General features: G+C 39.2%; 1 protein-coding gene across 4 annotated transcripts; it reads left to right on the top strand.

Annotated features, from left to right (window-relative positions):
- The first annotated feature begins 144,213 nt into the window (after nt 1–144,213).
- On the top strand, nt 144,214–536,607 carry SAMD12 (sterile alpha motif domain containing 12). 4 transcript variants are annotated; one of them, XM_081266869.1, is made up of 5 exons: nt 144,214–144,361; nt 188,001–188,179; nt 300,752–300,881; nt 353,302–353,442; nt 528,527–536,607. In XM_081266869.1, the coding sequence occupies exons 1-5, from the start codon at nt 144,349–144,351 to the stop codon at nt 528,547–528,549; spliced, it is 486 nt and encodes a 161-aa protein (XP_081122995.1). In that variant the 5' UTR covers nt 144,214–144,348; the 3' UTR covers nt 528,550–536,607. The 4 variants fall into 4 exon arrangements, with proteins under 4 accessions (XP_081122995.1, XP_081122997.1, XP_081122994.1 ...); XM_081266871.1 differs by lacking the exon at nt 528,527–536,607 and adding an exon at nt 364,514–364,590 and having other exon boundaries at nt 300,752–300,851; XM_081266868.1 differs by lacking the exon at nt 528,527–536,607 and adding an exon at nt 364,514–364,590.
- The last annotated feature ends 40,109 nt before the right edge of the window (nt 536,608–576,716 follow it).

Raw genomic sequence — 576,716 nt, 5'->3', positions numbered from 1 at the left:
CTTGAGGGGTAATACTTCTCTTTCACTAATACGGACGAAAATTACATGGACAAAGGATGCAGAACAATTTTTCAACCCTAGCTGGGTATTCACTATGAAGATTCATTATTTTATTTGAAATGCTATGGATGTTTACACAATTACATATAAGAACAAACATTTATTGTCATATTTTAAAAAAATATTTGGAGTTTATCTGAGCCAATGCTCTTTTTCTACTAACTACAAAAGTGGAGATAAGTGAAATTGACAGTGAACTGAAATGTCATACCCAAACCAGTGGATGGCAGGAGACCACGTATGTGGTTAACTCAGACATGGAAAAAGCCCTGGAGTATGAAAGAAAGACACACTAAAAATGGAAGAAAGGAAGGACACCAGGGAACGCATTGGTCCACCAATGTCATTCCTGCCCATCCCAAAGGGGCATAAATAGAAATATTCTGGAACGTAGCACCAATGATATTTAAGCCCAATTTCCAGCAAGATCAAAACTAATAGCAAGTTATTTGTTTTACTAACTTAGGTTGCAAGGGCCTTGGGCGGCTCCTGTACCTTCTTCTATATCTCACTCAGCGCCAAGAACACTGTTAGCCATTAACCAACCATAATAGAACTGAGCCCTCTCCAAAGGCCAATGAAAACACACACTGAGCTAATGGAGACATTTACAGGCAAAAGATTCCCGTTTCCTTTCGGAAAATGCCACCAAGGCAGTCAGCTAATTAGGTCTTAGAACATGACACTGACTGGTCCACCTGTCTTTGTTGGGCTCGAAAGCTGTTTCCTGTTTGTTTGGATTTTTTGTCTGTTTGTTTTTGTCTACCTATAAGTTAAAAGGGCTATTTTTGAAATTACCAAAGACTCTTAGATCTAGCTGGTGAATTCACAGTAATTTCAGGAAAGTGGGAATATTTGCTGCAAAGAGTAAATGTATTCATTTGAGGACGTTTAGTCATTTCTCTCCCACCCCATTACCTTCCCTTTGGCGAAACCTAGAAATAGAATAATGTCCAAGGCCACCTCCAAATGCAATGACAATTCCAGGAATAAAATTGAGACGTTTCTTGCAAATTGTCACAACCCAGCCAAGGAGTAGTCATGATTTTCCCAGCATTCCCAATATAAATGTTGTTGTGATGGTCTCACTCAATCCTTGCTTTTGTTTCTGAAAAAAAAATAAAATAAAATGTGTGAAAGTAACCTAAACTGGTGGAAATCGACATTGTGAATTAGGGACATTGAAGTAATAGAGACTCAAAAAGACCAGCAGGTTTCACTACGAACAAAAATAACTGGCTACACCCAAGGTTCTGTGAAGGTACAGAAAGACGACATAAGATGCATGCTAATTACTGAAAGTGCCACACAAATGCTTCTGTGTCTTTCACAGTGTCTCCCTCCAAAATGCAAGCAAAAAAAAAATGATACAACTGCAAGTCATGGCCTTTGTCTACCAAAACATAAAAAAAAAAAAAAAACACAGTCATTTGTAGGAACCAAAACTTACAAAAAACTTTTATTGAAATCTGAAATAGAAGAGGGAGAATGGATTCCAAAAGTGGAAAGATATATGTAACTGCTAATTTCAGCTCCATTTGTTAGTAGCTTTGTAGCTTTCTAACTTCTTTTCGCCTCATCTCCACATCTATAGAATTGGGACTAACAGTTATATTTATTCAGAGTTCTTTCAATTGCAAATATTGAAAATTTAACCCAAATTTACTTAATCCCAGATAAGTAAGAAAGTCAAATAGTAAAAAATTATTGACTTACTACCTGAAAAACCTAGAAACCTCCAGGTGGTCAATATTATGAAGTAATATCCCCCCACATGTCTGCTATATTCTGATGGCTTAATTTTCAAACTTTCCTATCATAGTATCTCCCAGAACTGAAGGATCATATCCTCACAGTACCAAGTCCAGTGGGATAATGACATCTCTTTGCCAAAAGTTCAAATGGAGTTTGGGAAATGAACCCATTTACTCAGATCCTATGTATATACCTGTAAGCAGCACTGTAAGGAATCCCACGGCATACATTATTACCTAGATAAAGACATATGGCTTCAGGAGAGGTGAAACTAACCAATAACCCCTGTAATGATAGGCACCTTTGTATTGTTGCAAAAAACTTATCCTAGTGTCTGTAATTTTAATTAAGACAAATAACAAATACAACTAACTCATTGCCAGAAACATCTTGGATGTGATGAAACTATTTGCCTATGTGTACTCCAGGTACCGCACACATTACATGTCCTGGTAACCCTCCATGTTTCGAACAATGCTTTGCCTAAATCATAAGGAGTAACTACTCAAGGCTTCATGGTAGTGAGATTTCAGCTGGATTGAGAGGGAAAGTGAGACAAAGAGAGTTAAGTGAGACAAAGCAGAACAGAGAGTTCATTCTAAGGGGAAGTAGGAAAACAGGCTGATGATTATCTTTCACCCAAGAGCATCAGTAGGATGACCATTCTGAGCAGTGTAAAATGACACATAATGAAGTGGGTTTGTAAACACTGGTAGGAAGAATTTGCACTCCTCTAGCAAAAATAACATTTACAGAATTAAGTTGTTTAACATGTCATTAGCAAGGAAAGATTTTTAAAGAGCTCATTTAACACAGTTTGTTGAAAATACTCTTTAAGCTGGTCTGCTTTCAGTGGGGTGGCCTTTATGCAGACACCAATTTGACAAATTAACTTTAGAGTTTTTATTATAGGACACAATTAGATTGCTCTGGTTAAAATTATGATTTATTGGTTTAAGCATGTTAATAAATGCCTGACCAAAACTGAGAAACAAAAAGTAGTTTAGTATGAGAAAGGTGCATTAATATACATGATGTGGGCTCTGGCTGGGGCCAAAATGAAACTGTTTCCTGGATTCCAGATAGAGGTCTTCCAACAATAACCTTATTTTTAGCTTTTTGAAGGTAGACTTCAAATAAATTATGAAAAGAAAGACACAAACATATAACCAAAGGTGAAAAGAGGCTTTTTATACACATTGGGAGTGCCAATCATAAATAAATTTTGCAAGCAATGCTAATCTAGACTTACCATCCTTCTGGTAATGCACCTACATCAGACACCAAGAATCTTTATTTCTGGCTAGGATGAATTCAGATGTGTTATCCCATTCTCAAAAAGATGTCTACAGAAGGCTCTCCTGGCTGCCAAAAGCAGTAGTTTCTCAAAATAGAAACCCCTTCTCAGTTCAGTTTAACAGGTTTGTACCGATAATCTCAGGGAATTTACCAGTCTGGGGAGTTGTATTTCATGTAAATGAAGTGCTGCCAAAGTTTGAAGAAATTCACTCCATATTTCAGGAAATGAACATATGATACTTTTTACATGTTGCTTTAATAGAAGCAGCAATAGCTCCTTCTATAAGGCTCTGTAAGCTGCTGATCAAAAGCTGTTATATGTTTATCACAAAGTAGAAACAAAGCATTAAAATAAGTGGATATAGTTCATTAAAACTTGAGAAAAGAAGGGTATATTAAGGTCATCATGGCAAAAAAAATGAAAGTCTAAAATTAAAAACTCAATGACGCATCCAGTCATTCTTCATCTGTGTACAGTTGTTCCTAAATAAGAACACAGGGAGGAGTGTATACACAAAGTGGCTCATTTGAATGTTATGATACCTGCCAAACATCTCTATTGCTCTGCATGGTCTAACTGACCCTTCTGAAACCTTCCATTAACCCAGAGCTCAGAAGGCAAAACAGTTACTGATACTCCTAAACTAATTGAAGCTCTTGATTTGTAAAAGAATGTAAACATCTTTCTGGGTAACTATAGAAATCAACCCAGATATGGGAGGAATAGATGAACTTTAGATAGGGCAAAGGGAGCGGGGAGAGAGGGGCATAGGTGTAGGAAAGACGGTGGAATGAAACAGACATCATTACCCTAAGTACATGTATGAAAACACGAATGGTGTGACTACTTTGTGTACAACAGAGACATGAAAACTTGTGCTCTATTTGTGTGATATGAATTGAATTGCATTCTGCCATCCTATATAACAAATTAGAATAAATACATTTAAAAAATAAAATAAATCATCCCAGGGGTTGGTTCAGAGGTGTAACATCTAATCTCATGTCCAAAAAGCAGAAGAGGTTTCTGTGGATAGGAGAAATGCAAGCCATTACATAAAGAGAAGCAGAACCAGCCATTCAGGTAAATAAGGTGTTGAAAGAGACCCACCCTTACTGTACATGACCAGAAACTAGGGGCAGCGTGGCTCTTCTGGGAAACTGGCAAAGAGTCCAATAGAATGAAAAATCAGAGTGCATGGTGAAGAGAGAGAGAGTGAGAAATTTAAACAGAAATGAGACCATGCAAATCTTGTAGGCCGTGATTGGGTTCTAAACCTTATTCTAAGAGTAATGGGGAGCCATCTAAATCATGAGACAATCCTACATATGAAATATATCCAGAATCTCTTCACGTTTTTAAACATCATGATCCCCATCATGATGCAAGCTCTATTAAATCCTGCCTGGACTACTGAAATGGCCTCCTCACGGGCCTTCCTACCTTCCCTGTTCCTTCTGGGCTCCTCTCCCTTGAAACTCCCTATATTTTGATTCTTATTTTCCTCCATAGCACTTGTCATCCAACAAAGTCTGTATTGACTTAGAAGTTCTTCATGTATCTCCCCACAGGTTGAGCAGGAATCATCTAACTTGGTTCACTGCTATATTTTTTTTGCTTTTTAGAAATGTGTCTGGCACAACATAGATATTCAAAAAATATATGCTCTTTGAGGACTTGCTTTCTTTTCTTCTATGCAAAACCTTTCAGAATCCTTCCTATGGTTCACAGGACTCTTTAGGATCTGGTTTTCCAGTAATCTCTCTGCTCTCATTTCCCACCACCCGCTCCCTCTGCTAGAGACACACTGGCCTTTCCAGGACCTGATGATAGCAACCATGCCTCACCTCCAGGGCCTGCACTTCTTACTCCTTCTGTGTGAAACACCCTGGCTCCACCTAATTTGATCATACACATCCTTCAAATCTACCCAAATGTCACCTGCCTGGAGAGGCCTTTTTCTACATTTTCATACACTAGCAGGCCTTTTCTGCCACCTGCTTAACCTTTTTCCTCATTCCTGGATTTCATTTTTGTTGTTGTTCTGATTTTTCATAGTACAGAAAAGAAAGGAGAAAGTGATGTTAACCATATTGTGCTTTTATGCGTGTTGCCTGTCTAACCCTACAAGATCTATTCCGTGAAGGCAGGGGCATTACTTGGGTCATGACTGCTTCCTGACACTCAGAACTATGCCTAATACATGTTAAATACCTGTATCTATGAGGAGCAATGAGGAACCATGTCATTTATTTGAAGAGAAGGAATTTCATATAAGAAAGTATTAACTAGCTATAAAGTTTACCAGGTACTTAAAAGGACACAAAGAAAACTTCTCCTGTATCTCAGAAGTTGCAACTACAAGAAGTAGCTCCTACCTCTCCTGAGGAAGGAACAAGAAAGATGTTGGAATGATTACATCTTACACAGCTAGAGAGGGTCCTCAGGGAGCTGAAACTCAGATCTTAAGAAGGAGGCTCTCCATGCTGGTGTCCCTGAGCTCAGAGGAATGGTCTTGTGGGTTTGGTGGTAAGTCTGTGAAGAGGGACTACCAGCAGGATCGGTTGGCGAGCTGGTAAGTCATGAAATGGGCTCTTTTTGTGTTGGAAGAACTAACTGCACACTGGAGCCAGCTGCTGCTTTAGGAAGAAACTACTTCTGCTGGTTAAAGAAATATTACTTGGGTGACATTACAGGGAACAGAAAACAAACAAAAATCCTCTTCGAGTCTTTTGGTTTCCTTCTACCGCCCCCTACAGGCAGAGACTAAAATGGATCACTGGCCAAATGGAAATGTGGTTTTTACCACCCTAGCCCCAGCATTGCAAAGTCGAGTACAGATGGTTGGGTTTGAAGCTAAGAGACAATAACATATTAGCCTGGGCAGTGCTCAATCAATTCTTGTTGAAATAAATTATTGAAAAGTGTAAGAGCGTCTTCAAAAATTGTTTATATTGCTGGAAATCTAACACATCGCTAAATAAGATAAAGAGCAATAAAAACAAAATTATCCTATGGATAAAGAAGCAATTGAGACTTGTATAGGGACTAGAGTCCTGTAAAATAATCAGTTCCTTTCACAGGCAGTGAATGGTACTATGTTTCCTGGCAAGAGAGGCAAAAATGGAAATATGCCACTCATTAAAAAAGAATTATAATAGTATAAGTAAAGCAGCAGGGAGGCCTAATGGTAAAGTTGATTTTTTTTTCTTAGAACAGAGCTTTGATTCTTTCAAGCATGTGCATTTGTTTTAAACCCTACAGTTTACTATGAGACAATATGAAATAAAAAGATTCAGCCTTGTGTAAGTTTTCTCTCTTTACCACACGCACACACATGTGTATGTGAGCAGCTGTTGATTTCATCTACAAAAGAACATTAACACATAAACTAGCAAATATCTCATTTTAAGAACTAAATCCTCAGAAGCCATTGGGATGAATTAAGAGCCAAATACATGCCTGAATAGCAGAATAAATCCACTGTGCCCTGAGAGTGACTGAATCCCTGCAAAAGACATAATAAATCGACTTATTGCCTAAGGATATTTAAGATTGAATGTCTACTAAAGATAATGATTTTTGTTTTGTCTTTGCAGAATTTTATGCTGAGTTGTGCCTGATGGAAGTGAGATGACAGATGATAGGAGAGCCATCCTGCTTCTTCAGCTCAAGATTGGACAAGATGATCAGCATAAAGGCACACTCTGGTATTTCTCTTTGTTGCAACAACAGATGAAGTCGATTCATTCCATGCTTATACTAAGTTGATAAAGATTTAAAAGGGAGGCGCTAGATCACACTTGGTCTTTTTGATATTGCTTAAAGCTGGAAGGCATTTCATCATGGCAATATTTCTGCTTACCTTAATTTTGGCAAATAGGTTGAATGACACAGTAATAGCTGAGGTAATTGTCTGGATTAGCCCACAGAAATTTTTGTCCCTACAATCAGAGTCAGATGGAGTGATGATGACATTCATAAATGTTGAGATGTTCTTTACCTTGAGGCATATCAGTATCTCAGGCATTGATGTTATTTCTTGCATCCAAATAATTATATCCTCAATTTCAAAAACATGGATTGGAAAGACAATGTCTGGGGAGCAAGTCATAGGATGTGAAAAATATTAGCAAAGAACATAAGAATGTTATCTAAAATATAACTTAAACAAATAATGTAAAACTCAAAAAAAATGAGAAAATAAACTACCCAATTAAAATTTGTATAAAATTTCTGAATAGACATCTCATTAATGAAGCTGCACAGATGGCAAGTAAATATATGAAAAGATGTTTCAAATCAAATTAATGATATGCCACTACACACCTATTAAAATAGCCAAAATGCAAAACACTGACAACCTTAAATACTGGTGGGATGTGAAGCAATACTGCAAGAATGCAAAATGGCACAGTGAGCTTGGGGGAGAGTTTGGCAGTGTTTTACAAAACTAGATACTCTTACTACACAATCTAGCAATCATGCTCCTTAGCATCTGTCCAAATAAACTGAAAACATATCCATCCCAAACACTACACATTGGTGTTAATAAAATTTGATTCATAATTATCCAAATTTGGAAGGAACCAAGATGCCCTTCTGTAGGTGAGTGGATAAGTAAACTGTGGTTCCACCCAGACAATGGGATATTATTTAGCACTAAAAAGAAATGAGTTCTCAAACCACAAAAAGACATGGAGAAAACTTTCAAATGCATTACAGAGTGAAGGAAGATCTTAACAGATGTACCACTCTGGTGTGGAATGTGGAAGGCAATGTATATGTGTAGGGAGAGAGACAAGAGAACTTCTGTATATTTTCAAATTTTGCTGGGAAACTAAAACTATATTTTAAAGATAGTTTATTGATTAAAAACATGAATTGATTGCTTTTATTGCACTAACGCTAGTATCTTACCATAGTTTTCTTTCTTCTTCTCTTACTTAGAGGGGTGGGTACGATTCTGTTTATCCTTATTGCTTTTAGAACAGCTGGTTCCTTATTCTTATTCTGTTTTCTATCATCTTCACATTCTGTCTCCAACTACTTCTGTTAATAGCATGTGTTAAATAAGGGAAAAAAAAATCTGCTGCCTTGAGAGTAGCAATTAAAAGTTTTTTTAAAAAAAATGTGATCAAAACTATATACATTAATACTTTACAGATAAACTAGTTAGAACTTTGAAAAAACAAACAAAAACCCTTTACCATGTCAGCCCTCGTATTCTATCTTCTCATTACTCATCAACTCCACATTCCATCTATCTCCTAGTCTGACAATAGCAAGAGCTCTTCAGACATCTTCAAGAAACGCTACCTGCTTTCTGGTGTTCCTGCATACCACACATGCTCTGTCTTCCCCCAGCTGTTTAAAAGACATGACCACACCCCAAACCAAGGTGTTTTTCTTCTCTCTTGGCTCTTCTTTAGGAAGTTCCAGGAATTCTACATATGACTTTCACTCAGAACCCATGGCCTAATTTGTTGGTTTTACACCAAGGTCTAAAACAATTATTGGCAAGAAAAATAGAATTACATGGAGAAAGGGTTCAAATATGATAGAAAAATCCCACCTAAAGAAAGTCGAAGAAGAGAGAATGAAGTGAAGAAGAGAAAAATGAGGAGAAATGGAAGACAAGGAATAAAAACATCTTTAGAGTAGACAATCAACAGGATCTGCTGCCATAGTTTTTTACAAGCAATTTCAGTAGAGGGTCAAATTTTAAATTCTATTAAAGCAAATAAAAATGAGAAAATGAAGTGAGAAAATTTATACAGTAAGTAAATGACATTTTAAGGGATCTTTATATAAAGGGGAGAAGAAAAATGCAACAGCTTCCAAAGAAGGAAGGTCAAACAATTTTGAGTTGGTTTGATTCGTAAGAGAAATGATATTGTGAGATGTTGGTAGGCAATATGATTGACCCTAAAAAAGGAAAGAAATTGATAAAGTAAATGTGACACTTGTAGAAGCCAACTCCTTGTGATAGAAAGGATTTAAGACTTTGGTAGAGGGTTTGGTCCTGGCAACAGAAATAAGACTATCCTATTAATAGAGTGGATATTTGAAGTCAAATACAAATCCTGAAATGTTAATTGAATTCTGGTGGGATGTGAAGCAATACTGCAAGAATGCAAAAATGGTACCAGCGAGCTTGGGGGAGAGTTTGGCAGTTTTTTTACAAAACTAGACATACTCTTACTACGCAGTCTAGCAATCATACTCCTTGCATGATTGGAAATAGGAAGATAAGATTGTTCCCATCCAGTTGTATCTATTTTCTCTCTACAAAGTTTCAAAGTTGTAGACAGAGAGAAGTCATATAGAAAGGAGGTGTCTACAATTTGGGAAGAGAAGGAAATGTGTGAGCCTCTGGAGAAAGGAAGTACATTTTCTAGAGGCATATCATGGCCCAGCCTGGCCAAGTTTAGACTTTTCAGCAATACTTTTAGTGTTACAGCACTGTTACAGAGTAAGTGGATAATTTAATTTGGTTGGTTTAGAATAAGTAGTAGAAAGAAAGGAGAATGCAGAGAGGGAGTTCAGGTGTTTTTAAGGGAGTGTTATAGGACTAGCCCATGAATAATGCAGGCTGAATGGGAAAAGAGAAATTGCTTAGCAGTGATAAATGGGCAAAAGGAGTCAGGTTGAGGGTTTAAAGTTTAAATAAGGTTAGAAAATATTTGGTGTGGGAATATAATAGACATAAAATAAAAAGTTAGAAGAGGAGCAGAAGACAGAGAATAGAAAGCTTGATATTATAAGTGTGAAGGTGCTGTAACTTTGATGACGACCAGATGGCTGAACTGGAATGGAGGAAAAGACAGGTAGAGCTGAAGAGGTTGAAGAGCTGGGCCACCAGGATGAAAGACTGACCATCCACTTCCTGGATGCTCTAATTATTTTCTGGTGACCTTGGACAAGGTCATTTAAGTCTATTGTCCTGTTTCTCCTGTTTCTTTATTATTAGTAGGATAATAACATAAACCAATTAATAAACCACCTCAAGTTGATATATAAAGTGCTTTCAACCATGCCTAGTACGTAGTAAGCATTCAGTAAGTGTCAGCAGTTAGCCCCACTTATATTGGAATTAGGCATTTATTACTTTATATTTAAGTGATGGTGAAGATTCTGAATATATTGAGGATTCACTAAATGATAGTCATTTTTATAATTACTTAACTTTTAAGACAAAATCTTATTTAATTCTAATGTTTAGTAGGTAAGTGCTATTGTTAACTATAGTTTAAGCCAGTGAATGATAGAGCCAGGCTTTCAGTCCAGTCAGTCTGATTCCAGATTCTCTGCCTAAAACCATCATCCTACACAGAAATGACAGGGGAATAAGTGAGGTCAGGTGGAGGGGACACCATAAATGAGGACAAGACATTTGAAGGCAGAGATATGAAAGCAACAAGGAAGGGGAATGGATAATGAAGCCCATGACATGCACTTCAAAGAATCTAGGGTTTTGAGGGAGGAAGGAAGAGAGACCGCCCCGAGGAGAGAGTGGGGAGCAGGGATTACAATGCACAGAGGCATTTCAAGCATTTCCGACCAAAAGACTACACAAAAACATAACTTCAAATTTGGGTATACAGTGTACTTGGCAGTTCCTTGGGATTCTGTCCTTGTCGCAGTATTTTTATCCCAGAGAGAGGAAATTCTTGTGAAGCCCTTGTCCTCTAGCCTAATCTCACTAAGTCAAACTCAGTTGAAGAGTAAAGCTATCAGGTTAACCATAATATTTTTTTTTTGGGGGGGGGGCTGTTTTCAGACCAATACCTATGAAATAACTGTTTTTTAAAAATAAAGAACAACTCTCCAATGTAGAGATTTTTTTTCTGGTACGTGAGATACAGCAAATAGACGAAATTTTCTAATTCCATTTCTTTCCATGAAAGTTTCAAAAATAAAACAAACACATAAATAAACTATATGTTATTCAAAACCAGTAGGTATGAATAAGGGGTCAGTAACATGCAGTCAACAAACTAAATTCAGTCCATCACTTGTTTTTGTATGGATAGAGAGCTAAGAATGCCTATTATATTTTTAAATGGTAGGAAAAAATTAAAAAGACTAATAACATTATCTCCATTTGAATCTGAATTATCTGAAATTCAATTTTTAAATGAAATAATTAAAATCTCATTAAAGATCAGCATTAGCAGATAATATTTGCAATAGATTTTGATGATAGGGAAAACTTGGAACTCTAAGTAAAATGCTATCCCCCACAAATATTTCCACTGTTCACATTCCGTTTTAAAAATTTTACTATTATCATTATATTTAAAATTTCATCAATAAAAAAATTCATGGAAATTCAATTATTCTCTTGTTATTTAATCACCTAAATAATATTCTCAATTTTACCTCTTAGCCTGAGAAGCTTAAAATACTTGCTATCTGGATCACACAGAAAAACTTGAGCAACTTTTAATTATAAATAATGAGTAAAATTTGTATTACCATAGCTATAATCATGCAAATATTATAAACATGATATGTAGATGACTGTGTTAGACCTCAGCCAAATATTCATCCAGCTCAGACATTTATTGAGTACTTACCATACACCAGAATGTTCTAAGTATTTATCTTTTTGTCCTGGGTGAGAAAACACAAGTTAAAAATAAATTGTCATTGTTCTCAAGAAAATCAATCTTATTATTTTGTTGTAATTTTGGTTGAACTTAACAACAAAGGTTTTCTATGAAAATTTTCACATGAATATGCTCTTTTCTTTCTCCCACTCAGTTGACCGCTATTATTGCTTATTGGATTTTTTATCACAATTGATGTCATATAATGGCTTTTTTACATAAAAGTTGATGAATTCACTGGTTTTCAATCTCAGCTGGAAAACTAAAACGTACAAATATGACATCTCTCTCTCCTACTTTAAATCCATTGGAGTGTCTTGTGACCTCTCCCTCCCATGCTTACCCCCTACTGTGGCATTTAATTTGTTGGGGTCCTAGAGTACCACTTGGTGAGGTCATCCAAGGTATGTGACTCTGCCAAGCTGGACCAAGCACTGTCCATTATAGCAATTGTGTCATTGATCTGCAGAATCAAGACCCAGAGCCACTTACATATTTTTCAGTAGCTAGCATTTATCCTCTTTCTAAATTGCCTCTGACATTAATTACCCTGCAAGATCTCAGTGTGGGTTTAGGGGATTGAACAGTCCATGAACACAGAGCATTCTTATAGCATGCAATCATGACTTGTGTTCAGCTTTCATAACAGAATCTTATCCAAAACCATCTCAAAGATGCCAAAACCAATACAAAACCACTTCCTAGGTCCACAATGAATGGCAAGTGGATATGCTCTTTCTGAAGATGAAAGGCTCATGATGTGTGGCATTAGGTAGCATCATGCCTAATCATATGAATGGTGAAAGTATTTATATTTAAATTGCAAGATTTCTGGTTCTAAATTGTTTACTGGAATGTTTTCTATAAACTTTCATTCCTTCTTTACTCCTGGGAAGAGCCTACTGTTCTCTTTTCCCTCACATCCTAACAAGATATAACTCTTGTCAGAGTAGGGAACTTGGGAATTTAAGGCCTTTACTAAATACCCTTGTATCAAGAAATAAGGGAGAAATAAAATGAGTATTTAAGTATCACATTGATATAAAGAAAGGAACCAAGGGACATCAAGATTTTTATAACAATATCTAAAGCTTTCTCTTTTCTCAAGTATCTTGCTTCTGTAAGCTATCAACAATATTAGGCTTATTTGCCTGAAAATAGCAAGTATTTGGAAATTTTCATTTGGTTCTATGTTCACCTGACTCCCAATATCTTCTGTTATAACAGTAGATATTCTCTTTGAATCCTGAATCCAGGAAATCTTCATTGCTTTACTTAAGACTACAAGTACACAAAGATGGGAGATCTCTTGAGTTATAACCAGTAAGCTTGGTACAGACAGTAGGGTTCATCAGTGCTAGAATGGAAGGAAATAAAATAATTGACTAAAGGTTGAAGGGGACATATATTGGGGTTAGGGGATTGAGGGAAAAATTAAATGTACAGCTAAATGTAAACATAATAACCAAACTCCCAGATTATGAAAATTAATTCCAGGTACCTCCATACCCTACTCCACCCTACTGTTTAACCAAAATAAAAGACATTTCTTCAATCAATTTTTCATTGCCTCTAAAACTGCCAGAATTACCAAAATTCTTTAACAGGGTAATAAAAGAGATGTATTTTAATGTAATGAAACCAAGTTGATGCCATTTTGGTAGGACATGATCAGTACATTTTTGAGCTTGGGTTAAGTCTCACCTACACCCATAACCATCAAAATAAACATCTTTAATTAATTCTGCTTTCCTCACCTTTAGGAAGGCATCCTCATACCTGGGCTTCATCATAATCCTTACAGGCTTTCTAGATTTCTCCATCTCCCTCAACAGCTCCCAAACTTGGGCATATAAGCAATCATCAAAAGATACAATGTCTGTTTCTTAAATATCTCTCTAATCTGTCACCTATTTTCTATCCACACTATCACTACTACTTCAATCCAGGCCACTCAATACCACATGTAGATTTCTGATGTGAACTAAGCATTCCTATTAGCTAAAAGACTTTCCTAAATTACAAAACAATATTGTCATCTTCTTGTCTACCTTTCTTTGGGGATTCCCACAGCCACCACAATAATGATGACACTTATCCTACCTTTACAGTAAACTTCCTGGATAGTCTCTCCAGGTCAAATCCCCCATGGATTTATGGGCTTTTTATGCTCAGCCCAGAGTGAGTGTGTTACCATGCTTGATGCTTCCAATGTCATATCCTTCTGGCAAAGTGATGAATGTGAAAACATTTCTGACAGTCAAAACATGACAGCTCCAAACTTTTGGATCAAGGAGAGATGCCTAGGTTGACTTATGGGCATTAGAAAATTAAAAAAAAAAAAAGAAATGCTTAAAAGCAACTGTCTACTGCACAATTTTGCACAGGGCTAGCCTTGATGTGAAGGGTGTCTCAAAAAAATTACTGCTTAACACAGAGTAAAGAATAACAATTATTTTCTTCTTAAGTAGGGCCAGACCAACTCAATAGAAAGCCAGAGAGGATGGGCACTGCTGCGTTCCTGGGAGAAAGCTGCTGGTGCCGGTGCCATCAGCCTGGTTGACGAAGGAGACATGATCCAGGAGCCACCCACTGAAGGCTGGTACACCACAGACAGACCTGCTTCTTGGAAAAGACCTCTGGCAATTAGAAATTCAAGCTTAGCCCCAACTTTTCAGATGAAGCCTTCTAATTTTCCTTTTCCCTCCCCTAAGCTTCTTCCAGGAAACCTGCCTTGTCCTCTGCTGTGGTTGGGAAAGATCAAATGAGTCTTACCAAAAAGGCAGGACTTTTCTCTCCTCCCTTCTCCTTTATGGGTACCCACAAGTGATGGCTCATTCAGGGACACTCCTGGAGACCAACATGAGGCTACCTCCATTGCATGCTTATGGCCCTTTGTGTGAATGCAAGGACATGACTTCAAGGTAGAAGACCAGATCTGCTGGTCCATGACAGCAAATTATAATAGAGTGACATGACCATAAAACCACCACTTTCTACAGCATTCTTCTGTAATATATTTTGAGCTCAGACAACTGTTGGATGTTTTCTGTATTTTTTTCATGATTTGACTTATGCTAACAAATTATAACCAAAGATTTTACCAGAAGAATTGGTATAGGGGAAGACAAAGCCTAACTATTAGTTGGGGGAAAAAATGGTTTTGAAATAGGAGCAAGAGATTCTACTCCACCTTTATAGCCAATCTTTTCTCCCAGTAGTCCAATAAGAGTTCCAAACACATCCAAAAATTCCCTCAATATTCCAATAAAAGTTCCACCACATCCGGAAACTCTCTACCTGCTTCCCATGGATACACAATATAGCCCTCCCACAGATTTCTTTGGTTTCCATCTCCTCCTTTGTACCCAATGGAACCCACAGCACAAAATCATTCCTCATGTACTTTGTCTCTCCCATCAGCTGTGAGCTTCTAGAACATAGGAAATGCTCTCATTTATCTCAATGTATCACCATTAGGTCCTTTTTGCTTTCTAAACACTAATTCCTGTGCCTTGCCACTGGACTGCAAGTTCAGCACTTAGAAGGCAATGGATAAATATTTGTTGTTTGTCTAATTTGGCCAAAACACTAGTTTCTCACAGACTGCCGCATGCAAAGATTTGCATGCAAGTACACTGTTGCCCATTTCTGAAATCTTCATTTTCTCTCATAAAGTGTTGCAGATGGAAGGATTTCATCTTCTCTCAGTTTCCACCCATAACAAGACAATGGGGGTGCAGATGTTGTTAACAATGACCATGATTTGAATTTGAGGAAGTAGTAACAATGAAATGTGGATTGTTTTTCAGGAAAACAGCTTCCACAAAGCTCCATGAGTAGCCCAGTAAAGCTGAAAAGCAAGGTAGTCCTGGAAATGGAAAGACCCTGGGGACACTACAGAATGGTCTTTGGAGGGAGGCATTTTGTTTTTGTTTCTATTTTTTTTTTAATAAATCACAATGTTCCTGACCCAAGGAACTACTCAATTTCTTTGACCATCCCACAGTATTTTTAGCCATTGACTGACTAGTTCTCTGTCTAAATAATATTCTTTTTTTGCTTGTTCTTGGTTCTTCCTTCCCTTCTTCCTGCTGTGAAATGGTATGTTACTATGAATTGCCAAATTACTACCAGATTTACTTGTACTTTTATTGCCAATATACTCATATTCCCCCCTCCCCCTTTTTTTTCTATCCAAGAGAACAACATAATTTAAAAAGAAAAGTATGGCTCTTATATAAACAGATATGATCCATTTTATTTTATTTTCTACCAGTTTGAACCCTTCTAGGTTATCAGGCATCATTAAGCACTTAACACCTATCATCTCATTTATCACTCACTACATCAACCATTTAGATACCTATCATTATCTTCAGTTTTATTTCTGAGGAAATAGGCTCAGAGGAACTTTCACAAGGCCATCTGCCATGACATAGTAAAACCATAATTTGAACTTGTTTCAAGGAGACTCCAAAATTTAACTCTTTGCTACTTACCTTCTATGGCTTTGAAATCTATATCTTTGTTTCCCATTTCTTGCTCTACTTCTGGCCATGTTCATTGCTATCAAAAGAATCCCTTGCCTAACTGAACTGTGTTTCACACAGAAATAAGAATCCTCGCCTCACACATGATCTATGACCCTAAAGAGTTCAAATGACTTACATAAGGTATCAAAGGTACCTCATGCCATCTCAAATCTAAACTACATTTTTCTGGCCCTGTTGTTCTCTTATCCTTGTTGCAACACTGTACTTCTTATCTTTTATTGACTTTTTGATGAGCAGTGGTATTTTTTTTCTTCACTCAGGAAGCTCTATTTTAGCAAAGAAGAAAAAAAATATATCCCAGAGGGAGAGACACATATATGTCGTCTGAAGTCATTAGGCTCACACTGGACATGTTAAATCTTTTGGTTGCTTAAACTCTTTTGGATAATGAAAGATGATTATGTAAATGCAAGATGTTAACTCCTTCTTCCTTACCTCATGAGTTGCCCATAGGGATTCACTCAGCTGGTAAAGTAGACAGCACAAAAGAGACCAAAACTGGGCAAACATTAAGTTGGCATTTTTGCTTTGATATCTGCTATGGCCACTTATCCTCCCCTTGGCTCCCAGCATTCACTTTCTTTCCTGCTCACCCATCATTTGTCCACAGTATCTCAGTGGTTTGGCTGCCCAAACACACTGGGCCAGTCTTCCTCCTTCCTACTCCCATCACCCTCTCCTTTCTTCCCACCCCTCGGTTCTCATTCCCTGAGCTGGATGATCTCCCACAAGACCCAGTAGTCTCCATCTTTATCTTCGGTGCTTTCTCATTTTCTGTTTTTCTTAAGCTAAGTGCACTTTGAACCTCCCAATACCTTCTTCAACCCAGCCCTGAAAGAAACAAAAGACACTAGAATGAAGCATTGCTATGATTTGGAGCTCTTTCCACTACCTCTTTTCCATGACTACCACCCAATCAACCCTTTGCTATCTAAATACCATATCTTCAAGGCTTGTTCTTTCAGGTGTTTAATGGGTGAATGGGTAATGTTTAATGGGTAAAATTTGAGTTTGGCACATTCTCAACTCCCATGCCCAATGTTTTTTTTTTTTTCCTCAAATCTCTGCAATCTGCCTCCCACCTACATTGCTCCACAGAAATTGCTTAGGTTTCTAGTGAGCTCTGTCCAGTTTCCTCCCCATCTGACATCTGCCACTGTGAGCTCTTGTGAAAACATCCTTTAGCATCACAGAAACCTCCTGCCCAGCTGTCTTCCTGATACCACTGCTTCAGTTCATTCTCAATCATCATAGACTTCTTTTTCTCCATCATTCCTCCTAGAAGCTAGTGTCCCCCCAAGATTCCAAACTTGGATTCTTTCTCTGATTGGAAAATCCTATCCATATCCATTGGTATAAAATACAGTTTATAGAATACTAATATACAAAGCTGGAACTCCATGCCAAAGTTCTTTCTGAGAATCATATCTTTATCTCCAACTACCCAGTAGAAGCACCAGAAGTACTCATCCAAGATGAAAACAAAATTCGTCTGGATTTATCTTTAAACAAGCCCACTCTTCCCCCACATTTTCTACATACCACAACTATCCATCTAGCACTCTCAAAACAAATCCGAAAAAAAAAAAAACATCACCCTAAACATCTCCTCTCTCAGCTCCCAATAATGGTGGCATTTATTTACAGAATTTAGCTATGGGTCACATGTTTTTCATACTTTGATTGTTATTGTTTAAAATATTCCCATAAATAGTGGCTGCAAATCCTGTTTCATAGATGATGAAACTAAGGCTCAGAGATATTGAGCAGCTTTCGCAAAGTCCTACAGATAGTACAAAGCAATCATGGGATCTAAAGGCAAGACTATGTAACTTAAAATCCAAAGCCTTTTTCACCTACATTGTGTGACTCCTCACCCAAGTACTGGTATTGATGATAACTGTAATAGCTGATGTCCATTGAATTGCTACATTTGAAGCACTGGATACTAAGACATACTAAGAACTTTTATGAATCATCTCCATTTAATTTACACAATGAAACCCTATGAGTTAGGTACTCTGGTCCTATTTTACAAATGAAGAAATGAAGATTCAGAGAATTTTCAGACATGCCTTGCATCGGTCCAAAAAGTAAGCTCAACAATGATAGTGCCAAATGAAACTCTCAGGTCTTTGATCCTCCTCTCCTAAGAGCCTTCAACCCACCATTTCCTCTTCATTGCCACTGCTACTACCCTGGTCCAAAAGCTCATTATTTTGCCCTGTTCTATTTTTCTTCTCCTTCTCTATTCCAGCTGAAGCCACTCTACTCCATAGATGGCCCTATTGTTAGCACATATTACATTATTTCCTAACTACTGATTTGTCAGGAAGTTCAGGAAGGCAGGTATTTTTTTATCATATTCATCCCTATTGCCATCTGTTGCCTTGATAGAGAGTAGCAAGTTTCATACCCTCTCAATCATCAGGATGGCTTATTTGTGCACAAATCTCTAAGGCTTCCTTCTCCCCATTCACCCATGAAGAGAGAGATGAAAGAATTTTTAAAAATGGAGAAGTAAATAAGTACCTTGAAACCACCATAGATGGTTCAATAATTCTAGTCCTTATGTGAGTTTTTTCTACTAAGTTGTTAGCAAGAACTCTACAATTAAAGCAAAGATGTGGTCAAATGGAACACAGGTTCACTATTTGCTTATGTTGAGTTTAAATATAATAAAGAGTTACAATGAATATAAACAAGGAAAAAGTCCTTCTCCTGTGTTTACACCCAAACCCACATCTTAGCATTAAATATAATGAATCTATCATCTATCATTGAAACTTCAACCACAACATGTCACATAGTCAGGATAGCAATGTGTTATGTGGTTTTAAAAGTGAGGACTTTTCCCCCCCCACACATTCTTCAAGGATTTCAGCTTCTTATAAATTCTTATATAATGGTGGAAATTTAAAGGGTGTCATCAAATTTCAGTCCAATACCTACCCAAACATCCAAATTCATAGCCACAAAAAAATGATTCCTTTGAAGAAAGTTTTCCTTCCCATGTATGTATCAGCATAGCAAACTGGACCTGATAGGTCTAGGGAATGAATGGGTAAAAAGAAATAAGCCCTGAGATTCTTCACCACAGCCCAGATTAAGGAGCACAGTGAGACTTTCAGAACACTGGAATGTGGTAGGACAGTCACCGGTTTATAAATCTCACTTATTCTTGAAGGATCATTGTGTTCAATTCTTCTTGATATCTCAAACTTTGGCCATTTCTAGTGATGGCCTCACAAAAAGGATACATCTTGTCATTATTCATTTTATGTGAAAACAAATTTACTCCACCTAAGATAAAGATGGAATGTGGTATTCATAAACAAACCCCTGAAGTTTTATTCTTAGCCCATCGATGTCTCTTTCAATGAAAAAAATAATCAATCCAGAATCTGATGTGCTATGAGTTAAATGTAACCACCCTCTCTTAAAATACACAAGACACTGTATCCTTTATCATCTACCACTGAAAGGAAAAATGATTTTTATTTTTAAGCTAATTCTCACCAAGTTGCACAAAACATTTCGGATAGCATCTACATCACTAAATGAGATAAACAAAGATAAAGTAATTGGCTCAGATTGGGGTGGTTTCCAGTCCAGAATTTACACTGGCACATCAATCTTGGAAAGCTCAGGGTGGCCACTGATTGGTGCTGAGCTCTATCCTTGAGGATCTGAGTCAATGGAACCTTTGGTCTAAGGGTCACAGGTAGAGTTTAGCTATGCCTGGGAAGCTAAAGTACCAGCATGCTGTGCACCCATGTTTAAAACAGTTGTTAAAAGTATTCTTCATTGTAGAGGTTTGCTATATATTCAAATATGATATATATGTACAATATGTACAACACAGTGAAATATCTTAAACATAAACACAGCTGTCAGACGTGGAACTTGAAGGAGCTTCTTTTACCTACTGTCTGTGATCTCAGCTCTGTTCCAAGATGAACCAGTTTTTGCTTCTCTATTCCTTCCCTCCAATAATGATGAGAGTGTTCTTCAACTGCCCGTTTTCTGAGGCCTGCTTCCCAATGTCCTATTATCAACCATGTGCTTTTTCACTTCTAGGCTGTCTTCCTGAGTCCCTAGAAGCTGCTACAAAACACCATACACTGGGAGGTTTGTAAACCACAGAAATTTATTTTCACAGTTCTGGAGACTTAGAAGTTCAAGACCAAGACATCAGCAGACTCTATGCCTGGTGAGGGCCTATTCTGTGGAGATGGCGACTTCTTGTTGTATCCTTACATTGAGAAGGGAAAGGCCTCTCTAAGGCCAATTTATAAGGGCACTGATCCCATTGATAAGGGATGCTATCGTGAACTAATCACTCCCCCAATGCCCCACCTCCTAATACCATTATATTGGGGAATTAGAATTTAAACAAGTGAATTTGGTGAGGGGTGACCACATACATTCAGACAATAGCACTTCCTAAATTCCTATTTTCACAACACAGTAATTACATAAGTCAAAATTAGCAAATGTAAAAATTATCACTCCTCAGGATAAAACTAATAGTTTCTATGACCTTAGAAATAAAATCCAAATCCATGAGCATGATTCTCTATGAATGCGTTAAAACCTTGCTTAGAAGGAAATTACTTTTATATATTAAAACTAAAAACAAAAGCTGAAAATCAAATGTCAAATATTCTATTTCAAGAAGTTAGAAATGCAAACTAAATGCTAAATACAAAAAAGAGAAAGAAAAAAAAAGTGGAAGTAGAAATTAATGGGAAAGAAAAAAATACAGTAAAAACAATAAACAACTCAAAGTACACTCCTTTGAAAAGACTCATTAAATCAATAAGCCTCTAGTGAGGCTAGTCAATAAAAAAGAAAGAAGAAGAACAAATAATTACAATTAACATAAAGAGGGACAGTCACTATTCCTTTAGACCCAATGACTGCCATTCATGATTGCCAGATAAAATATAGGATGTGTGGTTAAATTTTACTTATTTGAAACAAATAATAATTTTTAGTATAAGTGCATCCCAAATATTGTTTATCTGACATAGACTAGAATGATTTTATCTATGTTAAAGATATTGAAATTATAATTAAAAATCTTCTCATGACAAACTAAATATGCTCTGGGCCCAGATGGAATTGTTGAGAATTACATCAAACATTTAAGCAAGAAATTGTAACAATCTCACACAAAAATCTTACAGAGAACAGGAAAACAAGCAAACACTTCTCCAATTCATTTTATGCAATTAGCATAAACTTGGCAATAAGCCAGAGAGAACATTACCAGAATAAAAATTAATCTGCTTAATTTTATTCATTAAACTAGTACAAAAGATATGTGATATATAAACATTAAACAACACAGCAAAGTTGGATTTATTCTAGGAATGGAAGGCTAGGTTTGGAAATCAATTAATGCTGTTTACCACATTAACAGAAGAAAGGAAAAATAGTATATAATTTTATAATATGTAAGGGAAATAGCATATGATAAGATGCATGTTTACAGAAGGATGTTTTGACCATCCATTGTTCTGACAACAATATGAAGAGTTGATATCTGGTGTGTAAGAGGTCAGAAATACATAAAAAACTGAGTTAACACTTTAAGACTTGTTGCAGATGAAAAAAATTTCATATAAACAAAAAGATGGATTCTGAAACAGTTTGAGTGTGAAGTGTCTGAATTCGTTAGGTTTACATTTCTGATATCACAAGAACATGTTAAGACAGGAAGGTTTTGGTTAGAGCCAAATGGATCAAAGGTCCCTATAAATGTGAAACAACCCTATCTGCTTTGCAACTCACAGCATGATATAAATCTCTGCCTCATTTCAGTGATGTTGTAAGAAAAAAAGACTCTGTGCAGATAAAGGGAACAATGGGTTGGGTACAATAGATTGCACTGGCTGGCTCTGCCTAATGGAAAGGTTTAAGAAAAAGAAGAAAAGACTCACAAATGTAAGCTCACAGGGGTATTGGTTTTGGGTTGTCAACAAGACAGACCTCCAGGCTCTGTGCTCAGTATGGAGTCCTGCATTAGTCAGCCAGCAAAAATAAACTAAACTTAATATCCATGTAGTTCTGCCTGCTGTTCCCAGTTGCCTTCTTTTATGGAAAGAAATCTCAAAACTGGTAGAGAGCTTCTTCTCCTGGCACAGCATCTACTTCAGATTGGCTTGAGTCCTGACAACTAAGGCAGACATTTGGCTTGATTGCTTTTGGTGGGACTTTGAGCCCAGCCCAGGGCTTAGGCTATACAATCAAGAAACCCAATATATATCTGTAGATATAAAGTGGTTCTTTGTACCTTATGATTATTACATTGTTACTCAACTTTGAATTTAGATTTTTTTTTTTTGCTTTAATTTTATACCATGAGAAGTCTTTCCTTTGAAGTTAGAATCTCTATCATAGTTTTCCTGATGCCTGGCACTCAATTTTGGAGGAATAAAATAAGCTCAATATGAAGAACTGTGTGAAAAAGTCGTATGTATGAACATGAAAGTCAACAGGGCTGTCCATTTTAAAGAGACGTTAAGTAGATATGAAGACAATGAAGCTGAAAAGTACCAGCAGGGTACAGCAACCTAGCCTGCCAGAGTTTAATCCCTCCACACCATGCTCCCTACTCCAGAAGCTTCCACAGCTCGACTTTGCCTCTGTAATGCATTTCTGACTCTGCTCAACACAGTCTAGGGATTCCACAGGTAACTTAGGGTCCCATGGCTAAGATGCAAAGGGAGAAGAAATGTGCAAGATAATGAAAAGACTAAAGTGTTCCTGACTTGTCACTTGTATTCCAACCAGAACAGCAATATATTTATTGATTTGTAATGTATTGTTTACACAGAATATGTCACTTGAAAAAAAAATGCAGTTCACTGGCTTGATTGAACCCATTAACTATTTAGTGGAATGCTATTGCATGGTTAGTAACAGGAAGAGATTGCAGAGATAGCACTTAACAAGCTATCACAATGGTAGATACACACAGAGGTATTCCCAGCATAGACAAAGTGGCAGAGCTGGCTAGATGCTGACCAGACCTCTTCTTTCCTCCTTGACACACTGGAAGGCTGCATTTCCCATACCTTGGTGCAGTTCAGTGAGTACCATATGGTAGAATGTGACCAAGTGAATAGGGAGAGGTCTGATGTGTGTCATTGCCAGGAATGCCCATAAAATAATCTAGTCTCATCTTCAGCATTGTCTCATCCCTAATTTCTTCTTCCCCATATGCTAGCTGGATGATTCTAGGGAAACTTTGAAGTGTCAACATGATGGATGCCCAAGATGGTGAGTCTCTGAGCTCTTCAGTACAAAAAGCTCTTCCTTACAAAAATGATGCCATGTTTTACCTGGCATCATTGACATCTAGAGGAACATTTTAATAGCACTTCCTCAATAGAAGAAAATTACTTTGAGCAACAATTATCACATGAAAAAAACTAGTGGTCAAAAAGAAAAGCATGGTGATTTTTTTTTCTTTTATGGAATGTTTATATGTAATTACTTGATTTATTTTTAAATAAAATAAATATGACTATAATAAAAAAGTAATGAGTTAATTGTTTTAATTGCATTGCTGTGGTTTTAAAAGAAAAACATATGTACAAGTTGGTCTACTATAATAATAAATAATCAACTTATAGTTTCTATTTCCTAATATTAACTTTATACAAATTCTTAACTAATTTGGTCAAATTAATTTTCTCCATGTATTTATGTTCAATAAACAACACAGGCTTTTAGCCATTCTGTTCTCTAATAGTTGATAGAGAAATATTTTTTTTGTTAATTTCAGTGTCATAAAATATCTTTCACATGAGGCAATAGATATACAAAATAGCTAAGAAAATTCTTAAACATAAGTAAGACTGGCAAAGTTTCATAGCAATTTCATTTTGTAATAAATTCCAAAAATTACTTACTGTCCATGTATTTGGTATCAATTCCAGTCACTTTCAAATGTTTTCAGTAAAAAAAAAAATGCACCAAAATACATACACCAGAAACACATTATAAATTTCTATTATATTTGGTAAACAATTAAGTTTATTTTCTACTTTAGAATTAGTGTCTAGATCTTGGTGAAATTGATCAGAACATGCAAGCACTACCTTCTTATTTCCTCTGTCAATGCAAACCCAGCATCTTCTGTTCTCTGAGTATTTTTCTTCTAATTTGATTCTTGTTCTATGTAAATGTGCAAAGCCTCACATTTTGTATTATTAATGGTCTTTTCTGCCATATCTATGCATCAGTCTTCAAAAAACGAGTTTTCTATGACTTCATTAAACTGATTTTGAATGTCTGCAAATATTTTTTTGTCTGGTTTACTTCACAACAGAAAAGATATAGCTCAGAAAAGAAAAATTATATATAGATGTCTTTGTTTACCTCAAACGTACTGTTTAAGTGCAGGAATATATCATACCATGCGTGTTGGAAATATAAACTACACCAGAAGCAAGCTTGAAGGATTCTGAACCATAAGGAACTTCCTCCAAAATGAATGCAGTAGCTAAGCCCACATGTGTTGAAGGCCAAGTGCATAGCTGGGAGTTTTCTCAATTAGCTTCCACAAAGAATCCTGTGTTTATTAAATAAGTGATTTAAATGTGCTAATTTCAAGCTTGCACATATATATTATTGAAACTCAGCTGCAATCACAGCAAATGTTTAGAAATTAGAATAGAAAAAGGTTTCTTCACTGACAGTACTTAAGAATTTCTGGGCATAGTGACAATTTAAAAGCAGATCAAATTTTATTCCATTCCATTATGCTTTTAAATTTCTGTGGATAATGCCCACCCCCACTCCGATTCTATGCCAACTAGACTGTTTCCACTGCCTCGACTTTGGCTGGGGCATGGAGGACAAGTATATCTGACCCCTGCTCAAATATAAATGAATGATCATGTACCTATCTAATTATTGAAGGAAAAATAAGCAATCCCTTAGCCCCCACAGACCAGAAAAGCACACTAGAACCAGAAAACTAATTCTAATTCCTAAAAGAATCACTAATTCCTTTGGCAATGCCTTTATGATCATATCTGTCATTTTTCATCTGTTTAGAGATGGTTCTGTCACTGTGTAATTCCACAATAGTCCTAGTTTCAATAGTTCCCTGGGAAAAGAAACATTTCCATAAATCTCCGACCTGTGTGATCCATTTCCATGACACTTAAGGCTTCTCTCTAACAAGGGATTGTGGCCAGTTGCCTTAAAAAGAGCCATGCTCCCACACAGCTACTGGTCTCCAAAGACCAACTCAAACATGGACAGAGATAAATGCTTTTTGCTTCGACACAAAAAAACACATTGCAGGTTAAGGAACAGGAACATCTTTCTGATGCCATTTAATCCCTGCACCTGCCCCCAAAGCCAGCACATCTTCAACAAAAAGTAAAGCAACCACTTAACAAGTGGGAAAGGGAGAATAACCACAACCAACTGAGTCACAGCTGGAGCAATTCAGGGAAGCATCATGATGTGGTAGCTGGAATGACTGTGGGGTATTCAATGTCTCTGAGCTGGTAAAATTCCCTAGTTTTTATAAAGAATTCCTATGAAAATGCCATCACCATGGAAGAAGGGGGAAAGAAAAAACTCCTCTAGGATTTCTAATTTCACCTCTGAGTTTCTTGTATTTTTCCCCTACCCACCCTGCACCAGTCACTACAAGCTCAGTTAATCCTCCTGAAAATAAAGTACTTTTGCAGTTGTTTCCTGCCTTATTCTCTTGGCCATTATGTTTTCATGCCAGCTCCTCAACTATGATTATATTGATCCATGTATCAGTGAAACAAAGCCCAGAATAAGCCCAGGACCTTGGGATACTCACCTCATAGCTCATTTTGACAGATTTATTTAAGGAGTCTTTTTTTTTTCTTTCCTTTTTTTTTTTTTTTTTTTAACTCAGTTCTGTTTTCATCTCCAACTAAGAACATCTTTAATTTTAAGGCCAATTCGTAGATTTATGCAGTGGGTTCCCCGGAATTTGTCTCCGTACAAGTGACCCCACCCATCAAGCCCAAAGGCGCAGGAGACCCTCCCGCTCCGAAAAGAGCAAATTCCTGGTCTAAAGCTTCCCCTACTGCCAAAGCGCAGTGTGGTGCGACTTCCATCTGCTGGCGGGGCCCTGACATTACAGCACGCGCCACCTGAAGCCCTTTGGGAAAACAAAGCCTTCTCTGGAGAAATGGACAGCAAGTTTCTCAATAAACTTTGTCTATCTTTCACAAACACACCAACCAAAAAGAAAAAAAAAAAAAAGTTTTGTACTCTGAAAAAACTAAAGAAGAGTGGAAAATTGGACAGTGGCCGACTTCCAACTGCTAAATACAGTACGGAATGGGTTTATCAGCTACAAACCTCTTCCTATAGCAAAGCCCTTATTATAAACCTAAAAGACAACCTCACTGACTCTGGTCATAAGTGCCTGCCTTCTGAAGCCTGTTAGGAGCTGATATAAAACCTGCAACAGGTGGAGAATGCTTCTCAAGATACTGACAGTGAATGTAGCCTCTTTCTCATTGAAAGATTCTGTTTCTTAGAACCTAAATGACTGAATCTCAAGGACTCACATTGGGTTATGGGGGAATTTTTTCCCCTCATTAATAAAAGCCGTGTCTCAGTATTTAAGAATATGAATCATACTTAAGAAATGTTTACGCAGCTCACTCTTGAAGTCCAAGCCAAGCTCTAATGGGTAGTCCTGACTCTTTTTCCAATTCTTATCTTCAGGATTTGTGGGACTGCACTATTCATGGCAAAAAAAAAAAAAAGCCTGAGTTCCTCTTGCTGACTTCAGTGGGCATTGCCACTATTCCTGTGTCAAAGAATGGGACCTTGTATAATTGTGAATAGAGGACAGCAGGGACAAATTTCCCTTAGAGTACTCTCCTACTGCTAGAATAAAACTAAACTTCTTGAAAGGACCTTATTCACTGGTAGAAGCAATAAATGCTACAAACACTACACTGAAGGCACTGTCTGCTGTTAATCACCACAATTTCTTCATTAAAGGCCACGAGAACCAAAACAAATTTCAAATGCTATAAAACCAAAGGTATATAATAAATATTACATTTGTGAACTTATGTAAATGTGATTTCTCCCATCTCCAAAGCCTTTTTCTTCAGCCTTCTCCATCTTAGTAAATGGCCACATATCTGCTCAGGTGCTCCAATCCCAAAGGCACAAAGCCATCTTTGCAAGCTCTATACCCTCCCTTACCAACATCTAGTCCATCTCAATCTACCTCCAAATTCACATCCACCTGCCTCTTTTAATGACAGCAGCTGGCCTGGTCCACTGCACTCTCATCTTTTCTCATCAATTAAAATAATAACCTGCTAAATGGCCTCTGCATCTGCTCTTGCCCTTCCATCTTCAACTCTCAACAGTACAATTGGAATGATCTTGCTAAATAAAAATCACCAGAGGTAACCCCAAGAATAAAACCCAGTCTCCTTAGCATGGTTTACAAGCCTCCCATGGTCTGACCACCAATTATCATTTGCTTTCTTCATCTTTTCCTCTTTCCCTCAGTCATGCTTCAGATACTCTGGGCTTTTCTGTTCTTCCAGCTCCCCAAGGTTGCTTCTGTTTAGGTGTTTGGATTTCCCTATTCCTTCTCATGGCACCAGATGCCCTGCTCCCTCTTTACATTATGGCCTTACAGAGAACATCTCCACCCAATTCAGGGCACCTTCCTGACAATTCTAGTGAAATCATGCCCTTCCTTCTACTACTAACATAACCCTGTTTTATTTGGTTCATATCACCTAGCACCAGTGATAATCTTGGTCCTTTTAAAAATTATTTCTCCTATTCTAGAATTACAATGTAAATCCACGAAGACAGAGACCTTGCAATCTCATTTAACACTGTATTATTAGACCTGAAACATATGAAGTACTTAATAAATATATGACCAAAGAGTGAATGAGTGTATGCATTGTGCATCTAATTACATTTACTCCTAATCAGAGTTTTATCTTATAATAAATCTTCTTAGGATGAATCTCAAATTTGAAAGTGCATGAAAATTTGAGCTTTGATACTGACAACTGTAGGTTGTGTCTTACATCAGGATATGCAGTATTAGACCCTGAGAAAGGATTCATGTGCAACTGATTAATTAATAACAGGGTCCCCTGAACCTAATATAAGAAAAAGTAGGCCCAAATCTCCATCATGTCAGATTAGGCCCTGACTTTTTTAATAAGATTTCTATCGTGCAACAAAAAAAAAATCAAGAATCAATAAATGGGAAGGATTCAAACTAAAAAGCTTCTTTTCGGCAAAAGAAATAATCAGTGAGGTGAATAGAGAATCCTACAGAGTGAGAGCAAATGTTTACCCCACACCCATAATATAGAACACTAATCTCTAGGATATATAAAGAACCCCCAAAATCTTAACACCAAAAAAACAAATAACCCAATCAATAAATGGGCCAAGGAACTGAATAGATACTTCTCAGAAGATAATATGCAATCAATCAACAAATATATGAAAAAGTGTTCAACATCTCTAGCAATTAGAGAAATGCAAATCAAAACTACTCTAAGATTTCATCTCACTCCAGTCATAAGGGCAGCTATCAAGAATACAAACAACAATAATTGTTGGTGAGGATGTGGGTAAAAGGGCACAATCATACATTGCTGTTGGGATTGCAAATTGGTGCAACCAATATGGAAAGCAGTATGGAGATTCCTTGGAAAAATTGGAATGGAACCACCATTTGCCCAGCTATCCCACTCCTTGGTCTATACCCAAAGGACTTAAAAACAGCATACTATAGTAACACAGCCACATCAATGTTTATAGCAGCACAATTCACAATAGCTAAATTGTGGAATCAACCTAAGTGCCCTTCAGTAGAAGAATGGATAAATAAACTGATATATATACACAACAGAATATTACTCAGGATTAAAAGAGAATAAAATCATGGCATTTGCAGATAAATGAATGGATATGAAGAATATTATGCTAAGTGAAGTAAGCCAATCCCAAAAAGCCAAATGCCTAATGTTTTCTCTGACATGAGGATGCTGATCCATAATGGGGATGGGGGGTGGGGAGCATGGGAAGAATGGAGGAAGTTTAGATTGGGCAAAGGGGAAGGAGGGTTAAGGAGGGGTAGAAAAGACAGTGGAATGAGATGGACATCATTACCCCAAGTACATGTATGAAGACACAAATTGTGTAACTCTACTTTGTATACAACCAGAGACATGAAAAATTGTGCTCTATGTGTGTACTATGAATTGAAATGCATTTGCTGTCAAATATAACAAATTAGAATAAATAAATAATTTTTTTTAAAAAAAGTTGGGAGTATGCTTTTGAGGTAGGGAGAAAATGTCAGGTTTTGTAAAGTTTGTTGGATAAATTGTTGCTCCAAAAGGGTCAAAAGAAGAAAAATAGGGCAGGGGAGATGTCAGGCAAAGTCGTGACCTCCGGCCAAAGACCTACAGAAATCAGATTTATTTCAATTGCGAAAGGGAGCTCTGGAGTTGTACCAAATGATTCTAACTGAGGCAAGAAACTAGGATTTCCTAATCCAGCCTGGCAGGTATTGGCTGAGAGCCACCAGGAGCCATGTAAACTTACAGGCAGTGCAACTCCAGCAACCACCCAGCTGCACCACTCCTCAGCCTGACTGGGGTTGGGGGAGCATGGAATAACAACTGTCAGCATTAGTTTAAATGAACTCCCAAAGAAGTAGCTTTCCAATAGAGAAATTTTGTGTATTAAATAATGCATAAGCAGAATTAGAAAATAGCTATTATTTATGATTTGTTTTTTAAAGCTATTTAGGGATTTGGAAGGGATGCTTAGGAAGTTAAGTTCTTATTTAAGGATAGAAACTAAACACCTCTGGCATGTCATCCAGCCATATGTATTAAAAATTAAAAACAGAGGGCTGTGGCTGTGGCTCAGTGGTAGTGCACTTGCCTGGCATGTGTGAGGCACTGGGTTCTTTTCTCAGTACCACATATAAATAAACAAAATAAAGGTCTACCGACAACTAAAAAAAATTTTTTTAATTATAAACAGAAATGATTCAAGAGAACAAAACAAACATCATAGTAACTATACAATGATGAAACGATGCTAGCTTTCACTTACAAATGTTCTTGTACAATTTCTTTTGAGGTCCCTTATGGTGCTGAAATATTAGTAGAGAAGACAGCAACTCAGCTTCTTGAGCACACTGGGAGCTCTCAGCTCCCTGAGAATAAAAGAAATGGGTTGTGTCACCATAATAAGACCTGTGTCTAGCCACCTAAAATATTTATGTTTGTACTGAGAGAAACTATGAACAGTTATTGGTCTCATCTTGCATTTGTCAGCATGCATGGCCAAAGAATTACTTTGATCTTAGAGAAAAAAAAAAAGCAGCTGGAGCATCTTCAATCCCCAATGTAACCAGAGTCCATTCTTTGGCTAACTTAGGGGAATTCTGATGTATGCATTCACTTCAGAGAACAAAGAAAAAGATTCATTTGCCATTTTTTTTTTTTGCATCTGTGATTGGTGAGATCTGTTTACTAAACCAGAAAAAAATCTTTGAGTAAATGCCAGAGGTTGGATATGGGATAAATCAGGAGAAACTACCAAACTCCCAACCACTGAAGGTGCAACACACTGTTCAGGGTGTCTGACTCTCCCTCTGCTGGAGTATAGTGAAAGTCCAAAAAGTATTATCTTTATTGTTCCTATTTCATGATTATTGAAACAATGAGAATTGGAACATTTCAAAAGTTCCCCGGCTATAACTAAAAAAATAAAAAATAAAAAAATAATTTTTTTAAATGTAATTGAAATTTTAAAATTAAAAAAAACAACTCACCAATTAAAAAAATTATAACAACAACAACAAAAAAAAAAAAAGTTCCCAGGCTGGGAGAGTAACTCAGTGAGTGGTAAAGCCACTTGCCTAGTGCAGGCAAGGTCCTAGGTTCAATCCCCAGCATGGAAAAAAAAACAAACAAACAAACAAACAAAAAAAACAGAACAAAAGAGTTCCCACAAGATAGAAAGTTAATGAATTGCAAAGTTGGGATCCAACTCTAAGATCCTTTTGATCTAAAAAGTCTCTCACCTACTTTACAATAAAGTGGTTTTCAGTGAGCTAGAATTCAGTGTCCCCCAAAGAAACAGAACCAACAGATGACAGAGAGGACAGAGACAGAAACAGAAATCTAGAGGGGATAGATAGAATTATTCTAAGCTACTGACTCAAATTTTGGGGAGCTGGCAAATCAAAATCTGTAGGGCTGGAAGGCAGGCTGGAAATTATAGCAAAAGCTGATGCTATAGTCTAGGCCAAAGGAGGTCTGGAGTAAAATTCCTTTCTTAGAGGGACCATAGTCTTTGCTTTAAGCCTTCGGTTGATTAATTGAAGCACATGCTCATTATGAGGGTAATTTGATCAACTCAAAGTCTAGTGATGTGTCAATCACATTTCTTCAAGTACCTGCACAGCAACATCCAGATGGCTGTTTGATCAAACAATGAACACCAAAGCCCAGGCCAAGCTGACACATCAAAATTAACCATTACATGAAACAAAATATTCAGACAAAACAAAAATATGCCCAATATTAGAAAATAAGGAGAAAATGTGTGTTACTGTTATTAACAACATGCCTAATAATGCCAGCATATCTTTTTATGTTTACATTCACATGGCTCAGCTTATAAAGGTCAATTTACCTATTAACAAGGAGGCTTCTAGAAAAGCTGAAAAAGAAAACAGAGGTCACTGCAATTCTTCCAGGCAAAGCACAATTTCTGTACGTGTTTGTGAAATGTTACAAGATTACCCTGTGTGTCTTTAATTGTTCTTCACCCATGAGGATGAATAGCTCCTTACCACTCACCACCCACCCCAAAGCACCACAGGCTGGCCACCAAGCCTTCAATGCATAGGCCTTTGGGACTCAGCTCCTTAAATCACACACACAAAAAAATTAGTATCAAAATCCCTACCAAGATTCCCTATTATTCTGTTTAATTTTTAGTGTAATCTATTAAGGTTAAGTTTGTGGATTTTCCCTCCTTCATAATCTTTTGAAATTTCTTTTATACTCCACAGGTGACAGAACAAAAGAACAAATTGAATTAGTCAGCACCATGTAATTAGGGATGCCTGGGCCTCATACTTCCTTCTTGATTTTCTGGAAATTTTCGAACAGTTTTCGAAGGTTACTCACATTAAGAAGCAAAATATTACATATACAGGAAGCTCAAGCAATAATCAACCAGATCAATTAGTTCTTCACTAATCAACTAGTGAAGAATCTTATTTGTTTGAAACGATGCTTTAGAGTGATTTCTTGGGGAGTAGGACTGGCTACTGATCCTAGTGCCCCCAAAGCAGAGGAAAATTCTCTTCATTCAATGATGGCCGAAGTTGCCACTTTTGCAAACTCTTCGTGCAGCTTCGGGCCCTGGTGGGATAGAAATAGCACATGGCATTCAGAGCCTCATGGAGACACAGTTCCCTCAGGCAGCCTGATCATTCAGAAATCAGTCAAGTCCATATTCCTAAGATAGGTTTAAACATGTGTTTCAAGAAGATTCAGAGTTCTGCATAAGTAAAGAGGGCAATGAGAGCATCAGTAATAGAGCCTTCATTTTCTGATGTGCCCAAATGATTTAATTCTGGCCCCCTAACTTGCATCCCATTCAGAATAAAAATAAAAGCCCTGAGCTGAACTAAACTCCTCTTCTTTAAGGGAAACATAGTAAATACAAATTGTTACCCTAGTTCCCATTAAAGAGCATCTCAAATGGCTCAGCAAAATCTTTTTTTCAAACACATTCATTATTTCCCTGCCAAAGATTCTGCTGGATTCTATTCTCTCTGTCTAGCTCTCTTCCCCTTGCTGATTTAACAATTCAGATTAGTGAAAACTAGTTCAGAGAAACAGAACCCGGCAGAATTTTATATCATAGGGGGTTATTAGAGGTGTTTGATCTTAGATGATTGTGGGGTCAAGAGTCTGTTCAGCTTTGGCCTCTACAGCTGGGGCAGTCAGCCCCTCTGGCAGTTGGAAATGAGAGTAGGATGTGAAGTGGGAGAAGCAGGTTCAGAAGGAGCAGAGGAACAACTGGACCCAAGGATGGATGAGAACCTGCATCACATTCCTGCTGCCTCTGAGCCTCCAACTTTGATGACTGGATTGAAATGTAGGAGCCATGACCTCCTTTGTCAAGGAGCAAAACTTACACCTGACCCTGGGAATCAGGAACACTGAGAATCTGCCTGGAGCCACACAGGCCCACAGGGTGAGCCAGTAATAAAAGAAACATGGAGAAGCTGAAACAGCACTTCAGGGCCAGCATGAGCCACATGGACATGAAAGGAATGTCACAGCTGCTTCATTTCCACCTCCCAAATCTTGTGCAGAACATTTTTGGTGCCTTAGCCTAGAGCTATCCATGAAGGGACTTCTGGGAATGGCCTTTCCAGATTAGCAAAACTGACACAATGTGCATCTACCAGCTACCCCTAAGAAACTGGTACCCCAGGATAACCCTTAGCTGCTCCATTCATGAACCCCGCTACTAGTAAAAGAAAAGTTTTGTGAAGTCAGAAGGTAAGGGAAAGGCAAGAGGGAACTTCAGCACTGTTTTAATCAGCTTTTCTGCTGCCATGACTAAAAGGACCCTACCAGACCAATTGAAGGAGAGGATAAGTTTATTAGTGGGCTCACAATTTCAGAGGTCTTTGTCCATACCAAGGTCGGCTCCATTCCTTGGGGCTTAAGGTGAAACAGGAACAAAATGGTGGAAGAGCATGGCAGTGGGAAGCAGCTTACATGATGATCAGGAAGCAGAGAAAGACTCCATGCTCCAAATACAAAGTATATACCCCATAGCCACACCCCCCATGAACTATTTCCTCCACCACACCCCACCTGTCTCCAGTAACCACTCCATTAATCCCATCAGGGAGTAATTCACTGATTAGGTTAAGGCTATAACTCAATCATTTCTCCTCCAAACTTCCTTGCATTGTCTCACAGGTGAGCTTTTGGGGGACATCACATGTAAACCATAATAAGCACTAAGATGACCTTAGAGTCTGCATATGTCACATTTTACACATGAGTAAAATGAAACCCAGGAAGGTAGAGGAGCTTTCCCAGGTCTCATCGTTCCCCACAGTCAGTACAAGATAACAGTAGACCTGACTGCTGATCCACTTTTTATAAAAACAGAAAGACTTGAAGTGAAAATATTGCAGAAGATTAGCCCTGGCCAGACATGACCAGGCCTCCTTGAAGCTGCATTTGTGAACAAGTGATAAACTGTTGCCTTGGTGTTCTTTCTTACTTAAAGGAATACTGAATAACCTCATAATTTTTATTTTGGTATTCATTCTTTATTTAAACATTTATCTTTTCATGATGATAGGCAATTAGGGAATTTTTCTGACAATAAAGTACAATAGTGATTTTTTTTTTTTTAGTTTCCCTATAACTTTAATGTGTTACATCCTTATGTAAAATGTTTGGCTAAATTCAGTCAAGGTATAGGTTACGTTAAAGTTGTCTTACACCTTAAGAAAACAGTCTTTGGATTCACACAGCCCAACTTCAAATATGAGATCTACCACTTGCCAGCAATAGCACCAGCAGCACATTCCCCAAATTTTTCAGATTCTTTTTCTTTAAAGTAGAAATCAGAGTAATTTTAGAGTTAAATGAGATAATTCACACATAATATCCTACAGTGTCATGGAAACAGAATGAGCATAAACATGGAAGCCATTAGTTATTATCATCATTATTATTGTCATTGTTCTTATAACCGAGACTACTGGGAATGGTTTCATAATAATTAGTATTAATAATTAATTGGTACTATTAATTAGTAGTATTATAGTAATTTATCACTAAGAGAATATTGGACCTAAGTAACTGAATGTGGTGCCAAAATATTTTTATGTTTTTTATTGATATATGTTTTCTTATTGAAATTATGATAATTTGTGTGTCTCCTTTAAGAATATTAATGAAACTAGTGGTTAATAAGTAAAAATCCCAATTTTGTCTCATATGTCTAAGAATCTATCAGGCTCCCAGTAAGAGAACTGTTGCACAAATTTCAAACCTAAGTGTCAGGGTGAAAAATAGGAGTTGTGTGAAATTTAGCACATGTCTGCTGACATCTTACCTGTAGCCATTCATCTCCTTTCCTTTGCTTAGGCTCCTCTTCAAAATTAAGAAGTGCACATCTGCTGTTCAGTTGTTCATTGCTATGTTGATTTTGTTGTTGTTTAATGCCCTGAATTTGAAATCTAGGATCCTAGGTTTTAACTCCAACTCTGTCAATGAAAAATTATAGGACTGTAACTGCTGAGTCTCCTAACCTCACTGGATCTCATTTTCTTCACCAGAAAAACTGGAGGTTATTTTCAGTCTTATGGTTTTGGGACTTTTAAAAATGTTTTGCACACTATAAATGCTAGTTATGATGTGGCTTAAGAAAAGTCACAAGAAAGATGTTACTACAGTACAACTATGTTACCAAGAAGTACCAACAGGTGCCTTGGGATCTCATTGTCTCATCATTCAGTGTGATCGCATGCCAAGATCCTTAACTTAATTACATCTGCAGCCACTGTTTCAGAATAAGTCCATTTTTACACATTCCAGGTGTGTGCGCCTCTGGCAGAGACACAATTCAACCTACTTCAGCTGGCATAATTTTTACTGAGGAAAACCACTGATAGTTCAGATTTTTCATATCAAGAGTAGCACCAAGTCTATTCGTATAATTTGCTTTAATTGGCACATAGTGAGAAAATTTTGTTTTACCTAAGTGCATTCGCAAAAAAATAAATAAATAGATAAAAATTGGCTAACTAGACTCGGAGAGTCCAGTTTCTATTTTTTAAAAGAAATTAAATATAGTGTTTACTATGTTCACTTTTGAAGCATTCTGCCTTTTGGTTGGTTGGTTTTATTTGAAACAGTTTGTGAATGTCTACATTTGATTTTCATGTAAAAAGACCTTCTGGTAGCTACAGATGCATGAGAACCAATTTGTGTAGTATAAATATTTTATAGTCCATAAACATTAACTATCATTAAAATGTATTTATATTCCACAACAAGATACATAATGGTCCAGCAACCACTTGACAGGCAATATACATCAACATGATTCTCATGTTGATAAGTGCAACCCCTAGAAATAATTAAATATCATGCATTCGTGCATTAGGTGGTTTCTTCTGCAACTTCACAACATTCTTTATATGGAATAGATACTGTTACATTATAATAAAAAATATACACATGCACAAACTATTATTTTATTTCAGACCAATGCACTAAAATGTTAAAAGAAAAATATGGTTAACATTGATTTCTTAAAGCAGATTTTCAGCACTCTCAAATAGTTTTGAGAAATGCAGATCTGGGGACATTCTGAAGCATGAGCTGCCAGAAGGACAAACTTGAGGAATGGTTTTCAATCAGAATGACATCTCCAGAGGAATCCTGGGGCATCAAAAGAGTTCTAAAGCTCCTCAAGACTGTGGGCTTAAGTCAGACACACCCCAAACCAGCCAGAAAGCATGGGATGGCCCTGTCCAACTCTGTTCTCCTCTCCAATAAGACAACTATACAACAGGCTCATTCTCCTTCTGCTGCACTTATTCCCACCCCAACCAAATGCACATTTCCTTACTTCTTCTTACTTCTTTCTTTATCCACATTTAATTTTTATTCCCATTGTGAAGTCCTTCCTGAGCATCCACCCACTACTGGACTTGTATAGGTTTTGTTATCATAGCGATCTTTCTATACTACTGTGTATATATTTTAGGTTTCTCTTTGTGTTATCCTTGTTCCTCAATGAATACAAGCTCCTCATATGTGAAAACTATGTTTTATGACTCTAGAGATACCGAAAATACTAGTACTTTGCACCTAGTAGGAAGTAAAAACACATGCGAAGTGAATACAAGAATTAATAGACTAGTTTGCTCTTTATTGAGATCTCTGTAAATAAGGCACAGTATAGGACCAACTTGAAAGATTAATGAAACTCCCCAAGGACTTAGTTTATGGTCAGGGAATAATTTATGCACCTTGAAACCTACATCCGTTACTCACTGATGTCTTTCAGTAATAAGCAATTCTCAAACAAACCTGATGTTTCTGATCACATGTGTGAATTCATGACAGCAGTCCATGGTCTATAGAAAATTGAAAAGAATGCTGAGTTCTCACACAAAAAAATTAAAACACTTTGGTTCCCATATTCAACCAAGCAGATATCGGGGTGGGCAGGGCCCTCTATTACAAAGTCTTGATTTTCCCAAACACACTCCAAGATTCTGCAATCACCTTTGTTCAATCTCATCTCAGAAAAGGTCCTTTCTATCATGTGCCACAATATTAAGTCACATTCTAACCAAAGAATGGTAAGGTGTGGCACCTGTTTTGCCTCCCTTCCCTTCCTGAACCTTTGCAGCCATCATAAGGTGACCAACAGTACTCTTTATCATTGCATGTTGACTTTGTCACAGAACCTATCTCAACCCAATTCTCCAGGAGCTGTTGCCAATCAAATTGACTTGCAAATCTTCATTTCCATTTCTGGATCTAAACCACCCTGAAACTGTCTTTTCTTCCAGTTTTAACACTCAGCAAATTATGACCATTTGTCTACAGCTATCGTATATTTTTGCCTCATTTCCTTTAGTTAAAATCTACTTCTGCTGCTGCTTTTCCATCTGTCAGGTTCAAAAGGAAAATTAAACCTTTCTGTTGGCAATCTTTCTCTCACTGTCATGGAAGCAATATGGCGCAGTCCTAATCCCGCCAACTCCTTTGTCTTCAGCCATTTTCTTTCTTCCTTCCAGAGACTGTGATGTGCCACAGACTTGGTCTAAAGAAAACTGTTGATAAAAGGGTTTAACAGAGGCAGAAGTGATGAACAAATGCCACTGGAAATCCCTAAAAACTGTTTGTATTCAAAATACTTCCACATGTGCCTCGTATTTAAAAGGGCTTGTCCTCCTGGGTACAAAGAGAAGGAATCACCCTAAGAGATGACCTTTCCCATTTTTCTCTTAGTGATTGCCCCAACTTCAGTTTGGTGACTTAGTAATCTGCTTACCTATGTACCATCTTTGTTCCCCAAATCCAATACTTTGAAACAAATAATTACCCTTTGAAGTCCAGAAACAGCAAAGGAATATCAAATAGAACTGTTATTGAAGAGAACATTTGGAAAAAAATTGTTAATCAAAAGAGGAAATATAACCAGCAAAGATTTCACTATACAATCCACAAGAGAAGAAAAAAATGCCAGCAAAATATAAGGAATATTTTGAAACCAAGGAATGCAAATATAAGCCACCGCTAATTTTCTCTGTTTGGAGGGTGACTTTGCTGAAGCTGATGAACATTGGCACACAGCATGAAGACTGTGCTGGTAATAGATGCTAAATTGGTCAAGGTCGAGTCAGATCAGAAGCAGATCCAGGTAAGAGGAGTGACACAGAAGATTTTGCTGAGACTTATTCCACAGCTGGGAGTCCAGGGGACCATGGAACAGAGAGGTGTCTCTCAGGAAAGCCAGACCCGTGGGATCTTGAAGTGTCACCAGCCATAGCTCAGCCCCTTGCAATGCTGGAATAGGTGATGGTTGGGAGGACTTTCCTTGGAGTGCACAGAGGACTACATGTCCAAGTCTGCCTCATGTTAGGCAGCACCTTCAGGTTGCTTCTGGTGAGAGCGCTGGGAGTCACCAGTTTTGTTTTTCTTACAAAGCGAGGCCACGGAAAACCTGTGTGTGATGTTTCAGCATTCTTCCCCTGCTGCAGTGAGCAGAAGCCTCTCACTGAGAGGAGAATCAGAAGACAGAAGAAACATGAGTCTCTGAATCACTATTTAGGGCCACTAACCCCACAACCAACTATGTGAGCAAGAAATAATTCTCATTTCATAAAGCCACTGAGTTGCAGGGTTAATTTATTACTGCAAAATACCCCTGCTTATTCTGACTAATACGACTCATTGCCCATGTAAAGATTGATCTGTTCATCAAAATAGGAAAATGTATACAATACATCGTTCAAGCATATCATTCTGGAAATGCTAAGCTTTCAGTAAACATTTTGGCTGAAGAAATGAATAGATAAAAGCAGGTTACAAATAGTATCTTAGTTTGATTCCATTTACCTACAATTGTATGAGCGTGCATTTGGGGCGTGCTTAAAATGTGTGGAGAAAGATGACTGTAAACACGCTCTCCAGAATGCTCACTGTGCTCTGGAGGCCTGTGGGGTTCTGGTGAGTTTTGCTCATGTATTATATTAAAAAATGAAAAAAAATATGCATACATATTTTAACACTACTTACTAAAATGTAGCAAATGCCAGCTATTGCTAATATTATCTTAGTCCATATAATCAGGGAAGTTTTTTTAAACAGGTTCCCAAAACATTTAGATAAATCATAATTTATTATGTACTCACTATTATATTCATAATTCGTTATTTTTTTAATATATTCATGTATAAATACATAGACTTGGGTGGCAGATTTGGATATATTTCTTGTCTCTGTTCTTACCAACAGCATGTCTTTAGCAAATTTACCTTTTGAAGATTCTATTGCTGCTATATAGTCTGTGGGCTCCAAATAAGAGAATTTGAATTTATATTTCTTCCTTCTAGCAGTAATATGATTTAAAGATAATTACTGAAATACATTGGGTCCCAGTTTTATCGTCTGTAAAATGGAGATATGTTACCCACCTCCTAGGGATGACTAAATGAGCTGTATTCCATCATGGGATAATGTGTAGAAGTGAAAAATTTGAATTCTGGAACCACACTGTCACTGTTAAAACCTCAGCTCTGCTGGCAGCTAGCTGTGTGATCCTGAACAATTCTCTACACCTTTCTGTGCCTTCACTTCCTCATATGAAAATAGGGATGATAACACTGCTACCTAGTTAAAAGATTCTTAAAAAGTGTGAATAAGCTAATACTCATTAACTTGTTAGAACTCTTCCAGCATATTTAAATTGTTATAAGTAAAAATAAATAAATACTATATGAAATGCAATTGAAAGAGTGCCTAGCACATAGTAAGTGCTCTATAAATTTCAGTTGTTCATGCACTCAGCCTGATGCATAGTAAGAACATTACAGAAGGCCTATGCTTCTGTTAAGGAAAACTAAAATGCCTAGTTTACACAAATATATATACATATACATCAGCAGAATACCCTGTTGATATCTCATAGAGACAATTGAAATTCAAAGATCTAGATATAATATTGAAATTAAGTTGAATCACCTAAAGGGGGAAAATAACAAAGACTTTGTGTTTGAAGATTGGCAGGGGAAGCTTCTGGGCTCCTGGGCAATATTCAATCCCTGAACTTGAATAAAAGGGCAATGCTAGGTACCCTTGACCAGCACTGTCTCTCTGGGATAAGCCAGTCTTCATGAGGGGTTGGCAACAGGGGGTACTTATCAGGGATGGGATTTAAGCACTGTAACCTCAACAAAGATGCTTTGCAGCTGAGAAGGAGATTAAAGGAAGAGCTGCAACCAGCAGCTTCCTCTCCTGATGGATCAGGGAGCCAGGGTAGCAATGGCTATTGTGGACAGATGACCAGAGCCATAATAGTCCCAGAGCTGGGTTGGATGAAGGGAGAGCCAGAGAACAGTGGAAAAGTGACTTGATTTGGTTTACAAATAGATGAGTCTGCAACAATCTGCATCCCACGTTTCATGTGGTCATTAAAAGGGTTATTTGCATAAGAGTTGAAACAGGGAAGTTACTGCTTTCAAAACATTGGAGAAGCACCGTTGTTGGACCTCAACACTTCCTCTAGTCACACTATTCTTCACTTTCTCCAAGAAGGAGTCACCTGAAGGAATCTTTAGCTCGTATGGTTCTGAGGGCTATTAGTTCATGTGGTGCTGAAGTCTAGTGTCGCTTTCCATGATACACAGGCCAGGTGTCTGTACTGCACGAGAGCAGAAAGCCCAGAGAAATGTGAAGATCAAAGTAGCCACGTCCACAAAGATGGTGAATACTATTCCATAAGGGTAGCTGAGTTCCCGTAAATTGAAGAATAGTTTCCTTCCAACCTTCATCTCACTCCTACTAAGCTTCTTTTTTGTCTTCTCAATCTTTTCAAAATAATGAAAACAGACCCAATCACACAGCTGGAAGATATGGCAAACCCTGGATTTTTACCATCTGATTATTTCCACCCCAGGAAAGAACTACCATGAAAGTGCTGTGTCTAGTGGCTGAAATTGAGGCCCTGTCGGATTTAAAATATTCCAAGGAAAATAAAGAGCTGATGGCACAAGTCTAGAGATTAAACTCTCATTATCACTTTTCTCTGAGAGCTCAGAGAGAAATGTGGAACAAAGTCACTGAAGCAGAGCCAAAAGCCACTCTCATTTTGGTACAAGCAACTCCTGCTGCCTTTTTTTTTTTCTGTGCAATTTATCATGAAAGCAGGGCTTCTATTCCAGGGCATAGGGGAAGCTGGAAGTCAATTTCATCCACCTCTTTTGAAAAGAGTATCATGGGTGACCATGGGAATTAAAACAAAAGAGAAAAAAAATCACATCTTAGAGCAGGAAAAATAATATTCAGTGGCACAAAGGAGATAAGTACCACTACTTATGGACTAGAATTAATGAGGACTCCAGGCAGTCTGAAAAGCAGTCCTTTTAGGAGACTCAATGGTGTATTAAATGCCTCCCTGCAGGACACGAGCAAGGTGAGCACCCCATTTCTAGCACATGGGCACTGGCACTTCTTCCTTTTCCATCAATTATCTCCATTCGTGATCCAGCCACATGGGCAATGGGAGGTAGAAGGCTGAAAAGGAGAAGTTCAATTATTTTAGGAAAATTTGTCACATTAGATAACTTGTTTCACACATGCATCAGAATGAAATCTGGATTCAAGAGTGAAATGTAAGAAATAAACAAGACCCAGGGATGATATTAGTGGATATTTAAGTTACAGGAAAAAAAAAAAACCTTATAAACATAGAAGCAAAAAAAAAGCACAAAGGAATTTTTAATAGAATTTGTTACATGAAAATTTGAATTCTCATCTATCATGAAACATTGTAAATAAGGCTATTGGGCAAATATGGAATACAGAAAATGCAGGAATGTTTAAGATAGAAAAGACAAGTATCTATTACATATAATTAGTTCTTATAAATCAATGAGAAAACCTCCAGTGGAAAAAAATAGGCCAAGGACATAAATACTCAACTCTCTCAAAATGCAAATTATCAGTAAACACATGAACAAATCTCCATCTCATAAAGAATCAAAGTATTGAAACAATAAATAATATTCTCACCAAATGACAAAGTTGTTTTTAAATGACAAACTGCACATCAATGATGCTTTGGCAAAACTCATAGTGAAAAATGTAGCTAGTTAGGAATCTCTTTTGAATAAATTGGACAATTTATAGTCTATCAGAAAAGGACTGTGGGTCCTGCCCGCTCATGGGAAGCCCAAAGCAGACACTTTCTGCCTTTGTGCACTCAACCAAGCCAGCCTGGAACTCTAGCATCATTACACACTGCTAAGGGCACACTCCTACATTCTTTCTTCCTCTACCGCAGCAGGCATCGCCCACTGCAGGCCATATTGTGCGTCTACTGACACAAAATCTGGGGTCCACTGACTTGGCTTGGTATGCCCAGCCAAGAAGTTCTGCAGCAACACATATCACAAGTCTCCATATTCCATAATATCACTTCTAGAGAGATGATCAAGTGAAATAGCCATGCAAACCAAGGAGTCTGTCTAAGGATCTTCATGGAAACACTTTTTGTCATTCAGAAACTTGGAAATAATCTAAGATTTTTATACCTGAGAGATAGTAAATTATGAAGAAAGCAGAGGATGAAGCAATACACACCTGAAAATAATATTTTCAAGGAATTTTTAACCATATGAGAAAGCACTTCAGATATGAAGGGTGAAAATGTTGAAGTAAAACTCTTTCTAGGGTTAGGCCCAAACTTTTAAAAATGAAACATAGCAATGTAAAATTGGTTATCTCTGGTACAAGGACATAAATAATTTAGGAATTGATGCTGTTTTTTTAATTATAAAATCATAACTTAAAAAGTAATTCTGTAACTACAAGAGTGAAACTTAATTAAAAAATGAACATAACTAGGAGGATATAAAGCAACAGATGAAGCCCACTTTCACAGATTCCAATCTCCGTCACTGAGGTGCTCACCCCAAGATTGTATTGTGTATGTCCTTTTAAATGTTTTTCTCAGCATATTCATATTTATTTAAATAGAGTTGTATGAGGGCTGGGGTTGTGGCTCAGTGGGAAAGTGTTTGCCTAGCATGTGTGAGGCACTAGGTTCAATTCTCAGCACTACCTATAATAAATAAAAAAATAAAGGTCCATCAACAACTAAAAAGCATTTTTTTAAAAAGTTATATAAAAGTCACATTCAAAGCATATTTAGTGTGCTAAAAATCGATTTTTATCATTCAACCATGTATCCTGGAGATTACCCACGTACGTTTATTATAGGCAGATATTCTTGCTGACTTTGTGACTATAAGCTAATTTCTTTCTTTTTTAAAAAATTCATATAATCTTTTCGAACTTGATCTTTTCTAAAATGTTCAACAATCTAAACATATAACTTTTGGGATTATGAAAAATTAAGCACATTTTTTCAAGAGGAAGGTGTTCCATCTGAAGAGAGGAAGAAGGAAATCCCTTGCAAATATCCTCTCACCTTGTAAATGGAGAGCCATTTCTCCACTCAGCCTGAAACTGACAAGGTCCAGCTGGGGGCAGGCACTGTGGCAGGCTCTGGGGAGGAGACAGGGTGCTTGCTGCCCGTGTGCCTGGATCTTACTGCCTGACTTGATTAATGACAAAACTGAGCCTTGCTGCGGCTGCTGAATGGAGCAGGAGCTCCTCACCAGGGGTGAGCAGGCTCAGGGGGAGGAAGGGCTTTGGAATTCTGTTTAAAATTTAATGGTTTGTTAATGCCTACCAGGAAGGAGATCAATGCTTTTCCTTGCCCCCTCACCTCTCATACTCTGGTGGGGTGACAGCTTTGTGCATGGTGACACTGTCTTAAAAAAGAAACTGCTCTCATCCCTTGAAGCAGACAGACTTGGATTCAAATCCAGACTCTCCTAAGACAACCTGGCTTAGCCACCAGTGTTTGCTCTCTAAAATGAGACTGTTAAAACCATCACCTAGGAGAGGTTAGGCACCAGGCCAGGGGAGCCAAGGGAGAACTTGGGGAAGGAAGTGCCCAGGAAGGCTATGACACACGGTACACTTAATAAGTGACCTTACTCAGGTACCGTCCCTTCTCTGGCTCCCTTCCTCCTCCATCACTAAAGAAGGGAAGACAGACAGTTTTATCTGAATCTCAGCAGCCATCTGATCATCCTTGAAGTGCCATGATCTGCAAAGTCGAAGTCGAGCAGCCGTGTGACCAAACCCTACCAACAATGGGAGGAAAAAGTGGAGTAATCACTTCCCTTCCTAAACTCAGGTATTTTCAGAAATGAAGCTCATTTAAAAATTTCTCCAGTGCAAATAAAAGCAGGGAAACAGTTCTGTAATTACCAAATATTTAAAATACAGTGACAGGATGCAGGATTATCTGGGAGTTTGGTTTGCAGACATCACTTCTACTATGCCAGGGGCGATTCTCAAACCCATACCTGATTCAGGGGGAAAAAAAATGGAAGAGAAAAAGGGAGTACTGATACTGAGTTAGAGGTGGGCCTAAATGGAGTAGATAGAGTGACTTGGGTCACTTTACATTGAATCTGCTGTGGGTCCCATGACTTTTTCCCTGGCTGCCATGAACACACAAAGCAGGTTAGCATATTATTGGCTGCTTTTATCATTATTTAAGAACATAGCCTAACAATCAGGAAAGGAAGCAAGTTGTCACAATCAAAGTGAGATTGTCTCACTAGGTTGGAAATGGACCCTAAACAAGACTTTAAAAAGTGGTTCATTTAAAGGGTGTAGAAGAGCTAAAGATGCTCAACAGTTAATTACAACTAGAAGTCTGACCAGAACCATCAAGAATGGGCACCTAGATGTCATAGTTGTGTATCAAGGGAGTTTGCCCATTGTTAAAGTTTGGATCTGGAGTGTCACCCAAAGACTCATGTGCTGAATGTTTGGTCCACAGCTGGTGGAACATTGGGAGGTGGTAGAAACTTCAAGAGGAGGGACCCAGTTGGGGGAAGTAGGTATCTGGGGGCAACTCATTGAAAAATATATCTTCTCCCCAGCTGAACCCACCACACTTTCTCCTTCTGGGCCACATGAGGTAAGTAGCTCTGCTCCATCACACATACCCCACCATGATGTTTTGCCTCACCACAGGCCTAGAAACAATGGATCCACGTGACCATGAACTGAAACCTCCAAAACCATGAGCCAAAATAAATCTTTTCTCCTTTAAGATGATCTTTCTCAGGTATTTTGTCACAGTTACAGAAAGCTCACCTACCCAAAGATTCTATATTAACCACCACCTGCATGAAGTTCTGAAACCCCTAGGACATTTAAAATTAAAGCTGCTAATTTAGAAAAACATCTCCTCTTTAGTAAAGCCATCCTAGTTTCCTCAGATTGAAGTGGCCTTGCTCAGATTGCCATGGCCTTTTCAAATTGCTGTAGTGTAGGTCTGGAATGTCCCCCAAAGTCCCGCGTGTTAAAGGCTTGGTCTCTAACAAATGCTATTGGAAGGTGGTGACAACCTTTCAGGGCCAGAGCTTAGTGGGAGGTTTTAGGTCACGTGGAGACATTCCCTGGAAGGGGATTATGGAACACTGGTCTCCTCATCTCTTTCTTTCTGTTTCTAGTCACCATGAAGTAAGCAGCTTCCTTTGCTGAGTGCTTCCTCCATGAGGCACTGCCTTGTCACAAGCTTCCAAAAAAATAATCGGCCAACTGACCATGGCCAAAATTGTGAGCCAAAATAAAGTTTCTCTCTCTGTGAGTTAATTCATCTCAGGCATTTGTTACAGCAATAAAATCTGAATAACACATAAATATACAGAAAAGGACAAATTGAAGCTACCTGAAGGCCAGACACAGACCAGAGGATGCCAGCTTACCTTCTGTCTGTGAGGTGTCTACCTGTCAGTGACCTTTCCCCAGGGGGGAGTTTTGTGTAATTTCCCTTGGCCAGGAGTTAATAAGGCCCTTGAGCCTATCATCCTCTATCCTTGGCTTCCCTGGTTCCATCCTCTTCTCTTACTGGGAGAATGGTGTCTAAGAGTAACTTTGCTGCCCTGTGTCTATCTTCCTTGGTTTTCTTAACTCAATTTCTATCCCAAACCTGCACCTGTTGCTTTACCTTTCTGTTATTTGTCTTCTTGTGTTTTTGCTAAGTGAAGGCCACTCTCTCAATTTGTAACCCAAAACATTGCAGACTTTTCTGATCTAACAGCGTTTGAAATCCATTAATCTCGGCCAGGCTTAGTTCCTTTTATTCCACTTTAACCTGTGCATCCTTCTTTGGTGTCAATCAATTAATTCTCTTCTACACTCTAAGACTGGCCATTCTGTTTGGCCATTTTTCCTTAAGGGATGGACTTTCAGCTTCATGTTTCTACATAGCCACAACCATTGGCTCCCTCTTGCCGGTGGACTTGCTCCTCCGTATTGGGTATCTTTGATAGCAGCCGTACTGACCTACACAGGGCATCATTCAATACAATCAAACTCTGGTCACCATGTTATCCACATGTTGTGACTGTGGACCCAGAGATGGCATCCATCTATCCTAATCTTAAAATGGCACGGACATTCTGGTCTCTTCTGTGAAATGCACTGGGAGTTGCTCTTGATTTTGATTCCATAGTGTTTAGCAAGAAAGAAGAGCTCCTGGGGGGAAAAAAAAAAAAAGATACTGTGGCAGAATCTGTTCTCCTGTATGATTTCATCTGATTCAGCTTTATAAAATCTTTCCCCAGCTCCCAAAGCCATGTAACTGACAACGGTGGACATATTTCAACCACAGACACTGTCGTCCACATTCTGACTTTACCTGCCTGAAAAGGCCTTTCATACTTCAGTCCTTCAACTTCTTCATGCCCTAATATAGGTGGGCCATAAAGCCATTTTAATAATTCTGGATTTTTCCATCTGTGACAGGTGGATGTCTTGAAATGATTGGGCTCAAAACTAGAGAGCATGCCAAATTAAATATAAGCAAAATAAAAACAGACTTCAATGCATTTTATAAGCACAACGATAATAATCAATAATTAAAATACCATCAAAAGATACTACCTTACTTCATTTTCTGTCACTATAACTGAATAGCAAGGAATGGCTAATTTGTAAAAAAATAGAGATGCATTTTGCTTGGATTCTGGGGTCTGGGAAGTTCAAGAGTACGGCATCAGCACCTAATGAAGAACTTCTCGCTGCACCATAACATAACAGTGCATCGTGGAGAGATAGAGAAAGCTGTTAATTTGGTTCTGGTTTACTATTCTTATAAAGCCACTAATCTCATCACAGGGGGTCCATTCCCAAGCTACCATCTAATCCCATCAAAGGTCCCACCTCCCAAATACCATCAGTACTTGAAGAGGGGACTAAGTTTCTAACACATGAAATTTTTAAGGAAACATTCACATTACAGCAGATACATAAAAGTAGGCTGCAGGAAACACAAACAAAGGGAAATAATCTTCCTAGGACACTAAAAGGAGAGACTATGTACTGCTCATTCATTCCCTGATTAGCCTGGACTCAGTTGATACCCTTTATAATTTTCACTAGAGAAAACCAGATACCACCAGGGTAAGATTAGGACATTGGTGGGATGAAAGGGTTGAGGAGCAAAAACTAACCAGAGAGAGATGGCCGACCTGAGACCTCCTAGGGACCTGGGAACCTTCTGAACATTATCTGCTAATACTTGAACATAAACTGGAGTTTGGTAAACAGAATGGTAATTATGTGCAAATTTAGAATCAATCTGCTACTCATTTGATATGTAAAGTATTTTTAAAAGAGTTTTCATGGCTCATGTGTCACACTAAAGTTAAAATTCACATCTTTTTATCTTTGTCTTCAAAAACAGGGGTCTTCAGGAATCTCAAAATTATAAGACATTGAGGGCTGGGGTTGTGGCTCAGTGGTAGGACGCTTGCCTCAAATGTGTGAGGAACTGGGTTTCATCCTTAGCACCACATAAAAACAAATAAATAAAAACAAAGGTATTGTGTCCATATACAATTAAAAATATTATATGTAATCTTTAATTAAAAGAATTATAAGATGTTGAAATACTATATTTGTTCAATTTCATTTCTGATTATAGGTTCTAAACCATGGTATCAAACTGTAATTGTTTGCCGTTGCTTATTATCAACTCCAAATCTGGTTTAGTGCCCCTAGCTGGATGAGCTTGGCTTCCATAGAGGACACGTCCAGTGCAACTGAAGATGTCTTGTGTTGACATCTGTTCACTTCCCCAGCCACCATAGGAATGTCCTCATATAACAACTATCAGGGTTGGTTTGCTTTTATTTATTTGGAACTTTTCCACCATTCTATCAGTTCTTCACTAAGAGAATGAATTGACATATTCAAGCACCAAATTTTGAAACATGGAACTGCCTCTCATTTAATAGTGACTCTATTCCGCAAATCATGTTAGTTCTAGCTTCTGGTTTATAGTTTTTTGTGTTTGGCATTCAAGGTTACCTTCCTAGTTGATTAGATATAAGCCACTATCAACAGTAGCAACTGTCACTGCAAAAAAAAAAAAAAAAGACATGTTACTCAATGTTTGATCTTAAAAGTCAAGAACCTATGAGCTAACTAGATGATTCAATCTAGCTTTAAATTAACCACATTAAAATAAATTAAATAGTCTCTGCTCTTCATGTTGTAAAAAATAAAAATGTCATACTCTGTAACTTGAGAATGACTGTTTTTATTTGACTCAGAAGATAGTACTGTGTCTTTAATTCCTTTATCAATATTATCCCAGGCCAACAGATGGAGGATCAAGCAATTAAGGAAGAATGAGCATGTGCTGTATTTATCATGCTTCCCCTCCCCCCTGAAGTTTGCTTACTGAAAGCTGTCTTGCCATATTTACCAGATAGGGATGTTTCGAGGCAAGAAATGACATAGGAGACATTAAAGGCCTTAGGGAAATTCGTAGCATAGGAACAGAGGACAGACTCACCCCTCTGTTCCTCAGCTGCAAGATTTTTATTCTAACAGACAAGTATCCAATAATCTGTGAATCTCTTCTTACTTGGGGAAATTGTGACCTAGATTTTGTCGGGATAGTAAATCAGTCAACAAGCCATTATTAAGCACCTAATCATTATATGCTACACACATAGGCCCTGCAGACAAGGACAACAGATAGTGGCCCTACCCACTAAATAGCCAGCAAACAAATAGGAAGATATTAAGGAAATTACTTATTTTATTAAATGTAAAGCAGTCAAATTGCAGGTCATAGCTATAGGGATCACAACATGGCACAGGCTGTATCATCTTGGGTCCCAGCAAAAAACAGAAGTTATACTTCAACAGGCAAATGGAAGACTTTATAAAAGGTACTATTTACAAAGATGAGAATAGGATGCAATGCCATAAAAAGAACAGTGCAGTATTCCAGGGTAGTAACAAGGAAGGGTGGAGTCCTCCGGGCGGATAACAAGGGATGATACAGTACATGAGGTCCAGGAAGAGCAGAGGGCCAGCAATTACCTCCAGGATCCTCCTTCCTCCTTCTGCTACCTCCCCTCTCTTTCTTCCCAACAGTTGAGCTGGAAGGAGCTGGGCAATACATACCCCAACCTGATTCTCCCCTGTCCTGTCTCCTACCAGAGAATACATGGCCAGCGCCTGGCGTAAACTTTAAAGAGGACTTTATAGTGCCCTGGGGCCTTATTCCCTTTGACCTAACCCTGGAACTGGATAAATCCAATTAAAGCCAGGGGGCAAAGCAGCCAGCTGATGTGTGTCAGGCAGGGCACAGATCAGGCCTGTGCTAGTGGAGAGTAAATCGATAGGGGAACATGTGGAATACCCAGTACACCTGCTTTTATTTTTATAAATCAAATTTTATCTGCTCTATGTCTCCATCCACTCAGATGGAGATAAATTCAATTTCAGTAGGTATCTAACTCTCATTTTCCTCTTCCATAAGATTATAGAAGAATCCTAGTAATTTGTTATGTTGCAAGGTCTTAATGGTCATTGTTATCTATAACTTTGCTTTTGGGGCTACAAACTATTTCCCTACTTCAGGCATTTACACATTTTGGGACTATCTATGTGGTTATTTTCTTGATATATCCTTCAACCCTATATATTTAGTAGAAAAAAATAAAGAATAGTCGATTTAACCACAGTTTTAATATTTTAATACACATTGAAATAAATAAATAAATGTCTGTCAAAAACATACCACATTCTGGCCACCATTTGGTGAGCTTTTCAATTCATCTTTCCATCTATACCTGCCTGGGGCACACTCAGGGATGTAGCTTATAGGACTTGTCCCCTGAGACATTCCACACTTTCCCTTCCTATACCGGGGCCATGTTCTCAGCCCTAGTGGTCACTCTAACTTTGCCCATCTGGCATTGGCCACTCCTCCACCCCTTCTCCCCTGAGGAACCCACAGTTAATCCTCCTGTGTGGACCCAAACCGGAAAAGCTCTAATTCTTCCATTTTTTCTGAGAGCTCAGAAGAATAGAGACAGCACTGGCTTCTCTGTTATGGGTTAGGAGGAGAGAATAGAGTCACTCTCATCATTTATGAGGTGCATTCCCCCTAATAACTCACCCTGTCACTAGATAATAACGGCTGCTATAATGAGACAAATTAGTGAAGAAAATTGTCTGAGAGGAGAGAGGGCAGGTGCGGAGAAACTAGGAGACACTGGCCACAGGCAGCCTAGAGCAAGGTGTGCGGAAGTCATAGCGCCTGAGCTTGGCAGGCGCCCTTGCTAATTCAGCAGGAGACCTTCCAGATTTTCTTGGTACCTGCCTTATCACCTCTGCTAATGATGATAAACTGTGGCTTCAGGATCCACAGCCCTGCTTTTGCACTGCATATGGGCTTATTCCTGCTATCACCTTCAAACCACAGATACCAATTAAGGAAGATGAGCATGGATCATCTTATAACATAAAAACGCAGTTATTGTTTTGATCCTGTGTGACATCCACATCTAATTAACTGGGTTTCCAGGGGCAGATCTCCTGGAAATGATATATGGTTAAAAATCCATTGATGATTTTCAAAATTTTTCAAAAAAAAAATTCACATTGGCTATGCACTGTAGTGATCCATCCAATGCTTCCCACCTTAGTCCCCCACAAAAAGAGTGAAATTAGTGTAACAAGCCCAGTGAGAACTGGGGACCTATAGGAGGGACTGCCCTGCAGTCCCAGGAGGACCCTGATACTGCCAAAAAGAGTGACACATGTGACACATGGAGGAAGCAGGGAAGAAATTACTCAACCATTTTCTCCTTCCATGTGCTTTCTGTCTCTTTCTTGCTTCCCATCAGCTAAGCCTAATAAGGAGGCCAAAAAGGAGGTGGAGAGTCACCCTTTAGTGTCAACTTAACAGGGCTCAGAGCAAAGAGAGAACAAGTTTGTGGTAGGTGAGCAGAGGGGAAATTATCTTAGTTATTGTATCTCTACTTAAGACTCTGGAGATCCCCCTGGATCTTCTAAATCAGACAGGAACCAGAAGTCTAGCTAGGAGAGAGCAGACATGGGTCCCTCTCCCTCAGCAGATCCTGCAGAAGTCACAGTTTTCTCCAGTCATTTTCAAGGTAACCTACTGACATGGCTATAGCACTGTGATATAAAGACATTATAGGAAAAAATGTGAAATTGGCCATGAGGCTCATAAAAAAGTATTAAAGACACATTTTATTATGGTTTTATTCCCTTTAACCACTAGCAGTGTAGGTACTGGATATTGGGTTAGTAGAGAATATTTCATGATAGGATAACAAAACAGCAGTCCTATAAAATCTCTCCTGTATGAGCACTCCTTTCAGAATACTCAGGACTCAGTGATAAACCATCAGATTCCTCATTGGAAATGAAGGTCTCAGTCCCATAATTGCTGAACTGTCCGTTGGCAAACAGTTCTCAGCCTTCAGCCAGCCCCCCAAGAATTGCCTTAGCTTGAAGAAAGCCACTACCAGAAACTACACCTTCTCCCGGTCCTGGAATGGCCCACATCCAGTAAAGACTAAGAGAGGCCAATAGAAGACCTGCCTTCTCATCCCAGCCAGGGGCAGTTCTGGCCATCTTCAGGCCATCTTCAGAATGCCCCACAGGGTTGAGCAAGGCTTCTACTGAGACTGTGTCTTAGCCCAACTTCTCCCTCTACCCAATCCTAGTTCTATCTCTTCCCTTGCACAGGTCAATCCCAAGAACACCCTCTACTAAAAGCACATTGTGTTGATCTCCATCCTAGAGGCCACTCTCCTTGCACACAGCCTGTCTCACAGAAAGCTCCTAACAAATGCACACTTATATTACTTGACACTGCCCAACATGCCTTCTATTTATCGTAAAACAACAACAACAACAACAAAAAAAACGATCTTCCTGCCAGGATTACACTAAATTCTCTACACATTATTTCCCCTTGCAATGGTTTTGTTTTTCTCTTGAAATGTACTTAAGAAATTAACAGATCCAAATTCGTTAAGATAAACCCAACACCCTACATCTTGTACCAGAAAACCAGAAGAAAGACCATAAAGGAGAATCAAAGGGTGAGTAAAAAAGGGATGGACAAGCATTTAGGAAAGCAGAGTCTTTGTGCATCCCCTGAAAAGCATACACAACTTGCCATGGGGATATCTGACTCCATGGACTACTTGAACTAGAAATCCACTTCTGCTAGGAATCAGAATCCTCACACCAGCCCCCCCAATACCACTCTGTCTGTCTGTCTATCTCTCTCTCTCTCTCTCTCTCTCTCTCTCTCTCTGGCAGCACCATATCAATACATTAAATTTGTCACAACTGCAAATTAAGAGAATGTGAAGACAAAAAAAGTCAAGAGAACCTTTTAGTGATTGATAGGAAAACTCAGTCCTTAAGAACTGATAATGGAAATCAAATCATAAGCGATGATAATATAATAATAGCCAATTTTTAAGTATGTGCAAGGCACTGTGTACAGTGTTTTAATAATATCTCATCTAAGAAAAGAAAGAAAGGAATTGCTGAAATCTATAAAGCATGTATTATATTATTCCAGTTATTAAATGGTTCTGGATATCAAGATGAAGGGACAATTAAAGGTGAGCTACAATGGCTTTGCAATGTGTTAACTTGGCTTGGGGGAATATGTCCCCAAATTCTCTTTCTTGTATATTTCAGGTTAGAGTAAGTCATAATGGAGATTCTTATTAGAGGTTTGGAGGGTAGAAGTAAAGCATCAATCATTTGTTGTTCATATATGTTGTTGGTGATCTATGGTTCCTCTTGTTGTCATGAGAGAGTGGCTGGGCCTACAACCGTTCACCTACCTCTGGATCCTCCAACTTTGTATTGGTCACCCTATGGAGGTGGAATGGACCCCACACACCTAAAATGTGGTTCAAATATTGAGACTGATTACACCACACTGGTACCAAGAGGGTGCTCACATAATGGGGTTTTCAGGGAGAGCAAGGCAGGCTCTCAGGCAGGTTGGACAATGGTTTGAGAGAAAGCAGGGCAAAGAGATTGGCTTGGGTGGCTAGAGGGTGGGGCTGTGGTGATGGTCCTCACACAGGAAGGGGCTTACATGGGTTGAACTTCCTGCTAACAGAGGAAGGATCATCCAGGCTTTCTTATCAGCCTGCTCAATGTGGGACAGAAGGGAGGAGGGGAGCAAGGTCTTGTAAGCTTTTAGTCAACAACAAAAATGAAGTCAATCTCTTCATTACAAGCTTTCTGATTCTTTCACTAAATGTTTGGTCCATGACAAGGAATGTTGGCTTTTGTAGAGCATGCACCAAGATCAGAAACGGTAAGAAATGACACCAGCTTCAATTATTCTTGTGAACTTTTGCTCATGCTTGAGGACGACAGCTTGATCTTGATCTTACTCTCACCCACTTACATACATCTTCCCTTCAGGGCTGCTGTCAGTGTGAACTTCAACCACTAATGACAGATGCAAAGACAGCAGCTTTATGGAAAGATTTCAGTTTACTCCCACCACTGCACATAGCCAAATCCCTGAAACAAGACATGTTTGTATGTACATGTTTGCACACACAGATACACACACACACACACACACACACACACATATTAGTAAATCTTCTCCAATTAAACTCTAGCTGACATAGGAACCTAAAATCTTTCTTGTTTGGGAAATGGGAACATTGTTCAAGAAAGGTTTGACAACTCTTCTCTGACCATATGATATTTTCATTCAGTATGTGGAATGGATCTCAGTGGACCATTAATTAATTATGACCTGTTCTATTAGGCATTTAAGACGCTTGGTTCTACTTTTGTCCCCTCTGATACAGCCAAACTGGGCTGCTGACATCTCCATGTCTAGACTTCCACATTCCACATAATGGTTTGGGAAGAAAGTCAAGGTCTCAGCCAGTGTCTCGCCAAATGAAAGACCCTAGCTAATCTTACCCTGGTAGCCTCAATTTCCTTATTTGTACAGTGGTATGTTTGGTCCCTTTGGGTAATTATCTACTTCTACCAACCTAATTTTAAAAAGTGTGGAAGATTATGTGTGCAAATGGTGAGGTTTTCTGTGTTTTGTTTTTATAGTTCTAAGGATCAAAACCAGGGCCTCCTACATGGTAGTCAAGTGCTAAGCTACTGATCCACATTCCCAGTCCTAAGATTTTTCTCAAAGAAAGATCTTATACATTAAGAACACCTTAATAACTACATTTATTATAAACCAATTCTCTAGGCACTCATTATGAAGTATATTTTCTAACTTTTAGATCATAGGATCTGTGTCAATCATGATATATATGTATAGAATAATTTCTTCCTTTCATTTTTCTCTCACTTCCCCTATTTAACATATTGAATGCCATAGTGATTTCCTATAATGCCCAATTCGTGCCAAGTGAAGATTTTTCATACTTGCAGGCAGGATTTAAAAGTGCCAGCATTTAAAAGCTTAAGTTCTTATCAAGGCAAATGATTATAGTCATTTGTGTAATTCTTGTTGACAGTTTTCTTTAACTTTGGTCTCCAAGTCATAAAAATTAATGTCTATAATTTGCTTTATGGTCCCATTGAGAGGGACAGCAAAAGAACAAGGAAAAATACCTGCTCTGTAAGAGTCTAGCCAGAATTTTTCTCTTGCATGAAAATTCAGAATAAAATTTAATGCTAAGAGGCAAAGAAGAGGAAATGGAGGGGAAAAAAAAAAACATCAAACAACTGTACCAGGGGAGAAATATAAACTCTATGGAAGACAGGTCTGCTAATAAAAAGATAGAGTACTAAATTATTATGACTCTAAACTTAGCTAAATGATTGTAGTCATTTCTCAACTCCTGTTTACCAAGTCAAATTAGAAAAATAAACTTGCACAATAAGAATAACAGAGATGCTGCAAAAGAAGTATTGGCAAAATTCAGGTGAGTAGTGCGTAGAGTAAAAATGAACATAAACATTTAGTCTGCATGATATGCATCCTAACATAATAAGAAAATTAACAAGCATCCTTGAATTGCCTGTAATTGTCTTTAAACAAAGCACTCTAGACCTGTACCACAAGATTAGAGGAAAACAGATGCAGTATCATTCCACCAGTCAGGTAAGCATGGCTGCGCCAGCTATTGTAATTCAGAGACTCTACCTTAACAATATAATGAAACGAGAATAGTAACATGAGAAATCCTTAAATTGTTAGAATACAATGGAATCATGTGCAAAAGGTAAGATGGGCTTATAAAGAAAATATCACATTAGACTGAAGTCATAGATTTTTGCCAACAAATTAGAAAATCAATGGCTGAAGGAAATGAAGTGAATGTTTCATAATTGGCCTTTGGTGAAGCTTGTGACAAAATCTCATAAAATTTTATTTGTTAAATTGGTTTGAATTGGCTCAGAGATGAATATAGTCACCGAGACTGAAAATTGGTTGCCCTGTTGAAGGAATATGCCTGTAAGGCTCAGACAAGGATGAGTATTTATATGTTTCAAGGCTCCCAGATTGTCCTTCTTCCTTTCAAGGTCTTGATGAAAATGAGGGTAGAGTTACAGATTCAAGCACTACCCATATGAAGGCATTAAGTTCTATATTTAGTTTTAGCCAAGCAAAGGGTACACCATGCATTTGAAGAACGCAAAGGTAAGAAGAAATTAAGAAACAGGGTAAAATAAAGTATTTCGGATATGTAAGTACAAAATGTTGGCTGTTTCTGATAGTATCTATCTAAAAAAATGTACATTGGGTTTTTTGGGTTTTGTTTTGTTTTGTTTGTTTTTGTTTGGGTTTTTTTTTTTTTTTGGTTTGTTTGTTTTTGTTTTTGCTTAACTCTGATCTGTATAAAAAGAAACAAACAAACAATAACAACAACAACAACAACAACAAAACAACGCCACCAAAACCCTGGGGTATAACATAATCCCTTAAAGAACTTAAACCTTGAATGATTCCACCTCTTTTACTATCCAGTTAATGATACTATCCTCTCTCCTGATAATCAGTAGGGAAAGAATTGTTGGGAAGCTTCCCAAAGAGGCTTTTTTTGTGTGTTGGTGTGACAATTATGGTGAGAGCTCTATTCACACAAACCAGGTGAAAACTAGAGCCTAGAAGTTTCTCTTCTCTCATCTGGCAGGTGAGGGAGATATTTTATTGGCAGGATCCCAGAATTTACTGGGACTCAAAAGCAATGAACAAATAACAGGAGTTAGAGGGATGGCTAAAAACTAAGTCACTAATTTGATACAGAAGGTAGGAGAGACCAGGGAAATAGCTAAGCAAAGTGGCAAGAGGGAGACTTGACCTGACTCTCAAAAAATGAGCAGGAGACCATCTAGGATCCATGGAATAAAAGGAGAAATACTGATCCAAAGTTAAAGATTGCTGTTCTCTCTGGAGGAGAATGTAAGTTTGCCTTATATGATACTTCCAATAACATGAAGATGATACTGGCCAAGGGAAGGCAGGCTTGTTGCCTGTTTTAAAGGATTAGGGCTCTCAAAACTCAATGACACAAACTCACTGTGTTTGCAGCTCCACCTTTGAGTGGAAACACACAGGTGTCTCCTCCCTGAGACTTGGAGGGAGCAGAGAGAAAATAATATAAATTTGCATATGATGTACTTGCTGAGCCATATATAATAGCGTCTTTTGTCCCTTTCCTCAGAGTCTTCTGCCAGCATCCATAAAAAGGTGACAGGCTAACTTTGTCTGCATGCATAGTAAAATCTCATCCCATTCATAGCTCTTGACATATTCTCACTTTCTTTTTTTTTTTTAATTAGTTACACATGACAGTACAATGATCTTGACATATCATACATTTGAATCAGATGGGGTATAATTTCTCATTTTTCTGAGTGTACAGTTGCAGAATCATATTGGTCATACAGTCACATATATATACAGCAATAATACTCTCAGTTTCTGAACTCTTGTTACACTGGCTATTTACATTCCTCAGCAGTGTCAATCTCCTGGTCATTTACTCATGCCCCCTTCCTTCTAGAGTGTTCCTCTGCTCTGCTTGACAAGTTAATACTTGCTCATCCTTCAGATCTCAATTCAAGCATGACTTCTCAAGGAAGCCTTCTATCATATCTCCCCCAACAAGCATAAAGTCCCCAACCATATTGTACTTCTAGCTTACATCAGTCAGAGTGAAGTGGGATAATAAACAGAAATGTTTCATGTACAAAATTCAAGATGCCCTGAAACATGCCTGATACAAAAAGTGATGAGTCTCTAAGTTGTAAAACAAAGTGCTAGATTCATATTTATGAAGAGATCAAGCTTGCTATGATCAAGCTTGGTCCATCCTACTTTTATCTAGATAAATTAATTTAGAAAAAGATACACTGATTTGACAGGAATTGGCAGATATAGAGAATATGGGATATTTTCCTACCCTGCTCTTTCCCTTCCCCTCCATCTCTGGACAGGTGAAAAGTCCCCCGTAGACATTTTCATAGAGATCAGTACTGTTTAAATAGAAGAAATTACCAGCTTGCTCCCTGGCAACTCTCATGAGGTTTTGAGAATACCTTATATGTATTCCCTGAAAACAAAGAAAAGATGAATACCTGAACCTGATTCTTCAGGAAAAATCTGGAGATGAGAAGTTAGCTGGAGCTTTCTCTGGGTACAAACAAGAAGAGAAGTCAGCAGTGGCATAAGTTTGGATACCTAGAATTTAGAAGGGCAAAGATGTGCAATATCTATCCCAGGGTCAAGTGGATGTGGTTGAAGTTAGCCAGGCTAGAATCCTATCCACAGGGCTTTCTGCCAACCATGAGAAACCAGGAGGGGGCTTCAAGAAAACAGATGCTAGGAAAGAATGATAAGACACATGCTGTCTAATACTAGGCAGAGGGGATTAGAAAGGAAAGCAAGGAGCATAAAGGGCATCTCCTTTACTTACAACTAGCCTGAAGATTGTAACTAAGGAGAGACTAAAATTTTGCTTGAGATTGGTATGGACATCTTAATATCTGAAAACAGGCCTTTTAAAGCCTAAATGTTATATGGTATTATGGTTTATGGATACTAAAGCAAGAAAATGAAGTTAAGTCAAATAGATTAGAAAGATCTAAAATTAATCATCCCTATTTGCATATGACATAACTGTCTGCATCAAAAATTCCAAGGAATACACACACACAACAAACTCCTAAAACTAACAATGAGTTCAGCAAAGTTGCAAGATATAAGATCTCATAAAGAAATTATTCATATATCAATACACTTACAATGAAAATGTGGAAACTGAAATTAATAATGCAATATCATTTACAAATGCTCCAGTAAAAATTAAATTCTTAGGCTTTACTTTAAAAATGTTTAGAATATGCATGCTAGAAATTACAAAATTATGATGAAAGAAATAATCACCAAAATAAAGAAACATACCATGTTCATGGATTGGAAGACCCAACATAGTCCAGATATCCATTCTTCCAAAATTGACCTGAAAGCATAGTATAATTTCTATCAGAACCTCATAAGTTATTTTTTTGTAGACATGGACAAATATTGTAAAACTTATAAGGCAAGATATAGAACAAATAAAACAACCTTGACAAAGAATTATACTCTGGGAAGACTTGTTCAAGCTGACATTAAGGCTTAGCCATAGCCACAGTAATCTAGACAGTGTGGTATAAGCAGCACAGCCTCAAAGCAATGAAATAGAATGGAAATCCCAGAAACAGATTGACACAAATATGCTCAACTGACTGTTGGCAAAGATGCAAAAACAATTCAACAGAGGGAGGATAATTCTTTTAACAAATGTAGTCAGAGCAATCAATAGATCAATCAATCAATTTCAACCTACATCTCACATTTTTTGTATAAAAAAAACTAAAAATGGATCATTGAGTTAATGGTCAAAAGTAAAATTTAAAACTATTAGAAGAAAAATTACAAAAAAAGAAGAAAAATCATTTAGGGCTAGGACAGAATTCTTAGACTGACAACAAAAGCATAATTCCTAAAAAAGAAAAATGGATAAGTTAGAGCTTATCAAAATATTTCAAAAGTTTTTCTCTAAGAAAGTCCAGAATATGTAAAGACAAGTTACAGAATGGTAAAAAATATTTGCATGCTGTGTGTCTATCAAAACTCATATCTAGGACACATAAACTCTTAAAACTTAACATTAAACAAAAAATCTGAATGGAACATTGTCAAAAGACATGCTTTAGAAATTTCAAGGAAGAGGATATACAGATATCAAATACGCATTTGAAAGACATTCAACATCATTACAGATCAGAAACATGCAAACTAAGACACAATGAGATATTATTATACATCTATCATAACAGTTACAATTAAAAATATTGACAGTAATAAATGCTAGTAAAATGAAACCAAATCACTCATTCTTTGGCACATAAGAGTGTAATATCAGATAGTCACCTTATAATCTGTATGAATTTTTTTAAAAAACTAAGCATGCATTTACCATATAATCCAGCAATCACACTCTTGAACATTTATCTCAGGAAAATGAAAATTATGTTCACACAAGAAAAGCACACAAATATTAATCCTTAAAGTACACAAATATTAATACTTTCATTTTTAATGGAGAAACTTGGATAGGGGTTCTATATTTTCAATAAGTACATGGTTCAACAATCTGAGGGACATCCAAACCACGGAATGCTGCTCATCAATAAAAAGGAAAGAACTAAACAGGCAACAATCTAAATGAATCTTCATACAATGATGCTAAGTGGAAAAAAAAGACAACAGAAAAAGATTTTATATTGTATAATTCCAATTTTATAACAGTTTTGAAATGACAAAATTTATTAGAAATGAAAAACAGATCAGTGGTTTCCAGGAGTCAGGGATGGGATGAGAAGAGGTGAAAGAGGTAGATATTATAACCTGAATGGTCCCTTGGGGTGACACAACTCTTCAGTATCTTAAAATAGCAGTGGATAAATGAACCTACACATGTGATAGAGTTACATAGAAATAAATACATGCATACACACATTAACACAAGTAAGACTGGAATTAACTAATAAGATCAGTGGATCTTACTAATGTCAATATCCTGGTTGTGATAGTAGTTTTGTAAAATGCTACCATTGGGGAAAATTGGGCATGAACTCTCTCTGTATTGTTTCTTATTACTCTGTAAATCTAATATCATGTCCATAAATATTTCAAATAAAAATTATGAGAAATGCCAAAGATACCTTCTTTGAAAATGAGAGCAATTTACCCAAGTGTGTTTAAAGGAAAAAAAAAAACAGAAAAAGATGAATCGCTTCCTATTTTATGCCATATCAAACCCAACAAGTTTTATATAAAGTTGCTACTTTACATAATTTCACACTTATTTTTATGTAGTTTGATGCCTATTGTCTTCATTGTTCTAGAAGCTTCTTATGGCAGGATCTTGTCTGGTTTGCTCACTATTTTATCCATAGGTCTTGATATCTAAGATCAGAGGATCAAATGTCATTCAAAGAGTTAGTAAAGGAAGTTTTATGAGATCATGCTCTTAGAAATAGAAATTTACAATACAGAATATACCATGTTAAACAAGGAAAGTCATGAGACAACAGTGAAGCAAGTGTGCCCAGAATGACTAGGTTCATTTTCCTCCTCTTCCACTTGTTTGATAGGTGATCAGACAAGTTAAATGGCCCTCCAACCCTCAATTACTTCAGAAGCAGCGTGGAGGTAACGGCATCTATCCCAGGAGGGTCCCTGTGAGAACTGAGAGAGGTAAAGCACAGTACTTAGAACTTAGTGGGCACTCAATAAGGCCTGCTGCTTCCTCTCCCAAATTCAATATTATCACTATCAACACTCATGTATCAAGACCAGCTGGTCCCAGCAAAGGAGACCTGGTCAGAGGCTTTCAAAATAGAGAAAGAGGTTTTTATCAAGTCTTGGTGGTGAACCTATGCCATATGTGCATTTTTCCAATTGAGAAATAAAATGAATTATGTAATTGAATAATTTTAAAACATTATATTTATCAAAAAATATACCTGGGCCATAAAATACACCTCAATGAATTTCAAAGAATAGAAATTTTTAAAAGTGTACTTTCATTCCATAATGAAATTAAATATAATATAGCATATAGTACAATGAAAGAAAGATCTACACCTAATAACTTAAGGTTAGAAAACTAGAAAAATAAGAAATGCAAGCCCAAAGCAAACAGAAGAAAAATAATTAAAAGCAGAAAAAAGGAAGTTGAAAACAGAAAGACAATGGAGAACATTAATAAAATGGAATGTTCCGTCTTTGAAAGCAATAAAATTGATAAGCATTTAGCCAGGTGAAGCAGAAAAAAAGGAAGAAGACACAAGTTTACTAATGTCAGAAATTAAAGGATTATCACTATTAATGCCAAGAAAATGGAAAGATTACTACCTTTAAAATAAATGTAAAATAATATTTGATAACTTAGATGAAATGGATCAATTCCTTGAAAAAATACAAAGTACTAAAACATACAATGAGGAAATAGAGAATCTGAATAGGCCTCTATCTATTAAATAAATGAATAAGTTGCAAAAGAAAGAAAAGAAGGGGGTGAAGAAGGGAGGAAGAAAGGAAGGAAGGAAGGAAGGAAGGAAGGAAGGAAGGAAGGGAGGGAGGGAGGGAGGGAGGAAGGAAAGAAGGAAGGAAGGAAAAAAGGAAGGAAGGAAGAAGGAAAGAAGGAAGGAAGAAGGAAAGAAGGAAGGAAAAACCTAGCCCAGATGGTTTCACTGGAGAATTCTATCAGACATGTAATGTAGATATGATAAAGGTTCTCCACATTCTCTTTCAGAATATAAATAAGTTGGATGGAACACCTCGTGTTCTTGGCAATAGTAGTGAAATCTCTCTTTAATTTCTTACATTTGTAAATTGTGTATCTTTTCACTTTTTTTTTCTGCTATGAGGCCAATGTTACTCCAACATGAAGACCAGATAAAGGTATTATGAAAAAGGAAAACACAAACCCATAGCATGTGCATTTTCAAGAAAGAAATAAAACTGCAATTATTTTCAGATAACATGACTGTCTATGTAGAGAATCCAAAAGAAGCTACAGAAAGATTTCTGGAACTGATGAGCAAATTTTTCAAGGTCCCAGTATATGAGTTGCTATACAAAGTCAACTGTTTTCCTATATCTCAGGAGTCAATAGTCTGAATTTAAAACCATTCAAAAATAAATAAATAAAATTTTAAAATTTTAATATCATTTACAATAGCACCAAAAATATAAAATATTTAGCTGTAAACTTAAATATAGTAGGCCAATATGTGGGGAATTATAACAAATTTTTTCTTAAAGAATATGAATGTAGTATGCTGCTTCACTTTTCTGTACTTTACCAACTTATTTTCTCAGCTTCCTTTTCTCTTTTGTTCGTATTTTAATTTCAAATGTTGTCCATTTATTCTTTGAAATATTTCATAAAATTTTCATGAAAATGTAGGCTATTTGTAGAATCAACCATTCCTACTTTTATGCTCTATTAAGTCCAGAGTATATTTCTATTATGGCACAAAACCACTGAAATACATTTAGCTGTGTACATTGGGTCCTATGTATACAAGGACTTTATTATTTCATAAAGACATATTTTCAATATCTTAATCTATAAATTTTATTTTTATTTTTTAATTGATTAAAATTGTATATAGTCATGGTGTTCAACATGATGTTTTGAAATTTGTATACATCGTGAAATGATTAAATCAAGCCAATTATACATGCATTGCCTCACATAATTGTCATTTTTTTTTCTTTGTAGTGAGAACATTCAAACTCCATTCTCAACACTTTTCAGGTACTATATGTTACTTTATTATTTACTATATTCACCATGATTTACAATAGATCTTTTGAACTTATTCTTCCTAACAGAAATTTTGTATCAAAACTTTTCCACCCTTTGCTAGCACCTCCAAAATCCTTCCTTCAACTGTTTCTTTTACCCTGTTTTACCATTCTACTCTCTATTTCCAGGAATTTGACATTTTTAGATTCCACATATATATGGGATCATGTGACATTTGTCTTTCTGTGCCTGGTTTATTTCATCTAGCATAGTGTCCTCCGGATTTATCCATATTTTTGCAAATTATGGGATATGAGTAGCATTCTAGAAATTATGGCATTTGCCAATTAATGGATGAAACTGGAAACTATAATGCTAAGTGAAATAAGCCAATCCCCAAAATCCAAAAGCAGAATGTTCTCTCTGATATGCAGATGTTGAAACACAATAAGGGCAGGGGGAGAACAGAAGTACTTTGGATTAGACAAAGGAGAATAAAGGGAAGGGAAGGGGTGGGAATAGGAAATATAGCAGAATAAATTGAACATAACTTTCCTTTGTTCATGACCAGTGTAACTCCACCTCATGTACAACCACAAGAATGGGAAGTTATATTCCATGTGCGTATAATATGTCAAAATACATTGTCCTGACATATATAACTAAAAAGAACAAATAATTTTTAAAAGGAACATAGCAGAAGAAAAACTATGAGTAGCATTCTATTGTGCATATGTGCCACTTTTTTTATATGTTCATCTTTTGATGGATGCTTAGGTTGGTTCTCTAACTTAGTCATTGTGAATAGGCCTATGACAAGCAAGGGCATGCAGATATCTCCTCAGCACACTTATTTCCTTTCCTTTGGGTAGATACTCTGTATTGGGACAGCTGGATACTATAGTAGTTCTGTTTTTAAGTTTTCTTTCTTTTTTTTTAAAGAAACACTGTTTTTTATAACAACTGCACAAATTTATATTCCCACTAATAGTGTACAATTGTGGAGAGTGGTGACAGTGACTGGGAGATCAGTGTCTGAAATTGGGGTCCCTGATGACTTCATGGCTGAGGCATACTTGGTGACTGGGAAAATTACTGTGCAAAGGCATAGGATGCCTGGTTGCTATGGAGATGTCCTTCATGCTAGAGTTTTATCAGCTTCGACCTTATTCTCAGGCACTGCAGTTCCTGGGAATGAAGGAACTTCCTTGCTAAGATAACCACAATATTTCACCAGTTCTGCTGCTCCTGAATCTGCCTGTGAATTAGTGACTTTAAACAATAAACTTTCTTGAGAGCTGCACAATGCTTCTAACATTGCACACTGCAACTGTAAAATGGAACTGAGGAAATAACTGCATACTGTTGCTAACTGTAAACTTTCATGAATACAAAGAATAATGCTCCCGTAGTCTTTAATCTGAGTTAGAGACATATATAATAAAGATTGCTGGTTTAAATCTTTAGGCCTGATTTTCCATTAGAAAGCAGAGCTCCATTCAACCCCAGCTGTTTTATCTTCAAGATTTGACTCTTATTTCTTCCAATCTCCCATCACCCCTCACTGGAACCTGCTAGCTTGGCCTTGCTGGTCGAAGCATACAATGGTCTTCTTTTTTTCCCCAAGACTTCCTCAACAACACTTATTGCAATATTGTAAAAACACTCTTGAAAAGATTTACACAGAATTACAAAATTCTGGTGAAAGATGTGGAAGGAAATTTTAAATAAATAGATAGCTATTGTATGTTTATGAATTGGAAAACTCAGTATTATAAAAATTACTGTACCTCAATAATCAATTTGTAGATTCAGTGAAATCCATATCAGAGTCAAAGCAAGCTATTTTATGGATCTTGGCAAACTTATTCTAAGGTTTATATAGAAATACAAAAGACCTATAACAACCAACACAATGTTGAAGAATGAAGAACTCACACAAGTTTACTTTAAGATTTTTCTGTAAAATTACAATGTGGTATTCACTGAAGAACAGATTCATAAATCGATGTAGGAAAATAGTTCAGAAATAGATTCAAACACAGTCAACTGTTATCTGAAAAAGGAGCACATGCAATGCAAGGAAGGAAAATACATTCCCTTCAGCAAAGGATGGAAGGGAAATTGAATGCCCACACACAAATAGACACAAAAGACCCAAGACATCAACCTTACGCTATTCACAAAATTAACTCAAAAGGAATCATACACCTCCATGTTATAAATAAAATACAAAATAAAAAACTATAAAACTTCTAGAAAAGGACGAAGTGTACAATCTACTTGAGCTTGTGATTAGTGGTGAGTTTTTAGAAAGAAATAATGCTAGAAGAAAATTCATGAAAAAAAATGACATGTTGGACTTTAATATCTGTGGAAGACATTGAAATAAATAGACAAACTACAGAGGAGGAGAAAATGTTGGTTAAAATATTTATCTGATAATGGACTTGTATCCAAAATACACAAAAAAATTATTAAAACCCCCAAATAAGAAAATAAGCTTTTTTAAATGGGTAAAAATATTTGACTAGACATCCCCCCAAAGAAAATATACAGAAAGAAAGAAAACAATAAAAAGATTCTCAATATCACTTTTATCAGAAAATTGCAAATTAAAACCTTTGTAAACTTATAGCAGAAAAACCTGAAAAACGATATTGTAGCCAGGCAATCAGGATGAACATGATAGCATAGTGATAATATGTACTTTTACCAGATTCTAATAATGAGAAAAACATCAAATAAGTCCCTAATGAGAAACATTCTACAAAATACATAACCAATAATTCTCAAAACTGTCTAGGCCGTCAAAAATAAGGACTCTGAGAAAATGTTACAGCCAAGAGAAATCTGAAGAGACACAACAATTAAATGTCATGTTGAATGCTGGATGGGCTCTTGGAACAAGTCAAATGAGCATTAGGTAAAAATTGAGGAAATCTGAATGAGGTATTAGCTTTAGAAAACAATAACTCATTGACCTTATAATTGCAGCAAATATAGCATATTAATGTTTAATGTTAATAATAGGGAAAACTGGGCTTGCAGTATGTGAGAATTCTCTTCTACCTTCTTCACAAAATTTCTGTAAATTTAAAACTGCTTTTAAATGTTTTTGAAAGGCTTGTTTAATGAGGTCTCAGTTTTGCAGGATGGAAAATTCTAGAAGCGTGTTTTAGCACAATGTGAGTATACTTCACATTACTTAATTGTATACTTTGGAGTTTTTACAAGATGGCAGAATAGAGAAGGTTGCTTTCCTGGCGGCTCCATGGCATAAAACCAAGAAAGCAGGCAGCTTCTCAGCAAGATGGATTAAAAAAAAAGGGGGGGGGCGGGGATTTGGAGGCCTTTACTGGGATTTAATAGTGGACATTCAAAGCAGATCAGGGACTCAGGATGTTGACTGTAATAAAATAAGGAAGAAATCCCCAGGGCCACTGCCACTGCCACTTCAGGAGGCACCAGCCAGAGCAGTTCCTCTGCCAGCAAAGTGGAGGGATAAGGGAATTAAAGAAACCCCAATTTTTAGGAGGCCTGATGTGTGTCTGGGCACAGAGAGACCAGAGATCAAAGACACTGCCCAACTAAACTGAAAGCCATGCTGCACAATATCTTTGTACAGGAAAGAAGCTGCATCTCTCCCAGCTGCCTGCAGAGGACAGAGAAAGGAACCAACTATTTTGCAGCTACAGTGCAGGGCCAGGAAGCTGGGGGAGCAGATTCTTGGCAAACCCGAGTTTGGCCTGAAATACAGGCCTGGCAAACCCACACTGCATGATGTAGAGTGTGCCTAAATGACCAGGAGAAAATCAAGGCGCTGGGCGTGGTGGCGCACACCTGTAATCCCAGCAACTCTGGAGGCTGAGGAAGAAGGATTGCAAGCCAGCCTTAGCAACTTAGGCAGTAAGCAACTTAGGCAGTAAGCAACTCGGTGAGACCCTGTCTCTAAATAAAATATAAAAAAGGACTGAGAATATGGTTCAGGGGTTGAGCGCTCCTGGGTTCAATCCCCAGTACCCAAAATCATCATCATCATCACCATCATAATCATCATCATCATCATTAAAATCAAATGCAGAGAAGGGTTTACACTGGAATTACTGGTTGTGGAATCCCACCTGCATCCCTTCATCCTCCTCCAATCCAGCCACTTGCAGGATCAGCTGGAAGAGATGCACCTGGCTGGGGATTCAAAAGGGCTGGGGATGGGAGGGGTTGAGTTTGGAGACTGAACCCAAGAGACCAGGAAATGTGGGGTCCATAGATGATGGACCAGACTAAGAATGGCTCCTCCAGCACAGGAGTGGACCCAGGGGAGATCCCTGCAGTGCAGTCTTCCAGCTTGGATGAGCAAGCTGCCGGGCCCTGGAGATGCACTGAGTTAGTATCTTCAGACCAATTGGCATTCAGCAAAAAAACCTGGAGCATACATAAACCTAAACCCCACCTGCAGGAGGTCCCCCTACAGAATTTCCTCTCACACCCCAGCAATCCCACCCTTCAGGCCACCCCACCTAACACTGCTAAAAAGGGAAGCCAAGAGTCTTTTGAACCAATGGAAACAGTTCTTTAACTTTTCATCAAGATCTTCTTTTTTTAAATTTTTTTTCCTCTGATTAATTGTGACCTGAATGGTTCATGAACACTTATTCATATTCATTTTTCTCTCATTTCTAGCATTTTTGAAGCCAGGTATTTTTCAAAGATCAGTATTTCATAAATCAGTATCAGTATTTCATAGATCAGGATGTTTAATTATTTGGGGTTGGTTTTGTATTCCTTTTTTTAATTTTTAAAATTTTTTACTTTATATATTTTTTTCTCTTGCTTTATCTGTTTCCCTTGCTTCTCTTTCTCTCTTTTCTTCTGCTGATAGCCAATCTCTTTTTCCTCTCTTTCACTCTTCCTTTATTTTTTTTTTACTTTGATTTTTCTCTCTTCCTCCCTCATAATCATCATATTCCCATCACTTGTATTCTCTCCCTGGCAACCATTCAAAATTGTAAACACTTTTGCAAACTTACTCTTATTACTGTTATTACTGTTCACATCATTTCTGTTTACTCTGACAATTAACATTGTAGATGTCATAGCAGGAATTATTTGGCTTAATGCTGTATATTGTCATTAATAACAACTAATGTTTTTGTCTCTCCCTAAGTGGTGAGGTACTGAAATGTATACTTAAAAATGATTAAGATGATAGACATTATGTAATTGTACTATAATTAAAAATTTTACAATATCTTTAAAAAGCTTAATTTCACTTATTATGAATGTAGTTTCCAAAGTGGAATGTTATGTATGTGTGTGCTAAGCATTGCACAAAAATTCTTCAACTGAATCCTCAGAACAACTTAGTCAAATAAATAATTATTTTGTCTCCCATGTTGAAGGAGGCAAATAGAAAGCTCAGAGCTGAAGCCAATGCTGCTAAGTGTTTCTAATCTCCAAAGCAATATGACCAAAAGTCCATATTCACAGCTACTTTGTTATATTTGCAAATGTCACATGCAGTGGTTCACAACTTCACCACAGTAAAACAACATAAAATAAACACCCAAGAATTAAAAAAAAAAAATGGATAGCCTAGGTCCACCCACACCAGCCTGTGTGGGACCCAGGCTAATAGTAAGCCTGGGTCCATCCTTCCACCTAGCAGGGCAGACAATCTCCAGAAGCCAGCCCCTAACATAGGACCGCACCTTCCGACTAGCAGACTACCACGGGAACCAGGCCCAGCCCAGATCCACCCACACCAACTTGTGTAGGACCCGGGTCCAGGGTAGGTCTGAGTCCCCCCACACCTGGGAGCCTAAGCCTAACCCACTTCCATCTTGGGACACGGCAGTCATTGCTATTGTCTTCCCCATGCAGTAGCCCCTAACTTTTTGACAATAGACATGGCCTAGAAGCAGCTGCACCTCAGAGCTGGCATCCCAAAGAGAGTATGAGGCCCACCCTTTCAGCCCTATCTCTGAAAGGCATTGCTTCCATCTTGGGGCACCTTAACTATTATCTTGAGTTACCTCACTATTTCCGCCACCACCTTTAGATGCAGTAGCATATATTGAGGGATACCAGCAGGGTCTGGAAGCCCAACATCAAGATAAGGTACAGACAATCTGCATCGGTACTACAAGAACATAGGGAATAAACTATAATATCTCAGATGCACACTGCAAGAAAGGAAGACACATAGACAACATGAAAAAAACAAGGGAGGAAAGTGCCCCAAACAAACCAGGATACTATAATAACAAAACCCATGGACAGCGCAGTTGATGAAATGTCAGAGAAGAAGTTCAGAAGGTTCATAATTAAAATGATCTGTGAATTAAAGAATGACCTAAATGAGCAAATGCAGGCAAAAATTAATCACTCTAACAAAGAGATAAGAGAGCAAATACTGGTAGCAAAAGAATACTTCAAGAGAGAGAGACTCTGAAAGAAAACCAGTAAGAAATCCTTGAAATGAAGGATACAATAAACCAAATAAAAAAACTCAATAGAAAGCATAACCAACAGACTAGATCACATGGAAGAAAGAACATCAGATAATGAAGACCAAATATGCAATCTGGAAAGTAAAGTTAATCACACAGTGAAGATAGTAAGAAACCATGAACAGAACATACAGCATCAAAAGACCAAATCTAGGAGTTACTCAGATAGAGGAAAGCACAGAGTTTCAAACCAAAGGAATGCACAATGTCTTCAATGAGATAATATCAGAAAATTTCCCAAGCATGAAGAACAAATTGGAAAACCAAATACAAGAGGCTTACAGGACACAAAATGTACAAAACTACAACATATCTACACCAAGGCACATTATAATGAAAATGCCTAGCATTCAGAATAAGGATAGAATCTTTATAGCCACAAAGAGAGAGGATTCAGATCACATATGGGAGAGACCTATTTGTATCTCAGCAGATTTTTCAACCCAAACCCTCAAATTCAGGAGATATACCAAGCTCTGAAAGAAAATAGATGCCAACCAAGAATCTTAAATCCAGCAAAACTAAGCTTTAGATTTGATGATGAAATAAAAACCTTCCATGACAAACAAAAATTCAAAGAATTTACAACTAGAATGCCTGTGCATAGGATATCCTCAGCAAAATATTCCAAGAAGAGGAAATGAAAAACAATGATGACAATCAGAAGAGGGAGGTATTACACTAAAAGAAAATCTATTCAGAGAAGAAACCAAGTCACATTAAATACCAAAAATAAACAAAAATGGCTGGGAATACAAATCATGTCTCAATAATAACCTTGAATGTTAATAGCCTAAACTCACCAATCAAAAGACATAGACTAGCAGATTGGATGAAAAAAAAAAAAAAAGACACAACAATATGCTACGTCCAGGAGGCTCGTCTAATAGGAAAAGACAACCACAGAATGAAGGTGAAGGGTTGGGAAAAATCATACCACTCACATAGACTGCGGAAGCAAGCAGAGGTCTCCATCCTCACATCAAATAAAGTAGACTTCAGGCTAAAGTCAATCATAAAGCATAAAGAAGGACACTACATATTGCTCAAGTGAACCATACACCAACAAGACTTAACAATTATAAATATATATGCCCCAAACAATGGAGCATCTACGTTCATCAAACAAACTCTTCTCAAGTTCAAGAGTCAAATAGACCATAACACAATAACCTGGGTGACTTTAGCACACCTCTTTCATCACTAGATAGATCTTCCAAACAAAAGCTGAATAAAGAAACTACAGAACACAATAATACAATCAATAACTTAGACTTAACTGACATATATAGAATATTGCATCCTTCAATGAGAGACTACACTTTCTTCTCAGCAGCACATGGATCCTTCTCTAAAATAGACTATATATTATGCCACAAAGCAAGTCTTAGCAAATATAAAGAGGTAGAGATACTACCCTGCATTCTATCATATCATAATGGAATGAAATTGGAAATCAATGATAAAATAAGAAATAAAAGTTACTCCAACACCTGGAGACTAAATAATATAGTACTGAATGAACAGTGGGTTGCAGAAGACATCAAAGAGGAGATTAAAAAAATTTTAGAAGTAAATGAGAACACAGACACAATATATCAAAATCTCTGGAACACTATGAAAGCACTTCTAAGAGGAAAGTTCATTGCATTGAGTTCATTCCTTAAAAGAAGAAAAAGTCAACAAATAAATGACTTAACATAACATCTCAAAGCCCTAGGAAAAGAAGAACAAATCAACACAAAAAGCAGAAGAAGGCAGGAAATAATTAAATTCAGAACTGGAATCAGTGAAATCAAACAAAAGAAACAATTGAAAAAATTGACAGAACAAAATGTTGATTATTTGAAAAAATAAATAAAACTGACAGACCCATAGCCATGCTAACGAAGAGAAGAAGAGGGAAAATTTAAATTACTAACATATGTGATGGAAAAGGAAATATCACCACAGACACTACAGAAATACAGAAGATAATTAGAAATTATTTTGAAAACTTGTACTTCAATAAAATAGAGAATATTGAAGGCATTGACAAATTTCTAGATCCATATAATTTGCCCAAATTTAATCAGGATGATATATAAAATTTAAACAGATCAATTTCAAGTGACAAAATAGAAGATGCCATCAAATCAAAAGTCTACCAAACAAGAAAAGCCCAGGACCGGATGGTTACACATCCGAGTTCTACAAGAACTTTAAGGAAGAACGAATGCCAATACTCTTCAATTTATTTCAGGAAATAGAAAAAGAGGCAGCACTTCCAAACTCATTCTATGAGGCCAATATCACCCTTATTCCAAAACCAGGCAAAGACACATCAAAAAAATAAAACTTTAGACTAATATCTCTAATGCAAAAATTCTCAATAAAATTCTGTCAAATTGAATACAAATACATATCAAAAAAATCATGCACTATGATCAAGTGCAATTCATCCCAGGGATGCAGGGCTGCTTCAACATATGAAAATCAAAAAATGTAATTCATAACATCAATAGACTTAAAGATAAGAGTCATATGATCATCTCAATAGATGCAGAAAAAGCATTTGACAAAATACAGCACCCCTTTATGTTCAAAACACTAGAAAAATTAGGGATAACAGGAACATAACTCAACATCATAAAGGCTATCTATACTAAGCCACAGGCCAACATCATTATAAATGGAGAAAAATTGAACATTCCCTCTAAAAACTGGAACAAGACAGGGATTCCCTCTTTCACCACTTTTATTTAACATATACTAGAAACTGGCCAAAGCAATTAGACAGACAAAAGAAATTAAAGGGATACACATAGGAAAAGAAGAACTCAAATTGGCACTATTTGCTGGTTACATGATTCTATACCTAGAAGACCCTAAAAGTTCCACCAGAAAACTTCTAGAACTAGTAAATGAATTCAGAAAAGTATCAGGATATAAAATCAACACCCATAAATCAAATGCATTTCTGAATATCAGTGACAAATCCTCAGAAAGGGAAATGAGGAGAACTACCCCACTTGCAATAGCCTCAAAAAACATAAAATACTTGGGAATCAACTTAATTAAAGAGGTGAAAAGTCTATATAATGGAAATTACAGAATCCTAAAGAAAGAAGTCAAAGAAGACCTTAAGAGATGGAAAGATCTACCTTGCTCTTGGATAGGCAGAATTAATATTATTGAAATGACCATACTACGAAAAGCACTATACAGATTTAATACAATTCTGATCAAAATCCCAATGATATTCCTTATACAAATAGAAAAAGCAGTCATGAAATTCATCTGGAAAAATAAAAGACCCAGAATAGATAGCTAAAGCAATCCTTAGCAGGAAGAGTGAAGCAAGTGGCATCACTATACCAGAACTTAAACTATCCTACGGAGTAATAGTAACAAAAACAACATAGTATTGGTACCAAGACAGACTGTAGACCAATGATACAGAGAACTAACTCACAGAGGTACAATTATATTATATTAGACAACCATGCCAAAAACATGCATTAGAGAAAAGATAGCCTCTTCAACAAATTGTGCTGGGAAAACTGGAAATCCATATGCAACAAAATGAAATTAAACCCATATCTCTCAACATGCACAAAACTTAACTCAAAATGGATCAAGGACCTAGGAATAAAACCAGAGACCCTACATCTAATAGAAGAAAAAGTAGGCCCTAATCTTCATCATGTGGGATTAGGCCCCAACTTCCTAAATTAGACTCTTTGGCACAAGAATTAAAATCAAGAATCAATAAGTGTGATGAACTCAAACTAAAAAGTTACTTCTCAGCAAAAGAAACAATCTGTGAGGTGAATAGGAGCAAATCTTTACCCCTCACATATCAGATAGAGCACTAATCTCTAGGGTATATATAAAGCTAAGCACACACACACACACAAAAACCAAATAACCCAAACAATAAATGGGCCAAGGACCTGAACAGACACTTCTAAGATGATATACAATCAATCAACAAATATATAAAAAAAATGTTCAACATTTCTAGCAATTAGAGAAAGGCAAATCAAAACTACTCTAAGATTGCATCTCACTCCAGTCAGAATGGCAGCTATTATTAATACAAACAACAATAATGTCAGGGAGGATGTGGGTAAAAAAGGTACACTCATACACTGCTGGTGGGACTGCAAATCAGTGCAGCCAATATGGAAAGCAGTACGGAGATTTCTTGAAAAATTGGGAATGGAACCACCATTTGACCCAGCTATCCCACTCCTCTGTCTATACCCAAAGGACTTAAAAACAGCATACTACAGGGACACAGCCACATCAATGTTTATAGCAGCATAATTCACAATAGCTAAACTGTGGAACCAATCTAGATGCCCTTCAATAGATGAGTGGATAAAAAAATGTGGCATATATACACAATGGAATATTACTCAGCAATAAAAGAGAATAAAATCATGGCATGTGCAGGTATATTGATGAAGTTAGAGAAGATAAGCCTAAGTGAAGTTATTCAGTCCCCAAAAAACATATGCCAAATGTTTTCTCTGATATAAGGAGGCTGATTCATAGTGGAGAAGAGAGGAGCATGGGAAGAAGATATGAACTCTAGATAGGGCTGAGGGGTGGGAATAGAAGGGAGGGTGCATGGGCTTAAAAATGGTGGTGGAATGGGATGAACATTATTATCCAAAGTACATGTATGTAAACAACCAGAGATATGAAAAATTGTGCTCTATATAGATTGTAATAAGAATTGTAATGTGTTCCATTGTCATATATAAATATAAAAAATAATTAAAAATGGATAAATGCTAAGCTAGCAGAGCAGCTAGCCACTTAAGCAAAATGGTTGTGAGTTCCATATATTACAGAAGCTTTTCATCATTTTATAGATCGATGGTACCCAGTTGTAATCCCATTACAACCAATCTTGGCTGCTGTGACGTAAACTATGCTCCTTGTCACGTCACTCATATTCATGTTATGAAAGCTGAAAGGGAAAAAATATGCTACGCTTTAGGGACCACAAAAATCCTAAAGGTAGTGCATTTCAACCAATGTTGCATTACTGTGAAGACTCCACCTTAAAATTAACCTTAAAATATACTTTCACAATCTCCACCTTAAAATTTGATTCTTTCTGAGACAGGGAGAGTCTTTAAACAAAGAAAAGAAGTAGCACCCCTACAAAACAGGTTAATACTTCACTTCCTTAAACAAGCATGTTGGTTACCTGTCCGCTGAACTAATAAGTGCCCTATATATGTCATGCATGGGCTAGGACAGATTGAAAAGCAATCTGACTGTTTGTGAAATCTCATGTTTCTTTCCTGGCACTCAAAAAAGGCAGAAAGCTCAGATGAGGCTACCCTAGATAATTCTTGGAAGTTAAGGTTGGAAACACTTGAGGAAAATATTTCAAACTATGTCTGATCTAAAAATCAGTACCAATGCTTCCTTTTAATATGGAAAATCATAAATGGATAGAACAGATCCCTATTTGGGATGGGGCAGACCATATGACTGGAACAAGGAAGATGCATAAATAATTTTGAGTATAAAAAAAATGAACACTTTTTTTTCTAACTTTGAAAGAGTTGGAGAATTCTAAGCCAGGGATCAAACTCTATGACTTTTTTCCCCATTAGATTTCACTAACTTTAGTTTCAAAGCCTTTGATAAAAGCAAGGCATAATTTCAGTTATTGGGGTTCAAATTTCAATATGGAGTTATTGGATCCACCTCATTACAATGTTATTTGAGTCTTCTCTATTCTTACCAGTGATTTGTCCTCAACTTTCCCAGCATTGAGAAGTATGTTAAAATCTCCTATTATTAGTGCATTTCTAGTTCACATCTTGTAGTCATTGCTTTCTGAAAGTTGTATGATTAGGTTAAAATATAGTAATTCCTACAGCTTTATGAAGCTATATTTTTTGCCTTTAATAACATAAAATATTCTTATTTATCTATTTTAATGATTTTGGTTCTGATTCTACTTTGCCTATATTAAGACTTCTGATTTATTTTAATTTGCAATTGCCTATTTTTAAAAAATTTAGCCTTTGAAATTAATTTTAGGCATGTCCCTTTTAAATGGTGTAGAGCAAGAATTTGCTTTATGGGGGATAAGTCTGATATTTCTCTTTTTTTCCTTTATAGTAAGTCAGCCAGTTTACATTTACATGTGTTAGTTTGTTCAATATGTTTGGTTTCTGTTTTTCATATTGTTTATGATATTTTTATTTAGTATATAAAGTTGTCCACTACCTGGTCTTCTTTTTTTCCTCCTTTCAATTTTAAACTATATACTAAAGTATTTAATAGTAAAATGATATAATGTTCAGAATTTACTTTAAAATATTTCAACCATAAAACATGGTGTTTGTGGGGGATACATAAAATAAATACAGCAAAATGTTGATGGTTATTGAAGAAACTGGATATTGGGTTCACTGTAGTTTCTACTTTTATGTATGTTAGGAAATTTTTATTTTTAAGTGGGTTGATTTTAAGCAGTTACAAAAAAAAAGAATTTCATCTTTTTAATCTGTTATACAAAGTTTGTGTGTTTTTTTATTTGCTTTCACAGTCAACCAAGTTATATCTTCATGAACATAGACCTGAAATAATTAAAATGTAAGAGCATCATAAAAAGAAGTGTTAGTCTCTAAATCAAATAAAGACCCTCTCTATTGCCTCAAGCTCTGTAGTAAATTATACATACTGTAAATGAGCACAGCTTCTTTTAAACTTACAAGAAACAATTTTGTCTTTGTGAGAGTTTTATAACTATATCCAAAAGCTTATAAAAAGACTGTCTTGATGTGGTTCCCATGGTGATAGGACATAATATATGTGTCCATTAAATTTGGAAATGTAATGAAGTGTAATAAAAATCTACTTCAGAAAAATACACTTCTCAGCATATTTTTATTAATTAAAATATTACATTGAGCATTTTTCATGTCTGCATGCCTGACAGCAAATAAAAGCTTTGCCACAGATTAACTGTGACTCTTGAGTTCCATCCAATATTAATTGGTACAAAATAGGAAAGGCATTCTGCAGAGAAAATATTTTGACTGGTGGCCCAGAGTGATTAATGGGTAAACAGTTATGCTTCCTGAACTATGCACATACCATTTCAAATGCCATCAGCAATACAGACTTTGACACATGGTTCCACAGGGACAGGAGCAGACCTGAAAGTGAATGTTTTTAGCTCTTGGGGAAGAAGAGAAGCTCCAGCTCAGTGATTCCCTGCCCTGGACATGCTGAGGGTATGTGACCATTTTGCCTGTGGAGGAGACATGGTGTTATAAAAGCAATTTAAGAAAGCCCTGTAAAAATTCAGCTAACAATAAAAGCAAAGATTACAAAAACCATCTCAGGACACCACTGGAACCACAGACGTTGTCAAAAATAATTTTTAAAAATTAAATTAAAAGATTTTAAAAGGAGTTTGTATCTGGAGGCAACCACAGGTAACAGTCAAATGATTCCCACATTCCACTTTGAGTAGTTGAAAATTCCAAGCACAAAGAGAGAAAAGAATCTTATCCTCGTGATGATCAGTCAGTCATCTTAAGGAGCAGAACACTCAAGTACCTTCTGTTGGAGCTCCTCTCTGTTGTCTGTCCTCCCAAGTTAAAAATATCTGAGTGACTTTGGCTTATTAGAATTCACCCAGAAAGCACTACTGGGGGAAAAGCTCAGAGCATCTGCCCGATTCCAAAATCAAAAAAAGCATGAATTCCCTCTCATGAATTAAATTAATCTGATAGATATTTTCTTTTTAAGTACCTGTGTCACACTGTAATGCAATGACTACAGGAATCTTTACTGACTTGGTGGTGGTTCCAACACTACGCCACACTGCAACCGCTACACCACCTGGAGCAGCTACTCAGATGAATGACTGATGAGCCAGACTCCCCAGGTCATAAACTCTCATCCCAAAATGTTGTTTTAGAAAATATTCTTATAGCATTCCCCATTACTTGACCACACCTCAGAACCTTAGTCACATTTTTGGAATTGTGGAAAATACCTAAAAAGACCACTGTCCCTACTTACATAATACCATGCTCAAAAATGAAAGGAAATTTCTGAGCATGATATTTATGTTGGACACAGTGAGGGAAGAATATCAATATTATATTATTTCTCCCCCACCCCTCCAGTTTGTATTATTTCTTGATGGTACAGATTTCCCTTGCTGTTTCAGTGGGGGAGGGAAAAAAAAAGCAATTAATGAATCCACAAGGGCTTGGAAATTTCCCAAAGCAAACTTTTCCCCTGCTGGCTCAGAAGCCTTTTTGGAAGCAAGGAACTTTAGGAGTGCACATATTTCAAGGCAAAAATAGAAACCAAGAAAAGGAAGTGAGGAAACTGAAGGATTTCCAAGTCTGGAGGCTTTGTGGGCATGGAGCTCAGCCATGGTGTGGCCAGATGCATAAGCACTCTTCTCTCACCCAAGTGGAGAGTGTCTTTACCAGAACACATCAGCAGATTTGGAGAGAGACTTCTAGTTGGACTTCCCTGATTTCTAACACATACACTCTAGGTTTGTCTATTCCAGAGTTTCTCAAGTGCTGCTCTAGCTCAGGTGCTTTGTCTCATACTGAAGCACTTACCAGACCATCTTTAACGGTCTTGATGTCCACACCCACCTCTCCACCAGACAGTGATCCCCTGGAAGGAGGAAAATGAATCTATTTTGAATATTCCCCTCTTAGTGAATACTTAACACAGGAATGTTGATTTCTATGGATGCACAAAATCTTAGTGGTCTTTTGTAAACTGTTACATAAATATACACAAGATACCATCAAATACATAGTGGTACATTTCATCTTTTGCACCTCTAGATCATGTTATCTGGATACAAGATGCATTAAGTTGCATTTTTTTTTCTCTAGGCCTTTTTGAACATCTAAAATACCACTGAGACATTAAGTGTGAATATGGTAAAAGAGAATATATATATTGAGTCACAATCTCTATTTGTACCCATTTATTCACTGAATAATTTTGAGCAACTATGAAGCAGTAGACTTTATCCTAGGCATGGATAAGGAATAGTAAACAAAACAGAAATTCTTTTTAATCTGTGGAGCTTATTTCTACTATCTGTGGGGAAAGACAATAAATTAGTACATCAGTAAAAGTACCCAAATAATCTTAGGTTGTAATAAGTGATTATAAAGAAAATAAATGCATCATGTGAATGAGTCACTAGAAAGAGGGAGAAGCTACATGAATGGTGAAGAGGGAAGTCCTCTTTGCGAGGTGACTTTAATCAGCATGAATCTACAAGAGTGAAGAGAAAAAAAGGAATGTCCAATGAGGCAAAGTGGGCTGGGGTGAAATCATGAAGGGTTATGTAGAAGATACAGGTGTTGATATTTTACTGCAGTGTCATGAGAATCCATTGACCTATTACTAGCAAGGGGACTATAAAATCTTATTTTTAGGAAAGACCCCTCTGGTTGTTGGGTAGGCAATGGAATGTGGTCTGCCAAGAGATGAAATGGAATATTCTTCAAGGCTGAACTACATTACCCCAGAAACTCTCTATGGGGAGTGATTTTTGCCTACCAAAGGACATTTAGTAACATCTGGAAACATTTTTGGTGGTCATAAATAGGGAGAGGGAGGCTACTGGCATCCAGTGGGCAGAGGCCCTAGTTGCAGTTCAACATCCTGCAACACTCATCCATTCAATGATGCAGAGAAAACTTAATGAACTCCTCTCAGATCTGCTGTTTGACTTCCAGGCTACATGATGGGATCAACAGAACATAAAAGTTATATGAATTCTAAGATGTATGTGTTCGTGGGAAGCAAAAATGCAAACTTATGGGGGAAAAAGAGCAAACAAGAGGAAACTATAAAGCTAGATTCAAGTCCCCCCACACACACACATGGATTCATCCACTCTAGTGTCAGCTTTTGTACCCAAGGCAAAGATGCTTTTCTCTAGAGACCAGCTAAATTCCCTTTAATTTTATATTGCATGAAAATCCACACAGATGGAGAATCTGTAAGCTATTTATTATTTTACTTTAATTAAACAGCTTTCCATTTTGATTACATTGTATTAACACTTAGAAATCCCCAAGGAATGGCATGCCTTGTCCTTGGAGGAGCCTTCCTTTCCATAAATTGATAATTCGCCTTTGGAAATGCGAAGCTGTTCTTTTTAAGGACATCTTGACTTTTTCTACTTCTGTCTAGAAAGATCAGTGATATTATTTCACAAAGGGCAGTACTATCCATATTGATCGAAGCGAAACTGGGGTTTCCTCGTGAAGGACTGATGTGTCAGGATTCCCCAGCAAATTATTGTGCTCAGCCTCAGAGAAGATTCCACGCTCAAAGGGAGCCCCTGGGATGCTATTATTATGCTTTGAAGGACATTTTACTTTCATTGACCATCTGCCTTGCTTAATGTACTCCAACTGAATGTGCACACCTGCACTGAGGGTGTTGATCAAGGAAAGCAGTGAGCACAGAGCCATTCTAAAAACCCCAAGACCTTTGCCCATGGACCAAAGTGGAACTGAGATCTTCAAAAGAAGACCTATTGGGGCTGGGGCTGGGGCTGGGGCTGGGGCTCAGCGGTAGAGCACTCACTTCGCATGTGTGAGGCACTGGGTTCAATTCTCAGCACCGCATGTAAATTAATTAATTAATTAAAGGTCCATCAACAACTAAAAAAAAATATTAAAAAGAAAGAAAACGTCCTCAAATATGAACTCATAGGCATCTCTTTTAAAGCTCCTATTTCTTGAATGTTCACATACACTGAAATCAACAAAAATTTTGTGGAAGGATGTGAACATTAGATATACTAGAATAAAATACATTCTAATAGGAAACAATAGGTTACTGGACAATATATTTAACAATGAGAATAAAAGTTAACACTACAACACTACTGAGGATGACAAGATGAGTACTGTCATATACCAATGTGGCCCAGAACTTACAAATTATTACAGCTTGTCAGGATAACTAAACTTCTAACTCCCCTTCCATCCCATGAGTGATCAGGGAAGTGCACAAAGATTAGGGAATACAGATGATTGTGGCAGGATTACTAGTGACAGTGTGAAAGGGTAACCGTAGCAGTAAGGCATTGATTAAATGAATTATGACTAATCTTAAAATAAGAAGCATTAGCAAGTCATTAAAAATCCAGTTTCATAAATAATACTTAAGATACTATTTACTAATTTATCTTTAGAACATAAAGTAGTGCCTAGAACATTATATTAAGTTCTTTAAATATTGTCAAGTAAAAGAATTTTGAATGAAAGATGTTGCAAAATCATTTTTTCATTATGATCCACAAACACACACACACACACACACACACACACACACACACACACACACACCATATGTAGATGAAGACCTGAAAGGAAATATACAGAATTATTTACAATGGTTATCTTTGGGCAGTGAGTATATATATTGCTGTTCTTTCTTTATTTGTTTTTCAGCTCTTCTATAATAAATACCAAATCAAAATAACAATCTATTTAATCTATTTAAGTAGCAAAGGATACTGTATATTAGAAATGTAACTCACTATTCTTTTTGGTGATGCTCCTTGCTGGCCTTTACTTCATTTTCCTTTTGTATCTCTTGAGTGTTAATGGAATCAATCAATTACTTTAGCTTAACGAACATGTGTCCATGCTCTATTAGGTGTCTACCATGGTCTAGAGACATGAGTGAACAATCACCTCCTACTCTCAAAGATATTACAGCTAATGTAAAATTATATCTTATAATATGTACTACATTCAATATAAAGATATTTCAGTGCAGATAAAGCTAAAGAAAACTTCTCAGTACCTGGAACCCATAACATAACAAAAATAAGTGGGGTTATGCCACCATGGGAGCAAAGATCAGGAGTGCCTTCCCCAACCCAGAGGAGACCAGAAAGAGCTGTTAAGGCCATAAAAGGAAAAGAAGGGACTCACAGGGCCACAGAAGCCAGGAGAAGAAAAGGAGAACAGGTGGGGGTCTGTTGTCACACTGCCAAAAACCAGAATAAGTCAACACCTGGGATGTGAAGTCAATAGATAGGATGGGTAGCTTTGCTTTTTAGCGTGTATTCTAGTCACATCTTCATTTCTATCCAAGGAGAAATGATAAATGGCATGTCTGCTGCCTCCTCCAGCCTCACAGCCAATTTACCATCCCCTCAACCTAACTCTGATTTGTGAGTAACCCTTTCCCCTTTGGTTATACCTCCACAACTATGGTCACTCCATTCTCCACTCCTCCCATAGCCCATATTGCCCAGCTTTCTTCCCAAGAACACCCCAAAACAAAAAAAGAGAGAGAGAGAGAGAGAGAGAGAGAGAGAAACAGACATTTCATGATGCTTTCAGTATTTTAAGGCATTTCATGACTAGGAATTCATAAATTCAGACTTATGATGCAGAGAGTGTCAAAAAAGGGGGGACTTAAGTAATTGGGAAGATGGTAACTTCCAAACAAATAATGGTACAGAGTTTTCTCTGTTGTCAAATTGGACACTAAAGATAGATGTCCTTAATCCCAATTCCTTTGCATTAATAAACTTCAGGTCCAAAGAAAGTAGCCCAGAGCATAAGCTCACCTTCAATTGGGTTCACAGCAATATGTACTTTACTCAACAACCACACAGACACAGAACTTACCAATAAAAGACAGTGTGACCAATAGAAGCATACCACACATTTTGGTGTATTCATAAATAAGCAACCATAGCGGGCAATTTTTTTAAACACAGAGATCAGAAACAATTCTGCAAAACATAAACCAATATAGCCAACACATGGATCACAGAGTGCTAGTTGCGTGAGATCATATAAGTTGTTATAAAAAATGGATGGTGAAAGGAGACCCTCATCATTATACAAAATACATGTATGAAGATGTGAAAAAAATCCTTGTAAAAATTCTATAAAATACTAAATTAGAGATCTCTCTATCATTGTCTATAACATGAAGGTGAACTAAATTTCTCCAAGAAGATAAGATATGTAACACTCCCCAAGTGTTTTTTGACCACAGAACTTCTTTTCATTGAGGATTCAGCAGGCCTAGAGGTTTCTTTAGGGAGCTTGACTTTAAAACTCACTGAGCCAGATTAGAAAGATCTCTGATCTTGGTGAGTTGACATTCCAGACCAGCTATTCTCAATGGTGGCTGTACATTAGAATTACATGAGAAACATGTGCCATACCTCAATCAAATTAAATCAGAATCCCTTGGAGCTTGGATAGCCAAGTTGAGAACCACTATTGTTGCCATGGGGTCTCCCACAAATGCAGGAAGCTTAAGCATCCTTAATACCCCATTGTACTAGCTCCCCAATAAGGGGGAACACAGTCCCTCCAGGAGATGAAAAAAAAATTCCTCTGCTATGTTTAACATAAGATGAAGCACTTTGTGTCTAAGATGCCATTTATCTCAATAACATCTTACATTGTGACAACCATAGGGCACATCCTACATTGCTATCCTCAGTAAATGATAGCAAGTTTTCCTTTAGTTGTTTGAATGTAGTGTTCCAGATAAAATTCACACATAGGGAAAAACAAGCTTCAAATTTATTAATAAAGTTCTAGCAGCAAATATTGGAAAGCAAATAGCTAGATAGGGAGTGCAGAATATTAACTGTGACATGTAATATTTAAGGGCAGAAAATTTTATTAATATTTATATGCCTAATATGTACAATCTAGAAATCTAAATAGTGGAGATGTTTTTTGCATTATGCAGACACCAGCCCATTGAATCTATCCAGCCTTCCGGACGCTGAGTACGACTGTCTAGGAGATGGGAGCTAATAGAGAGGCTCCTTTGCTAAACTTTGCCTTGGTTGAAGCTTTAATTTTGTTTATATTTCTCCCAAGTACTGCTGGATTTCTCAATAATTATTTGGAACCCTTGTTCTGTAGTAAAGCATTGCTATCAATTGAATACTCAAAATAAAAATGCTTCAACTGAAAGAATTACAGTCACACATCCAACCAGTATAAATCTTGAGACCAAGAAAAGCTTCGATTGAATCTACCAAAAATCAACTACATAAATCACACCCCCAAAATGCAATATTACCTAATTTGGGATGATTTGATATGTTATTGGTCTTTCTGTTAAAATACATAATAATTTAATAAGTTAAATTAAATCCAATTAGTTTCTTTTACCCATGAACTTCATGTAAAAGTCTCATCAAAACAAACAAAAACAGTGCTTTATCATTAAAATTGAAAAGGGTTATGACAAGGAAGTTGCATTGTTTACTTGAATTATAAAGTAGAACCCAATTTCAACTTTACCTTCTAAAACTAGCTATCTGATTTTAGGCACTGATCTTTGTTTCTGTCTTAATCCAATTTCCTTTATGATTTGCATTGCTAATGACTATTTTGATTAAGGAATTAGGGATAGAAATGATAATGCTGTGTAATTAAGTATGCAGATTTGGAGTTTTTTGCCTTTAAATGCAGTGTATTCAAAGAACTCAAACTTAATACCAGATAATTTGAAAAATTATATATTATCCCACTAATGTGTTGGGATAGTTAAGGAGCTAAGAGTTTCAGGGATATTCCATATCCAATGACTGGTGGTACATAAATATACAAAATGAATCTAAAAAGACCTTTTAAAAAATCCAATTTATTGAATTAAGTATGAGTCTTAATAGCCCAATAAAACATCACTGAAAGGTAAATATGGCAAATCCCATCACCCAATTTCAATATCCCAATTCATTGAATTTTATCTCTCTAGAAAAAGTAAATATCACAATTATTTCTTATGACAAATTTATGCCTAATTTACACGACACTGCTAATAAAACTGCTGGTTTTTATAATAGTAAGATAATATTGTCCTTTATTTCTAATAGCTTGTCAAGTATTTTAAACTGAAATATAAAGACGACAGAAGAGAATGAGAAACATTTATGCTAAAGAAGACCAAAGAGAGAAAGAGGCTGAGGACAGGGGAAATCTATGGCTTTGTTTAATTTTGTGTTTGGTCAGCTGTCTTGTAGAAAAGGGATTTCTCTGATATTTCTGAGGACTAGAGACTATGTAGACACAGCTTTTAGAACAACCTAAAAATATTTTGGGGGCTGGGGCTGTAGCTCAATGGTGGAGGTCTTGCCTCACATGCATGAGGCACTAGGTTCAATCCTCAGCACCACATAAAAATAAATAAATAAGATAAAATAAAGGAATTGTGTATTCATCTACAACTAAAAATATATTTAAAAAATAAATATTTTGAAGTAGTTCGAGATGAAAAATCCCCCAAATGAAGTGAACCTTTTATTTAAAAAGTCTCCTGGCGATGCATGGTGGCACACGCCTGTAATTCCAGTGGCTCGGGAGGCTGAGACAGGAGGATCAGGAGTTCAAAGCCAGCTTCAGCAAAAGTGAGGCACTAAGCAACTCAGTGAGACTCTGTCTCTAAATAAAATACAAAATAGGGCTGGGGATGTGGCTCCGTGGCCGAGTGCCCCTGAGTTCAATCCCTAGTACCAAAAATTAAATAGTAATAATATACACATGTACATATGCGTACACACAGTTCCAAGAGTTTTAAAATTGTGGTATTCTTTTAAATGTTCGCTTTGAAAAAGTGATGCTTTTGACATGCCAAAATTTCAACACACTATTACTGTACTAGTCACAAGAAAATTATAGAATTAGTTTCTAAAATCAATTCAAAATTCATTAAGAGAAATATAGTAGCAACAGGACTCCGATATAAAATGACATAACCATGCTGTGAGCAACCTCAATGGGAGACGTGCTGGATAATGTTCCTTTGTCCCTGAAGATATGTCCTTCGCCGCCCACCCTGCTCTGTACTGGGGCTGGCTTGTATGAACAACTCAACATTTTTCTTATCCTCAGTTTCCTGTTGAGTTGCCAATGGAGAAAATTAACATGGGACTGGAAGGATGGTGAGGTGGGGGTCAGAGATAGAATTCCCCAACCCCAACTTTTCTAGGTCACTGTGGGTTGGTTGCCTCTCTCAGTCTACCAAGGTAGCTCATCTAAGTTTGTTGTCTCCGTAATTGGCATATGATTCATTATTCTCTCTCTGCTTCCAACTGTTGCTTACAGCTCTCCCTTTATACCTTCAGGTCTAGGGATGGTAACAACTTCCCATTGCCACTGGGTCCAGGGTACTGCAGTATCCCTTGTGGTTTCTCTACATGTTGCCAATATCTTATGTTATGGTTTGGATGTGAGATGTCCCCCAAAAGCTCACGTGTGTGACAAGGTAAGACGGTTCAGAGGAGAAATGATTGGGTTGTGAGAGACTTAACCCAATCAGTGAATTAATACCCTGATAGGGATTAACTGAGTGGTAACTGAAGTGGTAGGGTATGACTGGAGGAGGTGGGAATTGGGACATGGTTTAGGGGTATATATATTTGTATCTGGCAAGAGGAGTCTCTCTCTGCTTCCTGATCATCATGTGAGCCATTTCCCTTTGCCACACTCGTCCTCCATGATGTTCAGCCTCACCTCAAGCCTCAAGTAATATAGTTGGCCTTCTATAGACTAAGACCTCTGAAACTGTGAGCCCTCAAATAAACTTTTCCTCCTTTAAAATTGTTCTGGTCAGAACTTTTTGTCACAGCAGTGAAAGGCCAACTAATACACCTTGGTAATAGTCCCTTCATTATCGTCTCCAAAAATTATCTTATTTGATAGTGTCATTTATATCCTGCTGCAACTGTGACTGATACAGGACATAAAGCAAACATTATTCACCTAAGTTTCCTAGTAAATCACCCTTTATGAGGTCAAATGACCCCTTTGGTTCTATTCCAGTGGCCCTGGCTTCCAATACCCTATGTCCTAACACTGAAGTCCTGGCTCTTTTCTAGGCTTGTGGCTAGTTAATTGCCTGCTATGAACTGCTAAAACTGCCTGTTTTTACTTCTTTAAGTGTTGTGTTCCTAAATCCTCCTTTTCCAAACTCTGGAGCAGTCAGTGCACCTCGATCAGCAGATGCCATCTATCAATTGCACGATCATCTGCCATTATTTGACTGCATGCCTTTTATATCTTTGCCAGGATAGATCTTCTCCAACTTCTGGCAGCTCTTTGTGCTGCATGGACTTGATCCAGCCCCTTAGATATATTTTCTCTTTGTTCTCTCATCCTATTGAATGAAACACTCTGAATTTCATCCATGTCACAATTGATTCTATTTTGGGACCTTGGTGTAGAAATAGTTCATATGTTCCTTTTTACTATCATTCTGATACCTTCTTTTTTTTATGGATAAAAGTTATAGTCAAACTGCATGCACTTTCAGCAGTGTGATTTACAAAGCATTCCTTCACTTCCTCTAGTAGGGATTATGGCCCTATTATGAGACATGCACAGTGCCCCTCTCAAGTGTCCACCTTCTCAAATATGCATTTAGAATGAAGTCATATACTTAAATGTCTCCAGGTCCTTGCCTAGTAACTACATTGCTACTAACAACCCAGAAACACATTTGTGATAACTGGCAGATGTTGGGGAGGAATGAGCATTTTGAATGCCGTTCTATGAGGCCAGGCCACACTGATTCATCTCATAACAGGTAAGACAGGGAAACCGGTAAAGCTCAGAATTGTTCCCTGCTGAACAAAGTATACCAACCATTTTATGGTTCACCTAAGGCTCTTAGAATTTCGGGAAAAAAAGATTTGGGGTTAGCTGGAATGACACTGAAAGCTGATTTAGACAAAGCTTAAGAGCATGGTGCCCTCTGAAGGGACGGGATGAAAGCAACCACGTGGGATGTTATATCCCAAGTTGGCAGTAGACTGACCCGCTAGAAGCCGTCAAGAACTTATTTTCCTCTGAAAACTGGACTAGACGGTTCTATCTAGTCCCATGGGTTTACCATGGACTAATGAACCACATATTTAAATCTTCAACCCCAACCTCTTCCCTGGCCTCCAGACTCACTACTTAAAAGTGTCCTCTAAACTCATGCAGATGTCCACCAGGCATCTCACTGCTCATGTCCAAATCTGAGATGTTGCTTTCATCCTGTTTCTCATGAAACCTTTTCTGTCTCACTAAACAACAATTTCCTGAAACCAGGAGTAAGAGTAACAGATCCTGGTTCCTCTCTCTTGCAACCAACCTGTAGCAAATTCTGTTAGCTTTTCCTTCTAAAATTCCATAATATGACACCCACTCTATCCCTGTGCTATCTCTACCACTGCACCTCTGGTCCACAGAGCATCATTCCTTGCTGGACCAAGAGTCTCCCTTCCTGTGGCTTTTGTACCTCCACATCTGCCCCAACATCTATTCTACAGAGCAGACAGTGTAATCTTTATAAAAGGTGAGTCAGATCATGTCACTCCTCTACTCAGACCCTAGCAGTGGCTTCCCAGTCTACACAGCAGACTTTTTAAAAAAAAATTTAATATTTTTTTTAAATTAGTGTCTTATGGATGTACACAACAGAGAGATTCACTGTGGTATAGTCATATATGTACACAGGAAAGTTAGCTTTCCCTCTCCCACCTCCCTTCCCTTCATTCCCCTTTGTGTGCTCCACTAATTTTTCTTCTACAAATTTTTTATCCACCCCCTTATTTTGGATTCACTTCCACATTTCAGAGAACACATGCAATCCTTGACTTTTGGGAATGGCTTATTTCACTTAGCATGTTAGTACGTTCTATCCACTGACCAGTACATGCCATAAAGTCATTCTATTGTGTGTACATGCAACATTTTCTTTATCCCTTAACTGTTGAAGTACACCAAGATTTGTTCCATGCCTTGGCTATTGTGAATTGAGCTTCTATAAACATTGATGTGTCTGGTCATTGTAATATGCTGATTTTAAATCTTTTGGATATATACTAGAGGTAGGAGAGCTAGGTCACATGGTTCCATTCCTAGTTTTGTAGGAGTCTCCATACTGCTTTCCAGAGTGGTTTACAGTCCCACCAGCGATGTATGAGCGTGCCTTTAGAAAACCAACAGAATGGAAGAAAATCCTTTGCCACCTGCTCCTCAGATGGGGCACTAATATCCAGAATATACAAAGAACACAAAAACTTAACATCCAAAAAACAAATAACCCATTTAATAATGGGAAAAACAAGTAAACACACACTACTCAAAAGAAGAAATACAAATGTTCAGTGAAAAATATGTTCAACATCTCTAGCAATTAGAAAAGTGCAAATTGAATAACATTGAGATTTCATCTTACTCCAGTCAGAATGGCAATGATCAAGAACACAAGTAACAATAAATACTGGTGAGGATGTGAGGAGAAAGGTCCTTCATGTTCTCTGTTCCAGTCCTAGGGACATCCATACTGTTCCTCATTTGTGCTCCTATTCCAAGTATTTTGCCTGCTTCCCCAGACACCTGCCTATCTGCTCCATCATTTTCTTCAACTATCTTCTGAGATGTAACCTTACAGAGCCCTTCTCTGCTCTTTTGGTATAAAATAACATGCCTCTCCCTTATTACATCTTATCCCCTCATGATCCTTTATTTTTCCTGATAGGGTTTAATGCATTTATTTGTTGCTTTTCTTTTCTCAAGGACATAAGCATCTTGAAGGTAGAGACTTTGTACCTTCAGTGTCTTGAATAGTGCCCGATACAGAGCAGGCATTCCCTCTCTATTTGTTGATAGGTTAAATGAGTGACTGATAATGCCCTTTAGTTCCCGTCTCCCTCCCAATGGAAGCCTGAGTGTTCATACCTCATCTGGAACACATCAAGGGATCCAGGCACTCAGTGTCCCAAGCGTATGCAACCTGGAGTTAATCAACCTTTTCAAATTGGCACTGCCTCTTGGGCCTTTTATCATCCCTTATACCAAGATGGCTGGAAAATCCAGATTGAGCAATTACAATGTTCTCCTAAGGAGCTATTTTCTGTTCACAAAACTCAAAAAAAAAAAAAAAGCAGCATCAATGGAACAAAGAGGCTAATACAGTGTAGAAATACATTAACCTGAGCAGCTTATGGTGGCTTTCAGGAACAGGGTGTCATGTAATAGCATGATAACCTGTCCATTTCTTGTTAGAGGGAATCTGAGAGAGCAAGGGGCACCACACATTTATTCAGAAAGCTCTTTCATGAAGTTTCTCCGAGATTCACGCTCTGAACTTGTAGGAGAAATTTAAGATTCTAAAAACGAATTTATAATGTCTGGGCAACTAATCAAAATATCCCATTCCTTCTAAATGTGGAATTAGAAAATGAGGTCAAGAAAAACAGAGGGAAGAAACAGCTGCAGCGAATACATCAAGTGAATGTTAGACAAAATTTTCCTCTTTCCAAATTAATGGACTAAATGATCAGAGAGAGAAAATATCTTGTGTCATTTGTTATGTGTTATCTAGATAAAGTGTTTGACTCCAAGGAGACCCTGAGTATTTAGTACCTATTATCTTTTAAATCTATAGTACAGGAAAAGACCACAGACTTGTATATCACATATGTGTGGTATTTACTAGCTGTCAAACTTGATCACTCCTGTTCCTTCTCGGATCTTCTATTCTCTAATAAAATTCTTCACGTTGGAAGGATTAAACAAAATGCACAAATAAAAGCATATGTATATGGTCCTTCATGTTCTCTCTTCTAGTCCTAGGGACTCTAGCACATTAACAAATATAACAATAGATAAAGGGGCAGGTATTACAGGAAGAGAATGAGAGCCGGGTCTCCATTGCATTGATGCATCTCCCACGCTCCTGGGTCTACTCAGCTGCCAATGTCACATGGTTGAAGAGTTGGGAACAAAGTGAAAAGCTCTGGACTCATGTCTCTCATATTTCTCCTACAGTGTGGCAGAGAATTCTTTCTTCTACTTACCAACTGTTTCCCCCCGACTTCATGCAAAATTTAACCTCCCTCCCAGTTATTGATAACTCCAGGCCTCTCCTAGGCATTCCCACTCCCCATGGTGGAGTTAAGGTGAGTGCATCTCTTTACCACTCCTCTAATCCTGCCAGTTCCTGCCTTGCATGAGATTGCCTCTCCCCCTCACATGTCATTCCAAGTCCTGTGGCTGCTTCTCTGCTGCACCCTGTGTTCTGGTTATAGAAGACCCTTCACTGCTCCTTGAAGGAAGAGATTGGGGGAATCTCTCACTTTATGAGAACAGGGTCTCATAAACTCAGATCTTTATCCTGTTGAACCCTCTTTCTGTTCTCCCTCAAACCAACTCAGACTTAATCTTCAGATTTACCTCCTGAGAAAGACCCTGCTGTCCTCCCAAATCAACCATGAGAAAATGATTTCTGATTTCTTTACGTTACCTGCAAGCCTTACCAGGTCTACTTTATGCCTTTTATTACCTACATTGCAACTATTTATTCATGTAGCACAGGATAAGGATCAAAATTGACCTAATTTCTAATTCCAACTCATTTACTCGCTATGTGACCTTGAGAAGTTATTTAATGTCCCTGAGTCTCAGTTCCATTGTTTATGAAATAGAATTGATATATGAAAGGATTATTATCAGAGTTCAATGAGATTGTGTAAATTAATGTTTAGCTCATGCCTATCACATAATACGTGCTTTTTATGCACAGTGCCCGCTCTTTATAAATACATACATTTATAAAAATATTTATAAAGCATTTGGTATATATGTCAGGCATTATGTTGGGAGCCTGTAATCCAGCAGGGAAGTAAGATCCAAGATCCAGTTCCAGCACTCAAGATGTACAGAGACTATTTTTGAGGTAGGCTAGAGAGTATTGAATGGGGGTATGTGATAGACAGGGGCATGAAATAGGTAAGAAAAGCAGAAATAATGGCAGAGTATTGTAATTAAGGGGTGGGATTACATGAATAAACCCATTCACGTCATGGAGGGACAGGAAGGCTTCCCAGCAGTTTTGGGATTTAAGCTGAGACCTGAGGGTAAGTAGAAATCAGTGGTGCTGGTAGAGGTAGTGGAGGCAGTAGAATTAGTGGGTCAGATGGTGCTGGGGGAAGCAAGTCATGAAGGACATTTTTGGTAGGGAATATGCAGAGATATGGAAACAAAAAGAAGGCATAAGAAGTTCAGAGAGCCAAAAGCACTTCAATATGGCTGGAGACCGTGAGGATAACCAATAAATTACGGGTTAATTAAATAACTAAGAAATTGATTCACTGGATCCACTATTTTCTTGCCCTTTCTCAGCTCTTAGAGTTATTTTCTGCTATCTGTTTATGTTGGAGAAGGGTTCACAACCAGTATGAGACACGGTCCAGATCAGGGGCTGTGAACATAAAGTGCCCAAGTGCAAGTCTTGGCTCTCTGCTGATTACTAGAAATGGGACTTCCAATACCCCAGTTTCCTTTCTTGTGAAGCACAGATAACTCAGACAATGACATGGATTTTGTTTGAAGTGTGGTAGCAGCTGCAGAGCTCCTCTTGTCAATATCATTAACATGTCAGGTGCTCTTCCTAAGTTTTCCCGTGTGCATCTCTTGTCTTAAGGCCCAGGTTTCAAGCTTCTTGGGATCAAGGGCACAGTTGTAAACTTTTTCTCCTCCCTAATAGGACAGTTCTACTTCAAAGATGCTCAATAAATATGGGCTGACAATATATTACTTAGGATAGCATAACATAATGCACAAGACCATGAATTCTAGAGACAGATATGCCTGGACACATATTTGTCACTCTGCCATTTTCTATCTCTGTAATCTTGACAAAAATGTTTAATCTTTTATTGTCTCAGTTTTTATCTAGAAAATGGAGCAGTTAGTAATGAGCCCACTGGTTTCTTATCAGCATTCAATAGGTTAACCCATGTAAAACCCTTTAGACCAGGGCTGGCATTTAAGAGCTGGTACTGTTATTGTTATATTGTTTGTATTACTAGCACTATAAAAGGAAATTAGGGCTGTATGGGGTAATGGCAAATGTCTAAAGATGCAGCCAAACCTAAAGATATAATGGCATAAAATTGTATAGTTTCCATTTATTTATGTAAAATCACCTGCACAGATGCACAAATATATATCCACAACTTTATTGTATTAAAATAACAGCATATAATGTAACAAGCCATACATTGCGTTCTCTCTGTGTAGTACCTGATTTTGTTTTATTGGTACTGAGTCAAACAGAATCTTGGCTTTAAGAGAACCTGAGTAAGAGACTGAAGTGCTTTCCAGAAATAGGAAACCAAACAACAAAAGCCTGCATCTTAATATCCTGATACCAACAAACACCTAAAATTACGGCTTTAAAAAGTTAGACGTTAATGATGGAGCCAATCCTAAGAGACTCCATGCAATTTGAAGCATCAAAGTCAGTTCTCAAGCTGGATCAAATCCACTTACCCATTCCTGATTTAGAGCTTATGGATTTTATTCTTCTAAGGATTTGTAATCCAAATATCTCATTGGGGACTCATGGGGGAAGATGCAATAAAGTGTACAGAATGCTAGGAATTCAGATGGGAAAATTCCTGACTCCTTAATTAAAGTTGCAGGGATAATGCTTTCTGCATGAATCAGATTCATAAAAGTATCATAACAACCTCAGATTTATAGCTGGGCGATAGACATGTGTCCTGCTCTGAGATATGGCTGAAAACAGAGTTTGTTAAAGCTGAGTTATAGCAAATGCCTTCAACTGAAAAAAATGTATGCATAAAATATTAGCTATGAAACACACTTAGAATCCTCTGCAGTATAATAAAGACAGTTTCTTTTAAAGGTCATAAATTAAGATCACTTGCTTTCAAATGAATTACAATTATCCATTTCTTTTTTAAAAGTGGCTAAGCATGTTTCCCAGGCCTGTCTCCCATATGAAGAACGGTCTTAACCTTAATATGTAACTTTTGTTAACTATGTAACTGTCTCTAGGGTTCTGTAACACAGACAAACAGCTACTATAAAAATGAGAAAGATACCCCATCCACCACCATTACAATTTGCAATTATTATATTGGCTATTAAGCTGCTTCTGCATATTCCTTAATTCAGTACATAGGTTTATAAATGTTCAGAGCATATTTTTTCCCTTCCCTATTATTTTAAGAAAATTTAGATAGGAATTGCTTAGGCAATAAATATTCCTTAGACACCCACCATGAAGGCATATTTCATTCTCCTCCAAGCTAGGAAATAAGAGGAGAAAAATTTTCAAAACATTTGAAGGTACACTTTCACTAAGAAACTTGGGGATTTGGGCTCATAACTCACACATTTAGGGAAGGGACTTTGTTGGTGAAATGAGTGACCTCCATAGACCGGCAAGGGGACTCTCACTTAGCTGGCAGGTGATGGAGTGACTTTCGGTATCACCAGTTGTCACATCTGTAATAATGTTTAGCCTTTGCAAATTACTTTACCAACTCCCAAGATCATCAGTCTGTAGCGGAGTTTTTACTTGGCTTTGGCTTTGGCTCCTACTGGTCTACCGACGTGAGTTATTGCTGAATTTATCCAAAACTCATCAGCTTTGGCTTCCTCACCTCCTGGATATAAAGTGATTTGTTTAAAATTCTTGTTAGAATTTTAAACAAATCACACACACACACCCTTAATGTTATTCATTTAAAGGACACTTACTCTAATTAATTATATCTCAAAACATTTTCTTGATTTCAAAGTTGCCGCCTTCAAAGTGATTTGTGATTTGCATTCAGTATGCTTAACTAGCAACTCAGAAAAAAAAAATAGGCAATATAATTCTTTGGTCATCTATTTTTCTTTATCTGCATTTCCTTCTTCAAAATATATTTTCTTGAGTTTTGTTTTCCAAATATAAGAAAAAAGTACATGTTTGTGACAAGTTTTGAAATTGTAGAAAGATAAAAATAAAATATTATTCCTAATTTTAATACCTGTGAGATAATCACCGTTAGTATTTGGATTTTTTTACTAGCACTTTTCAGTGTGCCTTCTAACAACATCATACTGTATATATAGACATATATACATACATACATATATATATATGTGTGTGTGTATATATATATATATATATATATATATATATATATATATATATATATTCTTCATTCCAACATTCCTTGAAAGTTTTATTTTAACATATGCATATTTGTAACATGGATATATCATAATGAACAATCATTTTCATCTTGTTTGAATTTAAAATGTATTTAATTTTGCCTGTTTACCCCGAGATCCTTGCTCTCACATATGATTATTCTCAGAGTTTCAGTAAGACCAAGCATTATGTCAAAAAGTTATTTAAGGGGCTGGGGTTGTAGCTCAGTGATAGAACATTTGCCTAGCATATGTGAGGCACTGGGTTCATCCTCAGTACCACATACAAATAAATAATAAAATAAAGGTCTATCAACTACTAAAAAATATTTTTTAAAAACAGTTATTTAAGACCCATGCATGGTACACCTGTAATTCCAGTGACTCGGGAGGCTGAGGTAGGAGGATCACAAGTTTGAGGCCAGCCTCAGCAAGTTAGTGAGTCCCTAAGCAACTTAGTAAGACCATCTCTGGGTTCCTAAACTGGTGCAAAAAAAAAAAAAAAAGAGGAAGAAGAAGAAATAGAAAAAGTTTTTTGTTTGTTTGTTTGTTTTATTAAATCTGGAAATGTAGCTGATTGGCAGAGTGTTTGCCTAATGTGTGAGAGTCTCTAGTGTCAATCTCCACTACTGAAAAAAAAAAAAACATACTATGTGACAAATACTATTCTCAATTTAAACAATAATAGTTCAGTGTATCCTTGTGAAGTGTAAGTGTTACATGTTTTCCTTATTAGAAAACTGAAGAAGCAAGATTAACTTCCAAAGTTACACAAACAACATGTGATAAAATTGAGATTTGAATTCAAGTATATGTTCCTAGTCATATTCCAAATTGTCTTTGGGGAAGAGTTGCAAGACTTAATAGTTATCATTAAATTTTATAAAGGTAATACAATATGTATACTTCACCTTACATCAACTCACATTGACCAACACACACTGTTAGACTTTAATGTATGTCCCAAAGTTATGGATTATAAATTCATATTTATTTAATCCATTCTCTTCAAAATGATGATTTTGAAGATTTGCATATGGTTTGCTCTTTGGGACAATAGTTGCAGTTCAACCAGTATTTTTTGATGGTTGAATGAATATATTGAGGATAAAAAGAGAAATTAATTCAAACCTGATCTACAGAACTGATGAGTCTATTTGGATACATACCAGCAGAACAGTAGGGCCCCGAAGGCTATTAAAAGCAAGACAAATGTCTGCTAATGCATATGAGAAAATTCACAGCAAACATGCTTTTGCTCAATAGGGTTTCTTTTTGAAATCAGACATGAGCTGACAGATGCTCCCTCAAGACTCTTGCCATTTCTGAAGGGCCAGACAGAAAGTAATCAGAAAATAATGCATGATAGTATCTGTTAGTAAGTATTCCATTGCTGTGACAAAATACCTGAGAAAAATCAATTTGAAGAACTAAAGATTTTTTTTTTAGATCACTGTTTCAGAGGTTTCTTTCTATGGTCACTTTGCTCCATTGTTTCTGACACTAGTGATGCAGAACCTCATAGTGGGGAGCATGTGGTGGAGCAAATCTACTCACCTCATACGGCTAGGAAGCAGAAAGAGACAGGGAAGAAGGGATTGTGAACAAAACATACCCTTCAAGGGCACAGTCCCAATGACCTATTTCCACCAACTAGTTGCCACCTCCTAAAGATTCCACCAGCCCCAATATCCCACTCATCTATGAATCAATCCATCAATAAGCAAATTCATTGATGGGTGAGAGCCTCAAGATCTAAACACTTTTGTCCCACAACCGTACCAACACTTATCATTCTTGTATTCTTGATGATTGCCATTCTGACTGAAGTGAGATGAAATGTCAGTGCAGTTTTAATTTGCATTTCTCTAATTGCTAGAGATGTTGAACATTTTTATCATATATTTGTTGACCAATCATATTTCTTCTTCTGAGCAGTATCTGTTCAATTCCTTTGCCCACTTACTCATTGGGTTTTTTTTGGTTTTTTTGGTGTTAAGTTTTTTGAGTTCTCCAAAGGAGCAGCATACTACAGAAATGCAGCCACATCAATGTTTATAGCAGCTCAAGTCACAATAGCTAAGCTGTGGCGTCAACCCAAGTGCCCATCAACAGATGAATAGATATAGAAACTGTGGTGTATATACACAATGGAGTATTACTCAGCCATTAAGAAGAATGACTTTCTAACATTTGCCAATAAGTGGTTGGATCTGGAGACTGTCATGCTAACTGAAACAACCCAGTTCCCCAAAGCCAAAGGTTGAAGGTTTTTGCTAGTATGTGAAAGCTAACCCATAATAAGGGAGGAGAGGGGAAGAATAGATATTCAGTAGATTGCACAAAGGGGAGTGAAGGAAAAAGATGGGGTACAGGAAAAGAAATGACTGTGGAATGGATCTGAAATAATTCTCCTATGTACACATATGAATACACCACAGTACATTCACCATTGCTACATCCATAAGAATGGAATCCTAATTAGAATACGAGATATTTTAAGCTAGTATAATTATATAAAAATGAATTCTACTGTCATGGATAACTAAAAAGAGCCAATATTTTTTTAATTATCTAATTACTTTCCAAACACCTAACTTCTGAAGACTGCTGCCTTGGCAATCAAGCCTTCAATACATGAGCTTGTAGGGGACATTTTATATCCAAGCCATAGCAATATCCGGTCAGCAGCAGAGAAAGTTTCAGGAACTTTCTCTTCTCACAGATCTACTCTAGAATTTGTGTTTCAAATGCTCGAGTAGGTCTGTGAGGAGACAAAGTTCCTGAAAGCTAGACCCTGAGCTGAACCCCAACAAATGCTATGAGATTCTTCCTGTGTAACCACATTGAATCGATGGAACACATCCTTCCCAGTCTTGGTTAGCTCATGCTTGGATGACACCTAATTCAGAAAAGGTAAAATGTTTGCAAAGGTGGTATATTTTAACTGTCTTTTTATTTTGGAGCAGCAAATGCAGAATCTGTAAATGTATCTAACCATTTTATTTTTATTTCATGATCACTGAAGTGTTTTGTTTTATGTCAAAAATATTGAAACTAAATAAGCAGCCTGAACTATAGCGTCTTATTACATGTGGTGCTTTCACACATTTTAAGTTGGAATAAGATACATTAATGCTCACATAAGTTGGCTTGTTATGAAATGTGCCTTACATAGTTATCCTTTCTAATAAAGCATTCTCTTTTTTTAACTACTTTTAATTATACATGACAGTAGAATGCATGATGATCACATCATGGAGTATAATTTCTCATTTTTCTGGTTGTACTTAATGTAGAATACCACCAGTTGTATCATCATATATGTACATGGGGTAATAATGCCTGATTCATTCTACTATCTTTCCTACCCCCATAGCCCCTCCCCTCCCTTCACTCCCCTGTACCTAATCTAAAGTAACTATTCTTCCCTAGCCCCTACCCTGCCCTTATTGTGAGTCAGCATCCACATATTCAACCTTTGCTTATTTCACTTTGCATGATATTCTCTAGCTTCATCCATTTACCATCAAATATCATAATTTCATTATTTTTAAGGCCAAGTAATATTCCATTGTGTATATACACCACATTTTCTTTATCTGTTCATCTATTGAAGGGTATCTAGTTTGGTTCCATAGTTCAGCTATTATGAGTTGAGCTGCTTTAAATATTAATGTGGCTGTGTCACTGTAATATGATGATTTTAATCCCTTTGGGTATAAACTGAGGAGTGTGATACCTAGGTCAAATGGTGGTTCTATTCCAAGTTTTGTGAGGAATCTCCATACCCCTTTCCATAATGATGGCACCAATTTGCAGTCCCACCAGCAATGCATGAGTGGAACCTTTTCCCCCACATCCTCACCAACATTTATTGTTCCTTGTATTCTTGATAATTGCCATTTTAACTGGAGTGAGATGATATCTTAGAGTAGTTTTGATTTGCATTTTTCTAACTGCTAGAGATGTTGAACATTTTTTCATAAATTCGTTGATCAATTTGTACTTCTTCTGTGAAGCATCGAGATTAGCACTGGGGTATAGCTCAGGGGTACAATGCTTACCTAGCGCACCTGAGGCCATGGGTTCAATTCCAATCACAAACATAAATAATTAAATAAATAAATTCAAAAATAAACAGTGAAACGAGAGTATTCTTCATTGCGGAGGAGATCAATAGCAGCTTTTTACGTTTGGAACAATTCTCATGTTTGTGGAAACAGTATCCATCACTTTTCTCCTCTTGAGAGCAGATATTGTAGCCATTAAATGCTATAGTACTTCTTAGTTATGCTTTGCTGCTGCTAGGGGAAATGTAATTATAGAAAGATTAGAAAATGTTTTAAAGGTTGAGATTTTCAAATAAATCCATTTCTTCCACTAGGGCAATCAACATACAGTGGCTAGGCATACAAAATTTCAAAACCTACAAAAAAGAGGAAAGACAAGAAATAAAAATGAATTTTCTATAAAATAGGAAAAAGAATATTTCAATATAGGAACTCATAAACACTAGTATTATATCTACAGATGGCCTTGTTTTGTTAACTATTCATAGACAAATGTTTAGACAGTTATATAGGTTAAAGTATTACACTTCCTTTACTGAAATGTGGTTAATTTAATGTATTAAATGTGATATGATGTTTGTCTCTAAAAGAGGAACCAAGGCCTACAAAGACCTTGAGGTTAAGGAGTCTAAGGAGGTAACCCTGTCTAATCAAGCTTTTTTAAAAAAAAATATGGGCTTTTCTAAACATGACTTCATTTCTCCAATAGGTGACGTGTCATATAACATATCCAAGGTACTTGTGTTAGTCAGCGTTTTACTACAGCGATTAAATACCTGAGATAAATCAACTTAAAAGAAGGAAAGGTTTCTTTTGGCTCATAGTTTCAGAAGTTTCAGTCCATGGATGCTTGGCCCTATTGCTTGGGTTCTGTGGCAGCACAGTACATCATGGAAGGAGTGTGAGCCAGAGGAAGGCTGTTCACTTCATGGTGGCCTAGAAGCAGAAAGAAAGAGAAAACAAGGGACTAGGGTCCCCATATCCCCTTCAAGGGAACACCTCCAGTGTCCTTTCTTCTTTCCACCAGGCCCCACCTCCTAAAGGTTCCTCCACTTCCCAAAGGGCAGAGATGGGTGACCAAGCCTTTAGCATATAGGCCTTTGGGGGATGCACCAGATTCAAATGATACCAGGACATTTAAGATATCAACAGGTGTCGAAAATTTCTACCTCTGTTTGCAGCCTTGATGAATAAAGGTTGATTGCTGCAGGCATTTGCTTCTGCGGACTATAGTGTTTGCAGGGCTTGTAGGACGATCTCCTCTATTTTGTCCACAGCTTATTCTTCATTGAACACACAGCTGAACCTGCTGTTAGGTCAGACCTGGAACAAACCATTCAGTGCTCTTCCCCAGGGGCCTCCCGGTTTGTGGTAGCGCAAACTAACATGTCTCCAGGTTGAAATGTAAATTCTAGCCAGAAGAAAGCTGATCCATTTGGGTCAATTATCCATCTCTGCTCCGATCAACTGTGGTCAAGAGGGCAGAATTAAAACTTGTGCAGACAAAGTGTATATATGAGGGAACAGGATATCATAACGGGATCCCTAGAAAATAGAGCAAAAAGAATTAAGTGCCGAGTCTTTATTTGGGAGGTTTGGGCAGTGAAACCAGGGCTAAGTGCCGCAGTCTGGCTGGGCACAAATCATGAGCCACTGAAGCAGGAACAAACTTTATTTCTGAACTCCACCAGCACACTCCACACACGCTCCCGGGAACTCCCCCGAACGCCATGCGGCTCCTCCAGGAACCAGCAACTGGAAGTCTCCCTCCTCCGGCACTTCCCCAACCAATGGGAACTCTCCGGGAATCCCCGCGAGAGCTCAAGCAGAACTCAATGGGAACTCCGCCAGAACTCAAAAGTCATCATCTTAATGGCTCGCTAGCGTCACCTCTCAACCACTACTTCTGGCAAAAATGCCATGCGTCATCCCGACTCGGCTGTGGCCCTCAACAGCTAAGGTGGGATTTCCACACATCCCAGCTGGTGGGAGTCTGGTTCACTCTTGCTGTCCTGATGGACTGTGATGGGCACATTCATGAGTGAAGAAACAGGGCCTTCTGGTCTCCCATATGGAGGCACAGGGCAACATTCTCAACCCCACATATGGGGTGCCAACCTTTTCTTTCTTTCTTCTTTTTTTTTTAGAGAGAGAGAGAATTTTTTAATATTTATTTTTTAGTTTTCAGTGGACACAACATCTTTATTTTATTTTTATGTGGTGCTGAGGATCGAACCCAGCACCCTACGCATGCCAGGCAAGCACCCTACCGCTTGATCCACATCCCCAGCCCCCAACCTTTTCTTTAAGAAAGACTGTGTGATCCTCTTGGCCCAAGGACAGGAGTCAGGGTCTCCAGGCCACAGTTTTGTTTTAATTTTTGACTTTCCTGTGGCTTAAGAATATCCATGGAGTATCAGGGTAGAGAAGCATCTAGTTTGGGGTTTATTGACAAATCTGTTTTTTATATAGTTATGTTTTTAGTGTGCACTACAAAAAATAACTAAAGCATCGAATCTGCAAAATTTATCTCATAAAAAGAATGAATCATTTCAAGAGAATGATTCAATAAATAATACTGCAGAGAGCATTACAGCAAAAATTGTGGGGGTGGCTCTCAGAGGAAGCTCATTCATCAATCCGACATGTAACCCGTGTACAAAGTTAGGAGACTGTCAGCAGATAGCTGTTCAATCTCATCCCAATCAGCTCTGAAAGCCAAGTTCTCTGGCTACCTCCCTGCAGCTCAGCCAGGTCTTGCCTCTTCTGCTTCCATGGTTTTGTTTCGTGTTTTGTTTTTTGTTTTGTTTTGTTTCCTACTAATATGGAATCCATCTCCCAAACTATATAGAATTACTCTAAAGTCCCCTTCTATGGCTGTCCTTTCAATATCTGAAGAGAATACTCACAACCTTCAGGGCTATCTATTCCTAAGTCCCTTTCTCATCAAGAATATTTATAACCCTGAGGCTCACCTTCCAATTCCATGCAATTTCCCTTAACTCTCACTTTCCCTCCCGCCTATCATCCCTGTTTAATGTTATTCTTCTTCTCCAGCTCTTCGTCTCTACCCTGTCCTTGGTTACTCCCCTTATATCAAAGAAGACATTTGACATTTGTTTTTTAAGGATTGGCTAGCTTCACTTAGCATAATCTGCTCTAATGCCATCCATTTCCCTCTAAATTCTATGATTTTGTCATTTCTTATTGCAGAGTAATACTCCATTGTGTATAAATGCCACATTTTTTTAATCCATTCATCTATTGAAGGGCTTCTAGGTTGGTTCCACAATCTTGCTATCGTGAATTGTGCTGCTATGAACATCGATATAGCAGTGTCCCTGTAGCATGCTCTTGTTAGGTCTTTAGGGAATAGACCGAGAAGGGGAATAGCTGGGTCAAATGGTGGTTCCATTCCCAGCTTTCCAAGAAATCTCCATACTGCTTTCCAAATTGGCTGCACCATTTTGCAGTCCCACCAACAATGAACAAGTGTACCCATTTCCCCACATCCATACACAATTACATATAAGAGGAAAGGAGGAGTAGGAGAAAAATTATATAAGTGGAAGAAACGATTTATAGTAGAGGGGATGGAGAGAGAGAAGGGGAGGGGAGGGGAGGGGAGGGGTGAGGGGACAGTGGAGAATGGGATAGACAGCAGAATACATCAGTCACTAGAAAGGCAATTTGTAAATCAATGGAAATGTAACTGATGTGACACAGCAATCTGTATACGGGGTAAAAATGGGAGTTCATAACCCACTTGAATCAATCTGTGAAATATGGTATATTAAGAACTATGTAATGTTTTGAACAACCAACAATAAAATAATAAAAAAAAATAATAAAAAAATAAAAAATAAATAAAAAAAAGAATATTTATATTCTCTTGTCATTTTCTGAATAAAAAGAGCCTATTCCACATCTCAAGAGCAGATATTTCTCCTGCCACCCACTTGTGCTGAGCTCCAGAACGATGTCTCAATGTTTTCATGTGGCTCAAAGTTTTGAAATTGTTGCATAAAAACTACCTTGAATGATGCCCTTCTAAGTCTGTAAAGTAGGCAGGTAATATCAACTCCACTTATAAGATTCAAAAATTATGGAGCAAAAAATTAGTTATCTCCCTTTAGTTAGAAAACAAACTTTCTGAGCATAAATACAAATTTTCCATAAAGTAATTAATTTTTCATTTTTTGCTAACCTATATATAATTCCCACATATAATAACCTTTGTATAATTCCTTCTGTCATAAAAGCTCACGATCCAAGATAGAAGATAGAATAAATGGAGAGTAAGAAATAAGAACTAAATTAGAAAATTAAAAGAGAAGCATATGCTATCTGAGAAGAAGCAGATGAGTAAAACAGGGAGGCATGATATAGGAGGTAGGATACGTTATTTGAATATTTTATACTAGATTTGCTCCCTTCGTCTTGGCTCTTGAACTTGAGCTCCCTAAAACAAGAACCTCCTGCTTCAGTGGTACTAGGGAAGTTTTTCAGAAACAAATCTATTTTGTAAGGAATAGAAGGAGCCTCTAGACCAGCCCCAAGTTTGCTGATTTTGTAGGAAGATTGCCATGATTCAGCACAAAGTTGTACTACTCATTGCTAAGATTTATTACTGTGAAAGGCTATAAGACAAAATCAGCAAAGGGAAAAGGTTCATGAGATAAAGTCTGGAGGATCCAGGAGCCAAGTTAAAGGGGCCTATCCTAATAGGACATGATAACTCTTCCAGCAACAGTTGTCACAGTGTGTGAAATGTTTTTTGCCAGGGAAGCTCATCAGAGACTTAGTGCCCAAGATTTTATTGGGAGATGGTCGTGGCAGCATCAACTGCCTGTCATGTACCAAAATTCCAAGGTGAGAGAAAGAAAGCAGGGGTTCAGCATGAATGACAATGTTGTTTTTATCGGTTAGGGGCCATTTGAGATCAGTGCAGGGAATTGCTTCTCTGTGAAGTTCCCCAATGACATTCAACCATCAGGCAGAATGTTCTTAGGATATTGGTCGCAGGCTGGCTGTGTGAACATATCTACACACATGGGGTAAATGCCCAGTCAAGCCAAAGGCTTCACTGGGGTCTCAGGTTGATCATATTCTAGAACAGAATTGTTTTATTCCCCTGGGAAGAAGTGAATGCAGGCTCTCCAAATATATACACACCAGTCATCAGAAACTGGGACTTTGGGCAGAGCAAAGTGAGAGATACAGTAGTTAATGAGTGAATCCCCTTGTTGGATGCCTAAGTCTACAGTTTTCCCAAAGATCTTTAAAGAACGTGATTTTCCGGTACCATAAGTTAGTTCCTGCCACCAAGATATTTCTGCCCCCTTAAATATAACCTAAATCTTTCCTTCTTCTTGAATTGTACCTTTTTATCTGACTTAGGAGAGCCTTCTATTCCCCTTAGGAGCTCTGTTGGCAGCCGCACGACAGCCATCAGGACCCATCATGACATCTACATTAAGGCATATCCCCAGAAAGTGAGCATTTGATCCTTGTATCTTGAAATCAATTTTAAACTTAAACATATGTGAAATAAAAGCAACAGATTTGGGTTACATGAGGAAAGTGTCAGGAGCTCAGATTTCTTTCAGAGAAAACCTACTCACTGATGAGCTGTGTCTCATTGGGGAATTCAGCCTCCAAAACTCGGTTTTCTCATTGGTACAATGAGGGAGACAAGCTATATGCCCTGCAAAGTTTCTTCGGATTCTAAACCTCATTCTTTGGGTTTTGCAATCATGTCACATACAATATGATTGATGCTATTAAAAAGTCACAATGCTCTCGATTCAAGTGCTTTCTTCCAACTCAAGTTCAGGGTCAGGAGGGGCAGAGGGCAGAGAGCTTGGAGTCAAAGTGGAATGATATCCAAAGAAAAAGTTGTAGGGATTCAAAGAGCATTCAAATATAAACGGTGCCTCCCAAACATTCTCACTGTCAGAAGCTTTTATTTGGATTACATGGCACTATTTCCTGTGCTCCAACTGTGCTTCCCCTTCTTGGTTTTTAATAATAAAGAAACTGGCACATTAATTTTTTAAAACAGGAAATGATCAGGCAAAGACTCCATAAACAGCTGAAATGTTGATCACACAAAGGCTCCCAAAGCAATTTCATTCTGGACTCCTCATGGTTATGCATTACAATAGGAATTTTCATCAGAACACTGACCACAGGACAGGCTGCTGAGCAAGTGACACCTAGCAGCTAGAATCCTCAATCCATTCTTGAAGGGCAATAGGAAAGAATGTTCCAGAAAAATGATTGCATCGATGGTGTGGGGACTGGACATGGTAATTAATCTATGTAAAAGAACTACTAGGTACTTCAGTATATAATACTACAATGGATTTCAACAGCTCATGAAAGAATCTAATTATCATCCTTGTTTCACAGATGAGGAAAATGAGATTCAGGGAAGTTACAGAGCTTCTCTGAAGTCACCATCATGCAATGCATTGTCTCTACTGCTGTATTCTTGCTAACACTTTGCCATAATATTAAATCAACAGCACAAATTCATTATCTCAGCCTTCCTATGAGTCAGGAGACCATATACAAGTTCTCTGGACCCTTTCTGTTCAGGATCTCAGGGTACTGCAATCAAGGTACTGCTCAGGGATAGAATTATGTAAAGTTTGCAGGGTTTCTTTTTTAAGCGCCATAGTTTTTGGCAGAATTAATCTTCTTGTGGCCGTACCACTGAGGTTTTTTGCCAACTGTCAATCAGGACTCCTCTCCCCTTGAGGTCAATACAGTCTTTGTCATGTGACTGTCATAGGCAATTCACCACATGGCTATTTAATCCCAGGTCAGCAGAATTATTACCATTCTAATGTTTCACAGAATATTCTCTTATTAGAACAGGGCCACCCAGAAGAATTTACCCATTAGTTAACTTCAAGTGAACCTGTTAGTAACCTAATCACAATAGAAGTATCCAATCATATTCACAATTTCCATCCACACTTAAAGGGGTAGGACAGTGAGGTCATTTTAGAGTTGTACCTGACACACATAGACAGTAAATGTCCCAGCCAAAGCATGGCTTCAGGCCTATTCCCCTACCCCACCCCCACCCCCCAGAGCCAAGCTGCTGCCTGCCCACTTCACCCAGCCTGGGTTGAAGCAGGAGCCTAAACAGGTATTCCCATCCATGTCAACTGGTCCAGAGAATGAGGACAGATGGGTCAAGTCCTTGCTGGCCTATGATGACCCAGGGAGATGGGTGGTGGCAAGTTCTAGTACTCAAGATTCCCTGCCATATGTCACCTCTGAATGGGACCATTCTGAGTTTTTTTCAAAAACTAATGTTCCCAGTTACAGAGGCTGCAGACTGTAAGGAGAAATCCAGTGACCCAGCTTCAATGGCTAAATTTTTTCACAGCTTCAATCATCCCATGTTTCCTGCCTCCATTCTTCTCCTCTTTTCTGCCATATTTATAGAGTGCCCACTGTAAGCTGAGAACTCTATCACTGAGAATGTGTAGATGAAAAGACCAGACAACCAAGACTTGTATGTCTTGTAAGAAAGGCATAAAAGTGAATAAATGCAAAATAAATGTGTTTCGGGAGAGATCTGTCTCTCTCTATCTGGAAGACACTGTGTCTACCTGAAAGAGTCTGGAAAGATTCCACAGAGTTCAATCCAACTCTTGGAGGAAGAAGAGGTTGTTGAGTGGATCAGGTGAGAATATGCAGGGGTGGGGGATCAGTTGAGGGGAAATTGCAGAAAGAGGAAATATCTTTCTTAAAACCCCTCAAGTGAGTTCCCATTGACTTAAAGTCCAGAGTCCTGAATATGACTTAGAAGTTCCTGTGTGATCTGACTTTTTCCTTTATAGACAATGTCCCTTTGTACCTGCCATTTAGATTCACCACTGGTCCTTCACATGTGGGATATTCCTTTGGATTATTCTTTACCCATGTACTTCTACTATCCTTGATACCTGAACCCACCATCTTTCCACTGCTGTATGCATGCACATGTACACACACACACACACAGCCCCTCTCTCTCTCTCTCTCTCTCTCTCTCCCATTATTCTCCTCATTGCTACATATTCTTCTGGTCTTGGATTGGACATAACTTACTCTAGAAAGCTTTCCTCAGTGCCAAAGGTCTGATTTAGAGTGTTCATCCTAAGCACTTCTATAGCATTCTATGTATTCTCTGGCATAGTGGTCAAAACACATAAAGGCTGTGTACCTGCCTTTCTGAAGCTACTGGAAGTTAAATACAACACAGCCAAGTTAAGGAACCAGGACTATCTTTTTACTTCTTCATCTTGAATGTTTACTAATTCAGTACGTTCTCAAAGCATTACTTGGATAAGATGAAAGATACAGAGACAACTTCTTGACCATGCACTATGGAAGAAAAGTTCCAGGTATCAGAGACTGAATAGAAACTAAACTGCTCAGGTGTCCTCGTACCTGCATTGGAACACCTGATACAAGAATTGGCAGATTCATTCCAGGTCAGCAGAATCATTACCTTTCTGAACTTTTACAGAATATTCTCTTATTAAAACAGGGCCACCCAGAATAATTTACCCATTAGTTAACTTCAAGTGAACCTGTTAGTAACCTAATCACAATAGAAGTATCCAATCATATTCACAATTTCCATCCACACTTAAGGGGGTGAGACACTGAGGTCATTTTAGGGTTATGCCTGACACACATAGACAGTAAATGTCATAGCCAAAGCATGGCTTTAGGCTTATTTCTACCACCACCCCCGCCGCCACCCCCCCCCCAGCCAAGCTGCTGCCTGCCCACTCCACCCAGCCTGGGTTGAAGCAGGAGCCTAAACAGATATTCCCAACCATGTCAACTGGCTGGTTGAATATATGTCATGAGACTGATTAAACAAAGATTAGAGAAAAGAGAGACACTTCTTAAAGAGAAGTTTGGAATTTTGATTTTCTGTAAGAATCATAGTCATAAAATTAGAACTGCTTTTCATAGTTGGCCAATCTTAGAATGTAGGTGTATCAGTCAGGAGAGGTTAACTTTTGCTGTGGTAACAAATATCAAAAATTATAGTGACTTAAAATAAAGGTTTAATTATTCTCTATAATACATGACCATTAGCTGCTCTAAATATTTGTTACTTCAGGATTCAGACTTTTGGAATATCCTCTATCTCAGACACATCTATGGCCAGCATAACAAAGAGAAGAGATCTGGAAACATGACACATTTAAAATGTTCATCTTGGAAGTGGTATACATGCTACTTTCACCCAGGGCCCATTTTACAAAGCCAGTTCACATGGCCACTCCTGACTTCAACATGACATGGAAGCATAAGGCTCACACAGGAAGAGGTTATTCAAGAAAGGAAAGTGAATTTTTGATAAACAGTAATATAATCCCTCACACCTGGGATCAGCAGGCTTCAAGCCTTTGTTCTGCACATTTAGACTTTCACTTTCCATTTTTTCAGAAATTAAGTTTTACAACAGAGCTTTTCAGTCAGAAAAAAGAATACAAGTCAGTGTTTTAGAGCAGAGCAAGATTCTGAATGGCCAAGTGAGGAAGGCCCTGGTGGTTCACGCAGTAACAACTGTTGGTAGAAGGTGATTGACCTCCCCATGGAAACTGGGCATAGTGCAAAAGCTAAATCCAACTCTCACTCACTGTTCTCAGAATTTAGAACCCTCATCCTACAGCCTAGCCACAGCTAACCCACTTCATCTCTCTGAATCAAATCCAAGGTTCCCCCCAGCATGGATGTGGACCCAGCACTGGAGCCCGATTTATGGTCCTGCTGAGAGAACCCCCTCGTGCAATGAGTTACAATGGGGCTTTTCTCAAACCAATTCTCCTCGCTCTGTTGAGAGAGGCTGTAATTACACTCAGTTCTTTGCTTGTTTTATAGCTTTGTACTGACATAGTGAGAACATCTACAATAAAAATGTCTATGGGGCTTTGTTTCTTTTTGTATAAATCCATTGTCTGGAATCTATCAGAATGACTCCATTTCGAAAGTAGTGCCTTGCTCAACTAAAATCTGTTCTCCGTTTTACTCAAACACGGGCGTTGACATGAAGCTTAAACTAAGCTCTCATATCTATTTTAAAGAAAAATAACAACAGAAAGAAAAAAAAAAGCCTCTCTGATCCTCAGTTAATTGGGTTCCTAAAACCTTTCTATGCTTATCTTTTCCATGTTTCAGGACTGCTAATGACCATTACGCCTTCATTACTAGTTTCTTTTCCATCTATTTTGATTATATAATCTGATGGCTGCCTTCATTTATGAATTGTCCAAATGTTAAAGGTGGCACAAAATACAGTGGAACAGGGAGTCATTTTTAAGGCATAAACTGTGATTTGCTTAGACTTTTGTCCTCAGTTTTTAGTACAAGCTTTTTAATTATCATTATTTTGTATTTCTAAAATTTTCTATTAAAAGCAAAATATGCATGTTTAAATGTTCTCAAATTCTTAATAAAATGATACTAGTATATTAGTGAAGAATATAAGCATGTATATAATAAGTCTACTACTTTAGTATCTCTTGTTTTCTTTATTTTTGATAGATTAAGGATTGCATTTTTTTTTCTTCTAACATATTTATGGTACAAATGTGCAAGTTTCAGTGCTAAGAACTAGACAAATCATGGCCATGTGAAGGAACTGGAGGAAAGATTGGGCCCTAAGAAAGGGAATAAATGCTTGCTGCCTGCAAGGAGGTTAGAATCTAGATTTTTAAAATATAGCTCCTGACACTTTTAAGATTTGGAGTCTAAAATGTGTTCACAGAGTCTTCTACCCCTTGGGTTGGATTTTGCCCTCTTCTTATTTGTTGTGTCTAGCACAGGGTACAGAGGGGTGATTTATGCAGTTTAGTTTTGAACAGCTCCCAAGACTAGGAATTTGATAAGTGAATTCACCTTCTAATGATTTGTTGCTCTGAATTTTATATCCACACCCACATACATACATATATAACACAGGTATAGTATTTCCCTAAGGGTTCTCCAACATAAATAAACTAAATGATGTCAAGTTAGACAAGGGGAATTCTTCAAAGAAAGCCAACTTGGCATACAGAATCCAAACTTAGGAGAGAACATTAAAAAAAATATAGGGATGTCTCTGCAAAGGTGTTTCTCTACAACGCCAGAAATTGGAAATGCTGAGAATTTGGTTATTTGAACAAGAATATTCCTAGAAACATCACTGATTAGTGAAAAAATTACTGGACTGGGACGAGAAAGCCATAATTATGCCCTGGGTGTCTAGGAAATTAACCTGCTCTATGACTTAATTTGACCAGCGGAGTTTGATGTGATTTCAGTCTGGACTATAGAAGGAGGCCATTTATCTTTCTCTTCTTCCTACAACAGAGCTGAGATAATGTCAAATCCACGGGGGGAGACCGCTATGCTAAAACACAATACCTTTTCCTTTTAATCATTTCCCTACATGTAAAATTATAAATGTTCACAACAGAAATAATTGAAAATGAGTAAATTATGATGAAGAAAATTTGATTCTCAGAGAGGAACGTCCGTCTAACATGTTTGGTACATCTCCTGCTGGTCTTTCTCTAGGATTGTCCTCATCTACATCTCCCTATCCAGATACTCATGCCCACACCACACACACACACACACACACACACACACACACACACACACACACAAGATGGCAACCCCCTTCACTAGAAAATTATTTCATCTCTTCACTCCTTAGTCTTCTTATCTGTAAAATGCAGATAAAATAATGCCTAAACAGCATGGATAGTGTAAGGATTAATGAGTTGGTATCTGCAACAGGGTTAGAGACTTAGCTGGCTCCTTCTCTTTATTAGAACTTGGTTGAAATGGAACCTCCTTAAAATGCTTTCCTTAACTCCCTATACAAGAACTCTCCCTCCCTTTCTCCTTCTTTTGCTTTATCACATTGATTGGCAATTAAAATTACTTGTTTATGTTCTATTTTCTTAAATAGGATATAAAATGCAGAGAGAAGGACCTTTTCTCTTGACCTTCTCCCCAGTATTCAGAACGTGGCCTGGAACACAGTGTTAGATTGGGTAAGCAAATACTGAATAAGTTATGGCCATTTTATTAAATGTCATTGAATAAATTTAATGGCTGCATAATATTCCATTGAATATATGAAAATGATTAGCTATTCCTTTTGGTTCAATGTTATGATGAGCCAACTCATGGTCCCCCATTTTCCACATCCCAATCTTTTGAACCTGTGAGGGTTACCTTATAGACAAGAGGGACTTTGCAGATGTGATTATGAGAAAGATCTTAAAGTTAAAATGATTAAGGCTAAAAGATGGGATAATTTCCCTGTACTATGCACAGGTCCCGCTATAATCACAGCAATCCTTGGAAAGGGATGCCTGAGCAGCCAGAGTTAGAGAGGGCCCTGGGATGATGGAAAGGGATAGAACAACGCCCTGGAAGACGGGAGAGGGCCACAAGCCCAGGGACATGGGCTGGCAGCCAACAGATCTAACAAGGAAGAGGAAAGGAGTACTCCCTGACAGCCCCCTGGAACATTCCAGCCCCAGCATCTTGACTTTAGCCCAGCAAACCTGATTTCAAACTTCTGACTTTATAATAAGTTTGCTTTCTTGGAAGGCATGGCAGCAACAGGAAGCTAATACAGATTTTTTAGGTTTTTTTATTTTTCTCTAAATGTTTGGTATTAAAATGGTTCTGTGATAAATTTCCTTTTCAGATACTTTTTTTCGCCCCTTCCAATGAATTCACTAGAATGAATTCCTAGAAGCAGGATTCCTGTAACCTTGAACCATCTAACAGAATGCCTGGAGGGCAGGTCAAGTGCTGAGCAACCTGGCTATTCAGAAGAGCTTGCTATTTTGAACCATAGCCCCAGGCCTGATTAGAATTAACCCACTTGTGCAACACTCTCAGGCAAGCACAAACAGATGACTTTTGGGGGGAAGCAAGGAATATAAAAAATAAACAAAAACACAATGGTATCTTTTTAACTTGTTTATTTTCTTTGCATTCTCTCCTCATTGACTGAAATGAGCAGGGAAGAGTTAAAATGTAAGACCAGAAAAGGCTCAAGTTTAGCTCCAAAGATTTAGACAAGCCTTTGATACCTGCCAGATGGGCCTTTGAAGTGCAAAACATGAGCAGATCCCTAAGGGAAGGCTGACACACAAGTCCTGACCTGAGAATTAATCAGAGGAGCTACGGGGTGTGAACAGACAGAACTTCAGTGGGTGTGGTTGGCATGGGCTCTTTGGCCAGGGTGGTCTCTTGGCAAGAGAGAGCAATAATTTACTTAGGGGCCAGGTGATGAGTGTGCTGGCTCTTGGACAGAGTGTGTCAATATCCATCACTCTGCACAGGTGAGAAGCAAATTACAAATCATTCAGTATAGAGGGATGAAGGATGAACGTTTCTGTTTTCTCAACTTTCCCACCTTATGCCTTAGGACCTTGCACCTCAGTGTGTGTTTTGTGTACCAGCTACAGTCTCCAGAGGAGTGAGAATCTCAAGAACTTCAGGAATCAGAATCTACCTTCTTACAATGCCTCCCATGTGAATCTCATACACATTAAAGTTTGAAAACACAAGTCCCAGAGTCTGAGTTGCAGAAAAGCAAAGTCTTTGCTGGTTTTATTCAGTATTGTATTTCCAGTGACTCATACAGTGTCTGACATTAGTTGGAAGGGCTCAATAAATACGTGTTTTATGAATGACTGAATAAGTGAATGCACCAAGGTTTGGCACACTCAAGGTAAATTTGTAATAGTGGAAGTTACTTGTGTATTACTCTCTGAAATTTACACACACACACACACACACACACACACACACACACATGCACAGACACATTTAAATCAGAGAATATTTTTGTATCCATGACTCTCAGGTGCATTAGCACATAATAAAGAAACAGCAATAAAATGAATTCCTTACCTAGCCATTATGAAAATGTAAATCCAGCCAAAATGTAAATGTAAATCCAGGTTTAAAAAAAAAAACCTTAAAAATACCCTTGTATTTTTTATTGCTTATTTTTTATACCCCTTGCTTCCCCCCAAAAGTGATCTGTTTGTGCTTACCTGAGAGTGTTGCACAAGTGGGTTAATTCATTAACATAAGAGACCTGGAAAGAGACTGCAGAGGTTATTCCCAGGACTGAAAGCAGGAAGGAAGTTTGTGATTCCCCCAGCACAGGAAGTCTCACCACCCTTGGGAACAAACGGACCAGTACTCAGACAGGAACAGCCTCTCAAGAATCTAGAGAGGTCCTGAGGAAGGTGGCCCTCCACATGAGTATTGCTGACCTCAGAAAAGAGTCCTGGGTCCAGCCTAGTCATAAACACAGCCTTACTCTCTTCTGTCTAAAGCTCATTCACACCACATAATGGCCACATCATATTGGCCTGGTGACTTGAAAATCTGGGGACATACATAAACCTCCCATGTTGAATGAATGACCCTAGCAAGGGGACCACAGTCATGATTGAGATTGGATTTTCCTCCAGCTGTGTTTCCCATCTGATGTTAAAGGAGATAAAGTCTGACATGTCCTCTTTCAAATCATATTTACAAGTTTTTATTATGAAAATTTCAAATATACAGAAATGTAAAAAGGAAAAATGTAATGAATCCTTATTATTCATTATCAATTCTTGAGGATCATTACTGTATTACCAACCTTACTCCATCTCTATCTCCTACTCTCCATAGTATACTGGTTATTTTTATTAAGCAGCCAGCCTTATGGAGACATAAAACTTACAAAATTCTCTCATTGTAAAACTACAATTCAGTGATTTTTAACAAACTTATAAAGGTGTGCAAATATAATCATAATCAATTTTAAAGCACTTTCATAGCCCCAAGACCCATGTGCCCATTTGTAGTTAACCCCTGCTTCCTACCCAACCCCAGGAAACCATGAATCTACCTTCTGTCTCTGTAGATTTGCCTCTTCTAGGTATTTCACATGTAGAGAATTATACAATGTGCAGTGTTTTGTGTCTGGATTCCTTCACTTATCACATTCTTGAGGGTCACTCATGTTGGAGGTGCATAAGTTAAATTCTTTATCTTGCTGCATTATATTTCATTATATGGCTATACCACATTTTGTTTATGCATTCACAAGTTGAGAGACACTTAGACAGTTGCCAGTTTAGGGGTTTTATATTATAATAATGCTACAAACATTCATTGGTAAGTCTTTCCATGTGCATATTTTCATATTTTGTGGTCAGACACTGGTTTGAACAATATATGAACAAAATACATATTTTGAAAACTTAATTTCCAATGCAACAATGTTGAAAGGTGAGAACTTTAAGGGATGATTAGGTCTGAGGTGCTGCTCTCATGAATGAACTAAGGCTGTTATTGAGAGAACAGGTGAGTTATAAAAGGGGGAATTCAGCCATCTTTCCCTCTTCTCCCACCATGTTGATTTGCCATGTCATCTCTTCTGTCATAATAAGGTCAGCAAGAAGTCCCTGACCAGATGCAGTCCCTCAGTCTTGGACTTCCTGCCTCCAGAACCATCATCAAATAAACTACTATGATTGATGATTTACCCAGACTGTGACATTCTTTCTTTTTTTTTATTGGTTGCTCAAAACCTTACAAAGCTCTTGACATATCATATTTCATACATTAGATTCAAGTGGGTTATGAACTCCCATTTTTACCCCAATTACAGATTGCAGAATCACGTCAGTTACACATCCACAATTTTACATAATGCCATATTAGCAACTGTTGTATTCTGCTACCTTTCCTATCCTCTACTATCCCCCCTCCCCTCCCCTCCCATCTTCTCTCTCTACCCCATCTACTGTAATTCATTTCTCTCCTTGTTTATTTTCCCATTCCCCTCACAACCTCTTATATGTAATTTTGTATAGCAATGAGGGTCTCCCTTCATTTCCATGCAATTTCCCTTTTCTCTCCCTTTCCCTCCCATCTCATGTCTCTGTTTAATGTTAATCTTTTCTTCCTACTCTTCCTCCCTGCTCTGTTCATAGTTGCTCTCACTATATCAAAGAAGACATTTGGTATTTGTTTTTTAGGGATTGGCTAGCTTCACTAGGCATAATCTGCTCTAGTGCCATCCATTTCCCTGCAAATTCTATGATTAACTTAGTCTTGAAGTCGATTTTATTTGATATGAGGATGGCCACCCCTGCTTGCTTATGAGGCCCGTGTGCGTGGTATATTTTTTCCCATCCTTTCACCTTCAGCCTGTGTATGTCTTTTCCAATCAGATGTGTTTCCTGGAGGCAGCATATTGTTGGATTTGTTTTTTTAATCCATGATACCAGCCTATGTCGCTTTATTGGAGAGTTTAAGCCATTAACATTCAGAGTTACTATTGATATATGGTTTGTACTTCCAGCCATGTTTGATTATTTATCCTTTTTTTAAAAATTTTAGTTTGTTTCTCCATGATTATCTTTCCCCTCGCCCTCTGTCTTTACCGAGGCACTTCACACTGATGGTTTTGGTTAATGTTTTCATTTCTTCCTCGTGTAGTGTTTTCCTCAAAATGCTTTGCAATGCTGGTTTTCTGGCTGCAAATTCTTTTAACTTTTGTTTATCATGAAAGATTTTTATTTCGTTGTCATACCTGAAGCTTAATTTTGCTGGATACAGAATTCTTGGTTGGCATCCATTGTCTTTCAGTGTTTGAAATACATTGTTCCATGACCTTCTTGCTTTCAGTGTCTGTGATAAAAAATCCGTTGTTAACCTTATTGGTTTACCCCTGAATGTAATCTGTCTCCTTTCTCTTGTAGCTTTTAACATTTTCTCTTTGTTCTGTATATTGGATATCTTCATAACAATGTGTCTTGGCGTTGGTCTACTGTGATTTTGTGTGCTCGGTGTCATGTATGCATCTTCAATTTGTATATCTGTTTCCTTTTTTATTTCTGGAAAGTTTTCTGTAATTATTTCATTCAGCAGGTTACTCATTCCCTTGATTTGAATCTCTGTACCTTCTTCTATTCCAATGACTCGTAAGTTTGGTTTTTTTATGTTATCCCATAACTCTTGGATGTTTTTCTCGTGATTTTTACCAGCCTTTCTGAGTTGGGTAGACTCTTTTCAAGATGATATATTTTGTCTTCATTATCTGACGTTCTGGCTTCTACTTGCTCCACTCTGTTAGTGATACTCTCAATTGAGTTTTTGATTTGGTTTATCGTTTCCTTCATTTCTAGAATTATTGTTTGATTATTTTTTATAATCTCTATCTCCTGATAAAGATGCTTAACTTCTTCTTTTATCTGTTTATGTAATTCATTCTCAATGTGTTCTTTCGCTGCTTGAATTTGCTGTCTCGTATCCTCTTTAAGGTTCCATTCCATCTGTCTAAGGTGTTCCTTGAGTTCTTTATATGACCATTTTTCTGATGACTCTAGGTCCTCCTGAATATTTAGGCTGTCCTGCATTATTTTTACTCCTTTTCTTCCTTGCTTTTTGAAGCTGCTCATGTTACTTCTTCTTCTGTTTGACTGCTGAGTTACTGTTTACTCCTATAAATTTATTAGATGCTTGGGAGGAAAGGTATTAGAAAGGAAGGGAAGAAGTCACTAAAGAGAATGAGAGTAAGCAGGTAGAATTCAAGGAAGGGGGAATAAGAAAATTGAAAAGAATTGAAAAGACAAAAGAAGAAAAAAATAGGAAATAAAAAAAGAAAAAAAATTAAAAATAATAATAAAAAAATTAAAATTAAATTTAGAAGAAAAAAAATTTAAAAAAATGTAAAAAAAATTAAAAAACAACAAGAAAGAAAAATGAAAATGAAAGAAAAAACCCAAATCAAAAAAAAAGAGAAAAAAAAAAACTAATAAATGCAGTCTTAGAGTTTGATTAACTTCTCTTCCAGTAGGTGGCGCTGTGCCCACCAGGCCAAGTTTCTCCTGTCAATACACGGGAACCAATCACTGTGCAGCAGCTCCTCCTCCCAGAGTGAGGGAGTCTCCAATCCTGAGTGCCTAGGGCCTCCTCTTGTGTCTAGTCACTTCCCCACTTTTCCTCTAGCCAGGCCCCTACACGCCAGGTCTGCTGCTCCCGGGTGCCCTGTTTTCATGAACGACTGGGCACACTCTCCCTGTTTGCCATTCCCTCAGACCCTAAGTTTGTAGAGCTTGGGGCTGAGAATCCTCAGCGAATTTTACTTGCCCTCCGGTAGCCACGCCCCCAGTAGCTGGTGCAAGAGACCTCAGTTGTCAGCACTGGTGGGAGCGGTAGCCGGGACTTCCGCGCCGCGGGTCCCGCGCCACGTCTGATTCCCTCTGTCTGGCTATTGCGCTCACGGGAGAGCTGGGAGGGGCCCTTAAGGTTTCCCTGATGTGTGGAGAGGGAAGGCTAGGGAATTACACACCTGTAGCCGCAGGTTTCAATGATGTTATCTCCTCCACCGCAGTCTGGTCTGTAATTCATTCTCAATGTGTTCTTTCGCTGCTTGAATTTGCTGTCTCGTATCATCTCTAAGGTTCCATTCCATCTGTCTAAGGTATTCCTTGAGTTCCTTATATGACCATTTTTCTGATGACTCTATATTCTCCTGAATATTTAGGCTGCCCTGCATTGTTTGTACTCCTTTTCTTCCTTGCTTTTTCATACTGCTCATGTTGCTTCTTGTTCTGTTTGACTGCCGGGTTACTGTTTACTCCTATAAATTTATTTGATGCTTGGGAGGAAAGGTATTAGAAGGGAAGGGAAGAAGTCACCAAAGAGAATGAGAGTAAGCAGGTAGAATTCAAGGAAGGGGGAATAAGAAAATTGAAAAGAAATGAAAAGACAGAAGAAAAGAAGAAAGAAAAAAATAGAAAGTTAAAAAGAATTTTTTAAAAATAATAATAGTAATAATAAAAATGAGAATTAAAATTAAAAATAAAATAAAATAAAATGAATTTAAAAATTTTTTTTTAAGAAACAACAACAACAACAACAAAATTTTAATAAATGGAGTCTTATAGAGTTTGATTCACTATTCTTCCAGTAGGTGGAGCTGTGCCCACCGGGCTAAGCTTCTCTTCTCAGTAGGCGGGAGCCTGTCACTGTGCAGCAGCTCTTCCTCCCGGACTGGGCGGGTCTCCAATCCTGAGTGCCTAGGGCCTTCTCTTGTGTCTAGTCACTTCCCCACTTTTCCTCGAGCTCGGCCCCGCTCACCGGTGACGCTCACCACAATACTGGCCATGCGCCAGGTCTGCTGCTCCTGTGAGCCCTGTATTCAAGAACGCCTGGGCACACTCTCCCTGTTTACCATTCCCTCGGACCCTAAGTTTGTAGAGCTTGGGGCTGAGAACCCCCAGCGAATTTGCTTGCCCTCCGGTAGCCACGCCCCCAGTAGCTGGTGCAAGAGACCTCAGTTGTCAGCACTGGTGGGAGCGGTAGCCAGGAGTTCCATACTGAGGGTCCCGCGCCACTCCTGATTCCCCCGTGCGGGCAGGGCTGTTCGAAGAGCCTGGCGGGCGGGGCCTTTTGCAGAGCCCAGCTGGCGGGAGTTGTTCACAGGAGCGTGGGGGGGGGTCGTCGTTTGCAGCGCCAAACCGCCAGAGGCAGTTCACAGAGCCAGGCCGGCGGGGGCCCAAGCAGACAGCGGCCATTTGTACATTCCCTGCGACGCGTGGGCAGCGGCAGTTCGGCAGCGGCCAGAGGGATTGTGCCCCTGCTCCGCGTTGCCGAGATTCACTGGTCTGGGACAAACTGACCCCTCCAATAGACTTACTAATTCCCGGCAAGTCTCCTTTCAGCGGAATTTTGCTAGAAGTTTCGCATGTAGGTATATTAATGGGTCTCTCTGATCCTGTTACTGCGGAGGCATTGGAAGTGCTGCCTCCTCACCAGCCGCCATGTTGGGTCTCTACCTGTGACATTCTTTCTAACAGCAGAAAACAGGAACTGAAAACCAGTTGTCCAAAATGGTTGCATCATTTACGTCTCCACCAGTAATGTGTGAGAGTTCCAGTTTCTCCATATCATCCCCAACTGTTGCTTTTGTCTTTCTCTCTCTCTCTTTTTTTTTATAATAGTCATTCTATAGTTTATAACTGCATAAAGGTAGGATCTTAGTGAGCTTTCAATTTGCATATCCATAATGGCTAAGGATGCCCATTATCTTTTCTTGTATTTACTAGTATTTTCTATGGCTTCTCGGGTGAAAATTCTATTCTAGTCTTTTGACCCATTGAATTGTTTCTCTATTATTGAGGTACAAGAGTTCTTTATAAGATATGATTTCCAAGGTTTTCCTCAAGCTAGTATGTGGCTTGTTCTTTCTTTTCTTTTTTTTTTTCAAAGAGAGAGTGAGAGACAGAGAGAGAGAGAGAGAGAGAGAGAGAGAGAATTTTTTAATCTTTATTTTTTAGTTTTCGGCAGGCACAATATCCTTGTTTGTATGTGGTGCTAGGATCAAACCCGGGCCGCACGCATGCCAGGCGAGCGCGCTACCACTTGAGCCACATCCCTAGCCCTGGCTTGTTCTTTCTTAATGATATCTTTTGAGCCCCTCTAAACTTGGATGGTTACAATAACTACTTACTCAGGTTGTGACAGGGGCTTCATTCAGCTAAATTTAGTTCATTTGGCTATCACAAATAACTGGGAAGCCAATGCAACTGAAAATTTTCCACAGCCAATTGAACTGAAACCTGTACAAAGCACAAATACCTGTATCTGCATAACTCAGATACAGCTTCTGCCTCATGAAATGAGTAGGAGAGGGGGATACAGGGCCTCTAATGAGAGTAGAAAAGTGGTCCATCAGGCACATATTGAGATTTTGATAGCAACTGACTTGAATCCATAGAATGATTTGGGTAGAGTTAACATCTTCCGATTCATGAACATGAAATTTCTCTCCATTTATTTAGATGGTCTTTGAAATCTGCACATAGTTGTCTAATTTTCAGTCTTAAAAGCTTGGCATTTCTTTTGATAAGTTTAATACCAAGTAATCTATTCTTTTGGGAGCTATTATGAGTATAATTGTTCTCTAGATTTCATTTTCAGATTTTTCATCACTAGTATGTAGAATTATGATTGATTTTTATATATTGATCTTGTATCTTGTGACCTTGTGAACTCATTATTTCTGGCAGAATTTTTCTTGTGGATCCCTTAGGATTCTTAGCATATAACATTTTTTGCACTTGTATGTTTATAAAATAAGATTCACGGCAACCTAATTTTAAATTAAACAAATGAAAGTATACTCTAGATTATTCCAACTACAAGCTTTTGCCTAAAGAAAAGAGTGGGAGAGGTGTCATGGGGCCATGCTAGGAATCATGTGACATGGGAAGTCCCTCTTCTCTCCTCTACAGGCATAAGAGAGAGCTTTGTAGATGAAGCATTTGTTGAAATGTGCCCATACAGGCAGGAAAGTGTCAGAGGGGACAAACAGGGAGATCTGCTGCCCTTGGGAGATTGCATGGCCGGACACATGTCCTTAGGGAAGGTTCCAGGAAGCAAGAAGAGATCATCAAGAGCAGAAGCGGCATATGAAATAAACAGAGAGATGTGAAGCCAAAAGCAATGCATTAAAATGTAAGAAGAGGCATCTTCCCCACTTTCTGGGTTGTGCAGATAATGTCGCCAAATTAGCATTTTGAACCTTGCACAGAAAGTACAATTCAAAAACACAAGATAAAGGCAGTTAGGAAAGAATGCATGGGCGATGGCTAAATTGTTGATACAAAAATTGCAAATCCTTGTATTGTTATATAATTTAGTCCCAACATATCACTGAGTTAGTGTGTGTATAGTACTTAGCTTTAGTTAGTTATTATTCAATAAACGCTCTTTTAATAATAAGTATTACTACTAATCTGCAACTAAATTAAAAATATTCTGTGACTCCCTACAACCAGTATTTATAATGGTAAGGGTGGTTTCTTGCTCAATTTTATGGTTATTTCAAAGATAATATCCTGGGACTAAGGAGGTAGATAAGGTAGCTCAAGATACTTCAACAGAGAAGGCAATAAGGAAGAAGAAGAATGAAGGGAGGGGGAAACTAACCAGCTATAGAAATAAGATTAAAAATGATTATGGAGAGACTAATAAAGGTACCTGTGTTAGTCCACTTACGTTACTATAATGAAATACTTTAGGCAAGCTAACCTTATAAAGAAAAGTTCATTTAGTTCACAGTTCTCAAGGTTCAAAAATCCAAGATCAGGCAGGTGATGGAGGGTCCATTGGTTCTGCCACTTACTGGTGCCTAACAGTGGGTCTCAATGGCAGAAATTCATGTGGGAGGAAGAGGTCATACCTAAAAATAGGAGACTAAAGAGCAGTTCAAAGGTTGAACTTGTTCATATTCATACATCAACTGGCTCTAGCGAGAGCATAGGGATTTCCACGAGAGCTTCCTCTATCCCTTCTGAGGACAACTCCCTCAATAACTTAAGGACCTTCTGAGAGGTCCCACCTCTTAAGGGTTCCACATCATCCCCCTATCCTGCCACCAGACTTTCAGCACATGAACCCTAGGGAACACATTCAAACCACATCCAACCCATGGCAATATCTGAAATGCCTTCATCTATATATGTATGTGTTCATAGTCAGAAAATCTATTTCAGGGTAATCCACAGTCATTTAATTGCATCTGAATTTTTAAAATACCAGATTAAGAAACAAATCCCCTTTTCATTATACTTGAAAATCTGACACATGGTCTGCCAAAGGAAGAGGGTGCATCACGTGGCCTGAGATTCCAACCAGATGGAGCCTGACCATGGAAGTTTCAGAAGGGACCCTTCCCTGCCTAGTTAAGGGTGAAGTTGTCTGATCCACTATGGTTATCACATCTCTAACCTGGGGGTGGGACCTACTTTTAGTTCATTTGTCTATAACATGACCCAGAAACCAAGTTCAACCGCAACTTTTCACAGCCTACAGAGCCCAGTTATCTGGAGAAACCACCTCTGTGGGTCCCAGGAGTGGTGGTCCGAGTAATCTGAGGCTAAAGCCAGGCTGATAAGATGAAACATGGGAGCAGCCCCAGAAGTATCCTGAATGCTCTCAGGTAGAAAGAATGCCTAGGTGACATTCTCTGCACCTCCAGGGAAACAGACATTACCTGCCCCCTTAGCCTCTCCTCTTCTGAGCAGAGAGAAAGAGGCCTTGTTGATACCTGAAGCAGGCAGCAGTCACAATGACCTCCTCTCTGTGTCGCCTAACAGCCTGGCAAACTGTGGCTACTACCTCAGGAACCGCTGCCCTGAATGAAATCCACATTCTAGACTCAACTTGTGGCCCTTGGAAAGTTAAGTCGTGCCACTTCTCTGATCCTCCATTCCTGTTTCTATAAATTAGGAATGTAATAATTTCTTTTTTACGTCTCTTTTTATTTGTTCTTCTTAGTTACACATGACACTAGAATGCACCTTGTCGTATTATACATATAAGGAATATAACTTCCCATTCTGGTTGTACATGATGTGAATTTACATTGGTTGTGTATTCATATAAGCACATAGGAAAGTAATGTCCAATTCATTCTACAGTCTTTCTCATTAGGAATGTAAGAATTTCTACCTGAAAGGTAAAAAGAACAGGCTCTAGAATGTTCTCTGTGAGGTCAAAGCACTTCACAAATAGGCACCAAAAATATTGGCAAGCTGCCTCCACATTGTGATGTCTAAATGTGGTCCACATATTAATATTTGAGTGGATAAGTGCAGAGCCAATTTTCTCATTGGCTTTCTTTAAAAAGAGGTATTTAAATTGTTTATATATATATGTATATATATGTATATATATATATATATATATACACATACATACATATATATAATTTTCATAGATTTCTATAGTGCCATTTTCACTTATATGGAAAGAGTTAGGTCCATTAGCCTTATCCCCCTCCCAGCTGGGTCTCTGTACAAAAAGATGTTATTTATCATGGCTCTAATTGGTTCCCTTGCTTCAGTCTGACATTCTGAGATCCCTTCTTCCCACTCTCGCCAGCCTGCTTGGGCTCAGAGACAAATTTGAGGTGGACTCTTCTTTTTCCCTCATGACTCATATCCAATCAGTCAAGTCTTAGGTGGATTCTGGCCCCTTAACATCTCTCAAATCCATCCATTTCTCTCCATCCCCACTGACATGCCTCCATTTTAATCACTATCATTTCTCACCTGAAACTAATGACCCAGTCGCCCACATGGTCCCTCAGAGGAGCCCTGTGTTGCTCTTTACTTCCAATCCTTTCTCCACAATGCAGCCAGAATGATCTTCCTGGAGTGCAATTTATATTGTGTAACTCCCTGTTGAAATCTGTGATTGTCAGAATAATCCAGATAAAAATCCCCAGTTGCTGGGCCTGGCCTGCCTGCTCTCTTAGAGCCATGCTTCAGGGTCCAGCCCTGGGCCAGCTCCCTTCCCTCCCCTTGTGCTGCTGCTGCTTCTATTGCCCTTTCTATCCAGCCATAGCTGATTCTGAAAGGAGCCTGTGCCATGTTCTCCCCCACCCCCTCCCACACAAGCCCAGTCCTCATATCAAAGCCCGGGCTAGGTGCCCTTCTGTGTCTTCACAGCACTTTCCACAGCCTGGAATTTACCTATCTGCATTGGCCCTTCCCTATTTCCTATTGTATCTCCCTATCCAGACTATTGGATTTCTAATGGCATGAACGGATCCATGTCCCTGTTATATCCCAGTAGTGGGTATGGTATTCTCAGATTTCTCCCCATCTCCCAGCTACTGGGAATATTGATTGCTAATGTCTCAAAGTCATGACATAACTTCAGGCTGAAAAGACTTCCTTGCAGCATGTTATAGTCCCTTTTCAGGGAGAATGGGTCCCCAATGACTAACTGACATGGGGATGCAAAGGTTTGCTGTCCTTGCTTCTATGGGACAGCTCTGCAGGGTCATCTCAGCTCCAGAGCTTCCAGTCTGGACTAGGTCTCTGTTGAATTGCATTAAACAACACTTTGTTCTCTGACCAATCCTATCCTCCTCCCTTACTTTCTTTTAGTTGTATCTCCCAAGATTATTATTATTATTATTAGAGAATAACCCTTTTCATACAATTCCCAGTCTCAGAGTTTAATCTCAGGGAATTCAGTCTAAGAACTCCTCACTACCCAACATAGTCTCTAGCATATAGTAAACATCCAAAGTAATTGACAAATGAACAAATGAGTGGATAAATGCCTTTAAGGCCAACTCTCAGGGTGGGAAATATATTATTGATGTTTCATTTCTAGGGCCCAGCTACTTAGTTCTTGACTGCTTGCTCGAATGATCCTTCAAATGTTCTCTTTATAGGACTAAGGAAACCATCTTAGGGAGCATACAATTCCTTTCCTTTTCATAATGTCCAAAGTGATACAAGTGAAAAGCATTGAAGGAATACAATAGCACTGTGCATAATAGTGGACTTTTCTGCCCTTAAAAGAAGAAAAAAAGTTATCTTGCAAATTACAAAGCAGTTAGAAAATACTTTGCTTTTCAGTAGGGTTTAGAGGGACTCTGCTCTCCCTGAGGATTAAGATAATTTTAAAGTAAGTTCAGTGCTGTCCTAACCAATCTAATTTCTAATCATCAGAGTAGTTTTTAAGGTATAGCTTTAGGGTAACCTCCAAAGAAATCTACGCTGGGGGACACATGCCTACCTGGATGATGCCACAGGTCTGCACCACCAGAAATGTCCTCATGTCCTGTTCCTCGTCTCTTGGGATATCAAAAGAAATCATTACTTGCCCCCCAAACAAGCAAACAAACAACACAGGATTCTACTCTGGATTCATTGACTTGAACTTCGGGATGCAAAGGCTTGCTTTCCTTGCATCTATGGGTCATCTCAGCTGTCTTAATGAGTGAAATCACAATGGATCTTGGAATGACCCAATGGGCAGGCATAAGGGTTGTCCATAATATGAATGGAGTTTCATTGGGGAAGTCCATAAGATAAGACTCTCAGATAGAGGGACAAAGCCAGGGATAGGGAAGTCAGGTTTGAAACTGTCAGTGTGCTCAAAGAGGACCAAGTTAGTGAAGGGTTAATTTCTTATTCAACACACACACACATACACACAGATTAGAGATACACCACAAATACTCACATGCACACACACACACATACACACAGATTAGAGATACACCACAAATACTCACATGCACACACACACACATACACACAGATTAGAGATACACCACAAATACTCACATGCACACACACACACATACACACAGATTAGAGATACACCACAAATACTCACATGCACACACACACATGCACACATATTTTGGACGCTAAGTTAAGTTAGTTTGTGGCTTCGAAAATTTTCATCCGGTTCTGCACCTTCCTTCATGCCCAGTCCTTCATTAAAGAAACTTAGGTTAATGTGTACATGCACAAACACATCTCGACATTCTGAAGTGGTGGTTTTGGGGGAGGTTAAGGGTGAGGCACAAAGGACAGAGAGAGCAACAGCCTGTGAGGTCTGACTTTTTGAACTTTCTCATGTTAAGGTGCATTATTGAGAGTAGGGGGCTCATCACCAAGGGAAAAGCATCAGGGAAGAGGCATAGTGATAACAAACATCTTCCATGTGGATAACTTCAAAAAATCCATGACCTTCAACCTGCTTGCCCACAACAAGCCAAGAAAGAAACCCCTAGGTCACATTCTCTCTCTCTCCAGAAGATTCACGTTGCACATCAGCATACAAGAGCCTTTATGCTATTCTATTAGTAAGGAAAATGACTTAATTTCTTTTAGGCTGATCTCTGCAAAAGCTATCTATTGATGTGGACTGGTACCAGTGGGACCTCTCTCTGAAGTAAGTGACATAGTCAATGAAAAAAAGGATTTATTTTAACAGTAAAGTGGCAAGCCAAGCAAGACAATCTTGGAGATTTATGTGGCCATTGGACACAAGATAATTTGGAATTGAGAGTGACCGGAGATATGGACCCTGTTAAGGGACTGCTTCAATGTTTCAATCTCAGCTCTTATCAGATGTAGAATGATAAGGGATGAGAAAAAGAAAATCACAAGAGCAATTGGTGAGAATGGAATTGACTGGACTTGGTCACTGACTTCTGTAATGATGGGGAGGCAGGGACAAAGAGGGCTCATGTCATCATAAGAATTTGGAACACAAAACGACCTCTGAGGTCATCTGTTTTTGTAGTTTTCAAACTTTTGATGTAGCCATAGGACCTTCAGACATCCAAGTTTCAAGGAGAAATTGAAAGTGTAAAACAAGAAAGTAGAAGGGCTGTGGGGTACTTTTTTATCAAAGGATGGACAAGGAAGAGGGTAAAAGAGGAGCTCCTGTCTTTCACATGGGGAAATTTTAACTGGGAATTTCTAGGGCAACCTAGATATGAACAAAGGGCCTCAAGATACAGACCTCACAATTCAAATATCTTCTCTCTGACCTCCAAAATAGTTCCAGACAAATAAACTTCAGAGATAGAAGTGCTTCACCTGAATAAATCTGGGAGCCTCCTTGATTGGTGGGAATATTCACAGTAAGACGATTAAAAGCTGAATCCGAGAGGACTACTTGAGACCAGTTTGGGGTCTAAAAAAATCTTCTCTATATAAAAATCCAATGAACTTCTTAACTTCTCTGTCATACTTTACCTCCATCTGTAGAATTAGGATACTAATAGACTGGCACCCATTTTTCCAGGGTCATCATGAAGATTAAATGTTCTGTTTCACACAAATGTTTAGCGCAACACCAGACACGAGGCAAGCAACACTTTTCTCTCCTTATCTTAAAAGGCTGTGATATAACACTATGCTGGGGACCAAAGAGGTAGAATAGAACAGATACTGCTAAAACTTTCAATTAATAATTGTTCTCATTTAGTGAAATTTTAAATTCTGTTACAAGAATTTTAACTGTCTTACTTCTAGGGGAAATTTACAAATATGTCTACCCTTTGACATGCATTTCAAAAAGTAGACCCTCATCCTGCCCACCTTGTGTGTGGGTTAACCTTAGTATCTCATTTCTAGCAAGTCGGCATTGTGACTTCCTTGCTCTCTTGGATCACTCCCTAGGGGAAACCAGCTGTCATTTTGTGAAGTGGACCCAGAAATTCAATGAAAAGGGCCATGTTGTGAGGGGTTCAAGCCTCCTGCCCACAACCAGCACTGACTTCTAAGTGTGGAACGAGTCAACTTCCGTAGCTCCACTAGTCTCAGTACAGCCTTCAGATGAAATCAGCACCAACCAACATCCTGGCTGCAACCTTATGTAAAACCCTGAGCTGGGACAACGTACCTACTCTGTTCTCAGCTCCATGAAGCACGTAACTTGTGTGAAATGAGAAGCGTTTATTATATCAAGCTTCTACAATTTAGGTTAGTTGGTAATATAGAGAGATCATTTTTCTCAAAAAGACCCTGTAGGGTTAAGCACCTTGGTCCATGCCTCTAACCTCAGTGGCTCAGGAGGCTGAGGTAGGAGGATCACAAGTTCAAAACCAGCCTCAGTAACTTAGTAAGGCCCTAAGCAGCTTAGCAAAAACCTGTCTCAAAATAAAACATAAAAAGGTCTTGGGGTAGAGCTAAGTACTAAAGTATTCCTGAGTCCAATCCCCTTTATCAGAAACAAAACAAAACAAAATAAAAAATCCTGTAGAGGATAGATTATTGTCAATGTTATAGATGAGAAAATCAGGGTCAAAGATGTTAATATTTTGTTTTAGTTTGCCCAGCCAGTACATAGAGACAGGCAGAGTTTGAACTTCATTCTGTTTCCAGGGTGCGCAGTATTTGTGTATGTTGTTATATTTAAATGTATATGCACATGACATGTATATTTATATGTTGTTAGGTAGAGTCAATAATGAAGACACATAAGGCAGCCCTCATATGAACCAGAGCCTTAGGCAGTCTTCATCATTGTGTTTGTTGTTCTTTTTCCAGAAACCAGCCCATGAGTGAGAAGAAAGTACCACCAAGAGTCCATAGAAGAGTTGTATTAGGATGCAGGATGACCTTGAGGAATATACCCTACATTACCTGAGACACCTAATAGGTATGACTCCATCAGCATTTAAAGCTGTGGGGTAAAACCTAACCCATAATTTCCCCTATCCCAGAAGATTCATATTTCCATCTCTTAGGATCCCTGAATCAAACAGACCTCAAAGAAAGGCTTTTCAAATGCCTCCTCCTAACAGTTACCACAGGCTGGAAAAGACCCGTAGCAGGCAAAACCTGTGCTGGTCTGTGCTAATGCTGGCCTTATCTCCCAGGCAAATCTTGGCTGTGCTACATTCTTTCTCTCCCAGGTGCAATCTAAATCATCTCCCATGTCTCATTTTTCTTTTACTTCTTTGCATTTGCAGACATTAGGATTGAGCCTTAGATCATGCCTTCAGGTTTATGAGGGCACTAATCTGTCATCAGCACTGGGGAAGCCTGCTGCCTAGCTCTGACTGCACGAAACTCCAAGACTTTTACTTTCTGACCATGGATGGACAGACTTTTCTCATCTTTAACCACAAAAGAATCCAAAATCCATTCTTCTATTTTGCATCAACATAATATGCAGTTTTTCCCTGCCCCTCTGGAGAACAAGAAAGCCTATTTTCTCCCCAGAATAAAAGGCTGCTGAGGTTTTAGCCATATTACTTCCCAACCTTCAAGAAGAACAGCACAGGAGGGACATCTTTGGGCCCACACTTGAGAGCAACATGTCCAGATTCATGTTCTAGGTTGTTTTGTTTGTTTGTTTTGTTTTGATTTGATTTTTGCCACTCTCCAAAATTATATGTGGTGGGAACAAAACAGGTGAGAAACTAGAAAGGCAGAGTAGCGGAATAGTTAAGCACACGGCTTCCAGAGTCACAATGCCTGGACGCTGCTAAAGAACTAAGAAGAACTTCCAGAAAATCATAACCACTAAGGGAGTACCGTTTAGCACATAGAGGCAGGTTAAATCTATTGAACAGAATTCCAATTTATTTACAGACCTACCACCGCTCTAAAATGAAGCTTTAATTTTCTCATTTAATCCTCATAAAACCAAAAAGCATATTAAGACATTAGAGTCCAGGTTAAAAAAAAATCAGGGGCTGGGGATGTGGCTCAAGCGGTAGCGCGCTCGCCTGGCATGCGTGCGGCCCGGGTTCGATCCTCAGCACCACATACCAACAAGGATGTTGTGTCCACCGAGAACTAAAAAATAAATATTAAAAAAAAATTCTCTCTCTCCTCTCTCCTCTCTCACTCTCTCTTAAAAAAAATCAGATCTATCTATCCTTGCCCCCATTCATAACAAGGAATTTATTATTTTAAAGGAATAATGTTTTTAATAAACATACATTTGCATAATGATTATCCTTATTGACTTTCCTCTATGTTCCTCAATTCTGGCACATCAGGAAATTAGGCTATGAGATTATTATACATAAAATTACTGTCCAGTCCCATATTTCATGGGCAATTTAAAGCATTATAAAGTGCAAAATTGGCCATTTCTGGTATTTACACTACACTTTTAACTTGAGAATCTAACCCCATCTAAGCTCTGACTTTCTACAATTTAAGCTCTTATACTTAAGATCTTATTTAAGATAATTTAAGCTCTTAAATTTAGTTATATTAGATGTGAGTTTATTAGTAAATTAAATTCCTGTGTCCTGTGCCTGAATGCTATACTCAGGTATGTCACCTTTATTCTCTTAGTTCTGCACAAGGTCATTCTTTTCCAGAACTAACTGAAGACAGACCTACAGAGTCATCAATAGCTCTCTGGTAATAAATATATCTAACACTGCAAAACATCTTGCCTATGTTTTCTTATTGATTCTACCCAGTGTAGCAGGTGTGACTCAGGAGCCAACCTGGATCACCCCTCCCAGCTTCCTTACATCCAAAGAAATGAATATTCATTGTGATGACTTGGGATGAAAGAACTCCACTTGATCATCTCCATCCATCCATGGGCGAAGTGGAACCAAGATTTTTCATATTCGTCCAAGGATTGGTTAAACCCACTGCACTTCTAACACCTGACCCTTGTGAGCAATTCCTTTCCTTTGCATCTTATCAGTAGTTGGATGCCCCCATTTCTGCTCTAATAACACTAAATTCTCAGGAACACACACATATACACACAGTCTTACTTCTCACTCTTTCTTCAGAACAATAGTTAAATCTCAGTTATAGTGTCTTCTAATGTAGTGGTTCTCAAACTTTAGCATGGATTAAAATCATGTGAGGAACCTGTCACACCTCACATTAATAGGTCCTAAATCCCAAAGTTTCTAATTAGGTAGGTTTAGAGTGAGATGCAAGAACTTTAATTTCAAATCAGCTCTCAGATGATATTTACAGTGAGTCTAGGACCCAGACTTTAAAACAAATACTGTGATTTATAAAAGATAGCACCATATTCTGTTTTGTTGATTGATTGTGCATCCAAATAGATCTGTTGAATTACTAACCTCCAATATTTGTGAATATGAACATATTTGAAAATATGATCTTTTCACCCAGCTATTCCTCTTCTCGGTTTATATCCCAAAGACTTAAAAACAGCATACCACAGGGACACAGCCACATCAATGTTTATAGCAACACAATTGACAATAGCTGAACTGTGGAGCCAACCTAGATGCTCTTCAGTGGATGAATGGATTAAAAAAATTGGCATATATACATAATGGAATTTTACTCAGCAATAAAAGAGAATAAAATCATGGCATTTATAGGTAAATGGATGGAGTTGGAGAAGATAATGCTAAGTGAAGTTAGCCAATCCCCAAAAAAACAAATGTCAAATGTTTTCTCTGATATAAGGAGGCTGACTCATAGTAGGGTAGAGAGGGGGAGCATGGGAGGAATAGATGAATTCTAGATAGGGCAGAGGGAGGGAAAGGAAAGGGGCAGGAGATTAGCAAGGATGGTGGAATGTGATAGACATCATTATCCAAAGTACATATATGAAGACACAAACTGGTTTCAACATACTTTATATACAACCAGAGATATAAAAAAATTGTGCTGTATACTTGTAATAAGATCTGTAATGCATTCCACTTTCATTTTTTAAAAAAATCAATTAAAAAATAGTGTCTCTTCAAATGTCATCAAATTCAGGAGAGGTCATATTGGTTTAGGGAGGGCTGTAAATTCAGTGACTGGTATGCTCATAAGAAAGGAAGATTTGGAGATAGAGATGCACACCTGGGGAAGAAGGCCTCCTGATGATGAAGACAGAGATTGCAAAGATGTAGCTGCAAGCCAGGGACTGCCCACAGCCACTAAAGTGAAGAGTGTGGGAGAATTACTTCAAAGAGCCTTCAAAAGAACCATGGCCTTACCAACTCCTTGATTGCAGAGTTCTAACATCCAAAATTCTGAGAATAAATTTCTGTTGTTCTAAGCCACCCAGCTTATGCTCCTTTGTATGCAGCCACAGAGCTTGGATAATTAGCCTAAGTCTCCATCCTTCCCTGCATTCATATCCTTGCTAAGGCAGAGTATATTTCCTCATACCTCAGCTTTGGGATTGATCATGTGACTTTCTTTGACGAATGACATAGGAGAAAAAATGAAAATGCCCAGGCTGAGTCAGACCTTAAACATCTTTCATGTCTCCTTTTGCCCTCTTGTTCCTTTGCCATTATTATGAGAAGAAATTTCCCCCGGTAGCTGCTACCCCATCAGCCTGGGAAAAGGATACTGTAAACTACCCACATACCTTGAATGAGGAGCACAGCTGCTCTGGCCTCTTTGGCTTGACACTCAGCCACCAAGTCAAGATGAGCCCAGAACAACAAAAATTTCCTTTACCATCTCGCCACCTTAAAACAAACACTCTATTGGTCAGTTTCTGTTACTATACTGATATAGCTGAGACTTGATAACTTATATAGGAAAAAAATAAGGTTTATTTAGCTCACAGTTCTAGAGGTTCATGGGCATGGTACTGGCATCAGCTTGACTCTAGTGAGGACCTCACAGCAAGATGGTATTATAGTATTGAGAACCTGGGAATGACAGGGTGATCACATGGCAAGAGAGGAAGCCAGAGAGTGACTGGGATTCCTTTCCAAGGGCAAATCCCCAATGATCTAACAATTTCCCACAAGGCCCCACATCTTAAAGGTCTCACCACCTCTTAACACTGTCCCACTGGGGACCAAGCTTCCAATCAATGAATACCTGAGAGACACACTCAAAACCTTCTACAAACCACCAACAAAAAATTGGACCCAGATTTGGACTCTAGGAATTATTCTGCCATGGTGTAAACTGGGTAAACCTTTTCACTTTTTTGTCTCCATTATGAAATAAGAGGGCTTAGATGAACTTTTCTCTAAGATATTTCCAAACTTATTCTATGTATAAAAATATCTTTTCCCAAAACATGAAATATTAAAACAAACAAAAACAAAATATCAATCTGCAGTATCACTGGAAAAAAATAAAGACTCAGGATTAGATAGTTTATTCATGGACTCCTCCAGTCACTCATTATTTATAAACACATAATACATATATTAAGTATTTATTATGGGCCAGACAGAGTGCTAGTGGCTGGAATGTCAACAGTGGGCAAAGTCAGATTCATCCCTGCACTCAGGGAAGCAGAGCAGACACTAACAGTATTTAAATGGAAACAAAAATAAATATATTCTCACAAATTTATGTGAGTGCTGATAAGGAAAGATTTTTAGCTCTGCAAGAATGGAGAAAATTAACCTGTCATGGAAGGCTGAGGCCGGCTGTCTTAGGGCTTGTGGAACAACCAAAGGGCAAAGAATGTAATCAAAGGACTTCAGAGGAGTGAGATGATTAGATTTGAGTCCTATCATTCTGTTTACTGATGGGGAAGGGACTGCACAGGGCAGGAATGTATGGAAGATAGAGAAGTTAGTAAACAATGGCAGTCAACTTGGAAGATTGCAGCTAAGCCTTAAAGAATGCTGAACAAGAAAACCTTCCTACTAGAATCTTCCATTGAGACTACTACACTTTTTAAGCTCACTCAGAAAAAGTTTCACTCTCTGTGGGTTATTTTGCACAATTCAGGTAGAATTATATTGAAATGTTCAATACCAAATGGAATTTTCCATCTCAGAGTGCATTTTTGTATATTTTGAGAAGCCAAATAAGTGTACTTTTACACCTGAAGAGATAGATAATGCATTGAGATGGAATGAGGAAAGTAGTGGATTTGGAAGCTGAAAGTGCTGAAGTCAGGTGTTTGGTTGTATGAATTTGGACAACTCCTCTATCCTCTCCAGCCTCTGATTCATGCCCATAAAATGGAGTAAATAATATTCATTCACCATTAACTTAAGGATAAAATACAATAATGTAGTTGAAAGTTCATTGTAACGTATATAACCATTAAAAGTAAAAAAAAAATTCAGATAATTATTAACAGAGGAACAGAGTGGAGATAACTAAGAAATAATGACATGCCCTGATTTTTTTTTTTTTACTATCAGAAAACTCCTTCTTTATTCTTTTTCCAAAAATGTTATTCCACTTGAAAAAATCTTAATACACACAAGAAAAGACACAACTAAGGTAATAAACAGATGGGAAAATATATACTCAGGGTCATTCAGGATCTTGTCATGACCCTTAAATTCTATGATAAAATTTAAGGATCTATGATTAAATTGTCTGAGTTTAAATTTATTTTTATAAATTTATAAAATGGTAGGCCACTTTTATTTTATGAAAAATGTTTTAGAAGTGTATCTCATGTGCCTTATTGTTATTAGCCATCTTTAATATAGAGGCTATCTTATCAATATTTATACTTTAGATATCTGGAAAGTATCTGATACATAGTTATAGTATAATAGTACATATTTCAAACTGTAAGCTTCAATATCATTTTTTAAATTATTTTTATTTTTTAGTAATTAGTATTTTATTTGTACAAATTTATCATGATTGCCCTGATTTTATCAGTACTATTGTATACATGTATTGAATATCACAATGTACCTCATAAATTTGTACAAGTAAAATAATAATTACTAAAAAAATTAAAAAATAAAAATTATAACATTAACCCGTCAGCTTTAGCATGTCTAGCAAAGAATTCTAGTCATTTCAGAGAAAGGAATAAAATGTAGCCTCCAAACCTGATGCAAATCAGCTGCAGCCCTTCTAGTGTTCTGCAGGTGTGTGTAGATGACAAGCACTTCCAGAGGACCACTCCTGGGCTGCTAGCATTGTTTACGATCTCCACTGGGGGGGGGGGGGGAAGGGGCAACACCTGTAAGAACTACTGCAAATCTACGTGAGCATACCAACTCCAGAACAGCACATGTTTGCATGTAATCAGCCATTATGATCTGCAATTATCCTACACCCAATTCTATCAACAGAATCTATCAAAAGAGTGGGCAAAAGTCCAGTACTGGCTTTCCCACTGCATAGCCATGTTTTCCTGCTTGACTGAGAAGGCTCTGTACAGACCAATTTAAGCTCATCCTATGACTTAATTGCAAGTCAGACTGGAAGACTTGCTTCAGACTCTGCAAATAGCCTCCAGGCCCATCAACACTTAACTGAAAGTGCATCTGCATTCTTGGGAATGACTCCTGAGGCTTCCTTGGAACATGATGAGGGTGAAAGCCAGCACTTACTGGATGTTCAGTGTGTTCCAGGACCAGTACCTGGTACTCTTTCTACACTCTGCTAGTTATGGCTGAGCACCAGTTTTCTGTGTTAGGTAATCTGTGCCTGATTCAATTAACTATATTCCTGTATATGTGGAGAAACTGGGAAACAGATATGTCCAAGGACTTGATCAATAACCAAGAATTAGTAAGAACTAGTAAGAATCTGTTAGGATGACAGCCTAGTTCTTATGTCTATGAAGCTTAAGTACTTAAACCAAATATTAAGGCAACCATGGTTAATAAAGAAATAGATTCTGCCCATTTGTGGGTAATGAAATTTGAGTGTTTGATTTTGAAAGTAAAAAATAAGGCATAGAAACTCTCGCACCAACTTATCAAAATACAGACAATACACATGATTTAATCATACGCAATGTGGTTTAAGCAGAAACAGCTATGTTTTGCTAAAAAAATATGCTCTGTCCTTTCAACAGAAACCTGATATAGCTAGAATGATTGGCACTTCTGTTTAAGACTCAAGATAGAAAGGGTTATTGTTTTTAATTTCAATAATATAGGGAATAATATTTTTCTCTCTTTTGATCATGTCAAAAGTTTTAGATTTGAGGGGCTGGGGATGTGGCTCAGTGGTAGAGTGCTTGCCTAGCATGTGAGAGGCACTGGATTTGATCCTCAGCATTACATAAAAATAAATAAAAAGAGGTATTGTGTCCAACTACAACTAAAAAAAGAGAGAAATTTAAAAACTGTTTTAGATTTGAGGATTTGGATCTTTCTAGTAGATTTATAAGATCACCCTACATGGAATAGAGACATGACCAACCATTTCACTTTGAGACTTTCAAATGTTTTCTATAGAAACTTATAAATAAGGCAACTTAGGTAAAAGACCAAAATTCAGGAAAATATTTATATAAATTATTTTAAATGCTAGCAACTGTCAAAACCTGTGGGCACATCTTAGTATTTTTACTTTTTAAATCACTAAAACAGTGTGATTCGCTGATGTTTACTATTCTGCACATTCCAATATATACAGAAATTACTGAGTCACTGTATACATCACACTTTCTGACACTGAAATATTTTAAACCCTTCATTTTATCATTATTAACAACTGTTGAAGTGCTCATGAAATAAGACTTATGATCATGTCATTAGTACTGAAATCAAGATGGAACAACTTGATTCTACAAAGCTCTGCACTTAAACTTGACTCATCTCACTACTACTTTTTGTTTTTGACACATTGAGTAGGTTATTTAATCTCACTGAGTCTTGATTTCTTCATCTATAAATAGTGATATTTGACAATATTGCAGGGATCAAATGACACAGAGTAAATGAAAGTACTCATTAAAGAGCTCATTATATGTAATCACTTGATAAATGCTGATAATAATGAAAATAGTAATAATGAATTATTTATTAAGGACTTACTATGACTGAGATTGTGACTGAGAATGTGAAAGTACAAGAAAGGGACTCAGTTCCATCACCTGAAGTGCTTATATACAATAACAGCATAATAATGAATACATTCCATGAGAGGCATGGGATGGGACCCAGACTTTGTCCCTTGCTAATATTGTATGTATCAGTTAGGAAATGTACTTGGTTGCTGATAACAGAGACAAAAAGTAAAATTCATTTGAATAATATGCAATTTTATTTTCTCTCATACAAAATACAAGACGAGAAAACATTCAGCATTTGTTTTTTTGGGATTGGCTAACTTCACTTAGCATTATCTTCTCCAAAGCCACCATTTACCTGCAAATGCCAATGATTTTATTCTCTTTTATTGCTGAGTAAAATTCCATTATGTATAGATGCCACAGTTTTCTCTGATATAAGGAGGCTGACTCATAGTGGGATAGAGAGGGGGAGCATGGGAGGAATAGATGAATTCTAGATAGGGAATAGGGGTGGAAGGGAAAGGGATGGGGCAGGGGATTAGCAAGGATGGTGGAATGTGATGGACATCATTATCCAAAGTACATGTATGAAGACATGAATTGGGCATCAACATACTTTATATAGAGAGATGAAAAATTGTGGTATACATGTGTAATAAGAATTGTATAAAGACATGAATTGGCGTGAACATACTTTATATACAAAGATATGAAAAATTGTGCTCTATATGTATAATAAGAATTGTAAAGCATTCTGCTGTCATGTATTTTAAAAAATAAAATCAATTAAGTTAAAAAAATACAAGACGAAGTTACTGCAAGGTTGGTTGGCTAACATCAAGTGCCCCTGTTTTTGCTCAGCTCTTTGTAGCCTATGTCACCAACCATAAAGATTATCAGAGCTCCAACCATCAACACTATGTCCAAAGCAGGAAACTAAAGGAAAAATGAGCCTAGCACTAGCTATCATTTCTATTAAAAAATCTTTTTTAGAAATCCCATTCAAAAACTTTTATTAGATCCAGTTGGCCAGAATTTAGTCACACAAGGAAGGCTGGAACATTTGGCCTTTTAATTGGATCATCATCATCCTAAATAAAATCAAGATTCTGTTAATAAAGAGGAAGGAGAGAATGAATATCTAGAAAGAAATTCTCACACTCTGCTTTGCTGAAAACACAGGGACAAATCACTAACTTCTTTGTGCTTGAATTTATATATATGCTCTGATCCAGTTCCAGGAGTTATTATGATTGGTAAATGAGAAATGTGTGATATGCTTGCACTGTAGCTATCTAGCACACAGAATCAGTCAATATCATTGCAATTATTATATTAATAATTATTGGATAAAAACATGAAATACTGCTATAAATACATTTATGTAAAAGAGTCCAATGGAGGCTCCTATGCATATAAGCTACTAGTTTTGAGCTGGGAAAATTTGAATTTGCCATCCCACTTATTATACTTCATTGACTCACTTTTACTACTGAGGAAGCCAAAACTGGATATAATACAAGACATCTGTGTTCTTGGACATTTCTCAGCATCTTTATATGCACATTCTGTGCTTGGCCCTCTTTGCAGGTTCCTGATTTCTTCTCCCTTTCCCACCCTTGCACACACTGTGAATTCCATCCAGAATGCCCTTGTCTTCTCCAGTGACCTCCAAGCACTTCTTGCCACCTGGCTCCAGAATCAGGACACGGAGGAGGTCCTCTTGATTCTCTTTTCTTCTGACTTCCTCTATCCCTAAGGACCTATTAGAATCTAGGAGATCTACACTCTGTGTAGACTTGACTGTATTAGTCAGGGTTGCACTGAGGAAGAACCAAGAAGATGTAGATATATGGAAAGAGGTATGTTATTAGGAATGGTTCATGAGTTTATGAAGGCTGGCAAGTTCCAAGATATGCAAAGGGAGTAGGCAAGCTGGAACCCTGAAAAGAAGATGGTTTAATTACAGTTTGAATCTGAAGTCCAGAGAACCAGGAAAGTTAATCATGTAGTTCCAGTCTATTGATTTAAATGTAAATTTCATCCAGAAACATCCTCACAAAAGCAACCACAATCTCTGACCAAGTATCTCAGCACCCTGTGGCCCAAATTGACTCAATTAACCATCACACTGACCACAGCCCTTATTCCATGCCATTTGACAGTATATTGACTTACCTATTTCCACCATATCCTCTCTTCTTCCTCTATCCTGAGTCTTATCCCTGTTGAGTCTAAGACTTTATCTCTGAATTCTCAGGCCTTTCAACAGTACTGGATTCATGGTGACTGCGTAACAAATGTTTGTTGAATAAATAGATTAAAACAAGGGAGAGAGCACATGTACTTGTGTGTGAAGTGATGATTAGAACTTTGGAAAGGAAGTAAAAGTGACATTTTTGAGTACCTGATAGGAACAGGTAAATTTGTACACTTCACCTTCCTTAGTAAGAAAACTAACTAATGTGTGGTGTTAACTATATTCCAAGTACCTTTCTAAGTGATCTACCCAAGTTAAGTGATTTAATCCTAAAATAACCCTGTTATGGTTTGAATATGAAGTGTTCACCAAAGGCTCATGTGCTGAAGGCTTGGTCCCCAAGGCAGCAGAGTTCAGAGATGGAGCGATTGGGGAATGAGTGGATCATGTAGCCTCTGACCTCATCAGGGGACTAATCCGTTAATAGCTGAATGGACTACTGGGGGCGATGGAAACTGTAGAAGAGGGACCAGGTTAAAGAAAGTAGGTCACTGGGAGTGTACCCTGGAAAGGCATTTCTTGTCCCCACCCAGTCCTCTCTTCTCTCTCTCACCCCCACCCCCCTTGGTGTTTCCTGGCTACCATAAGCTGAGCAGTTTTCCTCCATCATGCCCTTCTGCCATGATATTCTGCTTTGTCTCAGACCCAAAGGCAATGGAACAGGCTGACCTTGGACTGAAACCTCTGAAACCGTGAGCCAAAGTAAATCTTTCTCCTTCGTTTTTCTTAGGGACTTGTCAACAGCAGTGAGAAGCTGGCTAAGAAAAACACTAGGAGAATCTTCACTGCCAATTATAATTGTGGAAACATGCTTGATGCTTTCAAATACCATATCCAGGGAGAGGTAACTCATACCCACCGGAACCAGGCTCTGAATTCAGGTCTGTCTGACTTCCACAGGATGGTGGCAGAGAGAATGAAGAAGCCTCCGTTCAAGAGGGGTGCTGCAAAGGAACATGACAAGATTCAGTGAGAGCTTACTGGAACACATGAGAGAGAACTGTCGAATGTGTCTCTTCTTACCAGGCATTGTGCTCTCTTATTAACAATTTTGCAAAATAGAAGATTATAAACACTTGAAGAACTTGAAAAAAGAGAGAGAAATCTGGGGAGTGAAAGTTCTATCCACAGAATCTGATTTACTTGGTCAATATTGGTATTATTAATATTATCATTGTTTTTAACTGTCTCAACCCACAAAAATATGGCCAGGATTACAGTCTGTTTTGTACAGGATGTGTCCTGTATTCATTTCTATTGCTGCATAACAAATTATCACAAAGTTAGCAACCTAAAACAATAGCTCTTTGTTAGGTCCTAGTCCTGGAGCTCAGACATCTGGGAGGGCTCATCTGGGTTCTCTGCTAAGTGTATACAAAACCTAAGTCAAGGCGTCAGCTGGCTTAGATTCTTATCTGAAGCATCTGGGGAAGGATTCTCTTGCAGGCTCATTCATGTTGTTGGCAGAATCCGGCTCCTGATAACCACAGAACCAATGCTTCTGCTACCTTATGGGCTAACAGTCAGTGGCCAAGTGCATCCTTCTCATGTTGCTTCCTTCATTTTTTTGATTTTTTTATTAGTTGCTCAAAACATTACAATGATCTTGACATATCATACATTTTGCTCCCTTCATTTTTAAAGAGTAAAGAGTGCTGATTACTTCTCATGTCTAGGATTTTTTGTAGTTCCTCTTTTACCATCCTTTTCTGCTACTAGCTGGAGAAAGATCTCTGGTTCTAAGGAAAGATATGATAATTTTAGGCCTGCCCAAATAATTTACTTTTTAAAAGATCAACTATCATGGTATAACATATTTAGGCCTTCTTCTAGAGATGTAGTCTACCATATATACCAAGTACCTAGATGAATGCCTGGCTCATAGTAGATCCTCCAAACACACTTGTTAAATGAAATTGAATGGAACTGCCACTTTTCTGGCAAAGAAAGAACCGGAGAAGGCACAGAAAATTAAAGAGTGGATGGTAAATGGATCATTTATCATACCTGGTGGAATTTAAGCATTTATTCCTCTTCAAAATTTTGTTGGGCTCTAATGTACATATAAACTTGCACAAATCATATGTATATAGCTCAGTATGTGCTCATAAACAATATACATGTTTGTAAATTGCATGACAACCAAGGACACCATTGCATGTGAACCTGTGAGGCTTGATTCCAAAGCTTGCTGTTCTTCCCTGAAATTCCCTTTCCATAGTATGGGAACTACTATCCCGATTTCTAATGGTATCAATTAGCTTTGTCTGGTTTTTAATTTTCATATAAATGGAAGCACTATAATATATGTTTTTTTGTATGATTTTTTTTTCACTCAACATTCTGCTTGTATGCAGCTTCTAAGATGGCTACTAGGGCCCCCTACTTTCTGTATTCAAAGTCTTGCCTAATTCCCTCCTCCTGAGGAACCTGCTTCTCATTAATATGGCAACACTGAGGGATGGCACTTTATGCTTTGTAGGTGAAGAAGAAAAACTGAAGACATCATGTACTTATTTGTATATAAATTCCAGGTGTTGCAAAATATTATGCTTTTTCTCCCAACATTTAAAAATGTAAATCACACTTAGCTCTTAAATAGGTGGTGCCTAGTGGTCATAGCAGCAACATTTTATTGACTCCTGCTCTATAGGACTATTTGGTTATATCATGATTTATTTATCTAATCTATTATTGATGAATATTTGGGTTGTTTCCCACTTAGGAAATATAAAAACAATGCAGCCATAAACGTTCTTACATATGTCTTTTAGAGAACACAGCATACATGTAAAAGTAGAATTGCTAGGTCATGAGACAAGAGGATGTTGAGCTTAATATGTCAAGAGTTGTTCCAAAGAGGTTGCATCCATTTACACACCAACAGCAATATGAGTCCTTACTGCTTCATGGTCTTAACAGGAATTGGTATTTCCTGTCTTTTTATTTTGGCCATTTTATTGAGAACTGCAATTTTTTCAAAAGTATCCCAGGTGATTTCAATATTCCACTAGAATCAGAAACCTCTGCTTAACTGCTGTTTATCATTTATTAGTTTGAAGCACATGAAACCACACTGGTTATTGGTTTAAAATAGTCAAACAGCCTGCTTCACATGGTTCAAACTAATATTTCATTCACATCCTATTTATGTTTATACTAAAATTTAACAGGCACACACATCAGTTGGGAAAGTTATTAAAGACAGGCTAAAACAAAGTTTTTGCATTAGCAATAAATTTCAGTGACTTATACATTTAATATCACTCAGATATTTAAGACTTGAACAATGATTTTCAGCTTTGCTGAAGATTAGAATCACCTGTGGACTTTTAAAACTTAAGTGCTTCTACCCAAACCCCTAAAGTGTGAAAAATAGAGACATATTTGTACAGCCAATGTTGAGAACCACTGACATTGCCTATAGTGTGGTGTTATGGTTCGGATGTGAAGTGTGCCCCAAAAGCTCATGTGTGATACAATGAATGAAGGTTTAGAGAAGAAGTGAATTAATCCCCTGATGGGATTCAATGAGTGGTAACTGGTGGTGGGTAGGGTATGGCTAGAGGAGGTGGGTTACCAGAAGTGTGCTGTTGTGGTATATATTTTATATCTGGCCAGAAGAGTCTCTCTCTTTCTCTCTCTCTCTCTCTCTCTCTCTCTGCCACACTCTTCCACCATGATGTTCAGCCTCAGCTTGAACCCTGAAACCTTAAGTCCCTACCTAGACTTTTCCTCCCTTAAAATAGTCCTGGTCAGTCTTTTAGTCACAGCAGCAAAAACTATAACTAAAACATAAGGCTCTGCTTTCCATCTATTAAGTCTAAAGAAAGACTTAACACTTTGATGACTATATGCATGAGGCAGGAGGAAAGCACTGGGTTTCAGCACTTTCCAGGTTTTAGAATATGTAGCTGTATATTAAATCCAACAATTCTTTTCAATGAAAGCTTGTCTTTCTGGATAGATCTCTCTATTGTACCTAGGATGGAAGCCTGAGGTTTGATTTGTACAGTTCCATGAACTCAGATTTAAAGTATCACCAAGGGTATTTAATGATTACATGCAGGTAGTTTTAAAAGTACCTATTCTCTATACAGTCATGCTAGCCAACAGGAGGACTAAGTGAGTAAATAGTGACCAGAGAAACAGGTGTGCCATACACTCTCAAACAAAACTATTGTGAACATTTTTCTTTTAGATTTTTTTCCAAGACAGACAAAAGTCTAAGTAGTCATCATGGAATCTGGTCTTTGTACTTCCTTGGAGTTATTTTGCAGAGCAGGGTTAAAAAGGGGGAGGGTGGGCACTGGTGCTAAGGTTTGGGTGATCGAAGTACCAGAAATTTCTGAGCTCCAAGCCTTTAAAGTCTTAATCCAATCCTAAATCAGATAGTTCTCATGATCATTTCCTTTCTCCTTCCAGTCATAAATGCATCTGTATTTCCTCATGCAGGAGAAAAAAAGTTTGGGAGCTTATTCTTTTTTTTTCAATATTTACCAGCTCTGGAATTATATTGCCATCTACATGATTCCCCGTATCCTTTCTTCTTATAGCATCACCAGCTCCTGAAGGTAGAGCATAGGTTCAGAAGTCAAAAGAACACTAATTCTTGGGCACTATTATTAGGCTCTATCCCTGGCCACCAACAGACTCCCAGGCCGGGGAGGGTGAAAGCCTCACACACCTCACTAGCCAGGGAGGTTTTCTTGGTCAGATGTCCTTCAATGGAATCCTGGCTCCTAGGTTTTGCTCCTAATAATCCCTTGGGGATGCTGTCTATTGGGTATTTTTAGGCCACTCCCGCATTCACCCACGCCTATGATAAGTATTTAGCCTCCAGAACCACCCTGGGGGATTAGAAGACCGCTGCTGGACCTGGCGGGATTCCCCACAAACCCCACACATCCTGGGGTCCAGAGGAACAAGTTTCAACCGCATCTTGTGCAGCAGGTCTCTGGCTCAGGTGGAGCACCCCAGACAGCCGGTGGCTCTACTCGCCCCCCAAAACGAGTGGACCAGGCACCAGAGCCTATCGCAACTCGGCGGCCCTCTACCTAGAGCAGCGTGGGGGCCAGGTGCCTAGGCGCTCCTAATGACAGGGAAGGTCTCAATCACCGATCCCTCCTCTTAGCACCGAAAGAAGGAAGCATGGCATCTTGGGAGATGTAGTCCAGCCACCTCCCGAGGCTCCGCGGTACCCTGTCCTCTTAACGAGTCCCCTAGGAGAGATTGCTTGGTCCGAACCCGCTGATGCCCAAGCTGCCGTCCGAGTGTGGCCGCAAGCCGCGCTCCGCGGGGACTCGGGGTGTCTCAGGATCCCGGCTAAGGAAGGGGACTACACTTCCCAGCCGCCCTGCGCCGAGCAGGGAGCCGGCTGCTTGCTTTGCGTGACCGCGGCAGGTTGGTCCTGGAGCAGATGAGCGCAGAATATTTAGGCGAAAGCGAGAGGAGGGGGGGAGCGCGGGGCAGGAGGAGTACCTCGGCCAAGAAAATTATGCATGCGTTAGGGAAGCTCTGAGAGAATGGCTGTGGAAGGTAAGGGACGCTTGGGGCATTTTAAGCTCCCTCTTAACCCGCGCACCCCAATCCACACATCCCTGCTGAAGCTCGGCGATCGTGGGGAGGCGAAAAAAGGGGGTGGTGGAGAGTGGGCCCCTTCCTCCTACACCACTTGGCACTCACCTGAGCGAGGAAGGCCGGAAGGCGCATTATTGTCTTGCTTTGGAGAGACTCTGGGTGAGCAGGACTTTAGGGTAGGAGGTGACGAGAAGAGTGCCCCTAATTCAAAACGATATGCTGGAAATGGAGGGAAAGCCGGGGAGTTCGGCATGAGGTTTCAGCCCCAAGGTGCCCTTTTATCCTGCCCACTCCTGTCAAGACAGACTGGCTGTCCCCTGGACTGGGGATGCTCACTTTGCCCCCCCAAACGTGGGAGAGGACCCTGACCAGGTGCGTCATCGGGAAGCTTGGACTGCGATTGGGTCAAGGGCCCTGCACCCAGTGTACCCAGCAACAGCGCAGCAGATGTACCCCGAGGGTGAAGGTGTCCCTACACCTGTCCGTGTTTATACAGCTCTTCAGGGATTAGTAAAGTTTACAGAAACGAAGTGGAATCAGCCTGGGGTGGGGGGACTGGAGGAAGACAGCCCGCCTCTTTGGAAAGCCTTTACGTTGAGGACCACCTCCCCCCCTCCCCCAATTAATTTTGAACTTTGGACTTGCTAACTGCACAGCTCTACCTCCTTTGAACTTCCTGGTTAAAAGTAGAGTCAGGTGATTTTGAAGGGATTCCAGTTCTTCATCTCAGGTTCACTTACTTTGGAACAAGGGCTTTCTTATTGATGGTACTTTCTGGGGGAGAGGAGACACACGTGGACCAGAAGGGTTTCTGATGTCAAATTAAGGGTCAAAGTGTGCCTGAATGAAAAAGTGATAAAATCAAGGATCTAAGTGGGAGCCTACCTTCACCACCAGAGTTGTGCTTCTACAGAGGGGAACTGAGGTAGGAAAAAGAGGCCATGTCTGCCAGCAGCAGCAGGCTCCTTGCCAAGGGGAAATGAGCCTGTTCCTTGTAGAACAGAAGCAACCACATGGGCTTACTTGCTTCTGCCTCCCCTTCCTGTCCCAGGAGAGAGAAATTGATATAACCTGACTCTCACTTTCCTTATAATTACTGTCTTAACAACCTAAAGTAGCAACAGCCCAGCTCCTGTACTCAGAACCCATGAACTCAGGAAACTACTGCCTCTAAGCTGTCTCAGGTTCAGAGATCCTCAGCTGGCCGCTACCTGCTTTTCCAAGCACATCCACAAAAATGAGCTTCATTCTTTCTTTCCCTCTCTTAGATATGGAGATAGACTGATCTGCCATTAAAAAAAAAAATAACCAAAGACTTTTCTAGTTTGTCTTTTCTGTGCAAACATAAAAATAGGGCAAGAATTTGTCTTTGTGCATTGTGACATCTGATTAAGGAGACAAGATTTCAGATACCTCAAAAACAAAAAGTCGAGGTAGAGTTCATTTTGAGCTTGAGACCAACCGTAGGTTGACCTACTGGAACCCTTCCACTCACTCATCAGATGACATTGATTATAATCTTTTTGCTTCTCTTGTGTCCCCAAGTGAGGGATACTCCCACTTGTTGGCAGTCCGCTGTGTTATTTTTTTTAAGTTGTAGTTGGACGCATACCTTTTTTAAAAAAAATTATTTATTTTTATGTGATGCTGAGGATCAGGATCCAGCCCAGAGCTGCGCATGTGCTAGGCGAGCGCTCTACAGCTGAGGCACAACCCCACCTCAGTCCACCGTGTTCTTGAAGACAATTTACTGATCACTGTAAGAAGTATAGAATTACTCATATTTCTTGTCTAATGGGTAATCATACCAGTGGAGCCAGACCTTACCAAAATAAGCTCTGAAAAGAAGTATGTGTGGAATACAGAGAATTTGTTTTATTTTCTAGTGACTTATTTGGCTGAAGTGCCTATCTAGTAAACAGGAGATCCTGGTTCTGAATCACAATGAGCTCTGAACTTGAAAAATGAAGGAAGTGTTTTAAGCTTTGTTGAAAATGTGATTCCTGTCTCTGGTCTTTGCAGAGGCAGTTTACTCAGCAGGGACTGGGACCTTCCTGGCTCCTCCCATGTCATCTTGCAAGGTTTAAGAAAAGCTTCTCTTCCTCTGGGAACCTGTTCCAGTCCTCCCTGTCTCTCTACCTTCCCGTTGCTTCCTTAGTACCCACCCATGCTTATATCTACTCTAGGATTTACCATACTTAATCTCTCTACTAGACTCTAAGCCCTTGGCAGGTAGAGACCATGTGCTCTTTGATTTCATCTTCTCACCCAATAGCATAGGACCTGGGCCATCATGAGTACTCAAAAAATTCTTGCAGATTACATGGCAATACATATATTTATGGAGCTTTGATAACTGGCTCCAGAAGAGCGTCTGAGGCTTTCTTAGCCTAAATGCCATAAACAGGGACTTCTGAGATATTTGAAGATAGGGGGGACTTTTAAAGGAAGAATTCCTCCCTTCAGTCTTTTGTCTTGATGTTCAAAGAAGCAGAGCTGTGGTTTTCCTCTGCTGTTGAGGATGGCATTGTCCTTCTAGGACACATCTGAGATGTGTAGAAACTGCTATTGGGAGCTGCTGTTTGTATTTTGTGCCGGTGAGCTGGCAATGCTAAATGTCCTGCAGTGCTTGATAATCCCATACAAAGTTTCCAGGCCAAGACCATAATGACCACTTTACCCAAACCCCTTGAAAAACACTGATTCAGAAAATAAGGAATTTTGCTAGAGGAACTGGAGGAGGAAATATAGAAACTGTTACTTACCACCTGTGCTTTAGTTTCCACATCTGGAATAAAAATGGGCTCACTATTGTTTACTTCCTGGGAACATTGTGAGAATTGAATTAAATAAATGAAGGATCTAATAGGAGGGTCCCTAGAATCAAGATTCTCAGGAAGTGTTGCGTGTACATCCTCTCCTTAGAAAAAGTCATAGTATTTGGCACGTGTGTTGTATCTCAAATTTTCACTAATTCATGCCTGCCAGTCTTTCTAATTAGTAACAAATTAGAAGGATTTTATAATGTGTAACCTTTCTCTTAAGTAAACTTGAACTTGTAAAAGTGTTAATTGCAAGTAGGACACTCTTTCGTTTTGCTGAATCTGAAGCCTTGTATTTAAGATGAAAAAGAGGTGCCATTTGTTTATTGTTTTATGGCTTCCCTGGGTTATATTTTCATCTCCGAAGTTAAGAACATCCTACTTATGGTCCCTAGCCTTATTGTGACCTATGCTTTGTTTTGCATTTATGGGCAGCCGAGCATCTGAAAAGTGTGTTTTCCAACCACAGAAAAGGGCACCACTTTATGGTCTGTATTGGATTGGGATTACATTGGCATGTATTGTTTTTTTTTAATGGAGAAATAGGACCCCTAGATAGAAGGTAGAAGGTAGCATGCAGGAACTACAGTCACCCATTCTCCATGGCCAGACTGTGTGGACAGTTGTGACCATGTGACTGATTGACCTTATTGAGAGAAAGAGATTGCAGTATTATACAGGAAGAAGAAAAATGTAGACTCATAAGGGACAGTTTTGTTTTCATCTAAGAGCAGTGCCTGGCACTTAGGACCCCCACAATAATTGTTTCATGAATGGAATATATAAATGCCTGATTCCCCCAAGCCAGAGAAGAGTTTTTCTTCTTGTTCCCAGTTCCTCTCCTCCTTCATCCTTAGATTTTTATGAAAAAAGTAGGGTGGGTGAGCACTGTACATAGTGTTTCCATCCCAGGTAGAATACAATAGTCTTCTTACATGGCAAAAAAAAAAATATATTTCCAATTTTCAGTACCCCTCCCAATATTTCAAATGGAAGTTAGTGCACTTGAAGTGACATCTGTTGGAAGATCTGACTTTTCCATTTTAAGTGCTTGAATTGACTTATCAAATGACCTCTGATAAGTCACTTAGTGCTCAAATTCTATAGTTTTTCTGCTGTAAAAGAGTGGAAAAAAGACTACTGATCACTGGTCTTTTTTAAGTCTGGGGGAAAATGTGGAAAGAGGTGCCTGGGTTTTGGGGGCCAGTAGATGCTGACTCTTCACCCACCTTGAATTGAGAACTTTGCCAGAGTTAAAGGAGTAATAATGGGACAGTAAAATGTCACCTTCCTCACAAGGGTATATGGGTAACTTTTTCTGGCTTTGTGTCAGTGACCTTCAGGGGCACCTCCCTCTGTAACACTGACAGCCTCGAGAGCAGAGTATGTGTTCCCCCAGCAACTAGGTGGGACTGATCACCAGATAGTTGCCTCCTTTTGTCCTGAAAGCAGCCCCTGAGAAGGTGTAGATAGAGACCAGAAGCATCATTCTGAAGAATTTCCCCTCATATGGCATGGGAAGCAAAAGAGAGGTGCTTCCTCCTGTCCTTGGGTGACTTTCTGTCAATGCCAGCCCACCTGAACTTTTCTAACTGCCTTTTCTTGTGGTCTTAGGCCCGGCCCATGGTAGACCCTCTGGAAAGCTTAGATGAGTGAATGGATGACAATTAAATTGCCAGGTAGGATTGTGAGTACTTTTGATTTCCACAGTAGCTTCCGAAATGGTTCAGGAGAGCTCCCAACTGTATCATCTTCAGAGTAGGCATAAAAGCAGTGTGACTATGGACAAGTTTCTCTAATAGGTACTGAGCCTTGCAGGGCCATGGTGTTGTTAAACTAACCGCTTCCCTGTCCTCTACCATTTCATGTATCACCAAGTATCTTCTTTTCTTCTTACTTGCTTTCCTTTTGTTCTCTAACTTATCAGCTCTGAGCTTCCTATCCCAGCAGTTTCTGTTGAGCACTCTGCTTTAGGACCTGAGAATGGTGACTAGACACTCATTGAGAATTCCTGTGCAGTGACTGTGTGAACCAGAAGTGGGGCCTCAAATCCTGGGTGGAACTTGCTGTGGCAGAGGTTCCTGCCACTCCCATGTCTTCCGCAGCCCTCTCAGACAGGGCTTCAGTCTAATCCAGGGTTGCCATGCATAGCACAGTGCTTACTAATTCTTCTCCTGCCACCCTTTCTTTCTCATCAGCCTTGTTGTTGTTCTCTTAGGCTAAAAGAAACAAGGGCTGGTGCTAAGGAGGGGAGATGGTGCGAAAGTTTGCTGGCATAGCAGAGTCTACAATGCTGAGTCACAGTATCTGCTGTGGTGACAAGTTACAAGAAGGCAGCCTGAAGTCTGAAGCCCATGATTGAACCCCAGGAATGTTGTGCATTTAATTCATGGAAAGGGGGGCTGTTGCAAATTGTCATTCACTGGCGTTGAAGCAGCTTTTGCATTTCTGTGGATAAGCAGTACAGGGCTGCCTGCTGCCCAGAACTCTACTAGATTTGGTGGGGATCTAATAAAGGAGGGAGCTGAGCCCTTCAACTCCCTTCCCCTGCCACAACCCTCACTTTTGTGAAGGAGACAGAGAAGCAGATTAGGCTGAATGATATCAGTTCTAAATAAAAGCACAAACACCATATCGTGGGAGGGCAGAGAACAAATGTAGCATTTAGTTCTGAGCTGGTTCTGAGCTGGACGGGGTAGCCTAACGGAAGGAGTAGCCTTTGAGCAAAGCTTTGAGTAGGATTTTGATGGGTGTGTGTGGGGGGAATGGCAGGAAACAGTAGTGTATGTATAATGTGGGCTCTCTAATGGGTTTTTTCCATTAGGTTGATGTGGTTGTTCTTCCCTGTGGTCATAAAAGTGAATGAGACGATTTCTAAGTCTTGTCTGGCGCGCACGCGCACACACACCCACACACACAAACACACACATATATATTTTTCCCCTATAGTTTCTGTTATCTGCTTGGCCAAACCTTCAGCACTCCCCACAGCCCAGATGGATCTTGAATATGGCCCTTTTGAAACCAAAGGAGCAAGCAAGGGAAGCTCCTCCCTGGTAAATCAAGCTGATCCCTCCATGATTTCCTCAAGTGGAATGGAGCAGGCCCCCACCCTCTGCTCTGAGCTGGCTCATAAGAGCAAATGTGGTTATATTTAGTCTGATTTTTCTAAAGTGTGGGTGCAAGAAGTGCTCGCATGGCTTGCCTCCCGGAGTGAGGAACAGGATGGGCTGGCAGCTGCTGGTGACAAGGGTGGCCTGCCTCACTGCCTCCTGCAGCCCTCTTCCCAGGGCACTTGGGCCTGGGGAGCTACCAAGAAGGTTGGGTTCCTTGTCCCTCCCTGATCCTCAGGCCTGCCTTGCTGCTGGAGAAGGTGTTCCTGGTATTCTGTTCAGCACATCCTGGGTCTCAAGTGATTTGACAGCCTTTGTGGACTGCTGTGAATTGGGGCTCTTAGAGCCACAGCTGACTTGGAGACTTGGGACAGAATGGGCTCTTGGTCTGTCACTGCGTCCACAGTGTGTGGCTGTCCCCAAGGGTGCTACAGCTTTGGCAGTGTTGGCTTTATGTAAGCTCTACAGCCAGACAAGGGTTGATCATCTCTTCTGAGGACCTGCAATGTTTGCCTGGCTAATTCACTTAATGGCTCAGAACTCTTTTGTTCATCCATCCAATGGGAATATTAATAGTAATGAATTCATAGGCATGTCATGGCATTAAGTTTGTATCAAAAAAGGTCTTAAGACCTGGTTTCACAGGTGCTCAGTGACTATGCAATGAAGAATCTTGCTGGTGATGATGCTATGATATTTTTCTGCCACATAGGAAAATATCTGAGACGTTTTTATATCCCCATGTTAGTGCAGTGTGTAGGGTAACAGGTGTTGGATGATGGAAGACTCATTGATGGTTCTTAGAGTTAAGATATGGATAAAATGTAAGGCATCCTCAATTGTATTTTTTAATGTATTCATTATCTGAATCCCTGCAGCTATGAAGCAACAGAGGGAAGTAAAACTCTCATGATAGGAGCTATTCATTAAAGGCTCATAACTTAATATAATTTTTCCCTCTAAAAATTTACTTGCCTCTTAACACCAGCAATTTGGTAGGTTTATGTCTGATTAGCTGATCAACATCCCGCCACACAATAAATATGCCTAGTAAGTTGATTTGAAAGAAAATTTTCAATTCTTTCCAAAGAGGAAAAATTTCATGGGCTCTATGAAAATGATGTTGTAAAACTGCTGAACTCATAAAACGATGGTCCAGTTAAAGTAGGCCAGATAATCAAGAAACAGGAGAAAAATGGGCTTTGATGTTGGCTTGAAAGGCATTCACAAGAGCCATTAGTGTCTTCCAAGAACTAAGAGAAGTCTTGGGCAAAAAAAGATGCCCTGAAATATTTTTTTTGGGGGGAAAAAGTGATCTCCTTCACAATTGGACTATGAAAAGTCAAGTGTGAAATGGAAGATGTTTCCTCCTGCTGGCATAGATCTAGTTGCAGAAGTTATATAACAAATAAAAATGGATTCTTTTTCTATTCTAAGAATTAACACATATCACAAGTATAACCTAACTTTAGTTAAATAGGAGATAAAGCAAACTCTTCAGCTTCTTTTTTTCAAGATAAAGTATGGCTCAAACTGTTTCACTATTATTTTTGAAACTCTAGTCCCCATTGCAAATATATTATCTTTCTCACTTTGTCTTTTATGATTTCATACTAGTATTTAAATTTTTTTTATATTTGGATTATTTAAGTGTGATTCTATAATCAGCAAAATCACTTTTTGTATTTCTGTGAGTTTTAAAAGTATATACAGTGTTATAATCCCTACCACAATCAAGATATAGAACAATTCCAAGACCTCCCCACAACATTTCCTTATACCCTCCCCTTCACCCATGGCCTTTGAAGACACCAGTCTGAATTCTATCCCTCTGATTTTGTCTTTTCAAGAATGTCATATAAATGGTATCACATTTTGCCAGATTTGAGTCTGGCATCTTTCACTTAGGTGTACAGCCCTGAAATTTATTTATGTTGATGCATGCAATAGCTCAGTCCTTTTAATTGCTGATTAGGATTCCTTTGAATGGACACTGAAGTGTATTCACTCACTGACTGAAGGACATTTAGATTGGTTCTAGTAATTGATGATTATGAGGAAACCACTGTAAATAATTGCTTACAGGTGCATGAACCTGTTAATTTCTCTTGTGCAAATAGTGGGATTTTCAAAACAGACACACACACACACACACACACACACACACACACACACACTCTTAACCTTTGTAAGAAACTGCCAAATAATTTTTTAGAGTGGCTTTGCCTCATGTACACTCTCCTTTATTTGGAAGTTTTCTCTGTAGAAATCATCTGGTAAAGAAGGCCTCAAGAAAATAAGAGACTTACATTAATGGGACCATGCAAGTAGTTGGGTGGAATCAGAAAGGGACAATTCTCCAGAAATGAGTTCCTTGAATGTGCAGTGTCACTATGGCATGTGTACATCCCTGATTTCTAGGCATTAGTCCAGTCTTCAGGCATGGTTTTAGCCTAAACATGCTATTAGTTTTAGCAAACCAAAGACACACCTTTTAAATTTAACTTTATAAGAAGTAGCATAAGAATTTGTTATCAACTTCTAAGTAATGGTTTTGTTGATGTTTTGGAAAACAATCAGATAGGGAAATAGGCCAGGAAGACTTAATTTTGGGGAAAAGTGAGCAAGAAGACTTCATTTTGAGGAAAAGTGGGCAAGAATTGGGAAGGGAAGACCAGATTTGAGAGGCCACAGAAAGTGAGTTTAGCCAGAGAGGGGGAAAAGATCACTCTGTTCCTGAAAGGAGTTGGTCTTGTCAAACAAGGTGACTTGGTCTTGCTACAAGATGGATTGCATCTTGTGAAGCCTAAGAAAAGGTTTGTTGACTATTGATAGTTAATAGTGGTTAAACTTTGAGAATGGCAGGGGCCAGCCTCTGGTTTTGCAGCTGCGTGTGATTCTGCCCCAGATTTGAATCTCTCAAATGGGTCTTTGTACAGTAGGAGCAGTGCTTGTTCTTATACAGAAACCCTGTGTAAGAACTACAAAGAATTGCTAAAAAGTGGGTATGGAGCCTGATAGTGGAATTGCTTTCAAATTCAAAAAGATAGTCTCCTACATATCATTTTGATGGGAACATTCTGAGATTTCTAGGACTTATCACTGGCTTCTGAGACCATGGGCTGGAATGTTTGAATTTGGGATTGCTACAGATTGACTCCTAGACACACGATTGCCTTAACGGTTGTTTGAAGTTGTAAAATGTGAACATTTTAGGTGAGGGTTTTGTTTTTGGTTTTGGAGAGACACCTGTGCTCTATGCAGAAGTGAAAATGTGTTATTAACCAGGCTGTAGTATGTGTACTTTGTACTTGATTTTGTCTGGTGCTTTTTACTGCTTCTGTTGACCAGTGGTTTATTGGAGCAGGAGACTGAGCAATCAGTAACCAAGAACAGAGGTGGAGATGACGTGTCTGTCTCCTGGCCTTGGGTCTCTGAAAGCAGCACTAGATGTGTGCCAGTGCTTTGTGGTGGCCTAGGTCTTTCTTTCTGTTTCTTTTCTACAGAGAAATCCCGACTTTATTCCATTGTCGTTATTTAGTAAATATTTCTACCTGGATCATCTGTGAGATAGATATTTGGTATTAGAATCATCTAGGAAATGGATGTGGGTATCGCATTCATTTATTTTTGTAATGTTGTTTCTTAAAAATATATTTAAGAAAATTTACTGAAGACCTACTAGGTGCCAGTTTCTAAAAGAATTTGACTTGTCATCATATGCTAAGGTGAGTAAATTTAGGAAAACTAGGTGGACCACAGACTGTGAGATCTTCTTAGGCAATATTCCCTTATATGATGAGTCTTGTGGATTATTCTTTTTGGGTAAAATAAATGGGACCCTAAGTCAAACCTGCGTCCCAAGCCATTCTTATCAAATATATTTGAGAGAGACTGATATAGAGGCAGGGTTTTTTTGTCTAAGATAACAAGAGGGACTGAAGAATTTCATATGGTGTTTAATCCCCTTACAACTGTAGGCATAGTTTGTGTATGGACATTATGTATTTATTTCATGGGAAAATGATCTAGGGCTTCTATCCTTTTTCACAGGGTCTAAAGATGAATAATCTCAGATTAATGAGAACTGTCATTTGATTTTTTTTTTATTCTCTGATCTACCCTCCGTGCTTTTTGCTGTCTGGTGCATAGAAAACACTGGACTCTTTGCTGAAAAAACAAAAGAATTAATGTTACTTGGTGCCGACTCTGAGCCAAGATCTTTATGTCATTCTCTAAAAATAAGTTCTTATAATGCAGCGAGGTAGGTGGAAATTTCCCCCATCTAATAATTGAGAGGGAATTTAGGTCCAGAGAAGACAGATACTTTTCCCAGGGCCACACTGCTATAATGCGTGGCAGAACCAAACTGGGAAGGCAAATATCCCCTTTTGCAGAGAGTCCTTGCTTTTTCACCTTACTGTGTTGCTTTCTCGTTTGTCTCAGAGTGGGAGTTTGGTTCTGGGTTACTAGTTGTCTTTTGGAAACCTTGGTAACTTAAAAAAAAAAACAGCATTATAATAAAATCAAAGCATTAATCGTGCTCTGCAATAGGGGAAAATTTTGTTGAGTGGGTAAAATCTCAGTGTTTGGCTATTAATTGACTGCACATTTGCATCCTTTCTTTGTAAGGTTTTCCTGGTCTTTGGGTGTTTTGCTAAAGTTGTTTTTCCATGCTACCTTCCAATTCACCTGCACACCCCACATGCAATTAGTAAAAATCACCATTTCATTTAGACAACAAGTATTCATTGTGCACCTGCTGTGAACGCAGCACTGTGAATGTCATAGGACCATATAAAATTCCCTCCGGGAGCTTATGGTTGAGTCAGAGATTTAAGACTCCTGTGCTAAATATATCACCAGAGAAAAGGCAGGAACCTGGGCAGGGGAGGCTGTGTAAGAGCTGCTCTCCCTCTGCATCAGAGCACAGCCTCCGTGCCCACAGCAGTGGTCCTCAGAGTGCCCTGGACTCCTCTTGAGAAGTCATGGTAGTTTTTCCATTGTTTCCTAATAGAGTGAACTTGCTGCTATGGGAAGTGTAGTCGTAGTCTGGAAAGACTGAGAAGATGAGGGAGAAGGTGAAGTGATAATAGAGTGATAAGGGAAAAGAAAGAAATGGGGGTAAATGTTGGACATGTTTCCTAAGAAGAAAACAGCTAGGATGAGGGACTGTTAGAGGGAGTGGCAGATACATAATTGCTCCCAATTTTTCAGGTGCTCCACTGTCAATAAAACAAAGTCCAAGCTCTCCAGGGTGCTGTGGCTTCCTCTCCAGGGCTAATCCTAAGGAGCTTCCTAGGTACTTACAGCACACCTGGAATCCCTTGTCTTGCTGATGTTGTTCCCTTGCCTTGAATGCCTTTCTCCCACGTGTTCACATGTTGTCCTGACATCCTCCTCTGAGCACACTTGTGGCAAGAGATCACTGGAGCAAGAGCAGATTCCTAATGGGAAGAGCATGACCACCAAGTAGTTGCCTTGTTTCATGGATGGGACCAGCAAGAGGAAACTAGAAGAAAACAGGGAAGAAATAGCCAGTGGGAGAAATGTGCCCTTTCTGAATCTTGGTATCACCTGATGCACAGGGAGCTGGCCAGGTGTGTGTCGGGACATGCCCTTGGGTTTAGAAAACAATGAAATGAATGGGGAGGCGAATCTGTATGACTGTGGTTGAAGGATTAAGTGGGTAATGAGGAAGCTGCTCTTGAAGTACATGCATAGGGAGAGGGAGGGAGGGAGGGAGAGAGAGAGAGAGAGAGAGAGAGAGAGAGAGAGAGAATGATCAAAGTCTTGGAGATTGAAAATATGGGGAGAAAAGCTGGAACCAAGGCAGAGGTCTGTACCTAGGCAGGGAGCAAGTTCAAAGGAAGCTTTTATTTTATTTTTTTTCTTTCAAAGCTAGAAGATATTTGAGAGTGGTTATGGACTGAGTGAGTTGGCTTAGTGAAGAGGTAGAATTTGAAGATTCAAAGGACAGAAGAGATCACCCATAGGGCAGGGGCCATTAAGAGTTTAGATATTAACTCCTAGAGAAGGCAATGTTCTGACAGTGGTTCTGGCAGTTAAGGAGTGTTGAAACTGCAAAATAAATACATTAATAAAAAATTAATCCCTGTACTATGTAATAGACACTGTTCTAAATACTTTTCATATTTTAACTCATTATCTTCATATCAATCCTATCAGGTAAAAGTCATTATAATCTCTATTTACAAATAATGAAGAGAAAGGTCACATAACTTGCCCATTGTCACACAGCTTGTAAATGATGGAGCTGAAATTTGATCAAGATGCTGTCTAAAAAGATGATTATGCAATTTCCTAGTTCGGACTCTTTGGGGAATACTATATTAAGACATTATCATCTTAAGAATTTTTCTTAAAAATGAAACTATTGAAGTGTGAGCTAGAAGAACATGCAGGTCTTTGACAGTTTCTTGTAAGTTGGTTGATTCTGTAGTAATTAATAGGCAGGGCTGGGATGGAGCAGGAAGATTTCTCTTGCTAAGGTGTTGCGGGAGGACATAGCTTTTAGAACATGTTCTGGAGAGCTTAGGCTTGGGGGCATGGCTGCCTGTTCAGTAGGATTGGGTGCACCAGCTAGCCAAGAGGTACTCAAGGGCTCTCTAATCCTGCAGACTGGGAATGGGGTTTTAGGGAAGCAACAGGTCTAGTCTCAGAAAGGAAAGGGGAAAAAGATGCTGGAAACAAATTTGGTCAACTTTACAATTTTGCCAAGACAGAAACACCATCTCCATATCTTCCTATCCCCTGCTGCCTTGACTTCCTGCTGTCAGAAGCTTTAAGATTCAGGCTTAGGTACTGAGGTCATTGTCCTTGATTCTAATGATAAAGGAGAGATTTTCCCTGGTTGGAGCTGAGTGCCTTGCTTACTAAGTACCCCTACCCATCCTTGGACACTCCTGCCCTCTGACTTGCCTTGCTGGCCAGGGTTCTTAATTGAAACTCAGTAGGTGGTGGCACCTGCATGCTAGCTGGGGCTCACACTGAGGCCATCATCATTGTATTCCCCCTGCCCTGGCCTTACACTACACAGTGCTTTCCAGAGTAGTTTCTCCCTTGAGCCACAACGGGTCCACTGGCAAGCAGAGCAGACCCACCTGCCCCCTTCTCATAAATGAGGATGTGAAGCATCCCTTGCCCAAGGTCACCTAACAGAGTAGTGGTAGAGCTTAGATTTAGAACTTAGTGTCTTGAGGCTTCTTATTGTGGCTTCTATCATTGCTGCCATGAGCACAAGGGATGGCACAGAGCCCACTTTGAAGTCATTTGTAAATGAGATGTTAACAGCTGTCTATAGTACTTGGCTTATGATTTTAAACGGGCTCCAGAAACTTTCTTAAATTATGGCTGAAAGTAGCCGGAGTGGGGCATGAGGTCATGTAATTCTCCAGAGGTGCCTAGTCATTGGCTTAGTGGGATGAGAGGTCAAGTTCTTTACTTTCCCAATATTTTGTTAATTCACCTCCAATACCAGATCTTCTAAATAGCCATATTAAGGTAATAATTAAAAAAAATGTTTTTCTGAGCATAAAAATTCTTCATATTTCCCATAGGAATAAAAAGATCATGAAAATACTAATAAAGAACTAACAGTAACATCAGAGATTTGAGTAGCTAACACTTATTAGGCACTCACTGGTATCAGCAGGTAAATCCTAGTGCGGCTCTGCTGGGTTTGTGTCCAGGTCATACTGATTGTTGGTTATTGTAAATATTCCAGTTTTCACAACAATTAAAAATGGTTACTAGTATTATCTCTTTTCTACATGAAGAGATGAAGTCCTAGAGAAATTAACTAATTTCCCCAAGGTCACCAGGTAGAAAATGATGAAGTAAGAATTCAAACCCAAGTTCAGACGACTTAGAGTGTCTGCTCTGTTGCCACTAAACAAATCTGCTACCCAGACATTTCAGTGGATCACACAAGGAGAGGTAACAACCTTTGGGATTTATCTATATCACTAGCTGAGTAACACTATTCTAGCAAATCTTAATAGTTGTTGATGGAATTTTAAAAAATACCAATGCATTCTTTTTGTAAATATGTACAAGGAAAACAAATCATCTCATTCTCTTTAGAGATAGCATTTAATGAGGCCAGTAATGGGAAGTCTTGAGAGGGCAATAAATAGCTGTCCAAATTTCCAAAGGAGTCATCATTTTCTGTTCTGTCCTGTCACTCATTGGTGGCCATCATCCAGGCTAAAGACATAAAAATCACCTTTTGTAATGAAAGGTGTATCTGTTGGATGGAACAAGAGGTCTTTGCAATACAAGGACAACATTCTGGTGAGCTATGGAGATGAGTTATGACACACTTCCTAAATGCTATTCTACCTTCATTGAAGCGTATTGATTATTTATATGCACTACTTTTACCCAATTATTGCCATATTCTTTTATTCTTCAAATCTTCAATATCTTCTCTTCACAAGGTTTTCTTCCCATCTTTTTCTTTTGGAGTTTCATGTTGGTTGCCTCTATTTAGTCATCTTCCCGAAATTTGATTAATCTTGTCTTTTTCTTGGTATACTATGGGGGGCTGTGCATTCATCTTTATTCTTAATATTTTAGAATCTTTGATTCAGTCCATTTGGAAACACTGCAGTTGTTATATCAGCCATTAAATGACCTCTTGGGTTAATATTTCAAAATCAGAATTTCATTTTTCAGATAATAAAATTCCTAAATATTTATGTACAGATACTAACAGATAAATATTCTTTACCATTAAATGCTTACTGTATACTAAGGAGTGTGACTTCTACAAATTTCTATACCTTCAACCTTGTACTTATTCCCATTTTGCATGTAAGGAAATAGGCTCTGTGTAGGTAAGTTATCTGAGGCCACCGTATTTGTGTGTGTGTGTGTGTGTGTGTGTGTGTGTATGTATACATCAAGTACAAAGGTAGAATGAAGACAATTGGGAGAGAAGCTTGGGCAAGTGTACAGAATTGAAACCATTATCAGGAAGTATGATAAGCACATTATAACCCTAAAATTTATTTTTATTCAAGTTATACAGGAACATAAATTTTTAAAAATGTCATTATATTTTTCTAATAGCTTAAGTTTTGTTATTGTTGTTTGCTGAGTGTACTTTAAACTTACCACTGATTCAAATCAAAAGGTTCCGCCATTTGTTGATCTCGTTCCAGTGGAGCCATACCTTAGGAATCCTGTCAACTTCTTCCCATAGAAGAAATTTCCCCTGAACGGTTCAGACTTGTTCCCAGCAGGTCTGTTCTCTCAGTCTTGCTTCCCAGAAATCTGTTTGGATTTCCTCCCGCCACCACCCATTGCCTTCCTGGAAGTGTTGGTGTGAGGTTCCCTGTTGCAGGATCCTCTTTCCCTTTGTTCCCCCTGTGGCTTTGGTGGCTGTGAGCCTGCCTCAGTGGCCCCTCTAGCGAAGGTGCATGGGAAGTATACTTGTGATAACTTGCTGATCTGGAAAAGTCTTTTTTCTACCTTTGTACTTGATTGATGACTGATTAAATTTCATTCTTGTTAATGTTGGAGGTTGTCTTCCTTCATAATTTGGAAGCACATAATATCTTCTAGTTTCCAGACTTGTTTGTGAGAACCCTGAAGCCATTCTGATTCTTGATCATTTGTAAAAGAGAGACTTTTTTCCTTCTGAAATTATTGAATCCTCTCTCTAATCCTAATGTTCAGAAATTTTGCAAGAATATACCTTGGTACAAGTGTGTTTTTGTCCACTGTGTTGTATTTTTAGTGGTCTTTCAAAATGGAAACTTGTCATTCATTTCTGAGACTCTTGGAATTGGTTATTTGATTTCCTTTTATCCATTTTGTTCTTTCGCCGGTTCCCATTTTTGAGATGATAAATTTGCTAGGCTGGTTCTTATTTTTTAAAGTCTATATTTGCTATTTTTCATCTATTTTTAAATTTTTATTTTCTGGCATATGAATTTTACTTTCAAACTTCTATGGCATTCATAATTTCTACTATCTTTTTAACTTTCAAGAATTTCTTTAAAATCTTCTAATATCCTGTTTTATAGATCTAATGTCTTCCCCTATTTCTTTGAGTATTAATGATATTTTTATTGTTTTTAATTAAACTTTCCACACTTCTTCTGAATTGATTTTTTTTTAAATTTGTCTTTCATGTTAAATGTTTTCTTCAAATGTTTAATAACCTTAGGGTCTCTGTTCATATTTGAGTGGCCCAATTTAAAAATAAAAAATAAGGAAAACCCTGTAAGTGTGAATGGGCTTATTGATTATGGTCTTCATCATATGATGAACTGGCAAAAGAAAGGATGTTTTTCCGTCAGAATATTTAGCTCTGTATATTCAGTTGGTTAATTACCCAGAAAAAAACCAGAACTTGAACCAACTTGTGACTCAGAAGTCCATGCCCACAGCTACCTTTTTTATTAACTTCCAGGTAAGCTTCAATATCTGTGCACATTCAATTGTGTTATTTCTAAGCAAGTGAATAGTGTAAATACAGATTATCCAGGTTTTTCATTACCTGAATGTGACTCCTTTAACCCAAAGTATCCGTCCACCATGATTATAATCTTGTTTTTTTACTGACATATTTGAGCACTGAGAAGAATACTTGGTGTTTAGAAGGTGCTCAGAAAAGAGTTGTTGATTGAACTCGGATCTCTTTCACAGTGTCCACAGGGTCGGGAGGAAAGCCAGAGTTTCCTAGCTCCATCCTGGTGCTGCCATGCTTTTATGTGGACACTCAGATTTCACAGAGGCAACATGCAGACCAGAATACACCCAGCCCCAAAGAGAGGTTTCCTGTTTATAGGACTTCTTGGGGCAAAAATATATTTCTTTATATTTGGAAATAGGAGGTATTATTGTGGGCACCAACCATAAACTGGCCCAGAAGGGAGAGTAGAAAAGGACTGTATTGGGTACAGCAGTGTTTGGCTTAGGAACACTAGGGGTACTTGTATCTTAAGATTATGGTATTTCAGATCTTGATCCAAGCATACAATCTGCTGACTGCTTCCCAGAGAGCTCCCATTTGTTCCTCTCTGCTGACTTGGTCTTTTTAAACAGCATGGAGAGATGTCCCATGGGCCACTCCACAGCTATCTCTTTCCATCCCTGCTAGTGTTCCCTCCTCTTTCTCTCTGCCTCTATCCACTAGTTCTTCATCGTTGGAGTAGGAATGGGGTGAGAACTTGTCAATGCTGAACTGGCCTGTTTGGAAGGGCCAGCTGTCAAACCAGAGGGGCTCAGCCATGGGCATGGTCATTTGCTTTGATACTGCCTCTGACCTTTATTTTGACATCCCTGCTCCCATTCTCAGGGAAGGATTGGTGGAGTAAGGGTTGCCTGAAAGAAGCAAGAATGGAGCAAGAACACAGTGTTTCTAAGGTTTCTCTGAGAAGGAGAAACCATGCTTAAAGAAGATTGTCCATAAAAAGTTGGACTCACCATACTAAGCTGATGCCATATTAGGTTTATTACTAGATGAGGAGGGAAGGGAGTGATATTAGAAAATAGGATAATAAGGAGGATAATAAGGAGGAAAGTATGGTATCTGGAAATATTTAAATAAAGATGAGTCTCTAGGCATGGAGAAAAAATAACTTTTCCAGTTTTACAGCCATCTTACATGTTTAGAGCAGTATAGTTTGTGAACTGCAGTTTTTAAACCCAATTGTAATATCTTAGAGCAAGAAAATATTAGAAATTCAATAATTAAAAAAATACACAACATAGTAATATTTCCTATCTTTAAAATTGACCGTTTAAAATAATTACAATTTCATGTTTCTTACATATACCCTATGGAAAGCAGAAAGAAAAAAATAATCCATGGATTTGCCTTCAAAAGACAGTCACTCTTAGAATTTGGCATATTTTCTTCTAGCCCTTTTCTCTTTGCATGGTTTTTGGTTTTGTCTGACAGTCAAAGGCATTTTTCTTGCCTTGTGGAATTTTTTGGTCTTCAATTGGAGCAGACTGTGGTTATGTTCTGATAATGCATGTCTGTGATTCATTCTTTTCTTGTCATGAGGCTGAATAAGCAGCACCTCAGTTGTTGGCTTGAATAAATCTTCTATATGCTTTTAACATAAAACACTCTTCAGATTAGAAAGTGAATAATCCTTAGAGCAAAGAAGTGTGGTACATGTTTCACAACCATTTGAAATTGATCAGATATGAAAAAAAATCAGAAGCACAAAAATTGCTTGGGGGAAGTGTGTCACAAAGATAAGACTTTGAGGTTCTTGAGATGGGACGCAGTCTCTCTAGGACACATATTGATGTCCAGTAATGTGTATTAAATGTGAAATGATTATTATTATATGTTACATGCTGGTCTCAAGGTCAAAAAGGAAAATCTTTTCACCTAGAGGAAACTTAAAGGAATATGGGGCCAAAGAGGAATATTGAACCCAAGTTAGAAGTTCTGCTCCTGTCTGGGCTAACTAGGCACCGCCTCAGAAACACCTGCCCTTAACATTGCCACCATTAAATTGTGACTGTTGAACTATATAATTTTAATGAGTTTCCAACCCACTCTGACACTCAGTGATTTGATGAATTTATGGTTCTGGAACCAAACGCTGAGAATGTTAGGATCCCCAGACCTAGTAGTTAGCTTGACTCTACCTTTCCCTCATTTCTCACATCCAGTCAATTGCCAAGTTTGACTCACTTTACTTTGTAAGTCAGGGGTTGGCAAATGACTGCCTGGTTTTTGTAAATAAAGTTTTATTGAAATGTAGTTGTGCTCATTAGTTGATGTATGGTTCGTGGTGTTTTTGTGGCAAGGTTCCATGGCACTGACAGTGTGGTCTGCAAAGTCTAAAGTATGCATTATATGGTCCTTTAAAGAAAAAGTTTGCAAACCTCCCGTCTGAATAAAGGATTTGTAAGCACCTCTCCCCTGCCCCCCATCTTTCTTACCTTTGTTACAGCTTTTGCCTTCATCTCTTCTCATGTGGAGAATCCAAGAGCCTCTAAACTTAATTTTTTCTGACTTCAGTTTTGTGCCTTGATCATATCATTTAAAAAAATCTTAAGACACCAGTTTGTTCACTTAAAACTCTTCAAGAGCACTCTGCAGCACTATTGATAAGGTCCAAGTTCAAAGTTAGAAAACCAGTATACTTTACAGATATGTGAAGACACTTCTGGTCCTAAGAAACCAGGTTTTGTGTGACATGACATATGCTATATGAATTGCAAGTCACGGGAAACCCACTTAACCCCACCAGTTCTGAGTGCAAAGAGACCACCTATTCCCTTTCCTACCTGAGACGTCTACTTGTAGATCTAGCCTTGGGAAAGGATTGGTCTGGGTTTCTAGTTGTGTCACCTGGCCATTCTGGGTGTCTACTGGTTTGGTTTCTCCCTCTCTCCTTGACTTGCAGAAGGCCTTTTGTTCTGTACATGTACCTCCCTGGCATCTCTTCCTCTTCATAAAGGACCCGTTATATTGGGTGGATTAGGGCTCCATCCTTATGACCACATGTAGCCTTAATTACCTCTTGAAAGACCCTGTCTCCAAATGTAGTCACTTTGGGGGCTTGAGCTTCAATATATAAAGGGGGAGCACTATTTAGTTCATAGCCGATGTAGATCATTTGATTCTCTGATGAAAGCTATGATTCATTGATTCATTTACCCAGAAAAATGCAGAGACATGTACATATAAAACCTGTGTACAGTTACAGGCTTAAAAGGTCCCTGATAAAGGGAATATCTGAGGCAGGCTTGCAGGGGGGGATACCCAAGAAAAGAATAGGAGGATGTCTATAAAAGAGGAGGGGCATCCTACTCCCTTTCATTTGTTCAATAATTATCTACTGAGTGCTGCCCAGGTGCCAGCCTCTGTGCCAGGGTTACAATATTGCAGAGCTCTCGGTCTCATGACTTGAGTTTTTGTTCCAGGAGATAGACAGTAAACAAGCAAGCCATTCAGTGTCAGAGTACCAAGTGCCCTGAAGAAGATCGAGAAAACGATTAGATGATGTGGTCAGGAATGTCCTCACTGAGGAGTAGATGTCCAAGTTCAGGCTGGAATGACATATAGTCAGCCCTGAAACTGGAGGCATGGGATTTGTGGCTGATGAAATGCCAGTAACTTTGGTCTAATTTTGCATTAGCAGGCAGAGCCACCGCCTCCTGCCCCTCTTGCTTCCATATTCCCTTCTGCTGCCTGCAGAGCAGGGATTGGGATTTGCTGTGTGCTAGGCATAGCTGTTAGAGATTACTTCTCTTACTTTGTATGTTTTTTCTCTTGTCTCTGAAATCTCTAGGTTATGTGTTCTAAGGAGCAAGATCCTCCAAACATCTGTTTCTCTAAATTCAGTGACATTACAAGAGATTAGTCACTATTGTCTTTAGTCTAAATGAGAGCACCCATTGTTGTTGTTATTGTTTTTTTTTTTTTTTTTGTGTGTGTGTGTGTTGTGTAGGGTGTCATCAGTACTGGTGGTGTTGCAAATGCATAAACAAAAATTATTTTTCTGGGCTAGGGTTGTGGCTCAGCAGCAGAGTGCTCACCTAGCATGTTTGAGGACCCTGGGTTCGATCCTCAGCACCACATAAAAATAAATAAGTTAAATAAAGGTCTAAAAATATTATTTTTCCATTGTTCTTTGGATGTGTCACCGTCCTCCAACTTCCCAGGCTTTACACATGGGATTCCATCTGCCTGGTTATCTCTTTGCCTAGTGGATTCCTGAAGCTTCTCAGGAAGTCTTTTTTTTTTTTTAAACAAAATTCACATTTTATTTAGATTGAAATAAACTGTACAAAATTGATTTTCTTCACCAAAAATAAAAGTAATATTTTCTATATTATTTCTAGGTAAACTGCAAAACATTTAGTTTTGTAGGTTTTCCAGCTTTTGCGTATAAATCAAGACAAGGCAGTAGATATGGGCAACTTGTCTGTTTACTTTTTCCATGCATATCAGTGGCCTCTGATTCTGTCTTGACCGGGAAGCAGAAGTGTTCAACATTTACCTGCTAAAATGAAGGTGTAGGCTTGTAAGAGGTAGGCTCAACAAAGGGATGTAAACAGCAACAACCAGACATGGAACAACCTCAGCCGGCTCTTCTACTCAAACTTTAACTGCAACTTGTTCTTTAAGTTATAAAGACAAAATCTATACTGAAATCTGTTTGGTGAGCTCACAATTCTGGTTAATTCCCTTAATTGTGCATTACAGATTTTAATTCACTTAAAACTCCTAGTAGTCAAAGGTAGGCTTAACTGTAACATTTCATAAGATGCATTCTTTTCTTATACCTCCTCAAAATTTATTTCTTCAAAATTGATAATAATACCTGACAACTGGATCCATGGTAATAATACATTTTTATAATCTGAAAGACTTAACTAAAACAATTCCAGAGTGCTACTAGCAGAGGTCATGCAGAGGTTAAATTCGGTACATTTATTGGGATCTTCTGGAAGGACAGACAAGTTTAAAAAGCATGAGAGATCAAACAGTTGCCATGTACATAGGCAGATTACCAATGGCTACTGTATTCATGAGAGGCGGCTTTTGGCCTCTAGACTGGGTGGGGTTTTCTCCCTTCCCAACCACCCCCTGTACCACACCCAAGCCTGTCAATTTTGCATACACTTTTATATACCCTGGCACCTGAGCCATTTCTAGAGTTTGTGTGTTTGTCTCTGCTAGGGCATGCTCTTCTTTTGTGGGCATGGCTGCACCAGATTTGCTCCCCAGAGGCTCACCAGTGTCCAATCACAATAGAAAGTGTGAGAGGGAGGGAGGGAGGGAGGGAGCAGTAAGCTGCCAGGAAGATAGGGAAAAGGAAAGGAGAGTGGGAGTTGGGGCGGAGTTACAGGCAAAAGAGAATAAAGAGTCTGAGAGGTAACAGGGAATGAAGAGGACAATCAGGAAAGGTAAAGTGTCATATGCCAAGAGAGGAGGGGTGGAGGTGCCCATGATCCACAATGCCTACTGTGGCTGAGACGCCAGGAAGGCCAAAGGCCGAAAGCTTTCTGTGGGGTCAGCAATTAAGGATCATTAATGGAATCAGCCACCGGGGAAGATCCGGGTACAGCAGATTGAGGCGTGGGTAGTTGGTAGGATTGGATTTAGCAGGTGGTTAGTGCTCTTGGGAGAAGTGAGGTGAAATCCTTCCTGTGCAGGCTTTGCAGTTGGACTGCTGGTTTCAGATGCTGCCTCTGCCACTTGTTAGCATGTGAGTTATTTCATCTCCTTGTCTTGGTTTATTCATATGTTAAATGGAATCCTAACATATCTATTTCTTTTACTTTAAATGTTCTTGGCATATGCAGTAGCTACTACTAACAAATCCTTGTGGAGTCTGAGTGGCTTATGAGCACACATTTATTTTCTAATTTACAGTGTTCTATCTATCTGGCCTTGGCTTCAGGCCTTCTTTGGGGGTCACTTTTACTTTGCCCCGTTTTGGGGGGTAGTTTCTGGGCATGCTTTCCTTTGGCCATCACAAGTGCATAAGATGCTAAGCCGAACTGCATAAGCTAGTTTTAACATTCCTGCTAACATCTTGTCTACTCATGTCCATGTCTAAATGAACTCCCATGGCCAAGGCCAATGTCTTTGTATAGGGACATATATTCTGCCCAAAGGGGAGGTGAGTGTATATTTATTAAACAATAGTTCAGTTTACCCTAGTATGCAAAATGCTTAAATTAGTGCCCATATGGGTCTGTTTGCACTCTAAGCCATAGAGCACTTTTAGCAATTTTACCAATGGGAGGAAGAAAAAGAAGAGAGTGGATCGTTGATAAATGAACAGGAGGGTTGAGGGAAGATTGTCATATACAGTGAGATGTGAGCCTGTTAACAGACTTCAGGGAAGGAGTCAGTAGGCTCATGGAAGGTACAAAAACATGAGCTTACAGACCTCATGGCTGTGGATAGCAGCAACAGCCCTGGAGGCAAATGGGATAGATAGACTTTCTCTGATCAGCTTTGTATTCTTGATTCCCACCCTCTCTCCCTAATCTTAAGGAGAGAGTTAAGTGGTAACAGTTGGTGTTTACGATGTTTTAATGGCTATCATATTGAGAAGTGACTGGAAGCATCTTTAGAAATAATTTACACCACCATAAAATGAATTGCTAATCTTTCAGAGTGGATTCTTTTGCTGTTTGTTTTTGTATATCAGCCAAGAAGATATAGACCAATGAGGAAACTGGTAAAATATTTTAGGAGCATTGTCTGATTTGAAAAGCTAAGTAGGAACATAAATCCTTTCTTAAGTACTCAGTTGTGTTTCCTGTTGTTTGCTTGTGCTTTACTTATCTCTTAGAGTGATGTGCACGTGTGTGATTAAGATGTCCCCGGGATGCACGCCTACCAGTGCTCAGCTGTAGCACTGTATTGGAAACCTAGGGGCTCTGGGATGAGGCTTGGCGGTCATTGTTTAGCCTCTAAGATGGGCCGAATATTTAAAGGGATATAGGCAATGACATTGATTAAAAAGAAAAGCATTGATTGGCTGCCTAACTTTGTGGGAGTGACTGGGAAAGCCGGAATGCATTGCCCTGGGTGGTGTGGGTAACGGGGAGTTCAGAGTAGAGAATGTAGGTATAGAATAGGGCAAGAGGTTCTCATTTTTTGAGTGTGCCAGGGATCCAATCCAGGTCTTTACACATGCTAAGCTTGAGTTCTATCACTGAGCTATGCTCGCAGGTTCTGGAAGGAATTATTTTAATAAGATAAACTACATCTTGAAGGATGTGCATGTATTAGCACATGGAATGTGAACAGTGTTAATGTGTGTTTATTTATCTTTATACTAAAATAATGTGAATGAAGTTTCTTCCTGCTTGAAGCATGTATTGATTGCAGTTCTTCTTCACTACACAATTACACAATCTTCTAATACCCAAGGTCCACTGTAATGACAACCACGTTTTCCTCCTGTCTCATCTCCATGCTTTCTTTTTTCTTTTTGGTGATGCTGGGGATCAAGCCCCAGTGCTCATGCATGCTAGGCAAGTGTTGTGCCATTAAGCTACAAGTTCAGATCCACTTTTTTTCCCCATTTCCTTTTCCCTTCTTACTGATTTGCTCTTCCTTGTAAATGCCCCACCTCTTCCTAGTCTGTACCTTCTTTCAAATTTTCTCTTTTGCTTGGACATTTTCCCCTGATCTCTGTGAAATCCAACTTCTTCTTCAGACTCATCTGAAATACCAGGTTCCTGTGGAGTCTTTTGTGACTTTTTTTTTGGCTTGGAGGTAATAATTTCCTTTCTCAGTTTTGCAGTTTCTCATCATTACTTTCTCTGCAGTTTTTATTCCCACTCTCTCTTCCCCTATATTCTCTGTAACATAACTATTGGTTGGCTTATTTTTGGTCAGTAACACAGAAATACTCAGACTTTTCACTTTCATAGATAAGATATTTTAAATGGAGATCACTTGTATGTTGTACAAGTTTCTATAGCATTTAATCTCTCTCTCTCTCCCTCTCTCTCTCTCACATGCACACACACCTTCCCCCCATCTCTCTTACCTAAAACTTTATGAAAGATGCACAGTTAACCTCAAAAGAATGTAGGAAAGACAGTATCAGAATATAGGACAGACTATACACTAAAAGCATTTGGCAGAGGACACTCCTGTGGCTGGCTGCCTTTGGATTTTGCTGAACATTGAGCAAAGCTGCATCCTGTATTCCTCCCCTCTCTGGACAGGCATTTGGAGCTGTTAATTTAGTAGGCTGTGAGCCTTACCAGAGCCGATTTATCTCTGAATCCCGCTTTATCTCTATCCCCCTCAGAGATAATCCTGGGTCTTTAAAAGCTTGTAACAGGAAAATAACTATGATCGGTCACACAGAAGGAACCAGGTTGGGGAGAAGATTATTCAAAGATCTGACAGTTGTTTCCAATAACTAAGCAGAGAGTCACTTACTTTTACAAAACCATGTCTGACATGTGTATGAAAAAGGAGTGGACTCCTTACAAAGCCTGTTTATTCTCAAAGAGCTAGGAATTTATAAAACCCCTAATTATGGCATGATGATTATTTTTTCTTATCTCTAAAGTGTGGATATGATTACTTGGATGATTACAAACAATTATGCAATCATGGAAGAATTTTCTAAAGTAATTTCTGACCTCAAATTCTTGTTTTCTCAGTTCTTTTCAAAGTTTACAGAACAGAACAAATTGATTTAATGCTGGGGAGAAAGGCACTGATGATCATTCAAACTTGCACTATCTAATAGAACTTTCTGCAATAATAGTAATGTTCAGTAACTCACCCTATCCAGTGTGGCAGCCACTGTCACGTGGGACTACTGAAATGTGCCTAGCACCACTGCAAACTAACTTTTAAGTTGTTTTTAAGTATAATTGATTAAAAATAACCACCTGTGACTATTGGCTTCCATATTGGATAATGTGGTTGCAAAGGATTGACCAGTGCATACTGAAGAGTATTGATCCACCAACTTTGATGGCATCTTATCAATTTTCTTAATATGTTTGAGATATTAGGAAAGGAGTAATTTTTCTTATTGCGACATCTTTAGCAGGTTATATATCTACCAATCAATGGCTCTATTGAACTCTCAGCTACTTTTCACCCTCAGATTGCCACAAGTTGTACAAATTCTGATTTCAATTCATGTGTTAAGATCTGTTTTTCATTATTATAACTCTTGTTTTAGATAATATGATACACACACACACAAACACACACACAAGTGCGTATACAGTCAGCTCTCTGTATCTATGGATTCCACATCTGTGGATTTAACCATGAATTGAAAATACTCAGGAAAAAAAATTACATCTGTATTGAAAATGCACAGAATATTTTTTGTCTTCCTAAACAATTCAGTTTAATAACTATTTACATAGCATTAGCATCATATTATTATAAATAATAATTAAAGAATACAGGAGGGCATGCATAGGCTGTACACAAATACTATACCATGTAATATAAGAGTCTTGAACATATGCAGATTTTGGTATTCTTAGAGGGTCCTGGGACCAGTTGTGTCCAGATACTGAGCAATGATTGTATACACATTTGTGAAGCTCAAGTGAAACGAAGGCTGGAGCTTGTTAAACTTGAGTACCTCTTTGGACATTTCTGTAGTGAGCAAACAAAATTGCTGACTTGGATAGTCTTGCTCCACCCTCCCTGGAAAGAGGAAATGCTCATATTCATAAAGTCAGACTAGAACCTATCCGGCTTTTTCCATGACTCTGTGCTTTAGTGAATACTTTGTTTCTGCCTATATTCCTTCTTATGTATTCTTTCCTTAGTTTCTGGGGTTACCCCTTTAAGAGAATTTTAAGTTTCTTTTTTTCCTCCAAAGACTTTATATAACCTTCTGTCCCTTTCTACCTTCCCTAGAAATATTGATCACCTACCCATCCACCTTCCTTCTTTCTTTCTTTCTTAATGGAGTGGTGTGTATAAGTACATACCGATATATTCAAAATAATCCAAGTATTTGGTTTTGAAGAAATCCTATCATTAAACTGACATTAACAAGAGCCAAGACTTAGAGATGCTAAGCAACATGTTGAAGGCCACCCTGAAATAGCCTGCTGTGTGCATCTCTAATTTAGCAGCAGTTGGTAGTTGTTGAGCACTCACTATATGCAAGGCATCAACCGAGCACCTTACATATATTTTCACTTAATTACTTAGGTTTTATAAAGAACTTATGATTGTTCATAATTTTATAGGTTGTCTTAATTTTAAAATTTTAACATTAATAAAGGCAACACACTTAGAGTGAACATGCAGCCAGTTTAGTAGTAAAGCCCAATTGGTTTCACTCTAGAACCCATGATTTTACCTACTAAGCAATGATTAAGATGTAGAGGAGAAAACTCACTTCCCAAAGTAGCAAGGTATGGTGGGGCAAAACCATGGGTGGCTGGGAACACTTCCTTTCCCTTGTGCCATTTTCATGGTGGCCTTTGACATATTGCTTAGCATCTCCAAGTCTTTTCCTCCTCTTAACACCTACCTTAGTGATGGAGCTGAAATGATTTCCATATAGAGTACTTCCATAGGAGGCCCTCTTCTATTCCTGAAGTACTGGATTGTCACATGTAAAGACTTCCTAAAAGATGAGGGTAATTTTTTTTTCATTCACTTGGTCTGGTGGAGAATACAGTCATCTAGTCAGTAGGATCTGTGTTACATGTGCAGATATTTATTTGCTTTATCTTTATTTATAACCTCATTCCACAGTTCCCACCAATGTTGTGTATATATTCTAAAAGCTGTCTCTTTTTTTCCCCATTTGGTTTTTAACTGAATTTCACTTAGGTTGTCTTTTTCACTTAAGATTGCATTTTCAAGTCTACGCTATGTTTATCCTTTAAAAGTGTGCAGTTAATGTTTTGTTTATTTAACAGTTGCTAAAGTTGTTAATGCCTGACACTGCTCCACTCTGGGAGGAGGGCAGAGGGGTAAAGATGGAGGACTTATGTTTACTGAACACATGGTAGGCCTCAGGCATTTTATATGTACCTCTATCAATACAAATAACAATGTGAGGGTAAAAAATAAGGTTATATTACTATTACCATTTTATAGAAAAGAAGTGATACAACTTGCCTGTCCTTAGTTATCGCATGACAGTGATAGAGCTTAGGGCTTAAATCAATGTATGTTGAGTGGGGGAGAGAGATGAATGAAAACATAAATTAAAAGTCATTTGTAAATGCTATAAAGTATCTCTGGTGTCTTTTTTGTTACGTAAAATATATATAATAATTTATTTTATGATTATAATAAAGCACATGTCTTAAGTGTTTCAATTTTGTGAATTTTATTTTTATATAGTATTTTATAACCAAAAGCAAGATACAGAACATTTTCACTGAAGGAAGTGCCCTTTACACTTTCCAATTCAGTCTTTTTGTTTCCTCCATTCTGCAGTTGAGCCCATCCACGAAATCCTTTATTTTGGCTATTATATTTTTCAGGTTTAACATTTCCATTTGTTGTGATTTTGTTTCTTGGCTGCAGCTATTTTTTCTATTTGTGTCAGAAATAATTGCTCATGGAAGCATTTTTAATTCAGCTACTTTAAAATCTTTGTCATATAATTTCACAACACTGTCATCTTGATGTTGTCATCTATTGATTGTCTTTTTCTGTTCAGTTTGATATATTTCTAGTTCTTGGATATAGGTTATTTTTGATCAAAACTTGGGTATTTTCATTTTATTTTATGAGTCTGAATCTTGTTTAAAACCTTCTGTTTTTGTTGGCTTTCTTTAACATAATTCTGCCCAGAGAAAAAAGAAGATGCAGCTGAGCTACTTACTTCCAGGTGGAGTTAGAAACCATATCCACCTTGACCTCAGTTCATGCCCAAGAGGAAGGGGCACTTTGTTATGGTTGGGTGATTTTGGAAACCCTGATTCTCCACCAGAGACACCATGGAGAAAGGAGGGCCTGGCTCTTGTCTGGGAGAGGTAAAGCTAAGCCTTGCCACATCGCAGTTGACATTGGGGGTAAGGAGGTTGATGGATGTGAAAGTCTGGGGTCTCGGCTTGACCTCCTATGAGACTGCTTTTTTTTTTTTTTTTTATTGATTATTTATCGCATTACATAGTTCATGATATATCATCTTTCATACATTAGACTCAAATTGTGCTTTGAACTCCCATTTTCACCCCAAATACAGATTGCAGAATCACATCTGTTACATATTCGCATTTTTACATAATGGCATATTAGTGACTGTTGTATTCTGCTACCTTTCCTATCCCCTACTATCCCCCCTCCCCTCCCCTCCCCTCCCATCTTCCCTCTCTACCTCCCCTGCTGTTGTTCAATTCTCTCCCTTTTTTTTTTTCCCTCCCCCTTGCCCCTCATAACCTCTTATAATTTTATGTATCCTTGAAGGTCTCCTACCATTTCCATATGCTTTCCCTTCTCTCTCCGTTTCTCTCCCCCCATTCGTCTTTGTTTACTGTAGTCTTTTCCTCATGCTCTTTCTTCCTGTTCTGTTCTTAGTTTTTCTCTTTATATCAAAGCAGACATTTGGCATTTGTTTTTTAGGGCTTGGCTAGCTTCGCTTAGCATAATCTGCTCTAATGCCATCCATTTCCCCGCAAATTCTATGATTTTGTCATTTCTTAGTGCTGCATAATACTCCATTGTGTATAGATGCCACATTTTTTTTATCCATTCATCAATTGAAGGGCATCTAGGTTGGTTCCACAGTCTAGCTATTGTGAATTGTGCCGCTATAATCATTGATGCAGCCGTATCCCTATAGTGCGCTCTTTTAAGGTCCTCAGGGAATAGTCCGAGAAGTGCGATAGCTGGGTCAAATGGTGGTTCCATTCCCAGCTTTCCCAGGAATCTCCATACTGCTTTCCAAATTGGCCTCACCATTTTGCAGTCCCACCAGCAGTGTACAAGTGTACCCTTTTCCCCACATCCCCGCCAACACTTGTTGTTGTTTGACTTCATAATGGCTGCCAATCTTACTGGAGTGAGATGGTATCTTAGGGTGGTTTTGATTTGCATTTCTCTGATTGCTAGAGATGGTGAGCATTTTTTCATGTACTTGTTGATTGATTGTATGTCCTCCTCTGAGAAGTGTCTGTTGAGGTCCTTGGCCCATTTGTTAATTGGGTTATTTGTTATCTTATTGTTTAATTTTTTGAGTTCTTTGTACATTCTGGATATTAGGGCTCTATCGGAGGTGTGGGGGGTAAAGATTTGTTCCCAGGATGTAGGCTCTCTATTTACCTCTTTTATTGTTTCTCTTGCTGAGAAAAAACTTTTTAGTTTAATTAAGTCCCATTTGTTTATTCTTGTTGTTAACTCTTGGGCTATGGGTGTCCTATTGAGGAATTTGGAGCCTGACCCCACAATTTGTAGATCGTAGCCAACTTTTTCTTCTATCAGACGCAGTGTCTCTGATTTGATACCTAGCTCCCTGATCCATTTTGAGTTAATTTTTGTGGATGGCGAGAGAAAGGGATTCAATTTCATTTTGTTGCATATGGATTTCCAATTTTCCCAGCACCATTTGTTGAAAATGCTATCCTTCCTCCATTGCATGCTTTTAGCCCCTTTATCAAATATAAGATAGTTGTAACTTTGTGGATTAGTCTCTGTGTCTTCTATTCTGTACCATTGGTCTACCCACCTGTTTTGGTACCAGTACCATGCTGTTTTTGTTACTATTGCTTTGTAGTACAGTTTGACCTCTGGTATCGCTATGCCTCCAGATTCACACTTCCTGCTTAGAATTGCTTTTGCTATTCTGGGTCTTTTGTTTTTCCATATGAATTTCATGATTGCTTTGTCTATTTCTACAAGAAATGCCATTGGGATTTTGATTGGCATCGCATTAAATCTGTAGAGAAGTTTGGGTAATATTGCCATTTTGACGATGTTAGTTCTGCCTATCCATGAACAGGGTACATTTTTCCATCTTCTGAGATCTTCTTCTATCTCTCTCTTTATGGTTCTGTAGTTTTCATTGTATAAATCTTTCACCTCTTTTGTTAGGTTGATTCCCAAGTATCTTATTTTCTTTGAGGATATTGTGAATGGAGTGGTTTTCCTTATTTCCATTTCCGAGGTTTTGTTGCTGATATACAGGAATGCCTTTGATTTATGCGTGTTGATTTTATACCCTGCCACTTTGCTGAATTCATTTATTAACTCTAGCAGCTTCTTTGTAGACTCTTTTGGGTCTGTTAAGTATATTATCATGTCATCCGCAAATAGCGATAGTTTAATTTCTTCTTTTCCTATTTTTATGCCTTTAATTTCTTTTGTCTGTCTAATTGCTCTGGCTAGTACTTCGAGAACTAAATTGAATAGAAGTGGTGATAGAGGGCATCCCTGTCTTGTTCCAGATTTTAGAGGAAATGCCTTCAGTTTTTCTCCGTTTAGGATGATGCTAGCCTGAGGTTTAGCATATACAGCTTTTACAATGTTGAGGTAAGTTCCTGTTATCCCTAGTTTTTCTAGTGTTTTGAACATAAAGGGATGCTGTACTTTGTCAAATGCTTTTTCTGCATCCATCGAGATGATCATGTGGTTCTTGTCTTTAAGTCTATTGATGTGGTGAATAGCATTTATTGATTTCCGTATATTGAACCATCCTTGCATCCCAGGAATGAATCCTACTTGATCATGGTGCACAAGTTTTCTGATATGTTTTTGTATTCGATTCGCCAGAATTTTATTGAGAATTTTTGCATCCAAGTTCATTAGAGATATTGGTCTGTAGTTTTCTTTCTTTGAAGTATCTTTGGAAATCAATGATAAAAGAGACTGCTTTATTGGGAGTAGTGGGATACCTTATTAAGGTCCAGTGAGGGTAGAAGTCTTTATATCCTGCCTCTGTTAGTATAGATGCTAAGGTCACATTTCTTTCTGTAGTGTTTGAGTAGAGCAGTTGCTGTCTGAAAGTTTTCTATCTTTCTAGGCAGCCCCTCTTCTGGTTCTTTCTCTTGTCATTTGTACTCATTGGCATTTCCAGGTGTCTTCACCTTCAAGTCTAGAGTGTATGAGGTGAAAAAAAAAAAAAAAAGAAAAGAAAGCCCAAGAACCCACTATCATGTCATTCCTCTAGTTTCAAATTATTTAGATAATCTGCCTTTTCTCTCCTGTTCAGTCTTCTTATTTGACTTATTTATAGTGTCTGTCATTTTTATTTTGGTGGGATGGATTGAGGGGAAAAAAGAGTAGCTGGCATGCAGTGGAGGAAAGTAGTATTCATTAAAAAAAACTTTGTTCAATTCATAAATATAGATAGATGTGTTTGGGCACTGGGTCACAAGATGGAATCTGTTTCTTTTAGTATAATGGTTAAAAACGTTTTTAAGTCACCAGTGTAGACCACGTATTGCTTTTACAGTCTGTTACCAGAACCCCCTGTCTACAGTTTCAACAGAACCTCCAAGTGTAACTGCTTATGTTTTCTCTTGTTGAATAAGAAAAGTTTATGTGCCTTAGAGATTGTCTGCTGATGCTGAAATACATAATTCAAGCAACATTGTAATGTCTACTCCATTTAGATTATCTAGTCCTGGTATTATGGGTAGGACAGGTGAATTTGATGTGGTGATTACACTTAAGTAGCTTTTGGGGAATGGATTTCCCTTATAACAAATATTTTACAAAGATGAAATCGTTTCTGTTGGCAAGCAAACCAGAGTGAGTGTGCATCATGTGGCTGAGGGAGGTCAATATCCTGATACAGGGGCATGTGGTTTGAACATCCAGGTAGGATGGACCATCATCTGGGTCCATTTCCAAGGGTCACACTATTCTTTGTCTTCTTGTAAAGACAAATGGATATGTTTTATGGGTCTAGTCCTTCACTATCCCCATTATTTCTTTACATTGATGGAGTGTCTTCCTTCTCCTATTTGCATGAAAGAGAGGAGTTTTCCATTTCTAGTTACTTAGACTTGCTGAGGATGTACATCTTATCATTTAATGCTGCTGAACTCTGTTGAAAGTTTGTATCTTAACCCTATTTTGTGTGGGGGGGATTTACTTTTTAAATCTATATATGACAGTGGAATGCATTACAATTCTTATTACACATATAGAGCACAATTTTTCATATCTCTTGTTGTATACACAGTATATTCACACCAACTCATGTCTTCATACTGTACTTTGGATAATAATGATCATCACATTCCACCATCATTAATAACCCCATGCCCCCTCCCTTCCCTTCTAACCCCTCTGCCCAATCTAGAGTTTGTCTATTCTTCCCATGCTCCTCCTACTCCCTATCCCACTATGAACCAGCCTCCTTATATCAAAGAAAACATTCGGCATTTGTTTTTTTTGGGATTGGCTAATTTCACGTAGCATTATCTTCTCTAACACCATCCATTTACCTGCAAATGTCATGATTTTATTCTCTTTTATTGCTGACTAATATTCTATTGTGTATATATGCCATATTTTTTTATCCATTCATCTATTGAAGGGTATCTAGTTTGGTTCCACAGTTTAGCTATTGTAAATTGTGCTGCTATAAACATTGATGTGGCTGTGTCCCTGTAGTATGCTGTTTTTAAGTCCTTTAACCCTATTGTTTTGATAAGGAGAAAAGAACTTCTACCTGTATTTAGAGAGTTTAAGTTTTAGCATCTTATATGGAAAGCTGTATTTAGCTGACCAATGAGAGGTTAAAAATCATATTTTGGCTCTTTAGACCTTGACCCAAATAATAAAATTAAATACAAGTGAGCTCATTTAAATTTCCTGGAAATGGAGGAGTGTGAAACAAATCAGAGGCTAGTCATGCAAAGACCTGTGAGTTCTTCCTCAATGTTGTTAGGGTGGAAGGTGCTGGGTTCTACCATATCTTGGTGTCCTCCAGGATGTGGTACACTCTACTCTAGATCAAGGGTCAGCAAGTATGTTATGTAGAAGGCCAGCCAGTAAACATTTCACTCATCAATGACCACATGGTCTCTGCCTCAATTATTCACCAATTGTAGCCCCAAATTAGACATAGGTAACACATAAATAAGCATGGCTGTGTTTCATTAAAACTTTATGAACACTGGAATTTGAATTTTGTACAATTCTCTTGTGTTACAAATATTCTCCCTTACATTTTCTCCTCAATCATTTAAAAATGTGAACCCTATTTTTGAATAACAAGCCATATGGAAATGGGGAAGGCTGGATTTGGTTGATAGGACAGTTTTCTGACCTCTGTCCTGGCAGACGTTTTCTGGGTAGTTTCCTTTGCCCAAGGAGACATTACACTTCCTTCTATTAACTAAACCCAAGCCTGTGTTCCTTAGACAAACATTTCTGGTGCACTCGATATATTTTTCATATGAAAACATCAGTGATCTGATTGATTCTAATAAATATGTTTTCATTCATTCATGTAAAAATTTTCATGAATGATCATGGCAATTTTGAGGGACACCAGAAGACCTCCAGCTGAATAAAGCTTTGCCCTCAGATCTTCACAGTGTCATCTGGATTGATTCCACCTCTAATGGTAATGTCTCTTAATAGCAGCATATATTTATAATGGACCTCAACTTCTATCATGATAGGAATTATGAAATCTGGGTTAAAATATTTCCCTGGGATATTAGTTTTCTTTTCTCCTTCTTTAAAAGCAAGCTAATTAATTATATTATCAGTTGAAATGGAATTATGTGGGCTGGGGATGTGGCTCAAGTGGTAGCACGCTTGCCTGGCATGCGTGCGTCCCGGGTTCGATCCTCAGGACCAAATACAAAGATGTTGTGTCCGCCAAAAACTAAAAAATAAATATATTAAAATTCTCTCTCTCTCTCTCTCTCTCTCTCTCTCTCTCTCTCTCTCTCTCTCTCTCTCTTTTAAAAAAAGAAATGGAATTATGTGTCATTGTGCAATAGTTCATCTGAAAGTCGTGGAAGAACTCACAATGGTTTAATAAGCAGACGATTACTTTTCTCATATAGTATCTGGTCCGGAGGTGGGCATTAAAGACAAAGTTTGACTAGTCCAATGATGCTGGAGTCAATGTGGCTGTTAGTCATTTGACTTTCTCTCAAGGTACAGCCCAAAGGTTGCAAAATGTCTGGGGCCAGTCTGGACACCTGCAGTCAAGGTAGTACAAAAGGGCAGGATGTATTAAGACCTGTTTTTGTCAGTTCTAGTACTACTTTTCCCCATCAAACGTCTTATGTTCTTAGGCAATGACCTGTTCTTACCCACTTTTAGATTCAAGGAAGACTGGGAAATTTAGTATTTTACTTTGTAGCCCTCTCGCAGGAGATGACTGAGACTGTTAGGAATGTGCTGCCAATCAAAAGTGTCCACTAAAAAAAGTTGTAGACCTTTTGTGATGCTCAGATTACTTCTGCAGAGTCTCTTCTGAACTTGAATCCAGAATTTAATACATGAGCCATCTCCATTAAACAGATATTAGAGGGTCTTCTATATGTACATTATATGAAGGAGGTGTGAAAGGAGAACCATGTCCCCCAGGACCTTCGTCTCTTGCTAGATCTAGCAAGACATCTACCTGAATCTTTAAACAAACCATCTCATTTCTAATAATGAATTATGGGGAATTGGAGTATATTTGTTTCATTTAGTAATATTCCTTGGGTGCAGAATGTGTACAATTGTTTATCTAGGCTTTGCATGTACACAGATGAATAAGACAGTCTGCTGTGCAGGTGGCAGTCAAGAAAATCAGTATTTGGGGGACAGCACTATGATTCTGTGATTTAACATATTTTTGGTGAATTATACAATTATGTTAGAAGCAATTATTATTTGCTCTTTTGAAAAAAGTACAAGTTATTCATAAGAAGACAGTGGCAATGAGTATGATTAAAAAGATATCTTTCATATCTATGCTCATCCTCTAAACAATAATTGGGTACCTACTGGAAGTTAGTTACTTGGCTACACCCTAGGTCAGAAAAGCTCAATGATTAGTAAAGTGCTTCCACGGACTCCTAGTTATAGGCTAGGCACACGTATTAATAAATATTTGCAATTCATGGTGCATACACATGGAGACACATTCAGATCCTCTAGTAAGAAAAAGAGGTAAATTATCAACATTGATTAGGAGGATATATTGGGTGCAAGATTAATTAAAGCTTTACAGTGACAAAAAAGCAAAAATATTTCCTGAAGGGTTTATCCATGCAAATCATCAAAGGACCAAGTATATCATATATAAAATAATTGGTTCTATCTAAGCAGAGGTGCATTAAGCATTTCAGGGAGCTGGGAGAGGATTCTGCATGGTGGGAGTGGAGGAACCATAGGTACAGGACCCAGGTCATCTCGTGTGTTTGGGAGTGTTTGCACACCTCCCTCTTCAAGGCAGAGCTTCATCAGAATAAAGGAACTTTTAACTTGAACACAGCTCCATCCCTTGCTTCACAAGGGAGTTGTGGAGTGAGTGGGGATTGGAAGGACTGGAAAGTCACTTGACTTCTTGGTGAGGAAGACCTCTTCTCCCTGATGAATACAGTAGTGCTGGTGGATCCCTGGGCTCCTAGAGCATCATCAAGAAGAGGCACTTCCAGGCAGTCTGTTCCTGCAACTGTTACCAGCATCACACCAGAAGGGCATCCATCCAAGGGCAGGCCCCGGGGGGCCCAGGATCACTTCTAGCAGTCAGAAGCCCTTTCTGCCATTAGGCTGGGACATGTTTTAGAAAAAAATTTTCTCTCCAGAAAATCTCTAAAGTACTCTGATGCTGCTGAACTGTATTCTTCACACACACATAGCATGCTGTCTTGGGTGCTCATCTGTGTTGTATGCATTGAGATTTCATCCCTGTTTAAGGTTAACAGGATTTCATGGTATGCATCACATTTCGTTTATCCACCTTTCATATGTACGGAAGTACACAAAAAAAATCTGTTGTAGCTGAAAATCACAAAGAGATCATTGATGAAAAAACAAACTTTTGAATAAAGATATCTTTGGAACTTGTCTTTCCATTTACTGAGACAATTGGGTGTTAAAATGAGAGGGAGTAGGTTTTTTTTTTTTTGGTTTTAGTTTTGTTGTTAAAATTTTTGTTGGTTAAAATATACATAAAATATTTGTTACTTTTTTATATCTTTATTTAATTAATTTATTTTATGTGGTGCTGAGAATCAAACCCAGTGCCTCTCACATGCTAAAGAAGCACTCTACAACTGAGCTTCAACCCCAGCCTCACTCAAACCATTTTGTTTTGTTTTGTTTTCTGGGTACTGGGAATTGAATTCAAGGGCACTCAGCCACTGAGCCACATCCCCAGCCCTATTTTGTATTTTATTTAGAGACAGGGTCTCACTGAGTTGCTTAGCACCTTGCTTTTTGCTGAGGCTGGCTTTGGACTCATGATCCTCCTGCCTCAGCCTCCCAAGCCGCTGAGATTACAGGCATGAGCCACCACACCTGGCTCAAACCATTTTAAGTGTACCTTCCAGTGGCATTTATTACATTCACATTGTGTATAACCATTACTACTACCCGTCTCCAAAGCCATTTCTTTATCTGAAACTGGAACACTACACATATAACTGCCAGATACTCCTCATTTTCTCACACCCAAATCCTAGGTTAACTACTGTTCTATTTTCTGTCTCTGTGGATTTGTCTACTCTAAATTCCTTATATAAGAGGAATACTACAATATTTGTCTTTTTATGTATGGATTATTTCACTTAGAATGATGTCCTCAGTGTTCATCTATGTTGTAGTATGTTCATTTCTGTTAAAGGCTGAGAAATATTTCATTGTATGTGTTTCAGTCAGGTTTTTCGATGCTATGACTAAGAGACCTAACTAGAACGACTTTACGGAGGAAATGTTTATTTGGGGGCTCATGATTTCAGAGGTCTCAATCCACAGAGAGCATGTTCCATTCCTCGGGGTTTGAGGTGATGCAGAACATCATGGTGGAAGAGTGTAGTGGAAGCAGCTCACTTGATGATCAGTAAGCAGACAGAGAGGTCTCCACTTGCCAGTTACAAATTTATACCCAAAACCATACCTCCATGTCCCACCTCCTCCAGCCACACTCTGATGCTTCAGCTACTGCTCAGTTAATCCCTATCAGGGGAATCATTCACTGATTGGGTCAAGATTCTCACAATTCAATCATTTCTTCTCTGAACCTTCTTGCATTGTCTCACAGGTGAGCTTTTGGGGGAACACCTCATATCCATAACAGTTTATATGTTTATCTGTTCTTCCATCGATGGGCATTTGGTTTGTTTCTACCTTGTACTTAGAATACCTCCTAATTTTTTTTTCACACCTTCTCCCCATTAAATCAAACTCTCATACTTCCAACACTCTGCTCAAACTGATCTCTCTATTTAAAAAGTTTTGCTCCACCCCAGTTTTGCTTCCTTTTATTAGGAAACTAACACCTACACCCTTTATGGGTCAGCTCAGATCTATTCCTTGGAAAGCCTTCTAGGAGTCTCTGGCTACCAGAGCAAGAACCTTTAGCCTGTACTGCCTCATGCTCACCACGCCCAGGTGCCTCATCCTACTGAAGCATTGAGCATGTCCACTAAATTGATCCACCTTCCTCCCCACCACAGTTGTAAGCTCCTGGAAGGCAGTTACCATCTCCTACTCATTGCTTGGTCTCCACTCCACTTAAATGCCTATTACTCCAAGAACCTGGAGTAATAGGCATTTAAGGAGAACCTGGCATGTAATAGGCATCTAAGGAACCTTTGATCCAATGCAGAATGAAACAGAAATCTCCTCTTCCCACAATCTTGCTTTATATCGGAAGGAACTTTCCTGCTAGTAAAAAACTGGTGCTCAAAAATGTCAGGTATCCTTTGCTGTAGAATTGAGTTGTCTTGCATTAAGAATTTGAAGAAAGAACCTAAAGAATGGGAGAAAAATCTTTGCAAGCTACTCTTCTGACAGTTATTAATATCTAGAATATACAAAAACCTCAAAAAAACTTAACAAAGCCCACAAAAAAAACAATAAGTGAGCAAATGAATTAAATACTTCTCAAATACAAAATACAAGTGGCCAATCAACACATGGAAAAAATTTTCAATGACATTAGCAATTAGGAAAATGCAAATCAAAACTACACTGAGATTTCATCTTACACCAGTCAGAACAGCAGTTATCAAGAATGCCAACAATAATAAATTCTGGAGAGGATGTGGAAAAAAGGAACACTTTCACACTATTGGTGAGACTGTAACTTAGTGCAACTAATATGGAAATCAGTATGAATGTTCCTCAAAAGAATAGAAAAGGAACCACCATATGACCTAGCTATACTATCTCTCAGTATTTATCCTGAAGAACTAAAGTCATTTCACCATGCATATCATGTCTACAGCAACATAATTCACAATAGCCTAACTGTGGAATCAGCTTAGGTGTCCATCAATGGATGAAAGGATAAAGAAAATGTGAAACATATACATAGTGGAGTTTTATTTTGCCATAAAGAAAAATAAAATTATGTCATTTGCAGAAAAATGGCTAGAACTTGAGAACAATTATTTTAAGCAAAATAAGTCAAACTCAGAAGGTAAAGAGATGTGTTTTATATGTGGAAAGTATAGAGGAAAAGGGAAAAGAGAGGTGTGGGGGTAGATCTCATGAAAATCAAAGGGAAATCACTAGACTAAACAGAACAGGGGGATGGAGAAGAGGAGGAAAAGGAGAAATACTGGGGAATAATATTGGCCAAATTATAGTGTTATATTGTGTGCATATATAAATATGTAACAATAAATCCCACCATTATGTACAACCTTAATGCACCAAAAAATTGGGGAAAAAATGACTAAATATTCTGCAAAAAAAAAAATGTCAGGTATCTAAAACTGGGAGGCAGAATAATGATTTTTGTGGGGTGGGAGTACCAGGGATTGAACTTGGGGGCACTCAACCACTGAGCCCTATTTCGTGTTTTATTTAGAGACAGGGTCTCACTGAATTGCTTAGCACGTCACTTTGTGCTGAAGCTGGCTTTGAATTTGCAATCCTCCTGCCTCAGCCTCCTGAGCCACTGGAATTACAGGCAGAATAATGATTTTTGACTCCAACACACATTGCCTTATTCTTCACAGAAATATTTTAATCCTCCATCACTATTCCCTCTGAGACTGCAAGCCCAGTAGTTGATTTAGGTTTTTGTGCTTGGACTTGGTTATTTAAAACTGTTTCTCACCCCCTTTGTTTTGTTTTCCCTGAAATTTCATGTCTCTAATGTTTTAAAATCAAGCAGCTCTCCAATGGCTTCTTGTAGGGCGTGACCTTCTTCTCTTTGCTCATCATGTAAAAGATGCCCCCATCTCTTCTGTCCTCATCACTACACTTTCTTGTTTTCAGTCTAGCTATTTACTCAATTTGGTGGGCTCAGTCCCTCATGGGTCAACTTCAAAACCCTCCCCACCTTCTCCTTATCTTCCCAGTCACTCTTGTACCTACCAGAGTTCTATTTCTTGAACTGGCTCTGCAGCCAGGTCAGGATCTGTACCTGAATTGCTTCCAGTGTCACTCAGTTCAAAGGTCGCTAACATTAAATTCATACAAATGTAGAATTAAAATCCAAAACAGATTTTACAGCATTGCTCTTTAAACATTGAGGCAAAATCTTTCACTGTGTGCGTGTGCATGTGCGGGGTGTGTGTGTGTGTGTGTGTGTGTATTCTAGCATTATTTTGAGTTGTCATCTTGAAGCTGCCAACTTTTTTTTTATGTGCAAAAAAATTGGAAACCAGGTACATGGCCGGTGAAACTGTGGAGTGATCACAGTGGAATGGAACCTCTTTTAGGGAGAGGGAACCTCTTTAGCCAGAGGTGAAGGAAGTATATAAGTCTGCTTTGATGAAGGGTGATGGGGGAAGGGAAGAGGAGGTATTGGAAGTTACCAGAAGTTCCCTGGTATTCTTAGCCCCTGATTCCCAGGCAGAAAGCAATCAGGGTTAATACTGTTGAGAAAGATGAACAGCAGACATGTTTCTTTTCCTCTTTAATGTCTAAATCTTTCCCATGCCAAACTGCCATCTCCCTACAGAAGCGCACCTTTTAAAATTAATCAAGATTTTGTATGTTTAATTGAATATGGATTGTAATGAGGCCACTCCTTGACTTGGAAAAACAGTGATTAACCTCATATTTTTACAGGTTTTGGCTACCAAGTTCTTTCCACCACTGCCTAATTTGGACATTGTAGATGGTTCCCTGGCACTGATTCTGCCCCGGCCCTATTGAGTATGGGTCATGTGTTTTGGAGAATTGTCCCTAGCTAAAGGTCAGTTGGTTTAGGAGTAACCCTGTCTTCACTGCCTGGGTTTTATTCAGTGATGATCATGTGATTTACTCCTGGCCAATGAGAAAAGAAGCAATATTGGAGGAGGTTTAGGGAAAACAAGACCCTGATCAGACAGGCTCTCTTTGTTGCAAGATAAAAACCAGAGGCTTGTAACTCTTGAGTACTCTAAGGGTCTCCAAGTCTAGGATAAAGGTGGTGCTCTGAGTAGCCACATGAGAGAGATGGAAAAAAGAAAAATCCAAGGTTCTTCACGACACTTTGAGCCAAAAATCAACCAACTCTATACTTGTGCTATGATTGGACTTCCTGTAATGAAAACTAATATATTTTCTTACTGTTTGATCCAGTTTCAATTTTCTCATCTCTTACTTGAAATCATGTACATCCTAAATGATCCATGATCTTTATGACCTTCCATAGACACCTGTGTCGACTTTTGTGGCCAGAACCTGCCTTGAGCCTCATTTCCCTTATCTGAGAAATGAATATAATTGTGTCTCACAGAGTTTTCCCCAAAGATTTTTTGAGAACCAGAAAAAAACCTGAGGGAGGCCACACAAACTGATACATACCAAGTGTTTATTGTGTACCACAAAGTAGGCTGATTTCTTTGCTTTAGGAAGCTTACAGAACAGGAGAAGAGAAATTCACAGGTAATGACTTTATGGTATAAATAAGATCACATTGCATAAGAACCTCTGTACAATCCATTTTTTTTTTAGCTCATTCTTATTTAGATTTCTTTTCAAGATCGTATTTGTTGAGTGCTTACTATTCCAGGAACATGACCTAACATGGGGAGGATGGAAGAGTGGGATGAGAAAGGGGACAAAGAGAAAGCGTTTTTGAAGGATTTGCATGTAAGCCAAACCCCGAATGACAAGTAGGAATCAGGTGAAGAATAGGGAACAACATTCCAGGCAAGGAAATATGTATAAAGTCTAGGAGGTAAGAAGGAACTTGGTGAAGGGCAAAGGAGGCATGTGTCCAAAGTAAGTGGATGAGGAATAACGTGGTGGAAGATGGAAGTTGGAAAGATAAAAAGGAGACAGATGATGAGGGCCTTGCTAGCCAAGTTTAAGATTTTGGAATTATAAAAGTGTGAAGCCAGACCATTAGGAAGTTTTAAGCAGAAGAGTCTTTCCCCCACTTCCCCTCACAGTTAATTTTAATGGATCTTCAGGGTTGAGGAAGAGCTCTTGGATTAGTTTGGCAGATTGGATGTGAAACATGGGTCGTTTGGGCCAGGATGACAGTGGCGGTGGAGATGGTGGGAGCCATGGATCTGAGCTTTGGGTGCAGAGCTCCTGGATGCAGTGATTGAAGGAAAGGATGTGGTGAAGCATGGCGAGAGTGACGCGTGCTGATTCTCCATGGCTCCTCAGTTTCTGTGTGCATAAATCGAGAAGACTGGAGAAAGCCATTTTTTTTGTACAATAACTAAAGTTCAGTTTAGATTATATTAAGTTTGAGGCATCTGCCATGTGTTGACATAGAGTCTGAGCAGCACTCCTCAGGTCTGTCCAGGCTGGAGTGAAAATTGGAGTCACCTGCACATTCATTGCATCAAGAGCCATGGGGACAGATGGCCCCTGTTAAGGAGGAAGTGGAGAATGGAAGGGAAAGGTCCTACCTGACTTTGGGAAGCCTTCCCTCAAGGTGAAACATTCTTCAGAAGCCAGGGGAAGAGGAGGCCTGGGTACCCAAAATCCTCACCCAGGACTTTGAATCTCAGAAGCTGGTTAAGAGGAAGAATGGTGAGGAAGGAGGGGGCCAAAGATATTGGGTAAAATGAGATTACCAACAAATCAGTCTTGAGGGAGAGGGTGTGTGAGTGGTGGTATGTGTGTAAGTGTGTGTGTGTATGTGTGTGTGGGGGGTTAAGTATTTGACCTTAAATTATCTGGGGTCAAAGGGAAGGGGATGAGGATGGGAACTGAAATTTGAAGGGTTGGGGTCATACAGAGGCAAAATACTTTCTCATAGACCTCAAAACACACATTCCTGTCACATGCACTTGGAGACACACACACACACACACACACACACACACACACACACGGGAGTCATGTATGGTTCTTGTAACATTGACTGCTATTTCTTTGCTAATACTGGGAACACAGGAGGAGATGAATACAGATTTGTTGAGTGAATAAATACCCCAGAAAATAAACTTTAGGTTTTGTTTGTGAGGGTATGCATGTTAGAGATGTGGGGAGAGTAAGATGAAAAAATGCAAGCCACTGGGGCTTGTCTCTGCTGATCTCTTCACTCTGGTCTTTTCCTTCTCTTTCCCATAGCAGTGATGACTGTTTTAAAAAATCATTAGTTCTTTTTTCTGCCTCTTCTTAGCTTGTGAGTTTTTTGAGGATAGCTTCTGTCCTACTTAAGTGCATGGTTCCGGGACCTGCCCCATGATTGGCACATAGTAAATGCTTATTAAATATTCATTGACTGAAAGGAAGAGGGTGGACTTAAGTGGATATTTGGAGAATACAGAAGATTCAGAAAGGGACAGGAATGAGCACTTTTCAGATGTAAGCAGAGATATAAGCTAAATGCAATAATTGAATGTATTAGAAGCAGTCATGAAGCTGCCTAATTTGGGATTCTCATCAGAAATGTGAGGATTGCTAACTTGCTCAACTTGCAACTGGTTGCATTTAAGTCTCCCTGACTTTCAAGCTCAGGGTTCCCTACTGCCCCATACTCCTTCCTCATTCTGTTACTTCCCACAGTTATACTACGTCTTAACTCACAGATGTCTTTTTGCTTCCCATTTAGGCCTGATGAGATACTTTCTGTCTTGGACACTTTCTTTGTGTGAGTTGTTTTCTGAGTCCTATTTGTCCCTTTTTCCTAGCTCTCCACTGTGGTTTGAATCCACGGGGTATTGATCACCCTTCCCGGGCTGAAGGTATTAAACTGCAAATTGAAGGTGAAGGTGTGGAGTCTCAATCCATTAAAAGCAAAAATTTCCAGAAGGTGCCTGATCAAAAAGGAACCCCCAAGCGACTGCAGGGAGAAGCTGAGACGCCTAAGGTAGGTAATAAGCCAGTTAACGAAGGTTTCTGAAGCTGTAGTTCCTGCAACTGCAGACTCTCTTGTGGTTCAGCCACAGAGAAGACCTGATGCTACTCTCACTAAGCACTGTCGTATCTTGGGTTAAAGGAGCACAGCATCTTGATATGTAATAATAAATGAAAATATTGACTGCCTTCCCTTTGGATGGAATTGAAACACATTTGTGGTCAGTCTAATAGTGTGGGGCTCTGAGCTATGGGTTATAGAGAAGGATGTCTTAGACTTGAAGCTGAAAGATTGAACTTCCTGGCTTAGAGTTAACCCTTCATGATGGGTAAATCACAGGACTCCCTGAGGCTCAGGCTCTGTATCTATAGAGTGGGAATCATAAACCTACCTCCTTTGTCAGGTTGAGCTGATCGGATGATTGTGTGCTTATGGAAGTGTTTTGTAAAAGCCCGAGTATGAGGGTCTTTTGCTGAAAAATTAATTATAATAACTCACATTTTATGAAATATATATGTTTGCAGGCACTGTTGGAAGGAATATTGATGTACTGGCTTATCTGTGTCCCAGAACCATCCTATGAGGTGGATGATAGTAAACAGATCCTTAATTAGTGGAAGATAAAATTGACCTATTTTGCTATAGGATACTTAGTTCTTTTTAGTCTTCTCTTTAAATGTAGGTACCAAAAAACTGACAAAATATTTATTGGTAAAGATACCAAAATGTGGGTTTTGAGGATAGGTGATTCTTTGCTGAGGACAGCCTCTTCTAAGAGCTACCTGTGTTGGAACTGGCACTATTTAGATTTTTGTCTGAAGTCAGTGAAGATGTTGGTGCATAGTGATGAAGGTGTTCCTTTCAGTTTTTCTGTTGGAAATTGAGGGAATTCGTCTTCACATAGCATTTGGTCTCTCCCTTTCATGTAGTCCTTGCAGGAGAATTTCCTTTCATAGGTTTGTTGAGCAAATCTACACGTTCCAACCTTGGACAGCAAATGTAAGCACCCAAGAAATATCTTAAGTAGGAAAGTCACTTGGCTGTCCTCTAATAACTCAATCCTGTCTCCTCCACATAATGTGGCCCAAATTAAAATCACAGTGGATTGTTTTTACCTACATTTTTGAGTAGGCGTTATTATTGCTCCCTTCTTGAGCTTGGATAATTAAAAACCGATGGCATTATTATGTATGTCTGTGTGGGTGTGTGGCAGGAAGTGGGGAATGATTAGTGAGGAAGATACTGCAGAGACTTTGCACTAGACTTCTTAGATGACAAGCTGTACCTCATAGGAAATGGCTGATGATCATTCACGTTTGGTTTGTGAGCAGAGTTGGAAACAAGTGAACCAATGACATCTAAACTTGATCAATCTTTGGGGGCCACACAGAAGTCTTGAAAGAGCCAGGAAAACAAATACCCCCAGGGTCTTCTTTGGCTAGGAAGATAAATCCAATTTGTCTGAGTAAGATCGTTTCAAATGAATGGTTCAAATATTAAAAATCAGAGTGTCAAAGAAAAGTATGGGTATTTCATTTTAATTCAACTTTAAACACTTCCAAATTATCTTTTTTATTTGCCCCCAAAATTGGCAATATAAAAAATTGATTCCAATCCAATATGACTTCATTACTCTTGAATTATTTTGAATATGTGATTTTAGAGAATATTCTGAATTTTTGTATCACAGTTCTTTGTCTTGGCCTGTAGATCCCTTCATGGCTGATTTGTTGATAACATAATTCTTTGGTAATATAAAAGTTGAGGGAGTGGAGTTGTAGCTCAGTGGTAGAGTGCTTGTGTCGCACGCATGAGGCACTGGGTTTGATCCTCAACACTATATAAAAATAAATAAAGATATTGTGTCCCAAAAAAGTGTTTAAAAATATTTACATGTAAAAGTTGATAATGAACCTTTCTTTAGGAATGGGCCACATATTAGAAAGAAGCCAGATTCACTTTGTCCAAATTATCTATAATAAAACCCCCTAGTAGAGATGGAAGATTTTAGGGTCTTCACATGAATGTCATATTGATGGCTGAATAGACCTAGAAACTTTGGTAAAACTCAGACAAGGTAATTGCCCATTTCTTATGGAGAACTAGATGGTAAATGTAGTTGCTGGGGAGACAGAATCGGAAGCACCCTCTGGGATTACTGTGGGCTCTGTCAGTATCACACACCCTGAAGTTTCTGTCCTGTAGACAATGTGAGCTTGTTTTGTGCATGTGCAAACATACTTACATTTTCTCTTCTGTCCCATTTAGAGGGCTAGTGGGGTTTGAGGCACCTTCTTTCCTTTTGAGTGGGAAATTTAATCTCTAGTAATTTGATCTATTCTAAACTTACGTTAAAAAAAAAAAAAACCTGTGGCTAGAAGTGCATGCATTTAAAGCTAATCAGTCATGTAAATTGGTACAGTTTTTCTAGAGAACAGTCTGAATGGCAGTTATTAAAATTTTAAATGTATGTAATTTTGGAGCCAGTAAATCCCTCTCTAGATACTCATGCTAAGGAATTAATCATCAGATACTCAAGATGGCTGCAGGAGAACAGTCACTGTGAGCTGTTTGTGATTGTGCATGATGTGGATCGCCTTTTCTCATTAGGCTGATATTAGATGTTACACTGGTCATGTATTCCTGTATGAACATACGAAAGTTATGTCCAATTCATTCTATTGCCTTTACCATCCTTCCCCTTTGTCTAATCTAGTGAATTTCTATTCTCTCTGACCCCCCACCCCCACCCCCGTCACACTTGCTGCTTATTGTGAGTTAGCATCCACATATCAGAGAGAACATTTAGCAAATGTTTTTTTGGGGATTGGCTCATTTCACTTAGAATGATATTCTCTAGTTCCATCCACTTACTGGCAAATGCCATGATTTCATTCTTCTTTATGGCTCAGTAATATTCCATTGTGTATATCTACTGCATTTTCTTTATCCATTCATCTGTTGAAGGATACCTAGATTGGTTCCATAGCTTAGTTATTGTAAATTGAGCTGCAATAAATTCTGCTGTGGCGGCCTCACTATAGTATGCTGATTTTAAGTCCTTTGGGTATATGCTGAGGAGTGGGATAACTGGGTCAAATGGAGGTTCCATTCCAAGTTTTCTGAGGAATCTCCACACTGCTTTCCAGAGTGGTTGCACCAATCTGCTGTCCCACCAGCAATGCATGAGTGTACCTTTTCCCCCACCTCCTCACCAACATTTATTGTTACTTGCATTTTTGGTAATTGCCATTCTGACTGGAGTGAGATGAAATCTCAGTGTATTTTTTTATTTATATATGATAGCAGAATGCATTACAATTCTTATTACACATATAAGCACAATTTTTTATATCTCTGGTTGTATACACAGTATAGTCAAACTAATTTGTGTCTTTGGATAATAATGATCATCACATCCCACCATCATTAATTACTCCATGCCCCCTCCCTTCCCCTCCAACCCCTCTGCCCTATCTAGAGTTTGTCTATTCCTCCCATGCTCCTGCTCTCTATCCCACTATGAATCAGTCTCTTTATATCAAAGAAAATATTTGGCATTTGTTTTGGGGGGATTGGCTAACTTCACTTAGCATTAAATGTGATTGATCAACAAATATATGAAAAATGCTCCACATCTCTAGCAATTAGAGAAATGCAAATTAAAACTACACTGAATTGCTAAAGATGTTGAACATTTTTTCATATATTTGTTGACCAATCACATTTCTTCTGTGAAGTGTCTATTCAGTTCCCATGCCCATTTATTGATTGGTGTGTGTGTGTGTGTGTGTGTGTGTGTGTGTGTGTGTGTTTGGTGTTTTTTTTAATTCTTTATATATCCTAGAGATTAATGCTGTATCTGGTGCAGGTGGCAAAGATTTTTCTCCTATTCTGTAGGCTCTCTCTTCACGTTCTTGATTGTTTTCTTTGCTGTGAAGAAGATTTTTAGTTTGATACCAGCCCCATTTATTGATTCTTGATTTTATTCCTAAGACTTTAGGAGTCTCATTGAGGAAGTTATTTCCTGACATGATACAGAGTTAGGCCTACTTTTTTTTCTAGTGGGCAGAGGGTCTCTGGTCTAATGCCTATGTCTTTGATCCACTTTGAGTTGAGTTTTATTCAGGGTGAGAGATAGGGGTCTAATTTCATTTTGCAACATATGGATTTCTAGTTTTCCCAGTGCCATTTGTTGAAGAGACTATCTTTTCTCCAGTGTATGTTTATGGTACCTTTGTCAAGTATGAGATAACTGAATTTAGGTGGGTGTGTCTGTGTCTTCTATTCTAGGGCACAGCTTTTTTGCCTCTGATTCACATGGGGCATGCACAGCTGCTACAGGTGAGATTGAGGTAAGGGTGTGTCTCTGATACAGAGAAGGCACAGCCTCTTTCCCAGCAGCCTTTTGTACCATTCTAGTCATTGGGCTTAATGCCAAGTCACAGGTCTTGCAGACCAGATGGAGTTCCACATTACAGTTTCCAAGAAAACAACCCTGTGGGAGACAGGTCCTTCCTAGACAGGCCCAGCCCTGAGGTTTCCTAACCCTTTACTTACTCAGCACTTTGGAGAAGACTGCTAGGAATGGTGCTTTAGCACAGGTAGAACTTGACCTGTGCTATAAAGTATGGGTAGAATTCAAAAACATAGCACCAAGAATAGAAGGTGCCCTTAGCAATGATGCCTAAGCATCGTGATCCAAGGTGAGGCAGTGGATCGGTCAGGTTCTCTTAGAGTCAGTGTTTATGTTGTAGAAATTGAAGCCATATCAGTTGGCTAGGGGCAAGCTGTATGGGATTTGGATGTCTAAACAAAGAACATAGATTTACTTTCTACCAGCGTTGTCCAATATGGAAGCCACTAGCCATACATGGCTTTTAAATTTATTAAATTGAATAATATGAAAAAAATCATTTCTGTGATTATCCCAGTGACTTTTTAGGAGCTTAGATAACACATATGTCTAGGGCACACATGTTTTGGACAGTGTGGACATGACCGTCGTGGCAGAAAATTCTGTTGGATGACAAGCTCTAATTTGGAAAAATTGTTGAAATTTGTTGAGTCCAGGAATGATATGAAAAATGAAATTGTGTTGACATTCTCTCTGACCCTTGTCCTTGGGCCTGGGTGGACATATGCTTCAGTCATAAAAAAAAAATTGTTAAAATATTCAGGAGTTTGTTTTGAAAGTCATGTTCCTGAATGCTTGGATGGCTGGAATTTGAGTTTCCATGGCAACTCTGGCTACGGAACAACATCAGCCCATCAGTAGGCAGGATCCTGGCTATTCCCCATCCTGGAATTCTGGGCTGTGTTATCACAAGTGACCTAAACACAGCATTAGGAAATTAGAAGCTGGGTATTTCTGAAATTTCTAGGTCTTTATATAAGAAAACGTTTCTAGATGTATTTTTTTTGCTTTTCCAACAAAGATTTCATAAAGCTAATAATCCTGATTTTCCCTGACATGATATTAATTCCAGGCAGGACCCAAGCTCTTTGTCCCTCAAATTTGTATTTCTGCTTCACACTTTTTATTTATAAAATCTGCATTTCCATTTTACAGCTGAGAAACCCAAGAATTTAAATGACTCCTCAGTTCTCAGTTTCTGGCTAATAACTAGAGGAAGAGGGAACCCAAACCTAACTCAAATAGCTCTAAATCCAGGGCTTTTATTCCCCTAACAATAAATGAACAAATGATCTATTTATAGGAAAAGAAAATATAGTCTGTTACACTGAGAATCTGGCCAACGAGGCAAAAGAAGAGGTTAAAACGCTGCGTGTATTCTTTACTCCTCAGAGGGAAACACAGCAAATCTTGATTGCTGTATTATATAAGGGAGAAACAATGCCAGCATCGAAAACAGTGAATAACTGCCCGCACTTGCCTTGGGATACATCAAGTGAATCTTTGGCAGTCGATCGCCTTTTCTCATTAGGCTGATATTAGATGTAGTTTGTATTTCTTTGGCACAGAGTTAAAGGAGCTGGCCTGGAACTTGGTGCTGGAGGCAGAAGGAGAGAGCCTGGTGTCTTGGACAAGCCACAGGCAGACAAATGAACTTGACTGCAGGGCAACTGGTGGACGTTTGTAACAATGAGCAGGAGCCATTAATCTGGGATTAAAATAGAAAGCTAAAAGAACTTGGACTTGGGTTAAAAGATGAAGCGTGGATTGTACTTAACCTTGATCAAATTACATTGCTCAGCTGCCTCTGAGAAGGTCTGTGGCAGTTTGGGGACACAATGATCTCATTCTTGGCTATCTGTATTTCTTGGCTCAAGGAACCAGCGTCTCCAAACAAAGCTGCCAACCCAATATAATGTCACCAATGATGGGAAAGGACATAATGCATGAGAAACACAATGAGTACATACTGTAAGGATTGTCATAAGGGTCAGAACAAGAGAGGAAAGCAAGAATGACTTCATACAGAGTGAGTTCCAGGGCCCCAATATTTCTACAATGGGCACTGGAACAGATCTCAGAAGAAATTACAGTAAACTCACCTGAGAAGATGTAAGCATTTATTATAAATGTGATAAATTCTGAAAAGCGTGACAACACATAGGGTGTTTCTGAACCATAGATTCATGGTATGATCAACAAAGAAGAAAACCTAGGGAGCATCTGACAATCTCACTCATTTACAGACTTAGAAAAAAAAAATGGCTCTTCCAAGATCTTGAGGCAAAAATGTCTTTTTCCAAGACCTTGAGGCTGTCAGAATAGTCAACCTTAAAACACAGTTCTTCTTCCTTTTCTTTTGGTACTGGGGATTGAACCCAGGAGCATTCAACCACTGAGCCACATCCCCAGCCCTATTTATATTTTATTTGGAGACAAGGTCTCACTAAGTGGCTTAGGGCCTTGCTAAGTTACTGAGACTAGCTTTGAACTTGTGATCCTCCAGTCTCATCCTCCTGAGCCACTGAGATTACAGGAGTGTGCCACTATGCCCTACTAAAACCCAGTTATTCTAATATATAACCACTGCTTTCCACTTTTCTTTGCCTATACAACTATATGTAATAAGCGATTGGAGCCATTTGGTTTATGGTACTTTTCTGGTGGATGGAGACTATAGTGTGTGCCATTTGAGGATGCAAAATGGGGTGGAGCCTCTTGAGACTGGGAAGATCACAGGGTCCAGTTCTAATTCTACTGACAATTTTGACACAGCACAGATAGGCCTCTGAAGAAAAGGGCATTTCAGTTCTAGAGATGGCTTGTCTATTAGCACTCTGCTCAAATGTTCTTTTATAGCCAGAGACTCTGAATCTTCATAAGTAAAGACCTTCCTACCATGGGAATTGATTGACATAATTCAAAACTCATGCATCTATATGACAGCAACTTGTTCAACTCAGAACCGAGGAGGACAGAGATGAACATAGGTTGCACTCATTGAGCTCATTCTGCAGTTATAATGAAGAGTCTCTCAATCCTTGACAAGGGGATTTTGGAAATGCTTTGTCCCATCCGGCCAGGTGAAGGACATAGAGCAGATAATACAGAACCACATAGAAAAGGACGAGTCAGGGCAAGATGAATAGTGGAGGGTGGTCTTTGCAAGAAGGCAAGGTTTGGTCTTTGCTTACACCTGTAGAAAGAGGGCTGATACTAGTTCCTAGTGAGGGGTTTGATGGTTCAACAAACACACATCTGTAACATAGAATTTATTCTCTCTCTCCAGTCTTTGTTCCTGTTCTCACTCTATCTTGACATGTATCTACTAATATATCTTCTTTGTAAAGTGCATATCATTTAGTAAGAGTTTCAAGTAATTCTTGGTTTTGGCTTTTGCTAATAGCATGCATTATAGTTGCTGCTCAAGTTGTGACTATTTGGATTCTGATGACCATTTAGAACAGGTTTGCAAACTTATTCTGCAAAGGGCCAGACAGTAAACGGTCCAGCATGGTGAGTGTTGATAGCCCAAGTGGCTTTGAGGAGGCAGCTGCATTTCATTGAGATGCTAAGTTTAGATGGGCAGCTGCATGTCCTCACTGTGTCATATCACCTTGGCTCTGCCTCAGAATGGCGGATCAGAGATGCTGGACTGCTATCCAGTGGTACTAAGAACTGTGTGGAGGAGGGGCGTGGAGGGCGGGGAGGTACTTGAAACTGTGTTAAGAAACACCTGCTTTTTCTTCTGCTCTATAGATATGCAAATGGCCATAACTTCTATTCTGTTTGTATATAGCTTGCCAAACGTTTATAGTTGTAAAGAAACAATATAATAAGTAATTATTTTAAACTGCCCTACATCACTGTGACATGGAGAAAGAAAGATTTCACAAGAATGACTAAACTTTGGAAATAAGAGACTGTTATGTTGAATTGGCATAGACTACTCCATTGTTCAGAGGTGGATTGGCCATGTTCATTGATTCTTCTCCGTTATACTGTGGAATCCATGCATGTCCTGCCTCTGCTGCCATCAGCTGGACTCCCACTGCCATGGAGCTCAGGAACAGCCTCTTAATGGGCTTCCACTCTTGCCCTCCTGTGATTCCCTTTCCCTCACAGCAGTCATGAATCAGGTAATGCCACTCACCTGCTTAGCATGCGTAATGGTTTCTCAGAGTGCTTCAAATAAAAATCCAGATTTGTTATCATGATTGATAAGAAATTAAGATATCTGGGGCCCTTTTGCCTCCTACCAGGTTCTCTGAGCTCCAGACATACATGCCTTTCAGTTTCTTGAATATGCTCAGCTCATTCTCTCTGGAGCTGGTGGGGACTGCCATCCCTTCTGCCTGTGTTCTCTCCCTGGTCTTTGTGCAGCTTGTTCTAGATCCTGGACCGACGGTGTCTCTCCCAGAGAACTGCCATGACCACCCTAACTACCTTTGCCCCAGCTACTCTGACATCAGTTTCATATTCCTCAAAGAACTTCTTTCTGTCTGAAATCCTGTTTGTTTTCTTTCTGTCCACTGGAATTTAAACTCCTTGAGAGTGGTTTTCTTGTCTATCTTATTCACTGCTCAAATACCAGTGCCTGCTAATGTGTCCAGCACATAATTAAGATGGGATTTTTGATAAATGAGTAAGTCAGTTTCTATGTCACAAAACCCCTTGCCTCATTATTTTCAGCTTCTCCACAAGTGAGCAGAAGATAAATCTCACTGGGTGCTACCATGGTTGACCTTATCAGTACTTTTCTGTACTGGCAGGTACAGGTGGTTCAGCACCCACGTGATGGACAAGGGATTCTCCCATAGCTGCCACTTCATTACCCTTCATCCTCGAAATTCTAACTGACCCTTCAGGCCAGGCAGATATCGGGTCACAGTTGATGCAGGCATTTCTTCCTTTGTTCAGATAAAGCGTCTCCAGCCTTCGCTTGTATATGGTTTGCCAAGATTTCAGATGCCAACAAGGCTCCTTCAGCCTCACCCCAGTGACATTCAGGGTCTTCAGTGAGAGTGCAGCTGACTTCCCGGAAGCCTCCTCTATCTTCCTGATCTAGTCCAAACTTGAGAGACATGGAAAGCAATTTCTCCTCTTTAGGAATTCCCACTTAAACCAAAAAATCAGACCACCAGGTACACCGGCTTAAACCTCCAATATTCTTTCCAGTTTCCAACTATACCCTTAGACAAACACTGTTTTAGCTTGAACTGCCTTAACAAAGTTCCATAGACTGGTGGCTTTAGTGGAAGATGCAGACATTTCTTGCAGTTCTGAAAGAAGGCTCTGAAGTCTAAGTTCGAGGTGCTGGCTTATCTGTTCCAGTGAGGATCCTCTTCCTGGCTTGCCGATGGCCACCTTTTGCTTTGTCCTCATTTGGCAGACACCCTCTTTTTATGAGAATGCCAATCCCATTCTGACCTCATCTAAACCAGTTGCATCCCAAAGGCATCCAATTTCACCATCCCATCAGGGGTTAGGGCTTCGGTGTAAAATTTAGACGGCACAGACATTGAGTCCTTGATGTATGCCAGCTATGCATTTTGGCCAAAAGCCAACTGTCTTTGAGCATTAAATCATTATTTGACTGAAGTTGAATGTCACCATCATAAAATGAATGTCTGACATACAATAATAAATACGAGATATTAATAAGAATACCTATTTAGTACAACTTAATTAAAATTAGGCCAAGCAGATTTTTAAAAAACTGGCATTATGGAGTAGTGGTAATAATTTCTCAAAGCTGTCAGCTCCTGTGGTTTTTCTGTTATACATTTATGATAACTGAAAATATGCCCTTTTCCACCTGAGGTCAACAAAGGAGCAGAATAGACTTTTTGTCAAGCTCTGTGATTACCGTAGTAGTGCCAATGGTGATACCCCCCCCCCCAGTCATTAACCTTTCTATCTTTCCAATAATAACTGACTAAAGATTCAACTCCTAGACTTGCCATCTTGGCTGATGGTCATGATACAGTTTCATTGAAACAATCCCGTAAACTAAAGCTTTGGGCTGTTGGAAAAGATGCTTTTTAAAAATTCTCAAAAATAAGTTTTATTTTTATTGCTATCCATTGTAGGGTTGTCTTTCCCCCTTAAAGGGCAGCATTTTCAAAATATTTATTATAAAACATGATTTTTAATTATAAAAACAAAATCATCGTGTAAATTTATATAATTCCTCTGCACAGGATCTGCTATTCCTACCCATTTCACTCGATTAAAAGCCAGAGTCCTTCCAGACCCTGTATGATCTGTCTCCTGACAAGTCACACATGTTACCTGCTACTGGGCTCTGTATGCTCAGGCTGCTCCTGGCTCAAACCAGGCACCTGCTCAGCTCAGAGCCTTTGTCTTGGCTGCCCCTTCTGCCTGGAATCCACACTCTTTCCTCCTGATCCCTGCTGTGGTGTAACCTCCTCATGAGACAATTCTAGGGGAGTGACCTCTTTCCCAAAGCCCTGATCACTTGACTCTGTCCTATTATTGTCCTCCACCACATGCCTTCATTACTTTTAAAAACAAAACAATGTATAATTTTTTTATTATTTAATATAAACAGAGGCTGAACTCTGATGGACACCCCTCCATGACTGACAACCCATGCCTACTCTAAGGAAGGGGGTCAATGTTTATTGTTTGGATGAATCCTTATAATAATCAATACACATTTATTCTCTAGTTTGCTGATAAACCCTTTTTATTTCTTTTTTTAAAAATATTTTTTTAGTTATACATGGACACAATGTCTTTATTTTGTTTTATTTATTTTTATGTGGTGCTGAGGATTGAATCCAGTGCCTCACATGTGTGAGGCAAGCTTTCTGCCATTGAGCCCCAACCCAGACCTAAACTTTTAATATATAAAACAAACTGGGAGAATGTTGCTCTCATATATATATAATCTTACTTATATTGGAAAGAGGAATTTTCATATAGCAACAGTAAAACCACAGTAAAACCAAAGGATATCCTTTGGTTATTGATAGTGTTATCGTAATTAGCTATGTAAATAACCTGTACTATCAAATGATCATTATTATATACAAGTTCAGGATTGCCAAAAGTATAAAATGGTATTTGGCTTCGTGACCCACCCCAAACCAAAGCTGTAGCCAAATCCTAACAGCAGACAAATAGCAAATAGTGAATTTGGGATTTTAGACAAATACCAAAACCAAAGCTGGTCTATGTCACTTCTTTATCCTCAAATAATTGATCAGTTTGGCTCCTAAATATTCATGTCCGTTCACTTGTGAAACTTGTATGTTGTGTGGGCAATCTGTTATTTGGAGGGGAAATCTGATTCCAGCCTTTCTCTTAAATAATGAAGAGTTAATTCTAACATTAACACATGTCAGGATACCTCTTAGAGATTGCCATTGACAGATAAGAAGCAAATAGAAGACAGAAAAACATAAATTCTTGAATTTGTTATCCAGAAGAAAGTTTATATGGGGAAGACGTGATTTCACTGTTTTGATTTATCAAAACATAGAAAGGGCTCAGTCTCCAGGATCTGGGGTTTGATCCCTGCTCTGCCCTGACACTTACAACCACATTACAAGGGACAACTTCTTAATCTGTCTGTGCCTCATTGGCTTCATCTGTCCAGTAAGAATAATAATACTCTCTGTCTCAGTGGGTGGTGGTTAGGATCATTGAAGTTTATATATTGAATGCTTAAAAAGGCACCTGGCAGAGAAAGCACTGTGTAAGTTTGCTTCAATTATTATTTTGTATATCATCATCACCCTCGGGAGATATTTTGGCAAGATGGATTGAAAAAAAATTTATATATACATGCATGAACATACATACACAGATATGTGTGTATATATATATGCATGCACACATGCCTTAGCAAAGGATCCAAATTGGCTGTCTGCAGTTTTGTTTGTTTTCCCACACAAACTCAAAGTTTAAAGTGTTCTTCCACAGTAGAAATCTCATTTTTTTTTCATTTATAAGGTCCAGATTTTTCAGTTCTCTTGGGGGAAAAAAAACCCGAAAATATCTGGAAAGGAGAAACCTGCCTCTGTACCAGCTGGGCTGTGTAGAAGCTTCCTGTTGTAGATGGTCAGTCTTTCTGGTTTGTGCTGCTCATGTCTGTCTCTCTTCACTCTTGGGTCCTGCTAGTATTCCAGGGGCATTGAGTTAATGACCCATGGCACACCAGCTGCTGGTATTATTAACCACCTTTGGTGAGACTGGCTCTTATATCCTTAAAAATATACATACTCTACATCCGAAAGTGTATATCTGGATCTTTCTCTGGTGATACTATATTGAACAGGACAGAATTGACCCCTATCTTGGAATTTCCCTTCTGTTTGGGTAACCAGGTATCAAACAAGTATCATCATGCAAATTTTAATATATATTTGAAAGGAAACTGAGATCTGAGAAACTGAAATAGTAAATATGGAGTAGAGGAGAGGAGATGGAAAGGGTGAGCTAAGAAGGGTGTTTTCTGAGATACAATCTAAAGTGTTAAAAGGGAGCAGCCATGCCCAGGGAAGGGAATAAGAATATTCCACAAACCTGGATTGGTCTGCATAATAATGACCTTGAAGTAGGAATGAATGCATTCTGTTTAGGAATAGATAGAATACCAATGTGGCAGGCTTTTAAATATCTCAAGATGAAATTGGAGGTTTTGTGTGAATCTGATGTTTATTACAATGGAAAAATCACTGAAAAGCTTTACAGAAGGAAGAGACATGGGGGAAGGCTCTAGCTATTCCCCATAGTTGATTATAAAGCAGCAAGAATTGAAATGGGGAGACTGGAACATGGCTATCAGAGGTTATACAGTTGAGAGATGCTGGTGTCTTCTGCAGGATGGTGTTAATAGAAATGGAGAGAAGTGGAAAAATTTGTAATTTATTTTGGAGATAGGATTAATAAGGTGTGATTAGGTACAATTCATGAGGCAAAGGTAGTAATGAAAGATGGCTTCTAAATTTCCGGTTTGCATGGCTAACTGGGTGTCGGTATTATTTAGTGAGACTTAGTAAGATGGGAAAACTGGCAAGAGAGAGTGTTGGTAGGGGAAGCTTGGGATGGGAATGGAAATTTCCTTTTGAACATGTTCATTTTACAATTTGAGTTACATCCAAGAGAAGACATCAAATAGGTTGTTGAACACGTGAGTTCAGGTTTCAAGGGGAGGTGTCTGCTAACAATAAAGATCAGAGGTCACATTTGTCATTCTTGGGTGTGTGCATTTGTGCGTGCGATGAAGTGTTTAGAAACTGAGAGAACGTCTGTGGGTCCTGATGTCTGCAAGGTGGTAGCCCTTTAGTTTCCCTCCTAGGCAGCTGCTATTTCTTTGATGACTGCTGTCTTTGCTCAGATCATTGGACTGTGATGGACCCAGGGCACCAATGTTCAGATTGGAGGTAATGACACAGAATGAAAACACTTGGTTAGAATAACTCCTCCCTGTCTAATTTTGACCTCCACCCTCAACCACATTTGGCCTGCTTTAACTGTTGCAGACATCTAGTGAAATGAGGCCAATGATACTTTTCCTTCAAGATTAGGCCTGTTGGTGACAAGCAACTGGTACTGCATGGTGGCTTTATGGCTTGCTAATTCCCTGCAGGGCTGTGTACTTTCTTTTCACATTGCTGTCATGGTAAATGTTACATACATTCACCAGTCTCCACTTCTCTTTTCCTGGTCTCTGAGAATATCTAGCTTTAAACTAGTGACCTATGAGAGAAATTGACATACTGTACTATAGGCTGGGGCAGCAAACCCAGGTGCCCCGGTGGTCCTGACTCCTTTCCTTTGAAGAGTGTGTTGCCGACATGTAAAGGTGACAGAGCCCAGAGGATTTTGATCACTAAGTCACTGCATGGGGGACAGCTGCCAAGGAGCTGACTTATAGCTCACTTTGTATAAGCAAGAAATAAACATTTGATAAGGTGCTGGATTCTGAAGGATGTTTGTTACTACAGCAGAAGCTTAGCCTAACTGGACTGGTCAAGGTGGCATAGTTTTATGCTCTTAGATGGTGAAGCTCCTCAGGCAGGCATCTTGCTGAATCTCAGGCCATGTGCAAAACCTGACAAACTATTGCTCTCAAGTCAGTATTGATCATTACTTTCTTTTTATCAGCCTTCTTTTTGCTCTGGAAATTGTTATTTAAAGATTTTAAAGCTTTTCTCCCAGATCCCTCCTAGCAGTTGTTACCAATGTTAAGACATCTGGGGCATGCATCTTCCTGGTGCCCCATTTTGAGTTTGTATGCAATTGACAGCATCTAACTGCTGCTTCCATCTCCTTTTGAGCCTGTGATATCCTTTTGTGTAGCTCACGATTTCTTTTACAGTCTTACTACTGAGTGGTCAGCACCCATTGCTGGGTTTGAAATTTAGAGATGAATGTTTGTCCAGTGTCATTTGTGTGACAGTGTGTTGGGAGTGGAGAGTGGGGATGGGTTTAATTTGCTTCAGCAATTATTTTATTATGGAGAAGTTGGCCTGTTTTCCCCTCCCAAATGCAAATCTGGCACAACTCGCTTACCATTTACACAACAATTTTCTGAAACACAAGTGCTTCTCCTTGAATGACCCCCTTCCCCTCTTGGGCTTACTTGGCTAATATTTATCGGGCAACATCTGGAGTTGAGTATGGAGGTTATTTGCAGCAATGCTTATTAGTGCGTTTCTGTGAGTCATGGCATGTTGTAGCCAACTCCACAATTTTGTTGCTGATGGTCCCCTGCAGCGCCCTGGGCTTTACAGCCATTTCTTGAGCTGCAGAGTTTTGTATGTCTTGATGGGAAAAAATAAATTACAGATACATAGGGAAATGGGGGGATGGTTACATTTACAACAGACATTATTTCCACTCTAGCTTTCTCATTTTACTTGAAAGAATATCGATGGGCAAAGAAGCCACATGGTTTGCAAAAGCCTGCAAAAGAAGCAAGATGTGAGTGAGAGTCAGATTTTTTTGCTTCTTGGTTTATCACTCCACTGTGGATTTCTTTCTTGGGACTTTATCAAGAATGTTTATGGGGGAAGACACTTTTTTGTTCATAGATCATTTTCTAGGTTTTCTTTCACTGAGGGAAGAAAAATGTGAACAAACACATTTTAGGTTAGTTATTTGGGCTGTTTAAGTTTCCTGTCCTTCCTCCTTCATTTTTAGAGCCTTGAATAGGGTAAGGCAGAACAGGCCTTTAGCTTCAGGCGGTAGGTGTGGTTGGAGATGGCTGAGAATGGAATGGGAAAGGCCTGGCCACTCCCACTGCTCTTAAAAGTGATTCTCAGGGTCAAGCACATGTTTCCACTCACACTTTTTAAAATAAATATGCAATATTTGGTACATGAACAATAGCATGTAATATGTGTTTTTATGACTAACAGTAAAATTAGCACTGGCGAATCCATCTTCTTGCTCTTAAATTTCTAGCTCATGTCTCTGGACACCATTGGTTCTCTTTGCTGTATGCTTTTTCTTTTTGTCCACTTTAATCTTTCTACACAATGTTGCAGACTGAGCATGCACATCCTCTATCTTTAGAACAACCACAATTATGATAGCCTCTCTTCTTCTCTTTGTTTTTTTTTTTTTTTTTTAATACTTCATTCCTCAAATTTGGTGATTTCCAACACCCTCCTTGGCCTTTTTCCAAGGTTTCTTTCTTTCTCACCACTCCCCTCCTTGGCAGTGTCTGCAGAAGACATCTGGATCCTTCTTTCCACACAGGCCCGGCCTCTCTCCTGAGTCCCCTTCCTCCATTTTCAGATGCCTAGTGGACTTTCTATTAGGACATCCTGTGGTTAGGTCAAATGACAATGTCAAATGAATGTAACAGAGAGAAGACTGCACCCATCTTTAGTAATACATAGCTTTTGACATGAAAATCAAGGAGGGAAATCCAGCATATATCATACTAGATGCTAACTCATTCCTCATTTATCTCATCATTTTCGAGGAGGTACTTCTTTCTAGAAATGTTGCAACCTGACTTATTTAACTAAAATTACTTTTTAAAATCCTCTTTTATTCTTGATTACTAGGCATTGATTTCTGTATTTGTGGAGTAAGAATTTGTTCTTGTATTTTACAGCTTTCTGAACCAAATTTATTAATCAGATAGTCTTCTGAACCATAAACTTTAATACACTAATTTTTTTTCTTCTAGTCGAGAGTTGCAGTTTAACATTTGGCTTATTTTATTGAAGAAGGCAGTTTTAAGACAATGGTAAAACTTAAAGTTTGGGGTATTTATAAATAATTTTAACTTCCATTACAGATTGGCCCTACAGAAGAGCAAAGTAGATATAATTTAAAATACAGAGATGTGTGTTTCCTAAAGTTTTGTTTTTACCAAATAGATAAATAAAAAGATTTATTTGCTGTGCAGTATCAAAAGTTTAAATTTTTTTATAATATTGGGACCAAAATGCAACTATTCATTATTTAATTAAATGTGTGCTTTGTTTTTACTCTCATTGCCTGTTTTTTTGTTTGTTTGTTTGTTTTGTTTGTGCCTTATATACATGAAGGTCTGGTGGGCTCTGAAGCTTATACAGTTTTGAGAATTTTGCTACAAAATTTCAAACATAAAAGTTGGCATAGTATGATTTTAGCATAAGTGCAAATTTGAAGGAGCCAGTAACACAAACTGCAAAAAATGTTTTTGCTACCTGACATCCCTCCGTGATACATCTCTGCATATTTTGACTACTCATTGATGGTGTCTTCCTGAAACAGTGATCTCGTAATATTTTCTATAATAAGAATAGATAGGTAAGTTAATCTTTCCTCTAGTATATTTGACCAGAATTTCTTGGTATTAACTGATATTGAAATGGTCAGCTCTTCATTACATTTCAAAACTTGCGTCCTCTGCTCTACAACAACTTCCAGTGCCAAATGCCAGTGTCCCATGATTGAATGGGGCTACTATGGGTGGGAACTTGGTGGAAGTATCTTGAAAGTCATTCCTATCTTGGGACAGCTAGTAATAACGTAACTATATACAGGAGTAAGTAAACTAGAAAATGGCATGCAGACTATACAAATACATCTCACTAAACCTAAACTAAATGTGATGCCATCTCAATTCCTCCATAGCTGGATCTCCAAAATGTCTGGATCATCTAGCACTAACATAAGGAAGGTATGAAGGGTGAGTGGAGACAGAAAAAGTGATCTTAACTGACTATGGGTGAAATGTCTTTCTGTTGCAAATTTCACATACTTTACTAATTCATAAAATCATGCAAATCCTGGTTGGGGTTGAGCTCAGCAGTACAGCGCTCACCTTGCATGTGCAAGGCCCTGGGTTGGATCCTCAACATCACATAAAAATAAATGAATAAAACAAAGGTATTGTGTCCAACTACAACTAAAACATGAATATTAAAAAAAATTTTAAAAGTATGCAAATCCATAGGAAGGTCCTTTTCTTGTCCCTGAGCAAATGAAAGGTCCTGAAGTTTAAGTTCTTCTGGCTGCACTATATTTGCCCATAGTTAGTCTAAATGTACATAATGATTTCCCCCCCAAAAAAGCACTGGAGTTTTAAATTTTAGCTACTCATAGTTTATGATGTGGTCTTAGTTTTACATGATCATTTTTTGAGATTTTATTTTGGCGGGGGGGGGTTACTGGGGGTTAAACTCGGGGGCACTCAACCACTGAGCCACATCCCTAGCCCTATTTTGTATTTTATTTGGAGATAGGGTCTCACTGAGTTGCTTAGCATCTCACTGTTTCTGGGGCTGGATTTGAACTCATGATCCTCATGCCTCAGCCTCCCAAGCTGCTGAGATTATAGGCATGTACCACCGGGCCCAGAAAAATTTTATTTTTAAATTTGTATTTTTACACAGAAATGTATTGCTTATTGAAGCCATCCCCCTGCCCAACAAAGAGCACATAATTGATTTCATTTTGAATTAAAAAAAAAAAACAATTCTATACATCCCATAGGAATATACTTAATTTCAAGATGTATACTTTTGTGGAAGCATTCAGGTCACTGCAATGCACTGAGCTTTCTATTTGAGTTGTCTACCTTCTACACCAAGAAGAGCTTTTGATAACAACAAACACTTATGTAGTAGTTACCACAGGCCAGATGGAGCTTCAAGTGCATGTGATCTATGTTACCATGTCTGGTTCCGGCAGAATTGCATGGTAGACAAGGTGGAAGTCCTCCCATTTTTGAATCTCAAACACAGATGAAATATGACAAACATCCTAAGCGATGCATGGAAGACTTTATAAGAAACTAAAGTAAACCACCAGGTGCTAAATACAAAGGGTGCTGAAAACCAGGAGGTGAGTGTATGGGATGACCCTGTGGCACCCTTGCTAGAGGGCAGATGCTTGACCTGAAATGCTCATTGTTAGAAGCAGCCCATAGAACAAGAGCCCTTCAAAGGCTGCATTCCATTGGAAAGTATGGTGCAAAGAGTCTCCCCACTAGTTCACAAAAGAATATTTATTTGTCTTCATCTGGGTTCAAGGTGGGGAAAAATGATTTTCCTCAGAGATTTTGAGTTCATATATCCATCTTCATGTGTATTTGGCATCTTTATTTATATTTCCTATGTGTTTCAGGAGCTACAAGCTGAAAAATTAATTTTCAAATTAGTTTTGTGTGAGTGATAACCTTGGGACGGGTGCCAGGCCAAAGTCTAGCCTCAAAAAGACTCAAAAAGGGAGTCTTTTGAGATGGTAGGGAATCAACAAATAATTTTCTTTTTTGCCTGAACCCAAATAAAGTGTAAGGTATCTAGTAGGAACATTTGGATCAGAATTTCTGAACAAATTTGGCTAGCCAGTGTACATGTGAGCTTGCAGCACTTTGCCCTCAAACCTAATCAGCTCGTCTGTTGAGTCTTAGCTCAGTATCACCTTTGCAGGGCTCCTCCTCATGGACCAGGCTCTTGACAGTGATTGCACAAAGATTGTCTATGGTTCAGTTGTCAACTTTTTTACTATATATGATAGAAAGAACTATTGACTAGTAAGATATAACAATTCTAAACTTATATGCACCTAATAAGATAGACTCACAATGTACAAAAATTGAATAGAGAAATTGGCAATTTCAAACTCATAGAAGTTTTAACTTCCTTTTCTTAGTAATTGAGGCCCTTTGTGGACCAGCGTTAAAACAGATAGATATAGAATAAGTGTGAACAGTCTAATGAAGAGTCTTGGTCTAGTGGACAAAGTTCAACCACGGACTAAAAACTAAAGAATGCACATTATTTTTTGCACACAAACCAATAAGCTAAGGTGACAGAGTGAAAGATCCACATGCTAATGACCTAGAGATTCCACTTGCGTGGAGAAGCTCTAATGTTGGAAAGATGACGTTTACAGAAATGCTAATTGTAGTATTGTTTATAATGACAGAAAATAAGAAACAGCCTAAATCTCCATAAGTAGAAAACCAGGTACATGAGTTGTGTTATGCCCATATAAGAAATACTAAGTCATTAGTCAAAGTGGTTAAAGTTATCTGACTCAAATGAGCTGGACTCATAATGGTGACAGTCAAATTGTAGAATAATATATGCAGCACAGTGACATTTATATTAAGCTAAAAATGTAAAAAGATTATTCATGCTAGGCTGCTTCTCCCTCTGGAGATAGATGTGTTCTCCCTTGAGTATGTACTCCTTGCTTGACCCCAAGGGCATCTCTCTTGAGATCTCCCCCATTTTCCCTTGGTTATGTGTTGTCCTTCTTAAACAAACCTTCATCTATGCCTTTGGGGGAGGGGGGAAAACACTGCTAAGTGTCCCTTCTCTGCTCATTTATCTGTTATGGCTCTTTCACATCGTAAGTAGCTGAGTCCATGTCTGTTTCTATTGCTTCTGGGTTTCTTGAGGATAAACTGTCTTTGTCATCCCTTTACATGTTATAGATTCTGAATGTAACATTAACAAATGATATTGATGATTGCAATTCAAAGAATCTTGGGGCCTAAAAATTAATCTTTGGTGACAGCCAAAGGGACTTAATGACATTGTCATTCACCAGTTGGAAAAAGTAAGTCATTGAGATGCCTGAAATATTGTGGCTGTGATGTCAACCAGGGAGTCTTGATGTGTCACGTGAGTCCTGAAAATGCCACATCGCATTCTGAAACTTTCTGTTCAATTCATTATGGCCTTCCCAGAAATTCTAGAAGGATACCTGGGTGCCATTTTGAGTTTCAGAATGTAAAATGAGGACTGTTGATCCTTAGGATTATTAAAAAAAAAAAAAAAAAAAAAAAACAACAACAACAACAAAAAAAAACATACTCTAAGTGGAATTGTTTTCCATTTAAAACTTGAACATATCCTTACAGGGTGACTGGCAGATAGATTTCTCTTCCCTGCATTTTAAGATGAGATCATAGATGAGGCCTAAGAGAGAAGACTTCACATCTAAATTCTATGTCTTTTGCTCTGAGCTTGGTCCATAAGTATTTTGTCCTCACATTTTTCAGTTCCCCCATCCTTGGGATGTGACTTCAGTCTTTTCTTTTTTCTAAACCAGTTCAGTGGAACATCACTAATTTCTACGATACTCACTGGAAACCATCAAGCCTGGGAACTGTACCTAAAGCATCATTTTAAAAATCACTTTACTCAAGACATGGGTTGACACACTGCTCAAGGACCCAGTCATGGCCCTCACCCATTCCCATGCTACAGAGAACAAGGGGCTTCATGGGTCATGTAGTAAACACTTAGTCATGGTTCGTCTCTCTGCTTAGCAAGTGTCATGATAAGCATTCAACACACCCAGGAGCTGATCTGCACTTCATCCATACTTTCAGTCTTTTAAAGGAAACGGGGAAATTTAGGATATGCTGATTTGCAGAGAAGAAGACTTCTTATTTAAATTTTATTTCATTAATATTTTTGAATGTTGACTTGGCTGTCCCTAAGAGCTGTAGAATTCATTCCTTTGTCACTCACTGTGTGTGGTGGCTCTGTGACAGCATGCAGGAAGACAAGCCTGCTACTGCACATCAATAATGCAAAGTGAGCCCTAGAAGAAATCCTGCTGGCTTCATTGTGGAGGGGGAGGAAGAGGAGGAATGTGCAGTTTTAGGGAAATGAGATTTGTGTATTTTTTCTGGCACCCACTCAAAAAGAGAAAAATACCATTTGCAAACTGTGAAACTTGGGTAGGAGTGTTTTAGTTATTTTGTTTTGTTTAAATCACAAAACAAAGAATGGAAATCAAGTGTAAAGATAAACAACATCAGGAAAAGAATTCTTCAGTATGTGCCCTGGAAAGGTTTTCATGGAAACTAATTTATAATTAATTGATTTGATGAGGTATCCTGTGTGGGACTTGATTTGCTTTGTTCTCACATTTGTTGTGTTAACAAACAACAGATGAATATTAGCTCTTTCTGTAGATGAATTATTATTTTCCTTTCTTTTCAGACCCCTACTGGATCTTCTCTAGGTGTAAGCCTCTCTCCCCTAAAAGCACAAGCATGGAAATGTGTGGTATTAGTCAGAATTCTACAGAGAAACAGCACCAATGGAATACCTAGGGTCAGTTTACCTATGTGTAGAGAGACTGATTAATTAAGGAACTGGCTCATATGATTTGAGGGCTGGAAAGTCTGAAATCCATAGGCCAGTCCTGCAAGCTGGAAACTCACGCAAGATGTCTATGTTGTACTCTCAAAGCAGAATTCCTTCTTTGGGAATACTCATGCTTTGCATTTCAGGGTTTCAACTAATTGGGTAAGCTCCACCTACATTATGAAAGTAATCTGCTTTACATATTACATATAGGTAGCTGATTGTGGATATTAAAAATAAACAAACCTTCACAGTAATATCTAAACTAGTGTTTGACCAAACAACTTGGCACCCTAATCTAGTCAAATTGGTACAATAAATTACCCATTGCATATGACATACTTTGAACTTTTTTCAAGATGCAGTAACTGTGACCATATTGCAACTTATTAGGAAACTAAGAAGGAGAAAAAAGTAATACATCCATTACCCCACCGAGCGTGTTTTGTTTTCTTCCAGTCTTTTTAATAAAAAGAGTATATTTTAAAGTATCTTGAAAATACTTGCAATAGTCCTTTAAATGTTTGAAAGCTCTTATTTTTCTTCCGTATTTGACCCATTTGTAAGAGCAAAAACACTAAAATGGGAGCTTGGGGCTCTGGATGTTTGTCCAATGTCTACAACTCTCCAGTTTCATTACTTGAGAAAGAAATAGGATCCTCTGGAGCTGATTTCCTTTGTTGTGACTAGTTTGACTGATAATCTCCAATGACCTTTTCAGCTTGAATATTTTATTTGTGCAAGATTTCTTCAAGTGGGTTACATGCACCATTCTATCACTCTGTCTTCAAAGGTGGCAGACAGATGAACAGTGCTTGATGGAATAACTTAATATTTTATTATATATTTGAACAGAATGTAATTAGCACACCAAATCACAATGTCCTGGCTGTTGTTACTTAGGACAAGAAAAAAACTAAAAAAGAGACTAATTTTAAAGAAAACCATTCAGAAAGCACGTGTCTTCAATTTGATACTAGAAATGACCAAAGCTTGGGGCATGTAACACAGTCACCTGCGACTTTAACTCAGTGTGCTCTCATGCTCCTTTCCAAGAAATGCATTCAGACTGATTCTTCTTAGCAGAGGGTAGTGTAGATTATTGTTGGTTTAATATTTTGTTCAACCTGCATTCTGTACGGTCATGTGCTAAGTACAATGCCAGGTTCCAGGATCCTTGGGTGAATGGGGTGTACATTTAGTCTATGTAGTTTACTGTCTAGCGGGGCATCAGAAATGTAGATTTATTACATCGCAGTATTATATAGATAGTAATAGTTGTATTAGGGACAAGACCAGGGATAGCACAGAAGAGAGAGACTAAGTCTACCTTGGGGACACCAGGAAAAGCATCACTGAAGTTATTCTTTTTTGGCGGGTGGGGAGAAATGCCAGGGATTGAACTGAGGGGCACTCAAACACTGAGCCACATCCCTAGCCCTATTTTGTATTCTATTTACAGACAGGGTCTCACTGAGTTGCTTAGCACTTCGCTTTTGCTGAGGCTGGCTTTGAACTGTGAATCCTCCTGCCTCAGCTTCCTGAGCTGCTAAAGTTATTCTTAATCTGACCAACAAATTAGGGATGGGCCTTTCTAGGTCCAAGGAATAGTATGTCAGAGTTTCAGCAAACTCCTGGATGCTTTCTAATAGGTAGAATGTGTGTGTGCATGCGCGCAAGGAAATGCCTGCCGACTGTGCTGGTTTTGATCTCTGTCCCTGGTCCCAGTTTGAGCTAATCTTTCAGTATTTATAGATTAAATTCTGGTGTATTTGCCATCTCTGTACTTACCTGTAACTTGGCCTGGGGCTTTTATTTCTTTGCTCTTTAAATAAGTCTCAAGCAAAAGTCTGCATATCTTATGAACATTTTTTTTTTCAACATGGCTTTTTGATTGGTTTTGTGTGAAAAAATAATTCTCAAAGATCTTGGACAATGAAAAACTTTGTATCAGTAATTAAATGCGTGAGTTTGGTTTTGTGTTTGCTAGGAGCCTACTGTAAAGCAAACCAATGTGGCCTTCTGTTCTATTCCAGGCGCCAAGTGCTGACTGGGCTGGGTTCCCACGCAGTCTGTGTAATGCTCCTTCTGTCCCACCCCATGCTGCAGATCTGCTGAGGCTGACATCATCACCTTGAATAATAAAGCTTCCCAAATGTTGCAAGTTGAGCTGCCCAAATGGAGGGCTGGGAGTTGGGGAGGTACAGAGGGACTTGCCAGTTAGTTCAACATTGTCATTTTATCTGCCTGCTTAAAAAAAAAAAATCCTCTGTAGAAATATCTCATTGTAATTAAGAGAGATTACTCATTTAAATTTGAAGTATTTTATAGGGCTAATTTATTGCTCCACTGCCACCTGTCCTACCAGCAGATCAATTCATCTGACGGCTTGACAGTCGGGTGGTTCAAGTTTGCTTTCCCTCCCGGGGGGGCCTCAGCTGGACACCTTGGGAGCTGGTGGGAGGCCTGTGGACAAAGTCAGAGTAGGCTGCCAGGAATGATGGTGTGCTTCAGTGTTATTTCTGGTGGAGAGCAGAAGATTGCAAAGCTTGATAGTGAAATGCCACAATGGTGAGTGGTATTTCACTATCAAGTCAAAAAGTGTTTCTACCTCAACACAGCTTGCAGCTCTGGGAAGGAACTGGGAATAACAGCTACCAGGTGTGAGAAGAGGGAGGCACAGAGCACTATCAGAAAACATCATGTGGGACTAAGTGATCCTCAGCTTATCAGGGGAGGCTGCTGGGGCTTCTGGAGAACTCCCCACATTCCACTTTTTGACTTGATAGTGAAATGCCACTCACCATTGTTCAGGTCTCAGAGGCTGTTCATTGGTCCAGCAGCCTTCCCTGATAAGCTGAGGATCACTTAGTCTCACATGATGTTTTCTGATAGTGCTCTGTGCCTCCCTCTTCTCACACCTGGTAGCTGTTATTCCCAATTCCTTCCCAGAGCTGCAAGCTGTGTTGAGGTAGGAACACCGGCATTTATTGAGAGCTTAACTTGTGCCAACCACTGTTCTAAACGTTTCATGAATATATGTCATGGAGAGGTGTGGGGCAGAGGGTGAGCCCAGTTCTGGAGCTTGACTGCTCTTGTAAACTCTGAGGAGTGAATGAAGACTTTGGAGCTGAGAACTGTCTTGGCTTGTTTCTTATTAGCTGTGTATCCCAATCACCAGGCAAATAACCACAGATTAACCACGGATTGACTGTGGTGGGAACTTGAGTTATGTTAACTATACCTCATTAAATGCAAAGATATATATTTTTTCTTTAACTTTTTAACATTTCTGAAACTGGGAGGCAGTATATGGTTGCTAACATCATGATTTAATCTGCAGTGGGTTTTTTTTTTTGGGGGGGGGATGCATCAGGAATCATTGAAGTTCTATCACTTTGGACCAAAAATTTGAGGTCTAAAGGAAGCAGTAGTTACTGTCATTGCTCAGTTTTAACAGTTACTCATGAACAAATACCTGTGTGGTATTTAGAATCACCTGGGCTATTTGTTTAAAAATATGTGTGTGGGCTGGGGATATAGCTCAGTTGGTAGAGTGCTTGTCTTGCCCTGGGTTCAATCCCCAGCAACAGCAGCAGCAGCAGCAGCAGCATGACATCATATATGTTCATGTTTATATGGGATATATGTGCATATACACATACAAACATATCATTTTGGGCCTTATCCCTGGTCTGATGATCTATAACTAGAGCCTGGGTATCTGCATTTTCTCAGTTGCCCTCCAGGATTCTGCTGCAGTTAGCTAGAGACATTTTGAGAACCCATGCCTTCATTCATCTGCAGTTGCCTTCAACACTTCCAGTCACTACTTGACCTTTATCTATTTGGTTTCTTCCTCTCTTCTTTCAAGGTGGAAGCACCTACCACAATCCCTGGCACAAGGTATGTTCTCAATAAATCTTAACTTCTTTCCCCCTTAATGTTTCCTAGTTAGCAGATGAATAGAATGTGCAGAGGGCAGAGTCGGAGGCATGTGGAGGAAGAGATGACAGCCAAGTCCCTAGCAAAAGGGAGACTGAAGCGGGAGGAGGAAGCTCAACCCTTATGCTCTTGGCTCTGGGCTGTCTCTGTTCTCTGCTGCCCTTCTCGCATTGGTTCTCTACAGTCTGCAGCAGGTCCTTTAGTTTCAGTTAGATTTCCAAGACTTAAGGCTTGGGTGGAATTCCCAGAGCACCTCTGCACCATCTTAGACTGATTTGCAGTTCCCACCATTTCGAAGGTCATGTGCTTAGAACACCCAGCGTTTATGAAGCCCTAGGATCACACTGTTCTTGACTAAAGGACAGTATGACTCCTACCCTGGAAACGATGCCTCTATGCACTTTCCTCCTTAGCTGGGCCTTAGGTGTTATATTTGCTTGGCCCTACAGTTGGTCTTTCAGGCCTTCAGCACCCTGTCCTGAAGGTCTTCATGGGAGATCAATTCCCTTAATCAAGTCTGGAAAGAAAAAGTGGGGATTCCTCTCTGTTTCTGGTTTTCTTACATCTTCCCATTTGACAGGCATCTGGTCCGATGTACCTCTAGAGTTTGCAATGAGAGTGTTTTGCACTTAAACTATTGTACTGTATTGTAAAAGTGAAGGATGACCTATTTTGTGTCCCCACATGTCTAGCACATAGGATGATTAAATGTTAGTGATATTTAGTTGAATATATGGCTGGGAAGAGGTGGCAACATATATGCCCCCTTGGAGAAGAATTTATAGACTAGCTCCGACCATGGAGAGCTTCAGTTTGTGGGTGGTGAGGAACAGATGGGATGGGGAACAGATAGTAAAAGACCTAGAACACCAGACCCAAGACTTCAGACTCTGTGTGTGTATACAGAGGCTGCAGAAGATTTTTCTTAACAGGAGAATTATGGGGTGAAAATGATATTTCAGTAAGATTAATTTAGCCCCAGTGGCTTAGCATGCAGAGATGCTAGAGATCAGGGGATGATGGATGAATATGAAGACCACTCCAAAAATTCATGAATGCCTAACATTCTGAGCGGTATCAGAAGGGATGGGGAAGGAAGGAACAGATGCAAAAATATGTTCCATGTGGCCAAGAGGTATGGGGTCGCCATCCTTGAGGTTTCCACAGTGAGTAATACCGGTGTGGGAAAGGGGAGCTGTTTCTCACGTGAAGGTTTCGAATGAAGGGAAATACCAGCTGGCCATTAGAGGCTCAGAATGAGAGACCTGGAGATGATCAGTGCTAGAGATAAAGTGGTTTGCAGGTTGTACACCAAGAGGTATAGTTGGCATCATGAGTGTAGTAAGGGAACTAGATTCTGGGAATGCCCAGATTGATTAGGAAGTGGGCAAGCAGGGATTCTCCAGGGCCTTAGGCATGGGAATGAACTTTCAAGGGTTCCTGCCTCTTTAGCATTTGGGGACATGGGAGGAACTAGGCTTATATAAAAACAGACTCCCCCTTTTTCATTCTTGGGTAGTTTAATTCTTTTTTTTTTCTCATCTTTTCCCTTTTTTCATCCTCTTCCGTCTTTTCCTCTTTTCATTCTTCCCTCCCTTCTTCCCTCCTTCATTTCTTCCATTTCTCTTTTTTTCTGTCTTGTCTTCCTTTTTCCTACACTGGTGCAAAGATGCCTGGATACTTAGCTGGAAAGTAGGGCTAACCTTGGATGTGAGCGGGAAGGGGAGACAGAAAAATATAGACAACCTTGGGAAGTCCGTGGTTCTGTGTTTTTATATTACACACAAGACTACTTTGTCCCTCAAGGGCAAATTATTCCTCATAATAGAAATAAAATGTGTATTGTTAAATGGTGTTTACAGGCAGCCTATCATTACCTAAATGTGTATGGGCTGGGAAATTAACTTTCACTTGGATCTAGTTATAAGTAATCTCATAAAAGTGATTGTCATAAAATTGTCTTCTTGTTCTCTAGTTTCCTAGTTCTGGAAGGTCTGGGATAATTCCCTTGTGTTCCTATGCAGAGATGAGGGGAGTTGAAATGAGAGAGCTTCCTTGCTCCAATTGCCCTTAGAACCGCATTCCCTTAGGAACCAGACTTTGAAAGGTAGATCAAAGATTGTACACTTTCTTCACTGCAGTATTTTAAGTATTAGTTCATATTTGTAGCAAATATTGTTAGCTCATGGATATTTAAATTTATGTCATAAACATATTAAATTATTCACAAAGTGATTTAATTTTTTAAAACAAATACTTAGAAAATGAGTGGAAATGTGTCTGTTTTCCCACTGAGAATGAAATGATCTAATCATCTTTAAACATCTCATGGAAAGAACTTGGTTTTTTGGTGTTGTTTTCTTGCTATTTGGTTTTTTTTATTCTGCTATTGTCTGGAAGTCCCTGGCAGTTATTTTTCTATCTAGGCAGTTTCTCATTGGCTTAGTAGTACTTTCTTATGGCATGGAGGAAGATGGACTGCCCTTCAGTGGACATATGTCTGCTATCTATGATTGCCTACTCTCCTCAACTTTCTCTGGTTTATCCTCAGTTAGATAATTGGCATGGTTCTCTTTCAAGAATCAAAATACCAGAATTACTGGGGGTTAGCCCATTAATCATCTTGATTACTTAGTGTGTTTGTATGTTTTGTCAGTTTCTTAAACAAATGTGTATGTTTCATCATGGGGTAAATGAAAAATTCTTAATATTATGAAATTTTTCTATATGGAATTTGAATCTAGTTGCACCTCAAGTAATAGCCTAGAACAGCGAGCTATTACTGAAAGGTCAATCCTGCCTCTTTCTGCTGCCTATTTTACAAATAAAGTTTATTTGTATACAATCAAATATGCTCATTTATATAAGTCTGTAATTATCTTTACAATCCAATGGCAGATTTGAATAGTTTTGACAGAGATCATCTGTGCCTCAAAGTCTGAAATGTTTACCCTTGGGTCCTTTACAGATGAAGTATGCCTGATCCCTTGCACTGCAAGTAAGTCAGCTGATAACCAAAGACTTGACTACATTCTCAGGGATAGGAAGTTTCAGATTGGCTTCAAAGGCTTATAAAATCTTTTCTGTCTTTTTGGAAGAGGTGAGCCTTAAAAACAAAAAGATGCACATTTTTGCCAACTTCTAAGACTTTGGACAGTGACTTAAACTCAAAATCTTAGATTACTTATCAGAAAAGTGAGTTTACTAGCTGTGTACTTCCTGGGTTATATGGATTTAATGAGCTAACATACATGTAGTAAACATAGCTCAGTGGGGTAGATTTTCTGGGTTGGTTTATTCTCTGTAAAAGATCCTTGTAACTCCAGGCTTTTGTATTTCTATCAGTTGAGATTGAAGATTTTGTTTTCTTTGCCTGCATCCTTTCAGCTTCTCAAAAAGGACCCCAGTTGGCCTTACTCAGGTCATGTGCCCATCTCTGGACCAATAGTGGTCCTCCCAGAATCCTGGGATCCAACAGAGGGTTATTTCCCATCAAAAAGGAATTAAGTCAAAAAGTGATGTTCACAGCCCTATTCTTACCTTTCTTTGTCTGTATCACTAGATTTTTTTACCCTGTTTTTGCACATATTCTAGCTTGAGACAAAATTTTTCAAGGGTTGAGGCTTAGAGCACACAAAGATATGTTTTACCGGGCTGGGGATGTGGCTCAAGCGGTAGCGCGCTCGCCTGGCATGCGTGCGGCCCGGGTTCGATCCTTAGCACCACATACCAACAAAGATGTTGTGTCTGCCGAGAACTAAAAAATAAATATTAAAAATTCTCTCTCTCCTCTCTCACTCTCTTTAAAAAAAAAAAAAAAAAAGATATGTTTTACCTAGCCAACTGCACTGGTACAGGCTTAAGGAGCAGAAAGGTCCCTAGTTTCAGCCTCTGTAGCAGCAACATCGACCATTTATTGAGTTTCTCTGATGTTTAGAATTCTTTGAAAAAGACAGTCTCTGAGGCTCTTCACTTTCCATCTTCCTTGGCAAATAGTGGGGATGAGTTTCACATAGCTAACATACCCTGCATGCACACCCAGGTTTGACAAAATTCCCTGCATGCTGGTTATATCAGATTTCCCTTGCACTAAGAAAGCATACAGAGATGCAAGTGAGATTGACATTGCGCATGACCTTGAATCTACTCAGGAAAAAAAAAAAACATAGTAAAGTGCTAGCCAACTTTAGCAATTTATTATAATTTAAAAATTACTAATGACATAGCTCATCATCTGTCATAGTACACTGGAGACCTGTGTTGTGGCAGTTTAAAACCACTACCCTGGAAGAACTTGGAATCACCTTAGGTGACAGGTGTGTAATATGAGTGATTGTACAGATAGCATAGGGGTTCCTGGAAAATGGAGCTGGCATCTGGAAGAGTTGAGAGTGTAAGACACCTCAGATAGGAGTCTTGTGTTTTTGGACCTGTATAAGTCAATAAATCTCTGCTTAAAAGAAGCAGAAATCGCTACCATTTAGCTTAAGCAAAAAAAGAAACCATTTCAAGGATGGAGTGGTATCTTATAGTTCTCAGTCACCTAAAATAACATCTGGAACACACTAGGTGCACAGTAAATATTTATTGAATAAATGCATGATCCCAATCAGAATGTCATGGAAACCCATTCCGTATTCTGTCTTCAGCTCTCAACTTTCTCAGTGTAGACATCCTTTTCCCCTTTTCTCTCCTGCAGTTAGTTTCTCTGTTTCCCAGGCTATGTGGCAGTAAATGACCACTCACAGCTCCTGAGCTTACAAAATCTTTTTTTAGCCTTGTGATGCAGTTGACTTGACTCCCTCATCCTAACCTTAAATTCTAAGAGAAAGAGCATGTGATGGGTCCAGTGTGCGTTATTGTTGCAGCTTTGGGAAATCACTTGTGACACAAGGTGGACAGTGGCTTTTCTCTGAGGCTCTGTGGTTCTGGGGTAGGGGTAGGGGTAGCATTCCCAGATGCCAAGAAATTCATTATAAACTGGGAAGGCAACCAAAGTGTCTATTCTGAGTCCCATTAGGTAGGTGAGATAAAAAATACCAAAGGCATCTTCCATGTAACATGCAGTGGGACAGGATTTCCTGGGGACTGGTGGTCAAAGCTGGATACTTCAGCCTCATGATTTTGAGTAGAAGGTCAATGCTGCTCTTCTTCTCTGGTTATTATCAGTTAGACTTGATGCTAGACCAGAAAACATAGAATTGCCGTTTGAGAAAGTGTCAATTTGAGACATCCTCATTTTCACGATAGCAGCTAGTTGGTGCTGAATAATAATGGAATTCTATTTCTGGACTTCGTGATTCCATCTCTGAGCAAATGCAGAGCAGATCTTGGCAGGTATGTCTATACATGATCAGCAATGCTGAGGCACTCCTTGCTACTAACACAAGTGTAAGTGACGTTTTTGGGATGTTTGCACTGAGTTTATTAATGTTTTAATGTGGAATGGATCGTGCCTCCTGAGAGGTGGCTTGGTTTGGTAGAAAGTCTCATTAGGCTTATCGTCTTGTTAGGCCATTTGCTACCTCTCAATATCAGACAAACTCCTTAACCTTTCTGAGTTTTAGTTTTGTCATTTGCAAAATGGAGATAATGACATTTGGGTAGAAAAAAAGAAAATATTAATATATATCTCCCTTTAGGAGATTAACACACACACACACATATATATATGTGTGTGTGTGTGTGTGTGTTTGTGTGTGTGTGTGTGTGTGTAATTCCATGTGGGTTAACAATCTAATATGCTAAAACAAATCTTTAATATTTTAGAAAGTAACATAGGAGAAAGACTTTATTTGCATCACAACATTAAGTATTTCCAAATATAAAAACGTGTTGTAAACAGTTAAACATAGGTGACAACATGGGAGAAGATATCTGTGACATATAGAAGGCATTGAATTAATGTCTATGATATATTCAGTAAAATCACTGACTAAACAAACTCACATTAATAGAATAAAGGACTAAATAGGCAATTCAGAGATGAAATTTTATGTTACAGTAAACTTATAAAATGTTTCAACTTAATTTTAATCAAAGAAATTTATTTTTAAATGGGATTACTTTGCATAGAATTAGAAAATACTTAAAAACATTAAAATATCTGGTATTGACACATAATGTGGGAAATATTAATTTGCTTCTTTTGAAACATAAATTATTTTTAAACATTATTATTTTGAAGATAAAGTATTAACTGCATGACACTTCAGAAAGGGCTTGGCACCTAATGAGTCCTTGATACATATTAGTGTGTTTCTTTAATTCTGTGCTAGAATGGATAAGCATTGATGAATTAAGAAACTTTCAGTTAGTATCCACTGTGCATTCTGGGAAGAACTAGACCTTCCATTATATCTCTGAAGATAACATAGATATACTTGGAGTAAGAATTTACAAACGGAAATTATTTTACATTATATGAATAGTACCAATAAAAATTACTGGGTAATTGGCAAAGGCATAGGTTGGGTGCTGCATTACTGAGGACTGTGAGGTCATGTTGTCTCTTAGAATTGTGCAGGCCTATTCTGTTTAACCATTTATAGCCAGCTGCCCAGTGAGGTTATAGATGACCAGCAAGGTGGTCACCCAAAGAACCAGTCATAGGAAAGTTGGAATTTAAATTAATGATGGGTCAGGAGGCTGAGGCAGGAGGATCATAAGTTCAAAGCCAGCCTCAGCAATGGCAGGGCATTAAGCAACTCAGTGAGACCCTGTCTCTAAATTAAATACAAAATAGGGGTGGAGATGTGGCTCAGTGGTTCAATACCTCTGAGTCCAATCCCTGATACCCCCCAAAATAAAAATAAAATAAAATGATGATTGAGAAGGGGGAAAATTTGAGTGAGAAGAGAGATAATAGTGAGGATATTTATTCTTAGGTTTGGATGGGAGTAGTAAAGGTTGATAAAACAAAGTACTAGAATTAGTAAATGCTTAATTCATGATAAATACACAAGAATAAATATTTTTCCCTCTCTATTTCTAGGTCATTTTGCTAATAGAAATAAGAAAATACTGTGTGCATAGTTGGTACTTTACCTGCATATTGTGGGGAACAGATGTGGGGTACTAATTCTGGAAGAAATACAGTCAGGTTTGCACTCAAAATGGATCAAGGAGCTTGATATCAAATCAGAGACACGGCGTCTGATGGAAGAAAAAGTTGGCTACGATATACATACTGTGGGGTCGGGCTCCAAGTTCCTCAATAGGACACCCAAAGCACAAGAGTTAATAACTAGAATCAACAAATGGGACTTACTCAAACTAAAAAGTTTTTTCTCAGCAAAAGAAACAATAAGAGAGGTAAATAGGGAGCCTACATCCTGGGAACAAATCTTTACTCCTCACACTTCAGATAGAGCCCTAATATCCAGAGTATACAAAGAACTCAAAAAATTAGACAATAAGACAACAAATAACCCAATCAACAAATGGGCCAAGGACCTGAACAGACACTTCTCAGAAGAGGACATACAATCAATCAACAAGTACATGAAAAAATGCTCACCATCGCTAGCAGTCAGAGAAATGCAAATCAAAACCACCCTAAGATACCATCTCACTCCAGTAAGATTGGCAGGCATTATAAAGTCCAACAACAACAAGTGCTGGCGAGGATGCGGGGAAAAGGGTACACTTGTTCATTGTTGGTGGGACTGCAAATTGGTGCAGCCAATTTGGAAAGCAGTATGGAGATTTCTTGGAAAGCTGGGAATGGAACCACCATTTGACCCAGCTATTCCCCTTCTTGGTCTATTCCCTAAAGACCTAAAAAGAGCATGCTACAGGGACACTGCTACATTGATGTTCATAGCAGCACAATTCACAATAGCAAGACTGTGGAACCAACCTAGATGCCCTTCAATAGATGAATGGATAAAAAAATGTGGTATTTATACACAATGGAGTATTACTCTGCATTAAAAAATGACAAAACCATAGAATTTGGAGGTAAATGGATGGCATTAGAGCGGATTATGCTAAGTGAAGCCAGCCAATCCCTAAAAAACAAATGCCAAATGTCTTCTTTGATATAAGGAGAGTAACTAAGATCAGAGTAGGGACGAAGAGCATGAGAAGAAGATTAACATTAAACAGGGATGAGAGGTGGGAGGGAAAGCGAGAGAGAAGGGAAATTGCATGGAAATGGAAGGAGACCCTCAGGGTTATACAAAATTACATACAAGAGGAAGTGAGGGGAAAGGGAAAAATAATACAAGGGGGAGAAATGAATTACAGTAGAGGGGGTAGAGAGAGAAGAGGGGAGGGGAGGGGAGGGGAGGGGGGATAGTAGAGGATAGGAAAGTCAGCAGAATACAACAGACACTAGTATGGCAATATGTAAATCAATGGAAGTGTAACTGATGTGATTCTGCAATCTGTATACGGGGTAAAAATGGGAGTTCATAACCCTCTTGAATCAAAGTGTGAAATATGATATGTCAAGAACTATGTAATGTTTTGAACAACCAACAATAAAAAAATAAAAAAATAAAAAAAGAAACCTAAAAAAAATAGTTTGGAGTGTTGATACTGGAAGCAAAGATCAATTATGAGGCTTCTGCAATGATCCAGGCAAAGATCATGTGGTTTCAAGCCATGGCAGTGGCCCTGAGAAGTAAATGGGCAGGATCCAAGATACCAAGTTAGAGAATAAAGAAGGGTTCACATTAGCTGATTGGAAAGGAGAGAAAAGGAAGGGTTGCAGGTGAGTAAGCCTGGGTCAAGAGCCTGCATGAACAGACTCTTGTCCAATGGCTAGGATTGCAGAACAAAGCAACTTGCATATGACATGTGTGGTATGTGTGTGTGTGGGGGGGCGGGGTGTATGTGTTCAGCAGGACATGTATTATGTACAAAGCATGTAGGTATTCAGCAGGCAGGGGATTATACATATTCCAAACTGCCTTCAAGGAAAACATTTGATTGTGTTTGCAGGTTTGTTTGACATGCTCAGTGCAATCACTGGATCAACCATTCTTTCCATAGGAAACTAATTCTCAAATGAGTAGTACGCAGAATGTTTCCCTTCCAGCTCCCTGGATCGATATACCTCCTCCTTTCTCTGCTTTGCCCCGTACTTAAGAAGGCATATATTAACAAGGAACACTTGTCCTTTGGCCTCTAATTGTCTTTGACCTTGACCTAACATTCAGGCTCCTGCTTAGCAGTCTTTTATTCCAGGCTTAGCTACCCTGCACCTTCTGGCTACTGCTCCATCACCTTATCCCTTTCAGCCTGGGGGTCTGAATGATCTCTGCCTAGTGCCCCATTTTACTTTTCCTTGCCTGCAACTTTCTAAATAGTTTCTTCATGAATTCCTCTTAATCACCTCATTTGATGTTCGTTTCCTGCTTATGAACACTGGCAGTACCAAAATCACCTGGGAAGCGTACTTAAAATACACATCCCTGGGCTCCATCCTAGAGCTGCCAAAACACAATTTCTAGGGGTGATACCAAAGACTGCAGCTTATTAATGTCTCAGGTGATTCTGATCTGTAGCCAGGTAGGGGAGCTTTTCCTGGATTTCTTGTGATGCTTCTGAGACTCGTTAATATCACGAGCCAGATGGAGATTGAACAGCCCTGCCATTTGCTGTTGTGTGACCTTTGGCAAAATTATTTAGCTGTCTAAACCTCAGGTTCCATAAATGCAAAGGGAGTTAATAGTTTCTACCTCATATTGTTGTTCAGAGGCTTAAATGAGAAAATCCATGTAAAACAGCAGGATTCTGATGAGCTTCCAGAAACTGTTATTTATTATCTATTGATAGTATACATTCAATCTCCACACAGTCACTCGAATGTTGCCAGCCTAGGACAAAGAAGAATTCTTTGTCCCTTGGTCTTGTGAAGGACATAGAGAAATAAAACAATTACAATAAAATGCGACTAGATGCTTCAGTATATTTAAACTTCTAAATTAGGCACTTTCGTAAATATCAGCAAAGTTGGTGGGTCTAAGTGAATAGAGGTGTTTTCTTATGAAAACTGCTTTGCCACTACAGAGGAGGTTGGGAGAAGGTTAGAAACACTGTGAGATGTCACATTTCAAGCTTTTCCAACTGTTAGAGGAGGCAAGGACAAGTTTGGGTCATAGGTATTAGCTTACAGGATACATGGAATGGGAAATTGTGAATCACTGGGACAGGGCACCATTTGGAATGGTAAGAACACAACATTAAAAATACCTAATGAATTTTTGGGCCATTCATTGTTTGTTTTTTTTTTTAAAGAGAGAGAGAGAGAGAGAGAGAGAGAGAGAATTTTTTAATATTTATTTTTTAGTTTTCGGTGGACACAACATCTTTGTTTGTACGTGGTGCTGAGGATCGAACCCGGGCTGCACGCATGCCAGGCGAGCGCGCTACCACTTGAGCCACATCCCCAGCCCCATTCATTGTTTTTTGAACTGATATTTATTGTGCTGTACTCTCACCACTGCCAAGGGCAAGGGGCACAGATGAGTGCAAAATACTACCTGTTTTGAAGCAATGCACATTTTAGCAGGAGTTTTTGTCAACGAATAAACAAACAAATGTGTGCTGAAATGGTGGTGATTGCCACGCAGAAGTAGTGCAAAGTGGGGGAAGAGGGAAGAGGCGTGCATGGCACAGTGGGTGGACCAGGGATAATGCAGAGTGGCCAGGGAAGGTCTTGCTAAAAAGCTAACGTTTGATCAGAGACCTGAAGAATATAGCCAGACAGATACCTTGAGCTGAGCTTGCTTGATGTTCTGGAGAAATAGCCAAGAGTCAATGTGGCTTCAGTGGAAAAACCAAGAATGGCAAGAAACAAGATGAAGGGATGAAGAAGGGACTACATCTCCTGTAAAGGCTGGGAGGCCACTGGGAACATTTCTGCCTTTATACTGAGGGAGTAAAGCAACACTGTGCTGTGTTATAACCTGACTTAGCATTTATGAAGCCTCACCCTGGATAATGTGTTGAAAATAGACTATAAGTTGCAAGAGAGAAGCAGGCATCCCACTTAGAAAACTATTAACCATCCCAGGGAGAGAGAGTGTTAGACCAGCCAGTGATGGTGCTGGGGAGGAGGAGAGGTTCAGATACTTACACACTTTGAAGGTAAAGCCAATGTGTTTAGATGATAGGTTGCTATAGGTGTGTACCCAAGGGATAAGGAGCAGTTAAGATTAACTCAGGGTTTTTGGCCTAAGCAATTAATTGGTAGATCATAGTTATTAACTGTGTCAAAGAACTGCAAGAGGAACAGAGCTGTCATATGAGGGTGGAAATCAGGAATTCTCTTTGACATATTTTTAGTTGGAGATGTTGAGCACACAGCTAGATAATCCTGAAGTTCGGGGTAGAAGTCCAAGTTGCATGTAAAATCTTGGAGGGAATGACTTATGAATGGGTTTTAAAGCCTGGAGACCAATAGGTTCCCTGAGGAAGAGAGGAAATAGAGAAGAGCTTCAGGGACTGAATGCTGGGACATCCTGTATTTAGAAACCAGGGAGATAAGAAGGAAACGAAAATCACTGAAGTGGGAGGTGAAGTGGTGAGTCACGTCCTGGGTGCAGAAACAAGTGTTTCTAGGAGGAACAGTAGAAATATGTGTGCCTCACGTGCTAAGGGGGAGCTGAGAGTGATTCAGCAGTGTCACTGTGCTAGGGGTAAAAGGCCTGACAGGTTGGGGCTGGGGATATAGCTCAGTTGGTAGAGTGCTTGCCTTGCATGCACAAGGCCCTGGGTCTAATCCCCAGCACTGCCCCCCCCCCCCAAAAAAAAAAAAAAAAAAAAAGGCCTGACAGGTTTGGTTTGGGTTCAGGGTTCAGTAGAGAATAGGCCAGTAGATCTGGAGAACAGAGCAAGGACAGAACCCTCCATGTCTTTTGCTTAAGAGGGGAGAGATGGAATGGGAACTGGCGCAGGACTTGGGCGGAGGCTGGATTTTTGTTGTTGTTGTTGTTTTAAGTTGGGAAATGTAAAAAAATGTTTGAATGCTGATGGAATAATCCCATAGAGAGGGAGAAATTGAGGACATGGGGAAGGAGTGGACATGTGTTGGACGGTTTGATAGAAAGGAGAGTCCACAATTAGAAAAGGCAAAAGAAATGGGCCAGAGGCAAGAGAGGCAAGCCATAGCCAAGGTGGTGGGAGGATTAGGAAGCACTATTCTGACAATTTCTCCCAAGTCTCAGAAGTAAGAACTGGAGTTTCTACTCAGCAATGTGAATGGAGAGTGGGTGCTGAAGGGGCATGAGTGAGTGAGTGAGTGGATCAGGGACAAGCTGTGGAGACACTGGAACACTAAGCATTTTGAGTTACTGGCCCTGAAGTTCAAGGGAGGCCAGCTGGGTTGCATAGTGTTCTCTGAGCTCTTCCAGCTGTAGATACTGAATAAAGAGAGCTAAATTTGTGTAAGGTTGGGTTCGCATTCCAAGCATGTATGTTGACAAAGTGAAGGAGAGGCAAAATATGCCCCATTCCATGAGCACTGGTTCACCTAGGATTACACACATGTTTTGCAAAGATAATGAGGGGGTGGGGCAGAGTGGACCTGTATGTATACTATTGCACTAGGTGATGAGAGCCGTCTTGTCATTGTGTCCATTTCAGCCACTCCAACATTGGTACCTACTTTCAAGTTTACTGACTATTCTGAGTCTGAACATGTCATTGGTACCTACTCTTGAGTTTCCAGACTATTCCAAGTCTGGATGTCTTTTTGTCCACAAGCAATAAAAACTTCTATTCCACAATAGATTGAGGAAATGCTCCGCCGCACCCCCCATAACTGTCTCCCCACAGACTTCAATAAACCATGTGCAGAGTCGTCAGTCTCTGAAAGGTTTGTAACTCCCAGAGCTCATTTTAAAACTTTTGTGCATGACATTGCACACATGTTGTGCATCCCTTCAGTTCGCCTGGGCCAACTATTTTCAGGTATAAAATATGTTTTATGAGTTAGATATATATCTAAAAAGTACATTTTGTAAAGCCCAATAAAATTGCATTTTGAGCTAGAGAAATATCAAATATTGCAATGACCCCCAAGGACCAAAACAGCCAGGAACATTGTGTATTTTATTAAGTAGAGAGATCTAAACAATCCATCGTGGATATGTATAAAACATCTTTACATCAGAATTATCTGTCTTACGGTCTCATTTGGGGATGGTATTAATGGGGTTACTTGGTTATGTCCCCAGGAACAACTCCATGTCTTCTTTTTTTCTGTCTTATTAACTTGGGTAAATAAACTGCTTTTCCATTAAACTGTGTTGTGTTTGTTGGATGCATTTCATGTCTGATGATACATTAGTTTCTCACTATAACAAATTGGGAAAGATAACGCTGATGAGTTTACAATTAAGTTGGTGATTAAATTCCTTAACCTTGAATTCTTATGAGCAGATTAAAAAATTCCCAGCAACTTTGTGAAAACTTATCTCTTTTCTCGTGAAATGTTCTTGTCTGTTTCTTTTTGATGGGAATATCATTAAAGGTCGTATTTGCTGATGAAATATGACCATTTCGTATTTCATCTGTCTGGGCATTCTTTCTTTTTTTTTTTAAATTTAAATTTAGTTTGGTATATGAATTTCTTTTACTGTAAACTAGCATTGATATGCTAATGTCACCCAAATTATTGCTGAAATTACCCTCCCTGCCCACCAAACCATTAGGAGTAGCCTCAACAGCCTGAAGTGAAATGGAATTTGATGATGTGCTTAGATTCCCTCTAGCGCATCCTGTCTCTTGCTCTCATATGCTCTCCCCTCCTTCACCCTCCAGTCATGTGTTTGTGTTCCCTATTGAGTAATCCAATGGGAATTTGGAAGAAGAGGCAAAAAAAAAAAAAAAAAAAATCCCCCTGCAACCACGAAGAAGGAAAGCTTCACTTTTGCATTTTTTTCTATATTTTCATCTGGCTGAATTGCTAACAAAATGAGTTGACTGCAGAGATAGGACATTTAATTACCTGGGAAAAACAGAGGCTTAATAAATTCTTGGCCTTCTCACTTAGTATTATTATTATTACCATTATGGAAAATAAGGATCCGGATAGGGATCATCAGCATGTCCCAAACAGTCCTGGATGAAGCCTGAATGTGCCTATTAAGCATAGAAAGCATGGAAGGTCACGCATCAGTCACTTCAGCCCTACGTGTGCATATCTGGTGGAATAACACTATCGGCAACGACATTGTCAAATATGCAGGCAGCTGGAGGATAAATATGGAATAGTGTGAAAGGTAAAAGCAAGAATGGAAGAATAAATGACAGGGAGCACTTATCTCTCAATAAGAGAAATGATTTCAAATGCACCCTCCTTCAGACCAGCTCTGACAGGTCTCTAATACAAAATCTTGCACAAAACATAGGCAGAACCTGAGAGTGAGGGACCCTGTGCTCAGCCACCTCCGCTCAGCAGAGGGATGAAGGAAAGAGACATGGCAGCCAGTGTTAAAGGAGCTTAGCTTAAAGGGAGGATCAAGGGAAATGTGACAGACAGTGAGTGCTGGGTAGAGATAACAGCTGCATGATGGATGTTCAGAAATGTGTGAAGAATTGGTCAATGCAAAAAATAGAATGGAGGGGGAAATGCTACAATTTTTCGATCAACATGCATGAGGATGCTAGTTGGGTCTGAAGGTGAAGAAACAGGCATTCACACAGGCTTCATCTAGATGGCATGAAGGAAGAGACATTTATACATATATTTAATATACATTGGAATTATAAATTTACAGGATCCACCAGATCTTTAGTGCCTGAGCAAATACAGATTGACGAGACCAATGGCAAATCTGTGCTACATAATAGGTTTACCCTTGTCCTAATTATTTTTTATGGATCACTACCCAGAATGGATATAAAAAAGAATGGCTTTAACCTTTCTCTCAGGCTGATTGGAGTTTTACTATCTTTTTGCTCTTCTCTTTTCTAAATCAATGAAAAAAAAGTTTGTATAAGAAACAGCAAATTGAGCCACTCTGACCTTTTGGTATTTGGAAAAAGCAAAAATATAAGTGATTGTCTTTAGACATCTTATTGATGAGTCTCGCAGAAGAGGAGCATAAGCCACTTGGTTTCCTGATTATTCTTCCTGGACATCTAGCCCTCGCTGTCAGCAGTTTGCCATCAAGAGCCTATATTTTCACAGGTGGGCTATATGTTTTCTGAAATGTTTAATTCACATACGTGCCTGGGACTAACGTGGCAGTGTCTAGATTTCATGGGTTTATTTTTCAAGTTATTATTTTTTACCCTTTTTATCCTCATACTAATAATGTGGAGAAAATTGACTGGTGTTAAGGGGCTCTTTCTGTCCCTGACAGTGGTAATGGTGATGTTTTGAAGTGTCTCACACCCATGTCGTGTGATCTTTTGCCTGCCTGCCAGCTTAGACATTCCAGGTGCAAGAAGAATGTTCAGGTAGGCATCTAAATGATTTAAATTGGCTGCATTTTCTGAAAAGGCAGAAATTTGAAGATAGCTATTTTTATACCTATTTTTCTTTTTGGTTTAAAGGTGGTGGTGTATTTCAGTTCATGATTGTCATGAGGTAATTAAATAATTTGTCTAGCAATATATTTATTTTAGAGAAAAAAACCATGCAAGTTATGCAAGGAACAAAGTCACTCTCTGCTTCCTCAATTCCCCTCTCAGTTGTGTAGGGCTTTCCCTAGAGTATTCTCTACTGTGGGACCACAGACACCTCTTTCATATTCCTGACAATTACCTGAAATTATCAGCAATCATACAAGAGGCAATTATAACTTATGGAAGCACCAACATAATTATTACATTTTTTCAACACTGAACTTAAATGTACTCTAATAGCTTGAATACAAATGATGTTGCTATGGCTTTATTAGTCAAATTATCTAGAATATACAGACTAGTTGTAAAATCACTTTGTTTAGTTGTGACCAGTAAAAGCAAGTACTAATTTTAAAAGTATACATTGGAGACAATCTATGGGCCTCTTTTTCCTTATTTTAATTGTAATATGTCCCCAAAGGCCATATCATGAAGCAGATGACCTATGGTAAAGCTGTGGCTGGTAAGGGGGACCCACTTGATGGTGCATCAGCATCCCACAATGCACAAAGTCATCAAATATTGTATGTTGCTGGGAAGGAATACCCATTGCATCTCTATAAATCATCAAAATGAGTAAAACTGTGCTCCATATACTTTAGAGTAGACATAAATATATTACAGAACATTGATTAGAAAAGGAGCCCCAGAGGACTTTAAATTTCTCTGCAGAAGGAAGAACATGAGAACATCAGTCAGACCTGCATTGAGCGCTGGTGTAACTTAGGCTTACTTTTGAACTTTAGCCATTTAGGTTCTTCTTTATTAATGATTAGTACATAAGTGCCTGGCAAATACATGACAGACAGATGCGCTCAGGAAATTGTAGCTCCTTGTGTGTTGAATTTTGCTGGAGAGGCTCTGTTGAGCTTAGTGAGGGAAGCAGAGTTTTAACTTAGGGTGTGTGGAAAATCACGATCTTTCAGAACTTGGGAAAGATTTCTGTCCACTGAGAATCTAAATGAGGAGGTTTCTAAATGGGTTTCTTTCATTCTCACATGATAGTCTTGTTTGCCGGCATAAAACCAGGGTGTCTGGTCTTGGGTCTCTAGCAACTATTGCCTTTTCCCCTGATGGTCATAGTTATCTGCATTTTCAAGTCTCCTGTCTCTTAAGTGTAGCTGTGTCATGCAAAGCTGCTGTCTGAAGCCCTTGGTTTTCACATTATTTTATAAGAACTCATACTTTTCACAAACGGGGAATGAATGCATGCAGTGTTCCAGTCCTTGTTACCTGGTCAGAAGCCTCACCAAGACCTAGTTGTATGTGTTGCTTGGAACAAACTTCCTTATGTCTTTTTCCCCAGGAGTTCAGAGGTGCTTGGTGTAATGGTAACATGATAGGGTATGAAAAAAGATTATTTTAAGGAATGTGATCACATAGAAAGGACTGAGGAGGGTGACTGATCCTCAGGTGATTCCCTTTTACTCCTGGTTTAACATGATAAAAACTTATCATTTAGAAAATGTTAGGCAGGCATGGTGCTACATGCTTGAAATACAGAACTGTCTCGGTCAGCTTTTGCATTTCTGTAACCAATATAACTGACAGGTACAACTTAGAGGAGGAAAAGTTTGGCTCATGGTTTCAGAAATTCAGTCCATGGTTGGCCAACTGCATAGCTCTAGGCGCAAGGTGAGTCAGAACATCACAGTGGAAGGTTGTGGTAGAGGAAAACAGCTCAGGTCAGGCCAATCAGGAAGCTGAGGCACAGCTCCGCTCACCAAGAACAAAATATTAACCTAAAGGCGCATTCCCAGTGATCTAATTCCTCCATCCATACCCTACCTGCCTACAGTTATTGCCCACCTACTCCATATCAGGGCTTAATCCACTAACTAGTTTACATCTCTCATTTATTTCACATTTGAAAATTCTTGCAGTCTCACACATGAAATTTTGAGGACTACTTCACATCTAAATGATAACAAGAGCTAAAAATCAGTGAATCATTCTCTAGCCTTTTGGGCATCACGGCAGAGGGGGGGAAATTGGAAGAAGAGATGGGATACAAGAGGCCGTTTTCTAATATCTCAAGATACAAATCTTGGCACCATAGCCAATAGGATGTGGATTTTACCTGTGCAGGGATGTCTGCTTTGTGATTTCATCATCACAGAGCTCTAGCTTTGAGGATGATGATTTTCCTGTCTCACCATTGAAAGGGGCCTCTCTTGGCTTACTGGTCCATCACCCCTCTCCCATACCTTGAGTAACTCAGGCCCTCAATCCTACAGGCAGCCCATCCATGGGTTTTGGTGGAGCCAACTGTGCCTCACCATCACAGTAGGCATGTGACTTATGCCTTGCCCTTCAAAGAAATACCTCCCCTTAGCCAGTGATTAGTTCAGAAGTGGACATGAGACCCAAGCTGGGCCAATTAGAAATCCAAACAGGACTTTTTTTTTGGTGGGGGGAGGGTCCAAAATTATTTCAATAACCTCCCTTTTCCCTTTTTCCTTGGACTTGCTAAGTTGGTAGGGGATGAGTTTGGTGGTGCTATTTGCCATCATTTTTGTCTGTTGGAGAGAAGGAGAGAAACACCAACCAAAGGATACTGCTTAAGGCCTCATTCAACCACAAAAAAAGACATTGCCAATTACGCATGTGAGTCAACACCTTCCTCCCCAGGTTCATGATGGGAGTGGTGGGTATATGCTACCTTGGAGTGACTGAGTGACAACCAAAATATGTCTTACAAAGTCATCTATTCAAAACCTAAGGAGTTACTAATAAATACTGGTCAACTGACCAACAGTCTACAAATCTCCAGGCCATAATGTCATTGGAAACCACTTAATGTGTGTATAATTGATTCTGATCTTTGTATGACAGTTCACGTCCTCTTGATGGGCATCACCAGCAGAGTGTGTGGTTCCTTATCAGTCACCACATGTTCTGTAAGTGCTTGATGGTACAGTGTCAGGAATTCCTCCAGGTTGGCCTTATGGGGGTGACATACTCTCCTTTGATTTGTTGTTTTAGACATTTCTTGGCCACTTACCAGGTACCAAGGGTTATTATTAGCCATTAGTATTATAGCCCTCAAAATTCTCTGTAGTCTTATGGGGGATGGTATTGTTCCTATTTCCATTTTGCAGATGAGGAAATTAAGAGCAGTGAAGCAATTTCCCCAGTTAAGCAAGGATGTGCTATACCTGTGGCTGGCCCTTAAACCTGACTCTACAGCAGTGACATAACCACTGGGTGATGGCACCTGTCTGTGCATTGAAGCAGTTTGGCCAGAGAATCTTGCTCTTCTCACTTACTTTGTTTTCCCTGGTGATGAGTGTGTCAAGGACCCCTTTGAGCTAAGAACCATTCAGAAATGAAAATGGCGTCTTTCCCACTGATTAACAGCAAAAGAAGAACCAAACTAAAAAGAAGGTTCTAGATTTCTGTCTTGAAAGATGGAATTCATAGAAATTAATGTAAACAGTATACTGTGGACAATATAAAAATTTCTGGGCAAGCTTTTTATAAAAATTTAAGATGCCATCATAACAGCCAAAGCCAACATTTATGAAGTCAAGCAGTGGTTTGTCCAGTAGGTGATACTAGAGTGGAACTATATAAGAAATCCCCACAGAGAGAGGGCAAGATACAAGTGAGTATGTGATAGAGATGAGGAGGGGTTGGAGAAGTTAGTGGCAAGGGTGGAGGTGGCCATGGAGATGTGCATTGTCTGACGTTTGGGTCTTTCCCAGGGCCCTGGAAAGCTCTCTCAGAAAACTCACAGATCCCAGTGTGAATGGAGAGTTGGGGATGCCATCAGGAAGCACCGTTCTCACATATGACTCTGTGGCTAACCTTTATGAGAGGCTGGGTTTGGAACCCCCAGTCATGGGAACCCAAGTGCTGGGGACTGCAGTCTCCTGGAGAATCCAGGTGTTGAGTAAAGGCTTTCAAAGCATCACGATAATCTGACAAACCCGAGAGAAGGATGGAAAAGAATGGAAGTTCTATGCATCAGAATGTGGGGAGAGGGAAAACTGGGGTTGAAGAGGGACTCATTGATGAGGAAGATGTCGAGAAGGGGATCTCAGGTGAACAGTGCCCTGACAGCATACCTGTCCACACTGCTTCACAGGCACAGATTCAGTCTGTCAGCCTGTGGCTTTTGAGTTATGCCCCGTAATATCTTGCTGCTCTGTGACTGACACTAAGTATCTGTGGGCCTTCTTCAGAGCACACATGCATGCTAATTTAATAATGCTGTGTTCCCAGTGTTAAGGAATTTCTCTTTTAAATCATTCTTAGCCTCCATGGTCAGTGCCTCTGTCCATACGACAGTCTAGTTGAATGTAGGTATCTCTTTTGACCCATAATTGTCTCTGTTTAATGATGCCATACTGACTAAGTCAGTGCTTCATGTGCAAAGAACATGATTCACAGATGGTCTACCACCTTCACAATTTGTGAACTGCTCTAAAGAAATCATAGATAAAGGGGTATGAATAATATTCAACAGCTTGTTAGCCTTCTCGTTCTGTAGCACTGAAGAAAATAAAGGAATGAAAAAGTACGGTTCATAGGTGGTGCTCAATAAATACTTGCTGTGAATGAATGAAAAGTAGGGATATAGGCACCTCATGGGACTCTCTTCTGCTTTCTCCAGAGCCCACTATAAAGTTAATCTGACAATAATCCCTTTCATCCAAAATCACTCTGAGGATAAAGTGAGAGACGGGAAGACAAGGCAATTTGTAAACATATGGAACTACATAAATGTTCAAAATTTCTCCTGTATCCCTCAACTCATCTTAGGGCACTCCATGCTTAACCCATTAAAGAGTAGCATGGGAGCTTAAAAAAATAACTTTTTTAAGTGCCTTGTGACTCAGAGGGTTGCTGTCCTGCACAAATTAGAAGTTCAATCAGCACATGGGTTTCCTTGGCCTGCCCAGTGCTTTAGAAGCTTGATTTAAATTACTTGCTATTATTTGATAATAAAAAAAAATTCACTTAAAATATGAATCTTGTGTTTTTTGGAAAATCAGATTTTCTGGAAACTGTGAACTCAAATTCCCACATAGAAATAATAGTTTGAAAGGAGCAATGGTGGCATATTCTTTTTTGACTAGCTACCACTCCTATAACTGCCTGTGTCCCCCTAAAGGTGAGAGCAGGTGCCATTTGCTGTTGGTATTGGAGCTTTGTGTTCACATTACCTCCATCACCCTGTAGGTGACGACAGGAGGCTCTTTTACCACCTCTTATTATTTGCCTTGCAGGCATTTTCCTTCTTCTTTTCTCTCTAGAGCAACCATTAACAGATAGATATTGTGGTTTTTTAATACCAGGAAGACTGCTGTTTGGTTTGGTCCTTAACTTGTGCATGCATGTTATATGTTTATTTTATTTGCATATATATGCCTACTAGATTTGCTGCTTTCTTTGTGTGTTGGCAGGGTCAATGTAGTTGACCTATATTTGTGTGTTTGGGGAAATATATTCTTTAACCGGGCAACTTATAATTTTGCAGCTTCACATATACTCCATGAGCAATGTTGGCCATTTGCAATCCCCACAGTCTTTCCTGCATCCTATGATTTAATATTTCTTGATCCATGTGTGCAGACACTTTACCCCTTGAAGTGTTCAAATCTACTCATCTTTACTGTGTGGTTTTAATATTTTATTTCTAAAATGCTATCTTAAATCTCCCAGTCCTTGAGTTGCATTTGGGATGGGCACATCATTTAGTTTTTATGGGCTCTGGTTTTGCAAGAGAAAAATCAAATGGCTAACACATGTCTAATATGAATCTTCTATTTAATATTAACTTTGCCAAAGCAGTTAACTAGGCAGTGGGAAAATAAATATTGTCCCTGTCCTCAAAATGTTCATAATCAAGTCAAGATGAAACCCATACATGACATAACTACAAGAAAACAATAACACCAGTGCAAAATAATATTAAAAATAACTGACCTTTCTATAGCTAGTTCTTAATAACACAAAAAATGTTTTCTAGCTTGTATTACTTGATATAAGCAAGAGCTTTGTAGAGGAGGAATAATTATAACTGACCAGAAGACTGTGGAAAAACCTTACAGAGGAAATGATATTTAAACTTGGCTTTGAAATATGGAGCCAGCAGGGTAAGAGGGTACATTCTAGGCCAGGAGAATGACATGAGCAGTGTACAGACACAAAGGGGAAGGTACATTTGAGTATGGGTAGAAGATCAGTATGAATGGATCTTAATAGATACCAATGTTTTAGGTGATACCACTGGAAAAAATGACTGGAGCCAGAGATCAGAGAGACCTCAGAATATGTGCTCAGGATTATGAACTTATTAATATGAACTTATTAATTGGAAAAGAAGCCAGTGTTTCCAACTATAATCTGGCAATTTTATTTTCCTTCGTGTAGTCTCGTAAAATTTTGAGTATCTGATATGACCCCATTGAGTGCAAGTTGATCTGTTTGAATTCTCTAGAACTTATTCAATAGTGATATAATTGTAACCAAGACTATTTTAAGCAATCAACCAACCATCCTGTCATTTAATGAAGTAAGCATTTATATACTCAAAACAAAAAGAAATGAGCTCTGGCATGACTGGATTTAGGGTTCACATAGCATGATAAATCTCATCTTTTAGTTCTGCTTTTTCTTTTGTTGCTTTGCTTCCCACCCATTCTGTGCATGTAGTGACCCTCAACCTTCAACTCCAGTAGACAGTTCTCTCCAGAATTACAGAAGCATTTTGACCCTATTTACTTGTCTAATTGATACATGGATTTGGGAGTGTTAGCTGCTCTAAAAACAAGGTAGATCCCATCCCCAGATAAAGGGAAATGGATAGAGTTGGAAGGTAAGAAATGTCCACAACAGTGCCCCTTATTCTTTCTTTAAAACTACTACTTATTTTTTAGAATTAGAGTCTCAGATTTCACTGATGAACAAAAAGAGCAAGTTTGATTTCTCTCTCTGCCTTCCCTAAAAATAGCTAAGAATTGTTTGCAAAAGGCTGGCTCTCTATTCACTACAGATTTCTGATGTAATACTTTTGTGTGCTTCTACAAAATAAATGGGTTCCTTTAAAGTCAGCACAATGGGAAATGATTTAACAAAACCAAAACTTGTCTGTTTAATTTCTCACTAAATGATCTATATGACATTGTAAAGCCCTGTGCAAACCTTCATTCCATTGTGGATTCTATATTACATGGTATTGAAAAATATTTTATTTTTCCCCTTCACTTTAGAGATTTCTGTAGAAGCTTAAATGTAAGTCTTTAAAGAAAGTACCTCTTCAACTGGAACTATAGACTTGCCTGGGCCCTGCCATGATAATTGACATAGAAGAGGTTTAGCAAACATTGCTCTGAAGTTTGAATTATCAAATTTACCCAGATTTTCCATTCCACAAAACATCTATTCACATATTTTGTTTTTAAACATTGAGATTTCTAAATTTGTCAACTGACCTGCCAGACATTGTATATTATGTTCCTAAAATAACACTGCAAACTAAAAAAGAAGTGGAATTGTCAAATCACCTACAGTTTTTAATGGTTTCCTCTTTCATATGAACATTTCAATTTCAATTGCTGTCAGTCCCTCTAAATAAGAATCGATTTTTTCCCCTTTCCTATTCCCATCATTCTGAGTGCTTTCCAGGGAAATAATCAAATTAATTTAATCTCTGTAGCTTTGAGTTTTTGTATTTATTTATTTATTCTTTTGTAATTTGGTGAATCTATTGCACTAAGACATCCCTTTTGTTAACAGTTCAATTTCCTTCTACCGTTCTAGATGAGTTGTCAATGATAAGCAAAGTAATATTTGAATTCCAGTAGGTTCTTTGTAAAGAAAAATATAATATCCCAGACTGTCACAGTCAGTTTATTTTATAAATGACAGCAGTGCTGTTATACCTTTTAACTTGAATTTCCTGAGAAACTTCAAGCTATAATAGTATTAAAATCAGCAGTGAAGTAACTACATTCACAGTTTCTTTGCTTGAGAGAAATGCATTCTGTATATTGAGTATTGTGAATTATTAACCCTTTTAACTATTAACCCACACTCTTCATAGAAACTGTGAAGAATATTAAACAAATACTTCTCCCCTATTCAGCTTTTTAGAGGTGACTGGGAAGATTCTGGGCATTGGGTGCCTAGTAGAGCTAGACTGTAATATCTCAACGTGACCAGTAGGTGCCACTCTCCAACACATAACGTCTGTTCATCCAGTGTCCATGGCTGTGGTACAAATTGTACACTGAATTACCTAGGGAAAGGAAGTGCTTTAGCTTGATTTATGTTATGAGTGGTTCGTCCTAAAGTTGTGTTGCCCAACCTGTCCTCAAAGTTCAAGATCAAGTTATATAGATTAAATCATTGCCCTACTTCTTGAGCAGTAATGAATATTATTAAAAAGCCCCTGTAAAATTTGTGTAGTTCCCTTCCCTATTTTAAAAACTGATTGTATTACTGAACCACTCCATGTAATACCTCTGAGTTTATCAGTGTATAATCTGCATCAGAATCATGAGATCCTTACGCCCTACCTCAGCCTACTCAGGCAGAGGTGGGGTTTTTTTTGTTGTTGTTGCTATTGTCATTGTTTTGTTTGTTTTTAATTATTTGAGAATGGGAGATTAGGACTGGTGATTACTTTGTTTCTTAGGAAACTCTGTGTAGCAAAGTGTGTGTGTGTGCGTGCGTGCGTGTGTGTTTAACTGCTATACTTTGCACAGATAATTGTTACCCTAGATATTATCCCCTTTAAATATCAATGGCAATATTACGCATTATTATTGAAGTAGTTTACTGAACATTAATTATAATGCTGTGCCTTAGGGTGAAATTATGTATTAATGCACAGGCATCGTCCTTCCATCAGGATTTATAACCTAAGATCGACAGTCGTCAGCATTGGTATTTAGGACTTACCATTAAGAACAAAAAAATCAAATAAAGTAAATATTTGAAAGTGTAAATGTTAAGACAGCTTAAAGCTGTTACTGATGTTAAATTCTCATTAAAAATAAACTTGCCAAAATCTGGAGTTTATACAAAAGGAATGACGGATGGGGTGTTGTGTATGTAATGTTCATGTCTCAGTTTGGGGTAAGTTATGTCTAGGACTTACCAATTCATATGCATCTACATTTCAGAGATAGAACTATTTCAGAAACAGAACACGTGTAGATACATGTGCTCCTGTCCTCAGAGAAAGAGCAAGTTTTATGAAGACACAATAAAATTTCTTTTCCTTGGGGAGGAGGTTTCTGAAGTCCTGGGGCTGTTCTGCAGTCTGGTGTCAGCCACTCAGGCCCCTGCCTTACCTGGTCAGGCTTGTGTGTTTAATCAGGATAGGTTCCATGGTTGTATTGGCTGTGCATCACTCCTTGAGGGCTAAATAATATTAAATTTTGGGTCATTGGCCAAATCGATTCACACAAGAACTTTTGAAGTTTGAATGTAATTATTTAGCATTTATGGGACACCAACACACACAGGTGCACATTTTCTAGACTTGTGATCTTTTCACCTCCTCACTGAAGATCAATTTAGAATCACCTAAGAAAGTGGTGCTTTTCTTTTACCAAAAAATTATTGAACCTTAAGGGAAGAAGGCTAATATTCTTGATATTTTTTTATCATCCTCCTGCCTCCCGAGTGGCAATTCACTGTCAATATTTAGACCAGAGCATTATTAAGAATATGAAATGTTATTACAGAGCAGATTCCGTAAGAAATTTGATCCATCACTTCAGGATGATACCAGACTTTCAATCATGTTGTAACATTAAAGTTCCATTTTTAATGTTGCCTGGGACCAGAATAATGTTCAAAGTTGAAAAATAAAATGAGTTTGGAGAAAATGAATTTCATCCCTTTCATTTCTCCACCTCTGTCATACTCTGCCTACCTTTTTGACTGTGCCCCAAAATTTGGTTGAAAATAAAAGACAGTATGTATTCATTGAGTACTTGCTGTGTACCCCCAAACAGCCCCCAACTTAAAAATAATGAAAACCAGCAATCCTTTGCACAAAGAGAGAAAAATGAATTCATAGAAGCAGCAATTGTGCAAGAGATGTTGAGGTGAGAATCTGAAATGATGGATGTCTTTCTTGCTTCATGTCCTCAGACTGGCAGAAATTGGAAGAGGTAAATCAAAATGGCATGAACAAGTCAGTTTATAATTGGTTGTACAAATGGTGACTTTCCAGATGGAAAAATGTAGAAAATATAAAACTCCTTTGGGAAAAGGCTGCTTTAGTCTAACTCATTAGGTGGTTTTTTTTTTTTTTTTTTTTTTTTTGTACTAGAGATAGAACTCTCAACCACTGAGCCACCACATCCCCAGCTCTATTTTGTATTTTATTTAGAGACAGAGTCTCACCAAGTTACTTAGTGCCTTGTTGTTCCTGGGGCTGACTTTGGACTCTTGATCTTCCTGCCTAGCCTCACTGGGATTATAGGTGTGCACCACCACGCCCAGTTAATGATTCATTAGTTTTTATAAAAGGGAAGAAGATTAGGCTGCCTGGGAATTTGTTCAACCAAGCAGGCCTCACCTTCACATTTTGAGAGACAATAGGATTTGGCCTTACAGAGTACTTCTTTCATGAATTAGAAGTTGAGATTATTTTCCATTTGTTTCTATGTCTAGACACTATGTTCCATACAATAGCTAATCTATAATTAACTCTTGCTATTGGTATTATAGTTCAGAGTGCAAATCTTAATTAGCTCTGAGATCTTGAACAAATTCTAGGTAGTATATTTTTTAGGGATGATAATGAAATCGGCTTCATTTTTTAATCTACAAAAATAGAAACAAGAAGGAATATGTGAGATGCTGGTCATACCATGTTTGCATATAACAAGCCCTCAATATGAACTTAGTGGTAGATATTTGCAGTACTTACAACTCCAAGGAGATTACAGTCTAGTCGTCAATGTAAGACATGTGTTCATGTTCTAATTCAATACAAAGTAATATTCAGAGGAGATCACCTTTCACCCAAAAGACACAAAGAAAGATATGTCATTTGATCTTTGAGTAAAATAAGTAATATGTGAACAAATAGGGAAGCCTTTCTAGGGATAGAGAAAAATTGTACAAAAACAGCTGCAAACATGAAAAAGTACACTACTCCCATATAATTCTCATTGTGATTGCATTGCGAGATTTACAGCCATGTTAGTGGAGACTGGGAAAAGAAAGTGGGTGGTAGCTAGACAGATTTTGTAAGACCCAAATGCCTTATGCTTGAAAGTTTTGTATCTAAGCTGTGGAATTAGATTTTCACTCTAATTATTTGGAGAGTACAGGGCTAGTTAATTTCTAACCACCATACCCAGTCACAACTTAGACCCAGTCACAGCTATGCTCATAGGCCTCAGGCTAGCACATGATATATGCCAACAGTCCAATAGCTGAAGGCTCTTATCAGCTCTGGACTTCTGCATTATATACAGCTTGTCACGCTTTACACCACAACAGTGTAGTCATTAAAAAGATTTTTTTTCAGGTTGTCCAAGTTATAAGCTAACATTTTGAACATGAGATGTGGCTGAATTTTTTTTATAAATACTGTTGGTCTAGGAAACTATTGGAAGAATGTGATTCTAGTGCCTGTCAACTAAATTTGATAACGATGACAATTACATAGGACTCTTTGTGCATCATGTCATGACCAAATGCTTTTATCCATTTATGGTTCGAGAAACCCAGATTAAGATGGTGTAGCTGTTTCTAGTTCTTGTTGACCCAACTTTCCCTGTGGAAAATTGTGAAGTAACACTAAAACATGGAAGACCTACAATGTTAGGCAAGAGAAAGACTGTCGGGAGGGAATGGGCTCCTCCAAAATAGTCTTTCCAACATCAGGTACAGATGTTTTACTCATTAGAGACCAAAGCCAACTAGGATTTCTCAAGTACTCAGGCTTAAAAAAGTGAATAAGTTATTAGGCTTAATGAAACCTATTAACATACTAGAAGAATAAAAATACTAAAAGACTAAAGATACAGCCATTGACTAGTGGCTAAATATAATCAAGAATAAGTAGAAAGTTAGAAGTTTTCAAGAAGTCTCTAGGAAAAACAAGGTGCCAGTCTTCAAAACTGGAGCTTGGTCTTCCCTATCTCGTTGCCTCCTTCTGATCTCCACTACTGGTGTATAGAGACCAGTGTTGATATCAATTGATTTATTTCATTGATGTGACCATACCTATAAGTCCTGAGTCCTGTTGGTGACTATAACAGTAGCAAGAGAGCTAAATTTTATTAAAAGTTTTTTTTAGGGCTAATAATGTAATCATGATGCTAAAGGATGAAATTATGTCCAGGGAACTAAGGAATATCCAAATCCTATGGGGCCCAAGGACAATATCCTAGTGACTAGAAAATAAGAGGCAAAACAGTACATTCTTTTTGGCTGTTTTCCCCTGTAAATCCTAATGTAGAGAAGAGCTCTAGTAACGTAATTCACAAAGGACATTCTGTGTTTCTAAGCTGGTGGACATGCTAGGATAACATCTGGCTGTGAGTTACAGAAAATCTAATTACGCAGTGGCATAAGTACATGGCTGACTTCTCTTACATGATATGAAGCCTAGAGCATCTGATGTGTGGCTGACGCCCAGATGCGTGAAGTCTTCTATGTCACAGGCTCCTTTTGTCTTCCTCCTCTGCCTTCCTTAGCAGGAGACATTTTCATTTGTTTCAACTTTATTCATCATATTTGCATGCCAAGTCCCAAGAGGGGTAAGACCTAAGGGCCAAAGGTGAGTGCCAAATAAAAACTGCCATTATATTTCTCAGACTAGAACTCAGTCACATGATTGGGAGCCTAGGGAGAGTGATTTTCATTGTGCCACCCTGGGGGGGGGGGGGAGTTGTGTTCATAAGAAAGGAAAAAAAAATATGCTAGAGAAGCCAAATTTCCAAGGTTAATTAAGTCTGAATAATGTGACAAGGCAGTGGTCTCTTAGGCTTGCTCAGCCTCTGCTGCTTTTCACCAAAACCCAGCCTCAGATTCTATCACAATGCCACCCTGTTCCAATGCATACCAGATATGGCAGGAGTTAGAAGTAAAAATAGTCACTCGTGAAGAGGAGGCACTTCTCTAAATTTTCTGTGCCTACTGCAACAAATTGAGTAGCTTGGAACAAAAAACATTTATTCTCTCGAAGTACTAGAGGCAAGAAGTCCAAAATACAGGTCACCAGGGCTGTCACCCTCTAGGGAAATTTTTTCCCTGTCTTTTCCAATTTCACCAACTGTTCCCAGTCCTTGGCTTGACTCTGACTTCATGTTGTCTTCCCTTCTGCATGTCTGTGTCATCTCTGCTTTTGTCTCCAATATCTCTGTGCCTTTCTCCTAGAAGGACATTTGTCATTGGATTTAGGGTTCAACTAGACAATCCAGGATGGTCTTATCATCTTAGGACCCTTAACTTTATTATGTTGGTAAAGACCTTTTCCTAACTGAGGTCGTATTCACAGGACATGGTTATAGTTTTTCAGGGACACCATTTAACCCACTATACCTTCTGCTAAGTGCTGAGGTTAGCAAAGTCACCCTAATTCCAAACCTTTCAGAAATAGCAAGTCAAGGGATATCTACCAGATTGTCTTACCAGGTGAGGAAATGATTTATAGCTGGGTCCCCTTTGTTTGTTAGTAGGTCTTATAAGATAATGTTAAAGATTAGATGGACCTGACACTGAATATATGCTCAGGAAAGAGAGAATCTACCCATTATAGCTGTGTTGCTTTTATCTGGACTTCTCTCTAATGTCTATTCTTCTAGAAGACATCATAGGAGTATGTTGTTTTGCGGTGGGCTGAAGAGGCTAGTGAAGAAGTAATTGGCAGTTGGTGACTTTTCCTCCCATTCAACTATATCTACAGTATACATTATAGTGAATATGAATTTCATAATATGCTGATGGGACAAGAGGGGATAAGAAATGACTGATTTAAATGGTAGCAGGGGATGAAGGTAAGTCAAGGAAAATGTATAACACAGGATGTTTCTTGGGTATGTTTAACTTAAGAAACTGTTTCAGGACGTAGCCTTTACAACACTCTAAAAAGATAGTTAAATGAGATGTCTGAGGAATGACTTCTGCCTTGTAATGCCAACTTGCAAAAATAGTCTTATTATAATTCTTAGACTCTACAAAATCTTCCCAAGCAACCATTTTGTGATAGGATCATCTCTTTATTTTAGTTTGACATTGGTATTTATTTTAACTGGATTTCACCTGCTGCAGAAAAAGAGGTGATCATGATGAAGGAGGATCAACATGAGAGATTGACCCAGGAAGAGATCGGGAGGGAGAGGATGGCAGTATTGTGATCCCCCCTTTCGCCTCCAGGTGGCGCCTGTTTCCCCACTAACATTTAGCTTCAAAACATTGACTTTCTCCTTAAATTTCTCAGAAATGATGAAAGACAACATAATTTTGAAACAAGAAGCCAATTCTCTGTGGACTCTTTCTGGAGGATGTAGTTTGATCTTCTTGCATGTTCTCTATAAGATCAGGAGGGCTTGGGTGGATGAACCTTGGAAGTGTTGGCTGGTAAGAAGGGATTCCTGTGCATGGCTGATTCTACTCTTCATAAGTAGTAAGGGAATGGATGATTCTAATATCTTTCCATTCAAGAACTTGCCCCATTAAAGACCCACTCCCAGTCACAGAAACAATCACTTAGGTTTCTTAATTTTCCATTATAATGCACTACAAGTAGGAGAGCTTGTTTTCTCACATTAAACCAAACTGCAGTGCATGATCCATTTTCTTTTACTTGCAAGAACTCCCCATAGACAGCATTAATGGATTTATTTTAAATTATTGTTTGTAAAATAGAAGCAAACTCCAAATAATTATATAAAATTGTTTTTTAATGTTTGCATAATTTTTTCATCATTAAAAGCCACCAAGCTCTTTAATATTGAGACAGAATCAACAACTGAACATAAAAAAATTGTTACCTTGATGCTTTTAATATCTATGCCTCACACACATACTTACAGGTTTTCTTTGTGCTGCATGATTATTTATAGTGCCTGTCACATTAGTGCCTTATTGTGGCAAATGTATTGTTTGGGCATGACCCTCAATAAAAGAGGGTGTAAAATCCTTGTCTTAAAACTTTCTGGAGACCAAACCTATGGAGTTGGCCCTCCATAAAGAGTGGGGCAAAAGTCCTACTCTCATCATTTGAAAGACCCTCAATTGCTCTCAGCCATTCCTCCCACTCACAGACCTATCCTCCATGCAAACCATAACTCAATGCTGGAAGAGCCTAGAGAATTTACTTTTTAGGATCCAGGTGTGGTTTCTAAGATGTCTTTCTTAAAACTGCCTAGGCAGCCATGATGTTCAACTGATATTTGCTTTGAATTTAATTTTGCATTTTTATTCACTAAAAACTTGAATGAAAATGTGCCCTTAAATATCTTCCAGATCTGAATACACAGGAGACTATTAGTGCTTTAATTCACCCTGACTTTTACATAGAGATCAGAAAAAAGCTTTTGCTGCTGTTCTGTTTTGTTGACACCTAAGATTATATGACAAGCTGCTAAATTGTAAAGTTGTAAGTGATTATTTTTTTGTCTCTGTGAATCAGGACACTCATCAGGGAAACAGTATGTAAAATTAAAACACTAATGCTAATATGCATTTGTCTCACATAACTCAAAAAGATTTCAAATTTTGTATTCATCAAACAATCTCACTGCTCTTATAAATTAACTGAATTTATAATAAAGAAGAGTTACATATTTGGACTTGTGTTAATATATTTAGGATAATAAAAGATTGATTTGCCCATCATAGTATAGTTTTAATAGTCTTCTAATAAGCAAACTAATGTAGCAATTAAAAGCAGTCTGATGGAAAAAATGCTCACCATCTCTAGCAGTAAGAGAAATGCAAATCAAAACCACCCTAAGATACTATCTCACTCCAGTAAGAATGGCAGCCATTATGAAGTCAAACAACAATAAGTGCTGGCGAGGATGTGGGGAAAAGGGTACACTTGCACATTGCTGGTGGGAATGCAAATTGGTGCGGCCAATATGGAAAGCAGTATGGAGATTCATGGGAAAGCTGGGAATGGAACCACCATTTGACCCAGCTATCGCCCTTCTTGGACTATTCCCTGAGGACCTTAAAAGAGCATATTATAGGGATACTGCCACATCAATGATAATAGCAGCACAATTCACAATAGCTAGACTCTGGAATAAACCTAGATGCCCTTCAATAGATGAATGGATAAAAAAATGTGGCATTTATACACAATGGAGTATTACGCAGCACTAAAAAACGACAAAATCATGGAATTTGCAGGGAAATGGATGGCATTAGAACAGATTATGCTAAGTGAAGCTAGCCAATCCTTAAAAAACAAATGCCAAATGTCTTCTTTGATATAAGGAGAGCAACTAAGAACAGAGCAGGGAGGAAGAGCATGAGGAAAAGACTAACATTATACAGAGACAAGTGGTGGGAGGGAAAGGGAGAGAGAAGGGAAACTGTAAAGAAATGGAAGGAGACCCTCATTGTTACACATAATTACATATAAGAGATGGTGAGGGGAAAGGGGAAAAAAAAACAAGGGAGAGAATTGAACAACAGCTGATGGGGTAGAGAGGGAAGATGGGAGGGAAGGGGAGGGGGATAGTAGGGGATAGGAAAGGTAGCAGAATACAACAGTCACTAATATGGCATTATGGAAAAATGTGGATGTGTAACCGATGTGATTCTGCAAATTGTATTTGGGGTAAAAATGGGAGTTCATAACCCACTTGAATCAAATGTATGAAAGATGATATGTCATGAGTTATGTAATGTTTTGAACAACCAATAAAAAAATAAAAATAAAAATAAAAAAAAGGAATCTTGGCACATATGTGCAATGTGAAAGTTAATCAATTAAGAAATATGTGCATATTATTCATTAACAATAGGAGTTTTAATTTGAATGATTAAAAAAAAAAACAAATAAAAGCAGTCTGTATGTCGATAGCCTGGAAGCTTGTTAGAATTGTATAAGGTTGGTCCTCACCCCAGACCTGCTGAATCAGAATCTTCATTTTAACAGGAGGCTCAGGTCATTTATTTGCATGTTAAATTTTGTAAAACACTGCATTAGACTAAGGTCCCTGCTAATACACTTGTATTACCATAGGTTTATGGAGGTAACCCATTATCACACATGAATATACACTAAAGATGCTTTCCAAAGTCACTCAGAGGCATCTGTCTAGGCTGGACAGATTCCCAGGGCACATTCAGAAAATGTTAATTTTGTAGGTCTTTTGAAGATCAGAAATCTGTATATTTTAAAAACATTTTAAATTAATTTGTTTTTATTGACAAAAATTATATATGTTTATGAATTACAATATGATGTTTTGAAATATGTACACATTATGGAATGACTAAATCAAGCTAATTAACACATGTATTACTTCATATACTTATTTTTTATTATGAGAGCACTTAAAAATCTACTCGAATCTGACTATATTTTGGAGCGCTTCCCAGGGACTTGTGACAAACAGCTACTTTCATAGAAAGGAAGACATTGGGGGAATGGGATATGAAATTGACATTCCATAATGGGTAAAGAGAAGGTTCATATTGAGAAAAAGAGCTCATGGTAGATTGGCTCTCAAGTGTTCCATGCTAATCAGTCAGGGGCCATTTGAGAAGGATAAGAGGAAATGCCAGAACATACGTCTACAATGGCTCACCATGCTCAGCACCATGGACAATATAATAGTGGAGACCCGAACATCAACAACTATCAGAACTAAATGAATGTGAAAGCAAGTCAAGACAGCAATTGCACTGTGACCACAGAGTCGGGAAGACTCAAGAATGGTTTCAGAGAGGAGCCCCCTCCCTGTGGGCTGGACATTTTTCTAGTCACAGAAGAGAAAAATTAATGTGGCAAGAAAAGACGGGGGAGGAGAAAGTCAAAGACAAGAAAAACCCACAAACATGACCTGGGTCCTGAGCCCCAGGTGCTTCTCTCAGGTGGGTGGAGAAGAGGCATGTGGCAAGAATGGCCAGGAAAGATGCTTTGTTGTCCCAGTAGGGAGGATCAGGAAGCTCTCTGAAGGACAGGATTCTGTGTCTACCCCTGACAGCCTTGTTCTAATGAGGAAACTCAAGGTCAAGGAGGTCAGCACCCTTTTTGTTTGTTGTTACTCAAGGGAAGGGATGCTGGAAGCCCTTGACTTTCAACTCGGTAGTTTTGGAATTTGTGGCCAAGATTCATAAATTATTTGTACTTTTATCCATACTGATCTTTTAGCAGCCTCAGTTTTTCTCCACTCTGTCGTCTTCAAGCCCACGAAACTCCCATTCAACACTAATTTACATTTCTGGAGAAAGTTTAGGCTTTCACAGTGGTTTCATCTACCATTGCTTCATTGATGCTCAGCCCCACTATCCAAGGTAGGCAGGAGAGAGAGTACTGCCACATTACTTTGGCCGGAGGAGACTTAAGTGACTTTGTGGGCGTGTGGCTAATATATATCAGAGTTGGGAACAGATCAGCTTAATTTTCCTTCCACAATCTCAGACTTCCTCTCAGTCCTTGTAATGACCCTCTGCGGTGATCGTTGATTCTAAGTAACAGTATTTCATCGTGTCTCCCTGTGGGCCTTTAGAGACTGGACCTTCTGATCTCCTTGTAGTTGAGTAGTTCTAGCCAATGAGATGTAAATAGAGGGATTTGTGTCATTTTCCATTTGAGCATTTAATTTCTAATTGGAGGCCAAGTGCTCCCCTTCCCCCATCTGTGGTCATCATAGACACTCATATCATGATAAGCCTCTGTCAACCTGAGACCCTGAGTCCCTGAGTCCCTGAGTCCCTATGCTATTTTGAGCCCTTGTAGTAGATGTGGAATATAGGTCAGAAATAAAATGCTATTAAGTCACTCAGATTTGAGGGTTGTTACTGCAGCATAACCTAACCCTTACTGACACACACAAATGTCTACATACATAACCCAACATGTATTCAGTAGAGAGTGAGGGGGTATAAAGCATGTTCTTAGAGCATTTCATATTATAACACTCCATAGTAAATGGTTCCTAGAATACTTTTTTGAGGAAAGATACTGTGTTTTTCTTTCTACTAGTTGTATCTACCATTTCTACCATATACCTCCCACCTGATAGATGCCCTCTCCATAGATGTTGAATGAACGAACAAGCATATATTTCTAAAAGAAATATCATTTCTTTAAACTTCTACAGATGTTTTATGTTGTGACATGTTTTTGCAATATCATTTCTATTTCTATTAATTTTCATGTTTTTCATTATAAGCCAACAAAGGCTAGATATGAACACTGACCTTTCCCAAGGAATTTAGTTTGGGTAAGATAAATCTGTATTACCACAAAACAGCCAGCATTGTAGATTTCAGAAAGAGAAAGGGATGGTGTAGTGATGTCATTAGAAATTCAGAGCAGCAATTCTCTAGTTTGATTTGGTGACAAGCCTGGAGCTATCTTCATACCTCTAGGAGTGTTGTAAGGTAATAAATGTTACATGCATAACATGCCGATCTAGCAGATCTTAAATAAAATATATTAGTGTATATTAAGGTTTTTTTTAATATTTCATTGCAAATACTCTCTCATTTTCTTTATGTCTTATGTAACATACTAATGAGCCTGTCTTCAAGGGAACAGCATATAGTTGTGTAAACAGGGTCCTTAAGGGGAAACTGGGTGGTCATTGAAAAGATTAAATGGATTGCAAATGCCTTCTTAAAAGCAAAGGGACATTTGTCTCAGCTGGACTCAGGAGCGTGCTGAGCCTGAGAATGGTTTCTGTGTTCAGAGCTGCACCCTGTTTTAGCATGTGCCCCGCCTCCTTCCAGGTCCTTAATTATCCACTCCTGTCCTCCTATGTAATTCATCCTGAGTTATTTCCTTGCCTCCACTTCCTGACTTTCTTCCTTTCTTTCATATTCTCCATCTGGTTCTGTCTTCAGAAATTTCATTTTGGTCTTTAAGTTTCATTGATCTCTAACATTTCAGATCTCATTAGCATTTCTTATCAGATTTTTACAGTCAGCTCAGCCATTTTTACGTGTCTAAATATGTATACACCCTTGATTGAGACTATAGAGCCTCAAAAAGGCATCACTTTTTGAGTGAATTAATATTCTTAATGCTTGTGATTCTTATTTTTTTATACACTTAAATCTGGAGCACATATCCAATGTGATCCCTTTGACCTATACATTTTATTGTTTGAAAACATATCACAAAGATTAATGTCAGGAATAGTTAACATTTAATAGCTAACTCTTAATAACTCAATGTGTTAGGTACCTCTGAAGTACTTTGCATATATTTTCTCATTTAATTCTTACTAAAACCTTAAAAGAGACGTAACTACTATTGTTATACTCATTTTACAGATGAAGAAACTGACAAGAGAAGTGTCAGTGATTGTGGAGATTGTATCTCGACTTTCTTAGCCACAAATTAAACTGTAAGTTAGAAGATAAAGAAATTAGGTAAATGATCAAAAACAGGAAGATTAATTTTCTTCTTGTCAATGTCAAAAGCTTTCTGGCCAGTTTTCAACTGGTAATTAACATATTCACTTATTAGCTGAAGTGATCATGTAAAAATCACACCTAGCTAATTTTGAGTGAAAAGAAGTGTGTGACAGAGTCAATATATTTGGATTTTTTTTTTTTAGACTTTGAGAGAAAAAGTGAAAATCATGATGTATATTCTTTCCCAAAGCATTGGGATTTGGGATTGTAAGAGTCACATGCTGTGACTCACTTAATGCCCAGACAGTTCTAGTGTGGTTGGGGCATATGTCTCATGGCAATTCAGTGGCCCTAGTTGACAGGTTTGGTTCTCTTCCATTTATACGTGTTTTTTTGTTTGTTTGTTTGTTTTTTTGCTGAAGCTCACCCTTCCTTCTTTCATATCTTCTATTAGAGAAAATAGTGATCACCAGTACACTGAAGACCTACTGTGTGTCAGACACATTTGCCCTGTATTTTTTGGGTATTTTCTTGTGTGATTCTTAGGAGAATTTCATAATATACAGGCATTTGTATCTCTAGCTGATGGTTAGAGAAACTAGCATGGGCTAGGCCCTGTGTTTTGGGGTGGATGGAAGAGAGTCTTTCATCAGACATGTTGCAGACGTGTTTTGTGCGAGACAGTGCTGAGCACTCAGAAGGTAGAAGTGGGTTTGACCCTCACATCCTTGTAGAGGAGACAGACATGCATGCACAGAAGGATTCAGAAGATGAAAAGATGAAGCTTCCTGGGAAAGACAGACCAACTCCTTGGGGGAAATGCTGGGAACTGAGTGAAGACAAGTGATGATTAAGCAGTAATTAGCCCAGTGAATGAATAAGGAAACAGGATTCAGAGCAGAAAGAACGCTGTGGAGGTGCCTCATGTCCATCGTTGATTAATTCAGCAAGTGTTTCCAAGTGCCACCTTCAATGGGGACCCTAGGGACTGCCACATGGACTGCAGACTCCACACCAGAGCATGAACGCAGTTCCATAAAAGTGTGTGCCCTCAGCCCAGAGCTCCTGCTGGTGTTTATAACATGAAAACGGGTGCATCTATTGTACTGTTTTCCTGTTGCTGTTATACCACATCACCATAGACACAGTGGCTTAAAATAGCACAAATTTATTATCTTACATTTCTGGAGGTCAGAAGTCCAAAACAAGTCTTAAAGTTGAATGCAAGGCATCAATAACCCCTTGGAGGGGCTCTAGGGAACTGCACTTTTCTTTGTTTTTTCCAGCTTCTAAAGCACACTCCCCTTCCATGGCTCCTGATCAGTCCCACTCTCTTCCAAGCCAGAAGCACAGTCTCTTCACATCCTTCCTGGTCTGACCCTCTGTCCCCTTCTTAAAAATACCTATGTGATTGTCCCTTTGCCATAGTCAAATTTGCACAGCCGCTTTTGCTGTGGAAGGGAGCGTGCTCACGGGTTTCAAGGATTAGGACAGTGAATGTCCTTAGGGCTGTGTCGCTACCGAGGGGGTGGGGGCAGACATGAAGAGTGACCTGTGGTTTAGGAGGACCTGTGCCTTATCTAATGGAACCTTGGGTGACGAGCAGAAGCCAGAGAGGCTAGGAGAGAACATTTAGAGCCTTTGCTGGTAGCACTGATGAGATCTGAAGAAAGGCAGTAATTGATTGGAGAGGAATTTAGTAGAGAGCCCTTGGCAGTTAACCAGAGAAGTGGATGGAAGAAGAGGGAGGACTCAAGGCTAGCCCCCAGATTTATCACTTGGTCAGCTACCTAGCAAATATTCTTAATTTTCAGTTCAAAATGATATATTCTGAACTGTTTGATGACAGCGTAAATGTTTTAGGCCAGTACAATGTCAGCTGTATTCACTTCTAACAGATTGCTGGTATTAGGCCCTCCAGCTGGTTATTCCTGTGTTAGGTTTTAATAGTTTCCTTTCCTCTGTTGTAGGCTATTATTTAATGCTATGTATACACAGATGTCTCCTGCCTGAATTGCATTTTAGTGTGGTACTTGAAGCTAGCCTATGATTAGGACTTTATGATGATATGGGCTGGGGATGTGGCTTGGTGGTTAAGCACCTCTGGGTTCAATCCCTGGTATCAAATATATATATATTTGGTATATATATATGAATGATAAGGCTCTATGTATATCATTCTTGTGGCTTTTGGTACATTTAGGAAAATGATTTTTATAAATACTCATTTTAGGGAATTTTTTTTTTTTTTGTGGTACTGAGAATCAAACCCAGGACCTCACACATGTAGGCAAGCACTCTACAAGCAAGCCACATTCCCAGTCATGAATAAGTCATCTTTTGTAGTCAAAGTATAAAATACTGGCTTTTGTGTGAGGTTTATGCAGCAGGATTTGGACATGCAAGACTCTGAACAACTCCCCAGGGCTGTTCAATTCAAAATATTCCTCGGGTTTCCTCTTTCTGTCCCCCGTCATGTTGACTTATTCCATGATTTTGTCAGATAAGGAAGAAGTATATGTTTCTCTTCTCAACTAATTTAGGATACACTGGACTTCTGTAATAATACAACTGAAATAGCTGAGGAGACACACACAGAGTATTAGTCATCTGTGACTAAATGTCAAAACAGCAGGGACGGCATGGCAGCCACTGAGAGGGAAAGAGCCAACGCTTGTTCAGGTGTACGAACTCTACCCCCCTTCTGAATCAAGTAACTTCCATCCTTTCAAATGTAATTTAAAATATATTTCTTAAATTCTTACTGTCAAACACTGTTTTTACTGAGGAGAATATGTACAATGTAGGTATGGGGCAAAAGACTTGTATTCAGAATATAAAATGATGTCATATAAATCCATTAAAAATGTATTAACCCCCCCCCCCGATTTTTTAAGTTGACAAAGACCTTCTAAACAAAAGAAGGTCCAAAACATGTGAGGCCCTGGGTTAGAGTCCCAGCCCAGTGTTAGGCAGAAGGTATACAGTAGGCACATGAAAATACACTTCAGATTTGAAGTGGGGAAACGCAAATTAGAACCACTATGAGATACTACTTGATCCTCAAATGGCCAAAAAAAAAAATCAGCACCAAATGTCAGTGAGGATGTGGAGCAACCAAAACTTTCTTACATTGTGCATAGGACTATAGAATGTAAAATGGTTTTACTTTTGTAAAAGTGGATACCATTCCTTAACATAAACATACAGTAAATATAAAGTTAAATACACACACACACACACACACACACACACACACACACACATACACACACACACACACACACACACCTATCCAGTGACTCAGCAATTCTACCCCTGGGTATTTCCAAGTGAAATGAAAATGCTCAAGAACGTGTACAGCTTTCTTCCTAATGCTCCCCAAATTGAAGCAACTCAAACATCAACCAAGAGAACAGATCAACCAAGAGAATAGATCAACCAACTGGTGTATTTTTACAGTGGAAGAATCTATAGCATGAAAGCAGAGCAGATTACTTATCTACACAGAATCATGATTAAATCTCATAGACATCGTGGTGAGTGAAGAAAACCAGACACAAAGTATATGGTACCATTTGTAGGAAGTAGAAAAATAGGCAAATATATCTAGAGCAATAAAAATATAAATAAAATAGAAGTTACTAGAAGAGGTAGGGACTTGTTGAACAAGGACAAGAGGGAAATTTTGAGGGTAAGGGTAGAAATATTCCTCATTTGATCAGGTTATTGGTTACATAGGTAAAAGCAAACTTGCAGAATTGTTTTCTTAAGATATGTACATTTTCCTGTAAGCCAGTTTTACCTAAAAGAAAAATACCATGATAACCAAGAAGGCAATAATGAACAAAGTAGCCTCTGCCTTCATGGATTTGCAGTTGACCGAGATATTCAATTAGTAAGCACTTGTGGGATGAGCCTTGTGATACGGTTTCATGGGAACATAAAACCACAGAAATACCTAATGGATGTCAGACCCTTAAATCTGCTTAAATATAACTAGTATTTAAGCAGATCCTTCAAGGAGGAGGAGAAGTGACTCCGATGAATTAAAAAAAAAAGGAAAAGAGGGAGGAAATTCCCTGAGTTTGGAGAGTGAGAACGAACACACTTCTTCTAGAACTGGAGAAATCCAGCTTGATGGAAGCCTGGAGAAAGACCGGAGAGGGGCAGCAGCCTGTGAAATGCTGGTGCACCCTGTGAAAGGCCTTGACATTGTCCTGGGGCAATGGGAGAAGGGTGCCAGGTTTTACTCTGGAGAATTGCATAATCAGAGTCACAGTGCCTCCCAGGTTTCCACCAGAGCTCATCACATTTCTTAATCTTGACGTTTTTAGTGGACATGGCTGGTGTAACTTCATTCCTAGCCTATGACTTTGTGACTACGTTCTGACCAAAGGATGCAAAATGGCCTTTGGAGGTTCCTGGGGCACTCCTCTGGGACATACTGGAGCAAGGCCACCTGTCTCTTGATTTCCTCTCCTTCCTGCTTCCGGGAACTTAGAGGTGGCCTTGGACCTTACAGATGCAGGCCACACGCTATGGTCAAATACTTTGGATATCCAAGGACAGATTGTATGTAGCATCCTGAGTTACGAGAGAGAGGAAGAAGAGAGAAGAGAAAGGGACTTGAGATGCTTTGATATTCCTTGCTGACCCTGAATCCTAACCAGCATATTCAGATTTGCATTTTTGAAAAAAACCACCCTAGTTTCATTATCACCCTTGGACACAAGTGTCATCCACTGCTTTCTGATATTTTGCTCTGTTTTGTTTCTCTGTCCTCTCAGGATGAAGGTAATGAAAATGAAACATCCTTCTTCCACACAAATAACAATTTGTGGGATTTACTTTATATTTCTGGTAGTGGCTGCTTTAAGGAATAGGAAGGTGATAGACAAGGTCCACAATTATAAGCTAATTGCCAAGAATAGCAGAACCAAATCACAATAAATGGGTTCTCTTTCCTTCTAGTTTGTACTGAGCAAAGTTGATTAGCATCTTAAATAGCAAAGTTACATGACTCCCATATCTGAGTAGCTGCAAAATGTTAACATATGATAATGATTTGCTACATCAACAATATCAGATTCTTTATACAAAAAAAATGCCCAGAGACTAAGGACTTAACTCATTTTATTCAATGAAGACTTTCTCTATCAGCCAGGAGGAAGACAAAGAGGCAGGGAACTTGCAGAGAGGTGGTAGGCAGAAGTGCCATTCCTCCCCCATGTTAATCTGCATTTTCTAGAATGTCTGGGAAAGCAGAGCTGCTCCTTTTATTCCCATCCCCTCACCCCAGTATCCACCCAGTGTCCTAAAAATGACCAGCAATTTGTTTAGTTGTGTTGAGCGATTAAGTCCTGTTACTTCCTTTCAATGTATTAAAAGAAAACCCACCAACACAGGAAGCACTAAAACGCCCATTACAACCATGTTACCTAGAACAGAAGGATATTATTAACTAGAAAATGTTTCAAATGAGTTTTTAATATGAAAATGAAAGGCATTATAAGTCCATCATGTGAACAGGATTGTAATTTCCAGTCGATATAAAGAAAAAAACATCCTCATAGGAAGGGTTTTAAAGCACCGGAACAGATTACTGAAGGAATGTAAAGGTGGTTTCTCTAGAGAACTTTAACGGGGAAGAAACTCATCTGTCTTTGGTTTAGAAGAAACTTAGTAGGAGGTTAGAGGTTGACATGGCTGGCATTTGAAAATTCCTGCTACTAGAGTCAACCCACATTTGACCGTGTTCTTGATTTTTTTTTTTTTTTTAATATCTGTGCTGACTGGGTGCCTTTGATTCCAGGGACTGTCTTTCTTCATGATTACTCAGGGAGTAAGGACCCTTCCAGGACAACTTACTAGATGCACCACTGCACTTGGTGGAGAATAGTGTGGTGATGGGATAACGATGTGTTTTATTAATATGGCCCACTGGTGAAATTAATCAGATTCCAGGAATAGAAATCCATCATGCATGCAGTGGGTGGCTTGCCTTTCAGATGTTGCTACTGCGATTTGAGGCCATGCTGGACCACTAAATAACAAACAGGAGAATGGAACTGGAGTAGGAAGGGTTGGGGTCAAATCCCAGTCTGTGGCACAGCAGCTCTAAGCAAGTTACTTTTCACCCCTGAGCTTCATTTTCTTCTTCTCCAAAGGAGGACCAATAACACCCATCTCACAGGTCATCTGTGAGACTAAAATAAAATAATATTTGTGACAGTGCTTAGCATAATACATAATCTGTATTAGGCTAAAAGCACAATAAAACTGCAGTCCTTATTTCTGTCTTCTCAAAGCCACACAAGGCATCCAGATGTGGATGTCTTCCCTTTGTGAAGTACTCACACTGTTGGCCACTCTCAGCCTGGACAGCAGAAGCCTGTCCTGCTTTCAACCTCATGTTTCCAGGGGGACCTCTGTAGGCTGGATGCACCCTGAGCGTGGCCTGGATTGTCCTTCAATTCCTCCTGGTCCTCCTACTCGGTTTACTCATTAAACTCGGGGTGCCCTAAACTTGTTTACACTTTTGAATTGGAGCCATCTTCCAGAGGATGTTAACTCTTCAGTTCATATGCAGCAAAACTGTATAAAATAGCTGGAAAACAATACCAGAAACATGGAGCCACTGATACCCTCCAGTGGTGGAATGAGTTACCGAGGTGGGAAAGCCCACCGTCCCCAGCTCTTTGCCAGATCATCTGTGTACACGTGTACTGGGTACTTGTTCTCCCCTCTCCCTGCCCTGCCAGACCCACTCTGCACCCACCTCTGCTCTCTTCACATCTTGGCAGAAACAGATCACACTGTCTTCCTTGCTCCCTGACTTCTGGTTGGCAAACACCAGCAGGATTCCAGAGGGTAGGAAGAGAGCAAGGTTGGAGTATTGCTTCCTACTCTACCTCTGTGGGGCTGCAGTTAGCTAGGGGCGGCTTGCTTTTACCCGAGACAATGGCTCCTGAGGGGCACCACCTCTACTTTCCTGTGCCTCTCTTCCCTTGCTCTTGAGCCAAGAGGTGGTAACCTTTCCTACAGTTATATGCCCTGCTTCAAGTTCTCAGCAGAGCTACATTCCCTTCTGGAGAATCTAGGGAAAAAATCAGTTTCTTTGTCTTTTCTAGTTTGTGAAAGTGACTGTTGCTTGGTTCATGGCCCCTTCCTTCATCTTCACAGCCAGCAAAAGCAGATCAAGTACTGTGTTAGCTTTCCATTATTGTGACAAAATGCCTGAGATGAGCAACTTAAAAAGAGGAAAGGTTTTTTTGTTTGTGTTTTAATAGTACTGAGAATTGAACCGAAAGGATGTTGTGCATGTTAGGCAAGCACTCTAAAATACTGAAATATACTTCTGGCTAGAAAAGGTTTTCTTAACCCAGAAAGGTTTATTTTGGCTCATGGTTTCAAGAGTTTCAGTCCATGGTCACTTGGCTGCATTGCCTTTGGGTGTGTAACAAGGCAGAACATCATGGCAGGGAGTGTGCCTGTCCAGGGGGTGTGGGGGAGTCAGTTCACTTCATGATGACCAGGAATCAGAGAGAGACAGGAAAGGACTGGGGTCCCAATATCCCCTTCAAGAGCACACCCCCCGTGACCTAACTTCATAATCCTAGGCTCCACCACCTCCAGTCGTGCCATAGGCTGGTGACAAAGCCTTTGACACAAGGACCTTTGGGGCTATTAAGATCCAAACTATAGCAGTCCTCATGTCACATCTCTCCGATCCCCTCCGCCACACTTTTCAACTTCTAAGGTTGTGCCCACCCAGATAATTTATAATAGCTTTATCTCAATGTTCTTAAACCTTATTCGCTCCAGCATTTACCCCTTTGTGTCATCTGTTCCCTGCCAGGACCCTGATTGATACAACATTAACTCTACCCCTCTACCCCGTAGTGACTCTGACATGAGGAGATTGAGGACAGAAATCAATCATCTGAGTTTGAATTTACCTCATTGTTGAGTAATTATAATGATATTGGTTAATTTGTTTAAATCAAAAATCCAAAATAATTTATGCCTATGAGCTTCTGGAAATGCATATAAAGTTCATAAATCCTGGCTAGCCCAAGGCAGAATGTCTGGCTTATGATATGTATATATCAAACATATATATGCACATATTCACGCCACCTGCTGACTTCTGTAGCACAAAGATCATAACAGAATAAAGTTTAAAAGAGAAAAGGGATGAGAAAGGGAAAATCTGATTGAGATTATTTAGCTTAAGAAAGCTTTGGAACAAGTAGACTAAACTTGGTCTGAGTTCCTTTGTCCTCTGCCTGTTCCAACCATCCAGTCTACTGAGTTTTTTTCTTCCTCCTTCTCCTTCATCTCCCACCACCACCTTTGCTATTCGCAGGGGAAACATGTCTTGAATAAGCCATTGCAGCCTTGGCGTGGAATGTTGTAATGTGCCACCTGTCCCAGGAGTATTGATGTGGTCAAAGAGGAAAAGAATTAGTCCTAGGGGTGGGATATTTGCAAGTGAGGCCATCACTTTACTTCCCAAAAGTTAGTAGATGTTTTTGCTCCATGAAGCTTTCAACCCCATCAGGTGGAGAGCCATTCCATTCATCTCCTTGGTGCTGATCCCATGTGTAGATTAACCAACATGACACCAAGATCATGCTAGTGAAGGAGCATATGGAAGAAGAAACATCCAAGGGACAAGCCACGCCTTGGGTCCAGAGATCATCCTGCTTCCATTGTAGAGAGACAAAGCAGATCCGAAGCATGGAGCCCAGATTACCCACAGGTATCATTGGGTAGATCCATTAGAGAAAAAGTTCTATGGGACCAGGGCTCATGGTGTCGGTTCCTTGACCTCCATATTCCCAAAGCCCTGAGCAGATAGCCCATAAATAATGATAAATGAATCAAAGAAGAAGTATAGGGAGATTCAAATTTGTAACTACAACTTCAAAAATGCAAGCTGACTGTTTTGCTTTGACAGTCTTCTATCCCTCTGTGAGTAGAGTGCCCAAGAATTGACTGCAGTGTAGTAGCAGCCAGGGGAAGGGAAGGGCAGAGCTAGGATATGTTAGCTGCTTGTTTTGTGAGGGAACCTCTACTAATATGTTCTATTTCATAAGGGGACAAGGATATTTGTTTTAATTACTTTATTGGAGTATGACTTACAAAAAGCTGTACATATTTAAGGTAAACAACCCAATGAACTTGGAAATAAGTATATAGCCCTAAAACCATCACCACCATCTATGCCCTAAACATAGCACACACCTCCCAAAGTTTCCTCCCACCTTCTTTATTTATTATTATTACTATTTTTACTTTGAGATAAGAAAACTTAAGTTCTACCCTCTTGGGCTGGTGATATAGCTCAGTGCTTGCCTTGCATGCATGAAGCCCTGGGTTCAATCCCAGCACCATTTAAAAAAAAAAAAAAAGATCTACCCTTTTACCAAAATTTTAAATGTTCATTAGATTATAGTTAACTATAGGCATATTTCTAGAGTAGATCTCTAGGACTCGTTAATCTTGCATAACTGAAACTCTGGGGAGCCACAAATCCATCTCTCTCTCTCTCTCTCTCTCTCTCTCTCTCTCTCTCTGTGTGTGTGTGTGTGTGTGTGTGTGTGTGTGTGTTAGTGAGAGATTGATTTACTAGGGTATCATAGCTTAGTTAGGAATTCAACTTGACAGACACTTTTAAAACCCTTTTTCAGTTCACATGAGCACTTCATCCACGTGGGTGCTTGCTCATAGTTCCTTTCTCAGATCCCATCTCCTACCCACTCCTGCCTTTTCCCTTACCTTACTGTACTTTTCCTAATAGGATCTGTCACTGTGTTACATGATAATTTTAATTACCTGTTTATCCTCATTAGAATGAGTTTCCATGCTCTTAGCATTCTCTGTTTAGCTTCCTGCTATGTCCCCATCCTGAGACCAACACTGGACACAGAGCTGACACCCCTTATATATTTGCTTAATGAATCAATATGATTTTGAAACTATCTGGGTGACCTTCTGCAGGCCTTTCTCTCTGATGCTCAGTCTTCTGATCTATAGAATGGAAATAAAAATTACAGCATGGCATTATCTTAAAAATAAAATAAGGAACAATATGAGAAACTTCTGGTCCTTCATAGGTCATCAAAAGTATTTAACACTGTTTTAATTATGTGTATTCTTTGGGATTATACACATTTTTGTTACATAAAGGTAATATTAGGTATTTAGGAAACATAATAATATTGATGATCTAAATGTGACTTGTAATGATCAATTTCATCTTTACGACAGAAAATCAAAGTTGGCCACTGACTAGCAAATTAAATGTTATAATGAAATTCACTAGATGGCAATCTTGGTCTCAATATGGCAAGACTTGAGTAATTGACAGGAGTTCTTATTTATTAAAGCAAATTGTAAATGACCACATTAGATGACACAAGCAGGGCAATAAATGTAGAAAGGTTTTTATAATGTCAGTCTTTTTCGATTTACAAATCTAAGTGGTATGTTTCTCCATAAAGAGTACATGCTAATGCAAAATAATGTCTCCTTAAAATGTCAAGTGCAGTGAATTACTAAGATGTTGCTGATGGTTTATGTTTTAACCTCAAACACTCCCAGTTATTGTCTTGATTGTTACAAATAGCAGGTATGCTTTCTGACATGATTATTACTTTATTAAATAATTTTGTTTAATGCCCTTATACCTCTTCCATGTCTCTCTAATAATTTATTCATGAGGATCATCATATTCTGCATAAAGCTAACATGATTATATTTGCACCTGTAATTTTTTTTAGATTGAGATGGATGGCAAAGATCAGATACTTTAAAAATACTTTGCCGCACTGCCCTCTAATTGCCAATTTTACTGAATGTAAAATGTATTTACTTTCTCTTCCTTGTGGCTTCCCTGGGAATAACACTCAAAATGCCAAATGAAAACACTGCTCAGTAAAGGCAGGTAGCTCCTTCTTTGACCCCTTCTAAGGAGTTTCATTGCAGACGGATCAGAATGTCCTTGTTACAGGGTAAGGTGACTTCTGTGGGTGTCCCGAATTAGTGATCCTCAGACAGCTTTAAAGAAAGCAATAAAATATATTTATTATATTTTCCCTACTTTGTTTCATTTGGTGGGCATTCAGTAAAAGTTGGAGTTGACATGTATGAGCAAGTTGTAACATGTTCAGACGATCTTTTCCTCAAAAAAGTCTCCATTACTGCAGGGATGAGATTGAAATAGCTAGCACTGCTTGTTTTTTTGGAGGGCACATGTCATCTTGTATCAGGGGTGTGACTTTCTGTTTTACGGACTCATTTCATGTCTGAAATTATGAGCTCCTGTGCCCATTGAATTAAAAATACACTTTACTCATGATCATTTTTTTAATGAAAATAATAATGGTCATCTAACAAATGTCATTAGGCATCTTTCTTTGAGGCAAGTTTGCTGGGACTTGATGTCTACTCTTGCATTAATCAGCTATATGATCATGCCTGTTTTGTAAAAGAGAGATGATAATTGTAATCTCGCTCATGGGGTTTGGGGGAAATTAAATGAGCTAATACACATAAGGCTCACCTGACGTTGTCACACTGGGACAAGCAAGTATTTTTCAAGACCAACTGCAGGTCTTGCTGCCTCCAGGGCACCTTCTAGGTCTCCCCTTTCAGGCTGCCTATGTGATTCATTGTCTGCATCCTATATTGAGAAGCTTATTATACTTCGTGGAACTCTTTATTGTGCCTCTACTATTTTTTCCCCATTTGTGTGTCAGGGTGGCCCTCACATTTATTAAGAATTGGGATCAACCATTTTTAAACCCCTCCTGTGCTCAGTACCACCTAACACAGTGAACACAGTGCTGGTGAAGTCTTTGACTTGAAATCATAGGTGAAAATAGACCAAAAGAGCCCTCTGAAAAGCCAGTTAAGGTTTTACTTCCTACCTCTGTGGAAGATTCGCTGGTTCTTTCTTAATGTCCCTGTAGGCCTGACCTCCTCCCTCTTCTTCCTTTCACTAGTGAGCTGGCCAAACACTTAGCCAACTCTTGAGCCTGTGGTTTTTCAGTTTCTACCTTGTGCTGAAAACAGGGTTAGGCGTTAAACGTACAGATTGGCTAAGTCGAGAGGGTCCATGTTTTCATGGAACTTACCATGTGCTATAATATGCTTCTAGGAGTTTAATACTTGATGATAAATTGCTGTAGACGGCATGATGGGAATGGCAGTGTTCTCAGCGAAGGGCTGCTCCAAGGGAGGCTTGTTAGATGGAGACTTGAAAGATAGAAGGACCTGCTGTACCAAGACTGACGGGGAGGAGGGACAGTGAGGAAGGGCACAGCAGGAGGAGGGAATTATACAGAGGCACAAAAGGACCTCTGGGGGACTGAAGAGGGAAGCACCCCTGCAAATGAGTCCAGAGTGAACCCCAAGTGGAAGGCAGGTGGGTCCCAGGAGACTCTGCAGGCTACATGGAGGACTGCATCCGAGCTGAGTGGCAAGTGAGAGGTCTGAAGGATCTAGACTCTGATTTGCATTTTTAGTCATTCTGCTGGCTTCTGCAGATAGTGTTTAGTAGGGGTCCAAGTCAAGTAGAGGGTCAGTCAGTTAAGAGGCTGTTACAAGCTCTATTATTGTAGTTAACATGTCATATTGTTTAATGTCCACTTTAGTTGACTCTTCATGTTTGTATCCCTGGGTCCCAACAGTGCCTAACATATGTCGGAAGGCATTGGAGGATGAGCATCTGAGTTAAAGGCTGCTCTTACTGCAGGCTGGAGGGATTGCTTCCTCTCTCTAACCTCCTAATTTGCTCACCGTGCCATGGTTGACTGCTGCTGTCTCCTACTGAGGACATGTGCCATACAACCCTTTCTCCATAAACAGCCATGATCAAGTACAGCACTCCCTCCTGCTGAAGCTGGTAGGGGAGAAAAACCGTTTGCCTCTCCTTATCTGGAGAGTCAAGTTACTCACTGCTAAAGTTTTCTGAAAGTATACAGCTCAGTTCACTTCATTTGTGATGGTTTGTTGATGTTTGCTGTTATTCTGGTTCTCCAAGAGCTTGCCCATTTTGAATCCAAGTGTGACTCTATTAGATGTGTGCATCTCTTCCTTCTGCCATTCTGCCTTTGTATCCTGTTTTCAGGATACAAATAGTTACTTTGCATAACTATGGAGAAAGAAGCAATTGATAGTTTCTGTGGACGTGTAGTGAGTGCAAGTGACAGAAAGTTGTACAGTTTGCTTTCTGGGATCAGTTTCATAAGATGATGATGAGTATTATGGAGACAAAAGAAATTGCAGGTGGGTAGACTGATGGCTAGAAGAGGCTTCATTGAGAAGGCATCACCTAAGCAGATACTTGAATAATGCTCTGAGGATATTGAGAAAGAACTTTACAGATGAGAAGAGCAGCCAGTGCCAAGGTCCTGAGACACAGTATGCCTGGCAAGTTAGAGAAAGAACAAAGAGACCAATGCACCTAGACAGGAGTAAAAGGAGGGAGATTAGTAGAAGATATATTTGGAGGAATGGAGGAATTTAATTTGAAGGTATCTAATGCAGGGTTATAAGCAAAGGAAATACAGGCATAATGACTATTAATTATTCGTCGAGTAACAGAGGGGAAACAATTGACCAAATTCATTTATCTTGAAATGTATGTCCCAAGTGTGGAACAGGAATTTGCTGATGCTGGCCTTAAGTAATTATGACACATTTTCATTGCACAGGTAGCTTAATGTCAGCTCTTAAATAATGAAGTGTCAGCTCTTCTCTAATGAAGTCCTGGAGCGCCCCTCACTGCTGGAGGAAGACACGCAGTATCAAGAAAAGTAGATCAATGATTCAGAGACAGCAAAGACAGAATATGCCCCAAGTAGCTGGTCATTAGGAAGAGACTCAGATGTAACAGAAGTAGATAGGCAGTCCAGAGTAGTGGTGATAGCAGAGGTTCTTGAGCCAATCGCTTGGCCATTTCTGCCATTTGCAAGCTGTAGGAGATCAGGTTATTTAATTTCTTTGTGCCTAAGTGGCCACAACCATGAAATGAGAATACTTATGGCATCTTTTAGAGCAGTCATGAGGATGAGTTAGCATTTACAAAGTGCTGTATAAATGTTTTAAATAAAATTGACATCTACAACTTCCCTTTCCTTGGATCTATGTACCAGGTTCATTTCTTTGTAGCCTAAAGAAATGAGATTGCTCTCCTCAAATCCCATTGATCCCTCCATGAGTGCCCATGTTCTCCTCCTCCTCCTTCAGGTTGTCAATGGCCCTACAGTCAAGTTTGACGTTTCAGGGCTCTCCTCCAGTCCTGATTGAAAAATGGAACAGCAGCTTTCTCTCAATGGGAAAACTCTGTTAGAGGAAAATATTTTGGCCAACCCATCATGCTAATTATCTAAGGCTCAAAGGAATTAATTTTCTGGTCATCATTGAGCTCAATGCCTTTTAAAAGAATTATTTATTAAATTAATGTAATAGAAAAGGATTTATATTTAAGGAACTGGATGGTGGCTAGAATAAGAATGAAGACATATTGATTGACAGCTGGGGGTACGGGGCCAGGCAGGCTGTATTACTAGACATATAACTACCCAGAGGTTTTTTAATTTTTGAAGAACTGGCATCAGTGTGATACTATGCTTATAACAGTGTCTGTTTTTTTGTTTGTTTGTTTGTTTGTTTTTTGTGTGAAATCGAGGATCAGATAATTAGAGGTAGTCTGACCATTGCTGACAGTGCTGAGTACTTTCCTATCCCGGGGCTTTGTGAAAAGCTGTCTTAGTTGAGCCTCCCTTGCTGAGGTGGATAGTGTCACCCTATCCACCTCAGCAAGGAAGGTAGAAGCTAGGAAGGCAGAAGCTAGGAAGGCAGCTATAAATGGAGGAGCGAACGTTCATAACTGTCTACATCTGCCCTCAAGAGCCATCTTCCCACGGTCTTTCCTGCCTTCCTTGGTCGATTAGTGCTGGGTTATCCAAGTCAAAGGACTTACTCTGTTCCGTCCTGCTAAATAACATTGGTGCTTCCCTGTCAGAATTTTAGATCTTGCTATGGGGTTTAGATGAGTGTCTTCCAAAGGTACATGGGTTAAGGCTTGGTCCCCAGGGTGGTGCTGTTGGGAGGTGCTGTGGACCTGTGGAGGCAGGGTTTAATGGGAGGTCCTTAGGTCTTGAAGATGTGCCCTTGAAGAGTATGGGACCCCCTGCCCTTTGCTGGCTCATGATGGAAATGGTTTGCTCTAAGCACCATTGCCATTCAGTACCCTCACCAGAGGCCCAAAGCAAATGGGTCCAACCAGTCTTGGACAGGAACCTCCAGAACCGTGAGTTAAATAAACCTTTTCTCTTTGTAAGTTAATTGCCTCAAATATTTCATTATAATGGTGAAAGACTGTCTAGTACAGATCTCACAGACAATATTATAGAAATGACTTGGGAATAACCCCTGTGTTTATCCCATTCCTAATGCTCCTGGGGACTTATGAACTTTGAACTTGTATTTAGGCCAAAGGATCATTTGAACCATTCATATAAAGGCAAAAGATTAAGGACCCTAACTTAAGATAGGTAAATGGAAAAAGCAAATAACAAACCAAAAATCTCTGGGTTTTGTTATAGCAAAGGGTCTTTTACTGTCAGCTAACTTTGTGCACTTGTCTCAGAGAATAAGCAAAAACTGCTGCCGGAGGAACTGTATGCAGCCATCTGGAACTCAACATCAAACAGACCACAGCATCTGACTGCTCTTCCTCGGTCCCATCAGTCACCCAGATGACTAGGGAGGCCTGCTGACGTGTGCAGTACAGGAAGTGATGTGTCCAGGTTGGAGCCAGTGGGGGCAGGCTCTCTAGAGGACTGGCATTTGCACTCTTGCCATCAGTAGGGGCACGGTACCGAGCATTGCTCAGGAGCTGGCAGACAGCCACTGGAGCTAAGGAACATTTTCAGAGCACGAAGGTTACTTGGCAGAAGCCTTTGGTAGTTAGGGCTGCCAGTATGTGAATGAGGGCATGAAATAATTTTAGCATTTATTTTTAGTAGTTTTAAGAACATGCCTAGTATTGTCTTGTTCCTAGAGCCACCTGTTCAGATTTGTGAAGTTGAGATGATAGTGATGTCAGGCATCTTGTCTCCAAGTCCTTCTGTGTGACTTCCACCCATTTCTTGCGTATGTTTCTGAATTGGAATCTGGGAGCTTTTGGAACTATTGGGGGTTTTGAAAGAATTTGATGATGTCTCATCTTTCTGGACTAGACTCTACCTAGATTCTTTCTTTATCACTGTAAGATAAAACATTTCAGGCACCTAGGGACGAAAATATTCTAAAACAATCCTACTATCCCTTTATTGCCTAAAAGACAGAGTGCCTAGCAAACTGTTGAAGTCGTTCTTGCTGTTCCTGCCCTGTCACAAGATGAGAATCTTTCCTTTTTTGTGCAATCCAGGATGTGAAGAAGTGGCTCAGTCTATTCAGGCTTTGACAAGGAGGTCAGAGGACATACCTGTAGCATGGAGGTGAGACCAGGTTTCACACTGAGTGGCCCAGAAGGGACTAGAAATTCAGGACCATGGGTGACAAGTCAAAATTCTTTTGATGCATTGGGGACAGGTTGAATAGTGACACCCAAGCATCACCTTTCATATCATTTGGGATACCAAGTGGCAGATGTTTTACTTACTGGAATGTTTCCTATGAAGGAGGACTTTTCATAGGAATCTTGCAAACATTACATTGTCCGTTCCTGCCTTGTTGAAGTGCAGTGAGTCTGCTGGGGAAAGACATACAGATCTTAGCAGTGCCTTGCTTTGTGTACATCGAACGATTTGTTAATCCGTTGATCCCATCTGCTCATAAAAAGGGCAGAAAATTATAGAGTGATACTAATGCATCTCAAGCCCAAAATAAGATTTTCTAAAATGCTTTCTATAACCAAATTTAGCTTTTTCTTCCTATTTTTTGCTTTCTCAGTATCCAATTTTGTTTATGGTAAGCCTCATTAGCATTTATGAAATAATCCAGCAAATGTTATTTAAGTGCTTTTGAGAGGTGGTCAAGTGTGGAGTGCTCACCCTGGAGCTGTCTGGATTTCCTGGCTCTGTAACTTGCTACCTTCAGAGGCCGATAGTTTACTTAACCATTCCATGTCCCAGTTTCAACTTCTGTATAATGAGTGTGATATTTGCACTGTTTGGGGTTGATGGGAATAGTAAGTGGATTGATATGTACAAAAGCACTTGGAACAATGTTTGCCATATAATTAGCACTGTTTTGGGTGTTTATTAGATGACTAGGAGAATGATGACAGTATTGATGATGATCATAATCATTATGTCATTAGGTTTGGAATTAAAAAATACAGCTCTACTATTAAGTGATTGGTCATCTTGGATGGGAGTATAACCAAGACATGAAATCATTTTTTTTTTGCAGATTTGTGATGTGTAGGGGTAGACAGATGCAGTACTGTAAGAGGGTAGGGCCCTTGATGTGGGGTGAGAGGAAGCATTCTAGGTTTCAGGTGCCATCAGTGTCTCGATGGCAACATCCTCTGGGCAGAGGAATTGGCTCCTGTGAAGGCACATGATGAGTTAGAGAACCGTAGCTAGTTTGGGATGATTAGTTAGCAGGAGAGTGCAAGCAAAGCAGGGCGAGGGATAGAGCTGGAGAGGAAAACGCATGAATTGTCTCATGTACTTTGATGGGCAATTTGGGACTAATCTGGGAGCTCTGAAGCAGGAGGCTAAGGACTAATCAAAGAATGGAAGGCTCACAGACACACCAGTGACTCAGACTTGTTCCCTCTGCTCAGAAGATGTGGTCTGGGGACTGAAGGGCATCCAGGTCTCTGTGGTGCTTTTGAGTCTGGGAGGAGTGGACGCAACACCCTCTTTGGGGGTTCTCTATCAATAAGGTAGGAAACAGATTGTGTACTCACCTAGGATTCTTGAAAGTTAGGTGTTGCAGGGGACTACTTGGAAGTAGGCCTAGGGCTTAGGAAACCAACAGGGCATGCTGAGAGACCCGGGGGCAGCTAGAGAAGGAGCTTGCAGGGCAGCTGGAGGGAGAATGGGACAGAGACTGGTTCAGAACTGAAACCCTGAAGTAGGAGCTGCCCTGTAGAGGGAAACTGCCGGATGGAAGAGCCAGGAAACAGGCAGGGAGCAAGACACAGCTTCTCCCTTTTCCACCTCCTGCTAGTCCCTCCCAGGGATTCATCCTCACAGGAAGCAGGAGAGCAATAGAGAGGTCAGCCTCCTGGGACCAACGGGGATTAAGAATATGCCAGGTGGACAAATAAGAGATAATCAGCACTCCTCTTAGAACAGACCACTTGAAGTCTTTTTTTTTTTTTAATTCTGAAACTGTCAAAATCTATAGTAAGGCAATAGCTATAGGTAAGATGAGAATTTATGGAATACTTCAAACCCGCTTTCTATTCTGCTCCAGAAAATACCAGGCTCTTTTTTTTCCCCCTTCCTTAAAAAATAATTATAACCAGCTACTTTCTTCTAATAGAGAATTCTAATAGAAAACCACAGAATAAGTACAATAATTCTTCTTCTCTACTTTCTACTTATTGAATCCCGGCTATGGGACAGGCTTTGGAGATGGATCCCCAATCCTGCAACAATCAGGAGGGGACTGAAGCATGGGTTTTTCAATGACACTATAGCTAGTAAATAATGAAATGAAGAATCAAACTCAGTTTTGGTTTTTGTCTACACCCCTCTGGCTGTAGGTGGTGGTCTGTGGGGTAGATCCACCTCTCTGCTTTGTAGAAGATACTGAGCACCTGAGTCTCCACCACCATCATCACCACCAGAGCGACAACCACCAAAATGGATGAATAGATAGGACCAGAAACAAGCTTTATGGACACTAAATTCAAACATCTTCAGGAAGATGTTTTTACTTAGCTCTAGTTTTATTTTTCAATGACATGCTTCAATTATGCCTTTGCAAAGGGGATTTTTATCAAGTTTCTTTGATCCATGCTTCTTGGAAATGTTTTTTTTGGTGATAACACGTTGGTGATGATTTTGTGTTATAAAGCACTTCGATGGAGTTATTGGTTTAGCCAGGACTTTAATTCTATTTTGACACAACGCAAATTTCTGCAACAGAGTGCAAGATGAATTTGTTCCATGGTCAAGCTTAGCCTTCCCCTCTCACCAAAAACTGATGTTTGCTAAAAGTCCTTACAACTGCAGACTAGGTAATTGAATAATTTGTATATCAAATTAAGGCCCAAATGATGCTTTTAATAGCATAATTATTCATAATAAGAAAAGGTCAGCATTCACTCGTAATTATCTATTCTCTATAATTTTTAAAACATGAAAAAAATGCTGTGGCCAGCACATCCAAAGGGAAAAAAGACACTAAAACATCAGTGGCATGAGAAAACCATACTTTATTATTAAATTAGTAATTTCATTTGAGAGACACAATGTATAATTGATCAGCTAATTTGCCTGAAGCCTTTCATTTAAATACTATATTTCAGAGATTCTTCAATGTATATTTTCAGAATCAGGCATTGTAGTGTGACATGGTTTTATTTAGCATCTTTCTTTCCTTGCCTTAGTGGCATATAATATTAATGCATATTTTAAAATCAGTGGCATCTTCTATTGGATGGCATATGGGATTCAGATTTTATTTAAAAAAAAAATTCCCAATGAGATATCCCCAAAAGACAAAAAGAAAAAAAAAATCTCTTCAGAAGGGCATAATGCTGAATAAATGCAGAAGACTAAATTCACATATTCTAATATAGTCATTCACTTCTCTAATTTACATTATATGCCTTATCTATGTGAGACACTGTGTTAGTACTTTATGGGAGTAATAATCGCAGGGATAAATAATATCTTCCACTACATGTGGGTAGTGCTTTATAGTGTAGCCGCAGCTATTGCATGCATCATCTTATTTATTCTCAATTACCTTGGAAAGGAGACATTATTCCTACACTCAGGCTAAAGAATCAGTGACAAACCTTGTGAAGGTTGAAGTTGCCCTGGTAAGTGCGTGCGGTGCACAGAGCAGACCTTGGATCTCCCACCTCCAGGTCTCCTCTTTCCTCTGTGAAAAGAGAAGAGTCATGTAAAATGCAGAAGCTTCCAAGCAGGTGGGCAGCACCATCTAGTCTAAGGCCTGCTTTGCAGCCCAATACCCAGGCTGCTCCGGCCAGATTACCGATTCCATGCTAATTATTTAAATTGCATAAATAATTGAACAAACTCACTGTTAAAAGAGAGAGAAAATATGGGATTAAAAAATTAAGTATCCTTATCCTATTACCCCTTTTCTAGATTTTAAGTGTGTGGTGTTTTAATAGCTTTTTAGTATAAATGAAGTCATACTTTATATAGTATTTTGTGATTTGATTTTCTCTTTACACTATATCTTGGTGGTTTCTTCATTAATTCAACAAATAGCTACTGTTCTCAGCACTGGAAATCCTGTTATGAAGTTGCAGCTCATTCTGCCCCCTACAACAAATGAAGAAAAAAAATGTATATGTATGTGTGTGTATGTATTAGTAATATATATATACCATAATTTATTGCAACATTTTCCTGTCTCTGGACACATTTGGCTTGTTTCCAATGCAATTTCAATTATAATTAACGCCACAGTAATAATATAAAAACCAAAGACATGCCTGTCTGTGCAAATGTGTATACTTGTGGACTAGCTGCCTGGATTTAGGGGGGTTCAAAGACAAGTATGCTTAAATTGTAGTCTCTGTTGCCTCACTGTCCACAAAGGAAGTTGAACCAATGGTTGAACCCTCTGTGGACTCCATTTATAAAATGTAGGAAATAGCACTTCCCTCACAGACCTCGTCTGGGAATTCTGCAGAGGAAAGTAATGAATAGTCGCCACCCTGTGGGATTTCATTCTTTTCCATGAATAAGAGAGAGTCACAGAAAAGCACACAGCAAGGCAGCCACTGCTAAGGGGCATCTAGGTGGCAGGAGTAGTTTGAGGAGATCTGAGGAAGACAAGAGACTTCTAGCAGAAGAGTGAGCCTTGATCTACCCAAAAAAAGTGTGCTGGGCTGTGACATTCCAGGCAGAAAGAAATGTGTGGACTGGGGCATTGAAGACATGAGCTTGCTGGGAGACTGGCAAAACGCTCTAGATTGGATGCTGTTGTGGCCTCTCACCACAACCCGCAACTTTTCAAAGAACACTTGAACTTTGCATCTCTGGGCTTTTTCTTCTCTGTTTGGGCATTGTTGTTTGTACCTGACTTCTCTGCACAGTGACAAAATTATACATCCATGGATAAATTACCAAAGTCCTGCATATTCCTTCAGCAGGACATAGTGTTCATAAAAAGGTCAGTGATAGAGTTGCAATTGGAGTAAAAAAAAAAAAAAAAAAAAATCTGGTTCGCTGCCATCCTAAAGCTAAATTTTAGTTTAACTCACCAGCTCTGCTCTGTGCCCAGCAACCTGCTTCTGATTCAAGGTGGAAAGGTTTTTAAGACCAGTTTGCAGTGCACTGAACACTTCCATGTTAGAAATAAAATATTATTTCATATCATCAGAGCTCTGTGAAGGACCACGTGCCTCTTTGGGTCTCCCTTTGCAGTGAGTCATTTTCTGAAGGTTATTTCTGAGCCTGTCAAAATAGTAGCCGGATAGTTGAAAGACATTTTGGCATTTTTAGAGAGGGTGATGTTGCCAAAAAAGTTTTTTGTTTGTTATTTGTTTGTTAACATGTGAAGATGGAGCAGTTGGTAAAAACCCATCCCTCCTTGCTAGTTCCTATTTTTTCCTAGAAAATATGACAAAGGTCATGATAGATTTTTTATTTTGCTGCAGCTATTTGACCACCATCCACAATCATTTCATATCATTTAGAAGTCAGGCTTGGAATGATATGATTATTTATTATCATTATAACACACACTTCTTTTGTTAGGGAACCCTGATATTGTTCAAAGATCTCCAAATTTTTACCATTGGCAATGTAAATTTGTGGTTGAGGATGGGATTGATGAAGGAGACATAGTTGGTGGCTTGTAGCAGGTCTTGATCTCCCACTGGGTAGAGAAAGTGATGTGCAAAATGTGTCACTTGGTCTTCATCCATCTGTTCCAGTAAGGCTCAAAGAGTCATGAGTTTCATGATCTTGTCAGAGGCTTTTAGACTCTTGAATTGGATAAGTGTCTTGGTGATTTGAACAAATAAGTCTAAGTAGTAACCTTGACTCATAAATGGATTGACCCTAGAATAAATAGATTGAGAACAATCTACTCTGCATTTTTGCTTCAGACCATAATTGATGGAGCAGGATTCAAACAGTTTCCAACCAACTAGCACATTTGGCCTGTACAGGCTCCAAACTGGTTAGGAGATGCTGAGCCCAAGGCCGTCTTAGACTAGATGTCCATCAAACAAAGTAACTGCAGTCTAGATGTCTTGATACCCGTAATTATACACTGAGACTATTTTTCAGGAAAGATCATAGCCCCATGGTCTTTCATAGGTTCTACAACTGCTCTGACTCCAAGTGGATCAAAAACAAAGTAGAGGTAGCACATATTTTTATAAATAAGATATCAAAAACAATAAAACAATAAAAACAATAAGCATTCATATAGACTTTTTGATGAGAAAACATTATATTCTTTTCAGTTTACAAGGATTATACCACTTTTTGACAGTCCTCTGAGGTAGGTACAGTTATTTCCATTTTACATACAAGGAAACACAGACATACTAGGATGATTTGCTCCAGGTCATATAGATACTGAGTGGGGCCATAAGCCTGAGAGTCAGACTTTAGCATCCCCATGCTCTATTGGGTAATGAGGGTACAGGGGCTCCCAAGGTGGTCATATGGACAAGGAGCCAGAACAGAGGTATTTGATTCTTGGACCATGCCTCTGTATAGGTGCCTCAAGAAAATGCCATCCTGTCATTTCAGTTCCCAACAGCCTGATATCCTCTTTTGTGATTCCTACTAGGAATCATTGATTACTGAAAATGGTTTGTGAAGCAATCCAATTAAGTTGAGCCAAGAATTACATGTCAAGTGTTACCATCTTTATTTGCTTATGTCAAGTGGAGTCAGAGGCTTTCTGTGATCAGCAAAGCAAGTATAAAGTGGTTGATTAATTTCCTTTAAGTTTTGTCAAAATTTGTGGTCAGGGAATCTAATTTTCAGTTTAATTTCCCTTCTTAACACATGCTGCATTTTTTTTCTATTACTGCTAGCCAGAATACATCATTTGTAATTTCTCTTTTCTTGAGTGCTGGGTTAATAATATTAATCCAAATCCTTCTCTCATCTTATCTTTAAGTAATTTGTAAAGGATGGTCGATTATAGGCCTGGTTAAATAGACATCAGCCATTTTGTAGACTACCTATAAAAGCCAATGAGTTTTATTAAATTATCCTTCAATAGACATATATTTATCCACTAGAATATTTTCATCACTAGTATTTTTGTGTGATGTATTTTCTATCTACTATGGGCAGGACATGCAGAAACTGAGAGTCTATAAAGCTTTAGGTTTTCTCATATAAAAATGAATTTCATAATTAGATTTATTTCACAGACTTCTGATGATATTATATAACCTTTGTAAATATCTTAGTCTTGTCCATGTGCTGAGTTTTCAACACATATTAGGTATGGCTACGTGGCCTGGGATTGTCTTGACTTATGACCCTGTGAAGTGGAACAAGCTGGTGGCCCTAGTCCAAGGCCTCCCCTGAATCTCTGGGCTTCTAGACCTCTCTTGAGACCTCTCTTTTCTTTTCCATATTGCTTGTGCATGAACCATGACCATTCTTAATCCTCAATTGAGATTAATCTACAGAGTCCCTGTGTAAGGTGTCAGTTACAAGTGTAGTAGAGTGCTCACGGGTGTTCTCATTCTTAGGGTTGAGGAGTTGACATGAGACGAAGTACATCTCTAATCTGCTTGTTCCCCTTTAGTTACTATCAAGTGATCCGGGAAGCCTCTTTTATAAAGCAGACTCATCATAGAAACTCAGGGTATATGTGGTATTGCTACCTCATCCTGGATCCATTTGGCATAGAAAGTCTTGAGTCCCTAGAACCCCCTAAAGCGTGGTTTCCCCAGGACTGTCTTGGTTTTAAAAGGGCAAGTCTCAGGTTTCAGAAAACTCCTTGGACCCAGGCAAAGCAGGATAGTTGGTCACCCCAGGTGCAGAAGAACATGGCATTCAAGCAAGTGCACCTCACATCTTGTTTGTATGTAATTGCTTTACTATAATAAAAATAGGAATTATTCCTTTTGAAATACAATAACTGCCTTTAAAGTTCTACAACAGAGGAGACAGTTACATAGTTTTTCCCAAGTGTAGCACTTAAGAGAATCCTGTGAAATCCCCCTTTATCCTCTGTTGCCACCTGACCCCTCCACCCTGCCCTGTTGGTACAGGTACTGGTTCTGGATTAACCACTTCTTTTCTGTTTTGTGTTCTCGTAACTAGAATTAGTGGAGTTCCTCCAAACTTCTGACTTTCCAGTATTGTAAGTCAGTGCATTCCCTCTGCCACTTATCTCTTGGATCAGCTCTTCTTTCCCTTCAAGAGCTGCAGCCTACCTCCTCTCTACCATCTTGGATGCCCCTTATCCTCTGCCTTATGTAGTCTGAAGCTATGTATTTCTTTTTCTGTCTAGTACAACAGATCCTGAGACTCTGTAGGACTATTAAGAATAACAAGAGGAAAATTGAGAAAATGAGATGTCTCTTTTATCAATTTGAAGTGAGAACTATAGCTAGCAAGTCATGGGTCAGCCACTGTCTTTTAGCTTCTATAAAGACAGTCAGTCTAGAAAATCAAATAATCATAAGAAGGGATGGCACCAGAGCAGAGGGCGCTGAGTATTCATGTTGGAAAGACATCAAGTTTTATTAGTTCTGCTCACACATCTGAAGGCCCATACTAGGGCAGGGGTCTCAACCCTGGCTGTGAAGTATAATCTTTGCTCCTGTGTCTGTCCCCAGAGATTCTGATTTAATTTGATTGGGATAGGTCTCAGGCATTGCTCTTTAAAAACAACAGCTCTTTAGGTTTTCTTAATTTCCATCCAGGGCTATGGCTAAGGATATAGAAATCACTCCTCACTGCTAACGTGGAAAACTCTCTTCTGGGTAGTACTAAACATAATGATACCCAAGCACTTTGCCGCCATTTTATCTCCATAAAGATTGAACCAGTCTGCTAAGACATTACAGTTACTGTCTATTTGCAGTTTCCTAAAGACAACACTAAGTCAACTCAACAGAACTTAGATGTGTTTACAAATGACTTCCTATGGTGGGATAACTCTTTGAGTCGCTAATATCTTCCACTGATAATTAGTTTTTATTAGCTCCAATTTTAAACAATAGCATTTACAGTTCTTTCCCCCAAAAGCTGAAAGGGCCAACCCATTTTAAGTCTTTAACAGGGACTATAATTCACCAAAATTAAAAAAGAAAAAGCTCAATAGTATCAAATTGAACTATTTTTATCCTTCACTCCATTTTCTGAAGATTTTCTCCATATCTTCTTTACTTGCCTTTGGAAACTTCTAGAAGAAGTCTCTTATTCTTAGCTAAATAGTCAGCATTACATTGGCCGGACTCCAAATTGATCTCATTTTCCCAAGTATCAACAGCTATTTCTACATCTGTTTTTTTTTTTTTTTTTTAATTCTCTCTGCTTCTAAGTATGGTCAACCTGTAAGGCCTTTCTTCTGATCTCTTTTCTCTGAAGTGTTCTCTGTAGTGGTTCTGTCCAAGTTTCATGGGCCATCGGAAATACAAAGTCACTCTCTCCCTCTGTCCCTGCCGTTTCTCATTTATAGGTTTTTTGAAGGTGAATGACTCAGTCATATTATACTATTTTATAACACAACCAATTTCAGTTCAGCAGAGTTAGCTGCATCACCTGTCATAAATATAAAGCAAGTGCATTTCTTTGCAGTGGTTATTTGAGGGGACTTCTCCAGCCCTCTGTTATTTTTTGCAAGGCCAGAGGGTGAAGGGCTGTATATAATTGAAGGATCAGGTAAAATCCTAATCCTTTTAGCAACACTGTTGCTCTTATGAGCTTCTTCTGTAAGCAGACTCTGAAATATTATTTTCATTTTTTTAAGTTGTGAAAACTCAGACGCAATCTAACAGAGAGATTAAACGCCCTCCCCAAGGACATTCATTGCTAGTCAGAGGTTGATCCAGTAATCTAAGGTCTTATAATTCCAGCAGTGTTGCCAAAACCTCACTCTCCCCTCTTCCTCCTGCCAAACCTAGTAATTGAGTATGATGACCTGCCTGGCCCCCTGCCCTGGAAGTCCTCTGATCCCCACAGCTGAAGACATTTGACCACATTTAAAGGTTCCATTCCAGGACATGGGTGTAGCATGCTGTTCATTCATCAAAAGGAATTTAAGGTACCCTCACAGGAATCGGGGTCTTGCTACCTGGGCTCCTGTGGGCCTGGCCTTTGTAGGAATTGCCCAGCCCCATTTTGTAGCCTGTTGCTTCTAATTGATAGGATTGCTTTCCTGTCTTCCTTCATGTGATTCTCCCTTTTGTCCTTCAGTTTCTGGAAGACTGAGGTCTCTCTTCCTTGGCATCTGGCGCATCCTCTCAGAGTCCACATTCCTTCTCTGAACCTTTGCCAAGTGGTGGGTACCCTGCCTCCTTCCGCTAACTCGCCACCTGCTCACTTTCTCATAGTACACCGGATTTGTCCTCTGCCATTGCTGTGCTTCCTGTGATCCCCAGATAAACCCTCACCTTATTCCAGACCTCCTGATTGGGTGGTGTCTGCCTAAGTCACTGTGTCTCACCAAAGTCTTAGGACCTGTGCTGCTCTGCCGGCCTGGGCTTCTCCCTGGCATGGAACTGGGTGGCTGTAGGTATATGGTTCTCGTTCTACCCCATCACTTGTGAAACTACACACCTGTTGGAGATTCCATTTGGACCCAGTGCTTTGCCCTACTTCTACCAGGAGTTAAGCTTCTATCCTGGCATCTGGATAGAAGCCTTTTGCCTTTTGTATTTCCAAGTGAGGCTTTTTCTCTTTGCTTTTGATTTAGTGACTGGTTCTCATTTCTCATTGTCTTTTTTTTTTTTTTTCAGCCATGGTATCAAGTTCCTTGATTTGTTCATTGGTTCATTTTTTCTTGTTTGATTTTGCAGACGGATGTTTAATCCATCTCTTGTCCAGCATAAGGATGCATGGACGGTTGGATGCACAAACACAGGCACTCCGATACTCTGTTCATCTCCTTTTTAATGATCCATGGCTGTGAGGGTAGATGATGTGTGTGAAACTGAGAGGTCTATCTTTGGGTTTTATCACTGTCCTCTCCACAGCTCCTTAAATACGGTTGACATTAAATACTTGCCTTCTAGTAATAAAGCAAAAAACTGTTGTTGTTTTGTCATATTCAAGTTTTGTGTCAGAATGAAGGAGAGACTTGTACAAGTTTACCAGAATAACCATATCCTTCACTTTGTGTAGGAAGGGAAGCAAGACAAGGCTATTAAAAATTTCTGGAAATAAGCAATGTCTTTGAAGGAATCATATTATCAGATGTGCACATAATCCTGAATTGGCAGAATTTGAAAATATTAGAAATAAGAGAGATTTGAAATCAAGCAGCCTTAGGAAGGAACAGACATGAGATTAGAATAAAATCAGATTCATCTCATACCCTCTACCCAAGACTGACAGAATCAACTGCAGGTGGTTCCACAGTTTATTTAACCCTTGTGGACGTTTGGCATGTTTACAGGTTTTCACTACTGCAAATACTATCAACACACACCAGTGTGTGCTTTTAAACATGCATTTCCATGTTTCTAATGGGTAAAGACCTTGGTGTGTAATTATACATTGCAGACTTTTAGAAAAAATACTTTTTGCACTTCAGAAAGGCAATCTAGCCTAAGGGTACATTTTCCCTTTGAACACAATCAGTCTTCTTCATATTTGCATATTTCTTGGGCAAAACTCAATTATTCTTTTCCTTTGCTTGTCTGTGCTTGCTAGTGAACAATATGATGTGGTTGAAAATAGCAAGGTAATCAGTGTGTTCTAGAAAAGAAAATATCTCAAAAACCAATTGTTAAGTCAAAGCAAGTTGGAAAGCATTACATATGGCACTGTCCCATTGACAGGAGTGGGCTGAACTCCTAGAAAAGTATGCATTGCTATTTTACTTATGTATATGTGTAAAATACATAGGAAAGAAGATGTGCATAAAGTTAAACCTCAAAGTGATGATAGTTACTACCTTTGCTGAGAAAAATAGAATCGAGAGAATAGTATGAAAACAGTGTTGAGGTTCTTTGCATATATGTATTATTTGAATTGTTATAGTGAGAAAATATATCAGAATTGCCATATATATTTTTTTAAAAACATAGTATAGTGTCTTCTGCCATAGGTACATGAATTTTTATGACTGCTGGAATAGTAAATTTTATATAAGAGAACAGTATAATCATTAACTACTATGTGGCCAACCATGTGTTGGAACCACAAAGGGTAGAAATGATGGATAGAACTGTCAGTACCCTGGAAATGCCCATGGTTCTGTGTGGGAGCAGACGTTTAGGCAGATAATTAAGCTTCACCAGGAAAGGGGATTTAATTGGAGATGGTTGCCAAGAGCTATGGGAAGAAGACAGGGGAAATCCTCCAATGGTAGTCACATTTAATTTAGGGCTTACAGGTATGCAGGAATTCTCCAGGTAAAGAAGGTAGAAGTGACTTTCTAGAGAGATAAAACATTACAGGCAAGAGCACAGAAGCATGAAAGGGGTAGGCATTTAGTTGGCCCCAGATACACTTCTGGGGACATGCCGGGTGGTGAAGCTGGGAGATATGGTGGGTATCAGTGTTGTTAGATATGACAGATGGGGCCATAGAGATGGGTCTGTTTCACCCTAGCATCACAAGTGCCCAGACTGGATCCATTTGAGAGACTGAGCGATTGTGTGCAAGCACACATCAGTACTGTATGTGGGAACCAAGCCATATCACTGTTGGTGGCTTCATCCTTTCTGATCTCCCCAAGCTCTTTTCTCATTCTTCTGTACACTTCTCCATCTGACAGGGTTCCCTTCTCAGAATGTCCCCACTCTTTCAATTTTGAGGTTTCTGCTTTTCATTTCATTGATATCCTCTGTTCTAAAAGTACTCTCCATATGCTCTATCTCCTCCTCCACCGACTCCATGCCTACCCTCACTTGTCAGACAGCAGGATTAATGAGTTCCTAGGGTGCCCCATTTATCTTCTGAAACTTTTCTCTGGCCTTGCAACTCTATATTTGACTCTTTTTCATTGCATCTCCCTCTCTCTCCTCATCTCTTTTGAGACCTTTACCTCAAATCCTGATTTTTCATCTTGTGTCTCCAGCAGATAGCATAGTTCCTTACATACAGTAAGTGTTAAATAAATGAATTTAAATGAATAAATAAATTTTCCCTCCATTTGATGGCAGGTTGTTGTTACTTTGTCTTTTTATACCTGGTCCATCCAATAATACAATGCCATTGTGTAGTGATGGGACATTGTAATTATGTGATTATAGGACAATATAAATATTAATAATTCATAGAAGGGCAAAAATAATGGAGGGGAGCATTGCGAGGGGAAATATCATATTAGAATTCAGAGCAGATTGGAGGCTATGTTATTATTCCTAAAAAAAAAAAAAAACACATTTCTTTAGAAAAGTAAAAGCTTTTCAATAAAATCAATGTTGTAACAGTTTTTAATTTTCATTTCCACATGCTGAGGTTTAGATATGTTAATTGTATGCAAAATACCTCCAACTTATATCAGAGTTTTTTTTTTCAGTGTCTAGCTATAAAATATGAAGGAAGCCTGATTGCTCCATCTAGAGTAGACCTGTCCTATAGTGCCCCTTGCCTGTGTCCTGGTGCTGTCCTCACTCAGCTATACTATGCCCACAGCACTGGTCACTGCTATGGTTGACCTGAGATGGATATCTCATGTTGGGGCATAAACCATGTGTGGGCAGGTGTCAGTCTTCCTTACCTAGAGCATCTCAGAGGGCCTGTGTACAGTAGATACTTGACTAAATGTTTCATGACTGCATAAATCTTCTACTTATTCTATAGAAAAAGCTAATCATTTGCCTCCTGCTTAATATTAAAATTCCTTTCTGTTTATGTTTTCTTCTTTTAAACTTCTGGGAATTAGTCCTTACTTGGCAGATTTGAAGATCTTTGCATGCACCTGACACAAAATTATCATCCCTAGTTATTAATAATTGTGTGCTTATTTTAAGTGGCTTTTAAATAATTGGAATTACAATATGCAGAAGCACTTTCCCTGCTTTCTGTGCTGCCCTTTTGTCCAGGCCTTCATCATTGGGAGGTAGTCTTGTTTAAAGTAGAAAATAAAGAATTATGGAGAAGTGCTGCTGAATATGTTAACCCTGGAAATCAGAACACTCTACAAATAGGAACGGCAGCGTTAATGTGATAGATTAAAAATTACTGTTTGACACCTTTCCTGTGTAGCATATTTTAAAAAAGCAATATATTAATATAAAACTGAAGTCATGAATTGAATGCAAACATACACTCATACATACACACTCACACACACACACACATATATATAGCTGGAGACTTAACTACTATTTGCTTTGAACAATGGGGCAAACGGAGCATGAAATTAAGTGTCAGACACATTAAATCTACAGATTTTAAACTTTTTATATGGTCACTTTTCAACGAATAACACTAACTTGAAAACTAGTTTGACTCAAAAGAATTATGGAATAAAATACATTTGATGAGTAGAAATCCTTTGATTGAAAAGCTAGCCGAGAGAGAGTCTGGCATCACCCTGCTGGCAACGTGAAAGATTTTTGCTGCTTCATAATCAATAATCCCAAATGACTCTGAAGGGCTCTGCTGATGTATGAAAGGTACAGAAAAATAATGTAATGGAGGACAGAGAATCAGTGGAAAATCAGTTTGGAATCCTTTTCAGGGCCTTTCTTTAAGCATCAAAGAAATGTCCTACACTTGATTCTCTCTGGTCTGTATATCAAATGTATAACCCAGATATTTTTATTATTAAGGTAATGTGCTTTCAAATCAAAGAGGTCAAGAAATGTAGGAGACACCTTTGAGCCTCCAGCCTCCTTGTGCACCTGCTTAGAATGCCAAGTGGCTGACAGACCAGAATGAGGCCCCAGAATAGAAAGAGAAAGTAATGTGCATGCAGAGACAGTGGATGACGGTTTTTAATTTAACAACCCGGCTATGATCAAGGGGAAAATGGGAATGGAATACAGAAATGAGAAAGGAATTTTATTAAAAGGGAAGAAACAGAAAGAAGAAAGCGTGAAAATGTGCAAGAGGGTTTTAGATGATAGTTTGTGGAGAAATGTGATTTAGTTAACTTGGGAAACTTAATTTGTGGTGTTATCTTTTCATTTCATTATTCATTCACATGGACTCTAGGTGATGTCTGTCAGATGGGACAGTATTTCTTCTTTAAGGTATGTTAAATGCTTCCTTTGAAGATCACAGCTTTCACTTGCACAAACAGCATTCATGTGAGCCCATTGAGCATTGCTCCCTGAGATTCCAGATTTCTATTTATGGCCCTGAATAATCCTCCCTAGAGAAGGTGGGTCAACCTGGAAGACCCAAAGGACGGATCATATTGGAAAAAAGGCCAAGCAATTCCTAACGCTTTTTCCTGGCCAAGGTGTGTGCTCTGGTTGGAGGATCTGTGTGTCATTGGATCTTCTTAGTCAATCAGCCAGCATGCTACAATTTCTCCTTCTAATAACAAGAGCAAGTTTCATGTCAAGGTCTTTAAAAAAATAACCAGGATGTGGTGTGGTGTTTCTTATCTTTTCATGCTATTTTTTGAAAAAGAGCTATAAGATGGTAACCACCAAGTTCTTTGCATCTTTGCCTTCCTATCAGTCTGAGTGGATTCTGTTAGTGGGAAATAACTAATCTGGCTTAATGTCATTGTCAATAAATATTTCTGAAAACACTTTTTAAATCTGATTTCTACCTGCTCCACCATTCTTGAATAAAGAAAAAAAATGATAGAGTACTGGGAATAGCAGCTGTAACTCGGATAGTAGGAATCATAAAATAATGGTCATAGTAGAGACCGACATTTCTTCCTGCTCACTGGTGCCAGTGTCTAAACAGCATGTTTTGTGCTTATTTTCTAATTTAATCTTCATAACAAATTTATGAGAAAAATATTATATCCCACTTACCCTGATGGTGAAACAAAATCCTAGAGAAATTAAATCACCTGCTCATAGCTAATAAATAGAAAAACCAAAATTCAAACCCACGTCTGTGAAATTCCATTTGAGCAGAGTCAGAAAGAGTGCCTTCTGTCAATGTCACTCAGCCTTCTCTAGACATCTCGGTCAGATTGTTTCTTACTTGTGAATATGAAATATAGAATGAAAGAAAGTCTTCTGTGTTATTCAGTGCTCAACACTGAATGTGATGCCAGGCACTGAATGAGTGTCCAGTAAATATGTTTGAATGAATGAATAAGCCAGGGTAGAACCATCATATTTTCAAATTCAGATGCACAAGGCACTCCTAGCTATTGCAGGTTGCTTCATTGCTTTATTTTGTCTTAATGCTAAAATCCTGCTTTTCTATCAAATCGGGACCAAAGACATAGGATAGAAACTTTTATTCTGTTTTCCCACTTCTAGAATTTACATATCATCCAAAAAAAAAAAAAGAAAGAAAGAAAGAAAAAGAAAAGCTGGACAATGAAAAGAGGTCCATATTTACTGAATAAGTTATTCATATAAAGATTATTTCTGCCTGATTTGGGGAAATAAATGAGTGTAGGAACCTATCAGATAACGTTAAGGGCTGTGATGAAAACACAACGTGTTAAAAATATCATGGGGGTTGTTAGATTGTGTGGTCAAGGGAGATGATTCTGAGGAGGATGATACCTAGCAGAGACCAAATGAAGCCTGAAGCCAAAGCCAGCCATGAGAGAACAGCTTGCTTTGGTTACCTGCCCTCGTGTATGGGTGGGCTTGCTGTGTTATAAGAGGACAACACTTTCTGGGTCTTGGGTCATCAAGACCAAAGTAGGGAAAAGGTAGAGGATACACCAATAGAAGTCCCTGAACACTGCAGAATGGAGTTTAATTTTTTTTTATTTTTAGATATCCATGACAGTAGAATGTATTTTGACTGACATACATGGAGTATAACATCTTAATTAGGATCCAGTTTTTGTTGTTGGACATGATGTGGAGTTACACTGGTGGTATATTTATATATAAACATAGGGAAGTTATGTCTGATTCATTCCACTGTTTTTCCCATTCCCATCTCCCCACCTTTCCCTTCATTCTCCTTTGTCTAATCCAATGAACTTCTGTTCTCCACCCCCCTATTGTGTTTTAGCACCCACATATCAGAGAGAACTTTAGATTTTGTTGTAAGTGCAAGGGTAAGCCATTGAAGGACACAATCAGATTTATATATTTAAAAGTGTACTTTATGCTATAGAGGAAAAATTGTAAATAGCAAGTGTAGAAATTGGAAAATCAGGAGGCTTTTGCCTGATGTAATGAGAGACATTTGTGTTTTGAACTGGGGTAGAAAAGTAGATGTTAGTGTATGGACCCTAGAGATGCCTTCTAAGAAGACTCTATGGCCTTTATGGACACAGGTAGGTAGGTGAATAGGTGTTTGTGTGGTAGGGATGGAGGGATGGAAGGGTGAAGAATGAAAGGATGAATATGGATGAATAGAAGAGCAGATTTGAAGGGAGTCATGAATTCCATTTTGGTTAAGTTTGAACGCCCTGTTATATATACAAGTGAGAACAAGAAGGAAGCCGGTAGATGAGTTTGAAGTTTGTTTTAGTCAGGTTTTCCACTACTGTGACTAAAGCACCTGGCCAGCACAATTATAGAAGAGGAAGGTTTATTTGAGGGCTCACATTTTTAGAGGTCTTAGTTCAGAGAAGTTTGGATCCATTCCTTAGGATTCAAGGTGAGGTTGACCATCATGGTGATCAAGAAACAGAGAGACACCACTCTCCAGATACAAAATATATACACCATAATCACACCTCCAATTAACTACTCCTCCAGCCATATCCTGTCTCCTGTTACCACTCAGTTAATCCCATCAGTGATTAATTTACTAATTGGGTTAAGAGTCTCACAACCCAATCATTTCTCCTCTGAACCTTTTTGTATTGTCTCACACATAACCATTACAAAGTTAGAGAGAAATAGTGGAGGAAAAGTATAAATTTGGGAGTCGTTGACATCTGACAAAATTTAAAACAAATGGTATTTGAAATTACTCAGTAGAAAGTATAGAGAGAGTAGAAAGGGTTCCAGGTCTAAACCCCAAAATACATCATTTAAGTCACAGGAGGAGTAGCTGGTGAAGAGAGGATTAGCCAATGACCCAGAAAGAAAACTATCAGAGGAAGTGAGGGGGGGTGGGGTATGAAAGCCAAAGAAAAAAGCATTTCGAGAAGAAAGTGTATGCTGTTGAGTCAGATGGCTCCAAGAGACCACATGATAAAAGGTGTGATATTGAAAGAAGTAGAATTGGAATTAGCAATTTATATGCCTTGGAGACCATGACAAGATCATGTTCAGTGGAAGGATGGGGAGGGAAGCCCAACTAGAATGTGAAGGGAAGCAGACTGTTACCTCGACAACTCTTCCATGATGTTTAGCGGGGATGAGACCAGACAAATGGTGTAGTGGCTGGAGGTGGACATAGGGAGAGGTTAAGGACTTTCACAATACATAGTGGCAGAAGATTGGAAAAAATCTAAATGTCTACTCATAGGGGAATGATTAAATTGGAGCATTTTAGTGGAATGTAAGTACATGCAAACATACTTTTGTATGTGAACATAGTTTTTTGCATTTGTAAAATATGTCATGGCAATACTTTTTAAGCAAATGGAGATCTCCTGTACAAGATGTAAAACTGAACATAGATGTCTAGTTCCTTTTCCCATTGAATTCCATTAGAAAAAAATAAGAATATAAGATAGTAGTAAAAATGAGAATGAAGCAGAAAAGAAATGACTGAGTGAAGAAGATACAGGGAAACCAAGTAGAAAAGACTGTGACCAAAATATACACAGAGCAGGTATTTGTAGCGCCAGGAGAGAATTGGTGTGACAGTAAATTTTTAAAGAGGCTCTAGACTTGGGGACAGGACTGAGAAACAGAACATAAAGTGGAGAATAATTAAAGAAATATTTATCAAGCATTCTTCTCCCTGCCCACTTCAGCTTATAGGAAGAAAGCCCAATGGCCAGAATATAGCAAAAGCAAATCATCATCATCTGTCCCTGAAATGTATATGTGAATGTGTCTGTTTAACACACGTGGGATGAATTGGAGCATATTGCATGGATGTTAGCACCACAGAGCAATATTATCCTCACTGTGGCCCTAGGACACACAGAGTAAAAGTCCGTCAGTCAAGAAGTCCAATACAAGTATGCAGAAATCCCAGTGAGATCTTCATTGCTTCATTTTTTTTTTGCTTGTTTGTTAAGAAACAAAGATATAAACCAGTTATTTGCAGGTAACCCAGAGATCAAGTCAAATATGCTGAAAGAAAATGTTTGAAAAACATCAATTCTCCTTTGAAAAACTTTAGTATCCTCAGGGAAAAGGAGGTACTGGAGATGGAATTAGAAAAAGTTATATTCCATGCTTTTATAATTTGTTTGTCAAAATGGATTCTGCAGTCATGTTTAAATTAAAAAGAACCAATAAAAAGATAATACATGTGATTATACACACATACACACACACACACACACACACACACACACACACACACACGTGTGTCCAGGATGCTTTGAAAAAGAAATCAGAACTAAGATGGTCCTTGGGAATTAAAGTAAAATTTTAAAATAAATTTTAAAAGGTAATAAGTGATTTGACAGATGAAATTGAGAAAAATCTCTCATCATGTAAAACAGGGTTCAGCAAGCTTTATCTACAAAGGGCAAGTGAATAGTTTCAGCTTTGCAAGCCACCTGGTCTTTGTCACAATCATTCACTTTGCTGGCCCCTAATGTAGAAGATATGAATTGATATGTGATAAAAATGTTTTTTGAAAATATTCAACTTCTGAGATTTATACCTGAAACAAATTGAAAGCAGCATCTCAAAAGAGATATTTGCCCATCCAGGTTCATTGCAACATAACTCCCAAGGGCAAAAGGTGAATGCAGCCCAAGTGTCCATAAGTAGATGAGTAGATGAAGTGAGATACACATTTACAATTGAATTTTATTATTCATCCTCAAAAAGAAGGAAATTCTGACACAGGCTACAAGGTGGATGAACTTGAGGACATCATGCTATGAAATAAACAATTCACAAAAATACAAATACTACATGATTCCACTTATTGGAGATACTCACAGTATCCAAATTCATAGGAAACAAAGTAGAATGGTTGTTGGCAGGAACTAGGGGGAGACAAAATAAAGAAGTATTGTGTGATAGGTATAAAGTTTCAGGGTAAAAAGAGTTGTGGACATGGATGCTGGTGATGGGTACAGAACAGTATAAATGTAGTTGTTACTACTTAGATTGAGAATGGTTAAGATGGCAATTTGATGTAATGTATATTTTAAAACAACTAAAAATAAATATTAATAAAAATAATCTAGAGGACCCAATATTTAATGAAACATGCTCTAGAAAAGAGAATAGACAATGGAGGATATATTTTAAAAAATAATAATAATAATAATACTTATTTTAAAATATATAACACAAAAATAGTAATGCAAAATCACTAGAGCTCAACCTTTAAGTTGAAAGCATTTACTGAATGCCTGTCAGGAAGAGTGAAGGAAAACCCATATCTAAGTACATTCTCATGAAATGTCAATATATAAAAAACAATGAATATCCTAAAGCCTTGTACAGAGAAATGTAACCAAGATACCCCAAAAAGCAAAGAGAGTCAAATTAAACTTCTCACAGCACTATTTAAAGATAGAAAACTGGAGAGAGAAGCCATCAGAATTGTGAGGGATCTATTTTTCAACTTTAGAATGCTACATCTTCCCATCCTATCAATCTAAGTGTAAAGGAAGAGTGAAGACTTTCTGACATGCAAGAACTGAGAATGTTTATGTCCCACAAACCCTTGCTTAGGAAAGTGCATAAGAGTGTGTTCCAGCAGAAAGAAGACATAAACTGAGAAATGGGAAAACAGGAATCTAGGAAATAGCACATCCATCCACTCACCCATCCTGGAGCAAGAGAGGTAAATCCTAAGTGGCCCCTACATAGCAAATCTGGGGAGCAGCCAATCTATTCTAGAGCAAGGAAGACTTCATGAGGTAGCTCTTTCGGAAAAAAGGGGGATTGATAAAGAATATTATTAAAGTCTTTGAAAAATGTTGATGCTTCAAAAAATGAGAAAAAAGAAAGGAAAATAGATACCACAAAGACCCAAAAACTTCATAAGAATATGTCTTCAAAAAAGTTAGTTTCCTAACTAAACTATGGCATGAATTTAAGCAATGGCTGGCATATGCGAAAACAAAGTCTACTTAAAAAACCTGGAATGGAACCACCATTTGACCCAGCTATCTCACTCCTCTGTTTATACCCAAAGGACTTAAAATCAGCATACTACAGTGATATAGTCACATCAATGTTTATAGCAGCTCAACTCACAATAACTAAACTGTGGAACCAACCTAGATGCCTTTCAACAGATGAGTGGGTAAAGAAACTGTGGTATATATACACAATGGAATATTACTCAGCATTAAAAGAATAAAATTATGGCATTTGCAGGTAAATGGATAGAGTTGGATAATATCATGCTAAGCGAAGTAAGCCAATCCCAAAAAATCAAAGGCTGAATGTTCTCTCTGATAAGTGGGTGCTGATCCAGAATGGCAGGGGATGGGGGGAATGAAGGAACTTTGATTGGGCAAAGGGGAGGCAGAGAAGGGGAGGGGACACGGAGGCAGGTAAGATGGTAGAATGAAACAGACATCATTACCCTAGGTACATGTTTGATTGCACAAACGGTGCGACTCTGCAGAGTGTACAACCAGAGAAATGAAAAGTTGTGCTACATCTGTGTACAACGAAATGAAATGCATTCCACTGTCATGAATAACTAGTTAGAAGAAAATTTTAAAAATTAAAAAAATGTTAAAAAGAAAAGAACAAAGTCTATCTGCTTCGTATGCTGGGAAACTTTGAGATTCTGAATGGATATGACTTTGAATGTGATAGGAGAAAAAAATGATCCAAACCAGACTAATTGTCACATATTTGAGTAGTTCTTCATGATCATAATGAAATGCTGCTTAAATATTTTTAACTTTGAATCAACCCATCACAACATAACTGACCAGATAGAGGTTGTAAGACTGAATAAATCCATTATTAACCTTGACAATAGAAAAGTAATATTGTAGATAATACAAAAGAGAACTTAGAAAAAAGGAAACAAGTAGATTTTTTAAAAAATCAAATGAAGTTGTTATTTGGAAAATTATTAATTTAAGAATATTATTAAATGTTTCAATGACAATTATATTAATTAATAATACCAGCTGCAAACATTTGGAATAGTAGATGAGACAAGATAGCCACTATGTATGATAATTCCTAATTATTTATTGGGATATCAATAGGTAATTCTCTAAACATGATAAACTAAAAAGACCAAAAAGAAATAGCATTTATAAGTTGCTCCTGGAGATTGCAACTGAAGTTGGAAAAGGAAGATCTTTGACTTAGGACTAGGTATGGGTCCTAATGTTAAGAAAAAGTTGCCAATGTAAAGAGATAGGACAAGAAGCATATTTTTAATATAAGTCCTTTTGTATAACTTATTATTTTAAACCACATACATACTTTCTTTGATAGCAAAAGAAGATTACAAATAAGCAGAATGACTGTAGAAGCATAAAATTAATTAAATCATTAATCAAATAAAGATATATAGTTATTTGTTCAGAAGACAATATGGCTGTGTGAAGATGTGTGCATGGACAGATTCTGGATAAGCATTTTATAAAAAAATGATAATTTTATGTTAATAGTGTGAATACTTGGTCAAAATTTTCCTTAATTATTTAAAAACCAGTATTTGAAAGTAAAAGCATATATGTAACAAAATGTGTTTTCTGGATTACTTATAATGCTTCTCACTAGAATCAGGAAAAAGCTAAACTAGAAGTGATATTTTTTTCAAAGTTCTATCCATCTTAGATTCTTGGGCTATTTTCTCTGAATTTAGCATTCCCTTTGAACTAGTCTGTCTTTATGTTAAGGCAGCTCAGGCTACTAAATCAAAGTACCACAGACAGGGGGGCCTAAAAAGCAGAAATGTATTTTCTCAGAGTTCTGGAAGCCAGACATCTGAGATCAGTATGTTGGCATGGCCAGGGTCTGATGAGGGACCTCTTCCTGATTCCAAGATGGCCACTCACTCACTCTGTGGTGGAAGAGTAAAAGCTGTCTGGCATGTCATAAGAACACTAATTCTATCAGTTGGAGCCTTATGACCTCACTTAACTTTAATTATTTCCCCAACAATCCCATCTCCAAATTCAAGTTGGGAATTAGGATGTCAACATTTGAATTTTGAGGGGACATGATATTCAGTCCATAACATCAATTCATCATATGGTTGAATTGGACAGATAGGCAAACTATTTTGCAAGCAAGAAGTCATGGAGCTGGGGGTTTGGCTATTATGTTAGTCAGTTTTTCATTGCTGTGACCAATATAGCTGATGAGAATAACTTAGAGGAGCAAAACTTTATTTGGGGCTCACAGTTTCAAGGGTTTCAGCCTAGGTTGGCCAACTCTATTGTTCTGTGAATAAGTGAGGCAGACCAGCATGATGGAGGGGTTGGCAGAGGAAAGCTTCTCTGTTCATGGAGACGAGGAAGCAGAGAGGGGAAGGTCCATGGACAGATGCCCTCAGTGATGTATTTTCTCCAGCCATGCTCCACCTGCCCACCCACCCAGTAGTTCTTTCAAATTATGAGTCCATCAAATGGATTAATCCACTGACAGGACTCAAGCTCTCATAATCTCATCAGTTTACCTTTGAATGTTGCTACATTGGATATCCTGTTACTAGCACATGAGCTTTTAGGGAAACACTTCTCATGTCCAAACCATAATAGCTATCATTTGAGTAAATTTAACTTGTAAAGCCCAAAACTAGTATTGGAAACTTTGCACAGACCAATACCCTAACAGATTCTAGAGTTTTTAGGCTCTCCAATCCCCAAAGTCCCCATTCCCACCCCCTTATTACAGTCATTGCATCAACATTTTTGTAGTGCTTCTGCTTTCTCTTGAGGGCCAACAGAAGGGTGGTTGAGTCTTCCCTCAGACCTTCAGCCCTCTCTTTTCTTTAAAAAAAAATAAAAGCCTCCAAATTAAAAATTCAGCTTTATTTTTCTTTGATTAGTTAATTTGATCTTGACTACTTTGTAATATGGGCAGAGTAAGTATTTTCTTTCTCACTTTACTGGTGATACAACTGTAAGAGATTAGCAGTGCAAAATGTAAATAGCAGAAAATGTGCTTCCTTCCACCATACGGAGAATGGGAAGAGCCATGGACTAGGGGCAGAAGACTGGTTTTCAGCTCCACTCTGCTCTTGGCATACCCAGATCAGAAGAAAGACAAGTTTGTCTTTGAACAAGTTTGTCTTAATTGAGTAATCAAAGAAGAAGTCTAGCAGTGAGAACCTCAAAAAGATAACTCACATTTCTGATCCTCCTTTTTCTACTATATCCATCAAGCTGGAGTGACATTGTGAAGTAAGAACGGAGCGTGACATTCTTGCAGACCTGGACAGAATGCAGCTCTGAAATCCACTGGCAGTGTTAACTCCAGATGAGCTCCTTCACCTCTCCTAGCCTGTTTCTTTTGTAAACTAGATGCAATAACTTCTTTGTAGGTTGTTGGAAAGATTAAAGATGATTTATCTAAAATCCTCAAAACCCTTCTTCCCATGCTCTGTTAGAACAGTGTATCTCATTCTCTGTCTGGAATGGCACCAGCCTGCTCTTCTGCCACATTCCTAGGCCAGCCTGGACCTTGTACCTTTCTCATAGGGCTCTCAAAAGAGCAAGAACATGTGCAAGGATGCCAGATCTCTGGAGTTGTCAGCTCAGACCTGGCCCATCATCACCACGGTCACAATCTTTTGTTAGCAAGCCACATGGCCCCCGTTTTTCCCCCAGACCAAAGAGGTGGGGCTATAGATGTCATCTCACGACCGAGGACCGCCAATCATAGTGCATTTGGTCCCTTTGGCACTGAGGACATCCTTGTTATCAGCCTAACATATTGTTATTCCAAAAGAAACATTGAAGTATGAGATAATGATGATCAATGACCATTTATTTTTTAGTCCACATTTTGTTTTTGTTATGCTTTTATTCATCCAACATTCACACAGGGGTTTTTGCTCTTAAGGTACCTTCTCAGTGTAAGTGTGTCTTTGTGTCTTGCACGCACTGCATTTCCCATAGGACATGGTTGAGTGATAGATTTTCCTGTTAAGACAGAGCAGACACAAAGTACAGTGTGATTCTCTCCTCCTGGATTTCTCTTGTCAGACTGCACAATCTGGGCCAATAGGAGGAGCAGGGCTCGATAAGCAGAGCTGTCCAGGATGCCAGAGAGACCTTATTCCTTGTTGACTGCCTGGACACATCTGTTTGTTCCTTTGTTTTTGGAAACCCGATGCCCAGTGGCATGCATGTAGGGCCAGCAGATCTCATCAGCATTGCCTGGGAGCATCTGTTTTACAGCTTTTGAGCAGCAGCATCTGCACATCTGGGTTGTACACCTTTATATGTACACATCTGGGTTGTACATCTCTGTTGTACACCTTTATATGTACACATCTGGGTTGTACACCTCTGTGAGGTCCCTGGGGAATCTGGTGTATCTTTGGCATGGGACTAGGACACTTTGCACACAATGTCCCTTAAAGTAGGGAAAGGCTAATTTGGAGTCTCAGAGGGAAACCCATGGACAACTTCTCATTGGAAGTCAAAAGGTGATGCTTCTGTGGTTCTAACGATAATTAGGAGTTGCCCACATAAGAAGGAGCATTTCTTTTCCACTCTTGATTCAGTATCTATCATTTTTCCCCCTTTTTCTATATGTTTCTTCTTGGTCCTGCACCTACCCCTTCCTTATCAACTTTTTTTTCCAGTCTTCTATCAGCTTTTTTTTTTTCTTCTTTCAGTCTTAGTGACTATACCTAACGTCATCTCACCATGCCCACAATTCCCATCACCCAGACTCCCAAGATGGTCCACTGTGTTGCCCTCCCATTTCCCCAAATCCGCCTGGAGAATCCAGCCAAAGAGCATATGAAAACCACTCAAGAGCTATTAAGACATACTTTCTGAACACATGGTATGGGGCAGACCCTGGGTAAATGCTTTAGAAAAAAACATTTTAAATCTGCACAACCCATTGGTAGGAATTAACTGCAGAGTATTGAGAAACCTGTTTAGAAAAGTTCAGTGATTGACCCAGTGTCCACAGTGCTAGTGAATGCCAGAGCTGCCCTTCATTCTAGGTCTGCGTGATTCCAAATGCCAAGCTTGTTTCATCATATCACTCTCTCTGTCAAAAATAGAAAAAAAATGAGGATCTGAGATGTGAGCTATCTTACTAAGAATTATAGTGCTAGACTGCCTCTGCATTTTTGGCTCAGTCTAGGAGAAATCTAATTGGAGGAAAGGCTGTTTTAGTCCCAACCTGAGAATGTCAAGAGCACAGCTGGGACCTGCACCAGTTTTCTGACACTCAAAGGATGTAGGAGCTGTGATATATGATGACGGACCAGACAGTTCTTCCATTCGCTCAACAGATAATTATTGAGTGCCTGTCTTGTGCCAGGCACTGTTCTAAAGTTTGAGATTCTTCACAAAATAAGTCCCCAGCCCTTGTGCCAAGCACAAAGCAGTGAAAAGAGACAGATAATAAACAGGAGATAAAATAAGTGAATTATGTGGTGTGTTTAATGGTACGTGTCATGGGGAAAGAAACACTGGAGTGAGGTAATGGGTACTGGATGCACCAGAGAGGAGTTGGCTTTATTAAACAGGGAGATCCAGATATAACTTGCTAAGAAGGGAGCATTTGAACAAAGGTTTGAAGGAAGTGAGGAATTAACATGGAGGTGTCTAGGGGAAGAGCAAGAAGTAGTTATGGTTGGCATTTTTTGGCAACAGCAATGGAGCAGGAAAATGAATAAAGATGACATCAAAGATGCTCATTAGCCAGGTTGTGTGAGACCTTGTAAGTCATTTCCAAGATTTAAAATGAAGTCCATGGGGCTGGGGATGTGGCTCAGTGGTAGAGTGCTCACCTAGCACATGCGAGACCCTGGGTTCAATCCTCAGCATCACATAAAAATAAATAAAACAAAGGTATTGTGTCCAACTTCAACTAAAAAATAAAATATTTTAAAAATAAAATGAAGTCCAGGAAGGAACAGAACACCTTGATAGTGTATGAGATACCCAGAAGCAGCACTCTAGGTGAGGCAGGATGGAGTTTCCGGGCAGGAGTGTGGTGGTGAGGGTGTTGGGAGAGATGGAGTTTGATGTATTTGAAAGTTGAACCGTCAGGTTTCTCCAGTAAATTAGATGTGGACTATAAAAGAAAGAATAGTCAATGGTGAATCCAAGATGTCAGGCCTCAGTGCTAGGAGGAAGTTTCTATCAGATAAGAGATTTTATCAGCTGGATTGGTATCAGATGAGATGTTGAAAGTGGCAGATAGAGCAGTTTGGGGGTAAAAAAAAATGAGGTTCATCTTGGACATGGTGAGTTTGTTGACGTATTGGATACATGGAACATGGTCAGTTACATATAGGCTTTGGTTGTGTAGGGAGAGGAGTGGGCGACATGGTGGGGTTTATCGGCCTATCTAATGATAAGGAAATAAGAGCACTGATTTGCTTGTGAAATATAAATTAGAGGGTGGTAAGGAAGCTTGTTTTGCATTTTTTTTTAAAGATGGGTCTCAATCAGTGAGAAAGATAATGAAGGTCTGACTTTAATTCCAGTATGAAAGAAAACTTTAAACCAGGAATGTTGATTAGCAATGAGTGGCCTATTTCATAGGATATACTTTCCTAATGCTTTGAATTTTCAGGGAGATCCTTGAATCTAGATCAGTGTTTCCTCAAATTTCATGCAGCAAAAAAAAAAAAAAAAATGGGAGAGAGAGGGATAATCATTTTCAATTAGGAAACTGACATGTTGTCTTTATCCACATGAAGTTGTTTCAATGCACACACGTAGACACTCTCACTTACACAACTTGATATAGTCATCATAGTTCCACTCTATCAGCCACTATTTGAGGTGTCTTACAGTGAATTGGATTCTTACTTCAGTTTTAAACTTGAATTAATTGATTTTTCAAATACCTTTAAACTTTCAATTTCTGTGAGTCTGTGGTTCTCAGCATTTAGGAATGAAAAAGATCTTCCCTAAATTTGATATGGGCAAATTAAGAGAAAATAGAACCTTTTTTTCTTCAACATGGATGATGCAAATGTGGGAAAATAACCAATACACTGGTTAATAAAGATTTGACATAATGAGTTGACACCTGTAACACAAATTGAGGTTCAGAAAAATCTACATTCAGGATAAGGGATCACTGGTTTGACAGCAGTTCATTTGTGGAGGACTCAAAGAGTGAGATTCTTAAGTGCAGCTTGAGTCTGTGATGTGTCTCAGTCATAATAAAGAGTTAGGCTTTTCATCAGATAGATTTCATTTTTGTAGTTAGCATATTTAGGACACTACCTTTTGAAGGAAATAGCAGCAAGTCACAGTAGCTAATGGAGGAAAATGGTAAAAGTTTTGCAACAGATACCATATGAGAAACAGTTGGAAAAAAAAAAAGATACCTTATGATGCCACAGTATGTATTTGGGAAAGCTGATCAAATTGCTTCCCCAGTGCTGATACTTAGAAACTATTAACCCTTCTCAGGAGCATCACAGTTTAGGAAGCAGGAAATGATCCAGGTGATGTGAAAGCAGCAAAGATGAACGAATGTCAAATAGCACTACATTTATCTGTCTTTCATTCACCCAAGAGGAAATAAATGTGTTTATCTTTTACCTGGAAACCTTCTGGCAGTGAGATGGTTTCTTTTTGAAAGATGTGAAGTTTAACAACTTTATTCATTCTGAAATATTTTGGTTCAAACCCAAGAATGAGCATTAAAAGTGAATCCCAGGCTACCCTGGAATCAGATAAAGCAAGCAAGATAAATTTTTAAAAGTTTTCTAGCCACCTCCTTCCAGGAAAGAATCAGAGTGACAGAAGAGGGTATTACTAGTATTTAAAATTAATTAAATCAAATGCTGAGCATTTCCTCTTGCTCATAGAGGACCTTTCTACCTTTCTTCAGGTAAATGAACATTAAAAATTGCTAAAGTAGACATCAATGGTTGATTCTATGTTTCCCTTTCCCCTCTTATTCCCTCTCCTCCTTTCTCTTTCTTCATTCTCATTCATTTTCTCTCTCTCTCTCTCTCTCTCTCTCTCTCTCTCTCTCTCTCTCTCCCCCATTTTGAATAGGATGGCACAATGGTAGCCAGCAAAAGAGAGGACAAGGAGCTATGGAACATTGAAAGATAGTAAGGGAAGAGAGTTCTTAGAGTTTGGAAACAGTGGCATCTAATGAGATGCTGAAAAGACGTTTGCCACTTTCTGGTGCTTAGCCATAATGCTCCCTTGTTCTACCATTGGATGGAAACCATCTGAATGTTCTACCATTAGATGGAAACCATCTGAATGTTCTCTACTTTTTCACAATCTATGGATGAGGTCTCATGTAAGTTCGCCTAGTTAAGAGCTTATTCAGCAATTGGGAAGTTAAAATTGCAGTGTTCTCTTCTAAACCAAAACCAAGTAAATTAAAAGAGAATTTATATGGCAAAAAGATAAGGGATAATTTAATTAGAAAATAAAATTTAACTTCAAATGCATATTGTAATAGGTCCTTTCCATACCAAATTTCTTTAAAGCATTTAACTCTTTTATTATTTAGCAGAAAAGCTTCATGTTTATCTTGGAAAACTTAAATGCTTAAGAGTTCTTTCCAGTTAAACACAAATCAGAAATTATTATAAAACACCGTTGAAGTTGTTGTATGAAGGCAAATTAAAATAAGAATCATTTACAAAAAAAACAAACAATTTGCAAACAACCTTTTCCTTAGAAATGTGTATTTTTTATAAAGTCTCGTAAAATGGAAATTAAAGGCATCTGAAATGCATTTTCTCTTTTGTCTGTAGAAAGGCCAGGACCAATTCCGAAAGGAAGTGCCTGGAATTCTGCTTGGTGTCATAATGCATATAGGTTACCATAATAAACTGCCTCCACCCTCTGTCAGGGTAGCAAAACAAACCAAAATTGTCTCCAGAGTTGTAAATCTAGGAATGATGTTCTAGAAGTGAACATGAAGAAAGAAAACTGGAGTAAATGTTTTCTTAATGTTTGCCTTGGGGCAGGATGTTTTTTTCCATATCAGCTTACTGTTCCTGGTAAATGTGAAATGCTTTATCTCTTTGTTTTATGAACTATTCTTATTTTGGTTGAGGTTCCTACTGTGAGGAAATTAAAAAAAAAAAAAAAAAAGACCTGGCAGCAAATCAGAGAAAATGATCAGCTAGTGATGGATGTAAAGGGAGGGGTTAATATTGGGAGGAAAAGGATGAGAGAGTAGTGGAAGGATATGGTACCTTCCTGCCTTCTGTCCCCACCTTCCATGGGGCAGTCTGTTAAATGCCACAGAGGGTACTTTAACATGTGTCTTTCATTGTTGTTCTACTTTGCACACAGAAATAAATCTTGAGATCCTTAAAGACATCAGATTACGGCATTTACTCCCCAAACTTGACTGCTGTTGGGGAGGAGACTGACAATGGAAGGAGGTATGAGGTTCACCCAGGTGCTACAAGAAGAGAGGCTCAGACAGAAATTTAAAAAAAAATGAAGACTATCTCTGAGAACTCAGAAACATTGTCATAATGGCTTAACAAGTTAACGTGTGGTGAACTATTAACAATTTTATAATTCAACCAAAGCTAAGAATCAGTTGATAAATAGGGTTGATACTTTTATTGCCCTTTGGTTAAGAAGAGATAAACAACTCTTGTTAATAGTAGGAATCTTTATTCTCTGTTTCATTTGTTATACCAGTTTATATGGAGACATTTCCCTCTGGGTTTGTAAAGTCTTAAGCAACTGATTCTAAATCATTACTTATCGAGAATATATTCTGAAGGAAAAGTGAACCAGTTCCTTGATTGTTAGCCTCAGAACTACTGAATTTAGGACAAAGGAAAATTTATAACAAATGCATATAGGGTGAGGATTGTTCTGAGTTGACTTGGCAACTTTGGGTAAATCTTTAGCTGAAGCCTAGCAGAATGGGTTAGTTGTGGTGCGGAGTTGTCTGTTGTGTGGGAAATGAGCCAGTTAAAGAATGACCTTTCAGGAAGAAGGAAGTTTAATATATTGATGTATAAGCAACTCCATCCCCCTGCCTCTTCCTTCCTAATTTACAGCCTTCTCTGACTGGTTTATAGGAGTCTTCAAAAAATGTGATTAGCTGTACTTGCAAGAAACTTGCAAGAGTTTCAGGGTAATGATGTGTCAGCTTTAAACTCATTGAGTTAATCTGAAGGAAAGTTTTTAGAGCAGGAGAGAGCCAGATTCAGAGATGCTGACTTGTGAAACATGGTGGTAACTGCATTTCCACCTGAAAGATTTTAAATTCTGGTTTCCGAATCTTGCAAAGGAAAGAAAGTAATGATGGCCAAAAAAGACTGAATATCAACATCAGTAGCAACAAAAAAAAAAGTACTTATTTGTACCCACATGCCCAAGGTTCTCCTTTCTCATCAAAATTAGGAAAGAAACAATATGGTTTCACACAGAGCTTAGAAGGAAAATGGTGGCCGAGACCAGGGACTGAAGAAGGGTGGTAGGCAGAGGCAGCTGTGTTGATTAGGAGCTATGCAAGCACAACACACTGTGGGGAAGAGCGGGGAGGGCTGGACCTGAAACTCACTGCAGACCGGATAGTCACATGGACTTGAGAACACAGATAAAGTGAAAATCGTTTATTTTTACTCATTCACTTTTTCATTGTGCCCTCACAGAGCATCTATTAAATGCAATGCACTCTAAGGAACACAAAGTTATAGCAGCTGCTCTCCTCGCTAGTTACTCGTGTTGCAAAACAAATTACCCTAAAACTTGGTAGTGTGCAACAATTATTTTTGATGCTCACCAATTATATGAGTCTGGAATTCACTTGATACAGCAAAGAAGTCTTGTATTTGCACAATGGTGTCTGGGTTCCTCAATGAGAAGATTCTGAGGCTGAGACTAGAATTATATGAAGCTTGTTTACTCATTTGTCAAGTGGTTGGTGGTGGCTGTCAGCTGAAACCTTAGCTGGAGGATTGGCAAACATTCTTGTGCATGGTCTCTTCATGTGGCTTGTGCTTCCACATACCATGGTGGCTATGTTCTAAGGGTGAGTGCTACGAGCAGACATCACATAACATCAATTCCACTGTACCACCTTGGTCATGATGATCACATACCCTGCTGAAATTCAACTGGCAGAAACATCAATCCAATACCAGTGCAAATAAGTATGCTCAGTCACATTGAATGAGAACATATACATATGTGTGCACATATATACACATGTGCCCACATATGTGTATATATATGTATATATACACACATTTATGTCTGATTTACATATGAAGTCATAGAATGATATATATAGCCTCACCCTCCTGCATATGTATGGTCATATTTGAAAAATAGAATCTGTCACACTTAATAAGAGTGAAAGGGGAAACAAATATCATAGTACAAAAAATTTTGGTTGAGTATTTTTTGGAATTATTTTGTGATGGCTCAAAGAACCATTCAATTGAAAATACATTGATAAAAAAATAATACCTGAGCCCTATGCTTTCCAAACGAGAATCACTACATATTCCTCCCACTATGTTTACTATTTTCTTCTCACCATCTGTACCACTTTTCCTTAAATTTTTTTCCTAAAATTGGGGCAATGAGTTTTTTTTTAGCTCAAATTTGTTTTAAAAGTAAACTTGATATTACTGAATAAAATGAATTATATTTTATCCCGTATTTTATTTTCCATAAAGTGAAGTTTGCCTCAAACATAATCAAAGAAAAAAGAAGAGTAAGTAGATGTTGCTAGATTTGCTGCTTTTTGTTACAGGTTCTGAAACTGAAGCAAACCTGCTCTTTGTTGGGGAAAAAAAATTTTAGGAAGTGTTTGAAGGATGCTAAATCACACTCCTTCCAAATTAAGGCTTTTTCCTTGCCTTAATCTGAAACATGGAAAGAGAAGTAGAAGAAAATGATGCCTAGTGAGAAGGGCAGTGATATTTAAGGGTGGATCTTTGTACCACTCAAGACCCTTTAAAGAACTATCAATATTGTAGACCTACTTTTTTGGCAAATGCTTTTCCCAGAATGATAAAAAATATTGATGCTGATGCTTTCATTTCACCTAAATCAAATTCCTGGGATCCATGGGGGAGACCAGCCCCTGACAGAGTCAATGCTTATTAATAAATGTATTTGAAATCCACCATTTCTCAAAGGCTGGGACCTTTACACCTCTGTGTGTTTTGATATTTTTCCCTTAGAAACACTTCCCTCAAAGAACCAGAGAGCAATAAAAGGCCTTGACTAGCTGGCTTCTATATAAAGCCTAACTACTCCATTATCTTATTACCATCCTCCACATGCTGGCAGAATTGACTGTTGGATTCCCCACTGTGGCATAACTAATGTTCCTAGGCTTTATAGGGTCACCCTAAGTCCAGATCCTGCAGGCCATCTTGCACTTTTTTAGTATGCAAGTATCTAAGTCCTATAGCATTCAATCCTAAAATAATTATTCGCATTTGCAGGGACAAGTGTTGCATTAGGCCCTAGGGATGTCAGAGATAAGAGATGAATGCATTTCTGAGTAGAGAGAAAGGTCCTTGGGGGCTGCTATTTTACCCCTAAAATTTAATTACTTGCTTAGTAACCCCGTTATCTTGTTGTTAGAGTTTTTAGTAGAAAACTCTACTTCCTAAGGTTTTCTCCCAGTGAAGATGATAACTCAAGAATAATTTTCATGGCCTCCTCTTCCTGGACCTTTTCTTTGTTTTTTAACAACACAGAGAAAGTCTGTAGAGGTTACAAGGAAGACAAGAGCCAGATAATCATCATCAGGGAATCCCCACTCTAGGACTTTCAACAATAGTGCTTTCCTAGGCATGGGGCTGGCATTAACAGACCTTCTTTTTTTTTCTCTTTCTCTCTCTCTATTTATAGTCATCTACTGTGAAGCTGTCAAAACCAGTGGCTCTATGGACCCAGCAGGATGTCTGCAAGTGGTTGAAGAAACATTGTCCAAATCAGTATCAGATCTACAGTGAGTCATTCAAACAGCATGACATAACTGGTAAAGTATGCAGTATTCGAGATATTTCACACACACACACACACACACACACACACACACACACACACCCATAGTGTTACCAGGAAACAGTATCCTCCTGCTAAAATGTTCTGGTGTGGGGTTACTCTAAAAGGGTGATAAACTCCAGATTCACACAAACCATGACATTTAACAAACATAAATGGTTTTGAGGGGAAAACTGTGAATTTTGAGTGTCTAATATAAAAGTGCATTCAAGGTAAGGAATTGGGGGATCCTCAAGAAAAGAAAAGCAAACTATTCCTAGAGAAAAAATGGAGTCTTCCAAAGCAACTTGCTTACAGGATTCCTATAAAGATCTAAGCAGGAAAGTTTTCTAGTTAGAAAAATGTTTATTTTTTTTTTAATTCCTATTGCGATTTTAGCTACAGTTTGTTGACTTCTCTTACTGGTGAGCTGTTCCTGCGTGTTCCATGATGTAGAAGAGTCTATGGTGGAAAGGCTCTTTTCCTATGATCTGGCCATCCAGTTCCCTGAGGACCATCCTCTGCGTCCACACCCTGAGATGTTCCAAGATTCTGAGGGAAAAATAATACTAATTCAGTGTCCCTCTGATAAATAACCTTTAGGGGGACAAGGTAAAGCTTGGCTTAGATCAAGACTATTGGAGTATTATATAGGGGGGTTAAAAGGCACTGGAAGCATAAAACAGGACAGTACAGTGAATTGCAAGGACCCTTCAGATCAGTCTGTCAGTTGGGGGCTGAGATGGAGAAAGTACACCACCCACCATGGCAGTGGATTGGAGCTGGGGGGTTTCCAGGCCTCATATGCCCCTGTGGCTCCACCTCCATCCCCTCATCCACAAACACTACAATGAAAGATAAGGCTGAGGAACACCACACTAAGGGCTTTGTGTGGAAGAAATGTTGAGAAATCTAAGTCTAGTAGAGATCCTCCCTCTCTTTTGAGAGAAAATTGATGTCCCCATGAGAAAGTGACTTGCTGTGGAATATGTGAGCACTCCAGATTCCAAACCTTTTTCCAAACCCACCATCTACCTTGAGAAATCCTAACCCTTCTCCTTGCTATATTTACTCCTATTTTTTTTTTTTTTTTTTTTGGTACCAGGGATTGAACTCAGGGGCACTTGACCACTGAGCCACATCTCCAGCCCTATTTTGTATCTTATTTAGAGACAGGGTCTCATTGAATTGCTTAGCTCCTCGCTGTTGCTGAGGCTGGCTTTGAACTCACGATTTTCCTGTCTCAGCATCCCCAGAGCTGCTGGCGTATTACAGGCATGCACCACTGTGCTCAGCACTCCTGTTGTTTTGAAAGGGACACTTTAGCAGAAAGTATTACTTTTTGTAGTGTACTTCTTGCCCTAGAGAAGGAATTAGTTGGTGGTTTTTAAGTGTGTTCCATGGAGCCCTTGACGGCCAAAGGAGATGGGCAGTGCTTTTTGGGCTGAGGTAGGTGTATCACTCAAACCCGTTCCCTTTACATCCGTTTTACATATTCCATTCATACAGAAAACTCAATTTGTAAAGAGGGTTCTAACACTAAATATTTTTTTAAAAGCTGAGCCAGATTATTTTAGATTTCTGCTTACCAAGTTGACAATGACTGAATATACAAAGAACACCGTCAGGTGTAGCTTAAGCTGAGTTCACAAGCGAGTTAAATTCTCAAGTATTAAAGTGGTCCTTCATTGCACTTTTTGTCTCCCCTAAACTAGAGCTAATGAACTTTTGGGATGAGATTCCAGAAGTCCTGAAGGCAGTGAGGATGCTCAGCTTAGACTAGAGGTGTCTAGATTTCATTTTTTTAGTTGTCCCCATAAGTGTAAAGGACAAGCCCACAGAGGGGTGGTTGTTCCATCCCACAAAGTGAGCAGCCAGTCAGTAACTGACTGATTACAGACAGTGACTGCTTAATGTCCCTTAATGGTTGTGTGATAGTAATGGCAAAGCCTATTCATGATCTTATTTGAAAGCAGTGCTGTCCCTCATTAGGGATGAGAATTACCAGGAAAGATAGGCTTCAGAACAGATGGAGGAAGGTGAGCCATATGCCCCTCAGGATTAAAGTTCTCATGCTTCTGGGCTGATGGGGTAAAAGGCCCACTTCCCGGGGCTCTGTGCCATGTGACATGAGAAAGGGGCAAGGCAATGAGATGTGTGGTCAAACAGTTGTCGTTTTGCTATTGGTGGCACACTTGGTATCAGGAAACACCTCTGCTCTGGAGAAATTGCAGCTTCCTTGGGATCTTGAGCAAACTCTAACCTGGGCCAGTTGTTCAACCTCACTTCTTCATCTCCCAAATAAAGAGCATAATACTGCCTGTCTCGGAGAGTGGTCATGAAGGTTAAATGGAATAATAGAGCCAATCATGGATTTAGACCTCCTGCCTGAAGTCCTGTGCTGTCATTCATATCAAGTGTCATTTGGAGCTGTTGAAAAACACACCCTCACTTCATTCTGAGAGAAACCTATTTTCTGGCAAGCAAAGAAAGTGAATTATTTGGGGACTTGGGGAACAGAGAGAATGATATCAGATTAACATTTGGTCCACATCTGTTTGACCTTCATCTGTTGGAGACCTCAGAATCCCACTCTCTTCCCCTGTTCTCTAGCCCCTGCCTCTCTTGGAATGAATTTAAAGTAAGAATGATTCTAAGTGCCAGGTGGTCAGAAGATGGCTTCTAGGACTTGAATCGGTGATTACCAGCCCCATGATGCTGGAAGCAGTGGAAACCCCAGAGCCCTTGGAGGCTATGATAATAACCAGGGCAAAGCATCTGTGAAAAATCAATTTGTGCTGGGTGTGGTGGCACACACCTGTTAATCTCAGTGACTTGGGAGGCTGAGGCAGGAGCATCTCCAGGTCAAAGCCAGCCTCAGCAATTTATCAAGGTCCTTAGCAACTTGGTGAGACCTTGTCTCAAAATATAAAAAGGGCTGGGGATGTGGCTTGGTGGTTAAGCACCCCTGGGTTCAATCCCCAGTACTAGAAAAAAAAAATCAAGATGCACTGATAGAGCAAACCTCAACACCACCTCCAGTGTCTGTACAGATCTAGAGTGACTCAGGGAGAGGACAGGGCAGTGGTTCCAAAGGTCAGATCCAAGCCAGAGCTGCAACACACTGTGTGACTTTGTAAAGGCTGCTGTGTCACTTGTTCTTTCTTCGACTGTAAAATGGAGATGATTATAGCACTTGCCTCAACGTGGTTTTATGGAGGGAGTCCCTGGTTACCCCAAGCATACGATGAGTACAAACTGCCGCTGTGCTTCTAAGTGCTGCCCTGACTCTGTGAAAACAACACAACACACAGAAGCAGTGTTGGATTCATCTAGCTGTTATCCTGATAATTGGGAAAGAGCACCTAAGGAGAAACAAAAGTCTGGGCTGGTAAATACCCTGTGCTAATCTGCAAGGCTGCAAACAAGAGCATTCGAGAGTCTCTTGTTTATGCTGAGATTCTCCCAAGTGCTGCTGTTCATTTATTTTTCTTAAAGCAAGGATTTTCAGTATCATGCTCATTAGGGAAACATGTTATTTCAACATAACATAAACAGCCCTTGATTTAGAGGCAGATGGTCCAGTGATAGTAAATAAAAAGGACATATACTAAATGGAAAGAAGACAAGATAGAGAAAGAGAAAGAAGAGAGAGACGTTTTCTAATCATATGCCTGAGTCAAACCCTCCATTGTCTTTCACCCCAACCTCTAAGACACAGTAGCTGCATAATGTCTTGCAAGTTAGTTTCTCATCAATAGAGTGAGAAGAATGTTTATCTTAAAAGGTTGTTGGGAAGATTAAACAGAATGACACGTGTGAAGGGCCTAGCTTAATGCTGACATTCTTCCATTTAGCAAGTATTTATGGGACCTCTCCAGGTACTAGGTTTAAGGAGTGAGTAAATAAGATTGTCAGTGATCCATGTGGAGAAAAAATTGTCCATGGAAAACCATGCATCATTGTCTGTATCACACCATCTTGTGTTATCTAACTGTGATTCTAGGGAGTTGCCTTACAATTATATAAGTTGTAGACTGACAGCAGTACTGTAGTTCATCCCCCAATCCACAGTTTTGTTTTGTTTTGCAGGGTGGGAGGGGGTACTGGGGATTCAATTCAGAAGCACTCTAGCACTGAGCCAAATCCCCAGCACTATTTTGTATTTTATTTAGAGACAGGGTCTCACTGAGTTGCTTAGCAAATCGCTGTTGTTGAGGCTGGCTTTGAACTCAAGATCCTCCTGCCTCAGCCTCCCAAGCCACTGGAATTATAGGCATGTGCCACCATGCCTGGCACAATTTTGCTTTTTGTAGTTTTAGTTATACATCATCAACTACAATCCATTTTACTGTTATTGATCTCTTACTGTGACTATAAATTAAACTTTATCCCAAGTATATTTGTGTAGGAAAAAACATGTTATGTTTAGGGTTTGGTACCATCTGTGTTTTCAAGCATCTACAAAGTGGTCTTGGAACAAATGTACTGTGGAAAAGGAGAAACTATTCTACAACAAAATTCTTGTCTCTTGACATGTAAATTCTGTCCCCCAGAGGTTTAGTTGACTTTTCTAGCCACTGCAGAATAGGCGAACTTTGCCTCCTGTTTGCAGATTGATTTCAGCTTTCCAGATCCTTAATTGTGTCTGCTGTTTGGATTCTCTCTTAAGCTAGGTGTAACATCATACTGGTTTCCTCGTTAATGAGTTAAATCAAAATCTTAATCGCACATTCATTTGTATGAGGATCAGCATTTTAACTTTTTTTGAAAATTAACCTTTGTAGTTTAAAAAACAAGGTTGTATGTGTTTTTACAAACATTTCCACTAGATTAACATTTTTCTTATGCTTTAATTCAAAGGACTTTAAATTCTAAACAAATTCCACCCCCCCCAACACCACCAGCTATATTTTAATCCACCCGTGTTCAAAACTTTTTGTAAATTTCCTATTAGAATTTCTGATTATTTCATTGTGTCCAGAGAGCACCTGCTATTTTGTGGCAGATGTGTTTAATCAGAAGAGAAGTTACGTATGTTAACTCTGCCTAAGCATTCTTTAAAAGGAGTACGATGGTTAGAATACCGGAGAGGCAATAGGATATATAGATTTAAATCATCAGATTAGACTTGAAGGAAAGAAATTTGTCTATTTTCCTGTGCTTGCAAGATTTTTTTCCCCTAGCTTTCTGAGGCCTGGCCCAGAATGCTGATGAGGAAGCTCTACTGGGACCAGGTGAAAGCTCACAGGCAACTTTCAGATTCTCTTTTATGCACAGTTAAGAATCTTTTCAGGTTTGAGGAGATTTCAGCCCCAAGCTGTGCCTGGAATTCTTCCTATGGCTAAGTCCCCTCCACTCCTTTTCCTTCAAATCCTCCATCTGTGAAGGGCTCTTTCCCTTGCTAACTTAAAAGACTTATTTTCATGGGTGAAGTACTTAGAACTCTTTGAGAATATCAAATATTTTTTTAAAAGCTACCTTGAATGTGTAAAGGGTTTCCTCGGGTCTGCTTCTTGGAACAACAATGGTTATCCTACAGATGTCTGCATGCGTATCCCCTATAAATGGCCCATATTGATTTGTCATATCTCTAAATGGCCTCCTGTAAAAATAGATGAATACCTCTGGTCCTTTTTTGTGTTTGCACCATTGCCATTTGTACCTCTTTCCCCTTTTAAAAGTATTCCGCTGAGAAGTAGCACCCTGAAATCTGGCAGTTCTACTTATGCTATTGAATAAAGGGAAACCACTTTGTCTCTCTCAGACCTTTGGAATGTGGCTCTGTGCATTTGCTAGCAAAACATTGTTCCATTCATTGCTGATTTTTCTGAGCTTTTCTACCCCTTTATCTTTCGCTATTGTCTTCTCAGTCTTTTATTATGGCTATAGTTCCCCATTGAGACCAATGGGGTGTGTAGTTAACAAGTGTCAAAAGAAGTAGAATAATTACTCTATGTGATGTACCTATGAGAATACTGCTTAGTAGAATCCAGTGTAACCAAATACAATGTGAATGTATTTAACTACCACAGTGCCTCATCTGCACATTTTCTCGTCTTTATTGCTTTTCCCTCTGGATATTGTGTTCTACTTCTCGATATCTTTGTATTTTTTTGCCATTTCTCTTTCATGTGAACTGCTCTGTGCTTTATATGAAGTCTCCAGCTTTATTTTATATCTACATAGTAAAGTTCCTGACATGATTAGGGCCTGAGTTATTTCTTGTAAGTTAATTTTCCGATAATAGCCTTTATTCTTTGTTTTGAATCCATTTTGTTGGAAAGCTTACTAAATTTCTACTCCTAATAACTTAGTTTTTGAAAAATATCCCTCGGCATTCTTAAATGGAGGATTCTGAATGAGTTTTTCTTGATGGGTTCTGGATGATAGGCTTCTGAATGTTGGAAAGGACTTTTGAGTACCATCCAAAGTTTTACAGGGTCAATAAAAAAAAAAAAAATTCTTTCCTTGATAAGTAAATACAGGACTTAGGCAAATGGACATCAGTGTTCACTTCATTCCTGATGAAGCTTTTTAGAGAATGCCACTGAGGTCTTTGAACAAATGGATTTGCTAAGAGTATTTCCTCTCTGAGTCAAGCATCCCTCTTGTTGCTGACACACCCAAGCACTCTCTTTCAGTTCTTGGCTTAAGCAACTAAATCAAGGCATATGAGTCCACAAAGGGGACACAACATGGGACTGAGCTAAGCAAACACCATAGGAAGGGCAGGAGAGCATCCAGGGGCATTATTTAGTGGAGTCCCTTACCTGCCCCCAGGACTAGGGCCTGGGGTGGAGGGTATGTGTCCCTCAGGAGTTCAACCAAATATCTCCCTGTCTGTGCCTTCCAGCATCCTGCTGCATGGCTGGCCAGCTTAGCTGAAACACCTCAAGCATTCGCAGTTAAAAAGCGCCCTCTTTTTCTGACTTAGGTTCTGAACTTGTGTGCTAGTGGTCACGGTGTCTTGTTTCTTCTCCTCTCTCCTCCTCCTCCTCAGCAGCAGTCCTGTGAACATCTTTGAAGTCTTTCAAATACCATACTCTCTCTGCCATCCTCGAACCTAGCCATTAACCTAGTTAATCCCAGTTTTCCTTCCAGCTTGGGTTTAGATACAAGCTCTTACAGAATAATCCTCCTTAATTCTCATTTTGGATTAGGTATCTGATCCCCTAAGTCTGGGGATAAGCCTTATAGTTGGACTTATCACACATTAAGTTGATAGCTGAAAATCATTAGCAGGTTCATATGAGGTTTAATTGAAACACAGTCCTGGGTCCTATTTAGGTCCCCAGGTTAGAAACCATTGCCCAAGAAAGCCACAGATGACAGCCACCGTTGCAGACTCTTTCTGCCAGGCGTCTGAGGAACCATAACATCACTGTCCAACCCTTTCCTTTATTCCGGTGGACTGTTGGTCAGATATCCCCAAATACTGCCTTCCAAGTTCTTCCTTTGTCTCTAGTTGATGTTCTTCCTTCTACATTGAGAAGATAGAGACAGTCTAATTGGATTTCCCTAAAAGTTCTAACCCTCCACCTTCTCTACATTTCAGGAGACATTCTTCTACAAACTTTTTCTGGCTTTTCTTTAACCAGACATCCCCTACATTTGCTGGGTCATTGTTCCCTCAGTTATATTGATCTTCTTGTCTTCATTCTAGATATGCTGGCTTCCTCTCTTCTTACTAAGAATTTCCATTCTCGCCCCTTGACTAGCCTATTTCTATTCAATTCATTTATAAATCATAGTTAATTCATTTATTTAAAAATGCCTATGGCCCCCTACCTCAGTGCAAGCAGAAACCTACACCCAGGGACTTCAGAATCCACAGTCTTTTCAATCTCATGAGAATTTTTCATCCTGATACACTAAATGCCAGGCATAGCTAAATAAATTTTAAAAATCTGAACTTTTACAGGGTACACATTCTCTGACCACAACAGGATTAAATTATAAATCATACAAGATATCTGGAATTTCCCAGATATTTAGAAACTTAACATATATCCAAGTAAATACATGAAGGGAGAAAAAATCACAAAATTAATTAGAGATAATTTGGAACTGAATGATAATAGAAATATCTTATTCAAACAATTTGTATGGTGTTGCCATAGCAGCATTTAGAGGAAAATTATAGCATTAAAGCCTGTATTAAAAAAGAAAGACTTGATATTAATGAATAAAATTTTCATCATAGAAGTTAGGAAAGAAAGAACACACTAATTCCAAAATGAATAATAAAGAATTAATAAACTTAATAGTTAAACAAAACAAAACATACAAGCAGTAGAGGAAAATTTTACAAAGGTGAAGTAGCTTCTTTGATAAGATCAGTAAAATTGATGAATGCCTGGCTAGATAAAATAAGACAAAAAAGGCAGGAGGGGGGCTTGTATCAAGAAGAAAGTAGGTCATCACTAAACTCCCTACATACATTTAAAGATTAGAAAATATTGTGAACAAGTTTATGTTGGTACAGTTAGTAGCCTATATGAAATGGACAGATTCCTCAAAAAGTACAACTTAAGATTTTCTATCCTTTTTGAGTCTGTTTTAAATGGCCACATATCTTTCAATAAATTAAGTTTTTGCTTAAAACTTCCCACAAAGAAAACTCTAAGCCCAGAAGCCTTTTCCAGTGAATTCAAATAGTCAAAAAGGAACTGATACTAAATTTTTCCAAATTCTCTCAGGAAATAGAGAAAAAGGGAAATATTTTCAGTTTCATTTTATTAGGTCACAATAACCCAAATGCCAAAAACTACCAAAGACACTGAAAGAATATTATGGTATAGACCTAAAATTTCTTGACAAGATACAAATCTGGCTTAAGGAGAACATTATGTATGCTTACATAACACAGTCAACAGGTGAGAGGGCATTTAAAAGTAATCTGGGAACAGAAAATAGGTAAGGGGCAAGGGACAAAAATAAAGCTTTCCACTCCTAAAGGATGGACAGAAATACTATTAAAGGAATATTCCAGACATACTTACTGGAATTTCAGTTAAAAACACTCTTGCTCCATAATCTAAAATCACCCTAATATGTCTACAATAGTAACAGCAGTAGGATGTGACTGAAAGAACCTACAGGTGCAGATTCTCTCTGAGGAGCAGAACAAAAGGAAGAACCAAAGCCAAGAGCAGAAGGAAAAACAGATCCAAAAGAGGAATTTGAATGTCTTGGAGCCTATGGCTATCACAACCAAAACATCTCACTTCTTGGCCAGGGTAGCATATACACTTATGGTAAAGACCTATTTAATATAGTTCTTATTACCAAACAAATGTCCAGCTTTCACCAAAAAGTCATAAGGCATGACAAGAAGCAATAAAAATCAGACTAAAGAGACAATCAATAGAACCAGATTTAACTGTAGTATTGATATTAGATTTGTCAGAAATAAAACTTAAAATAACTATACATAATACATTAAAGGCTCTAATGTAAGAAGCATACCATAAACAAGAAATGGTAAGTAGCATAAGAAAGATATGGAAACATAAAAGACCAAAAGAAAATACTGTAAATTAAAAACAAGAACAAAAGTCCCTTCAATGGGACCTTCAGTAGACTTAACGCAGCCAAGGAAGGAATCAGTGAACTTGAAGATAGATCTATTGAAATTGCCCAAAATGAAATACCTAGGTGAAAATGAATGAAAGCACAGAGCAGAACATCCAGTAACTAAAACCGTATTAAGAAATGTGAATTATTTAATATGCATTATTAGAGTTGTCAGGAAGGGAAGAGAAGGCAGAAAAAATACTTTAGGTAATAATGAAAGAATTTTCTGAAATTGATTACAGTCATCAAACCACATATCCGAAAAATACAGAGAACATCAAGCAAAATAAATACCAAAACAATCACACCTAGGCTTATCATGTCAGAACTACCTATCTTCCAAAAAAAGGACACAGATGAATCCTAAAAGAAATCAGATTTTCCCATGTATTATGGTTGTACGTAATGGTGGAATTTGTTTTTACATATTTGTATATGTACAGAGTTAACAATATAATTTGGCCAATATCATTCCCCAGTATTCCTCATTCCCCTTAGATTACTTTAAAAATATACATTGTTAACTCAAGGATAACCATTAAAAAACTTTTTAAATGAAATAAAGGTGACATATTAAGAAATTGAAAAATAAGATGAAATCATATCAAATGCTCAATTAAAATCAAGATAAGTCAGAAAAATATGTAAATAAAAAGTTATGAAAATGATGAGTTTTAATTCAATAATGTTAAAATGCTAGTTTAAAGAGATTATCATCTTGGGTGGAAGAAAACTTATATATATGCTATCTATAAGAAACATACCTTCAGTTCAAATACCAAGCAATATCAAACTTTCCTATGGATGTGATGCAAATGAATCTTTTGTCCTTTGCTGAGAGTACAATATGGTGTCACCTGATTGAAGAACTTTAAGTTTGTTATAAAGTTCATCACTACCTTGAGAGATGATCCTGCAATTCTACTCTGGTGTATTTCCCCCAAGAGAAGGGGGGGGGAGGAATAAAAATAATTTCATAAAAGTTCACAAATATATATAATAAAGTATAGTTCACTAATACTCAAAAGAACTTAGAATAGGCAACTTCTTATTCCACTATGTCCTTCAAGAGGGAATAAAATAAATCATGGTATGTTTACACTAAAACCACAGCTCAGTAATAAAATGAACCAACAACTGATGCACATTGGTGTTAATAAATCTCACACTGTGCTGGTGAAACACACAAAAGCACATACTATGGGATTCCATGTGAAATTCTAAACAGACGAGCATAACCTATAGTGAATGACACAGTCAGATCAATGTTGATGGGAGTAGCAGATGGAAGGGAGATAGAGCAAGGAACTTTGCATGGTGAAGAAAATATTTTATACCTGCCTCAAAAATCATCTATTTTGTATTTCAAATGTGTGGAATTTATATAAATTATATGTCAATAAAGTTGATTTGATTTTGTAAAATTTTAGATAACATACTGTTTTGAAAGGGAAAATATGAAAATGTTATCCTACATATTTCTATCCTGGCTGTTGGGTCATTTACATTAAAGATGGATGGATGGATGGATAAGGTTTCATATTCATTTATTCACAACATAGATAATTGTCCATATAAAGATAAAGTTTGAAAAATGTACCCTATTTTATTTTTTTACTAAAGCATTCTTGTAAGGAAAGGCATAGTTTTACTAGTTTGGTTGGAGCAACAAAAGAAGAACCCTCTTGGCTTCTTGAGATTCTGGTATTTGGAGTCTACATCCGTGCAGCCAAGACCTTTGGAACTCATGATGAATTAAACTGCAGAAGATATCTTTTTGAATGGCACGTGGTTGCCACCTTCATATTTTTCTTAATGGAAAAATTTTTGAATTAAAAATGACTCTCACCATTTTAGAAACCAAAGAAATATTTAGCACCCCCCAAAACCTTCAATATTTAAAAATGTAATAAATGTTGCTCTCAGAAAAACGTACATCATTTTTATTTCTCCCATTTTCATCATAGAACACCAACACTTTGTAGCCTAACATAAAGAAGCTACTGCTCCAAGGACACGTTTATTGATATTCTAAATGCAGAGTTTATTTAATATTAGTGATAATATTTGGCAGATTAATAGTGGAAGTTGCCACCAGATGAACAATGTGTTTCCTAGATCAGACGGTTAGAACAGAAGGAGGAGTTGCACTATGCAGCAGTCCCGTGTTAGAAAACCTTGACGTCTTTAATAACACGTCGTTTCTTAGATGCGTTCTGTGTGCTGGAGGCTGTGCTGATTTGAATGAACATGATGAGCAGTTGGCTGCAAAAATCCCAGAACTCTGTCTAGAACTGCTCAGTGTTAAAGAATCAGAACAATCTCGCAAGCTATTATAGGTGAGGACTGTGTGAGGCTCAGGGTTCAGTGGGCCTCTCAAAGGATATAGAGGAGATGACCATTTACCATCAGCAGGATCTACCATTCCAGCTTTTGGGGATGATTAGGGAGTGAAAATGGAGAAAATACTTACAAAAGTGCCTGCACATTCTATTGAAGTCAATAAAAACCACCTCTGATCATCATTATCGGTCTACCTATAGTTAAATCGATAAGCATTTAGTGAGCACCACTATTCACTAAATACTGTGCTAATGGGGATGGATCACATTGACCCCATCACAGTGAGATAGAAAACCCCAGCATCATTGGTTCTATACCATCTGACTGAAGGGGACCTCCTCATGTCTCCTGTCTTCACAAAAAGAGTCCAAGAGCTAAACTGATTTGTACAAGGGCACACAACTTTTGGATTGCCAGAAAATGTTCAAAGCTTAGCCACATTGCTAAGGGAGAACAGAAGTCCCATTCTTATGAAAAGTCCAATAGGTGGCCATGCAAATTGGAGGAGCAAAGTGAAGGTGTTCTAGTGATGGAATTCATCTTCTTCACCTTTAACCAAATCCAGTTTGCCCTCTTTTTTTTTTTTTTTTTTTTTGGTAAAGATTGTACTTCTGTTGTCCCCTGTGAGAATGTCATATGGAACTAAATAAAATGTGACTAAAGGTCTAAATCCTCTGTTTATATTTTGAACACTGAACTTTTTACCCTGTCAGACAAATCAAGGCAACTACATGGAGTGCATTCTGAGAAGTCCCTATTTGCTTTTTAGATTCTGTTTCCATTTGATTCCCCCCCCCCTTTTTTTTAAACTAATGACTGTGTTAATTACTGTGTCAGTTTCTTTCATTTGTGTTTCATATGTTTTTGGAAAGCACTGGGGTCAGATTGCATCATCGAAAATTCCTTCCCCAATGAGGTTTGCTCCCATTTTCTGTTTGGAAATTAATATACCACAGGCACCCTTCCTGTTAAGACAGAGTATCTTCCCATTCTTACAGAGCCCAGGATTGTGAGGGCAGAATCTTTGGAACAGCACTTATTGGGGAACTGGAGATTAGGCTTTTAGAGGCCATCAGCTAGGTGGACCGATGGCTCTCTTCTTTGGATGTCATTATTTTTGGTGATGAGTCTGATGAAATACGTTAGTGATGGAGGAAACTGAAGCCCACACGGGGGGAGCTAATCATATTTAAGATCCTGTGGAACTACTTTGATGAACTGCAGCTGTCTTCAAGAGGAGTTGGCCAGCATCTTTTTAGGGCACTTTGTTCAAACTTGTTCTCCATGAAGATTCTCTTTAAAGATATCCTTCAATTCCCATACTAACTTTAAGACAGTGTTGCTGTTAAGTTTTTACAAAATGCTTGACAAACTTCACATCTTTGGTGGTTATGAAATATTAGAGAAAGACTATAAAGTCTGATCCACCAAGTGTTCACTGCCTGTGGCCTAGGCCAAGTTCATTTAATGTCTCTGAGCCTTGGGCTTCCTTTTCTCTAAAATAGTAAATTGACATCAGCTCTTATTACTGTTGTTTTGTAGCTGTATGAAATTCCTACAAATTTTTGTGTAAAGCAAAGCACTTTGCAAGTAGTAAGGAACTATATAAATATATATTTGTGTGTCCACACATATGCATAAGCATATACACGTTTGTTTATATGAGTTGGTTTTGCGTTCATTGTGTAAGAAGAATATCTCGGTTCTCTAATTAACATTCCAACACCAACCAGTCAGCTTCAGTTTCCCCAACCCACCAAAACTTTGCCTTGTCCAATGCATTTTTTAGTAATGATTATTATAAATATCATTCCATCTTTTATATACTTAACATTACATATCCCAAAGGTATTTTCCTAGTTACTCAGGATATAAAGAATTCAGAAGATGTAGTTCTTGCCCTTCCATAAATTATCATCGTGTTGGGGAAAACCACGCAATTTAGAAAAGTATTTAAGTATTTATATGCCAGTCACTCCAGCTAGCATTTTGCACATATTTTTGAATTGTATCCTTGTAATAACATTGTAATGTAGGTATTATTATTCCCATTTTATACATGAAGAAAATGAGGCCCAGAGAACTTAAATAGCTTTTCTAATGTCATACAAGCCCAGAATAGAAAAGTCAGGATTTTAAACCAGAGCTCATATTTTGACTTCTACATGGTAAAAGAAAGCCTCTTAAAAGTTCAAGTGGGAAGTATAGAAAAAAAAAAAACATGGAACTTAGTATGGAAGAAGAAATGACAAGGAACTCTTATCTTTGGACCAGTTTAATTGGGAAGTCTGGCTCAAAGGTGGCCAAATTTATCCTGCATAAAATTCTGGAAGATAAAGCCCCTAAAAATAAAGGTAGAGCCCCTCAAACATCAGATTGTGTGTATATAATCTTTTGGCTTCTTGGAAAAAAATTAGAAGAAAGTATGAGAGCGCTTGAGCCATGGGCTTACCCGGCTGTTGCCTCAGAGCCCTGTTTTCACATTCCAGGGCACTGGCCTGAGACTGAGAGGCATTTGGATTTCTGGATCCTGAAAGGGGAACTTCAAAAAGGTGAAGACAGAAGGATGGATTGGAACTACATCATAGGTTTGAGATCCAGGGAAAGGAAATTAGGTTTTCCTCCCTGGGTATCTTTCAGTACCCATTAAGGATATGATTTGATTAATAATGAATGAGATGAGCCCAATGCACTATTGGTAAAAGTCAAATATACGTGTTCATGAGTGCCATCACCAACACATGACGTATTGGTCTAGCTAGATCCTGAAGCTATTGAATAGCTCTTTTATCTGTCTCTCATTTGCTCCCTTTCCCAGGCTGCATTGGTAGTTTCACAAGCCTTTGCACAAGCCTCTACCCCTCTCCCATTACTTTAAGAATAGAGACCCATGGCAGTGAATTTCCCTGACCTCCACCCCAACAAGATGGGCTGCCTCCTTACCCCTCCTTCCCTGCTTCCTTAATGTATGAGGAAAAGCCCCTCTCTCCCAGGGCTGAAACCTTGGCTCTCCTCCCTTCTCCTACAACCAGAATTGTATAATTGTATTCATCTGTTTCCCACACACACACACTTCTGGATCTTTGGGCCTTCTGTCTCACTTTGCGCTTCAGTTTGAACACGGGCTGCATCCCACATATGACCCCTCCTGTCTGTTCTTCCTACCGTCCCTCAGGGTGTCTTCACGGTCTCTCCTGGGCATCGTGGTCTCTTCTCCCTATGATCCTGCTTCACGAGCCTCTAGGAAGAGATCTATTCTTCTGACTTTTAAAATCAGACTTTACAGGGTCATTTTCTGTGCACAGATTTAATGCCTACTGAATCGCAGTTCTTTAGCTTAGCATATGATGTCCTTCCTGAGCTTCATTTGTAACTGTCCTAGGACTCCAACCAATCCCTCTCATTCTTGACTCAATATCCACCTCGCCCATTATTTATTCCCTCCTCCCTACCCTCCTTGGAGCTGTCCAAGCAGAATTAACTTTTCCATGATGCATTTTCTTTACATTTTATGCAGTGAGTGATAGCTAGTATTGCTAATATTATAGCACTTATCACATGATATTAAAGTTATTTGGTTATGTGTTTATCTCCCTCCCACCAGCCCAGAAACTCCTCCAGGGTAGAAAAACTGTCTGATTTATCTTAATCTCTCTAGCTGTGTTAACCCAGTGCCTGGCATAAAATAGGTACTTAATAAGTGTTGATTGGATTAAATTGAGTTTGTTCTTCCTTTGATAGTCTTAGCACTGAACTTAAAGCCTTTCTTCATTTCTGTTGATAAGAATACTTTGATTAGTCCTTCAGTTTCCTGATTTGCCTCCTTTTCATGAAGTTCATTCTATACTTTCCTATCTTCAGCTTCTTATAATTACATTCTATTGATGTTCAAGTCTGTCTTCCTGTCTCATTCTCAGAAAAGTCCTATTTTACTTTTGTAAAGAACTCCTCTTTTGGGATCTGAACTAAGCCCCAAAATGTCATCTTTAAGTGTACTTGAAGAAGTGCTCATGCCAGACTCTCCAAACTCGCAGTGTCCCGAGTCCCACATTCTCTTTAGGCAGGGCTTCCCAGAATGTTTTGGCAGGCTGTCTGGAACTCTGCTCAAATCAAGAGCGAGTGTCACAGTGCTGTGGAAGCCTGCTGGGTCTGCTACAATTTAAGAGCCAGGTGCCATATCATAGGGGGGACATGAATCTCCCTTATCTGAACACTTTTGTTCAGGGCATGGGCATAGAATCGGTCACAGCACAGGGACATTAAGTGCTTATTTGCCTGATTTTCACAAGCAACAAAATGCAGTATCAATATAGCAGGTTGTTTCAGTCACACAGATGTCTGAACTTAGACACAACAATGCTGGAGTTTGATTTCCAGTCCTTCATGGCAATTTAGCTAACCAAAAACTGCCTAATGTCATTGGTGGATACTATCTTGGAAAATACAATTTAAATAGGAGAAGTGCAAAGAATGTCTAATGCATATCTTGAACCATATAAGTTATCAATGCCTACTAATCATGACCACCCAAAGTAGTAATTTCATTAGTTTTAACCTAATAGTACAGTATTGCATCTTATTTAAGGGAAATAGTAGAGTTTTGCATCTTATTGAAGGGAAGTAGGTAATAAGAAGTAGGCACAAGGGCTGGGGTTGTGGCTCAGTGGAAGAGCACTCACCTAGCATGTGCAAGGCCCTGGGTTCGATCCTCAGCACCACATAAAAATAAACTAATAAAACAAAGGTATTATGTCCAACTACAATTAAAAAATAAATATTAAAGAAGTAGGCACAACAATCCCTAAAAAACAAATACCAAATGTCTTCTTTGATATAATGAGAGCAACTATGAACAGAGTAGGGAGGAAGAGCAGGAAAAAAAGATTAACTTTAAACAGAGACATGAGATGGGAGGGAAAGAGAGAGAAAAGGGAAATTGCATGGAAATGAAGGGAGACCCTCATTGCTATACAAAATTACATATAAGAGGTTGTGAGGGGAATGGGAAAATAAACAAGGAGAGAAATGAATTACAGTAGATGGGGTAGAGAGAGAAGATGGGAGGGGAGGGGAGGGGGGATAGTAGGGGATAGGAAAGGTAGCAGAATACAACAATTACTAATAGGGCATTATGTAAAAATGTGGATGTGTAACCGACGTGATTCTGCAATCGGCATTTGGGGTAAAATTGGGAGTTCATAACCCACTTCAATCTAATGTATGAAATATGATATGTCAAGAGCTTTGTAATGTTGTGAACAACCAATAAAAAAAAAGTAGGCACAAAATATTTATTGGGCATCTATTGTATGCCAAGTGCAATTTATCACTTTTAATGCATTAACTCATTAACTCATGTAACTCTAAGATATATTATCCATCTCTTTGGATATAAGGAAGCTGAGATATGGATTTTCCAACTTTCTCGACCTCATACAACTAGTTAGGGATTGGCAAAAATTTTTGTAGAAGATTCAGGGGGGCCTTTTGGCCACATAGGCATTGTGGTCTGTGTCACAATTACTGAACTCTGTCTTTGTACCATGTGAGTGGGTAGGGTAGCTGTGTTTCAATAAAACTTTCTTTACAAAAAAAAAAAAAAAAAAAAAGGCAACAAGCTAGATGTGGCCCACAGGCTGTGGTTTGCCAAGGCCTGTTTAGACCTCTTCCACCCTCTGCCCGTTCTGTTTTCTCAGTAATATTTTCATAAGAAATTTAGAAGTCATAGTTTTTAAAAGCCTGTGCCACATTTTCCCTTTTTCCTCATTTTTTTGATGTAGGGAAATTAGAAACAACAAACACAAAAAGGAAACATAAAATTTCCTTCTCTAATTCTACAACAATCACTCATATAAACATTTTGATGTGCATCCCTTCAGACTGCTTTCTCTGCAAACGTTTATTGCTAAGAAAGGTCATTGTGCCTCAGATGGTGTCATAACCCTCTCTTTTCCTCTTTAAAACATCTTGAAATGCATTTCTGTGTCCATTTAATGCAGACTATTTTCTGTGACTCATGGTAGTTATTCTCTGGCTGTGTATGTATTTCTACTTCCAGAGAAGTTGTAAATCTGGTCCCTTTGCTCCTCTGTCCAACACCTACCATCTCTTTCCTGGCTATGTCCATGTCCGAGATTCCTAAGTTGTATTCTGAATTCAACTTCATACTCACACTCACACAAATGTACATGTACATATAAATACACACACACACACACACACACACACACAGAAAAATGCGAAACTCAGCACCCAGGCCCCTTAATCTCCATGTCAGTAGTTTCAGTCACTCTTTCCTCGCTCTAGCATTGGCATCTGATATCGATCAGGTTCCTGCCCCTTTGCCATAGCTGTGGGCAGCCACAGTAGTAAAACAAGCCCTTGTAGGTAAGTGAGCGCCAGGATAAATCATACATCTCCAAGTCCCTGTCACTGTCCTCTGCAGAAGCCACCCTGGGGGGGCAGTGTAACTTCTTTGAATATTTTCTTTTTGTCTGTCTCCCTCGCCCCCAAGACTCCTCCAAAAGAGAAGCTTGAACATCTTTTCTTCAATTCATTGAATTTGCAACGTCCTTCCCCAGTGGTTTGGTACACAGCAGGTAACATAAGCCACGAGACATTAGAATTCCTGCCAGGGGAGAACATACTGTGAGCAGTTTCAAAAGGTCACATGTTGCACAGTGTCCTTCTTTATAAATCTTTCAGTGGATGGTGAGGCAAATCCAGAGGGGGCCGGGGCGGGGGTGGGAGAGACCGCTCTAGTCATTCCAAGTCTTCCATTTTGTAGTAAGATTACAGTGATGATCAGTGGAGCATATAGAAAAAGGGGTGCAAGACACACTCTGCAAAATGTGCCCCCACTAAGTCCAAGTCAAAGACTGGCCTATCTCCCCACAAATGGAGACAGCTGCCCACTACAGGCGGAAGTGGCAGCAGGGTGCAGACAGTAAGTACTGCTGCAGAAAGGACCGGGAGTTTTCTTGACATGTGTGGTTAACTATTTTGAAGATGTCCCCATCAGCTTATAAGCTTTGTCACTCATAAGAAATTTCCCACTGAGATTTGTATCACACTTGAAATTTGTAAAGTGGTATTTCACACACATTTTCTAATCTCAGAACCCTGTTGATAGAATATTAGTGTGAATCTCTTTCCACATGAGGAATCTAAAACTCAGAGATGTTTTTTTAAAAAAAGAAAAAAAAAATTACCCAGACTAAGTGGCCAGTAGATGGCAGTATGCAGCTCCTTTGACAACTAAGGCGAAATTTTTTGCTCCGGTACAAGGAAAATTCTACCTTCTGTACTGTCATCATTTTGCCTCTATTAATACTCAGAACAGTCATATTTACCAATTATAGACATGCTGTTAATAGACAAACCATAGGGGAAGACTTTTGACACCAATCTACCAATCTTAGGAGATTAAGACTTCTAGGGATATATATATACACATTTTGTTGAAGACTGTATGGTACTGCAGCTACAATTCAACAAGAGAAATTGTTATCTTTAATTAGAATAAGTGGGAAAGGAAAACTATACCAGAACCCTTTTTTGAGATAATTAACAAAATACCACAGTCAGTTGGACGAGAAGCAGTGGAAGAGCAGGTTTTATTAATGCTCTTCCATCATGTATTGGATGCTAGATGGCAAAAGCATTTCCTGGTTGGAAAATTATATTTGTAATTTCTGCTTTTTATTTGAGAAACTGGTTGGCTTTCTTTTTTGGAAGTTTTTTGCAGTCTGTATTCTTCTTTATCACATTGAGCTGGATTTTCTTAGTACATTTAAAAAGAAAGGCTAGGAAGTGAATTGGGTCTACAGACAGGTCTGCTCTACTTCTTGTAAGAAGTATCACTAGACACAAACGTTGCATAAGCCATTTAGGACCAAACCATACCAAGTTTAGAAGGTCATTGATAGTGCCTGTTTTGAAACATCATGGTTTAAAAGAATAATAATAATGTTATTATATAATAATAATGTAATTATGAAGCTCATTGCTTCGTTACAAATATACCCTTATTTATTTGGGACCTGCTACCTTTAAAATCACCAAATATGGCCTAGTGCATAGAAACAATACATGGTAAGCACTGAAGGATAGGGATTGAATGGAAGGAATAGAGGAAAAGAAAAGATAGGAACCAACTGGGAATGTGGGCTGGGGGCAGGTTGGACATCTGAAATGAGACTCAGATTCCTCGTCTACAAAACAATGGAATTTGAATTGGAAACTCCTCAAGTAGGTCTTAACTGTACAATTCTAAATTGGGCATTTAACAGTTGAATATTAAATAAATCATTGTTAATAATAGGTTATTATGCAAGACGGCACTGTGAATTGTACTACTCACTAATTTATCTAATTTTGTTTCAGTATGCATTTATATCTTACAGTGTTGGAAAATAATAACACTTCTTTTCATTGCAAATATTCTGTGGCATGGACTTTTAATTTTTAGGGGAATCTTCTTTTTTTTTTTTATTCTGGCCCTTTGTTTCCTTCCGGAATATCTCCTAGTTATCTCCATTGAAGTTTAATTATTTACTGATTAACTAAATAATTTGTAATTTATTATAAATTGCTAATTTACAAATCATTCATTATCTACTAATTGTTCAATTATCTTTAAATTACTGCTTGTTAATTTACTCAATAAACATTTGCTGAGCTATTACTAGAGGGTGGCTCTAGTAAAATGGAGACACCAAGAAGCCTGGGGAAATGGGCTTGTTCTTGAAGGCAGAAATTCTGGCTTCTGGGAAACTGGATACTCCTTACTGCACACCAACATGTTTACAGTCTCTCTTCACTAACCCAGTTCCACTTAGCTCCATTTTTAAAAAAATTCTCCTAAAAAAAAAAAACCTGCAGTATTGTTAACACACATTTGCCAATCTGGAAACACTTTGAAAAATCAAAGTGCAAAAAGTTAACTGAATCATCAAAATCAGACTTCTGTATCATATAGTCACAAATAAATACATGTATCTCTCCAAGTATTTGACGAGTGAAAGAGTGGAGATGGATTTAGATCCTGGGGGACAAGTGTGGAGGCACTGAGGGGGGCTTACAGGTTCTCCTGGATTTCTATTGTGCTGGTTATCATGGGTAGCGCTGCTCAGGAGAATCAAGCCCCAAAGAATGAAACTAGGTACCACTAGATGGTTTGAGTTTTCACGTAAGACAGTTCCTTCAATCTGGAATTTTGGTGGCTAAAACACTCAGTTCAACTAGCTTTGTGTTATTTTAGATGAAACCAAGTCTTCCTTATTTGATTCTGCCCAAAGTTTTAAGATTTCTTTGATTCCAGCTGACTCCCAAGGCCATATTAGAGATATAGGGTGAAAGGATAGTATCATTGATTACCCTTTGCCAAAATTTGAGTAATAGACCCTGAGGGGGGGAAAAAAAAAGTTAATGACTTCTGGCCAAAATCCTTTTCCTGGTCTGAGCAATGTAATATAATTAGAGTTAATGGTAATTAATGTGGTTAATAATGTAAGTATGAAGGACATCACTTCGTATAACATTTTCTCCCTGTGTTCCTTACATCCTGCATTTAATGCTGTCGTACTGTGACTTAGGTGGTAGTGCATGTTGTAAACTGCTGCCTTGATGCCACTTCAGTAGGAACTGTTGAACTGTTATTGTAAATGAGCTTCCTTCCTTTGATAGAAAGCAAACCCGATTCTTTTTTGTACTAACACTGACCACTGACATCAGTTCTTCACTGTTCTGTGGGAGATGTCTCCTGAAATTTTAAAGGAAAAAAATCCTCCCCACCCTGGATAAAAGAGAACATGAAGACCACTCTAGTGGGAGATCCATTTGAGTCACCACCGGAGGCCAGGCCCTGTCCGTCCAGCCCTTAACAGGCAGATCCCAACATGTGAGTTGCCATTTCGGCATGTGGAATGTGCCCCAGGGGCCTCCTTGATGCATATGGGCAGGTTGGACAGCTCATCCCCAAAACATACTTGGAAAAGAAGCTCATTTATTCTAGAGGAGAATGGGTTGCCGTGGGCCACAGGCTGGGAGGAAATCGAATCCTTTCCAAACCTCATTAAGAGTCAGCTCTGTGGTTTGCTCATCTTGAACGAAATGTAGAATTTCCAAATTCTCCTGTAGTCAAGTGAGATTTCCTCCAATTAAGTACAACCTTTTGTCAAGAAGTATCTTTCCCCACCCCTCATGTCATTTTCAGAATATAAAACACCTCATTATCTGCAGCAGTCTACACGTACCAAAAAAAAACACCCGAGAACAGGGTTATCTTTATTATTTTAACAAAGGTTTTTCACTCCAGTTGGTCTGAAGGAGATGCGTCCTGGCAGGTGGCAGGGCAAGTGTGGCAGAAGGGTTCGTTATATGTATCTTAGTTCATGTTAGAGCGCCAGTTTAGCAATCAAAGATCTCTGGTGGAGGAGGCAGAAATCATCCTTTTGTGGAATCAGCTTTGGCAGAAATGCCTGTGAGGAATTTTTTTCCCCTTTGCCCAAAGAAGTGCTCAGCTTTCTGAAGGACCGCAGCTGGTGATGGCAGCTTTGCAGTTGTGCTTTGCAGTTGCTTGGAGCTCCTCAAGGGGGAGCTTTCACATCAACTAATGGTAGGATACTCACCTTTAAGGAGAGTTGGCTTTCTATTGCTATAATAAAATACCTGAGGTAATTAACTTAATACAGCATAAAGGTTCATTTTGGCTTACAGTTTTGGAGTTTCCAGTCCAACATCAGGCAGCCCTGTTGCTTTGGGCCTCTGATGGGCAAGCCAGATGGAAATGACAGGGAATGCATGGCCAAGCAAGCTACTCATCTCAAAGAAAGAAAGAAAAGGAGGCGTGGAGATAGGTTCCCACAATCCCCTTTAGGAACATGCCTCATGACTAAGGGCCTTCCACTAGGCCCCATCTCTTAAAGTTTCCATCACCTCCCCAGCACCACTCTAGGGATCGAGTCTGGGACGTTCATCATCCTAACTACAAGTTGGGTACTCCTGATCCATTTTTTTTCACCCCGGGATAATTCCCCCTTTGAGAGGCATGTTTTACTGTTTTAATTCATGTGAGATGAGCTGACAGCCACAGGTTCTTGTTTTTTTAATCTACAAGTCAGTCTGGGACATAAATTAATCAGCTTCGGTGTATGCTGTGTACTCACTCCACTATATGCAAGGGAAGTGGTCTGTCTCATAAGGGTCCCCATTAGCTCAAAAAGTTGTGGCAGGTGGACCCTAGACATATACTTTTAATTAGAACATTCTTTGTGGATCTAACTCTTCACACTTACCATCTCATAGTACTCTGTAAGCAACACCACACACATGGCTCATACAAAAAGGGCTACTCTCATCCGTCCTTTAATGGACCTCAGAATGTGTTCTGCACTTCACCTGCAAGTTCCACCTCTTCTACCCAAGTCTAGAAGTGATAAAATACATACTTAACCTCATTCTAAATTTCTGGATGGAAAGCTCAATCCTAGTCTTAACCATAGACTCCTTTTCCAAAGAAAAGAAATGAATAAATGTGCTTGCCTTTTCTTGCAAGTGAAGTCAAAGTAGATGGGCTGTTAAGAAGACTGTCTTCTTCCCAAAAGATTCTTAAGAGATATTTCCTATTCTCCTTAAAAAAAAAAAAAAGGTACCGTGCATTGTCACTAAACAGTTTTTGGCAGGTGACTACTTGCTCTAATTCAGCCTCCCTGTCATCCTCATTTGTCATTTCCCTGGGGATAAAGTTGAGACAAGAAAATTCATGGTAGTAGTTCTCTGTATGATTCTTGGGAATGTACTGTCCCTACATAAGAAATACAGTCTTTTAAAGGAAAATGATTCTTCTGTTTCAACTCTAAATACAGTGGGAGGATTTTTCTGGAATATAAATATTTGTAAACTCTTTCTGTAAGCATGCTTTAGCCAAACACCTGGTAAGTGTTGCACAGTTTATTAATGATTTGCAAAACCTCCAAGTTGGGAAATACAGCTATGCCGATATGATCAGTCATTTGGCAGATAGTCAAGCCCGAGAGCAATTGTTTAATACCTTTTTACCCATAAAGACTCTGATTCACTGAAAACATTTGAGATTTCAGCAGATTTCCCTCCCACCCCCTGACTCTGCACCAAATTGCTCAATTATCTTCCATAAAGAGTTTTATTATTCTTTCAAATTTGAAGTAATAGAAAGCGAGGCAAAGCAATGTTAAAAAATGTGTTTTCTGTTGTCTCTGCCTATCTAACATCCTTTCAAGAGCTATGGCTCATTCTGTGCCTTCAGCCTATATCTGTTGAATGACTGTTATGTACTTCAAACCAGGCTAATGCTGCCGGACTCGGGTGAAAGGTCAAAAGTAGCATGAAACAGATAACTGTCCTCAGAGATCTTAAAATGTAGGCTGGGAGATGCGGAACACAAAAGTAAGTTATGTACACCTCGAAGCAATCTATTAGCAACTGTCAAGACAATGGTACAACAAATGAATTCTACAGAAATCCAGAGGTAAGGCCATTATGATGTGGAATACTCTAGGCTGATTGTAGGATTGCAGAATTGAAGTTAGGCTATTAAGAATATGTAGGATTTGGAGAGGCAAAAAGAAGGAAAGGACATCATAAGACAAAACAGTAGATAGAATATCCCACGTACCTTAGGGACAGTGCATGAAAATATGATTGAAACAAAGTGTTTTTATTCGGGAAGTGCCTTGAAATAAAAATTGTCATTATGTTCATTTTCTATAACTACTAAAATGGTACATAACAACACACGCACACCCTCCCAAATGGGTACACAAGTTTGCCTCCTGGTGGTGCAAGCTAGATTGGATGAGTATTCCTTCTGGTCTTGGCTATGTGCATTCACTTCTCTTTGAGGCAGCCTGTTGTGCATTTTTGGACAGTCTACATGGCAGGAATGTCTGGGCACTTCTGCTTTGCTGCCATGTTTCTTGCCCTCCAGCGTGCGTGCGTCCCAGATATATCTTCTCCTAGCCATGGTAGGGGTCAAGAGAAGAGAACCCAATCTTGCAAGTGCTTCTTGGGCCTCTGATTATATCTTACTGCTATATCTTATTGGTCAATGGAATCATTGACCAATGTGTATCACGTGGCTGGGTCCACAGCACCACCCCATAGAGTCACCCTGCATGTACACAGTGAAGTGTTCCAGTTACCTGCTGCTGTACAACAAAATATTCTAGAACTCAGCAGCTTAAAATAGCAACCTTCTTTTATGTTCAGAATGTGTGGGTCAAGAATTCAGTGGTGTTCAGCAGGTAGATGGACAGGTCTGGGAGGCCCAAAACAAGGTCACTCACCTGTCTAGTGTCTTGGCTAGAGGTTTGGACTCAGATAGATTGTCAAGAAGAGTGGCTTATATTAGACTCCAACATGGCAGAGTCTTAGGGTAATCAAAATCTTGACATGGCAGAGACACTGTCCAGGGGGGAAAAAATTACCAAAAGGAACAAATATTCACTGTATGGCCTTTTCTTACCTCATCTTAAAATTTATGCTGTAATCTTTCTCGTGCTCTGTGGGTTGGTGTAGATACACATCCTCCCAGATTGCAGAGTTATCGTCTCTCTATGGAGAGTATAGTGGAGTTTTTCCAGGCACGTTTTGAAATCACCATAGCTATTGCTCAAGAAACAGATTGTTTACATTTTATATGTGAATTAGACTTGGCCCCTCCTGAGACCCACCCACCTAAAGACCCATCCATTACAATGTCAGTCCCATGCACAAATCAACAATCTTGCTACCCAGATTCCATTTCACGTTCAAAGAAGAAGACTCCTACCAAGAAGGTGTTATTCCTTGGGTATAGTTCCTCTTGATCTGAATATCAATGAATGAAAGAGATTACTTATCCTCCCTCCAGCACAAATTGATAGATTAGGCATGGGCTAGCCACAGTAGACACAAGACCATATCAGTTCTGACATGTATCTAGGTCCTTGCTACCAGCTCACTGTTACTGTTTCCTGGGAGTAATTCTCTCTGTTTCTTGGCTTTTTCCTCTAGGTGAAGGTTAGATTGTTTTTGTCTATATAGTACCATGCAATAATATTCAGGCTTTGTTTGCAACATGGTTTAATTTTATTCTTTTTTTACAAACAGACTTAAATATGTAAAGAGCATTATTTTTTTAAAAAAAAATTTAGTTGTAGATGGACACAATACCTTTATTTTATTTATTTAATTTTATGTGGTGCTGAGATGGAACCCAGTGCCTCACATGTGCTAGGCAAGCGCTCTACCACTCAACCACAACTTCAGCTCCATAAAAAACATTCTTAGCTCACTGGACATATAAAGCCAGTCCACTGCCTGAATTTGACTTACAGGCTATCGTTTACCAGTTCCTATTATAGGTTGGTAGTTCTATCCTTTGAGTCATTTTTTCCTTTCCCATAAGAAATTGGCTATGTATAGATAAGCTGTTGTCTCCCCATGGAATTTCTGGCCCATAGAATTTTACTTTTTGTTTGTTTGTTTGTTTTATTCCATATCTGCTTCTTTTAGGCCAAGCTCTCAATATATTCTGCCAATACAATTCTCTTAAAAAGATTGCAGATTTCTATAAATCTTACTGAAATTCACACTATTACACAATATTGCATGCATAAAATCTTTGAAATATGCATTTTTTTCTCTTGTGGTTCCTTTGTAAGATTGCTTTGTGACAATGCTCTTAAGATCATTTGAAGCCCTATTTTTAAACAGAATCTGTAAGGCACACTGAAGACTCCTGAGAAAAAAATATGGTTTTTATTTATTTATTTGTTTGTATACTAAAATGATCCATGAGACACCACCTTAAATCTTCTGAATATTGTTTATCCTGAGACTTATCTTTTTTATAATGTTCTATATTTTGTCTCTGAGCCTTGGTTTCCTTTTTTACTTTGATCATATTCTATTGGGACAGCAGAACTGAGAAATAGTTTTGCTCTTCAGCTAAGCAAGTGTTCATTCATTATTTTTTCTAAATTCTGCTTGAACACTACAAATTTCCTTTTTTTCACTCAACTGTTTTTCCTGTAAGTTTGAAGCAGTTAAGAGAAACTTTTGCTATTCTTCTGGAAATTTACTTAGCCACATTCTTCAATTTATTGGTACATTTTGTTTTCTACAACAACACAACAGTATTACAAAAATTTCCACACTGAACAGTATGACTCTCCTTTCTTCCACCTTCCCCACTTTTTGATAAAATTTTCCACACTCTTTACTGAAAGCATATCCTCAAGGTCTTTCCATCTTTGCCCACACCCAGTCTCAGAGTCAATGTTAACTGTTTAGTTTTTTGTTAGATTGGAAACTCTTTTCCTGGTAAAATTATGTTGAAAGTTAATCTATTGCTACAGAACAACAACAACAAAAAACTAAAAACCTGTTCATATCTCAGATTGTATGCGTAAGAAATTTCAGCATAGCTCTGCCAGGTTATCCTTGTGCACCTGGCAGTGTTGCCTGAGGTCTTTCACTGGTATTCACTTGGAAAATAGGTGGCATAGAAAAAACTGACATGGTCTCACTTAGGTGTGTGGTTCAGAAGATGGGGCTCAGTTGGAACCATTGGACAGCCTGGGACCTCACCCATGTGACTGACTTGTGGTCAGTGAACTTCTTACATGTGACAGGTAGTTTCCTCTGTGGCATAATAAGCATCCCAAAAGTACTAGGAAAATAATGAATGGCTTTTATTGACAATAAAGTCTATAGATAAAACAGATGCAAACCCACACAGATCCTAGGGATGCCTACCACTCAGTGAAGAGAGTATCAAAGTATTAAATTCATGCTTTAAAAACACCACACAGTTTTTAGAACAGAAAATATTCCACATGAGAAATTTTTCATGGCCCTTGAAGAAATACTCAGACTTGAGCTTAGACTGTTCACACCCCTTTGTATTCTGCCAGATCTCCCACAGCTCTCTTTCAACCTTCATTTCTCCAAATCTCCATCACATACTTCCAGTTTATTTCCTATCAAACAACCTATTGAAGAAAAACTTTTGAACATATATCCCTGATATGTGCAAATACACTTATACCCTTTATAAACAACCTTAGGATTGTGCTCATTATAAAGCATACTTCTAAAAAGAAAATAAAAATGGATCCAAAAAAGACAAATATAAAGCATTCTTAAATATGCTAATCATGATGGCTTCAAATTATCACAAGCTAATGTTTCAAGGGAAAAAAGATATTTTCAGATACATTCATAATAAGCAGTAGTGAATATAAATATAGAGTTTGTCTATCTTGATAACTTTTAATTCAGGGACCATCTTATTGTAAGAATGGAACGTTGTTATTGCTTTTACCTCATTATACAGATAATCAAATGTGGTGTTTTTTTTTTTTTAAGAGTAAAAAATGCCAGCATCACCATTTTTTTTTTTTTTTGGTTTTCATGAACTTTTTAATTTTCTTGTCTATTTTATGGAAGCCAGTTTTGTTAAGGCTAGATATATACAAACCCATGTAACCAGGCACAGTTAAAGAACATGACTCAGGGAACTAATCTGGAGCCAGTGAGTGTGGGCAGCATTGCAACCTCCTCAAGCCTGTGGAATTCACCTTTCCTGGGATACTTTAAATTCATTGACTTTCCAGCTAATAGATTTTTTTTCCGATGAAAAATAAATATGAAAATACAGTCTAAGATTTTCTTGCCACATTCTAATGAATCACCTGCACATCCCCCTAGGGTACAAACATACAAATAATGAAAGCAACTGACATAAGGGACATGCAATAAATATTTGTCAACTTAACTTTTAAAAATTGACACAATGTAGGCACTCAGTGTTTCTTGAGTGAACAATGAAATTGCTCTGTCTGTGGCAAAAAGAAAAATGCAGAACTCTCTCATTCTTGGCTCATCTCCTCAGTGATCTAGTAAAACATTGCAGAAGATCAGGACTTATTTTCCTGTGAGATGCATTCCCACTGGAGGCTAATTTGAAAAATTAACTTTCTATATTAGCAAAGATTAACATTTTTTACCCTATCCTGCACTCCTTTCCCATTTGTAACTTCATGTGTTGGGTTTTACATTTCATAAAAGCCTCATAAATGATTTAATATTCTTCAACAATTTGCTAAGTTGAGTTAGCTGTATTAATATCATTTTGTTCTTTTTAATGGGAAAACTAAGGAAAAGTGAGTTACAATGTCTTGCTTAAGGCCACATAGAGAATTGGTAACCACACTGGGATTAAATTTAAAAATTCTGACTCAGAGGCTTTACCTATATTCCTTTGAGCCACTATAGCTTTTGATCTTTGCTTGAAATAAAATAATACTTGATGATTAAATGAGTGAATTTTCCTTTAAATCAGCAACTAATGGAGCTTTTAAAAGTGAAAACAGCATGACACATTTAATAAAAATGATATTTTTGGAATAAAATTACTACCAAACATCTTATTAAGTTGGAAGAAACAAGATAGCAGACAACCTAGGAAGATTGAAACTTTCACCACTTGGTCTACCTCTGTCTCAGAGCAGTCTGATGGTTGGTATTAAATCATGAAGTTGAAGGAGTTCTCTTTTGCCAATACTTCTCTGCCACCAGACCTTGTCACTCTAACTGGTGGCTGGATAAAGATATTGATGATCCTAGAGAATTTGGGACAGCAATGATGCAGAGTTGAGAAGAGACTCCCAGTAAAAACTGCAGGCAGATGTGAGGGTCCAGGTAAGGGACTTAGCTTATGTGGGAAGTCGTGTAATCTTTGAATGGCATTTAGCTGGTCTTTTACAGCCTAAATACAGGGGACGTTGAATTTCAGGGACATTGTTCAGCGGATCTGATAGATAAACAAATATAGGATTAGAAAATGAACTCAGGGAATTTATAGACGTGGGGAAAAGGAGGCACAAGGATCTTAAGTGTGGATGAGGTTGGGGGCAGTGTTAGCTGGGGTGAGACAACAGCTGAGCCCATAGGAAGTATTGATAAAGTTAAAGATTTAAGAGCTTGAATAATTCACAGGGATAAACAAGTCCAGAATATGGCTCTGAGGATGGATGATTGAATTAGGGTAATATGAAGATAATAGATACATTTGTGTGTGAGAGAGTAGGATTTGAGACAAAAATGTTCTCATGGGGTGTGAGTATCTGGCTGAGAAAGTAAGTAATGAAAAAGGAGGTAAAGAGGCAAAGGGAAGGTGGCTTGCTCGTCACAGGAAAAGGGTGTCCTTCATGAGATAGAGTGATGATCTGCAAACTGCAGTCGAAAGCTGTCACCAAAAATCAGCCTGGACTCATCTTCCTGTCTGTCCTTTCAGTGACGTTTGTCAAGAAGGGGATTCCTAACTGGCCACTAAAAAACAAAAGAGTTGAGACTTGTGTCCACACATTATCCTTTCTAGTTTAATGAATGCAAGAAAAACAACAACAAAAAAAAAAAAAAAAACAGGATTGGGCTCCTTCCACCTTTAATATTTTCCCCTCTGTTTATTTGATTTTGTGATTGGCTTTCTCTGGGAACACATAGTGGCTGATGATTTTATAGTCATTAGGATGGCCACTATCAAAACATCCAGGCTTAGTGGCATATACTTGGGAGGCTGAGGCAACAGGATCACAAGTTCAAGGCCATCCTCAGCAATTTAGTGAGGCCCTGAGCAATTTAGCAAGACTCTGTCTCAAAAAAAAAAAAAAAAAAAAATGTAGAAGTTACCCAAATGCCTACTGACAGATAATGGAAAAAGAAAATATGAAAGAAAACTTGTGTATACACACATATGCAAACACAGGAACATCATTCAGTCTTAAAAATAATGAAATTCTATCACATGAACAACATGGATAAAACTTGAGGGTATTATGCTAAGTCATATAAACAGGTCACAAAAAGACAAATACTATATATGAGACCACTCACCTAAGATGTCTAGTGTAGTCCAACTCAACGAAACAAAAAGTGGAATCCTAATTGCCAGGGCTGCAAGGAGGGGAAATGCCAGAGTTATATAAGTCCATGGGTATAGAATTTCAGTTTTAAAGATGCAATAAATGTGGAAGTCTTTTGCACAACAGTATGAATATCGTTAATGCTATTGAACTGTACACATCAATGGTTAGGATGGTAAATTGTTTTATATTTTACCACACTTTTTTTTTAAGAAAAGATATTTTCTCATAAGAATCATAGGAGGCAGGAATTTCAAGGAAAGTCTCAAAAAATTGTATATATTTCCTATAGAAGATTTCTCTTTTGTAGTCAGAGGGAAATACTTACATTTGATTCAATCCAGAGTGTGTAACCTAGTTACACCAGCCTTCCTTAGCCTCCTGATGTCTGAAACTCATTGAAATTGCCTTGTGGAAAATAGTTTTATGACTAACAATCAAGAGAACACCAAAAAATGTCAAAGAGTTTTGCTGTATTATCTATTTGCCCATATGATTTCCATCTACTGTTAATATTTATTTATGGAAAATATTATCTTCACCTAGTTTGGAAATATGCTGAGAAGGGGCATAACAGTCTGTGAAATCATTAATGGCAAAGACCCAAAGGGCTTTCACTTGTTTTTTTAACTTTCAGTCTCTAGGACAAAATGATTTGTCTTTCCTTTCTCTTTTCCTTTCTTCCATTCTCTTTCCTCCCTTTGTTTATTTTTCTTTCTTTCTTTTTTGTTTTAATTTATATACAGTAAAATATACAAACTTACTTATACAGCTAAGTGTATTTTGACATATGTGCATACGCTTATATAAACCTTACTCAGCTCAAGCCGAAGAATCCTTCTATAACCCTAGCAGACTCTCACAGGCCTCTTCTCAGTTGATGTACTCTATTCCAACTCTGCCACCATCAAATAAGTTTGTTTATTTAATAACTTTTGTGTTTTTTCTTTTTCACTCAACATTTCCTCTGTGATTCATCCATGTTATTGAATATAGCTATTGTCTTGGGGTTTTTAATTGGTGAACGCTACTTTATTATGCAAATGTATCCTAACGTGTCTATTCTATTGCTGAGAATCATTGGGTTATTTCCAATGAAGCTTCCGTGAACAATCTTGTACACATCTTTTGATGGAACTGAGCACTCATTTTTCACATTCAGAAATGAAATTGTTGGGGTTTACAGATATTAAGCTTAATGATACCCCAGAATTTTCAAAGGTCATTAATCAAATTTGCACTTTGACCAGCATTATATGATAGTTCAAAATCTTCCATATCCTTACCAACACTTGATTTTTTCAATGCTTTTAATTTCAGCCATTATGGTTGGGTTGTAAGAACAGTTCATTCATAAACTAATTTTTGGGTGAATGAAAGAACAGGTTCAAGAAGAGGGGTATTAATCTAATAAACCTTATGAGTGCCACAAGTAGAAAAAAGTAACAGATGTGTTGAGTTGTCCACAGACTGTCTCACCTCAGTGAAGCCACCTAGATTCTAGATTTGTCGTATCAGAATTCGAGCCCATGAAATCAGCATGACTCCTTTGTTAACACTTTCAGCCTTGAAGTTTGTATGTACACCACTACTTAAATGTTTGAGTGCCAGAAACCTCAAATGGAAACTAATAAAACTGGGTTAAATCTATGGTGACTATATTTTCAAGCTAAGGACTGAGGCACCCTGAAATCAGGACTGCCAGAGAAAATCACCGCTGCACTTCCTATCAAATGGTCTAGCATATGGGCAATTGGAATTCCAGATGGAAAAAAGAATGAGTCTGAAGAAATATTTTAATTTTTTTTTTCAGCAAGCCAAGAATTTTTCAGAATTGTACAGGCACCAGACCATAGATCCAAGAAATTCAGGGACTATGATGCAGGATAGATACCAAAAATCAATTTAAAAAAATCGCACCTAGACATGTTGTTCAAGACCAAAGGCAAAGGCAACATATTGTCCATATTCCAACAATATGGAAACATTTTTGTCATGAAGAGCCAATGGCCTTCTGGATTCAAGCTAATGGTGCTCTTTTGTCAGAGGATGCCCCTATTGTTTCTCTGCCTCCCCAGAGATTCCCTTCTTCTCATTTACTTATCTCGTGTCCTTCATTGTGTTATGTGAAGACAGACATGAAATCCTTAAAATTAACCCTTTAATTTCATTTTCTCTTAGTAGTCAAAATTTATTGTAAGAAACTGGTTTATTGCTGTTTTTCTACTCTAATGGCAGCTCTTATGAGGGCCATCCTGTGTGACAGGTACTAGGTATGTAGAGAACATTTCAATTAGCCCTCATCTTCCTGACAATGTTGTTAGATGCCATTGAAAAAGACACAGTCTTGTTGATCTTTTATTGCTTTTCTTCATTTTTTTATTATTTTTCATGGGTTGTTATTTTTAACAGATGTAGAAAATAAGGATAAAGGAACTTAACATATTGCTCAAATCTACCAAAGTAATAAATGAAACATCTAGAATTTAATCCCAGAGAATCTTACTCTATAACAACTATTTTGCTATACTATGTCCCAACAGGGTAAAAAAAAATGTCACACATGCACAAAGGCTATACAATACATGACGTTTATGGAGGTATAGCCAATTTTATCCCCCATTTTCACTGAGAATTACAGCCCAATTTGCTCAACAAGTTAGGACATATTTTATCTCTTTCTCTTTGTTTTCATTAGCTCGGTTGCAACAGTGACCTGGTTAAAATTAGCAAATACTCTTGAATTCTCACAGTTGCATTAGGGAGTTGGAGGGCTGGCATGAAGATGTAGCATTCCCTACAGGGACAGCTGCTGGCCTCAGTGTGTGGAGAGATGTGATAAATCACAAGAGAAGCCTGGCACCCAATCTGCAGCGCAGAGTGTGTGGGTGGACTCTTAACAAGGATGTTGATACACTTTCGAGATTGCTCACTAGCACCTTTTTACCCAATTTCATTCTGTATTCTAGCAGGCTACTTGGTTTTTAGTGGCTTATAGCAGCTAGTTACTAGTGTCTGATTTTTTTTAAATGAAGAAAAGCAATAAAAGATCAACAAGACTGTGCCTTTTCCAAGATTCGCGTGAGCAGAGGTTGTGTGGTGAAATCTGTAGATGTTTCAGGTTTCTGGGTAACTTTACTGTGATTATCTTGGTAATCTCAGCCTCCATTATTTCACAATTTCACTGTATCAGTGCAGAACCCCTGACCTGATGCCTCCTTCATAGCCCCTTTCCCAACACAAACACTCAGAAGAATGCTTTCTGCCAGGATTGCTCTTTGCTAGAAGAAACACAGGCCCAGAGATTTCTAAGGGTTAAGTGACATTGCATAGATGAAAGGCTGAGGCTTGACAAACACAATAACATCCCTCAGCCTTGACCCCTCCAGCTGTAAGAGTTCCCTCATAAGCCCCATCCCTGGATACTTGATGAGAGTGGGCAAGAGACATGACTTGCATCTCTATCTAGAAAACCTTCAAGTGAATTTCTGTCTCCTTGATGTTTGAGCCTTCTTTCTCCATTTGCCTCTCCTCTGCATCTTACATATTTCTCTCTGATTTTTTGATCTGTAAGGACTTGCCTTTGATTAAGGGCTCCCCTCCTTAAATGTTCTTTTTCAGTTTCTCTACATTATCAGAAGACTGGAGGTACCTCAGGTGACCCAACATCTCTGGCATATTAAGTCTAGGTGCCAAATGCATATACTTTTATTTGATCGATGACCTAATAAGCCTTTTCTATCTCTAATTTTAATAATTTTGTAATCCTGAATTATTTCTCTTCATATCATAACCATTTTCTTCTCCTCTCACTTCCCTGTGTGGCATAGGTTTTCATAATTAAATGCAGTGGATTATTTAGAATCTAATCTTGAAAACACGTGCCTCTTTTCGTATGGAAAGACAAGGAAATGGAGCTTTAGAAAGCAGAATCTTGAGCTTAAAATATAATTTAACAAGAAGAAAGAAAGGGATGTAAATCATGCTCAAGAAAGGCTCAATTTCATCTTAAAAGTTGGATTGGATCACATTTGTAAATGATGGGAAGACATTCTGAAAATCATATCTCAAGGTTAAATGGAGAAGCACATGTAGCAGATATTTAAGCAACATCAATATCTTCCAAAGGGGTGTGTGTGTGTGTGTGTGTGTGTGTGTGTGTGTGTGTGAATGTGTGAGAAAGATCTTCACAATAAATCTCATGACTTAGCTCATATAAAGGTGAATTCTCACAGATCCAACTTAGACATCCCCATGAGTTTTTAATGTTTATAATTTTTAAAAGCCCATAACCATAATATCCAACCCAGGAATACATAGTATCTAAGGCAAAAGGAAACCAGGAGGACTGTTGCTTTACTAGCAAAGAAAATCCGAAATGAATGTTATAAATGTAAATTTTCAGCTGTGTCCAGTTTTCATAGCCCTCTATGAACAAGGGAGAACTCCAGGAATATTCACTACACACATTCACTTTCTTTTTGTTAGAAGCAGCATTCAAAAATGGTCCAGGTGTCTTGAATTGGAGTGACATGGCACTGAAAATTCCAGCCCCAACCACCGAAAAGAAACTTGATGTTGCATTAGAGATATATGATTTCAGACCCAACAGTTCTGTAAAGTCATTTTAAGGATGGTGTCATCTCATTCTTCAGTTTAGGCACATTGAACAGCTATTCTTCACTGTAATGGTGAAGTTGTAACACTTGACATCTTTATGTAGAAGACTTAATTTAACCAATATAGTTTTCATTGAATTCAAGCTGTTGGTGTTAGGATAGCAATACATTTATCGGTGATAAGATGTTTTCTCAATCTCGGTTCTGTTTTTAGTGGCTGATCAGTATTCATAGGAACCAGCCCTTCCTTTGACAGAGGCCCGTGTCCTGGCTTGTGAGGGTCTATGTTCTCACAGTCACACATGGTGGAGGGTGTGTTGATTTACAGATTTTTGTAGCTGAAGGCTACAAAATTCTGTATTCTGCTATGCTCCATTACTCTGCATACAAAGGAGAACATTTCAATTGTAGAAGCAGGCTCGCTTCAATTGCTGAGAAGTCCCAATTTCTGCAAGAGGTAGAGGACAATGCCACATTTCCCCGTGGCTTTGTTGTTTATGACTTTTACTTATTTAACGTGTCCAGGTATATCCAAATGAAAGAAACCCATTACATAAAACCTACATTTACAAAATGAGGGGTCAGTGAGGTTTTCTTTGTTTTCGTTATTCTCTTTCACACTCAAAACAATATTCATGGTGGCATAACAATTTAAAGGTATAGGGCTTGAAGTCTGCTGGTCCCAGATTTGATTCATGGTGCTGGCTGGGGAATTGTTGTCAGGATGCTTGACCTCTGGGCTTTAGTTTTTGCATGTGAAAAAATGAAAGTAATTGTGCCCACCTGTGAGAACCTGATGAGTTCATTCATGTCAAGCACTTGTCACAGTGCCTGTGACAGAAGCCTTCAGCAAAGTAGATTATGCGTAACTGTTTATGTGTGTGTGAAAAGACGTGCTCGTGTATGCATATATATGTATTATGATTTACATGTAGCTCAGATACACTGTGTACTGTGATTATGTAGTGCTCATAGCATTTAATATAAAAGGAGGCACACTTAAAAAAATAGAAGAGGTACACATAGAATTTTTGACAGATTTATCTTACTAATTATGTGCCACAAAGGCCACTATTAAAATCCATTTTCATTCCCTGCCCACACCCCTACTGTAAGAGATAGGTGACCTAGAAACGTGCTGGAGGGTGCAGTGAAGCCACCTGGGCTGTTTTCAAATCACCATGGCAACATGTAACATTTCTGCAGTCTATACCTCTTTACCCCTGGAAACCCTGTCCGAGTATAGGTTCCCTAAGAAGCAGACCCAGAGAAGTGATCTACCTGTCACAGGTTTGTTCAATGGTATCCAGATGTTCAGCATCAGGGGGAGAGATGAAAAAAAAACAGGAATGGGCAGAGGAAGAAGTCAGGCATGATTCAGCCATGACAAGACCTCGGCCAACCCCATGAGGAGCACTGGAGCTAGATTTGCCCTTCAAAGTTGAGTGGGTTGGGAGCAGGATGCACAGAGGAGCTGGACCTTCATGCCTTCTCTCCCTCACACCCCTACCCACCAGCCATTATCTGCAGGCTGCTGTCAGGAAGGGGACATGACCTTGGACAAGGTGGCTCTCAGAAATTCACAGAAGGTCTGACAGCTGTTAGCATGCCCCACTGGAAGGAGCCCATGAGGAATATCTACATGGCACAGCATGAAGTCTATACCAATCAGTGGAATCAATTATCGTGGGTTTGATTTGGCCCAACTTTTCTGATTTCTACTTTTCTCTGGTCTTCCTCCTTCTGTTCCTCTCTCCCACACTTTCACCAACCATTTATTCACTTTCTCCTTATTTTACAGCTTTTTTGAAGTATAACTGATGCCCAATGAGCTATGTATATTTAAATGTACTATCTGATGAGTTTCACCTTGAAAACCCCTGTGAAAACATCATCAGGATCAAGTTAATGAACTTTTCTATCACTTACAACTTTCTTCATTTACTTTTGAATCCATTCCTCTCTCCATGACCTTTCTCCCCCCCAACACCACTGAACTCCTTTGTCAGGTAAAGTTCTCACTTTCTAGAATTGCATATGAATGGAATTGATGCCACTGTAATGAGGGCTAGCAATAAAAAGACATGGAAAGATTCTCTTCCTTTTCAAAGGATCTCTTTGTATGTGCAAAGTCCAGACAGCAGAGAGGGTGGAGAATGTGAACTATGGAATTGGAAAAATAGTCCTTTGAAATTCTACCATCCCTTGCTATCTATGTGATCATAGTCCTATTATTTGAATTCTCAAACTCCACATTTCTTATTTTAAAAATGGGGATGATAGCTGAACCTATCTAGAGAGTTTATACATTGAAAAATGAGAAATTGCTAACAGTTAACACCCAACCCATCATAATGGCCCAATACATTATTGTTTATGATGATATTTTATTACAATAATATGGTGTCAGAGGTTTCCATTTGGTGTCCATTTCCACGCAACTCCTTTATCTGTTGGGTCAAAAAAAAAGAAAATGTCACCTAGGAGAAAAACTGTCATTGAGCGACCTAGACATGTTGTATGCCACTCCTCATGCAGTCTGCAGACTCAGGGTTCCTGTGCCTCAAGGGCCTCTCGTTGAGAGGTATGTTCTCATGATCCATTTTGCTAGATTCTTGCCCTTTGAGTAGATGGTGACTGCTCCTGGCAACCATTTCTCCCCAGATTTTCCTTTCATGTCTCCATTCACTAGGAGTATCCAGGTGGATCTGTCTCACTGACCTTCCACTCAGTACTAGAGTTCCTCCAGGGGTCAGTACAAGACCCCTTCTGTGCTCACACCCAGTTTCTCCTTGCCCCTGCATTTATCTGTCAACTATGATGCTGGCTAAAACTCCAGAGTTGCCCTCAGAGCTCCTGCCTGCTCACCTACATGCCCACTTTGCCTTTTTATTGACTATCACATAGATGTGGGCAGTTCAGATTTATTATACATCCAGATCAACAGTATTGCTCTTTCCCCTCTCACTTGCTCCCTCTCTGTTTCCCATGACAGCAGTTGAACTTTCCTTTATTTTATTGCCAAGCCAGGAACACAGGGCTTACCCTGGATAGCCCTTTCCGTATTGCGTCAAAAAACTAATCTCTCATCAACTCTTTTTGATTCTACATGCAAAATTTCTCCCTGTTCCTCTTCCTGTCACCAACTGTCCAGCAGAAGCAGCATCATTTATGAGCTCAACATCAGCTCCAATTTCCTAACTAGTTTCTATTCCAAACTTCACCTAGATCCTCAACTGAGATTACTTTTTATAGGAAACCAGTAATAAGCAATATTAATTTTATCATGTCACTCCCTTACTTAAAACTCTATACTGACAGGCTGAGGATGTAGCTCAGCGGTAGGGTGCTTGCCTAGCACACATGAAACCATGGGTTCAATTCCCAATACCAGGGCGGGAGGATGACTCCCTACTGACTTCCCATTTCACTCATTGGAAATAACAAGATCCTTGGTGTACATTTAAGACCTTGAATGACCTTGCCCTGGTCTGCCTCTCTATCCTCATTTCAAGCCCTCACTGACTTTCTTGCCTTCACTTGAAGGCCTAGTCTACAAAAATATTTCTGTGTATTTTTTTCTTTTGCTTTAAAACTTCTTTCAACCTCCTCCTCTCCTGTCTGTCTCATCCTTCACATTGTAGTCTTGTGCAAATTTCCATTTTACTTGTATCATGTTCTTCATCTTTAAAATGCTTGAAGAATTTGTTCCAGGCAATGTCATAGGTTAGACTGGGATAATAGATGAGAAAGGACCTGACACATAGTAGACTAGTAGATGCTTTTCCCAAAAGTGAGTTTGATGTTCGTTTGCCTCCCCATACACCTGAGTCCTACAAACTTCAAATTCTGAAGGTTAGTTGGCCTCTTGGATTAGCATTTTGAGAATCACTTGCAAACATTTAAATCAATGGTTCTAAACCAGGACAGCTTTATACTCTATCAGACACTGGCCAAAAATCTAAAGACATTTTTATTGGCATGATGGGAGGAATATCTCTCATAAGAGGCCAGAGATAGTGTACCTCCTGCAATGCACAAGACAAAACCCCACAACAAAGAATTACCCAGTTCCAGTTATCAAGAATAAAAGTAACAATAAATATTGGTGAAGATGTGTAAAATGATATACACTGTTGGTGGGATTACAAATTGGTGCAACCACTCTGGAAAGCACTATGGAGATTCCTTAAAACACTCAGAATGGAACCACATTTTGGCCTAGCTATCCCACTCCTCAATATATATCCAAAGGAGTTAAAAATCAGCCTACTACAGAGACACATCCACATCAATGTTGATAGCAGCATAATTCACAATAGCTAAGCTGTGGAACCAACCTAGGTGCCCATCAACAGATGAATGAATAAAGAAATTGTGGTACATATCCACAATGAAGTATTAGCCATAAAGAAGAATGACTTTATGACATTTGCCAGTAAATGGATGGATCTGGAGACTATCATGCTAAGGGAAATAAACAACAACAAAAAAAAACCCAAAATTCAATGTTTTCCCTGATATGTGGAAGCTAACCCACAATGCACAATTGCAGGGAATGGGGGAAGAATATAGAGTTCAGTGAATTAGACAAAGGGGAATTAAGAGAAGAGAGGGGGGAATCGGAAAAGATAGTAGAATGGATCTGACGTAACTTTCCTATGTACCTATATGAGTACACCACAGTGAATCCCACCACTGGTTACATCCACAAGAACGGGGTCCTAAAAAACTTAAATAAACAAATAATAAAAGAATGGGGTCCTAATTAGAATAAGATATACCCCATGCTTGTGTAATTATATGAAAATGGACTATAAGAAAAGAAAGATAAATGTTAATAATGCTGAGAAACTGTTCTAGATGAAGTCAAGCAGGAGAGTTCAACTCTACTTGCATATCACATTGACTTTGAAATTTCCTGTGTAAATAGGGTTGCCTTTTTCTTTTCACCCTTCCCTTCTGAGAAAGGCTTCCCAGTATCACCAGCAGGTCACTGCCCATTCGGGTCTCCCATATGGTTCTGCACTGAAGGCAACACCTTTTATTCTGCTTCCTGCCGGAGGGAGGGTGTCTCATCATCCCCATTTTACTAGTGAAATAACAGAAGCCTGAAGATCACAACAATGATGATGTAGCTAATGACCAGTGACTCAGCCCTGGACTAGCTCTGGATTTTTAACTATACCCCCCCCCAAAAAACCTTTTTATTTTTATCAAAATTTTCCTAATCAATATCATGGTCTTTGTGGTCCTTGATACAGGATTTTATCCCATAATTTTTAAAGTATTTATTGCTTGCTCATCTTATGTAAAAGCACGAACACTTTCTATTTCTTCTACTGAATGTCTCTGAAATTGGGGTGATACTCACTTGTGAATTCCTGATAGTAATAAACATTCAAAATTCTAAGGGAAAACAAATCTCTTGGTATTAGGGAATGAAAGTCGAAGTAGGTTTAAAACTTGTTTGTAAACATTATTTGGGGGGTACTGTTTCTAATTCGTTCCTGTGTAGAACCAGCATGCCCAGTGTCTCTCCTTCTCCACATACGAATGCTATGTGTGTTGGCTGTTATGGCCACGAGCAGAATTTTGAGGAGGAGGAGGCAGCTTGTCAATAGATACCTCTCATGCTTCTTGTTAATTAATTTTAAAAGATGCCAAACGCACAGTGGATAGCACAACAATGACACGACTCATCTAGTGACAAAGAGTCCCAAAACAATGCATACAAATGCTGACAGATACAAGCAGAAACACCAAGAGATTTAGTCTACTCATCAAAACCAGAAAAGGCCTTGAAGGTTGTTTATGATATCATAAATCTTCAGCTCTAGTCTCCATTAGGTTGGTACTAGAATTCTTTGCTTGAAAAATCAGCTCTGAGTTACAAGAGCAATAATTATTGAGTCTTCTCATGAATTCTTCCCAGAATCCTCAAATATAACATTTTAGGGCTTTTTGAAATCATTTTTTAGAGGAAATTTTTAACTTCATATACTACAAACAACATAAAAATATTTAACCTTTAATTGACTGTTGGGGAGCTGGTTTGGTTTTTTTTTTTTCCTTCTTGGAACACTAAAAATAATGCGAGGTCACATTTTTACTCCATTTGAAAACACCATAATAAAATTTCTTTCTGAATTTATATTTCAGAAGGGAATTAATGGTATTCCAATTTCCTCCTATTAACATCATCAGCACCTGAATATAGTCAACCCAAAAAGTAGATTGTCTAAAACAGTCTTTTTACCCAAGACTGGAAAAAAAAATCAATATACAGTTCCCATCAGTACGGTAAATTACTTACAGTAACCACTGTGCAAATTTCCATTAACCCTTCTCTTCCTTGGCCCAGAGAAGGGCCTTCATTTAGCTGCTGATGATTCTAACTGTAACCAAGCAAGTGACCAGGCTTGGCACTGGGCTGTGCTCTGGGCTAGAAGTGAGAGAAGACTTATTGGTCTTGGAAGGCTTTGCTCGCATTCTTGCCAGGAAATGAGGTAATGGGTTGGCTGACCTTTGAGTCCCTGCTAGCTCTGGGATTGGGTGATTCGTAGTCACCTTTAGGAAATCACAGACATTGGACATTGGGCTGGGGATTTAGGAAGACAGATTTGAAGCCTATCTTTAGGTTATAAAAAATCAAGGCCTAGATTGAACTAGCAGAACCAGTACACAACTACCTTTCCTGACAACTGGCTGTTAATTTAGAGTAAGCTGTCCATCGGGAGTGGGAGGGTTTGGCCTCTGTGCCCATAGGCAGTTAAAACCTTCAGGGCAAGACTGCCCAGACTCCAGTCTTGAAAGCAGGAGGGATCTGGGGGAAGGAAGACAAAAAAATTCGGAGACTGAAAGTGGCACATTATGAGCCAAATATGACCCAAGCCCAGGATTTGTTTGGCTCTCACAGTGTAGAGAACAAAAATCAGTGAATTTTAAATGAGAAGATTTCATAAACTTCTTGATTTTCATTCTTAAAAACATAAGTGGCAACACTTCATCTGTATTGTAGCTGTGTTTCTGCATAGCAAAGATGAGTTAAAATGGCCAATTTGGGGGAAAAAATACTTCACTTTCTGGTCCACTAGGGTCCACCTTATCTCAGGGGTCCCACAGGGCAGACCTTGTCACACAGCTGTGTTACCTGACAAGCAGAGCCGTTGAGTCTGTGAGCTCTGGGGTTACTAAATATGAACAAACTCCAGGTGAATCCAGCAGACAAGTATGGGGTCAAACTGAAGATTCAGTCCAAATAATTTCTAAGGAATAATAATTAAAACACCAGCATTGATTTTTTAAATCAAATTACTATAGATTCTTATCACTCTCACTTACCTATACCAGACAGGCTTTCTTGAGATGGGGATGGAATGACAGCTCAGTGACTTGACTGAAAACACAAAAACTAGAATCTGTGGCTCAAGATTCTCCCAGTGCAAGTGGTACAAAGGACTCCACAACTTAGCCCTGTCCCCCAACCACGTGTTGATTTATGTAACAGAGACACCCAGGGTATCTGACCTCAGGCCAAGCTGCATTCAGAGGATCTTTCTCCCTCCTCCCTCACCTTCCTCCTCTCGCTTCACTTTTTCTCTGCTTGTCTGAGCTCCCCACGCCCCTCTGCATTGGCTTAATTCTCTAGCAAATTTTCTTTATATGGCAGCAAAGACAACCACTAATAGCATGTATAGCGTTGCATTGAGCCTTGGTACATAGTCCAAGAAGGAAAGAGAACTTTTTCCCCTTAGAAACCATAGCAGTTCCAGTCAAGAACTTGTGTTTACTCTCTGGGTCATACACCCAGCGTTAATTTAGCAAATATTTATTTCATGCCTACATCAGGGTCCTTGAAAACAGCAATGAAGCCCTCACTTGTGGGGCTTCCATTATGGGGGGGAGGCAGGAGGGAATTAGAAGACAAAAATAAATATAATAATTAAGAAAATAGTTCAGTAGTTGACAAATACAAGATACTTTGGTATAGTTGTTTTGTTGTTTTATTTTCTTATTTATGCAAAGCCCCACAAGGAGTGGAAGAGTAGCTCCCAAAAGACAAAAGAGAGGTTCTTTAGCAGCAATGGGCAAGGAGGCAGCATAGGCAACTGGGGTGTTCCCGATGTGAGTTCTGCAGTGGGATGTTTTACTACTGTGAACACGTGCTCCCTTGTGGTGGGAGGAGAAGAGGGGAAAAGCCCAAGGCCCAAGTCTGGTCTGTGAGGCACTGAGACCTGGCACCGTCTACTTCCTGACACTAGCTTCCTGCCCAGTGATGCATGCTGAGGTGGGGTCTTGCACCTTTCTGGTTCTAGCCTATCTTTGCCTGTTCTGAGCCCTGAATGTGCACACCTTGACTTCTGTCTTTTGTTCAAGATTCCCTACTGAATTGTTAATTGCCCCTCCCATGACTCTCAAAGAACTGGTGCTTGTGTCTCTGGCAAGAAAATTAGCTTATTTATCTCTGTCTTGCTAGGAAGTAGAGGGACCTGTTCAGTCCGAGGCACACACACACAGTCTGCAGTAATGGAACGGGACCAGCCTGTTCAGTGACTGCTGTCAGAGGCTCCTGAGAGCTGTGTTCACTTGAGTGAAGACTGAGGTGATGGGATGCTGTACAAGTGTTCCCACTGTCTGCCTTTATGTCCCCAGAGATGATAGTCTTGCTCTGAGCCTCAGACTCACCTGCCTGAATGGGGCTTCCTGTGTGAGAATGGCAGAAATGGACTTGGGGAGTACATAAGGTCCATCTGAGGACTCCTCAGGTGGTGGTAGAGAAGTGGTTGACAGCATGATCTACAGCTATATTTGTATCCCAGATCTGCAGCTTCTTGGGTATATGACCTTTACCTGTCTTTAGAGCTCTTTGTCAGTCATAGATAATAGATCACCTTCGGAGAGTTGTTTAAAAAGGAGATAATCCAGATAGAGCTCTTAGGACTGTGTTTAACACATAGTAACTGCTCAGTAAATGTTTGCTGTTATTATCATTGTTATGAGAAGGAGGAGGCAGAGCAGGAGGAGAAGGCTATAAAGAGGTAGCAGCCAGCCAAAGAACCATTACACCCAAATTGCACCATTATAGAGGTTCCAAGTCACAGAGAGCACGTGTCTGTATGTATTCCATTTGCTCCTCACAGTCTAGTGAAATAGTGTCATTTTCATCCACATCTGAAATATAAAGAACTTATGACCCAAATTGTGGTTTCCTTAGTATTAATCTACACCATTTTGCTTGTAACCCCATGATCTCATGATTTTCTCTTTCTAGATTTTTCTTTGTTCAAAAAATTCCAATTTTGGAATAGTGGTATGATTGGAGAAGCACAGGTTTGGGGTGTGGGACTCTGTTGTGTGCTCAGTGCTTGTTGCTCTGTTGCTGGGGCTAGGGTAGAGCCAAGGATATCTGCTTAGTACATGACACAGACCATCACCTGAGAGCAAGTTTGGAGCTAACTCAGAAAACAAAGGGCCATTTACTGGGGGAACTGTCCAGTGATACCAACTTCTAGAAGAAAAGAAGCCTTGTAATCCAGCCCGTTTTCTGGTTGGCACCCCTGCTCCCAACCACTTGCCATGACACCAAGACTTCCCAGTAGGGTAGGGGCTGAAGCCACACTGCTACCTCCAACCTACCCTGTCATTTCCAATTGTGTCATATAGCATGCAGTCATTTGTCTGGGAAAACTATGACAGGGAGTCTGTCTCGATTCTCTGAGCCAAAACTGGAGGACATCTGCAGTATGCCAGAGACCAGATTGGACTTGAAGGTCAGAGACAAGGAGCTTAGAGTGGTCTTTGTCTTATCCTCTGTGCAGTTTTACATTCACAGGTTCCAGGCCTCACTTCATATGGAACATACTCGGAAGCTTCAAAGGCTCCTTTTAGCTTGCAGCAGACTGATTAATAACCACTCAAAAAGCAGCCATCCTAATCCTCAGAATCAGTAATGTTACCGTATAAGGCAAAGGGTCTTTGCAGAGGTGACTAAATTAAGAATCTCTGTATGGAAGGTTATCCTGAAATATTCAGGTGGAACCTAAATCTAATTGTAAGAGACAGAGTTTACATGCATAAGAGAAGGTGGTGTGAGACTGAACAGAAGTTAGAGTGATGTAGCCACTAGCAAAAGCATGCTGGTGGTCAGCAGCAGCTGCAAAATCAAAGAACAGATTTTCCCCTACAGCTTCCTGACAGCCCAGTGAAAATGATGTTGAGCTTCTAGCTTCCAGATCTTTGAGGACTAAATTTCCATTTTAAGCCCCATGTTTGTAGTTTTTTTGCTATGTAAACCAAAGGAAACTAATAAATTACTCCGTGATTCAATGATCCTTCACCTGTCCTTGCTGCTCATCAGCTAAGCAAGGGGCTTTCAACCTCACATGGCGTGCATTCAAAATCAGAACCAAACCCCTGTCATTGTTTAAGCCTGTGGGAAGGCAAAGCACTCAGCCTCATGGTCTCTGCTCCTTGGACTTAGTATTTGCTACTGTGGTCACCATCAACCTTTTCCCTCTACTATGTCCAGTTTCTTCTTGTTTCTGTTTTTCCTGTCAATCAGTTTCCAGTCAAGACTCTTACATCAGAAGAGACAGTAATTTAATGTCCTGGAGATCATTCTTATGTGGGTTAACAACACCACCTTTACATTGTTTTAGTAGCACTAAGTGTATATGTTCAATAAATATTTATGAGCACTACTGTGTACCCACATAGGAAACCTAACAGGAAATATTTCTTACCATAGTACAGTTCTCCAGAGAAACAAAACCAATAAGAGAGATACATTGTGTATTTGTATATGTATGCATATTTTTAGAGAGGGAAAGAGGTTAATTGTAAGAGATTTGCTCATGTGATTGTAGAGGATGGCAAGTCCAGAATCTGTAGAACTGATGTCCCCATGGGAGTCCCAAGACCAGAAGGTGCAGTCTATTCTGGAAGATACTCTGCTTTAACCAGTCTCCCAATGTAGATATTAATCTCATCAGAAAATATCCTCATAAAAACACCCAGAATAGTACATACCTAAATATCCGGTGCCTCATGGCCCAGTCAAGTTGGCATAGAAAATTAGCCATCCTCCTACTCCTCTGGAGCCGGCATTCTAATGGGCAACAATGCCCTTATATAAATGTTCAAACTTCAGATTGCAGCAAAACTATAATTTTCCAAGAATGAAAACACAGTACCAGAGCCATGTTTCTGCTGGATGAACATCCTCACTGAATATTCCCTGGCCCAAGCCTCCATTAGAACTCTTAGGGAGTATTTTTAGCATTGGAGGCTTCTAATGGGGCTAATCAGTAGAGAGCTTGGGCTGTAGGAAATACTGATTTCTCTAAATTCTGCCATTTCACGCCTGTGCTCGCCTTACGCCCATCAACTCAGAGCTCTAGAATTTGAGGAACATCTTGAAGGAATGAGAGCACTAGGGGAAGAAAGAATAATTGTTCTCCTTTGTTTAATTCTAGCATTTTCATCACTTCTGCAGATTCCCAGGTGCTCTCAAAAGAAAAAATAGCAGTTAACATGACCATGATTTCCTCCCTCCAACTTATCCTCTCTAGAGCACTGACTCAATTTCCTGCTCAGAAATGGACTCTCTAGCCATTGGTAGATCAGAGCAAAGACCTGAGTCATCTCTGAAGTCTGCCTATCCTCAGACTCTACTGCTGGCATTGTAAATTCATAAAAATAGCTCAAAGTTCTTCTTCTTACTACTTCTTCCTTTCCACCCAGTCTGAAGGCACCACGGCTTCCTGTTTGGACCATGTGGTAGTTTGTTGACTCTTCTCCATGTTCCTGATTTTCCCTCCCTAACCCTCAATCCATTCCATACATAGTGACCACAGGGATTCTTCTTTTTTTTTTTTTTTTTAAGAGGGAGAATCTTTTTTGTAGATGGACACAACACAATGCCTTTATTTTTATGTGGTGCTGAGGATAGAACCTGGGTCCCGCCCGTGCTAGGCGAGCGCTCTACCGCTGAGCCACAATCCCAGCCCCCACGGGGATTCTTTAATGCCTGATGTCATGTCCAAGCTACGCTTGCTTGTAACCAACTACCTTCAGAATAAAGTCCCAAGTCCTCCCTAGGCTACAAAACCCTCTGTAGTCTGGCCCCTGCCCTCTGTTAAACCCACTTTCCCTACCATTCTCTTATCTTGTCTGCTCTGCCTTCATGATGCTAGCCATTCCTCCAGTTGATTGACACTTCTGTTCCTTCATTGTTCTCTCTGGTTCCACTGGTCTCCTCTTCAGGAGACACCAAACTGTGACAGTGCCCCATCTTTCCAATGGGTCTTTCCTGTGCCTGCTCCTGCCTCGTCTTCACAGCAGCTGCTACTACCTACCTACCGTCATATCTCCATCTCTACATCAATGCCTGGGCCTCAGTCTCTTTGTGCATTGCCTTCTTCACACTGAACAGTGAGCTCTGAGGAGGCAAAAGCACTATGCATATATACATGTCCAGCATCCAGAATAATGCCAACCTTGTAATGGTGCCCAGTAAATACTAGATAAAGGAAAGATTGACAGAAGAGGAGTAAGGTCAATAATAAGGACTTCATTATTCTCCCGACCCCAAGAGTGTGTGGTTCTTTGAAGAGCCTGGAAGTCCGCCATCCAACCATTACCTATAATCGGGAAACTCAGTTGCTACTTCTTTTCTGAGACTGGGTTGAATTTCACTCCTTGAGCCGCCTCCATGTGAGCAGTTGACTGCAGAACAAGGTGGCCAAGACATTCTTGTGTTGAGTGTTGGGACTGTTGAAGCTGTAAAAATGTGTTCTTCCTTTTTCCTTTTCTTAGACTACATGTCCTTCACTCAATGACAGCTTCCTAGTGCCCCAAATAGGGGACCTACCATATTTGCCCTTTCACAGCATTCAACACACACCCATGGATGTGTCATGGGCTGCCTTCCTCGTCAACCTGAAGGCTTCAAGATTGCCTGTCTTCTGTGTTCATCATTGAACCCAGGATGACATCATTATATCCACCACCTCGTTAGTGCCCAAATAATGCTTGTTGAACAAAATACTGAATTTTTTCTTGATGATTAATGGAAATTAACATTATATGTTTAAAAACAAAGGATGTAATTTATTGATTTACTAATTGTCATTTCCCTGCATTAAAAGCAGAACCACGCATATTTGGACACTTTTTCATTTTGTAGTCAGCAGGAGGGGCGAGATAGAAAACTGGTAGGACATTTTGCTCCTGGAAATGATTTAATTATTGCAGGGGTTTTCCAGAACCATCAACTTGAAAGAAACCATCCAAGGAAATGAATCAGATTTTCTTATAAGATCCAAGGTGTTCTAGATGTTGTTTTGTCAGGAAATGCTGAACATTTTAACCTTCATCTCTCTTCCTGAAGTCTGAGCCTTTTATTTTTTCCATCAAGGAAGATCAAGCACAACTAAAGAAATAGTGGGAAGAATTATGGAAACCTTTCATGCTTTAAAAATTCTTGAATTTCTTAATTTCCCTTTCTTACCAAATGGAAATAAAAACAGTGAGATCTATAGTATCAGGATTTGGATGAAACAATTTGAACAGTTACAAGTATCATGTATAAAACACTTACTAAGTATGATTGTATTACACAGTCAGAAAACACCCAGACTTTTATAATTGATAGTTTTGTAATTCATATATTCAAGCCTGATGTATTTAATCACTGTTCTGCCATATCACGTGCCCATACTTTGAGCAATCAGATATATTTATAGGAAGGCTGAGACAAGAGGGTTCATCAACCAAGGAACAGTTGAGCTGAGTGCATTGGAATAAAGCCCTGATATCACTTAGTAACACTAAGCTCTAATCATGGGCCAGTGTCCTCTCCAGACTGCAGCTGCCCAGGGTCTGAGCAGAGCCCCAGCAGCTCTTGGTGTAGAATGTCATGATTTTGGAAACCACAGAGTGGTTACCTTTTGGTGTTAGGAAGGATTTAGATCTTCTGAATTTCAGGTAGTGTATCATGCAGTATTTATAAGTTTATAATGCCAAATCTCTGTTATTTGGATACCAAGTATCCACGAAACTGATAGCGGAGTCCCGCTCACTGTTTTTCAGGTGAGACTTCAGGACCAGGGTCTAACAGTGGGTGGAACACAGAAGCCATTCCCATCCTGGAGCTGGGACTCTGGCTCTCCCTTCCTTGGCAGGCCTCCGCTCGCTGCTTTTGATTATGGCCACTACCCAGAAACTGTGAAAGCAAGGGAAATCTAAAGCCATCTGTTTGACTTCTTAAGAACGTGTAAATTCCAGTCACAAGGCCAATTGCTGCTGTAACAAATTATCACAAACTTAGAGGCTTAAAGTGACACAAATTTATTATCTTACAGTAGTGAAGTCACTCGTCTAAAATGGGTCCCCTGGGGCTCAAAGCAAGGTGTTGGTAGTGCTGCATACCCAGAGCGGGCAGGAGAGAGGCCGTTTCCGTGTCTTTTCCAACCTCTAGCGGCTGCCTGAGCACCTTGGCTCGTGGCCAGTTCCCTCTGACTTCTGCTTGCTTTGCCACGTCTTTTCTCCTTCTCCCTCTACCATCCCCCTCTTCTGCTTAGAGGAGTCCTGTAGGTAGACTGGGTGGACCCTGTCCTGGATCATGCCGAGTATCTCCCATCTCAGGGTCCTTACCTTAATCAAGGGTGCAAAGCCCCTTTTGTAGTGGAAAATGCCAAATCCATAGAGATTAGACTGCAAACATCTCATGGTCCCCCATTTCACCCATCCCAGAAGGTAGTGGAAGCCCTGGAGTCTGCTTTTGTCCTTTCCCTGATTTCTTATGACTACCTTAATCCCCTCGGTAGCCAGCCTGAGGTACAGCTTTGGGTCCCTGTGTCAAATGCAGATTCTGTTGAAGCCTCCGACACCCCTGCCAACATGCCCACTTCTGAGCTCACTTCCTTGCAGGAACTACTCCAGGGCTACATCTGTAAAGGTATAGTTCTGCCACTGCTTCCTGTTATGGTTTAGATAGGAGATGACCCCAAGAGCTCCTTCTGTTAGTGCAGGAATATTCAGAGGTGAAATGATTAGATTGGAAGAGCCCTAACCTAATCAGTCCATCCTAGTTTGAGTGGGCTGACTGGGTGGTAACCATAGGCAGGTGGGCATGGCTGGAAGAGGAAGGTCACTGGGGTCTGCCCTGGACGGATGCCTCTTCCCTGTAGCCCCTTCACCCTCTCTCTCTCTTTGATTCTTGACCTTGCAGTGAGATGAGCAGCTTTCCTCCACTGGCCCTTCCCCCATGGTGTTCTGTCTCACCCCGGGCCCACAGCAATGGAGTCAGCCATCTAAGACCTGAGACCTCTGAAACTATGATCCTCAAATAAACTTTCCCTCTTCTAAGTTGTTCTTGTCGGGTATTTTGGTCAAAGTGACACAAAACCGACTTAAACAGTTCCCATCCAGTATTCCTGACCAATATTCCTACACCACCCCCCCCCCCACCCACTTCTGGGAACATGTTGGAAGTGAAAGGCGCAGCCCTGTGAGTGGGAAGATTTCTGTGATTAGTTCTGGCCAGAGGTGACTCTGGGCTGAGTGTGTCATCGATGGGATCTTCTAGTGCCTTTGTTTCTCCCTCTGGTTCTCTAAGCAGCAGGGTTAGAGGTGGGTGGTCTTGCAGTCAACATGCTGAACAAGCTGAGAGAAACTTTGTTGTACTCACTGATGTTTGGGGGGTTGTTTGTTATTGTACCATGTAAGCTAACTGATCCTGACTGGGGCATTTTTAAGGGCTAAAGGGAAGGGAGCAAAAAGAGCAGGCTGCACAGACTGTGCCCCACGGGTTCTCTCACTCACAGGCCACAGGGGCTTTCCTGTTCCTTTGATGAAAATGCGCATTAACTTCACCATCTGGTTGGCGGTCTTTTTTTTTTTTTTTTTTTTTTTCCACCGTGGTAGAACATTTAGTTTCTGGAGTATGTAATAATGTACCCGCAGACTTACCGTGGATCACATGTAGTTGACTCTGACTCTCCTTCAGTCATGGAAATGAGAAAAGATCTGCAGTTGTAATGCCTAAGGATGTCAGGAGAGACTAGAGGGTGGTGCCATGGGCAGTTAACAACCATCATTCCCTTTATTTCTTATAGTAAACCTTCAAAACGGAAGTGCTTATTTCAGGGCAAGCCCAGCTGGGAAGAACTTGAGGATTTAATAGAAATCTTGGTACAGGGGAAACAGGTAGACCTCTGGGGGCAAGGCAGCATCCAAGGAGGCCATGCTGACCACCCGGGCCCAGGGTGTGGATACTGAGGGCTCCAACCCAGGCTTGCTATCTTGCTTTGTTGAGCTTCCCCAACTCCTCCTGCCTTTGGCCCTGCTGGAACCCTCACTCCGGGCCAGTGGTTGAGATTAAGGCAAAGCCCCAGCAGCTGGAGATGGACTCCAGCCCTGTACCAGAGGAGCAACCAGAGAGAGAGCCCTGAAGATTCAAAACCAACTCTAAATGCATGCTTCACAGAGACAAGGTTGTGTCTTGGGCTCCGTGTTGCTGGGTTTCTATAGAACCAGTTAGAGCATCCAGTTCTGTATCTGGGCTGTTGGTGCCTTGGGCTCCTGTGGCCCCCTGAGAACCTGTCCCTCAATGAAGAGCTTTGTTTCTATGGAAACCTGCATCGGTGACCCAAATATCCAGGTTAAATATTTTCTCTTTTATCTGACTCAGCGTTTAGGTTAGTTGGAATATATTAGATACAAATTGGGGTTTTCTTACACACATGGATTTTCTTCGTCCCAATTGCCCATTCTTGTCAACAAGGACAATGGAGGGCCCTCTGTTCTGCAGTGTATGTATGGTTGGAAACTTCTACTATGTGGGGACCAACTAGGACCAAGACGGAATTCGTCTCCAATGAATTGCTCATCTGTTGTTCTTTATTTCTTAACCCTTCAGGGCGAGCTCTGCTGAGACTCACAGACAAAAAGCTTGAGCGTATGGGGATAGCCCAGGAGAACCTCCGGCAGCACATCTTGCAACAGGTGCTCCAGCTGAAGGTGCGAGAAGAAGTCCGAAATCTGCAGTTACTCACACAAGGTACATCATTGCTTCCTACTGGATGGCTGGAAGGGGAGATGGAAGACAGAAAGTCTTTTCATAGTAACAGAGGGGAGCCAGGGAGAATTTGTTATTGTTTCTTTGCAGAATTTCCTTCATTTAAAATTAAAAGAAAAAAAAACTACATAGATTTAAAGACCCAATTCCCTCCCTCAAAACTTTTATTTTTCATAGCTCTCTAGAGGAAAAGATGCATGAATAAGTAATGGATAAGCAAACAGAACTATTAGAACTAACCTCAAGGTCTTCACATATAGCTATTATAGATTGCATACTGCACAACCCCAGAGACCAGTCACATAGATCAGGGTTCAGTTGTGTCCTCAACAGTTGTACAGTGTGCACTCTGCACAACTATACCATGGAGCCCTAGATATCTTCATCTGACTGGTAATTCTGAGAAGCCTTTGGAATTTGAGTGATTTCATATTTAATGTGAATATCGGTACAGGTGGGGGTTTTATTGTGTTTTATTTTTTTATTGGCCAGTCGGAGAAAAATATTTTAATTGAATGTCCCTATGTAAATGAATTTATACACACACGTACTCTAGAGATCATGAAAACCCTACTTTAGTGTCTTGAAAATAGAATAATTTAAAAATATAAGCTGTAAAGAATTTATGACTAGACTATTAAGACCATATAATTCTTAATAGGAATCATTAATAACTTCAACATGTTTTAGAGTACTTAAAAGCCATATAACTATAGAAGTGACAGAGGAAAAAAGCTAAAGTTAGAAGAAAACCTTAAGTCACACTATGTGTAAATATGTATCTACGTAAGATGTGGTTGCTATCATCCTACATTGACTCTAACCTTTTTTTATTTTAATGCTCAATTGTGCATCATTTTAAATGAAAGGATTGATAAAATATGTGTTTTTGAGAGCCTTGAGTATTCTTCAATCTGCAGAATGTTGTAATTGCTTGCACACTTCTATTGGAGAAATCTGGGTCAGCCAAGTTTCTTGTTATTGCATTTAGATTAACCCAGTAATAGTCCATTTGCCTGGAGGAAATAAAGTACTGCCTGAAAGACGACTGCTCCAGAAGGATAAATATGGACTGCGAGTGATATGGAAATAGCATTGTTTATTTGATATGCGTTTTTTTGAATCTTGTCCCAAGAGGCTTCCAGTGGTGAGGTTATAGGTGCTGACTGGTCCGCTGAGTGAATGAATTTTGAATGGGACATACTGATATACTTTTAAGTTTCTCTTAGGAAATAAATAAAGATTTCTGACAAGAGAGTCCATCACAGTGCTATTTATAAGATGGAAAAAAAATTAGAAACAACCTAGAGTTTCAGCAGTATGGAAATAATCTAATGATTTTGCTTAAATTTATAGGAGACATATAATGCTGTCATTAAAATTACATCCTGGCAGAACACATGGCATGGGAAACTACTCATGAAATGGGGGGCAGGATGTGTATAAAATTTATTTATAATATGATAATATGAGCCCAATTTTGCAGATAGAAATATATATGTATATAAGTATATATATATATATTTTTTTCTTACATGTACATAAAGAAAAGAATGCAAGTCAGTGTGCCAATATTTTAATCATGGTTCTCACTGGGTGGTAGGATTGCGCGTGATTTTTAATTGTTCTTTTTATGTTCTTCTATTTTCCAAATCTCCCACTGCAAATCCACATGATGGTTATAATAGGAAGCACATGCTTTTTCTTAAGCTTTCAGCACAGCATATTTCTGTCCAGGTTCTAGTTAGTGTCTGAGCTTCTGGGCTCTTTTGTTTCCCATGAATGAGACCATACTCACTGCTCATCCACTGTGGCCTTGACACCTGTCCTTCTCTCCTGTCCATCTGCACTGCACTCGCTTTGCAAAATCAATTTCCACAGTCTTCATCACCCTGGATGTGCACCATAAGATTTTCCCCAAGCCAATACTCAAGCTCAATATATGTTCTTGTCCTGCCTTTTCAATTCAATTGTCACTTTCTTTCCCTTTGAAAAGCTCCACACTGGTGTTCTTGCCTCCCATTCCCCTTAGAAGAGACCCCCGGTCTCTAGTCCTGGATATCCTGTCTGCACTCATCTTACTTTTCTTATTGCTTCTCCTTTACCTGTAAATGCTCAAACTCATTTAAGGTAGGCGTCCATTAGAAAATCCATTGCCTTATTAACATGATAGTTTCTTTACAAGAGGAAAAAGGGAAATAAAATTGACAAGTTGTTTTTAAAACTGCTAATAGAAGTTCTTAAGACAGCTGGGAAGCCTTAAAATATTCAGTGTCTCGTTTTGCTAAAATAAGAATTGGAATTCCATTCCATTCAAGGAATCTGATTGGTTTAACATAGGTATCATATGGAGAGTCACCATACGGGTGATCCGTGATTCAGTATGAATGTCTTATTCTTCATTTCCACAAATATTAATCAGCAGAAACAATATGCTAAATAGGTACAGAGATTTCAGAACAACTGAATGCTGTTTAGTTTTTGGAAATCCCTGGGCCTCTCCTGTTTATAGAAGTTGAATACATTTTCATGGCTCACATGGGGCTGTAACTGTGGCATAATGCAATTAATTTTTGTTGGTGTTGATTATCTGATTCATTCAGGCTGCTGCAATAAAATACCACAAACTGAGTAGGTTGTAAACAAGAAGAACTTATTTTTGACATTTTTGGAGGCTGGGAAGTCCAGAATCCGGGTCCTGGCAGATTCAGTGTCTGGGGACGGCCTGCTTGAACACAGACCTCCCTTTCACTGTCTCCTCCAGTGGTAAAAGCAGAGAATCTCTCTTTTGGAGCTGCCTTAGAAGGGCACTAATTCCATTCATGAAGGCCCTACCCTCAGGTCCTAAAAGGCCCCACCATGACCTTGGGAATTAGGACTTCAGCCTGTGACTTTGGGAGGCACCTCACATCAGTCCATTACATTGGAATTTAACAGTTGTTTTTGTTGTTGTTTGTTTTTTTAACCAACCAACATGTTTGATAAAAGTAGTTCACTTTTGAGGAAAGGCTTTTATTTTTTAAATGACTGAATTTCTTATGAGTTCCCTTCTGCCTTTGAAGGTAGTTTCAAAACACAGGATCTTGGGAAGAAACTTAAGTAGCCATCAAAGGAGAACAGTTAATTAAATCATGGTGCCTCATTTAGGCACTGGAGTCCTCTAAAGCCGTAAACACAAAAACGAAGCATACCAGTATGGAAGGACTTCTGGGATGTCCTGAGAAATGAAGAAGGCAGGGTGCAGAACCACACGAATAGCGTACTACCTCTGCCAAAGACGAAGAAATGATAATGCAGAAATATCTGTATGGGCTCTGTTTGTGTAAGGAAATTCAGAACACTCCCCTAGAAGTTAATAGAAACTGCACTATTCAAAAGAATAAAAGTTTTTCAAAATTTAAAAAAAAAGAAGATGTGAATATTAACACCAGATAGGCCTGAATTTTCAATCCTGGCCCAATATTCATGGCTGTGTTACTTCAGGGAAACTACTTAATCATCCTGTGTTCCAGTTTCCTTATTTCTGAAATGGAGATCAATCAGTCTGCCCAACCAATAGGAGATAGTAAGAGAATCAAAGAAGCAAAATGTATAAATCATTCAGAGTAGGGTGACAGTAAAGAAGATACTTAGCTAAGAGTAGAAATCAGATAATTAAATCAAACTCACAAATTCCAGCAAGTCTTATTTTTAGCATCTTTATTGAGATATATTCCTATAGCATATAATTTACCCATGTAAAGTGTACAATTCAGTGATTTTTAGTATATTCACAGAGATAACTATTGTTGTCATAAATTTTAAAGCATTTTCATCAGCCTGGGAAGAAGTCTCATACCATCAGCAGTCATTCCTGGTTTCCTTCCAGCATTCCTAGCCACCAGCTCCTGGAAAGAACGTTGTTCTTTTCTCCTGTTCTGAACATTTCCTGTGAATTAGGTCATCTAGCATAAGGTCTCTTACGATTAGCTTTCACCGAGGTAATTCTTAAGGTTCACCCATGATGTAAGCATATGTCAGTATTTAACTTCTTTCTATTTCATTGTATGACTATACCATATTTTATTTATCCATCTGCTGATAGGCATTGAGATTATTTCTGAATTTTGACTGTGATCACTAATTCTGCTTCATGTGCTGGTTTTGGTGTAAACACCTGTTTTCGTTTCTCTTGGGCCTATCCTAGGAATAGAACTTCTGGCTAATATGGCAACTCCAAACATAACAAAAGCCAGAAGAGCTTCACCACTTCACACTTCTACCTGTAGTGTCTGAGTGTACCAGGTTCCCGGCTACTCACCAGAGCTTGTTATTATCTTAAAGCCATGCTCCTATGTGTGAAGTGATGCCTTCATTGTGGTTCTGATTTGCATTTTTCTGATGGATTCTCGTGCGTCTATTGGTCATTTTTATATTTTCTTCAGGAAAAAAAGATTGCAAATCCTTTGCTCATTTTTAGAGGGATTATTTGTGTTTTTCTAAGTTTTGTCTTTGACCCACTGTTTCCTCGTGCATTACTACCCATCTTATTTCTAAAATTTGGAGCTAATTATTCCATTGCTATTTCCAAAGAGTAATTCCACACTCAAAGTATGAAATCCCACCCCACTAGAGATATTTAAAAGAGCCTGCCACAAATGTGAAAATCAATTCCAAAATAAAACAACTGAATGCACTTCACAGATTTTCTCTCAACACTTTTAGCTATAGAAACTAAACACACACATACACACACACACACACACACACACACAGAGTTGCATCTGTTTGTGTGCAACCTCTGAATTAAATACTTGCATATGAAAGCTCATTCTGCATGTTTCTAGGAAAAATAAAATAATAATTAAGCCTACCTCTCCCATGTTTGGTTGCTGGTATAAAAGTCTTCTTGAGCTTCTGATTCTGCACCAGTGTTTTCACACAGTTGGCTAGGAGCCCCAGGACTGCAGCCAAGATACTCACAAATGGAGCGGAAGAGCTCCACCTAGCCACTGTGGGCTACCTGAGCACAGGAAACATGAATTCTCCACCCTCCTTCTGTGTAGTGGAAGCATAGTACATCCGCTCATAATCACTATCAATGAATCATGACAAAGTCTCCTGAAACAACTCACCGTGTGAAGCTGGAACTGTCCTTCAGCTGAAATCCTGGCCTCTCACACCTGGCTCTTATTCACAAGGTTGCCACAATTACTTGACATTTGCAAGTAACATAATCGATGTTTGGCCTTGCTTTCATGCCATCCCTCTGGTGCCGGCAAGGTGATTTTCTCCTCTAATAGCCTTTGTTCCTCTGTGTCCTGTCCACAGAACAGCCAGGTGTCGATCTGATAGTCTTGCTTGATTGCACATCCCTACTGGAAACTCAGCGGGGTCAGGATACCTCTAGTTGTCTCTTGGGAAACAGAGTATGAAGTTGGAAAATCATTATTACACTTTCCTTCTGCTTGATTCATGAGAAATTGGGGGAAAGGTGCTTTACATAACACACAGTAGTGGTGAACAATTATTTTAGAATCCTCCAAGTCATTTTATAATCAAGGATATGAAGGACATTCTTAACGTTTTAATAATGGACATTTCTAGGAAGAAAAACTCCCTAGGGAAACCGAATGCTGTTTTTCATATATCTAATATGTATTAACTATTCATTATCTACAAAGCCTGCACTAGCTGTCACATCAATTCCTGCCTTTTTTCTTACCATGACCGCTGCTATTTGTTAGCCTCAGTGCACATATAGGGAAAGGTAAGGACCAAGAACCTAAGTAATATATCTAAAATCAGACAAATGCTAAAAAGCCTGATAGAGGTTCAACTCCCCAGTAAGTTTTTATCCATCATACTTCTCTGCCTCTGATCTTTCAAATGAGGTAAGAATGCCCATCTCAGAGTGCTGATTCAGTGAGATTTTATGTAGAAATCGTATACCACAGTTCATGACATATGAACTATTCCAGATGTGGGAAAACATAGCTTTGTAAAGGATCAGACAGTATTTTAATCTTTGCAGTTTCTAAATAGTGTCTGATGTACCTGCTGCACTGTGCTAAAGCAACCACAGAAAATACTTAAATGAATTGAGTATAGCCATGTTCCAGTAAAACTTTATTTACAAAAATAATTACTGATACACATAAAAGGAAATTACCATTAGAATGAATAGGCTACATATAGAATGGGAGAAAATGTTTTAAATCATATATCTGGTAAGGGATTAGTATCTACAACTCAGCAACAATAAAAATAATCAATTTATAAACAGGCAAACACTTGAATTGATAATTATTCAATGAAGGTACACAGATGGCCATCCACCATCAGAAAAAAATGTTCATCACTAATCATTAGATAAATGCAAAGGAAAACCATAATGGGATATCACTTCACACCTGTTAGAACACTAGCAAAAGAAAAGAAAAGATAGTAGAATGAATGAAACAGACATTATTACTTTATGTATGTATGTGACTGTATGACCAATGTGATTCTACCATACGTATACTCAGAAAAATGAGAAATTATATCCCATCTATGTATATCAAAGTATATAAGTACATTCTACTGTCATGTATAACTAATTAAAACAAATTTAAAAATTTTTTTTAAAAATAACAAATGTTGGCAAGAATATAGAGAAATTGAGCTGGGTGTGGTAGTGCACACCTGTAATCCCAGATACTCAGGAGGCCGAAGACAGAACAGTCACAAGTTCAAGGCCAACTGGGCAACATGGTGAGATTCTGTCTCAGTAAAATAAAAAGGGCTAGGGGTATATGAATCTCTCTGGTAAAACACTTGTCCAACCTATGCAAGGCCCTATGTTCTATCCTAGGATAGCAAAAATGAAAAGAATATAGAAAAATTGAACCCTTGTGCACTATTAGTAGGAATGTAAAATTGTGTAACTATTAAGGAAAACAATATGGAGTTTCCTCAGAAAATTGAAAAGAGAATCACCACATGATCTATTAGTCTTACTTTTTGGTATATATCCAGAAGAATTTAAAGCAGGATCTTGAAGAAATATTTGTACACCCATGTCTACTACAGCATTATTCACAATAACCAAGATTGGAAGCAACCCAAGTGTTTATCAATAAATGAATAAAGTAAGCATCATATATACAGCCAATGGAATAATATTCAGCACTTTAAAAGAAGGAAATCTGGTCAATGGTTGCCCCATGGATGAACCTGAAGGATATAATGCTAAATGAAATAAGCCAGTCACAAAAGGACAAATAATGTACGATTCCATGGCTCATATGAAGTGTCTAAAGTAGTCAGAATTATAGAGTGGCAGCCAGGGACTGGGGGGAGGAAGAAGAGTTTCAGTTTTGCAAGGGGAAAAATGTTACAGAGATTTGTTGCACAATAGTTTCAGTATACTTATCAATACTGAACTGTAGCCTTAAAAATTGTTAAGATGCTAAATTTAATGTTACATGGTTTTTACCACAATTAAAAAATTTACCAAGCCACAGTTAATGGACCTATGCTTTATAAGGTAAACCTGTGAGCTTTTGACATTTTTGACATGAAGATTATTGTTTTATTCTTGGTATTTTCCCTTTAAGTTATAAGTTTTTCCCTCAATTCAAGGGGTGCTATAATATGAACCCACTCCTAGGGTGTCTCTTTCAGTGGCTTTCTTAGCTATAAATAATGAATAGTATAAAAATTTCTCAGCTGTGAGATTTGGGTAAATTCAATGAAAAGCAGTGTCCCAACTGAAAGATAAGGCAGATGATGGTAGTAAACACTGCCATCTTCAACTGCCTTTATAATTAGTGCCTGCAAAATGTAAAAAAGAAAAGCCTGATTGTTTACCAGGGCCAGTTTTGGCTCATTAAATGTTAGTGTTTCCCAGAGGACTTTTTCTACATTGTCCAAATATATGTGTCAAAATTTAGTTGGGAATTGTGCGACCAGATGGACTTTCCCATAGTTCCATCTTTTGGAATGACAAAAATTAGAAACACTGCATTCTAATCTAAGAAGACTTTTCAGAACTGTGTGCAGAATGGGTATTTTAGTGCAGTCACCTCCACAGTGATACTTCAGCTACTGAAGTGGGCCAGCTGAACTGAAATGGGCCATCTGGTCCACCACCTTGCTTCAAGGAGGGAGTCTTTGTAGAATAGAGCAATCAACTCTTGAGAAATTGTCTGATCACGTTTTACAGATGGGAACACCAAGGCTCAGAGGGAATTAGAAGATTCCCCCAGGTTACATAGCTAGTTAGTGGCATAACTCAAACTAGATCTCAGTTCTCTTAATTCCCACTCAAGTGTTTTTTTCTCTCGTTATTTTTATTAGCGTATAATTTACATATAGAGAAATTCGTCATTTTTAGTGTATAGTTCTGCAAGCACTGGCAAATGCCCATGGTTGTATAAACACCATTATGCTCAAGATACGGAGATTCCATTGCTCAAAAAAACATTCACTCAGTGTTCCTTTGCCATCATCCCTCTTGGTCCCACCAGTCTTCCCCCATCTCACCCCCACAACTACTGATCCATCCTGTCCCTGGGGTTTTGCCTTTTGCAGAGTGGAGTATAATTGAAATGATAGAGTCTGGCTCCTTTCCTTACCAACAGGCACTGAGACGGAAGGACACTGGTGTGCAGTGCTGTTCATTTGTGTTCCATTGGATGCCTGACCACAGTTTGTTTATCCATTTTCCAGTTGAGGGACATTTGGGTCATTTGCAGTTTTGTAGCACACCAATAAAGCGACCATAAGCATTCACATAAAGGTTTTTGTATAAACATTGGTTTCCATTTGATTGGGGAAGTATGTAGAAGTGAAATTACTGATTTGTATCATAAATATGCTTTGCCTCCTAAGAAACTGCCAGGTCAGTGTTCTTAACATAATAAAAGCAGAATAATGGGGTTGGAGATTGGCCATTCTACATTAAAAAATATTGGAAGGTTTTCTGAAAACTCACTGCATCTGTGTTGAAGTCCCACCAACTGCTTCCTGGAGCCACTACTATCTTAAGAACCCCCTAATTTCCTGAGAGTCACTTGTAAACCATCTGTAGTAAGATCAAGGCCAAACATGTACACTGTTAACTCACATATTCAATAAAAAATTTTCTCAGTATCTATGTACCAGGCAGGACTATATGGCTTTCCCCAGTTGTCAGTGAGGAATCCTTCCTTGTGTCTCTTGTCTTAGGAAGAAAATCTATTAATATGCCCTACACCTGTAACAGAAAATATGAGCATCAGATTCTCTTTTAGGCATATGATATCTGATGGCCTTGTTTTCTAGTATATGTCAAATTACACTATCTCAATTTATAGCTCTTCAGTGTCTTTTACTTAGTTGTGGCACCGGTATTCAAATATGATGTTCACGTAGGTTCCCAGCACACTCAACATTTCTGCTTTATGGTCAGATAACCCAGATGACCCCTGATCACCTGCTTTCATTTATGAGGTGATCATAATAACTCTCCTAGTTCTACTCTTCCCTTTCTAATGGCTGTTTTCCTCTACCACTCCTTGAATGTTCTTCTGTTCATACCTACTGGGGATGGGTGTCCTTCATTCTTCTCACTTAGTACTCTTCCAGAAACTCTCACCCACTCCATTAGTCATCCCCTAATTCATAGTGGCTCTCAGATTTACTTGTTAGACCTCCCTGAAGCTTCAGATTTATTTTACTTTCCCTAGAAAATGTGAACCTCTGAGTATTCTTCAGACATATCAAATTTAGAATTTCTCATTATAATCTCATTGTCTTTTCCACCATGTTCCCTGTCTGTTCTTCCCCCTGCATTTCCTCTCAAGATTAATATTTCCATCACTCCACACCTGAAGCTGACACAGAAGGCTCACAGTGGCCATCCGTTGCTCCATTTCCTCAGAACTCACATGGAATCAGTGAACAAGCCCCAAGCTCTGCTTGTGACATGGGTTGCCAGCCTCTCCCTGGCTCCCACCTCCCTTGTCAGGTGTGAATTTGTCCTTCCTTCCCTCCTAGTTATCATTTGATCTCTCATGTCTGCTCTGCTCCTTCAGTTATCCTTCAATTAACTTCCCACTTCTATTGCCATAGTTAATATCCATAGATTTCTGGCAACATTATTTCTAACCTTAAAACATTCAGTGTCTTACAATTGCCTGCAGAATAAAATTTGTATGTCTTAGCAACCCCTGGGAAAACCATTCCAGACATTTCATAGATGTGTTAATTTTGAGGACATTACTTGCCAGTTATTATGATACCTTCACTGTAAAGTTAGGGGTGGGATCTGTTTCATAGGATTTGTATGGTGGTGGCATAATAAAATCATGAAGAACCTCGTCTTGAGGAGATGTCACCTCTTCTGACAAGTTTCACCTCATCTTTCAAGCAGAACCAATCATTTCCCCCTCTTATTACTGAGTACTTTGTTCATACAGTGACATGTTCATCACACCACGCCCATTTGCTCCTTGACCCATGCACTCTAGGTCCTATAGTAGGTACTAGAGACAAAAAGAAGCACCTCATCTAGCAATGAGAATAAGGTGGTGGGTGCCTTTATGGAGCTGTCTATATCTGTTGATGGCAGAGAACTAGAACTTAAGCCTCCCCAGGGAATCGATGGGATGAGAAAGACCTGCCAAAGGTATGACACATAAACTGGCTCTTGAAGGATAAGAGATTTGGCAGGTGCACAAAGGCTGGCTTGAGGCAGGAGGAGGAGCTTGTGTGGAGACATGGTGGTGAAGTGTCCCTATCTCCCCAGTAGACCAGGGACAACCCCCATGCTGCTCTGATTTTTCTTTGCACGCCTACCTCCTAGGATAGTGCTCGGCAGAAAGTGGATCCTTTGTGTGATTTGACTGATTTAAGTTTCATTGTCATACTTTTATCTGATTTTCTAACTCTATTTCATTTTCCAGTTAAGCTTCTCATTGCAGCGAATACAATATCAATCTTTGTATGGATTTGTAATAAGAAAGCAAAGGGTACTTACAAAGCCATTTGGGATCATCTTTCTCCATGAACAACGTTTAACCAGAAGTTCTTTTATTTTTTTTTTCAGACTGTCTCAGAGTCTCCTTTACTTCCTTGTGATCTTTTTGTATTGAGTTGATCAGTAAAGACAATGGCAAGAACTGAAATATAGAAACCACCCACCTGCTTTGAGTTGTTTTTCCCTAATTTTTTCAATCCTTAGTGTTCTCCTGGGTGACACTGTCAAGTGACAGTCGAGTGAACTTTTCCCCTTGCAGCCCAGTTAATTGCTCAGCAGCTCATGGTCGATAAAGATGAGCAATCTTATAGGACTTTGTGCAGGTTTTTCTTCTGTGATTGGGGTCTTCCATTACTTCAGTATGATTTGATTATGGTCTGCTTACTGTGTGCACCTTCCCCGTGTCCTCTAGCAATTCCCCAAAATGCTGCTTCCCCGGAGTTCCGTTGACACACTTTAAAACTTTTGTATCCTTTTATGCAGATTCTGTGCTGAGGAGTATTTCTAATTTTATCAAATCCACAAGCCACCAGAGAAGTTCTTCCTGGTGTGAACTTTACATAGAGAGGTCTGAACACAAACTTCTTTAAGGAACTATGAAAAATCATGCCAGTCTGTGGGAAGGGTCTACAGTTGTGTCATGTGCTCCCCGGTTAGCATCCACTCTTATTTTATTTTGGGAATCCATTTTGGCCTGTTCATTCAAGAGTGTGTTTTGTTTGAAGTAAGACCTGTTGCAGTCTTCATGGTAGACAAATATTTGCCTGTTCTATTCCCCCAGATGTTTTATCTAACCAATACAAGAAAGAAGTATTCATGTGTTATTCTAATTTGGATTTGTTCTATCAGGAATTCTCTTCATTGTTGCTCATTGTTTTATATCATTCTTTTCAAGGTAATGAATGACTTTTGGGGGAAATCCCAAAGACTCCCAGTGTTTCTGTTTCTGCAGATCCACCAACCTCAAAATTCTTTACCAGTGACCCTTGTGTTTAAATGTTCCAGAAGAAACAATATTATTTAATGTCTCATGTGGACAATTTAGGATGGTCATGGGGTTTGTTATGTGACTTTGATGTTGTGATTTGACTATAGATGTGAAGGATCTCAAAGGACTGATGTTACATTGAAGACAGGTATATTATGGGTTTTCTACCACTGATGTTGGTTTCTTTCTTCAGGGTAAGCCTAGACCCTGCAGTCTGGCCAAATGTCCTATGAGCTTTTCAGAGAGTCAGTTGTATTAGGACAATGTCACATGGATTAGAGTAGAGGAAATCGAGGCCACTCTCAGAGATACATTGAGCTGTTCCAGCTCTTCTGAGAAGAAAACAGAAATATATCATCTATGTAATTTTAGGATTTCTGTTCCTTGTATTGCATATTATCAAATTTCTCCAGCCTTTTTCTTGGGGTGACAGTTCTCGGTGTCTGACATGGACATGAGGGGTCTGTGCAAGCCTTTCCTCACATCGGCCTTTACATCCCAGTTTCAGGAGGCACAGTGGGCTTAGACCACACGGAGAGGACTCAGTGATTGTACCACCATTGTCCAGCCTCATGACCCAAACAAGAGCAAAGTTTTCTAACTTTCTCTGAAATAAACTCTGTAATTTTAGACTCCAATTTTCATTTTGTTCATCTGATATAGTAACAATATACAGCCATTCAACAATTTATTTTTTAAAAAAATTATGGAGAGCCAGGTGTGGGGACAAATGTTTGTAATCTCAGGTACTCGAGCAAGTTCGAGGCCAGACTCAGCTCGGCAATTTAGTGAGACCCTGCCCCCAAAATAAAATAAAAATGTCTAGGGATGTAGCCCCTATATTTAATCCCCAGTATAAGCACACTCTAGGCTATATATTAGAGATGATTCAATGAGGGCAGTTTTTGCCCTGAAAGCCAAGTGAAAAAGACACATATATATATATAAAGTTATAGCACAGAAGATCTGAGGAATGACAGACATAAGCAGAGATGTCCATGGGACTACATAGGAAGGGCATTGATCCAAAGGAAAGTGTCCAGAAGGTCTCCGAGGGAAAGTAACCTCTGGGCTGAACCAGGGATTATAGTTAGCAAGGTGTGTTTAGTTTCTCTTTAGACATAAAGCAAATGTGAAATTACCAAGGTGCTAAGAGCCTGGAGAAGTGGACCATGCTATCACTGTATATGTATCTTTACTGAGTGTTTGCTATGTGGCAGGCCTTTCTGTTTTGGTGAAATGCACTAAACAAGACTGACCCATTCTTCACACAAAGGTTTTAGATTTTTAAGGGGAAGACACTAATCAAGGAATCATAGCAACCAGACACGTGAAATGAGAGGGAAGCAAGTAAACAAAGGGACTTCCCTGGCTACAAGAGATCAGGAAAATCTCCCTCAGGAAGCTGAGGTCCAAAAAAAGAATGGCGCTAGCCAGGATAGGTGGTGCTTGGGCACTATAGAAAGAAAAGTGTCCCGGTTGGAAGGCACAGCCTGTTCTGAGCCTGTGTTAGGGTTCTTCAGAGAAAAAGAACCCACCGGATATGGATGGACAGAGGAGAGGTGATTTATTGTTGGAATTGGCTCCCATGATTATAGAAGCCAAGAAGTCCCATGAGCTGCCATCTGCACACTGAGGAACCAGGAAAACTGGTGCTGTCATTCATGTGGGTCCAAAGACACCAGGATAGGAGAAATGGTTGGTACAAGTCCTAGAGTCAAAAGGCCCAAGAATCAGTAGCTCTGATGTCCAAGAGAAAATAGAAGCCCCAACTCAAGAAGAGAGAGAAAGAATCTGCTGTCCTCCACTTTTGTTCAGTTGTTATTCTCAACAGATATGGTGACGCCCACCGAAGTCGGTGAGGTCTGATCATCTTTACTCAGCATACGGATTCAAAATCTAATCTCCTCTGGAAATGCCTTCATAGACACACCTAGATGTAACTTTCTACCAATTATCTGGGTATCCCACAACAGTCAAGTTGACATGTACAGTGAACAATCTCAGAGGCCAAGGTTGAAGAGAAAGTTTGATGCATTCCAGGAGCATGAAAAAGGCTAATGTGATTAGAGAGTCAAGAAGTGGGTGAGAAGGGAGGAGAGGGGCAAGACGTGAACTACACAGGCAAGAAAGGTCCAGGTGGTGAAGTGAGTGCCTTGCTCTCCTCAAGGAATCTAGAATTTATCCTGAGGACAGCAGGGAACTACTAAGCAGCCGTCACCCAGACTGTCCTAGTGAGATTCATATAACAAAAGATGAGAATATGCCCTGGAGAGGGACAGATGTGAGGCCGGGCATCCAGTTGCTGGGCTGTTACATCTGTCTGTGCAGAAGAGAGTGACAGCCTGGACTTCAGTGCTGGCGATGGATGGAGAAAAGTCAGCTCGGGAGACTGCTCAGTAGTGACTGGGAAACAATAAGTGCTGTCCTTCACCCCTCTTCATATGTTCTCCTCCCCAAATTCAAGACTTAACTGAAGCAGAATTTGAGAGCATTCCTCCTCAAAACACGAATTCCTAGCCCTTACCCTCAAACTGCTGAATTAGACTCTCAGGCCCAAGTCCAGAGACAACGGTGCATATGAAACCTGAGGGCCACTGCCTAGCAATGTACAGGTTTGAAGCATACAGGACATCAATGTGGCTTGCATCTTGGCCGCTTAATACCATCAGAGGAACACTCCCCTTGGGCTTAATGAGCTTGCTTGTCTTGACCAGGTTATTAAGAGGAAGCCTTTAGCCCATGGGGTATGTGAAGGAATCTCATCTTCAGGCCCAAGCCAGGGTGGAGCTCTCTATCACCTAGTCTTGCAAGTTATATCCCTAAGATCTAAGAAAAGGATCTGTGCTCCATGGTTCTCGAGGCACAAGGCCAGTGTAGGTTCAGAGGCAGGTAGTAGGAGCTCCTCTTGCATGCAAGAAAGTCAGAATTTTATTGTACTCAGACCTTCAGCTAATTGGATGGGACCCACTCATATTGGGTAAAGCCATCTGCTTCACAAATACAGAAGTTAACCTCATCCAAAAACACTCTCAGGGATACACCCAGAATGGTGTTTGAGCAACTATCTGGGTACCCCACGCCCTGCCCCCCGTCAGGTTGATATATAAAATTGACCATCACAGTTGGTCAATTAAAGCTTCAGCCTATCTTCCTGGTATGAAGTATCTCTTGTTTCAAATTTTTTTTTGTCTTTACAAATAAATTGTTGTCTGTGATATACTTTTTTTTAAAAAAATTAATACTTGAACCTATTCAAACAAATTATTTCTTTTAACAGTTTTTTTTTTTTTTTATCAAAAACATAGTTATTCCCCCCCCCCCCCCAATTTCCATCGTTTGGACAGCTAAGAATTGGTGGTGTGGTTTTCCTGAGCTACCTCCTGCATTTCTGAGGTTCTGGGTCACTAAAAAATCAAATTTGTTGGTCTCCAAAAAACAGCATAAAGAAATAGAGATGTGAGCCCAGCATTTCCTCATGACCTGCAAATATCCTGAGTAATTCTACCTTGTTAGGGTCCAGGCCATAAAATTTTTGCTCTTTGCCATTTTAATTCATGTAACTGAAATTGAAGCTGCATAAATGAGTGCACAGAGAATCATTAAGTGACCTTGAGTAATTCAGGTGGCTGCCATGTAAGAGGTGACGAGGCTTTGAGCTATACATTTGTATATTGGCTCTTTCCAGGTGATATCAGAGAACAAAGCTAATTTTTAGCTCTTAAAACTTTTAAGCACTGTTGAGAGTAATATGTGGAAATTCTGAAAATATCGAAGAAGCATTTGGGTATTCTTTTCAGTTCTTCACATTCCTGACATGACTTGTGGTTGGTGTCAGGATTCATGTTTCCTTCAAGCTACTTATGTAGATATTTATCCTTTTAAGTATCAGGAAATTTGATTTTTCTTTTGGTATTTGTGTCCCTAAAATTGAGACTAAATTACAAAAAAGGACAAGAGATGAACTAATAAAAAGAAAATGTTGTTGACCTAAAATCGTTTTGTGTTTTTTAAAAAGTTCTGAGAAATCCTCTCCTGAGACTGTTTTCTTTTTTCTTTTATTTGTTTATTTTTTTAAAATTTTCTTCCTATACTGAAGATGGAATCCACGGCCTCACACCTGCTAGGCAAGCCCTCTACCACGAGCTCCATCCCCAGCCTCTTTTATTTTTATTTTGAATCTAAGTTTCCCAGACTGGACTCAATCCTCCTGCCTCAGCCTCCCAAGTGACTGGATTATAGGTGTCCGCCACCGCTCCCAGCTGGAGATTCGTTTTCTTACACAGAGTTTTACTATAGTAACTCTGGTCAAGCTGGATTTGACACATAGAAAAGCAAAAATGAATGGTCTTTCCTGTCTTTGAAAGTTTACATGTGCATTACCTTTTGTGCTCTCTCTCTTCTTCCTCTCCCTTTTTGCCCCAACTTCTCTCCCCACCTCCTTCTCACTCCCCAAATGTACTCATGGCCTAAGGATTGCTCTAAGCCTAGGGAAGAGCTATTAGAAATTTATTAATTAAGGACCAGCTTCTGCTTCTTTGTCAGGGGTAATCATTTGTTTTAGAGCTGATTTTCTGCCTTAATTAAATGAAAATGTCACTCTGTCAAATGAATTCATTTATATTTATTTATCCAGTTCTCAAGGCTTGAATTTCTTAGCAGGGGACTTAGGCTCATCACATTTGCTCACAGAATAAATTGGAAAATGTCTCTTGCATCAGTTTAAAAGACTCATCAATGACTTCTCCACCATGTAGAAGTCTTATGAAAGCAAAGCTGTGATTAGTACATGTTGTTTTCTCATGGAAATGTGCATGTTTGAGTATGTTTGAGCACACATACAGCTGTGGGTGCTGGATCAGGAAGGTGAGGAGTACCCCTCACTGTGGTCCCTTGGGACATTAAGTGTCAAAGGTATTATGTTAACCACCTGCGTGTTCATATTTGCCTTTTCAAAATCCTAATTGAAGGTGCAAGTTTGAACTCTGTCCAGTCTTTCCCTCCACACTTTTAAAGGGATTATTTTAAAATAAAATAAAATATAGTCTTTGTAGCTATCATTATAATAAATACTTTAAAAGATAAAAATGGAATAAACATTTATTCATTCAACAACTTGTTGAGTACCTACTGTGTATCTAATGAAAGGTTGGGGATCAGTGATGAACAATGCATTCTGAGTCCATTCTCCTGTGGAGCATCTAGTGCCCAGCACATAATAGGTGCTTAGCAAACTGAATGAGCAGATAGATAAGTTAGTCTTGCAAGAGAAGTAAACAGTAGACTAGTAATTATGAAGTTATAAATGCATGACTCCTCAGAGAAGATTGTAAGGGCTTGTGAGGTTGTAGAGTAGGGAACTAACACAGTCATGGTTGGACAGGAGATGTCAGGGAGTGTGTCCAGGAGGAAAACACATTGATGCTAAGGCATTTTACTACAGAAGATCCAAGAGTTGTGTGAGTTGAGGCTGCAGGGCTCTACCAAAACTAGCCCACCATCACTTTTTAGACCACATTAAACATGTGGACTGTATTCCTAAGAATTCCACGCACCCATTAACCAAAGCTGTAACCAAAGAAGTGACATAATCAGGTTCCATTTGGAGACAATAACTGACTTCCCCATAGAGAATATATAACATTTTGGGAGGGAGAAAGCTAGCATGATTTTTATATGCCGGCTATAACAAATCACCACAAACTCAGTGACTTAATACAACACAGTTCATGATTGTGTGGATCTGGAGGTCAGAATTCTGGAATGAGTTGCCCTGAGCTAATATCAAGATGTCAGCAGACGGTGTTTCAGGGGATTCCAAAGGTGATTCCATCTCATTGCTCTCCCCAGCCTTCAGAGGCCATCTGTGTTCCTCATCTGTTGGCTCTCTTCCTCCATCTTCAAAGCCAATAAGGTCTGGCCAAGTCCTTTCACACTACCATCTCTAGTCCCCCTCTTCCACCTCCCCCTTCCACTTACAAGGACCCTTGAGTAGACTGGGACCCCATGAATACCTCAGGATCCTCTCCCATCCCTAGATCAAATGAAGAGCAACTTTTAATCCATCTGCAACATTAATTCTCCTTTGCCGCACCATCTAATGTTTTTCAGAGGATCTGAGAATTAGAAAATGTACATTTTTAGAAGATCGTTCTCCAGCTACCATAATGGGAGGTTGTCAGTAATCTATCTTAAATCTATCTATCTTAAACATCTATCCTGTAAGTATTTACATTAACAGAAGACTTTTTTCTCTGGCTTTAGAGGACTATGAAAATGGATTTGAGTGTATTTATTTGGTTTTAATTCAAATAACATGTAACTATAAAGTAAACCTGACCTCTAAAAAAGTAAAGTTGTCATATGGCCCAGCAATTTCACTCCTAAGTATCTGCCCAAGAATTAGAATACATACATCAACACTAAAGTATGTACACAGTTGTTCATAACAGTATTAACAATAATAATATTCAAAATGCAGAAACAACCTGTATACCCATATACTGGTGAATGGATAAACAAGAGAGCATGCAATATTGCTCTGTGAATGGAATATTATTTAGCCATTAAAAGGAATGAAATACTGATACATGCTACAGCATGAACAAACCTTCAAAATATTATCCTAAATAAAAGGAACCAGTTGCAAAAGACTGGTGATGGTTGTACAGCCTTGTGAATACACTAAAACTCATAGAAGAGAACACGTTAAATGGTTAAATTGGTGAATTTTACTTTAATGAGAAAATATTAGAACTCTTTCATTTTTCTGAATATTGAAATTACAAAAGATTTGGTCACTGGTGGGTCCCCATGATCCCCTCACCCGGTGTACTCACCATTCATTGCCCTCTCCTTGAGGGTGGGCCAAACATACGCTATATAGTGTGATTTCCTTGATAAGGTTATGTTGTAAGACAAAGGTGAAGAGATTTTAAAGATTAATTAAGGTCCCAGCTATTGGACTTTGGATAATCAAAAGGGAGATCATCCTGGGTGGTCCTGACTTAATCAAATGAAAGCTCTTTAAAGAGAGACTGGGTCCTTCCTTAAGCTGGAGCGGTTCTCTTGCTGGGTTTGAAGCAGTGATCTGCCATGTCGTGGGACCACAGGCAGCTGCCAGATACCTCCAAATGATGAGAGCAGCCCCAGCCAACAGCCAGAGGGAGAACCGTACCCTCAGTCCCACAACCACACAGAACTGAATTTGCTCAACAATTTGGCTGATAAGAAGATCTATCTATCCTCCAGAGGTAGAAATCCCACAGCCCACACCAATGGCAGCTGATGAGCCCCGGAGTGGAGCAGAGACGGCCTTCAGGGTAAACCATGGCAGGACTTTGACCTACAGAAGCTGCAACATCATAAACATGTTGTTTTAAGATGCTAAGTGTGTGGTCATTTTGATACACAGCTTTGAAAAGGAGTGCAGACACCCTCTTGTTCCCCACCTGGTACAGGGAGACTTAGATTTAGACTCTCTGTTTATTTACAACCACAAGTATCAACTCCCTTATCACCCACCCTTTGTTGCACAACTCTGAGGTCACATACACCTATTGCCGTTTTTCCTCCTGTAGAACAACCACTCTTTTGACTCCCTGTCTTGTATGATTTTTCCTTAAGAGATCAGTAGAAGAAGCCAAGTTTAAAGGGCCAGAGAGTCTAATTTCCAATGACTTGAGGAGTCACTCCATAAAGTAGGCACAATTTCAATCTTTAAATAAGTCATCCTTTTGTTTTCTTCTCTTTTTTTAAATTGGATTTATGTTTCCATTTATTTAGGTTGTTTTAATTTTATTACAAAATTGTATACTTTTTAATGTATGCCTTATACTTTTGTTAAATTTCTTTTTTTTTATTGGTTGTTCAAAACATTACAAAGCTCATGACATATCATCTTTCATACATTTGATTCAAGTGGGTTATGAACTCCCATTTTTACCCCAAATACAAGTTGCAGAATCACATCGGTTACACATCCACATTTCTCCATAATGCCATATTAGTGACTGTTGTATTCTGCTACCTATCCTATCCCCTACTATCCCCCCTCCCCTTCCCTCCCATCTTCCCTCTCTACCCCATCAGCTGTTATTCAATTCTCTCCCTTGTTTTTTTCCCCCTTTCCCCTCACCATCTCTTATATGTAATTTTGTGTAACAATGAGGGTCTCCTTCCATTTCCATACAGCTTCCCTTCTCTCTCCCTTTCCCTCCCACCACTCATCTCTGTATAATGTTAGTCTTTTCCTCATGCTCTTCCTCCCTGCTCTGTTCTTAGTTGTTTTCTTCTCTGTATCATAATCAGAGCTAAAATTATGGTGGCTCGGCAATTTCTATTTTGAGAAGCCGTTGTGCCCGGAGTCAATTGGTCCCTTGGGTTAACCCTGCACTGGGGTCAGGAACTGCCAGTACTTTTGTTTCCTCATCCTTAAAATAGCTTCTGGAAGATAGTAAGTGCTGTGACAGTAAAGATAATTGAAATAATTATCACTTAAACTCCAGGGAGCCCATTCTATTCAAGCCCTGGGCTGAGAAAGAAAAGGTTGAGAAGGAGTTGACTCCTAATCCCCTTGATGCTGTTGAGGGTGTTGACTTCAACTGAAATCTTACCACCCAGGTGAAGAGGAAAAGGTGATTAAACGTCTCCCAATCGAGGTAGGAGAATGGATTGAACCTGGGAGCTTTGTCCCAGACCCTACAAGAGAAACTTACCCAGTATTTGATTAGATTAACATTTATGGAGTCCTTATTACATGCTCGAAACTTACTAGACCCAAAACAGCCCCTACTTTAAAGCATCCGTTAGCCCAATGAGTATTCAAAAGCTTAAAACTTTAACTCCCCCAACTCTTTCTCTTTTTTTCCCCTTTTCTTAAATAACAGTTTTATTGAGATATAATTCATGTACCATGCAACTTTCCCAGTTAAAGCAGGGTTTAGGATATTCATAGAGTTGTATAGCCAGCTCCACCATCTCCCCCCAATATTTATATCACTCCCCCAAAAAAGCCCATTGGCAGCCATTCCCCATGTCTCCTTCTCCTGGCAGCCACCACTCTGTCCTTCCTGTCTTTCTTGATTTGCCTATTCTGAACATTTCATGGAGATTAAATTACATAATATGTGGTTTGGCATGACTGGCTTCTTTCACTTAGCATGTTTTCAGGGGTTATGTTTAGTATGATTCACTACTTCATTTCTTGTGAAAGCTGACTTATGTTTCTTGCAATGTCTGAACCACATTTGCTATCCATTTATCTGTTGATGGATATTTGGGTTGTTTTCACTTTGGGGTTATTATGAGTAAGTCAGATATACATTTAGTTAGCTATGTATTTGTGTTCTGTGCTGGGAATGGAACTCTGAGCCTCACACTTTCTAGGCAAGTGCTCTGCCACCCACCAACACCCCAGCCTCAAGATATACTTCCATTTTCTATGTTTATTGTATAATGCTAATGTATCCACATGACTTCTGGTGCTAGTTATCTGAACCTTAAGAACCTTAAGAATTATAAAGCCATAAAATTCATGGCTTTAAAACTAAACTTTAATGGAAGTATGAGTCATTCTTTGTTTCAAACTGTATTTAAAGTTCTTGTCCTGCCTTGTAGTTTCCCCAAGTCTTACCAGGATTGGTCCACAGCCCCTTAGCCCATGAGGCCAGAGTGAGTAGCATCATTAGCAATACGAACTATCATTTGTTGCATGCTCATTGTGCATCAGCACTCTTCTAAGCCCTCTACTTTCAATGTCATTGCATCCTTATGACTCTGAGAAGGGAGCTATTGTTATCTCTCTTCTTCAGATCAAGAAACTGAGTCCAGGGCTAGAGTTGTTGCTCAGTGGTAGAGCACTTGCCTAGCATGTGTGAGACACTCAGTTTGACTCCCAGAACCACATACAATTAATAAGATAAAGGTCCATTGACCACTTAAAAAATATTTAAAAAAGAAAGAAAGAAACTGAGTCCAGAGCTATTAGGTGATTTGAACCTGGCCATAACATCTCAGGCATGAGGAAGCAAGGATTTGAACCCAGGCACTCTCTGGATCTGATGTTCTTAAATGCTGTTCCATGCTTGTTGTGATAATTCTGGATACACTGGATATATAATATTTCATCATTGCTTTGTGCTGGGAACCAGAGATGCAGCTGGGAACACAGTACCTCTTAGCTGGTTTTAAAACTGGGTGGGAGATGACATTAGTCTTCTAGGGCTGCTATAATGAAGTACCACAGAGTAAGTACCTTACCAGAAATTTATTTTCTCATTTTTTGGGGGGCTACTGGTCCTAGATCAAGATGGTGACAGGGTAAGTCCCTTCTGAGGGCTCTCTCTCAACTTGTATATGGCTAACTTTTCCCTGTGTCTTCACATAGTCCTCTCTCTGGGGGCAAAGTCCTAGTCTCCTTTACTTATGAGAACACCAGTCATATTGGGTTGGGACTTACCCTAATGAGCTTATTTTAATTTAATTATCTCTTTAAAGGCTCTGCCTCCAAATAGTTACACTTGAGTATATTGGGTAAGACTTTAACATGTGAACTTTGGAGAGGAAACAACTAAGCCCATAACAGAAATAGACTTAAAGAAGGAGAAGGAACACACACACACACACACACACACACACACACACACACACAGATTTTCCTTGATTTACAGTAAGGTTATATGCAAATAGATCCATCATAAACTGAAAATATTATGTCAGGAATGCATTTAATATGCCTCACCTACTAAATAGTGTAACTTACCAATGCATCCTAGAGTCAAAAAAATCATCAGTGAAACCATTATTAGTTGACTGTGTGTGTGTGGGGGGGGGTGTGTATGTGTTTGTAGTGATGCATTATGTAATGGCAGGGATCCATTCTGAGAAAATGCTTTGTTAGGTGCCGTAGTAGTTGTGTAACATCGTAGAGTCTACTTACACAAACTAAGGTGGCTACTGCCACATATTTGGTCCTTTGTTGACTGAAGCATCATCATGCAGCACAGAACTGTGTGTATAATTCAGTGCCATACCCTGGGTCACTGATCCACTATAGCTATGTCTTTCTGAAGTGTTTTCTTAAAAGACCTCTTTTACATCTATAGGTATACAATACAGTTTTAATATAATTTCTGTTCTCTGAATATGCCTGTGGACTCTCTAATGCTTTAGCATAGCATTTTTTTGGCCCTGGGGCAACCATATACTATTCTGGAACATGCTTAATCAGTACTTTTTCTTAATATCCAAAGTTAAATATTTCCCAGGTTATCTGTATTCTTCTTTGGCCTTTCTTCTTACCATTTCTTTTGTCACCTGGTGACCAATGTTGACTCACAATGGCAGAAAGAAAAGGTATTCAAGGGGTAGTGCTAGAACTGTAGCATGAAGCCAGTAAACAAAAATTACATAATTACAGGTGTTAAATCCCAATTTTATAGACACTTAAATTTGTGTTTTCATATAATAGCCTAAGCAGGACAGGGTAAATATAAATAGGAACTTGGGAATTTTCTGAACCTAGTGAAATTCAGCATAAATATCACTACTGCCTAAAACTGGTCACTGGTTTGGGGGTCAAATCTATGGTGAAAAACATGAAAAGCTAGGCACAGTGGCACACACCTGTAATTCCAGCAGCTGTGATCCTAGCAACTCAGGAGGCGGAGGAAGGAGGATTCCAAGTTCAAAGCCAGCCTCAACAACAGGGAGGTGCGGTGCTAAGCAACTCAGTGAGACCCTGTCTTTAAATAAAATATAAAATAGGGCTGGGGATGTGGCTCATTGGTTGAGTACCCCTGAGTTCAATCCCTGTTAACCCCCCTCAAAAAAAAATAGACATGAGAGACTTCACAGGATCTAGGAGAATTTTAAAAGTTGTCCTGCATCACATCTCTCCAATGGGGTGATCCAATGCTGTCCCTATAACAGCATTGTCCACTTAGCATAACCCTATCTGAGGTCCTTCCTGCAGGAAATGAGATGGGTGTGTTTTTGCTGTTAAATTGTTTGAAGGGCAATGAAGCTAAAATATGAAATGCAAGGACAGGCTCTAACTTAGACTAGGGAGTGATAGCAGCCTTCAAATGATAAAAGATGAAGAGTAGGGGGAGAGCAAGCCCACGAGTGGAAAAGCACCTGCTAAGAGTAAGGCAAGAGGGTTTAGCATCTTCTAAGAACTGAACAAAGGCCAGAGGTTGAACCACAGAGCCAGGGGGAGAGACATATGTCCAGGATACAGACAAAGGCCAGATCCTGCAGGGCCTCAGAGCCACAGAGAATCCTAAATACAATGAGCAGTTAAGAAAGAATTTTTTAATTTATGTATTTTAGTGGACAAAAAATAGTTGTATATGTTTATGGAATATAATGTGATATTGTGGTATGTATACATGTAGTGTGGAAAGATTAAATCAAGATAAGATCCATTATCTCACTTAGTTATCATTTCTTTTTAATGAGAACCTGAGAAGCCATTCTTTGGTCAGTTGTGAAACATACATTATTATTAACTTTAGTTCCTGTACTGTGCAATAGATCATTACCGCTTATTCCTTCTATCTAACTGGAAGTTTTTACCCTTTGACTGACATCTACCCTTTTGATTGTCATAAGCAAAGGAGAAAGGAGACCTCATTTTCATTATTAAAAAATTGTGCCAGGTGCTGTGCAGAAGAGTGTACTGGGTGATGATAGGAATGAAATCAGGGGTGGGGCAGATTATCCATTTCACAGAATACAGGTAAGAACAGATGATAGAACTAGAGTGGAGGCCAATGAACTGACCCTGGATGAATCTATTTGAAGGTAGAGGTATCAGGACTTGGTGATGCACTGTGTGTGTCGGTGGGAGGGGGTAGGGTGGAAAGTCAAAAGTGAGTCTCAGGGCCCTACCTGAGCTAATACAGGGTGGGGAGGAACCTAGAGGAGGCACATGAGCAGCAGGTTGCCCTGGAACTGAGGGTCCATTTGTGACATATTAAGTTTGAGGTCCCTTAGACACACCTAAGAAAGCAGACAGATGTCAGACTATAGAGCTACAAATAGGTATCTGTACTGAAAAAGTAGTTTTGTAGCAATCAGAACATACAGTGCTAGGGGTGGGGGTTGCCATCACTTGACCACTAAGGACTCCTGAGTTTATGCCCATCAGGTTTTGTTTTATATCAAATAAGAGGTGCAAGTGCCAAGGGTCCTTCCCTCTTCCATGTAGGTCAACATTTGTGCAGATCATGAAATTTTTCTGATGAAGTATTGTTGAGATGAATGTCAGGAAAGGCCTTCAGGGGGACAAGAAGCTGTGCAGACGAAGGGAGACTTCAGAATGGCCATCATGCCATGCCTCACATATTGCTTATTCCAGTGTTGGGATAATCTGTCACAGAGTGGCTCCCATCATGGTTTATAGATTCAGAGAATCTGACTCCTTCTCACCGCTCTGCCCCTTAGTACTTGTATGACCATAGGAAAAGGATGTGTCTTCTCTGAAAATAAGTTTTTCTCTGCTATAAAATAGAACAGAAATACCTACCTCACAGTGTTGCAATGAGGAGCAAAAGAGAAAGTTTTGTAGTGATTATTAGCCAAGATGTCAATAAATGGTGTAGAGTAAGTGGATCTACCTCCAGGAACACATTCTTTCTAGAGATTAATATAAGGATAAAGTGGATATTTTACAAGTCAATCAATCAAGTGTCAAATCAAGTTTTGTTAAACTTCTGTGTCATCTCAAGCCAGTGAGATGAGAAAAGGCATTGTACAGGATGCATAGCTTTATCACTTCCAATAAATTGCTTCAGACACAGGCCAGTTTCTTTGTCAGCTAGAATCAAAATCAAAGGTGCTTCAATATCTAAAGACAGTTTTTTTGTGTGTGAATGAATCTAAAGGATGAGATTATATAGAAGATCTTGTCTCAGTCTTTCTTTTTTTTTTTTTTTCTCTCTCCCTGAGCAGAGGTTTGATCCTGGAGCCACATGCTTGCCAGGCAAGTGCACTACCACTGAGCAAACTCAATCCCTACATTGAGGTCTTTTTGCTGAACTTACTTTGTTTGATCAGAATGTATGACTTGTTGAAGAACTTCTTCTAATGTCTTAGATACATTTCCGAGTATATAAGATAATTGTTTTGCAGAACACAAAGAGTTTAATCTGATATTATTGTGGAGCTAGAAGAATCCCTACCACCATTACCTCCAAACTTTCCAATTTATAATCCTACTTTATACCCTTGCTTCAAGTATTAAAAGTTCCTTATGTTTGAACATTCTATTGAGAAATAGTCATGATAATTACCCATGTCAGCAAGTGTTCTTAAAATTTCCTGTGTGCCCCACACTGTTTGGATTCAGAACAAAGAAGACAGAATTTCTTCCTTGTTATTTTTTTCACTCTGCAAATACAGTGAAGGACAAGATAATAATATTTGTGTTTTAATACTCCACTGAGTCATATACATAATTAAGTGCTCTAGAACATCTTTGTTCAATTGAACTGTCTGAAATGATAGAAAGTTCTACGTCTACAGTGTTTGGTACAGTAACCACTAAGCACATGGGGCAAGTGAACATTTCAGTTGTGGTTGAGGCATCCTGTTGTTGGTTCCTCACTGTCCAAAGACGACCAGAATTAGAGGGCAGAGATTGGGGTAATCCATGAGGACCAGCTTCCCGTGGCACAGAGCTGGACAGAGAAGAACACTGAATTTATAATGTAATTTTAATTAATGTAAATTTATTACATGTGACTATCCACTACCATATAAAACAACATAACTATCTCTCCAAAGAAAGAAGGTAGTAGGCTCCAATAATTTAGGAAGGAAGGAAGGAAGCATTCAGTCTCAGCTTAGAAATGAGGAGGAAACTGGAAGACAGCACCATTTAAGGTCAAGAGATAAGCAAGAGCTGGGAGGTGGGAAGTAAATGTCTTATGAAAATTGCAGAGGGAAGGGGGTTGAAGGAAATAGGATGAGAGAGACTTTCTGAAAATATTTCGGAAGAGAGTTCTAGAATCTAGACCATTTCTCTTATTTCACGAGTTATTTTACCTGCATTGAGCCTTCCATTATTTGAAATAGGGCTTATAATGTTGACTTTTTAATGCTGTTATAAATAAATGATTTCCACAGTGTTGTACCATGTAATGTACAAGCGGCTCATTATAATTTTCAATACCAGTCATAGGGGAATCTAAAGAGAAGTCAAAGCAACTACTTAGGTTAAAGGAACTCATAGGTTGCTGAGTTTTCCCAGGGGCTTGCACAACAGAAGCCTGAGAGCACAAAAGGAGAGAGCTCTCAGAGTATGTGCAAAGCTGAAGTCATGGAAGTGGTCTGCTATTGGGAGGGAAGGAATCATTTTGGTGGGCTGCAGCCGATGCCAGTGAAACGGGAGTTTCTCAGCTTCTGCTGTGGCTGGGGGTTTACATAAGCTGCAGACCTCTGCAGCCAACAAAGCCTGTTTTAGTGTGAGCAGTTAATCATGACAGAGTATGCCCACCAGCATCAGTGCTGAGGGTTGCAACTGGCAAAGTTGGAATATTCTATATCCAATGGCCGCTCTTAATGTTAAAGCTTTTATGGTGGACCATGCCTTCCAGGGTAACAGGGGACCCTAGAAACTCACCACCAATTTCCTTCCCAATTCTTGTCTCTCAAAGCCAAAGAATAAAATTCACAGATGATGGAAAGCAAGAGTGAAAGGAATAGGATTTATTCAAGTGTGAATAAAAGAAACAAAATTCTCACAGGGCAGATGAGAACCCAATAGCAGGTTGCCACTGGAGTGTGCCAGTCTAGAGGTTTATAAAGCTCTTGCATGAATGATATTGGTCCAAATTGATGCTAATCAGGTTTTGGAAAAATATCAATGTTATTGGTCTAAATTTATGCTAATCAGGTTTTGGAAAACCACCAGTGCTATTGGTCCAAATTTATGCTAATCGGGCCTTAGGAAATATCAGTGCTGTTGGTCATCCCTTAAGTCTGCACATTCCTGCAATCTCCCTTTGGGTCTGCCATCACTTCCATTTTCCCACCGCTCAGGGCCAATCCTGTTCACCAGGACAACAGTGCACGCAGGGCCGGTAGAGGGAAGCACAGCCCAACCTCCTGGGTTTTTATACTCTCTTGGGTTTTTCACATTTTCAAAAGCAACGTAATTACTGCCTGCCTCCTGCTGATGCCTCTTGACTGGCCACAAAAGACCAAAAGCAGAGTACAAGGGATCTGTAGGGACTGTGCAGTCCATAGGGATTGCCTGCATAGCACAGAGCCCAGCAGAGGTGAGGGTGGAACCTGGAGGAAGGGCAGGAAAGGGAAGTGGAAATAAACTACACTTAAAAAATAAGGTTTAAAAGCCATGTCTTAGTTTGGGCTGCTATAACAAAATACCATAAACTAGGGAAGTCATACGGGAATCTAAAGAGAAGTCTAAAGAAAGACTTAAACAAGAAAATCTAAAGAGGGACTTAAACAAGAAAAATATATTTCTAATAATTTGGGAGGCTTAGAAATCCAAGATAAGGTGCCTGCAGATTTTGGCTCTTGCCAAAGACCTTCTTCCCAGTTTTCAGACAGTTGCCTTCTTGCCACATCTTCACATGGAGGAGAGGGGAAGGAATCACTCTTCTTAGAAGGGCACCAATCCCGTCATGGTTGCTCCACCCTCATGATCTAATTAGCTAGTGAAGGCTCCATCTTCAAATTCCACCACATTGGAAATTGGGTCTCAGCTTATGAATATCTCAGGACTGCAAATAAGTCTATACAAATAAGTCTTTACAAAGTAGCAAAATGAAAACTATTCAATTATCTAATATGTTGGCTAGATTATAAGAAAAGTGTACAATGAATGTCTTGCTGCATTGAAACTACATGTAATGACAAGAGAAAATCCTCACTAGAGAATAAGTAAAAAGAAGAACATGAAAACATACTCAGGAAGATCACGATATTGATTTTAAGTGGCATATCTATAGAAAATTTAAGTATAATTATTCTCGTGGAGAAAAAAAATACTGAAAAGAAACGCAGCAGTGTTTAGATGGTGTATCTCTGGATGGTGGTTTAAGGGTAAACTTTACTCTCTTTATATTCTCCTGAGTTTTTCATATTTTCAAAAGCAACATAATTACTGTATTTTTTATGATCTGGAACAATATTTGTATTGTTTTTGATCTGTCTGTAGGGCTGTATTGCATTGAGACAGGGATGTGATCAAGTTCCAAGTCCCATCCATCAATTGCTGGCTCTGTAGTTAGCACAATTCCCATTGTGTAGCCATTTCAGCAGTGACCAGGCACCTGAGCTGCATTTCTTAGTGTATTAAAAATAGGACAAGTCAATGAAATGCTCTTCTTTTAAAATATTCCACTGAGAAGCCCTGAGGTCTTGGAGAATGGCCTGATTTCCTATTGATCTTTTTATTGCCTCAATTATTTCCTCAATCACGGTTAGTTAATTTAGGTCCCCACCAACCACCTTTCCCCATTCTCTATTACATTCGGTCTCTGTTAAATATGAATCTTTGGTGGCACTTCCATTACTAAATTGACAGTTGTGTAATGTTTTATTGGCATCTGTAAGAATGGTGCGTATTTCTTAGGAACCATGGAGATGGTGGCCATTTTTTTTTTTTTCTGAATCACCTAAGCAAAGCCAATGTCTTGTGCTCTTGTAATCTTAATCTAAAAAACAGCAATCCATCTATTCCATTGTGTTATCATTTTTATTAGAAGGAATTTCCCCCTACCCTCTTACTGATCTGGCCGCCTAAACTTGATGGACTCTTGTGAATGGAATTAATTCCAGTGGTTTGATAACTTTTCATATTAGTTATCATTTCAGTAAATTCACTAACTCTCCCTGGCATGCTTTTTAACCTCCAGCTGCTACCCAATTATTAGTTCTTGGATGACTGCTTCAGCAGCATTACTGTAATACTTGCTTGTAGTAGATATTAATAATAATAAGCACTCTGTAAATGTGCACCGTGTTAAATGTGTATAAGGATTATTATTGATAAGCATAATTGTAATCATCGTTTTACCACTGCGTATGTTAGAATTCTTGCAGTTGCAAAGAACAGTACAACGTGACTTCAGCAAAGCAAATGGGCATGGTGTGCTTGTCTCAATGCACACAGAGGAGTCTTAGACAGGGCTTCAAGAATAAGAGGCAGCCAGAGTCTCTGGAAAGATTGGAACTGTTAACTATAAAGCCAGAAAGAATCCTCGGGATAGTCTGATCTCTTTTTCTGCTTTTCTGTTTACTTACTTCTTCACTCTTTAGATGTGATTTATCTACCCCTCACTTCATAGAAAGAAGATGACTCCCCCCTCCTTTCAGATGTTCATGGGAATGACTGGAGCCTTCAGAGCTGTCTCAAGTGCTCTCCTAATTTAGCAACTTTCTGCTCCCAACAGAGTTTTGACCCTTCCCATTCCAGTTCCAAATTCTTTGGGCAGCAGAGGCCAAACTTGATCCAATCAGCAACAGCTAGAAGCAGGGACAGCATGTATGTCCCTTGCATCCTGGAGGTGTCCCTTTAAGCTGTGGTCATGGTGGGGTGGTCAGATAGCTTAACAGGTGTTGGCCATAATTATTACATAATTGATTTTTGTATCATACTTAATAAATTATAAAGATATAAATTTGCCAAACTAGCATCTCCCCCACCCCATGCTTTAACATTCAGAGGAAGAAGTATATAGCTCAGAGAGCCATGGAAAAAAAGTGAATTTTGAAAACTTATGTCCTACCTGGCAAGAAAGAGGAGGTTTTTATTCTTAGGAGATTGTCACAGAGATATGTCAGGAAGATGATGGGATGTGATCAAAGGATATGAAGTAAAATACCAGAACTAGGAATGACACAAGATAAGTAAGACAAGGAAGGATCAGCCAGCAGGAGACTGGTTTCCCTTCCTGACTGTGGTCATTGGGTACCATGTGTGTTGAGAATCTACTGTGCTCTGGCCCAGACACATCCTACACATATCTTATGAGGCTTGAATCCTGGAAATAAGATGATTCGTTCTGAGGCAGCCAAAATGCAACTAGCCATTCTTTGTGGATCTTACCACATTGGATCCCAAATAAAGACATATATGAATTCATGCATCTAATAGATATTGGTCAAACACCTCCTGAGCCTCAGGCAAATCCTAGGCTCTGTGGTTATGAAACAGACCTTTAGATGAGTCAGTGTATTATTTAAGGTCTGGTAGGCACTTGAATAAGCGCTTCACAGTGTTTAACTCATTTAATTCTCAAAACGACTTCATGAAGTATGCTCCCCTTTAACTCCCATTTTGTAGAGGAAAAAAAAATCAAGGCTGCAAGAGACTTGAATAACACGGTCATGGTCACAGTCCCATAGTTAAGAACTGACTAGAGAAGAAGGAGCTTGACCCCACATCTGTCTGACCACAAACACTTGGTTTTATTTATTTATTGTATGTTATCATGGGCTGTTCAGTCTGGTCTGTTGATTCTCTGAGGAATTATATAAGGGACACTCCTCCCACCACCAGGACAGGTTAGCACTGGCAGACCAGTGAGTGGCTCACCCAAGTCAAGCCATGGCATAGTGTAGTCAATGCTGTGATTGAGGCAGATGGAGAAGAGGCTCTACTACCCAGCTCTGAGTTATTGGGCAAGTACCATTCTTCACTGAGCCTCAGTAACATGCATCTATAAGGAGCAAACTGACATACCTTCATAGGTGGTTCTATGAAGTAAAGAGGTGATCTATGTAAAAGTTCTGGTACAGTTGCTCAGAACAAAGTCAGGGCTCCCTTGTCATTATCCAGAAAGTACCATGTACTATGAGAATTGGTCCTTCCCCAGGGAGTCAGGCAGGATGTAGAGAGGAAGCAGGCAGGGACACATCACATGTGTCCATGGTAAGCAGGTAAACTCTGGACATTGATAGCAGAAGGATCCCTGAAGGCCCTTCATTTATTCAATACACATTCATTAGCACATGCTCCGTGCCAAGCAATGAGCTCAGTGTTGGAGGTAGGTGGACAAGGCGCCATGAAAGTGTAAGGAGTGTTTCAGATCCTGACTTCAAAGAGCAGAAGAATCCTAGGAAAATGACTGCAAGGAAATATCTGAGAACAATTATGGACATGACAAAACCTAGGATTATCTCAAGGTGATGGCGGGCTAACTTCTTCACCATGCCTTTTCAAAATTCTCCAGGGTGTTTTTTATCATAACCTGTGCCTGGAGGGCTTTTTTCCTGCTTTTTTACACCCCACCTATGTCCACACTCTGTGAAATATATATCACTGTCCTTCGTCTTCAGGGAGGCCACCGCTGACTCTCATGTATCTCCATAAAGGATTATTCAGTTATCTGGAACATTCCTCAACCTGAGATAGCTTGAGAAGGAATAAAGAAAAAATGTTAAGGCATATTAAAAATTGGCTTTTTCCGGATGGCAGTTTGTCATTTTTTCAATTTGGCATCTTTCCCTGTTCTTTCTTGAGCCACATAGAGCTGAATGAGACTTGATTCGGGGCAGGGGGTGATTTTCTTGCGAGGTGCCTTTCTTTGAACACATGGATAAAATTGCCAAGTTTGATTGAAAGCTGTTTAGAGTCTTGCTCTGTTTGCCGTCAAAAGCAGATCACTTCTGTTCTTGGCCTCCGTCCTAGACTCCCGGGAGATTAACGGTGCTTTTGGCCTGAGACAGTCTTGTTTCTTCCTGAGAATTGGCCCCTGCCTTGACTGGCCTTGGATGTCAGGGCTTTCTTAGACCTAGAGGCAGCTCAAGCTGGGCCCATTCTGGAATGCTCAGTCCACTCTCATCGGTCCAGCCCATCCCACAGTCTCTGGAGCCACCAGAATCTGTTGTCCATGCCTTACTGTGATCACCATTTCTTGAGCAGAAAAGAATCTCATTTATCTTAAGAAAACAATAATAATAAGCACATTCGTAGCATTCAGACCTCACTGTGTACTAAGCACTGTTTTGGTTTTGCAGATAAGGAAACTGAATCATAGCAAGGTTAAGAACCTAATCACACGGCTGATCTCAAAGATGGAAAAGGAACTCAGGCAGTCAAAGTGAGGGTCTGCACTGTGACCCCTTGCCTGCTGCTTTGCCTCTGTCATGGGTCACCCAGACCAAAATCCTGTTTTATTCTGTGAGCTGTATTGAAGTGTTTAACACTATGACTGTTAGATAGATGCTGGCCTTGTTATGAGTGTGTTCAGTGAATGGTGAGCCAGAGAAGTGATGGAAGGTCAGACATTTAGTTGATGATCCCACAAACCGTGTTCTGTAGAATGCTAGTACCTTAGAGGGTACAATAAGTATTTCATTTTTAAAAAATTATCAGGGTTGAAAATATTGATTAGGGGAAAAAAGTCAAATATACTGCAGGACTTCTCAAAGCCTTTAATATGTTAGCCTGTATAATTAATCTCCAAAAAGTGGCTGTCGTGGCCAGGATTTACCCACTTCCCCCACTTTTACCCACTTTTTATACTTATACTCATCATAGAGAGAAACTTTCACATAGCAGGTCTGAGATGGCTTTCCCTAGAAGGCCCTCACTCATTGAAGGCTGATCCTTGCTGGTGTCTGGAAACTTGGGTATGGGGAAGATTCTCACCATTCCCAGAATAGGTCACTGAGATCCTAAACTGTTTGTACAGGCAGGGTCATTTATACTGACCACCTGCCCTCCTTCTGGGATCCTGGAATTTTGGACCAGGCCAGGCAGAGGATGCCTAAGTAACTGGCCTCCAAGTACAAATGTTGAGCCGTGAGTTTCTAATGAGGGTCCCTGGTAGATGTTGCACACATATAATTGGAGGAATTAGATGCATGTACATGGCCACAGGGAGGGGATCTTGGATGCTGTACCCAATTTCCTCTGGTCTCTGCCCATGCATATTTCCCTTTGTTGATTTGCTTTGTGGCTGCAGTATATCAGCCACAAGTATAACGAGACACCAAATCTTGTGAGTCCTCCAAATGAATCACCAGACCTGGGAGTGTTCTGAGGGACCCTTGCCATATCCATACCCCTTTTTCCTCACTACATCTTGTAACATCTCATGGACCTTTGGGGTTCTACACCATGCAGTGTGGTCCATAGAGGACTGTTTGATTCTATAGTTACAGCCAAAGGTCACCCCACACCATTACTCTAGGCTTTTGGGTGATAGATGGTAGAATTCTTCAGGCCCATGTGGAGAATATTACCAAGTAACAGTTTACATTCTGGCTGGAACCTATAGATTGAATATATACTGACATATATACTGACAGTTTGAATAGTATAATTTCATTGTCCTTTTAAAATACTTGGGTAAGAAGGATAAGCATGGAGCCTTTAGCCCCAAGATATAACCACCCTTTGTATTCCATTTTAAACTTAGCTCTTTAGCCCAGATTAAAATTACTTATGTAATTTATTTATACAAAAGTATTTATATGAAAATGTATTAAAATAACCTTTTTTGTGATTTTTAATATATCTAATCAGAAAACCCTACTAAGGGGACTACATGCCATTCAAGCCTCATGACTAAGCCTGTGCTATCCCTCAATAAATGTGATTTCCCTGAGTTCATTTTATTGAACAAACAGCTGCACTGAGGGTCTCTCGAGAACAGGTAGGCTGCAGTGGTGTGTGACAAACCAACTGGAGAGGGTGATTGGCCCCAGCATGCATTCCTTCAAGTGCCTTTCCTGGTCCTCCTCCTCCTCCATATTCTTCATGGCTCACTTGCCCTCCTGTTTGGTCTCCCACAGCTGCCAAAACTTAAATTTGCATATCCCCTACCGCTGTGGAGCACTGTGTTTCCTGTGGTCCAGCCACTTCGTTTCACTCCTCTGTGTTGCATGTCCAGACCAGCCTACTGCTCTTCTTTGACCTTGTCCTCACTGCCTTTTTTGACCTGTTTCCAAATAATGGACAGTTTTGCACCAGGAACAACCAGTTATTGGTTTAACTGGTTCCTTGCCAAGCTTACTAGTTGAACAGTTCATTCTCTAAGCAGTTCATCTTCCTGTCTCACTACCCCATGCTTATGCTGCATCTGACCTCCATGTACATGTTTCTTCTATATCTTGGTCCCTTTTGACCTTCCAAATCCCAGTGCAGGTTCTATTCTGTCTTTCACAAAACTAGCCTTCTCCAGTATACCCCTAGGGACCTTTGGATTCCCATCGATATGCACCTTAGTACTTACATTGTATTTACTTATATACCCAACACATTGTGATTGAGCTTCTACTAAGAAGCATTCATTTCACTGGCAAGGGGATAAGTCCCTGCCTCCAGGGAGCTTACTGTCCAGTTGAGTTGAGAGACACTGTTTTATGCTACTATTTTCAATCACATGTTAATGCTGATTTTTATTTTCATCTCTAAAACTCCCTGAGGAAGGTGAGTTCCTGTTATGTTTTTTTGCATTTCCAGAGTGCTGAATGACTAATAGTAAATAATGGCTAATAATTCAGGAACAGATTCAGTTTGTATCCTAATTTCCACAGTTTATTAAAGATATTAGCCTTTATATCCTCATCTGTAAACTGGGTAATAGTCACATTTACCACTTAAAATGTTGCAAAAGCTGACTTAGATAATGCTTTTAAAATGTCCAACACTATGCCAAGAACATACTAATCAAATAAATAGTATTCCTAGTTCTTACTAATGCAGCCTGTGATGTAAGAGTGTGAGATATTTTTCCCCAGAATTCTGGCCTCAGGGAAGCACTAGAAAATTTTTTTCTGGTGGGCGAGATCCCAGCATTGTATTGTTAACCTTCCTGCATTGGGTCCAACCTGACCAGGATGGTAGGAGCTAAAAGAGAATGGAATCATGAGTCAGAAAATCAACAATACATGTAAGGACAGGCCAAGCTTCCTCTGTACAAGGACATGAATTTTCACATCCATTTTTGGCTTGAAGTTTGCTGTTTCTAGCTTGCTTCATTTCCTTAAGTCACTTGATGCAGAATAGAAGTTGAAAAGAAGGAAATAATGTCCACATACCATGTCCTGGGTCCACATACACATTCTCAAACTTTTCATAGTTCTTACCAAGAAGATGTTCTCATTCCTACTTTAAAGATTGGAAAGCTAAGACATAAAGAGGTTGAATAACTTGAACAAAACTCCATAGGTATTCCAGAGCCTCTGCCCTCTGTATTAAAATCCTTCAATAAATCAGCTCCTTGAAACTTCTGGCCTAGTTGGCCAGATATGTCTGCCTTTTCCTTTCTACATATAACCCACTCCCACTCTGCCCAAGGAGTCCATGATGGAGAGGGAAACTCACAGCAATATTGTGTCCCTATAGTTCCAGTATCCCCCTTCAGAACTAGGACTAGGGTAAGTCAATCAAAATGACTGCAGGCACAAAATGCAAAGGAACACTCACCCCCAAGTTAATGCATGTGCAAACCCATAATTTTGCTAACTTTAATCCCAGCCTTCCCTCTCCTATGGATGGTTCTGGAATATGGCTGCTGGAATTCTCTCAAGGCAACTACATAAAGATTTCCTTCCTAATGAGGACCACTGCCAGCACATTGACACTCCTATCTACTCAGATTGCATGATGCTGTTTCTAGATAGCTTTTGCCCCCAAAACTGTTTCTTCTTCCCTCCAAAACTAGCTTTCATGTTTTTTTTTCCACCTGGTTTTGTTTCTAAAACTGTAGAAACAGGAAGAGAAAGAAATCACCCAGATTCTCCAACAAGGCTAGAAAATTAGTTTCAACCATTTGCCAACTCCATGCTGTTGAAAGTGGTTAAGGCTAAGGCTTAGTGGGATGATTGATGTACTGGGTGAGTAGGGTCAATCTCAGGTATGAGATGGGGGAGTTGTATTTGCCATTATTGGAACCCAGGCCAGCCCTCCTTATCTGAACAGATGAGGAAACTGAGGCTCTGAGAAGCAAATGACTCCCTTAAACTCACTTAGTTAGCTAATGCAAAGTCAGAGCTAGAAACCCTATTTATTACTCCTAGAACATTCTCCACACTGAGTCAGGGAAATAAAGCCTACTAAATACATTCTTCTCTTGAAACTCGAGTTTAGCCACTGCCTTTACCAACTCATAAAAGGAATTACTATCCATACTATAACTGTGCCCAGTTTTGCTCTATTTCAAAAGTCTGTCTGTATTAATCGGCTTGTGTTACCAGAACAAAACACTTAAGGCAATTAACTTATAAAGAGAAAAGTTTATGTAGCTCACAAATCGAGATTCAAATTAAATATTGGGCAGCCCAGCCAGTTGGTCTCTGATAAAGGTGGCAGATGGCAATGACAAGAGCACATGTCTGAGCAAGTGGTCCTATAACAAGCCAGGAAGCAAAGAAAGAGATGATGGGGTAGAGTCTCATAATCCCCTTCAAAAGCACACCCCCCGTGACCTAAGGATATCCTCCAAGGACCTGCCCAATATGTCCACCTCCCTAAGGTTCTACTACCTTCCAACAGCACCATCCCAGGGATCAAGCCTTTAACATACACACTCTTAGGGAACACTAATCCAAATCATAGCACTGTTCGTGTCATTGAGTATCAGTGATGAACTCCATGGACTACCTTTGCCAGAATCATTTAGAGTATTCACGTGTAGATTTATGGACACTCCATAGTGCTGAATCAGGAGGTGTTTGCATCACTGGAGTTGAAGAACTACTAATCTAGGTTTGGGACTTTTGATATCAGTGACTTCTTATTGAGTTTATGAGCTTCTCTTGGTTTTTCTTTCCATTGGGACACCAAGTCAGTACTTCCCTCATCATCCCATATTTCTAGTTCTTAGTCAAATTCATTAAGAAATGAAAATCACTATATTCTTTATCAAACTGTGATTTGGCCAGGATAGGACTGGGAGAAGGAAATTCTCACAATAGGAGATAATAAATTTTCTCTTATGGGTCACAATAGAGTTGTATAGAAGGATTCCATTTACTACTGGTGTGTTTCCAGTGAAAGTCACTTGTCAGAGATGATGGAACACTCTTAAAATCTTCATTTTCCATAGTGGGCAAAATTTCCAGATACATGTCAGTATTTTCTACAAATTTCTTCATAAGAATTTGCTTTACATTCGACAAAGTACAGCATCCCTTTATGTTCAAAACATTAGAAAAACTAGGGATAACAGGAACTTACCTTGACATTGTAAAAGCTATCTATGCTAAGCCTCAGGCTAGCATCATTCTGAATGGACAAAAGTTAAAGGCATTCCCTCTAAAATCTGGAACAAGACAGGGATGCCCTCTATCACCACTTCTATTCAATATAGTTCTCGAAACACTGGCCAGAGCAATTAGATGAAAGAAATTAAAGGCATAAAAATAGGAAAAGAAGAACTTAAATTATCACTATTTGCAGATGACATGATTCTATACCTAGAAGACCCAAAAGGGTCTACAAAGAAACTACTAGAACTAATAAATGAATTCAACAAAGTGGCAGGATATAAAATCAACACGCATAAATCAAAGGCATTTCTGTATATCAGCGACAAAACTTCTGAAATGGAAATGAGGAAAAACACTCCATTCACAATATCCTCAAAAAAAATAAAATACTTGGGAATCAACCTAACAAAAGAGGTGAAAGATTTATACAATGAAAACTACAGAACCCTAAAGAGAGAAGTAGAAGAAGATCTTAGAAGATGGAAAAATATACCCTGTTCATGGATAGGCAGAACTAGCATCATCAAAATGGCGATATTACCAAAAGTTCTCTATAGGTTTAATGCAATGCCAATCAAAATCCCAAAGGCATTTCTTGTAGAAATAGATAAAGCAATCATGAAATTCATATGGAAAAATAAAAGACCCAGAATAGCAAAAGCAATTCTAAGCAGGAAGTGTGAATCAGGCGGTATAGTGATACCAGATTTCAAACTATATTACAGAGCAATAGTGACAAAAACAGCATGGTACTGGTACCAAAACAGGCAGGTGGACCAATGGTATAGAATAGAGGACACAGAGACTAATCCACAAAGTTACAACTATCTTATATTTGATAAAGGGGCTAAAAGCATGCAATGGAGGAAGGATAGCATCTTCAACAAATGGTGTTGGGAAAACTGGAAATCCATATGCAACAAAATGAAACTGAATCCCTTTCTCTCGCCATGCACAAAAGTTAACTCAAAATGGATCAAGGAGCTTGATATCAAATCAGAGACTCTGCGTCTGATAGAAGAAAAAGTTGGCTCCGATCTACATATTGTGGGGTCGGGCTCTAAATTCCTTAATAGGACTCCCATAGCCCAAGAGTTAATAACAAGAATCAACAAATGGGACTTACTTAAACTAAAAAGTTTTTTCTCAGCAAGAGAAACAATAAGAGAGGTAAATAGGGAGCCTACATCCTGGGAACAAATTTTTACCCCTCACACTTCAGATAGAGCCCTAATATCCAGAGTATACAAAGAACTCAAAAAATTAGACAATAAGATAACAAATAACCCAATCAACAAATGGGCCAAGGACCTGAACAGACACTTCTCAGAGGAGGATATACAATCAATCAACAAGTACATGAAAAAATGCTCACCATCTCTAGCAGTCAGAGAAATGCAAATCAAAACCACCCTAAGATACCATCTCACTCCAGTAAGATTGGCAGCCACTATGAAGTCAAACAACAACAAGTGCTGGAGAGGATGTGGAGAAAAGGGTACTCTTGTACATTGCTGGTGGGACTGCAAATTGGTGCAGCCAATTTGGAAAGCAGTTTGGAGATTCCTGGGAAAGCTGGGAATGGAACCACCATTTGACCCTGCTATTGCCCTTCTAGGACTATTCCCTGAAGACCTTAAAAGAGCATGCTACAGGGATACTGCCACATCGATGTTCATAGCAGCACAATTCACAATAGCTAGACTGTGGAACCAACCCAGATGCCCTTCAATAGATGAATGGATTAAAAAAATGTGGCATCTATACACAATGGAGTACTATGCAGCAATAAAAAATGACAAAATCATAGAATTTGCAGGGAAATGGATGGCACTAGAGCAGATTATGCTTAGTGAAGCTAGCCAATCCCTAAAAAACAAATACCAAATGTCTTCTTTGATATAATGAGAGCAACTATGAACAGAGCAGGGAGGAAGAGCAGGAAGAAAAGATTAACATTAAACAGAGACATGAGATGGGAGGGAAAGGGAGAGAAAAGGGAAATTGCATGGAAATGAAGGGAGACCCTCATTGCTATACAAAATTACATATAAGAGGTTGTGAGGGGAATGGGAAAATAAACAAAGAGAGAAATGAATTACAGTAGATGGGGTAGAGAGAGAAGATGGGAGGGGAGGGGAGGGGGATAGTAGGGGATAGGAAAGGTAGCAGAATACAACAATTACTAATAGGGCATCATGTAAAATTGTGGATGTGTAACCGACGTGATTCTGCAATCTGCATTTGGGGTAAAATTGGGAGTTCATAACCCACTTCAATCTAATGTATGAAATATGATATGTCAAGAGCTTTGTAGTGTTGTGAACAACCAATAAAAAAAATAATTAAGAAAAAAAAAGAACTTTTACAACTCAACAATAAAAGGACAAATAATCCCATTAAAAATTGGGTAAATGACACAGACATTATTATTACTGTGTGTATATATGTGAATGCATGACCAATGTGATTCTGCAACCTGTATACTCAGAAAAATGAGATATTATATCCCATCTGATTCAAATGTATGATATGTCTAGGTCATTGTACTGTCATGTGTAACTAATTAAAACAAATTAAAAAATAAAACTATTTAACTTAAAAAATAAAAAATATTTGGGTAAAAAAAAAGAATTTGCTTTAGTGCATGAAGCAGAAAGTAAACACAGGTTAAGTATGGGCAGTGTCTATACATGTTCATGTCTGCTGCACAGAGGGCTTCAAAAAATTTGAGTTAGTTTCCAGCATGTAAAACTCAGGAGACTTCAACATCTTAAAATATAAATTTTCATCCTCTATTTATAAAGTTCAAAATATTTTCACACTGGACCTGTCATATTCTACATATTTGTGTCCTTCCAAAATGCGTGTGTTGTGTTGAAACACTGATTCCCTTATAAATTGCATCCTGAGGATGAAGCCCTCATAAATAGGATTAGTGTCTTAGAATAGGGACTCCAATGAACTCTCTCGCTGTCTTTATACAATGTGAGGACATAATGAGAAGTCAACAGTCTGTAGTACAGCAAAGAGACCTCACCAGAACCCAGCAATGCTGGCACTCTGACCTTGAACTTCTAGACTTAAGAACATGAGAAATTAATTTCTGTTGTTTAAAGCCACCCAATTTATGGCCTGTTTTACAGCAAACATATTCAGGGCCATAGTCTCTCAGGGCAACAACCTGGTATGTGGAGGTTATTTTTTTAACAGACTATGGCACACAGAAGACCTTTGTAAGTTGTTTAACAACCTCTTTTGAGAGGTGAGGCCTAGGGTCCCTCTTCTTGAATCTGAGAAGCCTTAATAACTGCTTTGATCAGTAAAATAGGGCAGAGGTGAGGTTAAATCTGTTTCTGGTCCCAGGACTTAAGAAACTAGTAGTGCTCCGTTTCCATCTCTTGAAACACGTGAGGGTACCCTAAGACCACCATGCTGTGAGAAGACAAAGCCATAGGAAGAGGCCCTAGTGAGAGAGACACCATGTGGAGAAAGAAAGAAAGGTTAGGAAGCATCCAGGTCCCACACATATGAATGAAAAAGCCATCTTGAAAATGGATCCTTCAGCCCTGTATGTGGACATCACGTGGACCAAAGAGCCACCCAGCTGAGCTCTTCATGAATGCCTCACCCACAAAAGCATAAGGAAAATAAAATGGTTGCTTTAAGCTACAAATTTGTATTCAGTAATTGAATCAAGAAACTCTAGTTTCCTCTCTTCTGGACTCTCATTTTATCGCCTAGTTTTACTTAAATTGTTTTATATCCTGGTTCCTAAAGGAATTTGGGTTCGTGATTTTTATTTAAACCATGCTCTAGAGACCCTTGAATTATGTAAACTTTTAGAATTAAATATTAAAAAGTTATGTATATGTATTCATAGACATGTTTATATACAAGGAGGGTTACATATGAGGGAGGGGTATATAAAATCTCTATAGGGTTTACATCTGTAGATTCAACCAACCACTGACTGAAAAAAAAATTATGTTTTACAGGTAGATATTCCCTAAACAATAGAGTAAAACAACTAATTATATAGCATTTACATTGTATTGGGTATTGTAAGTAGTTTGGAGATGATTTGGAGATACGTGGGAGGTGTGTGTAGATTGCATGCAAACACTATGCCATTTTGTATAAGAGACTGGAACATCTGTGGATGGGGGATCCTGGAACCGGTCACCTGCAGATATAGAGGCATACCTGTATAGGACAAAATTAGGTAGTGAGGGCAGGAAAGATAACAGAGAGCAATGGAAATTTCTACTTAAAGTATCTTATCTTCAATGGGCCACCTTGCTCAGGGTGAAGAGAGCACAAGGCCCAGGATTGGTGAGCTCTGAGAGCGGGTTTCCTTATCTGTAAAAGCAGGTCCCATTCATCTCTGACACTGATGAGTCTAGGAGTAAGACAGCTCAGCTTTTGTATTACTTATTTTGAGTGTATACTTATGTTTCTTGTAACATATTAGGAATCATTTTATTCCATGACAATCTAGCCATTGGAACAAACAAAATGTCTAATTCTTTGTTAAAGCCTGGGCCTTATTCATCTTGCACCTCTAGCTTTCAGTAAATATTTGTTGAATAAATGAATGAACAAATGAATGTGTGTTAGTCACCGCAGATACAGAGACAAATGAGACACGGTCCCCTGCCCTTGCGGAGCTCATAGTCTATTGAACACAGGCAGCAAATTAAATACTGGTCATGCCTCCTGGGTAGCACATTCTTTTATTGAGAAACACCATTTTTTATCTCCGTCTAGCTGCTGTTCACACTTACATCCAGATGAAATGACAAGCTATGCGAAAACATACCCAGCATGGGGCAGGGGGCTGCACAGCACTTCCCCCCCCCCCCCATGAGACAGCCTCGCTGCACCCAGTGGTGCTGGGGAAGGAGGAAGAGAGTAACACCCCACCAGAGCTGGACACAATTTCTCAGAGTCACCCTCAGGGACCCATCAGAAAAGCAAGAACAAAACCACTGATGCATCACTCCATCAGCCTCTGCTTGCACCGACTGACTGCAGAAAACAGCAGCCAGGCCCCTCCATCAACACTTCTCAAAGCCACAGCTAGAGCCGAAAGATTCGGGGCAGACACCAGTTTTGTTTGGCTTTATAAAAAGAGGTGTGAGTTGTTTCTGTTTTGTTTTAAAGTGAGTCAGAATGCATAATCATGATTACTGGAGGCTGGGAAGGGTGGGGAGAAGGGAAGATATTGGGAGATTGGTTAATGGGACCCAAATGCAGCTAGATGTAATAAATTCTAGTATTCTGCTGCACAGTGAGGTGATCATCGTGCCCAATTACCTATTATATATTTTGTGAATAACTAGAAGAGAGGAGCTCAAAGTCTCCAAACACCAAATAATGACAAGGAGAAAAAAGATGTTAATTACCCTGATTGGATTGGTACATATCGTATACATGCATTGAAATATGACATTGTACCTCATAAATATGTACCATTATTGTTAATCAAAATTTTTTTTAATATCTAAAGGAATGGAAAATATTAATTGCCCTGATTTGATCATTACACATGCTATACATGTATCAATTATCATATTGTACATAAATATGTACAATTAAGATAATTAAAAAGAGTTGAGGGAGGCCCTTGATTTTAATCATCCCCCACTCCTGCCTTGGGCTTTCAAGGAATTCTCTTTTTCTTCTCAAGTATGTTTGACAAAGTGTTGACTTTTGAAATTGTCCTCCATTCTTTCTTTACAATTACTGAAGTCAGAGGAGAAGTAAGACCATTTTTAGTCTTCTAGTTAAGTGGCCCTTCAGGTAGGTCTTTATTCTGCCAGAGAGACTGAGTATTGATATCTGGGCTTTTGTAGAGTGCTGATTAAATATATTTCAGTCTTGAAAGATTTCTTGCTGTTTCTGTTGAATGACAGGAGGGTGTCAGGAAGTTGGGGTGGGGGACACTTCCCTGTCTGGGCAATTGCTGCGGTCTAGCTCTGCAAGTGGAGCCCTGCAGGTGCAAATGACTTCCTGTTTACAGAGGATAACCCAGTGACATCCTCAACCAATTTGCCACCTTTGTTCAATAAACTCTGAGTTCCCTCAAGTAGAAATACCTTAACAAAAAGGTAAAACAATAATAGTAACCAAACTCCTCTCTTCTCCACAGTTTAAAAGTTTATCAGCCTCTTAACATTTTGAGGAAAAAAATGTCATAAGAGATATCTTTGTCTATAAAGAGTAGCTTCTGAGGAGACCGACTTGCTCTAGTTGGAGAGCAGGGCCCCACCTCCAGGGGTTTGAACTCAGCGGAGGGTGTGGGTGCTTCTTGGTGGGGACTGAGCCTTCCTGGGGTACAGAAGACGAGGAGAATCTCAGAACCAAGTCACCTCGTTCCTGTTCTGGGACTCGGTGCCCCGCTGACTGCGGAGGGAGAGAGACTGGCTCCTTGCAGCGTGATGTCCTGCTCCAGGGTGTCCCAGACCTAATTTCCATGTAAACACGGGGCGCGGGAGGGTAAGGCAAGGAAGCGCCCTCTGTGACCCCGCTACTCTGTAAAAAGGCCGTATTTCATATGTAGAGACAGGGTCTCACTGAGTTGCTTAGTGCCTTGCCGAGGCTGAGGCTGGCTTTGAAGTTGTCATCCTCCCATCTCTGCCTCCCATGCTGCTGGGATTACAGAAAATCCCCACTTCTTTGGTCAGCTAGACAGAAGATGGGAATCATCAATCCTGTATCCCAGTTGACAGACACATCTATGAACCACAGGAACTTGGCTGGAAATCTGTAAAAGAAACTTCCCCTCATCAACTACCAGGATATACTAAGGTCCTTACCACCAACTCAGAGAGAGGGTCTTATGTGAATCAAAACTCCATGTCCCATCAGGAGATTCAATACGAGGAACCTCCCTCCCAGGGAAAGACAGGCAATTGTGCGACCCCAGGGATCCGGGCTGACGGATTCGCCCGGCCTGCCCCGGGGCTACAGAAGGCGGGACGCCGCAGAGAAGCGATTAATTAGCAAGCAGGGAGGAAAGTGGCTGCCATTCGGTGGAACCCCGCCGGCCAAGCCCGCACTGACCCCCGGGCTGAGTACGAGATTTCAGACAGGGGAAGGAAGCGATACAGTCCCGTCCCCCACAACGGAAACCCCTCCAAGGCAATCAGCGGCCACCATCTTGGAGAGCTGAAGTATCCACCGCCACTCTCCGACAGACTGCAACAATAAAACAGGTCTGTGTCTCCTAGGCTCTCCTAGGCTTTCCAGGGGAGGGAGTATCAGAGTGAGCCCGCATAAAGACTAGGGGAAAACTAGAGACACCTGACCTGCAACTCCCCCTCCCATCAGCAGCCAAAACGAAACCTGTCTAGCCAGCGCTGGGAGAGGGGCAAGCAGAAAAAATCAAAACGATAGAGTGCCAGAGATCCCAATAACCAATTGAGCGACCCCGGGGATCCGGGCTGACTGATTCGCCCGGCCTTCCCCCCGGCTACAGAAGGCGGGGAGCCGCAGAGAAGTAATTAATTAGCAAGCAGGGAGAAAAGTGGCTGCAATTCCGTGGAATCCTGCTGGATGAGCCCGCACTGACCCCCTGGCTGAGTACGGGATTTCAGAGGGGGAAGGAAGCGGTACAGTTCTATCCCCCACAACGGGAACAAAACAATAGAGTGCCGGGGTCCCCAATAGACACCCTCCACACCCAACAAACGGCAGGTCCAGAGTACAGTTTGAACTGCCGAGAGCCATCACTCAGGGGAAATCTGGTCTAGCAGGAGAAACCAAGACTAGCAGGAGAAACTAGGGGACTAGAGGCCAGGCCCTCGCGACTGGGCAGCTAGAAACCGCAGGCCCGCCGGCGACAGTTCACCCACTCCCCGCGTAGTGGGGCGGTAGGAGAACGCCCGCCCGCCGGCTACCGACCGCAGGACGGGGTGCCTAGAGATCGCCCGCCCACCAGCGACAGCCGGCCCACTGCCCGCACGACTGGGCGGCTAAAGTCCACTCCCCCGCCGGCGACCGATCACCCGCCCGCTGCCTGAGATACTGGGCAGCTGGAGACCGCCCGCCTGCCTTGACGGGGAGCTGAAACCAAACAGAGACAGTCCAGTCACACAGCCCCATTAGGACACCCCAGCAAGGAGCCTGGGGCACATCATACCAGAGTAGTGTCGTCACTGGAGTTCGGCCGTCGGAATTCCTTCCCAGCAGAATCCACGTTAGCAGGCACAGTTTAACAAAACAAAGAAGAAACAACAGAGTAATACAGAACCAAAACAAACCTATAGAAGAGAGCAGAAACACGGCAATCAAATAGAACTGGAAAGTAACGTGGACAACATGAGAGAACAAGGGAAAAAAGGAATACAAACAATGCAAGACAACTCAATTCTACAGGAGGACATAGAAACATCAGAAGCAGGGATACGGAATGAACTCAAGACCTACCTAACTCGAATGGAAAGGAATATTACGGAAGACATGAGACAGCAAGTCCAAGCAATAAAAGTATATTTTGAAAACGAATTAAACAAACAAATTCAAATGGCAAAGAACAAGCTCTACCAGGAGATAGAGATCTTAAAAAAAAATCAAACAATAATCCTAGAATTGCAGGAAAATATAAACCAAATTAAAAACTCAAACGAGAATATTACAAACAGACTTGATCAAGTAGAAGTCAGGGTTATACAAAATTACATACAAGAGGAAGTGAGGGGAAAGGGAAAAATAATAAAAGGGGGAGAAATGAATTACAGTAGAGGGGGTAGAGAGAGAAGAGGGGAGGGGAGGGGAGGGGAGGGGGGATAGTAGAGGATAGGAAAGGCAGCAGAATACAACAGACATGAGTATGTCAATATGTAAATCATTGGAAGTGTAACTGATGTGACTCTGCAATCTGTATATGGGGTAAAAATGGGAGTTCATAACCCACTTGATATATCAAGAACTATGTAATGTTTTGAACAACCAATAAAAAAAAAAAAACATCAGATAATGAAGACAAGGTTTATCAACTTGAAAAGAATATAGTCAACACAGAAAAGATGCTTAAATCCCATGAGCAATCTATTCAAGAGATACGGGATGTCATAAAAAAAAAAAAAATTGAGGGTCATCAGGATAGAAGAAGGCACAGAGACTCAAACCAAAGGAATAGACAGCATATTAAATGAAATAATTCTAGAAAACTTCCCAGAGATGAAAGATGAAATGGATTGCCAAATCCTGGAAGCCTACAGGACCCCAAACATTCAAAACCATAATAGACCAACTCCAAGACATATAATTATGAAGATAGCCAACGTACAGAACAAGGAGAGAATATTAAAAGCTACGAGAGAAAAGAGGCAGATTACATTCAGGGGTAAACCAATTAGGTTAACGACTGATTTCTCATCACAGACTTTGAAAGCGAGAAGATCCTGGAACAATGTATTTCAAACACTGAAAAATAATGGATTCCAACCAAGAATACTGTATCCAGCAAAATTAAGCTTCAGATTTGACAATGAAATTAAAATCTTTCACGATAAACAAAATCTAAAAGAATTCGCAGCAAGAAAACCAGCACTGCAAAGCATTTTGAGCAAAATACTACAAGAAGAGGAATTGAAAAATAGTGCCCAGAACTAACAGCAGGAGGTGTCTCAATAAAACCAGCCAAACTAAAATAAATAAATAAAGAAGCATGACTGGAAGTACAAATCATATCTCAATTGTAACCTTAAATGTTAATGGCCTAAACTCACCAATCAAGAGACATAGGCTAGTAACCTGGATCAAAAAAACAAATCCAACAATATGCTGCCTACAAGAGACTCATATGATAGGAAAAGACATACACAGGCTGAAGATAAAAGGTTGGGAAAAATCATACCACTCACATGGCCCTCGGAAGCAAGCAGGAGTGGCCATACTCATATCAAATAAAATCAACTTTAAACCTAAGTTAATCATGAAGGATAAAGAAGGACACTATATCCTGTTAAAAGGAACCATCCACCAACAAAACATAACAATTATCAATTTGTATGCACCAAACAATGGAGCTGCAACGTTCATAAAACAAACTCTCCTCAAGTTCAAGAGTCAAATAGACCACAACACAATAATTATGGGTGACTTCAACACACCACTCTCGCCATTAGACAGATCCTCTAGACAAAAACTGAATAAAGAAACTATAGAACTCAACAGCACAATCAATAACCTAGACTTAACCGACATATATAGAATATATCAACCATCATCAAGTGGATACACGTTCTTCTCAGCAGCACATGGATCCTACTCAAAGATAGACCATATATTATGCCATAAGGCAATGCTTAGTAAATATAAAGGCGTGGAGATAATACCATGCACCATATCTGATCACAATGGAATGAAATTGGAAATCAATGATAAAAGAAGGAAGGGAAAATCCTACATCACATGGAAAATGAACAATATGTTACTGAATGATCAATGGGTTACAGAAGACATAAAGGAGGAGATGAAAAAATTCTTAGAGACAAATGATAATACAAACACAACATGCCGGAATCTATGGGACACAATGAAAGCAGTTTTAAGAGGAAAATTCATTTCTTGGAGTTCTTTCCTCAAAAAAAGAAATAACCAACAAATAAATGAACTCACACTACACCTCGAAAACCTAGAAAAGGAAGAGCAAAACAACAGCAAATGTAGTAGAAGACAAGAAATAATTAAAACTAGAACAGAAATCAACGAAATTGAAACAAAAAAAACCATTGAAAAAATTGATAAAACTAAAAGTTGGTTCTTTGAAAAAATAAATAAGATAGACAGGCCCTTAGCCATGCTAACGAAGACAAGACGAGAGAGAACTCAAATTACCAACATACGGGATGAAAAAGGCAATATCACAACAGACACTACAGAAATACAGAAGATAATTGGAAAGTATTTTGAAACCCTATATTCCAATAAAATAGAAGATAGTGAAGATATCGATAAATTTCATAAGGCATATGATCTGCACAGACTGAGTCAGGAGGATACACAAAATTTAAACAGACCAATAACAAAGGAAGAAATAGAAGAAGCCATCAAAAGACTACCAACCAAGAAAAGCCCTGGACCGGATGGGTATACAGTGGAGTTCTACAAAACCTTCAAAGAAGAATTAATACCAATACTTTTCAAGCTATTTCAAGAAAAAGAAAAAGAAGGAGTTCTTCCAAATTCATTCTATGAGGCCAACATCACTCTGATCCCAAAACCAGACAAAGACACTTCAAAGAAAGAAAACTACAGACCAATATCTCTAATGAACTTGGATGCAAAAATTCTCAATAAAATTCTGGCGAATCGAATACAAAAACATATCAAAAAACTTGTGCACCATGATCAAGTAGGATTCATCCCTGGGATGCAAGGCTGGTTCAATATACGGAAATCAATAAATGCTATTCACCACATCAACAGACTTAAAGACAAGAACCATATGATCATCTTGATAGATGCAGAAAAAGCATTTGACAAAGTACAGCATCCCTTTATGTTCAAAACATTAGAAAAACTAGGGATAACAGGAACTTACCTCAACATTGTAAAAGCTATATATGCTAAACCTCAGGCTAGCATCATTCTGAATGGACAAAAGTTAAAGGCATTCCCTCTAAAATCTGGAACAAGACAGGGATGCCCTCTATCACCACTTCTATTCAATATAGTTCTCGAAATACTGGCCAGAGCAATTAGACAGACGAAAGAAATTAAAGGCATAAAAATAGGAAAAGAAGAAATTAAATTATCGCTATTTGCGGATGACATGATAATATACTAACAGACCCAAAAGGGTCTACAAAGAAGCTGCTAGAGTTAATAAATGAATTCAGCAAAGTAACAGGTTATAAAATCAAAATGCATAAATCAAAGGCATTCCTGTATATCAGCAACAAAACCTCTGAAATGGAAATAAGGAAAACCACTCCATTCACAATATCCTCAAAAAAAATAAGATACTTGGGAATCAACCTAACAAAAGAGGTGAAAGATCTATACAATGAAAACTACAGAACCCTAAAGAGAGAGAGAGAAGAAGATCTCAGAAGATGGAAAAATGTACCCTGTTCATGGATAGGCAGAACTAACATCATCAAAATGGCGATATTACCCAAAGTTCTCTACAGGTTTAATGCGATGCCAATCAAAATCCCAACGGAATTTATTGTTGAAATAGATAAAGCAATCATGAAATTCATATGGAAAGACAAAATACCCAGAATAGCAAAAGCAATTCTAAGCAGGAAGAGTGAATCTGGAGGTATAGCGATACCAGAGTTCAAACTGTACTACAAAGCAATAGTAACAAAAACAGCATGGTACTGGTACCAAAACAGGCAGGTGGACCAATGGTACAGAATAGAGGACACAGAGACTAATCCACAAAGTTACAACTATCTTATATTTGATAAAGGAGCTAAAAACATGCAGTGGAGGAAGGATAGCATCTTCAACAAATGGTGCTGGGAAAATTGGAAATCCATATGCAACAAAATGAAACTGAATCCCTTTCTCTCGCCATCCACAAAAGTTAACTCAAAATGGATCAAGGAGCTAGATATCAAATCCGAGATGGTGCGTCTGATAGAAGAAAAAGTTGGCTCCGATCTACATATAGTGGGGTCAGGCTCCAAATTCCTTATTAGGACGCCCATAGCCCAAGAGTTAATAACAAGAATAAACAAATGGGACTTACTTAAACTAAAAAGTTTTTTCTCAGCAAGAGAAACAGTAAAAGAGGTAAATAGAGAGCCTACATCATGGGAACAAATTTTTACCCCTCACACCTCAGATAGAGCCCTAATATCCAGAATGTACAAAGAACTCAAAAAATTAAACAATAAGATAACAAACATCAATCAACAAATGGGCCAAGGACCTGAACAGACACTTCTCAGAGGAGGACATACAATCAATCAACAAGTACATGAAAAAATGCTCACCATCTCTAGCAATCAGAGAAATGCAAATCAAAACCACCCTAAGATACCATCTCACTCCAGTAAGATTGGCAGCCATTATGAAGTCAAAGAACAATAAGTGTTGGCGGGGATGTGGGGAAAAGGGTACACTTGTACACTGCTGGTGGGACTGCAAAATGGTGAGGCCAATTTGGAAAGCAGTGTGGAGATTCCTGGGAAAGCTGGGAATGGATCCACCATTCGACCCAGGTATCGCCCTTCTCGGACTATTCCCTGAGGACCTTAAAAGAGCGCACTATAGGGATACGGCCACATCAATGATTATAGCGGCACAATTCACAATAGCTAGACTGTGGAACCAACCTAGATGCCCTTCAATAGATGAATGGATTAAAAAAATGTGGCATCTATACACAATGGAGTATTATGCAGCACTAAGAAATGACAAAATCATAGAATTTTCAGGGAAATGGATGGCATTAGAGCAGATTATGCTAAGTGAAGCTAGCCAAGCCCTAAAAAACAATTGCCAAATGTCTTCTTTGATATAAAGAGAGCAACTAAGAACAGAACAGGAAGGAAGAGCATGAGGAAAAGACTAATAGTAAACAAAGATGAATGGGGGGGGAGATAAAGGGAGAGAGAAGGGAAAGCATATGGAAATGGTAGGAGACCTTCAATGATACACAAAATTATAAGAGGTTATGAGGGGCAAGGGGGAGGGGGGGGAAAGGGGGAGAGAATTGAACAACAGCAGAGGAGGTAGAGAGGGAAGATGGGAGGGGAGGGGAGGGGGGATAGTAGGGGATAGGAAAGGTAGCAGAATACAACAGTCACTAATATGCCATTATGTAATAATGTGAGTATGTAACAGTTGTGATTCTGCAATCTGTATTTGGGGTAAAAATGGGAGTTCAAAACCCAATTGAGTCTAATGTATGAAAGATGATATATCATGAGCTCTGTAATGTTTTGAACAATCAATAAAAAAAATAAAAATAAAGAGTAGCTTCTTAGTTTAACATTAGAATCCAAGGTAAATATAAACTCCTTGTCTCATAAAATTATAATTTTAAATTATAATTCATAAAATTATAAAATTAAAGTTATTACAAAATATCAACAGCAGCAACTATTGACAGAAAATGATTGATTATAAGCTGCACATAGTGTGACCCTCATGGTGTATTTCATCCAGTTCTGGTTAAAGAGATCAACTTTCAGAAAATAAGAAGTTTAAATTTTCATGGAAACATAACTTGCCTACTAATTTTTGTTTCTGTCCTTTTAAGTGTCACAACCTTTCTTTGGCCTATAGATTCACTATTCATTGCTCTTAGCTGTGACAATCTATCACCCCAGTGATTTTAGTACATTTAAATCTAGAATCCCTCGGGTCAACCTTCTTTACAGAAGGTGCTACCTTAAGTGAACAGAAGTTGGAGGTGATTAGAAGGTGAAATAAGGTTAAAGAAAGCATGTCCAGATCTCATGCTTGGTCTCCTTCCTTCTAAGGGGTCTGAACCCATCAATACCTCGGGACCCAGGGCATATACAGGAACACTGATGTGCAAAAGTAGAGCTGGTATGCAGCATGGATGACTGGTCCCAAGCCAGCAATTACTAAGGACCCGCTTGATTGCATAGTCTTCTCCCCTAATCCAGAGTGACAAAAATTTCAAAGGGGGATGACACAGATAAAATTCTGGAAGCATAAAGCTCTCTCTTCCTCAATTCACAAAGATGATTCTACCATTATAAAAATCATAGACCCAAAAGGAACTTTGAAAGAGGATATTGTCCATGTCCTGACTCAAGGTAAAATGATGTATAACCTCGCCATGAATGACAGCCATGTGTCTGCTTTTAACCCTTCAAGAAAGGGCTAGCTTTCATAGATAACCTATCCTGATGTTTAATTACCTGGTATGGCTTTGGAGTCAGAAAGAGCTGGTTTCCAAAGTCTGTGCTGTCATTCCCTGTGACTGATTTTGCCAAATCTGAACTTATTTGCAACATGTGAATAAGTAACAGTCTCCTTATATCATGACCTAGTTTTAAAGAGTGGAGAGAAGCATGTATGGTGCCCAGCACAGACAGGGGCTGCCCTCAATACCCATTACTTAGTTTTTCCTCTTTGCCTGACCCAACACCCTCAGATTGCAGTACTAGTGTTCTCCAGGCTCCTTGTGAAGGGAGCTTGTCAGGTGTCTGATCATTCCATAAGATGGGAGACAGCACAGGACAACTGGAAGATTCAGCATAAATTTTCAAGGGGAGCTAACTGCTTGCCATCCTCAGAATAGCAAGACAAGGGGGAAAACATTTATCTGTCACACTAAGTCATGGAGAGTTAGAAGTTTCTGAAAATCCTTTGTCAGATATTATTTGACATTGTACTTGGGGCTTAACAAAGTACCTTTGTGGTCAGCCTCCTAGATAGTGAGGGAAGACAATTCCTTTTAAGACCAGCAAGCATCTTGCAGTAGCTAGGGGAGTAGGGAAATGTGTTAGTGAAAAGCTACAGAGAGCTACACACATTCAAGACGGGAAAGGAAAACCTGGCTTTTGGGGTGAGACAGCAATAAGGGAGCTAGTTGAGCCTCACCAGGGGTGTCCCACAGTAGGTAAAGGGCTTTTGAGGCAGGGGTGTGTACTCCTGGGAGAGCAGGGCATCCCTCTGGCTTTAGTAGTGGCTGTGCATTCACCAGGGTTACCAATTTCTGGCCCCCACAGCTTGCAAGATGATATAAACCCTTCAACATTGCACTGGAGAAAATATTTTTGAAAGATCTAGACTTGAAAAGTGATCTCCACGAACAGAGTAAAATTCATTGAGATTCTCACACCACATTTATTTGGAAGTGGGACTGACTGAGAAAATGGTAGAATAATTTTCACATAAATAAAGTCATGAAGGGCAACATTTGCAATTTCAAAGACAGGAAGAATCTGGAGGAGGCTTGGAATCATGGGAGATGTGAATCAGATCAGATTCAAAGAGAATTTCCTGGCAATAAGAATAATCAATTAAAGAGGAAGAGGAGGGAGGAGAAAGTTGTGATGACTTTCCTACATCTCATAGATATTAAAGCTGATATCTCTCTGCTATAAAATGAGCATAGTCATTTCTGAATATCAAAGAGCTGGAGTTAATGTTTCCATCAGCTTTTCCTGCACCAAAGAGAAAGAGTATACATAGCCTATCCAGGTGCAATGCTTAAGTCTAGGGTGACAAGTATGGCAGATGCAGGCCAGGTCCTCAGAGAGCTCACCAGCTCATGCCTGAAGCTCAGTAACTAGTTGTTGAATAAATGCACAGATGAAGATGTGTAAACAAATAAATTACATTACTATGACATAGTACTAATGGCTGATGCCACAGTGCTGTGTTTCTACTTCTGTAGGTGAAATAATTGGGGAGTGTTTTGCAAAAGACCCATCATGTGGACTACATCTTAAAAGGTGCCTATTGGCTCATGAGGCAGGCATTGAAGGGTTGTGACACTCAGGTACACACGCATGCACGTGCGAGCACACACACCCACACACACACCCACACACACACTTGCCCACAGCCCAGAGTTGTGGTGCCTGGGTGGTTTGGAACTGAGTACAATGTGATGGAGTATATAGGTCATTCAGCAGAGGTTAAGAAGGTACAGTGAGCAGAGAAGATACTGGGGAGGATGCAATACATAAACCCCAATTCCTTAGTATCTCTTGAGCTCCTTGTGATGAGTGACTCATTTACTGTAAGTTCTACTGTATTAACACTCCCTTGACCTTTTCCTGAAAATAGGACTCTCCTTCTTGCCTTCATTTGTACATACATGAAACAAAAGAATGTATTACTTATTTATCTTAAGTAATTGTACACAAGGTAATTAAGTGTACACAAGGTAATTCCTCACCTAGGGAATATTTGACATCAACATTGAACATTTGTGAATGTCCCTTCTCTTTCATAGTGGCACCCTGGGCACCATGATGAAGCTGTGCAAGCTTGGTGTCCCACCAAAGAGTGGTGCGACAGTGTAGGATGTAGATGAGAAGAAGCATGAAGTACACTGGGGTCTTCAGTGAGGCTGGAACTATACCGCGTAACCAATTTGCCATTGAGCCTCTGCCAACTTATCTTGTCACATAAAAAGCTCAGCTGTGCAAGGGACAAAGTGCCTCTGTGAGGCTCAGACGCTCCAGGTAAAAGCTTCTGGCAACTGCTGTCTCTTAGACCCTCCCACCAAGGAAAGAGATGTGAGGGAGAGGTGAGCGTTTGAGAAGCCCTTCATGCAGTAACCATCAAGACTTCTATTTCTCTGGCACTGAGGTAACGCCAGAGGCAAATACCACACATTCTCTGCCAGCAGGAATCCTGAGTTTTTCTCTGTAAGACAGACATTTCCTCAGGAAGACAGATTACTAAGTAGTCACAATAACACAAGATAAATAAGGGGATAGGAAGAAGGTGCCAAAGGCACTAGAAGATGCCCCTGCCTTCCCCTGCAAGGGAGAAAGAAGTTCCAGAGTTCAGGGAGCTGGGGACTCCAGGACTGAGACTAAAAAAGGTAAAGCATCCCAGGGATGGAAGCAAGATTCAAGAAGTGACTTGCTCAGGATTGTTGGAGTTGGATGTCTGTGACAGGGTCAATTAGGAGGACTGAGTATTAAAGTATTAATAAAAGCTTATGGTATAAAGATATTGGTGCTAAAGTATTAGAATGTCACCAGAAACCCTCATGACCTTACGGGAACTGACCCCAGGACAGGGTGCAATCTAAAGAGATTATCCTCTGCACACAGACATAAGCCAGCATAACAAGGGCACCTTCCTATCACCCCAGCGGTCATGCTGAGAAAAGCAGGGAGGAGCACAGTTGCAAGAGTAATTAGTGTGGGGACTGCATAAGTGAATGACACCTGAGCATCCTGTTCTGGGAAATGAGTCAGATCAGTGAAACAGGTGGAAGAATCACAGCAAATGTCAATCTCAGCCACTGAAGCCATGCTGATCATTTGTAGTTCTAATGAGCAGCTTCGTGATGTGTGTGTTCATTCTGATGAAAGAAGAGACATTTTAAGTTTACATTTTATTTTCTGTCACAAACGTATATAATCGGTATCAGAAATTTTTTAATTTAATTATGCACAAATTAAAAAAAAAAAAACTTAAGTTTACTCTGAATCCACCATGCAAAAGCAGCTAGCTGTGCACTTTGGTGGACATATTTTTAGGTTTTCATAAATAGGAACATTTATTTAAAAATAATCCTTTTGTTGTTTCTTCTGTTCTCTTAGTTTATATTCAGTATGGTAGCTTTCCATCACTGTGACAAAATAGCCAAGAAAAGCAAGTAAAAGGCAAAAAAAAAAAAAAAGGCTAATTTTGGCTCACAGTTTCAGAGGTTTTAGTCCATTGCCATCTGGTTCCATTGCTTTTAGGTCTGTGCCTAGGCAGAACATCATTGATGGCAGAGAGGACATAGTGAGCAGAGCTGCTCTCCACACGGCAGCTGTGAAGCAGAGAGAAGAGGGGCTGGAGAGGGGGTAAATAAGGGGATGGACAGAGGGTGCTGAGGGCACTAGATGGGGCCCCTGCCTTCCCCTCCAACGGTGCACTTCCCACAAGTTCAATCACTTCCCAAAGGCCCAGCCTCTGAATACTGAAGCTTTCAGAACCAAGCCTTAAATACATGAGTTTTTTGGAGGGGTCATTCCAGATTCAAACTATTACATTTAATGTTTTAATATTTTTGTTTAATATCTTTTGCTTAATATTTAGTATTTTTTTGTAATATTATTTTGTTGCTGCTTTCTTTTTTGCCTCCTCTTTTTCGGGAGGGCTGGTTCTACTGTACATTTAAGTTTTTCTTTGATTTCTTCCTCCCATCCCAAGAATTTGGAAACTATGGTTTCTGTTTTTAAGTTCCTCTGACAGTTCCTTTCAATTTTTTAAATAATAATGACGCTTGTTTAAAATATCTTTTCTAAGACCCATTGATTCATCCCTTTGTACAAATAAGAAATGTATTTGTCAACTTTTCATGAATAAAATACCCAACAAGAACAACTTAGAGGGGGACGAGTTTATTTCAGGCTCATGGTTACCGAGGTTCAGTCCACGGTTGGCTGACTCCGTTGCTCTGGGTGGGAGGTGAAGCAGAACATCAGGTTGGAGGGGCATGGCCGAGCAATGTTCTCAGCCTGCGGCAGCCAGGAAGCAAAAGGAGAATAAGAGACACCAGGGACAAACTGTAATCCCCAAGGGCACACCCGCAGGGCCTCTTGACCTACTTCCATGAGCCGTGCCCCATCTGCCTACAGTTACTATCTAGTAATCCATTCATATCATTAATCCATCACATGGCTTAATCCACTCATGAGGTTACAGCTCTCATAATCTAATCAAACATTTCACCTCTAAACATTCCTGCATGGTCTCACACATGAGCTTTTGGGACATTCTTCATATCCAAATTGTAACAAGAAATGACCACATCTTCCTTCCCTTTGCTCCCAACTCCACCCCCACAAACACACACTATACCTCCCTCTTTGTTTGTGTTATTCTGTGAGATTTTTATCCCAGTCTGTAATAGCTGAATTGTTGATTCTCACATAATTAGATCCTCTGTTTCAAGAATTTTATTTGCATTTCTCTTAGAAACAATGTTTGTGTTCCTCCATTTCCACATTCTTGCTTACGCTCAGTGACTGAGGAGAACATTGGCATTCCAGATCCCTTTCCTAGCTGAAAATGTCTTCTCTTTGCTTCATTTGTTACTGACAGCTTTGGGCAGACAGTGAGAGTTTAGGAATCATAAAATAGCCATCCTCCCTGAAAACCACATAGACAGATTCTATTGGCATCTTCCGTCTTGTGGGGGGATCTGTTTCCTAGATATTGGGAAGTGTTTTCTTTTAGACTTAACATTCATTGGATCTGAGTGTTTATTGTTTTTTACCAAGTCCCCAATAATAAAGCACTTTGGAGCTCTCTTTCCATCTCAGGGATATGTTCTTCAACATGCATTTTCAACGTTGCTTCTATGGTGGGGGCTCTGACTCCTTCCTCTTTCACTCCCTGTGCCTGAGCTGCACTGACCATGTCCATGTTTCTAGTCCATTTTTTTTTCTCTTTAATCTTTTTCACCTGCCTTTTTCCTCCCTCTGAACTCTGAGCAATTTTCTCTTTTGTGCTCTAAACCGGGCCAATTTTCAGAATCATCTCAGAGTTTTTGTACGGATTTCCCGGCCTCGCCCAAGTCCTACTGAATGAAAATCTCCCACATTTCTCCCGAGGCATGTATGTTTTAGCATACGCCTCCTGCCCCTTTGTACTTCTGGTGATCATCTACACTTGGGAACCACTGTCCCACTTCCCCAGTCTAATCTATTAAATTATGGATGATTTTCCTCTTTACAGCTTTCCATGTAGTCCTATATTCTATTAATGGAATCATTTTCTTGCTTATATTCTTTTCCTAAGAACCTTTTTTTATCTCAATCTGTGGCCTCATTACCTATCTTTCAGCACATTTGTGTTTTGAGTAATTACCTTCAAAATACAAAGCGGTTGGACTTTTGCATTGTGGTAAAATCTTTTCCAAAGCATGCTATTCTCTTCTTTTGGATGTTGTATTTATTCCTTTTTTTTAAAGTAAAGGAACTTATTTAATTCCATGATGGGGGTTTATTTGATAACTTCCTGAGGTTATTTCCTATATTCCCAGGCACTTTTAAGTTGGGGCCTGCATGATGTGCATCAATGTGGTAGATTCTATCATGCAGCAGCCTGAGGAGAATGGAGAGGAGCCAAGTCCATGGGACTCAGCCATAGAACTTTGCCTTAGCATCTTTCTACGTATCTAGGAATTCTTTCATGAAGACCCATCTCCCCATGTCTGCGTGTACTTCACCTTGCCACTATTCTTTGTACCTAATGTTGTTGCATCTAGTATCTTACATGAAATGTCTGTGTAAGTTGGATGGAATTTACATGCATAGAGGCAGTTTGCTGTCTTGTTTCAGAGAGTTTTGCCCTGTTTCTAAATGAATGTCCACATTGGTGGAAACTTGGTTAGAGAAAATCCCCACCTTCATAGGAACTCTGTGTGGTTGAGCTGTGTGTATTTTCTTTCCTGCATTGTACTTTCCACCTTTTTCTATAAAAGTGAATTTTTAATTCCTTCTGAGGACTAAGGACTGCTCTTCACTCCAGATCTCAGCCTTTGGTATTAAGAACCTCTTCCTCAGATGTCAAAGTGAGTCCACAAAAAAGGGCAAGTAATGACCCCAAACTGGAAACAAACCTCACATCTATTTGCAGTTATAGTTTAAAAAATATATATGGTATATTTGTAGAATGGAATTCAAACACTAATTAGCCACTAATTATCAAATAATTATGGATAAAAGTTTTAAAAAAAATTGAGCAGAAGATTCATATCATAGGAGACATTCAGTATGATCCCTTCACTTAAATTTCACAAACAGGCAAAGCTAAGTAGCACCAGTTTTGGTATTATGAGGCATACATACATACATAGGTGCTAGAAGTATTTTTTTAAATCAGGTAAAAGATGAACAAAATTGCAGCATAGTGGTTATTGCAGGTACAGGCTGGGGGTGAAATCAGGGAGATGCACTGCAGGGCTTCAAAAACACTGCTGATATTCTACTTCTGAAGTCACTAGTTGGTGCATAGGTTTTTGGTTTACTGTAACTTTTAATAGTAATACTAATTTTAATAGTGATTTTTAATAATTATATACTTAAAACTTTAACTTAACATTCAATTGTAATTGAAAGATTTTAGTCACTCCTGTATGTTTGCTATTTTATACTTAAAATTTAACATCAAAATAAAACATGTAAGAGAAAAAGTTGTTAGGAGTAGCCACTCACTGTCCTTGGCTACCTTCACTGTGGTCTTAGTTCACATGTCGGTGATATAGAAGGGGCTTCATGGGTACCTCGTTCCTTCTACCTACTCATGATACCCAACTTCCTAATTTAGTGAACTTTTTTTTTCTTTCTCAAAATATGTTCCAGTTAATTTCTCATCAAACAGCTGTGCTCTGCTCTCAGGCTGGAGACTTTCGATCATCTATGTGGCATCTGATGCAAGTTTCTAGAAGCTTACAAAGTGACTTTGTTAGCAAGTAGAAGCTTTTCCTGTACCAAGTAGAAGCTTTTCCTGATTCTTGCTTCTCTTTGGATTTCTGAAAGGAAGGTGGGAAACTTGCTTTTATGGGAGACGTTTCCCCTAGAAATGCAAAAGGATGGCTGGGCTTACAGGCCAGGGGGTTTTACTAGCAACATGACTATGAACAAGGAGGATCCTCATCTTCAAATGGCATTGTGCATAAATGTCATCTCCACAGTGGATTTGTAATCACACTTACAGTTGAAAACTTATTCCCCTTACTGTCAAGGACAGAAACTAGATTCAAATACAGTACAAAGTCCACCCACTATGCCCTATATCACACAGCCTGACGCTGCAAATCTGTAGTCAACTCAGGTGGACTTTAGTTATTCAACGAAGATTTATTGAGCACCTTCTATGTGCTGGGACAGGTGCTGAGGACACAGCAATGAATAAAACATGTCTTTCCATTGCTGCCATGACATCGAAAATATAAAAAGGAACCTAGGGAGTAGAAAAAGGATTGCATAAATAATTACCAAATAACAGCTGTGTATGTTGTATATGAAGGGGGACCTAAACTAAAGGGTCATGGAAATGATTTTTAAGGAAGTGACCAATATTCAGAACCACTATTGATAAATAAGTAAAGCAAAGAAACAGGGAGAATAGCAATGTAACAGGGTACTGTCTGTAGGAAGAGCCCAGAAGCTGGAAAATACTTGGTGAGCTGAATAAAATAACAGAACCAGTAAATAAGGAAGGCAGACAGTGACCCAGAATGGGGAGTGACACACTCTGCAGGGCCTGGAAAAGTCACAATTCAGATTGTAGTTTTATCCTAAAAGTATGGAAAAGTTTCTGCAGGATTTAAAGAAAAGGGAAGGCATGGTTTTATCCACTGCTGCTTCTCCAGAGAGGTAAAGCATACAGACTGCTGTCACTGAGCCAAAATGTATTCAGAAATGATTAGTGTGATTATCTGATTATCTATTACATTATAATATATTTGGATTATAAACATATAGTATCAATAGTAAGAATCTTTTTAGGGGGTTGGGTACCAGGGACACTCAACCACTGAGCCACATCCCCAGCCTTATTTTGTATTTCATTTAGAGACAGGGTCTCACTGAGTTGCTTAGTGCCTCACTGTTGCTGAGGTTCGCTTTGAACTCGGGATCCTCCTGCCTCAGCCCCCAGAGCTACTGGGATTACAGGCATGAGCCACGGTAACTGGCAATAGTAAGAATCTTCAAGTGGTTGAAAACATGGCACACTCAATTTACATACCAAAGACTGAAAACAGATCTGACAAGCCTTGGAAGGCATCCCTAGCATTTTGTGACTTTTCAAGTTGGAGATCTGTCTTCTGAAAAGGAGATGTCAGAGGCTTGGTACAAGTCCTGTCAGCCTGGCCTCTGCCCATCCTTGGCAAAGCAGACTTCACTGCCTACCAGTCAAGGTCAGGGCCACAGTCCCTGAAGACCACTAAGCTCATCAAGAGCTAGAGAACAGCACCCCATGGCAAAAATAATACAGATCCTCAGTCACTATAAAGGACCTACTCAGTACTTCTTTTAATATCAGAGAATTAATTTCAATAGGATTTCACTTAATTTTCTGCCATCTTTTTTTTTCCTTCCTCTCACATGTATCCATTGTTTTCCCACTCACTGGAAGACTGGGATTACTAATTGTTCTCCAGAATAATGCCATCTGAAATAACTAATGGCTCCATTCACACCCGTGTTATTGTGCACCTATGGCCAGAGGGTATGTTTGGGGAATGGATGGCAGAGATGAACAGGTCGGATTTTTGCCCTCAGGAGATGACCAATCTTAGAAGAACAGACCAGGATCATAGACAGGTGACAGAATGCTACCAAGATGGCAAACGCACTGGATTTTCAGAAGCAAGAAGGAAACTAGAAGGTCTTTCAGTTGTTTGTGGATTTCTAACAGTAGGAGTTTTTTAGGAGGTTGTTTAAAAACAGAGAACTGAAAGTCCACGCTCTTCAAAAATCGGTTACTTTAAAATTCTAGTCAATGCATTCATGGCTTCCCTACATACATCCCTTCACTGAATCAGTCTTTCTAAACAAATCTCCGAGCTAGAAGTGCATCTGCAGGAGATTACTCATGTGCTAGTTTACAGGTCTGTACATGGTCACTCAGTGGAAAGGACCAAAATAGCTATTTTCTAGTTATTTTCATCTTTGATTTGCTTCAAATATTATCATATTTACATTTTCTGTAAATGTGATATAAAGCTGGCTGTTTTAGACTAATTACATCTAAGTATTTATCTTGTGCTGCTAAATGGAATAATGTAGAAGGCATCCCCCGACTCCAACCTAAAGGAATGAACATTTAACCATTTTTATATTAGGTGAAGCACATTGCTGTCCTTTACAGAGAGTGACTTATAGGTCATTTTGCACCCCATTTCCATAAATTATTTGACTAGCCAGGGAAACATGTAGGTCCTGCACAATTAAATTGTTTGATACTCAGGACAAACCCCAGGATGCCCCAAAATAACAACTACTTATCTGGAGAGGGAGATCAAAGTAGGGGAGAGGTATGGTGATCTCCCCTAAACACACATGCTTATGAACTTTTAAACTCCTCAAAAATATATATTACTAAATATTCTGAAATGGTTCTCTTCCCTTCTTCTTGGTACTTGTCACCCCTCTAGAAATCTAATGTACATAAACCACTCACTAGGTCAGCAAAGCAGAAGAAGAATATGAATGAGAACATACTTTGGGTGTAAAAATATATGTTCTTTTCCAAACCACTTCCCGGTCAGGGAACCTGAGGTTTTGGCCTTTGTAAAGAAATGACATGTTACCATCTACCCTTCAGTTGGGGCAGTTGTGTGCTGATGCAGATCCTGGAATGATTGTACTCAAATTCTTTATGAGAATACTCGGTTTTCATTTGCATTTTAGATCCTTGTTAATGATTGACAGGCATTAGAGAGTTAATCTATCCTCTACCTGTAATGCGTGTGTGTGTGTGTGTGTGTGTGTGTGTGTGTGTGTCCCATCTAATTTGACACAGTGGAGCAGGGTGCTGTTATTGAGAAATTGAAGCACCAGGTGTGATTAAATAAGATCACACATTTCATTCTGTCTTTAATTTCACATCACTCTTCTGCAGCTGAATCCATGTGCCCCCTCCCCACAGAGTCAGCAGCACCATGTATTTTTAGTATGCCCAGCAGAGCAGTGGCAAAACGGTTCCAAATTAAGCCACCCTGCTGGGCTGTTGTGAGTCAAAGCTGGTTTTGCTTCCAAATTATTCAGTATTGCTAGACCTGTTTTATTAATCCATTCATCTCCCTAGAGAGTAAGACTTCTGACACTTTTACATCATTGGCGTTCAATTTCAACAGAAAGTAGTTTCAAAAATAGGGCTAGAATCAAGGATAAAGAAAGAATTAGGTTACCAAAGGTCTGGGGATGGGGGAAATGGGGAGATGTTGGTCAAAAACCACAGACTTTCAGTAAGAAATGGTCTGGAAACCTAATACAGAGCATGGTGACTACAGTTAATGAGACTGTGTCATGTGCTGTTGACTATCCTCGGGTTCTGCCCCCATGGGTTGAATCAACCATATATAGAAAATGTTCAGGGGGAAAGAGTTGCACCTGCACTGAACATATATCGCTCAATACTGAATAATATATTGTCATTGAGGAATGATGACAATATACTATATGTATAATAGAGTTCAACAACTATTTACACAGTATTTACATACTATTATCTATTGTAAATAATATAAAGGTGATTTAAAGTACGTGGAGGGATGTGCATGAATTATATGCAGATACTATACAACATGTCTAAGGGACTTGAGCACCTGCAGATTTTAGCATAGTGTGATAGACCTGGAACCAGACCCCTAGTATACTGAGGGATGACTTTACTTAAAATTTGCTAAGAGAATAGATCTTAAAATTTGCTAGGAGAGTAGATGTTACCCCCCCACCCACCCCCACAAACATACTTGAGGGAATAGTTATACTAATTTGCTTGTAGCAAGCATTTCGCAGGGTATACCCATATCAAAACATCTCATCATACAATGTATGCATACAATTTTATACATTTACATTAAATGTATATAATTTTTATTTGTCAATTATACCTCAATAAAGGTGGAGGGAGAAAAAAACCTAGCAGATGTCTTTATAGCCTTTCTCTCACCCTTCTCAATCTTATTTCACCTGCCACTCCCCCACATCTTTCTGCACTCAGGCCAACTTTCTTCTTCTAAAATTCAGAGTTAGAAGGGGCTTTAATACATTTCCTTTGCAAGCATGTTCTGAGAGGCTACATTTGTGGTTTTCTTGAGGCTACTAAAAAATGAATTTGAGGGAAAGGAGCAACTCTCAGATTAGGCCTCAAGATGCCGCATCCTCCCTGGTTAGCAGCAGACAGGTTGAACCAGCCAGAATAAACAAGCAGCCATGGTCAGGTGACATACCCAGCTTGTAAATGAGCACCATCACAAATGCAGTATCTATAAAGAGAGGAGTGATTGTCCCCTCCCAGCCATGAGTGTTCCTCCTTTGTACCCAGAAGCCAATCCCCATGACCAATAATGAGTCACCTACCTGGCATGGTGCAGGTTATTCATTCCAAACCTATACACTGAATGCCAGCATGCCAGGTGCTGCCCTGGGCATTGCTGAACAGACCCCATCACTACTCTGACAAAGCTTAGTCATTGAGTGTGTTATCTGACTTCTGCCTTGCTCCGTCCTCATTGGCTCACTTCCAGTTAAGTAGAATGACCTGCAGCCCATCAACGTCGTACCTTTCTTGCTTCTCTTCCTGTCCCTGTGCTCAGGGAGCTGGGATCCTTTGTTTGTCTGACTTCAAGCCACATGTCAGGTCTCACTTTCTCCATGTACCTCCCCTAGCCTCACCCCTACCCTAAACTCACTGCAGTGTCTTCTTGTCTTTCATCCCTACTATATGACACCTTTTCAAGGACAGAGGTGGTCTGACTCATTATAATTCACTTCCTACTTGAAATATAGGGAGCACTCAACAAATATTTATTATGTGTTGAATTAACCATTGAAGTCATTGTTATTGTTGGGTATGGTCCATATGTACTCAGTGGCCCCTCATGAAATATTCATAAGACCCACAAGATAGCTGTTAAATTGAAAGTAGAAAAATTGTGACATTCATAATCTTTATCACCTGATTATAGTGAGAATTAACACCCTTATGTATTTTTTTTATGAAAATCACCTTCCCTCCATGGTGTGCCTTTTAATAAAAATGGAACCCCTTGGCAAAATTAAATTGGAAGCATTAGAAATATTAGGTAGTTCTTTGTTGAAATCACTTCTGGAGAATTGCCAAGACTGTGCTTTCCTTAGTGCGAATTAAATGTATTTTTAAAATAAGGTAGAAAATAATTAAATTTGTAACTATAAAAACGAGATATTCATGTAGATACAAGAAGGCAATGGGCAGAAATAAAAGAGCTATGTTTGGGTGATAGGATCAGGGATGTTTTCCTTTGTCAAGATGCTCTTTAGTATTTATTTTTAATATTTTTTTTAGTCGTAGATGGACATAGTATCTTTATTTTTATTTATTTATTTATTTATTAATTGTGTGTGTGTGTGTGTGTGTGTGTGTGTGTGTGTGTGAATCTTCATACATGTGCTTAGGGTAATGATGACTATCTCATTCTGTTTTTATTTTTATTTTTATGTGGTGCCAGGAATCAAACCCAGGGCCTCACGCATGCTAGGCAAGCGCTCCACCACTGAGCCACAACCCCGGCCCCTAGTATTTATTTTTATGGAAAAAAAATGTATTAAAAATAAGAATCTCCTTGAAAAGAGAACATATCCAGGAGTTGTTTGTTTTTTAACTTTATGAATCCAAATGAATCAAAACTTTTCCCCGTCCAAACAAATAACTTGCTAATGCTGTTGTGTTATATAGAACTTGTTTTTATCTCAAGCTTTTTTCCAACAAGATGTTCATTTATTCATCCAATAAATAAATATTAAATATGGACCCTAGGTCAGACATTCTAGATGTTTTTTTCTCTTTATTAATAATAATGATGACACATTTTTATAGCCCTTGTTACCTCCTAAAGCTGTTCCCCATACATCACATCGACCATTTCTCAGTCCTATAAAGTAGTTTGGACATGTGTATTAGTCATAGAAAAACTAGCTGTGTAACAAAGGTGTTCCATAAGTCAGTGGCCTAGTTCTTTGTCATTTCATATTTCTAGGTGAAGGTTACAGGTCAGTGGGTAACTCTGTCCCACATAATCAGTTAGGGATCCAGCCTGAAAGTAAAGGGCCTTGAGCAAGGAAACAAACAGGTCACAAATGTCACTTGTGCTCACGTTCTGTTGGCAAGACCTTAATCACAAAAACACACCAGTCTCAGAAGTTTGAATTGTATTCTAGAGTGTGAAAGGGAAAATGGATTTTGATGGACATTTTTCAGTCTCTGTGCTAGCATATATTTTTTAGATTGTCATTTGTAAGATGAAAAACTAAGGCTCAAATGGTGATTGGATAAAGTCACCCAGTTAAACAAGAATAATCAGAACTAGAAATGTGGCTCCTGAATACTGGATCAATCTCTCTTCCATTACTTTGATAGCAAAATACTGGCTTGGTAGAAACATTTCCTATAAATATTGTGTGTACTGCCTATGTGGATATGAACTGTTGTACCACACTCCAGGATTTAATATAAATGTCTTACTCTATCTACTTCAGCCTAGGACAGAGAGAGAGTCCTTCTAATACTTGAAGAAATGCTAAATGCTATCTTGAAAACATTTTAATGTTAACAATGTGTCGGGCCTTTTATTTGTTCCAAAACATGACTGAAAACAGACAAATAAAGCCCATACCCACCTTGAAAGTTTATGCACTGTCCACAGGCATGAATAGAACCAGAGATCTTTCTTGTATTTCAGTTGCTCCCTGTTCCACTGTGTATTTAATGAATATTTGTGGAGAGTTGATTATGTGGTGGGCACAGGTTACAGAGAGGATCAAGGCAGACATAATCCGGCGATTATGGAGCTCATCGCAGACAACAGCAGCTAACAAAAAGATTACAAATTGTGATGAAGGATGCCAAAGACAGAGTAATGGGGAGTGGCCAACTTCAGAGATGGCTTCTGGGAAAGTATTTCTGAGAAGGGGGCATTTAAGCTGCATCTCAGTGGGTGAGAAGGAGTCAGTCATGTGAAGAGAAGTGAACCCAGGAAAAAATAATAGGAGCAGCAATTTGGAGGCAAAGAGAATGCAGACCTTCAGGAACTAAAGGCATCTGGTGTGGCCAGAGATATCTATGAGTGGAGGTGGTCAGGATAAGAATAGCTAAAGTCATCGTCAAGCCTCACTATCACCTGTGAGGTGGGTGCTGTTATCTTCCTCATTATACAGATAAGGAAACTGAGGCATAAAGAAGTCACATAGTTCAATAACTAGCCTGGCACAGCTCATAAACAGAAGGGGGTAATATCTAAACCCAAAGAGTCTAGCTCCAAGTCTGCCCCTACATGCATTGTACCGTCACACTACCAGGGCAAGATGAAATTTTCACTCTATTCATAAATAATTTTTCCTCTCCAAAAAAGAAGACTGCTCTTCCCTTAGCCATGGGTTCTCAGCCTGAGATTCCCAAACTCCTCCCTCCCACAAGGGAACCATGGATGGAATTCCATGGAGCTGATGAATTTGGATAGAAATTCACACACATGCTGATAATGCTAATCCCAGCTAGCTCTGCTGAGCCTCATTACTAAATTTCCAGCTGTTCCAAGAAAATTTTCATCTTCATATCCCAGAGGCACCCCAAACTCAGCATATCAAAGTGGAACTGGTATAATGCCCCAACCATTGAACGGGCTCTCTTTCCCTGTGTCCATATTTTATTGTTGACATGAGTTTCTGCCTCATCCTGTGGGGTTACTTCAACCTCTCCTTCACCCCTGCTTATGTTGAACACAGTTCCTCTTGTGTGGTATTGAGGGTGTAGGCTTCAACTGGCCCAACTTCCAGATCATGTGTACTACTGGGACAGAAGTAAGTATTTATAATAGCAATTTATAAATCACTCTGATTTTTTTTTTTTTTAGCTATCTTTCCCTGGGCCACAATTTCCACCAGGAGTCTGATGGCTGGGTTTTGATAAGGAAACTTATCAAGCATAAAAATATTAGTGGTTTTCCTCTCTTTCTCAGTGTGAAACATGTTGAAAAACCAGCCACATAGTGTTCCTTTCTTTGCTAATTAGGGGTTTCTAGCCTTTCCTTGATTGGAACAGGACAGGGAAAATGAGTCAGGAAAATCCTCATTTGACCAACTCTCAGAAGCTGGCCCTTGCCCTTGAGGAGTGGCAGCTGTTTACTCTGATGAGTTTCTCAAACATCACCTCCAGCTGCAGGTAGCTCGCCAGTGGCAAATGCACCTGTGTCCTTCCACAAATTTGTGTTTTCGTTGACTCATGGTATTCCAATGCTTCATCACCTCTGGGTTGAGATGTGTTTCCCCATTTAAGTGGCCTCTTGGGGACACCTTAGTTTCTCCATACCAGCTCATACACAGATGGTCCAGATCTGGTCCACAGGAAATGCCCATTGGACAAACTGGAGGCTATCCACAGCATCAAAACCTCTCGTGCACAACAAAATGAAACTGAATCCCTTTCTCTCGCCATGCACAAAAGTTAACTCAAAATGGATCAAGGAGCTTGATATCAAATCAGAAACTCTGCGTCTGATAGAAGATAAAGTTGGCTCCGATCTACAGATTGTGGGGTCGGGCTCCAAATTCCTTAATAGGACACCCATAGCACAAGAGTTAACAACTAGAATCAACAAATGGGACTTAATTAAACTTAAAAGTTTTTTCTCAGCAAAAGAAACAATAAGAGAGGTAAATAGGGAGCCTACATCCTGGGAACAAATTTTTACTCCTCACACTTCAGATAGAGCCCTAATATCCAGAGTATACAAAGAACTCAAAAAATTAGACAATAAGATAACAAATAACCCAATCAACAAATGGGCCAAGGACCTGAACAGACACTTCTCGGAGGAGGATATACAATCAATCAACAAGTACATGAAAAAATGCTCTCCATCTCTGGCAGTCAGAGAAATGCAAATCAAAACCACCCTAAGATACCATCTCACTCCAGTAAGATTGGCAGCCACTATGAAGTCAAACAACAACAAGTGCTGGCGAGGATGTGGAGAAAAGGGTACACTTGTACATTGCTGGTGGGACTGCAAATTGGTGCGGCCAATTTGGAAAGCAGTTTGGAGATTCCTGGGAAAGCTGGGAATGGAACCACCATTTGACCCTGCTATTGCCCTTCTCGGACTATTCCCTGAAGACCTTAAAAGAGCATGCTACAGGGACACTGCCACATCGATGTTCATAGCAGCACAATTCACAATAGCTAGACTGTGGAACCAACCCAGATGCCCTTCAATAGATGAATGGATAAAAAAAATGTGGCATCTATACACAATGGAGTACTATGCAGCAATAAAAAATGACAAAATCATAGAATTTTCAGGGAAATGGATGGCACTAGAGCAGATTATGCTTAGTGAAGCTAGCCAAACCCTAAAAAACAAATACCAAATGTCTTCTTTGATATAATGAGAGCAACTATGAACAGAGCAGGGAGGAAGAGTAAGAAGAAAAGACTAACATTAAACAGAGACTTGAGATGGGAGGGAAAAGGAGAGAAAAGGGAAATTGCATGGAAATGAAGGGAGACCCTCATTGCTAAACAAAATTACATATAAGAGGTTGTGAGGGGAATGGGAAAATAAACAAAGAGAGAAATGAATTACAGTAGATGGGGTAGAGAGAGAAGTTGGGAGGGGAGGGGAGGGGGGATAGTAGGGGATAGGAAAGGTAGCAGAATACAACAATTACTATTAGGGCATTAAAATTGTGGATGTGTAACCGATGTGATTCTGCAATCTGCATTTGGGGTAAAAATTGGGAGTTCATAACCCACTTCAATCTAATGTATGAAATATGATATGTCAAGAGCTTTGTAATGTTGTGAACAACCAATAAAAAAAAATTTTAAAAAAAAGAGTATCCTAGGGAAAAAAAAAAAAAAAAAAAAAAACCTCTCGTGCATTCTGCCATCAGAGCAGTTACTGAGCCACAGGTCTGGCTCTTCAGGTTCCTTATAGGAGGTGCTGTTTCCTGTCCTCAGGCTTTCAGAGACATGCCACCTTGTTTGAAAGTTCCCTTGAAGCTGAGGACAGGAAACAGCACCTCCTTTTTCTATCCCTCAAGTAAAAACAAGCAATTTAGGGAAAGAGAGCTTCTGCCAGCTTTCTTTATAATAAAAAACAAACTCCTTCTAAAACTTTTCCATTGAAATATAGCACTTTCTGTGCAGCTATATTAATTGTACGGCTCACTGGATTTTGACAAATTGAATGCACCATGTCACTACCACCCAGATCAAGAAATAGAACATTACTCCCACCCCAGGAGTTTCCCTCCTTGCTCTCTTCCAGTTACCCCCCCCCTCCACCAAGGAGTGAATATGATTTTAATAGTAAAGAACAGTGCCATCTAATTTTTTAAACTTAGTATAAAGGGAATCATACTTTATGTGCTCATGGTATCTGCCTTCCACTCAACATTTTCTTGGTGATATTCTCTGTGTTGCCTGCAGTTTTAGAGAATCCGTGCCTTCCTCCAAACTGTTCGATATGTGAATATATCACACTTAATTTACATATTCCACAGTCCATGGGTATTCCATGTATTTCAACCCATAAAAAGTGTTGCTTTGAATATAGCTGGACAAGTCTTTGGGGGAACACTTTTATACATCTTCTTGGTAAGACTAGGACTGGAATGGCTGGGCCATAGGGTTGGTCTGTCATATTAGTTTGCTGTAGCTGCCAGAACAAAGTATAATGGGTTGGGTGGCTTGAGCAACTGAAATTTTTCTCCCAAATCTGGAACCTATAAATCTGAGATCAGGGTTGGTTTCTTCTGTGGTCTCTCTCCGTGGCTGAAAAGGCCATCCTTTCCCTGTCTCCACAGGGTATTTCCTCTCTGTATCATGTTCACATTTCCCCTTTTTATGAGGATTCCAGCTGTATTGGATCAGTGCTTACCCTAATGACCTCATTTTAATGTAATTATATCTTTAACCCTATCTTTAAATACAGTCATATTCTGAGGTACTTGGGGGATAGTATATGAACATGTGAATTTGCGGGGAAAACACAATTCAGTCCACTCTACATACCTTCACAGTAGATTCTTCTATTCTCTCCAACTGATTGTGCCAATCAACATTCTCTCCAGGGTGTATCAGAATTCTGATTGTTCCACATCTTTACCAACCATTGATATTATCTAAGGTTTAAATTAATCTTCCTTAAACACAAACTCCCAACCTTTTTATATGCTCTTTTATATTCTCTCTGGCCAAGAAGTCAAGATAATGGTTTCCACATGTCTCTTTCAAACTTTGCCTTGCAGTCTTCTACCCTCCTTTGGTATAGATCATCTATTACCTTCAAGTCTCATGGAAACTTTGGTTCTAACATCGTATTAGCTAGTTATAGAATTTATATTTTTATATAATTAGGCAAAATAAAATTTAAAAATAATCTAGAAATGTTGGTACCATTTGTTGTATTTTCAAAAGTTGACTGGCCTTCCTTCTGCATTTTGAAGGTAACTCACCCCAAAGGGAAGATGGTGCCAGAAATCTCTAATCTCTTCAATCTGATATTGAAAATGCAGTTCTAAGGATGAAACCTAGTAGTAACTCCTCTCAACAGATGCTTCCCCCACCACTATATTCTAGAAGTTTCTATTAGTTCTAATAGTGGTAGACTCATTATGGGCCCACAGCAGTTTCCCCTTCCTCATCCCTCCTCCATAGCTGGGAGTTCGATTTTGTTTTTCCAACAGTCTTTAAAGTGATTCTTATCAAGGATTTTTTTTTCTTTTTTTAAGTTTCCTGAGGTTCATTCTAAAATAACTATTTCAAAGCTCTTAACTAAAACCCTCCAGGACCCACATTTGAATAAGTCTATGCAATATCACTGCCACCTCCTAGGATCCTGTTGCCAGTGTTTAATGCATGATACAAATTCATGGCCATCTCTTGGCTCAGAGAAATGTCTTCACTCCACTGATGTCTTACCAAAGGGTGAGATGATGAATCTCACTCCTCTGGGGAAAATCCACACTCCAGAATTTAGGAGTTTGAGGGGAAGCTAATTATGAAAATTATAGAAGTAGTCTATAACTTCAAGGAGTAAGTCAGCAAATCTATAATTGACCTGATATTTTGATTAGGTGGTTAAATTTGCTATTTTTCTAGTTTTTAAATTTGTAGAAAAACATGGGACTTCACATAACAACAATGACAAAAAAAAATGGGGCTTTTTGTTGTTGTTTTTAGAAAAGCTACAAAAAGCAGTTGGAAAATTAGTATCCACAAAAAGCACACAACAATAGTTCCATGTGAGTGTATCTCTAAGAGTGACACACTAAGCCAGTCTTTCAAAGCTTCTGATTAGGAAACTGAGGAAAAGAATCATTCTGAAACCCTAGATAATATAGTTATGCTATTAAGTATGGAGCAGGGACATTTAATAAATATATACTAGATAATATATATTTATATATATATATATACTAGATAATACATTATTACATAATATATTATTGTATATTATTATATGACATAATAATATATAATATTATTAAATATACAATATATTATTATGTATTATTATATGACATATAATAATACATAATATTACTAAGTATACAATATATTATATTATTCTACTTATTGCATAAAGCACAAATAAAGCATCCCAAGGTTTTTAAGAAGTTTCTTTCCTTTAAAAAGAAAGCCATTGGACATTTATCATAGAGAAATGAAAACCTTGTTCACGCAAGATCCTGTATGCTATAGCTTTATTTGTAATAGCCAAAGACTGGAAAGAGTCCCCATACCTCTCAGTGGGTGTGAGGTTAAGTAAACTGTGGTAACTCCATTCTGTGACATACTATATAGCAATAAAAAGGAACAAACTATTGATATATGGCAACAAAATATGAGATAATAGATCTCAAGGGAATTATGCTACATTATGTTGAAATTAAGCTAATTTCAGACAGTTGTATACCCTATGATTACAACACTCTTGGAATAATAAAATTATACAGATGGAGAACAAATTAGTGGTTATAGGAGTGAGGGATGGGGACTTGGTAATGGATGTGGCTGTAGGAATGTATGCAACATGAGGGAGCCCTGCTGGTGCTAGACAGGACCATGGAGTTGGTTACCTGACCACAGGTGGTGGAATTCCACAGACACACACACACACACACACACACACACACACACACACAAAAGTAACACCAGAGGATTGTGCCATTACCGGTTTCCAAGTTTGGATGTATAAACACCTCTCTGTGTCCATTTTTCTGTGACTTCCTGTGAATAATAAAATGTATAGACAGATGATAAATAAAACATCTTCAGATTTCCATTGGCAATAGAGTTACATCCTACTTAATGAATGACATTTAGATTTGATGTTATTCTATAGATTTTTTGAATCGAAATAGCTTGATAGACCCAGAACAAAAAAAAAGTATGTAGAAAATAATATATAGAAAAATGGATCTGCTCCTGCCACTTTAATGGAGATTGTGAAATCTGGAATAGGGACTTTTGAAAGTGTTTGGAATAATACTTCATTGTCCATTTTAGCAAGATTAAAGATGAAAATCACCTCAGGTACCTTTAATTTTTATATCTTTCAAGTAAAACTGCAGAATTATTCATCAACATAGGACCCCCCTCCTTCCTCTCTCTCTCTCCTTCCCTTCTTTCCCCCTCTCTACCCATCCCCCAAACACTATTACATATATAAAACAAAAGCTACATTTAGAAACCAGATAATTCCTAAATTATCTATTTAGTGAAAATCTTTATAAATTGGAGCATGCATTCTTTCCATTTAGTCATATAAACCAGAATGATATTTCAGACTTAGGAGGAAATGTAATATATGAGGTCACAGTAGAAGTTCCTTAAAAAGTCAATATTATCTGACCCCTTCCCTTAGATTAACTCCTACATAGCCACCATCTTCAGCCTGAAGGAATAGTATTGCATTTTGAAGTCATTAATTATACATCCTGTCTTCTGTCCCAAATGGTCCTCATATAGCATGCTCTTTATAGAAAAAAAAACTGTTAATTTCCATGTTCTTCCTCATAAACCCTAGCACTTTCAGGTTGCTGGCAGAGTCTCTGTAGGTAGGTACCTGCAGGAAAGAAGGGAAGATCGGCAGGTCTCACATTTACATCTTGGATGAACTCCAAAACCATCTCCTCAGCTGTTGGAGCTGTTGTCTTGTACTTGGCCAAGCAAGCAAGCATGAGTGAAGAAAAGCCAGAACACCTTCTCTCCCCTTATAAATTAGCAAATTGCCATCAGATTATCTAATTTTCCTCCCTGCTGCTCTCACACCTGCATACCATCAGTACTTTCTGCTAATATGTCGATACAGGGGCATAAATTGGTTTCTATTCTACATGGATTTCTAGTTTGAGTTTGTGTTTGTGATAGAAAAATGCCTTCCCTATTTCCCACAGCAGACTTGAGACGGAGGGAATCTCTTAAGTGCCTCTTAGTGATTTGGTACCAGTGGCTCTGGCTAGAAGGGAAAATTCCAATCTTATGATCCATACAATGATCAGATAGCTGCAAATTTCAAATTTTTCTTCCATAGCTATATGCTTAACAATTTGGTTTCGTCTTAAAAAAAAAAGGGACCAGTCATAACTATAGAAATATACTTATTTCATTTAATACCAAACCACAGTGACTAACTTTCCCTGGCTCATTATATACATCATGTGAGTCTAGTTTGAAAAGACCAGGAGTTTTGAAGTAATCCCAGCCTTTGAATCTAGCTCTAATTCTTGCCAGATAATTCATACTGACTTTTATTGGGACATATTATTTAACCTTTCTGAATATCAGTTTCCCCAGTCTTACACTTTAGATAAAATTATTACCAAATACCTGTAGTATCAGGCATGACACATTTATGAATGTATAGAGCATGTTCTTTAAGGATATTCACCCTATAAATAGAGTAATAGAAGCTGCTGTTGGAGATGGGGATGGTAGGAACAGTGAGGAGGGGAGAATAGACGTATTTATCAAGAAGAGAAGAATGAGCCCACATGGAACAATATACTAAGACCATTTATAATTTAATGTTGTAAATTCTGTAAGAATTTAGAGAACAGAACAAAAGCAAGGATGAAGTGTTCATGCAAGTATTCATGAGGTGAGGCATGATTTTGGCTTTGAAGGATATGAGGATTGGTGACATGGAGGTGACAAGGAGAACATTTAGGCAGCAGTAGGCACACAGACTAAGGGATTTTGGAATGCTGAGAGCATGGTAGAAACCAGGAAAATGGAGGCAGAGGCACAGTATCCATAACTTTCATCTTTGAAGGGTGTTTCTATTCGATGAAGGAGCAAATAAACAGCCCAAAATTCTGAGTAGCTATGAAACATGATGAAAGTAGCAATTGCTAAAGATTAGAAGATGCTGTTGGGTGTGTGGGGGAGAGAATTTCCTAGAACCTCAAGATATCTCTCAGACACATGCCAAATGCTTGCTTATTGTAGGAGACACATCAAGGTGTCCTACTGCATACACAGACCATTCAATTTGGAGAAGCTGGATGTGGAGGCTGCTCTCTCTCCCCTTGGATTATGGAGAAATCCAGAGGGGACACCTAGAATGCAAGAGAAAGACACGAGCTGTTTGAACAATCCAGATATAAGGTGGTAAAAATTTGTAAAGGAGTAGTGATCCCTGAGTGAAGAGAAAATACCATTCTGTAAATGCATTTCTAAGGCAAGTAAGGTTGAAAAAGCCACTCTGGTTTCAAGGTCAAATATAAGAAGACTCATAGGATGGTGGTAAAGACAGACACTAATGAGAAAGTAGATGATTAATCGCCTTTGGACATGTTGAGCTCAAGGTACTAGTAAAATGTAGAAGCAAAAATCAAGCCTGGAATAGTGGCCTGTACCTGTAGTTACAGAAATGGGGAGGCTAGAAAAGGAGGATCGCTTAAGCCCAGGAGTTCAAGAAATGGTCTTGCTATGTTGCCCAGGCTCATCTCACAAGAAAGGGGGTAAAATAAAAGATTGACATGCTGTTAGAGCATGGCTATCGGTTTCTAAGGGAATTAATCAGAGGAAATTAACCAGTGATTATTGAAATCAGGTGAAAGGTTAGCACTCTCTGAGAATTTAGCTAAAGAGAAAAGAGTTCCACAGAACAGAAGTCACAGTTCAGAGATTAAAAAAAAAAAAAAAAAGAAAAGAAAAAGAACAAGCCAACTAAGAAAATTCAAAAGAGGGACTTCTTCTGGTACACTTCTTGAGGACCAAGGTCCCTGTAGAGACTCCAAGTTCACGTGAGCCTCAGCATCTGTGTGTTATTTTCAGTCACCTAAACCTGCTTTGGAATGAATCTGAAACTTTAATGTGCATCTAGCATATCTACATTTTACAGAAATGCTTTGAAACAGAGACCCCCAGATTTTTTCTATAAAGGACTAGATAATGAATATCTTGTGTTTCGTGAGCCAGATAATTTTTGAGTCTGTTGCCACTATGCAACTCTGCTTGGTAGAGCCCCAAAAGCAGCCATTAGTAAAATGTAATAAGTGTGTATTTAGCTATGTTGCAATAAAACTTTATTGATAAAAATAAAGCTTTTTTTAGGTGGTGGACCAGACTTGGCCAGAGGCCATAATGTGCTGACCCTTGACCTTTCTCTAGAATGCATATGACTTCAACCCACCTCGTGTCTTTCTCTTGCATTCTAGGTGTCCCCTCTGGAATGCTCCATAATCCAAGGGGAGACAGAGCAGCTTCCACATCCAGCTTCTCCAAATTGTATGGTCTGTGTTTGCAGTAGGACACCTTGATGTGTCTCCTACAATAAGCAAACATTTGGCACGTGTCTGAGAGATGTCTTGAGGTTCTAGGAAATTCACAGCTTAGCTGAAGTCTAGTTGCTGCAGATGTAATGAAATGTAAAATATTCTATCCCCAACCAATACACCATGCAACTTTAATTTACAGAATACACAATCATATGGCATTAAAATTCCGATGCATCAGTCTAGTAGCAAATCTTAAGTGAAAACAGACAAATATGTTCAGTCTGCAATTACCATAATGGGATTGGAAAATAGTGCAAATTCCTAAGGGTTCTCATTTTTGAAGAACGCCATTTTGGGTCGACCAGTTCAGTGTCCCAGGAATTCTCCGTTGGATTCAAGTCAATTATCTTCCACCCAGCAACTGGTAAATCCGAAAAGGCTGTGAATTCCTTTGGTTTTCACTAAGGCAGCTCCTGACAGGAAGCCTTCAGCAGCATTCTGTTGATCTGTGACTGTGAGGAGTATAAAGGCTCATTGGGGCAGGGAAGGTACTCCAAGGAAGGCTCTGGACCACCTATTCAGTATCTTGCACATAGCAGGAAACTGACTTTTCAAGAAGGTAACCCATCCTCTTTCTCAAAAGTCAACATTTTCAGCTAAGTAATGATGTTTACAATGAATCAAGAATTAGTAATACTAAAAAATTAGTTTCTATTTTTTTCTTCTGATTATTGAAATCAGGTGAAAGGGTAGTGCTCCATTTACCATAGATAGTAGTAAAGGCATAATAGAAAGAGTAAGGATTTTGAAGACTGCAGACTTGAATTGGAATCTGATCATGTTACCATGTCCTGTTTGAGATGCTTTGAGCAATTTGCTAAACCTTTTCAAAACTCAACTTTTTATTTGTAAAATGAAACAAATTGTCCTAACTTCACAGATCTAAAAATTAAATGTGTTAGTAGAGAACAGTAAGTGATCATTAGGTTAGTAAAATTCTTATTCACATCAACATACATTAAAATTTTTCTACTGTGTAACAGGCACTGTCCTAGGCTCAGGGGAAAAACAAAATAGAAAGATACAGACCCTGCTCTCAACAAGCTTTCTTTGTAGGAATTTCAATCAAGGATCAAGTATAGGAATTAGAAACCATCCTAGCTTTTTTTTTTTTTCTTTTCTTTTTTTTTTTTTTTTTCCATACCGGGGATTGAACTCATGGGCACTCAACCACTGAGCCACATCTCCAGCCCTATTTTTTGTATTTTATTTAGAGACAGGGTCTCACTGAATTTCTTAGAACCTTGCCATTTCTGAGGCTGGCTTTGAACTTGTGATCCTCTTGCCTCAGTCTCCTCAGTCCCTGGGATTACAGTCATGTGCCACTGTGCCCAGCCCATCCTAGCTATTTTAAGCAGAAAATATTGGACATAAGAAATTGGATGCCTACAAAATTGTTGACAGGAAGTTCAGGCTTTCTGCTAAAATCCTAGAAAGGCCACCTGAGCAAGACACCCACCTGGTGACTCTGCCTCAATAAGGGAGGTGGAGATTTGGAAGAACATCAGCAAAACCATTGAAGCCAGGTGCACACCGTCTTTGCTGGGATCCAGAGACCAGGAACCCACCATCACTGCAGCTGCCTCTGTTTACCATGAGTGCTGGCTGTTCCTCAGAGCATAGCCTCAATAGAACTCAGAGTCTCCACAGCTGTGGACGTGCAGCCGCCACCTCTCTACCCTTCTCCAAATCTCACATAAGAGTACCTACTTGGCTGCATCTCTAGGCTAGCTGCAAGGGAATATTTAACAAGTAGCTCTCTGGCTTTGTGGTTTCTTCAGGATAGTGAGGCACACTGTGCTCCAAAATGGAATAGATACTGAACACCACTTACCCATCAAGGTAAAGAAACAAGCAGATAAAACAACAGCAGAGGAGGTAGAGAGGGAAGATGGGAGGGGAGGGGAGGGGAGGGGAGGGGGGATAGTAGGGGATAGGAAAGGTAGAAGAATACAACAGTCACTAATATGCCATTATGTAATAATGTGAGTATGTAACAGTTGTGATTCTGCAATCTGTATTTGGGGTAAAAATGGGAGTTCAAAACCCAATTGAGTCAAATGTATGAAAGATGATATATCATGAGCTCTGTAATGTTTTGAACAATCAATAAAAAAAAGGAAGACACAAAACTGAAAAAAAAAACAAGTAGACATTTTAAAGTAAACAGGCAGCCTTCAGGAGGAGGTGATTATTTTCTAATTAGAGAGGTAATACCTCGGTAGAAGGGTGAGTAGATACTAAAGAGGACTCTAGATCAAAGAAATACCTTCTGAGCAAAAGGCACATTATAGGCAAAATGCCAGTCCTCATTCCTGGAAGTGACAGCAAACATCTTGGATGTGAATTCAACTTTTCTTTAAGTAGGAAAGCCTTAAAGATCTTCTCTCCTTCAATCATTATCCCTTAAGTACCTCCGATGTTGCTTGCCTCAAGGAGTAGGTTTCATGAGAGCAGAAACACTGAGGAGAGCACGGTAGTGAATCAATGAACAGGAATGGAGCTCGTGTCCTAACCAGGAGCACAGATTGTGATCAAGTGAGACAGGGAATATGGGACGAGTACGATCAGAGACTCAGGAACTAAGTGAAGATGATAAGAAAAGACTTCATGGAATTTTTAAGAGAAGGAATAGAATCCTAAGTAAAGAAAACTCCCTAAGCAAAGGCCTATAGGTTGGGAATATAAGATGTCCTCGTGGATTATGGTTTAATCATGAATATATTTTGTTTTTTTTTTCTTTTTAGGCCACTGGCTATATAGGGAGTACTTGCATTCAAGGCTGGAAAAATAATTTGCAAATTGAGAAGGAGCTTATCCTTGAAGTCTTTGTATCACCTGCATTTGAGCTTATTCTAACAGTTATCCCTTGAATTATATTGATCATTTCCAGAAGGATGACCCTAATCAGAAGGAATTTGAGAAACATTAATCCAGCGGTGTGATAAGCAGGATGCAGGGGAAAGAGGGGCAAGGCTGGAGACAAGTCAAACAGCTATTACAGCTGCCCAGCTGTGCAGAGGAAGGGTCTGAACTGAGATGCGAGGACAGGGTGCAATGCATTTTTCCCAATACAGGTCTGAAAAATAGGTGGCATAGACCTTTCAAAATCTTTACTTTCAAGGATTTCACCCACACATTTCATTGGGGAAACAATGTGTGCTAGCCCCGTGCCTGGTAGGAGTGTGCATTGCTCATTGTTGGCATCGCCTGCTGGAGTCAGCAGCAACCTCTCTGAACCTCGTTTTCCTCCTCTGTGAAATGAGCGTGAAACAGTACCTCAGACATAGCAAGGATGTGGAAATTATATACAAATGTCAGTGTAGGAAACTCATCACAGCACCTTGCATGTAAGTGCTCAGCCAGTGTCACTACTACATCACTGCCACCACGTGGGTAGGGCAGAATGAGGGATATAGAATAGTGGACAGAGGAAGACTTCAGAACCAGGCAGTCTGAGTCAGGGAGGTTCCTGGCAAGGATCAGATGAAACACCAACAGAATGACTTGGAGAACTTGATAAAGAAACTACTGTGACTCCAAAGTCATGCACAACCTGCAGAGCAGGGAAAGGGCTGACCGTAATCCTTCTGATTAGGGTCATCCTTCTGGAAATGATCAATATAATTCAAAGGATAACTGCTAGAATAAGCTCAAATGCAGGTGATACAAAGACTTCAAGGCTAAGCTCCTTCTTGATTTGCAAATTATTTTCTCCATACTTGAATGCAACTAGTTAAAGAGGAAAAGAGGAAGGGTGTCAGTTACCAGCTGAGGCCAGTGTTCCCTCTGCAGAGAGGAACAGTTAGAGGAACCTGGAAGGAAACAGTCATGTAGAAAGAGCCAGCAACAAGAGCTGTGACCTTGGGTCAGGGCACCATCACTGGCCACCTGCAGTAAGGGATGCTGAGGGAATAAACATCCTGAGCTCACTCCCCTCCCTCCTTCCTGTCCTCTGTCAGCACTTCACATTGGCAGAATCCAATCAACCGGAAGCCAGAGATGAAGGGTCTGTGATGGTTTCCATGCAGGTCAGTGTGCCAGACATTGAGCATGACAGAGAAAGGCACAGAATGAAAAAAAAAAAATATATATATATATACACACACACACACACACACACACACACACACACACACACACACATTCTATCACTCACAGGCTCTGAAGCTCCTCTGTAACTTTAGGCAAGTTGCTTAATTTTTCCAAGCCTCGGGTTGCTTATTGTAAAGCAAGGGGAACCATAATAGTTATGCAGGTTTGTTATGAGCATAAACTAATGTGGTGTATGAATAACATCTAGCAGAATTCCTGGCACATGACAGATGTCAATTAAAGTCCTATAATCCCACCCCCAGCTGATGACTGCTTTCTCTATTTGTGGCTGCCTCATAGCCATTATGAATTCCCCTGAAACAGTGTTCCTCATAGTGTAGCCCATAGACCATGTGCTTGAGAGGCACCTGGGGTCCTTTTTTAATAGGCAGTCCACAGCCCCCACCCAAGTGCAACTAAATCATGAGTGGACAGATGTGAATCTTCATTTCGGACAAGTTCCCCCAAATGATTTTCACACACAATAAACTTTGGTAACCACCATGCTAAAAGTCCATATTTCTAATTGATGCCCACTTGGGTAAAGTGCAGGTGAGATTTATCTGTGCTTAGCAGTCATTAGGTTCAGTTACAGCCCATCAGCTCCATGAAAAGGGGCCATCAGACTAGGACACTAACAGCCTGTCTCGTGATGTTAGGTCACGCTGGTTCTCCATTTTACTGACTTTATTAATACCTGAGGAACAATGTTCTCAGGCTTTTAATTAAAAATTCTCCAACATCCAGACTTTAATCATTTTCTAGGTTGGATATCAGCTTGGATTTTACCCCCCTTTCAGAGAAAACGTAATAGGCAAAGCAGAAGCTGTTAAATGGAATTCAACTTTTCGAAAGCTTTTTCGAGGAGAACAGGTCAATTCTAAGTATAAACAGGAGGAGGCCAAGACTTAAGTTAAGATCAGAGGACCAGCCACCTTGCTTTAATTAAGAAAAGATACAGGAAAATTCATCAGCAGTCAGAGACAGAAACCGAGCTCATGATCTGGGTCCTGAAGTGATTAGGATCCACTGTGGCTGCCATAAACACAGACTCAAAATAACAACAGCTTAGACAAAAAAGGGTTTTACTTGCTGCTCATGTAAAATTGCAGAGGTAAGCAGAGCAAGGCTGCAGTGGTAGCTTAACTCGAGATACTCTCAAGGACTCAGGCTCCTTCTAGCCTTTGGTCTTGACCTCCCTAGAATGTGGTCCATGCTCTCATGTTCCAGTATAGAACTCCAGACGAAACATGGGGCAACTAACTTTTGAAAGTTTAGAATCTGCCATGCAGCATATCTCATTATATAACTTTAGCTAAAAATTATTCACATGACGACACAAAACTACCAAAGAGACTGATAAAATAGAATCCCAGCTATTTATTCTGTTAGGTAGGTAATATGCTCAGGGCAACTGAAGTCACTGCCTCAGGTTCTGTGGCCTAAGAAACTTTGTATCTTCTTTTTCTAATAAGACAATCATCAGTGGGAAACAGAGGGAAGTTAATGCAGGAATTAACTTTAATACAGGAACTAATACAGGCAACACAAGCAATAAAAGAATTGAGTATCAAAACCTCAAAAATGAGGCAACCAAGAGATTGGCAACAGTAGGAAGTTTCTACCTTCCCTGGAGACAGAGAAGGCAGAGCCTAGCAGTACAGGCTGCCGGGCAGATCTCAGAATCCAGTGGGCTGTTCTAGTGGAATCTAGAGCCAGGAGAAATGCATCCACTGCTGAAGATGCCACCAGAAGCAAATGGCAGAGGAAGAAATATGCTGCCTTTCCCTTCTCCTGCCCCTCAGTTTCCTTCCAGTACTGCACATCAAGTTAGAACTGCCTAGGAGCCAGGGTGCAAGGGAGTCTGGGAAATGTAGGTTCACACAACCAGAACAGGTGAGGAGAGTAGAGCATGTACCTGAAAGTGAACAGGTAAGCAACTGAGGCCACATCCAGACCCAGTTTGTACACCCGTAGATTGCTAATCACTGAGATGTCATCAGATGTTATTTCTGAATAAAGGTGAGAAATTAACAAAACAGAAGAGGGTCCTTTTGGTGAAAGAAGTGACTCAAACAAAGTGCACGTATACCAATAGCTTAAAGGTGGAAACAACCTGAATTTCCATCATCAAACAAATGGACAATATGTAGTGTATACAGGCAATGAAATATTATTCAGCCATAAAAGGACTACATTTCTAATACATATTTTAGCATGAATAAATCTTGAAACCTTATACTAAGTAAATTAAGCCAGATGCTTAAAGGATAAATATTGCATAATACCACATATAGGCGGTATCTAGAATAGGCAAAATATAGAGACAGAAATAGCTATATTGGATTGGAGGTTCCCTGGTGTTGGGAGTGGAGGGCAATGGAGGGTAATTCTTTATTGGGCACAGGGTTTCTTTTGGGGATAATGGAAAGGCTCTCTTGGAAGGGGATACCAGTGACAGTTGCATAACATTGTGGCTGTACTTAATGGCACTGAACTGTACATTTTCAAAAGGTTAAAATAGTAAATTGTTAAAAATATTTTTTAAATTAAAGCATAAACATAAAGGCATTTCTCTTTCTCAAATATATTTGCTGATGGAAAACCCTTTATGGAGAAGCTGAGTGGGTAAGGAAGCGACAGAAGCTGACTAACAGACAAAGCGGTGGGGTCAATGACAGTGAAGACTTACAAACCAAAGCACAACTTCTGTTTCCAAGAATGGTTGCAGCTTCAATATGCTTTCTGGAGGAAGAAATATTACCTCTCTCTTTCCCAAACTGAACCTGATATGACCATGAAACATAAACATAATTTAGAATGAAAAGGCGAAGGCAAAACAAAGAAAACAGGTGAATTGGGTGCCAACTGTATATCGGGAACATCTGAAGAGCAGAAGGGGAGCAAACCCAAGGGCCTATGGGGGATGATCTAAAGGATGGAGATCATAAGGAAGATGTTCTAAGTCTGGGTACCACTATTCACAGGGAATGGAGGGTAGTCAGGATGTGCTTTCCTGGGTCGAAGGCTAAGTGTATGATATAATGTCTTTGAGGATGAGCACTTGAAGGTGGTCGTTGGCTTTTATAGCCGACAATGCAGAAGGTCATTGGCTGCTTAGTGAAAGCCATTTCTGTGACAGCAAAAAGAATTTGCACTGGCATGGGATGAGCAGAACCGTCTTTTCTGTATCTCTCCATTTGCTGGCTCAACAGTAGCAGTAAGCAAACCCTATTCCCAGCACTATGCTGACAGCATTGATGATGGCGGCACACAAATTAGATGGTAAACAAAAAGCCATGTTAATTTCAAGCTCCATTAGAAACACAGGCAGAAGAAAAAAAATCAACATCTGCCAAATAGAAAAGGCCAAAATTGGAAAGGAAAGAAAGTTTCTTTTGGAGATCCTAAGGAGGTCCTGCCAACAGGGAGGACATGGAATATTCTGTTTCACCTTTCACTTGGTCATCATAGCCCAAACAGATCTTCTCCTTAATATCTACTCCAATCAATAGCATGGGGATAAGGAGCAGGCTACATGTTCTTTCTCTTAGAAAAGGAAACTATTCAGTATCAGGGGTATCACACAGGATTCCATTCCAGAATTTGTCTCTTGCATATAATTGTGTTTTCCCCCCTTTTCAAAAAACCTCTAGTTGGATGACTTTGGTAGTATGCCTAAGTGTCATTCTTCTGAAGACCTCAAAACATCAGTGTCCCTAACACAAGATTGGCATAGCAAGTCCAAGAGAACTCAGACCTTTTGTTTCCTTTGAAGAATGTGCTGCATGTCCCAGATTAAGTCCTAAGAAGGCACACATGTCCTTCTCTTGCTTGTCTGTGTGGATGAGGATGATACACAAATGAAAACAGATATCCGTCATCACTTCTTTTTAATGTCATGGCAGAGAGCGTTCTGGGTCTTTGATGATGGATGAGTCTTCCTTTGTAAATTTAAAACCATACGTATTAACTTAGTTTCCTTCCAGGCATTTGTATTAGTGAGCATCACATGTGGCTTTATAATGCTCCCATACCAGATGCCAACTTGCACTTTTATTCAATAGATGCAGGAAGAAAAACTAGACAAGAATTTCACCTTAATTTCTTGGCAAGGCAGCAGGTCAGAGGTTTCATTCATCTGGAGGTCAGGGATTGGCCCTGCTGATTTCTCAGGCTTCTCTCAGTATTTTGTGAGCCTAAGTTATCTTTTTCCCAGAAGCATTAAATTTGAAGAATCAATCACTAAATGCAATCAAATCCACCTTCCCTTCTCTAAAAAACTAAACATATTTTTGAACACACGTACACATTTCAAGAAAAACAGATTTTCCTTTTTGAACTTGGAAATACAGTCATTGTTAAATTACATACTGGGCTGAGCTCAGGTATTAGTTACAGTGGAAAGTAAGAGATTGTAGAAGACTCTTTTTTTCTTTTTTGAACCAGGACATGGATTCTGGCCTGGATTTAATTAAGTGTTGCTCATGGCACCATGCAGGCCAGCACTTAATTATATTCAGTTTAGCCCTTTATTATGTATCATCTCTCTTTATTTTTCCGAATATTTTACGTACACTAGTCTTGTTTTCTACAGCTCTGTTGTTAGCTCTTGGAGACCAGAGATAATGTCACACAGTAGACACTCAATAAATATATCATAAATGAGCTTTTGAGCAAAAGAGTAAACAAATGCAACTACAGATTCAAGATGCTACCAGTCTTATTATGAGACGTGACCTCAGAAATTCAGGAAGGGTAAACAACTGAGGATGTTCTCTCTCCTTTCCTGAAAGGAATCCAGATTCTTCTCTGCTTCCATGGCTAAGATACAGGCTTAATTTTTCTCCCTCAAGTCCTCTCCCTTTTAGTGCACTCCAGGGGGGAGAAAAAAATTTAAAAAAAAACACTTCAAACATATGGTGCTAGAAAATATTAGGGAGAGTTTTCCCAATTCCAGCATTTATGTATTCATATGTTTGATTCTTGGCCCTAGCCTGAGTTTTTCAAATTTATCATTTTTTTCTGTCATCATCTCCTGCATATTATCTTTGCTCTCTTTGGGACAGATTATTAAGATACTTGTTTTTAAATGAAATGTTCCAAAAACACCAGTTAAGAACTCTACCTGTAGGAAACTTCTCTAAGAATAGCATTTGGAACAAATGGCAGTGGTTATGTCTGAGAATGCAGAAGAGAATATTTACTTTTCATGCTATATCCATTTATGTGGATCATTTTATCCAGAAAGCTGTATGGCTTTTATGATTGAAAAGCTGGTTAATAAACAAAGTATCTATGCACATCATGACCCATGCCATTCTGATAGGTCTTACATAATTAATGAAATATTAAGGCATTTTGCTTATGCATTTGTTTAGTGTGAACAATCTCTTTCTTTTAAGGTACAGCATTTCACAAGTGCAGTACTCCAGCTTTCAAAGTAACTCAAAGGTGTCCATGATAAATACTGTCCAGTGACTCATCCCGTGACGCATTAGTGGGCATATGAGGGCCCAGCTGCTTTTGTATCTTAGCTTTTAGCTTTGAATGACCTGCCTCCAGTGAGCATTTTAATAAGCTGGAAAATATTTCAGTGGATCAATGGGTCAAGAGAACCACTTCCATTGTAATGGCTTTTTATTTTTTTACTTCTCATTTTGCCCTTAATAGAGCTTACTGTTTTAGCATTTCACATGCTATGGATCCTATATAGATGCAGTCACTACACATTGAATACACCTTGCTAATTATTAACAACCAGTGGATCTTTCTTATTCTTTTTTTTTAATTGGTTCTTTTTAGTTATTTATGATGGTAGAATGCATTTTGATGTAATTACACAAGCATGGAATATATCTTATATTAATTAGTACCCCATTCTTGTGGATATACACAATGGTGGGATTTGCTATGGTGTTTTCTCTTTAAGGTTTTTAGATTATTTTAGTTTCCAGATTTTTTCTCATGTCAGTCTATTTGATGCTAAGTTGTTGTTAGCATTTCTACTCCAGTATATTTGCTTGAAAGTCTGTTAACAGTTCAGCCATTGTTAGACATGTGTAAACCCTTTGACCTTTAAGAAATGCTTACAAGTGCATAAAATTATTTTATTCCATAAGTGAATGCCCTAAAAATGCATGTAGTTCTAACAAACATCTTTATGCATCATGTAAAGTTCAAAAAAGGTAAGATGTGTTTATGTTTGTGCATTATAGTACTTGTAAGTTTAATTCCCAGTGGAATAAGTATACAGATGCTCGGAATCGCATACAACTTTTTGAACATGCACTGTCAGTAATCTGTATCGTTTAAAAATTAACAAGTAGATGTGAAAGTGACTGGTTAGATAACCACTCATCCCAGTGTCTCAGCAACTCTGGATGTGCATCAGAAGCACCCAAAGAGCTTGCTTAGGTACTTACTGCTGAATATCTGATTCAGTAGGTCTAGGTGGAGCTTCTGAATTTTCATTTCAAACAAGATCCCAGTTGATCATGATGCAGTTGATCTGGGACTACACATGAGTAACAGCTGCTATCCTCATCTTCCTGAACATGCAGGAAGACTATTTCCCAGCCTCACCAAGTGACTGCATCCTGGCAAATAGCATGTATCTACCACTTCCAAACTTACCATACAATTCCCTGAGGGTCCTCCATTCTCTCCCCTTTTCTAGTCGAACACAATGGCCAATGGCCACATATTGCAGATGGCAGCCTGTATAGATGCAGTCACCTCCATTTATGAATTGTGTATTGGAGAAAGCCATCTAAATCACATATAGCTGTCATGTTTAAGGACCCCTACAGATGTCAAATCTAAAGATGCTCAAGTCCCTTATAAAAATAGTCTAGTATTTGCACATAACCTATGTACGTATTCCTATAGACTTTAAATCTTCTCTAGATTATTTGTACTACCTAATGCTATGTGAATGCTGTGTAAATATTTATTGTATTCTTTTGGAAATAATGACAAGAAAAGGTCTGTAGGTGCTCAGTATAGTAACAGCCAGGGTTGTTTGTTTGGTTTAGTTTTTGCTTGTTTTGGTTTTGAAGTTTTTTCAACCTAGGGTTGGTTGAATCCAAAGGTGTGGAACCCATGGTTGCAGAGGCCAGTTGTACTTTATTTGCAGAATGTCTGATCTACCCACTTTATAATCCAAACTCTGCCTAGAGATGCATGTTCTCCTTCCCTGCCCTCTGCAATCCCAGTGAGCCTGACTCCTTTCCCAGCTGAGGACTTGGTATATTCCAACCTCTAGTACACCAATTCTCTCCAGATCTCCTCATACATTATACCCTATGATCTTGATAGTAGTCAAGCTATCTTTCTTACATTATGCAAATGCTGTATCACTGACCCAGTGATGTTTCCCCCACATAGAATAGGACAACATCACTAATGTGTCCTAAATATGCCTTATTAAAATATGCCCTTCCCTCATCTCCTCCTTCACATGCTACCCCACATTACTTCTTTGACATCAAAGCCCAAAGATTACATAAAATAGATAATTCATATTTTAGAACTCTTAATTTTTATGACTATAAGTAAGCAGGTATTTATTGAAGAAAATTTCGAGGCCAAAAAGTACACAAGGAAAAATTCATCTTTAATACCAGCCACTATCCCAAGAAAATCTTTATCAATATTTTATTATTTATTTATGTAATTTGTATTTATTTATTAGCATGCTATTTAAAAATATCTGATTATGTTCTGTTATATACACTTAGGCTATCATCATTTAATCAAATATTCTAAACAAGTGCTGCTACCAGGGTTTTTTTTATTATAAATAACAATAGGATAAATGTCCCTAACTATACCTAAATCTCTATGAACATACCTGATAATATTTCTAGAACTGATTCTTAGCAAATAAATCCCTTGGTATAAGTTTATGAAAAATTGGGGTAAATACTGTAAGAAATAGCTAAAATACTTAAAAGTGGTTACATCTAGAAATCAGGTCACTAGGACAGATGTTTTCTATTATAAGCACTACATCTAACTTTTTCTCTTTATTATATAATTAGAAGTAAACATATTATAAAAATTATGTGATTTTTTTCACAAGACACATTTAATGCACTCAAAAAAATCTACACAGACATTTTGAAGAATCCATATTGTATACCCATGTGAACTAATTGCCCTTCTGAAATTGATGATTCTACTCTCTCACCAAGTGTGTATTAGCCAGTTCCTGTCCTGAAACTTCCATTAACTAGGTCTTTTCTTTTTTAACCTTTTCTAATTAGGAATTCAATTTTAATCTACATTTATTTACTAATAACATTAAATTTCAGTCACAGTTTATTTACTAGACACCTACTTTCACTCTTCTGGCTTTTTAAATGAGCATATCAGAACTTGTTCATCTAATATACATTCTTCCATGACATTGGAAGGTGGTGTTCTGGTACGAATGACTTAAACATTTGGGTAACTCTGAGTTTTGAATGGCCATCAGACTCTAGTGACAATGGCCTGGATATTCTTAGGATCAGTTACATCAAATTAAGGACAAAATGCTGAGCAACTGCATGGCAATGACCTCAGTTTTCTTCTGTCTGCATAAACCAGCCTGAAAGCCACTATGAGAAAGCATTCCACTTACATATGGAGCCACAAGAGCATGAACAAAATATAAACACCTGGCTCCTGAAAAGCACTGTGGCTGTTCATATACATCCATCATGAAGGGCTTATCATTACATTATTTTTTCTTAGATAAACCTCATATTAAATATATCTATATTAACTAATAGCTATTTGTCTGCATACAGCTTTAAATACATAGCCATATACATCAGACACCTAGAAATTGGATCAAGATGGTAAAGTAAAATGTTTTAGAATAGAATGTGATTCATTTTAAGGATTCATGTCTGTTTTAAGGCTATTGTATCCCTGGCATCTAGAACAGTGCCAAGCACAGATTGGATGGTTAAAAGATGTTTGCTGAATAGAGGATGAACAAATGAATGAATGAGGAACCAGCAGTTAACCACTGGGCATCGAGGCCAGAACTGTGCTTGCCTTATGTTGCAGGATAATGCAAGCTGGCAGAGACTTTCAGGTGTCACTAGTGGGGAGCTCACCATATAGGAAGAATGGCATGGTATGAAGGGAAGCAAGCAGAGCTTCTGCCTTGGCTTTATCAAGGACTAGCTAGGCTGTTGTCTCCACCAGTGGTCACTGCACACATGCTCTGTGCTTTGCACTTGGCAAATGCTGGAGATCGTGAAGAACATGGCGCATGCAGGCTGTACCTCAAAGAATTTGCATCTTAATGGGGGAGAAAGACAGAAATAAAAACTTCTTTCAAATAAATAGGAAATTTCTGATTTTTCTATATGCCAAGCATATAACAGGAGAGGCTCACCTGGCCTGTGCTCAAGGAAGCCTTTCTTATAGACAGATGGGAATGTTTTAGCATTTGGAGGCAGAGGAACATTTTGAACACAGTTTGAACAACAACAGTAAAACGAGAGCATGTTGCACTAGAGGAACCAAGAGCAAGCAAGTTTAGGGAGCTCAGGGGCGGGTGGAGAGCAGTAAGATGCAGCTTTGCTATACCATGGCCCCACCAACTCTCAGCCTCTACCAGCAATTTGAGCAGGAGAGCACCTACCTGGTTCATTTACTGTGTCAAGTTTATTGTCATGGTTCTTTGCTGAGTGCAGAGTCTATCGGAAATGCTTGGTGATGCTCATTTTTGTTATTGTTGTTGCTCTTTCTTCTATTACCTTTATATTGAGTTCATTATGAGCAAGATTTCAGTCTTATATTTCAGCGGATCTCCTTAGCACCTGTCCTTATGTGAACTGCTTAGTCAATGTTCACTAAATGATAGCTGGCATTCTCATCACACTTACTGAGCAATCTTCTATGAGCTGGGATTTAACATATATTTTCTCACCATGTATTTTATATTTAGTAAAATATTGCTGTGTACTTTTAAAATGCTAAATTGGGTTTCCAGCATCTGATACTTTCATGTATGTGGAATTACGTAACTTTACTGCCCATTGATAGTTGGGATTCATATGTGCTGTTTGGACATGATTCCATTTGGTTAGTTCAGATCTTCAAAGCAACTCTAAGATTTAGAATAATAAAAAATGGAATCTATACATATTGGATTGCTATACATAGTTGCATCACAGCATTTTTCTGATAGTTATGAGAAAAGCATATAAATACAGAGATTAAATGAATGCATAAACATAAAAATATCCTTTAAGCAATAATTTGCAGTTGAAGCAACCAAGCAATAATTTAGAGCTCTGACCTTGCAATTCAGCTGATTAGAGGAATCCAATTCTCTTTTTATTTCATGTTGTGCTATTGCTAATTGATGGAGAACTCTGATTTAATCTGTATGCCCCAAATTGACAAGTTCCACCCCTTTTGTGACTAGATGACTCCCAATTGCAAAAACAAAACAAAACAAAAAGTTTGTTTTCCTCTTCTTTTTTTTTTATTTTATTGTTGGTTGTTCAAAACATTACATAGTTCTTAATATACCATATTTCACAGATTGATTCAAGTGGGTTATGAACTCCCATTTTTACCCCGTATACAGATTGCTGTGTCACATCAGTTACATTTCCATTGATTTACAAATTGCCTTTCTAGTGACTGATGTGTTCTGCTGTCTATCCCATTGTTTTCCTCTTCTTTACCACCAATTCTGAAAACTAGAAGCCGGCTTCTCTTTTTCCTTCTCACATGATTATCTAATAAAGTTCCTGCACTCCAAATTTGGGGGACAGTTCTGTTGACAGTACATACACAGAGTGGAATGCAACTAGTCTTCCTTAACTGATGAGTCTAAATAATTGTAAAAACACCCTTTAGCCAGATAAATGTACCCAGATCCAATCAGATGCCCTGCAAACAGATAACAGTAGAAACTACAAAGTCTTACCTTTTGTTACATAACTACATGAATCTTTTATATTTTCTGATTGTTGACAGTATGTAAAAGATAATATTTGTGCTCTGCACATTACCTACTTTAATTTTTACTTTTTCATCCTTCTGTATTTCTGTTTTATTTTTGTTAAGAAGTTAAGTCCTGGGCTAGGAGTATAGCTCAATTGGTAGAATGCTTGCCTCGCATGCACAAGGCCCTGGGTTTAATCTCCAGCACCACACACACACACAAAAAAAAAAAAAAAAACAAGAAGTCCCGATTTATCCCACCATTAGGCCCCCCTTACACATGTGGTTTAGTGTACTAGCCTACACATAAATTATTAATGTCACTGTAGAAAAAAAACAACTGCGAAACTAGATCCTCAATTTCTGCAGAGTTCAAGGCACAGGCAGCACCCCACTCTCCAGGTGAGGGAAACTGCCTCACTGGTGAGGCAATTACTTTTTGTTCCATTTGCCAACAATGGTGCATGCCTAAGTTGATCATGTTTGACTGACCCGTGTCAGTCTTTTCAGCTTGCTCAGCTCAGGGGAGAGTGAGGATGTACTGTTAGGCTCCAGAGCTTTGGGATAGAAATAAAAAGATCTGCACTCATTGAACAAGAAAATGGTATTCCTGGCTGTTAGTCTGGAAGGAAGGGTTTGACTCTCCAGTGTTGCATGGCAGACTCTCTGCCTATGTCCCCGAATGTCAGCGCATACCTCATTGCTGCGTATGTGTCTTCCCCACGTAACCTGACAGGAAGATGTGTCTGACATGAAAGCAGGCTGCCCTCATCTGGTGCCAGTTTCCATCACCAAAATGTTATTTAAAAAAAAAAAACAGTAGGCTATGATAATACTAATGAAGATATCATTCACTAAGAAGGCAAATGGCTCGGGAAAACCATATCTTTTGAAGCCAAGTACAAATTGACTTCTCCCTTTTCTCTTTTTAGTTTTCTATATTGTCTTTACATTCACAAATATTGATTAAATGCCCTGCTTGTACCACCACTGATGTGAGCAAAATAGACATTTTTCTGACCCACAAGAAGCTAACCATCAAAGTAATATTCCCTGCTGTTAGCATGAATCATCAAAGTTGATTGTGTGAAAAACCCAGAGCTTTACCAGTTACACTCCCTGTTCTGTCTAGATGCCTCTGTGCTGCACCTCATGTGTAAAATGAAGAAAAGAGAGATGGATGGTCCTTAAGGTACCTGCAAAACATCCAGCTGGGTGCTGCCATTAGCACCTTTGAGGTCCTGGGGGTACTGCTTAAAGTTTCTGAGCTTCAAATGAAGAACAAATAAAATGAGATAATGCCCAATGTGCAATTTTTTTTAATGGAGTGAAGATTAAAGTTTAGCCCATAGTAGTATGGAGTAGAGGTAGCTATTATTGCTTTTTCTGTGTTTCCTGTAAACACTGCTTTTGATCCAAGGATTCCAGAATGTGTTTTACTAGATTAACCAAGATCCCTGATTCTGGCCTGCTGCCATTAATAGTAGGCAATAGGATTCAGTTTCTAAAGCATCACCCTGTAGCATTTTCTACTTTGACAGGCCCACATGTAGAAGCTCAGATGAGAGTGAATATCTATTTTTGCCAGGCAAAACGGGGTCGTGTTTGAGATCCATTGCTAAGTGCCTAACAGGATGTCAGCCAAGAGTCAGCCGCTCTTTGTTGACCTGATAACCACATTCCAAAGTCACTCCTTTGTGATTTGGAGCAAGGAAAACACATGACGATTTACATAGATCTTATACGTTCTTCTAAGTTTTTCCTTCAATGTTAGAAAAAAAAAGCAAAGATATTTCTGGGTACTTAATGTTAATAGATGATAATAAGAAAACTCCAGGAAGTTAGTAAATATTTCCTTTCAGAGCTAAGGACACACAGAAACCAGGCCTCTGAAACATCAGCCAGATGCTGGAAACTCGCCTGATTTGGTTTCATTAAAGATACTGAAGAATAATTAGACCATAAGGGGAATTCTATTTTCCAGTCCCCAAGGACTATGATTAGTAAGTGACTTTCCACGTCATTCTTTTTTCCACTTCCTCTTCATTCCCCTTTTGAGAAAACTCATCTTGCTGAATGATGGGAACCCAAGCTGCCTGAGCTATGGCTGACCAAGGAATGCTGCTACTGCTTCATTGACAGCCACCAGCTTTGCTCTCCTACAGACCTGAACGGGGACTTTTTTTTTTTCATTTAAAGGGTCAAACAATAGAGCTTTAGTATTCTTTTTTATGTGCATTGTTAATTTAGGAAAGAAAGAGAGAAAGAAAGAGAGAAAGAGAGAAAGAGAGAGAAAGAAAGAAAGAAAGAAAGAAGAAAGAAAGAGAAAGAAAACAAATGAAGAAGAAAGAAAAAAGAAAAGGTGTATGTATAGAAGTAAAGAGATGTTTTTTGTTAGCATTCCTAACAGACACAGTGAAACCCTGTCACAAATGGGAAAAGACTTTTAAGGTTTATTGTATTAGGAACTGTGCACAATTAAATTGAAATGTAAATGTAAGCCAGCATTTCAGTTAAGCTGCTTATTAAAATAATTAGGCCAGTGAAGCAAGGAGCAAGCCTAGGAAATCATGAGGCTTGGTTGAAGTGCTCTCTCTGCAGGTATACACCGAACTGAAAGGGGAAAGAGTTATAAAGCTTAGGGTTAGTAAATAAAAACAGTCCTACACTGAAACTCCAAGGACACTGGAAAAAGACTACAGAATTTATTTTCAGGGGTTGGGGTTATGGTTCAGTGTTGTGGTAGAGCGCTTGCCTAGCATGTGTGAGGTACTGGGTTCAAGCCTCAGCATCACATACAAATAAATAAATTAAATAATGGTATTGTGTCCATCTACAACTAAAAAAAAACCAACTATTTAGGGGAAAAAAAAAGAAAGAATTTATTTTCGTATTTACTTATTGGAAATCCTAGAAATCCCAAGCTGAGATTTTCATGAAACCATGTCTAAACTGGGAGCCACGAATTTCATTTAAACTAATTTTTCCCTATGAATTTCATTTTTTAAAAATATTCTCTTTATAATTTGCACTTATTAGGTAGTAATAAACTTGAATTCCTAGTGAGTAAAAACAGCATCCTCCAATGAAAGCGCTAAATTTATGTTAAATAACTGGTGTCACCTCTTTCAACTAATATAATCTACATATGAAGCAAATAAAGTGCAATGTTTGGATTGACCTGTTCAATCATATTATGCATAAACACATGACATCTGTTTAGTTTTTATAAGAAAGGAAACTGCCTGCTACCTTTGAGGGCCACCAGTTGATAACCACTGTCTATTCCAGTCCCTTTTTGCATAGCAGCTATAATGGTTTAGACCTTATACAGTTTAGTGCAAGGTCAAAGCTAAACTGCAGGCCTCTCAATTTCTAGTCAAGTACTCTCTTGGCTAAACTGCACCACAACTTTATAAACTCATGAGGCTGGGGAGTTTCAAATGATGTTAATTCCAAGATTTGAAAGTGTGATTGCATTTGAAAGACCATAGAAATAGCACTGCAGTAACCCATTTCCCTCTCTGGATTTTTCATTAAATTTTCTTAAGATCAAATTGGTCATTTTTTATTTTTGGTCTCATGTGCCATGCTGTTATATAAAGGCTATAATTTTTACTTAGCTGGTCCTTTGCAAGCTTGCCAAGTCATTGACTCTTCCTTATTTGAGTTCTTCAGTGTGAAAAGTGCCCCACTAAACTGTTCTGTTTGATCATAGAAACAGTCAGGACCAAAAAGCCTCAGAAGATACCTCTCGTAAATGAATAATTTTGTAAATTTGCTTCTTTCGGATAATAACTACATTTGGAATCCAGCTCTGTACCCTCAGTATCTCAAAGGAAGCTGGCAGGTAACTCCGAAATGCTATTGGGGATTTAATAAAGAGTATTTGAAAATTATTTGAGACCACATTTAGTTTAAAACTCTATCCTTACAGAGAGTGAAGTTGACATTGGGAAAGTGATTTTTTAAAAATACAGTGCCAAAAAAAAAATAAAATAAAAATAAAAAAATAAAAATAAAAATACAGTGCCATCAAGAATTAGAAGAGAGGACAACAATTTAAGTATGGTGCTGGTAGCCTGCACTTCTGGTGAGCATTCAATAGGCTAAAGAGCCGGTGCCAGGGACTGGTCCACCACACCTAGCAGCATCCCATTTTGAGACCACCTGAGCATGCAGAGAATGTGTGGCACCAAAGCCCTTCAGAGAGTTTAGGTTTGCTAAATGCCATGTATGTTCTTCATGCCATGCACGTTACATTTTTAAAACAATATTTAGCTGCTTGCCACTGATTTTGAGCCACTGCTATCAAGGAGCCTACATGCCAAGGCTCCTCAGGGGGACATTTGCAATGGTCTAGAGGGTGTCTCTCTTTCAACCTATCAATTAGGAAAAGAGCAGAAGCAGATGTGATATATTAGATGGCCCTAAGACAGATCACTCTAAAACATCTCATATTGTCAAGAGTAATTCAAGTTGCCAGGAATCCAAAGTTTGCCATGTGACATCCCCAGAAGTCTGATGGGGTTTGACTGGTTTACTCTGCTAAATGAAACTGCTGAGATTACTGTCGTGGGGTGATTAATAAAGTGCATAAATCTTAACTATGGAAAGAAAAGAAGATGAATGGATGCATGCACATATTGGAAATGTAATGAAACAAAATTGGAGCTACCAAGATTTGCTCATATATTTCAGAAAAAACAATACCATGTTTATTGTTCCTCACTGATCTTGTTTTTTTTTTTTTTTTTTTTTGGTCTCATTTCAAAAATGACCAGGAAGACACGAATGGTATTATTTTTCATTTTTCCAGCCTGAGAAACTGTTAGCAAAGTGGGAAAGTAACAATGAAGTCATCTATACTTGCCCTCATATTTATCATTTGTTATTTATTTTCCTCGTGTTAATGGAACTCAAAAAAGAAATGGTTGGTTCAACTCCTCAAAGCTGTTATTGAATGCTGTTAGTAATCATATATGAAGTTTTGGTAGTTTTCAAAGTAATTAGAACCCTGGAGCAAATAAACACTAAATGGGTTCTCATCTTTGAAGTTATTTTTTTTAACTAAATAGCTCTGTTCTGCTATAATTATATACTAGTCATCATAAAATTAAAAATCATTTTAAGTGAATGGATGGTTTTTTAAAAGTATTTGCTTCTTGCTAATTATTGTAAACTAATTGTAGTTTATGATAGTCTTCAAGAACTCTGAAATCACTGCCTTAGAGTCCTAGTCTCCAATGGTTGCAAGCTTCAAACCAGAAGGAAGCAAAATGATGGGAAAGGGGTCTCAGGCAACTAGAATACTCATGTGTGAGAAGATCATCATAGACAGCTGTGCAGGGAGATGACATAAAAGAAGCTTTATTGTCACCAGGGGTCTGAGTTTCACTCCATCTGTATTACACACTGACCTTTGGCAGGTTACTTTAGCGGCTCAGACTGTTTTTGCATTGGTAGAAAGGGAATCATAATATCTACCTTGCAGCATTGTTTTGAGGATTAAAGATAATGTCAACAAAATTTTAGGACAGAGTCTGTCATCATTAGTTGCTATTATTATTATCATACTTATTGTCCTTTCCATTGCTATTTTTATGATAAATTTTACTGCTGCTCATATGCTCATGCTTGGTCTTCAAGACAGTCCATCCTGTGACAGTATTCACTTTTCCAATGGCAAGTTTGTATCCAACAAGAACATGGGACTTAAGTGAATCCATAAAAGCAGAAGTTTTTCACATCATTTTCCTATTCCTAGGGGCCAACGTCAGGTCAAACATGGGTAGAAAATATGACTGTTCAGGCCACTTATTTATTAGTGGCTTTCTATCATGAACCAGCAAGTCTTGCGAGCTTACCCAATCCCAACTTTATGAAGATTTGCCACCATCTCTCTAGGACAATGGGGAAAATAAATAAAAGGTGAACTACGATCATAGAAAACTGAAACATCAAACAACAAGAAAAAGCCCTAGAGATGGGCCTCATAAATGTCCTTTTTCCCTTAGTCTACTCTTTCTTTACTCTTTGTTACAAATTGATGCCATGAGTTATACAGGTTAGTAAAAACTGGGCACCAGGTGTTTGTCAGGAGGCAGAGATGATGAATATCAGGTCCAGGGGTTCCCTCTAACTCCCAGCACTATCGCAACTCTTGTCATCAATAAACTATTTCCTTTTCCTCTCCTTAGCTCTTTGCTCTGACTTCTCATTTTTCATTTTGCTTTTGGCTTAAAGAACATTCTTTCTTAGCCAGTTTCTTGGTTGCTAGATACAAAATTTGCTGATTTTTGCTTATATTCCAAGCATGAAGTATCTTACATATGCTATGTAATTAATCCTTAAAACAATTCAATTTTTTAACAGCTGAGGAAAAAAAATGTGTATGACATCCAGATAGTAAGGGCCAGAGCAAGGACTTGAGTGAGACGTTCAGGTTCAGACCAGGCTGCCTTCCTGGCTGTATATTCAACGTGGTGGACACAAGTTTGTGATTTCAGATGGGATTCCTACAGGAAAAGCCAGATGTCGATTCTAACTGCGGACAGTGTGATGAGCATACAAACTGTGCTTCTCCAAACCTTCCTTACCATTCTCAAAAGAATCTACCCAATTCTGCTGGTGCCCAGGGGTTGACCAAGAGATGCAAATCCATCTAACTCTCACACTTTATTCCCTCTTCCTTTAGTCATTCCCCATCATACTCAGTTCCTGGTCATGCCCCCCTGGCTTTCCAGTTCAAAGGAGGATAGAGCACCCTGCCAGCTAATGACACATGGCCCCAGGGGTAACGGAAGAAAATGTTCTCAGTAGGCTCAGGGAGTGGCAGTGTCAGCCTTTATTGTTTCTTTTAAGATGCTGGAAAGAAAAAGAAGGTTGGATGGGTTTCAGAAGGAAGGAAGAGGGATTTGTTGAGAAACAGGAAACAAACCATGCTCAGAGATGAACAGGACCTAACAAAGCCAAAAAAGTGCCATTCCTAATTGTATCTCAGACAGAAGGGTCCAGCACAGCTTTCTAACATATGTTCATCCCCTCCCACCAGACTCAGCCAGTGGTGCTGGGTCTTTTCCCAAGTGTCAAATGCATTCTCAGAGGGTCCAGGCATTATAAGAGTACTTGCCACCAATTATTGTATACCCACAGTGCCCAATACTAAACTGGGTCCTGTACATATAGCATCCCACTGATTGTTTGCTGTAACTCTATGAAATTGTGATGATGATAATGATGATTACTATTATTATTATTATTATTAGGATTGAACTCAGGGTCACTCAGCCATTGAGCCACATCCCCAGCCCTATTTGTATTTTATTTAGAGACAGGGTCTCACTGAGTGGCTTAGCGCCTTGCCGTTGCTGAGTCTGGCTTTGAACTCAAGATCTTCCTGCCTCACCCTTCTGAGCCACTGGGATTATAGGGATGCACCACTATGTCTGGCTTGGTAGATTATTATTCCCTGCTTACAGATGAGAAAACCAAGCTTGAGAGAACTTAAGAAAGCTGCTTACTGTCACACAGTTAGAAAAGGGCAGATCTGGTATTACAAGTGATTCCTATTATTGAAAAGCTTGTGTACATTCCCACATTATCAGAAGCAGGACAGTTTTTCAAGCATGACAAGCCACATTAGAGAGTTTCATTAGAGGAATGGAAGTGGAGTGAAAAACAGGTGTCTTAAGCCTATTGATGCCACAGTGACCTGAGAAAATATCACTGGTTCCTTATTTTTTTATTGGCAGCATTCATATTTCATTAAATACAGGAAAACTTAAAGCTGCAATATGGATTGTTTGCCTTTTTCTATTTACCTGAGGTGTTTTTTTTTAAATCTCTATATCCTTTCTGAAGTTTATGTGATCACTATAACATGGACTCTATCAGACCTCTCATGGAAAGTTAATGTAAGACTCGAAGGATTTGCAAACCAGAATGAGGAGATACAATCCCAAAACGTACTCATGCAATTTATATCCTAGGCTCTTCACTATTGACCATTCTGAAACAAACATGGCTCAGAGCAGAACAATCTAACAGGGGATGAGGAGGAACCTGGGAGGATCTAACAGGGTATAGCAGCATGTAAATTCTTGCAATCACTTGAGAATTAAAAGAATTATTGGCTAGGTCATTTGTCTGCCTGGGATTATGTGGCTCCCAAAAACAGATAGATTTTGATCCATTACTTTTCCAAGATTCTTATATATCCCATTTTATTAAAAAAAAATTAGGTTGAGTATACATATGTTACTTCAGGCAAACTGCAAGGGAATTGAATGAATTTTATGCCATCATTTCCAGTCCATCCTGGTGTTCCATTTTTGTCTAGGTAGAAAAAGTAAGAGTCCTTATGGATGAAGATTGGAGGGGACAAGGATACCCCAGGCAATCAGAATCACTCACCTATCAGTCTAATTGTGCAGATGTTCAAAACAGGATATGCTGATTCTTGTCCAATTCAGTGTGAAAATTTATAGACTCATATTGCTTGAAGGGAAGTAATGAGGTCATCTCAATCTGTTCTGCCTCAAGCCAGGTGTACACCCAAACTATAAACGGTAAAGAGATTGGCTGATTATTTCATCTGTCTTGTAAAAGTGCAAGAAACCTGGAGCTTTCTTCATTTTATCATTAGAAGGAGAAAAAAAGTAATCATCATGTTTGCTCATAATGAATCCAGACTGTATGTCAAAGTGCTTCACTTAATGAGCTTGGTGGAAGGAAGTTTAGGCAGTCTTTTTGAAGTCCCCTTTATATTATCCATTTTATTGACATGAAAGCTGTGACTCAGAGTCATATACCTATCAGAATGTGATACAGTTTATGCTAGTGTGCCAGTGGACATCTATAAACTAGAAATCACTCTGTCTCTACCCTTGATATTTATGATGGGAGTGTATGGTAAGAGATGAAGTTTCTGAATGAAATTCCTAGATAATGACAAGAGAACCCTACTCTCCAGCCCCAAGGCTAGCCCTCTTTTTATTCGACGTTCATCTTCTCGGTCTCCTCAATTCATGCATTTTCTCTGTATCATCTTTGCTCATTTTGTTTCCTTCCATCTCTCTGAGTTCTGGCTATGCTAGAAGACACAGTACACACCATCCTCTTTACAGATTCATCATTGGAGCCCAAGATGTATCTCCTTTCCCTGGAGTTGAGTGCTGGGTGCTTCTTGCTCTTGTCTTTAGCTTTACCTCACAGAATCAGGCAGGGGTGGTCTAATGCCAGTTCAGACTGACTATGGCTGATCAGGGAAAGATTGCAGTATCGATAGAGGAAATGTTGTGATGGATTAGCTTAGCAGAAAGGAATGGAATGTTTAGGATCCATATCTGCCCATTCATAACTAGCCCTTGAGTGTCCAGAGAGTATGGTGTCTACCTTGCTACCTAATGTGGCTCTGACCTCACCACAGAGGCTCAAACCACATTTGATAACCAGTTTCTCAAAAGGTACCATTAACTTATCAGGAGTAAAATCTAAATGAGGTTGGAAAAGCAATGTATTATGTTTGCCAAAGGATAATGTTTCTTTTAAAATTAAAGTGCCAAAGAAGGAGTCCTGTGTATTTTCTCCATGAGCCCTGGCGAAATATCAAGATAATGTGAAATTCCACATGCAGCTGCACTTAGATTTTATTTGTGATAGGTCTAGACCCATTGGAATTTTTATTATTTGTGTATTTTATTCACCAAATCAGTTGTCCAGTTCATTCTACCTGTTGCCTAAATTGGGCTTAAATGATATTCTTAAGGAACAAGAGAAAATAAAATATAAATAAATATATACACATTGTTTTAGTCAGGCTTTTGCTTTTGATTTGTTTTCTTATTGCTCTGACTAAAAGACCTGAGAAGAACAACTTAGATGAGGAAAAGTGTATTGGGGACTCACAGTTTCAGAGACTTCAGTCCATAGATGGCTGACTGCATTGCTCAGGGCCCAAGTTAAGACAGAACATCATGGCTGAAGGGTGTGGAGGAAGAAAGCAGCTCAGAACACAGCACCAGGAAGCAGAGAGTGCTCAGCACACCAGGGACAAATATAAATCCCAAAGTCACATCCCTAGTGACTCACCTTGTGCAGCCACAGCCTACCTATCTACAGTTACTGCCTAGTTAATTCAATTCAGTGGATTAATGCATTGATTTCACCTCTGAAATTACTTGCACTGTCTTACATATGAGATTTTGGAGGACACTTCAGATCTAATCTATAACCCCCAAATATACACACATACCTATACATGCATGTGGATATGCATCATATATGTTGTGTAAATATCTGTATATCATATGTGTGTTGTGAAAACAAAATCAGAAGATCATAGAGAACCACAGTTAATGAAAACAGTCTGCATAATAAAAATAATCATATTTGCTTTTAAAACCTGAACTTCTTGCCTGTATTTCCAGTCTGAACAACTAGATGGTGTCAACTTAAGCATCTGCATCCTTATCCCTGTCCAGTTTCAGCAAATTCCGGTAATATTTGAGGTTCATTCTCATTTCATGAAGGATATAAGCTCCCCTATAGTTACAGCACTTACTTCCGAGGTTAATTGGAATTTCAACTTCAACAATTTCTTGAAGCTTAGAGAAAAATATTGTGTGTTTGAAAAGCAAGAGGAATAAATTGCAGGAGAGTGAAAGACAGGGTTTACATGGTTTCCCTCTCTTTGGATCAGCAATTCTTTGGACCGTAGAAGGAATAGGCAGCGGCTGGAGTCCAGCTTTCTAACACCTCCTATCAGCCTGTGCAGGGGAAGTGAAAGGAAGAAACAGACTTCACCTGCCTGGGACTCAGTTCCTCAGGAAAGTGGGAAGAACAGCAGTCCTGGAGTCAGAAGACCTGAGTTCAAGTTCCTCCCAAGTTTTTGACCTTGAGCATGTTATGTGGCCACTCCAAACCTGATTTCCCCTTTTATGTAAAAGAAATTATTTTTTTTACTTACACCATAAAGTCATGATGATCATATAAGAAAATTGAAGTGAAAGGACCTGATGAACCGAAGCCGAGGCAAATTAAGCTATTACTGCCCAATGTCACTCGGCTCCAATTGCTACCCTCTTCTCCAAATGACTTGCCTTGAAACAGGGATCATTAATGTCTTCCTTTGGTGCTTATTGACCTCATTTCTACCAAAAGCACCTTAAGGATCCAAGGCCTGTCTCTAACAGTGGCTGACTAACTAGCTGTCTCTAACTAACTGATTGGGAGAGGAGACACAGTTTGAAATGACCCCCTGGATAGAACCAGAGCTTTTAATATGAAAATATGGATGATGAGCAGATGAAAAGGAAGGTAGAAGCAATATCAGCTTAGAACTTGGGAAGAGTTTTGAACAGCTCTGGAATCATACCTAGTTGGGGCTCCCAGAACTGAGGCTCCTCAACATTCAACCAGCTTGTCTCAGAATTTAGGTCACAACCCTTACCTACCCCCCACCCCAAATCAGGTTTCTAAACTACTTCTGCATATATCATGTCATCTACATAGAAGACTGACTTGCAGGTGACACATACTCTCTCACGTCTGGCCCAGAGGTTGTCACTTTATGCCAAATGTCAGCAGATCTATTCCTACTAATGCCTGGTATCTAATAGAAGACATATTTCACTCACCAAATATTTATTGTGTACCCATTAGAGAATGGGCACTGTGCTAGGAAATGACAGGTCAGTAGTGATGGAGCAGTCTCTGTTGCACAGCATCTGGATTTCTGGATATTTGCAGCCACTGCACAAGGAAAAGCTCCTGAAGGAAGAAAAACTTCTCGCCACTAGACACAGGCAATGCTACAGTTTGGAACAGCAGTAGATTCCAAGTCCTGGTTCAAGTTCAGTTTTTTTCTTTCTTACTGATTTGCTGTGTGAACTTTCTGGTCTTCTGTTTCCTTCTCTGTGAAATTAGAGGCTGACATGAGTTCTCCCAGAACCCTTCAATTCTAGAATAACAATTCCTGGACCTTAGGAAATTCTGTGCCATGGTTTCCATATTTGTCAAGGAGAAACGATGATATGGGTGCTGCTAGCATCACTAGCTGTTTCTGAAATTGAATTTAGATATATATGGATGAGTTTTAACAATATAACATGTGCATGTAAACTTGAGGTGCTGCTAAGGCTATGACTGGGCTATGATCATCAACATGGAACAAACAAAAGCAGCCTTGCATTTTCTGCTCAGGACACAGAAGGTACACTCCCGCCATGTAAGCCGAAAGCATGGGGACACCTGCCCCTGTGCAGGTGGCTAACACAGCCTGCAATTACTAAGCACTCTTATTTCTAGAGAACCTTCCTCACCCAATGCTTGGGGCACAGCATGTATATAATAATACAATTGAGATAAGTCTCAGTTCCCTAATGAGAAAATAATCTCCTGTCACCATTTATGTGTGTTCACTACAAGCTGAGCTCAAACCGGTTTCTCATTTCTGAAGAATGGCTAAGCCTTTTCTCTTTCCCTTTTGCTGCTGTTTGGAGCTTGCTTTTGGGAGCTGACCTACAACTTTTTTATTCCTCCTAAGCTTGATAGTACAGAGTTATAACCCCCTCCAGGTCAGTAAATAATATCAGCAACATCCAGGCCACCTTTACCATATTTCTGTTGAAGGCTGTAATACAAAAACACCCTGGAGGTATTGACGATGATAATTTTTGTCCTTGATTCTATCTAAACTCAGGCTTATCCCTGCCCATGTAGTATGGAGCGGGCAGTGTGGCTGATTCGAGATAAGTTCACTGTGCTTTTAGGGCCTATGCTCCTCTCCATGTTGCTTGGCTACAAAATGGCACTAACGGAATATTTTGCATTTGCTGTGACACCATAACAACTGGACTAAAAATATATTTTGACTAAGAATGAGGACATTGTGCTATCATTTACACAGGGGGTTGCCCCTGGTATGCCTTGTTCAGCTAAAGAAAATATTATGGCTACTGATCTTGTTGTTTATGTGAATACTTGCAATGGACTGAAGCCTGTAAGCTTACTGTCTGCAGCCTCCCTCCTCATCCCCATCACCACCACTGAAAGGAGAAAATGGCCTAGCCCATGTACACATGGCGAGAGAGTGCAAGGTCCGACTCTGAATCTCTGTGGTCTCCTTTAGAAGGGAATCTTTGGCAGATGAGAAAGTTGTTATCACAGGTTGTATGTTGTTTCTGTATGTTGTCTACACTCAAATGATCCGCTTAACCAAGTGCCTCTTGGATGAAATGAATCTCAAGAGGCCAGACTATTCATCTCCAACAAGCTGCCCTGAAAAGAAACATTGACATCTTAGACACGTGGGATACAATACTATACACATGGGATACAAGACTGTGCGCATGGAAATCAGCAACAATGCATCATAAATGCAAATCCAAATTATGACATTAAAATAGACTTCTTACTTATTGCCTCTTATATAAATAATATGAAGCACTGAAAGTACCCTCCACAGTATCAAAGCAAGGAAGTGGTGGATGAATTAACTATTTCAATTCTGTATCTGATAGCTTTATTTCAAAGCATAATGCAATGTAGTCCAGAAGGTGACTAAAATCAAGTTTTAAAAGATAACAGCATTTGCATCGCTTCTCATGTAACCATTTCTTGTCAGTGTTACTCATGAACATTAATGAGGAGACAGTTCTATCTGATCCTTGCCTCATATTGACAAACACAGGGCACACCCAAGTTTGATCTAAATTTCCATTCCAGCAAAAGGCATGGGAGGTGTTAGGGTATTTTCCTTTTCATGTGTATTCAGTTAGTAATAAAAGACTTTTTTATGATCAGTAGAAAATCTTAAGAAAAAACAGAACTAACACCAGCTGATTGTAATTTATATTTCAGAAAAACAGTTTTAAGCTTTTTATTCCAGCAAGGGGAAAACTTGTCAGGAGTGAACATTTGAGCTCTTTGACCAGTTGGAATTCATCTTCCTTTTCGCATTAGAGGCTGAAGCAGACCCAGACCCAGATGTGCAGTTGGTTTCTGTTCAATCTCAACTCCTTTGGGAAAATTATACTGAATTGCATAATTTTTTTTATAAATGACCAGATTATATAAACACACCCATTTCATTTTAATAGCAGAGCAAGAGACACCCACTGGGGAAGCATGCTAATACTTCTCTCTATTATATTTTGGGACAAACTTTAAACAAAGAAGGATTTCAAGCCTTTTATAACCTTGGGCGTTAACATATTTTAAAAGCAACTTTGGAAATACACATGGCGATGTATAATGGAAATAATGCATCTTTGCTTCCCTGTATTTCTCCGTATACTGCCATATTGGTCTCTTTGATCATGCATGAAGCTCCCAAATGGAAAACTTGCCCAACTTGGTTTTCTGTTTGTGATCACTGACCCTTAAATTATAGTGATCCAAACTCTCTTTCCCATAGGGAGGTATGTTGTTTCCAATCTGGTTTGGAGCAGAAATGGTTACCTTCTACTAGTGAAGACTTAGCAACAGCAAGTATCCAGTAAATAATGAGTACTGGCCTGAGGGCCATCTTTATGGTTTGCTCTTTAGGATACCCAGATGTTGGAGCTCTCTGCAATCCACTTTAGACACTCACATTCCTCGGAGGAAGGGAGAACACATGGAAAGACAAGGAAAGAAAGCCTCTTCCTCAGCCCTTTGCCTGTGGTTAAGTCCCACAGTGATAAAGCATAGTGATAACATGAGATTAGCTCATATATGACTCTCTTGGGTCATCCGTGAGAATTGGCAAGGTGCTTTCACTAACATTTTAAGAATAGTCTACAGGGCTACGTGGGCTCTTGCATAAACAGATAGATGTATTTTGTGAGATTTATTATATAAACCAACATCAGGAGATTTCATGGAAGGCTTAATTGCTCTCAAAGGTTTAAAGGATTTTAAATATGAGATATTTGGTCAAAAGTAAAAATAACAATTAAAATTGCTTAACACTGGAACCTAAACAAAGGTTTGCTTTGAAAGCAGTTGTTTATATTATCACTGTTTAGATTTTCCCACAATCTGGAATTTTTCTGGAGTCAGTAAATATCATGTGTACTAACATAATGAGCACTAGCAATTAGCAGAGTTCTAACCAGTACCCGGTAAATAACTGCATTGTTTGCTATGAAAATTACCAGTAAAATACTAACTAGGATTGTTCTTACAAGCTCTGAAAAGAATCACTAGGAGGTCATGAACTATGAAATATATCTGGGGAAAGACATGAATTATGAAATTAGATGTGCAAGAGTTTGCATCCCAGTTCAGTCACTTAACTCAAAATGTTGTCTCAATATGTCATCTATAAAATGAGTAATAATAACTATTTAATGGAGTTGTTATTAAGGATTAAAGTGAACATATGAAAAGAATATATATACTAGATAGAAAATATTTCATTAGGGTTAGTTCCTTTTTTTTTCTTGATCCCTAAATAATATCATCTGGAAGTAGAAATCTGCAAATGTTTTTACTCAGGACACAGAAATACTACTCTCCTCCCTTTATCCCAGACCTCCATAAACCTGTCAAAACTACAAAAGGGAATGATTGCATCAAAACCAAAGCATGGTCTTCCCTTTCTAGCAAGATGATTGACCATATATATAGAGAAAATCCTCCCAGTCTACACTTAAAGTGCTCTGTGATGGATAGATAAATGGATGGAAAGAAAGAGAGAAAGAAAGGAAGTAAGTCAAAGTCAAGAAACAACCAGAAAGCTCTATTTCACAGATGTCTTAAAACTGGCATTTGGTGGTCTAGGTTAAGAGCTGTGCATTGTGTGGGAGAGAGATGGGCAGAACTTAACACTTAGATTCTGAGCAGGATTTCAGGTTGTATCTCACATACTTCCCCTCCAAAAAAGAAAAACAGGAATCCAAAGGGAGACATTTGCAGTAGATGAATTAGGGAAAAACCCACAGAGAACACTTGCATTTCACAACTCCAGGTAATGGAGGGTCCTTGTGATCAATTTGTGAAGTTTGCAGAAGAGAAACTAAAGAGAGAGAAAAAAAATTTTAAACAAGAAGTCAAGAAAGAGCGAGGTGTGGTATTGCATGCCTGTAATCCTAGCAGTTCCGGAGGCTGAGGCAGGGGGATCTCGAGTTCAAAGCCAGCCTCAGCAACTTAATGAGGCCCTAAGCAACTCATCCCTAAGCAAAAAGAGCTGGAGATGTGACTTAGTGCCCCTGAGTTCAATCCCCAGTACCAAAAATAAACCAACAAAGGAAGATGTTAATAGAGAAAATATAGAAAAGTTGAAACTATAGAACAGATTACCCCCCCCCGAAAAAATAGTAAAAACAAACCGAGGTATTTTATTCAACAAAATCAATACAACTACATTATCCTCTTCAATTAAAAGACAAAAATTTTCATACTAGATTAACTCACAATCTGACAAAATCTTCCTATGTGTTGTTTGTAAGAAGCACAGAATAGTTGAAAATAAAGGTTAGAAATTTTGTATTTCAGGCAAATAAAAAACTTTCTTTAGTATGATGATGTCAAACAAAATAAGATTAAAAGTAAACTGCAAAATACTAAAAATAAAGAGGTATACTGTGTTTTCTTAAAAGTTAACAGTCTTCAGGGAACTACAGTAATGTTAAACTTGTGTATGCTGAACAATATAGCTTCAAATATTAAAGGCAAATCAACAGAACTGCAAAGAAAAATATGCAATTCCACATGATATAGGAAAATCTTTATGTGGCTTTTGGTAGAATACATAACACTGGAAGGACACAATAACTTAGCCTCAAGATATATACAGAATACTGTTCCCACAGGTCAAGAGAAGTTTTTCCTTTGAGAGAAGCACAGAAAATGTATACAAATTAATCATGTTCTAGAGCACAAAGCAAGTCTCAACTGATTTTAAAGAGTCCATTTCATCACACAGACTATAAACAAATCAATTATAAAATGTAACCTAAATGCATAAATATGGAACATAAAAATCCACTTTAAAATAATGCATAGGTCAAAGAATAAATCATAGTAGAAATCATGGAAATTAAATGATAATATAAGCACTGCTTAACAAAATAAGTAGATAAAGCTAAAGTAACACTTAAGGAGAAATTTATAGCCTTGAATGCTTATATAAGAACAAAAAAGTGTAATGAATTAGTCATCAATTGAAATTTTTAGAAAATAGCAGAATCAACCCACAAGTATTGAGGGTATTAAGATAACAAAAACTTACAGAGAAAAAATTCAGGCTCACAAACACTGAAAGTGGATTCTCTGAAATTAATATTGAATAAAAATGATTGATGACCAAAAAGTGCATGAATAAAAACATAAAGAGGTCTATAATTACATGTATATGAGAAGTTATCTGATAAAAAGGCAATTTTACGAACTTTGCAAACAAATTCGAAATTTTCAATAAAATAGACAACCTAAAAACACAAATTAGCAAAACTAATTTGAGAAAAAAAACAATCTGAATAATCCTACTATAATCATGAAAGAAATGAAATCAGTAATTAATATTTCCCCACTGGGAAACACTAAACCAAAATGTTTGACATGTGTTTTTCTAAGTATTCATCTCCAAAATACATAAAATATTTTAGACAATAGAAAAAGAGAATATTCCCAAATGTATTCTATAAGAACATCATTAACCTTGAGTCAAAATTTGACATAATCAATATAATAAACTACAATTATATGCCATTCAAATACCTAGAACATTAATAAGTAAATAGAACACTATCAAACCAAGTGGATTTTTTTCAAATAAGAGATCATAAATTTGATCTTATCCCTGGAAATAAGTTTAGCTCATCATTTTAAAAAACTAATGTCATTCATCTTATCAGATTATTAAAGGAGAAAACCATTGGTTATCTCAATAGATAACAAAAATCATTTGATAAAATTATATAACTATTTGTGATAAAAATTCTCTTAATCTGATCAAATCAGTCTATGAAAAAACATGGAAACCATCATAGACAATAATGAAAAGTTGTTAAAAATCCCCTTTAAATTTAGGAATAAATTAAGGATACTTGCTATCACCACATTTATTGAACATAATTTTGAAGGCTCTAACAGAGCAAAACGATAAAGTGTAATTTGTATACCGGGAGATATACACAAGAATGTTCATAGCAGAAAACTGGAAATTACCCAATTATCTTTTGACTTAGAATGGGAAAGTCAATTGTGTTATTTTTATTTAATGGCCTTCTATCCAGCAGGAAAACAAGTGGACCCTGTATATTGACTGTCCACCTAGATAAATAGTATTGAGCATAAAAGCTAATCAGAGACTACATAAGCAGCTATTTTGTAATTTATGTAAAGTTAATAAATAGGAAATTTTTAATGCTTATTTTGAAATATATATGTAAACTGTAAAAAAATAAGTCAGGGATTAATACAATATTCAAAAGCTTGGTTACATCTAAGGGGAGTACAGGGATAAGAGTCAGGAAAAGGTTCATATAATTAATAATCTTCATCTAGTAATAGATGCACAGGCATAATGATTTCTTTTGCCATTTAGCCTACATTTTGTATTATCTGTACGATATTTCACAATGTACCAAACCAAACAAAAAGTCATTTTGAATATGGACAGAATACACATTTGTCCTTGATGTACTAAATGATGCCATCAAAGGCATCATTTAGAAAATTGCCCATGTCTGTTGCAAGAAATCTCACAGAGTAACCACTTAACTGTTGTCCTTTTGTCTTTATGTGGTTCATGGTCAAATTCTCCTATTTTACTTGTCTTTTCCTTTTTCTAAATCCATGCCACCTTCACTTACAATGAAACCATACATCCATGTCATGCAGTACTCTTAACCACATGCTCACTCAATCCTTTGCAAATCTTCACTTCCCTGGACTAATTCCTCAACTACAAAGCAGAAAATGTAATACCTGCCTTATATCAAGGAGGTCAAAATTTTAAAAAATGATATCAGCCTGGAAATCAGTAGGCACCAAATAAGTGTTCATTGTTGTTTAGTGTTGAGAAGTGAAACAGCTTCTGTAGAATGCCAGCCCAATGGTGGGCACAAGGCAGATCTTGAACACATTGCAGCCACGCCTAGTATCATGGATCCAGGCTTTGTTTGTGTCCCTTTTATTATGACCTGCAGGCAACTGTCCTTACTTTCAGGACTGTACCTATGTCCAGGCTTCTCAGTCCTGTTTCCGTCAGACACAATCATTGAGGCAGGTTCTCCAATTTCTCTTCCATGTGTCCTCATTGCCTGGGTGATCCCTAATGTTCAATGGATTGGACCAATGCATCCCATTCACTTTTAAGGCCATGTATTAACAACCTGATTCCCAGAGTCATCACCTGGTATCTCAGAGCTCATCACAGGTCGATCTTGGAGGGTTCCACTTCCTGATCCGCTTCACTCTGAGCTGTATCCTCTTCATCCCTCAAATGGTTTTGCTGACCACCTACTTTGTCCAGTCAGTCATTACAGGTCCTTTTCCTAACATAGAATTCAGCGAGGTGCCTTTGTATAAAAGCTACTATACACAGATAACATCCAAAAGATCCTCAAATTATTTTTGTTCCACAGCCTCTTCCCCTCACATTCTTTCCTAGCATTCAGGCAGTCTCATACTTCCAACAATGAATTATGGCTTTCCATCCTAATAAAAAGAGAGATGATAACTCACCCTTGCTCCATTTGGTTTAAGCTTGAAACTCCTTTGACCTTCGCTTACCAATCATCACATTCAACTGATGCAATATCCCTTTGGCCTTCTTATGGTACAAATAGTTTATCTTATCTCTTCTTTATGCTTGTTTGTTCTCTGTTCATTTGTTCTGTGTTCATTTTCTTTCTTGCTGTGATTCAGAATATATGTCACTGTTGTCTTTGGGATAGTGGAATCAAATGTGTGTCTAGGAAACAATCAAGGATATGCACAAGAGATTTCTAGAAAAGAGTAGCTTATAGCTGGCATGAATGTCCTCTTTAATGAACAAGCCCTGGAAAGTACTAAAAGCATACACTGTGTTCTGTGGCTCCCTGACCCCCCAAAGAAAAACCCAAATAAAAATGAGGAATGCTTCCATTCAGTGTGCTGCTATGTTTGCAGTGCAAAAATTGTAATCTAAATAAACAATGTAGAAGAGACGAATAAAAACTCAGTACCATCAAACCTTGTAGGAGTCACAATGTAAATATGACAAACATATCAAGTGAGATAGGAGAAAGGAAAGGAGGTGGTAATGATATTGCCAGCACTAATGTCTCTTCAGGAAATGGAAATATATAGAAAGAGGAGTCAGCTTGTTCTTAGGCCCTCATCAAAGAAAAATACACAAACATATAGAAGGAGAGGAGGGGAGGATACTTTATTTTACAACATTTTCCTTCTGCCTTTGGCTGGTTACACAGCAAGTCTACTTCTTCCACTTCCAAGATTCTGATGATTTTGGCTAATGTTGTTTGCAGGGTCTGTAAACTCAAAGGAAGTTAGAGCTAAAGAGAATATGAGAGAATATTTAGTCATGATGCCTTAAAAAATAAATCAAATTCACTTTGGGGGCAAGGAGTTTATAGGAATTTGTGAAGTGGTCTATAATAATAATTTGTGAAGTGGCAGAGAATTTATAGGAATTTGTGATTTTATAAGAAGCAGCTATCATTGCAGAAAACTAAAGAGTACTTCCCCTCCCCCACCACTAAAAGCAATCACATTACCCCACCTCAGTTTTTTTTTTTCTTTATTGTGGTAGCCACACTGAATATATCTGCTGACCAAAACTGATCCCTGGAATTTACTCTGTGAGCCTTAACAATTCCCATTGCACAGATGAGGGAGACCTATAGGGGTAGTGATTAACCACCCAAGGTTACCTGAACAGGGCAAAAATGAGTCTAGAATCTAGATCTTTTCCTGCTGATGGATTCAGTCTGAAACTATGAAGGTAAGAGCAAGCAGGTATTTTTATGCAAACAATTCTCGCTAGCTAGAATAAAACAAATTAGATGAGAGGAATATAGAAGTTTTATAAACACTACTAAAGCACTGGGATCAATAAAAGAGACCAAAAACTTGATTGAATAAAACATCTTGCTTCCACCTCATTGCATCCTTGTCCATATTGATCAGCTGTAATAGAGCATGACAAAAGGTATTGATTGACTGAGGCAATTCTCAGGTATTTGGAACTTGAAAACAGCTATAGACTTCCAAGAAGGCGATGCTCTACAGAAGCCTAAAATGAGGGAGGTTAAGTGTAAAAGGGGCTGAGGCACAAGGTATTCGATATCTGTGTCAGGCTGGCAAATGACTTACTTGAGGCACAATGGGTCTCATTTTCTTCACCTATAAGTCACAGATGAGCATATGTTGGTTATTGTCTTATAAATAGCTGTTGATAAAATGCCTGCTTAAAGTATTTGCCTACGTTTCTGTAATATTGATTTCTAAAGCACTCTCAAAACAGCCATAGCAGATTGAATGCACCCTTCTACCTTTGTTCCCTACTGAGAAACCCCAGAGAAACAACAGCAAAGAAAAAATGTGGAAGGTATAAATCCATCAGGACATGGAAAATCAAAGGAACGATGACAGCATAAAATTTTAGAAAATTTTGAGAGTTGAAAGGAGATGAACCCATGGAAAAATACACTGACAGGTTCTAGCAAATGATAGCAGAGCTAAAATAAACATTACTAGAAAGTTTGAGAAACAAAAGATCCTCGAATCCTCTCTTCTGTTCCTTATATTCAGGAGGCTACTATGGCCAACCTGGCCCAAGGCTGAGACTTTATCCTGAACAGAGTGAAAGTGAAGGTCTCTGGGAATGGGGCACACCAGGCAGAGCTGAGCATGAGCCTCCAGGAGTGTGAAAGAGACAGAGCAGCTGAAGAATGGAAGGTCTAGAGAGGGAACTGGGAGCTAGCTAGTCAAGAGTTTAGGGCTAGGTGAGTAGTGCTAAGTATTTAGAAAACCAAACAAACAAAAAGACACAGCTCATCATCTCCCAGGAAAACCATATATTAAGCAGGAAAGGAATTGTGAAGGTCATTTACTCCCTGCACTGAATATTGAATAAGTGAAAATAAACATGGTAGAAGTGGAAGGAGGAAGGAGAGGTTGGTACTCCACAGTGGGAAATGGACTTTTTAAAAGCAATGATAAAAGCACGTCTTTTAGAGATATGGAAGAAAGTGGAAAATAATCAGATAATTAGGTTAGCGAGAGGAAGAAGGTTACTGCAACACTTCTTTTAAAGCAAACAAACCATGTAGAATAATTTGACTCTTTAAACTGTAGGCCTGTATACTGGAGGATAGATAGAGAGATGAAATCATAATCAAGGGGAAATGCTTGCAAATTGTAATAAAGCAATAAATATTTTCAAACTAGTTAATAAAATAAGATGAAAATAAGTGCTAAAGAGACAAATTAATTTATCTTCACCAGAGCTAAGAAGGGAACCATGAATTTTCTCCTCCCCATTTCCACATAGTTCTTCACAAACCCACTCTGTCCACCTGCTACTGAAGCAATGCCTTCACCCTTGAGCTGACAAAATGATGTACCCCAGCTTACAAATGGTAGGAATCAGATGGCACTGCTTTCTCAGAGCACTTCATGTTAACTGCTTTTATTTATCCTCCACTTTGGGTTGCATTTCTTTGAGACAGTACTTGATCTTGCAGAGAGTTAAAAAAAAAAAAAAAAAAGTATCTTCTGAAAAATCATAGCATTATGAAGGCTCAAAAAATTTATTGGTGGTCTATGCAATCTATTTACCTGCCTTCTTTAGAATAAATGTCATATAGGCTGTCTACTTTAAAAGGCCAGGGTGGAGGAGGAAGTCATTTGCACATATTAGTGTCTTAAATTGCATGATTTCTTACAATCTTGAACATGGAGCTCTGTGGGTTTGTTTGTTTTTGTTGTTGTTGTTGTTTTGGTTTTTGTTTTTTGTTTCAAATTTACAAATAAAAATTATGTATATTTACAGTATACAACATGATGTTTTGATATCTGTAAACATTTTAGAATGTAAATCAAGCAAATATACATACGTGTATTACCTTAAATCAATTTATTTTTTGTTGTGAGAGCATTTAACCCATTTGTTCCATCATCTTAGATGTAGAACCCCTATAAAAATTTTAAAATGCATATAATGTATAATTGTATAATAGCAATATTATATTATAAAATAATACCCATCCATATAATAATATATAGGCACTATATTATAATTTCCAGTCTCTTTTAATGCACCTATGTCAATTTTGTTTAAATATTCACAGAACTGAAAACTTGAGACTTAATGGGTTAAAATCCACCTTCTTAGCCATTTTCAAATATACAGTATATTATAGTTAACTATGGTTACCATAAGACATAATAAATCTTTTTAACTTATTACTCCTAATTGAAATTTTATATCCTTTGACCAGGATCTCCCTAACTCCTGTCCACTTTAGTCTCTGCTCCTCTTTGCTCTGCTTCTATGAGTGTGACTCCTTTAGAATCCACACATAAGTAAGAAAATAATGCTGTCTTTGTCTTTCTGTGCCTGGATTATTTCACCTAATAGCTTCCAGGTTCATCCATGTTGCCACAAATGACATAATCTCCTTCATTTTGAGGCCAAATAATAGTCCATTAAGCACATGTACCACATTTTCTTGATTTCCTCACCCACTGATGAAGAGACATAGATTGATTCCATATCTTTGACAACCGTGCATAATGCTGTGATGAACAAGAAGTGCAGATATGTTTCCCACATACCGATTTCATATCCTCTGGGTATCTGCCCAGAAGTGGGATTGCTAAATCGTTAGGTAGTTTTGGTTTTAATTTTTCCAGAATCTCCATACTGTTTTCCTCACATTCTCACCAACAGTGTACCAGGGTTCCCTTTCCTCTGAATCTTTATCATCACTTATCTTTTGTCTCTTTGAGAATTGCCATTCTCACAGGGGTGAACTGACATCCGGGCACCCTAGTGTCTCACACTGAAGGATCTTACAGTCTTCGATATGAAGCTCTATAGCTTTTGACTTTTCTTTTTCAGGTATGAAGTTCTTATTCTTGTGAAAGCTACAAACACCAACTTCAAAAAGACATCCTATATATAGATTTTACATATGCCTTGGGAGAATCACAGGGTCCCAATGCTCATTCATGGACCACCTAAATGTCCTTGAGCCTCTTATGAGTCTAGTTCACATCATTTTCTAAATCCTGTTGAATCCAGTGACTGAATGGATGCAAAGAGAGGGAAACTATTTTGAACTGATTTATTAGTTGAAAACAAGGACATTGAGAGAATGCACTATTTTATTTTATGTCTTTGATACTCCCCTTGGAATAAGGATTGATTCTGCATTTCTTTCCTCTTTGCTCTTTGGACTCTGTCTGCCCTTGTGTCCACCTCTGTTCAGCCTGTAGCAATACATAAAGACTGTCTACTACCCAAATTCCTAAATTTCCAGCCTCAACTGGTAAAAAGTGCCCTCCACAGAATGCCTCGCCATGCTAAAGTAAATAAATAAATAAATACTTCATTATATCCAATTTGTACTACATGTTCAAGGCTGCCATATGGCCTCAATGGATGTCTAGTGGAAATATATTAAATATCTCACAAAACTTACATAAAGATGTCAAATGTCCATAATTAAAGAACAATTTTTTTTTTTTTTGCGATATCGCCTTACCAATTAGCCACCTGGAACTGTCTGGTCAAGTCCTAATCAATTAGCCATTTGTGGATGTTTCAAAGATGTACAAGTCCTAAGGAGAGTTGGGGATGCCCAATAAACTTAATAGTGATGATAGTGCCAGGATAACAGGATTCAGGATGTCCTCCTTATGAGAATGCCTCATTCAGTACAGTTCCATCCACCCAGTTAACTTGAGAATGACTGAGCAGCATTCCTCAAGCCCTACCCTTTGCAGGATGAACATGGAGGGCCTGGGAAGAAACTTTCTGAATAAACCTTCCCTTATTGGTGTCCCCATCCATTCTATAGAGGATAATCATGTGTCAACTGAAGTCTGCAACTTGCTCCACTTGCTCCACAATAGTTCATGTCATTCCCTTCTCCATGATTTGCCAATAGGTAGCAGCAGTAAAGTCTTTCGTCCCCTGCCTCTGCTAGCATATGTAAAATAGTACAGATATCCATGCCACATTCAGAGACTCCAGTTCTCATTCTGTCACAGAGACTTTGTTTTCTCCCTGCCCTTGGCCTTCCACCTTCACCCACTTCACTTATGTGTATGGCAGCCATATTATTTTTCACTCTAGTAAGTTATTCCAACCAGCTTTAGAAAAACAACCAGCTCTGAGTATCTTGGTGACTTGGTGGCAGGTCACCAGGGCTTGCAGAATGTTTTCTATGAAAATAATTTTTTGTATTCCCTTTTTGGCTTTAAAAACAAAAAAGACTATTCCAATACATGATTATTTATGTTATTAAAGTAGAATATGAGAACATGCTTTTTGTAAAAGATGGCCAGAAGTCCAGGATTTGAGAACATCCATTACTGGAACTTGGGAAGGAGAGCAGGCAGAGGAGGGTGCATCTGAGCTTATGTTATAGAGCCTGCAAAGGACACTAAGGAGCTGGGAGGACAGAAGCCACGGAGAGCTTGAGGATTGTGTTGATTTTTGCAGGTGTTCTTAAGAAACAGTATAAGAAAGTTAGATTTGAGACTGGAAATAAACTTATGTTTATAAGCAACAGAATGTAGCACTATTTCAATGACGATGGAATATGGCTACAGCTTTCCCAAAGTAAAGGAAATCTCAAATTACATGATTAAAACTGTCTCCTCCTGGCTTAGGAGAGGAGCGTTTACAGTTGGTAGGAGCTTTCTGAGAACTGTGTGTGCATTTACTGTAAGAGTCTCCAACATGGAGAGCTTCATCTCCATCTCTGCTGGCTTCAGGCAGGGCCAACTGCCCTCCTCTCCTCTCCTCGTCTCTGGTGCTGCCTATATTGCAGCAGGGGAGGTTATTCAGCATCTCCTAGGCATATACAGTTTTACATATAATGTTCTTCAAATTATATTTTCACTTATGCTTTGCTCTGTGTTTGCTGGAGACTTTCCTGTAAAGAAGTCAGCAATGATATCTTTTGGGGTATTTGTAGGTTTCTTCCATCTCTTGGTGGCATTAAGGTTAATAGTGCTGATAAAAAGCTAGCTTGTGGACATGGGGATTGACACATTAGCAGACTTTTTCTGGGATACATGTGCCTGTGCTCCTGAACAGTATTTTTTCATCTACCTTCAGTAAAATGTGTGTCAAAAGAATTTCCATCTCCCAATATCCAATACTTAAACAATGACGGATCCCCAAAGCTCTAGTTTTTTGCTGTCCCAGTGTTTGACAATGAAATCTCAGCTGTCCATAATATCTCGTATTGTTTTTATGTGTCCACATATGTGATTTATGATCAGCCAGGTGTGGTGGTGCACACCTGTAATGTCAGCTACTTGGGAGAATGAGGTACAAGGATCACAAGTTCAAGGCCAGCCTAGGCAACTTGGTGAGAGCCTGTCTCAAAAAAATAAAAGGACTATGGATGCAGTTCAGTGGTAGAGTACTTGCCAAGCATGGGTGAGGCTCTGAGTTCAATTCCCTGTACCACAAAAAAAAAAAAAAGAATTGTAATCAACATTGATTATGTACTCCCCCTTTGCAGAGTCCTGCTGAACAGTTTACAACTTCTCTTCCAACTAATAGCTCTAAGAAGTAGGCACATTTTACAAGCAGGGAAATTAAAACACGGCATTTTATCAAGACTGAGTTAAAATATCAAGAAAAATAATCAGAGACGAAATAACAATGAAACGAGTGTAGCAGAAGTGGATTCTCGTTCATGTCTCACGTGGACCAGGGAATGGGTTCCCAATGGAGGAATGGGCTGGCTGTGAAATAAAGCTATGAAAGTAGTGCCACAAAGTAACACAAAAGACCAGAAATACGTTTTATAGAACAGGGGCCGTGATAGGTTAAGCCCACCAGAAGGATACTGCCTCTAACAAAGATGGAACCCTTGCTTGCTTTATTTTAATGTTACACATCAAAGATTGGTAGGTATAAGGTTTCAGTGTGGGAGGAGTCTTGTCTCAGTGCTGGCTTCCTCACAGAATATGGTTGGGGTGAGCAGGCTGTTTGGCTCTTAACTGGTCACTCTGGTATTGTGCTAGAACTTAAGCGGTGAGCTAGTTTTCTGGAGCCAGTAGATTCCTACTGGGAGTTCCTGAGACCAGGCTTCCATGCCTAGTAGCTCAAACATGGCTCGGTTTACTTCTGGGGGATGGCTTCCTGCAGTGGATGGTTGTTGACACTGGGTGGCAGGGATCGTGGGCTCATGGGACTATTCCCCCTTCTTGCATATGTTTGAATATACCCATGAAGCAAAAAGTTTTACATTATAAAAATTGAATTAATGATATAGAAAAAACTCATCAGGAGAAACAACATCTCTTCTTGACTGATCTAGCTGAAATTATTTGAGTGCTTCCTCCTGGTATGGAAATACTCTCTAAGAGCCAAGCTGTATTCTTGAAGTCCAGACTTGGGAAGTATGTGTTCAACTATTTTACCTCCCTTGGTCTTAATGTCTTCAGAGTTCCTGTAGCTTTCCTCCTGAGTATTCTACATGAGCCAGTTTTGTACCCCAAGAAGACACAAAGGAATATCATTCCAAGTACCAGGAAGTAAGTAATCTTTGTGTGCTCTTTGGTTCTGGTGGCACATGCATTTCCTGAAACTTTCCTCCCTTGCAGACTGCTGCCTTCCCATGATGTCTGCGCTGCCATCTCATTTTCTTATTGTTAACTGAAGAATTGTTCATCTCTATTTAGACTTGAGCTCTGCATCTGCTTTATGCTTTTCCATCTGTTCTGGATTGTAGTTTCTTTGTAATATATTAGGTGCAGGGTAACATTTAAAGAGACAGGCAAGTTCTCGTGGGCCTGGAGCTTTCTATCCCTTAGTGGGAAAATTTCTGAGACTCTTAGCAGAAATGTAAATGGTTTTTTGTTACTAGGTAGAAACCAGTTCACCTCTGAAAATCTGCAAAGGTGCATTTATTGTTTTCTTTTTACCTTCTCCTGTGGCGTCATCCAAAACCCCTTCTTAGAACTAAACAATGTGGTCTCACTAATAGACCCTGCACAGGCAAACACTTCTGCACAGAATGAACGGGTATATAGTGATGGGAAAATTGAGAAGCCCCTCTTTCTCCATGCCTCCCTCTGCTACAAGGGGTGAGTGGTATTGACCAGAGGAGGGGCAGTTCTGATCTGAGACTTCTGAGTTAGCATACATGGTTCAAGTCCTCTGCAACTGACTGGTCCTCACCAGGTTCAGCTTTGCCCTCTGAAATGACAGGACTAATACCTATCTTATAGTAAAGTTGCAAAGATAAATTTGGAAAAGTTTCCTATTTAGGACCTGTAACCTATTGCAAAAAAAGTTGTGAATGGTCAGTAGCCATCATTACTGTTAATTCTACTGTTACAGGTAGCATGTGCCAGGAAAGTAACACAGGAAAGTGTTAACTGTGGACAGTAATATCTACCCCCCCCAAAAAAATAATGTATTTTCTTGGTTGCCAAATTAAGTTGAAACCAATTTTCACATTACCAGCAGGAATTTGCCAACTTAGACAACACAGCTACCAGTGCCGCTCCCAAAGAAGGTCCTTGAGGCTGACGTTCACTTAATGTGTCATCTTCACTTTAGAAGGAAACTTTTGCTGAAATGTGAGAGTCTCACTGAATTTATTTTTTTTCTCTTTCTTGTCTACCCATCTGTCATTATATGTATCCTCCGAGATGGAAGTTTTCTGACCCAGGCTTGGTTAGGACAGAAGTTTCATGCTTTGATTTTGTTTTGTGTTTGAGGTTAGTGATGAAGAATTCAAAAGAAGAACTGTTGGATGCTCTAGGGGAAAGTCCAGACATCACCTTATTTCTGTTTTCTGTAAAGTTGAAAATGACAAAGAACAGTAATGCTAATAAGTGGTACTATGTCTAGTGAAGTTCAGAAAGTAATTTACAACTTCTGAGGAAATTGAAGTCTTTGATGAAAGCAGCTTTTTTTTGACAAACAAAAAACTCTAAGACTGATTAAAATTTGATCGAAACATCTGTATTCATTCATTTACACTTTTAACAAACATTTATAGAGCATCTTCTTTGAGCCAGGGTTTTGTCAGACACTGGAATACTAAAATGAGTGAGACTATTACAAAAGGAAAGAGAAAGGGCAATTAAATTTTCTGTAATTTGAGGAGAGATCCAGAAAGAGGCTCATTGCTAATGTCTGGACTGGGTAGGTAATGTCATAAAACATGGTGCAGTACCCAAGGGATCATTAACAGTGAGGAGCTGTGACCACCCTTTGGCTAAATGAGCAAGGGAAAGGGTTGGCCAAGCAACCTAAAGAGAGACCATCTCTGAGAGATGCTCACAGTTCAGGGTGGCCTGCCAGGTGGCCAAGGAGGATAAATGCCACTCTTCTGCCTTCCTGAACCCCTGGTGTTGCCTCCCATTGACACCTCCCCACCAGGAGCCACAGGGAAGGTGTGCTGATTAGGGCACAGGGCAGGATAGAGAAGGTGAAGAATGGAATGGGAAAGGGCAAAGAGACGATTCCAGCACAACCACCAGCTCCATTATGATACTCAGCCTAGTGGGAGAAGACGGCCACACAAGCTGTTCGGTTCTAATACTCCTGTAACTAACACCGTACTGATGTCTACAAAACAACCCAACAGCCCAGATAATAAAGCTATTAGCTCTAGTATTTGGGAGCACTTATTCCAAATCTCAAAGATAAGTACAAGTTTTCTGGGTGATGGGAGAAAGAGGAAGATTATCATCAGGGACAGAAGAAAAGGCATGTGACATGAGTCACAAAGATATACAAAGCTTGCTTAGAAGTCATCAGTGTGATTGGAATGTTCCATATAGGCAACACAGGTCATGGGTTTGGAATCTTGTGAGGTTTTGTTTTGATTATTGGTGAATATTATCCTGAATAACCACAGCATGTTTATAACCAAGTATAGGATGTTCATGACACACGAGCTGCCTGAGAGGAGACATCTGCTTTGCTCACCATGCACATCAGCACCTAGAATAGTGGTTGGCACGGGTTAGTTGCCCAGGAGTTATTTGGAGAATGAATGAAGGAGTAAGGAAAAGAACGTCTGTACCTGAACCTGTGTCTTCTTTTATTAAAAAACTTGATATACATTAGCACCGGGTACCATTTTGATTCTTCCTTTTTGTTCTAGAAGTAAATAGATCTCAAGAACAGCAGTTCTGTGGAGCCAGCACAAGATGGGGAGTCAGAACTAGTAAGACATGTGTTTATCACTGGAAGCATCCTTTAGCCTTCTCTCAGGTCTGCTGCCTCTAACATAGGGATTTTGCTTTCACCCTCTCTACCTCCTGGGCTCCTGGTTTGTTATGCTGGGAAACTAGTTATAGCAATTATAACATCGTTAAGCCATGTTAGGATCGCCTGCATCCCTGAGTCAGCTTTATTTTTATAGCCCTTGTGTCAGTGGTTCTTGGTTTTTATTTTCCCTTTCGCTCTGCCTGTGTGGCTGACAGCTGTCATTTTCCTTTAGCGTTCAAGCTAAATTTGCGATTTCTAATCTGTTAAGAATTTAAACAGTGGTTAGCCAGGTTTCAATAATGAATCTAAAATGAAAATCCACAGTCCCTGAGTCTGGGCCTGGGTGTGCACATGGAGCCACAAAGAGGTCTTCATATCCCTCGGTTCTCAGTGCTTCTCCTCTCAGGGGCATCTCCTGTATAGCGTCATCGCAATTACTATGAATGGGACGGTGTGAAATTTGCCACATCATCATTCCCATTTCTTTGATTTAGGATGAAATAAGAGAGATGGAACACCTGATAATATTTCCAGTATTCCTGACAATCATGGACAACCATTTTAGGGTGTGGTTCATTTTAAATTTTCTCACCACCCTCCTTACTCCTTTTCTACTTAGAAATTATATGGGGAAGGGGGGGCGGTGATGTTGTCATCTCTATGGTTTATGACGTTGCACAAAGCCAGAATAACGTGAGCCAATAAGATATCCTTTGATAGGTTAATTAAAATAAGTTCAGTGTATTCGCACTTATCACAGCAGCATAGTGCCAGGCCCATAGCAGGCACTCAAAAATAAATTCATGGAAGGTAACACATGAATGAATGCAAAACTATAACCTAACTTCCCAATTGCTGGTATGAAAAAAAAATCTCATGTAAGGTGTGGCAAGCCAAAGATAAGACTTCAAAAATCCAGATGAGGAAAGTGGTTTGTAATGAAAGCACAGACCAATCTTTCATGTCACAGATAAAGGGAGAACTGTAATAGTCCCAGAGGGGGGACATGAAATGACAAACTTCAACCCATTTCCTGTTCTGCTGCAGCTCTCTTTCAAGTTCACAGACTGGGAATGGCCCCGTAGAATCCAGCTCCTGGGACAAATTCACCTCCTTTTATTACCTCCCTTGCAAATGCTTGTGTTTTTCAATGGATAGGGAGAAAGGTGAAAACGCTCAGCTCCGCCTGACTCCAGTGGATAGAACCTCTGGTATCTCTCACAGCTCGCTGTCCATGTTGTCAGGCTATTTCTGTCTGCCTTTGCGAGGAATAATCCCTCACACCAGAATAAAGCAACCTGCAGTGGAACACTTATCTGAATGGTGAGCAAGGTCATGGGAAAACATTTCATTTAAAAATGGCTCTGTACATAATAAAAAAGGGATCAGCATTCAATACGACTGTGAACACTGGGAGAAGAATGGCATTTGACTTGCTGTGTCTTTTCAAGGTCAGGACTGGTTTTAATAGTCCCCATTGGTAATAGGCTTCTAGATCAGGTGAATCTAGTCACCCATATTCTTGGAGGCTAAGACTGACTAGGTTCCACCTGGGAATATGAAACCTGAGACCGTCCTCTTGGCAGACCATCCTCAGTCACAGGTCCAGAGTCCAGGCTCATCTGTGAATTGAATGAACCAGGGATAATGTAACTTGAACTTGCAGATTTCATAAGGTCATTTCAGTGAGGCATACTCTTGATGAAATCAGGTCACTTTGACTTGACCAGATGCAAGGAAATAGCCAGTTATTGGTTGGGGGTGGGAGGGGGAGGGGTTCTTAGAACATAGTAGTCATCTACTTGTATTTCCAAAAAGTCAGCATTAGTTGAAAGAGATCTCCTGATTATCCCTGGGGTTCCACAGTCTAAAACTTCAGGTGGATCACTAGGTAATTGGGCTGGTCTAATGTTCTTTTTACTATAGTGACTTTTAATCACTTTCCTAGCAGAAAGTGTTTGACTGAATTGTGGGCAGCTGGGCAATGAAAGATACCACGCCCCGGGCATTTCGTCTCCTCCAAACAGAGCAGGAATTTCAGTGGAGTGACATTGAAGCCTGTAGAATACTTGGCCATGTTTGTCTATGTTTGTAAAAAAAGAGCATCTGTCATTGGTCCCAAATTCCTTTTCCAATGTGATGATTATACAGATTTGGGGGCCATGCTTTGAAGTCTTGTGTCAGGAGCCCGAGCATTCAGTAGGGAGGTATGAGATGAATTGTACCCAGTTCAAGTTCAGGATTGCAACCTCATAGGGAAGGAGAAATGAGGCAGTTTAGAAAAAATAGGAACAGCCTGTAATCCCAGTGGCTCAGGAGGCTGAGACAGGAGGATTGTGGGTTCAAAGCCAGTCTCAGTAACCATGAGGTGCTAAGCAACTCAGTGAGACCCTGTCTCTAAAATAAAATACAAAAATAAGGCTGGAGATGTGGCTCAATGGTCAAGTGCCCCTAAGTTCCATCCCTGGGACCAAAGGGGAATAAAAATCGGGAGCAGTACATTTGCTAAATTTGGAGTTGGATTTGTACAGTCTACTTGAGTCCATGGTATCCTAAAAGACACACTAAACCAAGAGTCCTGTGGCTAAAAGAGGCTATATAAAAATGGAGACTAAGCAGATTGAGTGAAGGGCTTCTGCTGACCACTTTGTAATTATTTATTGAGTACTGATAGGTGTGGGTCATTTACATATATTCAATTTAAGAAAATGTTTTTTACAAGCCTTTGAGAGATGAATTGTTTATTTTAAATATTGAGAAATGTGAGCTTCATTCCAATTGGTCTTAACTCTAAACCAAAGTCTGACCTCTACATGGACTTTATTTGGAACTGGCAGAACTAAAATTGAAAAACAGATTTCTCTGATTCTGTTTTGTCCATTTTATCCTAGATAAAATGCTTCTTATACTTCACAGGTTAAAATAAGTTTTGAGGTCTAGCTTGGGAAACCAAATACCAGGAATAGCACCGTCTCATTGAGGAGACTGTTCTCACAGCAAATGTGAAAAGGAGCTGTTGAAACATAACCCATTTGTAACTTGTAGGCCTAGCACCTGTTTACACCAGATATAAAGAATAAGGTCCTTATGTAATAAGCAACTATATGCATATGTGTGTCTTCATATTTATTATTTATTATTTATCCTGCATCTACCATACCCAGAAATGCCAGAAGAGTAGATCTTAATTATATTGACAGTAGTTATCTCCAGAAGATAGGATTCAAGGTAACTTTTTTTTCATCTTTGCTAATTTTTCTTTACAATGAGAAGGAACCAAAGGAGAAGAGAAATACCTGATCTGTGGGACCCTCAAGCAGGAGGCATCCCTGCTTCAGAGAATGGGGGCTGACAACAGAATAGCTCTCAGCCTCTGGACTCAATGTGGGAGAGGAACAGAAGACTGATCTCAGCATGGGAGGAGTCCAGAAAGATGGAAGAACACAGGCCCAAGGGACTAACTAAGGACAAGTCCCACACACTAACTGTGTGGTGGAAAGTTCAAGAACAGCACAGCCATGCAGTGGGCACTGGCGTGTTAGAAAGGCCCATCTTGTGGTGTGGCCGTGTAGGAAGCAGAAGAACTCTCATGACTCATTTGTCATGGGACGAAATGTGGGGGAAAGGTTTGTGTGGGAGGAAAGATTGAGGCCCAGGACCCAGGAATGGAAGCAATTTAGATATGTGTTATTAATTACTGTCTCCAAGCAGCCTGGTGTAGCCAGATAGATGATGACATTGGAGGTATTACTTATGATCACTTCTAACATAGCTCACTGGGTTTCCATGAGGCATGAATCATAACTTCTGGAACCTTCCTTTCTCCAGCAGGGAGGCCATAACACTGATAAAGGCTATTGGGAAGATTAAGTGTTTCCTCACTACCATTTTTGCAACTGTTCCTCGCCCTCCTGTCAACCCTGGTCAGAAAGACCCCTGGGTAGAAAATCACTACAGCCTAATAATTGACACAGAGGGAATTGACTCTTCAATGATTTTTTTAAATTATATTCTAAAATAAGTGGTTAATGGTCCCAGTTCTCCCCATCCTCTTATACGTCTTCCATGTCCACAGCAGATGTACCAGTTTTCACATGGATGAAATCTGCTTTCCTTGCTGGGAACTATGGTTTAAACATTTTTATTGTCATGGTGCAGGTTACCATTGTCATTTAAACTTCGCCTGTGTCTAAAAAGCATTGGAGACAATTTTCTTGAAAATAATAGATCCTTTCAAAAGAGATTGAAATATGAGCGCTTTCTAACAGAAGTGATATACTGCAAGCCTAAGTGTTCCATTTCCCATGCTGGGCATCTTCTTCTTGGCACATAGCAGTTACTCGATAAATATTTTGGAAATAAGAATAAGTGGGCTGGGTTTGTGGTCAGTGGTAGAGCACTTGCCTAGCACATGTGAGGCACATGTGAGGCACTGTTAGATCCTAAGCATCACATAAAAATAAAGGTCTTGTGTCCATCTACAACTAATACATACACACACACACACACACACAGAGAGAGAGAGAGAAATAATAAAAAATATAATGAAGGTATTGTGTCCATATACAAAGAAAAATATTTTTAAAAAGAATAAGTGGATTTTTATGTCACATTTATCACCTCTCTGTTGCCTTTTAGTGTTAGATCTGTGGGTCAGACTTTCTTTCCTGGGTCCTGGCCTTGATTGGGAAATAAGTGGACTCATTTATCCACTCAACTAACTGAACCCATGCTAAAGATCAGTGATCATACCAGGCACAGAGAATGCACTACTATGGCATGTCCCCACCTGAGCAGCAGCAATACCAGGAACTAAACTTCCTAAAATGCCTGTCACCACCAGAATTGATAGCAAAGACATACTGGTGACCTGCTGTTGACAAGGCCGCCTACTAGGCCCTGAGATGCAAGAAGTTTATAGAATATCCTCATAAAAACAAGAGTGGGCCATTTTACTTAATAATAGTAGGACATGACATTATAGTTTAAGATAATTTACCATAGATAATTATGCACAGAAATAGTGCAGAATACTTATTGTCAACTATTCCCATTTTGGCACTGAGAAAACTGAGTTCTGTAATCCTGAATTTGTTCCTCCATAAAGTTTTTTTCACAAGCTCCTCACTGAAATACCAGCTACACCCAGCTTAATTCTGCCAAGCACAGAGATTAAGTGTGTTTGTATGTGTATGATCTCCAACTGGTTCCGAAGCAGTGTTCCATCTCTCTCTCACCAAGGCACCCACATTGGCCCGGACATCCTTAATGGGCTGCCAGGTCTGTCCATCGCTGCTGTCTGTGGTGTACCCATGTTCAGCTCAGATTCTCTCTGCACAGGATTTGTCTCCTTTCTTGGCAGCACTACTGTGCTCTTCTCACCCCATCACCACACTTCACAGAAGTACCCAGAGCAGCCAGGATCCCACAGAGGAGAAAAGGAGAGACTTGCTTTATCTGTCAAAAGGCTTGGCTCAGATTCCAGCTGTTTGCAGGCAGAATGGAGACTACTTGGGCCACCAGTGAGTCCCCAGTGCCTAGTACCCTCACTGCCCATAATATTAAATCAACTAATATTTGGTAAATGCTAGGGAGAGGGAGAAACTTGGGAAGTGGAGGAAAGTAGAAAAGAAGGAGGAAAAGAGAATGGAGGTAAGAGAGGAGAGAAAGAGGAAGAAAGAGGAAGAAAGAAGTGAGAAAAGCAAGAGAGAAGAAAAAGGAGCAAGAAGCAGCAAAAGCAGACAGCTAGAAGGCTGTGCTGAGCAGCTAGGGAGCGCAGATGAGTGCTAATCAAGGTAGACAGGCACTCCCCAGGCAGGAGAAGATGATATGGTGCTCCCCCTCAGCCTGTAACAAGCTGAGGGACCTAGACCAAGTCACCCAGCCTTTCTGGATCATGGAGCCAGGCCTTATTTATTACCGGAAGCAATCAGGCCAGATCAGACCCTTCTACACGAGCATCACAGACCTATCCTGTCCTCCAAGGACCAGCCAAAGCCGCCTCACTCACAGTGAAGGAGGAAAACACAACTACAGTTTCTGTAGCAGCTAAGTTGCAGAACATGGAAGGAATTCTAGAAGGACAAATCTTATTTTATTTAGCCTCTTCTGAAAGCCAAAGTACCTGCCAATGCAAACCGTTAAGTTCTACCCTCTGTGGCACTGGGCAGAGCCTGACTAGGAAGCTTCAGAGGGGAGAATGTAAAATGAAATATAGATATTTATAATTGAAGTATCTTTCCCCCTAGCTATCTCTTCCTTCCTTTCCCCCCCTTTTTTTTAATGAAAATTCAGCCAACTGAATATTGAGCTCCCCAAGGAAGACTCCTCTGCTGTCAATGACGCCAAGTACGTGGGGAGCTCTAGCAGAAAATGATGCTGCTCTCGGCTAATAATCACCTTGCACGGGATCAGTACAAGACCAGGTCTTTGAGGTTGGCCCCCCTCTCAGCTGTGAGCTGGGTATTAGGTGCAGAATATAGCTAAAAGCATTCCATGAGAACCTGCAAACCAAACAGGCGCTGGATCCAATTTTATACATGTGCAGGTATATCAAATAAATTTAATTTCCCCATTGAAGGTGCTTGCTTTTAATTCTGGGGCCAGCAGTGCAGAACAGTTTTGAAGATTAAATTTCCATTCCGAGAAAGAAGTAGTTGGGGATAGAACTTCTAAAGCACAAGCAGCCAGAAAGCAAAAGGCTTTCCGTGCACACAGCAAAGGTGGAGATGTAAAAAGGTCCAGTGAGCAATAGACAGACAAGAAACCTTCAGGGGCGAATTACCTTTGCCACCTCATTTCAAGCCAGATAATCGCCTTATTTATAACCAAAGCAAGGCTGGGTTTGATGCCCTCGTTGTGGCAGCAGGGACCCTGCTATATCATCTGAGGCACCTGGTGCTACTCTGTTATGTGGGGACTGAAGCTTAGCTGCCCAACTTCCTTAACTGCTATGACAATATGCACCTGAATAAGGTATGATTTTAAGACCAGACTCAAGGGTTTTTAGAAATAATCATAGCGCACTTCCCCCATGAAGCGTCTCCTGCTTTCTGCCCCTCACCCACCAGCACTGAATGTCTCGCTCTCAGTCCCTTTGCACCTGTCTGTGACTGCAGCTGTTGTAAGTTGTAGCACTGCCTGGTGATTGAGCTCTGCAACCTTGGGCAAGTTCTTTTACCTTTGGGTGTCTTCATTTTTGTACTTTTAAGTGGCAATCTCAGTGATAGGGTCGTGAGGACTGAGTGAAAACTACTTAGATTCCTATAGGCACAGAGAAACATTTAGTAAATATCTGAGATCTGTGGAGCACACACTCTTTCACTCCCTAGGACTTACCCCAGTGGTTTGCATGTGTTCACAAGATGAAAAGCAGTTTATTAACTAACTTTCTATCTCAATTTTTAGCCTACCCAACATTTTATTTTTTAAACCAGAGGGTGATTGGGGTCTTTACTACACTAAACACGTTAAAGTCAATTCCATTTATTGCATGCTCACTGCAAACCAAACACTATTTCAGAAACTTATGTAAAATATTCAATTTCATTATTATGTAGGATTCTTATTTTTCCCACTTCAAATATTAAGATAGGCTCAGAGGGTTGAAACAGTCAGCCTAAGGGGGAAGTCGGTATTGGGTGAGCCAGGATTCAAACACTGGATGTGCCACTTCTGTGCTGCTTCATCAGCCTCCTGCCCCCTCAGATCCCTCTTCCCACACAATCAGGGAAATTCCTAGTAAGCCTGACTGGCTGCACCTCCTGCCCCAAAGGTCGGAAACTCAGCCTAGGGTGAAACCCCAGTGAAGATCTGCTCAGCTTCTCCACTGGCCCCATGTCAAGCCCATCGCACCAACACCTGCAACACCTGCATGTGGACTCACTCTCATTCACTCAGAGGCCACTCCTGTTCATGATCACCAATTAGTCAGGAGGCCAGCAGCACACCAGATCTTATTTACCACGTCTTCCAATAACATCTCCGTGCCTCCATCAGAAGTTCATGCTACTGCTGAAAAATAATCCTAAAGTTGACATTGCATCTACAATCATTTTAAGGGTCTGTGTCTGCTTTCTCCCAGACAATACACAGAAGTCCTGGAATCTCTGCATGTCTTTTGTTAGCAAGAAGCTGCTTTGCCATGAGACTCACCTTTCTCACTTTCTAAAATACTATTTTATAGGGTATCTGAAATGACTTAATGAGAACAGAAACTGCAGCTCAGGAAAATATCATGTAATGTGTGCATATGTATAATACATTTTATCTGCAAAAATGAAATAATTGTTAGTTCAAGTAGTATTTTGACAATAGCAGCCGATCCGTTCAGCTGATGGCCCTTGAGCATGAACAGATTCTCATGAATAAAGAGGTGCTCATAGCTGTATTTATCTTAAACTGGATCTGTTTTAGAGAGATGAGTATTTTAAGGAGAAGTATATGTTAACAAGTTAAAAGACTGTTTTAATAGGAAAGCTTTCTGGGGATTTTTGTCAGTTAACATTGAGCATACTTTAATTGGCTTCTATTTATTGCCACTTCTGTTCCAGAAGAGGTTCTATGTCTTCTGATGTATAACAAATAAATAAATAAAGGCACCTACTTGCTAGTCACTTTATCAGTGGCCAAAACAAGCAGCAGACTAAGACCAGGTGAGTTAATATACAGCCATGATTGACATTAGATCCTTCCAGTACCCACTGCAGACATAAACAATCAATCCAGATGATCTTGACATTCTTCTGACATCACCCTCCATGTGGCCACCAGCTTGTCCCCTAGATAACAGTCCTCTTATCTCTCTATAGTCAGAGCCAATATTAACATGAGAGTAGCCAAGAGTAAGGATAGAATTCCATGCATAATGCAAAATAATAAAAAAAAAACTTGCTGTAGAAATCACCCCATGTGATCCCTATTTTGTGAGCAAAAAGGGAATACAGGTTGAGCAACCCTAGTCCTAAAATCTAAAAATCTAAAATGTTCCAACATTCAAAGTGTTTTGAGCACCAACATAACACTAGCCCCACCATCTAAATGTTCCACCACTTCCCAGTTGTGCCAGCGATTGGGGACCAAGCCTTTAACACATGAGCTTTTGAGGAGCAATCAAGATCCAAACTATAATGCCATCTCTCATTTGATCTTCTACAACAGTCCCAATCAGCAATAGACTCCTTGAGTGCAGGGACTTCAGAATGACAAGTCACAATTGAGATGCAGGTATACTCAAGATACTATATAAAATTATCTTGAGGCTATGGTATAAGGTATATAAACAGTAAAATTCATGTTTAGACTTGGGTCCTATCCCCAAAATTGCACTATTTATGTGAATATTAAAAATCTGAAAAAAAAAATCCAAAATGCTTCTGGCCCCAAGAATTTCAGATAAGAAATACTCAACCTGTAGTAGTGTTTAGTGTAGGAAAGTGATTCACCATTTGGAATTGGGCTATATTGAGGTAAGAAAGCCCAGTTCTTGATATATATAAACTTCACATCTTCCAGTGTTGAAATGTTCCTACTAGTTCATCTCCAACACTGTCCCATTCTGATTCTTACATCTGTGTTAGTCAGCTATCAGTTAATACCTGAGATAATCAACTTATGAGGAAGAAAGGTATCTTTTGCTCATAATTTCAGAAGTTTCAGTGTGAGGGTGCTTGGCCCCATTGCTTGTAGTGCTGAGTACATCAGAGCAGGGAATGTGTGGTGGTACAGAGCTGCTCTCCTCATAGGAACCAGAAAGCAAAGAGGGAGGATGGGGAGAGGTTGAGATCCTAATATCTCCTTCAAGACCATGCCCCCAATGACCTAACTTCCTCCCACTAGCCCCACGTTCTAAATGTTCTACCACTTCCCAATTTTGCCAGCGATTGAGGACCAAGCCTTTAACATATGATCTTTTAGGGAACAATCAAGATCCGAACTATAACGCCATCTCTCATTTGATCATCTACAACAGTCCCAGTCAGCAATAGCCTCCTTGAGTACAGGGACTGTGTCTCTCCTCTCATTCATTCTTCGTGAATGCGTAGCATCATTTGGCATAGTATGAAATGCCAACTCCCTCACTAATGGAGCTCCCTGCCTCCAGCCTTGCATTCTTTCATTGTGTCCTCCTTAGGCAGCCACATGCAAATCTGGATACATCACTCCCTTGCCTTTTCATCTAGTGAAGGAAACCCAAGCTCTTCTCCAATATGTTGGTTGCCAGCCAGCAGGCCAAGCGTTGTACTGAAAAACCAAGAAAGACCAAACCCTTTGAAGTTTCCCACAAATATTATATAGTTCCTGCCTTTGTGCCCCATACTATGCTCCCCCTCTACCTGGAATTCCTTCCCCACCTGGTTCAAGTTTATTCTTCGGAGCTCAGCTAAATCATCTCTGCCTTAGAAAGCCTTCCCAGCAGCCCAGAGTTGGGGTCTGAGCCTCTTTTGTGAAATCTCATATCAGGCTGTTCATAGTATAGCGTTCAGCATATAATATCAGGATGGTCTTTTTTTTAAATTTCCTTTAAATGGTTGTAATGTTTTTACTGAATGTTATAGAAAATTCAACTTTAAGTGTAAAATACCAATGCACATAAATTAAAAAAAGATATGCTGATATCATGTATATTTTGGTCCAAAGATTTAATAGATCACTGGGGCTTCCTTTTTTAATATTTTTTATTTTATTTACTTATATGTGGTGCTGAGGATCAAACCCAGGTCCTCACACATGGTAGGCGAGCATTCTACCTCTGAGCCACAACCCCAGCCCTGGGGCTTCCTTTTGCTCTGTTTGTCTTGACCCTGTCTTCTAGACTAACAACTCATATTACCCCTTCATGGTATAAAATTGATTGCCATAGCTCCTAGCACAAGTTTCCTCATTGATATTCTTATGGAAAAAAAAAAAGAGGAGGGAAGATTTCTCTTCTGCTTACCAGCAGACCAAAGTCCTGAGCTTCCTGATTGGATCAACAGAAGACCCATTCCTAAACCAATAACTGATGCAAAAGATAACGGTATAAAGATTGGCTGAGATTTTGTAGCTGGAAAGTTCAGATCGTTGTAGGATAGGGAGAGAATAATAGATACTTTGTTGGCCACCAATAGTATCTACTATATTCTAATTGCAGTAGGTTGCTGATGGTCCAGTGGCCCCTGCCATATTCATCTTTGGATTCCCAGCATGGAGCACAGTGTTTGATACCTGCATAGTAGCTGATCAATGCACATTTTCTTGGATGAAGGGAATGAGCCTGCCTAGAACTGAAAACACATCTATAGCCTTTCTTACCTCTCCAGCTCCAAGGTCCCACCCTGTAGCTACTTCTCCTCCTACTACACCTGAATCCTTCTACCCAAAGTGGGTTCCCATTTCCTTTATATTAGTTGACCTTTTCTCAATCAAAATGTACCATAAACCTCAGCCACACCTCCTCATCCCATCCCAGAAAGAGTCGTGTGTTTAAAGACCCTCCAAGGCTTCCCTTACAACTGGAAGATTCTGTGATAAATGTAAGAACATATCACCAGAAGTGATGGAAACATCAAAAGAGATCAGTTTGCCAGTCGGTCCTTTTTTTATTAAATATTCCCTGAAGGCAGCTGCTTTATATATCTTTTGATTGTTCTTACAAAAGAAAGAGAATAAAAGAGTAGAAAGAGACTACACTTTGCAAAGAGGTCTGGGTCAAATTCTGGTACCACCACTTCTTAACTCTCTGAAAATGTTGGGCAGCAAATGACGGAGTCCTTCTGAGCTCTGCTCCCTCCTGTGTAAAATGAGGCTAACGGTACCCACCACCTAAGATTATAATATGAGTTCAATAAGATGAGCCATGTGTGCGACTGGATGCCACTCCCCTCTTCTCCCTGCAGCATCTGTGGTGCGTTATTGGTGTGCCTATTGTTGGTCCCTTAATTCCAATCTTCAAGTGCTCCAAGCTATTGACGTAGCTCAGTGTCAGTGGAGAAGCTTTTCTGAAAGTTGTTTAGGAATTTGAGGCTTCTTAACAATCTTTAATATCTTGTCCAGATCCCCCAAAAGGCAGTTATCTGCCTACCTTGGCATGCCCTGGTTGTTTGCCTGGTGAAGAAGAAAATAAACAGCTTGCCAGGTGTGGTCACTCTGGAGACCTATAGGATGGATGTGAAAGTCAGGATTGCTGTGGGTTCTAAAGAGCCTTAAGTATTCTCAGGGTCCCTCTAACTCTGGACGTGTGCTTCCATGAGTGCTGCCTCCGTGATATAAAAGTCAACCTCATATCCTGTTTCCAAAAATAAACCTACTGAAAATGTGCAGCAGGGAAGAGGTTGTTTGTAGATCTTAGACACTTCAGTTATTTCTTTACACCTTTATGTCCCCTCTTGGTTCCTCTGTATATATTCTCTTCCCTCCCCTTTCCTACTTCTTTGCTCTACTTTCCTTTTGCACACAAAACAAAATTTCTCCTATTATCACATTCAGGGCATTTTATCATCCATTTTCACAGTTTTGACTACTAGTCCCCTCCTACCCTATAGATCTTATTTTTAAAAAGTTATCAAACAAAGATAGTTCCTCCCTCAGAGGAGTTGTAATCTCAGTTATTAATAGTCATTATTAATAACATTCATTTTAGATTCAAATGTAAGTGTTTTTTTTTTCCTTGCAAAAATTTATAGGAGAGGACAGCTCATAGAAAGGAATTCAAATGTTCTAAAATTCCAACCATTAAAAAAAACAAAGCCAGGGCTACAGCTGCAGCTGTAGCTCAGTGGTAAAATGCTTGCCTCATGTGTGCAAGGCCCGGGGTTCAATCCAAGTAGTAGTAGTAGTAGTAGTAGTAGTAGTAGTAGTATGATAGAATAAGGAGAAGAAACAGCTAATGGTTTTATTTGATACCAAATGGAAGGACAGATATTCAGAGTGCTCCTGGTCTGTAAATTTCTAGCAGGGTGTGAAAAACGCCATGGATCCAAGGCAATGCCATTTAACTATGCACTCTTGAGCTTCTTTGAGGAGTCAACAGTAAGAACAAAAAAAAATACTATTCCAATGTGCCATTTTCTCTCTGCAGAATTGGGTAAATACGAATGCAAAAAAGCTCAGCTCTTTGAAGTTTTCAGATGTCCATTTTCTTAAGAAGAACCAGAAGGCTCTAGTCCTTCTTTTAAGACACAAATCCTCAAAGTCTATATCATGGGCATGTTATAAAGATTATGAAGACAGAAAAGATATATGGTACAGATCTTTAGTGTAGTTACATATCTTTTAAGTGAAGTTGTTTTCCTTTCTATAAAAGAAATAGGTGTTCATTGTAGAAAATCTAGAATATGCAGATAGACAAATAAAGAAAATGAGAGTCATACTCCATGCCAGGACCCATAAGTAACCACTGTTAATATTTTATTGCTCATGCTTTTGATCTTTCAAGTATATTATGCACCTGCATATATAATTTCAACAAAAATGAAATCATACTATGCACACAGGGGTTTTTGTACACTTTAGTTACCCAGGGTTGAATTAACCATACTATTTGATTCATGGTGCAAAATTTCTTCACATCTTTCAAGAAACTCTTGTAGATTATCCCCTCATTTTTCCTTTTTCTTTCTTTTTTTTATTATTCTCTCAGATTTCACTTCTATTATCCATCACCTTGGGCAAAAATGCCCATGTATTATTATATTGATATGTTATTAATACACACTATTGTTTACAGTGTGAAAGTATAGAATCCATGCAGATGATATTGTGCTGTGGACTTTATAGGTTTTCTTTATTCAACACCATTTTGAATCTCTTCATATTGCCCCATGAACATCTAGTCTATGGTTCTAGATGCTGCCTGGTTTCCATTACATTTTGCTTAGCTACTACTCTAGTAACCCTGGTCAGATGCACTTGGGTTGCCTCATAAAAATAACTGGGGAAAAATTATCTGCTCTAGACCAAGGATGGTGATTCCTGGATCATAAAGCTACCTTGTGCCCAATTTTACTAGGTGCTGCCAGATTGCATCCCAGGTGGGTGAGCCATTGTCTACTCCCTCCAGAGTGCATGACCTTATTCGGAGTTCTAATTTTGGCCAATGTGAAGGATGCAAAATGGTACCTGTCTATTTTAATTTGCATTTTCTGCTAATCAGGGAATTGGGGCATAAATTAATCTACTTGTTAGCCAGTTTTATTTCTCCCATTCTAAGACTAGATGTTCTAACTCTTAGATTTTGAAGGGGTAGAGGGCACTTTAATGCCTTTCATGTATTTATTTTTTTTCCTGCTTATTTGCTTCTCTTATAAATTTGAGAAAATATTTACTTTAAGATTTTCAAAACTGCCTTCATTTTGACAATCTCTTTTCATTGTATTATACTTACTTTTTTTAGTGTCTCTTATCAAACATAAATTCTTAATTTTTCTTTTGTCCATACCCTTTTTTTGGGGGGGAGGGTAACAGGGATTGAACTCAGGAACACTCAACCACTGAGCCACATCCCCAGCCCTTTTTTCTATTTTATTTAGAGACAGGGTCTCACTGAGTTGCTTAGGGCCTAACTAATTTGATGAAGCTGGCTTTGAACTTGCAATCCTCCTGCCTCAGCCTCCCAAGCCACTGGGATTACAGGTGTGCACCACCATATCTGGCTCTTATCCATTCAGTTTTACTTACACTTGTGGAACCTGTCTTTCAAAAGTCATTGCTTTGTGTTGTATGGGACTGGAGGAGGGAAGCATTAGTTAAACCTTTCTCACTTATTGTGGACCCTGTTATGTTATAACTGAAATATTTATATTAATTGGACATATTTAAATTGTTATTTTCAAGTACTTTTGTTGATTCCATCCCATTTGATCTCTGTGAAAAATAGGTGAAGCAAATATTATTCTCCCCATTTTATGGAGGAAAGTGGTGTGACTCAGAGATGTAATGACCTGCCCAAGTTTACACAGCAGCCAAGCCAGGATTAATAGTCAAGTTCCTGGCCCCTAAATTCATCAACATCTCCATGGGGCTTATCAAGAATCAAGATCATTTCTAACAAATGCGGTCATCTTAAACTTCTCCATGAAAAAATTTGTCTATCACCTACTATAATCAAACATTGAATGTTCCCTAAGAGTCTGTGTGTTAAAGATTTCCCAGAATGGCATTATTGAGAGGTGCTGTAGACTTTTAAAAGCAAGGGGCCTTATGGGAACTCTTAGGTCACCTGAAGAGGAAAATAGGATCAGGGCTTCTTCCTCTTTCCTTTTTTGCTTTCCAGCTATGAGGTAAGCAATTTACTCTGTCTACCACAGACTCCCCCACCACTGATACCTGGCACCCCCACCAGAGGCCCAAAGGAATAGGTCCTCTCTATCTGGGGCTGGAATTTCCATAACTTTGATCCAAAATAAACCAATTCTGTTTACAAATTCATTATTTCAGGTATTTCATAATAGAAAGCTGACTAACATGTCAGCTAATAAGATCGTCACATTGACATATCACGCTGGTCTCTACAGTGAGCCCCTGGTCTTCTCATAAAAGGCAATAGAGCAGAGTGGTAAGGGGTCACTTATCTCCCAGAGCACTGTGGTGAGAAATAGGTTTCCTTCCTGAGCTCTGCTCTGAATGTGTGAGTACAGGTACTTTCTGGTTGTCAAGGTGAGCCATCCTATGAACCTGACCTCAGATTGCTGAGATAGAATGGACCACGAGGCCCTGGCAGAACAGAAACTTGGGTATGAAGAACGAGGAGTAGGAAGAAGATTCTAATCACCCTCACATCCAACAATGCCCTCCTAGAAAATGAGCATGTAGTTAATGTTGACCTCAGGGCAGACCATAAAAGACAGATGGGAGAGAAGTATTGGACTCTGGCCCCTAAAATCAATGAACACCATTCCAGAGTTGAGACTAATGAGCTGGGGGTCAGGTGGTTGTTTGTAGGAGAAGGTGAAGCCAAGCTCTTGGCTCCCGCTGGTGAAGGAAAAAGTGATTGAATGAGGGGTGAAGGAAGATTCAGTCTTCAGTGTAATCTTAATTACATTACAAAATGCTCTTCATCAGCATCTTGTGGACAAGGAGAAAAAAAGCCCAGTCAACTGCTGGTTGGTTAGGGCTTTTTAATCTTGGCATGTCCTTCAGCACCACAGGTAATAGCAGGCAAATCTGTGTTCACTGACTGAGCAAGTCTGCCTCATTAAAAAAATAAATAAATAAATCCTTTTGCATAACCCAATGGAGTAAGGCTGTAGTCGGTACTTTAAAAAGACTCAGTACTTCAAATATTTGCCAAATGAGCTCAAAAGATTATAATAACAATAATAATTATAGCTTTCATTTTCTGACAGCATACTGTGTGCCAATCATTGTGTTAACAAGCACTATTTCATTTACTCTGGTTAAAAAAAAAATCCTGGGGCATAAATAGTATTATTATCTCCATTTTGAAGATGAGGAAATTGAGGTGTAGAGAGATAGAATGAGTTGCCCAAGGTTATAAAGCCAATAACTGGCAAAACGGGAATGCAAATCCAGAGCGGGGAGACTCCAAAGATGAATTTCTGTATTCTCAAATTTTGTATGAGTTAACTGTTGCTGTGTAAAAAATCACCCCAAAAGTGAGCCACTTAAAACAATATTATTATCTCTCATGGTTTATGAGATTCACAAATCTAATAGTGACTTAACTTGGTGTTTCTGGCAGTTCTTTTTGAAGTTGCAGTTAAGGTGTCAGGCAAGGCTGCAGTCATCTGAATCCTTTACCAGAGCTGAAAGTTCTGCTTCCAACATCATGCATGCTGTTGGCAGGAGGCTTTAGCTGCTCTTCACATAGGCCTCTCCACATGGCTTCCCAAGTTTCATCTGTAAATAAAAATATCCTACAAGGTTTTTCTGAAAATCAACTTGGTCAACCTATGAGATAGTAATGAGCTACACAAATTTTGAATATTGTTATTAGCAGTAGTATGAATTTATCAATGTCTTGCATAGGATATTCAGAGATATGGAAATATTCCTGTCTTCTGCCCAATAATGACCAAGATTCTCAGGGTCCCTGAGCTCAGCTTTTATGAAGGTGGCATCTTAATCAGGAATCTACAGAATAAAGCAGATGAGAAAATCTAGTTTCTGGCACACAGCTACCAGGAAGCGACTCATGGCCTGTGTTCTGGCTGAGAATCTCTACTTCCGTTTATGCAAGATTGGAATGGGAGGGGAGATTCTTGCTTATAAAGACTTGGTGGCTTCTTTGAAGAGAACACCCAGACCCTTTGATATTTTGGCTTTATATGTTGGAAGCCACAGGTAACAAATAATCTCAGTTTAAAAAAATGGATCCAGAGGAGACCAAAGTATAGTAGAAAAGTCTTGGTGTAAAACAAACCCATCCATGGTCATATATGTATTGAGGAAACTGTTGCTCACTGAGGTTCGGAGATTTTTCAAACCTGGAGTAAATAAATGTGTATTTGTAGTTTTGTTATCATCATCATTCCAACTTCATATGGATGTTATAAGGATTAAGGTATGCAATTATTTGTTTGTTATCCTTATTACTCATTAGATTTTAAGTTCCATAAGATAGGAACTTCATGTGTCAATCTTATTTACTACTCTATTTTCAGTATCTAACAGAGCAAGATGCCCAGAAGATATTACAGGTATGAATATATCTATTGTAGAACTTGGCACATAATAGGCACCCTATGGTGACAGTTATCAGCATTATAGTCATTGCCACCACCAGAGGCATCCTCATCCCAATGCATAAGAACACCCTGTTGTGATAATTCAGCTATTTCTTAGCTTATGACCATGAGACATCATTCCTCTTCCACTTCAGGTGCCTTTGATTCACAAGAGAATCGACTCCCTTTTTCATGATAACAACCATAGTGGTGTAATGTTGTCATGCCTTGAGGGAGAAGCAATTGTATCCCTATTAATAGGAATATCAATCCTTGCCACTAAGTTCACCCAGAAATCTCTTGGAATCATAATCTTCTGATAAAGAATTCCATCTCTGTTCTTTACTATGTGACTTTGGTAAGTTACCAAGCCTCTCTGGACCTCTACAACCTCATTTTTAAAGTGAAAAAAAAATTTACCAATGAGGCTATAGTGAGAAATAACTGAGATTCTCTTTGCCACCTTTCATCTGTACAGTACACGCCCAATAATATTTTTGGAATGAATGTGTTGACGACATGAATGATGTGTTTAATGCGCCTAACTTCACAACTTTTTCCTACATTTGAGTCAGTACAAGAGAAGAGAGCCTTCCATATCCTAGGGAATTCTGACTAGGTGAAAGGCATAGGTTCTAGGAGTTATCTAAGAAGTCAATTTCAGCGGTCCTAACCACAAAATAAGAGAAAATGATGGTTGCACAACAATGTAAATGTATTTAGTGCCACTGAACTGTATACTTAGAAATAGTTAAAATGGTAAAAAAAAAATTTGTATATTTTACCACAAACACACAAAAAGGTAAACCTTGACTGGCTAGGTCTCTAGCCTTCTGATATTAGAATGCTGAAAGTGTGAACCCAACAGCATGGATTAGCATGTATGATCTCTTACAGTGTGCTAAGCACTGCTGAGATGTCAGACACAATCTCATGCAGCCCTCTCGGTGGTCCTGTGAATGAGGTATTATGACCACTTGCCTATTTAGCAGTCACTTAATGCAGTATCTAAAGTTAGAGTTTGAGTTAACTTGTAGCTCATTAGTGAGTTCATGTGTTTTACTGCTTAGCTTTCTGATTTTTGTTGTTGTTTTTAAACAAATTACTGAATTACAAATGTGGGCAGCTCAAATTTTGGTCAAGGTGAGCTTTGGTAGGCAAGGTAGTATTGAGACCTGAAAGTCCCTGTCTGCCTTCATTCTTTGAAGCTTCCAATGTATTGAAACAAAGGAAGAAAGGAAAGAAGGCAATAGAGGAAGATAGGAACAGAAGAAAAAATGCCAAGGCACAGTTATCTGTATTTTGCTTTTTTTAAATGTTTGCATTTAATTAATATATTTGAGTGGCTTAAAAAACACCTTATTGGGCAATGACATCAAGTCCCATTAAAGTCCATGATCAAATGCCTTCCCATCCTTCTTCCTTCTGCTTCCTGTCCTCCAGGGCCTCCCATAATGAGAGACATTGTGATGAACTCAGGTGGCTCTTAGCACAACTGTGGACAGTGCTTCAGGATAGGACAACTGTGGAGAGGAAAGCAAGTCCAAGGCATCCATCACATCACCCACTGGACGAAAATAGCTATTAAGACTATAACCCAGGAAAGGTTACTCCCCCTCCCCATCCTCCCTAAGGACCTGATTGGTTTTTACAATGATCATAGTTAGAACAGAAACAGCAGTTAAAACACAGAAGGCTAAACATGGGTCTCACAAGTACATTCTGTGGAACTCATTCATTTCTCCTGACAACTGGGTAGAGTAGGTACAACCATCAGTCATCTTTGCCCCCCATGAGGAGACCGGGGAACCTAAAGGGCACATAATTTGCCCAAGTACACAAAGTGTTTTAGTCTCAGAGGCAGAATGCTACCATGAACAATGGCTACCATTCATGAAAGGTCGTGGTAAGCATTAAATGGAATCATTCATGTGACCATCTCACCTTAGCCTCACACTAGCCCACCCAAGGGATTACTACCATCATCCTCAGCTTACAGATGGGGAAAGAAAGGCTGAAGGCTCCGTAGTCTCCTGAGGAACTGCTTAGGAACCAGAAGGCAAACTTCTGATTATACTGCAGCATCCTCCCACCTGCTCTCCTGAGAGGTTTCTGTGCCGTGAGTTTCTGGGGGGGTTTTGTTTTGTTTTTGTCACCCAGGCGAGGCGTGGGGGAAGGCTCCAGTCTCCTAACACATGTCTTTTTATCTTAAGGACCTAGTTTGCTAATAAAATTGAGGGCTAATTTTGATATACTGTTCTATTCAGTCCTTATCTCAGATTTCCCACAAAAGACGGATACATTTGTGGCGTCTTCTATAAGCACAGGTTGCAATTTCTTTTCAATAATCTTAGCTTATAGCAATGCAGAACACTTTCAGCCAGCCTAGGCAAGGTTTTTCCCATTATTGTGTCTGTAATAATCTACCATTTGATATTTATTTCATCAATTTCAACAGTTCCCAAGAACACCTATAATCTTAGATCCGGTAATCAACTGTTTCAGAATGGCCCCATCCTAAATTTAGGCCTTGCGCTTGGTAATTTAGCTAGAGAGCTTCACCGTTGAGTGCCACTCTTTTCACAGATAGGGGAAAGTGCTACTATTGGGACTGTATTTAATTCTTATTATTTAGTGAGTTGAACTGGGTACCACAGAGTTTAATAACACAGGGTATAATTGCTATAATGCCATGAAGGCACATGGCTGCTGACTGCCCTAGTCGTCGCAGATTCGTTCACAAATGAGACATTACTACTCAGTAGAGCTTTTCTGCTTCATTATTTTAATAAAACAAATATTGCTACAGCATGGGATTTGTGGAGGAATCCGTTAAGGGGATAAAGTAATCGCTAGACAGAGCCATTCATACCTGCTAACATTCATTTAGGTCTTACTAGGTGCTTGGCACTGTACCATTAGCTTATTTAATCTCACAACAGCTGTAGTAGGCAAGTAACCATTACTGACCCAGTTATGGGAGCTTAAAGAGACTAGTTCATAGTGTGTCGCTTAGGCTGTGACTGAGAAGGCCTGCCCCGGAGTCGCACGTTTGCAGCCACTATTATATTGTCTTCCAAGGTTTTGTTTTGTTTTTCTGTTTTTCTTTTTAGCAGAGCACTAAGGAGGAAATAGACAGGAAACTCAACATGTAACACCTTGTGAGGAATGAAGGAAATCCCAAATGAGTTGTCAGTTCCAGATGTTTATTTGCCTGTCTCCCCAGTGACTGTCTTGACACTAATTGCCAGTCAGGGCTGTCTTTGCTTCTCTGTTCTCCCATCCACTCTTCAGGCACAGCCCCAACAGCTGAGAACAAAATGGATTTTACTCGGCTGTGTGAAGTATCTTACAAAGCTCTATCAATTCCCACAGCTAAGATCTCTTTCCCTTTGTAGTAAGACCCACATTTGATTACCTGATGAAACAGGATTCTTCCTTTATCAAAATGTTTAAACCTTGCTGACACCAGTATATATGTTGAAAAAATAAACTTATGGTAATCAACTCTATTTAAAGAGTTTATAACATATATGTTACTTCTTAATGGACTGAGAGTGGCATCTTACTGACCCCAGATTTGAGGTTTCTACATCTGAGACAATCGAGAAGATTTTTAGATAAATGATGATAGAATTGACACCTTATTTGTATAATGCCTTCTGATTACCAAGAAGTGGGATGAAATTCTAAAATGTAAGCATATTTTTCTAAAGGTACCTTGGAATTCATCAGCCAGATAGTGAACTTTCTGATGATACTTATGTAAGAAAAAAAATAGGCAGAAATCAACTCTGCTTCTAAAAATATTTAAATGTCACAAAAGTGGCTATGTCTGCTGAGATATTATCCACTTTTAATGACTCATTTTGTAGTAATAGATTTTGTATTTATTTAATTGTTATAACCTACAAAAAACAATCACCATATACATATATTATTTTATTTATTGCTTTATTTAATAAATATTTCTTACATGCTCTATCAGGCACTGGCACCAGAGAAACAGCAGCAAGAGAGACACAGTATCCACCATCACAGGGGCATTCCATGGGGCAGACAAGTCATGAACACAAAACTAAACCAATATGTGTAATGTTCAGATAATGGTACATATAAAGTCAGGCGGTAGACCCTGCCCTCTTTGGGGAGAAGAATAGCCAGGGAAGGCCTTTTAAAGGGATCAGATCCCAAGACAGAATGAAGAATGGGAAAGAGTGTAGCATTCTTTCAGGTACAAACTTCTCACCAAAAAATGTCACCATCAGCCCTGATTTTCTTGGCGGGGCAGAAAACAATTCTCTTAAGATAAAAACATCTGAGTTCACCTTCGTTTAACATTATTCCCAAAGTGAAGTCAAAGCACTTCACTTGTCCTGAAGGAGGCCCAGATTTGAGCAGCTCCACCATAAGAACCCCAGGGACTAGCCTGTGGCCCCTGAATGTGAGGTGTCCTCTTTGAGTGAAGCGGCATCACCCTGTGGACTCTTGAGAGGCCACTGTCCCCATGGGAAGCACTTTACCATTTCCCAAACCACGTGGCCCCCAGAGCTACCTGTGTGCCAGAGTGATAAAGTGTTCTGTGGACCTTCCCCATTGGTGGAGCCGGGCAAATGCTCACCTGGAAATAATTCTCTATGCTGCCCTCCAGGGTTTTACAGTCATCTTCTCTCAGCCTCTAGGGGAAGGAGAAGCAATGCCATTTCATAGGTAAGTGATCTGGGATTTGACGCTAAGTATTTCAGGTTTCAAAACCATCTCCATCTTCTTCCTATTACGTGGGTCCAGGAAGCTGTCAACCTTCCTTTTCCCAGAAGGAAATAATTTAGGGAATGCCCCCACTGCTCGGCCCATCCCAAAGCCTTGTACCTAATTCTCACGGTCAGTGTCTGGCATGTGGGATATCAAAGTGACAAAGTAAGATCTCAACCAAAGAAAGTCTCAGTTTCCACTGGGAGAAGATATTTCAGGCAGGAAACCAACCGCCTTGCCAGTGGGTACCCAAACCCTATGGATGAATTATTGAGAAGTTGAAATAAGAAATAAGACAAATACACTTTAGACTTTACCAAATTCCTCTCCGTTTGGGAGAAAGAAAAATATTCTTCTCTGGGAATGGAAAAAAAATGGATTCATTTCTCTCTGCTGCTACCTGGGTCCAGCTAAGCAATAATGTACTGCAAAGCCAAATGCTCTGATCGGCTGCTCTGAGCTCTTATTCGAGTTTGCAGAATATTGCTCAGATTCTTCCTGGCAGAGTTTCAATATGGTCTGTTTAGAAAGGAATTGGGCTGATACCCTTCATTTCTGTTAAACCCGCCAAAGCTGATGAACCCATAGCACAAATCCCCAGTGCCATGGCCTTCATCCAGCAGAGCTGGCGACACCCTGAGAGCCCACACCCTCTGTTGGCTCTCTGACATGGCTCATGTCAAGAGTGACTGAATCAGCCTTCTTCCTCCCTTTTCTCTTTGCCTCCTTTGGTCACACCCAACACACACACACACACACATACACACACACACACACATACACACACACACCACACACACATGCACACATACTGTGGACCTTCTCTCAAAGCAGAAATAAGAAAGGAGCTATGCAGAGCTGGACATGGGTGTGAAAAGGCATTACCCTGATAACACTGGAGCCTCTCCACCTGATAATCTAACAGGGACCTGAGAACTCTCCTCTGCCGCTCTGGCAGCTGCTCTTCACAATACAGCAGCATCCTACCCCTCCCTCCTCCCTTATCCTTACTTCTGCCCTGACCGCAGCCCAGCTGAACATGCTGCACATCCCCAGGCACCCGTGTCCTCTCATGCCCCAGGCTCTGCTCTTGCTGATCCTCTGAGGGGAAAACCCTTCCTCTCTCCCCTCTTGAGGAATTCCAGTTCACCCTCCAGATGTCAACCTGGGCGATTCCTCAATCCCCCCGGGGTGGTTTATGCCCCTGTTATATGCTTCTGTGGGGCGCTTGAGCTTATCTAGTCACAACCTTGATTGTCATTAAATTGTCTCCCCAATGCAGCTGCAAGCTCTGAGATCCAGATCAAGTCCTCCTCATAGATAAGGGTAGATCCTGCTAAAGCAGACCAAAAAAAAAATGTGTAAAGTTCAAGACATTACATCTTTATTTCTTGCACAGATAATAGTAGTAGGCAAGTGAACAGTTCAACAGGCACACGCCCTCATCCACGCCATCATTCAACAGCCCAAGCCAACAGAAGTGCTGCCACCATCAATAAGTGCTTTCAAATCTCTCCAGTGGTTTTCTCCATTCAATCCAACCAAATGCAGAGGGTGGAGGAGTGCCTCGTGAGGGCATGTGTGGACCAGGTCTAGATGTGTGTACATCAGTGCTGTCTGATTCCTCGTGGTGAAAACACAATCTCATGGCCACACATGATTGCAAGGGATGCTGGGCCATAGGCAGCCCTGCTAAAAAGGTATGTAGAAAGGAAGGCTAAACCGTTGGTAGTTAGTTAGCCACCTTTTTGGAATTCTAGTTCCTAACACACAGTGGCCAATCAAATGGGTACTTAAATAAATGAACTAATGAGTTAGGGCATATATGTAGGCATATGTATATAAGCATGCATGCTCACACACACACACACACTCATATTTATATCACCTTAATATACACCAAATTGTGATACAGTTCACCTTCTCATAGATACTTCAGATAAACAACTGCAAATTATCAATGGTCAGAGAAGCAGATAAAAATCTCAATGGCCTTAGCCACTGTCTTGTTTACTAGTTGATTGACCATACCTGGCATGGTCCCCAGCCTGAAGTTTATGTTCCGTAATGTGGGTTGAATGAATGAATTATTGAGAGGGGAGGTGACCCCAACATCACCATATTTATCTATGCTTGCCAGGTGATCTTCTCGTGACCCCTCACTCCTAGAGAAGTACCTGCTGCTGGACTTCTAGAAACTTCTTTCTTCCATTGAACTGAAACCTGGCTCCCTACTATAGTAGGGAGATTCAAATATTTTAATATCCACCCTGTGCCAGGAATTATCCTAGATGCATTTACATTATCTCATTTACTTTCCATAACAACTCAGAGAAGCAAAGAATCTCTTGGGGTTCTGCCCACCGTCCCCCCACCCTGGACTATGGCAGTATCTGCTTTCTAACTGTGCTCCTTGACCACACCACCTTCCTGCTTAAAATCTCCAGATCCCCAGTGGCTTCCAGTTGCACTTAGAAGAAATTCTAAATCCTTACGATGCCAGGCAAGCCCATTCATCCCACCCCAGGATCTTTGCACTTGCTCTTTTCCCCATCTAGACCCCTCTGCCCTCAGTTCTTTCTTTCACTGACTATTTCTTGCTATGCAGTTCTCAGTACAAATGCACATTTCTCAGTGGAACTCAGATCATAAAAATTAGACTAGTTTCTCATTCCCCAGCCAGTTATTCTGTCCCTATAAGTCATACAAATCATGTGTACTTCAGAGATTCTCAAATTTGACTGCACACATTAGAACCACTAGAGAAACTTAAGAAACTTCACTGTCCCCAGTGGTGTCCCTAGAAATTCTGGTTGGTGTATCATCTAGCTTATTCAGGAATCAATAGTTCTAGTTTGAGTTGAAATATCTGATGTGGTAAATGTGGGTGATTGGGCTTCAGCTCTGAACTTGTGAGGGCAGTCATTACTGGTCATGGTAGGGCAGCTGTGTGTAGTTTCTCATTCTGGGAAGACTTCCCAAAGGGGAGTCTACATGAAAATGTCTTTAATGAAGAGGGAAACCAGAGAGGGGGTACGGGGGCTTTGTGTTCTGAATGCTTTTCATCCCAACAGGCCTGGTAGAGACTCGGTGCCAGTTAACTCATGAAGTTCCTGGAGTTGGTTGTGGATATCAACACTGTAGGAGCAAAATAATGAAATTAGTCCCTGGGGAACTGGGAAGGGCGGGTCTAAAAGTCCATTGTGGAGTTGGAAAAGAGGGGAAAGAAAGCAACATGGACACTAGTGAATAATGAGATAAGTAAGTGGGAGATTTAATCATTCTGCACATGGTACAGGAGATTCATTCTCCCTAGTCTTGGTTCTTAGACTTGGTCACTTTCCATTTAGGTGGAGCCTGTCCTTGTATGGTGAGGGACCACTTGGGAACGGGGAGGATTGTAATCCTAATGTTCTGTATTTAAATGTTCTTCAAGCTCCGTCCCATGTTCAGCCACGTCCTGTGAGTGAGCCACATCATACATTTGTATTCTTGTCTAATGGATGAGGAGAGAGGGTCTTGGAATCGCAGAGTGATGCCACACCCCTGTTGTGCCAAGCCCAGGAGGAAATTCATGTCTTCTGATCCCTAGGCCAGTGTCCTCAGCTACTGATGTGCCATAGGTCTATGGAGGGTCCTGCTCACCCTCTCACCGTCCCCAATGAGACATCTACACACACCAAAGCCCCCATGTCCCTCTCCATAGCGCTCATCCTTAGCGCACATGTCATCCTTCCTGTGAAGGCTCGGACTTCCCAACACTGACCTCCTACCTTCTCCCTCTGTGGACCCTCGGAACTTGTTCATTTATCCCACAGATCTTGCTGAATGATCGTTTTCTTTCTAATCATCCTCCCTTTGATGGTTTTCTTGATTCTCCCTCCACCTCTATTTTTTATTGGTGTTTTATAATTACACATAATAGTGGGATTTATTGTGTCATATTTGTACATGCGTATAACAGAATTTGGTCGGTTTCATTCCCTAGCACCTTCCCTTTCCCTTCCTTCCTCCCTCCCTCTGTCCCCTTCTTCTCTCATGGTCTCTGTTCCCTCTTTTACAAGATGACTTCATGAGGGCAGGGCTGTGTATGTGCTTATCTTTGTATCCCCAGCTCCTTACAAAGTACAGAGCATTTGGTAGACCCTACAAAATGTTTGTTGAATGAATGGACATAAGAATGGATGCATGTGAATAGACATGATAAAGAAGAAGTAAGACCCTTCAAGGTCAAGAGACACATGAGAAGACGGCCTGCTGTCAATAAGGACTTTATCTTTCTGATAAAAACAGAATCCTTCTAAGGCTTTTGATTTAGAACTTCCACCATGATTTCTTATCCATATTCTGATTTCCATTGCTGAAATATATACTTGGCATGAAGCTTCAGGATGTCTAAGGTAAATAGCTTATCCCAGGCAGCAGAGTAGTAGGGATAGTAAAATCTCCAGAGAGACACAAATTGAATACTGGTTCTTCGAGTTACTGAAGGTCAGAATCATTGCTAGTAAATTGGCCTCCTCATTCTTCATCTTCCTTGTGTGTTAAATGGTTATACAAATGGTATTTTCTATGTAAATGGTTTGTGATAATTAAATAAGATAATCAATATAAAATATCTAGCATGCACCTGTATTTCAGACAGTGCCAAACACAGTAAGTGCTCAATACGTGTGGGCTCCTTTTTCTTCCTACTACACGCACATGAGTCTTTGTGACCTAGAAAGTTTGGCTGAGTCTGCTGTTTCTGGAGACTCGGTTCCAACAAAGCCTGAAGGGGTGGTTGAAGTCACTCTGGGAACCACACTAACCGTAATTCACTGTTTGCTTAGGCAAGTTGCTTCCCTCTCTGAGAAGTGGCCATCATCTGTCCTTGCAGAGCCGCTTCCCTGTTTCAGCAAGCTCAAGGTCACACTCTGAGTAGCCCTGCTGCACTTGGCCTGTCCTCTGTGTGAACTAGACTGTAAGCTCCTTGAAGCTGGGACAGGTTCAGCCTCACCTTCGCACACTGGGAGTCTAACTGGTTCCTCAGGAGGCCCTTCATAAAGTTTTGCTGAGTTGAAATAAACTTCCTTAAATCGCTTAACAGACTCTTTTAGGAACTTACTGGAACTCCTGAACTCTAAGCTCCAGAAAGGTTCTGGCCCATTAACCCTATTCCCCTGCAAGCACTTAGTGGACTTAATGATCCTGCTGCCCCCAGCATGGCACAAAGCCCACTCCCTCCCGGATCACTCCTGGATCCTCTCTGGGAGCCAGCAGCCTCCAAAAGTTCAGGCAGCAGAATGCTTCCCCAGTAGCATTTGGGAAGCAAGGTCATGTTCTCTGTAAACTTAATGGAGTAACCTTCTCTGAGGTTCCAGACAACCCAGCCCCCAAGTTCAGGGGTGGAGAGCTCTGCCTGGACCTGTGAGTTCTTATCTTTTGCTTTATTTGTGCCTACCTATGCTTACCTAGAACAGCACCTGGCACATAAAGCATATGGTGAATGAATGAATGAATGAGGCATAGTTTTTTTAGCCTCGAGATGTGTGGCATTTAATTAATAAAGGAAGAAGACTAGGAAAAAAAAACACTTTTACTATTTTCCAATAATAATAAAAAAAAATCTTCTCCCATGAGTGATTTTATGACCTCTATAAGCCCAGGGCAAGGAGAAGAATGGAACAAAATCTTTTGGTCATTTCAATAAATACTCTGTGCAACCTTCTGCCCTTTCATGAATTCTCAGTTGAGAAATATCTGTAATAGGTGAGCAACGATAATGTCATTGGAGAAAGATTGATGAAAACAGATATAAACCCCAAATGTTTTTAGTGCCAGAAATACTGTTTGCTCAACAATAAGTTACATCAAAGGACTTGAATGTTTCCCACAGAGGTCAGCAGTTTTGCAAGTGATGCACTGAAATTCACACCTCTGCCACAAGCACTCAGTTCCTGGCATGAAAAAGAAAAAGTCAAACCTGTTAGTGTGAATACCTCGAGGAGGCAATTTTGCCTTTTCTGATGATCATTCAGGTGTCTCATTCTCCAAAGAGCCAGCCTCTGGAGGCTTGTTAGTATAAAATTAAAAAGCTTTGTTTTAAAATTTATAAATCCCTTTTATTTGTTTTATTGTTTTGTTTTATTTTGCTTTTAATCCTGGGACTAAAAAGTTAGGCTGCAGATGCCTGTCCTGTGTGATCTTAGAGGTAATCCTGGTCTCAAAAAGCATCACTGTTGTTCCCTCAGCCGGCCACTTCTTGAAGCACACTATCTGATATGAAATTGGTGATTTGGGGCCTATAGTATTTGAAGTAGAAAAGAAGGATCATGGTAGAATCTTTGCGTGTCGAGTGCTTTCTCGGCCCTTCCTTGAATCATTACAATCACCATAAGACACAAGCATGAATGAGAACAGTCACTAGCCAGGTTACAACCCAGGCCTCCGCAGAGCCTACCCCCAGTGTCCCCAGCCTGCCTCCACGTCCCCCTTACCTGCTCCATGTGTTTTCTTTTAACATAGCTCCTGAGAAAGTCCAGCAAACAAAATAATTAGGCTGTGTATCATAATCAGCACTTATTTTCGATGGTATCCTCTCATGGAATATGTTTCATGAACATAAGAATTCTGTCTGTTCTGTTCATTGATGTGTCTCAAGTTCAAGAACAGGGCCAGACCCTTACCTACTAAGTGTTCACTCTATATGGCAGGAGTGACCATTACCTGCTTGACTGTGGTACCTGGTCACTCTATCTGTGTTTCACTGGTGGAAAACCTGAGGTCAAGAGCCACTTGGTGATTTACAGAAGGTGACACCGTGAGCAGGTTGGTAAGAAAAACCAGATCTCCTTATCACCAGCCGAATTCTTTGCCTAAATCCCAACTCAATCTTGCCGCCCTTTTATTACGCTATAAAACGAATAACCGTTTATGAGTTCATTCCCAGGCACATTATTGCTTTTATATCACATCAAAGAACTTGAGACGGGCAAAGATATAGCCTATTGATTGTCCTCAGAAACTCGACTTTTCTATCCCTCAAGGAATCCTTGCTTATGGCCCGTTTAGGGGACAGGAGTCATTCTCCACCAGAAGACTGTCTCAAACAAGTCCACCTACTCCTCAGGGCTGGGTTGCTGTGGTACTTGGTTTTAGGAATTTCGAAACCAATTACCTGAATTGAAAACCTTTCTTAGTTCCTGTCCACCAGGCTCTTACGGAACCTTAGAAGGGACCAAACCTCATCTCAATGAGGTGTTTTCCGCTTCTGGGTTCTCAGTGAACTGGTGTCTTCTAGGGGAAACTCATGGTACAGGAAGTAGCAAGGGTAGCTCAGGCCTGCACTGAGCCAGGCATTGGATCCATGGGCCTGGAACATAGGGGATGATGAAGCTTAGATGATGGCTGAAGAACAGAGTGACAAGCTTGGAAGGAAGAGAATGTTAAAGAATACATGTGTGTCTGTCTGTGAAGAATGGCTGCAGAGGCTGTCAAGAAAATACATGGGAAAAAAAAAGAGAGAGAGGAAAATACATGGATTTGAGCCTAACTTGTTCTTTCATCCCCATCAACAGAACACACCTCCTAATCCTCATGTTAATCTCTCTTCATTCTGCGTAAGCTGGAATATGTCACTTTTAGTAGAAGACAAGGGTAGAGAGATTTTTCTACTTAGGATGGTGAGCATACACTACCCAGCTGTCACACCCATCCACAAGGCTGCTGGCCAAAACCAGGGACTTGTGTGTAGTTTTAACAGGGCAAGTGGCCCTGTGCATTGGACCTTGTCTGATATGACTAATGCCGTGCTTTCATGAGGGATGCACTTTAGTGTTTCAGTGCAGTGACAGTAATAATAACCACAACTCCTCATAAAGTTCTGTTCATGTAAAAGCACTTTCTCATATACTTTTTAAATTTAGATTATTATAAAGGTTTTTGGGGGGTTTTTGTTGTTGTTGTTGTTATACTTTCTTTTGTTTATAAGGGATTGAATTTAGGGGTGCTTAATCACAGAGCCATCTCCCCAGTCCTTTTTACTTTTTATTTTGAGACAGAGTCTCACTAAGTTGCTCAGGCTGGCCTCAAACTTTCAATCCTCCTCAGCCTCCTGAGCCACTTGGATTACAGGCATGTGGTACTGACCCAGTTATTAAGCTATTTTCTTATTATAAGGTATATTAATTGGTCATGGCAGAAATTCTTATCATCCCTATTTTATATGTTATAAACCTGACTTAAAAGTTCATGGAACATCTAGGTCAAATAGATGGTAAATGACAAAGCCTGAATTCCAGGTCCTGTGTCCTCTCGGTTCCTGCCACTATGATGTTCTGCCTCCTGCCCCATTATAGCTTCACTTGGATGTCCCAATGGCACCTCAAAGACATCTCTAAAACTAAATTACCATCTTCCTGTATCAAACACATCCATTCCTCCACCTTCTGTTTTCACTCTTTATGTAATAGCTTCCCTTCCCCTAGTCACCCATCTGGAAACCTGAGGCTTCCCTTGAACATTCGTCCTTTCTCCTGCCACACTTCTTAGAGTTAACCCATGAGTTCATTTTTGAAATGCCAGAGCTCTTGCCTGTTACCTGCTGACACAGTCACCACCCTGATCAGGCCTTCCGCACCCCTTGCCTGGCCCACAGGAATATTCAATAATTTTGATCCATTCACCAATCATCTCTGAAACTCTTCTGTGTTCCTGGTGCTGGGGACCCTGTTCTGTGCAAAAGCAAAACATGGACCTTGTTTGCATGGTGCTCTGGTATTTAGGGAAGGAATAATCAAATAATTACTCCAACAAATGTAAAAGAGCAACTGTACCAATTGTTGCAAAGACAAACCACATGCTCACCTTCCCCACAGTAGCAGAGCAGTGATATTTTAAGCTGTAACTATGATTATGCCGCACCCTCTAGTTTTGAAACACTCCTAAATGCCCAATGCCTACATGATAAAATCCAAACCCATTAGTCTGGCATGCATGTCTCTTCATGTTCTGGCTCCAAACACTAGATTAGGTTGCAAGCAGCCCCAACCCCCCCCTCTCCCCACCCTCACTCAATTAACTCATCCTATTACTAAGCCATATCTGATGATTTTTTTCTTTTTCTTCTTCTTGGCATGCCAGAAACAGCTCTGCTTCTTCATTCTTCCAAATGTTGGTTTAAGCCAAGAAATACTGTTCCTCTAGCTATACAAGGAAATGTCCTACTCATGCTCTAGGCTCTATTTAAATGACCCCTCCCACTCCATGCAGGTAGCTAATTATTACCTGTGTGTTCTAGCATGTTTTCCACACCACTAACATAGTCCTTCTCCCACTGTAAAACAGTTAAGTCACTTCCTCTTTCTACCACTCCACCACTCAGACTGTGAACCACTTGTGGGTAGAAGTCATTTTAATGAATATAGGCTTCAGTTTATTGCATAGAGCTGGACAAGAAATATGTAATGGAGAAGACAAAAATATTTGGATCCTTTATTTCCTTTCATCATGAGACTTTCGTTTCTCTCAGGCACTCCTTTCACACAATTTAACTTCAATAATTTCTCCCTCCTATTATATATATTTTAAAAAAACACCTTTTTTTAGAAATGATGTGCAAATAATTCCAAAGGTCTTCATATCTTCACAGTCCATCAGAGGTCTTAGTCCATCAGAGGTCTTCTTTTTTTTTTTTTAAAGAGAGAGAGAGAGAGAGAGAGAGAGAAGAGAATTTTATTTTTAATATTTATTTTTTAGTTCTCAGCGGACACAACATCTTTGTTGGTATGTGGTGCCGAGGATCGAACCCGGGCCGCACGCACTCCAGGCGAGCGCGCTACCAGTTGAGCCACATCCCCAGCCCATCAGAGGTCTTCTTTATGAACTTTATGCCCCCACCTCTTTCACTTAAACCTCTGAGGCAGTTGGAACAAAGACACGTTCAACATATGTGCATCATGACAAGCCAAATGATTACAAAATGGCCATATCAAATAGAAAGGCTGTTCTTTGGGAAGTTATCTGATTGTTTCTTATTTTTTTTTTAATGGGAGTAAAGCATCAGGAATTAATGAGGCAACTGTCAACTCTGTCCACTGCCATTTCCGGCCTTGGACAAGCCTAGATCACACTTCTCTGTAAAGGTAGCTTCAGTCATTACTGTGACCCATTTTGTTGGCTCCCAGGGTTTGCAACAGGAAATTGAAAAACACATGAGAATAGTTCTTTGGGAATCTGATTTTACAACCTGATAAGAATGGGTTGAAGAGAAAAATGTAGTGATTAACTAAAAACACTCTCAGGGAGAAGGTAGGCTGTTATTAAAAATGTGCACTTTTTAGGGGCTTAAGAGATTCCTAGAGTCTAGCAATTGAAACGAAACTTTTCTTACAGACTATCAAATTTTATATTCCACTACCTAACTGACACAGAAGCCATAAAACACAGAATCACAGCTAGATTATTTATGTAGATCAAAATAATGGATAAATATCTTTATAAAATGTAAAATAAAAAGTTAATAACCCAGCAGAATTGCTGAAGAGAAAAAGATACTGTTCCCCATTTCCGTTCCTGAAGGACGTGACCATGGATTATAAATAACCAAAGTGCTCACTCTCGCTGGTATGTGCGCCAGGAGATACGGATTTTCTCAGCCTGGGACCCAGGATTCCCAGTTCGGTTTCTCCATTCCTGAACAGCCTCAGCCATTTACTTGGAATGCCAGGCAAGCATTATCATGCCCAGTGTATGCCATAGCTTTAAAAAGATTCATAAAAATACCAGTCAGGCTCACAATGGAAACCCTGAGATAAATTCTGTTTCGTCGACCCATTACTGTGTAACATTGTTTAATGCCCATTTTATTATATCTCACAGTTTTGAGATTGGGGGCAAGATTCAGGTGAGCAGCTCTAGAACTTCACATGGCATCACATGAGGCTCCTATGTGGCTTTGAGCTGGTGGCAGGGATGGCTAGAAGATATGACTTGGGGAGGCTCTCCCTGCTCCATATATTCTCTGGGCTCCTCTACATGGTCTCTCCAGCAGGACTTCTCAACAGACCAAGTAAAACCCGCCAGTCTTTCCACCATTCTCCACTGGTCAAAGCAGCCAGAGCCCAGCGTGCATTTAAATGTGAGGGGATAGAAGGAGATCTTCACCTCTTACCAGGAAAAGATGTCAGAGAATTCGTAGCTGTCATTAATCTACCCACGGTGTTAACAAAATCACCTGCATATTTGATTTAGAATTTGTACTTTGGGTGTATAGCCTAGATGGAATAGACCATTTACACATTTAGTTATTTTTAAAGTATTTATCAAGCACTTGCTTATTGTGCTAGCACTTACCATGCTGTCTACTGAGAGATGAAGAAATAGAGGGCACGGTCTCTCCCCTCCAGGAATTCCCATCTATATGCCAGCACAAAACAACACACTGCAAGCAATTAGAGTATATAATCATGTAATCAAAGTGCCAAAATGCACATCATAGCCTAGTGTGGCCAACATAAATGCCTGCAGGGTTCAGGCAAATTCAAGAATAAGTAAGGTGAGCTGGCGAAGTCTAAGTCTCCCAATTTCTAAGCATTAACGATCATTTCAAATTTAGCCTATGGCACCAGTTTTCAGCCCCTAAAATGGACAGTATATGCTTTAGGATACATGAGAAGAGATGAAGGTAGAGTAGAGTAGCACTATTTAAAGTATGGACTGATGAGATATGGATTCAACCCAAATGTCCATCAGTGGGCCAATGGATAAAAAAACACGGTATATGTACACAATGGAATACTATTCAGCCTTTAAAAAGAAGGAATTCTGACCATTTGTTACAACATGAGTGGAACTGAAGGACATTATGCTAAGTGAAGTAAGTCAGGCACAGAGAGGCAAATAGCACATTTCACTTATATACGTAGACCAAAAAACATCAAACTCATAGATGAGAAGCAGAAGGAGTAGTGGTTACCAGGAGGACCTGATGGAGGTGGGGTGTTGGTCTGAGGATAATAAGTTAAACAGGAAAAATAATTTTTGAGAACTATCGTACAGAATGGTAGCTATTGTTAATAATGACATATCATATATTTCAAATACCTAAAAGAGTGAATTTTAAAAGTTAACACCACAGAAAAATGGCAAGTGTGTGAGGTGATAGATATGTTGATTAGCTTGATTTAATCATTGATTATATACACACACACACACACACACACACACACACACACACACATTTTACCCCATAAATATATACAGTTTTTTGTGAGTTAAAAATAAAAATTGAGAAGCAGTCATAGTGGTATGTATCTGTAATCCCAGCTGCTCAGGAGGCTATGGTAGGAGGATCTCTTGAACATAGGAATGTGAGGCTGACATAGCAAGACCCCATCTCAGAGATAAATAAAAATTTTTAAGTTTAAGTTTAAAAAAAAATATTAAAGTGTAGGCTGAGCACTGATACTAGGCTGTGAACTATTTCTTACTAATCCATAGTGCATTAAATAAATTACTTGAGAATAACTGTTTAGGCTCTGATAGCAATTATAACCAGTGCACTTGTTTTATTAAGTATAGACCAACTTGCAGAATGTGGTCAGAGCTGTATTTGGTACAAACTGCATGCCAGTCATATGCGTAAGATCACAACGTCCAAAAAGCATCAAGAAGAATTGGGGACAACTTACTTGTGAAGGGCTTGGGGAAAGGTGCAGGTGGGTGGGTCATGAGTATGGAGAGCCTCAGATATAACATGGTATTTTTTAACTTATCTAAAGAATGTGGAACCACTGGAGGCTTCTGGATATAGGTGAGCATCACTAACTTTCTAGAATATCCTTTCTCCCTTCTTTCAAGGCCTGGGTCAAATTCCAGCCTCTTTCAGACGAGTCTCTGCCATGGTGTTCACTCCCATGAAATTTGATAATCTTTTTGTGCTATAACAGCTAATATCTTGTACTGTCAATTATGTCTCTGTAAATACATTGTGTTTCCTCCCAGATATTTTAAGCACTTGGTGGGAAAAAAAACTCCCTCAGCAAGTTCTGGATCCCTCTCAGAATCGAGCACAATCTGTTGCTCCTGGAGTTTTTTGTTGCGTGTGAGCTGATGAATGAGACAGGTAGATTTCTAAGGATATGATCTGTTGAAAAGTGTCTCGAATAGATCATAGAGAAAGGAGAGCATTAGAAGGTAGATGAAAACGACTGCAAGGGTCTGAGAGATGAATGTTGACACCAGGGACTAGCAAGAAAAACTAATGTGGAGAGCGGATATCGTGAAGGAATATTTATGCATACATGTTAGATACACAAAGCCACGTCAGAAATTCTCTAAAGTCTATGTAGATAATACTTTTTCAAGAAATGTAGGGCTGGGGATGTGGCTCAAGCGGTAGCGCGCTCGCCTGGCATGCGTGCGGCCCGGGTTCGATCCTCAGCACCACATACAAACAAAGATGTTGTGTCCGCCGAGAACTAAAAAATAAATATTAAAACATTCTCTCTCTCTCTCTCTCTCTCTCTCTCTCTTTAAAAGAAAAAAAAAAGAAATGTTGAGAACAAACTTTAGAGTCTTCCATGCTACTGAAACTTACCCTTTTAAGACCTTAAATGATTTTTTAAAAAATCTATCAGTATGCATATCGATTATTTATTCTTCCATGGTATAGAATGCATATCAGTTATTAATTCTGCCTCTGCACTAAATGGACCCAGATTGCTGCAATTTCACACTTTTTCCTGTGACTCTACTCCTCGACCAACTACCACTTATTGATGCTCTCTGTAGGTCCTTCCTGCTTCCTTCCTGCTCCCCCACTTCACAGAACCTGTTCTGAGGGCAGATGAAAGACTCATGCTTCATCTGCAGAGAGCAAAGTGCGCAGGGACAGCTGTTTTCCTGGCAATCCCTAAACTTCAAGATTTTTCACTAACGCATAGATTTAATTTCAGCACTAGATTTATTTCACTGTGAGATTTATTTTATCAGAGGTCAGCAAGCTTTTTTGGTAAAGAACCAGATAGTCAATTTGGGGGAGGGTTGTAAGTCATACTATCTCTGTGACAACTCTTCTGTTGTAATTTGAAAGTAGCCACAGACAGTAGGTAAACAAATGGACGTGGCTGCGTTCCAATAAAACTTTATTTCCAAAAACTCACAGCGGATCAGATTTGTCCTACAGAGGCTATAGTTGGCCAATATCTGTTTTAGATTATTGAAATTGCCAGAACCTAACTTTTGAAATAGAGGTATTTGACATCGACTTGACTTATAAGGAAGATTTTCTTTGTGTGTAGGGATATGATCTGTTGAAAAGTGAGCACATTATGGGAGTTAAACCCAGGGGTGATAAACCACTGAACCACACCCCAAGCACTTTATTTTTCACTTTGAGACAGGGTCTGGCTAAATTGCTTAGGGCCTTGCTAAGTTGCCTAGGCTGCCCTTGAACTTGCGATTCTCCTGCCTTAGCCTCCCAAGTCACTGGGATTAGAGGTGTGTGCTACTGCATACAGCTGGCTTGATCATTCTTATTCTGATTTTTTGGAAAATCTTTTGAATAAATTCTCCTACCATATAATGACTGCAACAGTGTCTGGTCTCCTTATAACCTCTCATCTGAGGACTGGTCCTATCTGACCTCAATTTCATCTTTAGTCATTGTTTGAGTGCACTTTACACTTACCCAAATGGCCATATGCTGTGTCCTACACTACTGATTTCTTTAAGAAACTAGCACGTCAGAGGAAAGAATTATAATTTTATGACTGCTGTAGCTTAGCAAAGATAAATAACAGCTATTTGTATTGAATTCAACACTAAGTGAACTTAAATTACTTTTCCCACCTCCTGATTTCCAAATGAAATTAAACACCCAGTTCCTAACATCCACTCCCATAGTAGATAGCATCCTGCTACACCCTTATTAAAAGGCACCCTTGTTGAAAGTTTCTGTGAGACAAAAAAGATCCATCTCCTAAGGTTGCACCAAGGATGAAAAGCTTGACAGTGCTGCCTTTGCAGGCATCCCTGACACCACCAAGGACACACTGTTACCATCTACTCTAATGCTGCACAAACTGTAACCTTGGCGCTCAGGATGCTACATGTTGAAATAGAAGATCTCAGCTTGGTGGCATCCATGGTGAACAACAGTATGATGCATTCTTGGTGACTGCATTAAGTGACAGGTGACGTTATCATCTTCCAGACTTTGTCTCCATGTGGAGTCTTCCCATCAGAAGGACATGGCTGATTCCAGTCCCTGTGTTTTATTCTGTCAACAAGGTATTCTGTACCTTCTTAAGATTCCATTCTGGATAATCTGTGACTGAGATGAATGAATACTTCGGCAATTCTTGCTTGTCTCCAATATAATATTATTCCCTGGGGTCACCATGGAAAACCTAAAAATGTTTGAGAGTCTCACAAGTACAGTTAGCATCTAATTTGTGGACTCTGCTCTCCATTTCCAAGTAAGTTACAAGACTCAGTGAGTGTGTGTGTGTGTGTGTGTGTGTGTAAAAAGAGAGAGATGTGCTTAAACTTTTTCCCTCTTGAGGGTTGATTCTTTTCTGTTTCTTTTCTCAACCCACCAGCAATGAGTCTTGGCTCCCCTCATTATATAGTCACATGAGAGCTAAGGAGAGCTTTGCTTAGCCCCTGACAAGCTCCACTGTGTAGGATAATTATGAAAGGTCTTCAGTTCAGAACAAAGTGGATTTCAGTTTCTGCTTCTTGGGAATCTAGTTAAGTCTTGCTCAGAGCATCTGTGAAAATTAACAAGGTAGTGAAATTTAATGATCTATTGTTATGAAATAAGCCACCCCATATTTTAGGGTCTCAAAACAAGGTTATTCTTTGGGCATAATTTTGCAGTTTGGGCAAGCCTCAATGGGGACCTCTCTTTTTTTTACCACACATGTTATCATTTAGCACTTCAATTCCCCACCCATGGCTTCTTCATGTAGCTATTTAGCTTATTTGCAGCAGGGCCACTAGTTCAAAGGAGAAAAAAAACAATTTTCCAGTCCTCCCAAAGATTATAACCCCACAACTGGTGGAAAGCCATTGCTAACCATATTCTATTGGTCACAACTTTATAGGTATGGCCCAGATTCTAGGGAGAAGGGGAGAGAAATCTCACCTCTCAATGGAAGGAAGGAAGAGAGTCTATGACAAAGAATTTGCAGCCATCTCTTTCAGTATATAGAGACCACTTGTGGTTCTCTAGTTCCTGCTACTAAATGTTATCCAACAAGAATCAGATTTAAACCTAGCATTTCATAGCTCTTTAAAATGATGATGTCCAGTCCCTGTACACTCTTTTGAACTTCATCACATTCTCATTCATTATTAAGAAGCAAAGGATTAAAATTTGTTGTGCATCTATTGGGTGCAAGACCCATGATATATGCTCTTTCAATTACCATTTTTCATTGCCTCTGAGATGCATTTTTTCATATTTCTGCCTTACTGAATTGTACATTTTATAATCTAGGAAGGCTTATAATCACTGTAGGTCATATGGCAGCCTTGCACACATGAATTTGGCTGCAGTTATTCATATTTTTATCACTTCATTCAAGTTTAATTGCTATTTATAATAGTTTGAGAAATATTACACTATAATTTGGCATTGAAATGAAAATGTATCTTTGAGCCAAAAGACATGGAAACAGCACCATCAGTGAGGCGAATTTTGACATTGGAGGTATAACCACATTCTTACAGGTTTTTGCAAAGCAGAAATCTGAGCTTTGCGCTCAGATAGAAAGATATCACAAGGAAATGAAGGTATGTCACATTTTATTACTAAGATACATGCAAAATAACCTCCTGCCGCCCATGAAGCTGGTGTCTGAGGCAGAGAAATTGCCAGGTTTCTTCAGAGCAAATGAAAGAAACCTCAAAGCAACAGAAAGTTCATCTTTTGCCTTGTGCAGGACAATCAAAACAGAGCATCGTAATTTAACTGGCAGTAATTTTTGCTACTTTTCTTTCTTAGTGACACTTTTTTTTAAATGCACCTTGGATTTCATGAATATGGTAGTTCTCACAAAAACTATGCAAAACACACACAAATTCTTCTCTTCCCACAGGTGAGGAAGCTCTAGCTCAGATGGCTCAGAGAGTTTTAAGTAATTTGACCAGTCTCAAAGTTAGCAAGGGGAAGAACCTGTTATTTTCATTATTCCACACTGATTCTTTAACATTGTAGGGCAACCCAAGTTTTCTGGAAAGATATGAATGTTTTGCAATGACAGCCTCCCCCTCCCATATCCTACAGACTTGAGAAACACAAATGAAATGCTGCTGTAGTCCCCAAAACCAAATTCAAAGGGTCACTAATAAAAAAGCTTATTTGTGCAGAGTGTTTTATAAGGGGGCATATGATCCTAAATAATCAGAGTCACTCTTCTCAAATAGGAAAAATAAGAAATATTTTCCAACCCTTGAGAACAGGTGCAGGTTGGGGGAGATTTTCCTGGATTTTTATTTTAAGGCAGTGCATTCAATATTCCTTGACACCTTGCAAAACAGAGCTGTGGTTTTGGCCTCTGCTGCTCACTGATCCTGAGAAAATGCTGGGGGTTTCTCCCTTGACCTCGTGGACCAGTACCAATGGGGCCATCGTGGACAGCCACTAGGGCCTGCCTCCCTCTTCTTCATTTCCACTGCAGATAAGGGAAGGAAGGCCCTTGGACAGCCTCTGCCAGAATGTAAGGACCCCATCTTCACTAGTTGTCACTTTTCTTAATTTAGGAGACTATGTTGAGGGCTTGAGAGCTGTGCAACGATACGGTCCCTTTGCCCCATGAGGTTTCCTTTCCTAGAAGAGGGGATAAGACTTGGACAGAATTCCCAGCTTTATCTGCAAACAGCAAGGAGCACTCCTGCACCCTCTGCTCCCCTGGAATCTTGTGCTTCTGTAACAATGCCCAGGTCATCAGGCAATAGTGATTTTTGTGTGTGTGTGTGTGTGTGTGTGTGTGTGTGTGTGTGTGTGTATCTCAGTAGACAGGGAGCTGCCTGAGGGTAAGGGCAAGGGCTATTAGTTATTCATTTTATATCCCCAGCAATTCTCATAGTGCCTGGTATGGCGATCAAGAAATGATGTCGACCTGGGATTGTAGCTCAGTGATCTATCACTTGCTTGGCAAACATGAGGCCGAGAGTTTGATCACCAACACCATTAAAAACTAGGAATGAGGTTTGCTCCATTCATTCCCTTATTCAACAAAATCATATGAAAGCTTACAACAGAGAGAGAGAGGATATGCAAGAGTGACAACTTCTTGGCAGTAAGCAACCTATCATCTGGCCCTTGTAGAAGGGTGGAATTTGGGCAGGAGGATGAGGAATAAAGAAGACACTGTGTCAACAAAGGCGGGGCCATACTGGGCAACTGTGACCACTTACTATAGTCAAATGCATTGGGATAGGTTGGAGATGTTGAGACGTGATCATAAAGGGCCTGGACTATTAGGCCAAGCCTTTTTTCAAATGGGATGTTATTAAACAGAACCCCCCTGCTCTCATCAGAGCCCTCGGGAGGCTGTACTGCTCTGGAAGAGAGCAGGGGACAAGGGCATAGTTAGTTTCTCATTAGAAACATATGCCTGGGGCTGGATGCAGTGGCGGACACCTGTAATCCCAGCAGCTCGGGAGGCTGAAGCAGGAGGGTCACAGGTTTAAAGCCAGCCTCAGCAATTTAGTGAAGCCCTAAGCAACGCAACAAGACCCTGTCTCTAAATAAAATATAAAAATGGGCTGGGGTCGTGGCTTAGTGGTTAAGCGCCTCTGGGTTCAATCTAATCTTCGGAATCAAAAAAAAAAAAAAAAGAAAGACAGACAGACATGCCTGGGGCCACATCAACGTTTATAGCAGCTCAGTTCACAATAGCTAAGCTATGGAACCAACCTGGATACCCCTCAACAGATGAATGGTTAAAGAAAATATAGTATATATACACAATGGAATAGTCTTCAGCCATAAAGAAGAATGAAATTATGGCATTTGCCAGCAAATGGATGGAACTGAAGGCAATCATGCTAAGTAAAATAAGCCAATCCCCCCACCCCCAATAAAAGGCCAAATGTTCTCTCCGATATGTGGATGCTAACATACAATAAGTGTGGGGAGGAGGTTATAGAAGTTCATTGGACTAGACAAAAGGGAATGAAGGGAAGGGAGAGGGATGGGAATAGGAAAGACAGTAGAATGAGAAGGACATAACTCTCCTCTGTTTGTATATGAATACACAACCAATGTAACTCTACATCAAGTACAACCACAAGAATGGGAAGTTATACTCCCTGTATGTATGATATGTCAAAATACATTCCACTGTCATATATAACTAAAAATTACAAATAAAAAATAATAAAAGAAAGAGGTGCCTAGGATTTTTTACTCCTTGCAAATGATGTAAAGAGAAGGCCACATTTACAACAGGTTCCTGGCCTTGTCTGAAATGCTAATGATAGAGAGGCATCGGTGGATAGTAACTACAGCCAGAGTACCAAGTTCAATCTTGGCTCCGTCATTTATTAGTGGTGTCACCCAAACTCTGTACTCCGGTCTTCAGTTTCACAGTGGAGCTGATAATCATATCAACCTCAGGACTGTTACCAGTCTTCAACAAAATGATGCTCATAAACCCCATAGGAACAGTATTTCTTGCATGCAAGGGTTTCCACAAATATTACCTATTATTGTCCCTTCTCTTCAGTGTACCTTGGTTTCTTCAACAAAATGGAGATAATAATACCTGTCCCAGCCCATTTCTTTTGGACCCTAATAGAAAAAAAATGCAATTATATGTGTGAAAGCAATTGGAAGTTAAGTGCTGCATAGAAGCATTGGGGCTGTTAATTACCATATCCTTGGCTGAAAGGTGATCCCAAAAGCCTGGGCTCAAGGGTAGGGAGCCTCTGAGTCTCTGGGCAGTTGGCCACAGGTGTGTGTGTGTGAATGACTTCTCTGTGGATATGGTAAGTCAGGGTGTGGGTCTTAGCATCTGACTGGTCCAAGGTTACGTAAAGATGGGAACGGGGAAATCTACTAAGCAAGAAATAAATAAGATTTAAGCTCCGCAGCCTTGCAAGCGGTGTAATTTCAAACATCATAGTCTTGGACATCTGGGCTCTATTACCTGAAATCCCATTAAACCTTTGGCTTCATAATTCTGTATAGAAACAGGTAAATTGCAAGATCCTGCTGATGGCCACCAGCCAGTTCAAGCAATTAATCATAAGAGTCCCCAAGCAGGTTTGTGCCTCATGCCAAGTAGATTCTTTAAGGGGAAACTTTGTGCACAAAAGAAAGAGCCCGATCCATGCAGTTCCATAGCAACATGCTTTGTAGCTCAGCCCACACAGAGAAGTTGTCTGTTATCATTAAGACATCCAAGCCTCATAACTTTTTCCTCAATGGAAATTAGTACTCACCCATCCAGGGAACATCTCCAAATCTCGTTAACTGCAATACAGACTATAACCTGCTAGGAGCTGACGGCTCCAGTTTAGACAAAACCAAGCCCTACCCATTCCCCACCCTCCGCACCTTCTCATTTGGGGTAACTCAACTTGAACTTAGCACTTTTTTCCTTTAAACCTTTCTGTATGGATAAACTATTTGCATTTGCCCCTGTGTTCCAAGCCAAAGAACCAGAACCCACAGCGATGTGACCTGGGAGCCTGTCTTCTGAATCCTGCTAGACAGACCCCAAGGTGAAAGGACTCATAACAAAGGAACTGTTTCTCATAAGGTTTCTTGCTTGGTTCTGCCAACTCAAAGAGGTTTATGTAAACAAGATAATCGTCTGCACTTCAGAATGTTTATAAAGTTTTCCTAATTACTGTTTTGTATATGGAGTGATTCTGGGAGCATGATAGAAAACAGAGGGGAAGCCTTGAGTCTTCCCAATGTAAAACAGGAAAGGGAGGTTTGAATAAAAATATATTTACAGTATAGATGAGAAGATTTGGAGCTTCTTTTTGTTGTTTCAGTTTCTTCTTTCTGAAATCTTTTTACTCATTCTCTCAGAATTTCAGCTTTCTACTCTGCGAAGTGGCACTGTCAAATATGGTAGCCATGGGGCACATATGGCCATTTAAATTTAAATGAATTAAAATTAAATAAAATTTAAAGTAATTTCCTCCATGCACTCACCATAATTCAAGAGCTTAGTAGCCACATGTGAGTAATGGCTGCCATATTAGAACATGTATTGAGCATCCCATCATTGCAGAAGTTCCACTGGACAGTGCTGCTACAGATCAAGGAACTGTCTGGCCTTGCTACTCAAAGTGTGGTCCATGGACCAGTAGCACTGGTTTCACCAATGAAGTTTGAGAAGCACCAGTCAGACATTATCAGACAGTTCTAATAAAGTATGATACAGATTCACCTGAGGACTTGTTGGAACCATGTGATTAACAACATGTCTAGGTGTGATTCATATGCATATTCATAAGCACTTATCTGAGGTTTTTAAGATACCCTTCTGCTCTATGATTTTGTATGCTGAATTTCATAATTTGTTATCAGCCTTATTATTGATTTTTTTTAAAGAGAGAGTGAGAGAGGAGAGAGAGAGAAAGAATTTTTAATATTTATTTTTTAGTTCTCGGCGGACACAACATCTTTGTTGGTATGTGGTGCTGAGGATCGAACCCGGGCCACACGCATGCCAGGCGAGCGCGCTACCGCTTGAGCCACATCCCCAGCCCCTATTATTGATATTTTTTAGCTTGCTTAGCCTTGGTTCACAAAGAGAGACTTTTGGCCCCTTGAGACTTGGCATGCAAAAGGAGACCACTTATAGTCTACAACTTGTAGACTACTTTTGAAGAATGCTTTCCTCTTTCTCTTGGAAACTGGAGAAATTGTCTTGATACACATTTTCTAAAGAGGTGAATCTTACAGAACATTTTTCCAGTGGAGAAGCTGTTGGATTGGTCAACAGAGATTAAGAGATTAAATAAGTCTCAGTAAAGCAAAAGACAAAGAAAAATAGATGTACTTAAAAAAAAAAAGGAAGGAAAGAAAGTAACTAAGTAACTTCCTCATGCTGGTAACAAACACGCAGGGCCCCGTACTCTGGGAATGAGCCAGCTGAGGGACAGAGTGATGAGGGAAATTAGAGAGCAATCCCTCAGAGTATACTGGCGAGCGTTGTGGAGAGGGAGGGGAATTGCAGTGACAACTTGGGTTAAACTTCTAGGTATATTTTCATGCCCTCTCATGAAATGCATTGTTGTTTGTGCCAGTGGACAGAGTTTTCTTCTGGAAAGGTCTGTGGGCTTTTACAGTGGCTGTCAGGATATACTGACTTGAGACACTTGCCCTTGTCTGGTGTAGAAGAAATCACCAGGGTTTCCACTGACTTAATTGACTGTACAAACACATCCCTGCTGAGAGCAAAGGAGCTCTCTCCCAGGAAGACATCATCTCCAGTTCATGGGATGCAAAGTGATGGTTCACTGTGGGCAGCAGTCTTCTAGATAAAGAGGTTAATAGATATCCCCAGTGATCACAGAGATTTTATGAAGTTCTGATACCTGCAGACACTGATATTCCTAAATCAGTTCTCATCAAGAAGCAGTGTTTTGTCCCCCACTAATCAATTCTCCCCAGACCTGAAGGAACTGATAACTTCACTAATGTAGACTTTTTCTATACTCCTTCATTTATGAACCAAGCATTTCAAGAGCGCCTTTGACATCGCAGACACTCTACCCCTTACTACAGAAAGAGAAGAATAAAACATACTGTTTGCCTGAAGGAACTTGAGGCTCAGAGCAGTGGTGCTTCAGGTGCTCAGACCAGCAGTAACAGTCTTCCCTGCAACGTTATTAGAAATTCACATTCGTGGGCCACCCTAGACCTACTGAATCGCATTCTTCCCACTGGGGACCCAGAGAAGTGTTTTACCAAACCCTCCAGAGGAGTTCTAAACAGTGAAGTTTGAGAAGCACTCGTCAGGCATCATCAGACAGTTCTAATAAAGTATGTTACAGATTCTAGTATAGTATGATGACACAAATTTGAAACTCTTCAAGGCCCACATCGCCAAACAGGGAAGGAAATTTTACTCAGTGTTAAAAGAATATATGTTGTTTGGCAGATGCTAACAGTATGGGGACAACAGAACATGCCTGATTCCCTGGGACTTTGGATTGGTTGAATGGCTTGCCAGGTCTCAAAGCCTCACACATCTGTCCCACTCTAAAACCAGCGTTTGGATTGTAAGGAAGTGACTATACTATATTATATCCAAGATTCTTGATATTTTATTATATGAAAAGAGCAGGGCTATAAACCAAGTTTTCCCACAGTCTATACCACTTTTCTCTGTCCAAAGGACAAATAACTACTATTTAAGTACCAGGGGAAAGACGTAGGTGTTTCCATGGACTGTTGCCAGGCAGGCTGGCTTCATGAGAATTACCGAGCCTCTTGTTTATTATTATAGAGTTTTCCGATCCTCCCCTTGGACATTCTGAATCGGTGGAGACAGAGAGAGGCTAGACAGAATAAAAATTTTAAGAAGTTCCCCCAGGTGAGTGTAATGCAGGCAAGTTGGGGAACTTCCAGTCAAAATGTCAGAATCTTGAAACCCTAGAATCTAGAGACTCAATTTAACCCACAGGAACCAGAGTTGATTTCTGAGAGAATTATTGTTTATTGGGGGGAGGGGGTCCCATAAATCAAACTGAAATTTTTATAACATATAATAATTTAGATTTTTATGTATAGTGCAATGATTTGATACATGTCTGTGATGTGTAGTGATCAAATCAGCGTAACTAGTACCCCCATCTTTAATATGGAGAGGGTTCTGAGCCTCTTAATAAGGATAAACACAGTGTCCTTGTCCCCACCCCACCCCCCAGGACTGAGGAAAGGGGAAAAATACCTCGCTCACAAGTGCATTTTTTTTCAGTATGCATAAGTGGGGACAAGGTCACCTGAACCCTCCAAAACTCTCCAGAGAGAATTTCCCTCTACCCCCTGGCCCCTAGAGCCAGTGTAAAACCAGGCAGCAAATCACATTCTAAATGAAACCTTAAAGTTGAGGGCTGAGAGAGTAAGAGATGGGGGCCAAGGTCCTCTTAGCCCATCTACATATTAATGATTGTCTGAAAACCGTCCCAGGAGGCCTTGAGGCCTCACATTTCCTACTTAATACTTTGGAATCAACAAGTCCCTGACAGTTTTTAGGCAGATCAAGGATTATAGCCTGATTTAAAGACCACAGCCTGTCTTAGGTTATTTATGTCTCCAAGTCTGGCTTTCTTTATCTGGAAGTGGGAGTTATGGTGGTACTATCTGCTTTGGTTGCTTCAAAATGGACACAGGTTTTTAGCAAGATGCTAGGCACATGGGCACTTGGTTCATGATAGTGCTTAGTATCGAGGTTATTGTTGTCTGTAGACTCCATGTTACTCAGAGTTCCCCGTAGACACAGAATAACAAAATGGATGGATAGATTCATGGATGGATGGATACATGGATGGATAAATAAATGGATGTATGGACAGATGAACAGACAGATATGAGAAAGAGATAAGAGATTTATTATAAGAAATTGGTCACATCATTATGGATGACAAGCAGTCCCAAGATACGCAAGCTGGAGACCCAGAAGAGCCAAAGGTAGGGTTCCAGTCTGAGTCTGGGTCAAAAGGCAGATATAGACCAAAGTCTCTGCTCAAAGAAACACAGAGGGAATTATCCCATATAAGTCTGTTCTATTCAAACCTTCTGTGGGTTAGACAGGCCACCCACATTAGGGAAGGCTCTCTGCTTTTCTCAGTCTAGCAATTCACACATCCATCTCACCCACAAACACCTTTACAGACACACTCAGGTTAATGTTTAACCAAATATCTGGACACCCTGTGACCCAATCAAGCTGGCACATAAAACTAACCATGACAGACTCATTATGGTTCCCAGTTGACAGGGAATTATGAGAGTTACATCCTAGTTTGTAGGCATCATCTGTTCTATTGTTACCCTTTACCCACATTCAGATTCTGACCATAATTTCCATGTAGTCAGAGGGTAAAGTTGATTACTTAATCATACTCTCAGGGAGCAAATACCCCCTCAACCTTTTGTGGTCAAGGAATGGCAGAAATGGAATCAGTGCCACCCAAAAGACATATGACTTCTCCCACCAAAAGGGCTGATGGCAGAGTTTAGTTTTATTGCCACATAAATCATGCTTTGTTCTTTTTTATCTCCTAACTTCTTCCATACATACTAATTAATTAATTGAGCATACCTGTCTAAATCATCCAGTCTTGATTCATATGACGGTATGCCTGTGAGGGTTCTAGAAGTTAGAAGTGATTTAGTATTAGAGGGTTTGATTACACTGAATATAAAATCAAATAAAATGAGAAAATGATGGATAGAAGAGAGGAATGAGGTTTGAAATTAACCTTATTTCCTGTACATATAAGAGGCCCACTTAGGTTGGTTTTTATCTTGGCCTATTTTGGGAGGGATGTATTTGGCTCACAACCAAGAATAGAAAATAAACAAGGACCTCTATCTGCTAAACCAACCTCAGCACTGTTGACATTGTGATCTGGGTCATTCTTTGCTGTGGGGGCTCTAGGTCAAACCTCTTTTACTGTTAATGAGAACTCTTACCCAGGAGTTACTTGATTTCTTTCCTGCATTTTCCTCGCTCGCATTCCTTCTCACAGAGTCAGGAAAGCCTAGTGGTGAGAGCAGATCTGGGTGCCAGTCTCAGTTCTGTGGGAGACCAGAGCACAGCAGTGACAAGCTCAGGAACCTGCCCTTGTTTTCTCCAGTTGTGTTAGTAGGTAGTATAATCCTCAGAGCTGATGGCAAGGATGCAATGAGTGACTGCTTGTGAAATGTAGTTGGCACAGGGTAGCTGCTCAGGAAATGTGAGCTCTGTTCCTGAGCTGCTGTGCTGGGGCAGTTGTGGATCTCATACCTGATGCACATTGTCCCACATCCCAGTGCAGTTTAGATCCACCCCAAAGACTGACTTCCAATCTGACTTCCATAAAGGACACTTTCAGGTGCAAGACAAATCCCCTTCCTTCTGAATGAAGACACGGAACTTCCTTTTAAGAACTGAAGTCCTGCTCCCTCCCTTCAGACCATTGCATGTGGGCTGCTGGAACACAGCACCTTTTCTCCTTCCCTGCCCTTACCAAGCCCTTCAGCCCCTGGCTGCTGCAGTGAGAAACAGGGAAACTGATAGCAAGTCCAGATCTGTTCCTGAACCCTCTACAGGCTGCCTTGCCTCCGGGCAGCCCCTTGCTGCCCTTGGAGTGTTTTACCCTCTCCTAATTGGAACTGTCTCTGAAGTCTGTGCTACTCTGGGGGAGAGTGAAAGCCAGAGTGGTAACCGTGACCTCTGCAGGCAGGCAGAGAGTGCAAAGCCTTGACCTCTGGGCGTTCTTTATCATCTGAGCCCATTTTATCATCACAGCAACCCAATGAGGTAGGGAGTCTGCTTGCTATTTTAAAGGTGAAGAAATTGTGGTTTGGAGAAATTCATGTTTTCAGCATCACACAGCTGGTATGTGGTGAGCCTGGGATGTGAACTGAGATCCATCACAGCCCATGCTCCTAAAGCTTCCCTACTCGTGCCAGATCCTAGGCAGAAATGATGATTGAGTCCAAGAATGCAAAATTAGTTCCTGAATTCAACAAACACACACACAAAGATTTTTCTCTAACAGCATTCTTTCTTAATTTCACAAAGATTTATTAAGCACTTTCTGTATACATGACACTCTATGTTGCATTAGGAAGGCATAATAATTCATTGAAACCACCTTCAAGAAGTTGAAGAGAGGGCTGGAGTTGTGGCTCAGTGGTAGAGCGCTTGCCTAGCCTGTGTGAGGTACTGGGTTTAATTCTCAGCACCACATATAAATAAATAAAGGTCCATCAACAACTAATAAAAATATTTTTAAAAAAAAGTTGAAGAGGTAGGCTAGGGATATGACCCTGGTTTCAATCTCTAGCCCCTCAGAAAAAAAGGAGTGTAAGGGGAGTATTGGATACATTAAAATGAAGTATATGGTAATAAGTTTAAGAAACCATGCTAGCTCACGAAGAGAGTAGCTAGCTGTATCTAGAGGGAGAGAAGATTTCATAGTGAACTTTGAGGGGACCTGGAAAGATGGAGGGGTTTGGATTCACTGTTGTCAGAGGGTAAACACACAAGCCGTCTTAGAGGGAAGGAAAGTCTGAGCAAAGGCCAGGAGCAACCCAGTGTATACAGGGAGCTGGAAGGAGTCTAAGGTGGCTGAAGCATACAGGGATGGAACCCAACACGTGTCTCCTGTTAAGTAGGTAAATGGGACCCTCTTGTTTTCACATAGAGCCCATGCATCACCATGACCCACTCCAAACAGAGTGCTGGCTGCAGAAATATCCAAGAGCAATGGAGAATCACTAAGTGTCCCGGAAAGATGGCAAAGGGGATTGTGCCATAGCAAGACTCTTCCTCAAAACAACATTTCTAAAAAGAGCTGGAGGTTGGGCATGGTGGCACACACCTTTAATCCCAGCATCTTGGCAGGCTAAGGCAAGAGGATCTCAAGTTCAAAGCCAGTCTTAGCAATTCAGTGAGGCCCTAAGCAACTTAGCAAGACCCAGTCCCAAAACCAAAAAAAAATTAAAAAGGGCTGAGAATATAGCTCAGTGATAATGCTCTTGCCTGGTATGCAAGAGGCCCTGGGTTTAATCCCCAGTACAAAAAAAAAAAAAAAAAAAAAAAAAAAAAAAAAAAAAAAACATGGTTATTTGGATGATAAACCTAGTTATCAATTGCTGGCAAGGATCTAAAGTATAGTGATCCAGTAGGGCTGCCTCTTTATTATCATTCCCTTCATAATGTTTATTTCAGTTCATAGTCATTTTTAGTGTCATCCATTTTCCAGATCTGACTTTAGCAAAAGTCTCAAGAATAATGTCCTGTATTGGTTTCCTAGAAAATCTCTGCTGTCCTTCCAAGCTGTGCTGTTCCCTTGTGAGTTGACCTGGACCAAAGAGTTTTACTCCCATTGGTCTCCGCCTCCCCTTAAATAATACTAGAATATTATCTCTTAGAATAACTGTAAAGTATTTATTTTCTAGACAGTATTAGAGAATGAAAATAATCATGATGCTTCAGTCAGTCAATACACATGGGTCAAGTCTACAGTGTTGTGAGCCTAATTTAGGGGGCTATTTTGCAAAATAACATGATAATAGTAAAACTCCTAGCAGCTGCACCATTTTCACTCACAGTTCTTCTCATGCAGGTGTGTCAGTATATACTGTGGCTTATCATAACTGTTTATCAAGTTGCTCCATAATCATCGTAATTAGTGTTACTTTAATGACCACGTAATCATCCATCTTTTTTTTTTTTTTTTTTTTTTGGTACTGAGGGCACTCAACCACTGAACCACATCCCCAGTCCTTTTTTGTATTTTATTTGGAGATAGGGTCTCACTGAGTGGTTTAGGGCCTCAATAACTTGCTGAGACAGGCTTTGAACTTGAAATCCCCCTGTCTCAGCCTCCCTAGCCTCTGGGATTACAAGCGTGTGCCACTGTGCCCAGCTCATCCATCTTATTAAGTTATCATTATTTACTTAACCTAAATTTTCAACAATAGGAATCTGGTTGTTCCAATTTTTACTCTATTATAAATAACTTCTAGGTTACATATGTGTACATATATCATCTTTCATAAAATTATTTCCTTTGGGATCACTGGATTGGGAAATATAATTTTTTAATATTTTTAAATAAATTGACATTATTTTTTTAGTGTACATTGCCATCAGCATTATATTAGTATTCCACTTACATTACAACCTTATCGGAAGTGTGTAGTTTTATTTGATATTTAATACATTTATTTGTACCTCTTAATTTTGCATTTTCTCAGAAGTAGCAAGTTTTTACATATATTCTCTCTTTTGTAGAACCAGTTTGATTTGAAACCTAGTAGTTTTTTTTCTTTTACATCAACAACTCTTAGTGTCCTTCTCTCTCATTGCCCAATAGTTTTGTGTACTAAATGAGACTATATTAATATTTTTCTGAGCAAAATAGTTGTACTCATATAATAATGAATTATATGAGATCTGAGCATAGGGAACTACAGAAAGTACCCAGATAAAAATAATAGGAAAATTAAAGATTTTAAATCAGGAAAATATATTTGTACTAGCATTCCCAAGACCAAACATGAGCAGAGTTGCAATTCAAATAGTTCAATCTCCTGTCAGTTTTAATGACTTTCTCTTCCTAGTCCCTAACCTGCTCAACCAGTCTGACTTTTTAACAAACTCCAGTTCCAGCCATACTACTTCCAATATATCCTTCTAGGCTTCATCCCAGACCATTTTCCCGATGCATAAAACCGTCCCTCCACCCCCCCCCCCCCCGAAAAGCCTCCTACCCTTCCCAGGTCTGATCTTCCCCCAGGTCAAGTACATGCATGAACCCCACAAATGTGAAATGGTTTCCCAACCCACGTCCCGGTCACAGAGCTGGATGCCAGTTTCCTTCCTTCCAGGCAGCTTGGCCTGCCTCTGAGATGGGTGTCTTCCATGCCCTGCCAAATGGCGAAAGGACATTCCATAAACACAAGCCACCACAAATCCACCCTTCAGTTGAGTAACCACCATCCTGGCTAGAGCTTTCTCCTTGACCTAAGGGTGTTAGGGTTTGTTTGAATAAGATAATTGCTACATGCCAGTATCTGGGAGCAGAAAGGAAGTAACTCACCACGTTTCCTCCTTTTTCTTCTTGCAGCCTCAGCCGAGGGTTCTCCATAAACACGGTTAGCCTTCCAAGCTGCTGTCCTGCCAGTTGGTATGAACATGGCCTGCCTGCTCCCCACAGAAAGACTAACTCATGGCCCTGCCGGAAGAGATCCTTGGAGCATTGACAGATTAACCGGATTAAATGAAAAAACGCCCACTCAGTCAAGATTATAAGCTTTGGGGAAAAAAAAATCTTAGTTTGCTGTGGATTTTTAAATGAGGTGCATAATTATACAGTGCCAATTTGTTCCAAGTGGTCATTGGCAGACCCTTCACTGGAAGATCGCTTCCAGTGTTCATCACTGTGCATAACTCAAGTTCCCTTTGGGGCACTGTCTGTGCCCATCACTACCAGTCCTGTTTTAGCATGGCAACTACTGGATTATTTTATTATGTGTGCAGATGGCATGATGTTTTAGAAAAAAAATTACAGCAGTTCTGCAGTCTCGGTGGAAGTGTTCACAATATTATGCCCTGATAGGAATGTAAACGTGTCTTGGTTATGTTAGTTATGATGTCCAAAGGTATTCTGTCCAACTCTGAAGCACTTTATAAAAGAACACTACGCTGAGATGAATTAGCACGTTTGGTACATGTAGGAATACAAGTATTTTGTTTTTTCTTTTATAAATCTTGTCTTATTTCTGGCTCAGACTGTCCAAGATAAGCTCTACTACTAGCATATCCCCAGTCGTTTGTGGTAGGTTGGTGTAAATATGGCCACAATACTGTTAGACCTAACCTCTTAACACTTTACTGAATAACCGGGTTACTTGTAACACCAAAGGGAAGTAGGAGCTTGCCTGGGGGATTGGAACACTGAAACTGTTGGTTCCTTATACCAAGGCACAACTTAACACATGTACATACAAATACTCAAGTACAGGGGGCTTCTCTTTGGCCAATGTACATATTCTCTCATTCTATAGAGAAGGTGGATGGCCTTCTTTTTAATCAAAGACCATAGATGCTAAGGGCAGCAGAATGCGATTTTCCTGTGTGAGATCCCACTTAAACAGTGGAAAAAAATTCTAAGTCAAGTTCAATCACAATTCTCTGAAGAGAAATGGTATCAAGTGACCCCTTTGTGCCTAAAGAAGGAAAGGTTCAGTCCCACACTAGGTTCCTTACTCAGCATAGAACCTTCGACTCCCTTTTAATCCTTTCTGGGATTTTATTCATGACTAATTTTTTTTTTCACTCTCTAATAACAAAGCACAGTCTTAGGAACTGTCTACTCAGTGACTGCTTGTCTTTGATACTGACTGGCCCTACATTTTATTTTAGCTCATTTTTCCCTGGATACAAAGTTGGCTGAATGAAAACCTCAGCAGAGTATGCTCTGTGTGCCTACTACCCCCGCCTGAGGCCGAAAGGCATCAGAGACTTCTCTTTAAAATAGATGTGACAGCATCTGGACCCCTTCCAGCACAAGTGAGAAGGGCATTTGGGGGTTCCTTGGGTTCTCACTGTCTCCACTTGGGGTTCATGAAAGGGAGAGAGATCCAGATGTGATTTGGACCACAAGCCTGTCAGACTGTAAAGCCACAGAAGGGGTGTCCAAGAGGGAACTCAGAGAAGTTCCAGTCACCACTGAGATCTGACCCTCTGACATGTCAACACCAGGACCACAGGGCCCACAGCAAACCATAAGACTCTACAAATTCCGAATTAGGAGGTCACATTCTGACTGTCAGTGCCTCAGGATATAACATCCCTATCTCCATTGCCCATCTCTTGAGGCCTAGTTCCAACAGCAAGACTTCTCTGTCCTTCCAGTCCTTTCTTAATCAGCCAGCATTTGAGTATCTACCATGAGCCAATCTTTGAGCTGGGACCACTGCAGCGTACCAGGCAGACTCTCCTGCCCTTCTAAAGCTGTACCTCCTCTTCCCAAACACTGTCCCTTCCCCACTCTTCCACAATGAAAACTGAATTCAGACAGCATTCACTCTCTGCCAGATTAACCCAGGAAGATGCACAAGGCAGCAGGCAGGTCCCTTGCCTGAAGGAGTGGAAAGCACCATAGCACATACATGTACCCTTCCTGTACAGCCAGCCCTTCCAGATTGAGCTGGTTAGAGCTTCCCAGAGCAGCTTTCAGGTTACTCTCCTTGAAATCCACCCTGGTCACCTGTATCCCCATCCTTCCTTTATACAGACACAGCCATTGATCACTATGCTGGATTCTCTAAAGCTCCAATTCTATAGTGAGTCCTGAGGACAATGAATTGGATGTGATGAATCCTAAAGAACTACTGCCAGGTGCTGAGATACTGTAGCTGGGAATGGACTGGTCCAGCCAGGGACATCCTGGGACTACTACTACACCCCTGGAAAATTGGACATGCTTTATGGTGCAGATGTTCACTAAGTGGTGGTGGTGCATTGTTACTTTGGCTTTAATAATCTGATCATATTAAATAAATAGAGTTTCCTAGCTTGCATTTTTTTTTTTGAGTCAAAAGAGTGCTAGATAATTACTGAAAAGACAATGGGGAAAGGTGGAGATGGGAAAAGGCAAATGTAAAAATGACCATCAAAGAACTCAGTTGAAGATGGTGTATAAAAATACCTTTATGCCTGGCATACACCACTTACTTGTGTATGACTACTCCTGTTTTCCAAACTGCCCACCTCTGTTTGAAATTATTTTGGGGCATAGCTTTGGAGACGTGGTGGAATAAAATCTGAGCAGTCACAAGCTAAACCAGCAAAATGGAGAAGTGACTTTGTTCACAGCCTCTGGCTTCCATGGTGATCCTCTGTGATTTCCCATGCTGCTTCCTGCTGACCTATACCTTTTTCCCAAGGGGAATGGGTGTGTGTGTGTGTGTGTGTGTGTGTGTGTGTGTGTGCTCAAGCACGTATGCTTGTGCAGAATTTTACCTCCCAGAAATTTAGAAATGGCTATGCAGTGAGTTTTGTTTAGTAAGAAGCAAGAGATGGGGAGCTAAGGGATAAATATTTTGATGTCTAAGGGCTGTAAACTGGTGGATGCTTAACTTTTACTTAAACCTGGGCTACACCTTTTATTAAAAGGCTCACACCCACACTTGTGCAGGGAAGGCAGTCTTGGGAATGAACAGAAATGAATAATTATCAGACTCTCCAGGGTGCCAAGGGGATTAGCTTGTCCCAGCTCCAGAACTGAATTTAAATATGCAGAGCATTGGTGGTTCTGCTCCAGTAAAAGCAGATCATTTCAGTAGCTTGAGACATGCCTGGGGGATAGGGGTCATATCAGCTGTCCTTATGGGGAATGGCCTTCCTTCCAGTCCTTGCGCAGGCTCTGCGAGGTGTGTCCCCACAGATTTGACTTCGACTTCCAGAAAGTAAAGACATAGATGAATTCCTTTATCCCCTATAGAGTTTCCCCCACCCCCAGAGTCACTTTGCAGTTGCCCAAATAGAGAGGCTTACGGTCCTTCGTTCTGAGGGAAATGCACCATTTTTATTTCTTCCAGGTAAAAAGAGAGATCTACCTTCCATGAGAACATAAACTAAGGATAAAAGCTTATAAAGCCCCCACCCTTTCTGTTTGCAAATGCTTTTTTTGCCTGCAAATGTCACATAACTGATTCAGGGTGGTAACAATAAAAGTCTCAGGGAAGCTAAAGTTTTTGGACCCCCTGAGCGCTTTCGTTTTACTGAGCCCTCCTCTTCTAGAGCATTTGCAGCCTCCATCTTTGAGATGTTTTCCTCCTCATTCTTTAGAGTAATTTTGCTACTTGACAACTAGACTTAAAGCTGCCATAGACCCTTAAAAATCTAATCTTTGAAAGTGACAGAAATTCCTTTATTCCCCAAAGGCTGTTTCTATTCACCTCTCCCTTGGCTTTGTTTCCTATGCCTGTGTGATTTTCTTTTTTTTCCTTTTCATCTCTTTCTTTTAACATAGTGCTGTGGGTAGATTTCAAGCATTCTCTAAAGAACTCGAATAGAAAAACAGAGTCCTCACCTTTTTTTTTTTTTTTTTTGCCCAGTCCTGACTAATAATTCCTTCTTAAGCTTGACCTTGGTGACTGCTATCTGCCCAAACAGCAGTGGAGTTCTCATCTCTAGGAGGGGACTGGTCAGCCCTGATCATCAGGGAGAGGACAGGCCAGGAGATGTTCCTACTAGGACACAGCTGGAGACTCTATTTCAAAGACAGGCAGGGTTTGCCCCTCCTCTCCTTAAATCCGCATCTAATCCTGGAGCCAGAGAACTGTCCTGTGGATTCCCCTGGCAGCTTCAAGGTAAACGAGGGCTATATTTCCATTATTCTTGCTCCGGTGACTTTCAATATTCAGGAGGCAGGGTACATTAATTTGAAAGCTGTGCTGGTCAAGAGCACAGGCGGGTTCTGCCACACCTTAATAAAAAAAACAACAACATAGATGCTTCTCATCCGAGAAGGTAGCTGAAGGGACAGTGTCAATACTGGTGTACTTCTGCCCATTCCTTAGTTCCACAGGTGAAATCCTGGGCAGGGGAGTAGGAGCAGACAGGCACTGTTTCTAAAAAATTTTAGGGTAAAATTTATCAGCAACCAATGCAAAAGGAAAGAGTCATCAGGCATGAGCCCGTTCTAGTCCTCTCACCCAGCAGCAAAATGACGAAGAAATGGCTTCCAAGGAACAAGTGTAAAAGGTTTTGCAAAACTGAAGTTTCATTTGCCACATAAGGCTATTTAAAAACCTTGAAGCACCCCAAGCATTCCGAGATCAGAGCCTCCCTCTCCTAATTACATCCAGCATGAAAAGGCAAAACAGCCTACTCTTAAATTTTAATCCGTCACCCTATGTCTTGTGTTGGACAGTTGGGTGGGTGATATCACAAAGTGTTGTTGCTATTTAGACATTGTTCATAGTCACACAGAATCTGCATATTGTGATGCCAATAGTTTGGGAGTTTCACTTTGTTGTTGTTTATTTCGTGATTGCTTCCCAACCCTCAAACATACCCAGGAGCCTTAGAAAGACTCTGAAACCCAGGCCTTCTGCCTAACATGCAGTATCAGAAACAGCCCTACCTACTGCGACCTATAAAAAGATTATTCAATTAAATTAATCTGACCTTGGAAATACTCATACCTAAAATGATTATAACCCTGAAGACATTGCTGGTTGCATGACACATTGTTCATAGGCTTTTAAAAATTCAGTTGTTTGGGGGCTGGTGATAAAGCTCAGTTGGTAGAGTGCTTTTCTCCCATGCAGAAGGCCCTGGGTTTAATCCCCAGCACCACAGGGAAAAACAAAAAAGAAAAAAATTAGTTGTTTGGATCAAGAAATTAAGTTGGTTTTGAATAGTTTGGCCACATCAGCATACACATAGCTACCAGATGTAGAATTCCAGGTTGGGTTGATGTGCCAGAGTTCACAGATCTGTTATGTGGGATTGCACTTAATCACCTCCACCCCTCTCAAATTCTGTGAAAATATATTAAAACACTTTATGCTAAAAAAAAAAATCTAAAACAGTAGACTCTTATTCGATCATTATTTCACTTGGGGTGGGGAAACTCATTTGGAAAATAACTTTGAAGAAAACTTTTGCTTGCTATTAAGTGCCTCCAGCCACCGAGCTTGCTCCTGTCCCACAAACTGATAATTCTCTTCTGCCATCTGCTCAGAGCTTAGCCCATCCTCTAAAATAGCACAGATGCCACAGAAACACCTTTTAAGTTCGAACACAATTGCAAAAATAAGATTTAGAATTTTAACACTGCCATGGTCCTTGATTCTAGGATCCCTGAATCAGTTCTAGTTCTTTTGTATCTATTTTCAGTATTTTTTTAAAACCACAATTAACTACATTTAGTCTGCATTGGGAGCTGCTTATGAATCCAAGCTGGCAGCTTTTGGCAATTCCTGTGTCTAGATTCTAGATAATGCATGTTTCCCCACATACCAGCTAAGGGGTTTTGATGGGCACATTGAAGAGGCCCCTGGATACAGGTGGATACTGAAGAAAATGTGAGACAGGGAGGTTGTTCATGTTTCAGCCATGTTTTAGTGCTGGTACTTTTGTCTTTCTCATTTTCTCTCTCTTTCTTCTCCCCCCCCCCCACCCTGCCTTGGAATAGAACCTAGGGCCCTACACAAGCTAGGCAAATTAGGCAAGTGCTCTACCACTGAGCTACAGCCTTAGCCTGTCCTTTTCCTTCTTATCCCTTGTCCACCTCTGATAACCAGCAAGCAGAAGCTATAACCTCTGCAGTAGGTGTTGGTCCCCACTGGGGACAGGAGGGAATTCTATTTGCTTAAACTCACACCAGGCAACCAACCGTAAGGCGCTCTCTCTACTCTGTATAGTTTCTCCTCCACCAATAGGGAAATACTGTCCTTACAAGGCCATGTTTGAGGAGACTGAGGTTTGGCTAGTGAAAGAGACTTACATTGCAAAGAGCTGAATAATACCAGGCTCTTGACTCTGCACTGTGAGCCTCAGTCATGATTGGGCAGAAGTAACTGATCTCCTAAAAAACCAAGCCAGCACAAATGTTTAGAAACTAATTCCACCGAAACTCTCATATCACTAAATCACACGACTGTAGTTCCAGTTAATCCAACTATTTAATATCATTAGGCACTAAATTAAATAGCTTTATACAAAATTTTAGAAAAGATCAATATTGTAACAAAATTACATATTAACAGTAAAAAGCACCTGAGAAAAGAAAATATTGATCTGTTGTGGTTTATATACTTGAGTTATTCTTAGGACTTTGTAGGGATTGGCACTGCTCTGATAAGGGCAATAAAATGGTCCGAATTTGAGAATGCTGGACTAACGGAAATTGCCCAGTCTCCCTGGGCCTCCGCTTGTCTGGGATGCTCTGTCCCTACTCAGCAGATCATGTTATTTGGAGACTAAATGGAGCTGACGAGAGAAGCTATCCCACTCCACCAATGCATGCAGAATTATCATGGCAAGCTGGATTATGGGCTTTATTTAATGACATCTCTCCTAACATGAGGTTTTCTCCTCAAAGCTTTTATTTCTGGGATTTAGAAAGGAAAAAGAAAGAATGATGCAAAAGTAACAATCACCATTTTACATACACACATATGCTTTTTCCAGTATTTGGAAGCCAGTCTGTAGAGCCCATTCCAAGGTGTCCCTTCATCTTCACCTCTCCACCTCCCAAAGGCTCAGAGCACCAGGGCCCAGGGAGAGTCCCCCATGAGAGTATGAAGTCGACTAGCTGAGGGCCATGGGATGCAGAGACAGACACCAAGCTTCCTCCAGGAGGAGCAACTGCATATTGTGAATTAGTATTCATTTGAGGAGAGCAAGAGGAAGGAAAAAAAAATCACAATGTGAATTAAATATAAGACCAATGCATTCCTTACAGAATATGAGGAGGGAATCTGACTTAAAAAAAAAAAAAAAAAGAAAAGAAAAAAGAAAGAAAGAAAACCTGGTTCATTGTTTCCAAACTAACCTGGCTAAAAAGCACATTTCATAACACAGAAGCCTGTGTAGATGGTAGACATTTTTATAGCTTCCTTAAGTGAGCAGTTAAATGAGCAGTCTGAGTTCTGTTGGTCTCCCAAGAGTGGTTAATGAAATAAGCATTTCCCTTATTCATTGCCCACACTGTAGTGCTTTTCTCTCTCTATGCACCCTAGGAAGACTCCCACACCCAGACTTAGGAGGACACAACCAAGTTATCGGCCAAACAAGAGTGCCTTCTCTGTTGGATGTTCACATTCATTCCCTGGATTCCCAGGGCCTAAGATGTTTAGAATCTTTTTTTCTCTAAACATAAGAATTATTGTGCACCACAATTTTGAACCACTGATTTCTGTATCTTAAGCAGCTATCAACTTGCCAATTCCCTTTGGGTCTTCTTTCTATTTTCTTATAATATTTCCTTCTGTTTTGGGTTTTCCTCAAGAAGAACTGGGGGCATGATTCTTTTTAAATTGATAAAAATGAAACTGTACAGATTTTTGCCCCCTTGTATCCGTGAGCATGATCTCTATCAGGCTTGAAAATCTGCTTTATCATTTTGTATATTTGACTATTTTGTATTCAGCATTACTTGACTCCTTATGTGCATGGCAATGTATTAAAATGTGGGATTTCTATTACTGTGTAAAAGTGTTTTGATTCTGATTTTCAACATACATCCTGCAAAAAAAAAAATTACATTAAACTTTTCATTTCTATTTTCTTCAGCTCATCAGCTTTGCAGAAGAAAAAGAAAAGTTAACAGCATTTCACTTTCCCTGTGTTAGCTAATGATGCAATTCATGGTGGAAAATTGTCCTCAATTATGCTGCGTTTCCTGGAGAAATAATATATGTGAAATGAATTGGTGGCCTCCCTCCAGCACACAGAATCCCCAGCACCAGGTCCCACCAGTGTGATGACTCGTACTGTTGATCACTTTAGTGTTGAGTACAGCTGGACAAAAATCACAATGGTCTTCATTCCTAGGCATGGGGACACACCTGAGGGAGAGAAGACAGCAGATCTTAGCTCACCAATTTGTTCTCACCCCCAGGAGTCTTAAGTGCTTACAGTTGCCTGATTGGTGGATTTCCGTGCACCTCCTGTCTGCATCTCTCAGGTGATGACCAAATGTAAGCTATCTGTCTTCTACCAACAGAGATACTGACCTTCAAATACCACCTGCCAAGAGAGCTGGGGTTAGAAATTGAGGTTCCCAGATGGATTTGGCATTACTGGTAGCTCAGCAAACATCTGCATACTCTCCGCAATCATCCACATATTTTACAGATGCCAGACTTTTTTCTTCATCTTAAAAAAAGAAATCCTCTGAATAATAGGGTGCATCAAATGTGAACAGCAGACAATTTGACCTGCTCAAAACTCCCATGTCCCACACTGTTTTTCAATGAGACATGATAATGAGCACCCACGGAACCCAGGACTGCATTCAGTATGATGACTTGCCTGGTGTAGTGAAAGGCACCTTCCCCAGAAAAGAAAGAGCATTTATAAATTCTGTAAGAGAGAGAGAGAGAGAGAGAGAGAGAGAGAGAGAGAGAGAGAGAGAGAGAGATATTACCATGAATCTAGTGTTTGTTTTGTTTTTGTTTCCAAAAGAGGTTTCCAATAGCAAAACCTGTGATAACCTGCTAGATGAGCTCACTGACTTGGTGTATAAATCCTCTAAACTCTCCATGGACCTTGTAACTCAATAGCACAAGTTTCTTCCGTTTTCTTCGAATTCAGATTAAGGATGTGGGGAAATGGGGCACCCTTGTTGGGTAGCCTCTATAGAAGACTTTAAAACCACAGCGTGCAAATGTAACACTGTCATCATCTTGGCCTCTCTGGGATCATCTCTGTCCACTCCTTCTCTTGTCTCTTTCTCTCTAGTTCTTCTTCTGTCTACATCAGTCCTCCCCCTTTAATTGATTATGCAATTGTCTTGATAATTTTCTCTGCTGTGCCCTCCTCCCTCCCTCCCCCATCTGTCTCTATCTCCTCCCTCCCTTCTCTCCCATCTCAGTCTCTCTCTTCCAACCTACTTCCCCTTCTCCTCCTTTCTTTTAGGGTAGGATGTCCATTTGTATTTGAATCCCCATCTCCTGGCACATCATAGCTGCTCCACAAATGAAAGGTGAGCTGAGTTTAAGTTGGTGCCACACCTCCCCAGCTCATTTTCCTTCTGCCTACTGAGCTTCATTAGACTAAAGTCAGCTGTGTTATCTAGATAGATGAAAGCTTTAGGTAACAGATTCTCCCAAAGCCTGAAGAGGCCAATCCCCTAAATAAAACTTTACCAATACAAAAAGAAGCCTTTCTGCTGACCCAGGGCTTGGGGGACTCATACTTTTCTGAGTAAACATGGGAGCTATATTTAGATCAAGGGCAGTAATATTTTTTAGTTCAGTGGAGGCCACCAAAATAATTTATTGACCTAAGATTATTCAGAATCTCACAAAATCCTTCCATGAGACTACAGAGCTAGACATTTTGTGCTAGAGAAATCCTAAAAGGCTTCCCGGTTTCCTGTGGATTCATTTTGCCAAGAGGTCTCCCTGATTGAGGAGGTTTCATACAGCGATTATGAAATCATTAGGGCCGTTAATACTTTCTCTTTCTTGTATATCTATTATTAAGGCATATAGACGTATGTACATGGTAAAATAGCTTTCCATTACCTTTCATGAATAGTGTATAAACACTGAAAAATTAACTTCAGAAGAGCTTTAATAAAAGCAGCCACATGCTTCTGTTGCTGTGAGGGCTGGGGTTCTGTAGGGTGGGAGTGGAGAGTGAGTCTTAGACAGTTGTTTCACAAATGAGGATGTCCCCTAATGTCCCCTTTCTCATAATATGGAAACTTGCCAGGGCTCAATTTTGCACTCAATCTCTCCTTTTGGTTTCATAACCCAAATATTCTTAGCCCCCACCCCCACCCCTCATGGCCCAGTCTCTGCAGGAATGTCCAAGAGGGGAAAATACGTGTGAAAGCATGGCTGGCTTTGACTTTGCCCTTCATGAAGCTGTCAAGGCAGAATGGGTGGATGTGGGTGCACATAGGTGTTACACAGTAAAGATCTTAAAACATTCTTCTTCCCACCTATGCTACCTCTACCCCAAAGACAGCTGCATTCTTCCATTTCCATTCTTCTCTTTAGAAGATCCCTTCTAAATCTCATTTCTTTTTCCATATAATTTTCCCATTTTCATTTCTTGAGTCTGCTTTTTCTCTACCTGTAGCCTTGATTCTGCCTCCCAAAAGCATGCAAACCAAACCAGGAAACACTGGATTTTATTTCCATCATTAAAGGGGGAAAAAAGATTATAGTAATATAACATTTTCTTGATAATTTTCTTTATTGATTTTTCTAGATTTTTCTAAGTCATTCTTGCTCCAGGACTATGGAATCAATGGTCTATAGTAAAGAATAATTTATGTAGTTACCATGGATAGCTTGAATCCTACCTCTGGAACGTAGCCTTATGCAGTATGAAATATTTTTTGTTTACTCATTTAACAAACATAAATAGATCTTATGCTGTTTGTTGTATGTGCCAGGAATTTGGTATGGTATGGGGCTAGGTGTTGGTGATTCAGTCACCAACACCTTCAAGGTCTTACACTCTAAGATTGAGAAATAAACAGTGTGACAAATAATTTCTTCAAATATCCCTTATTAAAATGTAAGTACCTCTGGTTGGATAATAATCTAAGCCCCATTCATTCTCAGATGCTGGGAGTGTGCAGAGATGCAAGAATGCACACAGCCAAGCGAACTCACAAACATGATACATGTACTTTCTCTCTTCCAGAGATTCAAGATGCACATTGCCATATTAAAGGCTCTGAGAAGTCTTGCAGGAAACAATCCTACATTTTTTTTTCAGTGCAGCATTTCCAAAATTCAATTGAGCATCAGCTACTTTCTACCAGAGAATACGAGCTAACAGTCCAGGGGGCAAGCATTTTTGGAAATGCAGTTCTTAGTCAATTACTAGTTTGATGGCAATGTTCTCATAATCAGGTGAGTCTAAAGCCCCTTAGGAAAAACTGGTGCAAAAGGATGGGCTTCTGGGTGGGAGACAGAGACTTGGGGGCCAGAAAGTGGGCTAAAAACAAATTTGCCAATTTCTATTAATAAAAATAGTTACTCATCAGCTATTATAGGTTCAACCTTTGAAAGTATCACATCTGAGTTTTGTCACCAGCTAGGTATGGGCGAGGAACAGACAGTGGTCTAACCTAGGTCCAGGGTGTCATCCCTCTAGATTTTGGTATTCTCTTCTGGATTATTCAGGGTTTAAATAGCTGACTCCATCATGCCTTGCAACACACACTTGCTGCTCAATTATTTTTGCTTTGAAAGATATGCAGGCACACATTTAGAAAACCAGAAGCTTCTAGTACTTTGTAATTTACTTTCCTTCTTAAGACTGAAGAATATTTTTTCTTTATATATTTTTGTCTCACAAGTGTTATGGAGGCAGTTTTTCTAAAGAAAACAAGAACCTGGACCACAATCTGAGCAATCCTGCAAGCCCATAGGCCCACAGTTGGTAACTTCACCAACATGAGCAGGTGTTGATTTTTATTGATTAAGCCAAAAATCTTTAAAAATTATTCTTGGATAAAATAAAACCAAGAAAGACGGAAGTCTTTCAAAGAATTTGGGAAAAAAAAACAAAAAAGAACAAATGGTATCAAACTTGATAGCTTGGGTATTCTTCCTTTGGTAACATTCTATTAAAAAATTAAATTAGGGGAATTTTTTTTTTCACAGTAGTGGAGATTTAACCCAGGGCCTTGCACACACTAGGCAAATACTCTCTACTACTGAGCTGCCTCCTCAGACCTTTTTATTTTTTATTTTGAGACAGGTTCTCCCTAAGTTGCCCAGCCTGGCTTCAGACTTGCAATCCTCCTGCCTCAGCTTCCTGAGTAGCTGGGATTACAGGTATGCACCACTGCACCTGACCAGAACTATGTATTTTTTAAAGTATATAGAAAGATTTCTAGCTACCTTTTGGGAGATGATGTTTCTGAAAACATGTTTACACATGTGCGCAGGCTCAGACACACGGTGAAGGAGGCGGAGATGGGAGGGAAGGAGGAAGAGAAAGGGAGAGTTTCAAATATTGAAGGGTATCTGGGTTGGTTCCACAATCTAGCTATTGTGAATTGTGCTGCTATGAACATCGATGTGGCAGTATCCCTGTAGCATGCTCTTTTAAGGTCTTCAGGGAATAGTCCGAGAAGGGCAATAGCAGGGTCAAATGGTGGTTCCATTCCCAGCTTTCCCAGGAATCTCCAAACTGCTTTCCAAATTGGTCGCACCAATTTGCAGTCCCACCAGCAATGTACAAGTGTACCCTTTTCTCCACATCCTCGCCAGCACTTGTTGTTGTTTGACTTCATAGTGGCTACCAATCTTACTGGAGTGAGATGGTATCTTAGGGTGGTTTTGATTTGCATTTCTCTGACTGCTAGAGATGGTGAGCATTTTTTCATGTACTCGTTGATTGATTGTATATCCTCCTCAAATAAAGACCTAATTCTCCTTCAGTCAAGTTAACACTCTCTCTGACCCTGGACAAGACAGATTCATCCCTACCTTTATTTTCCTTTTGTGTCTTTTCTCATTATTTTCCAAAATCATTGAATAATGAAGCTACAAGAAAATAGAATCCTTTTTAAAGTTCTTTATACACTTTATATAATTTGTAAAATAAAAATTATTTAAGTGAGAAAGAGTCCTGATGAGAATATAAAAATAGTCTCTGAAGTACAATTTAACTTATTATAATAATTTTTAAAAAGAGCTATATTAACTGAGTATTCACAATGGGTCAAGCATTTCTTACATCACCTTATTTAATTCTAGCAACATTCTCTTACATATTATTGCTCCCATCACAGAAAGAGAAATTAAAGTTTAAAGAGACATAGATCTTAGACCAGTTCACAAAACTCACCCAGCTATGTCCAACTAGAAAACTCAAAATCTCAACCATTGATCGACACACCCACTTTCTGAGCACATACTACACATAAGACATTGTGCTCGGCAATTAATCCTTGTATAAGTGATCCTTGACCTCTTCAAAAATCACACGGTTTGGGGGGGGGTTCTTTTTTTCTTTTTCATTGTCATAAAAATTGTATATATTCATGGAGTACAATGTAGCATTTCAATAGATATATTCAATGTATAATAATCAGATCAGGATAATTACCATATCCATCACCTCAAACGTTTATCATTCCTTTTTGTTGAAAACATTCAAAATCCACTCTACTAGCTATTTTGAAAAATACAATTAATTGTTGTCAACCATAGTGTCACCCTGCTATGCTATAGAACACTCATTTTCCCTCCTATCCAAGTGCACGCTGTGCAAAGTACTTTTGAAACACTGCTGAAGGCTGTGGATGCTCTATTTGAAAAATGTACCCAACACAAAAATCTTGGCATAGGTTTTCAATGGGTTTAAGAGCCTTCTGAACCCGTTCCATTTTTAAAATTCTTGCCTTAAGTAACAACATAAATTTAATTGGTGAAGAAAAGATGATAGAAGAAATGTAGCCAGCCACGACTTGGCCTTCAACACAGAGCTCCCCTCTCGGGGTGTGTGTGTGGGGGGGGGGGGGGGGCAGGGACAGTTATGATTCATTCCTCAAGTAGCTATTGGGGACCTCCCATGGGACGCCCTGGGGAAACAACAGGAAATTGTTCAGACAAGGTATGGAGAATGTTGTCCAGGAAAGGGGCCAGGTAAGTGAACAGGCATTAAATTTTTAGTAATCATTCTTGATTTTTGAGTGCTTTCATGTCTGTAAGGGTATCCAAAAGACCAGCTAATGAGGAATTGGATGTTCATAGTAAAGATAGGATTACTGCATAACTTCGGTTCCCATGTGTGAAGCTGAATATATAATGGGCACTTCTGTTGACAAAAAAATATTTTTCTCATTGCCTTTGGTAAAAAGGAAACAAATTAAATCTGTTCTTTCAAATGGTGATTCCAACCTCTGTTCTCCAAAATTGATATTAATATATTCTGCTCAAATTAGGACTTTTTGATTTTCTGTGTATAAGAGGAAGGTCAGCTATGCCTTTTTGTGCCATTTTTTTTTAAGATTTTAAATGCCTTTTTTTGTCCAATGTGTTGTCCAATTCAGCTAATGTTGGGGGTGAAGGGCTGTTCATAGGAAACCAGGTATCTATCGTGTGCCCTCAAACAGTACAATTTAAAGCTTGTCAGTTCCTTTTTTTATGTTTATAGGAGCGCTTTTACTTATTCATAACCCATTTATTTCCGCAAAGTACTTGAGACAATTCATAAGAAAATACACCATAAAACAGAAAGCTAAAAATAAACTAAAATCAGGATCAGAGAAAATGTATTCCAATTAAAAGAACAAGACCAGGATGCAGGGTTTGGCCCCTACTCTTCGGCCATCATTATTAAAGAGGATCCATAAACTTCCTGTCAACCTTGGAGGCAAACAAAGTGATTTGATACAGGATTTACAATGTCCATAAAAATAAACACGAATGTTTAGCAGAGAGGAATGAATACAAAACTCACATGAATTTTTAACGTAAAGCAATAGAAATCGTACCTCCTGTGCTCAGAGTCATACCTCTGAACCCTGAGGGACAAGTTCCATCTTCTAAGGTGGGGGATAGGAGAGTTGGAAAAGTATTGCTATTGGGAAAGTCAAGTTTTCCTTCCTGCATAAGTCAGAGAAAAATGTCTTAATAGATCTTTATAGGCGGGATCCTGAGTGAATCGGTGAATAAAGTCCCCGTAGCATATACAGTAAAGGTTTTCAAATAGCTGCTTCTTATGAGGCAGCAAAGGGCAAAGCAATGGTGTGAAACCAGGTGTAAAAAATTCTGTGGGGGCCAAAATAATGTGGTCTCAGTTTATGAGCTCATCAAATCTTAAGGTTACCTAAAGGATTGAGAATGAGGAATAAGCAAGATACTGTGCTTATGACTGCAGCCCCCTGGCAACCAACCTCAGCCATGATAGCAACTGTGTTTGGAGCATCTGTAATGTGATAGGCACTTTAATGCATTGTTTATTTAGTCCTTGTAATAACTCTACAAGGTAGGGACATTGATCATGACTCTTGTTTGCAAGTGACTAGAGCCAAACTCGAACTACCTTAAGCAGAAAGAGAAAAAGACAGAGAGGTTTATTGAATGATGTAGTAAAAGTTCAAGGCTAGATGGACCTTTTGGCTCTGAAATCCTCAGGTGCTGCTTTCTTCTGTGAGTGGGAAGAATAGTACCTCACAGCCCCAAGTTTACCCTAAAGAGATCCTCTCACAATATTCAAACCAATTTTGAAGGAGGATTCTGACTGGCTTTTAGGGGGTGTCACAACCCATCCCTTAGACCAGCCAGGGTGTCCATGAGAATATGACCCCCTAAAATTGACTGACCTCTAGTGGAAAAGTGGATCCCTAGATTGCCAGCACAAGAATCTCATGGAATGTGGATGTGAGAGCATGCAGGGCAGACATAAATATCAGCCAGTCCTTACAGGGGACATTCTTATTCACAGATGAGAAAATGGAGAATCAAAATAGCAAGCAGGAGAGCCAAGAAGTGATTATAAATTCAGCATTAGTTAGAATAGGTTAGCTTATGCTGCTGTAACCAGAAATCAAAGCTGGAATTTTAATGGCTTACCATTTCAAAATATTAGTTCTTGCTTCTATTACATGCCCACCTCTCAGCAGTGGGGGTGGTGAGGGTCTCTGTTGCCTACCATATTGGGGTGCCCAGACTGACAAAAAAAGTTCAAGCATCTGGAAAACTTGAGTTCCTGCCCATAAAGCAGTATAAGAGAGAGGCCTGAAACACTTCAGCTGTGGCTTACCAGACACAGTGAGTCACATGGCTCTGTCTAGCTGGAAGATGGTTAGGAAGTGACTAAGGATAGGGCACAAGGGCAGGGTTGCTGTGTGCACATGGGATGCAAATATGATCTATAATGGGTTGAATTTAGATCTATACAATTCCAAACCTGTCATACCTCAGTCACATCTTCCTCCAGGGCCCTAGAAGTCAGTTTCTGGTGAGCACCCCAATTTGGCAGCCATAAATGGGGAATACCCAGGTGCTCTGGCTCCTCAACAGATCACAGGACAATAGGTTCTGAGCACAGTAAATTTACAAAGTTGGCTGGCACCCTGTCTAAAGATCTGTTTCGGTACCCGACCATCCCCTCAGGAGCCACAGAGAAGGGAGCTGACCTGGAGACCCACAGTCACTGCCAATTATACAGGGTTTCCCAGAGCTGAGTCCACCCACGTGGCCACCAGCTACTGAGTTAAATCTCCAAAGCAGTTTTACTTTGAAGCTGAACATTGTTTCTGTTTAACAATTCACATGATTTGAATTCAGTCTGTAGTGACAATACTAAGTTGTGATCGTAGATACCAGGTAGGTGGTGCCAGGGCTGACTCTAAATGCTGCCTCATGTCCTTTCCTTTGCCAGTATTTGACGGCATGAGAAATAATCCAGATAAACCCACATTAATACCCACAGTTTGATCCTAAACTTTTATGTAATCCCTCATTTGTATGAGCCAAATTTAAATCATAGGCACCTTCTTTTTGCCTCTTGTGGCCTAAACCAGAATTTGATCTAAGAGGTTGGTTGGCATTAGGCCTCTCTCACCTGGGCCCTACTGTAGTAATGACTTGTCTTTAAAGGACGAGGAGAAAACCTTGGGTCAAGGGGAAAGAGGGAAGGAAGCTTTCTAAAAGATAATTCTAAAAGAAGAATTAGCTTTCAACTTCTTTTCTCCGACTCCAAACATTACTTCTAACCATTGCCCACCACACCAAGTATTTTTGAAAACTTTATTATTGAGATCCCAGACTTTCATATGTAATACTATGGAGAAAACACTGACACTCATCAAATATCCCAGCTGCCCCCTTCATTGGCAGCCATGGGACTAGTTGGGGCCCATGGGCTCTGATCAGAGGTGACAATACCCTCACTACTACTGAGCAGAAGCAATGCACACCCAGAATGCCTCCTTCCAACCTTCTCTTCTGAGTACCCAGGCCACTGTGAAACCAACACGTGCCAGATGGTGAGGTCACAAGGAGAGAGATGTCCCATCCACAGAAGACTTCATACAAGCAAGAGGTATCATTTCATTATGGAAGCCATTGAGATTTCAGGATTTGTCTACTGTAGCAGTTAGCACTAATTACTTGACTAACTGACTATGAAAAATGTGTAAAATAAAATCCTGATACTTGAAAATTTACACAAGAAGCCATTATGATTTTTTGGAAAGTATTTTGCTCCCAAAGAGCTGAAACTCAACACATAATTCCTAACTGACCCTCAGTTTTTTATATGTCTCCCACTACATAGTTCCATAAGTGTGCATATGGATTTAAATCTTATTCTTTCCTTTTTACATTAATAAACTTCAGCTTAGATCTTAACTGTATTAACTTATGGGCATACACTTCTTAACTTTAGTCTCAAAACATTTATTGTTTCATTTGCCATTTATCTTTATAAAATAGATTTTAAAGACATAAGAAAATACTTATAGATTGCCCAAACATACCTGGATGTTCCAAACTTCAAGCTTTCAAATTTACAAAAGTTTCAATTCATTGTAGGAACATAGTTGAGAGTTTTGTTGTGACACCAGACGAGAGCAGGTAAACCTGCATGAGTGTCTGTCACCTGGGCTTCTGAAAGGCCCTTCCTGTTCCCTTTTTACCCCACTCAGTTTAGTCACCAAATAACAGAGAGAATTATCTTTTAAAACATAAGTCATGCCATATCCCTTCCAAGTTTTTAATCCTACCATGGCTTTTTCCCCTTTAGACTTGATTTAAAACTCAACTCCCTACCAGCAGCCAGGAGGCTCAATGTCACCTGCCACCACCTCCACATTACCTCTGCTCAATGCTGTCCCTTTTGCTCAGAGAAAATTTCAAGACTTCTCAAACACACTTATTTATGCCCACCTGGAGGCCTTGCTGCTCTCCATGTGTAGAAGGCTCAGGCACTAGATCATCACAAAACTGTTTCTCTCCAAACATTCTGGTACACATCTATAGCAAAACCTTTTTCATCATGCAAGTAACAACATCTCTCTCTCTCTCTCTCTCTCTCTCTCTCTCTCTCTCTCTCTCTCTCTCTCTCTCTCTTACACACACACACACACACACACACACACACACCACCACCACCACCAATATCAAAAACAACTATGAAGGACATTTGTGGGATCACTAAGGAAAATTTTCATTCTACTCCATATAGAATACTGCTATTGGAACTTATTAAGAGTTTCGAGGGTCTCAAAGGCATTGTGATTACACAAGTGAAGATCCCATTCTTGGGAAATATTTAATGGACTATATAAGAATAAAATTTCATGCTGCCTATAACTTACTCTATGACATGAAAACCCACATGTGGATATAAACGTGCATAAACACATACACACATAAAAGGGGAAAGAAAGCCAATATGGTGGAATGCTAATAGCTGGTGGATTTAGGTGATGAGAAAATGAGTGTGGTGACATATTATTATGTCAGTTTTTCTGTAGACTTGAAATTATTCAAAAGAAAAAAGAAAAACTCTCCACTCCCACATTTTATCATGCAGTATTATCTGCAAAGCACCAAATACTCTCTGAAATTTTATATTTATTTCATTGACCACTGGATCTTCTTCTTCCTCTGTAATATAATACCAGAATAATATAATATATACCAGAAGGTAGGGGAGACCTTGTTAGTCTAGTCAGCCACTTCATCCCCAGCATCTAGACCCAAGGAGCACTCAGTTAATGGCTGTTAAATGAATGAATGAGTGAGTGAATAATCCACCCGGATACCCCTGATCCATGGCTTGCTCTAGGCCCCTTCAGGATGAGTCAGAAAAATGTGACTTGGATATGACCAGCCCGCCAACAACCAAAAGACCCCTGCAAACAACCAACAAATCAGCAAATCCGAACTGAGTTTCTACACTTAGTCCCGTGGACTTAAAAAAGCTAGGAACCTTAGTCTCAGCAAGGGCATTAACTGGTCCATATACAACAAAGATGACCGAGAGAACCCTTCTCCCTTTCCAAAAGCACTTCAGCAACTCTTTCCCTCAGATCAGATCAGCACTGCAAAACAGGTTATTAGCCTGTGAACAGAGCAAGGGACTGTAGTACAAGAAGGGCTTATATGACTTGCCTCAAATTCACTACTTTTAACTAGCAACGCCAGGATTGAACCCCACTTTTCTGCCTCCGAATGATCCTGAATCACTGTATAGCTTATCCTTTCATTATACATCAAACCGTCTAAAAGTATTATTTACAATAATGGGCAGAATTTTAATTGCTGAGTTTTTAATATATCTATGTATATATTTTATATATATGTCAAAAGCACACCTCCAAATAGGTGATCACATTAAAAAGAGTGGAAATGACATGTCTAAAGGACAGAGCCTCCTAATGCACAATGACAACCACTGACTCTGTCAATAAGATAGAGGTGAAGGGGCACTGGTTGTAAGTTAAGCCTTCGGGTCCTATAAGGCAAGAGCTTCAGCTCCGTAATCCACCAGCTTGCCTTCCTGCACTTCCACCCCGTGAAGACAGTCGACCCATTATATCAGGAAGCCTCGGAGCTCTAACATCACTGTCTGACAAAACCTAACACTATATAAGCACGTAGAAATAGAACTCTGCTTCGATCAATACTTGGACAGAAGGCAAAAGACAGAAAAGAAATTTCAAGCCTTGTAAGGAATAGCGTTGTTCATTGGGGAGGTGACACTCTTAACTGAGTCAATACTGTGCCATGTACCTGATAGGAGGGAGGGGCTGCTGGGAAAGCAGCTTTCCTGTCTGGTGCAAGGGATAGAGTCTGATACTAGAGGATCTGGCGTGTTACGCTGAGTGCAATTAGCCAGTCACAGAAAGACAAATACTGCATTATCCCTCTTGCATGAGACATAGAAATAGTCCAATCTGTAGATGTCGAGAGTGGAATGGTGGTTACCAGGGACTGGCGGGGGTGGGTAATGGGTTGCTCAGTGGGTATGAAATTTCACTTCTCCAGATCTGCTGTACCACACAGTACCTATGGTTAACAGAACTAGTTCGTACACTGAATTGCTAAGAGTCTAGATGTTGAGGCAAGTGTCCTTACCACAAAAACTGGTGACCAGGGAAGAAGGAGATTTTTGGAGTTGATAGATATATTTATCACCAAGATTGTGAAAGTGATTTCGTGGATGTATGTCTATTCAAACATATCAAATTTTACACATTAGCTGCAGATTTTTTGTATATCAATTACCCTGAATGAAGTTGTTCTTAAAAAAAAAAAATCCAATAGTACCTACCTTGCAGTCAGAGTAGAATGCTTTTGGACCAAGGTAATTACCTTCCAGTTATGGTTTGGATGTGAGATATCCCCCAAAAGTTCATGTGTGAGACAATGCAAGAAGGTTTGAGGAGAAATGATGAGGTTGTAAGGGTCTTAACCCAATCAGTGATTTAATCCCAATAGGGATTAACTGAATGGTAGCTGAAGTGGCAGGGTGTGGCTGGAGGAGGTGGAAATTGGACTGTGGCTTTAAGTATACACTTGTATCTGGCGAGCGGAGTCTCTCTCTCTGCTTCTTGATCACCATGATGTGAGCTCTTCCCTTTGCCCACACTCCGCCATGATGTTCTGCCTCACCTCAAGCCCCAAGAAATGGAACCAGCCTTCTATGGACTAAAACCTCTGAATCTATGAGCCCTCAAAGAAACTTTTCTCCTTTAAAATTGTTCTAGTCATATCTTTTAGTCACAGCAACTTAAAGCCGACGAAAACCCTTCCCATCCGTATTTTCCAAAGTCTTCCAATTTACTCTAACAGACAGGCCAACTTTGACTACTCTAAAATGTAGAGTTAGGCTAAACCAATGGAATGATGAAGTATATATATTTTTAAAACCTATACTTAGGAAACTGACTATAAAGACTTATATTTAAGACCCATTTTGGCTTTTTTCCTTCCTTTTTTAAATAGCTTTATTGAAATATAATAAATATACCATGTAATTTATCCATTTTACATGTACACTTCAATATTTTTAAATATATTTAGAGGATTCGATAGCCACCACTATATTTTATTGTTAAAACATTTTTATGACCTGAAAAAAAAAAGACCTATACCTATTAGCAGCTGCTCCCTATTCCCTCCAATTCTCCCTCCCAACAGCCCATGACAACTACTGACCTACTTCCTGATTTTATAGCTATGCCTATCCTGAATACTTCATAGGAATGAAATCACATGGTATATGATATTTTCTGAATTCTTTCACATAGCATGTTGTTTTCAAGGTTCTCCTGTTTTGTAGCATATGTCAGTACTTTGTTCTTTTTTATTGCCAAGTAATATTTCACTGCATGGGTAAACATTTTGTTATGCATTCCTCAGTTGATAGACATTTATGTCATTTCCACTTTTTTTATAACTTTATTTTCGTATGTGGTGCTGAGGATTGAACCCAGTGCCACATGTGTGCTAGGCAAGCACGCTACCACTGAGCCACAATCACAGCCCATCATCTCCACTTTTGACTGTCATGAATAACAGTGCTATAAATATTCATCTTCATTTTTTTTTGTGGGTAAATGTTCTTCCTTCTCTTTGGCATCTACTGAGTGGAATTACTGACCAAATATTTATTATATGCTTAGCTTTTGAGAACTTCACAGATTATTTTCCAAGGTGGCTGAACCATTTAGATTCACACTAATGATGTGTGAGAGTTTCAGTTTCTCTAAATCCTAACCAACATTTGTTACATTGCAATTTCTTAATTATAGCCATTCTAATAAGAATGTGATGGTAATTCAGTGAAGTTTTGGTTTGCATTTTCAAAATGATTAATGATACTGAGGATGTGTGTGTGTGTGTGTGTGTATGTTTTGGCTATTTGTATGTCTTCTTTGGAGAAATGTCTATTCATATCCTTTAACAATTTTTAATATGGTTATTTATCTTTTATTGAGTTATAAGAGTTCTTTGTATAGTTCAGATACAAATCCCTTATCAGATATATAACTTTCCAGATTTTCTCATTCTCTTTGTTGTCTTTTCACCTTTTTGGTAGTATCATTTGCAGCACAAAAGTTTTTAACTTTGGTATAATCCAATTTATTTATATATTTATTCTTCTTTCAATTGTGTTTTTGTCAAATTTGTCAAGAAAACATCACCTAACCCAAGGACACAACAATTTTCTCTTATATTATCTTTAATAGTTTTAGCCTTTAAATCTAGGCCTATGACCAATTTTGAGCTAATTTTGGGCATGGTAAGAGTATTTTGTACAGTGTAGAAGTCTAACTATATTGTCTTGCATGTGGATACTTAATTGGGCCAGAACCATTTGTTGAAATGATGACTTTCCCCAAATGAATTATCTTGGCACCAAAATCAATTAATCATAAATATTAAATTTAGCATGCCTTTCCATATTGTAAAAGTTACAATGAATTAAACTATTCTGTGTTATTGGTTGGAAAATCTGTTTCCCTAGAAAACTGCAAAGAAGAGAAATTACAAAGTACTGTATACATAAATGTAGAATATGACATCTTAATAATGACACTAAGTACCCTCCACATTTTATATGATATTAGTTTTCAAATAAAATTATTGCACTAATATATATGCAATAAGCATACAAATAGTAATGGCTAACATGAATTAGGCCTGGAATTGTGATGAGCTCTTTCTTCATTATGGGTGGCATTTAATCTCCACAAGATCTCTTCCTCTCACAGATGAAGAGACTGAGACTTGGCGAGGTTAAGTAACGTGTTCACACAGTCAGTTAATCGCTCGTGCATTCCCAAGTCCCAGATGAGCTGCTTGCCCTCTGTATAATGAGGTGACTTGTAGATATTGCCTAATAGCAGAAATAAAAGTTTAAATGTTCCCTTGGGGTTTGAGATCATGGCCCACAAGCCTGAAATTTCCTTGAAGGCTCAATATCTAATTGTTAAGTTCATGCAAAATTTTCTATCTCCTTAATGTATGTGTTTATTTAAAATAATAACTGTACATGAAAACAAGGAACAAGTGGGGGAATTTTATTTATTTATTATTTCTCAGAAGATAATTATCCCCAAATAATTCCCATGTAGCTTTTCAGTCTACTCAAGACCCTGCAATTAAAATGTTTAAGACACTGTACATATCACCTCTTTTTAAAGTCTCCAAAACTATTCTTCCATCTCCCTGACAGAGCCCCTCCTCTGCCAACTGTATTGGAGTGGCTGATTGATGGACTACACATGATCCTAAAACATAACTACAAAATAATTTCCTTTAAGCAAATCCTATTTTTATACTGACTTATAAAAGTGGAAATGTACTCCCACTGGAACAAAAAGAAATGTTACCCCAACATGTAATTTTGATACAACTTTGTTTGCAAGAAATCTTTTCAAAACTTGCATATTTTTAAAAAAGACGTATCATTTTTGATAAAACAATAATAGAGCCAAATTAAATCATTAGGAGAACAAATATTGTGCTAAAACTTCAAGCACTGAACCAGGTTCTGTTGGTTTTGCTTTCCTTTTTGGTTTTGGTAGAGTAGCTTTGAGGAAAGGAATTTTGTCTACCATGTTCCCGGGACTCTATAATCAGTCCATGACTGGTTTTAAAGGGGGGAGGGGGAAATGTGTTACAATGCTAAACATCTTTAAATGCGCTAATTAAGGGTGATCTCTTGGTTGATCCATGTTAACACCATTGATGTGTTTGGTTAATATCCTTTGTACCTTCTTTGTAGTGAAACTGGGTATGCTTTCTATGTACATCTTCATGACTCTAATTTTTCCCCTCTGGGACTTGATTTTTCACAACTGGCGTGCAACTGCACACTTCAAACTTCACAGTAAAAGAAAAGTAAGTCCTTCCAGTCGGCTGATCTTGAAACATAATAATTTCTGAAGATCTTTCCTAAGTCTATTCATCACGTTAGATATGACAGCAAAAGGATAACTTGCCAAAGAACGATTCTGCCCTATGTGGGATATGCCTGGCAAATAGTGAGGCAGGCAATCAGAGACCTCCTTGTAAAAGGCCTTAAAAGTGCATCATAAGAACACAACTTAAGAGAAAAGGGTCAGAGTATGAAGAGAGAATCCGGTAAGAAAGCTTTGATCCTTGCTATTCCCAGCGATAAACCAAAAGCACTCTCAGACTAGGTAAATTGAGCTCTTAACAAAGAGATGATATGCAAAGGTGTGGTCAGAAATCAAAAAAGGATGGTGTGGTGTTTCCAGGCTATTACACAGGGGAACCTGTGTGGTTACTGGAATGTGGAGAGAGGATACAGGTAGGCAGAGGAAGATGGGCAATAAGTACCCTGACTTCATTCTCCTCGTATACTCCATTATCTACTGTTTCTTCCGTTGGCCACACCCAACAAAATGTCAGAAGGGAAGGGAGTCCACTCTTGTGTCCACTTGGGTGCCAGTGTCCTCCAACCACAGACCTCCTACTTGGATATCTGGAGTTCCTTATTCCTTACAGCAAGAATATCATAGAGACTTTTAAGGAGTCTCAGTAAGTAATTTAGAAAGGATCCATCTCTAGTATTTGGGCTCACGGCGGGTATTTTGCAAAGGACTGGATGAAGGAAAAGGCTTTTCCCTGGATTGGATGTTGTCAGGAAGGGGGACTAGGAGCCCTTTCCTAAGACACTCTAGGTATAATTCCCAGCACTAAATAAAAAAAGGTGGGTGGGGGACTAAAGCAACTTCTCTATCAATTACAGCTGTAACCTCACTTCATTGATCCCTCATTCTATATAAGATTTATTAAAATACTCAATCATAGAAATACCTCCCTTTCCTGACACGATCCCCCTCTTCTAGTCAGCCATTTTTGTGGCTCAGACAATGCTCATATTGTTGTGTGTGTTCCACCATAACTACGGGGTAGTCTGGCTGTTGTCTTGACCCATCCTGTAACAGAGTGATCTGATCTGATGTTGAGGTTCTGTAAAAATGTCATGTTTCAATAGGAAAATGCTGGGGTCTAGTAGCTGGTATTAGGCCAGGTTCTGGAGAATAAGAGCTGCTCTGCTCTTGCTCACAGGTCAGCTCACCAGAGCCCATACCATGACGGATCTAGAGCAGCAGAGCATGGCATAGAGCACACAGAAGATGCTCAGTTCTGGGTCCAACAGATTGGAGCTCATCAAGCCACATTTCTGAGCCCAGCTCCTAGGTAGAAAGTAAGAGACAATAGAATGGTTTCCCTTGAAAAGAAAGCCACTTCCAAAACCCTGGAGCTCAAAATACTTCTCCTCAGACTGCCTTCTAATAGCAGATAAGGCACAGGGAAGAAGGAAGACTCTCCTACATCACTATAGGTCACTGTGCATGGTGCACCCAGACACCTAGTAGGGATAATTAACTTTGTGAGGGATCTGTCAGAGCAATGAGGAAAAAAAAAGTATGTTCCAGCACTTGATTGGAAACTAATGTTCAGTGAAGTGGAGAAGCCCAGCAGGCATGGACAGTTCCTTAGTACAGGGGAGATGCCTCCTGGGAACACCCAGATACCCACAGAGGGCTTTGCAAGAAGCTGAGGTCTTGAATTATGTAGGAGGGGAAAGCCAGAGAAATTTTAGTTTGCCATTATTGAACTTTTGTTAATATCTGTAGTCTGTTGAGGCCTGAAAAAAAAACCTGGTATGCATATACAAAGCCAGTATACACAAATCCACTAATTTTATATGCATTTAATTAAAAAGAATTTCTTTCTGAGTCTGGCAATAACATACAATGCACTTTTAACAGCTTTGTGCATCATTCCCAACCTGTAAATGTGGATAATCATACTTACTTATTTATAAGTTCTTTGAGGTTTTTTGGATGAAAGGCTCTTTTAAAGTACAAAGCATTAATTTTTTGTGACAGAGCAATATAAGAGAAATGAACATGAAGCGATATAAAAATCTTTGTGTTCTTTTCTTGCTTTAAGTTTTTAGTTGCTTTCTTTACTGAGCCACAAAAGCCAGTCTCCAACAGGAGATCTGAGGTTTGAGATAACAGAACTAATAAAGGTTCTGTGAGTATAAAACCGAGATAGGCTTGAATCAGCTACCCCTTTTCCAGATGTGAGAAATAAATTGATAGACAAAGTATTTTGCACAGATGAACTCATTTCAGTAAGTTGCACTGATAATCCTGAGAGTATGCAAATGGACCTCTATTTATAGGCCCCTAATATCCATTTTTGACCAGGACGAGCAAATGAAGCAATAGCAATAGTCAATCATTACAAGTAACCAGACCACAAGAGAAAAATGTGCCAGTTGCTAGGTGATGACTTTCAATCTATCATTTTGGGCAATAAATATAAGATGAAGTTATGAGGAGAGAAGCTATTCATAGCTAAAACTCTATCTAAAATGGCTATTATTTATTGCACGGAACTAAAATCGGATGAAGTCAAGAAACCCAACATACCAACCCAGAAGCCAAATGCCACACAAAGCAGACATATTTCAAGGACAAATCCAAAGACAAATAGGAGCCAGGGGTTTAGGAGGTGGGAGGAAAAGATAAAGGGTTGAAAAATCTGGACTTAATCATGTCATTATCATGTTTCAAATCATAAAAGTGAGAAGAAAAATATTGATTCCATGTCCAGAAGTTTCCTATTTCTGAAAAGGAAGAAAATTCTAGCAGTACTCATTAATTAAATAGCAAGTGGCAATCGTATATTTGGTACAGTGGCATATGCAAATACTGTGTAAGACCCTGTGTTCCTGCCTCAAGAAAGCAGAGGGATGAGTTTGGAAATACAGGTGGGGAATAATCAGACACAAGGCCCTAAAAATCATTAGTTAAAACCAATGCCAGGCATAAGACAAACACTCCATCAATGCTAACTGAATGGTAAAGAATTGTGCAATGCAGTGCAAGCCCTATGGTACACCTGTGCTAGTTCCATAAAGTGAGAATTCTCAGATACTGAGAATCCAGCTGAGAAGTACCAAGCCCAGGAAGAAGTTGCTGCTCATAATCTATTTATATTAGCCAGTCTGGTAGAGGAAAACATGGTGCTCAGACTTCAAGGTGCATCATTGTTGCCTGCAGAACAAGTCATTGGCCCCACTAAGTCACCCCATTAGGTCTGAGCATGAGAATTTAAGTTTCTGATGTGTTCCCATCTGATGTCATGCTATGGATACATTTTGAAGTCCATTGGTTTATAAGATAGAATAAATCAATTTAAAACCATGAGAGAGGACACTAATGACAGGGAACATTTACTTTGTAGCCACTATACCACTGTGTTTCAAATCATCAGTTGGGTGGATCTGTTACAGTCTCCAAGTATTATATATATATATATGTATATATATATGCATGCATATATATAATGACATTGTGACTTATAATGAGAAATGTATATTTTGGTCTTTGCCCCCAATTCCTAACACAGAACTCCTTAACCCCTTTATAATCTCCTGAACAATAGGAGTGTTAGAAGTATATTTTGTTCTAATATTTGATTTCTGAGTGACTAATCCTTTGGAATTTCCTGAGAAATAGGAATGTCTATTGTCCTAATGAGGTGACTCTTGGTAGGAACTGGTCACCAGAAAGAGCAAGCTATGATTAGAAACTTGGAACTTTCCGTCCCATTCCCCATCCTCTCGAAAGGGGATGGGAGCTGGACATTGAGTTAATAATCCATCATGTTGTTGTTTGACTTCATAATGGCTGCCAATCTTACTGGAGTGAGATGGTATCTTAGGGTGGTTTTGATTTGCATTTCTCTGATTGCTAGAGATGGTGAGCATTTTTTCATGTACTTGTTGATTGATTGTATGTCCTCCTCTGAGAAGTGTCTGTTGAGGTCCTTGGCCCATTTGTTAATTGGGTTATTTGTTATCTTATTGTTTAATTTTTTGAGTTCTCGGACTATTCCCTGAGGACCTTAAAAGAGCGCACTATAGGGATACGGCTGCATCAATGATTATAGCGGCACAATTCACAATAGCTAGACTGTGGAACCAACCTAGATGCCCTTCAATTGATGAATGGATAAAAAAAATGTGGCATCTATACACAATGGAGTATTATGCAGCACTAAGAAATGACAAAATCATAGAATTTGCGGGGAAATGGATGGCATTAGAGCAGATTATGCTAAGCGAAGCTAGCCAAGCCCTAAAAAACAAATGCCAAATGTCTGCTTTGATATAAAGAGAAAAACTAAGAACAGAACAGGAAGAAAGAGCATGAGGAAAAGACTACAGTAAACAAAGACGAATGGGGGGAGAGAAACGGAGAGAGAAGGGAAAGCATATGGAAATGGTAGGAGACCTTCAAGGATACATAAAATTATAAGAGGTTATGAGGGGCAAGGGGGAGGGAAAAAAAAAAAGGGAGAGAATTGAACAACAGCAGGGGAGGTAGAGAGGGAAGATGGGAGGGGAGGGGAGGGGAGGGGGGATAGTAGGGGATAGGAAAGGTAGCAGAATACAACAGTCACTAATATGGCATTATGTAAAAATGCGAATATGTAACAGATGTGATTCTGCAATCTGTATTTGGGGTGAAAATGGGAGTTCAAAGCACAATTTGAGTCTAATGTATGAAAGATGATATATCATGAACTATGTAATGCGATAAATAATCAATAAAAAAAAAAAATAATCCATCATGCCTATGTGGTGAAGCCTTCATTTATTTAAAAAAAAAATCCCTGAACTATGGGGTCCCTGAACTACAGGATTCAGAGTTTGGAGACCTTCCAAATTGCTGATCATGTGGAAAGTGAAGGAGCGTGATGCTCCCCACCCCTCCCCCACACCTTACTCTGTGCATGTCTTCCATCTGGCTATTCCTGAGTTATATCCTATTATAGTAAATAGGAAAAAGTAAAGTTCTCAAACCATTTTAGCAAATGACCTGCCCAGAAAAAGGATTGTGGGAGCCTCCCATGTCCATCCCATTTGTGGGAAGCACAACAGTTTGGGACTTGGGATCAGCACCTGAGGTGAGGGCAGTCTTGGGGGACTGAGGCCTTAATATGTGAAATCTGATGTTATCTCCAGATATATAGTGTCAGAATTGAGTTAAACTGTAAGACTCAGTTGACGTTTGTGGAGAACCAATGTATGTTGGGTGTGAAGGGAAGCCCAAATGTGAAGTATTGAGAGTGGGCATAGAGTAAGAAAAAGGATTCTTTTCTACTGCATTCCATAGAGAGGGACAGAGACAGAGAAACATAGAGATAGAATGAGTCTAATTTTCATGTGTGCATAAATGCAAAAATAGACACTATTTTTATTTTATAGATTAAAAAAAAAAACTAGAACTGGGCTCAGAGAAGTAAAAAACTTTCCTATAATATGCAAGAGTCAGACTAGAAACTTGAACCCTTGGCAGTCTCCATCAGTGGCCAGCTCTTTCCACCTTTAACTCTGTATTTCTGCAAGAGAGTTTGTCACCTGCTAAGAGAAAAAAATATATATTACAGGTTAGAGTTGGAAGAGCTTGAAAATTAACTGAAACCAGATAAAAGAACACAATACCAGAGGTCTTTAAGAAAAGACAATATAGTCTGACCCTCTTCAGACCCAAGAAATGTACCAGTGCTGAGCTACACAGTTTTATAGCTTGGAATGACCCTTGACAGTGGTGTGGGTGGCCTACCTGTTGGCTCTCTCTTTGTTAGAGCTGAACCAGACACTGGCTGGCATGACCTTCCAAAGCCAGAGAAGACAGAAGTAGATGCTTCAAAATTACATTTCCTCTTTCTTCAAAGGCCTTACATGTCTACCACTGAACTTGACCCCAATAATAATTATAAGTGTAAGCTGAGAGAGTGAAAGTCAGAGAAGGTGTCTCCTGACCACAACCAATACCAAAACCTGGAGGAAGGAGTTCTTCCTCTCCCTCATCCTCCCTCTGCTTCTCCTTTTGCTTTTCCTCTACTTCTTCCTCCCCAGATGAAGAAAAACTATTTTACTTCCAATGCCAAGAGCATCTGGGTAGCATTGGGAAGGAAGCCCTTTATTCCCAATGCTCTGGCTCCTACCGTGTCCCTGCTCCCTATTTTAAGAAGATTGAAGCTCTCCCAGATTTTGCTCCCATAAGAGATTCCGATCAACTGATACATCAAGTCATCAGTATTTCTTCAAAACTCCTCCCGCCAGAAGGTTCCTCTGCGTAACCGACTGTGAGAACCACTGGGTGATAACTTCTCTTTAGTCTACACTGTCCCCTGCTGCCTTTCTCCTCCCTGCCTAAAAACATGCCCATATCACCCAAACTCTAATAGAAAGTACGTTTATTGACCCTGAATCTCTACAGACCGCCTGTCCACCAACATTCTTAAAATAATATGTAACAGGTTATGTTCCCCTATTTAGCACCTCAAAATCAGGCATCAGCCTCTAACATCCTGCCAAAGCTGTGTTTCTGTTTGTTTGCTCTTGATTTGGGCCATATTTCTAATAACCTTCAACTTTTTTTCTCATTCCTCATGTTCCTTAACTTTAATGTTGCAGTTGATGCTAGAGACCATTTAATCTTTGAGACTCTCTCATGCCTTGAATTTGTGACATCTTTCTTTCATAGCTTACCAATCATTTTTTTCTTCATCACTTCTACTCTTTTCTCATCCTCTGCCCCTGTAGGTACAAAATTTCTTAAAGCTCCATATATTTCCATCTCCCCTTCACAATCTTATCCATTTGCAGGAATTCAATAATCACTTTATAAAGGGGTCCATCTTTATCTTCAACCCATGCCTCTTGAAAGTCTGGACCTAGTTTTCAAGTGTTTTCTTTGGACATCTTCACCCAACATCCCATTAGGATCTCAAATTCATATGTTCCCCAAATGAATTCATCATTTTCTTACCCATTCTCTTTCTCCTCTCTCTTCTCTTTTATAAAACCACTATATTCATTAATCATTCAAAGTTGAAGCCTTGACATTTTCTTAGAGTCATCTTTGATTTCTTTCTTTTCTTCCTTCCAGTAACCGTGCATTGTCTCATCCCTAAAAACCAAATGTAGAATGTTTTCTCTGATACAAAGATGCTGAGTCATAATGGGGATGGTGGGGGGAGCATGGGAGGATTAGATGAACTCTAGATAGGGCAAAGGTGTGGGAGGGGAATCGAGGGGGCATGGGGGTAGGAAAGGTGATGGAATGAGTTAGACATCATTACCCTAAGTACATGTATGAAGACACGAATGGTGTGACTATACTTTGTGTACAACCAGAGATATGAAAAATCGCATTCTATTTGTATAATATGAATTGTAATGCATTCTGCCGTCATATATAACAAATTATATGTGCGCTGTCTCAAAATTATGTCAATGTCTAAGCAAGATATAATTTACATTCAACCCAAATTGCACCTGAAGTTTGAATTGGATAAATTTTGACATACATACACATCTGTGAAACACACAAGATGGTGAATATAGCCAGAACCCTTAAAAGGTGCTTCAGACTCTCCTTCCCAGCTATCCCTGCCCTCCCCAGTCCAGGCAGATAATGTCATCTTTCTATCACTGCAGGTTATCTTACAGTTTTTAGAATGACATTGAGTTTTCTTGTGTTTATTTGCTATTTATGTTATTGAGTAAAATAACCATTTATATATTGCTAAAATTTCAACTTATTTATTAAATATATTTAAAACGATAACGGTAAATTATAATAATTAATAAATATTGGGTTATCATTGAGTTTGAGGGTTCTTTTTTTAATATTTATTTTTTAGTTGTAGTTGGACACAATACCTTTACTTTTATGTGGTGCTGAGGATCAAACCCAGGACCCTGCACGTGCTAGGCAAGCACTCTACCACGGAGCCACAACCCCAGCCCCTTGAGGGTTCTTTATACAACCTGATATGAGCCCTTTGCAGATACACAATCTATGAATATTTTCTCTGGGGCTATGATTTGTCTTTTCAATCTCTTCACAGTGTCTTTTGAAGAGAAGTTTATAATATTGATAAAAGCCTATTTTTTCCTCTGTAGATCCTGCTATTGGTATCATATATAAGAAATTTTTGCCTAAGGTTATAAAATTTTCCTCCCATATTTTCTTTCAGAAGTTGTATAATTAAAGATTTCACATTTAGATCTATGATCCACTTTCAGTCGATTTTTGTGTATAGCTTGATCAAAACTGTTCTTTCTTTTTGCATATGCAAGTTTTTTGGTATGATTTATGAAACTCTCTACTTTGCTGAAAATCAATTGATTATACACATGTGTGAGTCTGTCTTTTGTTTCTGAACTCTGTTTTGCATCAATGATTTATTTGTCTACCTTGATATCAATTATGTTTGTTTATTTGTTTTGAGATGGGATTTCTCTGTGTTGCCCAAGCTGGCCTCAAAGTTGCAAACCTCCAGTTTCAGCCTCCTGAGTACCTGGAATTACAGGTGTGCACCACCACATCTGGCTCATTATATCATGATTACAGTAACTTCATAATAAGTCTTGAATTCAGGTAATGCACTTTTTTTCATTTTGAAAATTTATTTCGCTAATATTGGCCTATTGTATTTCCAAACAAATATGGTGGATTTTGACTGTCACTGTACTGAATCTATAAACCAATCTGGAGGGCTGGGGATGTGGCTCAAGCGGTAGCCCAGGTTCGATCCTCAGCACCACATACAAACAAAGATGTTGTGTCCGCCGAAAACTAAAAAATAAATATTGAAAAATTCTCTCTCTCTCTCTCTCTCTCTCTCTCTCTCTCTCTCTCTCTTTAAAAAAAATATAAACCAATCTGGATAACATTTGTATATTAAAAATATTGAGTCTTCGGATCTACGAATACAGTACATGTCTCCATTTGTTCAAGTATGGCTAAATTAACTTCAGCAATGTTTCTTAGTTTCCAGTGTACAGGCATTGTACATCCTTTGTCAGACTAATTCCTAAATTTGGGGAGTTTTACTTCATTGTGTGCTGTATATTTTTATATTCCTGTAAATATTTTTTGAGATTTGTTCTGGAATATAGTAACTTGGAAAATGAAAATAGTTTGATTCTTTGGGGTCTTGCTATAAAGTTTGGTTAGGCAGAGCCAGAGGAGAACTTGGTCTGCAATTAAGTTTTCCCCACTAGTGAAATAAAGCCCTTCTGAGACCTCGATCTGATGCCTCAAGAATTATGACATTTTCTATTCTCGCTGGTGTGAGCAGGCAAACTTTGTGGTCCTACATGAGATCTTAGGGCTGTCTCCTCTAATTCTTCTGGATGGTTCTCTTCCTGGCCTGGAGCAGTTTCTTTGCACACATGTGCTGATTATAACTCAGCTGCATACTCAAGGGGGTCTACAGATCCCCAGAGCCCATTCTCTACGTGGCTCTCTCTTCTCTGGTATTTTCTCCTGCTAACTAATCACTTGGGAACTTGGCCCCCTTGGACTCTCACCTGTGTCTTCTCAACCCAGAGAGACCTCCAGGATCCCCCTGAGTTCCTTTCCTGCTCTGACACCTGGAAACACCCAGGGCAATCCCAGGGCTCACCTCATTTGTTTCCCGTATCTCTGGGAACACTGCCATTCTTTGGTGTCCTCTAACTCTGTTGCACATATTTTGCTCATTTTTTTTTTATGTTGTAATAAGCAGAAAGGCGGATTTAGTCTCTGTTTTTCCTTCTTGGCTGGGAGTGGAAGGCCTGCAACTGTGTTCTGTCACTTCTCTTTCATGCTGTATTTTCTATCTAGTACCTTTACTAGAACATTGTAAAAACAACGATGAAGTCACTTTTAGTTATGAAAACCTGCTGTTTCCCAGGGCTTATATCACACACTTAATAAATAGTATGTCCAGCAACCATGACGGCAAGTTGGGCTTTTTTAAACATTTATTAAATATTTCATTTAGAAAAGTGGAAAGTAATATAAATGTTCTCCATGCCTAGAATCCACAATGCTTGCTCTTGCCACCTCTGCTTTGGCAACAGCTGAGGTTTCTTTCCAGGCCCATCCCCTTTAGGTGACCATTATCCTGGAGTTAGCATTCCTCATGTCCATGAATTTGTCTATTCATGGTGGGATTCTTGTCTTCATTTTACTGATGGAGGATCTGGTGCTTAGAGAGATTAAGTAACATGCACAGGGTCAGTTTATAACTGGGGAAGCACATATTGGACCCCAGATCTCCTGGCCCAAAGCCAAGTACTTCCTTTTTAAACCATACTCATCTTCCTGAATCCTATTCAAATCATATCCTGTCCCAATTGTAATTGGCACCTCTGAATTAAACGTTTCTCATCTTGACTTTACAGTCCTGGAAAAGCATGATTTCAATGTACTTAGTGACTCCTACTCTATGCAAATTTCCTCAAGTCTAACAAAACCCTTGGTTATTTCCCCAAGTGCTGCAGTGGGTTCTCTTGTGGCTGTGTCATTGTCTATATTTATTCTTCTGTCTGGAATCTCCTCCTCTCCCAGTTTCCATAGGTCAAAAATCATACCAACCCCTCATAGTTTATCTGAAAAGAAAACCACATTGTTCACTCATTCATTTATTCCTGTCAAATATGGATAACAAACAGCAGATGACCAATAGCTCTCTGTGTCCTTTCTCCTTCCTTCCATCTGGGCATTCTGCCACTCAGCCCTGAGGCAAGTCATTTTTTTTTGTCTCTTCCCCAACATTTTGCAGTATTTTATAGTATTTTGTATACATGCTTCCATTCTTCTATATAGTAGCTGTCTTTTTATTGCTATGAATGTCTAGCACAGGGTCTTTGCACATAATAGGTCCCTTTTAATGATTTTTAATTTGAATTACACGCTCAAGATCTGGATAGCTTAGAAAATGTGGGAAGTGGTAAATATGGCAGTACTTTTCTTAATTTCCTTTCAGTCATTTAAAAATACTGAGTACAAAAGTTTTCTTAGATCAGTACATACAGTCCTTTCAAAATGTTCAGAGCTCTGGCCCACATGGAGACTGGATTTCCAGTGTTTCTCCAACCAGCCTCTGAAACACAAAAGAGAATCTCAACTCTGACTTTTCACCCACAGAAAATGGCATTGACATCTTAAAGCAAGTGGGTTGAAAGACCATTTGGATCCAAGCAATGATATTAGGCCAAATTTTCACACTGATACAATCTGATGTTATGTTATACCACGGATGCTTTGTTCTGCGTTGGTTTGAGTGATTATATGTTATTATTGTCACCATGTAAAATGCCACTAAAATGAAAGACATTGCTGTCAATGGGCCTATAGTCACTCAGAGGCAGTGCAGCCCTGCCCGACCTGGAATAATAGATACAGTGGATTCTGCAGAAAATTCCATGCAAGTTTGAGGCCATTTTATAGTTTCCTTTGCCTTCAACTAAAACAGGATAGTGACTCTGAAAATATTCATGGCAATAAAGCTAAAAATAAATCATGTATTAATGCTACACATTTTGAAAGAAAAGTATGCTTTATGATACAGGAAAAAACAAAAGTTTGTGCTGGATTGAAATGCTTGGGTTTATGTCTTTGACAATTTCACTGAGCTTGGTGAATTAACTAAAGAATAAGATGGAAAAAAATCTAAAACCAGGATAGAAATTCCAGCCTGCTCCACCTTATTCAACTTTAAGTATGGACACTGCTGATTCGGAAACATAACATCTCCTTTTAAATATTCATCCTCCCAGAAGCTAAACAGACTGGAGATGTGCTGTGGTATATTGTGAAAAAAGCATCAAATCTCTGCCTCGGGCACCTCCTCATCCTGGTCCATTCACTTGGTGTGGCAATGAAGGAATACCTTGAGGTTCCTGGCTTTCCCTTTCCTTGGAGCACATCCACTTCCAATCCAGCTTGGGGTGCATCCATGGGAACCTTCTGGCAGTCATGAATTTAGCTCAATGCACACTGACTGGTTGTCGATGATACAACTGGCACTGAACTAGGTTTTACAGTGAATACAATATGTTCTGTCACAACTGAATAGAACAATAAAGAACTTTAGGATACCAAATTATGAACTATTAGATGTGGCCCAACCCTAACGCACATATCTTGTTCACGCACCACATTCTTCAATAGTGTATCTGGTCTGTGGGTCCTGAGCATTGCATCGTTGTTTTTATTTAGAGTTGGGCTCATCCTGTGGTTGGCAAAATGCAGCAGAGTTTTATACCCAGGACTTAATTTTAAAAAACAATGAAAAGAATTAACTAGCCTATTGAACCCACACCTTAAACTAGATTAGATATATTAAATAGATACAAATAAATAAATATGTGCTCATTCACTACACATGTGTATACAGTTTAAAGTTTAATAACTAAGCCATAACTAATATGCAGAGCTAAGTACAATGTAATTATAGCATGAGCAGCATTGCTAACAGGGTTGCCCAAAAGGATGTCATTTGGTTGGTGTGGTCTTTGCAGCTCATTTCTGGCTCCATGTCTGTCAGCTCAGTTCCTTTGGTGTCAAGAACTGGTCCCTTGCTAGGCTGCTTGCTTAACTTTTTTACACCAAGACTGAAATACTGTTTACAGACAAATGTTTTTAAGTCTCTATTGGATATTGCACTGTAACCCCATCTCTTTTGTTCCTGATTTGCAATTACACTAAGGTACACAGTGCTGGGTCACAGGAGGCTCACTCTCCTCCAGTGCCTGCTTTGCATGGTTATCTGTTACAGTTATATACACTCTTCATCTATCCTAAAATGTTATGATATGAAGGTTCTCTAGAATACTCTGGACCTCACAAAGGGAAAGAATAAATTCTAGATTAAATTCTTTCAGAAAGTTTCCTTTTTGTGAAGAAGTTACCATTGCTTTCATTTCTTCCTGGGGTTTCTGTGAGTAATAAATGCATGCATGCTTAGGTGACATCTACGATAGTGCTATGGGAATACAGAGGAGAAAATGATTCATTGCAAAATAGCAAAAAATGTTTGATAATAATTAGAAATTTTGTTTTGGCACTTCTTAGAAGAGAATATACAATCAATCAACAAATATATGAAAAAATGTTCAACAACTCAAGCAATTAGAGAAAAGCAAATCAAAACTACTCTAAGATTTCATCTCACTCCAGTCAGAATGGCAGCTATTAAGAATACAGACAACAATAAGTGTTGACGAGGATGTAGGGAAAAGAGCACACTCATACACTGCTGGTGGGACTACAAATTGGTGCAACCAATATGAAAAGCAGTATGGAGATTCCTTGGAAAACTTGGAACGAAACCACCATTTGACCCAGCTATTCCATCCTTGGTATATACCCAAAGGACTTAAAAACAGCATACTGCAGGGACACAGCTACATCAATGTTTATAGCAGCACAATTCACAATAGCTAAATTGTGGAACCAACCCAGATGCCCTTTAGTAGATGAATGGATAAAGAAAATAGGGTATATATACACTATGGAATATTACTCAGCATGAAAAGAGAATAAAATCATGGTATCTGCAGGTAAATGAATGGAGTTGGAGAATATAATGCTAAATGAAGTAAGCCAATCCCAAAAAGCCAAAGGCCAAATGTTTTCTTTGATATGAGGATGTTGACTCATAGTGGGGATGTGAGGAGAGCATGGGAGGAATGGAGGAACTTTAGATAGAGCAAAGGGGAAGGGAAGGGGCAAGGGGTAGAAAATACAATAGAATGAGTTAGACATCATTACCCTAAGTACATGTGTGAAGACACGAATGGTGTGAAAATACTTTGTGTACAACCAGAGACTTGAAAAATTGTGCTCTATGCGTGTAATATGAAATGAATTGCATTCTGCCATCATGTATAACAAATTTTAAAAATAAATAATTTAATTAAAAAAGAAATTTTGTTCTGGGAGAGTAAATATGGGAGGACATTCAAAGCTTAGGGAATAGTACAAGCAAATAAGAGACTTTAATGAAGCAAATAGCACATTTAATGACCAAGTAGTTTGGTACCTGTACTGGAGTGCAAGTTCAAGTTTGAAGTCTTTTTTTTTAACTATAATTCATACTTGATTCTAAATTCCTTAGTTGTTGTTGTTATTGTTGTTATTAAAATTTTATAGTTATACATAGTAGTTGGGTTAATTCCAACAAACTCATACATGCATAGAAATGGATTTTGGTTCATAAAAACCCCTTTCCCTCCCCTCTCTCCTTCTCCTTCCTCTGCTCTGTTAGGTATCCTTTTGCTCATCTGAAGTCTTTATTAGGAGTACTGGAGTCCAGGTGCACTGAGATGAGAGAGCAAGATTTTAGAAGTCCTTGAAGGCTATGATAAAGATTTTGACATCACACACACACACACACACACACACACACACACACACACACACGCATGCACGCTTCACTCTATATGATATCTGTCTTCCAACATATGTATCCTTTCATTTTTGCTTAAACAGGTTTTGACATAATCTAACTTGCTTTTTCAAAAGGAAATTGGCTTCAGGGCTGTAGATGGTCCAGAGAAAGGTGAGGTACAATGGCAGGCAGCCTGGTTAGGGTCACTGCCGTAATGCAGATAAAAGACAAGGAAGAGCTCAGTGACGACCACAGCAGAGAAAATAGAAAAGAAAGTCATTTCAGATGTAGATTAAAGAGATTTAAAACAAATTGGATGACAGGCTGAAGAAAACAGGAATCAAGAGTGAAGTTCACACATCTAAATTGAATGACTGGATAGGTTGTAAAACTGTTAGTTCAGATTCAAGATATAGGTGGTGGATGCACTTTTTTCTTTGGGGGAATATGGAGGAAGGGGAAAAGGAGAGCTACATCTCTGGCCCAGAGTAATCCTTGGCTCCTAGTCTGACCTCTGTTTAACCCCCTTCTAAATCAATGTCAATCAACAGTCAAGTTCAGTTCTGTGACCTACGAGGGGAATTAAGCTAAGTCCATCCATGCAAGCAAGAATGTACTTGCAGTACAGACCAATCTTGAAGCAACCAGTACCTTAATGCCAAGCCATTTGAATTGGAGCTACCTGTATAAACTGACCTTTCTTTTCTCTCTCTGCAAAAAGAGATAAACTGTGTTATAAGGCCCAAGTCCCTTACCAATTTCTGTATGCATAGCCTCTGCAGTATATTCTGTCAGTCTTTCCCACAAAGGACAGATGGCACTTTACTCTCCCTTGACTTTGAGTTTAATGAATGAGATGTCAGGAGATTAGAAGCAAACAAGGGCCTAGGCTGTGCATGGACAGTGGGGCTTGACCTTCTGCCCTTCATCGTCACTGTTAGGAATGCTTTCCTCAGGGCAGGTGCTTCCCAGTTACCCACACAGGTCCGACAACAAAGAGTCATGAAGGGGAGACACCCAGCAGGTACAGCTTGAAACCCAGCCATCCAAGTCTACGTGAGGAAAAAAGGATTAGATGCCACTGAGTTTTGGTGTGTTTTGTTATGCAGGGGAAACTATCTGATACTGTCAGCAAGGGAAAAATATGCTATGATGATCCTCTGGGCTTCCTTCCCACTCTCTTCAGCCAGCCTAGGGTTAGGAGAGTTCCTCAGAGCCCATAGTTTGTCAAATGCTGCTCTGGGTCAAACGGTGATTCCATTCTTAGTATTTTTTAAGGAATCTCCATACTGCTTTCCAGAGGGGTTGCACCAATTTGCAGTCCGCCAACAATATATGAGCACTCCCTTCTTCCACATCCTCGCCAACATTTGTATTTACCTGTTTTGTTGATAGTTGCCATTCAGCATATTACAGTGACACAGCCATATCAATGGCTGTTGTTATAGCAGCACAATTCAAAACCACTAAGCTATGGAACCAATGTAGATACCCATCAACAGATGAATACATAAAGAGAATGTGGCATATATATGCAATGGAATATTACCCAGTCGTAAAGAAGAATGACTTTATGACATTTGTCAGTAAATGGGTGGATCTGGAGACTATCATGCTAAGTGAAATAAGCCAATCCCCCCAAAACAAAGGTCATATGTTTTCACTGATACATGGAAACTAAACCACAATAAAAGTGGGGAGGGGAAGAAGAGAAATTCAATAGATTACACAAAGGAGAATGAAAGGAAGGGAGAGGAGATAGGAATAGGAAACACCATAGAATAAATCTAACATAATTTTCCCATATACACATGTGAAAATCCCATCATCAGGCCCACCCACAAGAATGGGGTCCTAATTAGAAAAAGATATACCCCATCTTTGTATAACTTTATCAAAATGGATTCTAGTGTCATGTACAACTAAAAAGAACCAATAAAAAGTTATGCTCTGAATGGCAGTTGAAGCAGGCAATAATTGAAGTCAAATCTATTCACATTAGTATGTGACTCTTCTTAGATTTTCAGCCACCATTTGAAAAAAAAAATCTTCTGATAAGAATGTCATTGCACTTGTGCTTCATAAACCACTAAGAACAGACATATCTCTGCCAGTGGTGGACTTTTTCAAATCTTAATTTCTCCTAAGTCAAGAAAGTCTTGCTATTTTAAATCTCAGTTTCTTATTGCAGTCCTTAATCTTAAATCCTTTACTTTGGTGGGGGAAAGAGTTAAGGGGCATCCTGTTTTGTTTTCTGGGAACGTAGAATATCTGGTCAGATCCCAACTTGAAATTCTTGAAGACGAGTATTAAAGAGACCTTTGGCCTCTCGTTCTCCAGACAAACAAGGCAAACTCATTTAACCTTTCCCCCGAGGTTCCATCTGCCAATTATTTGACCATCTCCCTGCTCTTTTCTGAACCCTCTTCTACTTTGTTATATTTCTTCTAAGTTGTAAAGACCGAAATTTGACATGGTCTTTACATCTGAACTGGTTCCAAGTACAATCTCTTTATTCTCAGATCCTTGAGAAGCACCCAGTCAGACATCTCAGGGTGGGGGTGGCTTCCACTCCATTTTACAGAGGATCTGTACTCCCTTCAGATTTCCCAGCTTCCCCCAACTCTCCCCATTTTGTATCTCCCCATTTGGGCCTTGATTTTGGGTACTTCAAAATCTGCATCTGCATTTGCTCTCCTCCATCATCACTCCAGGTTGTTAATGCTTATTATTATTTTTATCCCTTCTGCTAAGACCATGATCTATGTAACCTAGTTCTTCAGTTTCAAAAATTAAAGAGACTCACAGGATGGAGTTAGAATGAACATCCACCATTCCTGTAATACTTTTCAAATACAGCATTCAACTAGTTAAACGCTACCATAAGGTTCTAGCTTATCCCAGGATAAAACTGCAAAGTGACATGACTTCTCATTTCTGTAAAAGCCACTCCCAAAAACTGGGGTGAAAAAAAATTAACAACAGTAACAATAACAATAGTAAAGATAATAGCTAACTTCTCTCGAGTACTTACAATGTTCCAGGTACTGTAATATTTTCATATTTTACATTAGGCTCTCTACAAAAAGACCCAGATAAGGAATTAATGTGAACGATCCCAGGACAAATAAGTAAAGGAGAGGAGAAGACTTATTTTGGGTGAAGTCTTACGGCAGTCTGAATTCTGTTTTCTTTGTGCCTTGGCAAAGCAGCTCTAGCATCCAGAAGTTAGTCATTTAGAAAGATGTTCAGGCACTGTCCTTCCCGAAGCACAAGGAAGCCAGGGGAGGAATACAAAGAAACGCTGAACAGGATTGCGGAGAATCAGGACAGAACTCTGATGATGTCACTACAGCTTACTGTCTCATCTGTCCTCCTCATAATTTTATAATCTGCCTTTCAGTTGAGAAAACTGAAGCTTAGGTAAAGAACCTTGCCTGATCAAGAATTCAAAACCAGATATTCTGTTCCTGGATCCCACTCACTTCTTATACCTACTCTTGTTCTACCAAGGAAAGTTTATTCTGAAGCTTAGTTTGAAGAGCGTCTTGAGCCACTGAACACCTTCTAAAAATTGGGCTCCTATGGAAAGTAAGTAGCTTTCCTAATCATGCTTGAGATTTCTTCATGCCACCTCACTGCTCCACTGAACATAGGTGAAAGTCACCAAACCCATTTACCTCCCTTATTTGGGTTAGGGAAAGTAGTCACAAAGAGGTTAAGTGATTGGCCCAGAGTATGCATGGAGAAAGTTAGTGTAGGGAACAGAAGTTGACCTCAAATCCCTGTTACTGTGTCAAGAATTGAACACAGGTCTTTAAACTAATTATTAAAACTGACTGTCACATACGTTAAAGGCTGAAGGAAAGATTGAATATATGAATTAGATACATGAAGTATATATCCCTTTATATGTATGTGTATGTATATATGTATATATCATGTATGTTATATATATGACGTATATATAAGATACATATAAGATACATGTATATCATAAGGGAAAACTAAAATGTTGAACATGGAAAATTACCTGGACAAAATAAAGCAGTTAGATATTTAGATATTTCAGAAAAATTAGAGAACTTAAGGATATAGCAATAGAAATTAACCAAAATGCAATACAGGAAAAAAAATAACTAACTTGGAAAATGAACAGAGTTGAAAGTTGAACGATATTACAACTTCTCAGTCAAGTATAAATGTAACTGGTGATCTCAAAGGGGAGAGGCTAAAAATACATTTGAGAAAGTGGAATCCTAGCACATGAAGCATCTTCTGAGTTACCCCAGTACTGTCTAATTTCAATTCTGCGTGATGGCAGATAAAAGTTATTACAGTATCTACTAGAAACCAAAGGGGGGAAATCTGGTACTGTCAACAAAGAAAGTAATGAGAGCAAAAGACTTGTAGGAGAAAACACAAATTGTGCTACACTAAATTATACCACAAGAGACTTTTATAATGAAAAGCTAGAGACAATAAAGGGGGGAAAAAAGGAAATTCTGCAGGATGTATAGAGAAGATCTTGTGAAGAGAGTCACAGAAATCAACATGAAAAATGGGACTTTGCAGAAGCCATGGTCATGGATGTTTACTGAGCTTGTTAGGGATGCAGTCATAGAAATCTGCAATAAAAATCCCTATATGAAACTTGGGCTACAGCAGACTAAAAATAGAAATGACTTTCAGCTGCAGTTGATTTGGGCAGTTTTCTTTTTAAAAGGTCAAAAATATGCAGGTTAAAACAACACCATCCTCAAAACTAGAAAGATTATCATCAAAGCATTATTGTCTGCTGCTCTTACACTTAAAGGTTAAGAAGGAAAGCAAGAGAAAGGGTGAATTTTTCCCAAAGAGGTCGGACTAACAACGTTTGGAAACTAAGCAGTTTTTAAGGGTAGCCTAGGTGTTGAGTTAGCAATGCATCTACAGTTCTTGCTTGATTGATGCCCCAGTTACAGCCCAAAGCACATAGCAATTGCTGATGGTTCAGTGTGAGTTACTTCCATCTACTTTTAGTTAGTAATTTTCAGCTATTTACCTTTTTATTTTACATCATGATTTCAAAGCTAAAATTGCATTATTTTGTGAGTAAAGAAACAACTTATTAATAAATTAGTTAACATAAAAAGAACTGATGGTTAAATATTTTCCAAAATGTTTGAAAAGTATAAATTTGCATATTCAAGAAGCTCAATAATCTCAAGTACAAGGAACATAAAGAAAAATACACTAAGGTAATAATCTTATTAAAACTAGTGATTAAAAAAACACTTTTTAAAGCAGCTTGTGACAAAAGCCATTATGTACAGATAAGCAAAACTAAGGATGACAGCAGATTTCTCATCAGAAATAATGTGAGCTATAAAGCAATGGAGATAAAAAATCTATCAACCTAGAAAATTTTTACCCCATAAAAATACTTTTCAAAATAGAAGACAAAATTAAAGATTTTTTCAGATTTACAGTGAGTTGAAAGAATTCATCAGCAACAGACTTGCATTTCAACCAGAAGGAAAAGGATATATATGGATATCTGAAGCTATATAATGGAAAGAAGAGCCCTAGAATGGGTAAATATAAACTCTCTTCTTTTTAAAGAATGTTTTAAAGATAACCAATTATTTAAAATAACAGTAATAATAATGTATCTGTGGTAAATATGTATGTACTTCTATATATTCAAAACATAGTTCCCTAATAGTGGGACTGTTGACATTTGAAGCTACACAATTCTTCACTGTGGGGCTATCTTGTGCATAGCAGGATACTTAGAATCCCTGCCCTCTGCTCACTTATTTTCAGCACTTCTCTCCAGTAGTAAATTTGAAAATTGTGTACAGACTTTACCAAATACTCCCTCCTGTGGGTGGTGAGAGGGAAAAATTATTTCAATTGAGAATCACTGGAATAAAGCAATCAAGCACTGTGGTACTAGTGGTAAGATGGGCAAGTAGATCAGTGATACAGAATAGAGAGCCCAGAAATAGGCCCATACACATATAGTTTATTGAATTTTGTAAAAAGGTACATATGTGATTCAGTTGAGAACAACGGTCTTTTTAACAAGTGGTACTGGAAAAATTGGCTATCTATATGCAAATAAATAACTTAATCCAATTATGTAAAAAATGAAGTAATAAAAATGTATAATGGACATAAATGCAAAACTTAAAACTATAAAACTTCTAGAGGAAAACAGGAAAAAATTATTGGAACCATGGATTAATTAGAGATTTCTTAGATAAGGCACCAAAAGCACAATCTACAGAAGAAAAAATTGTTCCATTTTTTCATCAAGATTAAGAACTTGTGTTGTTTGGAAGACTCTTAAAAAAACACTCAAGCCAAAACTAAGAAAAATATTTGGAAGTCACATATCTGATAAAAGACTTGTATCCATAAGAAAATAATACTCAAAATTCAATTATAAGAAAACAACATCCCAATTTAAAAAGCAAAAGATTTGAAGTAATAGAGATGGCAAATAAGCTTATTTAAAAATGTTCAAAGTCAGGTGTGGTGGCATAAAACTCAGCTACTTGGGAGGCTGAGGCAGGAGGATCACAAGCTTAAAGCTGGCCTACGTAGTTTAGTGAGACCCTGTTTCAAAATAAAAAATAAAAAGGACTGGGGATGTGGCTCAGTGGTAGAGTGCCCCAGGGTTCAATTCTCAGTATCTAACACACACACACACACAGACACACACACACACACACACACACACACACACAATATCAACATGATTAGTCTTTAGATAAATACAAATTAAAATCACAAGGAGATATGACTTCACATTTACTAGAATGGCTGCAAATAGTTGTAGACCATTACTAGTGTTGGTAAAGATACAGATAGACTGGAATTCTCACAAATTATCCAGTGGGAATGTAAAATGGTACCAGCCACAATGGAAGTATGTTTTGCACTTTCTTCAAAGTTAAAGGTATATCCATTAAATGACCTAGCAATTCTACACTTAATCTCTACTCAAGAAAAATGTAGGACTGGGGTTATGGCTCAGTGGTAGAGCACTTGCCTAGCATGTGTGAGGCTCTGGGTTCAATTCTCAGCACCACATATAAATAAATGAATAAAATAAAGGTCCACCAACATCTAAAAAAATATTTAAAAGAAATATTTAAAAGATATTTTAAAAAATATTTTTAAAATCTATAAAAAGACTTACATGCAAATGTTCATGAGAGTATTATTCATAATTGTCAAAACGTAGAAACAATCCATATGGCCATCCACTGATAAAATGATTAATAAAACACGGAATAACCACACTGGGGAATAGTACTCAGTAGACAAAAAATAACAAACAATGATCATGTTATAACAAGGATAAATCTCAAAAACAGTATATTAAGTAAAAGAAAGATAGATGCAAATGATCACATTATATTCTTGTGTCTACATGAAATGTCTAGAAAGACAAATCAGTCAAGAAAGTATTGGGATTGCCTGTGGCTGTGGTAATAGCAATAAATGCAAATAGTGTGGCAGATTGCGAGAGGGTGTACGTAGTCTAAAGCTGGGTTGTGGTAATGGCTGTACTCTGTAAATTTCTCCAAAATCATTGAATTGTACGTTTATAATGGGTGAATTTTACAATGTGTAAATTATACCTCAATGATCTCTATTTTAAAAAGCATCTTTTGTATGTTCCATTTTGCATTCTGCTTTTTTTTTTGGGAGGGGGGTGGTACCAGGGGTTGAACTCAGGGACACTCTACCACTCAGCTGCCTTCCCAGCCTGATTTGGTATTTATTTATAGACACGGTCTCACTGAGTTGCTTAGTGCCTCAGTTTTGCTGAGGCTGGCTTTGAACTCCTGATCCTTCTGACCAGCCTCCCCAGCTGCTGGGATTACAGCTGTGCGTCACCACACCCAGAAATAAGAATCATGTATTTTTTTTGTTGTTGTTTCAGAGATGCTAGGAATCAAACTCAGATCCTCACACATAGCCAGACAAGGGCTCTACAGCTAAGCTATATTCCTAGCATTTGCATTCCTCTATTTTCACTAAAATAATACCATAAAATATTTGTGAAGGTTGTTAATGACAATTTGAAAACATTTTTCTAATAACTACATAAATGTATTTCATATACACATAGTCAAAATTTATGCAATATTTTCACTTTAGATCATTTATAGTTTTTAAAACAATGCTTTGTTTATGCACATTATCTGTGTGACCTCAGACATGTTATTCAACCTTTTTTTTTTTTGTTTTAATTTTCTCAAAGGAAAATGGGCATGATTAATAGTTCCTGCCTTGTAGGTACAATATGGTTGTTGTGAGCTTTACATAAAATCAACTGTGAAGCACTCGGCATGGTAACAGGGAACACCAATTAGATATTAGCCATCATTACTGTCATCAGCAATGATTTTCAAACTTGAAATTTATGATCATTTCCTCAGGATGGAATAATGGAAGTGAAATCCCAGGGCTCATTTTTTAAACATTGCTTTTTAAATTATAACCAGGCAGAACACATGCGTGGCTCTTTTCCACTCTTTTTCTGATACTGGGAACCCAACATGGTTCTTCAGATTCTTGCTTGGATGCTTTGGTCTAATGCTGTGAGAATTCCATGGCTCTGTGTTGCCCATGCCTCCAACCAAAGCCATCAGTCTTGGTTTCTCTCTCATTGGGGAATGGAATGAGTGGCCTTGGATGAAAATATTGGACAAAAGTCTGGATGCCGTGGTGCACATCTGTAATCCCAGCAGCTCGGGGGCTGGGGAGCGGGCAGGGGGCGGTGGCTGAGGCAGGAAGATTGCAAGTTCAAAGCCAGCCTCAGCAACAGCAAGGCACTAAGCAACTCAGTGAGACTCTGTCTCTAAATAAAATTCAAAATAGGGCTGGAGATATGGCTCAGTGGTTGAGTGCTCCTGAGTTCAATTCCCAGTACCAAATCCACAAGGACCACTAGTGTTACAAACCCAGACTATTGGAATATGAGGTCTTGGTGATTCTCCAAAAAATCTGATGGGAAAAAATGTTAGTATTTTTTTTTTGTTCCAATCACAGACCATGTGGCTGTGCTTCCTGCATCCCTTAGCATGTACACAAAGCCCTGCATGTTTTTACCCCTTATTTACTTCTCCAGCTCCATCTTGCTATTACTTCCCTGAAATCATACCGTAGGCCTTGCCATTCCCCCAAATGTGCCATGCTTTCACTCCCATGAGGCTTTGCACACCATGTTCCCCTGCATTGAACATTCTCTACCTCTCCCTACGCTCCTTCATTTGGCTCCTACTTATAACCCAGGCATCTTCCCAAGCACTATATCTTCACATAAGATTCCGA

The sequence above is a fragment of the Spermophilus citellus genome (assembly GCF_964194105.1).
Source record: "Spermophilus citellus genome assembly, chromosome: 14".
Taxonomy (NCBI): Eukaryota; Metazoa; Chordata; class Mammalia; order Rodentia; family Sciuridae; genus Spermophilus; species Spermophilus citellus.
This window is presented reverse-complemented; position numbering and strand designations above follow the sequence as displayed.

Coding starts and splice junctions, on each gene's coding strand:
- SAMD12 (XM_081266868.1), top strand. Junction 300,882..353,301: donor CAAACAGCATGACATAACTG/GTAAAGTATGCA, acceptor TTAACCCTTCAG/GGCGAGCTCTGCTGAGACTC. Junction 353,443..364,513: donor TCTGCAGTTACTCACACAAG/GTACATCATTGC, acceptor TTTTTTTTTCAG/ACTGTCTCAGAGTCTCCTTT.